The sequence below is a fragment of the Agelaius phoeniceus genome, chromosome 2 (assembly GCF_051311805.1).
Source record: "Agelaius phoeniceus isolate bAgePho1 chromosome 2, bAgePho1.hap1, whole genome shotgun sequence".
NCBI classification, from domain to species: Eukaryota; Metazoa; Chordata; class Aves; order Passeriformes; family Icteridae; genus Agelaius; species Agelaius phoeniceus.
Window position 1 is genome coordinate 70,041,947 of NC_135266.1, and position 493,290 is coordinate 70,535,236.

General features: G+C 41.7%; 5 protein-coding genes and 1 long non-coding RNA gene across 11 annotated transcripts; 3 read left to right on the forward strand and 3 right to left on the reverse strand.

Moving 5' to 3' along the window:
- Nucleotides 1-276: 276 nt before the first annotated feature.
- UBL3 (ubiquitin like 3) lies at nt 277-56,246 on the forward strand. The gene is made up of 5 exons (XM_054628296.2): nt 277-1,281; nt 46,064-46,172; nt 49,735-49,821; nt 54,003-54,080; nt 54,484-56,246. Exons 1-5 carry the CDS (start codon nt 1,255-1,257, stop codon nt 54,534-54,536), a joined length of 354 nt encoding a protein of 117 aa, XP_054484271.1. The 5' UTR covers nt 277-1,254; the 3' UTR covers nt 54,537-56,246.
- Nucleotides 56,247-101,884: 45,638 nt separating this feature from the next.
- On the forward strand, nt 101,885-139,559 carry SLC7A1 (solute carrier family 7 member 1). 2 transcript variants are annotated; one of them, XM_054654793.2, is made up of 12 exons: nt 101,885-102,037; nt 117,528-117,911; nt 122,659-122,817; nt 125,027-125,201; nt 127,036-127,160; nt 128,715-128,937; nt 129,719-129,858; nt 131,529-131,631; nt 133,323-133,534; nt 133,871-134,019; nt 136,183-136,291; nt 136,870-139,559. In XM_054654793.2, the coding sequence occupies exons 2-12, from the start codon at nt 117,542-117,544 to the stop codon at nt 136,977-136,979; spliced, it is 1,875 nt and encodes a 624-aa protein (XP_054510768.1). In that variant the 5' UTR covers nt 101,885-102,037; nt 117,528-117,541; the 3' UTR covers nt 136,980-139,559. The 2 variants fall into 2 exon arrangements, with proteins under 2 accessions (XP_054510768.1, XP_054510769.1); XM_054654794.2 differs by lacking the exon at nt 101,885-102,037 and adding an exon at nt 119,050-122,554 and having other exon boundaries at nt 117,773-117,911.
- Nucleotides 139,560-140,133: 574 nt separating this feature from the next.
- On the reverse strand, nt 140,134-403,579 carry MTUS2 (microtubule associated scaffold protein 2). Of its 4 annotated transcripts, none has more exons than XM_077173823.1 (16): nt 403,523-403,579; nt 394,790-394,863; nt 298,034-300,657; nt 291,930-292,170; nt 282,336-282,542; nt 204,127-204,291; nt 195,809-195,907; nt 190,523-190,731; nt 164,708-164,774; nt 157,896-158,110; nt 154,191-154,296; nt 152,385-152,458; nt 150,833-150,931; nt 150,382-150,501; nt 147,943-148,040; nt 140,134-145,002 (listed from the first exon to the last, which is right to left on the reverse strand). In XM_077173823.1, the coding sequence occupies exons 3-16, from the start codon at nt 300,323-300,325 to the stop codon at nt 144,786-144,788; spliced, it is 4,209 nt and encodes a 1,402-aa protein (XP_077029938.1). In that variant the 5' UTR covers nt 300,326-300,657; nt 394,790-394,863; nt 403,523-403,579; the 3' UTR covers nt 140,134-144,785. The 4 variants fall into 4 exon arrangements, with proteins under 4 accessions (XP_077029938.1, XP_077029940.1, XP_054483764.2 ...); XM_077173825.1 differs by lacking the exons at nt 394,790-394,863; nt 403,523-403,579 and adding exons at nt 343,578-343,636; nt 374,228-374,569; XM_054627789.2 differs by lacking the exons at nt 394,790-394,863; nt 403,523-403,579 and adding an exon at nt 374,228-374,569.
- Nucleotides 403,580-422,178: 18,599 nt separating this feature from the next.
- On the reverse strand, nt 422,179-431,777 carry LOC129117335 (uncharacterized). Its single transcript, XR_013181174.1, has 5 exons — nt 431,657-431,777; nt 428,177-428,285; nt 425,062-425,120; nt 424,926-424,960; nt 422,179-422,670 (listed from the first exon to the last, which is right to left on the reverse strand). It is a non-coding gene; the product is annotated as an uncharacterized LOC129117335 (long non-coding RNA).
- Nucleotides 431,778-435,339: 3,562 nt separating this feature from the next.
- Nucleotides 435,340-448,137, forward strand: SLC46A3 (solute carrier family 46 member 3). 2 transcript variants are annotated; one of them, XM_077173827.1, is made up of 6 exons: nt 435,340-435,548; nt 435,723-435,940; nt 440,948-441,817; nt 442,248-442,331; nt 443,763-443,919; nt 445,539-448,137. In XM_077173827.1, exons 2-6 carry the CDS (start codon nt 435,745-435,747, stop codon nt 445,624-445,626), a joined length of 1,395 nt encoding a protein of 464 aa, XP_077029942.1. In that variant the 5' UTR covers nt 435,340-435,548; nt 435,723-435,744; the 3' UTR covers nt 445,627-448,137. The 2 variants fall into 2 exon arrangements, with proteins under 2 accessions (XP_077029942.1, XP_077029941.1); XM_077173826.1 differs by lacking the exon at nt 435,340-435,548 and having other exon boundaries at nt 435,570-435,940.
- A 2,351-nt stretch (nt 448,138-450,488) lies between these two features.
- Nucleotides 450,489-459,019, reverse strand: POMP (proteasome maturation protein). The gene is made up of 6 exons (XM_054655023.2): nt 458,925-459,019; nt 457,348-457,445; nt 456,536-456,596; nt 454,390-454,491; nt 452,628-452,721; nt 450,489-450,988 (listed from the first exon to the last, which is right to left on the reverse strand). The coding sequence occupies exons 1-6, from the start codon at nt 458,925-458,927 to the stop codon at nt 450,921-450,923; spliced, it is 426 nt and encodes a 141-aa protein (XP_054510998.1). The 5' UTR covers nt 458,928-459,019; the 3' UTR covers nt 450,489-450,920.
- Between the last annotated feature and the right edge of the window lie 34,271 nt (nt 459,020-493,290).

Here is a 493,290-nt window from a genome sequence, read left to right on the forward strand (position 1 = left end):
GAGCTGCAGCGCCCGTGCGGGGAAAGCGCCGATTCATGCGGAGCTCGGGGCGTCTCTGCTGCCCGGGGGGGAAGCGGCGCCGCCGGTGCCGCGGAGCCCCCTCGGAGCCGCCCTGGCCGACGCAGCGCGAACCCGGCGAAGCCCAGGGGCTGCCGCGACGGGGCGGGCCGGGCCGGGCGGGCCGGGCCCGCGGAGGGCGGGTAGCCCCGCCCCGGCGGCGGAGGGCCCCAGCTGCCTACAAGCCCCATGGTGCCGCGCGGGGCGGCGGCGTGTGACGCGGCGGGAGCGGGGGTGGCGGAGGCGGCGGCGGAGGGTCCGTGTCTCCCCTGTCGCGTCCCCTCGCTCGGCTCGGCGGGCGCCATGTTGGCTTGAGCCGAAGATGACAGGGGGCGGCTGCGGGCGAGGATCGCGCTGAAGGAGCGGCACCTCCGGCTCGCAGCGCGGCTCTCGGGGGGCGGCCGGAGCCGCCGGCGGACGAGGCGTGGGAGGGAGGGAGGGAGGGCGGGCTGAGGAGGCGGCGGCGGCGATGCGAGCGGAGAGCTGAGGCTGCGGGAGGCGGCCGCCGTCGAACGCCCCCCGGCCCCCTCCGAGCGCCGCGGGGGAGGGCTCTCCCCTCCGAGCGCCCTCCCTCCCTTCCCTTCCCGGCCCGCGTCCCCGCCGGGCGCTCTTGGATGCCGCACACCGCCTAGGGGGGGTCGCAGCCCGGCGTCCTCCCCAGCGGCCCCGGGCCCACCCCGGCCCTCCCGCCTCCCTGCCCGCCGCCCAGGGAAGGAGCCAGGTCCTGCCTGCGCGCCCGGGTCGCCTGCGCCGACTGAGGAGGTGACTTGGACGCACTATTATCCCGTGTGAATCATCCCGTCGTCATTTGTCGAGGCTGGGAGAGAAGGCAGAGGGCGAGAAGGGGGGAAAAAGCCCGCACGCAGCTCATGTGGCGGTGTAGTCCTGCTGCCTGGTCTACCTGGCACCGCTGGTGCCGCTGCCGCTGACAGGGATCTGCTGCCATCTCTGGTCTCCCGCTGGCTCCTCCGGTCCAGCCCGGCACCGCTGCCCCTGGATATTCCTGCTCCTCAGCCGGCCGCCTTCCCCGCTGCTTATCGGGCACCTCTTTCGCGCAGGGGACGTGGAAGCTGCTGCCTCCGATACTGACACCGGTTTTGCATCTTGAAGATCTCCAGCGGGCTGCCCTTGGTGCTGCTGCTTTTTTTTTTTTTTTTTTTTTAAAGTTGATTTTAAGCCATTTAGGGTAACATCAAAATGTCCAGCAGCGTTCCAGCTGATATGGTGAGTGTTGTACTGCTTATTTAATAGTTATATTATAGAATAACGTTTATTTCAGCCTGGTTTTGACAGAGAACGTGGAAATAAGAGGGGCGTGGGAAGAAAAAAAAAGGTCTTGGTTACATATTTAAGGAACATAAAGTTCCCAGTTAATTACCTTCCCCCTCCCGCTCCAGATGCTGGTTCTGCTTCGCTTTTTGGTGATGGAGTGGGAGATCTGCAGCGTCGCCTTCCGTGTAGCGAGGGAAGGGGGATGCCAGACTCCCTTACCTCTGGCAGTCAGTACCTGGGTGATCCCGCTTGGATCGTGCAGTACTGCTCTTCAGCTCCATGGAGCATTTTTTGGGGGGAGATAAAGACGAAGCAGAGTATTCGGGATTAATTGCTCGACCCATTTCTTTCTTTTTTTTTTTTTTTCCCTTTGTTTCTTTCTAAACCTCTTAAACTTCGCTTGTGTCTTGACAACGCTTTGTCTTCCGATGTTGATGGGAAGTTAATCTCTTCACTCGCTGCCGGCTCAAGAGCGAGAGAGAAATTTTCATGCGCTTTATTTTCATGGCGAGGTCCTTTGTGCACTAGCTGCAATCTGGACATTTTTCAAGGGCACTCCTAGTACTTCTTATGGCGGACTGTACTTCAGCTTGTATTGGATACTCGGCTCGGTACATTTAAATCAGGAAGGTGTAGCAGATCATGAGGAGGTAGAGTGAATCAGGTCTGCTAGGTAACCTTCCGTTCAGCACGACTTTCTCCATTTGTATGTATTTCCATAAATCAAGATATATTTTCATAAGTCACTTAATTGGAAGAAACACCCACGAACTTGTAGCTGCAGTTTGGTACGTTAATTCTTTATTCCTACAGCAGAATATTTTCACGTATCTCCACATGGCTGTTCACATTTAAAGGTACTTTTTTTTACCTCCCCAAAAGCAGAGGACTTGTCTGTGCTTTTGGGGTTTTTTTAAATTTCAGGATGAAATTCAGTTTTGTGGGTGCAACCTGCCCCGGTAGTGAGAACAATAAAATCGAGTAGCCCTTGCTTAAGTCATTGATGTACAGTTAATTGGGATATATATGGCAACTGGGCTGTTGAAATAATGGTGTCTGTTTAGTTGCTTGCTGTCTGTATTTCCTTCACAGCTTTTGTACGGCAGTCACAATGAGTGAATTTTGACCAAAAAAAAAGCAGAAACAGTAAGGTACAGAGGATGATCAAACAGCAAGTTATAAGCCTACAGGTTTTTTTTCTTCCCCCTGCCTTTCTCAAATACTATAAATAAATTTTGCCTCCCCTGGGTGAAAAGAGTGATGAAAGGATTTAAACTCAGAGGCAATAAGCTCCCCAGCTATCAGTTTTCACATATTTCTTTTTAGTGTCTCTCTCTCTCTGACTGTTAGAGCCTTTTGAACCCCCTTTTCTTCTGCACGTGGCTGTCTAGCGTTATATCACAGAAATCCTCGCCTGGGCCGTGGAGGATTAGGTGCAAATCTCTCAGTGCTGCTTTTTAAGTTGCCTGGAGGAGTCCCTTGACTGTGACATGAAACGCACTCCTCCTCCCTGTCACCCTGGGCTGAGCTGCCACCTTCGTGCTCCTCCTAGGGCCTGCCTGCCTGCCTGGGAGTCCCGCTGCTGCCACTCGGCTCGTAATGCTTGACATTTGCTACAGAGTACACAGATTTTAAGATAGGCAAAATACAATTTTTTCTATGAAAACTATTTCCTTGTGTTGTTAGTGTAATGAGAATACCACTGCTGGGGGTAGCTGGGCCTAATGCTGCTCTGTTTATTCAAATCAGGAAGAAGCTTGTTATACATAGTGATGTTTAGATATTGAGTCATTACAAAAACATTTGAATGAAGATGTTTCCAATGTCGGTAGAATTTAACTAAATAAATAGATATTTTCTGGCCTGTCATGGGATCATTTTTCTCTTAGTGTCTGCGTTATTAGATGCAGTTTCTCTCTGGAAGTTTGAAGTGTGCTGTAGAAATTCCAGTTATTAATTACAACTAATAAATATTTCTTTATGAAAAGATTGCTTGAAAACTCATTTTTGGTCTACTTTTGTTGACATCCTCCATATTTGAGAGGAGTTTGTTCAAGAGGGAAAGTGGGATTGCCATTCCTTAGCTATTTGAAGAGGAGCCCTTACCAGGCTGTCACCATGTTTATATATGTTTTTATTTAGTGTAGGATTTTGCAGTTTGCATTTCTCTTACCCACCCACTGTGTAATTTGCATTTGCAAAAAATTGATTTCCCATTTCTGTAGGAGCTGGCAGCAGTGTGATGGAGTGTCATTTTATGAAGACTCCATTATACTTAGTAAATCTGCTATGAATTACATAAGCATAATAATAATAATAATAATGTTTGAAACTGTGTATGTCAGATTCACGAACTAACCTACTCATAATAATAATAATAATAATATTATAATTGCAGCTTCTTAAAAATGTGTTAATTTGTCTTCCTGTCCCACCTTTGAGAACGATCTGCTATACATAAATTAATAGTAAATTATCTGATTTCCAGTAAGCTTTGGATTTCTGAGTAGACATAATTTGACCCAGTCTCCTGTTCCCTGGCATTGAGTTGACTTGTTTCCAGAACTGCTGCAGTTTTTACAGCTAGCCATTTCAACATCACTTCCTAAATAATTAACACAGTACTTTATCATTTGCATTCCACTAATAAATTGGATAGTGACACACCACATTCCCGGTGTTGTAAGTTTGTGGTGCATTATTCCTTAGCAATGTGTCCTTATTGCTTAGCATTATTCCTTAAGCAACGGCTTAACACTCCACTCCTGGAATGAAACCTGCTAATACTGATCTCTCTACCTGAGTAGTTTCATTAACTTTATTAGGACTAGATGTGTCTGGGGCAATTCTTGAAGACTAAACTGCATAGCCCAGTTTTGCTCAATTTTTCACATATGCACTGATGACTGTAGTGGCAGCAGGGCATCTCTGATTATGTTCAGTAATTTAATCAGGTAATTTATCAGTTTTACCATTTGGTAGCAGCTAGAGTTTGACTGTGAATAGCAGCAGGGCTATTTGCAAGTTGTGTTTCTTTTGTAATGATAAATAGACATGCAGTGGTTTATGGACTTGTGAAATTATTCACACTGGCTTTTTGAGTGGACGAAATGAAAATGGTTTGATATTTATTTAAACAATCTAGCTGACAATTTTAAAGCAAGCTATGAAAAACTTATGCTCAGTCAAGAAGTTCTTACTCAATTGAATAATCCCCTTTATTTCAGTGGAGTTATTAGAATCTGGGAAGCTTCCTCTCTGTATTCTGTGCACCTGTGGTACTTCTTCTGACGGATAGAATTCTTCAGGGATTTTAGGAGACCACAGAAAGCTGCCTGCCTAAATGATTAAAAAGTTTTAACAGTGTCCACCGTTTCCTGTAGTCCATGTGTTTTATGTCGGTATGAAAAGGCTCTGCCAGCACTTTCTTTCTGGGCAGTTCTTTGCATGCCCTCTAGGAGATCCAATTCCTTTTCTGTGAGCAGTAACAGAGGGTGATGCTTTTGGCTCATGGCGGGGTTTTTATTGTTGGTTTGTTTTCTTGTTGGTTTGTTGGCTATTTCTGCATTTGGTAAACAGCAAAATGTTGGAATCTACCAAACAATTAAATGTTTTAATTTTAATGTGCATGGCTCTTCAATCCATATGCTGTACATAAGAGATGTAGGTGGTATGGGAGAGATTATTTTTAAGAAAACTGAATGTTTGGTGTAAGACATTTGCAGACATAGAAGAGCTTGGAGTGTATGGTTATATGTGGTCAACGTTAAAAGGGGGCAGTAGGTGGAAGAAGAATAACAAATAGAAACCTTGCTCAGTTCACTCCTTGTTAGAGTTAACATCTTTAGTGGAAATCTGTATGTGCATCTTCTTCCTTAGGAAATTTAATATAGAATGTTGATGAATAGTTGAACATATATAAGGACTTCGTTTCTAGTACATATTAATGGAGGCTAACAGTGGAAAAGGATGGACAGAAACTGATGCTACATCAGTAAGGGAATTTTGGGATCCAAGAATAAGGTTCAGATATGAGAGACTTAAAGGAGTAGTTGGTTGTATGGCAGCTGAGTTTAGTTGTCCATCATTCAGTTTGAAAAATTATTTCATTTAAGAATAGTAGGTGCAGTAGGATTATAATACACTTGGAACATAGAAAGTAATTTGTTGACTATAGCACTTTAATGTATCAGAACAAAATGTGAGAAGTCCTGCATCTCTGTTCTTCTGTTTTAGGTGCTTTTCCTTTTGCCTTCAGTGGATCCTTTTTGTGGTTTTGAAAATTATTGTATTCATAGTAGCCTTTGTGCATAACAGGCTTAAGTCCATCCCTTATGTTTTTGTAGCAATAGAAGTATGATTATTTCTCTGTATTTTTGTATCCTCCACATGTTGAAAGTTCTAATTCATTACATTCTGTAATAAAAATAGCTAATTGAGTTTTTCTGTATGGGTATTTTTTCCTTCCCTTTTTTGATTTTTTTTTCCACAATTGTTTGCTGATTATATCAGAAATTAGTAGCCTATCTTTTGCCATTCTCAATGTTTGTTTCGGGTTTGTTTTTCTCCTCTTGGAGAAGGAATTAGAGGTGGGATCTGTGTTAAAAAGAAGAGCTCGGAGAAGCTTCTTTCTGACTCCTTATGTATTGAGCCAATATATAAGCCAGTTGAGCCTTTGTAGCATATTGCAGTGCTTCTTGTAATGTAATGAAGAATCTTTCTCTGTTATTTGAAGCAGTGGCCAGGGATAAACTTACTAAAGCTCATCCTCAGTGTGTATATGTTTGGGTATACTCCAAAATTATTTGTGTTTATCATTTCTCCCACCCACCTTTTTTTTTTGTTTCACAGATTAAAAATGTATCTAACAACCAAAAAGAAACATCTTAGCAACCACTGACATTTTTAGGTATGACACTGTAGGAGAAACTTTGTAGCATATTGATATTAACACATCTGACATATTCTGAAACAATGTTTGCATGACCGTCCTCTCATTTTCTTTGGGGATGAGCAGCTGTAAGCTGTGGTTGGATTGATCCTTACTCTGGGCTGTGGTGCAGCTCTATACTACAGATAGAAATGTAGGCTGATGATATAAACTGTTCCTTCCTTCCTGCCACCCACCATTGTTGTCATTACCTGAACTGGTTTCTTTCTGCTTTTGTTGTCTAACTTCATGAAATACTGGAGGGAAGGTATACTGAAGGAGATTTAACTCCTCCCACGTTGGGAATGCTGGAAAGTAGCTGCTGGCAGCTTGCAGCAGGACTGAGAGGCAAAAGACAAATGCTGAGTATATGTCAGTGTAGGAAAGCAGTCATATCTACAGCAGGAATGCTCAATTCTGCATGTTAAAAAATTAGCAGACATCATCTGGTAACTGGACGGGTCAGTCAGAATGGGAACAAGTTACACCTCTCAGATGTGGAATTAGGGATAATGTCAGGTATCTGTAGCCAGTGTTTCACCGTGGGGTTTGTGCATATCTAAAGACTGCTTTGTGCATATCTAAACCTAAATTTTCAATCATTCAATGCCCATCTCCATCTCTCACTTCCTTGGTTTGGCTTAAGGCTGCAGTGGGAGCTTAGGCTGTCTGAACGTGGTCCTTGCAGCAGTCTTGGGAAGAAATACTTTCATGATACTTTGAACAAAATGACTAAAGGCATGCTTTACTACTTTTTTTAATTGAGAGTAACTCCTAGGTATAACTTCTGTGAATGTTGAAAGCCACGGCCACGGTATTTGTAATCAGTGGGATTTACTTGTTTTATACTTCTGGTCAGTCAGCTTTGTTACTCAGTAAAACTCAGAATGTAAACTTTTGGAGATGTCTCTGTATCTTCTTATGCAATAATGAGCAGAATGGAGACCTCGGTTCTGACTCAGCCTGCGAGTGCTACACTAGCTTGCAGAAATCCAGAAATAACTGGAATGTGACTAATCATTCTTGTGGTTTTATGTAAAAGAGATAATTCAGCTTATTTTCAGTCTCTTCTGAGTACAGTATTGGATCCACTAGGTTGGTTATTTCTTATTCTGAATATGGTGAAAGACATTACTGCTGATCAGTATTCTTTTTCACATTGGGTTTGTTTTTGCAGCAATTAATTGAGCCTACTAAAGTAGCAAGCCTTTCCTGACACAATTTTGCATGGATAAACTTTAGCTCATTGTAATTATTAAAGGAATATGACTGTGTTGTTTTCATTTTAAAAACATTGGAAAATGAGCAGCATGTCAATGCACTTCAATATCTGAAAAGAAATTTGAAGTGGGAGAAAAGTTGCTCTAAAAGCTTTTTAACAATGTAGATTAATTATTTAGGAGGTCTGTTTGGTTTTGAGAGCAATACTTAAAGAAAAAGTTAAGATCTTCTTATTTGTAGGTTTGCTGAGCCTGAGAAGTATAGTTCTGGAGAAATACTTAAATGTTGCAGCTGACAACTCTTATATATTTGTGGAAATTTGGTGTTTTTTGTGGTCACTAACTGGGATTGTGTTTAGCTCCTTGACAGAGGATAAATTTATAGCTGCTTGTATACTATCCACAGTGAAGGCCTGCTCTCAATTTGTAGTAATACTCCACACATATTGTAAAATGTGATTTAAAAAAATAATGTACATTTTCCACAGATAGAAACTTTGTGTAAAATGAAGATTTGGCAGATGGCACAACTCTGACACTGCCATCAGCATCTTGGAGTTTTTTCCTTACTTTCTGTAAAGAAATTTGAAAATAGCTTGCCAGTGACAGGATTACATTTGTGAGTTTGTTTTGGTTTGGCTGCTTTCTTGAAATTATTTGAGAGATTCAGTTTAGAGTTAAATGGAAGGCTTGTGGCGGAGTTTAGCTGAGATTTTATTCCATGACACCGTTGTTATGGAGACAGAAGCAAGCAAAAAACTCCTTGAGTTTTATGTATCCCGTAGAAATTGGCCAAGTTAAACCAGAGATTCTGTCTGGGAGCTTGGTAGGTTTGTTTTACTACTGCCTAACAAGAAATCTCTGCCTTAGTGGGATGGAGGTGCCAAAACAATACTTGGTGTTCACACAAGGAATACAAACTGGTATTGTTTGTGTTGGTGTCTACCTGCTGTGATGGTTTCAGTCTTTCTCACGGCTGGTATGATTCATGTCGAGGGCTTGGACCACTGCTGAGGAACAAAGGTGGCCTTATCCTGGGTTGGTCTTTAGCTGAGGGTCTGGATTTTAGTCTGTGACTCTATGGACAGTTTGGTTGGAAATGAAAGCTAAGCTCCTTTTCTTCTTATCTTTTTTTTTTCCTAAGTAGTCCTGAGTTTTTCTCTAAGCTCTTCTGTGGTCTTTATTATGCAATATTAACTGTTTTATGTTGCATAAGAAATTATCTCCAGCACTTGATGAAAATGGGATACCAATTTCAAAATAAACAGAAGGAAGCTATGTGTGTTCTTCTTTGAGATGGAAAAGAACAGTGTATTTAATCTCAAAAAGAACAGTACTTCACAGCCATATATTGTAGCATTGGTTGGTGTCTCCTCAGCAAAATTGTGATGTTGTAATGCTCTGTGGTTTGGCACAAATCCACATCACCATAATCTGTTTCTGATACTTAATATATGCTCTAGATGGTACTACCTAATCTGTCCCCAGAATCTGACATATGTTTTTAATATAGAGAAATAATGGAATAGTGATAAAATAGTGAAGTGCAGTGCTAGTCAAAAATCTTTCGTAGCTGAGATTGTAAATTCAGGATTCTCTTCTTGAAAGTAGATTAGTGCCAATCTATATGCAAATATTTGTAGGCATGTACTAGTAAGTCTCAGAAAACTTACTATAAATTACATTACTATAAATTAGTTCTTCAAAAATAGCATTTCTTTTCAGTATTTGTTTGAAGATTAAATATTGTACAAGAGTTTTTAGGCATGCTTACCTTTTATATGCTATAAGAAAGTAACTAGAAGCCTTTGTGTGCTTTTAAAGTCTGGAATACCTGGTTGCAGTACTTTCTTTTATTTATAGGTTTCTTATTTTTATGGGCAGTAGCATCAATATAAAGTTAATTTTTTAAATAGTTCTTGGTGTTTGTATTTGATGCACAACACATTACTTGGGGCATATGTGAATATTTATGTCATTTTGCCTGTGAATTTATTTTTAATCTGTGCATCATAACAGTTGTTTGGTGTGACAGTGAAAGCTTAGCTCTCACTTCTGAATCCAGATTATTGATCTGTGATGCAAGCAAACTCTATTGGACTTGCAAGTTTTAGTGATTTATACTTTGCATACTTATTAGGTATTTTTTTGGCAATCAAGCCCAAACTTGCAAAAAGCTTTATTAAAGGGGATAATAAAGGGGGAATAAATGGGGAATAAATCCACATTTGCTAAGTCCATATGATTCAGTGGTAATAATGTTAACATGAATTAGTTAATGTTAACACAAAATTAGTAACTTCCACTACCCATATTACAGCACATAAGTGGAGTAATGCTTGACATGAATATTCAAAGATTTTGTACCAAAATGTGCTGTAATGTATATGCTTCATGCTGTGGATTTCCAAGAAAAGGTGTTTTAGAGACCACCTGTATAATTTAAAGTCGTGTCAAGTATTTTTTGTAAGGTCAGCTATATGGAAGTTCATTTCAATCTCAAGAAAGTAGGAAGGGAAGCTTTTGTATCAAAAAAACAAAAAAAGAATAAGCTAGTGGGTATTTCTAGTGTTCTAGACATAAGACTGAGGTTTTTGAGTGCAATAGGTTAGGTCTGGCACCAAGACAACAGTTTGTTACTGAGATATTTGACTCTGTTTTGAGGATCTCATTTTCATAACTAATGGCAAGATAACTAGGAGCCCTTAATAAAGAGAAACTGCAACTAACTGGGTTTGATTTCTGTCTGCTTACTGCATCTGGCCAATATATTTCTGGATAAATCAGGATTTCATGTAAGTCTGCAAATGGATAATTATTTTTTTTTTTTTCAAATTACATATGTTTAAAATTATTTGGAGGTTCAAAGTAGCCATTGTAGTGGGTGGAATGGTTGGTAAACTGTGAGCAAGGTTGTGGTGAGGGTTCTGGTGAAAGTGGCAGCAGGTATTTGCAAAATTGTTTTAATTTGGAGAGGGTAATTTTTGACTTGATTCTTCTCACTAGGAAGGGAGAAGATGGTTCAAGGTATAGCCAGGGAAGTCCCCACAGAGGGCTGCAGTGCAGTTGCTCAATAATTCTTGTCCCAGCGTTCTCATGCAGGCACTTGATGATCCCAGCATATGTGCTCCTTGCACTTAACTGCAGGAGTAAGGAGTGGAAAGTTTTTAAGGGTGCTTTTGGTGGGGGTGGACTCCAGAAGTGCAGCTGTAACTGTCCCTGAATTAACTGTGAGGACTGAAATATCTCTCTGCAAAGAGCCTGGCATTTTTAAGCTTAGATTGTCTTTCAGTACAGATTTTGTGGCCTTCAATTTTATCTTGTGTGTTCGACTGCTGTGAGGCTGGTGTGTGTACCATAGTGCTGTGTCATACATGGAAACCCCATATTGGGGAACTCCCTCGACTTGCTAAATGAAGTACAGCTGGTCCTAAATATCTGACTGTTCAACAATATTTGTCCATCCTGTGGTGTAAATGCTTAATTGTCTCTCTTCTTCCAGAATCACGTGCTTTTGCCCCTCCCCTTATTCAGCACCTCCTCATTGTTCAGAGACCGGATCAGTGTCTTATCTTCCCACACTGTTCAAACTTTTCTTGGAAGATAAATCCTAATCTTCAGCCTTTCTGTGATACTAGTCTTCTTAACAAGTACTTAATAAAAATCTATCTACTTTTTGGGAAGAAGGTTATTATTTATAAAAAATGGTGGATGTTGAGGAAATGTAGTTTCACCCAAATATACTCTTATGCTCGATAACTGCAGTAGAGCTGTAGGGAATAAAATCTTACAGTTTGAACTGGAGTGAGTCAAAATTCAAACAAGATCAAGACTTTCTTGTGGTTTTTTTGTGGTTTATTTTTTTTTTAATCACATTTCTTATTTTAGTCAAATTCTGTTGAAATTTCTCAAGCCAGCTTTGCTCTGGTGCATCTTCTGTGCCTGTCAGTCTCAGTTGTTCAGAGCATGACTTTACCAGCATTTCAGCTAAGCCAGCATGCTCTGTGCTGATGTGAAGGGTTTATTTCAAAAGACTTGTGGAGAGCAAGGTAATTAAAATCAGGCAAAAGACAATGAAATATTTATACATTGAGAAATGCTCCTAAGAACATTTGGAGAAAGGTTGTAACTGTATTTGTTAATGAGTTGTAAAAGCAATTTTTGAGGCTAATGCATATGGGGAAGCTAGTTTTTAGGGTTATGTTAGTATTTCTTTCCACTCTTGGTATTTGAGAATCACATGATTTTGTTGATATGTTTTTGTTGATCTTTCAATAAAGTAGTAATTCTGAGCTCTTGATTGTCAAATATTGACTTAATATATCTGCCAGTTTTCATGTTCCTACTTTTTAAATAGCATTCCCTCAGTTTAAATCTGGAACAATCTCAGGAGAAGAAAAAAAATCCAGAATAGTTCCCAGTGTTCAAGGACATGGGGATTTAGTTTTATTCTTAAATTATCTCCTTTAAATTCTGTATTAATTTTTTTTTCAGGAAATGAAATGTAGGAAAGATAGCTTGCCCTAAGCATAGAGCACAGAATTATTATATGATTATCAGTCAATGTGTTTATCTCCAAATGTGCTACTTGGTAAGTTTCAAAGTCAGCTTTAAAAAAGCCCACAACCAACAGACAAGCACCAAAGTGAATAATTCAGTGTGCTGAGTAGTGCCAGATAAGGCAGAGTGTAGGTAAATAGTTTGCTGCCTTTCAAACTTGATTCTTCTCCTGCATGTCTGTCCTGACTTTGATGCTTAAATAAGTGTCCCAGGTTATGGATTTTATTTATAATGAACTTGTGGTTTGGAGGTGATTTTGTTCCCGTTTATTGTTCTCTTCAGGAAAGGGGAAAAAAAAAGAAACTTCTTGTTTTATCTTGTAATTCTTAACATATAGAAATGAATATCATTTGAAGTACAGTTTTGAAGGTTTTTTTTTCTTTTCTTTGACTAGGTGTTGTTTTGCAGGAAATGCAACATAGAGAATTATACTTGAATGAACACAGCATTTTCTGCTGTGTTTTGTATCACATCATTTTTTCTTATAAAATCGGAATGTTCCAAAAAATGGGATCCAGTTTTTAGGAAGACCCATAGCTCTTTGTTGTAGCAGTTTAAAATTTGCTATGCAGAAATCACTTACTCAAAATCCAAAAATAGAGTACTCTTGTCTTTTTGTCTTGTGTTTAACTTTTGGATAAAGCCAGCAGTTATTTTGTGGGGCTCTGTTGGAAGCTGTATTGGCTAACCCCCCTGAGTGTCTGTGGAGCTGTTGGGATAGGGAAGAGAAGGCTTTTGAATTGCTTCAAAGCAGTTCTTGCTGGGTGGCATTCACTTGTCAGTGTAGGCATTTTGGAGTAGTGTAGCAGTTTGTAGGATGGGTGGTGGTAGCAGCTGAAAGGACTTTAAGGGAAAGACAAATCGTGATTACACAATTGTGTAGTGATAAAGGTGCAGACACTGAACATATCAGTGTCAAAGCCATCAGGCTTATTTATGGACAGTAATTTGCTGTACAAGCACAATGGGCTGCAAGAAACAGTTAAGGAATTATAATGAATTTCTCTTACCATGCATAGGTTGTACTTGGAGTGATTAAATTCCATTTAATTAAGCTATTAGTGTGTCAAATGATAACAGGTTTCTGATGAAGAACACCCTTGCTGTTCTTCTGCCTTCCAGACACAAACATATCCAAATCCATCACTTAATATTTGTATTTTCAGAATTGCTGCTGAGTGGAGATAGAAAAGCAGTGTGTGTTACTTTGCTGGGTGAAAAAATTGTTGAGAAGTGTCTGTGTAAACATTATCTCACCTTTTGGCAAAAGTAAATCTTACCTTAATAAATACAGGCTTTACAGCAATAAAGCTTCAAGCATGATTCAGTTGCCTAAACATGGCATCCAGTGCCAGTGTGCACATGCCAGCATTCTCAGGATGGCCAAAAAGGGCAGGCTGCAATGACACATGAGCTGCAGGAGACCCATGCCCTGCAGGAGATGCAGCTGCTCTGGACAAAAGGAATATTTCATGACACCTGGAATAGTGCTAGATGTATATTTTTAGGTAATTCTTTTGAGCTGTTGGGGCTTTGTAAAACCTCATTTCCCATCCTTTTATACTGGTTTTTGGTAGGTTGGCTTTTCCTAGCTTAAATTCATGAAGTAGTATTTCAAAATCATTAAATGGTTCAATTTGCAGGTAATCACAGTTCTACCAGCTTTGTTATTTCCTACAGAAAACTTTCACATCTGCAGACAGGAATGATCCAAAAGAAGGAAATTTTTCTGAGTTTGAAAATACATTGCTGCCATTTGAGTGTAGCAGATCTCCTAACTACAATATGGAAATATTGTACAGCTGCTTGTGGTGGTGAAGTAGGCGCAGTGTGGCTGCAGATCTTTGCTAAGCATGATCCCATCTAAACTGTTGCAAACAGCCTGTTAAAAAGGAGAAAAAGGAATTTTATACATGTTATCACGGTAAATTTAAAAGTAATCTAAGTTATTGAACAAATGAAAATTGGGCTAATTTAATTTGGCATAATTCTGAAAAATTTTAAGGAGCATTTTCCATTCTCATCATTATCTGTTGCATAAAGTTGGACTTGAATGGTCTGTTCTAAAAATCACAGCAGAAATGTGGTGTGCTTTTGCTTAGGTGTGTAATCACACCTGTGGAGCAGGAGAGAAAGATTACTGCCTATACCATTGCTATGTTGCTTTAATAACTGAACTTTTTGTAATGGAATCTTGCAAAGAAAGATATGAATTGGTCTGGGGGTTTTTGTATTAGATTAAAAGAAAGAGGCTTACTGCTTGAAGCTTGACAGGTCTCTCTTGACATTTGGCCTGAAATGTTTGCAAGATATTTCATATCCTCAGAGCAGAAATGAATATGAGTGGGTTGAAAAATTATGCTTACATAATTAAATAATGAGGATTCTTTGGCATTATGTAAGATATAAATGCAGGGAGATTTGTTATCATTGCCCTAGGAATTCAATGTAATTTCTCCACTTGAATACTGGAGTAATTTCACACTTACATTTTGCTGAATATATTTTCCATTTATATTTTGGAGGGCAGCTTTTGATATGTGTGTACTGCTAAAGATTAATTTACAGATTGAGTGAAGCCTTTCTGGTGTGTTTCATATTAGCACTTCTGTCTGAATTGAAGTTTTGAAACATTAGTTTTGTATATGTGCTGGTTTTTGTTGTGTTTTTGTTGTTGCTGGTTATGCTTTGCTTTTTTAAGTTGAGGTGGAAATCTAATGGTCATAAATGAGACCTTTCCCGTATAAATTGTCATGAAAGTTATTTTGCTTATACACTTCTTCATGTTGTGAGGAATTTCACGTAGAGGAATCTTTACATGGTAACTGTGTGAATAGATATATATCCAAATATAGTCTTCATTCCTTTGACAGAAGTAAACTTTGTCTTGTTTCTAGCAGACTTCTTTTGCATGGCCAGATTCCATTACTAAGAGGTCAATGAAAAATTGACAAAGAATTTGTAGATCGAGAACCCTGGAAATAATATTTGACCTGAAGAGTCAGATTTATTTTTTTAATAATTTTAAATTACAAAGGAGCAAAGAACTATCAGCCCACAAATATATTTGTTCAACTTCATCCCTTTTCTCTTGTGGATATATGGGCTGTTACACATACAGCTTCTGTTTGAGCATGAGTGTATCATAATTGTTGAATGCAGGCAGATTTATTTAAATGACTTTTTTATTGTTCAAACAAAGCTGAAAATTATCTGTAAGGTGAAGCTGTGACATAGTTCTGGACTTCCATGCTTTGGAAAGTATTAAACTGCCAAATCTCTGCACATGTATGTCTATGTTTAATTTTACTTCCTTCTCTTTGAAGACTGATGATGAATAAATTATTTTATGTTTAGGAGTTACGTGTCTGTTAATAGAATGTGCACAGTATTTTATTAAATATTAAATTTGAGGGTTTAATTTTAATGTGAGGAGAATGTTTCACCCAATGTAACATATTGGAGAGGTCAGCCTACATCATTGATGTGGGCTCTGGAGTAAGTAGTTTGCACATTTGTGGCATCAGCATGGTACATATTTAGGGAGAATTGACTGCCCAACCTGTAGTGATAGGTATTTGAATTTTGGAAGTCTGATAATTACAGAATCATGGAATACATTAGGTTGAGAAAGACCTGTAAGGTCAAGTCCAGCTGTTAACCCAGTGCTGCCAAAGCCTCCACTAAACCTTGTCCCTCAGTGCCACATGGAGGCGGCCTTTAAATACCACCAGGGATGGTGACTCCACCACTTCCCTGGGCAGCCTGCTCCAGTGCTTGACAACCCTTTCAGTGAAGAGTGTTTTCCTGAAATCCAATCTAAACCTCCCCTAGTATATATTGACTTTTCTTTTTCAAGGATGGCCAAGTCACTGTAAATGAGCAAATTTATTACTTAGACATGTAAAAATAGAGGTTTTAAACATTAGAATAAAGAATTGCAGTTAAGTAGTTATGCTCTGTGTTTTGCTTTCCTTTCAAATTGATGAAATGTGGGGTTGTGCTACTTTAGCTTGAGCCCAGACTGAGCTTGTTTTTTGTGGCATTAAATTTGATGATTAAGTTCAACAGGATTGAAGATGTTTATCTGTGAGTTTAAGAAAAACCCCTTATTTAGACCAATGTTTTTTGAGAGGATACCTTCATTTTTTCCTATACCATGGGAAAAGGTTAAGACTTTGATTTATGAAGGAATAGAAGGGAATGAGCTTTGTTATTTATAAAAAACAAATCTCTTTTTTCCCTGAAATCCTGTAATATAAAACAAAGATAGCAGCCCTACTCTTTTCTCTGTGAAAATTGCATGTTGTTGCATGGCAGCGCATTCCAGAACACCTATTTAGAAGACAACTTGGTAGCTATATGAATGAGGGGAAATTTTTAATTGTTTGTAATTTTTTTAAAACAATATAATATTTGGATACAAGAAAGTCACCCTAAACTCCTCACTTTCATGAACACAGATTTTTTTTCTCAGATAACAGAAATGTGGAATAGGATATAATCTATATACACAAATACACTTCAGTAAGTGCTTAGCTTTGTTTCATCTGAGAATTATTCTAAGGGTGTTTAAATATTATATCTCAATTATGTTAAAAATAATATTTGTAGACTGAAGCAAAGACCAATTTCATAACCTGTGTCACCATCTGTTAAATACACCCGAAGCTTATTTTTTTTTTCTGGATGGGTTTAGCCAGCTGTCCATTTTATAATGTTGCCTGGATGGAGGCGTGCATTTAAGAATAACACAGTAGGCTTTCTGTGAGTTGACAAAAAGCTTTTTTATTTTCATCTGAAACTCCCCTAGCTTGTCTGACACTTCCTTATATTTAGTCTCTGGCTGAGGAATGTATTTGAAACCTTTCCCCTGGTGCACTGCTCTGGTTTGTGCTTTCATCTCCTCCCAGTGCTGTCTGGAGCTGCCCCACAGGAGCAGACTTGCCTTCGCAGCGACCCCTCTGCCAGGCATGTGCGCGTCTTTGCTCGCGGCAACCAAAGTCCACTCTAATCCTATTGACATGCAGCCCACGTGGCGGTCACTTAATCTGCCCACCGCTCTCCTTGCTTTATCTGACCCTGTGAGATGATACAGCTTTTTGTAACTTTATTTTCCTTTACACGAGTGACTTGGGATGGTCATTCAGAGCACTAGAGTTTGCTGAAATCATTCTCTGAAATCATTCCCACCCTGACTGTTGTCTTCACGATAAAAAAGATCTATTCTGTAATGATGTCAGGGTGACCTGGCAGATTTTAGTGTTATGTTGTTTGTGTACTTGATTATAATTTATATAAGGGATGATCAGACAAGGAAAGAAGTCAGTATTTACAAAAGCCTAGGAAGAAGGTTATTGCAGGTCAGATAATCATTCTATTCTGCTGCTCAATTTGCAGCAAAACAACCTCTATTCAGGGAAAAAATAATGAATTGTAGAAATTGGTTTAGAATTAAAAACATTTTGCTGGCTGCAATTTAGAACTCGCTTTAAAACTTAGATTTAGAAGTTAATTTTCTGACTTCCACAGGACTTTTGCCTTTTTAAAATTGCAGAATAATGCCTTAGTAAAATTGAGCAGAAGTCAGTTGAAGAAGCTACCTGAGGCAATGCACTGTACTTTCTGATTTGGATTTCCCTGAAATAAAATTGTGTGCTGTGTCTCATAACTCAGAGCGACAAGCTCCTTTCACATTGGCTCACTCTGTTTAGTCAGGATGAGACTGCTGTGCTGGGAAAGATGGAGGTCCTCGTTTGTTTATTCTTCATCACTGTGTTAGCTAGACATGTTTGTACCCCTTAAAAGCATGGAACCTCTCAAGTCAATGTTGTGTATGAGTACCCCAGTGTATTCTTGTCCTGTCCAGCTTCATTTTTGATCTTCTCAGAACAGCAGCACTGTTCATGTTCAGCTTGATGGAGTAGCATTTTGCTGCTTCTTCAAAGTGTAGGTATGGAAGTGAAATGAAAACAAGAATTTGTTGCTATTGTATGGAGTACATCTGGACTACTAATCAAGCTTTGGTATCAAAATACTTGAAATGCTTGGGGCTTTTTTATGCATATGTGAGTTGGATAAACTGAACTTGAGACTCAATTGCATCCAGTCTCTGCTGTTTGTACATGGTTTGCTTTGGCTTAACTTTATTGGCCCAGCTCATCAGAGGCTTATTCTAGGAAGATCAAGGACCTCAAATCTATGCTTTTAAAATCTCCTTTGCCCCAGCCCTTGTCTTCAAAATCTCACTGGAAGCTTTGTAGCTTAAACCAGAGTATATAAGATGATTGCAAGATGGTCCATTTATCTGTCTTCCTGGCAAGTGGACAGCCAAACCAAGCACCTCTGGAGATCATCTAGTCCAGCCCCCCTGCCAAAGCAGGGTCACCTCGTGCAGGTTATGCAGGAACACATTCGGGTGGATTTTGAATGCCTCCACATGAACCAGTAGATGAAACTGTGCTGTAAGCTCTGGTTCTCCCTCTACCTTCCCATCTAGTCATTATGTCTGTACACGATTAACCACTTAATACTTGCCCTGCACTGGTCTCCACATCCTTATAGTAGGACTGGTCTGAGAGGAATTAGCCAGTGAGTGATTTGAGGGAGCAGTAATCTACCAGAAATTCCCCCAAAGCTTTTCCATAGGTCCAGCTTAAACCCACTCATCTGGTGCCAGTAGGTCATTAGATCTGACCCCAGCCAAGGGGAGATAGTGGTAGCATCCCTTTTATTGATAGCCTGTGTTACCTCAGGAGAGGTAACAGGAAATGCACACTCATAATGAAAAGACCAGCAAGCTGAATGTTAGAGATCCAAGCCTGCTTACATTTATGTAACCACCACTGTTCTGAGACAATGCCAGTCTCCAAGTCGGATCATAGCAGTGAATATAGCTTAAAGGATTAGTTGCTTGTCAGGCAAAACAGAAGCCCTCTTCTGATTTTTTTTATCTCATGAACGGAATATATTAATAGTGAAAGGCAGATGAATACCTAAATAGTCTTCATTTTTGGTAGTTATTGCTGTTGTAGACTTCTGATGGAATTGAATAACCCAAGAAGAGAATTTAGGACATAAACTTCTTTCATTTTAATTCCTTTTAGATAGAATATTTACTCACTCTTCTTATATTCCTCGTGCCATATTCATCAGACGTTAATCTCCCAACAGGTTCTGTTGTGGGAGAGGGGGGAGGAAGTAAGTCAGAGGAACAGTGAGGAGTCTGTAGCAATAAAAGTCCATTGGTCTGAGAGAGGACTTTTAATACATTACAGTTTTAATAAAACTGTCATGTGCATGTATGGGAGAGGCATTGGGGATATTCACCTATTCCTGTAATTTTTCTGTTTGTTTGTTTAGCCCTTCAGCTATCAGTTGTAGTGAAGCAATAGTATAAAATGTTAAGGCAGAATAAAAGATTTTTTTTTTTTCTTTTTAACTCTTGGAATTTCAGAGAAAAGTTTTAAGTCAGAGTTTGTTATGCAGAGATATAGTTCTAGACTCATAATAAGTAATTTTCCCAGAACTTACTAGCTGGGCTTAGTGGGCTTACTAGCTTGCTAGCTGAGGTTGCCAGACATGAACTTTGAAGCTCTATTCAGTTCACCGGTGCTTTGATATATGCAATGTGTTTAATACAAATGCTAAATAAAAGTAAGAAAACCTGTATTTATAGATGATTGAGCTTAAGAGTAGAAGAGACCTGTCCAGTTTGTAGCCCAAAGCATGCTAGCTGTGATGGTGGTTCAGAGCAGGGCTAACCTCAGACTTAGATCATGCTGCTTGAGCCTTTTGCATTTGAGTTCTGGCTGTGTCCAAATATGCTGATTCTGCTGCCTCATAGGGCCAGAGCTTAACCTACCTTCACTGGGAAGGTCTTGTCTGCATGGGCAGTGGGAATTTCTCTTGGTGAAGCTTGCCACCATTGAGATGGTAAAAATGCTCTTAGATACTTTTGCTCTTGGAAATCAAGCTACATCAGAATTCCTTTTATTTTAAAGTCCACATGTGATTGATTTGGCATCTGTAGCAGATAAGGATTTTGCCTGTACATAGGAGTTTGAAGATATATCTCTGAAGTTTTACCAAAATAGCCTGTCATTCTGCATTCCTCACTTCATTTAAATGTTTGCCCCCATCTCAAGATGGAATGGTTGTGATTGTGTAGATTTGTATTGAAAATCAAGCTTACCTAAAATACCAACTAAAAAGGCCATCTCAGTTACTTGGGTGGAAGTAGGAAAGAGAAAGTAAATTTATTTTTTTGGGTTAAGAGGAACTTAAAAACAGCAAGATACTTCAATTGAAACTAGATAGCTAAATAGGAACAAAGAAAAGAATTCTTCCCAAATGTTAAACAGGCTATTGTGTGTGTGAAGCTTTGGACAGGAGCAGTTGATCAGATTTTTGTAAGGCATAAAACAATAAACAGGGAAAAGTTTCTTCTCTTTTTGCTGTTTGTTAACAGGGAAAAGTACTTTAAAAGTGTATGCAAAATGTTATGTTCTCCCATCCAATCTTCTGGGTCAGAAGTTAACCTTTTGTTCCTTGCATGTATAGTAACCTGTATTTCGTTCACTTATATACTTCATTTAATGTGTTGGAGGGGTTTTTGGTTGCTTGCTTGCTTTTGGTTTTGTTTTAAACTTTATTTTAAGCATTCAGGCTACTGAAAGGAACAAACAGAAAAAGGGGGAAAAGAAACCAGCAAATACCTTATTTAATCTAAGTGGTGTCGTTGATACTGAAGGATGTGGAAATTGTGTTTTAAGTTGTTCTCTGAAATGCTTTATTGCATGTGTCTCATAAATTTTTGAAAACAGATATTACAAGAGTTGTCATCTCTGAAATATGTATCCTGGTGGAATTTGGTGCTAATTACTGGAAAAGAGGGAGATCTGGAGCAGAATATTGCTCTTAGCTTTTGTTATCAGCTAAGAAAGGGGCCTCAGTTAGCAATGTTATCCCTGTCTGGTCAAACATGTGATGTGCGTTTCACTGTCCTGTGCTTCACTTGAATGTCCACGCTGTCACTGTACCTTGCTATTTGTACATAACAAACTTTTTCATTTGAGTGTCTGTTCCCCTGGCTTTATTTCTGAAAAGCCCTTCCATTTTCTGAAGTGATAAAACACAGCAGTTTAATCCTGCAGGGCCACTGGGAGCTGTGCCCCTCAGGATAATGTCACATTTGATGTTCAGTACCTTCATCTGAATGCTATCAGGCAGTGTCATCCTTGCAGCAGGTTGTGTAGAATTTTAGGTGGTGTGACCGTATACTGAGTAGTGTTTTTCACTCTGTCACTGCTGGTGTGTTGCTCTCTCATTCCATTTCCAGGTGTGAACAGGCAGTGACTCAGTGAAAAAAAGCATGTTTGTAGCATTTGTATATCGAGGGAGTGTGGGTGACTGCTTATACATGGTGACTCTTTTGATCCTTTCAGATATAGGGAAAAAAATGTGCCTGTCACTCTTAAGAATTGCAATACTGGAAATAAAATTATGACCTAAGAAAATGCCTGAACCACCCATAAAGCTCTGTAAAGGGTTTGGGTAATATTCTAAGAAAGTGATGCTTCTGAATATCTTAATTTTAATGAAAATGACACTATGGTATTTTTTTTTTCCTCCCTTCAAATATGGGCCATGAAAGGTAAAGTTCATGCTGTTTTAATGAATTAAAAAATGACCTTTTCATAGTCATATTAGTTAGAGGAAGAAATCATAAAAAAAGCACAAAAAATACTTTCAAATCCTAAATTACTTTCTGAACAGATATTTATTCTCTTCAATATGTTTGTCTTTCTAAAGAGATCCAAGGATTGGTATATTAAATGTACTTTTATTTCTCAGTGCCAAGGGAGGATTATGAATAAAATGAGAATAATTTATAAGTAGGTTTATATACCAACAATTGAAAATATTCTAATATGACATGCCTTTCTTCCCTGGACTTTTGCCTGGCCTGAAAGTTTTAACATCCATGGTATGATTGTGGGGAAAAACTGTGTTGATTCAGGTATTCTGTAGACAGACATATGGTTGGAGAAGAAACAGAAGGTTTTTTTCTTTTTTAATTAGATAATGGTGGAGATCCTGTAGACTGCAGCATCCTACAGTGCCAGCTGGAAACTGTGCCATGCCCCTTGCCAAACTGCTGAAGCTTCCCTTGTCTGAGCTTGCTTTATCAGGGCTTTTTGCAGATTCCACCTGCTCTAAGCACAGAGGTAGTCTAGCCCAGGAATGGGGAAAATGAAGAGAGGAGCCTGTAGGTTGGTTGGTTAAACAGGGAACTCATGGTTGGATCTTTAAACTTTAGATAAAGGTTGTGCCTAATGGTTGGTTTCCATCCTGCACGTTGGGTACAAGCAGACCTGCAGGGCTCTTATTGTTGGACCAGATTATTTAATATCTTTTATCAGTGACCTGGAGGAGGAGACACTCCTGCCTTGTGAACTCTTGTGAACACCAAACTGCAGTTTGGTGCAGTTGACCTGCTGGAGTTGCAGGGCTGCCATGCAGAGGGACCCAGCCAGCCCAGGGAATGGACCAGCAGGAACTTGAGGCAATTCAGCAAGAACAGATGTCTTGCACCCGGGGTGGACTAAGCTCTAGAAGTGATGCATGCCGGGGACTGATTGTCTGGGAGCCAGACATGAGCTGCCAGGGCATCTTGGCAGGAGTGAAGGCTGACAGCACCCAGGTGATTCCAGCAGGAGCATAAACTAGGGAATTAGGGGAAGTGAATGTTCACCTTCACTTGGCACTCAGTAGGCTGCATCGGGAATACAGTGGCAGCTTTGAACATTGTTTCCTGTACTGCACTGAAAGAGGAAATGTGTCCATCGGCTGCAGCATTTTCAGCAGAGAGGAGTGAGGTGGAGCACTTCTGTGAGGGAGGCTTGGGGAACAGGGCTTCTTCAGCCTGGAGAAAAGCTGGCTTTGGGGAGACCTTAGAGCAGCCTCCTTGTATCTACAAGGAGCTTGTCTAAAAGCTGAAACCAATCTTTTTACTAAATTAAAAGGGTGAGAGAGTGAATGACAGTGGTCATAAATGCGAACAAGAAAGGTTTTAAATTAGGGGATGGGATGGGGGAATACTGGTGGCATTTTTTTTTTTTTTTTTTTTTTTTTTTTTTTTTTTTACTTTTGCATTCATCTACATTAATTTTTTTTTTACTTATTCATAAGCTTGCTTCATGTCCTTAGTGTTCAGGTTTACTTTGAAATTATTCTTGCTTAAATCTAGGTTTAGATAACATTTAACCCCCCCCCAACTATATTTATAATATTTCAAAGAGAAAACATAAATAGTGTAAAGAACACAACCACAGAAATGGAAGAGAGGGTCACAGTTAACTGATGTACATTAAGATTGAATCTGGAATACCTCCCTCTTGTGTCCAGATGGTTTGCCATATTTTATTTCTTGAAACCCACCTTGACAGGGATGCTGTCTTTTTGTGTTGTGTTCCATATGTAGTTGCTTCTCCTGGAGCTTCTTTAAATTTTTTTTGTAATTGTTTTTTTTTCTAAATCTCTGGCTTTTAAGTCCTGAAAGGCTGTGAACATATTTAATCACTTCCTTGAAGCATGTTAATATATACTTCAGGCAATGTCTTCTGTTGTGTTAATACAAGTACTATATTACTTTCCTCAAGATGGAATTGCAATTTTATCTGGTATAATTTGCAATTGTTTTTGTCCTGCTAGGAATAACTCAAAAAGACTCAAAACTTCTTGTTCCAACTTCTGTGCCCAACAAAAGTTGGAACTTCTGTTCCAACTCTAGTGCCTGTAAATCCTTGAGAGAAATGTCATCTTCAACTACATCTTATGTCTGTGTCCAATGTTCATTAAATAATACACTTGTTACTAATCTCTAAATGAGATGTGTGCATATATCTCACTATTGGCAATAAATTACAGCCTTGGGGTTATAATGGATTTGAGGAAGTCTGTCCCTCGGGGATACTGTAACATTATTTTCTCTTTTTTTTTTTTCAGCAGTATCTTTATTGCTTTAGATGGCTCAAACTCTTTCACTCCAGGCTTTCTTGCAGAGGTTTCAAAACACACTGTCCTTGGTACTTTGCTCAGTTGTGTTTGTGTACCCATCTTTGCTCTATCTCTCCTTGCTACGACTTTCCCAAGCGCTTCCTTGTTCACAGAGAACCATCTGCTGCCAGGTTTGTGTGAAAGTCTCTAGTCCAGGCTTGTCTTTTGGTCCAGCTAACATCTCTGCCCCTCTGATAATCTTCTAGTAGCTTGAGCAGAACTGGGCCTGAAGGTCTTCGCTTTACCTCTCTTCTGGTTACATGGGCACCATCAGCTTTCTGATCATTACTTGGGCCTGTAATCTGGGTGACATTTTTGAATGTGTGTGATTGAAAGGCCTTAATAAGATCTTCATCTAAAGCTTTCAGATTCTTCTTTCATAGCAACTCCAAGTAACTTACATTTTCTTGTCCCTACAGCTCGTACTGTCCAGGTTCTTTTTTTTTTTTTTTTAGTTGCTTTGGTATTCTTTTCTCTGAAAAAGCTCATTTTATAAGCTTTCAGAATGATCTGCAAAGATAATACATGTAATGTTTGCATTCTTAATATGTCTATTCACTGCCTCTTTCTCCCCTAGTTCATGAAAAAGTAGATTGCTTATCTTTGTATTATACACTTCTGTTTGCTGCAGGATTGTTTGTCTCTCCCTGGCAGCTGCACGTGCACTTAATGATCCAGTGAGTACATCTTGACCTTTATCCCATAGTGCTCTTTCTGTTCAGAAAGAGTATGGTGTATGTCTGTTGCAAAACTAGTATTTTCCTTTTTTTTTACCCCTTGAATATCTTTTGCAAATTCCCACAAGGATTTTGACAACTCATAGGTGTTATTCTAAGACCACTGAGCATAATAATAGTCAGCAGTGCTGTCTTTGTGGTTTGTCGGTAGGGATTTTGTATTTTTTTGTCAACCTTGAGTTATAAGGGACAGCTTGTTTGTTCTGGTAACAGTTAAGTGTGCTAGACTTGGATTTCTAGGCAATATTGTGATTACAGATAAGTAAGGAAAATGTGGACAGTGTCTGTCCATATTTGTAAGGAGCAAATGAAAATTGTAAGGTGCCCTGAGTGAGTGCTGGCCAGCAACTACTCACAGCAGCCAGAAAAATGGGACAATAGTAGTAAGTACAAGTAGGAATAGATACAAGTAGGAAAGAGTTTGAAGGCAAAACACAAGCTTACTTTGGATTGTGCTGAGCCTGAGCTACCTGCAGATAAAATGGATTGTCACATATGTAAGTGACTAAATTAAGGGCAAGTGCTTCAATGTATAGTGTCAAATAAATGTGTGAACATAAATGAGTTGCCTTGTACTGAGTGCAGATAATGAGAAAACAGTGCTGAAGGGGGGAAAAGTTAGGAAAATAAGTAAGGAAATTGATAATAATCTGAAGTATTGTAAAAGGTGGAGAGAGCAAAAAGCATCCAGGATCACAGCAGATGACTAGGGATTAAAGAGTCATCAGAGTGGTTTCTTGCTAGTTTTGTTCATCTTCTGGGAGTAAATTGGTTTTTGGCTTCTTGACAATTTCCAGTCAAACAGGAAAGGTGATGTAATCCATGTTTTCTAGTGATTTGCACTGTTTTTCCCAAGGAACAAGAACTCACCCACCTAGAAAAAGTAAAGTTAGTTGTATAGGATGATTCCTGAGGGAAGCTGAATATGATATGGAATGCTTATAGAAGGATTTCCTAAGTGTTACATACTTACCTGTATTATTGTGGATGCTTGATCTCTTGGACAGTATTTACTTCTTCATCTAGGTGCATCTAGTTCACTGTGAGCCAGGAAAGAAACCTAAGCTACAGACAGCAATGTGGGCCAATGAATTAATTACCAGAAAGCTGTCAGCTAAAATGACATCTGCAAAGGATGACTTGTTGCAAAGCTTCCCTTTAAAATGTAACTCTTCCAAGAAAGACTAAATGTTGTTGTGCTCTGATACAGTTTTCAAGATAACTGTAAACAGCTTAATTTTCTTTGCTTGAGTTAGAAGGTAGCTGTAGATAATAAACATTAAGGGGTTGGAATGGGCCTTAAAGATGATCCAGTCCCAACTCCTTGCCATGGGCAGGGACACCTCCCACCAGACCAGGTTGCTCAAGGCTTTGTCCGACCTGGCCTTGAACACTGCCAGGGTTGGGACATTCACAGCTTCTCTGGGCAGCCTGTTCCAGTGTCTCATCACCCCCACAGTGAAAAAATTTTTCCTAATCTCTAACTTAAGTTTCCCCTCTTTCAGTTTTCATCCATAACTCCTTGTCCTATCAGTTCCTGATGAAGAGTCCCTCTCCAGCTTCCCTGTAGGCCCCCTTCAGGTACTGGAAGGTTGCTATGAGGTCTCTCTACACAACCTCCTCCAGGCAGAACAGCCCCAACTTTCCCAGCCTGTCTTCATAAAGGAGGTGCTCCAGGCCTATTACCAACTTTTGTGACTTTCCTCTGGACATGCTCCAACAGCTCCATGTCCTTCTGTTGGGGACAGCAGAACTGTGGGCAGTTCTCCATATGGGGTCTCACAAGAGCACAGTAGAGCACGTGGTACACATCACTCAAACGTTACCACTGGGCATTTAGGTTCCTTTCCATTTGTACTAAGACAGTTGTTTCAAACTTTAATTTAAATTCTAAAAGTTAATTTTTAAAAAGTAAGTGGAAGCGTTTCTCATTTTTCCTTATTTCTTCACTTTTTTCAGAAGAAATTACTTCATTCCATCCCTCCTTTTGAACATACAGAGCAAGCCCTATCTTAAGTGAGAACTAGTGTAGAAAATCTCAGTGTCACAGATGTAGGTCTGAGAATATTGAGTGTGATCAGTGCAGAAGGTTTCAATGGAAATCCTCAGTGAGTGTTAACTACCCCTTTGCTGCTGACATTGTATGTGTTAGTAATGCAGTGAATGTGGGCCTGTTTGTCTCTAAAAATGTTTTTCTGGAAAGATTGGAGTCATATGTACAACCTGCAGTTTTATACAACAAAAATGTAATTGTGCTGTTTCTGAAGCAATTAAAATAATTGTGGCCATTTAAAAGCCCTAGCAACTCTAATCCTTTATTTTACATAGAAGTATCTAATCTCTTAAAAGATATGTATTCACAAGCACTTAATGCTTTTCTGGAAAGGGAAGCAATCAGTGTTATTTCAAGAAATTAAATATTTGTTCTGTGTTTTGTACTGCTTTCATACTTGAACCATGTGCAAAGGAGAAAACATTTTGGTTGGTAATAGAGTTTCTATGCTAGGGCACACTTTTTAAGTGTCACCAAAAAAAAAAAGAAAAAGAAGAAAAGCTACCACAAAAATATACTGAAGTTCTTGAAGTACTGTTGGAAAAAATATTAATTGTTGTCCTTGCTGAGCACTCTGGATGAGAAGTCACAAGGTCTTTAAAATCTGTTAATTTTGGAAGCCAATGGTTCAGTTCCCTTTTCTGCACATTGAACTGCTGCCTGTGGAAGACTGGTAAAAAAATCTGTTGTTCTTTCTCTTAATCTCAAACTAAGAGCATGTACTGAGGGTGGTACTTTTACAACCCTTTCCAGGGACATTATGTCTAACTAAAACTATTTCAAGTGTGCACAGGTGTGGCACAGTTTTCAAAATGGAAATGGAAACCTTTCTCAATTTGAGGCTTGTGCCTTTGGCCTGTTGTCATGAACTTATGCTTCCAACTGTTAATCTTGCTGGTTTGCCTATAGGATAATTTTTCCCCATATGTATTTCCTAGTGTCTCTGTCTGCACTCATTTATGTGCAGGAGACAAATCATATGACAGGCTGTGAGTGGTTTTGGAGAGACAGAAGGGAATGGAAGGGGGTCCATTTAGCAGCTTGTCATCTTTAATATTTCTCTTTGGTTTTCTTCTTAATGCTTTTCTACAGAGCCGTAACAGCTCTGTAGGAGAATCTGTTTGGCTTCAGCCCGTTGTTAGGAGGCAGCAGCAGCAGCAGCAGCCTGGGGAGCTGCAAGTCAAACTTAGGTCATCCCCACCTACAAGCACATGGAAATGCTGTAGAGGCCTCACTTGTAACTTCTCCTGTTGAATCAGTGTCAGTTGGACACTCAGTGTCCATTCAGAGCTTAGTTTGTTGAGAGAGGGGAAAAAATAATAATTAAGAGTCCTAATGACTTTGTCTCTCGTGGTTTTAATGTCAGTTACACTTCCTTCCTTGATGAAACAAACAGTATAACAACAAGGAAGTGTTGTTTACCGTTGTGTTTTCCTTTGGAAAGTTTGGAAGTACTTAACTGATGAGTATCTGTGAATGTAGCTTGTGAAGCAGAGGAGGATGAAATAATATTTTGATTTATGTCCCTGTAGTAATTTAGCTTATTGCGAGTACCTTCCCTCTGTGCAAGTTCCCTGTTACCAAACCACAAAAGAATTTATTAGTAGGCAAGAAACATTTGAGTTTATGCTGCAATTTGCAGACTTCTTAGGAAATATGTTTTCCCTGTATGTATGTGCAGGTGGTTTTTTGGTAATGATTATCACTATTTAAAGAAGGATCAAAGTTAATGTTTTTCAAACCTGCCAGTGTGCACCTTAGTGCACTTGTATTTGACTTGAACTTTATCTATATGTGGAAATATCATATTATGAATTATGTTAACTATTAAACATTAACTGAGAAAATAATGGAGTCTGAGTAGCTGTGAATTGTTATTAACCCTTAAATTTGATGAGAAGTGAGAAGTTCATGTATATTAAAGGATAAAAATGCTGTTTTGGGAGTGAAAGATTACTTTTTCTTGATTAAATACAATGTTTCAAAATAGACCAAAATTGGGTATGCTACCTGCTGAATTACTTCCTTTTTGGACAAGAAAAACATGCTGAATCCCCCTTCTGAGGTAAGAAAAGGATGGGAAAATACTGTAAGAGTTAATAACCATATGAAGTGTCTTTGGACAGTGAGGGAGATTAATGGTCAGATTCCAAGAAAAGAGAGATGTGCAAGGTAAGTATTGAGTAGAATTTACTAGTTTGTTTTAATGACACAAAAGAGGTAATTTAGTAAGAATCATTGTGAAAATTATTGTCTTGATTTAACGTCAAACAGGGCTGTTAATTTTCAAGACCCAAAACCAGTTGTTGAAGGCAGGAAAACATTCTTCAGTTATGGCATAGTGGAAATGAGACTCTCTATAAAAATTTTATTCCTTTCTCTGAGATATCCAGAATAGGTTTGTGATAAAATAAAGCTCCATCTGCAAGTTAATATTCTCCACAGGTAGAATTAGTACTGAGAAGTAATACTATAATTAATAATTATGGAACTGCTTGCTAGTATATGGAATTTACTGTTGTTTATATGGCAGAGTTTTTAATGGAGAAAGATAGAGGTGCGTTTTGGAAAAACACTAATAATATTTGAGTTACAAAGAAATATCTCAGAAGTTTAAGAGAAATTTAAACTTGTGACCTGACAAGCATTCTAGAAAGTAGGATTGAAACACTGCCTCAATTTTCATTGTGAAAGCAGAAATTATTAATATTGTATGTATTATTAATATCCTCACTATTAGTGAAACTAAATTCTATGGGTAGTTTATCTTAATTTTTCACAGTCACATTGCATGTGAGGTATTGTTCTTATAACGAAACCAGACTGACTCAGGGTATGTGTAATGCTTAGAAAACTGGTGGGTTTTAGCAACACTAGTCACATTTTTATTACTTAATCTATTCTCTTATGTGCATTCCTATTTGTTCAGTGTTTTGAAGTTTCAGATTATATCCTGATGGAGACTTTTGTAAAGACTTATTCTTGTTTCCATACCTAGTGTGTTGAAGACTGGTTCTGTTTTGCTAATCTATTATATTTCTATTATAACAACCTATAATTAATCTATTACATTACTATTATATTTTTGTTAATATATTGTATCTATTATATTACATTTATATAATGTATATAAATGTATATAATGTATATAAAATGTGTAATGTAAGTAATAGGACATTTATTAACGTAGGGATTTTAGTTTTTTATTAAGGAAATGGATTTTCTTCACCTGTAAAGAAAGGAAGACGGATTATGGAGCACAGGTGTGTTCTCAGTTCCAGAGTGTGGATGGGTACAAGAGTGCAAGGTCTATGCTGTATAACACAGCAATCATGAGACCTTTCCTATGTTGTTTTGAGATGACACCAAGGCTTTTGAGACTTGGCTGTTAGTAGGTAATCATGATAATGGTCTCTTCTTCAGAGAGCAAATAGCACCCTGATGACTTTACTGACGCACTTGGGGAGGAAGGTGAACATGATCAGCTGGTTCAGTACTTGCATAAAAAGCTAATTAAACTTCTGAATCCTACCTTTGAGGCATGTATTGGAAAGGTCCAAAATACCACGGGTTTTGAACAGAGGAGTATTTCTTATGGTTGGTTACAATTCTCTCTGCTGCCGTTATGAAAATGTGAAACATGTTTCTGCCAGGATAGAATATAAACTTTGATACTTTATTAGAAGTTTCTAAACATTTGCCTCAGAGGTACTTTGGCCAAGCTTTTATGTGGGGCATATCACATTAGGTGTATTCACCTGCTCTTCTTGGAGAGGTTTGCTACTCAGGAGGCTCAATTGATTCTTGCCTTGGTTTTACTTATTTTTAATTGCTTGGCCATGAATATTTGTGGCCAGTTACTTTTCATGGCTTAGAGCCTCATAGGCTTCAGGTAGCTTTACAAAGTTTGTGGCTGGTAGCCATCAGTTTTGTTCCATGCTATGTTCATCACCACTGTTCTTGATTTTTGTCCTTTTGCTGCTGTTCTGTTTCCCTTGCTTTAGTAATTCCAGTGTTCTTTGCAGTCTGGAATTGAGTTGGGTTTCGGTTTTGGTGGGTTTTTTGTTTGCATTATTTTCTGTTTGTGTTTTGCTTTGGATTTGTTTGGTTTTTTCCCAAGGAGACAGTTTCCAGGCTCTACAAGTTTTTGTAGCTGTCATCTTGTTCCACTTCTACATTTGTTCTTCCCCTCTGTGCTGCCTTGTCTAGTTGCTTTATAGTGGTTTCAAGCTTTATTAAAAAATCTTCGATTCAAAAAAAAAAAAAAAGCTTTTTGAGCCTTACTTACAGTACAGATTAAAACAGAACTGAACTGTCCCACTTGGTACTCGCCTGTCAGATAGCTGACACACTAACAAATGTGTTCCCAAGATGACAAGATTGTATGTTTGTGTAATGTGGTGATGTTTAGATCCTAGGCAGTATCCAGCAGTGTACACCTATTCTGCTTCTCAGATCCTTGATTTGTTGTGTAAATTCTGCATAGTGTTCGTATAACACTTATCTGGTATGGTCTGATGGGCTGTTTCATGCAAGCCTTGCTTGTTGAAGTAATCAATGGAATAGTTATATGCACAGGAGAATTCATTATATTTGCTGAAAAGTAATTTCTGAATGAGGATGGGAGTGTGGAAAGCAGATGATGCCATTGCTGTGTCTGGCACAGTAAGGGACAGTGTTACTTGTCGCAGGTTGATGCTGATTGACTCTGCTGAATAGTCACCCAAGAAAACAATAGTTTTCTTGATAGCTGTTTTGTATGACAAACACACTTCTCTTTCTAAATGCCAGATCTTCCTTTCAGCTTTGTATAATTATTTGTTTCCCAAACTGATAGGAAAGAATGGAATGGATCTGACTATGTGGACCTTCATTCTCTTCCTGTAGAGCAGCTGTATTTTTCTAGGCTGTCTTGTGTCTGTGTGCTAGACCCTTTGTAAGAAGTAGTTGCATCTACAATTCTACTACTGTGCTGTAATTTTGACTTGGTAATAAGCTAGAAAATAATTTGCCTGATAACTGGAAACTTTTGAACCATAATACTGTTAGCATCAGGTTGTATGTACAGAACTGACATTCGGCCAATATACATATGTATTTCCCTAAAAACAATTTTATAGATGCCTTTATATATTTTTATGCATATATAAATAAAAATAAAATTATTTTTGTTAAAGATTTGTCATTGTTGCTTACATGAAGTCTGTCCACAACTCTTGAGCTGAACATGTTGAACCCCAATAAGGAAGACAATCTTCTGGCTTGTTAGTTTTTGTGAGAGGTTATTCTGTTTCTTGTAACATCAAAGTAATGCTTCAATTGAGATAAATACAAAAGTTTAGTAATTGTCTAGGAAATTATTCTTTCTAACTATAACTGGTTATAGCCAGTGGTGCCAGTGAGATTTTTCATAACGTGGTCAGTTGATGCTATCACTGTAGACTGTCAGGCCTTTTCCTTAATGAAAATAGAGGGTTAGAGGGTCTCTGAAACCCATTATAGCATTTGTAGAACCATTAATAAAGCACTCTTAATTTTAAATCGGCATCTGTCCTGTGGCCTGGAAGTAATATTGTATGTCAAGCACAACAAATAGCAATCCTAAAAAACTTAACAGTCTGAGTACACAAGAAACAAAAATGAGGAGAGAGAGTCAGGTCATCTCCGATTGGGTCATCTCCAGGTCTCGGAGGACTTGGACATGCAGAGGTGGCGAGTACTGTGTGCTAGCTGTATTGACTACATGCAAAAACATGAGGACAGGCAGATTTAGAGTTTTGGAATACGACTTAGGTCTAAAATTATTTTATTTTAGCAAAAGTCACAATGTATGAGAAGAAAAGCATGTTAAATTATGTATTCTGCTGTTGCCTATATATATAGATTCAAAGAAATTAGTTCAGGGAGGTACTACTAATTCCTTTTTACTTTAAAGGCAAGAATCATAGCTACTTGGGGAGCTGTCAGTGACATACCTCTGTGGTTGTCCATACATAGTGTTTTGTAAACCATAATTAAGATGCAAGCTAGAACACATGTTGCCCCAGATTCACAGAAGCCAACCTTACTCACTGCTTTGACACAGAGCAGATGGCTTGTTATAATGTAGTTGTTGATGCAGTAAGAACTGAGAGCCGTGACTGGTGTTGCTTCTAATCACTACTGATTAAAAGATTGTATTGCCTTCAAGAAGGCATCACTGTTCTCTCCTTGTGGTAAGGATTTAGTGAGATCCTAGACCAAGAGGATATTTATGCTAAGAAGATGCCTGAATATCGAGTCTTAAATTTGTGCTATTTGAAGATAGATTTTTCTGAAGGGCTGGAACAAAGCATTTTTATGTAATTTGATGCTTTTTGTGTAGACTCTGGGCATATAAGACAAATGAAGATAGAAGAAAGCTCTGAAAAGTTTTTCTTATCAATCTTTTTTTTTTCTATCTTCACTAAAATCTGTTTTTATTTGAAGAAAACTCTTGTGTGGATGAAAAAAGTTAAGGTACCTTCCCATGCAGACACACTGTGGTGGCAAGTACTTCACAAAGCCACGGGGTAGTCATAAAGGGATACTGCATCAGAAACTAGATCATCCAAGGAAGTTGAGTGGTAAGTTAACAGCTGGTAAATTGTATGTTTCTGACTCTACAGAAGTCTTTACAATTCTGGAAAAGGAGACCAAAATTAAAGGGCAGCTTCAACTCTTTTAGTCATTAATAGGCAGTCTGGATGTGCTGGTGCTCTTCATAATGGAAGCAGGATAAGAATTACTCTTAGACTGAGAGCTGGTTGGAACAACAGAAGCGCTTGACTGGCTTCAGAGGGGAATAAGCTGTGCCTTTTAGTGTTCAACAGTGAATGCAGAGCACAGTAAATAACTGCATCAGACCTTATTTGTGATGTCGTTCCATTAATTCAGACAGTTGACTTCAGCAAACTTAGCTTGGGGATGCATTAGTGCCATAATGTTTAAATAGAAGAAAAACATGTAAGCTTTCTATAAACATGGTTTAAATTTTTGTTGAACATTAAGGAAGGTAACTCATTGAGGAAGGAAAAAAAGGAAAAGAAAGTGTGTTCATTATTCTATTCTGAGGAGTACAGGCAGAGGTCAATGTCAAGCTGTTTGCTCTTGAAGAGTTGTGTTCTGAATAAATTGGCATCAGCATCAAAATCCTTTATTTTTATCACGTAATTCAGTGTTTTCTCTGGGCTATTTTAAAAGGAAAACAATTAGAAAAGGTTGTGTTCTCATTCATATCTGAGTTGCTTGGTTTTGCTAGAATAAAAGAGCTCTCTGGTCATTGAAACATCCATTTTGATTAAAATATGAACTATATTTTGCATCAGAGACAAAAATATATAATGTCCTGTCTCTTGCCTTTAATTATCACAGCTCAGTGATTTATGTAGTGCTTTGGAATGGCAAAACTTTGGCTGACTGCCATGATACACAGTAGGCCCAGAGAAGCTAGGAATTGGTAGTTATTAATAAAAATTTAATTTTATGGTATGCCCACCCAAGGGATCTGAAATATATCTGTAAGTCAAGGTGCAGCTCTTTGCCTCTTTCATGTTTTAAAAGATTTTTAAGATTTTTTTCTATTTTGTTTTTGACACATACTCTCAAGGCCTGAAAAATTTCATATTTTGGTGCTGACCAAGTTAAAGAACTTGTCAGCAGAGTCCCAATATGACTGTGAATTGAGAAGCCACAAATTTGACCTCCTGTTGCTGGTATTTTCATTGGGATCTAGGTCCTGAAAAATCCTAGGGAAGTTTGTTTTTTTTTTTTTTTTAATTCATGCAACATACTTATTGATAGCCCAGAATTTATATAAGGGGACTTCCACAGAACTGTGTCACTCTTTATTTATCCTTATGGAGTGACTTTTTTTTCCTAAGAGTTTTTCAAGCCATGTTTAGTTGAAATGGAAAATAGTATTTTTTAGCTATAATCTCCTACTTAGTCACAGAGTGATGTTTTCTGTATAGCACAATAAACTGTATTAAATAACATATAATGCAATACTTACTGCAAGAGAAAAGAGAAGATGAAATTGGATTCAGAAGGTTGGGTTGTTTCCTTGCTCTTGTATTATTTCTCTTCTGCTCCAAATCAGGCTATTTTTGTCCGTTTTTGGGGGCCTGAAGAGTAGCACATTTTAAATAGAGGCTTTGTGTCAGAGATCAGTTTGTTTCTGAGGAAAAATATACTCTCATTCTGTAATCTTCATGAGTAAGATCTCATGAATCTTTATGCTCTCCTATGTAAGGAGTAGACCATTCATTTCCAGGACAGTGGGGTGATTTTTTTTGTGGATTTGTATGTGGGTTTTTGTGTGTGTGTTTTATGTTCAGGGGTCTTTTCTTTTTAAAGAAATCCTTTTTTTTCCTTATTTAAATATTTCCAAGAGATTTTCTGAATTGGCTAGTTACTTGTGTTTTATGTATATGTTCATGTACCTGAATATCCACACTGAAGTGATCCTTAGTTGGTGTTCCTGCCTCACATGGTAGAAAGGGGAAGCAAAGGGAGGAGCAGTTGGACTTCTGCAATAAAGTCTAGCTCAAGAATGCAGAGAACCCAATCCATCTTTATTATGTTTAGGTAACTAAATATGAAAAATCATGTTTTAAAACTTCATTTAAAAACAAACAAAGAACATTTTAAAAAACCCAAGCTTTTCTCCTGAAAATTAGCATGTGGTACTAGAGGATATTCACGAATAAGTGCTGCTTGCAATTATAATTATTTTGATTGCTGCAATAAATAGCAGCTCCCTTGAAATGTCCATTTTTTTCATGTATTCTTAATGTTTTCGTTGTGTTCACTTTTTTTTCCTCCAAAGAGCTTTAGTTTTGGTCAAATTGAAGCCGATGTTTATTTTCATCCAGGCTATAAGTGGAAGACTACTTTGACTTTTGTCGATGGTATGACCTCTGTGGGTTATAAAATTGTAGTACCTCCCAGTCTAGGTAATCTTCTAGCTACATGGTTAAATCAAATTGAACCCTACAAAGTTGGTTAAAAGTAAGAAAAAATAACTGATTGGGGATTATGAAGGGATAGAGAGTATCTGTCTGCCACTTGTACTTGGAAAAAAGTAGCTATGTATGGAACTTGTTCTGTGGAATTTTATGTTCTCCTTTGTTAGCAGCAGTGATAGTGTTGACTTTCAAATTGGAGGTGTTAGGCATTGCACAACATCAGTGGCCTTGCATCGGTCTTTTAAAAGGTGCCACTGAACTGCCCTAAATAATATTTAAAAATAATACATAAATATTCTCTCTACAGAACACAATAGAACAATTATTGAGTTATATCAGAATTAAATCCAAATTTAAGTGACTAGAATTATCATTAATAATATTTGTGGGGTGGGCTCCTAAGCTTCAAATACCAGCTTAATAGGAGAGAATGAAAACAAAGTTTTGGGCTCATCCAGGGGCAGCTCTTGAGAAGAGATAGCAGAATGGTAACACAAATGGTACATGCTGATTTCACTTTTAAATTCTGGAGTCAAACACTGGGATGTGTGTCATTAAAAGATATTTTTAGGGAGACAGAGATTGAAAATATAGAAACAGACACCTTCTTCTCTCTCTCTCTCCTACTCACACTCTTTACCACTTCAGAAAGAAACCCTGGAATGCTCTCCTCTGCTGTTATTATATGTAAGTTCTGAAGAAGGCATACAAATGCCTGTGTTGGAGCTTCAGCACTAACTCCATGCACTACAGGCCAGGGACTCCAGGATATGTCACAGCAGGATGGCCTGGTTCCTGTTTTACAGGTCCCTCCTGAGAACAGGAGCTGTAAACCACTGTAGTTACCAAACCACCTCCCTGTGGCCCTGCTGACCAGAGCTAACTGGTTCAGCCTGCAAGCAAGAACTTCCCTTGTGGGCATTGGCATTGGGTGCAATTTTACTGCTATTTCCTCTCTTGTGTTTGGAATTGGCTGGCTCAATGTGGCATACCAATGGCTAAAATGGTTTCTACCAAAATTTTGTGTTGAACTGAGTATATCAGTTTCTCTGTTTCATGTTTTAGTCACTTTATTCCTCAGTGAGTTGAAAGGATGAACTCTGAAAATAGCAAACTTGAATGCCACTTTCTGCATTTTTTACTACCTATTTTTATTAAGTCTCCTGGTCTTCTGACATGTGTTAAAGACAAGTTAAAGGTCTTCTGTGTCTTCTGTCTTGTAATTTGCACATTAGGATCACGATGGACTAAGACAATTATAACATGTACAGGGTAAAACTGCCCTGACTATTGCTAATGAGTAATCAGAGTAGGTTTTTGAGTCTTCTCTGTCAGAGTGAATTCTCCTGGGAGGCGGCAGGAGACAGTTTATGACTGAAGTATGTACTTGGGATACAGTGTCCAAAATTCCACTTGACCTGAGAAGACCAGGTGCTTAATCCAGGTAAAGTAGTGCCTTGCTTTTCTTTTACTGCTGTGAGACAAATTATTCTGTGTTAGACTCTTACTTCATTAAATCATGGAAAAATCTTCTGCTAATACAACCAATATGTTGTAAGAAAAAGTTATTCTTCTGGTTTTGAAGTCTTATTAAAGTTGATTTTCAGTGAAAATTCTTAGTTCTTAATTAGCTCCAGCAGGCACATTAGTGTGTTGTGTTTACCTCATCCCTCTCCACAAAACCCCAAAAAACCAAACTAACCCAGAATTGTTTCAGGAGTGCAAATAGTCAGGATGATAAAGGAAACAGTATGTAAATTTGACTGAAATCCATTGTATTTTGCTGCTTATTTATTACAGCTGCTGTATTAATTTATTTTGAAGAACAGTGTTTCCTAGATATTTCTTCTGAAAACATAACCCTGGAACTCATTGGAGGATATTGCCATTGTTCCTATGTTACTTGAACTGAAGTGAGGAAATGGATGAAGTGTAACCAGGCACTAGGATTTTAAGTTCAAGAGTGTCATGGTTTCCATAGAAACAGCTAGTTCTATCATAGCTACTGAGTTAAATGCCTATAGTATTTTGCTTTTTTTCCCCCTTTTGAGTAAAATTTCTTTATGCTCTTTTTTGGTTTTCTCTTTGTTTTCACTTCAAGTTTCTGAAATTTGCTAACTAAATTTTTAGCAGTGCAAAGCTTCCTTAGTCATTCTTTGTTTGAGAAAGCATTTGCACATAAAACCATATTTGTTTCACTTTGTAGTAATCTAAAGGTGAGTGTGTCATTGGAACTGGTGTGAAGTTCACCTTAGCCCTGCACAGTGACGCAGGGTGCTGTCACATTTACCTGGTGTCATGTTGGGATTGCCCTACTTTCACAAGTGCTGTGCCTTTGAACAAGTGACCAGCTGGCAATGGACCTTCAGAGCTTTGTTCATTCACATGTTCAATGTATGTTTCTTTTCATTTTCCATGTCAATCTTTTTTTCATAATACAAAGTAAATTTATTACAGGTACTGCAAGGTGCTGTAGAGGTAGAGCAAAGCTAAATACAGGGGTTCTGAGGGTTGACAAGTGTAAATTTTAGGTGTTCAATTGAGGAAGTGTGGTTAGTTACCTGCATTTCCTATAAAATATCTGGTGAAAATAGGTGTCTACAAGTGTGATTCATGAGAATTGTAGTTTATTTTACCAAGTGACTCTTGAAGAAGAGTTCAGAATGAAGGATCTCTTCTCTCTCATTGAGAATGCTTGCACGGCTGGGCTACAAATCTATACTTTTGTTCTCTTACTTTCTTACCTTGTGCACCTCAGTCCCTCTACCAGCTAGTTTCTTGGCTGAGAAGGAGCTAATATTATTATTCTATATGTGTCTCAAATTCCCAGAAGGTTCTGGAAGTCTTCAGAAAGCTGCTTGGGGAGATGACTTAGTTTCAATGACCATGAGCTGATGCAGTTAAAATCAAATGGAAGAATAAACAAAGCAGGAGTATATGTAAAGGCTTTGGATTTCAAGGATGCAGATGCTAATTAAACTAAATATTGTGGGTTAGTATTAAGGAGTGTGCCTGAGGAATTTGTATGCTTGGTGTTTCTTCAGGTTGAAGAAATTAAGTTATAAAATATCTATGTGCTAGTTGAGTGAAAAGATGTGAAGAGAGACTTTGAACTTGATAGATGAGTAACCATCTCAGGAAGGATGCTGAGAAGGAGCAGAGAAGAAATAATGGAATAAAATTCATGATTTCTATTTATCCAAATCAGATCAGGACAGATTCATCAGCCAATTTTCTCTGGAAGGAGAGTGTTTTCCACATAGGGGAAACACAGAAGAGGTGTAATCTGCCTGGACTTCAGTGAGTAGTTGATGTTGCATAGCAAGGGATCAGTTGAGGAAGGCAGGGTTTGATTGAGTGTGTGACTTAGGTGGAGAAGATGGTAAAGTACAGTGTTCAGGATGTAAGTGTCAGGCTGTCAGTTATGCTTAGTGGAATTCCTTAAAGATAATTTTGGGACCAGCTGTCTTTGTATTGTTTTTGTTTATGCCTCTAGGACAAGGAAAATGAGTATGCTGATGAAATTTGTTGATGATTAATAGTATAGAAGATGATTGTAGTGTTGTGTGGGGATGGGATTATCTCAAAGACTGAATTAAGAGGAACAGAATTAGTCAAATTACAATAAAAATATCCTGTACATTACTGGTGGTTAAAAGCTGTATTTTGAAATGCAAGCTTGAAAGTTTATGTCATAGAAACAACTGGGCTGGAGAAGAGCATTTTGAGATTACTGCATTACAAATGTAAGACAGTTGTGATGTTTGTAATTGAAAATGGAGAGGCTTTTGCAGTCAGTTTAAGGAGGTTCTAGTATCATTTTATAAATTCCTGAAATACTGTGTATCATTCTAATTATGCATACTTAAGAAAGTTTAAACAAAACTAAAAATATGGATAGGGATTAAAGTGGATTGTCGAATTGTTCACTTTGGAAAGGACCTTTGGCAATTTTCTAGCCCAATTTTCTGCTGGAAGCAGACTCACCACTGAATTCAGACCAGATTGCTTGAGGCTTTGTTGGTTGGACCTTGAAAATCCACAAGGCCAGAGCTTCCAGAGCATCTCTGAGTGACCACTGTTTTGAGATCCTCAGGGTGAAAACCTTGTATCTGATCACAGTTCAGAGTCTCTTGTTTCTGTTTATGACCATTTATCTGTTGATTTATGACCATTGATCTGTTGATCTTCTGTCTTGGACCTCAGTAAAGGGGTTCTTTGGTAATTTAGGCATGGGAAGGCTGCTAATAGGTCCCCTCCAGGCCTACCAAGCCCAGTTACCTTAATCTCTGTTGATGTGCTTCTGCACTCTGAAGACAGTGTTCCCACCAAGGGCCAGGCTTTTAATGAGGAAAACCTTTGCTTTTTAATTTTTTTAATTTTGGCTAAGTGTGTCCTTGTCTGCAGATGCAGAAGAAAGCCATCAAAACCCCAGGGTTTTTTTGGCTAAAGTGTGATGTGCATGTGACATCAGTGAGTGTAACTTATTCAAGAATAAATTTAAGCTGGGAATGAGAAGAGAGCACTCAGTGAAACAGCTCAGGTTCTACAGCAGACTTGCAGGACATGTAAAAACTGAAGTTCTTCATTATATTAGGTGGATGCATTCCAGGAGTGACCTGGTGTTCAGAACCTGCAGGTCCCTGCTGATTTGGCTTGTGTGATGCTTAGATTGTTATTTGGGCTTGGTTCAATCTTGTATGTAAATCTGGTGGAATTCAGTCGCTAAAGTGGGGGCTGGGAGGTTTCTATTTGGCCTAGAGCCATTAGGAAACCTTAATGTGTCTTTAGAGAGCCAAATTACTTTTCATATTAATGAACTTGAACAAGAAGGTAAGTGTATTGGATGTTGAGGAAAAAATTGTTTTGTGTATGTATTTCAATCTTAAAACAGCTAAAGAAAAGCAGTTGGTTTAAACTTGGGGCTGCATATGATGTAGTGATATGACACTTCTCTGCATCTGAATTGTAAGTTGGGGAGCAATCTTAAGCTGCTACTGGAGCATAAAATTGATAACCAATTAGCTTGTTTAACTGAATAGATGAGAAGTCAAACATTAAGAAATGAGATTTCCAACCTACACAATGTTTATTGATGTTAAAGTGACTTCTCATTTATTTAACATTAGCTGTGAAATTAGAAGCACTGTGGCACTAAGATATTTTGTAGGTATGCCTTAAAGAATGAACAAACTTTGCAGATGCCTAGAACAAAGAAAACACAATTTACTCCACATCAGCATATATGTGACCCAAATTTCTCTTCCAAAAATTGTGGTCACGGTTGTTACTATAATCTTTTCATAAATACAGTTTTATTTTTGGGTGGTTTTCTGTTTGGTGGGAGGAGTGTGTTGTTGTTGTTTGGATAATATAATCTATGCTGAAAATTTTTATTGTGTACACAGTGCAACTGATGGGGTAGTTACTGGAGCTGTGATTATGAGATTGGGGTGGGGGGGAGAGGGTGAGATTTGCATGCTTGAGGTCACAAACAGAATGTGCTATTACATAAGAGTGCAGAGGGGATGTAGACTGCAAGTTGTATTTAATCCTTCTTCTGATACTCTGGCTGCCCTTGACTGCTGTCAGCAGTAATGTTGCAGTTGATGCTACAACGCAGAAGTGTGAGGATATGATCACTTTGTTGTAGCAAAAGGCTGGAACTCCCTTTGGTACCCTGAAAAAAAGAAAAAAAAAAACCATAATCAGGACAGTTGTTGTAACATTCCCAGTTGAAGAGCAAACCTGTCAGGGCTATGAGAATTGCAAAAGTTTTTTGTGACCAAGACACTTGACAAGAATAGGTGGAGGGGCTTTAAGCATACAAGGAATACAGATACGACCTCCTTGGCAGCTTTTAGTGTAGGAAATAGGATAGCTCAGATGACTAAGAATTCTTTCTTAACTTGAAAAATAAAAACTTGATGCTTTTGTGTCAAAATTTCTCTACCTAACCAAGACTTTTTTTCTTCACTTTGAGTAATTGTGTATACACATATGGGTTTATCTTTTCTCTTTCTTCTTTTAGTTCTGAGGTTTCTGGACTTTTGCCAGAAATATTTTTTTCAGCTCCCTTATAGTTTGTTTGCAAGATTAAGTAGTACAGCAGTTGCAAGTTTTACATTTACAAATATTCTTGAGGGAAATGAGATTGGATTCTAAATTTAGAGGCAAGTTTTAGGATTATTTGCTTCAAACCCTTTGGGGTAGTGTGATATGCAAGTCAAGACAAAGATTCCTTCAAGCCAAGATTAAGAAACACAAATATATATATATATATAGAGAGAGAGACAAAGATGCAAACTAAATGTGTCAGTGGCATGCTGTGCTATAAATAAGAAAATACTCAAACATTTCATTAGAACAGCTATATCTTTGCACTTCATGTAACATCTGCTTGACTGACTTAAAAATTCTTTTAGGGCTTCTGCTAATATGTGATGATTTATTTTTTTAAATGAAAATATTTATCCTGTGTTTTAGACATACTTTGTTATATACCCTGTAAAATTACTATCTTATCTCAATGTGCATTTTATATTTCATAGTAAATCTATGAGAAATGCTCTTCAGCATCAAGAACCTTATCCATCTTGGGGAGGTAGAGGGAAAGAAAGTTCTCACATTTTTCATTCTTCCCCCCAACCCTCCATATTGCTTATATTGATTTTATGGTGTATATTAACTGCAGAGGTATGAATTAATGAAATTTTCCAGGAAGCCAAGTTTTGGTTATTTTTTAGTGATATTAATCTCCTTTCTGTATTCACTTTAGTGTGCCTGGTGATCTCAAAACTCAGTAGTGAGAATAAAAATCAATGTGTCTTCCTAATGTTGTGGCAGAAGAAGAATAACTTCACTTCTATGTTAATACAGTGCCATAATCATACTTTTAAGTGCTGAGTGTGGTTAATCTTTTGGGGTTTTTTTAGTCATCTCCTTGTAGGATCCAAACCAGGTAGTTCTAGGGAGTGGATGGTTTGGTGTTATGTCTACTGCTGAGGGAAGTGCTGTGGTCTTAAAACCAAGTAACCCCCACCACAGCTAAATTACACACAGATGAAACAAAATAAATCCTTAGGTAAATTATATAAATTCAGAGTTTGGGAACTGCTTAGCCAGAGGGAGCAAGCTAAGGGGGGTGTCTCATGAGCCAGTTAGAGTATAGGAAATGGATATGGGGAATTGGAGTGAGAGGCAAAAGGGCTACTGGTGAAGAAGCTAAGGTAGGCACTGGTGCTGAAAATTTGGGGTTGGTTTGTTTGTTCTTTTAAACAGGCAGCCCATTCCAAGCACAAGTAACAGTTTGTAATGTGGTCTGAACTTCCTAAATTTTTGGCAGTGTGCTGGTATTTTAAAAAGGTGCATTATTGCTTAAAAAATAATTAAAAATAATTAGGTATGGAGAGAATGGAATCAAATGCAGTACACCCCACTTCCAAAAGCTGGAGTGTGGCAAACTGATGAAAAGAACTTACTTTCTCCATGCATATTTTTATAGTGTCATCTGAATATGTACTTAGTAACTAATGTGGTGCTGTTCTGCAAACTGTTGGTTAAACAGGAGAAATTAAAAACTATTAGAGAAACTGTGTGTCTGTGAGCCTCACATAAAGGACCTGGCTGAGAGGAGGAGAGGCAGCTCAGAGAGCTCTTGTTATTAAATTCATTATGAAACAACTGTCAGATCAATTTTGATGTTTCCTAATTCATTTAATGACAAAGGGTTGTGTAAAGATGTCTTGCTGCTAAAATTCATTGGTGACATGAAGTTTGAAAAGTGCTTGTAATGCAGAGAGGAAGAAGAACTTGGGGGATTTCTTAGGTCCAGTGCCCAGACATGGAATAAATCTGAAACATCTTTGTGATGCAGAATACTTCTTTACACCTAGCCTCCTTTCTCTCTGAGGGATGGAGTAATAGGAGTGGGATGAAATTTGTAGCCATGTGCTTTAGGGTGATACAGCCAAAATAAAAGCTTGGAGGCTGAATAATTAAAAGGATCAAAGTAGAAAAGGGTGCAAAGTAACTGAGCAAACACTGCGGTGCAATTATGAAGAAGGCATTTGTGCTCTTGGGACACAGTTACAGGTGGTTCCAGTAGATAGAGGAAATTACTGGTGGTATTCTACAAGCATCTGGTTAGACATCATGTAGTATGCTTCAGAAATTGTCATTTGTTTGGGGAGGAGATAGAAAAAATTGTGCAGAGACAGGCTTCTAGGATGAAAGGAGAAATAAGTGTCTCACTAGAGAAAGCTTGAAGAGCTTAACTGGGGTAGTCCAGCTAAGGAAACTGTGTATGTGAGTGTTGTCTATACATGCACAGGTGGAGACAGTACAGGGGGGTGAAATACTGAAACTGGAAGACAATATAAGCAAAACAACACCTGAATATATTCCAACTTTTTGAAGCTGTAGTTTCATCACAGTAGTCAGGTTTTTGGAGTAAACAAGAACAGTAGAACTTGATCTGCTTTTTCTGCTAAATGTTGGTGAAATTTGAAAGTAATTCCTTAATCATTGTGGAAATCCCAAAGAAAACAAACTTTATTGTGTATAGCTAAATGTATTCTGAATTTTATGAAGAATTGTCTTTGACTAAACAGCATTCCCTCACTTTCTCTCTTTCAAGTTGTTTTTTTTTGTCATTTCATGGTATGCAATAATGCTCTTGAAATGGCTGTGGTGCTTTCTCAGAGACAGCCACCATTTGCTTTCCTAGGCTAATGGGAGAACTTGTATTTTTCCAAAGGGTGTTAGTGGGAGGAAAGGGAGGAGAACTTAGCCTTTTATGCTCACTCTTTTTATACTTGCTACACTTTGAAATAGACACTGAATTGCTTTTAGGAGGGGTCATTTCCTTCATTGACCTTGCAGTGTGCTGGATGGTAGAGATTGTAATTTGGATGCCTCCATTAGGTGCTTAAAGATAGGTGGGATGAATCCAAGCCAAAGCATTCAGGAGGGAATAGATGATATGTCTAAAGAGCTTCTGAAATAAGTGGAGAGTAGGCAGTTGAGGCAGGGCTCATATGTTCAGAAGATGTGATGCACTGAGATCTTCTTCCAGAAGTCTAGAAAACTTGGACTTTGCTGTAAATTTTGCACTTGATATTTGGTGTAGAAAACAGTTTGCTGAATTCCAACAAAGAAAGCTTTGTTGCAACTTACCTAAAGTGAGAGCCACAACTTGAGAGTGTGACTTGGAAAAAAGTATCTAAGCAGTTAGTCTGCTAAACTCTCACTGAAACTTGATGAAATGTGGGCTTGTAGGTCAAAGTACAACAGCACCTAGACTCCTGCTTGCCATGGGCATTGCTACATGTTACCAAATGTATTTTGTGACCTTGCAAACAGTCGCTTGAGGAGCCGAAATTTAATCTCTTTTGCATTGTAAATAATGTCATGGTGAGCTTTTTATATGTGTTATTTTAATGCTATATGGAAAAGAAATTATATTCAGTAGTTTGCAAATAGAAGGGAGGAAAATTATGGCTGAAGGTGCTGGTGGTTATATGGATGAAATTAATGAAAGAAAAATTACGGTGTGATGTTATTACTGTGGACCTCACTTTACTTGTGGTGAAAGACAGTTGTGGGACAAAGTTTTGGATTCAGAAGACTGGCAGAGGGATTCAGGAAGGCAACTCTGTGGCAGCTGGGAGCAAGGAAGGATGCTGTCTGACTGTGGCATCTTGTAGGAGATGCACTAGCTGAGATCAGGAGGGAGCATTCTAGGGCTTTTATTTAGGCTCATAGGGTATTCAGGTGCACATTTTGATATTTTAATTCTAAGGTTATTTTTCAGGTTTATATTTTTCCTCTTCATAAAGGAGCTATGTTTCTTATGTGTCATTGCTAGAGTATGTTTCTACCTTATTGAAAGCTATTTTTTTTTTACTGGCACAGTTTATTCAATCACTAACAGAATCTTCTCGTGTTTATAATCAAAAATACCAGCTGTCAGAATTTAATCTTCCTAGATTATGGATATGTGAACAACATTCTGTTCACCTCTTTGACCCTCTTTTTAACATATGTTAACATGTTAAACTGTTTTCTCAAATAATTTGGAGCAGTCTTCCAAAACCAACGACAGTTTTTAGTAACTGTAAAAAATAAATAATTTAAGTTGTCTCTGTAAACTTTCCTAATACTGATGTTTTGGGGTTTTTTACCAGATAAATTTGCGCCTCATCTTGGTAAGCGGGAAAACAAAAGAGTTCCTGTTTTCACCGAATGACTCTGCTGCAGATATTGCAAAACATGTGTATGACAACTGGCCAATGGGTGAGTAGCAGCGTGGCTTTGGCTTTTTAACTGGTGAGCAAGGAGATTCCCTGTGTATTCAGACTGAAGTGTCAGTAAACTGATCTCTTGCTCAACATTCAAATTAAGCATGTTTATTCACTATCTGGACAAAGATTTATGTAGAAATACAGGTGTCCTGCCTTCTTTTTCACAGTTCCATCAGTTGGGCAGATTTTTACATGTTAGGACTGTTTTGTACTTTATTTCGAAAATCTGCTTCCCCAAATTGAAGTAGTTCTTTCCCCCTATCTTTAGACACTTTTCTTTATTGATCAATTTAGAAGATCTAGTAAGTGTGAGGAAATGTCAGAGATATAAAACCTCTTACGTGAGAGCAGCTAAAATAAAACATGGGAAGTCACAGGAATGCATTAGTAAAATTGAGTCTGAAGTACTTTTTCCTTACTGCCTTATCTTGGAAAGGATCTGTAATACTGATATTTCTTCAGGAAGAAAACGAATATAAAAACTCATTTTAAGAGACATTAGAAGACTGGATGTTGTTTGTGTAAATATACTTGGTGTCGTGCAGGAATACTGGCTTTGGAAAATGGACTTGAGAACTTAAGATGTGTATTCACATATGTGAATAGCTCCCCAAAACAAAGTGCTTCTGTTCTCCCCGACTATGATTTCATGGGAAAATAGCCAAAACCCAGACATAGCATTACATACGATGAAAGAAAATGCTTCTTTTGGTACAGGACTTCATTTGGGTTACTGTTTTGATGTTAAAAAAGACTACTATTTAGACAAACTAAAACATTGCACTATCTGTTTCTGTGGTGCCTTTGTCAAAGACATATGGTGGATAATAGTTTATGCCAAAAAGTTAATGGTGATAATCAGTATTTTAGGCCTTAAACTGGTCTTTGAGGTCAGGAAAGAAGTTCAGTTTACTGTTTGATTTGCTGGGATGCAGTATTATGTATTTAGTAAAATATGTAATGAAGGAGGAGGTTTTAAATTCTCTGAAGTATTAGTTACAGAACTAAAACATTTTAAAAAATAGGTTAGCATCTCTACTGTGCTGTACGTATTTTAATGTACATGTGTACATAATGTACAACATAGTTGTCATAACCAAATGTTGTTTGTGTACATTTATCTGAATTGGTAGAGGCAGAACTGGATTTTTTTTCCTTACTCAAGTTTATGCCTGTGAACATGTGATATCATGTTCACAGTCTTGTGAAGAGCTTGAAAGTTGCAGATTCTGAGTTTAGAGTTGGGAAGAAACCCAGACCTTAAAGTCTCTTCTTTAAAAAACCGTAGAACCAGACATGGAAATCTCAGTTCAAATACCTGCTGTCCTGAGGGAGTACTCTAAATTTTGATGAATATTTAATTGCTTTTACAAAGAAGAATAGTCTCAATTTAAATGAAAAAAAGACATCTCACTTCAGAATAGCATATAGATTTTCACAAACATTTGCCCATTAGATGTTTTCAGACTGAGAATGCTCCTCTTTGCCACAGAACTGAGAAATCTTGATGAGGACTAAAGTTGCCTTGAAACAGAGATGTTACAATTGTTTTTACCACCATTTGGACTTGTCATGATCTTGTGGGGAAAAAAGGAATGAAATAACCTCCGTCACATGCTGGCAGGATTAAGGCAAACCTTGCCCCACCTCTTTTGGCAATACAGTTGTTAATTAAGGATGTCTCGACTTGCAGTAGAAAATGCCAAATTTATTTTAATGTATATCATCTAGATAGGCTACCTGTTCTCTTCTTCTCCTCCCCATTTTCTGCTAAATAATAATAACTTCTTTCTTGTACAGCAATTATCTGAACTTTAAAAAAAAAAAGGTAGATTCAGTGAGTCTTTGGCACATTTAGTCATCAGTGGAAATTAAAATTTGAATTCATGTCAGAAAGAAATGTTTCAGACTTCCAGCCAAGAAGCAGAAATTAAAAGGATGGGTAACTTGGCAGCTTAACAGTGAGAAAATACCTGTGCCAAAATCTAGTCTGTCTTCTTTTGGTTGTGCTTTTACATCATTATGGCACTGTCAACTGGCTGAATTTCTCTTTAGAGCCACAGTAGAGTGGAGTTCAGACTGTATGGAGTAAAAAAGTCCAAAACAAAACTATTATGGTAGGAGTGCAATAATTCAGCCTTGATGTAGCCCACTTCACAGCACAGTGGAACGGGCATGTGCTTGAATTGCAAGACAATTGAATCAGACCCGAAGTGGAAATACTTGAAATTCAAATAGCTTTGGTTGCCTAATTTGATCTAATCTTATAAACCAGGCACATGGGAGCACCTGGGAGTGTTGCACATTCTACTGTTGGTACCAGCCTGGCTCCCACCGCGGTCTGGGGCTGAGATGGCTCCTGCTGCCCAGTCTCTGCCTGCTTGCTTTTTGCACCAGATGCCTCTCTGTACACTCTGCAGCTGTGGCTTTTGTTTTACATGCTTCCCCTTCTACCCTTTTCAGTTCTTCTCCTTTTGTGGTGCCAGTTGCTTTTGCCTGTATGTTAATTGTGTGTTCCCAGTGAACAGGTTGGTTTCTGTGGCTTGTCCTGATCCCTTGCTGAATATTGATTTTGCTATATAAACACTGCAAAAACAGAAAGAGAGAATGTTTGTGAACAACTGTAGCCAGATATCTGGTCATCTAAGAAACAGAAGACACTGTATTCCCAGAGAGACCATTTAAATTCAACATTTCAAGGCTTTATGATACTTGTTCTGAAAGCAAAGTGCATATTTATTTGTTCTTCACATTGTGACAGGGAATGGGAAAAGAGTAGGAAAGACCATTTAAGCTTATAATTTATTTATGATAGCTTAAGCATTATAGGAAAATGCAAGCTTGCTTTTTTTTGAACCACTGTTTGCTACATAAAAACACTGAAACACATAAAAACACACATAAAAACGGATGGGCCTTGGAGAAGCTCCTTAAAATGTAATGGTGGGTGCTCTGAGAGAGCTCTGTGGTGGCAGTCGGGGGCTGCTCAGGTCACTGCCCCCTCCAGACATGGAACTGGTTGGATCTGGCCGTCATCGAACTGCGCTGAGCTGCCTCCGGAGCTTTTTTCAGGGCTGTGATCTCAGAGTCCTGTTTCAAGTGACCCATCACATGCGTGCTCGCTCTGTGTGCAGAGCAGCTTCCCGTTGCTGGAGAACGGCTCCAGCTAGTCAATTAGCTGGTGATGAGAAGTATGGCTTGGGAAGCTTCAGAATGGCCTGGATATCAAGATTCAGGAAGCAATTTGCATGTATGAAATATTTTCTTTAGGACTTGTGTATCAGCTAAATATATCCTGCAGTCTGTGACATCAGTAATATTTATACTTGCAGACATAAAATTATGTGTTTCAATGCCCAGGGTTAAATAATAGATTCAAGAATAGACTTCAGGAGTGCTGGCCTTGAATTATCTTCCTGTACCTTCAGCCTGTGTTCTCTCTTCAGTGTTTTATACAAGAGTCCTTTCCCAATTTTCTTCCTGAGTAAAGGTGAGAGAAGTAACAAAAGATGTTTTTATTACAATGTAACTGTGAAAATTCTCTCTCTTTTCAGACTGGGAAGAAGAACAAGTCAGCAGTCCAAATATCTTGCGGCTTATTTATCAAGGGAGGTTTCTTCATGGCAACGTGACATTAGGAGGTATGAAAATGATTTTTATTATACATGTTACAGTTTGGCAAAAGGGGATATTTATTTACAGTTCAGTGAATACTCCTTTATTGTTCAAGATCACAGGATGGCCTGCTTTATACTGCTGTTCTTGTGCATACAGTGACATTGTACTTTATTGCATATTTTTCCATCTTGTTACCACGAGCTGTTAAACTTTGCGAGGTCCCACCTGCTAAGTCAAGTCTCCTCTCACACAAAGAAACTGTAGTGCTGCTTTTATTTGTTGTCTTTCTAAATGGAATATTTTGTTCCAGCTCTCTTACACTGCATTTGCAGTACAAGCTACTTAATAAATATCTGAAGTATTTTAAAATGCTTGATAAACTTTATGATAATTGGTCAAACAATACTTTAAATCTTCGTGCAACGCAGGGAGACACCCTGTGAATGAGAATGAGGGGAAGCATTCTTGCTGTCCAGTGCTCTCCCAGGGATACAATTGCATAGTTATGTGAAAACAACAGTAAATGGCTTCACTTCGATTGCTAAGGAAATGCAATTCAACTGTGCCCTCTCGTGGCAAGTGTTTCCCCACGATTACGCATTTTGGTGGGAACCCTTCATAGAGGTGTGACACACATTTGTTAAGTCATCCCTCCTTTTGCAGGTAGCATTTGCCGGTGGGAATATCAGCTGTATCAATGACTAAACAATATGAGACTCTCCATTCTGTGCCTGTTTAAAAACAAATTAATGCTTCTACTTTGTATGTTCAAATTATATATGGTTTGGTACCTGAATGCTGTACAGAAAGGAGAATATAATACAATTCAAAATCATCAATTAATTATTTTGAAGTTAAGAGGAATCTGAAAATAATATTTCTGGACTATTTATGGTGATGTTCCATGAAAAATTGACTGGGATGATATAGCTATTGATTCACTTTCTACCATTCCCAGTGTTGCCTAGTGATGTACTTATAGATTTACTCTCCACATATATAAATTTTTAATGCTTCTATATATACAAACAAGATCATTGTCAGCTCAGCTGGAAGAACTCTGAAATTTTTATTCACTCTTTAATTTGTATTTTTACCAGGTGACAGTGAGTGCAGCTAGTAGCAGTTGGAGTAGAGTTGAAAGACAAATGTTAAGTCTTGGATCATCTCTGCAATTAAAGATGCTAGTCTTACCCTACATTTCCAGGCAAGGATAGCTAACTGGGATTTACTTTGCCATTTATTTACTTCACACTTTACTGAGTGCTGCTCTTCACCATCAGTATTTTTCCATTTAGTGACATTTGTCTCAATATGAGAAAATGTTGAATATTTGTTCAATATATTTAATATATTATTTAATGAATTAAGCTGAAAAATAATAGCTGCATGCTGCTGACTTTTGCATTAACTTAGGTCTATGAATTTTGAACACTTACTTGGGTTCGGGGCATTTTAGTTCATTCTTAATCACTCATGCGTTGAGATTTAATCATCATGTTTTTACCCCAAGGATCTTACATGTATATTAGTGTTTTTCAAAAATATTCTCGTTGCTATATTGTTTTAAGAAAAAGAATCCCTAAAACATTGGCTTAACTTCAGCACTAATGAAGCTATCAGGAGTAAGATTACACAGCTGAAAGTGGAACAGGAATTCATGAAACAGCCTGAAAAGACTCTTACTTCAGTTTGTGTTGTTCATTAGAGGTAACCTTAAGTGAACTAGTTACCTTTATAAGGGAGGTGAAGGGGGGAGTTTATTAAAATAAAAATATTTATATTATGTTTCTTAACTTAGCTTAACTTTCATTAAGCTTTTCTAGCTGCAATTCTCTTTGACTGAGTTATAGCACTTAGTGTTATATTTGCTTTAGGTGATAAGGAAATATTGACTGGAATTTGGACCTGCTGATAATCATTTTATCATCCAGTGAAACAAAAGTTTCTAAGGAAACAGTTTGATGTTTCTCTTTTTAACTGGAGTCCATTTTTGTTCACTTTTACCTTACATGTCTGTGTAGTGTTATGAATTTAAGACTCCTATAAACTAAGATGCCTCAGAAAAGAGAAATTGGTAGGAAAAAGTGCTTTTGAGTGAAAAACTGTATTTTCAATAAATCATCCCTTGTGATATGCCCTCTGAATGGCGGGTCACTACAGGAACAGCAGAGCTAATGGCACTGGGAGCAGTGTGGAACAGACACCTCTGTAAAGCTCTGCACTGCTCCTGCCTGCAGTGCTTGAGCCACACTGCTTTGTTGTGTCCTGCCTGTGCAGAGGGCTGGGGACTTGGCTAGCAAGGCAGAGTCCGTTGTTCAGCTTCCTACAGGAAATTTAATCCTTTAGCTAAATATTTGTTCTGCAGTTTGCATTTCAAATAATATTAATTAGGGAAGTAATACATAATCAACAGTTCTCCATTTCTTGGTAGATAATGGTAATCAGCAGCATTTGCTTCCTTATTTACTGGTGAAGGGAAGTTTAACTCACCATATGCCATCCACACTCCAAAAGGGGGTGAAAAGTAAGTTCTGATGATAGAAAATACAAGGCAGCAATGGAATCAAACAGTTGGGAAAGGAATTAAATACAAATTGGCTAAACTGAGAGAAAGGGGTGAGAGCACAAAGAGAAGAGCAAGAAAGGATTACTGAGCATAGGTTAGGCTGCTCAGTTGCTGTCATGGTGCTCCAAGCAAGAAGCTGGAAATTTCTAGCAAGAGCTTGTGTAAACTGTGCAAACTGCTAATATATAATATAAATATTAGCACAGTACTACTTGATTACTGTAAATAGTTAATCTCCACAACTCACTAATCAAATCTCCTGAATTGTGTTGATATTATGAAAGATGTTCCTAATGTGATTATTTTGTAATTCAGGAGTTTATGTTATGAACACAATCCTTTTCCATGGAGTTTGCAAAGAGCATATTAACAGTCAAAGTTTTCAATTTTATCATAGTGTCAAGTACCCAAAATGCATTGTCTTTGTCAGATTTCAAGTTATCCATAGCTTCTAGTTGCAGGGCACAGGCAGTGCTTCAAGTAAACTAAGCAACTTTCAGATTTGCCTTTCCATGGAGATGGCTTTTCCCAAAGTACAGCTGCTTCAAAGAATCTTGTGGAGTTCTGTATCACTTTGTGTGCTTACACCTGTGTTTGAACCTGTGTTTTTAATCATCATTTGCATTTTTTTAAATAAATATGTAGGCAATGAACATGATTTAATAGTGGTGGTGTAGTGAGGCTTTTTATTGGTGAATCTTTAATCTATGCTGTAGGGATTAAAACAGAAAGGCATTTTTTACTTCATTTGCCTTCAGGTTCATTGCCCATTCCTTATTCATTTATTCACTTAAAATGCCGTCTCACTTTACGTGAAAATAAAAGCTGTAGCTTGAGTTTGATAGGACAAAGTCTACTCAAGTCAGAATTATTTGTGTATTAAGGATTAAATTCTTGTTAAATTTATCACTGACTTTTTTTTCCACTATAAAGTGGGAAGGATAGAACTTTGCCAGAAGACCTTTTATTTCTCAGAAAAACAATCAAGGAAGATACTCTAAGTATTCAGTGTATTTGTATACTTAAATTGGAATGTAGAAATTATCATTTTAGTTTCAGACACAAGCAGAATGAATTGTGCATAATTTTAAATTTTTGTTTGTTGCTAAAGCTCACAAAGGCAGCATTGTGAGACCTACTACTTTAAATTTTATATTTTTCACATGCAGCTGATATTACAGATCAGTATTAAAAGGCAAGATGCGGACATTTTGTATTTCAAGAAATCTGTGTCATGGATCAAAATATGTGTTAGGAAAATCTGTTTTGCTGTAGAGGCTCAGTGTTTTGATATCTCAGGAATAACAATTTGGTGGCTGCATTTTTTGCATCCTTATCATTAAAGAGTGCTTAACCACCTGAGTCTTGGCATGAATGCCCACTTCACTTTTTTACTCAAAAGAGGAAGGCTAAGCTTCCTAGCAGGAGTATCATGTCTTTAAGAATGCAGTGTTCTAAGTGACTGTTGTCATGCCCTGAATCCCTATTTACCAAACTTCAACCAGTAAGCAGTTAAATGTAACAGTATGAACTTTTGAGTAGGTGCTAATTAAATTACAGTTATTTCAGCTGGGCATTTTGGAGAAAAAAGGGCTGATATAATGTGTTAATAACTCTCCCTTTTTCCTTTTGTAGCATTAAAACTTCCTTTTGGCAAAACAACAGTGATGCATTTGGTGGCTAGAGAGACACTGCCAGAACCAAACTCTCAAGGTAGGCTGGGCACTAGAGGAGTTTCTTACTCAAATACATGGCAGAGTGGTCAGGTCCTTATGGGCTCTTTGAGTATTTCATAGTAGAGAAAAGTCAAGCCCTTGTGCTCTTTTGTGAAGAAGTTAATGGAATGCTTTTCTACGTGTATGTAGAAAACTAAGAAATTAACTTTCTTGTATAGCATTTTTATATAGTGCAGAAACTTACTCAGATCTTAAAAGTTCTTGTTTTTATTGTGAAAAACTAGTCCTTTATTTTTCAGTTATGTATGCATGTGTATAACAAGAAATAATTTTTTTACTGGAAATAATTAAGAACAGACTTGCATTAAGCATACTCTCACACAGAACAGCCTCATTGCTTTAGAAATGGAATGTAAGTAAAACTTCCCTCTTCTTTGCAGGTCAAAGGAACCGTGAAAAAACTGGAGAAAGCAATTGCTGTGTAATCCTGTAAACCCTGTTAGCTTTACCTGCTAAGTGTGATGTAATATAGTCTTTGTCTTTCATGCTGCTGGAATAGAAGAGGCCCTACCTTGCTTCAACCACCTGTAGGAAGAGCCTGTCTGTAAATCCATGGAACTGAAATAATACACGAACACTGTCTCATTAGTCTTTTAAAAAAAAAAAAGTGAAAGATCTATGAACACTTTAGTTGTTTATTTTTTTCAATTCCTCCTTTTTGTTTGTTGAATAATCTTACAGTACATCACTTTTTGAAAGAATTCAGTCTCCAGAAAAGTTTGTGTTTTTTTCCATAGCAGGAATCTTTTTGCTACCACAAAAATCTGCATTAACCGGATCTAACCAGTCAAGCTTTCTAGATGCAATTTGCACTAAATATGGTTGACAGTATATTTCTCCTCAACAATCTCTAACAATATTTGAGACATCTAGTAATAACCCACAATGTATAATGCAACACTGGAAAGTAGTATATTAATAAGTAAAACAAATCTCACTTATGGCCAAATCAAAGGAAAAACTGTTAAGTCAATTCTACCTAAGTCAACCTCGGTGGCCAAACTGGCACAGATACTAACTAAACCAAGTCTAACTATATATCTTTTCACTGCAACAAAGAAAAAATACTATGTGCCTGTAATTTAAAAGCACTCTGTAGAGGGCTGATGAAACTGATTTTTTTGTTACTGTGTGCACTCCGATCGTGTGTTAGTTGAGTGCTTATTCAGACAGCACAAACAAGTGCAGAGAGTGCATTTCCTAGCCTTAATATGGGAGGGGTAGTTTCCTGTAGTTCATAGGCTTTTATTATTGTGCATAAATGTTAGAAAACATCATTTACTAATCAGTTTTATGTATTTGAATATTGGCAATTGGTGTTTTTCAGTCATTTTTCTCATCTGTACCTTAGACTTCAGTGTCATGCTTACTCATTAGAAATTTCAAAAGAATTATTAAAATTTAAAAAGCAAAAAGAAAATCTTCTGCCATAGTACTAGTTTTGTTTCTTTACGTAATCTGCATTTGGTATTAGTGCTTGCAATGGTATTAAAATCAGAAGCTGATTTTTGAAGGCATACATAATTGAAAAGGATGCCATTCTTTTATTTCATATCAATAATTTAAATGTTGATATGCTAAAGAAATTTGCACAGCACTAAAGCATGAGCTAGTTTCATCTAAACCTGTAAAAAATAAAAATAAATAAAAATTAAAAAATATAAAAGATTTTATATTTTTTCACTGGGGAGGAATTCTTCCTGGGTGAAATTACAAATATGTGTAGAATATATTTAATAAAAATCTTATAAAATACATAACTATAGAAGTTAAATATAGATTGGCGTGTAGTATAATAGAACAATATTCCATATAAATAGCTTTAGCCTTTAAAAAACTGAGTCACAGGTTGACATTGTGTTCTGTACTTAAGTGTCCACAACTCTTACAGATGTTCTGTGTAATCGTTTTTCCGAATGATTGGCATCATTCAAATGTAAACAGGTTATTTTATTCATTGTTACTGCTTTGATGAAATGCTTTATATGCAGTAGATTTACAAAAATATTGTTCATACTGATCAGAATTAAATTTGTATAGAGCAGAGTTTTAAAACAAATTGTAAATAGCACTAAACATTTTCTTTCTGCAACCTGTACTGATAGACTCTTCTGTAAACTAAATAAAAGAATATTGTAGTGCATTTCAGTGGTGTTTCAAGGGTTGTAATTGGGCCTGAACTGCTTTTAATAGTACTTCTTAATCTGGAAATTAAGTAAGGACTCCATTTTACTTATTTTTTAAAAAGGAGGGGGACAAAGCTTGCTGAAAAATGCTAATGGGATTTATCACTTCAATATTTGTTTTCTTTTCACTCCATAAGTGGCCTGGAAGTCTTTCTTCTGTAGAAGAGGAATGTGGGCATGAGCAGTTGCAAAAGTGCAGCTGTGTCAGACACTTGTGTGCCTCCCAGGAGCCGTGTGCTTGGACTGGGAGTTTTTGCAGTCTTCATTTACTGATGGCAGAGAGCACGGACATTCCCCTTGAGGTGCTGGGAACTGAGATGACACCATTGTATGCTCATTACCAAAATGAATCTTGGGAGGGGGCTTTTCCTTCTGCTCTGCAGTGTGGTTGCTAAATAAGAAACTGTAGGGACACAAACCTTCTTCTTTAAAAAGACAAAAGTGTGATAGACTTCCCTTGTCCAAAATGCTGACCACCCAAGTAACACAGAATTAGATGGGAAATGGCTATGACAGCACAAGAAAAAGAAATGGTCTGAGACAGGACATGTTCAGTTAGTTAAACAAATCTTTCAAATGCATTGATTTTGAAAAACAAATGCATGAGATGTAATCCTAGTTTGAAAAAGTAGCCAGGCACTTAATACAGAATAAATACATGAAAATCCAGAAGCTTCCATTTAAAGTATTTGGTGAGGTTCTGTAGCAAATTATGTGGAGTTCCCTTTTGTTAAGGTGAATAAGATGCATATATGTACATGTCCAAGCAAATCCTTAAATACTGCCTGGCATTTAAAGCATGCCAAAATGACTCCTCCAGAAAGTGGATACAACAGTTGCCTGAATTTTCCCACCAATTGTCAGAGTTCTGCCCTTGGAAGAGCATTTCTGTTGTGGTGTGAGGAGGGTGGAAAACTGGGGTGGGGGGATTGCTCAAGGATGTGTGTTTTTTTCCTTGTGTGCTTTGTATTGTGGTTTGTGCATTTGCCAAAACAAAAGCAGTAGCTCTTAGTCCCACATTTCCCAGCCTTGCTAAAGCTCATGCATATGCTTCCCTTCTTCTTTCATGGGAGTAAAGTGGATACTAGAAGCCCAAAAAGATTAAAGCTAAGTCTTTGCAGGGTCAGGCTGTTGGATGGTCTGATAATACACTGAAGAGTTTGACATTTGATTTGCACTGGTAGATGGAAATGATCTTTTCCCTATGCGTTAGTTAATAGATGTCATGAAGGAAGGGAAGGACAGGATGATCTGTAGCCCTTCTTATTCTGAAATACCATGAAGGGACTACAGCTGTCTCTTCTACCATTGTGTGTGTTATAAACCGTCACACATGAGAGGAATGGTATTGTGGGCAGCCCTTCAGAAGGACCTCAGCAGGGTGGAGGGATGAGCAGAGAGGAACGGTCTGAAATTCAACAAAGGCAAATGCAGGGCTCTTCCCCTTGCACCAGCACAGGCTGAGGGAAGGAGCTCTGTGGAGAACGACCTAGGGTGGTCCTAGTGGACAACAAGCTGCTCCTGAGCAGTGCCTTTGTGGCCAAGAAGGGCATTGGTGTCCTGGGGTGGATTAGGATGGAAGAGCAGTGCCAGCAGGTCGGGAGAGCTGATCCTGTCCCTCTACTCTGCCCTGGTGAAGCACATCTGGAGTGCTGTGTCCAGTTCTGGGCTCCTCAGGACAAGAGAGACATGGATCTCCTGGTGCAGTGGAGAAGAGCACGGATGAGCGAGGGACTGGAGCATCTCTCTTACAAGGAAAGGCTGAGGGAGCTGGGCCTGTTCAGCCATGGGAAGAGATGACTGAGGTGGGACCTCATCAGTGTCTTTAAGTGTCTAAAGAAGAGTGCCAAGAGAATGGATCCAGGCTCTGCTCAGCAGTGCTGAGCTACAGGACAAGAGACAACAGGCAGAAACTGATGCACAGGAAGTTCCACCTGAACATCAGGAATTGCACACTGGAGCAGATTGCCCAGAGGGAGTGTGGAGTGTTCCTCACTGGAGACATTCCAGAACTGTCTGGATGCAACCCTGTGCCATTTGCTCTAGGATGGCCCTGCTTGAGCAGGGAGGTTGGACCAGATGACCGACTGGGGTGCCTTCCAACCTGGCCCATTCTGTGATTCTGTAGTATCTGGTAGCAATGAAAGTGCTCTACTTCTAACTTCTCTTAAAGGATAGCAAAATTATGGCTCTGGAAACAGTTCTGGGGATTAGCTCAGCTGCTGGAGGGAAGAAAGTGTGGCCACTGTAATATTAGAGGCTTTGCTAGGGTGCTGCATCAAGATTAATTTAATGCTGATCTCTGCAGTTTATGGCTACCATTCCTTAGCACATTTGCAACAGAAGGAACAATGATTTAACTTAGAAGAGAAACATAAGCACTTTGTAAAAACTTCCTCTTTCACAGTTAAGAAGGCAGGCAGGTGTTTCTGGGCTAGCTAGAAATCAGGGATGGCTGCTGCTGCTGCTGCTTTCCAGGGATGTATTTTGTAGTTCTGTGTGTGATCTGATTAGATTTCTTACACAAATCTTGCTTCAAGAAGCAAATGGATGGATGGATATACTTCTCCATCTAAAACTCTCTTGCTAACTTTATGTTAAGTGGTTAAACTTGAACAGATTTTGAGCTATATGTCCTGTGTAAATTGGCATTTAGACAATTAACAGCAGATATACTATTGAAACCGGGAGGAATTCTGTGCCTAAATCAGAGGAAATGCCAAGATCTGTTAAGATTCTTAAAGGAGAGTTCCTTCCCCCTTTATTTTTGCTGCAGTCCTGAGGTTCTTCCTAGATACCCTGTCTTGGCCATAGCTTTGAATTTTCAGAGCACAATAAAAGGTTTGTTGTTACTCAAGAGGCTGATGGTGATATATGGTTCATGATAATAAGCTGTTAACAATACTCATAAAGTAGTATAATAAAGACATATTTGTCCTTCTGTGCCACATGTACATACCTGTGAAGAGATTTAAAATGTGTGAGCTAATTTGCTTACCAATTTCTTACACTAGACTGTATAATTACAAGACCCTTATTATGCTCTGGGTTTTTCCAGTAGTTTATTGTTGACTTCTACTTGGCTTTTTTTTTGCTTTTTTTTTTTTTGATAAGTATTTGGTTTGGGATTTTTTAATTAATCTGGAAAAGGACTAGTGAGATAGAAAATAATGAAGGTTATGAAAGTCAGCTCACAGAAAAAAAAAGACTGTAATGATACATTATCAAGCTCAGGGAGTGGATCACAGTGACAAAGGAAGTTGCAGTTTGGAATGTGAAGGACGGCATAGGCAGAGAAAGCAAAGTATTCTCTTATTTTTGAAATTACCTGGATCAGTCCAAATCTGAATTCTGGCCATCAAGCTTTGTATTTCAATTTCCTTAGGATTTTGAAAATGCTAACAAAAATAGTGAGACAGCAGAAATATTACAGAGAGATTGAAGAGAATGAGAGGTTAAAATAGCTACAGTGATGATTAACACAGACAAAATGGATGGAGAACTTCTATTTCTGTCTTGTAGCTTTATAGGCCTGGTTTTTACATTTGTAAAGCAGAGGTGACAAATTCACATTTGATAGAAACATTTTTTCATTAAATGAATGGCACTCGCTCCCACCAGAAGTAATTTGAGGAGAACAGCTGAACTAGATATAAAAGTAAAATGGATTATTTTATCAATGAAAATTGATAGAATTTCCAGAATTAGCAACATTAGTGATGCCAAACTCCCAACTAGGTAGTATTTTTATCCTCTGGAATTGTGTTACCTTTCAGTGAAGAGCCCAGCTTTGAGGGGAAACATATTTCTGGCATGTTACCACCTTCATTATGTACAAGCAAGTGCATAATGTGAGCCCCAGGGCCAGCATATCATGTACTCCAGCAGGAGTTTATCTCTACAAATCCTCTGCTTCCTGAGAAGAATTTTTGGTCAGAGTCAAGGAGATGTTTGTGCTGTAGCAGGCTTGAGGGAATAATTTACTGTGTTTTAGCTGGTAGAGAGTGTGAACTACAGTTCTTAGGGCAGAAGCTGCTGCCTCTTGAGTAGTGCCACGTGTAACCACCCTGTTTTATCAATTCCAAGGATGCTGAATTTATAGGTAGTAAATGTTCTGACACTTCTCACAGAAAATACTCTTCAACTACTATTTTGTTTGTTTGGATAGAGGCAAAGTAGTGGGATGAAACAACAATTTTCCTTTTACTTTCATTGAACTAAAAATCAGGAAGAAACAATGGGAGAAGTTTTAGGTACCTACCATTGGATCAACCATTAAATGTCTGGTGAAAATAAACTGGCCAGCAGCTATCCATGCAAGAAAGAACAGCTGTAGGAAAGAATTGATCACTGCCCACAGTCAGCAAGTGATTGCAAGGGTGAAACAGCTCAGGTTGAGAGTGAGAGGCAAAAGTGGTTGGAAAGTTGTCACTTTGGGACTTTCAGTTGTTGCCTGGCAAAAAAGGGGAATAGGACTTTGCACCACTCATTAGGGAGCAGAGTAACAGAGTGGAACTGCCTGTAGAGGTTAGATTGGAAAATTAATGTTTTAAAAAATCTATTGTACTGGAAGCCAATTCTTTATTGGATGGTTAATATTGGACTTCCAGAATGAGGGAAATACATTCTGGTGTATGTCTTACCTTGATCTGTTTGTTACCTGTGCTGGCTAAATTAAAGATTGGGTTTCAGTTCTTTAATTTGTGCAGCTCATGTGTCCCTAAATAAGGCTCATTAATCCCTGGTGGTCCCAAGGCTACGGCTCTGCTGGAGCTGGCAGTAAAGCTGGCAGGGAGCTCCGGGGTGCCCTGCAGCCTCACCAGGTGAGAAGTCACTGCAACTGTGCCCACTGTGTGACAGGAGAAGCACAAAGGTCTTGAGTGGCATAAAATGTCAGTATGGCAACTCAGCAGGTGTCCAGACTGAGCACTCCACCAAATCCATGGGACTGTCCAGCTGAGCTGTCTGTCAGTGAATGCGATGGGTGCTCTGCAAAGCAAATGGGCAAGAGTCTTCTCTTGCACTCTTGCATTAATGAAGTGATGCCAGCCAAACCTTTTGGTTCCTGTCACCATGACTGACAGCATCCCAAGGAAGGGTCTGCTCTCAACAAACAGATATGAAGGCTGCCTCAGGCTCTATTTTTCTTTGCCCTGAGCAATGACCATCTCTGGCTTCATCACCAAGGTCTTTGAGTATCACATCATTCTCCTGCCTGCAGACAGGACTCCTCCATGGCTCTGGTTGTTGATGGGTAGTCTGAAATGCCTAGAGGAGAGGAACATGCTTTGAGCTTCCAAGCAAAGTGCAGTCTCACCATTCACCACACTGGCCAGCCCCCAACTCCATTTGCCTCTTTCCTTTGGGTAAGTCTGTGTTGCAGCAGTGAACCTCACTGGTGACCAAACCAGTGAGAGCTAGTGGCCCTCCTGCAGCAGGGAGGCTGTAACTCCTGGGCTGCTTCTCCACGTCTGACCAGGAGAGCAGATGTGCCTGAGCTCTGCCCCTACTGCAGAGGTGAGTGCTGTGCTGGCTACTCTGGGGACCATGGGGAACACGTAGTGGAAGAGTGCTCAGCAGGGATGGTTTGGGACCTGGCCCTGTTCTTCTCTGCTGCTGGAGCTCCCTGTCACAGTGGACCAGAGCTGGGATCACAGGGCCTGGCTTCAGCACCCCGAGCTGCCCTGGGAGGAACTCGCCTGGGGGCTGCTCAGCTGCCAGTGCCTTTTACCATCTCAAGGTCTGCCATGATCAGAATAATCCTGAGCTCCCGGCTGGGAGGCTGGGATGTTACTGCAGGGCTGGGACAGCCCAAGGCAGCCCTGTCCTTGGAGAGCCTCTGGGGACATGCAGTCAGGGCAGATCACTTCTGCCAGCTCCCCATGGCTGCACAACTGCTCATCTGTGCCCCAGCCCCTTTCGAGAAGCGACCTCGATCACCACGTTGACCTTGCATGGCTCAGCCTGACTAGCAGGGAGCAGCCTCACTGCCCCCCTCATTCCCAGATCCAGCACCCACACCTGAGCTGGTAACCCCTCAGGAATTAAATGCTCCCATGAGCTCCCTGAAGGTGCTGCCACCAGTGGGATGGGGGGATCTGAGCTTCCAGAAGGTCTTGCAGGGTGCCAGGCCTAAGCCTGTTGCTTTCCTTTTGCCTCATTGGCCTGGCAGCTTCCCCTGGGCTTCAGGGCTGTCAGGGTTTCATCTCCAAAGACACAGTTTCTTCTGCCTGCTTGTTAAAAGCCTGAGGAGGCTTTTGGTCCTGTTAGATCATATATGTGCCTGGCTGTCCTTTCTCTCCTGAAAGTTAATAGTTAAGCCCTGGAGACTGCAGCCAGGCACTTAGAAGCCTCTCCTTACCTCTGGAAATTAAGGCAGCTTGAAGGTGCGGTGGCTTGTTGCCTGTGTAGGTGCCAAACACCCACCCTGCCTTTGAGGAGGGCTGGGCCAGCAGTGATGTAGGGCTGTGGCAAGGCTTGCATGCACAAGTTCACAGGCTGCTCGAGGGAGCCTGTGGGTCTTAAAGATGTTGGGTTGGTGTTGTGGTATCTAAATCTCTAACTCAGCTTCCCTTTGATTCAGTAAAGAACTTTTGTCCTGTTTCCTGGAAAGGGGAACCAGTGTGCAGAAGTTAGTCAGCTCTGGTAAGAGTTCTGCTGGAAACAGCTGCCTGGAGGGCAGGTGTAGGTATTCCCCTGTGCTCCAAGAGGGAAGAGTTGGCCACAGACAGCAAACAGGGAGATTCCTCTCATGCTTCTTAGAGTGAAATATCACTGCTGCCAGGAAAAACCCGACTGGTTCCTCTGGTCCCTGTAGGCTGATTCCATAACCTGGAGAGAAACCTCTCCTTTCTCAGATGAAAAAATGAAAAATGGAGATGAGACATTTCTGTGTCGGTGGATTAGGGCAAAACAGGAGAGCCTGGAGATAATGAAGCTTCTGAGAGCACGGCACAATTGGCGTTCAACAGCTCACCTTTTCAGACACGGAGAGCAATTTAAATGTGAGTGGCTCAGTTCCTACCCCCTGGGATGAATAATCCCTGACTCGCCAGATGTTTCTTTGAAGACAGCCAACGGGATCTGCAAAATCCCAGAGTGAAGCTTATTATCTGCTGAGCGAGAAGACAAGGGAACTCGATAGCCCTCCGGAGCTCCTGGCCTTGTGTGGGGCCAGGGAGTCTGGGGCAGCCCCAGCCAGCCTGGCACCGGTGTGGGAGGAGAGAAGGGGCCCGGCAGCTGCGGGGTGGAGCTGCCTCAGCCCTGCTCACCCGCGTGAGGAGGTTTAAATTAGCAATGTGGGCATCCCCAACTGCACCATCAGGCCAAATCAGTCAAAAGGCTTGTGAGCCAAAGCTGAAACAAAGTATTTGTGGAACGGGAAAGGGATCATAGGTTCAACTCCCCTGAAGCAGCATTGCTGTCAGAGATGCCAGTTTCCAAGGTGAAAGGCAGCACGGTAATGGAAGAGGAGGAAAAAGGCTGAGTGCCATTCAGCTGGGGAAGCAAGCAGGCTACTGCAGTGTCTGGCATCAGCAACGAAAGGCTGCTTGTAAATAATGCTGCTTCCAGCACTTTGGGATTTTGCAGACTGTCATATTGAGGCTGTTATCGATCCCTGGATACAGGTGCTGAATTCCGACATCTGATAGCTCATTACAGCTGCAGTTCTCCAGCTTGTTTCTTTACAGAAGTACAGTTTCTACTGCTGAAAAGAGCTTTGTGTTAAGAAATGCTCCAAGGGAGATGAGCTGGTTTTGTCAGGAAGCACAGAAGTGACTGGTGAGGGGAGCTGAGGCCGTGGCTTTTCATCCGACATTTGTGTCAGGTCCTGACAAGGCGCTTACAGCACCTGCAGGTCAGGACTTTCCCTCCTGTACCTGCTGCCATTCCTGCATCAGGGTATTTGTGCTTACTGATATTTTCTTAAGGGTGAAAATAAGGTCTCACCAAAGAATAATTTCCAGAGCAGGCCCTTTTTGTCACCTTTACAGTACTGTAAAAGTAGCTTGACTTTTGGTCCTAGTTTTGTAATGAAAACAGTATTTTTCTACTGAAAACTTGAAAAAAAGAATTGTAAAAGACTAAAAGTGCAGAAGCTTGTAATAGATGCTATTATTCATTTCTAGACTGAAAATCCAGGCAGGATGTTGCCATCTGATTCAACAAAAATCTCTTCTTTTCCTGTCCCTTCTTTACACCTCTTTTGAGCACTGAATTCACTTGATCAACATGAAAAATCACCTTTCTGGGTGATGTGACATCTTGGTAATGCTGGACCATCAGTCCTGCTGTAGTGAGAAGTATTTTCTCCTTATGGCTACTCCATCACTGCTCCCTCTTGGGACTGCTGGCAGGAGCAGGGACAGAGGCAGAGGTCACCACCTCCAGCTCTCAATCACACCTTGGATGAGGCTGCCAGGTTTTCTGGTGCTTTCAAGAAACTGTGAATGGGCAAGCCTCTGAACTTCTTTAGAAAAACTCTATAATAATTCCCCAATTTGTGTCTCTGCATAGATCCTGTACCAGTGATCTGTGTACTTATATGCTCTTTTTTTACGTGCCAGCTACAGGATTTGGTTGGCCAAGCTGCTGCAGCAGCAGGAATCAATCTCCTTTCCTCCTATGAGGTAGGCATCTTTATGATGCAGTTGTGTGCAGAGCAATAGCTGCTCTGCTAGTGCAGTCATTACTAAGCAATCACAGGGAAGGCTCAGCAAAAACAGCTGAGAGCTGCATCCCACACATCACACAGGGAAGGAGGAAATAAGGCTGCTGTACTCCAAGACCAAATAGAAAAGGCTTTAGTCTATGGATGGGAAGGTGGGCTGGTGTGCAGGTGCCTCACGTGCTGCCTGATTTTGGGCTGGTGCAAATGAACATGTGGGAACACTGGGGACCAAAGCAGAGGGCTGTCTGCTCTCACCAGCAGCTGCTTCTCAGCCACTCTCTTAGATTCCTCTTCCAGCACATTGTCTCTTTTGGGCTTTTTGCATTTGTCTTATGCCAAGCTGCAGGATTGCATTCACCATGTGTTTAGAAGGAGGGAAGAGAGATTTTTCTCTGAGCAAGTTAATGCAACTCTAAGCTGACATAATATCCCTGTTAGGGAAAGGGCAGACGATAAAGGAGCTTGCACTGACTTTGCCCTATTCAGCTTCACTGTGTGTTGGTCCCTCAGTGCTTTTTTGCACCTGTCTGGAAACCTGAGGGTCCACCTTATTGGAGTACTCGAAGCTCATGTGTTCCATGATGCTGCTGTGCAAACTGGTCTGTTAAATCTGTCAAGCCTAACTGGACTGTTGGAGAGCTACAGCTGTCAGATAGATCTTGTTCCGTCTTCCTCTGCCCAGACTACCCTGGGATTTATCAGCAAACTGAAAATTGCTGCACAGTTTCCTTTCCTTCCCTTCAAAGGCTCCTTGGTCAGCTCTCGGGAGCGATTTGGTTTGGCAATCGTGTATTGTTCTCTCAGCAGGCACCTGTTCTGCTGCAAACATTTTGGAAATCAGAAAGGCTGATGCTCATTTACATGAAGGACTGCATGTGTCATGAGGGAGGTTTCAGCATTAACAGATGGGAAATTTGCATGTGGATGGAGCCTTCAGTGCCTTTGTGTCAACAGCAATGCAAAGGGCTTACAGCCCATTGAACCTGGATTACACTTGCATCCTTAAAATCAAAGCAACTCCTAATGGACAGTCCTACCTGAGCACCACACAGGAGTAGCAACTGCAAAAGGACTCATAAAAGAGCTAAGATCTTTCAGAATCTCCTCCAGAAGAAATCGTTTGAAATGGCTTACAGAGTGCTGGAGACCCAGTTGTCAACACAACTCGTTTTACAGTCTTTAATTAGCTGAGACTTCATTTTGTCAAGCTATCCTTGTTGCAGGAAATGGTAATGCACTAACAGAAGCAGCCAGTGCAAGGCTATTGATTTTTAGGTGTGTGCTGAAAAATGAGGAGCACAGGAAGCAAACTTGGCTGGTCTCCAAGGACTGCCAATAGAGAGGAGTAGCAAAAAGAAAAAGGTACTGAGAAATGTGGCCTCCTCTTGTTCCTAGAGAAGCTCATGGAAAGTTTTCTGTTGACTCCAGTCATTACTTTGCATTTGGCCCGTATACCAAACATGGTGAGAGCTCTGATGGAAGTTTCCTAGTGAAAGACTTTGTCCCTTTTCTGAATACAGGATATCTCTGTCCTTTCCGAGATCAGAGTCAAGTCCCTCTGGGAGGAAGATCCCCCTGGATATCTGAGTAAGTCAGCAGGCTGGATCAATCTTCCCCTCCCACAGTTTTCATTTGAGGACTTCCTGCAAGGGGCTAGAAGGAGAGAGCAGATTTCCCTTGGTGGCTTGTTGTTTTGCTCTGCCCATGGTGCAGATGCAGCCATGGATGGCACCTGAGGACACTTTTCTCTGCCTAGATTATTACAGCACCACTTCACAGGTTCTGTTTCGCTCCTCCTAATCTTTATCATGTCTGCTCTTTGCAAAAGCAAGCTACTGATCTCACAAAGACTAGTGTTAGCACACTTCTAAATAATTACTGAGAAGAGGACAAAATTTGTGAAGAGAGGAGAAATTAGTAGCGCCACAAGAGACCAGCTTTTCAAATTTACCATCCTCTTCCAACTCTCTGCCGTGTTAAAGAGTAGAAGCAAAACCTGTGTAGATGATCAGAGGGTAATGGGTTGTGCTCTACCCACAGCCCAGTAAGGAGGGTGCCAGGGGCCACCGTGGGCACCTGTCCTGTTGAGCATTGTTAACCAATTACCTGGAGGAGGCAACAGAAGGCACCTGTCCAGTCTCAAAGCTGACCTTGCTCTGGGCAGCAGGGTGGACTAAAGACCTCCTGAGGCCCCTGCCACAAGTATCCAAGGGTCTCAAGATGAACAAATTGCTGAACCATGGTTGGAGCTACAAATTATAGCCTGGTGCATTACTTCCCCTCTCACACGTGCCGCAGCTCCTGCCTTGTTTGGTGTGTATCTACTTCCAAATGGTTTCCTGACAATTACAAAAAACCCCAGAGATACTTCCATTAGAAACGGCTCCAGTGTGAGCAGTCATACTAAATAATGCGGCTGATTGCTCCAAAAGCTATTTACTCATAACTTTTCCCAGAAACCTTCTTGCTTATAAACCAGGTAGAAATACAAAACTGGTTGTCACTATGGAAAAAGCAGTCCTGCCCTTTGAAGTGGCCCTGGGGAGGATGGGAGGAGCAGGAATAGCTGCAGCATCCTCTGAGGAGGCTCAGTGGGGACAGAAAAGGAAAACAGTGATGTGCAAGCAGGGCGCAAGAGGAGGATAAAGCCTCTCTCTGGCCCTGCCTGGAAGGATGGCAGGTGATGAGGACCCCTGCATACTTAAAAGCTTTTGCCTTCCAGATTGGAGTGAGGCAGGCAATCCATATCAAGGTAAATGCAAGAAAGGTCAGTCTGAAAAGGGTAATTTATTTTCTCTCTTACATTTAACAGTGTCTCCAATTCAGGTGATTCTGCCAAAAAAATACATAGGTAATGAGACAGGAGTAGGAGGCAGTTTGTTTCCTGTCCAGGCCATTTTTTCCTCTGGCAGATATCTCATAGTTTCAAAAAAAAAAAAAAAGGTACAGGTTCTGCTAAACAGCCCAGGCTTTCCTGTGCATCCTCTGCATGAAAGTCGTCTCCAAGCCCCTAAATCAATACATTCCTTCCTGTCCTTCTGAGATCATTTATCTGCCATGGCTTCACTGCTCTTGCTGCAGACTGCTGAGTTTGTTGCTTTGCCAGTTGAGCTGGGTGCACTGAAAGAAACCTTCGAATTCCCATGCCCCAGCTCAGTTTGCTGGTTCAAAAGCATTTTCCTCCTTTGTCACAGCAAAGCCCACTCCCTGGAAGCTGCAATTCATGCTGCCACTCCAGCCCCTGCCATATCACCATTTGCCATTGGTGGCATAACAGGAATGCAATTCCTGATGAATGAAAAAACCTTCTTTACAATTGACTGAAAGTATTCCTAGCCTTCACTACGAGCCCATGCAGTGGAAATCCAGTGTTTATTTTGGAAGGTACAGGTGGGGGCAGTGCTGGATGCCCCTCCTGTCCCTGGCTGTGCTGCACTCCCAGTCCCTGCTGCACCATCCTGCAGCGGGCAGTAGAGGGACTGAGGACACTTTTACTCCCTTTAAGGTGTTTTGGCTACTGCTTCCGTTGGATTCTGAGCTTTTGGATTTTGGATGACTTTAGATTATACCTTGATATAATGTTCATGGAATGCCTGGGGAAAACCCTCCTGAGCTCCTCTCAGTTCCCCCTGGGTGTGCGCCCCATCCCAGGGGCTGCTGCCTCCCCCTCAGCTCCCTGCCCTTGCCAGGACCTGCAGTGCTGCTCCCAGGCTCCACAGCAGGGACAGGGACTGGGGCAGGTGGCACACACCACAGTTTACACAGGATCAAATGGTTTCTTTGTCTGCTTGTAAGGAAAGGGAAAAAAGAAATGCATCTATTTCACAGCAGTTTCTGCAGCAGAGCCACTCGTGGTGGAATTTCAGGGACAGAGAGAGCAGCTTCCCACTGCTGCAGCCCTGAGCCCCAGTGTGCTCAGACAGCCCCAGAGGCACCTCCAAACCAGGCAGCAGGGGATGAGTGGGGATAGCTGTCCTAGGGTGGCTTTATGGCCCTAAACCAGGACAATAACTCAGCCCTGGCCCTTCTCCAACCACGGACCATGTGTGCACACATAGGATTGTTCTGGCATGTCTCTCCTAGGGGTGAATTTCATCCTTGATGCAGAAGGCTTCCTGAGCCACAGGCATTGGCTGTGTGGTGAGAGATTGTCTCCAGGAGGCTGTCCTGGCATCTGCAAGCTTAAAAATTTTCCCTCACCTTCATAATTGACATAATTCTCCAATTACAGGAGTGAGATGCTGACTGAGATTCGTGTCATAGGGGGAGCCAGGAGGATGGCTGCAGTCAGGTGAAAATCTGGCTGAAAAGCAAAATCCCTCAGCTGAGGCTTCTGCTTGAACACCAGGAAATTTCCCCTTGTCCCTGTCATTTAACAGAGCCACTTCCATTTTCTGGTGTCCCTGGGTTTCCACAGGAGCCAACGAGGACTCCTGGCAGAGAGTGTGTGTTCTTTTGTGGTTTCAGGAACACAGAAAGCCTGTCAGTGTGCCCTTGTCTGGCCCTGACAGATGGGCTATTCCTGCCATGGGAGAGCATCCTGAAGGCAGCACATGAGTGTCAGGGTACAGCATGTGCTTCACCTCCTATAAACCACGAAGAAGAGGGAGAAAATGGGAGGAAATTCATCCTGGTATTTTGCTTATATGCAAAAGTTTATTTTGTTGGCTATTTCATGGTGGCAGAGACTGCTACAGATCAGAAGGGCAGCTTGGCTGTGGATGCTCTGCCTGCAGAGAAGGGCATGGCTGGCTGTGGTGGCTGCAGGGAACTGTTCCCTGTTCCTCTGCACTGTGCCGCTGCCTCCTGAGCACCAGCAGCCTGCAGAGAGACAAAAAGGGGAGGCTGCACAAATCCCCAGCAGCTCTCAGCATGCTGGCTGCAGGAAAGCAAAGGAGGGAGGAACAGTGGCCCCTTCCCTGCCTGAGGAACCACCCCTGGGTTTTGCCCATCTATTTTTAAAGTACATTTTGTTCAGACTGATCTCTGTGCAGTGGTGCAGAGCCACAGCTGAGCTCTGAAGAAAAGAAGGCATTTGGGCTCCTGAACAGGCTTCACTGAACTGAGGTTGCCAGAAGCAAGTTTCAGAGGGGTTTCTGGCTCCTTCCCTGCCTGCTGCTGCTGGCATGGCCCCAGCATCCCAGCATCCCTCTTCCTGCACTGGCCTATTGACCCTGTGGCTGGACACAGGAGATGCTGGTCTTGTTCATGTCTCTTAATGGTATTTTTTAATTTGCTTTTCAATCTCTTTTAGTGCCATAGAGCTAAAAGGCTGTCATCACCTTGTAGGGCAAAGCCTTCTGTGCCTTCCTCCAAGGAGAAAAGGGGATGTTGTCATAAGTTACCCTTGGGGTAGAGGTGATGGGCTGTTTCCCCTGGGCCCTGCTCATTTTTGCTGTGTGTGCTGTAGGTGTGCTCTTCAGGAAGCACCTTGACCTTGAGTGTCCCTCTCTGTCCTGGCAAGGGGGGGTGAGGGGAGAAAATCAGAAAGCTACAGCTGCAGAGAGCCCTGGGGTCCCTGGGCTGGGCACCACCTGCATGTGGTTGGTGGTGTTTTGCTGTGCCCACTGCCAGACAGAGCAGAAGGAAACAGGGCAAGAGAACGATCACTCTGCTCTTCTCCTGAAGTCAGAAACATCCCACAGATGACACCTGGCATGAGCCTGGCAGGCAGCAGTGCTGTCCCTTACAAAGGAATGGATGAGCCTTGAACCCCAGCCTGACTACTCTGGGCCACTTGTGCCCTCCTCTCCCAAATAAGTTGGATAAAAATGGCAGAACAGGATGTGTCCTGGACTCAGATGGAGCATGGCTTTTTCTGCAAGGGAGGCTTAACTAAATAAGGTTTAACTGACTTTTTTCAAAGAGGCTGAGCAAGCTTGGGCAGTAGGTGAGCTGTGATCCAGGCTGTATGAGTGAAGGGCCTGCTGGCCACCAGGATCTCTCTGGAAGGTTCCCCAAGCCACCAGAAGTGTGGAGGGAGGGTGGGTGCAGAGTCAGTGGGCAGCAGTCAGACACCCCCACTCTGGGGCTGGGCTGGGGCCGTGGGTGCCACTGAGGAGCAGGAGGCTGAACTCCTGTTTAAAGGCTTTTCCATCCTTATTTTCTGTGACTCTGCTTCTGTGCTTGGGGATGGATTGTCTTTGTCAGCCATAGAAATAAGAAAGTCTTTGCTAACAGGAGATCTTTATTGCTGGATATATGTATTTGACCTTTTGCTCTCAGTTCCCAGGACATGCAGTGAGCCCAGAGCTACCTCTTCACATCTTCCTAGAAACCACTGCTCTCATGGCACAAACACTTAATTTTAGCTTAGATTTCTGAGGAAATGAGGTCCATAAACTCACACAAGGCATCTGTCTCACCAGCCAGGCACCCAAGCTGGGTCTGCTTGCCCTCAGCAGCTTCTGATGCCACTGACCAACTCTACCTCAACCTGCCAGGCAGGTGTCGCTCCCAGCAGGGGGAAGATCATACAGGTGATGTTAAGAGTGATGGATGGCTGCATGGGTGACAGGTCTGGAGACCCAGAGGGGGAAGGCAGGAGTGTGAGCTGAGCTATCCATGGCTAGTGTGATCCACTGATGGCCACACAAGGAGCTGGGGGCAGGACAGCAGCACGTGGAGATGCCTGCCTCCCTCTGGAGCTGCCAGCTGGGGACAGTGGTGGGAAACAGGACGTGACTTCTGCTGTGATAAGATTTTGGACCCAGTTCTTGAGGAAATCTGTCATTTCTTCCTCTGCCAGCCACAGGAAAACCACTGCCTGCAACGTGGAGCTGGACAGCCGGGAGAGGCAGAGGTGGGGCAGAAGCTGCTGGGGGCTGGCCAGGGAGAGGGGGCACAGTTATTTCCCCCTGTTTCCCTGGGGTCAAACCAAATGGTTGCATTTTGTGTGAAGTCAGAGGAGCCAGGCCCTTGACCTCCCAGGCTGCCTGGCCCTGCCTCGGGGCTCTGCCTGCCTCCAGGCAGCCACAGGCTCAGTATTTCAGCTCCTATTGCCCAGGCTGGAGCACAGCTTGGGAAATCCTGATTTATATTGCCAGGGAGTGCAAAGCGTGGCAGACAGAGGCCAGGGCACCACTTGGCACAGAACAAGGAGACAAATGCTCCTTTCTTCTCCTCTGGATGTGCTCTCTGAACTCAGGGCACCCTGTGTTCATGGACTCCATGCTGCAGGGGGATAGAGTGCCGTGAGGAAGGGTTTTTCCATTTTGAATTCAGTATTTTGAATAACTAAGAGTAAATCCTACCTCATTTGTTCCCTTTTCTGTTTTTCTGACCCTTTAAACATGTAGGCTTCTTTAAAAAAAAAAAAAAAACAAACAAACTTTGCGAGATTTTACCCTGAAGTAACTCCAAATCTCATAAATTCAAACACACTGCTATTCAGCTGCCAAGCATCATAATCCTCATGGTGAGACTGCAGGGGGAAGCACATTTAGATATTACCATGGCTTGCTTTGCCACATCACTGGTTTTATGGGAATAAAACTGTCTTGCAGTCTGAGCTCCAAGAGCCGGTGGCTTAATAACCTTAACTTTCTCTAGAGTGTTATAATAACATTTTTAACAGATCCCAGGTGAAAAGTAACCTACTCTGACTTATAGATGCCATTTTGCTGTATCCTACCATCTAGCCAACATTTAGAGACTTGAAAGCTATTTTCATCTGGAGAGAAAACAGCCCCAGGATGGCATCCAGCGTTTTTCAAGTATTTTTTTCTGCTGTTGCTTAGCATTTGTGTTTGTTCCCATTGGTCTTTTTACTTCCCTTTCTAACATTATGCCTGTTCCAATTTGTGAATATCCAGGCAAGCTGTTTGTTGTCTGCAATGATGTAGAAACTGCATACATCTAATATTTGTCTGGAGTGGTAGCTTTTGTGCCAGCTGACACGAATGGGAACTCCAGGCTCCCACATGACAACGAAGCTGTTCCATGGGACAGTGAAGCTCTTCAAGAGCAAAAAGATGACCAGGTTTTGACTGGTGACCAGATCCTGTGAACCAGATTAGGGTATGCCAGAAAACACAGGTTTGAAACCCTGGAAGTCCTTTTGACCCCAGCTGGTGGAGTCAACTGTGCATACATCTGTTTGCGTGATGTGACTGTGCTCCCTCAGACCCCGCAGAGGAGCAGCCTTCCTCTGCCAGGACTTGCTCTTTCAGGTGCTTTTTTCCCTTTCTGAGCCTTTCCAAATCAGTGAGCTGTGAAGCCCAGCCCTGGGCTAAAACCTACCACACCAGGGGGTTTATATCCCCAGCTTTACCCCCCATCCCAGGGCCACCACAGCCTCCTCCGTGAGTGTTCATCACTGTGATGACTTTGGTAATGTGGAGTGACTGCAGTACCCACAGTGTCAGAGCAAACAATGTCATGATATACTGGGGCCAAAGCATGGGGCAGGGGGGATGCAAATGTGGGGGGATAAGAAGCATCCTTCACTTCCCACCTTCCCAACCCAAGTAGTTTCCAAGAGGCAGCAGTGCTGCAGAGCAGCTCTAGGGACGTCCTCCTCGTCCTCTCTCACTGGACCACGGGAGGAAGGATGCAGAAAAATCAATGGGCAGCATCCATTTACTGTAATGGGCTTTTGTTTGGGTCAATGGGCTTCTTCCTCCTATTAATCACCACTGCAGTCCACTGTGCAAAGGCAGCACTTGAAGCTAAAAGGGAATAAAATCCCATCCCTTCAGGGAATGAAGGCAACCCATTAGCTATGCTCTCTCACTTGCATAAGTTCTGTCTGTCTGTCAGTCTGTTGTGACTGAGGTTACAAGGGGTGGAAGGGCTGGGTTCAGTTTAAATATCCATTTATCATTGCAAGGATTACTCAGAAAGAAGTGGCCAGCACACAGGTTTCCCTGAATAATCCTTGGCATTTTTAAGAGTCAGACATTTCCCCATGCTATTCAGCTTCCTGACAACCTTTTCTTCTGACATAACTGGTGATGAAATTAGATTTTAAAATTACCTGGTAGCCCTTGCAGCTCCTTATGGAGAAGTGTCTATCAGGAGTTTGTCCTCTGATGGGAGTGGGGGGAGGCTCCTACCTGTGTGCCACAAGCAGCCCCTTGGCCCCATGTTCTCCCAAAATCCCTCTGGGAGCCACACATGGTCACCCAGACCAGCCACCTTGCTGTTCATGCTCAGTGATGAGGAGGGGCCATGCTGCCTCCACAGGTGTGTGGGAACCAGATTTTCCAGCCCTAGGGGAGTCTCCCAAATGCCTCTTCCAGTGGAAGGCAGCAGCAGTGAGGCACCTGTAGAGGGAAAATTTCTTGGCCACCAGTGCTGGACCTGGGTGCAAGAGCCAGGTGCTGGTGGGACTTGGTGAGAGCCAGGGCTTGGCTTCCCCCAGGCTGATGAGCCTGTGAGTGAGTAATAAACTCTTGGTGATTAACAGGCTTCTGAACGGGGCTGGGACTTGGAAGCAGTCCAGGGAAACAGCTCAGGGCTATGCCATGGCACACAAAGGAGCTACACCTGTCAGATAAATTATTCATTGCTACTTTCCCAGCTCAGCTCTCTCTTGACCTGGTACCACTGATGAAAAAAGGCCTGCAGGGAATAACGGACAAGGTGGGACTGAAGATCAGAAACCTTGGACAGAGACTTAGCATGGAGGAGAAAATGGAAACCAACAGGAAGAGGCAGATTGAATTGGGAGGTGAAAAGGGAAAAACCTGGTGGAGAGCTACTGGAAGTGACTGAGGTTGTGAAACTGGCACCAGGAGAGGAACAGTTCTAGAAATTGCAAGGACTGGAGTGCACTCCCAACATTTTGCCAAAGTCAGGAATGACTTAAGATGGCTTCACTGAATGGGTCAGGATGTGGAGCATGAGAATGGCAGCGACAGAGAGAAGCCAGCTGGGCTAAAGTTGCAGAAAATAAAAGATGATGTGATGAGGGAAACAGCTAAGAGGAGAAGCTGCCCTGTTACTGAAGTGTTGGAAAAGACAGCTGAGATGACTTGGACACATGTCAGGAGTGTTGCCTGAAAGATACCTTACATGGCAATGCACATGGGAGTGCTAGGAATAGAGGAATGCTGAGCACAGGGCAGGCAGTGAACAGCAAAACTGAGCTGAGTGGTTTGAAGGCAAGGGAGGCTTCTCCAAGACCAACAGGGTAGAAGGAAACCTCTACTGAGCTGATGGACTAGGGAAGCAAAACAGAAAGCCATTGTCATTTTCTTGGTTCAGCTAATTAATGGAAGGGTTTGAAACTTGACCCATCCAAAGAGCACCTCTCACCCAGGTGTTGGAGGAGCTGCTGGTCCCTGGGAGGGTTGGTAGGGAACTGGAAGGAGCTGTCACATCCTGGGAAGAGGATTAGGATCCAGCTCTATTCACAGCCAAGACACCAGGGTGCACAAATGGTCCCTTGTGTGTTTGGTGGACACTGCTCATGGACAGGCTTGAATATTTTATTGAAACCTGTGAAATAACAGTCTTCAGACAGTCTAGGCACCTACATCCCACTGTAATCCTTGGAGTGGGGTTGGTACTGGAAGACCACCATTCTTCCAAAGTCTTTTGCTACCAGGGAGGAACTCTGGGGCATCACAGCTGCCTGCTGTGAGTGGGGAGAGTTAAGGAAGATTCTCCATGAAGCTCTTTTATGGCTTTCTGAGATTCATCTTTGCTTTGATTTATGCTGAAATTTATATGCACCTAGCTCATGTTTTGGAGCTTTGAAGTGTACTTCAGGCAGCAGCAAAGGGGCAGTGCATATTAAATGAATAATTAAAATGAAGAAAAGCAGTTAGCACAAACACAAAGGCACCTATACAGAGAAAAATGATCCCTTTGCTTTTCTTGTAAAGATTAAAAAGTGCCTTATGTAGGGCAGGATATTTGGCTTTCAGGAATTCAGGTGGGAACGACTTAGTGGAAGTAACAAATATGGCCAAGAAAGAAAGCAACAACTTTGATCTACATTGTTGAAGGGGGGCTCCTTCTCCCACAGGATGGCTTGCACCACAGTGGTTCTTGTGCCCACCAAAACCAGAGGGGGCCGTGCCTTTGGGCACAGCTACCAGGGAAAACTGGCATGGGGGGCGGTGCATCAAGTGAGAACATGGTTATTTAAAATTCATTTAATGACAGCAGCACCTCACAAGCCAATGCAAGCTGTGCATCTCATTCTACCAATTGTCTTGGGGGAGACACCCCAAAGCCATGAACCTCCTTCCTTTCCACCCTCTGTGAGGTGCACTACATGTAGTGAGCCCCTGGGTTTGCAGCACCTCCTCTCTGCAGGAGGATCATGATTTATGGAAAAATAAGGACATGGATAAAGTGTTTGTACATTTTTCTTACTGAAAACATGAAGCCTAAATACATATGCAGAGCTGGCCTGGCTGATAGATCCATCAGGGCTTGCTTTTCTCCAAGATCAAGCTGTCAGCTTGTCAAAGCCAGCTGCTCAGAGCCTGAATTTTGTTTCTGCTCCCACATTAATCAAATTTTAAGTCAGTTCCAGCTTGAATAGTTGTTGTAGTCCTTCAACAAATTGTCTGTACGTCCCTCTTTCTCTTGGTGAGGACCCTGGGATGGGAGGGAAGCTTGGGCAGGTGCTGGTCCCCTTCCCAGGTGCCACCAGGGCATACCTCCAGCCCCTCCAAGGACATTTGGCACTCAAGAAAACCTAGGAGAAAGGAAAAAGCATCTGGTTTATTTTCATAGGGCTGGTTTTCAAGATTCAGGAAGTGCCAGAGACACATTTATGGCTGCAATTGCTTAGCTTTGTTAATAGTAATAAAGCAAGAAATATCATTCCTTTTTCCAGGAGAAAGTATTTGAAGGGAAATTTTTAAGGGAACTTCTAGAGAAAAAGGCTCAGTAAAATCCTGGTAGCAAGCAAGGAAGCATTATGCTAAAATAATAAAATTACTTTGCTTCAACCTTGCATGGTGAAATTCTTGGCTTAATCCTTTATGAGGCAACATGTTCTGAAATTCATTTAATACAAAAAAAGCCCTGTCAGTTGTTGAAATGACAACAAACACTTGACAGGTTTCAAAGGATCTACTTGTGTTTCCCAAGTTTAGTTTTATAGGAAATTCCAAAACTTTCTGGTTTTGATCCAGCAAAGAAAAATAGCCCATTGAAAAACTGGGGAATTCCCCACGAACATGGAAATTCCACCTCCTGCACAGTGCTAGTTACTCTCACTGGCTTTAGTTTCTGGCTTGAACACTCCCTGTTTTCCCTCTGCTCCCTGGGACACTGTGATGCAAACAGGAGAGACAGCCAGTGCTGCCCAGCCATGCCTGCCCCCTCCCCTGCCCTCTGCAGCCACGGCCTGGGAAAAGCACCAGCTCAGCAGAGTGAGGAGGGACAGGGAGCTCATCCAGCATGGGAAGAGGTGCCCATGTTCCTTTGTGTTTTGCCCACAAAAGCAGTCCAAAAAGAAAGAAGAACGGGGCTGAATGTGGTCATGAAGGCTGGGAGTGCGCTCGTGCCACTGGAGGGGACACCTTGCTGAGGGGGAGAGCCCTCCTCCAAACCTGCAGGCAAAAATGAACACTGCTTGCAAAAATGGAAAAGCAAAGTCCTGCTGGAGCTACAGCATGAGGTAAGCCTGGTCCCATCTGGGCAGGAGTATGCCCAGGTGGCTCCTGTGCCTAGGCAGGAGTGAACTCCTTTTCTCTACCAGGACACCTATATCTACCAAATGAATAGGATATATCCCCCTGCAGCTGATCTCCACCCTGCAGCTAGGTTACTTGTTGAGGGATGGAAAGGTGGATGTTGAAGCACTTGAGGGAAAACTGTTTTTTCTCCCTCCCGAATGTGATTGTACCAGTTCATCTTGAAAACTTGGCCAAAAGAGGGCGGAATATAAATTGATTTAGCACTGGTTAAAAAAAAATAAGAAGAAAGTTTTTCCCATCCCTGCTGTTTTGATTTTTTTTCTATCTGGTTTCCACACTTTAGCATCACACAGAGAGTTGCTTTCCATGGAAAAACTATACTTACCATCAGGAAAACCAACCTTCTGCTCTCATGAGCAACAGAGCTGCTTTCCCTGGCCAGGAGTTTGCTGTCTCAGATGGGTGTTTGCATGGGCTCACCCTGTCTGGACCCAGGCATGCAGCCACAGGGATACATGTCCTTCATGGCTCCCAGATCCCCAGCACAGGCAGTCCTTGTGCACCCCAGTGTGATGGTGCACTCATACTTTACTCCTTGACACGCTTTAGGCTCTTTGCAGCAACCTATTCCAGCATGAAGTTTCCCTTTAGGATGAGAAAGAGGTTGCACAAAGCCCCAGCTGGGATTCCACACTGCAGTTCTTAAAAGCATCCTTGTATCATGCATGCAATTTTTGCATAGTCCTGGCAAGCATTTCTGGGCATTGCTGCAGCATTCATGAGAACCAAGAGGATCCCAGCCTCTGAGAGCATTCCCACTGGTCCCACATGTGCTCCTGAGGCCAGTGACAAGGGGAATGCACCAGCATGCAGACCTGTGGCAGGAGGTGCCTCCAGCCAGGGACAAATAAGCAACTCTTACACAGAAAAAAAGGAAGTAAGTGGGAGACAGAAGGACAAAAGTAACAAAATCTTTTGAAGGAATAGAGTCATTTGCTATGACAGAAAATAATTCTTTATCAATACAGAACAGAACATGTTCTAGTTGGGTTTTTAGGTGTATCTCCTGTGATTCACAGACTGACTCATATCAGAACATCACCAGTTATATAAAGGGATATGTTTTTGAAAGAATGTTGTGGCCTGAAATTTTCATAATGGATGAAATTTAGATAGGAGCCTCTATTGTTACATGGTTGGACCATTCTGGCAGTGACATACTGCAGAAAGAAGCAAGAACAGGGCAAAGTCACAGAAACATGTGCTTTAAAATTAGGAACTCATAAAGTTTGCCCCAGAGTGGGGCTCCCCTGCAAGATGCACTCCATGTATGTGGTCACTGGCAGCAAGGCAATTGTCAGGACTCAGATGTGTACAGATAAGGCAAGGGCTACTAAGCCCTATTTCTGCTTCCTAGTGGAAATTCCCAGGGAGACTGAGAGCTGTGGGACTGATGGGACTCCTGGCTCATCAAAACAAACCTCCTTTTGCCTCCTGTGCCTCATCAATCACCTAGCCCTGCTTATGAAGCTGCCATCCTCTGCTCCCAGGTGGAGCAGGGCCCTGTATGCCGGGGCAGGGGCTGCCCTGGGCCCGCTGGGACCCTCGGGGAGTGCCCTGGGCAAGCTGCTATCAGCCTGCTCCGTGCCAGCACTGGTTTACAGCCTCTTCAGCCTTCCTGTGCTTGCCCCTGGCGCATGAGGAGAGTGCCCACAGCCTCTCTCAGGCCTCCTCAGGAGGCTCGAAATGCCCACCCCATCAGCGTATGCTGATCCTGGGAAGTTCTGTTTGTTTTGGGCATGGCTGAGCAGAGCAGGCAAAGGGCTTTCCACCCCCATGCCAATGTGGGGCATGCAGGCCTACACCAGCTAGCACCATAGCAGACACATGGAGTTCATTGCTCTGCCAGCCTCTCCCCCGTCACCACAGGCCACTGCAGACACTGCTATTGCCCTGCCAGGGCACAACCCCTGCTCTGGTCCTCAAGGTGAAACAGAATCACAGAATTATTTAAGTTGGAAAAGACCTTTAAGACCTTTAAGATCATCAAGCCCAGTGATTAACCCAGCACTGTCAAGTCTACCATTTAACCATGTCCATCACACATTTACACATCTTCTAAATGCTTCCAAGGATGGTGATTCTACCACTTCCCTGAGCAGTCTATTCCAATGCTTGACAACCCTTTCCACAAAGAAATTTTTCTAAAATCCCACCTAAATCTCCCATGGAACAGCTTGAGGCCATTTTCTCTTGTCCTTCTACTTGTTACCTGGAGAAAGTGATCCCACCTGGCTACAATCTCCTTCCAGGTAGCTGTAGAGGGCAATAAGGTCCCCCTGAGCCTCAGTTTCTCCAAGCTGAACAATCCCAGGTCATGATCAGGATTTTAGCAGAAAATAACCATTTGAAAGAGCTGTATCACCAAATGTGGCACATTGTTAGTGTTTCACTCAGAGGATTGGATATTCTCTACTGGATGTGGACAGCTACTGGTACTATCACCAGCTTCAGGTGCTATGAAGGTGGCACACAGAACCTGAAAGCCCTCATTTTGAGACATGGCCTTTCTCAGGGGGGATCAGGGCACAAACAGGACCAAAAGGCTTGTGAAACTGATGAAACTTTTAGTACTAAAGAAATACTTCTAACTTGTGGTGTTTGATGTTGATGCTACAGCCACATTCTTCATGTTGTCTTACTGTGATGTGGATTGGATGTTTAGATTTTTTCTTCATAAGGTTAGTTGCTTCATCTATTTTTTTTAATTTCATGTTTTTATTTATAAGACACTACTATTGTCAACCTGGAATACTTTTAGTGAGCAATTAGGATAATTATTTTTATTTAGGTAACACTAGAAAGCATTCAGTGAGGGTGAGGTCACTATGATTTCATGCATTGTTCAAAGAAAGGGCAGAGACTGTTTTTGTTCTACCTTGTTGTCTCTGTCTTGCTCTTTATTTGTAAAGGTAAACATGCCCAGAAGAGAGACTGAGCAAGAGCTGAAGATTTGGCCCAGTGATGTTGCTGCACAGCTAGAGCCAGTGCCATGGACAGATGACCCCAGGAACACAGCTCCCTCCCAAATGAAAAGCCTGGGGGTGCTTTCAGCCTCAGAGATTGCTGGGGCACATGAATTACTGCTTTGCTGGCTGTGGAAATATTGTGTTCAGCACCACTGCAGCAGGAAGTGCAAATCACATGGACTGAGCTGCACCAGGTGTAGGATGCTGCGGACTCACAATCTCATGCCAGGGCAGAGCTACTTTGGAGGCCAACAGAGAGGGTTTTCACTCACTGGATAGGGTTGTAGCACTGGAATCCTGCTCTACATAGGCAGCAAAGATGAAACAATCTGCAATGAAACCAACCTGCACAATTATTTATGAACAAACTTGTCCCATGCACAGCGCTACCAAGGGCTAAGCATTAACAATAAGAGGTGGTTGAACACTTAAATGTCCTGCTCAGATGCTTCCTATGACATTGATGCCCAAAAAAGTGGTTTAGACATCAGACTTCCCAGTGTTGGCTCTGTATAGACTGTGAGGAGCAGGGCCTGTGTTCAAACCAAAGTCTACTGGCACCTCCCCAGGGTGTTTTGATGGCTTCTCTTTATGGACCATGCAAGCAAGCAGGGTCTGGGCATGCTGGAAAATAAGGCTTTGAATTGCTCACTGCTCTCTCAAACATAGACTCCACAGGAGGCACCAGTGACAATTGTTGGTATCATAGAAACTTACCTCAGTATCATCTTAGTCACTTTTTGAGATGTTTGTCTAACCCCAGACAACCATTGATCTGGACATAGGTTCATTCTAAAACAATGGTTTTCCACAAATAGAACTCTAAAAGATATTCATGATTAAAAACTAAATTATTGCATAAACAACTTTAGCTTAATTGCAAGCTCCAGCTGAACAGACCCACTGGGACATTAGGGAATTATAGCTAATGCAAACAGAACCCTGATGTGCTTCTTCACAATATTGTGTTAAGTAAAATCCTTGAATTCCTCCAGTGTTATTTTAAAGAACTGTGTGTGATAAGTCAGCTTGGTTATGTGTGCTTGTGTGACAAATTGCCAAACTTCCCACAGGGAAAATATGAAAAAACAACAGAGAAGTAATTCTGAAGAAATGAGACTTTATTGACTTTTTTGTGCCACTTTCAAAGTCCATCGATGATATATTGTTGAAGACTGTGATTTCACAATTTCATTGCAATTCCAGAGAGTGGGGAGCAAAGTGAGTTTCACGTTGGCATATCATCATTGATTGTGTGATTTTTCTTTTTCAAACCAAAAAAGAAACAAAGCAATTGAGGGAAGAGTGATGGAGAGTGAGGAAACAATGACAGTCCTTGATTCACTCCTTTCTGATATCCATGACAGCTGGAGTTGCTCTGTTACAAGGACAGGATTCACACAGAAGAGGATATGATGAGAAAGCAAAATCTATCATCAGGGAAATGACTTTTGAGCAGATCAAGAAAATGTGGATCCCATACTTGGGCTGGTTTGTTTTGGTTTTTTATTAAGCAGAGAAATAATAACTAGAGACACAGATATCTAGTTAGTCTACAGTGTTATTTTTTTGTTCTTTTCTTCTTTGCCATTGCCAAATACTGCTGATCCAGCAGATCAAAACTGAGTAAGGGCTTTTACTCTGTGCTATATCATGTTTCTGTTTTGCAAATGGTATTCCTTGAATGAAGAAAGCAGGAAAGACAAGCGCACTGGTTCATGCAGGGCACCCGCTGCCCCAGCTGGGCTCAGCAGCACAGCCCTGGTGCTGAGCAGGTGCAGAGGAGCACAGCTGTCCCCACCCGTGCACAGCTGCACCAACCTTCTCCATCCACATGACCATGAAGATTTAGGGCCTGCTCTACCATCTGGTTTCTACCATCTTCTCCAAACCCTTCAAAGTCCCACATCACACACTCCATTACCAGAGGTCACCTTTGATTGTTCCCTTTGCCATATGTCTCATAGTTCAAGGGCTGGTACTCTTTTTCCTCCTTGCTGTTTAGACTCCATCTTGGTGCTATCACCATCTTTTTATCCATTGATAAATATTCTTACCTATTGGCAGTGTAGTTCTTATCTCAAAGAACACTGTGGGTTAGACACCAGTGATCTGTATCCTCCAACACCCCCAATGGCCTCGAGCTGTTAATTGTCAAGGACTACTGTGAACGACATCAGGGGAGTATTTGGTGCTGATAATTTACAAAAGCAATAATTTTTGAATGCAATCTTCTAAGTGAGCTTGTGATGTGAACAATAATGGAAGAAAAGGAACTGGGGAGAGCTGCATGCTGAGGAAGAAACAAGGGATGTCAGGAATGAGCATAATTGCAGGTGGAAGGGTAAAACTACAGACAAGGCAGGCAAAAAATAATGAGGTAGCTTGTGCTAAATTATAGCATCAAGCTGTGAGTGAATTGTTGCCATGAAGTGGTGTCACAGGCAAACCCAAACTGTGTGTAGGCCTTTAGAAGTTTTTCTGATATTCCTGTTTCCAAATGTTGCTTCTAAGGATTTGGGTCTAGCTGGAGATGGGACAGCATTAATTCAAATGCTGACAGTCACTGATGCTGCCACTTGGAAGGCTGCGAAGTGCTGTTTTTATTAACATTTCAAATGAAATGTCCTTGAAATGTCAATAAGTGTGACAGTGTGATGAAAAGGATTTACAGCAGACTTGCCTGGAATGTGTATGAGGGGACAATGACAAGCAAAGAAAGAAGAAAGCAGGCAGAGCTGTAAATGACTAAAAATATAGGGTTTATTTATTAAAATGGAATTTGTATTGCAGTAACAATCTAGTTGTTCTCCATTACACCAGAATATATGTTATGTAGCAGCATCTCCTGCAAGCATCAGAAACATCATCCCGTTTCTCTTAGCAGTGGGAGCCTTTCTTTCCGGCTAGATTTTGAATCTGATTTCCAGATTATCTTAATTACTTTCCAACTGACTCAAGATACTGGAATGTTTATTTTGGAATTGTCCAAAATGAGCTTTTTCTTCTTTTCTTGGAGATTCACTTCTGTTTCTGTATGGAGTTCATGAAATTCTGAGTATTTAAATTTTCTGCAGCTGACCAGTGTCGACGACAGCTCTGCACAGAAAAGGCTTTGTAAAAACAGATCCTTGGCACTATTGCAGATGAAATGCATTAAATTACCTATGTGAAACTGCAAAAATCAACAAGTATTTTCCAGTAAACTCAGAGGAGGGAGAATAACCTGGACAACTCTGACCAATTTTGCAGCTATTCCTGCGGAGAGAGTGGCTGATGAGAAAGGAAGTGAAGGATGGGAAGATGCATTGAGACACTTATCTCTGTCATGTCTTGATTAATACAACTGAAAGGCAGAAGCTGTAATTGAACACAAGGTCCTGTGCTGAAGTCTCTGACAGACACATGCTTTGAGGAGAGCTGATAAGCCAAGCTGCTTTTTTGGTACATGAATATTGCTATGTATTATGTTTACCTAAGCATTAAGGGGAAAAAAAATTGAAGAAAAAAATGAGCTCTTCTCTGAGTTTAAAATATTAAATAGAGGCTGAATGATTGTTTCTGAGCCCTAAAAAGCCTCCTTACATGAATCATTGACAAAGTGAAGACATGAACCTTATTTAATATATCAGTTCCTAGAATGGGACTCTGGGCTTTTTACTATGGAAAAATGTTCCCTGAAAGTAATGGCTTTATCAGTGTGATTAGCACCATGCAGAGTTTACTGCCTTCTGAAATCAGTGGTCCCTTGCAAGAGGTCCAGGACAGTACTTGGCTCTGGTTGTCCCTCCTCATGCACAGGTGATTAAAACAGGGAGGATGTGTCTGGGTGACATAGCTATAGCTCATGGGACTGGATTTATCTGTATGCTGGGGAATGAGCTGATTGCTCTACTTTTTCATGAGCTGATTTATTTTGTGTTCTGGTGTTGAATGTAATTCCTTAAGGAGAAAGACTTCCTGACTGCAGTTACATTTGTTCTTGTTATGGAGCCACTCCCCATGTCAAAGTGCTTAATTTACTTTCCTAATGTTGTCAAATTGCTCTCAAATTTAGAATTCAAGCTTTGATGTACCAAAAATACCAGGCAGGACTCTCCAAAGTACAAGTAGTCTGAAGTCTGTGTAGAATTGCTGCCCTGGAGACTGGTGATTAAGCTGAGGATTTTTTTTTTTAGAAAAAGATATGGAATAATAGAGCTATATTTGGATGTTCTTTTAAAATAAGTGGCTGTCTAAGAATGGTAGCTCCTAGCACAGGCTTCACTGTAACTGGAAAATGGATCCACCCAGAAAGTTCAATCACACATATATCACACAGGCTGACAGCTCACATTCTATTACCTTTCTTTAATGCTTCATTTCTAAGTTATAATTATTTTAATGGGTGATTATTCTATTTTTGAGCAGTTTAAGGAATTTCTGATATGGGTAAGCAGGCGTGGCTTTTAAAAACCTTTGCTTCATATAAATTTGCTCTATAATTGATCATATAATCTCTGTGATACAATCCCCAAAAAATGATCTGACTAAAACCTATCATTTTATCTCATTTGAGATACATATATGCATTAGACAAGGTTCTCCATTCTCTCTTTAATTATTTGTTCTGGCAATAAAATTTTCAGTGGCTGTTTAAGAAAAAAATCTGGAGTTCAAAAGCTCCCAGTAGAAACTGTGGTGAATATAATTTCACTATACATAGCACAGAAAACATTCTATCTGCTGAACCCTTTGTGGCCTACTGGGAGAGTCCTGGATCAGGGAGAGGAAAATGCCTCCTTCTATGGGTTGAAAATTGGATCATATCTAAGTTTTAATTTTGAGCTGAGACAGCAGTGCCAAATGAGTCACTGGCCAGATGAAGAAAAAATACAACAGACTCCAGTTTTCTTTATTGTTTGTCAGCCTTGCCCTGGCCCTTTTTTTTTGCATGCAGGACAAAAATAAGAGTTCTAAGCCTCCTTCATTCTTCAGGAAACCATGGAAAGCAACTGTCTGGGCACAGGAGCTCCTAATTTGGTGGTCGGTGAATGAGAAAGAAAGGCATAGACATGAAAGCTGTTCACACCAAGTCTGTCAGGAGATTCAGGACAGGGCACTGTCCCTGCCAAGCAAACTGCGATGAGCAGATACCTAAGGAAGGAGAATATCTGCTTTCCAAGGATCATCACTGCAAGGAAAGGCTCTGGAGTTACTGGTGCATCTGCTTCTCATGCTGAAGACTGGTGTGGGGGTGGATACATCTGTGCTGGAGGTTTTCCCACATACTGCAATTATGAAGAGGGGATTACCCAAGGATTTTCCCTATTCTGAATGGTGACAGACAGATGTGCCAGTCTGTGATGAACACGTTGGGAAAGAGGAGCTGCTGCAAAACACTGTGTTCCTTCTTTATGGTTATGGGGTAGGAGGGCAGATAGGTCAAGATCTGGTCTGGTCCTGTTTCTTATGACCCCAAGAGGGTGGCTGGAAGGAGGCAAGGCAAGGCAAGGCAAGCTGTGGTAAGGAGAAGAGTATATTTTTCAGATACAAAATAAAACAAATGGAATCCAAAAATTTTCTTTGACTAGTGCATGAATGTACATACCATCACCAAAGAATATATTCTCTCAAGAGGCCTGTGGTGTCCAAAATATCCACAATGTTTTCCCATTCTGTCTATTCTCATATTCCTTATGAATATACATATATAGCACAAATTTGTGATAAACTGGAATAAATGTGCTGGTAAGAAAGGACACAGTCACAGTAGGATACAGTAAGTCAATAATACCTTGTGTGTGTGACCAGCTCCTGCTAGACAGATCCTTACAGTCTTCATCACTGATGCAATGCACTCTGTGAACAGGAAGGTCTCCAAGCAAGGTGGCTAAAGCTGCAGCCTTTGGGGAAAGTCAGCTCTCTTCTGGCAGTCCAAAGATGGACTTTAAGGGATTAAAGCCAGTATTAGGATAAACCCCATGAAGTGTGACTGGCCCAGAACTGTGTGATGCTGGTCAGACATGAAAAAGTATTATTTGCTGGTCAGGTGAAACAAGTCAGCTCCTCTTCTTTGACAAGGACATGGGAATGTTTCAGCCTGCACGGTTCTTGGATGAGCAGAAAGTCTGTCTTTGTCAGCTCTCCAGGAAGATGGGTGAACTTTTGTCTGCATTCCTAGCTGAGACTCATTCGGTATCCTGAAGGGCAGAGCTCCTTTGATCGTGTTTCATCAGCCTGCTTTGCTGAGCAGGTCTCAGCCAACTTTTGATCTGTGGCTGGTAACACACTCCTAATAAGCCAGCAGTCAGTTCTGCAATCAGCCAGCCTCTGGCTTCAGGCAATGGGCTTCTTGAGAGGGCACCTGCTGTGGCAAGAGTCTTCCCCTGGGCTGCCAGGACCACAAGCTAACTGCCTCATCCCTCACATCTGGATTCACTGCACTCCCTGTGAGAGCAAGCTGGGACAACCTGACAGGAAGAACTGCTCATGGTCAGCTGTGAGAGCTACACAGAAGCCTGTGGTAATGTTTTTTCTCTCTGTGGAACAGCATTCCTGAGGCATATGTCATCAGCCCAGCCTCAGCATATCCTTCTTTCTCAGTGGAAGATCTCCTCTTTCAATGTCATGGCATTGGCACATTTTGCTGGCAGAAGAGAGGTGAGCTTTAAACAGAGATCGTCTTGTAACGTAATTCCTTCTTTGCCCACCATCACATCCTTTTCTGCACTTCAGTCAAAGTACCACAGTTCAAAGATTCTCAGGTGCTAACCATTTTGGGATATCTTTTTATTTTTCCAATAATTTGGTCATACCCAGATAAGACTTCAGCTCCATGGTGACGCTCTGTAGATGTCCTCAGCTGGCTCTTGCCGGGGGAGTACTGGACATGGAAATGAAGCTTTCTCTTGTGAATCCACATCTGCTTGCATTCAGATGAGTCTGGCTTTTTGAAACAGTCACAGCATTTTGGTCAAATGACCACAAAGCATCCAGACAATAAAGCCATGCACTACAATGTGGTGAAGGTCACGCTTATGAATATTACAGTGGGTGGCTAATTGTCTTTCCAAATGTCTTAGATGCAAAAGAAATTTCAAAGAATAAATATCTGAGCTTGCACATTCAAATGCAGCTGGTGGGTGTCTGGAGAGCATCTCAGACATGAGGGAACGATACCCACAAAATACCATTCATTTTAGAGTGTTCTTGGCACCAAGTTTACCTGGCCAAGTGCATGCCTGGCTGCTAGCTTAGCTAAATATTGTGTTCCAGCTTTTCCTGATCTCTAAGCTGGGGACCATGCTATGGCCCATCACATTTCCTGAGCTTTAACATTTAACATTTTGCAGAGTTAATTTTGAGGAATATCAGATAGGCTTCCACAGGAAATAACCTATAAAGAAATGATAGTTCCCCTAATTTTTACCAAGTTATCTGTGTAAGAAGTGGAGGCAGGAGCAGAGAGGAGAATCTGAGTGTCACTGAAACTGCTGGGCATGTCTGTGATTTAAGTCTTGTGACAACAAAACAGCACATTGCAGCTCTGAATGGGGCTGTGGGCTGTAATGCAGCTCTTCTGCAGGAACTGGAGCTGTATGAGGCCTGCTGGCCAGCCATGGCTTGCCTTTAGCTTCTCAGCTTGACTGCAGATTCTCATTAAGCCGCTGTCACAGCTAGTTCTTCACTTAAATTACAGCTCAGCAGCACTATTTAAAAGGTTTTAACTCAACAGATGTCTTCCTGTGTGGACACCATCTCAAACCATGCTGGTGTCCTGGATACTGATTCTGGCTGTGGGGACCTCTTTGGTACATAAAATTGCCCGCCAACAGGGCAGGGTGTGTGCTGAGCCAGAAGAGATTTGTACATCTTCTCAGGAGTATCTGTTCCTATCATAGTCCTGAAACAGACTGTACAATCTCAGTGTGAAATCTCTCTATTGCAGTGACTTACTCCCTCCTCTCCCCAGAGTCAGATGTGTGTCTAATGGCCCTTGTGTCCTTTATTACCTCAGCCATTGGAATAAGCAGCTACTACTGCACCAGATGCATACAAAACTGTTTTATTTTGTCTTACTTTGTACAGACTGTTTTTTGCTTGTTTGGAAAAGCTGCTGCAGTGCAGGTTATTGCTGATATTTCTTTAACTGTTGGCATCAAGTAATAACATGGTTGATGTTTCCTAGGGGACTCCTGGACCCTGCAATGTCGCCTGCTGCTTCTTGGAGTTCTTGGTTTGCGTATTTGCTGTAATTGCTTTCTCTGGCATCAAATCAGTGTCAAGCTACAGCCTCTCTGATACCCAGCAATCTCTCTTACAAAAAATAAAAATAATTCCTGTAACATTTAATCATGAAACCTGTGGGTGAATTCTCTGTGCTGTGCTGGGATGTGCAGGGCTATGAAAACTTTGCCAATAGAATCAATCTTGTACAAAAAAAAAAAAAAATCCAGTATCTTATGAAATATTAATTCAAGTTGCCAGCTTCAGCATTCTAGACTTTTGCATTTTCAAAGTCATCAGCTTGAAGGAAAACATATTTTCAGCTCTTGGCCCACCAAATACAGAGAATACAGAGCAGAGCTGTTCCGAGAGTTTGTCAGCCTGATCTTTGGCTAGACTGCTTGAATCTTATTTTCCATTTGGTCTAATCAGCCCCAGCCTTGAAATAAATTCAGCATCTGGCAGTGGGAGGACCCAGACCTCAGGGCCATTGTTAGAGCTGGTTTCCTGCAGAGAACATTCAGAGAGCTCTCTCATTCTCTTCCCAAGTTTTTTTCCCCTCCTGTCACCAGAGACATTTTCTCGTTTAAATAAAAGCTGCCCATCTGCTCTGGTCTCCGCAGCGTGCTTCTACTCAGCTTTTAGCAAGCTAGCCTGAGGAAGTGCCGTGCTTTCTGGGAAAAATCCCAGCAAACCCCCTTCTCCACTAGCCAATAAATCAAAGCCCACATCCCAGCACCCCGTGGCAGGAGGGAGCAAAGATGGTATTACTGCAAGGGGGGGAGGAATCCCAGGAACACACAGAGAATAATAACAAGAGAAGGCTCGTGATTGGGCGTTCCTCAGCACTAACAGTGTTTTGGAGGCTTTTGCCAGAGCTGCTTAGGACATGCTGTGGAGCTGTAGTGAGGTTCCTGCTACACAGTGCTCAAAAGCCAGTGATGCTGAAGGGAGCAGCCTCTGTCAGCTGCCTTAGTCCTGAGTGGTTACTGCACAGTACTTGGTACCACATGTGAAATCAAATGGAAAATACCCCCAGTGAAAAAGGGAGGCTGTTCAGGAAAAAGACACAGCACAAGGACCTGCAGGCTCTGTGGCAGACACCACAAACAGAGATGATGTTTGTCATTTGGAAGGAGATGCAAAAGCTGCAGCGGCTCCAACGTTTTGCAGCATTGACAGAGGTTGCCAGTAGGTGCAGAGCACACATGGGTGATCAGCCCCAAACCAAACTGGGTATTTGTTTATATAAAACTGGATATAGATGCCCAAAGTGGTGTGGTGCTAAAACCAGTTTTAACAACACTGGAAACAACACCATCGATAAGACAAGACACGAATAAACCCTAGACACTACACAAACTGATCTTTAACAGAAGGGTGTGAAATGCAAACTCAGATAAGTACCAAAGTGAGTGTGAACTTGTTACATTCAGAATGTGTATGTGCAGGAAACACAGTCTCTTTGTTATGTGGGAAATCCTACATGCTGAATTTCAACAGAAGGGATGGGCACCAAAGAAAGATGAGACTGAAAGAAGGGAGAGATCAGAACTCTCTGATGGAGAGATTTTAAAGGATTCCTGTAAATGTGTTGGAAGGGAGTGATTTCACTACATGCAAAGGAAATGTTTTCTTCAGGATATACTTGATGCCAGGTATTTTTCTACACTTCATCATCAGCAGGTCTCTGGTGAGGCTGTAAAAAGACAGCACATGCTTTTTTGCATTCTGTTTGAGAGTTATTCTTGTCTCCAGCCACTGCTTAATTTGCATTCAGCAGCTCAGAAGTTTCAACAGGCCAACCAACCATCGTTTCTTACTGTGGGGAGGGATGGAGACTGCCCTCACAGATCTTTGAAAGAACATCTCAAGCAAACAGCTATCTGGCATAGTGCTGGTAAAGATGATGCTGCATTTGGGCTAAGAACTGGAAATACGACCCCTTAATTCTACATCTAACATACAAAGACCTGGGAAAACACAGTAGCAGAGATTGTGCCAGCACACCAAGCTGGTCAGACACCAGCTGGAGCACTTGGGCCAAAGCAAGGTGACAATACTAGAAGACAGCTGCAATATGCTTGTCCTGCCAGAGAGAAAGGTTTACAGAAAAAAAAAAAAATGTGTCTCATCTTCCTCAAGCAACACCTGGAAACTGAATAATATAGAGACTGAAAAAATGGGAAGCAAATCTCATTCAGGGGAAAAACTGAAGGAATGCTTGGAGTCCTGCTGTAAGGGCAGCACTTTGTTGGCTGAGGTAGCTCTGGGCAGAGCCAGAGGATGGATTTGCCCAGGGTGCAGACATTTTTATGCCACTTCTACAAGTGCCAACACATACACTTCGAAAATCAATAGGACATTTTAAATCAGTGAGGTTGTTTATTTATGCTGGAAGCTATGTGTTATGACCATTTCAATTCTTACTTGCTATTACCTTTGGCTTGAGGAAGAAAAAGGCATGAGGAACTGCCCTCTTTAAGGGAGCCTGGTAAGAGCCAGGCAGAAAGAGCTGTGCTTGCAGAGCTGTGTCAGGCAGCCCAGAGTGGATGGATGTCCCAGTCAGTGTCCTTTGCTAGGACTGATTACAGAACATATTTAGCTTTCTACCATTTAAATGTACAAATGAGTGCTCTGTGACTCAATTAATAGCTCCAGTGCTCCTGGCCCGGCTCTCTCCCTTGAAGGGCAAAAGGCAGAGCTCTGTGACTATTAATGCTCCTATAATGATGCAGACTTGTTTTGATTTTCACGATGTGGCACTCCAGAACCACAGCACTCTCAGCTGGATGTCCCAGACTTGCTTTCCCACTGTGCTCCCTCTTCCAGGGCAGTTTGTCATATATCATTCCTCAGGGACAAAGAGTCAAACTGATCCTTTTGTTTTCAAGGAAAATTGCTACCATTTCTGATAACACCAAATTTACCAGGAATCAACTGATTACCCCTGAGGAAAGGGTGTCACAGTGAACACCCATCTCCTCCCAGGCAGTGGGACCCACTCTTGATTTCTACCAGCAATTCTCCACACCCCTCACCGAGTGACTGGGAAGGGTGGGAGCCCGGTGCCCGTCCTGTCTGTGCTGCTCATGGGCACTGCTGGGCAGTGACCTGTGCTCTGCTGAGCTCCAGCAGCCCCAGGACATCCAGAGCCATTGTGTCACTGGGCAGGAAAGCAGTGGCTCCACGGTGAGTGAGTGCCACAGAGCGACAGACACAGTCATGGTCTTGTCAGGCTCACTGAACCCTGCTCAAAGTCACGGCCCTGGGCCAAGCACTGGGCCTGGGCTTTCCCAGTGATGGAGACAAGTTTTCACATAACACTTCCCTGGCTTCCAAATACCAGGAGAACCAGGGTTGTTTGGGGTAAAAACATTGCATAAGGTGATTAGGTATTTTCTGTCTGAATTTAACTCTGCCAGAACCTGAGAAACAAAACACAGCAAGGGAAGTTGGAGACAGCAAACACCAAGCTGCTACATTTCAGAGGCAGCAAGGGTCTGAGAGGACAGGGCAAAGATCAGAGGTGCCTCTGGTTTTGCTACTCAGATGTTTTGCCTCAAACACATGTGTTTTTTTACTGAGAGACTGGAGGATGATATGTTGCTCTGGAGAAAAGTATTAAAGGCTACCAGTGGGAGGGAAAGTCTGGGGAATTTCTAGATGGCACCACAACTGGGGTGGAACATAATTACACCTCTGGAAAAAAAGCATAAACAGCAACCAAAACCCATGAGGTCTTAGAGAATTGCACGCAAGGTATGTGCATTAAAATAAAGCCATATTACAAACTTAGGAGAGGGTAGAAAACTGCTAAGAATGCCCAAAGAGGAATGGGCCACATTAGGCAAGCTAAAGCAGGAGTCACCACATGCACATAATTCCCTGCTGCATTTTCATTGAAATCTTCAAATTTCCTGCAAGGGTAGCCCTTTCTCCTTGAAGACTGAATAAAATGTTCCTTCATGAATTCCTGGTTGTAGGAGAGGGAAACAAAGGACAGGGGCTGGGGAAAAGCCATGAGCAAGAACAAGGCACAGATTTTGCTGGAAGGTTATTGAGGAGAGACACTGGAAATGCATTCCTGTCTGGGAAAGATGTCCACATCTGCTTCTCACTGCCTTGGTATGGTGCAGCTTGAGGGAAGGAACAGAACAGAAGGAAGTAATCTCAGAGATGCTAGCTTGGGAGATGCTGGTTTCAGGCCACACCCAGGCTGTACCAGGCTACCCTGCACCAGAGGGGCTGTGAGACTCTAAAGCAGAGAAGATACAGGCCTGAACTGTCCCTTTGTGGCAAGGTTATTGAATACAGAAGAAACACTGTGTTTGAAGGAATGGAAAAGCCTAAACAAGGCACCTGAAGGAGAGGATCTGATCTGAAGTTCTTTGTGAGAGCTAGGCCACACCATGGACCTGGAAGGATCTACTTTTGAAGGAAATTGAAAGAGTTTTCTGATGGAAAATGGAAAATGCCCATCCGTTTCTGATGGACAGCAGGGTCTAGATAGGGAAATACTGGCAAAAAGAAAAAAAAAAAAAAAAAGAAAAAAGAAAAAGAGCCACTAGCTCAGAGGAACAAAGATTTGGTAGCCAGGAACAGATGGCAAATTGGTAAACCCAAGAAATATATGGCTTGTTGTTGTCTAGGAATGGTATTCTTCAATTTAGTAGTCCCACTAAATAGAAATAACACATCATCCTGCCCCCTCCAGTTGGAAGCACAAAAAGCAAATAACATGGATTGAGATAACAACAATTTACTGGAAAGAGTAATGAGATAAGAAAACAAACACTAACAGCAATATTAATAATAAAAGTTATAAGACAAAGAAACTCTATACGCAGAAAGCCCCAACAAATACAGAGCAGCTCTTCCCCACCACAGCACACTTTCTCCTGACTGGAAAAGAAAGCCCTTCTCCTCAGAAGCCAGAAAGTCCCTTACCCCCTGTGTCAGCAACTGATGTGAGGTGGTACAGAATACCTTCCAAGCCATGTCCACACCACTCCAGGCTTCCCCTCCTCACAGCTACTGCAAAAATTAACTCTGTCCTGGATGGAAACAGGAAACTTACGTGTCAGCAAGAACATGAAATGTGGATGGCAATGACCCCACTCTTCATGAAGCTATGGGGAGACCAAAAGGATATTTCTAGAGGGTGTGCAGTTTTTGTGGGGGAGATGATGGATATGTCAAATGGAGGAGGGTCAAAGTCCAGGCATTTTTTGGTATAATTCAGCAGATTCAAGTAAAAGCTGCAGTAATGGCTTCTTTTGCAGGCAATATGGGAACCTTTAAATAAGGAGGAGGGATGCTTTTCCCTCAGGAGCATTTCTCCCAGGCCACATCCAGGAAGGCTGCTCTCATTGCAGTAATAGCCAGCATCAGGATAATTTGATTTGAGCCAGTGCCCCACTGTGTTGTCCCCACTGGAGGTGTCAGGAGGGCTCAGCAGTCACCCTGCTCAGCATCTGACCTGGCCAAGACTTGGGAGACTGCATTAGCTCCAGCAGCACTTTGCAAACTGCATCCATCTTATTTAAGCCAGCCAAACCACACAGCCACACTACAGCACAGTCTTTGGGTGGGAATGGTTTTCCCCTTACATGTTTTCCCTTTTGTGTCATGGGTAAGATGTAATTTCTGGTGAAGAAACACAACCACCACCTCTATGGAACACAGGTGCTCCACGGCCACATGGTCGGGGTTTTCACTTTATTTTTATGTCAACAAAGGAGAGTTTGTAGGGGGTTTTTTGGGGAGTTTCTCCATTAGCTCAGTGGGAAATTCCACACTGCCTGGAGAATGTGAAAGAAATTAAGACCTACACATGTATTTAGGTACCAACATCCGACTGAAACCGGAGGGTTTAGGGGCCCAAGTGTCTTTGTGGGTTGACTCCTTGGAGAGAGGAAGGTTTGGTGGTGGGAGGTCAAGCTGGGGAAGCGAGGCTCTGTCCTCTGTCCTCTGTCACTCCAGTCACAGTGACTGCTGTGACAGGAGCCTCCGTAAACCCTGGGCACCTCCGGGGTGCGGCCTGGCGGATGACAGGGTGAAGCCCCAGCAACACCCACCGATAGCTGAGGCCTGAGCCCCGCGGAGCAGCCGATCCCGTTCCCGGGGCTGGGCGGGGGCTGGAGGCGGCTCCGCCGATCCCGCAGCGGGAAGGGAACGGGAATGGGAACGGGAACGGCAGCGCGGGAGGCAGGCGGCAACGCCAACGCCGCCCGCACGGGGGCGCCCCAGGACGGCGCCTGGGCCCGGGGCCGCCGCCGGCTCTACCGCGGGCCTGGGACGGACAGGGATGGGCCGGGATGGCCGGGATGGGGCCGGGATGGGCTCGGGCGGGAGGCTGCTCCTCCCTCTCCGATTCCTGGAGATTCAAGGTGTGAACACGCCCTCGGATCCCAGCATGGTCCAGGCTAATCGTTCACACTGTGCTTGGCTGTGGTGGTCACAGGCATAGCTTGCTTGCTTGTGGTGTGGCTTGCCTGGTTTTCCCCCCGGCCCTTGCTCATGTGCCCAGAAACCATTGCCCAGACCAGTGACAGAGCGAGAGTTAAGATTTTGGCTATCACGGCTTGCCTGGGTTATCAAGAAAGACTGGAAATGATGCAAGGCCACTAGTTCCTGTCGTACAGAGGATGCACAGGGAGCCCTGCTGTCACAGTTTGGTCCTGCTAAAGAAAAGACTGTGTCTAATTCAGGTAGGAAGGCAGAAATAACAAACCCTATTGCTGCAAGGACTAAGCTGGGAAAAATAAAGAGAAGCAGCAGAAAAAATATTGTCACCGGAGAATATTCAAACACTGTTTGGTTGCAATCCTGTGCCACATGTTTAGGATGACCCTACTTGAGCAGAGAGGTTGGACCTGATGCTCCATTGTGGTCCCTTCCAGCCTGGCCCATTCTGGGAAGAGGGTGCAAAGGGTGTATGTGAGCAATGAAAGAGGAGCACAGAAACAAGACCTGAGTATGGAAGAACATGGCACGTAAAACTGTCATGGTGTGCTGGGTGAAGGACTGGCTGAAGGGCAGAGCTGAAGGGCTGTAAAGTGGAGGGGGTACAGCTGGTGACCGGTCCCCAGCACTGCTCCTCAGGGGTCAGTTCCAGGGCCACTCCCGTTCCTGTACTTCCCAACCATCTGCACGAACGAGTGCAGTGCACCTTTACTGAGTTTGGTGGTGATACCAAACTGGGAGGCGCTTTTGGCTTCCCTGAGGAACAGGGAGATTTGTGTAGGGGGATCTACATAGATTGGAACACTGGGCTATGATTTATAGCATGAAATTTAACAAGTCCAAATGCTGGATTGCGCACCTGGGACAAAGTAATGCCAGACACAAGTATAAACTGGGAGAGGAGTGGCTGGAAAGCAGCCCTGCAGAAAGGGATCTGGGGTTCATGGTAGGCAACAGCTCAATGTGAGTCAGAGTTGCAAACTCAAGAATAAAGGGATGTGGTATTGTGTATCTCCACAAGCAAAAGGACATGTATTTGGGATGCAGTTTTGGTAGTGAACATATTATAGAAGAACTATAGAACTGTAGTTACAATAAAAAAAATTGGATCAGAGTATTGATAGCATTTCAGTAGAATGGGGAAGAGGTTAAAAAATATCTTTCTGAGTTTTGTTTGTTTGTTTGTTTTTCCACAGGGAAAACATAAAGAAATTTAAGAAAACTAGTGACTGGAGTTAATCAATTTGACAAGATCTGGGGTTGCATATGAGGGTGTATGAGATTTTACATCAGAGGTAGAAAATCCTTCTGGAATTTGTATGCTAAACAAAGGGAAAACTAACAAGGACATTCTCCAGAGTTACCTGTATAATTGACTGTTCAAGGAAGGATGCTAGGTGTAAACACTGTGGGAACAGATAAAGAGGTCAGGCAGTCTATGCAGCTATATTTTGAAGGTCAAAAACTGTAGGAATATAGCATCAAATGCCAAAAGTCAAGCTGCGTTAGACCTTGCAAAGATCTGTGAAGATGAATGCGGAAAGGTTTGTTAACAGTATAAATAGAAACAAAATTTAAAAAGGAGGAAGTGGGGCTGCTGTGTACAGAGTAGGAGGCTGAGATCAAACACAGTATTTGGATTACACTTTGGATCATAAAGGGCCAGACCTAGGGGGGTACACAGGCTTGTAATGCCAGGAAATTAATTTAGCTCTGGGAACAAAATGTACAATGCTAAGGAAGATGTCTTATTCTTCTGGCTAGTAAATGAGGGAAAGTCACATTCTGGGGGCTAAAAGCTACAACTGGTGTGGTGTCTGAGCTACTCATGAGGAAATGCCAAAGCCATATGTCCAAAACCATCTTGTTTGGTTCTAGGTTCACAGCAAAGCTCCAGCCTTCCTGGCTACACCTGCATCAGCAAATAAAGGATGGTGAGGGCTCAGGATGGTGTGCCAGTCCTCAACTGCTCATGGTGTTAAACAGTTCCTGCTACAGGTACAGTCTAAACAAGACAGCCCTCTCCCAGGAAATGCCTGTGCACAGTTCATGGGATAGCATCAGATTGTTCTTCCCAGTGAGCAGTTTGGAGGTGGTCACCCTGCTATGGAGTTGTTTTGGAGAATAAGAGGGTTTTGCTGAATGGATGTAAGCTGTGCTGTGCCCTCAAAGACAGAGAACAAGCCCACCTTATTTAGTAACACAAGTCTAGCTTCTGAGACTGGGATGATACAAATGACACTTGTTGTTGGGACATCTTGGATGACTTCAGTCATGTACTGTTAGAGGTCATTAACCACTGGATAACTGTTTTTTTTTTTTTTTGTTAAACTGATAGACAACTGCTGCATTACTCCATGTACACCTTTTGTTACATCTTCACATTTGGCTTGATAAATTTTGAAGAAAACGTTGAAGTGCTTAGTTAAAGCAGCTCTGCTCTCCTCACTGCCTTACCTATCATGGTTTTGTGGTACACAAGGCAGTATTCATCTCACACTTAGCTTCACACATCCAGCCCACATCTGTGCTTGGTAGTGAAACATGGGGCATGTCCCTAAGCACTGTTCCACAAACAGCTGTATGGACTGCTTTTTTATTAATCTACTAAGCTTGCTGAAGACAGAAAATGCTTATGGAACAGAATGGTTAATGTCTGCACTATTATATCCTCTTACCTTCCATAATTGAGTGCTTGTATGTAAACAGGGAATGGCCACAGGCTTGTGTTAACAGCTCTTGTGTCTAAGGATTATTTGAGATACTGTTAGTTGGTATGATGGGTTCCACAGATTAAAATGAACTAGGACAGGCAGATCAGCTGATTAATTAAAGAGCAAGGAAGGATTAAGGTGTGAGAAATGATTTTTGAATAAAGAGTGTAATTCCAGCAGAAAGAAGAGAAATTTCAGAGCTGTTGTTTGGTTGGGGTCTTTTTCCTATTAATTGATACTTGGTGTCTTGGGTATTTCAGCTTGGCATAAAAGAGAGGGTTTCTTTCCAAGAACAATTTTAGGAGCCATTATCTCAGACCAGCACTCCCCTTATTTATGCAACCACATCTATAATAACAGAGGACAAGGGTTCTATGGAAGTGATAGGCAGAAGCAGATGGCAACATGACAGGTATAGATGTTGATCTCACATGGAGCAGCTGATGAAGAAACACAGCAGTAAAACACTGTTTTAGGGGTTTTTTTAATGCTTACCTCCAAATTGTCCTCCAGCCCCTCCAGTGGGCAATTGTTAATGAGCATGGTGCAATTGTGATTGACATTAAAAAATTTCTTTCTTCCTTTAGTGTTTATACCTTTGCCTCTTAATCACTGAAGGACTGTTCTACTCTCTACCTTTGTCCTGAAAAACAATTCCTTGCACTTTTCTTTAATGAATGTGGTTCCTACCAGTGTTTTTTTTCAGGATTCCACCAAGTAGATGTATTTCTTTATGGTTAAATGCCAAAATTAGCACCGTACTAAAGATTTGGCACTATTGATTACAGCTTCATAATTACTTTCTATGTACTACATAAGTTTCAAGTAAGGTGCTCTACTAGAAAGATCCATTTTTTTTGGGTGGTATTTTTCATTAGCACCATTAGCAGTCTCACATGGCTTTTGGGATCCACTTTAATCTCTTGATCTCTTTCTAAACAGAGTTGTTTAGGTTGCAAAAGACCTCTAAGATCATCAAGTCCAACCATTTACCCAGTGCTGCCAAGTCCAGCACTAAGCCCTGTGTCCCTACACATCTTTCAAATACCTTCAGGAATAGTGACTTCCCCACTTCCCTGGGCTGCCTGCTCCCTTGCTGGACAACCCTTTTGTTGTTTTTCTTAAAAATTAAAGAAGTTTTACTTAATATCCAAGCTAAACCTCCTCTGATGCAATTTTAATTGGTTGCTCAGCCAGATGTTCTTCACTGCTTATTTGGTTCTCTTTCCTTAACTATCACTCTCCTCCTTTCTAGAATTCCACTTTCTTTTGAACAGTTTGAATCTTGATGTTTCTTCAAGATTCATGTTCAGATGCTATCTCATCCTGCAGCACACTGGACAGTTTTCCCATAGTGATCTCTTATGAATGGTAATGGAAATGGGATGTTGTCAAGCGTGGCACAGACACCATGCTGTTCTTCCAACATCCACAGCTCTTTTGGGCTGTTTGCCATAGTTTTGGGGTCAGCCATGGAAGTTTCTTTAACAGTGTATTTTCCAGATTGGGAGCATTGTGCTTCATGGGAGGTAATGTAAAAAGCCTAATCCAAATCCACCAGTGTCTACCATTATTGAATCCTGGGCTGCACCAAAAGCAGCATGGCCAGCAGGCTGAGGGTGATTCTCCCCCTCTGCTCTGCTCTTGTCAGACCCCACCTGGAGTGCTGTGCACAGTTCTGGTGTCTCCAACATAAAAAGGTCATGGAATGGTTGGAGCAAGTCCAAAGGGTGGTCAGAAAGTTGGTAGGAGGACTGGGACACTGTTGGGGGTTAGGTTTTGTTTTTTTCTATTCTTTCCTGTGGAAACCTGTAGAAACCTGTAGAATTTCTTCCCATTGAGTTGCTGATTGGAACTGACAGGTTTGAGACAGGCAGGCAAGGGGAACTCTTAGTTTGTGGGATTTTTTTGGGGGGGAGGTGGCAAAGATACCGAGAGATTGAGGCTGAGAGAAGGTGCTAAGGGCAGTTCCTGGCTGGCTCTCATTCTCTCGGCATGGAGGGGAGACAGGCTGCAGGCATTGTGGAGAGGATTCACCACCACAGTGAGGCTCCGGCCCTGCTGCCTTCTCCTACCACCACCGTGACCCAGTGGGGAACCCTGCCCTGCCAGGACACCCTGCAGTGCCACTATTTGCCGTGGAGTTTTGGGACATCCTCATTCCCTGCCCCAGGACTTCTGCTCATTCCTGCTGTTTCCAGCCTGCTGCTTCCAAGAGTCCTGTCAGGGGCACCGAGATTGCCTGCCCAGGGGCTTTGTGAAGCGAAGCCTCCCCTCCATCCCTTGCCGTCTCAGCCGAGCCGCCATCGCCATGTGCTCCCCGAGCCCGCGCCACAGCGCCCCCTGCAGGCCCGGGGGAGTCACCGCACCCGTCCCGCCCGCCGGGCGCAGCAGCGCCCCTGCTGGCCGTGACCGGAACTGCACCGAAGGTTCCGGGCTCTGTTATGTGTTAGTGCCGTAGTTGTTGTTGTTTGTTGCTTTATTATACACACCAGAAAAGAACTGTGATTCCTATTCCCACATCTTTGCCTAAGAGGCCCTTAATGTCAAGATTCTAATAATTTGGAGGGAGGGGGTTTATAGTCTCCATTCCAAGGGAGGCTTTTCTGCCTTCCCTAGCAGACATCTGTCTTGTAAACCAAGACAGACACCTCTCCTGAGAAGACAGATAGAGAGATGCAGTACTGCAGTTAGCTGGATAGAAACTTTCTAGCACAGTTCTGAGTACTAGATAGAAGGCATTCTTTATTACAGCATGCTGGAAGATATTTCCTCTAATCGATGCCCTGAGTGTCAGGTGTACAGTTTTTATCAAAAACACTGATTACATGTTCATTAGCTATCCCCACTTCCTTAACTTTATTTCACACAGTCTCAATCCTTATCAAAGTCCTTCTATTGGTTCTTTAGGGGTCATCATCAAAGTCCAGCGTCCTTTTCAGGGGGCTATTCTTTGACCCCCGCTTTTCATTAAGTACAGCCAAGATTGTTTTGCTTAACTTCTACTATTTCAGCCTTGCAGAGCTGAGCTGGCATCCTGCTTGCATTTTGCATGAATTCTGTTTGCCTAAGTTACATCCTTCATTTATTTCTCCAAGGCTGTGCTGTTCTGTTCTACTGTCCTTGGTAAGAAGTGTTGTTCCCTATCAAGTGAGTGAAATGCTGTTCTAGTGCCCTTATCAGGGGCTGTTCAGCCTGGAGAAAAGTTTGTGTGGAGACCTCAGAGCAGCCTTCCAGTACAGGGAAGCTGGTAAGGGACTTTTTGTCAGGAACTGTAGTGATAGCACAAGAAGTAATGCGTAAAAATTGAAAACGGAGGAATTTAAGTTAAATATTAGAAATTTTTTACTCTGAGGGTGGTGAAACACTGGAACAAGTTTCCCGGGGAGACTGTGGATACCCCAACCCTGGAAGTCTTCAAGGACACATTGGATAATGCTTTGAGCAACCTGATTGAGTGGGAGGTGTCCCTGCCTACAGCAGGAGAGTTTGGGACTGGATGACCTTTAAGGTCCATTCCCAACCCTTAACATTCTGTGACACCCACTGCATCCATTTCATGCTGGCATCTCTTGCTCAACCATGTTCTGCAGAATCCATCAGCTCTTAGAGCTGGATGTGTGTTACAGCCGAATGGATGATTTAGTCCAACCCTGCCCCTCAGTTCTCACTCCCAGGGAGCATCAGGAGAAAAAGAAAAGCCGAGTAGCTTTTCAGCCCACGCCAAACGAGCGGCATGAGCTGTTTGCAGGGAGCTGGCCTGTGAAGCCCCTTCCTGCCCCACGGAGGCGATCTCCGCGGCCGTGCCCAGCCACGCGGTTCTCCCGCGCCCGGTGATCCAGGGTTCCACAAGCCGGCCTCCCCCTCCATCCCGCCGTAGGCTACCCCCAGCCCACCCCCTACACACGTAGGGCTTTTCCCACGTGGAACAGTGAGCGCCTCCCATTCATTGGGAGGTGCGGTGGGGCGGGCCCGCGCAGGAGATCTAAAGCGGCAGCGGGGAGCGGGGTTCGCGGCTGCGCTGCCTCACCGCTTGCCTGAGCCCCCGGCTGGGTGAGTGTGGGACGGAGCGGGCGGGGGCTCCACGCGGCGCGTCCATTTTGCGGTGCGGCGTGTAGGGCGCGGCGCTCCTGGGCGCTCCCAGGCGCTCCTGGGCCGCAGCCGGCCCCGCGGCGCGTCCCTGCCGGAGCGACCCCCTCCCCTCGCCTCCCCTCGCCTGACCCCCCACCCCCTTCCCTTTTTTTGCCTGTCTCCTCTGCGGTGCCAGCAGCGCCGCAGGGAACGTGCTGTGCTGGAGGTGAAGGCCCAGGTGCCGTGGAGAGACCCTGGGCCGTGCCCCTGAGGGCCTTCCAGGGTGGCTCCCGAGGGGCTGCCATGCTGGGCTTTGCTTCCTTCGTCAAATTGCAAAAGAGACTTAGAATTTGCCGAGAATGCGGGTATCGCCCATAGGGCTCATAGCCAGGCCCGTATCCCAGGAGTTCTTGCAGCCTGCTGCTCCCGAACCTGCTCCTGTGAGCAGGACAGGGAATTGTCTCCATTTGGTCTGTCAGCGCTTTGCAGGCAGCTGCTCTGGCTCACATATGGGTCTTACCGTTTTCTGCATGTGTATGAATGTGGGTGGCAGATGGGGTGGAGCAAGGGGAACCCACTAAAAATCCTTAAGAGGAAATTTGTATGCAGCTAAGGCTGGAGAGGAAGATTGGGACTACATAGGAAATTGCTAGTTAGTTCTGTTGTCATCTGCTGGAAACCTTAGTTTTGGAGCAAGGTGGTGTTTTTGTAGGTGCTGTATAGATTAGTGACAGAAAGGCAGTTGCAGCTCTACAGAGGCTGCTGATCTGGGCTGAAGAGCTGATGATGATGGTGCTGAAGGTTCATGAGTTAGCTGGCTCGCTTGCCTGTGGTCATTTGCAAACATTACTTTGTGCTTGAGCTACGACTGCCTGGTGACGTCCAACATCAGCTGAACTAGTGCATACCCTACCCTGACTCCCTTTGCCCACCTCTGTGGACTCTGCATCGCCACGGGGACTAGTGTTGACGATGTGGTCACACGTGGCGATGCAGGTGTCATGTGGGACCCTCTGCAGTGGCACAGCAATGCCTCTTGAAGCCATTCATTCACTCGCTGATGCTTGACTGGCTGCCATCTCCAAGTTAGAGGCAAATACAATGAAATCTTGGAAAGAACAGCCACTAATTTATCTTTCTGGTCAGGTGCTCTATGGACTTCTGTCGCCTTCAGTGGCCATCTGGACACATGTTTTGGACAAGCTTTCCACGTAATGCAAAAGACTGTGTAATGGCACCGGGTCCTTAGCTGCAAGTGCTGAACCTGGCACAAAGCAGGATCAAGCTTGTGCATTGCCACAAGTTTTGAAAGTTACTTTGCATTCAAGTACTTCAAGTATCTTGCATTTTTAGTGACCTGACAGGGTCAGACCTTGACTGTGCTCCATCACATGCGCGCTTTAGATGGTCACCTTGGCTTTGAAATAAAGCCTTTTCTTGGGCAGGGGAGCCAATTGGTGTTTAGTCCCCGACTTATGCCACTTTGGTGATATTTGTAAAATTTTGAGTCTTGCTGCTTGTAGGACTGTGCTTAACAGTGAGGAGGTGTGTTCAGAAGGCACTTCTTGTTTCCAGTGGGCTGTAACAAACCCGAGGCCTGCTAGGCTTCTACATCAGGCTGTTCAGTCGTGCGTGTGGTTGAGATGCAATATGCTCTTGACTCCTCGTGGAGTATATTCTTGCAATATTTTTTATAAACAGAAGGCATTATTTTAGAGAAGAAAAAGCTAGTAACTGTTTAACCAGTTACTGGAGAAACCAGTTCTAAGGTTATTGTTGAAAGATTTGTCACTCCCTCGTCTTTTTTTTCCTTCTCTTTTCCCTTCTTTTGTTTTCTTCCTCCTTTCTTCCTGTGTAATCTGTTGCCATGTGGCAGGAAGTGTTCATTCACATGGTGGTGTGCCTGTGTTCTGTGTCTCTGCTTTCAGTTGTGTGACATGGCAAATGGTTGGATTTGGTCATCTTGGAGTTCTTTTCCAACCTTAACAATAGCATGATTCTGAGATGACAGGAGCAAGTTCCAATCTAGCTGGCGTTGAGCACAGTTGCTGGCCTGGTGTGTGCAAGAGGGAGGAGGGAAAAAGGAGTAGTGGGAAAAGAAGAAAAAGCAGATGAGAAAGAAGAGAGGGAGAAATATGGCTAGAGTGCAGGAGGGCAGGGGTCTTATTGCAATTAGTGCCTCTGCTACCTTTAGTTCACTCTTGATCTAGCAAGTTCCTCAACCTTGAGAACAGGTTAACTAGACTTTGGTAGCCTTTCAGAAATGTCCCTTCCAATTGTATCCCACCTTTAAGTGAATAGAAAACAAAGTGGTATGTTTAATTTTCTTCTCTTGACCCATATCTGTGATGCTAAAAGCATCGGTGTAGAGTGGGGCAGGAGGAAAAGAGAGTGAGTTACTTTGTCTGCCGATGTGCTGAGGAGATGCTGGCTTGATCCTGACAGGATTTATTGGCTCTGCCTTCCAGTGGTGACAAAGGTGGATGGGGATGTGACACAGCCCCTTTGCTGCTCCTGAAGGATGAGCTAGGAAATCGTGCTGACTTAACTCTATATGAGGAGAAGCTAGTGCCACTGACCATCAGCACCATGAGGCTGTGTGCCGTGGAGAGCTGCTTCAGTGCTTCAGGCAGATTTGCTTGGGGTCAGCTGCAGTCAGTGCTGACCCAGAGTTAGTGATGCTAGTCATAGTTTCATTTGGGAGTGCTGATGTAGGAGGTTTATTTGGATGTGTACGCAGCAGGAGAAAATGCACTGTACAAGAAATTACTGTGATTTGATAAGTGAACTGTTTCCTTAAGCTGAAGAATAGCTTGCTTTTGTCAGGTGACAAATTCTTAAAATAAACTAGTTGGAAAATGCATTGTTGAGTTTGTAGAACAAGATTGTTTTGTTGAAGTGACTCTTTTATAAAGCAGTTTCAGGTAACAAAGTAAATAATGTGTTGAATCTTTAAAAGATTTTCCAGAGGGAATTAGTTATCTGAGGTAACCAGAATGTAGTCTTCTGTCATTAGGTTGCTGATTGAACTTTACTGGGGGTTGCACACTGCCTGATAGCTGGTTGATGACCCATGTGATATAATCCCCAAGCAATGGATGCTGCTGCATGCCACTTCATTTGTTTTTCTCACTCCAAAAAGTACACAAAACAGGATGACCTGTAACATATGTGATGTCAAGATTCTTACTGTTTGTCTCACATTGCAGGGACAGGCTGGTTTGTGTGCTTATAGCTTCCAAAAGCCCTTGGGGAGGCCCTTGAGAAGAATACAGCACTTGGCTGATGTGGGTTGAAGTGCAGAAGTGCTGTACCATTGTGTGTCTGTCCGTGCTGACCCCAGGTGCATTAGGCACAACTGTTCTGACTCTGCAGTTGGCTGGGAGAAAGTAGCAAAATGTTCTGGCACCACAAGCAAAATGAAGGCACAACAGCCAGAAGTCATCAGCTGGATCTTGGATTAGGGTGGAGGTGCTACATCTTGGAGGAGAAAAACAGTAGGTGCTTGTTGGAGTTTTGGAAGCGAGAACTTCTGTGAGATGGGAGCAGAAATTTGGCTTCTAGCAGCTTTGTAGTTCAGGAAAGGTACCAACACAAGCAATACAGTGAAAAGTGTAACAGCTAAGTAACTGGAAAAGAGCTGAAGCAAAATGCTTATGCTTTGCTCTGGAAGTGGTAGGATCAGTGCTTGGGCAGTCCTGAAATCACAAGGTTTTCTCCAGAAAACACTATTATTATTATTTTTGAGGAAAGCAAGAACAATCAGGAGCTATTGCTCTTGTGAGAAAAGTGTATGTCTGAGTTGTTGAAACCCCTAAGACTATTAAAAGACTTTCACCATCTTTTTATTAAGTGTCCACAGAAAGACCAGTCAGAATTCATCAAGGTGTTTCTGCTTCAGCTGGGTTTAGGTACAGTCCTGTTTTCTGTCTCGTGCATCTGTCTGGTGGAGTTTTTGTAGATGTTTGCTAGAGTAGTGCAGTAACTACTACACTAGTAATAGTTACTGGGAAAAGCAGGTACCTTTGGAGGGCCATAGCTCCCATCTTTCCTCCAAAGGGAAAAAGTTCATGCCTGGAGGTGCCTATCTTAGCCTTACAGAGCGGGGTGAGATGATACCCTATGTCTGCTTTGGAGTGGGCTGAAGCTAGTCAAGAGGAATCCTACCCCTCATAACCTGGTTGGCATGTGAAGAAACATGGATGATCCCCCAAAAAAACTTATACAAGTGATGAAGCCTCACTGTTGTGCTTTGGCTGCTCCAGATAAACCGTCACAGATGTTACAGCGTTTTTGAACCTGTTTTTTCCTTCAAAGGAAATACCTGGAGAGCAGAACAGCATGGTGTGGGGCACCATCAAAAACACAACAGCAGTGCTTTACTTTTCATGCTCCTGTTCAGACCCTTGGGGGAAAATGGTAATTATCATTTGTTTCACTTACTTTGCTTTAAAACCACCTATTTTCTTCTGCAAGTCTTGGCACAGGGGAGCTAAGCAGAATATTTACAGCCAGTTGTTTGTTTCCTTCTTGCTGTCACTTAAAGCACCTTGCAGCAGCAGAACTTCTTATACTTCAAAGTTTCTTGTTCTAGGTAAGTGACATGGGGAGAGATGGCACTGTACATGTTCTGAGAGGTGTTGCATTATACATTTCACCACACTTCTCCAAGACTGTCATATCTAGGTCTCTGTCTATTCCCTCAGTCCCATAAACATAATTAGGTATGATTTCCTTTGATGCCAGAATGATGATGTGGAAAAATATAACATTGTTTTAACAAGTTGAGCAGACTGGATCATATTAGTAATTTTTCTCCCAATAAAAATGTATACTTACTCCAAACACTGCATTTTGCTGATAGGAACACAATTATTTTTAGGATAGCAGTATAACTTCCCTTGACAGGACTGTGTGCTGGGTGGCTTCACTTACCACTGTTACTGGGTTGCAGGAGCATTTCTTGGGGCAGACCAGGCTTCTGCATGAAAGGCAGGGAGGTGCAGGTGGCAATTCCAATGTATTCAGAAAACTGAATAAGATAAGATTTTAGCCTATAGATTGGATAAGTACTACACTGGTGGGGTTGAATAAAAAGTAGACGACATCTGTTTTTTTTTCTCACAGGATTTAATTACTTCTCTAAGTTGACTTGTGCTTCCAAGGGAGCCTGAAAAAGCTTTCTTCTTGGAGATATGTGGGTTGCAAGGCCTGGTTTTCTGCCACACAGATGGCAGAATAAGCTATAGGGGTGTCTACAAGGTAATGCATGTCCTTGTGCAAATCAGGGAGCTGAGTCTGCATGGTATTTTGCAGTGGCCTCATGTCTCGGTTCAGGCCAAGTCTGCCAAGTTTTTGCATTTCTTTCCTCCTGGTATCCCTGTGTTGTCCCTGCTGTCATTGCTCCTTCAACTGTCACATCCAGCAGCTTTCTGCCCAAACCCCTCTTGGGGCTGGCCAGCGTGCAGGATCCTTCTGTATGACACTGGCAGCAGTGAGATGTGAAATATGTGGTCATGGTCTGGCTCACAGTTTGGTTGGTCAGTGTCATCTTTGCTTTTCGAGGGGAAAAAACCTTTAAAATCCCACAAATTTTATTAAGTCTTGATTTAATCCAAAAAAGGAGCAGGAAGTCTTTTGTCATGCTTTTGATAGAAGTTCTGAGATAAATACGAAATATGCTGTGTTTGTATGCCTCTTTTCCCCAGTCCTTCCCTATATCAGCAGCCTTGTAGCCATGATTGGTTGGGTCAGGTGGAGGCAAAACTCTACTTAACAGCTTTGCTGTTCTGAAGAGGAGAAAGCTGAATGGTGAACGTATTCCTAAGGAAAGAGTATTTACCCAAAGCAAAAAATCCGCCACACCTACCTCACTGTGAAATTTAATTCCACATCAGTGTTCTAGCACTTTCCTGATGAGATTTGTTTAAGAATATATCAAAACTAGGTTGTCATACCAGTGTGTGAAAACAGGAATGGTTGGTTACCCCACTGACATATTAATCAAACATGATGCTTGTATGATTTGCCATGCTCTGTACTTAATTTAGACTTAAATGCCTAAAGCAGATGCAGTTTTCCAAGGCATTTTGTTGTAAATCAATCAGTTTAGGAGCTCTGAAGTCTTTGCAGTGATGGCTTGTGGGATAGTATGCAAAACACCTTTGAGACTGATTTTTTTTTCCACATGGCCCCATACTTTTATCTCCTCTGCTCCACCTCCTTGCACCATCCTCAGCTCCTGTTTTTATGTGTGTGTGTGTGTATCTAGGCTACACTGATGTAGGCATATCCCGTTGACCTAGCAGCCAGGTTTTGTGACTGACCTGCACAACCAAGTCCCATCCCAAAAGGACGGTCCCTGGTGAGGCACATGTCATGGACTGGTGGGGAAGGGGAGTCGTTTCCTGGCCCAACAAGATGGAACATTGCCATATCCCAGTTACCCTGGGAGTGTGGCCACACCATTGGTGCTCAGCATGCCCCTCTGCCTGCAGCTGGGCTACCCAGGCTGCCTCATTTAGGGCTTCCTCCTGCAGAAGCTTCTCATGCTGTTCCAAGGCAGCTGAGGCATTGGTGCATCCAAGTCATGCACTGTTGTCTCATTCAGCACTGAGTTACCCTGGTCAGTGGGGTAGGTCTGGTCAGTGAGCAGTACTAGTTGGATCAGATGGTAGGATTCAGTCATTGCTTTCATTCCATTGTGTGTCAGGGCACTGCCTGTTAGGGGAAGGCCTTTCTGAAGAACTTGACAGTAGGAATTACTTGGAAGAGGCACCTGGGGAACTGCAGACATGCAACAGCCTCTCTGCTGCAGGAGAGGATGTGTCTGCTGCACGCACCAGCCAAGCAAGGGGTGTGAAGTGCTTGTCTGTGCCTGCAGTGATGAGCACATGATGCTTGGAAGGAGCTGATCCCTCCCCAGCCCGTGAATTATGGCTGGAATGTGGGAATACTGAATCTAAAGCAAACATTTAAACTCCTTTCACAGTCAGCGTCTCTTTTGTATGGTGTAAATCAAAGTTGCAAAAAGCTTTAGTATTAGGTCTGTAGTCATGCAAGCACTCTCAGAAGGCTGTAATATATTTTTTAATTCAGCTGGTGTGTTCAATGAGAAATTAACTTCAGTTTCTTCAAAAAAGGAAAGTTTTTCTTAATTATTCCACTGTGTTGAGTCATCCTCCAACAGCCACACCAGGGTGCAGAATTGGCAGATCTCACTTGGAATTCGGTGTAGGGCAAGCCCTTGAATGGCCTGCAAACCAGTGGAAAAACTCCTAAATTAACAAAAATGTATTCTAATTACTTTGCTAATGACTTAGTTTTGATTGCAGGAGCCTAAAGGAGTGATGTAGCATATTTTGAATTTTCACAGAATCCTAGAATAGTTTGGATTGGAAGGAGCCCTTGAAGTTCCATGCAGTACAATCCACCTGCCATGGGGTTATTCAAAGCCCTATCCATCCTGACTCTAGATGCTTAATTGGCATACCCAGTTACCCAGGGATAGCAAAACCTTTCTCAGAAGCCTGCAATAACCTTGGCATAAGGCAAGGAGCCCTGTGACTTGACCACATACAATTTCTGTTCCCCTTCCTCCCTGAATGAGTGTCCAGCTCAGGCTGAGTACTCCCTTGTGTGAGCCATTCCTCTGAAGTTTGTTACAGTGTGTTTTCTCTGAAAAAGGTATTCAAACTCTTCCATCTCATTTACAAAAACAACACTCCTGCTTTCCCAGCAAGGGAACGGGATCTTTTACTTCAGTTCAGCACCCTTTATGGTAATGGAGGAAGTTTTTAACTGGGACAGCATTTTTTAAATTGGGACAGTTTTTTAATTAGTTCAGCAGTGCTGGGAGCGTGCCTGTTTGAGAAGCATCTGATCTGCAGACATGCTGATCCACAGGGGTGGCCACAGGTCCATGGCCCAGCCTGTCACTCAGGCAGGATTCTCATGGATTGCTTGACAAGGGTGACCAGGGTCTGCAGCTGCCTCATGTTCCTGCCTCCAGCTGGAGCTGCCACTGCTCTCCATGACCTAGCTGCTGGCCTCTGCCGGTTCCCTGCTGCTCAGGGATGTAGGAAAGTCCAATTGTTTATACCCACTTTGATCTGCCCCTTGTCTGCACCTGAAAGTCCCAATTTGGCTCTGCCCTTCGTTCCTGGTAAAAATAATGGTGTTTGGGGAAGTCTTCTCTTTCCTTTCTTCTATCAGTCTGATTGGATGTGTCCCATGTCTGTACAGGATACTTTTTGTTCTGCATGAAGGTTGGGGCTCTTAATGTTTTGTTTGTTTCCCCAGTATTGTTTTAATAACAAACCAACTTCTGTTGCTGTCTAACTTACTTCCTTATCCCCTAAGGAACATTTCCCACCTTCTTCCAAGCACTGTGCTCCAAGGACCCCAACTGGTTTATAATGAATGACATTGCCAGGGCTTTTGGCTAAGCAAAGTTCTGTCTTCATTTTATCTGGGTTTAACGTGACAGAAGCTCACTTATTTAATATTGTTTCCCCGAGCATTATTTTTTTTCTGTTCAGTACCAAGGCTGAGTCCCTGGCAGATCATGGATGATGGGTTGTTTCAAGTGAATCGCTGTCAGTCTGTCTCAGGCTTTCATTTGGGAAGTTTAATTATCAGTGGAGATCCCCTTTGGTGTTATGACAAATTGAGGGAGTTAAATCAAGCAGTTTTCTTGCACGGTGTAATTTGAAGTCATGCTGAGGAACTGTTTGAGGAGACTGTACTAGAGCTGATGGGGAGACTTCAATTAGATGCTTTTTCTTCAGAAAATAGTGATTCATGTAATTAGAGAGGTGTGATGCCCTTTAATGGCTAGGCAGGAAGACAGTTCCTTAACTTTTTTATTTCTGAGGAGCTGTGGATGGCAAATGTGCTGCTGTCCTCCTCAAAACATCCAGGTGCTGTTTTGAGCTGACAGGATGTTACCAGCTGAAATTTGAGGTGCGGGCTAAAAGGGCTGAGGGCACTGCTGGCACCTTTCACTGGATGGTGCTTCTCAAATGGGCATCTATCCTGGAAAGTGTCACCTCCCTCTCTTCTGCCCTGGCTGCTGTTTGTGGTGGCCTACCATTTGGTCAGCTGTAGTCACACTGTTGAGTTTGTTTCAGTAGTGGTGGTTTTCAGCATGATTCCCCAGGTGGTTATTCTGGTACAGATATGGATGATAGGCAGTAGGCTGGGGAGAGGAAGATCTGGTTTCATGATTTAGCCCTGCCAAAACAAACATGTTGTCTGGTTGCTCCTGTTTTCCCTGTTTTGAGGCAGGGTGCACTATACCCAGTTAGAGTTTAAAAGGCATTTCTCTTACCTGTTTTTGCAACACTTGGGTGGTGGAGATCTGATATTGTACCCTGTCCCAGCCTTCCATTGTGCCCACAGTTGGAAAGTGATTGGAGCATCAAATTCCCCACTGCAAATTAAGCATGATATGGTGTGTGTTTCTGCAGTAGGGGAATTAGTGTTTATCCAAACTTTTCCTTGTTGAATGGCTTACTGTGTGACATGTTTGATGATAATCACAGCTAGAGCTTTGTGCAGAAGAAAGGGCATCACAACTTCTATTTTGGAGATTTTGAAGCTTGAATTCTGAGTGTTCGAAGTACTCTTCTCATGACTTCCACAGCAGGAACCTCCCTCCTTTTGTCAAAAATAACTGCTCATTTCAAAATGGATTTTGTGTATCATCACAAATAACCCAGATTGACTTTTCTGCAGGTATTGAGACAAAACCAAAGTTTGCCTGCTTTGAAATTTTGGGGAAGTTGAGAATTCCTATTTGAACTTGTGCAAAAGGATGGTCTTTGCCATCTTGGAAGTTGTCCTGGGATGAGAGGATTTTCTGACCTTGCTACAGCCAGTAGCCATGACAGTTTGGAAAGCAGTTGAGTGAGCTGCAGCACCCTGGCATTTGCCCATGGCAGTAATTGAGCACTGTCCTCGTGTCCAGTGGGACTCGGTGGTCACCTTTCAGTAATTGGTTGTTGGTCAGTGGGTGGTGTAGGGATTATAAAGAGCACCTCACTGCTCCTTTTCCAGTGGAAGAAATCCTCCAGGTCTGTGAGACACCTGAAGAGGAGTGGGCGATGCTGCTTTGAAAATGTTCCTAATACTCGGGAGATTGAAGAACAGAAAGCTGCAGCATGCCCAGCTGTCTGTGACAACGGGCTGGTCTCCCAGCACCACCTCCCTAGTGGTGTTAAAGGGTCTGCTCAACAAAGGAGGGTAATATGATCCCCTTCAGACAGGCAGTGTGCCTTTAAGCACATGAAAAAGTTTGGGGATTTTTGTACACTGCACACCCACTCCTGTGCATGCCTCTCTATCTTTATTTAATGTGTTGTTTGTATTTAACTGCCTGGCTCCTTTCCTCTGAGTAGCAAATGCCTTGCTAGTGGCTGATCTTGATTTTTAATGACAAAATTGGCAAAGAATTTAACATTAATGTCCATATATGTATATAAGTATATACACTCGAACATAATCTAGATTTTATGCATATATCTGAATAATGTATATTGAGATATATGCATACATTTGCACACATATTAAAAAAAATAATGATAATCAATAAGGGAACAAATTTACCAGCTCATAGACAATACCTTCCTTTTATAGTTAAAATACTTTAGCAAGACAACATCTCCTCCCACACAATTAAACAAATGCAAAGAATTGCAGCTACTTTGGTGGTTTTGGCTTGGACTCCCTGCCATTGCTGCTGCTATAGTGAGATAACTTCCACCTTTGCATAATGCTTGGTCATGCCTTTGCTTTCACTGGCCTTTTTGCTGGTGGCTGCATCTGCAAATGACTACAGTTGAAGTCTCTGAGTTGGTCTCAGCATCTGTCTCAAGTGTGTCTTCCCTAAACTGCCTGCCCTCTCCAGCATAGCTGATGGGGACACTTGCAGCTGCTTCAGGGACACAGCCAGATGCAGCTTAGGGTCTGATGCCACATCCTTTGCTTCTGTTTCTAAAAGTCTAGAGACAGGTGCTCAAATATCTGTTGGGAAGGCTCAGCATCTTCTGTAGTCATCTTGCCTCTGCTCTGTTGCTTGTTGCAGAGTAACATAAAATATTGGAGTTTTCCAAGGCAAGGCATTTTGGAAGGATGTATCTGACACAATTCTTGCTTAAAACTGGAATGCATCACACCGAGGATTGATGTGCCTTGGTGATTTGGTTTTCTGAATGATGCTTCAGAAAACATTCAGGAGATGTAGTTTGGTCCCTTACTTTATGATCTTTTGCTTTTAGGAGTCTACAGTCAAATCTGACACCCCAAAAATACCTGTAATGCTAACAGCAGTAGTAGGAGTTGAGGTTTTCCACCTCTTTTCCTCTGTAGGACTTCTGTGTGAATGATGCTGTCTTGGGAATGGAAGCAGCAAAACCAGCCTTTGGAAAGGGCTCCCAAAGGGGTTTGTTACCCATGTATTGATCAACTGGTTGGCATCATCACTACATGCTTGTTTGGGAACCATGTTTGGACTAAAAATACAGGCTGAAAACCATTCTACATTGTCAAATATACCAGCACCAGGGCAAGCTCTTTGTTCTGCAGACTTGTAGCAGTGATTATACAGCTGTATGAGGGATATTTATCCTCAGCATTCTTTTGGTCTTCAACAAATGTCAGATTGTCCATGGGACATGACTTTGCTGTGAGAGAAGGGTACTGATGGCAGTAGACATTTCCATGTGTTTCAAAATGGATATAACCATGTGTGGGATAATGTTGAATGAGGATTTCAGCTCACTTGATCTTCAAGGAGATGTCTGGGGACTTTGTTGGGCATGCAGCAAGATTAGGCTTAGGTTTACTTCTTTCTTTAGTAGAAAACTCCTTGTTCTGCTTAATCAGCTTTAGTTTTATGCTCTTCTGCAAATTGGAGAAGAAAATTCTCAGGAGCAGCAATGCCTTGAAGTAGGTAAGGGGTGGCTTTTCAGAAGCTGAAACAACTTGTAATGGTTGAGGAGGTGATAGTATTGCTTATGTAAAATGGTGCCCTGTCAGCTTATTTTTACACATGGTGTTTTATGTTTAGCTGGACAGATGTTTATTATGGTTTACTTCTTGCTGTCAACCACATGGCAGATTGCTTATTTTCTTATGGGTTTGAGGAATGGGGAAGGAAATCTATCAACCTGATATAATAGGTATGTTAACTGTTAGATAAAAGGAGGAAGAATATCTTATTTTATTTGAAAATACAATAGAGTCAAGACACAAAAAGTTGGATAGGGAACAAAAGTAATAAACATAAAATGCACTGTAAATAAAACACCAGTAGCAGTTGGACTATTGAAGTTGGTGGGAGCTTTGCCTTTGACTTTGGTGTGACAGGATTCACCCAAGGATGTGGCCCCTGGCCTGGGGTCCACCCTGCTAGGCTACCTGGGTGTGTCCTTGCTTCCCACCAGTCCCAAAGACCTCGGCTCCAGCCAGAACATGGAGATACCCAAAGTCTTGGGGTGAAACCATGTCCTACCCAGGGTCTGAGTGGCTGGGACTTCCAGCTCAGTGTTTCTCATCAGAGAAAGCAGAGCTAAGCATGTGCAGAACAAAACTCATCTATATTCATTCAGATTCAAGTTTCCTCAGCTTGAAGGTGGTTTGGTACCATCTGGAAACATTTCTGGAATAATTTATATTGTTTTATGTTATTAGGACTGCACTATGCCACGGGAATACTGACTATGCATTCAAAAAAAAGGCTCATCTTTTCAAGTGAGGCTGGGAGTGGAACCAGCCCAGAACAAAGGGTCACTTCAAAGTCAAGGATGACTGTTTCAGAAGGCGAAATCACAGCTGGATCCAACTTCTAAGGAGGGGAAAAATCATAATCTCTGCCAAAATCACCCTTTGATACACTTGCAAAGATAACAAATGATACACAGAAGGTTTTGGGCAGAGGTGTAATGACTCTGTACTGCATCCTGCTAAACCAAAAGATTGTTCTCCTGAAAAAAATTCCACCCGTCTTCACTGAAGGTCTCTTTGTTAAGTGACAGTGAATATCATTGAAAGTAAAAGGTTGATTTGGTACCTGCTGTTTCAAAAGCAAAGAAAACATGTAAGAGATGCTTGGGTGGTGATCAGTGGTGCCTGTGAGATGAATGACAGTTCTGTGTGTGAGGGCCACAGAAGATGGCTGCATTGCAGACTCCCTGTTTGTTACCTAAAGGCTATAGGAAGTATTCTATTCACAGCAGAGATGCTCAGACTTTGACATGTTTTTTGTGAAAGAGGCAGTTGATATCTTAATCTGGAATTCATCTGGAAGAGCACTGTCTGCTGGCATCAAGCCAGCTGCAGGATGTTGGTCTTAATTTCCAGGTCTGTCATAATTAAATAGCCCCTCTTCTAAGCAAATTACTCATAAAAAGCAGTTCTGCTTTATTCTTGATGGCCACAGTACAGTGTGCACACCTGTAGATAGGCCCAAGGGAGCTTCCAAATGAAATTGCTTTGAGATATATTTCTTCTGGGACACTCTCCAGTGATACATAAGCTTGAAATAATTCACTAGGTTATTTTTTTAGTGAATACATTGTATGTCCCCCTGCACCCTAGGACCTTGCCAAGTTCTCACCCTGGTGCTCCATCTCTGCACTAAGGGTCTGTTCCTCTCCTGGGGATGTTTCCCCTCCCCAGCCCTGTTTTTTGCCAAGGAAGTGATTTCTCATGATGTTTGTGTCTGTGACAATGCAGAGAATTGGGGACCAGTTTACCCCTTCATTTTCAGTGGAGAATTAAAACCACTAAGTTATGTTTGTTTTGCAGGATACCAGATTTTGTTAAGGTAGATGGCTGTGTAGAAAGTGAAAGGTCTACCATTTTGTTAGGTAGCATCCTAGAAAGCAGCAGAGTTCATAGGAGACACTGCAGTACCACAATCTTCTTGTCTGTTTAACCCAGTTCAAAGTTTGTGACTGCTCTGTCCCAACTTTAGGGAGGTGGGCAGTTGTCCAGCCAAAAGCAATCCTGGCTATGGATTTGGGTAAGGCTCAGGTGAAAAGGAGATTGAGTGAACAATCTGACATGAATGCATTTAGGTAAAGACTTAGGTGTGTCTTCCTGCTGAAGGGAGAAGGTATTTTTCCCTCTCTGTATGTGTTGGGAACTCCCATGGTTAATGAAACAAGATTTTTGTAAGATTGGCCTAAAACCTGCTTTTCTTTATTTGTCCAAATCCATGTCTGTTGGGAGCATGTTTGAGAGCTGTTGGTGGGGTACAATTCCTGACACAGTGGGCCTTATAAATCCCCAGCCCTGTTCCTGCAGTTGTAATTACTTTCTCATAGTAGGGGAGTTAGTGTATAGCCAAGAGAAAGGGATTTAAGCCAGGATTTATAACGGGTGTCTTGGAAAAGTGAAGAGGATTTTTGGTTTTGTAGTTGATGCTGTGGTAACAAAATTGAAGCATGGATTTAATAGTTGCCTCAGGTTATTAAGTTTCTTAGCATGTATTTTGCCACCTATTACTCTAGGTTTAAGCTGGAGTTGATGAAGTACCAATCTCACTGAACTGTACTGTAAATTGCATTTAGGAGTATTTTTTCCTGCACGTTATTCTCAGCATAGTATTGGTGTCTGTGTGCAGTGTGTACTGCTGGAAAATGTATGTTTCAGTCCAGTATTGCATTGGAATAAAAGAACCTTTTTCCTTTTCCATAATTAATGAAGAAACATTTTTAAAGCCCTGTTGTTGAAGCCAGCTAAATGGTGCAGTGTGGGTATCAGGATGGGGCTGTTGGAGCTAGAGGATGCTGTCTGAGATGGAAGATGAGGTTCATCCTTGTAGGCTGTGGGCACACAGCCTGGAGATTTGTAGAGCAAAGCAGAGAAAATCTGATGTCTGCACAACACATCTTACAGAGGAGGTTGTCCTGGAGTAGCTGTTCCCTCAGGCTATCAGGTTGAGAAGTGTTATGTACATCCCTGCAATGTCCTCAGGTTTAGATTCATCCCAGTAGTATAGGGTTTGTGCACTCCACAAGCTCTCTGCAATGTAAACCAGAGTGTGGTAGATGGGGAAAGTAGGACATTCACTTTTAAAGTACTCTTCTGCCCAGAACAGTAGAACCCCTCTGAAATCTGAAAGACAAAATTTGCATTTTTAGTTTGCCCACTTGTGTATGAACAAAGTGACTGTGGAGCAGGGTGGGAGCTGGACTGGAATATCGCCTCTCTCCTGGGATTGCACAGGGTTTGCAGCGTGACTGAGAGTTGGAAACAGAACTTTGGGGTTGTTTATTTTAATTCCCAATGGTAGGTCTTGATAAAATACCAAAGGAGACGTTTCACCCTAAAAAGGGGAAAAAGGTGGAAAGTGGGAAGTTTCATTTGCTGAAATGTTCCAGGGCTCTAGTATTGTACCTGTGCAGTGATGCTGATGTAGGAGGGTATTCTGGTCTGGATAATGATGGCAGCATCTTTCTTGCAGGCCCAAACAGGAAGATGGAGTGTCAAAAAATTACCAATTTTGGAAACCAGCTTCTTCGTCGGAAAAATGTGGACTGCTCTCGAGAAGACAGTCGCCTCTCGCGATGCCTTAACACGTTTGACTTGGTGGCTCTGGGTGTAGGCAGCACTTTGGGTGCAGGTGTCTATGTACTGGCTGGGGCTGTGGCACGGGAAAATGCAGGACCTGCCATTGTTATCTCCTTCTTGATTGCTGCCCTGGCTTCCGTGCTGGCCGGACTCTGCTACGGAGAATTCGGTGCTCGAGTTCCTAAGACGGGATCAGCTTATCTCTACAGCTACGTGACTGTGGGTGAGCTGTGGGCCTTCATCACAGGCTGGAATCTCATCCTCTCCTATGTTATTGGTAAGTGTGGTGCAAGATCCTAGCTTCAGTTCAAGGTGGCAGCCTGATGTTTAGGGTCACCCTTGTTTCTGGTCACGCCTGTGTTACTGTTACAAAATAGATGCTTCACTCTTGCGCTCACCAGGATTTCAGGACTCATCAGTGGGATGCGTTTTTGATGGCTCCTGTGCTGCTGGCTGAGGGCTTATTGCTGCTGGGAATTCCTCTGAATCTCCACCTCATCCCTCTGGCATCCCCTGTCTTTTGCACACTTGCTAGGGTGCTAAAGAGTGTCCTCTCTGCTGAGACAGGAGCTGCTCACAGAAAGATGGTTTTATACAGAGTGCCTGTACTCACAGTTGATCAAGGATTAATTCTGGTCCCTTTGGGATCTATTTAAAGTATCTGGAGATAAGAGTTTTGTCTTGTGAAGTGCTGCAGAATTAATCTTGAGATGATCTGCAGGTTCAGAGTCTCTGGAAAATACAAAACAAATCCCTCCTAAGCCCTTGACTCCCACTAGGAGAGGCCCTGGCTCAAGCTCAGAGCATGCGCTGTGCAACTCAGCTGATGCATTAAAACTAAGCCACACTTTGCTAATTAAGGATTTGTGTCTTTTCAAGCACATTCTGGGCAGGCTGCTTGTTATCACGCCTCTAAGGCTGCAACAGACCCACCAGCTGAGACTGAAAGCTTGCTAGTTAAACTGAAAACCAACTGTTTGCTAAATTACTAAAAGGAGTTGGTTTTTTTAAATGCATTTTATGAGATTTGTAAGCATTACCTTGGAATTTAGTTTCCATGGTGCTTGGAGGGTAAGATCATATCAAGAACAACATAGTGGCATAGCAGCTGCCTATCTGAGATCATGCTGGCTTTCCTCTGTGTGTTACATGCAATATTTTTCTCCTCTTCTCCTCCTTCTTAAAAAAAAAAAAAAAAAAGAGAAGATGAAAAGCCAGAGTCAATTAAACTCCTCTCCTTAAGAAATCTGAGTCCTGTAGCTATTTTGTGAATTACATTCACTGCAAGGAGTAGATAAAAAATAATTTTTAAAAAAGTAAGTGTTTAATTTCTTCCACACTTCTACGATGGACTCTGCTTAGGCTACACATAGAAAAATTGAACAGACTTCTTGGTAACTTTTCTTCTGTTCCAGAAAGGTAATGATAAATCGTCTCCTTCATGCCCTTCATCTAGTTGGTTTTGGGGCCATTCCTACCATGATACTGGACGACCAAAATGAATGACATAGCCGTGGTTGCTGTCCCAAAACCTGATTCTGCAAATGCACAATGAAAAGTTTTGCCTACTGAATGTTCTACTCCGAGGATCTGGGCTCAGAGTGGTATTTCCGAGATTTTTTTTTTTCCCCTCTCATAATGGATTTTGAACAACTGTCTCAGTTCTTGTTTCAGAGTTGACTGCTCAGTGTATTGTCACAAGGCAGGAAATTAAGTTAAAAATAAGTAGATACAATCCATGAATGTGTTCAAATACAACAACTTCCTTACTTTTATTTCAGTCCTGTGTCAAGAATGTGTATTTGCAAACTGTCTTTCTCATAATTTGTGAGAAAGGGTGGCTAAGGTGGAAAAACACTGGGGGAGGATATGAGGTGTAGGAGGTCTCTTTATCTTGCCCAGCTTTTTTCCCAGAACTAATTGCCCCTCTTGAGGGCAAGGCCAACTCCCAGCAGCTTCTGGGGCGTGGAGGAGAAAGATATGTTGGGCTGCCACTGTAAGGCCCCAATCACTCGCTCAATGAGACTTTTGAAAGTGTTTATAATGGTTCCTGTACTCTGAGTTAGACACACGGGAGAAATATCAACCAGATAGTCTCAAGAGATCAAAACAACACGAAGGTTTACTGGCAAACTTCTGAAAAAATTAGGAGACTTTGGCTAAAGACTTACTACAACATCTGATCAACATAAGAACACTTCTCACAGCATTAATTTAGGCCATCCAACTTGACAAACTTTACACCTGTTAGTTACTTAAAATCTTCCAAGAAGAGGGAATTAGAAGAAGGAGTGAAAGACGGAGAAGATATAGAAAAGCACACAGAGCTACCAATGCCTGGGTTCCAGCAGTGTTCAGATACAAGCTCCAGGAGGAAGGTAGGGTCAAGATGTGCTGCACTCATGCTCAGCCATAAAAACCCCTGGGCCTTTGTTGGCTCTCCCTCCAGGTGGGACTTCTGGCCATTTGGCCTCTCAGGAGCTGGTTTAGGCAGAGTGGAGCCCTGCCCCTGCTGTGCTAATGCAGTGCTGGAACAGAGGCTGGGAGGTGTGGGGACAGGGCACTGCCTCACCAGGGCAAAGCTTGACACACAGGCATCCCTAAATGTCTCAGGACATCAGTCATTCCTCCCAGTCTCTGAGAAGCACATGCTGCACTTCAGAGCCAGGGCTTGAAAGGGGTAGAAAGCTGTTTTTTTTTCTTAATCTTGCTGAGAAAATGCCAAGCAGTGCATCAAAAATGTGCATCTCTAAAGAGCTCGGCCAGCTTGGTGTTTTCATGCTGAGGTTCTCAGACATCGGCTCAGGAAGTGTTGTGAGGGTGGTAAAAGAAAACCTGGAGTCCCAAGGATGAGTGGCCAGTAACTTTTAATTAATTGAAGTGACTTGACTTGGGGGAAGGCTTGTGTGGAGTCTTGGAGGTGGGCGATGAGAAATAAATGGGCATGCAACTTATCAGTTATGGTCTAGAGAGAAGGAGAAAGGTGTCCAGGACCAGGATCTGATGTGAACTTTCTTCTGGGATGATGTGGGTTTGGGGAACTGTGCCAGATTGTGGGATGCATTTCAGGAATTAGAAACTGGTGGGAACTGGTAGTATGATGAGTAACAGCATCTCTGTTCAGTAGGTGCTGCTGGGGTTTCCTGGCACTTGGTGACCTCCTTGCCCGTGCCTCTTCCTGCAGCGAGCCCAGCACCTGAGCTCTGCAGTTCTCCTGGGAGCTGTATGCTGTAGGCAGGAGCCAAATCTGCTCTGGTGAGGCTATGCTGACCCAGAACTGGGTAAATCCTCCTAGGTACAAGATGAATGTCTTTGCACTGTGCTCTCTAATAACAGCAAGATATTATCCAGGTGTCTGTGTTGTTGAAAGAATGTCAGATTCCCCCTGCTCCCTCAAGCCTGTTGGTTACAGAGAGTTCTGGATAAATGGGTGATAGTTATGTGGAACTGGCATTGAAGCAGCTGGCATCTAATATAACACATGCAGGAGCTGGGTGTTCCTGTCCTAGAATGTAAAATATTAGAGCTAGGACAAAAAATAGCACTAAAATAGTCTTTTTCCTCAAATCGTGCCAAAGCTAACTTGAAAAATTGTAATGTGGTGTATGATAACTTTTGCAATTTCTCAAGATTAAATTGATGGCAGTGATGTCCAAACTCTTTAAAGGTGTGTTCACACTGTGCACTTTTCTGTCTTGGTGAACAGAAGAGTCTCCCAACAGGTCTGTTCTGCAGCTTAATTTTTATGCTGTTGCAAAGCTGAATTGGGCAGGTGAGTGTTCCCAGCTGTGCTGCAGGTGCTGCCCACCACTGCTGCAGAGGATTTGGCTGTGGGTGAGCACAGACATTGTTTGACAGGATTGCAGGTGCCGGAGTTGGGACCTGAACACCCACTCACAGGTGAGTGTGGTAGGACAGACTGTTCTGGGTGGAAAGGGGCCCCTGATGGCATCCTCTGAGGAGCTGCTCTGCAAGCCAAAACCAAGCCAAGGTCTTTCTTTAACTAGGTAATTATATACAGCAATAATTATGATATGCAATTAGATGCTGTTATATACAGTCTAGGTACTGTATGAGACATTGGGAGTGTAACAGTAGCCACGTTAACACAGGAGAGGGAGAAGTTGGCTTTTTTCCAAGCCTAATTATTTCACAGAATGCTGCCCCTGTCTGGTGGTAGCTCTTTGTTGTTACTATTTCAGTTCTCTAAAATTACTTTTATGGCACAGACACTGTCCCTAGCTCGCTTGTCCTGAGACCCCAGGTTCAGTTCTCACCCCAGCAAGCTGCACGTAGTTGGATGCACTCAAACAGAAACAAAAAGCGGCTCCAGAGGGCGAAGCCTGAGCACTTGCTGCAGGCAGGAGCTGTTCCACTTGCTGTGGTCATCCCCAGCACTCTGCAATAGGCTGACTTATGCTCAGATAACATGTAAATTGTATCTGAGTCTTTTTCCTGCTTGGATGCTCTAGCACTGGAGGTCAGAGTAGACCTGGGTGTTGCCAGAGTGCAGAGCTGGCCACTGGTGTGGTCTGGGCTCTGGTGCTCCAGCATTGCAGTGCTGGAGGGCAGCTGGATTCTCTAAGGGCTCTCTGCCTGGGCTGCAGCCAACTAACTGGGGCTGCCACAGACTTCTGCCAGCATTACCTTTGGACCTCTCTGGTAACGGAAATTACCAGGTTTGGGGGAAGGGCTCTTGGGGGTATGAGGAAGAGATCAATCAGGGCAGTATCAAAGGCAAAGTTGAGGTTTGCAAAGAAGTCAGACTAAAAAGATTTTTCTCATCTTGTCAGCTCAGGGTGAGTCTGAGGTCCACCACCTGTGTGTGTTACTATCAGAGCAGATGCCAAACATGAACACAGGCTGCGGGCTCGGTATGGATATGAAAGGCTGCCCCCAGCACCTGGGAGCACATGCAAGGTTGCTTTGAGGCCCTCTGTATTGAAAAACCTTACAAGGCTCTCCCTGGTTTGGAGCATGTGCTAGCCCCAAAGGTGATCTTTGTCCTTTCTATCCTCTGGCAGGAACCTCAAGTGTGGCCAGAGCCTGGAGTGCGACATTTGATGAAATCATAGGGCAGCACATTGAAAAATTTTGTAAAAAATACATGACGATGGATGCTCCCGGAGTGCTAGCAAAATATCCAGACATCTTTGCTGTGGTGATAATCATCATCCTAACAGGTGAGGCACTGGAGGGGTTTGTGGGTCTTGCACCTCCTTGTTCTGTAATCTCATTGTTTGCTTTTGGAATGAGCATGAAGTCCTGATTTATTTTGAACAACATATTAAAGACTTTCTTTGCTACAAGTGTTGGATTGACCTATATAGCTGCTGAGGAGTTAGCACAGGGCATAGCCTGCTTACAAGGTTTTGAATTAGAGGGGAGCATTCTTGATATTTTTGAGACACTTTTAAGGCCTTCAATCAAATTTTTTATAAGGAGGAAAAGAAAAGATGACTTGTTATCCTCAATCAGGTATAGGAGTTTAATCCTTCCCTCCACAAATCCTATTACACAAGAATTTCATGCAGTTAGTCTATCAGCCTTATTCCCCCTTTGATAATCTGCCAATTTTTTATGCCTTGAGCCAGAAAAGTGAGGGAAAAAAAGAAAGAGGACTCGGTTACAGTTTCATGTACTACTGTTTTAGTTTTGGGTGTTTTTAAATGTGTACAGGCTTCAGTTTACAGAAGTGAATACAAGACTCCAGAGAAATAAATGTGTCACACACAGTCTGCATTTCTTTTTTTTTCTAAAAATGTGCCAAGTCTTTGTTCATAAATTGGAAAAGTTTTGACAACTTGCAAGATCAAAATTCTTCTGAATGTTTACTTCTACTCCAGCTGGGTCTTGCAAAGCATTACCAAGTTTAGGCAAATTTAAGAAATTACACTTCTATATTCCTCTGCAGTTTCCAGCAGGCAGAAGAAGCTTCAGTGTCCCACTAGCAAGGTTATCCTGACATTTCCCACTCTGATTGGAATGGCCTTCTCAGTGTGAGCTGTGCTCATAGGGACAGGTCTCATAAGCAAGGGATGCTTTGGCATTTGGATTTGCATTTGGATCTAGGACTGCATGGATGGCTGCTGAAGCCAATAGTAGCCCTCTGTTTTCAGGATTACATCTGAATGGGAGAGATTTTCCCCTTTGTTCATTTGTATGTAATGTGAATTGCTCTCATTTCAAATCCGAATCCAAACTTTCACTTCAGATACAATTTACAAAATTTAGAACTCCTTACTTTAGCAGTGCTGAGGTGTAAAATTACAAAGGTTACTTTGTAATAAGGTGGCTTTATGCTCCTGCATGAAGCAAATTCCATGGATTTTAATAAAAAAGGCAAAGCATTCTTTTCTAAAAAAAAGCTGCTGGAAGAGCAGCTTTAGTCTCAAATACCATCATCACAAGTTTATTTCTGCTTGCACTGTCCTGAGCTTCAGATTTCTAAAAAGTACCTTGCAAGTTTTTGTGGGCTGGTATGCAGTTATATCAAACATTCTTCTGATATGGCTGTCTCAGCTTATTTCTTACTTTAAAAGAAGGAAAGGTGAGTACACAGGATGCTCTTCTCTCATTGAAGTCCCTTGGAGTTGCAGTAAAAGAACACTGTGTTGTGCTTCTCTTCTCACTTGGGCCCGTGTGAAGATTTTTTACTTCTCCTTCAGCCTTAGATTTGAGTTAAAAGTTTCAGTTCTTAAAAATCAGACACCTGAAGAGGAAGTTAAGAGAGCTTGTCGACCTGAGAAGCCAAGCTATGCCTCAGTGAGATCTTGCTTCCCAAGGCGTGTAGCCATGCTCTTCTTCAGACAGATGATCTTAAGACCAAGCTGAAATCCTCCTCTCACTGAACTTGCTGGCAAAGCTCTTCCTGATTAAGTAGGAGCAGGATTCCTAAGATGCCACCTTCTTCTTTGTCTTCAGCTCTAGAAGTAGCTATTGGAAGTAGAATTGTCCTGGGTTTGGTCCCTGCTCATATTTCCCCCAGTTTCTGAGGAAAGTTGAGTGTTGTCCATAATTTCTGCATTTGGCCAAGACCTCTAAGACAGTGTTCCTTCATTGAAAACCACCTGTTGTGCTTTCTCTGGGTCTCTGTGTGGAGTTTGAGGCTGTGGGAGTAGTTTAAGTGTATTAGCAAAGCACTTTACCAGGGACATGGTCCACATGGGCATGCTGGATGGGAGGGTGTGTCACATTCTGCAGAAATAATGTCTGAGCTGAAGTCCCCATCCTACTTCTGACTGAGTGAATCCTGAGCTGCTTGGCTTTGTGAAGAAACGAGATGGGATAATTTGGGCAGAGCACAGCATGAGCACAGTTGAGCTATGTCTGTGAGTCCCCAGCACCTGCTGCTGATGGTGAAATACCTGACCTATGCCATTTTTTTCCCAGGGCTTTTAGCTTTTGGTGTGAAAGAATCTGCCCTGGTGAACAAAGTGTTCACCTGCATCAACGTCCTTGTCCTTGGATTTGTCGTGATCTCCGGCTTTGTGAAAGGATCTGTTAAAAACTGGAACCTGACTGAACAGGACATTTACAATACAAGCCATAGCCTTTTCAAAGACAAGTAGGTTGGATATTTTCTTCTCATCTCAGAAGCTGGTGCACTTTCAAAAGCAAGTTTAAATGGGGGGTTATGGACTGAGTTAGAAAACCAGTGAATGGGATGGCTGCCTCCTTTGCCACAGACCTTGGAGGCAAAGCTGTCTTTGGTGTGTGTTTGCTGAAAGCAAGCTGTGCTGATGGGCTGAAAATGCTTGGAGTAGGCTGTGTCATCGTGGGCCCTGCTGCAGGACTGACCATTTCTTGCCTTATAACCAATATAGCACCCCAAGCTGAGAGAAAGGGGCTCTTTAGATAGTGTTCTACTCAAGTCTACACCAGGCTGGCTCTGGTGCCTGTATGAAGCCATGTCCAAGTATAGCCATGTACTTTGTTTGAATACTTGGGCAACATCCTTTGGCATTGTTATACCTTATAGAGACCTTGTTGCAAATGCCTCAATAAAATGAAGGCAAGTTGCAGATTATTTTAATGCATTGCTGCAAGCATATCATAAATCTGTTTTTAATGACATTTTGCTTGGCCAAAATTCTGTCATCCTACACAAGATCAAAATTAAGGAGCTTACAAGGCCTACCAGTAAGACAAAACTGTTAATTTTTGTTTGAGACTGTATCACACAGGATAAGGGCCTTTATATATCTCCACATATATCAGGACTTTTATGATGGCCTGCAAGGAAGCGCAGTTGGGCAGAATTTGGTGAGATTCACAAGTGTTGTGTGGGTCAAATTTATCTTGTGTAAAAGCCACTTCTTGAGCCTCTTTTCAAAATTCAACCTGCTGCAAACAAATTGCTTCTATAGGACCGGTCCCTTCTCTTTCCCTCCTGCTATTCCCATGCAAGGAGCAATTACTGCAAGAGTTTCAAAGTATGAGTGCAGCTCTTTGACCTGTATGACTTACTATTTTTGTAAAATCTGTCTGGGGTTTATTTTATCATTATTTCCAGAGTGATCCACATTTGGGTTGTACTATTTCTGTTGGCCAGATTTCATCTAAGTCTCAGCAGAGCTTCTATGAGAGAGTTCAGATATGTGAGAAGACTTGCAGATTTGGGATTTAGTTTAGTTTAACTGCCTTAATTCATCTTTACAAAGACTTTTCACTGAAAAATTACCTAAGTCACTTGAACTGAAGGGTGTGCTTGTTATATCACTCAACACAAGGCACATGGATATGGGGTTGCAATCCAGAGTGCACTGGGATCAGCTTGTGTTTGTCTCTTGACTTGAATGAACTTTGGTTAAGGCTCAGCAAAGCAGCTGGTGTGTCAGGGATCCAGGCTCCACTTCTCTCTTACAGTTACAGGAATGGTTTGGGTATGAGCTTGGCACATGGAATTTGAGAAGATGGGGTGGATTTTAAACAATCACAGCACCCTGCATTCCTTTCTTATGTCTACTCACCTACCTTTTATCTGAGTCCATCTAAAGTAAAAAGTGGATGGCTCACATGTTTCTCAGTTTCCAGCTTTTCCAAAAGCTTCTGTTCAAATGAATATATGTATCTGCACACATGCAGTAATGTCAGGAAATTATTTTTAATGTTCATGCTATTTTCTCCTTGTCTTAGCCAAGACATTTTTATCCACCCCACAGAAAAGGTGGTGGGAGCAAATCATGAACCATTTTTATTCCATGCCTTCCCCAGGCTGTTGCAGGCCAGTCAAAGCTCAGCAGTGGGTAGGGCTTAGCATTTTGCCTGGTATGCTAGCATATGAAAGGGAGAGCCTGCTTCTTCAAACTTTGGCTTTGGATTTTGTTATGAGCTGTGTGAATAGCTTTGTGACTCCCAGCTAGGCAGGATCACTTCTAACCCAGTGCCATGCCTTTCAGTCAAACACAGGAAGAAAAGCTCTACGGTGTTGGAGGGTTTATGCCCTATGGATGGAAAGGAGTCCTCTCAGGGGCAGCCACGTGTTTTTATGCTTTTGTGGGATTTGACTGTATTGCTACTACAGGTAAGAGGGAAGATGTCTTCATTGTGGTTATGAACCTGGCTGCCAATAGCTCGACTTTCAGTAACATTGGAGAGCACAGATAATAGGGAATTCAGGACACCACATTTGTCCCTCTAAACCTCAGCTCAAAATAGGCTTTTGGCTCAGCTGCTCCTAATAGTGAAAGTGCTAAATTTGTTCGAGTTCCTGAGTGCCTTAGTGCTAACTTCTAGCTGCTGTAGCACACAGATAAACTGTATAACCATGAGCTTCCTCCCTTCTTTGCCTGCAGGGCCCAAGCTAGTGGATGGTCAGTGATGACACAACAGGTCAGATGTTCAGGTTTTCCAGCTAGGCAAACAGGGAAGGCCCAGGTTCACATGTCTGGTATGAGTTAGAGCCTCTAATTGTAGATGATACTTTAATCAACAGATTATTCTGGAACAGTGTTCTTCAGTGCCTTCAGCTGCAGAAGCTCTGATGGCTTGGAGTATTTTAAAGATCCAGGGAAAGAGGAAGCCTCTGGGGAGTAAACTGTACCCTAGAGCTGTGCTTTAGAATCAGGAGATTTTACATGTAAAGGTTAAGAGGTCTCATTTTGAGAGAGAAGCCATCAGCATGGTCATAATTCTTGGAGCTAAGATGAATCTTAATTTCCTGAAGAAAGGATTATCCTTAATTTCACATTTGGCAAGAACGGTTGGAGCAGAGGGAGAATGGAATCATCACAGACAGATAAAGATTTACTGTGTCTTCCAAGCAAGGAGCTGGAGAAGTGTTGGCTCCATTACTCCAGCCAGCCCTGGAGCTTCTCCTTGTGGGAGAAACATTCATCTGCTTTTGACTTTTAGGTGTATGGATCTGTGTTTATCAGTTCATCCTGCTGAAATGCTGTACCTCAGGAGCTCTTGCTTTCAGAGCAGTTTTATAGGACTAGGAAAGTGCAAATCTGTTCTGTAATTGATCACTGCCTGAATTTTGAGGAATTTTGGTTTTTTGCACACATTTTTTCCTACTTGGTTGTTGAAAATTTTCCATAAAAACTAGAGGAGGTCCTTCTGTTATGAGGCATGTTCAAAGAGCCATATGACTTTCAGGCACTCTGTCCTTCTCCAGAAATGGGCACCTATGATGCCATGGTCCTGGTGTATTAGTTCTGGTAGAGATGGTACTAAAATGGACATCCATGGATTTTCCCTACAACTGCACAATACTTTCTTGTTCCATCATCTGTGATCACTGAACTCTTCTTAGGTCTGCACCATCAGTAGGATAGAAGGAGTAGGATAGAAGGATGATCTGTTTTGGGCAAAGCACTATTTTAATCCAGATTGTTTCTGTGCCTGAGTTTACAAGGCTTCCACGAATGTGTGTCAGAAGTGACAGGAGCAGCAGAAATGGGAGCAGACAGGCTGTGATAACCCAAGTGGATGGAGCAGGCCATCAACAGCATTATGGTCAAAGAGCTCCTCTGTGCCCATGAAACCTTTGAAAGCCCCAGGCAGCATGCCTGCCCTAGGTTGGGATAAAGGTCTTGCTTGTCATTTAGTTGATATTTAAATTTCTTTCTTCTAGGTGAGGAAGTAAAAAACCCTCAGAAGGCCATTCCTATTGGCATTGTGGCATCTCTTCTTATCTGCTTTGTGGCTTATTTTGGCGTGTCGGCTGCCCTGACGCTCATGATGCCTTACTACCGGCTGGATACCAATAGCCCTTTACCCAATGCCTTTAAATACGTGGGTTGGGATGGAGCCAATTATGCAGTGGCTGTTGGTTCCTTGTGTGCACTTTCTACGAGGTAAGACACTGCTCTTCATTTTTGCATCTCTCAAGGTACATGTCTCATGTACCTCCATCTCCTTTAAGAAATGGAGTGGAGACCAGGGATGAAATTCAGGGCTACTGACCTCAAAAGGACCAGGATTTCACCCTGTGGTAGGTACCAGAGAAGCAGGTAACCAGTATCACTTCAGAAAGTCCCATCTTAGCAGAAGAAACCAGCAGGTGCATCTCAGGAATATAAATCTGGATTGAATGACTAAATCGTGGAGGCAGCTATGCAATGCTGGCACGGTTTGGGTGCAAGACATCCTGGCCTGCTGGGTGGAGAGCAGACTTGTGTCAGGTGGTGCAGGGTGCATCTTCAGGAGCACATGGGGCTTACCATATCCAGGGCCATCTGTCTGCAGGTTACCTGCAGGACAGCCATCTGGATGGGAGGCAGGGCAGGCTGGAGGCAGAACTTTTCACCTCTTGAACTTGGAAGGCCTATTTCAGATCAACTTAGACATACTCAATTAGGTGAGCAACTCACAGAGGCTTGTAGAAATTACAGTTCTTTTACTGCCTGAAAGTCAGGCTGGTTTTATGCCCCATGGCTAAGTTTAGCTATCCAAAATCATAGAGTTGCACCTCAGTTACCAGCTATGGGTATTCAGAGGGAGCCCTTGAAGGAGAAGCTGAAGTGAATGAAGGCCACCTGTTCTATAGTTACACTGCCATAAACTTGCTTTCACTTGTGTGCCTGTGCTCAGCAGGAGGTGACATAAGTAGATTATTTCTCCTTCCTATGTCTGTAGTCTGCTTGGCTCCATGTTTCCGATGCCTCGAATAATTTATGCTATGGCAGAAGATGGACTTCTCTTTAAATTTTTGGCTAAAGTCAACGAGAAGAGAAAAACTCCCTTAATTGCAACGGTGACCTCAGGAGCTACTGCAGGTAGGATCCAAAGACTTGCACAAATGTGTGGAAAGGAGACATAAGCTCATCTTCAGGGCAGATAAGTCCGCCTGACTCTAGCCCACTTACTAATTGGATATTGCAGAGTACAGCATCCCAGAGGGTGTCCTGGATTTCCAGGGCATGCCCTGGGGAGTCTGGTGAGCATGAGAAGCTTGCTGTGTGCTTGTCCCTCTTTCTCAGAGCTCCTTGCTTACAGTCCTGTCTCCTGCCAGGAACTACCTTCTTCTGCTCAGCCAGCCTTGAAAGTAATTAACGCCCTGCAAGGTAGCAGCCAGTGGTGCCCCAGCATCCTTGTGGCTGTTGGCCTGGCTTGGCTGGAGACACTGCATTGCCTGTGGGTAGCAGCTCTGCAGAAGATGCCAGAGCAGCCGGAGACAAGCAGATGGCCCCTGTGGCACTGGCATTTGTTAATCAGTTAGTCACAGCTGGCAGCCATCCTGTTCTCCCCTTCCTTCTCCTGGCCTGCCAGAAATACGGGAATTAAACCTCTTAGACAGCAAGGATGAGCAGCTTACCCTGTTCTTGCAGCCACCCCCTTCCTCACGATGCCTGGCAAAGAGGAGAGCAGCCTTGCTGCTTCCTCTTTACCTTCTGCTGCAAGTATAGGTTGAACTGTGGGTACAAGAATGTGCCACCTTTGGTGGGGAGTTGTCCCAGACTGCTTCCCTGGGCTCTGAGCTTCTGTGAAAGGGCTCAGCTCCTGCTGCTGGGACTCACAGAGCCTCCTCACAGCTTCCTTCTCCCACACCTTCCTCTTCAGGTGTGTTTGGGTCCAGACCATAGTGGGGTAGAAAAAAGAGCAATATAAAGTAAAAAACCAAACAACTTTGTGGTCTCATCCAAGTGGTCCATAGTGCCTGTGACCAAAACCCAGGTGCAGGGGCAGCATTTGCCAGCTGAGTTTAAAGGTTGGGCTGGCTGCTGGGCTCCAGGTTGTACATTAAGGCTGAGTGGGGCCAGGCTTGGCTCTGAGGTCCCTACACTCTCACATATGGCTGTTGGTGCCACCTGATGTCTGACTGTGTGTCTTTTATCCACTTATTTGCCTTCTGAAAGCCCTATACAAATTCCTGTACAACCAGGGTTACCTGGTGAGGGTGTGTAAGCAGGGTAGTCCCTAAGGAATGGCAGCCTTTTTCTGAAAATCCCCGTGATGACACCTGCTACTTCAAGATGTCCTCTTTGATGCTTGGTCCCACTGCATGCACAAGCCTGATTGCAACCCAGCTAAGCTGAGACACCAGGGCAAGGTGCTGCCCATCCTCCGTTCCCTCTAGCTACTTCCAGGAGATAATTGTGACTTTAGGAGTGCTGCAGCTGCACTGGGGGACTAACAATAGGTTGTGGCTTAAACCCCTGCTTTTTGTTGGTAGTTGGGTGAACATAGCTGTGCGAGACAAACAGGCTGGAATTTACTGTAGTAAGTTTCCTATTGTTTCAGCTACTGAGGCTGGGACAGCCTGTGGAGTCTTAGGGTATTCATGTACCAAGGCCTGCCTCTCCTTCTCTTGGGACATCTTAAGCTCCCCTACCAAGTCCTGAGCAAGAGTCACATGTGTGCTGCGTTGTTATTAACACTGCTGAGATGTGCATGTTCTGCCATGTTGCTGATTTCTCTTCTCTCTTACCTTCCTCTCCTCCTACAGCTGTTATGGCCTTTCTCTTTGACTTGAAAGATCTTGTGGACCTCATGTCCATCGGGACCCTCCTGGCTTACTCCTTGGTAGCAGCCTGTGTGTTGGTACTGAGGTAAGAATGTAGAAGCTTTGTCTCTTCTGGCACACAGAGAGAATTCCACACAGCAGTCAGATGCCCTTATAGTTTCTATGGGCACATCTCCAGCTACAGGCATGTGAAGAGCTTGTTTCTTTAATTTTATGGGGGATTTTGTTAGTGGGATCTACAGGGAGGTCTTCTGGACTTGGTTAACCCTTGTTCCGTGCCAGTCCTGCTGTGGTCAACTCTAAATGCCCCAGGAGGTATGGAGGAAAGGTGTGTGATCCTGGATGCCTGCCTTGTCCCTACTCTTGTTCCCAATGGACAACCATTTCAGGTTGTCCTCCTTTTAAAAGGAGATTTGAGATGAATCTAGTAGCAGGAAAGGAACTGACACACTGAGCAGGATCAGTGTGTCTTTTAGAAGTGCTGAGCTCCCACATCTTCCCAAACCTCAGCTAAAAATCTTCAGTGCTTGGCACCTTATGGACAACAGTACTTGATTAATGAAAAAAATATCTGAAGATCATGTTACTGAAAAGTACCTTTGTGTATTGAATGACTTACTCAGAATCAGATGGAGGCTTTCACAGCAATTGCGCTGAACTAAGAACAGTCTTGCAGCAGGTGAAGGGCCAGTGCTGTTCTGGGGTGCTTTGTGTTTGTGCTCTGCTCCCTTCCCCTTGAAAATTCTTGCCAATTTACCTTATCCATCTTAAATTTCCTGATTTCCCAGCCTACTCTTTTCCTCAGAGCTAGAAATGGCTTTTTAATTTGTTTTTGCAAGCTGCTGTACCTATTGCATGACATTTCCCCCATCATGGGTTGGCAGAGGCAACAGCCTGTTTTTTAGTGACCTTGGCAGCGGATTTGTCTGCCTTTTGACTGCTTAATGATGTAGCAGCTGAATTGTTTCCAAAGCTGTAAGACCCTGCCACTAGTTGCTTGCTGTGGCTGGACCCAAGTATTTTGCTGCATTTCACAAGTCTCAGTGTTTAACAAATGCCTCATTGTGAACACATGCCCACAGGAACAGTTTTAAGGTGACTTTCAAAGTGGCCCAGTCCTTTAGTCAGACTTGTGGCTGAGTAACTTGACAAAACCTTCTGTTACAGAGAGCTGAGGCTGGAAAAGTGTTTTTTATTTATGGTTCCACATGGTTGTGTGTCACAGCGCTGTTGTTGCATGTGTGGAGAGCACATTCAACCATTCTTGCTTCAGCTCTTCCTTCCTTATGTGGCAGCAGACAAGCTGGCAGGAGAGCCTGGGGTGGAGGGTTATGGGGCAGCAGGAATGCTGCTGAAGGGTGTGATAGCTGCAGAGCTGTTAGCTCAGCCACCTCTGTGCCAAAACGCAAGAGCTGAACTGCCACAGGTGACACAATGGCCCTGGTTATGACCATCAGTCTGTCCCTCTGCTGTTTCCTTCCCCTGTCACCCAGTCATGTCTTGGTGACATGGATGACAGGGCTCATGAAAGGGAGCATTGTCCACTTTAGAACACTTACGTTACAACCACGCTGTAGGGAATAAGAGCTGGCCGTACTTGCTTACATCATGATGACATCATTCCTCAAATTTCCCCTTGAAGCAGAAGGGTATAGATGTGACGTGGTGCTGTAAAGGTCTGGCTTGTAGCCATGACTATCTGTGTGGCTTTTAAATGAGTGTTACCCTCATTTAAAAGCAAACTAACAGGCTCTTTGTGTCATTTCCTTTTCCTAGGTACCAGCCAGAGCAGCCTAATTTGGCATATCAGATGGCAAGGTCGACAGAGGAGACAGATAACAACGAGTCTGTGAGCACCAGTGAGTCACAGGCTGGGTTTCTGCCAGAGGAAGAGGAGAAGTTTTCCCTCAAAGCCGTACTGTGTTCCACAGAGTCAGATCCTTCCAAATTCTCAGGTTTGGTGGTGAACGTCTCAACCTTCATCTTAGGTGAGTGCTGGGCAGTGTGTCTCTGGGGCAATGAGTCAGCTGGTAGGGCTTTGTACTCACCATGGTGGGAAAACTCACCTCCTTGATGTGATTTTGATGAGCTTTTGTAATGGCCAGAATAACTGAAGATTAAATTTCTGAGTTAAAAAGAAATCCACGGGTGGAGTGTGTGGGGTTGTATAGTGGGAAAGGCATATCTGTTATGGTTAGGTTTTTGTGAGTCGCTGTTTTGTTTGTGAGCTTTCAGACTCTGCTTTGCCTGCTAATGATTTGTTCTTGGGTTTTCCCTGTATCTAAAAAAAAAAAAAATCAGTAACCTTTGGTGTCTGTTCACAGGTTTCCTTATTGTGGGTATCTGTATCCTGACTTCCCTTGAGCCAAACATTCTGATAAACACTGTACAGATTATTGCCGCCATCCTTGTTGTCACTATCATCTTCATTATACGGAAACAGCCTGAAAGCAAAACCAAACTCTCCTTTAAGGTGAATGTCCTGGGACATGTAGCTAGGATAGAGGTGTCTGGGAGGTGGTTGGAGGAGGAAGTGCATGTGTTGACCTGTATCAGAAGGGGGACACTGGCCAAATGGATATGCATAGAATATAGGCATGATGTCAGCTTTGCTATCCAGGAGAAGCTGGAGATGCAGAAGCTGCTGCAGAGGTGTGGCTGGAAGGGAAGGGCAGGACCCTGCATTTGAAAGCAGATGGGTATAAGATAGGGAACAGGCACACACTGGAGGAAAGGGGATGGTTGTGAAGGGCCACATCAGATCATGGATGCTAAAGGAGAAAGAACACAAGAAGTAAACTTGTTTGCAAAGATCTAAGGCTCTAAGTGTATTTTCATGTCCTCCTTAGTCCTCATGGAGGCTAAGAGATGACCATTCTCTCTTAAACAGCCTTAAGTATGAGGAACTCTGTTGTTTTCCTGCCCTCTCTAAGAACACCATCCTTTCTATATTAAACACTGGGATGGGTTTTTCTCCCAGTGTAATCCTACAAGTCATGCTTTATCATACTGATTTCAGGTAGCTCTGCAATTTATTAAATTATTTTTTTGTTATAATTCCATCCTCTAAACTGCTTTCATTTGGATTGCTCTTCAATTAAAATTTTTCAGTAAATTCTCAGATTTTAGTAACTTAATACACTCAGAGTTTTCCAAGGTTGTCTTTGCAGCTCATTGTGGGGTAATGGTCCCAAAGGTGGAAACAGAAATGTCCAGGAGAAAAAAGTTATATACTCTCACTAGATCATATTTTCTGAACATGCTTCTGAAGAGGTCTGTTCACCTTTCATTCAGGATATTTTGGGTCCTTTTTTTCCCCTCAGCCACTACCCTGTCCAAGAAAAAAAGAAAATTATACCTGTCACAGCTAAATCTGTAATCATAAAATCATAGAATCATTTTGGTTGGAAAAGCGCTTTAAGATCATCAAGTCCAACCATTAGCCCAGGACTGCCAAATCCACCTCTAAACCATGTCCCTCAGTGCCACATCTACATGTCTTAGCACCTCCAGGTATGATGATTGCACCAATTCCCTGGGTAGCCTGTTGCAATGCTTGACAATCTTTTTTCTTACCTCCTTGCTGTTCTTTGGGAATTTACAACTTGATGGTGATTTTTCTCCAAAATCACTCTGGAAATCCAAGGCTGACATGTTTGTTTCCCAGTTGTTTTTCTGTATTTTTTAACAGGTAATTTTTCTCTCTTCCCTAGTCTTAAGAGACTTTACCAGTCTACCTAGAGCTCTCAGAGTTGCTTATTTAATAGTTCAGAGATCACTTCTGCAATCTCTGGGTACATAACTCACCCACCTAGGGAAATTTTGTCTCTACTGACTTGACAAAGCCAGCTTTAGAAAAATATTCTTCTCCTATTTTCTAATTTGTGTGCCTACCCCCTCTCTAATGATGTGAGCAGCTACTTTACATAAATTTTTTTGGCAAAGCTTAAATTAAGAAAGGCCCACATTTATGCCTGTTTGTTTTTGTAGTTCTCCTTTTTCCCTTAGGAGTGAAGTTCACTTTCCACTTAATTCCACCATATTCAGAAACATTTCTAGTATTATAATTTGCCTTGTTTGATTTTTTTATTTGCAGTGCTATTTTCTGTATTCTTTTTTTTGCATTTTGGCTTTGCTGTCTCATTCTTTGATTGTCAGACCACTGAGGCATTCTTGGTACTGGTATAGTCATCTCTTGCAGTATTTGCTGGTTTTCCTTGCTTTGGGATAGTTTGCTCTCTATTGCTTCACTGCCTTGGTACCTGATGGATGAAGTTCCTCAGGTCCCTCCTCTGACATTCCCCTTATCTTCATCTCTTGGTCTTCAATAGGTGCTTGTCATGATACAGTCCTTGGTTTTTACTCTTCTCTCCTTTGCCACACAAGTATTTAGTATTGCCACTAAAATTTGCCTCTTACCTCCTTCTAGACCACAAAACAGGCTTTTAAAACAGGTGAACAGCATCGTTCACATGCCCCTCCTGTGCTGGACTTTTGGGTTTAACCTTGCCTTTTCTCACATCTGGCAGCTGAAGAGTTGGTAACAGTCATCACTTCCCATTTACAAGGGATGTGATGTTCGTTCCTGCTCATTAACCATGCTTGTAGATGTAACATATCCCTTGTTCTTTCTCAGGTACCTTTTTTGCCCTTTCTTCCTGTTGGGAGTATTTTTGTCAATGTTTACCTCATGATGCAGCTAGACGCAGGCACGTGGATTCGGTTTGCAATCTGGATGCTCCTAGGTGAGTTTAAGTGAAAAATTCTATGTTCAGAGTTACTAGATTTTGTTCACCATAAATTTATTATAGCATTCCAGGGAGGGATTCTGCGCTCTGGTTATTCCTGGGGAACCCTGGTGACTTGACTGAAGCCCTTTAGTCAGCTCAAATCAAAGGGTCTTGAAGCCTTTGTGTGGACAAAACAACAACCCATGAACCATCTTATGGGTCTTGTTGCCAACAAGAAACCACAGAGCATTCCTTGTTGGCAAGCCTTGCACTGCTGTGCAGGTGGTGGAGCTTGTGCTTCTGGAGCTGAATAAGCTGAGCTGCATCCCAAGATGCTCCCAACAGCCACTTAGATAAGGCTGAAATGTCTGAGATGCTCAATCAGGATCCTGTTTGGGGCTGGGATAGATAGACTTTTAAAGACTGGTGCCTGTGTTAATGGCTTTTTTCCCTAAAGAAGATAGTGGCTGTCTGCTAGAAGCTAACCATGAGGATGGGTGGACTTAGACTGGTGTAACTTGGGTCAGTAGATGTGAGTAGAGGTTTCTGTTTCTTTTCAGAGCTAACAGTGCCCTCTCCCTTGGCTTCCACAGGCTTTATCATCTACTTTACCTATGGAATATGGCACAGTGTGGAAGCCAGCTATGCAGCCTCAGCAGAAGCGGAGAGAAACACAGACACTGGCTCAGACAGCTGTAAATGACTGTTTGGCTTACGGGCGACTGAAAGAATGGCTGCAGTGAAAGAAACTTTGTGGTGGGGGTCCTGAACCAGATTACACCTGTAATCAGTTATGCAGAAATAAGGAAGCAGAATGCAGGCCTCCCCCACTTGGTTACTGCAGCTTGCAGTTTGTTTAGCAGCACAGTTAAAAGGGACCACAAGATGAAAAGACACAACTCTGGCATATTCCCAGCAGCACTGGCAGCTCATCTGGGCGCTTCCCTCTCTCCCTCTCCGGTTTTGTTTTTTTTCCCCAGTGTGTAGAAAGAGAACTGCTTCTGTGTGCAACTGCTGCTATGAAACCAGGCCTCACAAATGTCCTTCTTTCAGTAGCCCTGGGAATTACCTCCCGACAGATATTCTACTCAATTTTACATGGAGCAGGTTTTGCAGTGCTACTATCAGGCATAGACCAGGATCCATCCTTCACCCTATGTGAGCTGTACCCTCTGTATATGCACACACACAAGAAAAAATTCTCCCCAATCACTAGATTTCCCCAGGTTAACAAAGCACCTGCAAGATTTGCATTCTTTAGACTATCAGGTCTTACCTTTTTTGTTTTTATTTGACTGGGTTTTGTAACTAGTGCTCACATGCTTTAAAGCATGTCACTGCTGTGAAATGTTGGGAAGGTTCGTAGTTGCTGATTGTCAGGTGAGCGGTCGCTCGGCAGCACACAGCTAACAGCAGCAGGTGTTTCTCCCAACTGTACACTCCACAGAGGAATTGCCAGCTTTAACAAAGCTGGTTTACAAAGGTTAAAAAAGCACCTACAAGATTTGCATTCTTTAGACTATCAGGTCTTACCTTTTTTGTTTTTATTTAACTGGGTTTTGTAGCTAGTGCTCACATGCTTTAAAGCATGTCACTGCTGTGAAATGTTGGGAAGGTTCGTAGTTGCTGATTGTCAGGTGAGCGATTGCTCGGCAGCACACAGCTAACAGCAGCAGGTGTTTCTCCTAACTGTACACTCCACAGAGGAATTGCCAGCTTTAGTCAGGAAACCACGTGGTGCAAGTACTGCAAAGGCTTGAAAACAACGGGTGTCTCCAAAGAGCAGTCCTGCCTCTTTGCCTCAGAAATCACCAGTGCTGTGGCTGTAGTGGTGGGGGTGGCCAGCAGAACTGAGCTAGTTCTGACAGAGAGTGCAGCCCTATGTTCCTTCCCCCCACATCAGTCTTCTGTGCTGGCTGCCTGGCATAGCAACTTTGGTTTGGCATTGGTGGCTGGAGCACATTCCTGCCCTGGGAGGGGAAGCACAGGAGAATCCTCAGAGGAACAAAGTTCTGATGTGAGCAATGCCTGGTGTCACCCACCTGCCCAGGGGAGGCTCTGGGGGTGTGGAGGGACTTTTCATCCTATCAAAGTGTGCAGCCCAGAAAACACCATTAAACTCTAGGGTCTGACTTGCTGAGGGGAGCTTTCTCTTTGGGGCTGGAGATCTTCTCCAGAGCCTGCCTGTAGTGAAAGGTGGGAAATTTGGAATTGAGACCAGGGTCTATATTTGATTGACAATGCCTTGGTTTTGGCTGTAAAATTATTTTTTTGTTTTAATTCTCTCTAATAGCTTTCCCTAGCCAAATTAATCCACTACCCTAAAAAGGCTTATTAAGGTGAGCCATGCCCAGGTAATGCCACTGATCTAAATTAACGCTTCAGCTTGTACTGAAAAACAAATCTTAGAATTGTGGAACAGTTGGGTTGGAAAGAGACCTTTGAATATCATTTGGTCCACCTTACCTGACATCAGCAGGGACATCTTTAACTAGATCAGGTTGCTAAAAGCCCTGTCCAACCTGCTCTCAAACACCTCTGGGCTGGAGCATCCCAGACAGATACTGCAGAAATCCCCTTTCCCAATGTGAGTGGATGCTTTCCTAGGTGTCCTTCATACTACTGCCTCTGAACACTGGACAGTCTTTAGTTGCTTTGTCAGCATGGCTCTTGCTGATGAAGCGACAGGCTCTTGCACCTGTCATTGAGTTGGAGAACTGAACAGACCCCTGCATGACTTGCCCAGGATCTCACCAGGCATCTGATGCAGCAGAAAAGGGAATCAGACCATCTCCTGGATTTCATGGCTGGATTGTGGACCATTTCTCATGTTTCCAAGAGACTTTATGGCCTTTCTGCCCATTGAAGTGTTTTCATCTTTTAATTCTAGTACATTGGAAGGCTTTTCTTGACAGGATTGCAATTTGAGGAAGTGAAGGCAATGTGTTCATTGCCTCCTAGGCGCACTTCAGGGTGTGTTATGAGTGCAGCTTCCCCCTCAGAATGAAGTCGGGGGTCTGCTCCAGTCACTGGGTCTTGACCATCTACCAAGGCTTTGCTCCTTGTGCATATACAAAGTCTTACTCAAGCAGGGCGAGATTAATATAGAAATTAAAAGCCACTAAGTCGAAGTCTATTTTGTTTAAGTACAGGCAAGCTCAACATACTCCACGGCCTCCCAAAAGGCACTGAAAATGTGGTTGGGAGGGCAGCAAGATGAAAACTCAAGACAGGATCAAAGTTTTGTATTGTACTAAAAATATAAGGATGTTTTTCCTACCTGGCTACCAGCTTCTGTTCAGTGAAAACATGAAGCTTGCCAAAGCTTCATCTGTGCTGAGCAAGCCAAGGGCCTGGTGAAAAATCTTTCAGGAGGATGTTGTCAGGCACGCTCCTGAGGTGGAGTATGAGCTGGTCCCTTTTTAATCATTGTGGCAAAGCCTGAGCAGCTCTGTGGCTCTCAGCAGGAGGGCAGAGTGAAGGGGGCAGGGTGTGGGGTGTTGAAACTGAGTGAACTGGAACACTGGGGAATTCAGGTGTTTGCTGATGAGCCTGAACCACAGGCAGAAATGTTCCTGTTATCATGTTCTGCAGCATGACACTTTATTGGAAACATTGCAGACCACAATCACTGTTCTGGCAGCCCCAGTCATTGGAAGCATCCTAGAAAATGAGTCCATGGAAACTCCTAGCTTGTGAGGCACTGTCAGGTAAGGCAGCTGCCCAGCCCTGCTGCCAGGAAGCTAATGACTAGCTTCTGTCTTTACCTTGATGGGGTAACCCTCTAATGGGCTTTTGCTTTGTTTCCCATTCATCCCAGTTCCTGTGTGCACAGAAAACACGGCAGGACATGCTGGTTTGTATCCGTCAGCCCACAGGTGCACTGGCACACGGATTTATTATCAGGAATATATTACACTTATCTGTACATCATAATTGAAATAATACAAACTCTTCCTGTAATCATTAGCCACATAATAAACGGGACCACAGAACTCCTGCTGCATGGGAAACTGTACAGAGGCTCCTCCGAGTGTCCATGGGACACAACCACCATCAGTGCAGAGACAAAATACCTGATTTTGCACTTGATAGTTTTTTCTTTCCTCCCCCCACCTGCCACCACCACAAGCCTTTGCTGCTGTGCATCAAGTGAGTCAACCCATCTGTGCCAGCAGTCACTGGAGGTGCAATCCCAGTAGGGACAAATGGTACCTTCCCACAATAAAAATGAGTTTTCCATGCCCTGCTCACTGCTGGCTCTCCTGCCATCCCATGGCTGATACCTGCTCCCAGTGCCCATCTCTGGAACCCCTGGGAGCAATTGTGGGCTGGTTTTATTGCTGCTACACCCTTCTGCATTGAGCAAAGATTAACAAACAGCTTCCTTAAAGACAGAGATGATGAAACTCTTTCTGCTTAGTGCTGGCTACATTCCCTCTGCTGCCAAAGGCTGTCCTATTTCCAAATGGCAAAGTCCCCACAGTGGCCATGGCATTTGGGAAGTTTCCAGCTCTGCAGAAGCAAACACTTTCCCTCCCCAGCTTGGCCCTGCACCTGGGGATCTTCATTCCCTGGGAATGGCTGCCCCATTCAGGGGCTGCTCCTTTCCTCCCACTATCTGAGTGACCTGAGCTTTTCTTTTGCACCTACTTCAGCATGCAGAGGCAAAGAAAGACAGGACAGAGGAAAAGTATAAAAAAGGAATAACCTTTTCTGGAGAAAGAAGTCTTTTTCTGGGCTTGCACCAGAAGGAGCCACTCTTCACACCCCCCACCGGGACTGGTTGCTGGGTCCCTCTGGTTAGGCAGAACTTCCTGCAGTTTTGCTAGTGATTTGGCACACCCCAGAGGGTGTGCCAAGGAAGAATCCAGTGAGAGGCAGGATTGGGAGGCAAAAATTAGATGGGAAAGGGATTGGCAATGATAACAAATGATGATGGAGCTGGGTTAGGTCCCAGTTTTCCCACCATAAAAGCCCCACTCCCAATTCACTGCTGGAAGCATCTCTTGAATATTATTTTAAACCAACAAAGTGATAAGGAAAGCACCTTAAAGGTATAAAGGTATAAAGGGGAAAGATTAATAAATTACAACAGGTTCAGCCAGCCTGTCCTGGGCCAATGATATGCTTTAGTGCATTTAAAGTTTTTAGGAGCATCAATAACAACTCCAGTTGTTTCATCTCAACCATTTTTACAAAGGGTAAAAAGGAGAATCCCAACTAACTACCAACTACCAACAAGCCACTCTGACTAATCTGATGGCCCTCTGCAATGGTGTGACTGTGTCAGTGAGTGAGGGATGAGCAACTGATGTCATTTACCTGGACTCTGCTGGGCCTTCGACATAGTCCCACACAGCATCCTAAACTGGGGAGATACAGCTTTGATGGATAGAAGCTGGCTATGGAATTGGCTGGATGGTTGCATCTGGAACAGCTCAATGTCCAAATGGCCATCAGCGAGAAGAAGTGCCCCTCTGGGGTCTGTATTGGGGCCGATATTTAAGATATTACTGTGTAATAGCTTAAATGACTCAGACAGTGGGGTCAGGTGCATCCACAGCAAGTCTGTGGATTGACACCAAGGTGAGTGGTTCAGTTGGTACACTGGAAGGAGGGAATGCCATACAGGTGGATTGGATAGGCTTGAGAGGTGGGGCCATGTGAACATCACGAGGTTCAACGAGGCCAAGAGCAAGGTCCTGCACCTAGGCCAGGGCAACCCTTGGTATGAATACAGGCTGGGGGATAAAGAGATTGGAAACAGCCTTGCTGAGAAGGGCTTGGGAATACTGCTGGATAAGAGGCTGGACATGAACGAACAGTTGGTGCTCAAAGCCCAGAAAGTCACTTGTATCCTGGGCTGCATCCAAAGCAGCGTGGCCAGCAGGGCAAGGGGGGGATTCTGCCCCTCTACTCTGCTCTTGTGACACCCAGCCTGGAGTGCTGCATCCAGCTCTGGGGATAAGAAGGACATGGACATCTTGGAGTGGGTCTAAGAGGAGTGCCACAAAGATCTTAAAAGGCTGGAGCACCTCTTCTATGGAGACAGGCTGAGACACTTAGAGTTGTTCAGCCTGGAGAAGAGAAGACTTAGGGGAGATCTTTTAGCAGCCTTCCAGCACCTCAAGGGGGCCTATAAGAAAAATGGAGAGAGACTTTTTAGCAGGGCCTGTAGTGATAGAAAGGACAACAACTGGAAGAGGATAGGTTTAGATTGGACATGAGAAAAATAATTTTTACAATGAGAGTGGTAGGAATAGGTTGCCCAGAGAAGTTGTGGATACCCCATTCCTAGAAGTGTTCTAGCCAGGCTGGATGAAGCTCTGAGCAACCTGGTCTAGTGGAAAGTGTCCCTGCCCATGGCAGTGGGGGCTGGACTAGATAAAGTTCCCTTCTAACCCAAATCACCCTCTGAGTCTGTGACCTCACTGTCTCAGAATTCTGTTGGTGGAATGAAAGATGACAATGCTGTAGGTGTTGCAAATAGCTGTGCAGTTAGCAAATATCAAAATGATTAAAGTCATATTGGCAAGAAGGGGCTGTGTGTGCATGTATGTGCTAGGTATTTATCTTTCAGGTTGTACTTGCTGGACACACTAAAATCTAGCAATGCATTTCAACAGTAGTAGCTGGTGTGGCATGATCTATTCTAATAAGATGCTCAATTTACTCAGTATCACAGTACCATGCAAAAGCTGCTACAAAAATAAATTTCTCTAAAAAGGAGAAAAAAAAATCATCTTTCTTTTTAACACTGTGGAACAGGCCACAGGCGCTTTGATGGTGGTTGAAGCTGTATCTAAGCTGCAGTCTGTGAATCCTGAGTATTTCCCAGGAAGGCTGAAGCACAGCTCCCACTCTGGCAGGATGGCAGGCTGTGCAGTGCCACCCCTGTGGGTGCAGGGCCTGCTGGTGCCACCCCACACCCGGGTGAGAAAGCCACCCTCCCTGCAGCCATCCTGCACCTCAGGGATTTCCTCCAGGTACTGTCGCCCTGCTAACTATGGCCCCAGTGCACATAGCAGGCCTGCATGCAGGCTCTTTGCCCTAAGCTGGGTAGAAAAGCATCCCACAATCTCTTTGTTTTGTCAGTTATGCTCAGGGATATTTTTATCTTGTTAGCCATGCCCATGAGGGCCCTGCAGACAGTCTGACCCCAACTACTCCTCAGCCTCACCATCCCCTCAGGTGGGAAGTCACCCCAAACCTGGGTGAACATTTTGCTTCTAGATGGGAAAGTTAAAGGTAGTTTAGCCACTCATTTCCATGAATCTTCAAAGTGCTCTGTAACTCTGGGTAAGCTGTAGCAATGTGAAATAATGCAGATACGTGGAAGGAACGAAATTCTGACTTCGTCTGCACCTATGAAGTTGGCTATGCTCTATTTGGCATTTGAGGTGGAAGGAAGCTAGAGCCCTAGCAGATGTCCAGTATCTCATCTTACCATTGGAAACCTCCTCCAGCAAAGATAAGCAACTTATTTTTTCCTTCTTGCTTCTGGGGCTTGAAATAAAACAAAAAGGACAGAAATCTACAGCCAGAGATTTTGATTGCATCCTAACCACGACAAGGTTAAACAAGATAAGATCTGACTAGGATTGAAATAAAGACACTAAAATTGAACCATGTTAACCAGTAACCTCTACCAAATTTGCTAAAACTCTCAGTTTTCTCATCTCTAGCCTATCTCCACTTAGAATATCAATGCTAAGAGTTAAAAAGCAGTGGATGGTATGCATATCTTTTCTGGTGTTCAATGCAAAGGTGATGGTTTCGAAGGCAGTACTGTCTTAGAATTTCAAATTCGCTGGTGTTCATGTTACATAGAGTACCACTTGGTGGTCACTTGGAAGGCGCTTCTACTTCTGTGTAACTTTCTTCTAGGTTGGGTATAAATATTCCTGGGAGGCTAAACAGAAATGCATTTTGTTTAGATACAAGTCTTAGGCACGAGTTAGAAAACTGCTGACTGTAATGAAAATATATCAGCACTTAGTAGTATCCAATAATATAAAAAATGTAATTCAGAACATCTGCAACTACATATATATGTGTGTGCGTCTATATATAGGTATAAAGGTACAATACATACATGTATATAAACACAGACACATATACAGAAATATTCACACCATTTGCAACTAACCTGAAATACTGCAGCAAAAGTTCATTCTGATGAACCATTAATAGAGCATTTCCCAGCTTTTGGCTCTAACCATAGTTAAAACGTTCACACACCAAACTAAACCTTTTGCTATCCTAACTTTCTGCTGTTCTAGTTCTTGGCTATCTTTTTTGCTACCCTAATCTTCATGTGAGAACCAAGAATTTCTGTGTGGGGACTGTAAGAGTACCCTGCCTAGTGTAAAGCTATGCAGCTACTGAGCATGCTTGCAGCCATGAACCCTGGGCGCCTGTTGATGGTAGTACTTCCTTGGATGGTAACAATTTGCAGACTGGAGATGCATAAAAGGCAGGGAACCTTCGGCACACAGCTGCCTGTTCATCGCCTCAAGGTTCTGACTTTTGCTGGAGAGGAGTTCCCTGATGAGCAGCGATAGAAAGGAGTGGATGGTGCGGGCGGGAGTTTGACGGGGCTCACGGCATCTCCCTCCTGCAGCTTCCAGAGCAGCTCCTCGTTAGTCCTGCTGAGCTTCTTCTTCTCCTCCACTTCTTTCTCAACGTATTCTTGAAGATTTGCATTCTCCTCCGACAGTTGCCTGGAGAGAGAAGCGGGACAACATGTAAGGCACTCCAGGGCAAAGATGGTGGCATTCATGCAGCCACCCCTGCCCCTAGGGCTGAGCTGCCAAAGCTGTGGCACAGCTGGCCCCAGATGTCTTCACTGCTGGGTGAGAAAGTCATCTCTACAAGTCATAGCTTCCCCCTAGTGTCTGATTCTGCTTCCAGATGCACCCGTGGTGGAATGAGCCCCAGCCTTTCTCCCTGGCCTTGTGGAGTGTCAAAGTACAAAGAGGGTTGGCAGCAGTTGCATCTATGATTTTTTCAACTCGCTGCTATGTTATGCAAAGGAAAAGCAGTCTGGCCTTTCCATGCTCTGAATTCCAGCTGATGTCCTGATGCAGGACACAGCTCAGCTTCAAAACTTCCCTCTACTCTGTAAAAGGTCATGAGGTAATGGGTTCTTCTCCTGCTCTGTCCTCCTTGATCCCAAAATAGCCTCTATTCCTGACTGCAACACTAGAAAAGCTTCACCAGTAATGACCAGGGAGGTGATCTCCCCAGAATGCCCAGTAACTTCATGGCTTTCCTGGAGCTGGGGCATGGAAATCTCCTACGGGCACCACAGCCTTAGTGAGTCTGCACTCATCAGCCAGGTGACTGGTTTTGAAACAAATGGGGTAGGGCAAGTAGACTGTGGGACCTGATCGAGACGCGTTTTGGGCATGTGCTGACAACACCTGTGTCCCAAAGGATGCATGCAGGAGCACCAGGCTTCTGCAGCCCCACTATGCTTGGGCAGGAGCCAGCTCCTCATGGGATCAACCTGCAGCAGTTCTGGGCAGGCACCTAACCTGATTTACTGGCAATTTAGGGTTTTATAGGAATGAACAGGGAGGAACCCAACCTTCCCCTAGGTGTTTTCAGTGTTCAGCAGCAGCTGGGTGTGGATTTTGGATGCATACAAAAAATTCTGTACAACTGCTTTTCTGGGTGTAGCCTGAAGGCTGTAGCAGATGTCAGGGACTGCTGGTCCACTTACCAGAAGTCTATGAGAGGGTGGGGTTGGCATTTCTGATTTTGTTTAAAAGACATTTTAAAAGAATTTTTCCTTTTTTAGCCTCAATTCCTACAGAAATGTAGCTCAGGTAATCAAGAATACATCTCTTTCTTCTCCCAGTCCCCAAAAGTTCTGAACTGTGAAGTGAGCAGTGGCTAGCAGAGTCACCTTGATCTCTTGGGTGTTGGAAACTATCATTCTTCAGACAACCCCAGTCCAAAGGACCTAAAAAATGCTGGTTGATTTGGAGGGAGGATCTGAAGTGCTGAGAGATCAGATAATTTATTAAAGTTTTTGGGGAGGTCCCAGCAGGGGCTCTGTGGAGCTCTCGGATCCAAAACTGGGTCATGATCTACCTGAAAGGCACTTGTCCTTCCCTTTGTACCTGCCCTTGTCCTTAATTGGAAATATCTCTGTGGTGCACCCCTCACACCCCAGTGCCTCTGGGACCCCCTCCTGACGGTGCTGCAGAGGCTGGCTTTGCTGTTTCCTCTCCCTCCTCTCACTGCTGCTGGGCTGCCACAGCTGCTTGGGCACCCAGACCACAGCAATAGCTCTAATCCAGGGCAGCTCCCTGAGCTCATTCATGCTGTGCTTCCCAGGCAGTGCCAGTACAACAGAAATCAGCAGTCAGGGTGCTTACTGCAGCTGGGAAAATGCATGCTTTAATAACTCCAACTTTAAAGCCCTGGCTGTCCCTGTTGCTGCCCCACAGCTGTCCCCAAAGAGTTACTTGTTGAAAATTATTCTCCTTGAAGTTGAGTTCCCAGGCTGACTTCGAATTCAGAATTTCTCCTGAAAGGTGTTTTTGAAAGCAGTACCTATGCAGTTGCAGGCAACAAGCAAAGTGCTGCAGCTGGATGGCAGCAGGGAGTGGAGGGAGGGTGCTGTTCACCCAGCCAGAGACAGGGAGCTGCAATGCAGAGATGCCAAGTGCTGAACCAGACACCCTGGCTGCTGTCAGGCGTGGAGAGACACTGCCACTTCCAGGCCACAATTCATCCAGCCCAAAAGCAGGCATCTCAAACTGGTCTGGTGAACCAGACCTTAAAAATACCCAGTTTTCCTCCCCCGGCACAGAAATGCTGTAGACACCCACCTCAGACAGTGAGATGTGGACTACAGGTATTTACAATCAGGTGGGAGAAAACATAATTCTCACCCCAATCTGAATGATAGAATATCTGCATGCTGGAGACAATTTCAAAAAGCTGAGTCACTAAAAAATGAGGCATGAGAAAGACAAAAACTAAAATCAGAGATGAGACACTGACAGTTTAAAAAAATTGACTAAAGTTTAAATTTTGGCCAGTGGCATCATTTCTGGATGCCATGACAGCTAGGTAGCTGCAGTGCTGGGACCAGACCAGCTCTAGTTTCTCCCTCTGGCACCCCTTCTCCCTGGCTCCAGCCTTACACCATGATATAAACTCTCTGGGACAGGGACTATTCTACGCAGCTCTTCAAATGTCACCTAACAAGGAGCCTTGTCACCCTTGTCCCATTGTGACAAGGCTGCAAAAAGGCAGTGCTGATGAAAAAACCTGCCAAAAGTTAATCCTGCCTGGGTGACAATGACATCCTTAGGATGTATTTCTCAGGATTTTTCCATTTTGCATTCTCATTACCCACTGACTAACAGGTCTCAGGGCACTGATACTGAGATCAGAACCACTGGCAAGCTTGTTCTCAGCAGCATGTCAAAATCATGGAAATACACAGACAGATACATGGCCTTCCTTACGTTAAAGGAAGTAAACCCCAATATAAAAATATATTTTTAATAAGCAGAGCAGAACACAAATACATTTTCAGGGGGAAATAAGTTTTTCCCCTTCTGAAATAAGTGTCAGCCTTGGACAATTAAGACCCGGGGCCTCCTTTCAAGCTCAGACAGATTGCAAATACCAGCACAAACCTTGTTATAACAGTATTTTGCTCAATCCTGGCTCTGAGTTCTTCATTCTGCTGTTGCAGCATGGTGATTTTTTCTTCCAGTTTTAAATTTTTTTCAACCTGCAGCAAAAGGAGGTTTGTTAAGTCTGAAGAACACTCAACACCTGATCCAAGATAATTTGTTCTATATTAATCTGTGGAGCAACTTCTAAATTTTGAGGATAGGTGGAGGTGGTTTTCTGGACTGCAGTTGAGACTTAGAGATCTGACTCACATCACCAATCATACTGGTGAAGTACCTGGGGCCATCAGCAGGGCATTGAGCAGGGGCAGAGCTGAACCAGCCCTTACTTATAACTGAGGAGGAGGAGGAGGGTCTTAGTTTTGTTCAGTGCAAATGGATGTTTTCCTCAGTGGTGCTCCACAACTTTTGTCCCCCAATGAGCCAGCGCTCCCAGTTGTTGGAGAAAGTGCTGGTGGCACTTGAGGAGCACCCGGCACGGAAAGTTGCCCAGCACTGCGGTATGAGTGGTCAGCCTAGTGATGAAGGAGGAGTGCAAGATGGGATGATGTACAGCTTCCAGCCATTACAGTCTGACATCCAGCCTCCAGGATTGTGATTCCTCAGTTATGGAGAGGAAAGAGTCACCCACTAGGGCAGAGGATGCCCAGCAGCAGCCTTAGAGTGCTGCTGCATTCTCATGAGGTGGGCTGGCCTCTGAAGACTCCTCACTGCTGCTGACAATGTCAGCTTAAATGACAGGCTAAAACCAGACATTTAACTTTAAGATGTAATTACTTGAAATTAATCCTATCCCAAGAACAGGTAGCTTTTATTCAGCACAGTTCAAAGGCAGAGTTTGAGGACATAAGTAGCAATGTATTAGTAAGATGTTTACAGGCATGTTCCACAGCCTCAGGTACCCTGTCTCCCCAGACTTTGAAATTTGACATACTTCATCACCTCAGTCCTTGGTTTTCCAGCTGAAAATTTTGCTGAATTCAACAATTTTGAAAGAAAACAAGATAGCACAGGGAAACCTTATCTCTGTGTGAGCTTGGTTATTGAATTTCCCAACCTTTTATAAAGATCCAAAATATTGTGCATTGGGGATAGCAATAACTCACACTTAATGGTGGAGACATCAGTTTTAGGTCTGTGCAGGTAATTTTAAAGGATAGTCCTGATTCTCAGATATTCTGGTCTGTCCCAGTTTATTTTGTTAGAGCAGCACATGGATTCTGTCCCTGTTATGAAATGCTCTGAGAGAGGAATCACCATCATGGGCTCCCTCTCTGCTTCTTCAATAGTTTTCACAAGTAGTAGCTATGCTACCTGTATTTCCAGCCTCCCTTTCAGCTGCCAAGGAGCCAAGGCTGACCCTGTGTTTGAAATGCCCTCTTGCTCCCTTGTGAGGCTCCAGAGCATTTGGAGAAGTCCTGTAGGTGCTCTGGCACTTCCAAAGGTGTATCTTGAAATGGAAAGCAGTTGTGCCTTTGAGCCACAGCAGGCTCGGTGTTTTACTGTGATAAAGGGCAGGAACAGGGCTGTGCACTCACATGCAGTTAATGAGCAAAAGCAGCTAAAGGACCAGGAATTATATAGGCTGTTGTTTGGGATTTTTTTCCCCCCAGTGTTTCCAAATCCTGGCTTAGCTCCAAGAGCTCCACGTTGGAAGGAGCAGAGATAATAAGCCTCAGTTGCAAAGAGGCACTTTTCTCTGCATCCACTTACTAAAGCATCTGTTCAGCAAAATAATCACCAGAGTTCTCAAATTTCCCTGTAAATGGAAACAAATCTTGCTGAATGCTGTGCTGAACCAGCTGCCACAGCTCCCAGCTGAGGTATTGCCTCATCCTGTCACCACAGTGTATTTTACTGTCACTGCAGGTTGTGCTGTACAAAATGAATCTCCTTTCCCACAAAAAATGTAATTGATGGTGAACTGGGGAGTTCTTCATTAGGGAATCCCACAAGCAAAGGAGGAGAAAACAGCATAGCCTGCAGAAAAGCATTACTGGAGGGCTGGAGAGACCTCTTCTAGAGTAAGCCTTGCTAGGAACTGCTTGCTGAGTATTGCTAATCCACATATGGCTCCCTAAATGCCTGCAGGAGCAGCAGCAAGACACACCATGGCTCAACCTTCCCCCATGTGCCCTCTCCAGCCCTAAAAAGCCACCTGATTCCTGTAGGGGCATATGGTGCAGGCTGGTGTACCCTGGACTACCACGAATTTCCCTTTCCCCCATTCTTCTCCACCACTCACCCCACTGTGTAACCTAACATGCTGAGCAGTTACTGTGTGAAGAAGCAATCCCAACTGATGAATGTAAACCTCTTTCACTGTGTCTTGCCCCAACCCCATGTGGGTACTCACCTCACTTAAGTTCATCTGCTGTAACCAAACTTCTCCTTTATTACCTCTGTGATGTCTCACCTGTAGGAAAAATGACAACTCACCTGTTTTTCTAGCTCCATAATCATCTTCTCCTGCTGGTGAATCTGGAGGTTCTTCATTTCCAGAACATGTTTTAAGCTCTTCAAGTCTTTTTCTAAGTGTAGATACGGAGCTCGCACAATCTAGGAAATATATGAGGGATTTGGATATGTCAGCCATACATACATCTTCAGTCATAAGGCAGAGATTCTTCCATGTAACCCTGTTGTTTAGGAGAATCAGTGGTGTGAAAACTACCTGGACCTGGTCACCTGCTGCCCATTTGACCCCTGATATTGTTTCCCCTCTGGCTAAGATTTGTGACTCTTCCTCAGAGCTCAATATTTGGCATCTCAGCTGGGACCTGCCCCCTGCCCCTGGAAAGAGGATCCAATTGCTCTTCATTGAATCAGGTGATGTGTAATACTTAGAAACATGTATCTTGATGCCTGTATAGTTAGAGTTGTCATCTACCTTCAGCTGTTCCTCAGTGTTTTTCTTCAGAGCCTCTTCAAACCGGTCTGCTTTGGCCTTTAGAGATTGATTCTGGAAGGTGAGGGTGTCTATCTGGTCCTGGGGGGGAAACACACCAATTAACACATCAGCTGTGTTAGCAGCCCACTCACACTCATACTGCTCAGTCTGCACTGCCAAACCAGGCAGTGGTTTATCAGGGAAGCTAAATAAGGCTCAGACATCCCTGTAAGGTGGTATTTTTTTGTGTCAGGCCACTTGAACATCGAAGTGGTATTTGATAAGCTTCAGGGAATCACAAAATCCCTGTAACACCTGTGGCTGATGCTAAATCACCCCATCACCTTGTGCTGGATGAGAGCAGACATGTCCTTCCTTGGAAGAGCTGGCATTTATATCCCATGCATTTGTGTGCTCCTTAGAGTACAAATGAGGCAGGAGATACCTGTTTTCTTCCCCTTTCTAAGCTTCTAACATGGTGACAAGCAATGATGAGTTAGTGGTGTGGAATTTAAATGATCATCATTTCATCTCAGAGCTATACATGGGAACAACATGTTATTTTAAGCAATCATATTTCTGTTACCATCAAAGGCATTTCTGCCTATACAACACCTGTAAAATCTGCAGTTGCTGTGAAGATGGTATTTTTATCTTTCACAGTTGTGATTTCTAGTCTGGAACATTACATCAGCCCTTATTGCAAAACTGCTGACATGCCTCGAGCTGTCGCAGCACTGCAACAATATGAGCTGGTTCAGGGCGTTTAAAAATTGCAGTTCATCTCTGCCTGGGAAATCAAACAGGGCTTGCATTAATTGCTCTGGATCTTTACTTGTTCACACATTTCCAACCTTTGCTTGTGTCACAGGGACGCAGTTCTGCCCTCCACTCCTTGTGATTTCTTCATCTAGGGAGTGAGAACAGCACGGAGTTTTTAGAGGGATTAGACGACTCTGACCTTGGTGTTAAACACTGGGATGCGGGAACTGCGATGTGCAGGGCTGACCTGGCCATCCACAGCCTGGCTGCACAGCAGGGCCAGCCCTGGGCAGCCCACGCCAGGGACTGCACTGCCCTCCGGTGGGGCTGGAGGTGTGTCTGCAGCGTGGGACCGGCTTTCCCACATTCAGGCAGCAGGGAGGAGGTTAAAGCACACACCCAGGCACAGGGCCAGGCTGGGAGATGTCACCGTTTCTGAGCGCTGGGGGTGCCAGCTGGGGGGTACCATGCAGACAGGGTGATGCTCACAGCCACTGCAGGTGCCAGAGTCCTCCCCATCAAGCAGGGAAGAGCTCAAATTTGCCAGCAGACAGCAGGGTCAAAAATACATTTCTTTCTTTATCCAGATGCCTTTAAGTCCCTTTAAGTTTTCTCTCCATTGTGAACCAGCCCAGGGGGAGATAAAATGCTGAGGGTTTGCTGCTCTATCCCAGTTTGGACAGGCAGAGCACAGGAGGTACCAGAGCTGGTAAGAGCCTGGTGTGCTGGCAGCGTGTCCAGGGCTGCTCCCCTGCAGCAGCACAGGGTGGGAAACAAAGAAACTGCTAACCTGGAGTGACAGACGCAGCTTCTCAAAAGTCTCCTCCAGTTGTGCCTTTTCCAGTTTGTGAGCAGTATGCAGTTCTGGAGAGGTTACACAGACATGAATTACTGAGTGAAGTCCAGCAAACCAGGGTCTGAGAGCACACATGTTGCGAGTCAAGTGCAATTTGGGATGCAGTTTTATGACATGGAATAGGAAACTGGTAACAATATGTTCTGTGACTTTAGGTAAATTGTTCTGAAAATCAGAGTTTCCTGATCTTTCACTGTTTGCAGATACCTCTGTTTCTATGTGGCCAGATTCTGATTTTTCAGAACTGCTCAGAATTCTCAGCTCCCAGGAGCTCTGATCTGAAAAGGGTTAGTCTGACAGTGGGCCATTTACCAGTTCAGAGTGAGAATCCCTAGATCAAAGGATTTAAAATTGGATACTTTTAAAAGCTTGGGTTGGAATTTCTTTGGGGGGATAGAGAGGAGGGCCACCACCTGAGGTGCAAAAATACAAATGGCAGTGCTTCTCCCCAAGCTGTGGTAGATGAGCTAAGAGGTTTATTCCAGTAGTGAGACAGAGAAGACAAGAAACTTGATTAAAGGTTTTTCTGCTAGAATAACTCACCCTGGGCATACTAATTACCAAAAGTGTAATAAACAGAGTGAAATAAAGTTTAATCTCTAAAGCAATGGCATAAAATCATGATTCAGTGCAGTAGTAGCAGCAGTCTTTTTAGTATATGGACACTATTTTTTGTGTTTTCCCTGCCAAGGCCATGGCTTCTGCTCAGCAGCCACAGTCACAGCAGCAATGTGTGACACATCGCTCCAGTGGCTGTAGTGCCTTTTCCAGGCACAGGAGGGCATTTCACACCTGCACCAGGAGCAGGGAGCACAAACTTCAGCCACCAGACCCTTGATGAACCACAACTTTGAATTTTATCATCAGAAAATACTAAAAACTGGAGAGATAAGATTATCCTCAAGTAATAATCAGCTTTTTGCTTATTTATTTTCAAAATTGTGTATATTAATTTACATGCTAGATACCTTCTCTGCCCATGAGAGTGGAGAATAGACTGTTCTCAGTTCATGTTATGCTCTGGACTGTGTCTCCAATTGACACAATGCAGGGCTAAGTAATATGGCTTGGTCTGGGAAACGTGCTAAAACCTACTAGAGATATGTAAAATATAGGGAAAAATAGGGAGATTGTATAGGTTACTGTTAAATGTCAGCCAAAGCATGCACAAAGGCAAATGTTTAGACACTGAACTGGTAGGGAGGGAAGAGCTCTGTCTGCAGCAACAATCCTGTGGCCAAACTCTACCACAAAATAAAGGTAACAGAGCTGAGGTGCAGATTTGCACTTCAAAAGCCTTTAGTCTGCTCAGCATGGCCAGAAGTTTGCTACTGGAAATAATGAGTCTTGTTTTTAGAAGCACCTGTGGGTATATATCTCTAAATTCAGAGATATCCCAAGAGCTCTATCCTCCTGAGCATCTGAGGATTAGGCTCTTGAAAAAGCATTGTGTGAGAAGTGATGTGGAGTTTGGATTCTATTCTCAGCAACACATAGAGAAAGCCTTATCTTTGACCCAGAGACCCCCCTCAGATAATTTCAGGTCAAAGTTAGATGCTGTAGACTACAGACATCTCTCCCTCTGCCCTAGCATGAAACTGGTGGTCCACCCCACGTGGAAGCACTAGACCAACACAAATTTTCTGTGTAATCTGCTCTGGAGGAAGAAGCACAGTGTCACTACAGCATTAATTCCTGCTCTGGAACAGCTGTGTAGCTGTTGGGTTGTCTTTGGCTTACCTTGAATCTTGCAGTCATTCTCATCCTGCAGTACTGTAATGGCCACTATGTGGTTATTCTCCAGCTGTGACATTGCAGCTTCATGTACAGCTGTGAGATCTTCCACCTGTTCCAGCAACAGTGAGCACAGACATGGACACATGGTTAGACAGGCTGTGGCATGCTGACAAGCCTCTGCTGGAGAGCTCCAGTGAGCTGGAGACAGCAAAGGGATCTACTGAATGTGACACTTGCAACACCTGAGCCAGTTTTACCATGTCGATACCTTGAGTGGTAGCATGTAGTCACTGCTGATGGCATTTGTGTTCTTTCAACTTAATGGTGATGAAGAGGTACATAAGAAAGCAAAAGGTCAAAAAGCCCTTAGGTGGAGATGCTGTTTATTAAATGTTCAGAAGTCTTGACATTCCATTAATCTAAATTATAACAATGACCACACAGCCCATGGCCATAATTGGAGTGAGGAGTGCAGCTGGAAGAGGGCTGTGTTCCAGAGCACCCTTTGGGTTTGGGACTCCTTCAATACATTGTTTGTTACTAGACTTGGCTAAGGGCAAAGTGAGATCCCTAATGATGGTCTTTTGATATGAATCATTCAAGGAGCTACAATAAGAAATCCTGATGAAGACTGAGTCAGTGGTCCAGAGCACTTTCTGAATGCAATGCATCAATTCGATTTTCTGGGGTTTGTAACCACAGTGATTGTATTCCCTACATTTAACACAATATTATCTGTGATATCTGGCAAGGCAGAGGATCAAACTATTTTACATTTACAGTGAAACATCTGTTCTGTTCATGGCTAAGTGACTTGACTCTAAACAGCTTTATTTGCTCACAGTTATGTAAATAATGGTAGAAGTTTACTTCATCTGAGTTTGCCTTGACTGGAATAAATGTTATTTCACTGCTTTTAGTTGTCAAATATATATATTAGGTAACCCACCAGAAGCCAAATTTCCAACCATATTGGACAAAACATGCTCTTAGAATGAAAGTTGGGCATTTAACATGGAATTTAAAACGATCCAAACTAATTTTCATAATAATGTGGGAGATAACTCAGTGGTGAAAAACTGTTTTCAAAATAATGGGGACTCAGGCTGATGCTGTATTGCATGACAGAGCTGAGAAAGGAGGGGGGCAGATGACTCAAAGGGCTACTGATGGGGTAAGGACTGTCACCTGGCTTTTCCCAGAGCACAGCATCCTTGTATATGATGTCTGTAAGCTGCAGCCTCATGAGCATTGCCATGTTCTTTACCTCACCCTTGCTGAAGCCTTTATTTGCACTCTAATTGCTTCTCAGCTGAACAGCATCTCCTAGGAATGATTATCCTCAATGCCCACAGAAGGTGAAGGGGTCTCCTCTTGCTGCCACCATCCTTGACAAGTTATTTATCTATAAAGCCAATTAAATACGTCCCAAATTATCTGTAGGGATTTTTCTGCCTTCTGTGTGTTTCCTATCCACATTGCAAATGGCTCTCTTTAATCTTCCAGAGTGACGTCCAGTCTGCAGTTTTCCATGGCAGATAGTCAACTTGGCACTGGGAAGCAGCTCTCTTGGATGCTAATAACTTACTCTGTAAGCTTGATCACCTCACTTAACACAAGTCATGTTTATTTCTGGCTGTGGAAAGTACCTCAGGTGGGATTTTTAAGGCTTAATAAAGTAAAATCAAGAGGAGCTCTAGTGGGAGAAGTTCAGCAAGCTGCTGGGCAAAACAGCTTGAGCTGAGCACTTCAAGTGAGAAACACTGGCAAGACAGATCACAGCCTTTACTTTGCAATTCTGCCTTTAGCTGCAAGGAGATGTGAGAATGCACCGGCACCCAAGATCAGCTTGTGAGGAGCTTGGCTCTCATGCTCTGCTACCTCCTCAGAGACAGCTGAACCTCCAAAACCTGACACAGGAACTGTGTCTCAAACAAATAACAGCTATCTCATAGTGAACTAAGTGGTGACTGAAGCAACCCAGCATGGAAGGTTAAGCTGTGACTGGAAACCATGAATGTGGGATAAGTATCTTCCAAATTAGATTTATGGATAAAGAAATACACGCAGATCCATGGTCAGAAGGATTTTGCTATTGTTATTGCCTTCAAGAATGCAAATTCAAATCCCCCTCATGCAGATGGGCAGCTCAAGCACAAGGCTTTTCTCATGTGCAGTGCAAGAGCTCCATTTCCTTGGCCAAGAAAAATTGGTGAGCAGCTTTCCAGCGTGGTCTGTCAGCCCCCACTAACCCAAGAGTGCTCAGCACAGGATGGGTGTGCAGCAGAGTAGGAATTCAAAGGGAAAACCTGCTAAAACTCATCATGCTAACTGAACTGTGAATTGAAAATGTGGGCTAAAGCTCTGAGATACTAGGGTCACAGCCACACTTTGAAAGCAATGGAGAGGAATGTTTGTGTTATTTTCAGCAATCAGGGAACACAGAGCTCTGGAGCAAACCAAGAACTATTTGCCCCACAGAGGGAGGGATGTGTTTCCACTGCTCCTCTGTGATGATGAATAGAGTCACAACAGATGAAAACATGAGAAAAATAAGCATACTTCTAGTCAAGTCCTACAATGACTTTGAACAGCTTTCTTGCACTGATCAGCTTGAGAGGAGAAGAATCAACATCTGTTCTTGTGGTCCTGAGAGCTCACAGAAACACTTCAAAGAGCAGCAGAGCTAAGCTATAAGCTATTTCAGCAAAAAATGAACAAATTCCTTCACAAATGCTGATGTCAGGTGATCCAGCAGAAGTAAGCCTTTGCAGCTAGAGCCAACATCTTCTACCAGGCAGACTGACACACTGACACAGTGAAAGGAAAAAAATTGTCAAGGCTTCTGGAAACACGACCCCTCCTTCATATCAGAAAGAAAAGCAGAAATTTTGAAGGGCATTGCAAGGAAACCAACTTGCATAAACTGAAATGAGAACCAAAAGACATGGCTCAGCCTATGTTCTAACCATTTAAGACAAATATTTTTAGAAATCTGATTTAGAACATAAAGACCTATTTGATAGCACCTTCTAATATAGAAATCAGTTGATGAACAGAAATAGGTAGTTTGTTCAGGACAAAACAGCCCAGTTGCATTGAGTTACAGTGGTTGTTCTGACAAAACCAGACAAAAGCAGCTGCTTGTGAGAACACTCCTGCCTACACACAGAAAGCAAAGCAAGGAGAAACACTTGGGATGTACAGTCCAAGAGATTAGGCTGAGTGGTGGGGCAGCAATCAGGGGATCTGGAGTGCGTCATGTGCTTGATGTTTAGGCCGCATGTGTTGCATGGTTGCTATCACTTCACTGTGTTGCCCTTTAACTGGCAAATAACAATGGGCTGGCTCTGCTGGCCTTACCTGTGTGGAACAGATTCTTATAACTCTTGGTTTTAGTCATAAATTGACTAAAATAGGTGGGTTGAGGAGCAGGTATGTGTGGGCAGCAGAACTAATCTTAATATTTTTATTGTAAAAGATCAGCAAGCATGTGAAGACAAGACATGGCAATGTAATAGACTAGTGTATGGAAAAAAACAGTAGAACTAATAGGGAGAAAGAGCAGTAAAGATATTCAGGATGACATTTTTCCACCCATAACTCATTACCAGTGTTTTCATGTTGGAGTGTTCAATGTATTTCATTACCTGAACCCCATCAGTACTAGAATGGACTACTCTTCAAAGGCAACAGGTGGAGACTGACCTGATCCTGATGCTGCAATTTGGCTTGTTCCAACTGCAGCCTGTGCTGCTCCTGCAGGCTCTCCTTCTTGGCTTGGTACTCCTGCTGCAGCCGCTGCTCCAAGGCCTGCATCTCCTGCTGCTGCTGCCTGCGGAGCTGCTGCCCCTCCTCCTGGAAGCGCCTCTCCAGCTCCTCCTTCTCGCTCTGCAGCTCCTTCCATCGCGCCGTGTTGAGCTCTGTGGAGACAACACCACACAGTCCTCACACTGCCCAGGAGCAAGCAGTGGCATTGGACCTGTTGGTAGGGCAATGTGCTCGGTGCTTCTCTCCACTCTGTTACACAAGTGATATGACCAACCGCTTGACCAAAAAGATTTGTATCTCTTACATCCCATTTTTGAGCTGTTTGAAGCTGCTCATCCCATAAACCTGTCTCCAGCTCCAGCAAGGACCATTCAAATCCATTAATCCACACTTGCTTAAAATATTTCTGTATTCAAACCACCATCTTGTGTGCTTCATGGCATCAGAGAGCACAATGAAAGGCTGATACTGAAGGCTTGGTATCAGAAAGTGTGAAATTCTTACTCTGGTGAACTAACCCAGTGACTATGTCTCAGAATTCACACCAGTGTTTTCCAACAGTTCTATCAAGTCAAGGAAAATCAGTCCATTTCCCCATTTGGTTCTTCACTTTTATTGTCCCCCAGGTCCCAGGAAACCACTGTCACAAACACTGTGTCCTCAGCCATTTGCTTTGCTAAAGAACAGTTGCAAAGTCCAGATATTGAAGACTTGATGCAAGATGGACAAGATCAGCCAGAGTACACTTACAGGGCAAGCTTGCTCACTTGTAAAGATCTAACAGGTAAGGAGTGATTAAGATTATCATGACCATAACATTCAGAATATTAAAGGAGAAATGGGTTTCTAATGGCACTGCTAGATCTTCTTTCTGATTTAGACCCATAGTTGATTTAGAAGGATGATCAGGTTTTTGAACAAACTGATTACATATTTATCCTTCCCTTGCCTTTCAAGATGCACATGCCATGCACAGACAAGAATGGCACTGTAAGTCAGAGGACTGTGAGCAGCTGTCTCCCTGCTGAATGCTTCAAACCCATATTTATCCTATGACAACATAATTGTTCACTATCTGTATCTTCCTACCTCTTTCTACTACAGTGTCAGACTGTGCTCATTTTTCCCAGGATAGCAACAATTTGTCCAAGTTACCAGTGCTGTCCCCACAGCTTATGTTAGGTGCATCCATGCCAAGGTAGTTTGGACACCCAAGCTAACCGTTCCCTTCCCCACATGGCTATTTTTCACCCTATTTAGAGCTCTGCTTCCACACTTACTGGACACCAATATCCAGATTTGCTCAGTATGTCCAGGCAGAGAAACACTGCTGTGTGCCATTCACATTCTCTGAAAAAATCCCTTCGCCCAAGGTTTTTCTCCTGGGAAGCTGAAAGGCAGCGAGAGAGGCCTCAGAGAAAAGGAAAACAATTCTTATCTCATTTGCTTCTCCTGTGTTGTGCTCATCTGGAATGTGTTTGGAGATTATTTACCCATAGGTGATTGTTTCATTGGATTCTGGTGTGAGATGTTTGGACTCATTGGCCAATGGGGGCCAAGCTGTGTCAGGACTCTGAAAAGAGTCAGGAGTTTTCATTATTATCTTTTTAGCATTCAGTAAGTATTCTTTCTGTATTCTTTAATATAGTATAGTATAGTATTCTTTAATATAATATAGTATAATAAAGTAATAAATTGGCCTTCTGAGAACATGGAATCAGATGCATCATTCCTACATTTGTTGGGGTGCCCTGCAAATACAATATTGCTGGGCTCTTGTTCTGATTTTGGAATTTTCTGGAGCACTGTGGGGGGACTCTGTCCCTGTCAAGTTGTGTGCTCCTGATTGAAAGAGAGTGAACCAGTGAGTTCAGCACCTCATTGGCAGCACACAGAAAGCTTGCCCACTTGCCTTATATCCAGACAGGAATGGTACATTAGCTGGAATCCAGACTCCTGGCAGTCTGGATTAGGGTTCTAAACCCTCTCTCTTGCTTTTTGCTTTTTTATTATCTTTGGCATGTAAAGTGATCCCAGAGCAGGAGGAGTTGTGCTTGCAGCTCTGCCTTCAGTAGAATTCAAACTTACTCAAGCTTTAAATAGGAGATGTAATAAACCCCATCTCTCTCCAGCCTCTCTAATGAGATTATCCAGCACACAGGGAGGGCTGGGAAATGAAACGTGCTCTAACCAAAAGAAAGTCCATCTGAAACATATCCTGTAACCTGAAATACAAGACTATTCACAAATCAGACCCTGATGCAGGTGCAAAATGGAGGGAAGAGGGAAAGAGGGAAAGTGAGCTTGCATGGCGTGTTCCCCATACACCCAACAATGCTACTGGAGGCAGAAAATGAGGCAATTTGCCCTATACAGAATATGAAACACCTCTAATGAGAAGGAGTGATCCCTACCATAAGTGTCAGACTAAGACAAACGAGGCTGAGGACTGAGGTGTTGAGGGAGGGATGGACCCTCCCTTCTTAGCAGGGAGATGGACCTTTGTGCCCGGCTCTCCTGGGACAGCCACAGCAGAAGGCAGCACCCATGGAGCCCAAGGGTCTGCAGCTGCAGCAGGAACCAGTGTGGGAGAGCCTGTCCTGCTGGAGCCAGCTGTGTGGTCCTGGTGAAACAGCTGGGTCATCTCCAGCAGGGACCCCATATCAGATGCCTGAACAGATGACCTGCTAATGCTGCTGGAAAACTCTGAATTTATCTTTCAGGCATCAAGACAGGGATACTGTTAAAGTGAGCTACTCTTGTAGAAAAAAGAAAAAATTACTCTGAAAAGTTATATGAATGTATCACTGACATGGAAAAAGACAAGCAGAGCACAGCTATTACTGGTCTGTTTTGAAGAGTTACACCCTGGTTTTCTTTTTCCTTCTCTGTAGGTATCTGCATTGCTGCTCACAGGCTGGAAATGACTCTGACACAAGGTGGCATTTCCTGGGATGGCAGTGTGCTGGGTAAATGAGACCAGCTACTGCAGCTTCCCTACTCCCTGAGCACTGAGTGCACAACAGATGAGCAAAACCCACTTCAGGCTGGGCTGGGAGGGTGAGGGAAAGGTAGATATCACCATTGGACTGACCTTCCTTCCCACACCACACACAGTCAGAGCCACAGTACAGCCTCCCCAGCCCTGGCACTTTGCACTCAGGAGTGCAGCTTCTGTGGGAACTGGGGGCTGGTGCCTTGTGGCCTTACAGAGGGACTGTTTCCTTCTGACATGGGAAATGGGCTCCTCTTCCTGAGCCTCAGCCCCAAAATCACAGACAAATCACAGCCACCACACTCAGGTTTAGTGTCCTCTGACTGGGAAGGATATCCAGGAGGAGATGGCACAAAGGCTTTGGCTTTGAAATGCTTGAGAACACAGATAATACAAACTGTAAACTTGACATCTCATTGCCTTTCCTTCACCTAGGTTTTTTATGCATCTCCATACCTCCTCTCAACACGCTTCATGTCATTGGTCTGACAGTGAAGAAGCAGGTAATTTTGACATTTAATTTCCACTAGTTTGAAGGGAAACAGCTGGTATTCAAAACCTCTTTATTGAAAGAGACTCAGTGTTGCAGCTGAAAAGTGCTTATATTTATAATTTATAAAGATCGGTCTCTTGAGTGTAGAACGATTGCTTGTCATGTTTTCCTAGCCTTGCTATTTCTAGCAAAATACATGAGCAAACCTTATTGCTTTAAATAACAAGTCCCTCAGTGTTTATAGAGGCCAAGGTTCCTCCCCAGGACTGGGAAGGGAGAATCACTTTCCTATTTCACCCACGCTGGTTTCAGATGCGGTGTGATACTTTCACAGGAGTGCTGGGGGTAAAAGTGGGCAGTGTTGTCTGACCTCAGTATTTTGCCTGGCTCCAGGAGGATGCAGATTTCCCTGAGCTATTTTTACACATGGTCCATTGCTGCTATTGCTTCAGCAATGGTTTTATTTACCACAAGAATTTTCCTTAAACATATATTCTTATTTTTCCAAACAGTGGGTTCTCTGTTGCAGTTTCATTGCTTTGCATAGCAGAATCCTGCAGTTTCTGTTGAAGTTAAAGACTGCACACTATGAAAACCAAGCACATTCAGCACCCAAATTATAACTCTGAATTACAGCTAAACAACTAAGTGTTGGACTCTCTGCCTGTACCAAACCTGGCTAGTCCAGCCGTGTTTTACTGATTCATTCAGGCATTTGCATCAGCGAGTCTGACATGGTGAATTTACACACGAGAAATCAGGAATTTCTGACCAACACCCATGATGTTTAACTGGACAGGTTATTTTTAAATTAATGAAAAACTACTTTTTAAAGTGATGGAAGAAAGTCAGAACTACAGCTTGGTTGTAGTCAAAATAACATGCTCTGATTTTCCCTGAATTTATTCATAGAATCACCCAAGATTGCTGTTGTCAAATAAAGGACTGTTTCATCCTTCTTTTGCATAAATAATGTACAATATTGTACAACACACTGATCCATCTGAAAGTGAGACCAAAATAATCCTCCTATAGCACAGGTGGGATGCCTGTGTCCAGGAGCACCCTCATGTCTGCAGTAATAGCCTCAGTTTGGATTGCTTTAGAGACTGCCAAGAGCTGCACTGATGGGAAATGCTCTCATGTACATGGCATTTACCATTTCACCTTGTCCACAGTTTTAAAACATTGGTTGTTTCACAAAATTAAGTTTTGTAATTTTATACCAAAGGGAAACAGACTGTGCAGCAATTTTTGACTTATACTAAAAAGCATAGTTATTTACCTTCCATATGTAGGGATATATACTAGGATTTTTTATTGCTGATGAATTATTTCACATTCTCCTGAAGTGCAATACCTGCACATGTTCATCTTTTTGTTTATCCCTGGTGGGAGTGGTTCTAACTGGCCATGTTGCATCTCAGGGTTGCACAGAGAGGATTTCCTCCACCAAGCAGGTGACCAGCCACCCGTGTCACTCACAAACAGCCTCTGCTCAGCATCTCCATGTCTCCCAGAGTGATGGGAGGAAGAGGTGACCTGTAATGACTCCTCTCCATTGCACATGCCCACAGGACCACTGAGGAAAGGACTCTCTCTCACCATCTTTTCCCTTTCTGAGGAAGAAAGCTCATACACAACTCCAGCTTATCTCCCTTCTGAAGCAGCGCAGCTCAGGCTGCTTTTCTGGGATGTCTGTTGTTCTTACCAAAGCTGTCCCCACACATGCCACCAGGCAGAGGAAGTGTCTGTTGCTGCATGTGCAAGGGCAGTGGCAAGGGCAGGCAGAGCAGGGATCTCCTGTTACTGAGCATGCTGCTCTGGGACCCCCAAACTGACACCAGTTTTACCCCTGGCAAAGTTCTCTTCTCCAGCAAAACCACCAGGGATTTGTGCTCACTTCAGCTGTACAAACATGGTGTAAATGGAAGCAGAGCTCTTTATCTCCAGCACTGAACCTCTCTTTCCTTCCCATGTCACCACCACTTAAAAAAGCACTCAGGAAAATGAGCAAACCCAACCTGCTAGATTGAGGTAGGGCTCTCAAATGAGAAGTGGCTATTGAACTGAGAACTTCAGATGTGCCCTGCCTGAAGAAAGCACCAGTGGCAACAATTCTTCTGTAAGAGCTGTAGAGATGCAGAGGATGGAGGAAGGCAGGCAACAGGGAATAATTGGAAACCTGTTTTGCTATTGCTGCAGTATACACTGGCCATGGGGACATTTCTCTATGAAATGACAATCAGCTAAAGCATTTCAGAGGGGCAAAGCAGGGAGCTCAAGATGTTGGGCATCTGAAAAGAGCTGTGCTCAGCTTTTCTGAAGTGGGCTGTCATGGGCAAGGTGAAGGCAAAGCACAGGGAGTATCTGCAGTTCTACCTATCCCACAAGGGTTTGGTCTGAGCCTCCCTTTTCTGGCCATGTCATGCTCTGGCCACTTGACACAATCTCTGCTTAATAGGTGACCTAGGAACTGTTTTCCCACATGCAGGAAAAGCTGAGAGGTTCCCCCCTATTCATAGCTCCAGTCATCAGTGGTTCCAACACCTGCTGGTACTCAGGGTGTGTCCCCTGATGCAGTGGTCCTGCTCTCCTTTTGCCCTGAGGTAGATGAACCCACCATCACACTCATTCTGGAAAGATTTAAGCCCAGAAGAACTCAGCCTGTTGGCTGAAGCCAGAGCAAAAGTCCACCTTCTCTCTCAGGAGTGGCAGTATCTTCACACTCTCTCTTCTGTCTAGATCAGAAACAGAAGGAAAAGAGGGGCATGCAGACATACAGACCAAATGGGATGCATTGCTCTTTCTGTCTTTCAACCAGCAAGAGACCTTAGAAATATTAACAAGCAAATTCTGAGCTTGGTGTCCTTTGGTTTGTGGCTGAACTGCAAAACACAGCAATGTTCATAAGCTGGTGATGCATTCCCAGTCACTGTGCACTGCAGTGGTCCCAAGCTCCCACTTCTCATCACACTGTGCTTTCTTCTCAGCAGTACTGGTGTTTGAGGACAGAAGCTATGGATTTATGGAGAGCAATTTGTATAGCAAAGATGATGCACAAGTGTATGTGGTGATGAACAGCACAGCAAAGAGGTAAAATCAAGGTTCCCTGCAAAATCACAAAAACCCTTTGCCACTGGGCTTCAGAAAACATTTCACCATGGAGGTTCCCCAGGATCAGGTCACAGGGAATCAAAAGAACTGCTTTCATGTAAAGTGAGAAAATCACTTTGTTGTTACTTTTCTTGTACTACTTACCAACTTCCTCCCTGATCTTTTCAAGCTCGACTCCTAACTCCTTTATTTTCACAAGGGCATTTTCATTCTGTTTAAGGAAAAAGAGAGAAAAATATGTATAGTACCCAGGTTTATCCCACATAAGCACTTTCACATGTTCATTTAGTAAAGCAGATTAGAATGATTCCTCATACTACTTTTTTTTTTTTTTTAAGGGGATTTTTAGGGGAGGGGAGTGGGATTATAATGAACTCATTCAGTTTTTAAATCAAGCTTAGGGGCTACAGCTCATGGGCTACCAGTATCCTGTATGTCTACAAGTACATGTACACATGACAGTGCAGAATCCTCTGTTAACTCCTATGTGTCTACAAAGACATCTCTATTTTTTAATAATTTTGTGGTCAATCTGTGCCATATCATTTATGGCTGGACTGCATGTACAAGATGGATTTATTTAAACTTAAATTTTTTTCATCTGTTTAAGCCTGCATTTAACCACCTCCAATCATATTAATATGTTCACAGAGTCAAACTTACAGAGCAGATTGCTGTACTCACACCGTTTTATGCATGGTGAGCCTTCCCATACAAACACCACTAATAACCTGATGTTCATGCCCATCTCCACATCTATTTCTGTGATCTTGTTTATTTATTAGGCTCCTTTCCTTGACTAGTCTCAAAAGAAATCTGAATATTTAAGAAGTAAAACAGATGAATTGGCTAAAGGAAAATTAAAATGTATTTACATGAGCAATGTTAAGGTGTTATTACCAAAATGCAAGGACTTTGACAGCAGGTACCTGACTAGTGCTGTGCAAACTGACAAACAAAATTCTTATCTCCATCCACTGGAGTCTGATTTAGTACAATAAATCCCAGCATGGCAGTTCAATCATATGGGCACTTTAAATTGGGATGTATCATGAATCATATTAGAAAGAAGACAAAGGAATGTACCCTGCTGGGAAGATCACTAATGATTAATAAAACTAGATCAGGTTACTATAAATATGTCCCGGGTTAGAAAAGGTCAAGAATCCTTAAAGAACACTACAGAAAAATCATATTCAATACAAAAAGCAGTGTAGTAGTAAATTGAATTAAAAGGAGTCCTAGAAACCAAATCTTTCTGTATTAAGCAAGCAAGACTAATAAAAATCTAGGGCACAGACAGGATTAGTTTGGCTGCAGGATACATAGCAGACAAGATAGCAAGTCAGTTTTATATTACAGAAATGAAAGTGGAAAAAAAATCAGAACTTAATGTTTCTGGGTATTTTTCCTGTACCCAACTTTTAACTCTGTTAAGAGAAGTAACACAACTTCATTTCTAGTAATACCAGAATAATAGAATCTGGACTTTGAATTAATCCCTTACATACTGCCCTTTTGGGTTGATTTCCACCAGATCCAAACTACATCCTTTCCAGAAAGTCTGCTGTAAATGGAGTGACAAACTGAACTGATTTGAGAGCCTTGAAGGCTTGAGGAGCCCCAGATGATGTGGGCATCTTTCTTATTCAGTTATGGGCAGAAGCCAGGAGTGCAAGGCCTGGGTCCCCAGTGACTCCTCCTGGCTCCATACCCTGCTGAGTAATGCACAGGGGGCTGTGTGCCAGGACTGCAGTGTGTCCAGTCCTCACCAACTGCATCAGGCTCAGAATAAAATTATGTGGATTCTTATGGATTTCTTTTTCCTAATTAGTCAAAAAGTTATGAAAAAAAAAAAAAAAGTCCAGATAAATACAGCCTGATACAGTAAAAAACCAGATTTCTTCACATAGATTCCCAAACCAGCAGCCTTACAGGAGTAAGGTTTCTCCTTTTGGAGAATACCATTGCATCTGCCCATATGGTCTGTTTAACTCACTGGAGTCATTTTCAGAAGTGCTCTTGACAGACTGCCAGGCCTGGTGCCCTTGAAGGCGGGTGCTCAGGGATATACTGGATGCAGGACTTGGAGATGGGAAGCACCCACTCAAATTACCAGCTCTCATTCTTTGAAACAGAAGCCATTCAAAGCAAGGGAGCTCTGCACAAATCATTGCCAGCACCTACTGATAAGCAAAACTCAATAGGATTGTTAAAAGCAAGTAAAACCTCCATTTTTGGGGAGAAAAAACATTAAAAATTTCGATTCCCCATAAGAAATATTACAGGCTCCACATTTTACACGATGTTTTATCTTGGATAAGGTTTTTCCTTCCCTTGAGGACACTTGGCGGTGGGATCCTCTCCAAAAATGTGGAGAACTGCCATGGTGCCAACTTAACTGTGCTATCCCATAACTCCATCTCCAGGATGGGCACCAAGCCACCAGGGCAGTGGGGGTCATGTCTGCCTCCCACCATGCTGGGGCTGTGGTTTCCAGAGCAGAGCAGCCCCTGGGGCTTCCTTTGGCAGCCAGATCAGCACAGCTCAGGTGCCTTGGCTGTCATTTTACTGCTCTGCCAATACTTCTTGCACTGTGTTTTATTTTGATCAGAGCTTCCTGTCTGCTTTTTGGGACCTCATGTTTCCTGGGAGATCAGATGTGCAAGGGTTGCCCTCAGTGCCAAGGCCTCCAGTAATCCCTCTTTCTCAGAGGGTTCTTCTGGAGAGCAACAGCACAAGTCTTTATCTTCCTCTTGTGGAAGAGCAGCGAGGTGCAGCTTTGGCTGATCATCAAGACAGCCTCATGGTTTCCTGGATGTGCAGTGAACTCACAAATCCCTGACATCTTCTGTAACTGCAACCTGCTTTGTCAGTGTGACACGATGGGTTCGGCCTGCACAAGCTCCTGTGACACCGTAAACATGACAGCAGTGCAAAACAAAAGAGCCCCTGCTGGTTATCAGCAGTGTGGCTCTGCAGATAACCAGCACTCCACTGTCAGTGTAGCCAGGGAACTGGGAATGCCAGAGCTAAGGAAACCAAACATTACAGTAGGGCAAATCTGGATCTACTTTGGAATGTAAAGCTACCACGTTCAGTGCTGAGATTCCTATACATCCACTGTCAAAACATAAATGCAATTCAAAGCTTCACAAGCACACAAGGAAAACTTTCCCAAAACAAATGGATAAGAAACCAAGTCAAGAGGATGTCCCATTGGGTTAATCAGTCTTCATCAATTATCTCAACGAAGTATTTGAAAGAGAAGACGGGGTAAGAAGCAGTAGAGCAAAGAGTTGAGGTGCCCTCCCAAGAGTTTTGTGTCCACTAAGGCTCAGCATATCAAAGGAGCTTTGCAGGGATTCTCTACTAGGCCATCACTTGGAGTTGAGCCATTGCAGGTGAGCATCCAAGGGCCAAATCTAACTCAGGTTTAATAAGGTTCATTGTCTGTACACACCTGTTTTCAGTAGGTGAAAAGATCAGAGACCCCGTAAGGAGATTGTGCAAATATCCACCATTTCCAGTGCAACAGTTAAATGGCAAGGAAGAAAAAATATTACTTTGATGTGGTCTGGAATTCCTTTTTTTATGCCCAAAAATGTGAGACCAAAACAGTGCATTTTGCACAAATCAAAATGTCACATTTACTTTTCACCTACTTTTAATGAATGATGGACTGCATTACTTTTTAGAAAAATGATGACAAAGGTCTTCTGTTGGCTGCATCCCAAGAAATTACTCTGACAGTGAAGTAATTTTCATAAAATAAGATTACACTCATGATGGAGATGAAGAAAAACATCTTCCTCATTCCTGAACTCTGCAACATAATGATTAAGTCTTGTGCCTAGAATATGTCCCATCTCTTCAGACAGAAAGAAAAGTAGAATAAAATAGGCAGAACCAGATGTTTGTCCTACTGCTCTGTTGAATAGAAGACACAGTAGCAACTCTATCCTATCATGAGCTCTGTAGCACACAGATGTCCCAATATTTTTCCTGTTAAAGGCTTGATGTTGGACAGCATTTCAGCAAGTGAAACAGACATCAAAAATGGCACATGTGAGTTCTCAATTCAACCAAAAACATGCTGAGGATGGACTGAGGCATGACTTACATCAGTGCAAGGCAGGTAGTCAGCAGGTAGGCAGAGGTGTAGGAATAAAGCCGGAATTTGTACAATTAAATAACAGTGGCCAAACCTAGCAGTGCAACTCAGAAAAAAAAATCAGCTGAATTTAGATATAACTGCATGCAAGGACCTAGAAAAATAACTTGGTAGGAGAAGTCATAATATGGACCTGAGCACGGGCAAGATGCTGGTGTTGCCCAAACAGATTAAGAGAGGAGGTAGTGATGAAAGCTTGTGGGCAGAGGCTGAATGGGGCACTGAGCAGCCTGATCTCATTGAAGATGTCCCTGCTCATTGCAGTGGTCTCAGACTAGATGAGCTTTAAAGGTCCCTTCCAACCCAAACTATTCTGTAATTCTGTGGTTCTATGAAAGGCTCTGCTTTAGTTGCATGGAGCTTCCAGATGACAGGTAGACTCCTCAAGGAACATCATCAGGGAGACAAGTCGAGATTTTACCTTGGACCAGGAATAACTGAGGGATGGGGAGGCAGATTTGAGGTTTGCCTTAGAGTCTCTCTCCTCTGAGAGCTATAAGCTAACTGAGAGGTACTAATGAATTAGAAATACTAATTAAGTAAACCTCCAGGTACTTTTTAACAATAGGTAAGTAATAGTAGACCCATCATAGAAATGGAAATGGGTCAGATCAGGCAAGGAACAACAGAAAATTGCTCAGACCCACAGAGGAAGTCACCAGCAGCTAGGAAGCAAACATGGGAGCCTGGAGTTACCTTCCCAAACTGACATGACTCTCCACCCTGCCAGCTTACATGTTTGCTTATATTCTAAGATCCAAATGCATGTACAGTGTCTCCACTGTACAAATACTTCTCAGTTCTCCACGGTATCTCCTAAAAACTCTCTGCACACAGATGCTCTGTGGCACTTGTTATTAAAACTGCTTCTCCAGAACAGCTGTCTTCTATGCAGAGCTTTCAAAATACTAAAAAAAAAAAATCCCTGACCTGCAAATGGTGCTTAGTCACTGTTGTGCTGTATTCAGACCTCTCTGTGGCAAGGTATTACATTATAATTGGAAAGAGAATAATATACATTGGGAATTCTGTTGTACCAATAAATATTTCAGATGACACTTGTAGAAGCAATAACTGAATCCCACTGCAGCTGATACTCAAAATTACCTACAATCTTCCTTTAAAAAGAGGTGTTTACAACTGCTGTTCAATCATGCTAGTTGTCAGGTAATCCTTCTTCATAACACTCTTTAGGTTAAAGTTTGGTTAAAGTTTACAAGCACTTAGATATTCCACAGCGACTTCACTTTGCCAAGTTTTATGTTAACCTTCACATTTTTCTTAACCTGGTTAGTAGCATATCTCAAGCTATATTTGAACTATCATTAGGTAAATGGGAGACGCTATCAGTTTGTAATTTTACAGAGTTATATGAATATACCATAAAGCCAAACTCTAACAGAATACATTGCACAAATGTGTTTCTGCCAAGATATTTTCTATTAAGCAAATTAAATGCATATATTCATTTTCTCTCTCTTCTGTACATAAAACCCAGGCAAATTTCCAGAAGAATAATGAGAAAAACTATGTATTCAAAGTGTCCCACAACTTCTCTTGCACATGCTATTTTCCTGTTGGCAGTAGCTCTCTATGTACCTCTGCACTGACATTTATTACATGACCCATTTTGGTGCCTAGGAATGTGTTTGATTTAGATTCACACAAACATAAGAAAACAAGTAGTTTTGTCATGTTTCGCTTCTCCTAGACTGGAGGGTCATTCCTCTGTTGGAGATGTAAAACTTTAGGACAGCTAGAGGCTGAATAATCTCTCTTCAAACTTTAAAACTCTCTGCAAGTTTCCTTTATAACTTGTACTCCACGCGGCTATTAAAAATGTAAGAAAAGCAGAGCAAAACATCAAACCGACTGTTGCTACAGAAGATGCCAGCAGTCCCTCCTTGCTTCACGAGCATCCAACCCTTCCATTTAGACTGCAGGATAAACTTATGTAAGGCACTGCAGTGCATGAGAAAGCGACACTTAGACCTGTCCCTGGTGAAGGGGAGATCAGCACACTGCAAACAAGCCGAGCATCGCTCCCCTCTCCGCCACCCGGGAAGCGCATCCGCCACCGACCCCAGCGACAAGCAGCAGCACAGGCTCTATCACCGCTATGGTCCATCCCTTTCCCTAAAGGACTTAAAAAAGAGGCAAAAGTACCGTCTCGTCCTCGCACAGAGAGGGGGGAAAACACGTGGAGCAGCATTTGCCCATCCTGGCAGGACAGCCGCCCACCGGACCGACAGCCGCCGGACTGCCGCCAGCCCGGCCCGGAGCCGGAGGATGAGCCCCGGGCGGCGACACTGTCAGAAAGGGATGTCACGTCCCGGCGCGCCGACACCGGCCAAGGGGACCTGTCACCCTGATGCCACCCGGGGCGCCGCGGGATGCCGGGGCCGGGGTCGCGGCGCCGGGAGCGGGGAAAGGACGGTGCCGCGGGGCGGGCGGCTGCGGAGCCCGGCGGGTTCGGCCCCCGGCGAGCGCTGCCCGCTGCCCGCCCTGCTGCTCGCCGCTGGATCCGGCCTCTCCCGAAAAAGGCTGCTCCGGCTGGCAAAGGCTTGCCCACAGCAGGGCACGTCCAGCAGCGCCATCGCAGGGAAGTGCCGGGGCGGGCGGCTGCGGGACGAGGCTGGAAACTTCGCAGCGACAGCCCCAGAGGCGCTGAAACCCGAGGCTGAGCCTGGGCTCCCAGCCGGGGTGCCGCTGGGTTCTCTCTCCTCTTCGTGTCGCATCCACGGCCACCGATGAGCGCGGTCCCCGTGCCGCGCACCCGCTCGGATGGCGCCTTTAAGCCAAGCGGGTCCCGGCTGGCTGCCGGCGCTGTTGCTGTCCCGCAGCGCTCCCAAATCCGCTCCCGGATCTGCCGCACTGGGCTCCTCCCGGCCGCCGTGCGGGTCCCGCGGCTCTGCGCGGCTCTGCGCCGTCCTGCCGGCTCTGCGCGGCTCTGCGCTGTCCTGTGCGGCTCTGCGCGGTGCTGCGCGGCTGTGCCGGCGCGTCCCCGGGCGAGCGCAGCGCTGCGCGGCTCCGCAGGCCGGGCGCTGCCTGCCAGCGCTCGCTCCAGGCTGCGGCACCGGCCGCCAGCTCGTCCGCCGGCCGTGGGGGGGGTCCCTCCTCTCCTGGGTGTCCCCCCATCCCGGGTGTCCCCCCGGTCCCCGAGACGCTCTAATCACCCCGAAAGAACTCTTCGTGAAGTCGTTTAGTTAAATCGTGAGGACGATCAGCCCCCATTGGACCTCGCTGACTCCTCATAATGGCAAAAACAGTATCTCTGCAACGTACTCAGACTTCTGTAAGTCTGAAGGGCTGGCATAATTTTTTGCCCCTGCATTTATATATTTACATCACAAAACCTAACCTTAAGCTGCCTATACACACGGGTGTGCTGTATATATCCGGTCTGTATCAGTTTGCCCACTGGGAACACATTTTCTTGGCTGGACCCAGGACATGGAGCTGCAGCAGCCTCATTTCTCCTGGGCTGCTGCCTTTGGCATGGCATATTTACATAACAATTTTCCTCTAACAATTTACGTTAAAGGCAATGCTGGGAAAGGCAAAAGAGTTCAATGACTCATACCTAAGGTGGTATTTGTGCTTTGTCCACTGTTTAAACCTGAAAGCCACTATTTTCCTGAAAGCCAAATCACTACCAAACATACAGAAAAGTGACATTGCCCGTACTGCTGAGCAGCTCTGCCTTCTGCTGGGAAAGATGCTCAAGTCTGTGCTTCTCTGGACAGATGTTTTTGTTTAAATGTTTGTTCAACTGTGACTGGTGATGCGCAAAGTGGTTTTAAAAATAGTAGGAGCCAACAAGAATGTCCAACAAAACTGTGTTAAATTACATTTAAATTCTCAGGTAACTTCAGTTTGTGTCAACTTCTTATTCTCCCTCTTGCTCTTCCTCCAGGAAGAGGAGAGAATAACTTCCTCTCTTGCTCTTCCTTCCTGCCAGGACTTCAACTAAAGTTTTAGAATATCACAGTCAAGTAATTAAAAACAAGCAAACAAAGAAAGCCAACAAGATAGAAACCCCGCCTATCACACAAATAAACAAAAAACCAAAACACAAAACCAAATTTAAAATTGCACTCCAAGTACATTACTACAAATGCCTTTTAACATTTGCTTTCAAGACCTAACTTTCTTTACAGCATCTGAACATTAATTTGGTTGGCCTATTGAACAGCTACACAGTAGAGGTACAATAAGACTTCCTTGTATGGTGAAATCATTTCATCCTCACTGTAGGAGCTTCTCTTTCTTGCCACACAACCTGAAATCTGTAATTTGGATCTTTTACAGCCCAAATCCCCACTGGAAACTTTTTAACTGCCATAGAAAAAACCTATATAATCACTTGCAGACAAATTACCATGGCCATTTCTCTGAGTTGGCCATTAGAACTACAGTATTTAGATCCATGTCTGACTGTCAGGCAGGGAAAACAAAACCTGGTCAATATTCCTTTCATAACTTTCATAATGCTTTTAAAATGAATAACTCATCTTCTTCAACTGCTTTGCTAAAAATGGGGGATTTGCTGCTTGCACATGAATATAAATCCAAGGTAAATGTTAGGTAGCAAGGTCTATGCATGACTTTAGTACCTCTTAAGCACTAAACTGGAAGAGAAAATATTAAAGTGAAACTTAAATTAAGCAGAAACCATCTGTTGTCCTTCTGGCAAGGGTGAATTGAGGTCCCACAGGCTGATTTAGGATTGATAAGGGATAAGGATGCGCTTGGGAAAGCTGCTGGGCTCTTTGGTCAGCTTAGATCCTTTTGGAGAAAGTAAGACTAAACTCAGTTTGAATTAAACCTCATCTTTCAGGTCAAGGTGTGTAGCATTAAGGTGAGAAAAGACCAAAGTTAAGAAAGCAAAAGGAAAAAATAAACTATTTTAAAGAGCAGTTCCTCAGTCAAACACACAAATGAGGAGGATGAAGAAAGAATTTAGGAGGGGTCTCTGTGGTGGCAGCATGCAGACAGGTTGGTTACTGCATGGAGGGTTTTGAGCACACACCTGAAGGCACAATGCCTTGGGAATTAAGGATACAGAAAGGGAAATGGGCATAACTGAGACAGGAGCAAAATACTCAGCAAAGCAGGCACATCCAAGGAGAGGCCAGCCCCTACACCCAAATTCTGTGAGAACTGACACTTTAAACAGCAGGTTCAAAATAAGATTTTAAAATTATTGATTCTTAATTTTAAACTGCAAGAGCCATCTGCCTGATTTCAGTAGCATGTGGCACTTGAATCAAATACTGAGAGGAATAATATTTTAAAAACACCCTGTTAAGCACAACAGGGAACCAAAGGCAGATAGATCCACATCAGTGCAGAATGCTGCCTCTGTACACCAAAATAATTGATATCTTTAGATAAGGGTAATATTAACTCCCACCTATTGGGGACCAAGTGACCACGTGATGCCACCACCACAACATTGATCATCAGTCTGGGAAAGATTGGGAATTGCTGAAGAATTGTTAAGAGGGGAGGAGGCCTTTGGGGAAGAGGACAAGGAGTTGCAGTAAATGGAACTATTGGGCTGAGTGGAGATAATGAAGAGAGCTGTTCAAAGAATCAGTCCTGGGGGCAAGTTATGTCATTCGCTTTTGACCCTGGTCAAATATTAGTGAATGCTAATGTGATGGTGGGATGCACTGTCCATCAAGGGGAGATCCTAAAACACCAAGGTGAGAGAGTTAAAACACCATGCTTGTCAAGCTGAATGCTATTTAGGGCTATAGGGGCAGTCAAGATAAGAAATACAGAATACTGAGCAGTCCAAGGTCCCAATCACAGGGACAAATACCAGGAAATTCAAGTAGAAGATGGAAACTCATCAGCTGGAAATAACAGCAAAAACCTGTGTTGCTTATCCAGTCATGGGATAAATAAGAATGATGCCTACTGTACAGATCTGAATAAAGCAAATACAACCTTAGGTTCTTGGAAACGCTAAGAGGGAAGTTTAAGTGCTTCAAGAAAAGCCACAGAGAGATCTCACCTGAAACATCAGGTGGTTCTGGTTCCCCATATTTGGGGGATAGCAGTTCTGAGGCAGGGAATATATATATAACCTACACCACTGGAGGGGTGCCATGTAAGTACACATCTGCTTCTTCTATGAAAACAACAGCAAAGTTGGAAAATTACAGCTTTCTATAAATATAGGGAGAACAGTAAGAGAGGCAGAAGTACTTCAAAGTCAAAAAATGTATTTATGTAAGGATAAAAGGGTGTGAACTTGGGCATACCTAAATCACAAGAGATTCTGAAACAGTCCTCTGGTAGAAACAAAGGAAAATATATGACTTTCAAGCTGAAAATCAATCATTTTAGGGAAGAAGTTATAGGGTTTGGCAACAGGGAGGATCTGGATTTGATGACCTGGAATGAACTTTGCTAGCCTTTCCTTTCCATACCAATATATTGCTATGGATTTTGCTGATGGTCCACACCCAGAATGTGAATGTGCCTCTGCCAAACTGCTTTGCATGGAGCTCTGTCCCAACAGATCTGGCTCATATTTCCCTTCAAGGCAGAATGAACAAGTCTGTGGATAAGAGAGATCAACATGGGCTGGGAAAACCTGCACTGTTAGTTAAAAACAACATTCTTCATAAAAGCAGTGGTTTTGCTTCATTACTGGAAAGAGAAAATACAGGTAAGTTCCACAAAGAAAGATGTTCCTTATGTAAAGGATTAGCAACAAACCTAAGAGGAAAGAAGTCTTATAAATTTAGATTTTAAAACATAAAATAATTGCACAAGACAAGTGACTTAACAGGGTATGTTTTACAATATTTATTGACTTCAGTGGAAACACAGTGTAGTTAGCACCTGACAGGGTAAGGCTCCCAGGCAATTAAAGGCCATGGAGGATACCTGCATGTTCCTAAATGTCCCAGAGGAGTGGCTCAGTCTATAAACAACCTATTCTAATGGTAAAGAGGCACCATGGGCAGCAATTTTTCCCTACAGTGACAGAATCAATGCTTTCCTCCACGATGCACATAATACTATGCCTATTTACTGCCCAAGCAATTCCAATATTTTACATCTATCTGAACTAAACTGACAGAGGTAGGGATAAATTAGCCATATTTTATAATTTACTATGGTCCCCAAATGGGGCACATTATTCTCTTTAGCTCCATAATGGTCTTTATGTATCAGTGCATACATTCTGCTCTGTAGAGAATAAACAATCAATCATCAGAGTTCTATACATATATTCTAACATATATAAGAAGATTTTAATTCCTAATCATTAGTATCTGATGCTTTCCTATTTTATGGAGGCTGGCTAACCTTCCTGGGAGAGATAAAGTGCTTTCCCTGGATTTTCACAGTGCAAAGATGTGGCAAAGTGTGAAGATGGAGATTCATGGAGAAGGAAAAACAGAACTGAAGACTGGGGAAAGCTCTGGGAGATAAAGGTAGTAATGCAGAGCTATGTGTGTCCCAGAGCAGGAGAATCCTCAAGGGAACTGCATAGTATTCATCCTTTATGAAATGCTGGAAAGCCTTGCTGAGGGGCATAGCATGTGAAGTAAGTAATTTAATTTGAATAGATAACAGTCTGAGGGCATGAGCAGCAAAAGACAGCACAGGAAATGTGAAGGAAATTTTTTTGCAAGAGGACTGCCAGCTCTAGGAATTAGTTGATAGGGCAGTATCCAGTGCTTATGGAAATAAACAAAAGAAGCAAGGAGAAAGTCGATAGTGGTGAGGACCAAGGGGACTGAAGGCAGCACCATGGGGATACAGAGACAGATTATTGGGAGAGAAGGCTAAGGTGAGAAGTTCAAAAACTTCTTCACCTGGTAAAGAAACAAAAGTACAGATTCAAAAAAAGAGATGAGACTAAGGAGAAAGGAAAGATTGTACTGCAGGTGGCATTTCAGAGGACAAAGGGACGTGCAGTGGTGAAGGGAGACAAGGAACAGGAGACAGCAGGAATGAGGAGAGACGTGACAGTCAGACGCAGAGGAGCTGGTGCACGGCTGAGACACTGCAAAGCCTGAAATGTCTCAGCTCTGGAGAGTGATGGATAAGCCAGGCTATCGGCAGCTGCCGCCTCCTGGCATTCTCTGCCGTCAGCAGCGGGAGGCGACGGTGACACCGACACTGAGCACCCCCAGGGACGGCATGAGGAGGAGCCTGGCTGCGGCACTCACTGGGGCAGGACTTTGGTCTGAGGCAGTGCAGAGGCAGAATAGGGCAATGCTATTCCAGCAATGCATTTTGAACAGGAGGCTCAGAAAACAATTGAGTGGCATGCCAAAAACAGGAGAGCAAGGCAAGGAGAAGGGACATCCAGCACATTTTATGTGATTATCACAACCTATTTCTCTGCATGTCCTCTCTTCAAACACTGTTACAGTTTGTGTGACAGAACATGCAGGTGGACTTTGTCAGAATTTTGATATCTACAAGAGGGCAGTTGAGTATACTGACAGAGTTCCAGACAAGTAGGAAAACTGAATCTATTTTTCAATAGGCCAAACATTGGCCTCAAAGACTGAAATTCATTTATTGTCAGTATTGTTAATTCTTCAATTCTGCAAGCAGTAAAATTAGTCTAAATTCTCTTTCCAATTTCACTTACTGAAATTTCCAGTCACATTGTATTTCTGTGAGTGCTTGAAACCAATGAAGATGAGTGCTGCTGTCAAAGGAAGTGTTTTAATCTTCCCCTCTCCTGGTCACTTGTTTTATCCCAGCTGCCTTCCTTATAGTCCCTCAAGTGTTTGGGCACTGAATCAGATGGGGGTTAAAACTAAAGCAGGGATAAAGTGGTGAATTTGGGGAGAGTCAACTTTACTAGCACAGGGCCAACTTCCCTAGGACAAGGAATGGAGTCCACACTCTGCTGTTAGCCAGGAGGAGAATCCTGTCACAGGAATCCCGAACGCTAATCTGGTCAGACTGAAAACTACAGTGGAAATAAGAAAAGCAAATACATTCACTATTACACTTCACTTTCCTTGCTGGAGGTGCATTACAAGTTTTCTCTGACACAGCTCTCTCATCAGCAGCACAGCTCTCCACATTGCTTTCAGACATACACACGTGGTTCATTACTTTCCAGGTTGGGGTTGTTTATTTTTGTTCTTGCCTAACTTAAAATAAAATAAATTCAGAAAATGTAACAGTGATTTGGGGATTTCTGAAGTCATGAGCAGTCAGGAATGAGTTTCAGTGAGATGACTCAGCTAGAGCTGAAAGTTATGCCAGATGGCCCCAGAATGGCAATTTCCCTTGGATTTACAGTGAGGTTTCACATTTTGTGCATTACTCAGTGCCATGAGGTTTTAATGATCCTCAGGCAACTTATATGGAAACAAATGTTTTTTAATATAGTTTTTCAACTGTACAATTATGCTATTGCATATTTGGATGAATAGAATGTTTACTCTAGAATTTAACAAATTAACACAGACTACATGCCCTCTGTTTCTCAAGTGAGAGAGCCCAGCCAGATGACTCCTTTTTAAATTCAGCTCTCATAAAAAAAGAATGTGAGGATCTAAACAGTATTCCTTCAGAGTTTTGTTATTTCTGCAAGTGTAGCCTTACATTTATTTTAGTGTCAGTAGCTTGCAAGGCCATGGATTAAAATTCATGAGAGAACAATGCTTTATTACTATGTTTTCTTTTTCTAGTTCTTGATGTCTGGAACAGTAAGCATTCCAAATGAACTAGCTCTTGCTGTCAGGGAATTCATGCTTCCTCATATGAAATATCATTTATGCACCAAGATCACAAGGAAAAATGCATGTTTTCACTGAACTCCTCACCTGCTCTCTACCCAGGAATACATCCCCTGCTAGGCTATATCTCAATTCCAGACCTCTGAGTAGCTGCAAGCAGATGGCCATTTTCTTAAATCCACTTTGCTGAGAAATGTTCCCTTCTCCCAACAATCCTCTCTCTTTCACTCCCAATTTACTCTGGGCCAAAGCCAGTGACAACTTCAAGCTGCTGTACTTTGAGGCCAAGCAGAGCAAGGCACAAGTGCTGACATTCTATGACAGCAGTGTCAGTGGCAAAATATTCCAGCAGATTTACATGGACCAAGTTTCTCCTGTTGGAAAGATTCTCAGTGCTCATGTACTTACCACCATTAATGAGAATTCAAACTATCAGTGGTGGGCTTGGGAGGTTTTTACACAAAGAAAACATAACTCAGATGATTTTTAGAAGTAATTTTAGAAATGCATTATTTATACTATAATAACCACACCACCACCTTCTGAAGTTACAACATGTGAGAAGTGATTGCAGGAAGCTGCACGTGAATTAGTTCTCAGGGGTGAGAGCAAGGCCAGAGAATTTCAGGAGGATTGCAGCTGAAACCTTTTAGAGTTCATTTCTGGAACCAGACAGCCCAGACCTGAAAGGGGGTTAAGCAAGAGACAGGTTGTGTGTTGGGTACATGATCCAAAAGTGCAGATACATACTCTTGGATGGCTGTGAGGACACAGAAGGAGTATCAAGGAAATATACTTTCCATTTGAAAGGATAGCAAAAATGTCCTAGGAACACAATAATTACCATTTATATATATATATATATCTTTGGGTCATGGCCTGTCTAATCTAGATCCAGCATCAAGCCATGATTATTGCCAGAAAATTCAGAAGGAGCAAGTTACCCTGTATTAGAGAGTGTGATGAAAAGCTGTTCTGCATGGAAAATTCATCTTAACATCTATCTGAAAAAGGCTTCCAACTTTAAAATAGGCATCTCCCCTCTAACATGTATTGCTCCACCAAATATTAAATGTCAAGATATTCTTGCTACCTAAAGAACTTAGTAGACTTTAAGGACACAGGGATGGTTCAATCAAATAGTATGATTTTTTTTTAATCACAGGACATGATATTTTACACAGTTGCTGTTCTATAACTACATTTGATGAAAACATCCCCTCTATAAAGGCATACATTGGCAAACTGCTGACATGAAGGCGAGGATTTGCTTTCTCTTCTCACAGTGGTTTCTTCTAAAAACTGATCATTTCTAGTCCTAAAAGTCTGCGCTTCCTTCATGTGTTGAAGCTGCAAAACTTCTGCAAAAGTTTAGCAGGGGTTTCTGCTAAACTTTCCCCTGATTGGGGGAAAGTGCTTTCTGGTACACAGCAGTACCTCCTTATGAGAATTATTCTGCTCTGCACTCAAGCCACTTTGCCCTTTTTTGCAAGCAAATCAACAGTTCTCTGCTGTCTCTCACAATGAAGTGATTTTTCCAATTTTTCCAAACTTCAGAATTGCTTATTACTTGTCTCTTTTTCCTCCCCTTTTTTTCATTGTCTTCTGAAGATGTGTGAGCATCAGTGCTAAATGTCATGTATTCAGTATCAGTCTCCCCAGTGCTGGATGTGCAGGTGTTGTCACGGCCTCACTTCTACTGGCTGCATCTCTGCTTACTCACCCAAAGATCTTGACAGCTTTTCTTAGCACATGTTCACAGTAGGAGCTCACATTGATTTGTGCTGACACCAGAAACTCTAATTACTCCTGGGGGTTACTCCCTGCCAGCTGATGGCCAAACCACAGTTCCGGGCAGAGCTGGTTTCAGCCTGGCTTTGCTGCATCCATCACTCAAACCAGTGCGGTGGGAATGTGAGAGTGTTGGTTTTATATGCTCAAAAGTGCAGGCAGCTTGCACTCCACTCATCAAATATGTGGCTCTCCAGCTACTGAAATCTGTAACCACAATCCACATGGACTGCAAAGGAGATATGAAACTGTACTTGAAAAATTGAAGATCAAATCAGAACTTATAAAGGAAGTGCTGCATTTCTGTCAGCATGTCTGTACAAGAGGTTTTTGCAGATGTGGCACATGGCCTTGACACACATAAGGTGAAGTAGTTCTCATGGATATCTGCATTTTCAAGCCCTGCTTTGCACTGGGACAACCTCCCATCTGCCGGGAATTTTGATCAACAGGGAAAGTTCCACTACGCTGCTGCAAAGTCCCTCTTGTGCGTCAGCTCAGAATGCATCTGCTGATGGATCTACATGAGAGGACTTGTGATATTTACACTGTCAGCCCCTGGGACTGCACAGTAATTTTGGAGAGACAGGGAGTTACATCAGCAGAGTGTTCTAGCTTAGGACTTTGCAGTGGTGAAGGAACACAGTAAATAATCTGAAGTCTTTCTACAAATGACATTTAAAAATGCCTTTGGGGCAGAGGAAAGAAGACTGAACATTTTTTTAAGTGCATCTAACACTCAGCAACTTCTAGTACTTCATTTTAACTGAAGATTGGTGAAATTGAGTTTTACATGAAACAGAAGATATTCTGATTATGGGAAAGAAGACTATGGGACTATGAGAAAGAAGTTCACGCATTATATATTAACGGCTCCTATATAAATATATGGTATATATCCAACTGTTCCCTATTTATTTCTAAATTAATCTTTTTCATGTATTTAGCCATTGCTTTGAGTGTGTTATACTCCTTCGTAATGTGTTTGCTGTTAAGAATACTAGTTAGCAAGAGGTGAAAGCAAAAAAATCAGGCCAAATATCTGGAAACTTGTACCAAATCAGGAGATCTCTGTTTTTTACAGTCAGAGCAGAAAGAAATCCCAAAACCTTTTTCTTTTGCAACATGCATCCCACTGGAAATGCAGAGATATCTGGACAATATCCAGTCCCTCCTAAACATTTTCCTTCTACTTTCCAGGGCAGAATAACTCCTCAGACACTCACACCTATCAAGCATATCTTTCCCTAACAGGCATGTTATCTGTGGGTTGTCATTGCCTCTCCAGAAGGCTGGGGAGCTTTGCCTATCACAGGCCTGCCTTGGTGCTTACCTCTTGCTGCTAAGTGTGAGGTAGCTTAAAGCAGGCAGCTCAGCATTACACAAGTTTTTCCAAGAAGCTTCAAAAACCATTTCCAGAAAGGCAGCCAGCTTCAGCTGCTGAAGGGATCACTACTTAACTGTCTTGTGGTCAGACCAATCCCCCAGGCTAAGGGTCAGCCTGAGCAAGGTGCCTATGTCAGGCACAGGAAGAATGTCCCATGTGCCAGGTGATGCAATATTCCAGAAGAAGGGGGAAAACAGCTTTCTGTACTCTGGGGGAAGCCAAGACCCTGCACAGAACTGAAGAGTCATGGGACCGAAAGGGTCCTCCTGCAGCATGCAGCCAAGTGCCTGGGCTACCAAAGCTCAGGTGTATAAAGGCACCTCCAGCCTCAAATAAAGTCCAAGTCCAGGCACCTCTTGGGTGAATGGTGGGGAACCCCAGTACCCCCCAGAGAGCACACCAAAGCTGCCAGGGCTTCTTGTACAATCCATGTGCACACACTCAATACGCCCCCGGAGGAGAAGCATCGCTCTGGGTCTATTCATTGACTGTAGTGTACTAAGCAATTTAAAAAACCCCAACAAAACAAACCAAGGAAGAAATACAGCTCATTTTCCCCCACAGATGAAATGAGAGTGTGGTAATAAGAATAGCTGTGGAGCCTGTTTGCTTGAGAAGCAGCCATCATCCCAGCAGTGTTGTGAGGACACGTCCTGCTGCTCATTTCTGCAGCTGCCTGGAGCCGTGCACTCACTGCACCCCAGGAACACCAACAAGGGCAGATGGGACAAACCTGTGTGGGATGTAAAATATTCATCACACCCGTTTGGTGTAAATAAACATGAACAGTGGGAGTATCCCTGTCTGCAGAAGAGAAACTGCTCGCTGGGCTCTCTTCTGCAGCTCACAGAGCTGCATACACACAACCACTGCTGCCTCTGCACCTCCTGCTGTACTTGGGTTTGCTGGGACTTCTTGGCTGCCCTCACTCTTGCACTTGGGTGACACACTGGCAGGACATCTCACTGTCCAGTCCTTATCCAGTGGTGCCTATCACTGTGACCCTGCAGGTGATCCCAGGCCCTCGGGTGCTCTAGCCCTATCCCCCATACAGCCACTGGAAACACAGATCCTCTTCCCAGAGGGTACCTGAAAGCAGAACAAGCATCACAGTGTGCTTGTGTGCATGCATGTTGTGTATCCACACACAAACACCTGCCTATCTTCCCAAATAAATCCCCTAAGAAACTAAATATATGGTACTCTCCAGATTAAGTCACTTTGACACACCAGTTTTCATCAGGCCTTTTCCTGTTTAGATGCTATATGCTCCAGGACTGGGACGTCATCTTTGTGTCATCCTCAAAATGTCCAACACTTGTTGGGATGATGGTGGAATAACAAAACCTTTAATGTCTTCATTTCTATCAGGAATGCCATATAGAACTCAAATATTAACAAAGAGGAATACATTGAGTCAGCCAAGTGCTTTCTGTTTTCAACAAACCCAGTTCAATCCCATTATCTTTTTGTTCTTTGTTCTGTGTAATTTGATTAAACACAAGCTAATGTTAACTTAAACAGATTGTATTCCACTGGTAAATAAGAAGATAAAAAATTGATTTTTTTAAGTGAGGCTAACCTTTATGTTTTGTGATGGCTAAAACCCTAATATTCCTGCAATTAGAAAGCTGGCACATAGTTGGTTTGATGTACATTTGGCATTGACAGACCTTTATTATAGATAATAAATTGTTCATTTTTTTAGAAGTATTAAGATCACTTGAAAAAGCTGAAGTTCTATTTCACTGATCATTGTTGCCAATATTATTATAATGCCCATGTAGGTCAGTATTGGACATGTCTTTATTAATGGCTGACCTGAGGGGGGTGTAAAACCACCAAACAAAAGTATTGCTGCCAGAGGTGTGAAAACCCCAGCAGGGAAAAGGTAGGGAAGGCCATGGGTGTGTATCTGAGGGCAGGAGAGCTCCTGGGATGCTGTGATGGGCATCAGAGTGAGTGATTAGGTGGTGCCTGAGGTTGGCCACATAGGAAAGAAAGACGTGGATCTGCCAGAGGGACACATTACTGAGAAGTAACCACCAGCAAGTAAATATGTGTCAAGTTACTCAGTGGTCACTGCTTCTTCTGGGAGGGGAACTCAGTATTTGACCTCTCTCTAGGCTGATTCCAACCTTCCTTAGATTTCTGTTCAAAAGTTTCATTTTTAAATGACTTCTGAAGATTATCTGTGAGCTGAGGCATGGCCTCCCCCTTAACAGCAAATTTAAAGAGTGACATTTGGTCTTGTTATAAATACTTTATGCACACAAATATGTGTGTAAAACAAGAGATGCACTGAAAAGTTTGCTTTTGAAGGGAGGCTCTGCTTTTTGACTCTCAAAGAGAGGATGGGATCCCTCTCATCTGGACAGGCCAGGTCTTGTCCACCCCACTGCTAATGAGAGTTATGTTTCCTTATTCACTTCCTGAAAGGTATCTATAAATTTTCATTTGATAAATATTTCTGTTCCCACATGGAAACAGAAAAATTTCTGGTGTGATTAATACTTTCATATATGAACTTTGCACCTACTGATCTACACGAAATTGTAAAGCCTTTGTTCTGTTACATTCTTACTAGAAATTTTGGTAGAATGCCTCTGGGGAGTAATCAATTAATCAATTAAAGGAAAAAAACCTCCAAAAACCAAAACACCAAAAAAGCAAATAATGATTGATCTGAGGATATTTCCTCTTTGCTGTAAGAGAGGAATTTAAAAGGCATGGAATTCAAAAGAGGTACACATTTCCATCGATTCCTTTGCTGAACCTAAAGAACAGCAGGAAAGCACTGTGGTTTGGGTTTTCCCTGTCCTCTGCATGATGAGAGGCCACAGTAGCACTGCACCCAACTACTCATCACTGCTTTTCACACTGCTTCCAATGTGTTGCCAAATCCCTCAAGCTCAGACATATACCCACCCTGGAGGCTGCCAGCATGCCAAGAGCCACTTCTGACTCTTATGTGCTTTTCCTCTGAATGCAGTATAAAATCAAGGCTGTCAAAGTTAGTTGCTTACACAGAGATCAATAATACAAACAAAAGGAGAAAATAAATCCACTTTTACCTGATGCTTGGCACGCATCCTAAAAATATTTCTCTTCAAGGACAACATGTAAATAAAGAGGCCTTTAATTTTTAATGGCCATTTAAAACTCTTCAAGGGGAACATTAGAATGCCTGGGGCTATTTCTTTTTTATCTCAAAATTTAAAATATTTATGTGTAACTAGCCAAGTGTCTCCATTTATGTGTCTCCAGCCAAGGATACGAACATAGTCTAATTTGTTTGGGGTTTTTTTTCCAAAAAAATGCCATGTAACTAAACCAATGCTTCCCGGGGAAGCATATCACCTTCCAAAACTAAAATTCACAATTTTGTCACAGCAGTGTCTCTAAGAAGGTCACTGAGGACACAAGGAGAAGCCATGAGGTTCCCTACACCTTTTTCCTTCTGTTTTGCAGGGCCTGAAGTAGAGCTGGCCATGCTGTCTGGAAGCAGTGTAAAACCTCAAAGGATGAGGAGGGGAGAGATACTCAGCTGCTTTAAGGTTCCTTTTCCTATAGCCCCTTACCTACTCATTACCTGACTTTTAGCATGTACAACAAATAAGCAGGGGGCCTGCAGAAGGTGATTTCCTTAATTTCACAAACCCCAATCCATTCCTTGGGTAGACTGACCATGTGTAAGCGGCCTACAGGTCCCATTCCATCAACAGAACTTTCATTGTAATGTTTGCACGTAAAGGACTACACCTCTGGATTCTTACTGCCCTGTTTTACCATAACTAATAGCCCCACATACCAAACTTTGTGCATTTCTCCTTAAAAACCAGTTCAGAAAGCTCTAAATGATGACAGACCTTATTTCTATTTTTTTTTTCCTCCCAAGTAAACAAAGTATTTTGTTTTCCTTGCAATACAATGTTTTTGATACATAGCCCTAAACTGTCAGTGTTTGATGAGACCAAAGTGTATTTTTTTTCAGGACACAGAATGAAAATATTAAGCTGCTCTCACTGCTCTGGTCTTCATCAGGAGCAATGAAAAGAATGAACTTGCTCAATACAGGACACGTAGCCTAACTGTAATAGTGGGGAGGGAGGAATGGCACTTTTCTAAGGACTATTCTTGGGCCAAATTCAAACATATTTTGCAAATGCTGGGAAAGCATTACCCCTGAAAGCCAGAAGGTCAATCTTTCTGATAGTGCTGGCTGCTTTCCACTCTGCTAGCAACAGGCACGAACAATAGATATATTTCTCTTGAACTTCTTCTCTGAGACATTTGTGAAAATAAACCATTTTCAGCTTAGCCTGAGATAATCCCTTGAAATGTTAGCCCAAATTAATGTTTTGGAGGCAGTGGTGGGAAGTGCCAAGCGACTTATAAACAGCATTACCAATTTTGCCTCTAGCACAAGTGGTCATTAGCATCTGGCCAAGGATGTCACATGACACTGGGTGGCACATTGTCCATTCACAGGACAGGGACATTCCTCTCAAAAAGACACACCAGCACACACCTATTCGTTATCTGAATGAGGGAAAAGGTTTTTCTTGCCCTTCGTGGATTTTGCAGGATATTCCCGTGTGTGTTTACTTTTCTGGAATAGTAAGAATGTAGTAATACATTCTGGAATGTATTATATATGTATATTATATACACAATATTGTATAGCCATGATCAGATGTGCAGACACACGCTCTCACTCTCTGGTTACTGGTGACATGCCTTTCCCAGTCCTGGTAGATACAAAGTTCTGGGATGTCACCAAACACTGCAGGGTTGTCCCAACTCATGTTCAGAATATCTCAGGATTTGTAGATCCATTTCCCACAGACAAAATCAAATCCATTTCCCACACCTGTCCTGAGGAGTTTCTCCCCTGATGAAAACCATATCAAGAGGCCATGCTGCACATCTGGAAACTCCTCCAGGCCCAAGCAGTGTACAGGACAGACTACCCCAGCATAACCCTTTCCCACACCTGCTCCCACCCTTGAGGTCTGCAGCCCAGAAAGGATCCCTTCTCCTCATGTCCTGGAGCTGGAGAGTCCTCCTCTGAAATTTCAGAGGCAGACCTAGGACTGCACTTTCTGCCTGCTGGGGCTGGCTGGATTGCAGAGATCCATTAGCCCAGTTTCCAGGACCTCGGTGCAGTTTGGCCACAACAGCCTTCAACACAAACACTTCTGTGCTGTAGTAGAAATAGGAAAATGGATTTTTTCCCCTCCCTTTTTTTTTGTCCAGAAATATTTTCTCTCCTGGATTTGTCACTTTGGGTCACTCCCCTTTAGATGGCACTGTTACCACTTCCAAGAGAGATCGCTGCCGGGCACTTCTGTGAGCAGGGCTGACACTGGGCCAGGACTGCCACTGTCACTGGGTCAGCAAGCTATAGCAGGTCAGGAGTGATCCAGACCAGGGCTCTGGAAATCTCTGCTCTAAAAAGTCTTCCTGGTATCATTCCAGCTCCTGCCAGCCAGTTGTTCACTCTGCCGTACCAGCACAGCACAAGGGCTGCATTGGCAAGAGGAACATCTGACAACCTTAAGGACAAATTTAATCTGCTCCTCTTCAGAATCAATTTGAAGCAGTTCCAAAAGTCAACAAGAGTCATGTGCATATACGAGGGTCTTAAGTTAACACATCTGCTAATTAAATAATAATTAAAAGCCATGCTCTGCACAGGCACTGCAATCATTACTTTTCATGCTTATGTCAGAACCACTGCTTTAATATCTTTTACATCTATTGCCTCAGTTATCACCTGCTTTGATTGCCTAGGCTTTTCCTAAGGATAGAAAATTGTTTTAAGTGGCATTTAATGGGTCTGCATTAAATACTGCTACATGTTGTGCACTTCTAGATGCCAATTAAAAGAATCTTGCCAATTAAGAGCATTTTCAGCTGAGGAAGAGAGATGATTCCAGGATACCATTCAGCAGTGGTCTGAAACAGTCAAAAAACAAATCCAAAAAATGATAAGAAAATATAATTTATGTACTCTTAAAGCACTCAGAGAAACTGGTGGTGTGGTCCAACACTATTTATTACATACAACACTCTCTTTCTACACAGCTAAACATGTCTGTTGGACCACTTGCCTTGGTGCTTTCATCAGCTTTGGAAAGAGAAGAGAAACAGTGTGAGCAAAACAACAGAGCCATAGACATGGGCCTACTTGCACCTACTTACCACCTACACTGGTCCTTACGCTGTTTTTAAGACTCAGTCCTGTCCTCACTGCCTAGGACCATATTTTACAACAGAATTTAGGTCCAAATCTGAGAAAAATCTATGTTTTGAACATTATTTTGCTGTCATGTAAGGAGAGAGAGACATTGGACACAAACTACTATCAGTCCAGAAGTGGCTCCCCAGTATCAAAATAGGAGACACAAGAGTGGAACTGCTAGCTGGACAAATCAACCCCAAACTTCTTGGGAATAAGGCTGCACCCTTTTATCAAAAGAATGTTTTTCCTTTGCCAAACTGCAGTTCCACTCAGACCTCAATCATTTTGTCTGCAGGGTTCTCAGCAACAGATACACCCAACTGTTATTATTTTTATCATGTGAAAAGTTGGTTTATTTTTTCCCATGCTGCCCTAACCCAAAGACAGCCAACTCAATTTTGCTCAAGCTTTCAGACAATAATGCCACTTCAGAAAATGTCTACAGATTGTATTTTTGAATGACACTCAAAAACTTGGAAGCCTGTGTCTATGTTGCAAGACAAATGAGTGCCCAGTTACACAACTGCTTGAGTAGTCCCAGATTGTCCCACTGTATGTAGGCTCCCAGCTTTAGCATCAAATTTAAGAGTGAAGCAGCCTTACTGCTCCCTGGAAGTCTCAGAAGAGACAGGTGAGTGAGTCAAGCAGAAATTCAGGTCTTTTGTGCTTTAAATAGTCTTCATGAAGTGATCACCTGCCTGCATGAACTAAAAATGGAGCCTAAAGCAGCCATACCTCCTAAAGGAGGTACCACATCTGCATGGATCTGGAACAAATCTACCTAATCCTGCCCAAACCTGAAGGTGCTTAAATTCTACAGGTGTATTATTTTTCACCTCCAGGCACTGAGAGGAGCATTACTGAAATCCCCAGCTGACCTGAGAAATACAGAGGAGCTGGGAATGTGAGGTGCAGCTGTGCTTGGCCAGACTTTGTGAGGATGCTGTTAAATAAAGACACCTGAGCTGTTCAACTTAGGAGGCATTTTCAGGACAGATCCAATATGCACCAACAGCAGAGCAGTCATATCAAAGCTCAGGTCCAGCAGCTGTTCTCATTTAAAACATATCCAGAGGAGATGAAGGAGATATGAGAGTTCCTTCAGCAAATTGTGAATGAGGCATGTGATGAAAAATCTCTCCCCAGTGGACAATGGACAGACAAAGCTGAGCTGACACTGCTATGCCCTTTTTTATTTCCCTCTGATTTAAACAAGGATACTCCACAGCCAGCTCAGAAAAACCACAAACAAAACAACAATAACAACAACAACAAAAAACCTGACAAAACACCACCAAACTAAAAAAAAAATCCAACAAAAAACCTCCCCCCAAAAACACAACAAAAGCCTAAATCCACCCAAAAGTGTTTAGAAATACCTAACAAGTCCTGAAATACAGAAATGTCAAGTCTAAAGAAAAATATGGAGGGGGGATCTCCTGGGAAGGTATTTAAAATATTTAGGACATTTTAAAACTCCTTGTTTTTTCAGTTCAGTGAATCTTCTCTGGCAAGAGCAGCTCCTACTTAGGGAAAAGTGTGAACTGTGGTTATTTCTTCAAAGGCAACCTTTCCCACTAATATTAAAACCCTCAAAACTAGTATTTCAGAATTTTAAAGACTGACTTAATTTAGGTTTTGTTTCCTTGCTTTTCTTTCTCCCATGTAACACAGAAAATTTATTCTTGTCTTTTCCATAAGTAGAAAAACAGGCCATTAAGGGTATTATCCAAGCCTTGGGTCCTACTGCTGGTGATTGTCTGCCTGTTTTACAAGGTAGCCAGGACACCAGCTTAACCTGGGATGTCATAAAATACATGGGCATGGTGTGAACGACCTCAGAACCCAGCTACATTTCCTAGATCACTAAACAGCTTTTGAAACAAGCAATACCTTCAAGTCTTTCATGGTTATTTTGGTTGTCTTAAAATGTATTCATTTTGACTTGAGTGAATAAATAAGGTTCTCTATTTACCAGCAACATTTTCTTTGTGTTCTCTATACCTGCTGAGTGTAATCTTCTGCATGCTGAGATAATGTTATCCTAACATCTTCAGGAGCTGGCAGCCCTGTGACAGGGACACCCTGCCCGATTCATGGTGAACAGGAAGAGTGGATAATTATTGTGAGAAATCAAATTGCTTCCTTCATCTAACAGCTTTGGTTGCTCACAAGTATTAACTTTCCATTCCAGCTCTAGCAATCAGAGACTGGGCCTTCTAAGTTTCTGCATCTCCTTTACTCCTAAAACCCCAACTTGTAACAAATGCTTCATTCAAAATTCTTCCTTTTTCAAGCTCCTACACCCTTTTTTACAAATATATGGCATCAAATTATTCAGCTTATCAGATTGGACGACATCTACACTTCACACACAATTTCTTTGGCCACCCAATCCCAAAACTTAGTGACTTAACAGAGGTGCCAGATTTCCTTTGTCATTGCGGTTTTCCTTTCTTTAATTCTATGAAATTTGAGTTCCCTTCTCATAATAATAATTGTAAATAATTACATCCTTTGATCCCAAGAACAAATTTTCAGTGACCATGGAATAAATTTGGGCAAGTGACAGGTGTAAAGGCAAAGAATCTTTACAGTGGTAAGAAGCACCCATTGCACTTACCTGCCTGAAAAAGTACTGTGTTGTTATAGCAAAGACATCAAAGCCACAGCTGGCCCTTTTAAGCTCATCTTGGATATTGATTAATTGCCGGGACTGCTCATCACACTTTTCCTTCAGTTTTTGAACAAACTGCTTTTCAGTGTCTCGCCCCTCTCCTGGTTTGGGGGAGAATCCATTCTTTGGGGTGGTTGGCCTTTGCTTGGAATGTCCTACAAAGGAGGGGGGAAGAAAAGAACATTCAGATCACACAGTTTACATGTACAGACATGACCTTTATGTGTTTCTGTGGCCTCTGGGACTCATCTCTACAAAAGAAAAAAGGTCTGTAGCACTCACACAGAGCTTCCAGTCTTTAAAAAAAAAAAAAAAAAGAAATATATTTCATGTTTCTTATGTTTCATGTTTCTTTAGGGGCCAAAGCTCAAAGCTTTTTAATAGTCATCTAGTCATCTCAGGCTCTGAGCCTGAAAGTCTTCTACAAGTTGAGGAGAGCTGTCCTAAGAGTGTATCACTGAGAACTGAGGTTGTTGGAGGAAGGAAGCACCTCACCTCTGCTAGACATCTACAAGAAACAGAGCTCTGCATCTCTCTTGAATGGCAGTGAGAGAAATGGGCACTTCCAGGTCAGGATTCCTCTTATTGATGATGTGGAAAACAGCTAGGTGACATTTCTACTCTACACATGGTTTCTTTGCTCACATGAACCCCCAGCCTGGTGACTCGACAGAGGTGCCAGTTTTCCTTGGCCTTTGCAGATTTCATTTTGCCGCTACACAGGACAACGTGGGGCTGGAGTTGTCCCTCCCTGAATGCAAACATAGCATGGATTGCTTGCTACTGGGATATCACTATTACTTTTTATCTACAATACTGCAGTCTACCTTGAGAGTTCCCCTTGCTCTCAGCTTTACAACGTGTCCAAAACTGCAGCATTTAGCAGATACGTACTGAAGTGCCACCAAGTGCCACACAACGCACAAGAGTTACATCACTGGCTCGGCATGGCTGATCTCTCGGCATCATTGATCACACCAGAATCGCTGCATGGTTTGCCTGCAGAAATAGGCCCAGACAGACTCTGGCTTCTCTGAGGTGCTCCAGGTTGGCTGGAAGCAAGCCTGATGTTGCACAAAGACATGAAAGCACTAGTGTAGCTTGTGTTTAGGGTATAGTATCATATTTCTATCAATGGCACCAGAACTGAAGCCTACTCATGATAAGCCACTTCAGGAAAGTGGGACTTTTTTCCTAAGTTCATATCCTGCTTGAGTCAACTATCCATTTCTGTGGATATACCCAGTTATGAGGATGAAGCAAGAAGGGGCAGTGTTGTGGTGGTATCAGGCTGCTCAAGCCACTGCTTGGAAAATCTGTTCTGTCTTTACCTTCTTTGCTTTCTGAGGACTCTCCTCTGCAAATGTTTATGGCCAGCTGGGCATCACCTTTGCACAGCTTAGTGACTATTTTTGCTACCCTCAGTCTTTCTTGCTACCCTTTTGCTACCTGTCAATTGATGGTCTTTAGCTCATTCCTGAATACTGCCCAGGAACCTCCAGTCCTCAACAGACCCTCCCATTATCCGCCACTTTTACCCTAGAAGCTAAAGTCAGTAAGAAAGAGGGAGAAAATATGAGTTGGACACCTTTGTCCCATGTGTTACTAGAGACGGTGGATATGGGTCTGGAACATTTCTGTGTTAGTAGAAAAGGTTGTTTGTGCAAGAATATGATAAAAGGGGACAGTTTGTAGGTTTATAGTCTTGTAGTATCCAGTTCCTGGAAACAATACAGAAACCATGCCTACAACCAGCCTCCAGCAATCAGTGTGATAGGAGACAGTCTTCTGCCATGAATACTACCTGATTTTCCTAAAAAGCCAAAGAATCCTTCCACAGAGATGCCTCTGATGGTATGAATCTGAGCCAATTTGTAAAGTAGAGCATTACAAATTCCAGAGGTAATTTTGTCAGATGTGCTTTTAGATCTTTTAGATCTTCAAGGCTGTGGTCTGGGCGTGCAAATAGATCCTAAGGGCAGTTTTACAAGACCACCCAGGGGAACAGAATGGCTTCCCCAGAGCAATACCCCAGGAGTGCATTCCTACTTTTTCAGATTCCCAGCTTGTGTGGAGCCACTGGGAGCATATCTTCTATCTTGCCCAGCTACATCCTGGCTCCAGGCTAAGCTTACAAGGTGCCAGCTCCAACAGAGATGCTGCCTCATGTCTCCAAGCATCTCGTGGTGCAACTGCAAAGAGCCACGAGTGCAAAAACCCCTTTGAAACAATGTGTGTCCATGACCTGCATTTGTGACAAAGAATAACATGTTGAGCAGTGTCAAGACTAATGCCATGTTGTTGGAAGACCCAAATTAACAGCACAAGGCATTTTTGTCATTAGGAGAGTTCAAGCAGCATAGCTATTGCCCTTTATCCATTTTTATGTCACTTAAAGCCTGACAAATTTTTTGTGCAATTATAAGAAAATACAGACTCTTCCATTCATACCTCTTAGCTGTGCAGTAGGTAATACCACAAAATAAGAACCTCATAAAAGCAACAGCCATAAATATCTGTCTTTTTAGTACAAAAATCTTGGGTTGTTTAAGCAAGACAGTGATGTTACAACAGAAGGCTTAGGAAGAAGTGTAGGGGAAAGCCCTTGAAATCAGTTCAGTCCTTAATTAAAACAGAAATCTGTCAGGTTGCTTAGTCTTACATCTTTCTAGCCTTCCTGTTCACTGGAAGATTTGAAGTGCACATCTCTGTGTTGTCCTTGTCAGTATTATAAGCTGTCCTTGTAAATTAAATGGTGCTATTCTCCTCAGGGATAAATCTGAATTTCTCGGTTCATTTGGGTCTGAAAGGCAGCTTACTAAGCTTATTCTGCCATTGATGTCTCTCTTCTCTTGCTCTGCACAAAACAGGGTACATATTAATGATGCTGGCCCTTATCCTCAATGTCCTTTTTGCTGATGGTGGGACCAGAGGGGCAGACCCAGTGTGTGCTGAAATCACTGTACCCCTTTGATCCTCTTCAAAACTCCCAAGTCTTTTTTATCTATGTGAGTGTTTGAACTAGGGAGACATAACAAGTATATACCCATAATTAACACTGTCCATGAGGATTTAGATGAGGAATGCAATTTATTCGCCTTTTAACTGTCCAATTTCCAACATTTTGGTAAGGAAAGTGAGCAAATTACTTAGAGACAATTGTTATCAAGCATTCTGTAGAGTGACAGATGCCAGAAGCAGTTGGCTCCATTCTAAAATGGAGTGGAAGGAGAGCCCTTGCATCTATGGACACCTGTTCCTATACACAGATCTCAGGAAGAGCATTCTATCAAAGGATAAAACTGAGGTCCCTGCAAGACTCTGCATCTCAAAACTCCCTTGCAAGTCTTCAAAGTCAAAGCTCAAAAAAATTGTGTCCAACAGTCAAAAACCAGCATTGATAAAAAGGGACTGAATGTGAGAAGGCCAGTAACAGCACTCAGAAATTTTGGAACCTGTTTCATGGCCAGATGTAGCTGTGGTGAAATTACCTGTGAAACACCTTCTCTCCCATCAAAAAGTGTAAAAGATGCAGGAGCTTGTGATTCTGATGGAGGAAAGTCTGTGAATGCCCCTTAGCATCAGCTACACTGCATGTCCTCTTCAAAGGCTGCTTTGAGTATTTTTTGAAATTGTTAAGTAGGTGAAAAAATTGTCATTATTGCTTTGTTATTGCTGAACTTATTTCAAAGAATGCCAAAGGCTACTCTAAAAAAATAAATGAAGATGATGTGTATTTTCCTACTTGATCCTTAGAGTGATCAAGGAATTTACATTGGCTTAATTGCAGACAAGCAAGTGGAACAAGTTTTTAATCAGTCTTATGGATGGAGGTCAGTTACTCACCCTCTCACGAGAATGAAGAAACCTTTGAGGCCTCATGAATTGGATATGCCAAAACTTTAGGCCTTGAAAATTATTAAGTCACCCATGGAGAGGCAGACCTCCTTAAGACAATACAAATACACTGTACAAATATTCCAGTGTTCCATTTTGCTTTGTAATCCTAGTGGAAGCAAATCAGCTGAGCTGTAACACGCTGCTACAGCCACAATCAGTGCTGATGCTTAAACTGGACTCCCACCGCTATAAACACCGGCGAGCTTCTGGTCTGGCACTCTCTGCAACAAATTCTTTGGATCTCTCTGTGATCTCACCAGGTGCAAAATAGCCTGTAAATTATATGACTCAGAGGACAGCATTAAGTTCATCTTTTTACTCTAGTATCTTTGTAAGGAGAAGAATTTTGTGTCCTGTTGGTGCCCGGGAAGATTAAATTTAACCTGCCATTTTATTGATTTTGTTGGTTGAGAAGAAGAAGAATAGAGATTGAATTTAATAATAATGGAGAAACTCTTGGTGCAAGTTATAGGAGCTGGAGAGCTCTTCTACATTATTTATATTCTGCCACCAAATGAAGCAACATGGGGTTCTATCCCTCACAGTTATAACTTAAGTATCACATAGCTGTAGAGATGACATTTTAAGTATTCAAGCAGAGTCTTAAAAATGAGATAACAGAAGATAAACTGCAAGCACAATTAAATCAGTGGGATCACGCACACTCATTTCAGAAGCATTTAGATCAAGCAAAGGCCAGCCTCACAAAAGTCTTTAGGCACCTTATCCATTTATTAATGTACACTCAGTAGACATAAATAGAAACAAGTTCTCTTTGGTTTAGTAAATAAAGAAAGGTATTCTTCAGAAATGTTAAAACCATGTGTTAGTGCCCAATATTGAGGTATAAGTTGATAATGTCCCAATAGCACTTTAGAGGTTTTTTCTATAGATAGTCCCTTTTCCAGTTATGCACAGAAATACCCCAGGAAATTTAGTGCCTCTGCATAGAAGTAAGAGTAGATTCTGAGCCAAACATTATCACTCCAGGCAATTCTCCAAGGTGTCTTTTATTTTGCTGTATGTATCTGTCCTCTTCTTATGTAAGAAAATTGTAATGATAAAAATAAATTCCTCTGCCCTTAAACATGTAATAGCAACAACTCTTTGCTTTGAACGAGAGATGATTGCATGGTTATAACAAAGAGAACAAAAGTCTATTCAGCTCATGCATTGGTATGATAAAGCCTGCTGTAGCCAGCTTAATGAACCTTGGACACAATCAATCCTCACTTAACAATAGTAGGTCTCAGATTTGAGTGTGTTAACAAGAGATGCAAAGTCAACAAGTTTAAATCTTCCCTGAAACATTGCTTTCAGGTTCATAAATACCTGGTGAATGGAGTTTTGTGGCTGTTACTGCAGATTTCTTAGGGGATGAGACAGCTGGTCTGCTAGCATCCTGATCTTTTTGCACTTCTTTCTTCACACCTGTTTTAGGAAAAAAACAATCAAAGGTAGAAAGACACCTGGTTTATAATTCTGTTTGTAACTGCGCAGAACTGTGTCACTAAGATACATATCAAAATGGCAAAATGTATTTCACCAATACATGTCCTGGGCTCTGCACAGAATGATGCTACACAGTGCTTCTGGGTTGGATGCCAACCTGACATGTCTGCAACCACAACTGTGTACATGCAGCTGAGCTGACATGCACGGCACTGAAGAAGGACAGAAGGCCTTGCACACTACCTTGGCTTTCCAGTCATCTGTACCATGACAAATGCCATTAAGGCACAAATAGCTACACAGGTAACCCATCCTATCTGTTCTGAGTGCTGTGTTCTGTCTCTTCACCTTGCTGTGCAACCTCATTCTGGCCTGCAGGAGGAGCGGAAAGGACTGTGCAAAGCTGACTGAAATTACCTGCAGGTCCCTGCCCTGTCACCTTTTCCACAGGTAAGGAAGCTGCCTTTTCTGGAAACCAGCTTTCCAAGGTGGTCTCATGTAGTGAAGAGAGAGGCCAGAACCAGAAGCAGGCAGGATGTGCCAGAGCTGTGCTGGATGTGGCTGCCTGGACACGAGTGTGGGTCTCTGCCTGTGCAGTAAGTCAGGCAGGGACAGAGCTGGGCAAGCACATTCAGGGCACAAACCTACAAGACACTGTGCCAGTGTGGGATGAACCAGGGCATGGAATATTTCTGAGAGAGGCAACTCCATGTCTGTTGTTAGGGCATGGAATATTTCTGAGAGAGGCAGCTCCATGTCTGTTATTATCTGTCCCACCAGTGGAGCTCTCTGCTCGGGGCCTCGGGATGGTCTGCCAGCCATGAGAGCCCTGCAGTCAGAAACTGCCTCTGCACCAGGGAGACACGACTTCCTCTGAAGGCCAGAGTGGCCACCCAAGCTCAGCTCCTCCTGCCCACCCACAGCTCCCATCAAAATAGCTGTGGGGACCATGCTGAGTGCAGTAACATGAGGTCCTGCCCTGCTCCTTTGACCATGGTGTGACAGTCACAGGATCTCAAGCAGAAATTTTTCATCAAAGAAGTAAGGAAAAAGAGCAATTAAAAGCAAACCCTGGGACAATAATGTCGTTTCCTGTTTGCTTTCCTTTTTTTAACCATTAGAGTTTGTTGAGGGTTGCATTTTAGCCTGAAGAGCTGTGTCACAGCACCTGGATACACAGGAAAAACAGAGAAATTTAAGGCAAATCACTTGCTATAGAGGGAAAACAAAATTTGCCTTATTGACTTTCCCCTCTCTTATGAATATGTTCACAGATATCTTATAGGAAAATGTCCCACAGAATCTGAAGTATCTGAAGCAGGAAAAAAAAATCAGATTTTCTTGGTGGTGCCTAATGACAGTGGCAGTCCAAAAGCTAACACTATCTTCTATTTTGCTTAATACAAATGGGACCTGGCTCTTTCAACAGCGGAGAAAAATTATAATTTGATATGAGGATCATAATCTTGAGGGACACTTACTGCCTCACTAGTTTTCTGCTCCCTCCAAAGCCGCACCTAGTTACAGCTGCAGTATATACAGGTTTATTTCTGATGCATCTTTCACCCTTCCACTTCTGCCTGCATCAGGACTTGCATGCAGAGAGCTGCAGACACAGCATTTGCCACGCACCAGAAGCTGAGCTGCATAATTCCTAGCACTGTCTCTCAGCATTTGCTTGCAGAGTGCTTCTGGAAAGAGCACATGCACCTGCACGTCCAACTGTTTGTGGGAGGAAAGGATGGGACAAGTTCTAAAACCCTCTTTGACTCTCTTCCACTGTTCATAGGCAAATCACACCATCAGCTGTCAGGGGCTTGTAAAGCCTGAACACTTGCTCATGCCTTTACTTTTGTCCATCTCCATTTCCTCTGCTGTTCATAAATACAACATGTTGAGGCTAAGATTCTCATTTGTGATTAATACTTTTCACAGTGAGGTGACAGAAGATAGAAATTGCCTGTGCCTGCCCCCTATTACACTGTACTTTACTACAGAGTAGGACAGAAAAGGTGCCCTTCTCATTACTAAGAACCAACCTGAGATAGCAGCTGTGAGACAAAACCAGGGCTTGTTTTATAAGACATAGTTTATATAGTTATAGATTCAAGCATCAGGTAATAAGGCTTTGGCTTTTCTGGGGCATTCAAAATAAAAATATAATGTACAAATGGGCCATATACAGAGCTTCTCCATAAATTTTGCTATGCCAGATGCCAAACACAGACAACAGTAGAGAAAAGTGTGTGCTTTCCTTATGCTTTCTTTAGGCATGTAAATAATTAACTGCTTTTGGTTTTGAGACATTTTCCATGAGGAACACCTGGGGAATTCACTCAGTTCCTTGACCTTAAGCACAAAACAAGAATCAACTGCCCAATTAGAGCTTGGTTGAAAAAAATTGGAGCAAAGAAGCCCAGGAATTTGCAGAGGGCAGGGCAGGGTCTGTGCAGAGCAGTGGGAGCTGTGTACGGGTGCTGCCTGGTAGGCACAGCTGCATGGGGGACATTGGCTCCACAAAGTGGAAGACCAGCAGGAAGAAGGTGCAAACACAAATCAGGGTAAGGAAAGATAAATAGGACTAATAACAAGGAAGATCAGTGCCCTTGTTCAGTTTAAAAGACTGGGAGAGCTCTTGAGGTCTGGTGGGGCAGCAAGAGGGCAAGGGAGGAGGGGTTGTGCCACAAGGGAAGAGCCAGTGCCCAGCACAGCCTGGCTGGGAAGGGGACAGGGACACATGGATATTATTCAACTTCTCCTTCATAAGTAGGAAGGCTCTGGTGGCCTCTCTGTGGCCTTCCTTAGAGGAGAGGGATTTAGAAAGCACACAGCAGGCAAAAGGAAGGACGGTCTGCGGGAACAAACTGTTATCGTTTTGCTAAGCTCATCACCCACAGGGAAATTTTAGGGGAAGAGCCATCCCTGGCATCAGACCTCATATAAGAGCTTGAGCTGAATGCTTTTCTAAAAATGGGGCTTGTTCTTGTCTTTTGAAACAACAGCTGTTAGTTGGTTCAAAGAGAAACACTCAGAAAACATGTTGATTTCCTGCAGGGAAAATAAATCTTTAGATTACAAGTGTTTGGGCCCAGATTTTGTCATTTCACAGAAATATAGAATTTCAAGTTTAAAATATCTGAGGGAGAGCACTGGTGTAGTAATTAGCATAATGTGCAGTAGCGCCGAGTATGGTGCAGCAGGAGGTTATAAAGTTTGATCTTTTCTAGCTTGAAGTGTATGAAAAGTAATTCAAAGACTAAAATGCACAAAAAAAGGTCTGATGCTCCAGGGTAACTCAGGAAACAAGACAAACATTATTCAGTTCTTATTACAGGCCTGAACACATGTAAAACCTCAAATCATATTCTGTCATATATATTTTGAAATGTCAAAAGGTGTTATGATTTTCTTCTAAATTCGTCTTTTATAATGTATATTAAATCTGATCTGGAACAAAATTTATTCAAACTCTTAATGTTATTACTCACAGACTGGAAATATGGAATTCCAATTAGCTCTGTGTTAAATGCCTGTGCATTAGCCTTACTCCTGCATAATCAGGGCTTTTAGCACTGAGATTCCTAGCAAAAAGCTCCTGGTATCTCAGGAACTACCACTAACTTCCAGGCTTTCTGGAACACTTTCCAAGGTTCTGCCAACTCCTACCACTGAGAGAGCTCATGCAATGAGAAGTTTTGTTTCTGGTAGCCAGTAATCAAAGCCACAAAGTACTAATTTTTATGTGAATCTACATTCCATTTAAGGTTAGAAATCTCTCAACATTTCCCCTCTTTTAAAAGGTATACTTGTGTAAAGAAAGGGATATTTCAGGCCAAAAGAGAACAATGAGCATAAATATTTGTTTGTCTTCTCTGCTAGTGTGCTTACAACATTTTCTCTTGAAAAAGGCCTCTAAAACACACAGTTCTGTAAAGGTATTTACATTTCCTAATTGATATACACAGCCTGCTCCAAACGAAATAGAAGGAGCAAATGCAAAATAATTAGAAACACGAGGCAAAACGTTCCAGAAATCACTTAAAAAATAGCAGATAAACAAAGCCACTTCTCCATTCCCCCAGCAGTGCTGAATGCTAGCCTAGGAACCAGAGCAAAATACACCTTATCCAAGACATCTCCTCAAGCACTGCAGAATCAGCACTTGTATTTGCCTGTACGTTTTTGAGTCTTCAAAAGCTACTATACTGGGATAGGCTTCAATTTGCTTTTATACTTCAGACTGAAAGCAAGTTAACAAATTGTACATTGAGTATTTCTTCCAAAACAAATCCTAACATGCTGTAGACATCATTAACAATTCAATGGGAGTAACTGCATTCAGAAGGATTTCAACTGTTCTCAGGAGTATTTTATAAGTTAACTAATGCAGTTTGCAAGTTTAAAAAAAAAAAAAACAAACCCAAGGAAATATCTTCAGTCAGTCACAGACACAGGGAGCCCCTTTGAGCTTTCTTCTGCCTTTCCCCCTGATACCCACGACTAGTCATGTCCTTGGTGAGTAATGACACATCCCTGCATGCATTGTTTGAGACAAAATGAGCAAAGCTGGAAATATGATAGATTTCTGTAGAATGAGAGCAGTCTAATTCTCTCTAGAGACTCTCTACTTCCTGTGATCTATGAGACACTGAATGACTGAATAAAGAAGTAGATGTGGAAGAAACGCTGTGTATTTCTTGAAGTAGAAACTGCTAATGCTTGTGCTTTTCCCTTTGTTTCAAATTTGAAGTTAATTTGATAAGAAAAAAAGGATAATACCTATTTAATTGTCTTGTCTGAAAACAGTTCTTGTATTAAAACAATAAAGTCTCTTTAGCTGGTGTTTGAAAAAATAAAGGAAAAGATACACCTAATAAAACAAATCATTCTTTGGACTGAATAGAAAGTCTCAGGGTAATTCAGAACATACAACATTAGTTGAAGAGTTAAAACAAATACTCCTCTTTCTGCCATTTTGCATGGATCCTATGGCATTTTATTGTCTTCTCCTGTTTGAGGTTGAAATTTCAAACCAAGACACTTCCTCACACAGTTGTGCTATGGCATGTTTCAGAGTGGTTCCCAGAAGAAAGGTAGGAAAACTTGCAGATGAACTCCCACTTTCACCTGCAAGGTAGAGCTGCATATCCCAGTGTTCAGTACAGGAGCAATATGAATGTAACCCACTGCACATTGCTATCAGCTTGGAAGGGAAAGTGTTTGCAAGGGGGAACAAAGCAGCAGCAGACTCTTCTCCCTTCATCCCTGCAAGAGTGCTGGTGCTCACCCTTCCCCCCTCAGGTGACCTCAGCTCATCCCTCTCCCTCCTGCTGACGTTGTGCTGTCTGGATTTTGCAGAATCTGATCAAAAAAAGCACATTTTACACTATAAGATTGCTGGTGAGAGCTGAGATAACACTGGCCTCCTATTTTTCATCTTGACTGATTGCATTTAACAGCCTGTCCTGTTATATATGATTTACTGGTACTTGTAGAAGCACAGGAATTGACCGGGTGAATTTTTTGAACAATGCTTTGATTGTCTTTAATTTAGGGGGGCAAGTAGGAACAAGCTGCTCAAATTAATTTTTTTATTGCCACTGTCATTGCACTCAAATTAGGATATTTCTTATGCACGACAACAGTCATTAAATAATAACCAAGTAGAAATAGGAATCCCATAATACACACCCCTCAAAATCTGCAACAGGGAATAGAAAAAATAAAATCTAACAGCTCTCTGATTTCATAGACAGCTGGGTGGCAGATCCAGCCTGGTGGACAGAACTGAGTCTCTGAACATTGCCTTCTGCAGATAATCTCCCATTTTAAGGGAAATTTAAACCAGAAAATTTATATATGTATGCTTCAAGTACTGTATATTTTAATCAACATCTGTGGGAAGAGGAAGCTTATATGAATTTCAGAGCTAGATTATAGTTGCAAAGTTTCTGATGGAGAGCTGCTTTCACCTATCATTAAACAAAATATGAAGCAATATAGAAATGGTAAGTGTTAGTTAGGTTATCACTGCACTTCCCAAAGTAGCTAATATATTTAAGTGAAATTAAAAGACCTCTCTTTTTTTAGTCAAGCATGTGCTTTCTTTTCCCTGTTCTATAAATTGACGGACATGTAAATATAAAAAGGGCTGTGCAATACACTAAAACCTAATTAAGTGGACTCTTTTCACAGAGCAGTTGAAAGGCCATCAGTTCATGCCTGCAAAACAATTTGCATGACAACGATCTTCCACTGCTATTGTCCCATGCCACAATTCTTTTTTGATCATCTAAAGCATAGCATCACCTGCTCCACAGCTAAAGGAGTCCATTTTCATTAATTATTTTTTTTTTATTCCCTACAGTCCAATTTATTTCACAAGCACTTTTAGTGAAATATCAGGAATACAATCGCTCTTGAGTAGTTGTGTCTTTTATTCTTTTAAGGGAAAATTTACTGTTCATGTGGTCTTCTCAAGAAACATCTAATACATGAAAGCTTTCATGTGATTTTTGGTGGCTAGTTTTGATTCATTAATATAGCTAGATATTTTCATTTGTGAATTAATTTACTATTCATACATAGATAAAATTATGTGGATCTCTGAAATACAAAGGCAATTTTTACATTACCTGATATTGCACCCTTTCAGAAATATTATTTATATTTAAATTACTGCCATCCTCTTTGTGAAATACTTTTCTCCTTTCTCTCACAAAATATGCTGTGTGCAATACACATAGTGCCTGTGCTCCTCAGCTGTAACTGTGGAGTGCTCTAAGCACTTCAGTTCAGTAACTGCAATGTTTTGCACAGGAGGTTGGTCAGATGCTAAATATATATGCAACATCAAGCCTATAGAAATCACTGTCCAAAGGATACCTAAACAGAAAAATTTACATTCTGTAGGTATGTCTGTCACATTGGGATCTACACCCAGTGTTCATATGTTATTGCAAGAGAGGCAAGATTAGAACTGCCAAAAAAAACTTGCCTTCATATTTTCTTTGATTTATTTCAACCTTTGCTCTATCAAATGCTTAGCATTTTGAGGGACCATGACACTCTTTTAATTTAAAAAAATAAAAAAAATAATTTAAAATTATGAATTGCTGCTACCTTGGCTTATAAAAAATTAAACCAGAACACTGGACTATCATAGTTTCTTTTGCTTCTGTCTGTTGTGTATAATAACAACTTCCTAAACTTGCCAGCTTCCCCTGTTCAGGAACTGTGTCTGACTGTTCGTATTACACAGGCAGGTAACCCTATTTCCATGTTTAGTTTCCTTCCAGAATAAATCAGGCAAGTTTATGACATAGTAATTGCTGAGTTATCCCTTCATCCTTACCTTGACCCATGGCTCTTTTATTGTATTTATCTCCCTCCATCCGGTTGGTTTGGTGGGGACCTGGGACCTAGTGCCCAGCCAAGGTCAAACCACTACAACAGGTTAATCTGACTTGAAACCAGGGGACAAGAACTAGCAAGGCATAAAGTCTTTGTGTCATATTTTGCACTGACTTTTCCTTCCCAGCTCCATTTGCAATGTGTTATCAAACCCAATGGAACTCACATAGAGATGAAACGCTGTTGAGTAAGAACCAGCCTGGATAAAATTGCTTATTTTGGAATCTAAACTGTCAGATCTAATCTGAACTTGATGGAACTGGTCATTTGAGACATAACTGAACTGAGCAGAAGGAGAGTTTAGGCAAGGAAACAATCTGGAAACAAGACTAGGAGTTTTTTGCTTTGTTTGCTTGCCTCCTTCTGCCTCTCTGAGTAAAAAAAACCAAAGATTACTTAAACCTAGAGGCCAATATCCTCATCACTGCAAACATACCTAGCAATGAATTATCTGCTCGATGGAATGCTTTGCTCTCTAAAGCAATGCAATGTTTTCAAAAACTGCTTGTTGAGAACCAACAACATATACACTAAATCTCTGGCATGTGTAGTTAGGGACAGTAAATGCCTTCAATTTTACACATAACTCACAAAATGAGATTATAGCTGTGTTGTTGACTGTGTTCAAAAGGGTCTACAGCAAATGGAGTCCAAATCAGCACACCAGCAATGGGCCCCAGGATGGCATGAAAATTAATTAAAAGCAAGCAGTAAAACAGCATCACAGCAAGGTTTCTGCACTTCTTGGCCTAAGGCAGGTGGTGTTTGAAGCTTGGAGCGCTTACCAGTGGGTGCTGTGGCTGTTTTTGGTGCTGGCAGTAAGCTCCTGCGTGGGGTCGCTGTGCTGCTGCTCGATACCTGCGTCGTGCTTTTGCTGCTCCCCTTGGGAGCATCCTTAGAAGGTGCAGGTGCCCTAGGGGTGGTCTGCTCTTCATTTCCAAAGCTGGAACCTGCAGGAGACCGGAATTGCACTAATTATAAGTCCATAAAAAATGTATGTGAACTGTAGCATACAGACCAAACTTCTCTCAGCAATTATAATCCACAGCAACATGTTCTCCCTGCAGCTTGGGCTAAGTGACATGGACTTTCTCCAGTATAAACCCTCAGGTAGAAATAAAGAGTTCCCAACAACTTAAATGCTAGGTCTTGGCAGCTGTTACAGTCTGGTTCCAACAGGAAATTAAGACCTCCTCTTTGTCTGCCTCTGTGAAGGTATGTGGCTACAACACTCATAAAGAAACCATGGAATTCCTAAATATAAGGGTGGATGAGTTTATGGCTTTGTAGCTGCTGGAGGAGCCACACCACACATCCATCCCACCACTTGGAAGCTGCTGATGTTCAAAATAGAGGGGAATAGCAGGGCACAGTGGTGCAAAGTTTTCAAATTCCCCTGCTCAGGTGGAGATTTCCCACAAAGAGTCCCTCAGATCACACTCAGACATTTGAATAATAAGATAAAGAACAAAGAAAAAATTCGGCCTTAACTCTCACATCCACTTCAGTTATATTCTCATAACAAATATTAGGTTGCCAAGTTTTCCACCTTAAATTGACCTCTTTCAAAACTTTAAATGGGTTTGGTGTCCTTCTGCATTTGCCATCTACAGAATAATGACATCCTAGATTCCTTGTAGACATAAGGAAAACAATATTTTCTTAACATTTGAGAAAGGCAGAGTTGGAATGCTGTTTTTACCTATCTGTCTACAAGGCCTAAGAGGAGCAAAAGATTACAGCAGATCTGGACTTAAACATTTGCAGAAGAATGAACATTTTGTTTGAAAAAACTAGTGGAGATGGTGCAAGAAATGCAAAAGATGTCAAAAAAGGCCTACAATTTTTATTTCAATTGTTTTACAAAGATACAATACAATATTGGTTAGGTACTGCCTGCAGGAAAATGATAGCATTATCTTAATAATTGGCACATCCAAGTCTCCAATATTTTTAAGACGCAGGCTTCTTGAAAGTGTGCAAGTAAAAAAGAGATTTCATTTTTGCCTTTATTACTGAAAATCTACTAGAGGAATAAAAAGCAGGTTGGAAAAGAAAATCCTCTTTCTGATAAAGGAAGAATATCCCTTTTGGCTCTGAAAAAACAGCTTTAAGTTTCGCTGTGTCTTTGAGGATGCTTGCATATACATCTTAATTTAAAATGTGTATCTGCATTATAAATGGACTTCTACAACCATATGTGACCTTTTCCCAAGCCACACTAAAAACTCAAAACAGTGTAGTGTACTCTACACAGGAACAAAAACACCTGAAGCATTTGTCACCTTTACACATCTCTGCACATAACAAACAACCCCTCAGCACATCAGGTGGGTGTTGAATATCCAAACTGCATGCATTTTTCACCTGTGTAACAAACATTTAAGTTTATGTGCTGAATTAACTGTGACAAAACACTGCTGACTTCCATAAAGTCACAACAGCAGAAAATCTGGCCCAACCTAGCCCCATCTCCTCTGCAGCTGTGCACGAGGGCATCTCTTCTGCCAGGTGGCCAGGGGGATGCTGCAGCATGTGTGTCCACCTCAGGCTCTCTGCACCACACCCCTGAAGCTATTCCTGAAGTGGTCTCATATATATGCTTACCCTGTCAGCTTGGGTAACACCACTTGTAGAAATATTTTTTCTTTCTTCAGCTATTTTTCTATAAGTTTCCATTGCAGAAGCACTAACCTTGAAGAGTAAATTATTCTTATTTTTTGCAGAGAAATAGAGTGCAAGGGTTCTTTAATGGAAACCCTTTATTCTCAATTTCAACATTCATTCAGTGCCCTACAGCGAGGAGTGAGGGAAGAAGTGTGAGGCTGAGAGGGAGCAGATGTTCCCTACAGAGCCTGGGGAAGACCATGAGGAATTCCAGAGGAATTCCCTGCAGCTTGTGGGGAGGACCCTGATGGAGCAGATATTCACACTCCACACCGGCACAGGTGGACATGGCCAAAGGAAGCTGCATCCATGGAGAGCCCTCACAGGAGCAGGGCCCTGCAAGAAGCTGTGGGCCTGGACATGAGAACCATGCCAGAGCAGGCTTATCCTGAGGGACAGCAGCCCTGGGTAAAGACCCATGCAGGAGCAGGAAGGAGTGTGAGGTGGAAGAAATGGCAGAGAGGAACTGTAATGGACTGACTGCAACACCCATTCTCCTCCCACTGCGCTGCTCAGTGGGGATATGGGATGGAGGAGGTAGAGGAATTGGGAAGGGAGAAGTGAAGCTGAGAATGTAAAGCAGCCGTGTGGAAAGCGGGGGTTGAAAAGTTTCACACCTTTCAACTCTATTTCAATTGTTAATATATTAAATCATTTTTCCAAGTCAATTCTTTTTTGCCTGTGACAGCAGCTGGTAAGTGATCTCCATGTGTTTATCTCTACCTGGGGTCTTATTCACCTTATTTTCTCTCCTGTCCTGCACAGGAGGTGAGACAGTGGCAGGGTGGGTGCCTGGCAGCCAGCTAAGGCACAGCAGCAATATGAGGACACCCAGGACTTGCTGAGATAAGGTCAATGTTTCTCCTAAGAGACATTGTCTCTCACTTTGCTCTTCACTCATAGATGGAGACTGGAAAGAGACAGTGGGATACAACACATGTGTGTATAATATGCCCCAAAAAGCAAATGTTTGCTGCTTCCATGGATATCACTAAGGCAGCCTCTGGTTCCCCAGGAGCAGAGGGAGGTGAGTTTCACCCTGCTGCACATAGATTCCAGAGCTCAAACAGGATTCAAAGAAGAAATTAAATTAAGGACCTAGGAGAATGCATATTTCTCATGGGAGGAAAATAAAGGCTGTCATTTATTTCAAGGAATCAACTTATAGGAAAATCAGAAAGATTATTCATCAGTTGGTCCATCTATTAGTCCCTCATGAAATAATGCCTCCCACTATTATCTGCAGCAGGTGAATCAGTAGCATCTGCCTTTCCATGATACCACATCCTATTTTCCAGTAAAAGCCTGTACAAAAACACCAGATGTGCAGTGGGTGAACAGTTTCCAGGTGACCACATCCTTTGCTGTAGTGTAACTCTTCCCTCCTACTCCTCTACTTTGGCATTCTGTCCAAACCAGGGGAGGCTCTGCTTGCCTTTGAAGCACCTGGTGAGTTGTTTGGGGGCTGCTACATAAAAGGCCCTGCATTTTTGCAGATTCTGTGCTCTATGAGAAGCAGCACTGCTGACTTTGCAGTAGAGTGTTTAACAGGCTATTAACAATCTGCTGGAGCTGAAGGCCTTCAGCCTCACTTTTATCATCTCCTTACTATGAGCCCCAAGGAATCCTACTCTTCTGCTTCTGAGAAAAAAAAAATATCGAAAAGAAGAACATTCCTTTGAAGACTTGCAGTTACTTTGGAAAGTCCCAGCTGCAAAGTCCCAACTCTTCCTCTGCACTTGTTTGCCAGTAGACATGGAGAAATTAGGGCTGGGAACACATTGTAGGCTGCATGTTTGAAGAATATCATGACCAAAATCCCACTGGCTCCTAGATGTCTTTGAACCACTGTTTCTCTGTATCTGTCACCACTCTTTTTACCATCTGTCTGCAGCTCATTTCAGGGGCTCCTCACCCACAGAAAAGGAAGACCCTTTTGTATGCATCACTACAAGTCTGTGCCTATTGTAAGTGCTCCTTTTCTGAAATTATTTACAAATTTTAGAAAAAAAGGATAGAAATATATGTTAATACATATAACTGTAAAACTAGCAGGAACATGAAGGCGAAGAATTCTGGATTTGATGAGAAATGAATTAGGCCATGTTGTGTGGCAGGTCTTGATCTGAGAGGAAACAATGATAGGAAGGGCTGTGTTCTGGAGCCCCACAGCTACAGATTTCCCTGTCTGAAGTCAAGGGCAATAAAGTCTCCTTTTGCTGGAGAATTTGCTTCCTCTCTAGAAAAGCAGCTTGTTTGATGCCTACAGGTCTGTGAGTTGCTGACAAACAAACTGCAGAGGAGTGTTGCAGCATGAGTGCAGCTCCTGTCCTGCGGGCTGCTACCTGCAGCCTATGACACTCAGAGACATGGAGTGAGTTTCCAGCTCTTCACAGCAGGTCAAGCATTCCCTGTGCTGGCAGGAGGCTTGGAGCTGATAGTTCCTGCCACAGCTGTAATCACACTCAGGACGCTGGGAACACCCTGGCATTGTGCATGTTCACTGAAGGACAAACATTTACCCAGGGTTACAGGAAGGCCTTTCCAGCATAAAGATCCTTGGACACTCCTTGATGCCAAGTTAATGATGATGAAGTTATGCCTAGCTGTTACATCAGTGATCCCACTTAGCAATTCTATATCACTTCCCAGTCACCGAACTGAAGAAGTTTTAAAAAAGGATTTGAGCCACTTTCCAAATTCACACAGCAAGGAAACAGCAGAGACAGAGAGTGAGCAGAAAAACCTGATGATGAATGAGGCTGGAATGACCTTTTTTCACCTGCAAAACACTGGGATGTATTATTCCTCTAGGTTTTACTAGGTGCACTTTTGTGCCCTAGTTTTCAAGCAAAAGTACAAGCATAATGTGAAATTTAAAGTCACTGCCATGGGGAATGATCTGATAAGAAAAGTACCTAAACTGCTGAAAATAATCAGGTGATGCTTAAAACCAAAACCTCCAAGATACACTTTTCACTAACTTTGGACATCTGCCTATCCTTCAGTTAATGCCCATTCTTTATTCCTGATTGTTACTTGTGAAGTGGTAAGCAAATTTTATAGAATGATTACCAGATATGCAACCTGTCAAGCAAGATTTTAATTTCACTACTTTAAGGGTTGCTGTTTTGAAGTCCAGCATGGCATATTTTAATATGACTTTTTCACACAATGTCATTTTCAAGAGACACAATTGAACATTCAGCTCTGTAGCTCAAGCTGAAACAAAGCTATGGACCAAGAGGTACAGTGTGATCATTAGCCCTGAGGGCTAACCATGTTGTTAAGATGTTTTGATAGTACATAAGATTACTAGCTGGCTAATTGGGGTTTTTTGCCTTTGCAGGGAGACAGTGCCTGGTATTTCCTCAGGCCAAATATGCAAGAGATCAGGCACCAGCTCATGACAGGTTTATTTTCCAACCAGATGCTTAAGAATTGATGTCCACACAATGCTTAAGCCTAACTTACTTAGCTCAAAGTCTTTCTTCCTACTGCTTTTTTTTTTTTTTTTTTTGGCTCAGACAAAGATGTTTGAGCAATAATTCCCTGTAAAATACTTTTGTTGTGCCCGATCATATCACTTTATAAAAGCTGATTTTTCAGAAGTCTTTACATTCAAAAATGAAACTTGAATTCTGAATTCAGGTTAATCTTAAAGGTTAATAATTTCCACCAAAATAAGGACCCAAATCTGCAGTGCCTGTCAGCACATCTTTAGCCAGCTTTTGGTCTCTGCACGGCCAATGATCACCTTTGAGGCAGCCCTCTCATTGATAGGAAGGGAGTTTTGTGCCCTTTGTGCCAATTAATCATTGGTGATTGATGACAACTGTGACTAGACATGGTTTTTGTACATTAACACACCTGTAAAAGATTGCTGCATGTCCATCCCTCTCCTGATGCCCTCCAGTCCTAAAGCCAAGCACTTTTCTCCTGTGTCACCTGCTGTCAGATGGTTTGGGGCCTCTGGACCTGGCTCTGCAGAAAGCTGTTGGGCACCTGAAGGGTGTGAACCCTGCAAGGTTGACCACCACTGGAGAAGCTGCAAAAGCAGCTCTGTGCAGCTATACTGGCAGGCTCTTCCATCACCTCCAGCTGCCCTGACTGCTTCTGCAAGGGCTGTATCCTGCTTGCAGCTGATCCAGGCAAACAAAAGAGATGTGGTGTTTCTGGCAGGGCAGAGGGAAGCATCGCCTCTTCAGGCTGTGCTTTCCTCACTCAGGTGGCAGCTGAGCTGCCAGGGCAGCCCTGGTAACCCTACTTCCAGCAGGATGCCCTTGTACACATGGCCTTTATTTGAGACTTGGTCCATCAGACTGTATTTACACTGCTAAACAAAAGCTGGACAAGCATTGTAGGCTGTCTCATCCTGACACCACCCAGGCTGATCACAGCAGCTTTTCCTGAGAGGGTTAGAGCAGACAAAACCATGGCCACAGTGTGAAGGATAGGGTTAGGGATCAGGACACTAGGCTTAGCCTGGCTTCCAGGCGTTCCCTTTCTCACCAGCACAGCTGGAGCTGCAGCCAAGGAGCATCACTGAGCTGGGCCATGCATGCTCCATGTCACTGGCAAAGGAGGTCATTCAACTTAGTCTCATTTACATCAAAATGGGTTTAAGGAAAGTAGAGATGTTTTGCCCCTGCCAGATGGAATTGAAGCTCCTTCCTTTACACAATTTCCTGGTTTTGATGACACTGAGTTTTTGAAATATAGATTAATTTAGGGGAATATAGATTAATTTTAGGGGAACAAACATATCTTCAGTGCCCTTCATATATAATAGATAGCAGAAATACAGCCTTCTGCTGAGACACCTCCTTGTGTCAATGCTAACTAATTCATTTCACATTACCAAATAAAATATGTATTTTAGGATCTGGCTATGTGAATTTCTTACTTGAGTGGAGCCATGTGCTGCTCCCTCCTGAAGTGTTACAAGCCTCATTGGGCAAGGTGAAAATTTCACCACAAAGTAAAATCTCTGTATGTGTTACTGGGAATTACGGAAAACTCACTGACTATGCCTGACTTTGGAATCACATAACCCATTTTATTTGGGTTCTGGTGAGATGTTACACCTTTGTCAGGAAGGATGAGCATTTTATTACGTAATAAAGTCTGTATGTTGGTGGTAGCTTTGCCTGCCACCAGCGGATTCTACAACTGCTTGGCTAACTGAGAGCTTTTGCATTGGCTGGCTAAAAAACCCCATAGGACATGGAGCAAAGACAGCATAGTATTTTGCTGATCAATTGTAGTATTTGTCAGAAGAGATAAGTGTTTTGGAATAGTGCCAAAGATACCTAGGCTGCAGAGACATTTTAAGAGGGGCCTCAGACATCACTGTGTATCTACCTTCTGAAAGAGGAATCTCCTGGCATTACTTGGAGCTGAGCCATCAAAGGTCATTGATGACCAAATCTTCCCTGCAAAGCTTCCTCATTCAGCGTATGGCTCTGATCACAGTGACAAGCCACATCCCACCGGGACAATACTCCACTGCAGTGTCTCTTGTGGCACTCGCAGGAGCTGATGCAGTAGAATCACACACTGGGGAAATGTTTGCTTCTCTAACTGAGAAGAGAAAAACGTACCTGCTGCAAGCTTCTCCTAGACATATGGATTAAAATTTCTAACAGATCAGATCAGAGTAATCTGATCTTACTCTCTAATTACTGAAGCCTATCAATTAACTGTAGGAAGGGCTGGTTCTTAAAACCTGACATACACTTGAAGGCAAGCGTGTACTCATAATGTTTTGGAAGCTCTTCTTGCTGACACAAGTCAAGAACATATTACATATCAGTTAAACATTTAAATTCCTCTAAGGTTCATTTTGGGAGAGTAAATAAGTAGCTATATCCAAGCAGCAGGTTTTCTGGGATCCTACTGAAATTGATTGTTATTGAAGGCTGAATTTGTAAGAAAAACAATATTTGATCCTTGTGAGGGCAATTGAGGTGTTTGTCTTTGGTGCAACAAAATTTTGACTCAGGCTGAATGTTTTAGGCAAAAGACTGCTCTCCATACCAAGCAAAAAGCACGTGAAGAAAAACACAGGAGGAGCACAGATTTACTTCAGGTCTTATCTGACACAGTCATGCACTGTCTTACAGAGGAGATGGATGAATACAGGTCCAGGGGCCACTTCTCCCCCTCACTGCCCAGCAGTGTAGCCCTCTACACCACAAAATTCCCAGGCACTGTAGAGCTCTCAAAGTAACACCAAGCACTGATGGCATTTTTGCCACACACACATATATGGTCCAATGCCTTCAGCTTCCAGAATGACCCCTGGGATCACCAGGGGATGGCTAAACGTTAAAATAACTAGAAAGAAGATACAGATAACATCCATTTTTTACTACCACTAAAGCACTAATGGCATGTATCAGCCTATTTATGGGGAATTTTCCCACACAGGAAGATTTTGATGTTCCTGGGTAGTCCTTCGGTCTCAGCACCCACACTTCTAGAAGCACCAGTTTGTAGCATGACTTGTGCTCATGACCATCTGCTTTCATGGCACTGAGCCTGCTTCTGAACTGGCATACCAAACCCTCTGGGGCACAGGCACCCATGAAAGACAGAATTAGAAGTGACATCTGCTCTGCAAGAGGTTCCTCCTGATGGCAAGAAGTGCCAAATTAGAGCCACATGCCTTATTCTAAGGAGTGACATCTGTTGGCCCTCATAGCATTTTGTCATCAATAAATGTCTCTTCCCCAGAATCACTGCTTTTAATTTGCTTGAACACTGGCTTGGAGTATTTTGACACTTAAAGGTATATATAATCCTTGGGAAAAGTGTTAATGACATCCCAACAGCGATAATGAATTTCCACCAGCTTTAGCAATCCATGATGGTTGGCACAGCTCAGCAGACTAGGAGAGGTTAAGCCATGCTCTAACAATTGTCAGTGCTTAAGAACTGAAGGTGGCATTCAGTCCTGCTCCTTCCCTGCCAAACCCACAACAACACGGAATCCCGCTAGATCAGAGAGCTGGAACACGTGTCTGACTCCTTACGTGGCATGACAATGACTTCAGAGCATGTGACACAGGCTGAGGAGGGGAGATGTCATACTGAAACCTCAAGGATGGAAGAGCCTTAGAGAGTCCCCAGTTAGTCACTAATTAATTGCATTTTATGAGCTCAGGCACAGATCCTCAAAGCTGCTTAGGAACTTAACTCCTATTTCATTTCACATTCAAATTTAACTCACTGTGCTTATTCTTAATCACCATCTCAGCCCTGAAGGAGTTTCAAACCCACAGATGTCTCCATTTCAGAGTATGAAGGATGCAAGCAGCTGAGCAGAACATCCCATGAATGCTGAACAGTTCTTTGGTTGGAGGAGAAAGGAGATGATTGGCACCAGATCTGTGCTTTGGAAACAGGCAGGGAGTTTGCTAAGCTGTTCAGAGCAGCCATTTGCTGTGCTCACATCATGTTCATCCTCTTGGACAACAGGCTGTTCAAGAAAAAACAAGTGAACCTGCGTTTCCCAGTTAATTTTCACAAACTCCTGTGTAAGTAATGCACGACATGTACAGTGCTGCTCTGGACTGACTCCTGTCCAGATCTGTGTTTTGTAGCTATTTTGGATGTCATAGAGAAAAAAAAACCCCAAATCTATAGCAAAATATAAATCTGGGAAAAAATTATTTGTGTAGTCCAGAATTTCAACAGTCAGGAAACATTTTTCAGTGGAAAGAATTATTTTTAACACAGGCACTGGCTACATTGTATATTTTAAGACTCCAAAAAAAAGTTTGACTTGCAGAAATTCTGCTGATGAAATGTCTTCCTCAAAAAACATCTTAACCCGTTCAATCAAACAAAAGGTGTTTTTTCTAATAAATATTGTCAGTTAGGAGGAGCCTGGGTATAAAACTGCAATTCAAAACCACCAGGAGAGAGAAACACAAAACAGTCTTCTACTATAAATGGCATTATCCATGGAGAACAAACATACATTTTTTTAATGATGTGACTGTTAAATTTTTTTCTTATCTCATGTTTACTAAAAGCAGTGCCTTTAGTAAATGATTTTGAGCAAAATTAAAGTGCAGAAATATTAAACCAAAGGGTTGTCTACTGGAAGATTGTAATTCAAGTGATTTCCGTAGTACTTCAGTTTTAGGGAAAGATCTTCAAAGCCCTGTACTCTCCAGGAGGAGTTGGATAACTCCTAGACCTGCTAACAAATGGCAGAGGCCTCAGGAGAGTCTAAGTAGTAGATCTTCCTTTGAGTTGTTTTGCTGGTTCTGCAGAGTTTCCTTCTCCTCCACGACAGCAGAATCTGACAGGACCCTCACAGGGCCCTTGGTGCTTCTCTCATATTCCTGAATCCTGAAGGCAAGTGGTTATGTAAAAATTGCAGTCAGTATTAGTGTAAAAGAATTACAGTAACATGAATAATAAAATAATTACCCTATGCACCTAGGTTTTTTTTACCTTCTTCTTCAGCACTTATATGTAGCCTGAGAGCATCTCCAAGATCTTCCTTTTACAGAAATATCCTGGGTTTTTCTGAAATGGCATGAGCCATGATATCACACCACATTACTGTGATGACATAGAGGGTAAAGGTGCATTTGCTCTAAGGAATGCTCAAAAAGCTCCTCCTTCTCCCAGTTAAACATGAACACATGTCTCAGGAGACCTGAGTCCTAGTCCCTGACATTTAAACATGGGGGTGGTGGTAGAGCTTTAGAGCACTGATACTGAAGACAAAGAAGGAGGCGCTTAGAGGAGACAGAAGAGTTTTACTGTTCTGCAGAAAGGCCAATTTTCATTAAAACTGCATGTATATTATTTGTAAACTCCTTAGGATCTGGGAAACAAGACAATGCACCAAGCCCATCTGTCTCCTTCCAAATTTCCAAAGTCTCACAGATGAAGGAGGGAGTGGAAGATACAGCTGAGGCACTTTGCAGAAAGGATATTACTCTTTACTACATCAAAATTAGAAAATAGGGCAAGAACTTATGGAGAACAGCCCTGAGGAGGAAGATTTGGGAGTCCTGGTGGACAAAAATTATTGTCTGAGAGCAAGAAAAACTACTAGCCCCACAAGACACACATGAAGATAATATTTTATATTACAGACCATACGTCTCCTAGTGAAGGATAGCCATTATTAGAAATTAAGATCCACTCCACCAGAATCCCAGCCTCAAAAACAGTCCGTAGCTTCTCAGTAGCTGGGAAAAAAGCAAACAGCTTCATCTTTTATGAGTAGCAACAAATTTTTCTTCTGATTTTACATGACACAGTTCAATGAACTTCCTTTGGAGTTTGTTTTGATTTTGTTTTCTTGTTTATACAATGAAAAGACAATGGAAAGCCTGGAAAACAATAAGGACTTTTTGAGATTAATCAACACACCAGATATCTCTGGTTTCTCTGGAAGAGCTGTGATTTTGTTCAAATCTATAACGAAATTTTAACTGCTGCACCCCAGAGAGGGTTCTTATCCTCTTTGTATTCTCTAAAATTTAGGAAAAAAAGAAGTTTAAATAAGGGCTCCTGTGAGTTTGGAAATGCAACATATTTTGCTGAAAAACCTCTAAATTGGATAAACTTGGGGTGGTGCTGGTGGTTCCTCAACAGTATTTCACCTTCTTGTGCTTGTTAGCAGAGTGCAGGGAGTTGCAACAAATCAAAAAACTCTTTGAGCTTTGGGCAATCTGGAAGCCCATCCCTACTTAACAATGCCAGTGTCATTGCCAGCTTCTGCCCATCTACTTGTTTTCTCAACAATCTGCTCTGTGAATAGGGGGACTAATGTAATCTGGTCTCCTTTGAGTTTTTGTGGTTTATACGTCCCACTGCACTGATGATGGCAGCCCACCCAAGTGCCAGTTATTCCCAGACCAGCACTCCCAGCTCCCCATCAGCTACAACATATGAGCCCCTGCCTGTGGATCCTCCTTGTGTCTGCAGTTTCAGTGTTTCCCTTCTGAAAAGGCCTCCTAAATGACACAGAGAACCCGCATTGCTCTGCCAAGGCCTCTAACTGCTATTCAGCCTCTGGTGTTGTGGCAGGTTTTATTCCAGAAGGCCAGAAAGGCTCTGCACCACCAAGACCACAAGATAGGAATTTTCTTAATGGAAAGCACTAATTTGGATCTTTGGTCTTCAGCAAGCTGCTAATTCTATGAAACCTGTAGAATCTGAAGTGGCTCCTTCCCTCAGAGGAGTTCAAAATACAGGAGAGATGGAGAATTACAGGATTAATCCCACTGATTTACATAGATTTTGTTTACTTGGAAAATGATAAAAAACCCTAAATTGAGAGAGAAACACCAAACATTTGAATCACTGTGACCACATTTAAAAGTTAAACATTACCTGGAACAACAAGGATGGCTTTTAGGACCCAAGGGAAGGAGGAAAAGCCCTTCCTTGTATCTGTCAAAATGACTGCACTGATACTCTGGATCTGGGCTTTCCAACTGGTAAGCTGTGGGAAGCCTCTCTAATGCTATACAGACACTCCAATTTAAGCAGGAATACAGTCCTAAGGACAATAAGTTCAGCTGTCATACATTTGCTACTAAAAGAACTGTTTTTAAGAAATACATTATTAACTTAAATGCTACATGATTCCTTCAAAAGCTATGACTCTGAGTGGATTAGTGAAGTGAGAGTGTTTTCAGGCTATGCTTAATACAAGTCTTATTAATTTAAAGCCTTATGATTGCCTTCAATGTGATTATGACCCAAAGTCAACCTCCATTGTATCTGTCAAAGTTGTTTTAAGACTCTTTATGTGGTGGAACAATCACTTCTGAAAGCCTGACTGTCTTTCAGAAGGTAAATACAAGTCTCTTAGTCGGATTTCTTGAGCCTCAAGGCCTGGGCTCCCTTCACAAAACCAGGACCACCCAGCATCCCACATTACACACAAACAAACATTTGCATACAAGGAACTCGTAGAGGGTTATGTTCTCCATTTGCTCCCCAGAAGCAGAAGAAAGTCCAATAAGGGATGAGGAAGATCTTTTGACAGGTTCTCCTTCCTGGGCCTTTTCAAAGTTCCAAGTGAACGGAGACCAGCTGGGTCCCTTGGTATTGGGAAATCACCACTGGGTTTGCAGTGGAGCAAGCCAATAGCCCAGCTGCCTGCAGCCAGGATGGCTGTAGGTGGCACCTACAGCACATGGGGTTTCTGAGCTGCACAGGGGTAGATCACCCTAAAAGGACCCTTGTCACCTGGCAAGGGTTACAGCCACAAGCTGGTTACTGTGGGGTGCAACATGGCCATGGCTTAGCCAAGCACAAGCAGAGACTGCCTGGTCCACAGCCACTGTCCTTCCCACGACCCAGGGCAGATAACACAGTATGTCACCTATTAATTACATTAATAACTACTACCAGACTATATTTAATACAAACTCAACATCTGACAACTGCTAACCTTCGAGATGAAAGTTGTCTTTATTTATTGCTTCCCTTTATGCAAACATATAGACTGCCTGCACTTCAAGTGGTTTTGCAAATACAACAGTCTATATAAGCTCTTTTATGTACCTAGAATGGGGCCTCCCTAGCAGGGCTTGGAAATAATTCAGGTTGCCTCTGAACAATTTAGAGGCACAGCATGAAACAGAGATAGAAAAGAGTCACAATTACCGAGATATCTGATATCTAGCAACAACTGTGACAACAACAATTCTTTGAAAACTGTGTAGGTGTATCTATGTCATGGTTTTAAATAGGAGCACTCAAAGGTAGCAAACACCTCAGTAAGAAACAAAGCCGAACTATGTGAGCTCTTGAGTTTGTACAGCCCTCAGCAAAATGAAGCTGAAACTGGTTGTGCTTCTTTTTCCCCCCTGCAGAATGGGTGCAGAGCAACAACAGACAATTGAATCTCTTTAGAACATCAAGCCCTGGCTTTGGGGAGGTCACTTGAGAATAAAACATGAGCCCTATTGGCAGACAGCACACCCCGTTAGCCCAGTTTTCTGTCTTCACTGGTGATGAGCAGCAGAGACTGAGAGAAAAGAAAGAATACAGAAACAGAGCAAAAGAGAGTGAACTTTCTCTCCTCCTCTTTTCCAGCCACAAAAGTTCTTTCTGTGTGCAGAGCCACAGAGGGCTTTCAGTTCTATGGGCTTGTCCAGTCTTTCCTTGTGCCCATGGAATCTTTCAGCACTCACCACAGCAGTGCCACACTGCAGTCCCTCCCTTTTTTGCTCTGCACCCACATTTTTGCATTTCTGAACATCTTGCTGTTTCAGTGTACAATTGGCATGCCTCTGATGATGAGGCAAACACAGGCAATTGTGTTCAACAGAATATGCTGAAAATGGAGGCAGGCTGGCACCTGCAGAAGCCCCTCCAGGCAGCTCAGCTGCATGAGGAGCACTGTGCTGCTCTGCCTGACACCCTGATCACTGCTGCCCAGCCCCAGAGCTCACCCTCCCCTGGCCCTGCTGCCTCCCCACCTTCCTACTTCCCACCCTTCAGCTGGCAATGTGTTCTCCTGACACTGAAGTCAGCACAAACGCATCAGTGTGGAGCACGTGCTGGTGCTGGTTCCTCAGAAAGTGAAAAGCCCCCTCTGGAAAACAAATAATTGAGGAATATCCCAAAGGAGCAGCTAAATGGCATCTAGGGCATTTCCTAAGATCTCTGCCAAAATGTACAGTCAGCTCACACATCATGCAGAAGTATTTGATTTACATGGTTAACCTCTACTTATATTTTGATCCCCATGCACTCTTTCTTTTCTGAGAAAGATGTTTGGCTCCCAGACAGTTGGAACAAGTCCAATATAAAGACCAAGTCTTAATGACCAGGAAAGGCTTTGGATAGAGAGAGGGTGGGTGGTCTCCTCTGACTTTCTTCTATCCTTTCTCTTCTTCAGTTCTCTTGGTGTGAAGAGGAATGTGTCTCTTGTGTGCTGTGGAGGGGTGCTTGAGTGTATGGGATGAGTAATCTGCTTTCCTCACTGAGCCCTGTTACATACTGACTTCAGTCCCGGAGAAGAAAAACCGACCTTTGTATTGGAAATGGCCTGGGAACCAACCAGCCTAAGCAAAACCACACAAATCATCTGGATACACAGAGCTCAGTTGCAGAGATATGTATTTCTTGAGATCCCGAGTTCCTTTTTGACTCACGTACATCGGTGCTCATTGAGAATTAATACCGGGAGTTTTATTGCAAGCCTTTGCCTCGTGGGGAAAAAAAAAAAAAAAAAAAAAAAAAAAAAAAAAAAAGAATTTGTAAGGGCATTTGAATGGCTCAGCCTCGTATTCCTTTTGAATACATTTTCCGATCGATTTTCCCCTTCCTAGGCACAGTGAGCGTGGGCACAGCGCGGGCAGCGCCGGGGAGCCCCGGGAGGGAGCGATTGGCGGCCGCGGCCACGGGAGGGCAGCGCCGCTCCTGGCAGCGCAGCCCGAGCCAAACCCGCCGCGCATCCTCCGGGACCGCCGCTTCCCACGCGCCGCGCCAAGCACAGGGCAAGGACTGACATCCTAGCTTACCTGAGGCGCAGGAAACAAACAAAGGGCTACTTGTTTTCCTGCTGGGTACTCAAATCCTGGCTTTGCTACTTTCTTCTGCCTGTGCGTTTGTAATTTTGTCAAATTAATTATTCATATCGTTGGGAAAATATTTAGATGAAAATTCTTCCGTCTGCTTACCCTAGATAATGGAATAAGGAAATAATAAACATTGCAAAAATGCTAGATGATGAACTGTTTCCAGTGAAATTGAATTCAGCATTTGATGGAGTGGGAGTGTTCTACAAATGTGTTGAAAGTGGTTCTTTAGTTACAAGGTACACTGTGAATTCATAATTTTGCAAAGAGAACGGGAGTCTTTCATTGAACTGATATCAGCTGCCAGATATGAACAATAGGGTTAAAAGAAAATAATTTCTCTGGAAATAAGCCAAAACATATTAATCTGTTCAATCTTTCTGATCCAGCAATCCAGGAAATAATCAGCCTGACTGTGCTGGTTCTGGCTGGGGTAAAGTTAATTTTCCTCGGCTGTGTTTCGGATTTGTGCAGGAAATGGTGTTGATAACACAGGGATGCTTCAGTTGTTGCTGAGCATTGCTTGCACAGCACTGAGGCTTTTTCTGCTTGCATTGCCCTGCCCCTGAGTGGGCTGGGGGTGGACAAGGAGTTGGGAGGGGACACAGCCAGGACAGGTGACCCCGATGGACCAAGGGGATATGCAACACCACATGACATCATGCTCAGAATAGAAAGCCTCCAAAGGAGGAAGAGGGAGACATTGGAGAGATTAACTTCCCAAGTCACCATTACATGTGATGGGGCCCTGCTCTCCTGGGGATGGCTGAACACCTGCTGGCCCATGGGAAAGCGGTGAATTAATTCCTTGGGCTTTTTTGCTTTGCTTGAATGTCTGGTTTTTTTCTTTCCCTATTAAACTGTCTTTATGTCAACCCATAAGTTTTCTCACTTCTACCCTTCTGTTTCTCTCCCCCCTCCTGCTGGTGGGAGTGAGTGAGCAGCTGCGTGGGGCTTTGTTTCTGACTAGGGTTCAACCACGACACAGTCGCAGCTTTGCTCATTTACTCAGAGCTTCTCTATTCCAGCATGAAATGGTCCTGGCAAGAACTGAGACCATGGCCCAGTGCAGCACACTGCAGTGAAGGAAAAAGCATGTTGCCATGGGTCAGTGACTGGCTTTTGCTTTTGGAAATCAATACCGTCAAAAAGCTACATGGTTCTTTTCTCTGCTGCACAGTCATCAAAGCCTCAGACTAGAACAACAACATGTGTAGCGACACCATAAATACAAACGTGACCTGTAATGTAGTTTGTGGGAAGGGCAGCAGTGCTTGGAGGGAGGTTGTGATGAGGATGCTGGACTTTTCTTGCCTCACACATCTGTAACTGCTGCAGTGCTGCCCTTGTCCCAGCACAGGTTAGTTGCCAGGTGACATTTCCCTTCACTTGTCCCATGTCTCAGGAGGATCTGAGCAAAATTCATAACTACCTGAAAGGAGGATGTAGTGAGGTGGGATCCAGTCATTTCTGACATGTCTCAAGTGAAAGGATGAGAGGAAATGACCTTAAATTGTGCCAGGGGAGGCTCAGATTAGATATTGGAAAAAATGTTACACTGAAAGAGTAGTTGGGCATTGGAATAAGTTATTCAGAAGGCTGATGGAGTCACCAGCTCTGGGAGTGTTTGAGAAGCATTTGATGTGGCACTTGGGAATATGTTTTAGGGGTGATTATGCTGGGTTGATGGTTGGACTAGATGATCTTCAAGGTCTCTTCCAACCTTGATGATTTTGTGATTCCATGAAAATGCACAGACCTCCTTTGCTTTTTAACATCATATTATATCTAAAGAGAGCATTTCCCTGTGATCCTGGAAGCAGGAGAGAGAAGAACAAAAGGAGACAAAAGAGGTGACCTCCACTGTTTTCCCCATCTTCAGCTTTTCCTGGACTAATGAAAAAGTGTTGAAATAAAAAACCTGTCCAGAGTCAGGAGGCACATCCAGGACTTTGGTAATGTTCTGATGGGACTCCATACTAAGGAAATGCAAAAATACAACTCAAACTATGAGGATCAACTTTTAAACATTGCAAGTAGTGATATAAAGGGGTTTAAAGGAACAGTGATTGTCTCCCAGCCCAGAAGGAGAAACCCCTAATGCCAAATTCAGCTTTTCACCATCACTTTGCCACAGAGGAAAACCCATTTTGGCAACTCCACCATCTCCTTCCCTGGGGATGAGGGAGGCAGTAGAAGACTGCTTCGTGGTTCTGTATACCAGAAAAATGAAGTTTAACAAAGAGAAACTAGGGCAAAACAAAGCACCAGAGCACCAAGCTTCATCTCATACTAGTTTGCAGAATCAAGATTTTAGTAAGGATTACAAAATTCACAAATATTTGATACTGATAAATCCAACTGTAGTCATCTGGAGCAAATGTGCACCAAACAGCCGAAGATTCCCCAACATTATCTATGTTCAGGTATCTCTAAAGCTGCCGACAGAAAAGCGCCACTCACGACACCTCATAACACTTTGTGGTCTTTTGTGGCATTGGACATTCATGTCCAATCTGCATTAGCAAAAAGTTACCAAGTCAGGGTCCTGAAATGAAATATCCCGAAACCAGGAACCAGTGGGGGGACCAAAGCATAGACCAGAAGAAAGCCAAACTTAAATTCAGTTTTCACATTTCCCACTGACACTTTTGTGACCACAATGAACTCAGCAAAAATCTTCCCTTAAAAAGCTGACTACCTGAATTTGAATAAGTGGCTTCACAATCTCTTCATGGTCAGCAGAGAAGAGGAGACATCTGCAAAACCTCTCTTCTAGGAAGACCTGAGTTATTTTCAAGAGCTGCTGCTCCTCTTTGCTGATTAGAAAAGAAGCCTATGGTGAATACTGCAGATTGAGGCAGTCTAACTTTGAGATAGCTAATTAGGATGGATGAATCTCAAACTTAATCTGTTTGGGCCTTTAATATCTCATTTGCAAAATAATACAATGGACAATAATAATAAAACTAATTATAATGATGCTATTAATGCAGAGATGACAAAACATAACTCTCTGTTCATCTGTAAAACACTGTTTGATGCAGCAATGCATTAAGTATTATAATTGTTTTGCTAAGCAACAAAGAAACTAGAAGGCAGCCAAGTGCCAATAAAACAGAATTAATATGTGCTGCTGATACAACTATTTGAAGCTGAGCTGACTAACACTAGTCACATCTGACTAACACTAACACCATCTCCATCAGACGGTCCTCCTCCAGCTCAGGACATACTTAGGTCTTTAGCACATACTTAGATATAAATGCCCAAATAAGTTAACTGTTTAAATGGGACAATTAAGTGTTGCCTTACTGCTCTGCTGGATTGTAATCTGAGACTGGACCTTCAAATTACTACATTCCCAAGAGAATAAAAGATCTGTTGCAGTGGATCTGGCAACAGATCTTAAAATCTGGGTTTGTATGCAACTATAATAATGCAACTGCAAATGCATTTCAAGGTAAGAAAAATTGGGACAATTGTTGTGTCACAGTACCTAGAGAACCCACCTATTCGGAATGATTTTTTACAAGCTTAGCATTGTAGATTTCTTAACTTTTATTCATACATGTGTACTATAGATTCAGAGAAAATGTCACATCTTCAGAGGATATCAACATATCATAACTTGATGTAAGAAATTTATGTGAATTTACTTTCTGGAAAAATAAAAAACCTTTAATCACTTATTCTGTCTGACAAAACAAGGTCTGCTTGTTCCATGTCAGAAAGCTTCTGAAGCAGAAGTCTTATCAGGACTTCTAAGTCCCTTATGTTATCAAATGCAATTCACTAGAGCTGAGCTTTACCCTAACGAGACAAGCTTCCCTAAATCTAAGATATCTCATGGATTAATTCTCTTAAAGCATGAAGCCATTATGTGAAATCACAGCAAGCAATTTCTTTTAAAAAGTCTGCTCTCTTAACTATAAATATTTAATAAGCAAAATGAAGCTATGAAAGAAGCTATGAATCAAAAACTATGAAAGTAAGGCACAATGTACAGAACAAGCCTCTTGTGACTGACCAGCTTGACTGGTATCTCAGCTGGGAGGAATGTAGCTGCTGACCAACAGCCCCAGATGTGCTTTAGGACAAAAAAGGGCAGAATGAAATAACTGACCACTTATTTTCGTGTTTTGGTAAAGCACAAATTACTTTCCAGTCATGAGGAAGATACATTGTGTGATTAGATGAAAGATATTAAACTAAATTAATTGGATGTTATGGGATTAAAAAATAAACAAAAAAGCATGCATTTGCAATCATCTGATTGACTGAGGGGATTTTATCTTTGAAAGATAAAATAAGCAATTTTCCCTCTTATAGCAGTCTCAATGAATATGTATTTTCTGTTCCCAAACTGAGAAATGCATAAAATAACTATTAATAAAAAATGAAGCTTGTAGTTTACCAGAAGAAAGCTTCTATATATATGTAAGGTGAAACTAAAGCTATCACAACTGTGGTTATAGTTACAACAGATGCTAATTCATGAGCAAAGGAGAGGACAACTGGGTTTTTTCTGCATATATATTTTAGCAATGATGGAGTAAAGTGCAACATTTTCTCACAGCTGAAATATTTATTAAGAGTCCTGTCCCACGCAGATCCTCTGGTGCCTAACAGTATGTGAGCTCATACTTTTCCCTTTCTCTCTGTCCAAACACTTACAGGGTAGCTCTCCCTCTACACAGATGTTTACTTTCAGGATATTTGCAGGGATTTAAAAGTTCTTAACCCCTGTCAAAATCAGAGTTCAAAGGAGCTGCAAGAACCTTGACACACATGACTGCCTGAGACACATTTCCATAGGAAGCCAGGCCAAAGGGAAGGTATGTGGCCTCAGGTATTCCTCCTGTCCTCAGCACCCCGGCCATTTCAGGTGTCCTCTCTAGCTGTAGAAATGGTAACTGTATGGAGAACTTATCCAAGTGAGAAAAAAACCCCAAACCATTAAATACATAAAAAGGACTGTGGAATTAACCATGAACAAAGATACTGTTAGCCACACACAAAACCCTGAGCCAACAATTAAACTTGTTTGCTTTCTATGTCATTGAGGTGGACACACTCTAATAAACTATGGATTATTTTTTAATAGAAGTAACTCAAGGTCATCTAAGATCTATGTACTCATGATTAAGCACTGACTAAGAATATGATATTAAAAATATAAATTGCTGGAAGGTCCAGGACATCTGGAATGACCCCTTGTGTTTGTTTGAGGGCATAGGCTTATGCTTACATTGCACAGAATGTGCTGTGCAAGTAGCTAATGTTGCAGTGAGGATGTGACACAGTATATATGTGACACAGAGTATTTCAGGTCACTGTATGCTGATCTCAGGAACTGTATAACATTTTCTGAAGCATAGGAACCTAAGCAAAACTTACAAAACTTACAGTGAAAGGCAAACATTTTGTGAAAAGGAAAAACAAAGTTTCATTTAATAAACTGGGTCATAGTAAACAAAAGAAAGTTTCCAGAAGGGAAGCATTCTTTCCAAAGTGATAATATTAATGATGGTATTTTTTGCTTGCTTGAATCTCAGGCTGCACATTTTAAATTTAACCAAAAAATCATTAACCTCTCTATTTTCACAAAAAAGGCTTCACGTTAAACTGCAAGTGGAATGTAGATTATTTTAAAATAAGGACCATTCAAGAAGCACTGTTTAAAGCAGACAATATGCAAACCATGATCTGAGAAGGACTACTATATTAGGAAACCTAATTTGATTTAAGGGGTTAGTTGGGGTAAATGATTGATTTTCACTTTTCATGCAATCAGAAATCAATTGTTCTGAAAAAATTGCCATCATATGCTTTTGTGAACTAGAATTGAAGAAAATAGAGACCAAATTTGCAGTTAAAAATAAGACCTTAAAATGTCTCTGATGAAGGCTGAGACTGACAACTTGACTCAAAACTCAGAAAGTCCAGCAAGACAAGCAATAGAAGCCCATGTCATCTGGTTTTAAAATCAAAAGATGACAGAATGACAAAGAGAAGAAAAATGAACAGGAGATGCTGCTTTGCAGTTCAGTTCTGTGGCCTTTAAGGTGCCATTTTCCCTAAACCTAATTTGCTGAGCAGATGTTTAAGATCTGCATGGACCTCAGGCCCATCTAACTTGATCCCAGCCATGTTAGAGATATGCCAGCCAGGCACCTCAACACTGAGCCCCAATACTTGAGGCAGGCACCCACATTTCTTCATTCAGCTGAAGGACTGCTTGACAGAACTGGAGAGCACCACGGTGCCATCAAATGTCTGCAGCCATGGCAAGGGGTTCCCATTTGCCTCTGGTTCCCAGGGGCTTTTCCAATTGGATCTTGAGGGAAATCCTCACATCGAATTATCACTCGGACCTGGGGGACTTATCAGCCCCCTGTGGCAGGACTGTTGTGCCACTTCAGGCCACCATCCACGGCCAATTAAGCTGCACTGACACCTTTAACACTTCAGAGAGAGGAGACTTGGGTACTGGTCTGGAAAGCAAGCACACAACCAGCTGTGTGCTGAAGGCAGTGGGGGCTGGCATGGTGCATGGGACAATCCTTGCTGACTGCTTGACTGCTGCAGGCAAAGGGCTAAACCCTTTGTCTCGTGGGCCTAATGCAGAGTGGGGTTAATTGGGGCTTCATTACTTAATTAATCAATTATTGGAACTCCCTTTGATCCTATGAATGCCTTCCTATACCTATAGCGTCACCCCCTCCTACATTTCCTCACAATCCCATTGGCCTAGCTGGTACAACTTTGTTTCCTCATCACACTCAGGTGGATATGCCTCACACTTGCCACAATTTGCTGATTCATAAGCATTTACCTCCCTCATCCTCCTTTCCAAATGTAGCAACAATTACACCTGTGAAGAGCTGGGAGACTAAATTCTGTGCTAGAAAGTTCAACACCAACTTCTGCAGAAACGGATTCACTCTGGCACAGCATTTGGGTCCTTATGGACATAGCTATATGTGGTTTTTATTTGCATATATTAGCTTAGCTTGATATCTGTTTTATCTTTACCAAATATTTTACTGCCTTCCCTTTCTTCCATTGCCCCAAACAATTCTCAGACTTTTGTTGTTAGCTGTCTTCCTCTTTTGGCATGTACACTATCTAACTTGTTTGTTGGTTTGAATAATTTACATGTCTCTGCAGCCAGGATCTGAGAGTGAGGTGTTTATGTGAGGTCATAGGCAGGCAAGTGGATGAGACATTCCCTTTGATCCGACCTCCTTTGTGTCTATTGACTTGTTGCCATGACTCTTCCACTCTTGTTTGATTTCTTACATTGTGTGCAAGGTTCAAAGCAGTGACAATCCTTGCAGAGCAGGGAGTCAGGAGCTCAGGCGCTTCAAAACACCATAAATATCTGTGTAGACATCATCAATATTTAGCAACCTAAAACCTTGGAACAAGCAGGTTTCTGACAAAAGCTAATGTTGTGACAACAGACAAACAAAGGAAGCAAATCTTCTTGGGAGTTTCTGCCAGCCCTCCTGAACTCAGCACCCATTCATTGCCTGCTGTGGCACCTCAGCATCATTCAAACAGCAAGAGGCGAACATAAAACCAGCATCCATTTATTTTTCAAGGAGGCTGGAAAGCTCATAGCAAATACAAGGCAAGACTTCCAAAAGGACCTTAGGATATAATCTCATCTCAGTCACCATCTGGCAGTGTAACCTGGTACCAGCTCAGCCCCACAGTTCCCTCACAGCCCAGTAGGCTGTGGGGCTGTATGTGCACACGAACAGGTGAATGCACTCCTGCAAAAAATGGGGCAGCAGCTGCTTGGACAAACACCCCTAAAATCCCATGCTGTCTCCTGACCCCTGGGGCTGAAGTGCAAGGTTGCAGGCTTACATGCAGCCACTTTTTCCAGCACCTGGCATGTCTTGCTGAAGCAGCAGGTACCGGGGTAAGGAGGGCAGCCAAGGTCCCACCCAGCAATGCCTGGTGCTCTGGTGACCCGAGAGCACCAGCACTGCTGCACTGACACACAGGCTGCCCTGGGGCTGCAAATCTGTGCAGCTTCTCACAGAGGTGCCTGAGCTCCACAGCTGCTTGTAGGGAACAGGGAGGGTGGCCATGGAAAAATCTGCACCTCCTTTGCAGGGTTGCACGCTTCCGGCTGCTCGAGCTGGACTTGCAGCATTTTCCTGTCTCTTCCCCCTGCCTGTCCTACTGCTGCTGCCCATGGCACTACTGGGGTGCTTCTCTTGGCCTCTCTGAGGGCTTGACTGTGATTCCTTTGCCAGTGGACTCAGTGGATGGGTAAGTGTGCAGAGCAGCTCCAGGAGGGAGCCACAAACAAATCCCTAGTTTGCTGTGGATCCTGTCAAAGTAAGATTGCTGCCCTGCACTGGTCAATATGTTAATAGGTTGGATTGACCTTCACAGTGGAATAATGCTTCTCCATGAAGTGATTAAACCTTCAGACATGGCACTTGATTCACACCAGCACTGTGCTCCTCAGTGTGCCTGTTATACAAGTTTGTAATTAAAGCATGGGTGTTATTAGGAAGATGGTTTGTCTGTGAAAAAGAATCTTATAAAGAGATAGTAAAGAATACACAGCCAAATAAGTATATTTATCTATGAGCCAAGTCTTTGGAATTAAATGAGGCTCAAGTCACAATCCTTCATCAAGTCAGGCACCTGTTCAATGAGCACAGGGAAGATGTGCAGTCCCAGATCAAGGTGAATTCCTCTTAAGGGCACAACATCAAAAATTTGACTGCACTCTAGTCCTAAAATCACACATCAATGAGTCATCTTCTGCTGGGGGAAGTAGTCTAAGGCTTAGAAAGTGTGTTTTCTGTTCAATTAGTCTAGAACCAGTTAAAAAGTCGTTTCTTTGATGACAGAGTTGACTCCAAGCTGGCAGATACTCACACCTCAAAGCTAAAACTCCACCTTCCAGCAGCTCTTTTCCAACAGCATCTGTGCTAAAGGCACATGCAATGCAAAGCTTGTCTGTGGAAACAGCATGCTGGGGACAATAGAGAGCCACCAGAACTGCACCACTGGGCTAGGGAGAGGGCACAAGCAATGTGAGCAGGGCAAAAGGAGCTTCTTGTCCCTCCTGCTTCCCCCAGCCAGGTTCAAAAAGGGTCCTATCTGACTTTGTGCCAGGCCTGGTCTACTTTCACTGTCTTTCTCTCCCTGCAGCAGGTCCTGGCCCTTGGGGCAACAAAACTCTGTTGCTGCTGCAATACCTCAGGGTGGCTCTTTCTCCAGAGGATTCCTGCCTTAGGATGAACCGAATGCTGCCCAAATTGTGCAGCCAGATGGCAAATAAAACCTTGCAGCTGTGAGGTTAAATGCTTAACCTTCACATTCTCCTAGGGCTTTCCTTCAAAGGCAGTGCTGCTTCAAGGCTGATGGGTGATGCTGGCCCCCAGGACCACGTTATTCCTGTTTGCAGCTTGCAGTGAAACCTGGCAGCAGCCTCCCTTCACTGCACTCAGTCCTTGCTTTCTTCAGGAAATATTTGCAGCCACAGGTATAACACAATCTACAGCTGCATTAGAAAACCACAGAATTTAAATGTTCCAAAACACAGAGAATTATTTTTCCTGACATTGCAGCTTTTATCTGAAGTTGTTCCTCCTCTTGGGCTACCCACTGCAGTTACAACACAGAAATCCCTGAGGACTCTCATCCCATGCTGCAGCACTTCTTCAGCCTCTCTATGACTAATCAAGTACACAAGCATGAAGGAAACTTGTACTAGTGCCTAGTCTCATCTTTTTCTGTCTTAGGCTATACTGAGAATAAACAACTCTCTCACTTGACCACAACACTGCCCTTGTTTAACCAATACATTCCCTTCCCCCTGCATTACTACCAACAAAATACAATCACTCTTTACAGTCTTAGAAAACATTAACATATAGCCACACCACGATTTTCTCCATGGTCACTCTTCTAGCAGAATGATTTTAACTCTTTGGTAAACCGTGGAAGATGTCAGAAAATTTATTTAAATTCACATGCTTCAGAAAAAGTTATCAAAACCATTGCAGAGGTGGAAAGAAAAACTAAACAGAAGTTCATGGACTGGACTGGACCCATAAGAACCACATGGATCTTGTAGAGTTTTGAATATATTTGTTAAAATAATAGATAGTGAACATTGCATCTACACAAAACCAGGGGTTCAGTGAGGTACAATAATTGGAATATAATGCAAAAAAGAGCATATTACAGAGCAAAATAAATGGCTTTAAAAATATATATATTTTTTAATAAAGAATTTTTGGCACTATGACCGCTGTTAGTTCCTCCCATAGATACCATGCAAACTGTGACCAGTAACACAGCTTTAGCCAGCAGCAATAGTCCAGGGTGTGATTGGCTTCTGGATTTTATTGTTCTTGCCATAATTTATAGTAGATCTGTAGGACTGAGTAGGCAAATTTAAAGAATGGTGAAAATATGGCCTATTACTGGAGTGTAACTGACACTGAATTTAAATTACATCTGAAGTGTCTTATCAAGTAATAGGCAATTCATCATATCAAAATTCCCTCAACTGAAAATAGACAAAGGCTGTTAGCCCACCATAGCAGAAAGGATATTGGTTTTGTACATTCTAGCTCTGCTTACTCTAACAGTAATGCCAGCAGCTATATTTAGTATTGCTGCTGACATGTATTTAAATTTCAGGGCATGCTTTACAGGCAGAGGTTGGCTCATTTTAGTCAGAGGTTTTCCTCAATAATAACTCTTTCCCAATTTTGGTGTGTTTATGTATGTCCTCAAATGGCCTACTACAGGCCTATTGAAAGACCATCAATTGATACTTTAAGATATATGATGTCTTATTTTTCACTTATAACCTTTTAAGTTTAAATGAATCATTGTTAGGAGAAATTTTGATTAGTAGACCACTGTTTTTGGGAAACATCTACGCTGAAGCAGGACCTGTGGTACCAGAGCTGGGGAAAGCAAGCAAATGTCTTCCAAAAAAATACAATGGAAATGCTTCTTTCTGTAAATGCTTCTTTCTGTGAGACCAGAAGCTGAGCTGCAATTAGAGGGGTGGGCAGACACCTGTGGGATAAATCACTGAAGAGCCACTGTAGTCTCTGACAGGACAGCACCAGTGGAAGGTCTGGCCGCATTTCATAGCAGATGAGAAAATGCTGAAATTCAGGACACTCTCTTTCTTCAGCGTTTATCCTTAAATGTGACCCTGCCAAAATATATCCCTCAGTTCCATCTTCATACACTTTTAACTTTCTTTTTATTCTTTGTGCAACTTTACAGGCAGAGCTGAAAGTTGTAATCTGAAGTGACATTTATGTTGATCTCAACTCTATCCACTTCACTTCTGGTTTTCACTTAACAAAGGGACACACAGACAAAACAGCTCTCATGGACAATGAAGTTGTCCCTAAGATTAAGAAAAAAAAAAGGACTGAACTATAAGGACAGGTTAAAAAACAATCATAGCTTTTTAAAAAGGAGACCAAAACAGGTGGGACTTAAGAAATAAGACTCTTTCCTAGCTCTTCCTCAGACTTTCTCACATTGTCATTTACAAATGCTGTAGGTGAGGCAGCTGTTCCAAATTCACTTTCTGCTCCTTTCTAATCTAGCTATGTTTATGGTTTTGCATCTGGGTCAGTTTTACCACAACATCGGATATTTAAACATTTTCAGCCACCACAGAGCAGCAGTCCAACCTCCATACATCCAACAGGCTTTGCAAATACACCAAACCAGTCATGGTTATATCAACCCTGATGTGCCCTGAGGACACTGGCAACATGCACCTCACCCATCTAAATTTTCTGAAGAGAACTGCTCTTACCCTCAACAAGGAGTTGTGTTTAGGAGCTTGGACAGTGTACATACTTAACAGAATACAAAATGTAAACCCCAATGGTTATGTGCTTCTATTCATCACAAAACATCCTGGAAAGGAGGGAGGGGAAAATCAACAAACAGTTGGGACGATCATACATTAACTTTTCCTATTACTGCCTTTCTTGGTGATCAGGCAACCTCCTTAAGGTCAAAATGCAGCATCATGTAAGAGACCCCCTAAACCTCAAATCTGTCAGTGCCATCAGCATGATGCAGACTCTTTCAGTAACTGCTTCTCACACCAGAAACGTAACAGTCTGGGCATCCTACAGCCCTGGATTTGCTTTCTTCTACCCAATGCACTGGATACCCTCCCAAAAATGATCCACTCTGCTCTAGAAGGAGGATGCCCTAGATAACTGACAGAGGACAGAAATACCCAGTTGTCAGTGGGAAATCTGTTTTCACAGAAAAGCCACTCAATCTCTGACTTCTCAGTCCCTGGCCGCACAAAAGTCTTAACAATATCTTCAAAAGCTGAGTCTGGGAACTGAAATTCGTAACTCAAGTGGAGACTTAAAATTACGGACTTGGAGAGGAAGGTGACTTTATGGGCACATAACAATTTTGCTCACTCCCAGCTAGACCTTTGCTGTTTCACAGCTGGTTATTACTTTTCCTTCTTTGTCCTAGAAGATCTAAGGCCTTTTTCAACTCTCCCTTATCTAAGATACATCTCTAGTCTTCAAGTACCAAGGAGGTTTTTCTTTACATCATCTAACTGTTAATGTAATCAACTTAAGCTCAAAGTAGTTTAAATATAGTTCAAAGCTTATGACATCTGTATCAACCCCGAGGAAGATCTCATGTGTCTGAAACCTTGTTTATTTTTTCCCCCAATTCTGACCTATATTCTAATAAATAATATTAATTTTCCCTGTAAATATTTTGCCTTTTTATATCCTTTTACCACCCCTGGCTATAACAACACAAATACACAAATATTTCAGCTTATGAAACACTGAATCGTGTACTTCCAAAACAAAATTCACCTAGTTTTAAGAAACACCAATGCTTTATAGCATCTGTATTTAGAAAATATAGAATCATGCAAATAGGAATGATTTCTGGATCTGCTTGCATCTGATAAAGCCTGGGGCATATATGCTATGGCTATTTAAATTTGAGATCCTATAAAACCTCTGTGCACGCTGGATTCAAAGATGGATTTGTTTTACAACAGTCTACTTATCTGTAGCAAAAAACATAATTCCCACGTGGAGTTAAAAGTAAGAGCACTTTGTTTCCATGCAAACACTAGGGAAGTCTTACTAGTGACTGGACTGCAAAGTCTGAGACTTTCCAAGCCTGTCCTTGCTTCTCCAGTTCAAAATGTGACCTGCCACATCTTGTTCCCCTTTCAGTTTGGTCTTGGGGGGGCTTTCATGCCCCTGACTCGGGACCTGTGTTTGGAGGTGCTGTGTATGAGCATTTCAGTGACAGCTCAAACACTGGGCACTCTTTATATGTTTCAGAAAAAAAATGTGTCTGGGGGCTTCTCAAATCCCCAAACCCCAGCAGGGTAACCTGTCCTGTGCAGGGAGTCCAACACACCCTCCCAGATTGCAGGGACAGGCCTTTACTACCATCAGCTTGGTCACCCACGTCCTTTCATGGGTCCTGGCACCTGCGCAGTTCCTCATCCTCCCCCAAAATCTCCAGGGATTATTTTTGCTTTTGAACCTCTGTCATCACTGGTGGGGGCTTGGTGCATCCTGCTCAGGAGAAGCTGTGTGGAGCAGGTACCAGCCAAGCATCTCCCAAAAAACTTGTGCTCTTCCATGGTATAACTAAGCCTGCATAGCCGGAGATATTTCCTGGATTTTTGCTTTTGTCTTTAAATCACATTTCTTGCCTCAGCCTGCCAGACCTCTGACTAAATAGCATTTGATAGCTCTCAGGACACAGTGTGAGAATATGTCATTCCCATGTTTTGAAAGCAGAGAAGGGGAGGGAGAGAAAGCTGTCCATGGAGCCCCAAGGAGTGCTGAGGACATGGGGAAGGTCTGGCATTAGCTGACACCAGGTAATAACACTGGGGAAAAAACCCAGCAATGTAGTTAGGGCAGTAAATAAATAAAGAAGTAATGTAATTTTTATTTCTGGGTTGAATCAGATGTTTGAGATGAGAAGGTGGATTCTGACTCCATCACTTTTCATGATGCATCATTTTTCACACCAAGTGAAAATAGATTATGAGGAATGAAAATGGTTTTACAAAACAACATTGGCAGGGACATTACAGCCTATGAGTTAATTATTAACTGTTGTTAATTTTTTGAAAGATAATGTTATTTTCTGTCTTAGCTGTGGCAATTATTTTTCCCCATTTTGACACAATTCCATCAATTTAATGTCGTTGCCACCTTATGTGAGAAGACTTCATTTCCACTGCTTTTCCTGTAAGTCTAAATATGCTAGTTATTTTTTTAAAAAACGTTATTAAATCTCCCTTGAAAAACATCACTGATTGAACAGCTTTTTCTGGCTTCCTGTGGTATCGTGCACACTGACTGTCTTCAGTGCAGGTCTCTGCCAGTAGCTGCCTCAGGGGATTCTCTCAAGAACATATAATTTGAATTAAACATTCTTCTCATATAAGCAAAGCAATTATAAAAAACATGCAATTAATTCTGATATTGGTTTATTACTGAGAAAGCCTCATTTAGTTTCCTGAATTTAATGCAATTTGAAAAAATACCAGAATTTAACCACAGCAAATCCCCAGCTCTGACCCTTCAATATTTAAAGAGTAAATTCATTCTTAGTGTCTGCCAGGCTCTGAAAACCTTTTAAAAACTCACCATCCATGGCTAGCTGTGCTATGTGGGCACAGGTCTGGCATGCCACAATATTATCCAGACATATTTCCACCTCACACAGCCCCTATTGTATGTTTTATGCATAGGACTGAAAAGGACTCTGCGCCACACTGCCACCGTTCCTGCAGTTATCCTTTCAATTTTTTAGAGTTTTGCTAAAAACCCCAAAACCAAACCAACACTGTAGCCACTGTGGACACCAACAGTGAGGGCACCTACACTCACCTGCCTCAGTCATGGACATCAAATTAATCACATGGAGATCTGGAAACCTACGAAGTACAAGACAATTCAAGATGCAAATATTGGCAATGCTTAACGTCATAGGTACCAGTTGTCAGAGCAGTGCAGTCTGTCCACCAGACAGGTCTACTGTAAGATTATAAAACATTCCCTTAATTATCACTTCTAAATGAATCACTTCTTGTATCTAAGTGGACATGAACTAGTGAATCCAAGGCCACAAGCAAGAGAAGGAGTAATTTCTTAGATCAGATTGCCATTGATTCAACAAGTCAGTATTTTTGAGCCAAATCCTGTGCTTATAGAGTGGAGGAGAAAGAATGTTCAATAAAGTTCTCTGAAATTAAATACATTTCAGTCCTTTGGAAAATAGTATTTAATTTGTTCAGGCTTTTGATCACTTGCAGGGAAATTCAATGTAGGACCCATTACAGCACTATGCTTTTAAAAAATGTTACCTGCTCATATAAACCCAAACAGCACAATAATTTTCAGTCTGTTTTACTAAGATTCCAGAAAGCAAAGACAATTTATTTTTAATATAAATAAATCCTATCAGTGATGTCCATGGCTCATATGAACTATTCAAGATCCTTCTTTCCTAATCATCTTTCCTGCAATAATCTTTCATCTAGTGGCTCTTGATAGGATTCAGGGGAAGAATGTCTGTGGCAATTTCATAAACATGTGATGACAGAGAAGGTAAGACTGAAAATCCCACCATGGCAGAGGGCTGTTGTTATGCAAAAGTTAATAAAGCTCAGTGCCACTTCATGTAATATCAACAACAGTCTGTGGACATTATTAGGGATTTTGAGCCCTTACTTTTCAATAAACTTCATATAACCCCTCTAGATTTCACTGCATAGTCTACAGCCCAGAACTGAATTTGGAGATTATATGTTGTCTTTATGGATTTTTGACTTGGAAGTCACCAGTTTTGTGTTGACATGCAGTATTTGCTTCAAACTAGGTTGACATGAGAAGCAGTCAGGGAGTATTAGAAATACAGTAAACACAGATCATGCACTCATGCATTCCCTGAGGATGCACACAGCCTGCTCCTAGGTTTCCAGATGCAAGCTGGGAGAATGCACATGAAGCTGGGGAAGGCACACAAACAAGACATGATGCCAGTTATGCAGTTTTAGCCTTAAAAACTCTTTAGTGATTCAGTTGTCTATCTCAAACCTCTTGGCTGTGTTCCCCATTTCCCTGCAGCCATGATATTCTCACTCCACAATTTTTCTGATTCCTGTTTTTTCTGTTTCTAAGGAAGCTGGGTACTGCTTTATGGGTGGGTACCACCTAGATGAATGGTATTGAGAGATGCATGGAACCTCTTATAAATTACAAACCGCTGGTATTTAAGAAGCCACTCTTATTTTTAATGGATGTTGAGGTTTTTTCCTTTCCTCTCTCAGACTGAAGAGACAAAATTCAGTTTTCATAAAAAATAGCCATGGGATCTGACAGAATTACAATTTTTACTAGTTGTCCTTTGAATTTTAATCAGAAGTTTGTGTCTCTTCAGGTCTAATCTTTGCATTTCTGAAATGCCACAGTAATTTTGTTTCTGTGACTCTTAATGACTTGGACATGGGTCATGCTGATGCCATACAAAGCATTACACTGAGAAATTACCAAATGTCACAGTTTTGTATCTCTTGAAACTGTGAAAAATATTTCACTTGAGCCTTGTTGTTAAGAAACTATAGACCTGCTTGATTTTCAAAACTGTTCCTGAAACTTGTAACAAATATAAAACAGATGACAGGAAAAATTCTCAAGATTTTCACTGCTAGCACCCCAACAGGCTAAGAGTCATAATTTGCAAAGGCAATAAGCACATCCCTAAGGGATGGCATCAATCTGAAGGAAAATCCATGAGTGTCCACCTAATTATGAAAATATACTGAGTAACCAACACGTAGCCCTTCAAACAATCAAGAATAAATATGTATAAAGGTCACCTTCTGTAGTTTTTCTTTAATTGTTATCCCCAAATGCATGAAACTCTTACTCAGAATTAGATTCCTACAATGTGTACTGAACTGTTCAAACATTGCAAAAGAAATATCTTTATGTAAATAACTACTCTTTGAAAAATTAATGTAATTTTAAAGATGGAAATCTTTACAAGCAAACTATCCACTGAAGTCAAAATTAAGCTTTCCATGGAAACCTGAGCTACCTTTATATTCCATACCACCAGGAAAGGGAGGTACTTCTGGAGGAAGGATGCAGCAAAGCAAAGCTTGAAAGCCAAGACCAAAGGGACGTGAGACCTGTGTCCTGTGCCTGAGTCCACAACACATTGCCATAGCTCACAAGTCCTCTGACATGTAGACATGTAAAAATTCTAAACTTCACATAAATGCTATGGCATAGTAAGTAAATAAAGATGAGGGATTTAACTGGTCATGGGGTCTTTGCCTACTCCCTTCCATTCCTTCAGCTCAGAGCAACAACTTTTCTGGTTAAAAGATTAACTGCTTTAGTGGTTTCATTAAAGCAAGGATAGGTTTATAGTTCTAGTATTACGTGAAGTCCTATAGGATCTCCACATATTATACCACTGGGTCCACTTTGCTTTTTCTGTCTGAAACAGAAAAATATTTTTATTTTAAAAAAGCAGGCAAAAGTTAATTTAAAAAATAGCAGAGTTTTTCTTCTTTCTCCTCACAGTTTCTTTAAAAGGGTATCATCAATAAAGTCTCATTCCCTCTCTGGTCACCAGTAAAGGATCTATGGAGTATCCCCTGATAATAAGGGAAAGCCAAACTCAAGGAGCAGAAGAGAAATATAAAAGGTCTGTAGTCAGTGAGAGTGACTGGCTGTACCATTCCCATTCTTTGGGATGAAATACTGCTTTCTGTTGTCCTTGACTTTTTCTTCTGAAATGCCTTACGGGAGACTGGTCATTACTGGAATGTAACACTGAGGTCTTGAAGATAGTGAAAATACAGTTCACAAAAATCTGGCATTCATTCTGCTTTCAGCAGTAGGCTAAAATGATTGCTGCTTTTTCAAAATGTGTATTCACTGTGCTCCAAGCACAGCTAGATTAAAAATACAGTATTAGGGACAAATCAATTATTTATTATATAATCTTGAACAAATCTCTTAAAAATTTTTGAGCATAAAAATAACTCATGTGTGAAAAACCCAAACCTCTAAGATGTGCAGATAGGGAATGTATGACAAGAGAAATTATATTTCCTGAGTAAGGATTTCAAACTTGTCAATACTCACAGTTCAGGCACTACTAGGAAAAGGTGTTCTTTAAACAGATGTGGTTTTTTTAGCTTTCAGATGTTTCATTATGCTCTGAAAACCCTTTTCTATCTTCCATGCAAAGAAAAGCAGCACAGTTCAACACATGGGACTCTTGCTAGGGCACTCACTATCCTGTGCTTGCGCTGCAAGAGCCGGGCTTTGAAAGCCTACCTGTCCCAGATGCCACGTGCAAACTGCACCCAGGAATCAAACCCTGTTGGATGTTCTTCTGAGCTCAACACCACAGAAAGAGAAACAGAGAAAAGCAATCAAGGTTGAATGTTGTGTGTTTTGTGAATCACAAAGCAATGTGTGTCTGCGTTCTCAAGGCGGCACATACAGTGGATTACAGAGTAGGCAGGCCCTCTTTGATCCCTGAAAGAGAGAGGGAAGCCATCCTGCTCAAAGCCCAGCTCACTCTGGGGAGAAAGCACATTTTCTCAACAGTATCTTTCTTTTTATCACTGCAGTCATTTGCAGCTCTCCAGAGGATGTGACGCTAGTGTAACCCCCATGATTGATGGGCAAAAGGTTATGAGACACTGCCACAGCCTAATTGTGTGTGTCTAGGCATGGCTACATCCATACTGGGGGCAGCCTCTCAGAGGGATAGAGGGACATCTCCACCCCAACTGCACCTCGACTAGAAAAGTGATATATAGGCCAAAGTGGTGCTGCTGCTGAGGACAAGCAGTCATTTTGTATTGAAAACCCCATTTTCAAAAATCTACATCTATCACCTAAATACACTTTAATAACTTGGAATTCCTCCCCTGCCCCCAATCACTTTATTAGATTTCTTTATTTATTTTTAGCTGAAAGGGTTCAGTGTTTTTTCTATACTTCAGCAGCACTACCTCCCACAACCCACAGGCTGGATTATGCTCAGGGAGTAACTCCAGGCTGAGCAGTGAGAAACAACTCTTTGCAGCACATTGCTCTTGTGCAGAACTCCAAGGTTTTGCTGCAGATGCTGGAAAACCCATGTCTCCTAGCACTCCACTGGACGAGAGTGTTGGCCAATGCTGCTGGGAGGGTGGGTCAGTCAATGGGGCAGGAGAGTAAAGGATGAGAAAGGACAATGATTTTGTGGTTAAGGCAACTGTCTCCCACACTGGAGAGTGACCTGGACTGCAAAACCAAATCCTTCACTTTGGGAGAATGATACACACCCAAACCAAATGTTTTACAGGTTTGAGAAACATGCAATTTGCACGTTCCTCCTCCTCTGAGCATTCCATACAAGGCCTTCTGATGTGATTTTTTGGAAGGGGCATCTCTGTAAAAGGGTCAGTGAGAAATGTCCTTCCAGCAAATAATGAAAAGATCAGTGATAAAGAAAAATTCTCCTGCCTTTGTGTTTGGAGCTGGCTACAGCTATTTGTTACAAATTTATAATAGAGTTGGAAAGCAGACAGCAGACAAGGATTGAGGCCAGAGTTTACACAAGCAAAGTACCAAAAAATGGTGAAGGACTCTTTTGCCTTTAAAGCTTAAACCTTTTTTTTTCCTGACAGGTTGGGGGTTTTGTGGGATTTTTTGAGCTGCAAGTATTCTTTTCTCTATAATTGGCGTGCTCACATACAGTCACACATCTAAACAAGCAGGCCTATAGTCTGCATAAAAACTGAAGAAGGATATGCATCTTTTAAAAATTGCCTCTATCCAAACTGTTTTCATCCCTTGAAATGAGATTTTCATTAGTAGATGGTGGCTGGATTAAAAGCTGTGCACTCAGCTTTTCTTCTAGGGTACCAAATATGAAGAATATTTAATGTGACAAAAAACTCATGTGTTTATCAATATTTTATTAGTAGTGGAATGTGTCTTCCTCAATGCCTTTTGGCAATATTAATTTATTGTACTCTTCACAGTTAAAGGAAATCACCTGCTGTTTCATATCAATATAAAAAAGGAAAACAGAAGTCTTCAAGTACTCATTATCAGCTTCTCTTCATAAAGAACATTTTGTTTGTTTGATTCCCTTATTAGATTGCCCTTTTCTTTGTTATCCAGAAAAAAATCCACACAGCAACAACAATAAATCTAGTTAATTGTGTGAAAGGCTTTCATGTACTTTTTGTGGGTACAGGAACAGACAGATTTTGTACCTCTCAGTGTTTTTCTCATTTAAGTACATTAATATTTTCAAAGGCAGCAAATAAAATCTTGATTTCAAAGCTCCATAGTTAAAATATTACTTTAATTTGGGAGACTAAAAGAAAACATTGAGACAGAAATGCAGAGCTAGAGATTCAGAACGCAAAATGCATCTGGCACTGGCGCTCCTTTTAATGTGGCAGCAAGAACATGACAAATTTTCTGTGACCTTGCTTTGTGACCAGCTCATATAATTTGGTGGAGGATGTCATTGCAGTAATTACATATTGGGTTCCCTGCTGCCATAGTTATCCATGGTGTTGTGGGGCTCAGAGGAGCAGTGCTTCAGTGTGATGGATTGCTATGGAAAATTGACCATGCTAGAAAACAAGCTGCCTGATAAAAAGAGGCTATCATAGAATTGCTTCCTTGACCACCACCCCAGGGAAGGGTTTCATGCATAAAAAGATGCATTTTAGTGAGTGGAAAATGATGCTTTGCACAATATTGTTTCAGTCTTGATTCTCATCGAGCAATTTGTTTTATTTGAATGCCAAGTTCCCCAAAACTAAAGATATCAATAACTAACAGTATTTTGCACTGCCAGGCCATCTTTCTCCAGTCTATTGAGAATATCAGATATGACCTTGGAGGTCAGCTAATCTCTGGTGCCTGCAGCAGAATGGGATACTAAACATGACCCGTCCTCTGCAGTCACCCCAGAATTTCTCACACTTCTCACGTACAGAAAGAAAGGCTTCCAAACAACGAGAGGACAGATAATTCCCTCCTATTTTCCGCTTATTACAGGCTGATGTGCTGCTAAATCACCATATTAAGTATATTTTAATTGTAAACCATACATTTCCTTAGGAAGACTATGATTATTCTTTCACAACAATGAACTGCAAGTAGTGAGCAACCTTTTTTCCTCATTATTTAATTTTTATGTGTGAGCTTGCCTTCTTTCTACCTTGCAAAATCACAGCCCATTTACAGTCAGGTTTCCAAAATCTCAGCCTGTATCTCCACTGACTTCTTTCTGAGAAAAACCCCACTTTTCTATTTTTCACCATAAATATTTTGTTGCAGACAAATATTTATTTTCCTTGCTATTCCAATTGTTTGCAAATGTCATAGAAATCTTGTTCAAAATCCCATTTTTGAACCAAAGTATATTAAAGAAAATTTCACTCTAAATTAAAACATTTAATTTATACATTTTGTTAACAACAAAAAAGACCTTAGAAAAAGGGCACCAAGTAGTTGGAACATGAGACCCAAAAAACTGTTTAGATTCGCAAAATGAAAAACACTGCAGAAAGCTTTGCCAAGGAAATATTAAGTCTATCCTCCTGTGCAAATGGATTACAATTACAATCTTTAGTTACACAGCCATATCCTGGTTTTCCACTGCTCCTTTCAGATTCCAGTTTCAACAGCATTCCAGGAACAATCCTGGGGATGCCCACTGAGCAGTGAGGGATCAGTACCAATTCACCTCCTACCACCTGTGGTGGTTGCCATGCAGGCTGTCCACCAAGTGATAACAGACACAAAGTGTTACAAAGATAACCTATTTTAAAAATAATTTTTTTACTTTTTAATTTCTATTTTCACATAATATTCTGAGTTGGAAGGGACCCACAAGGATCACTGAATTCAGCTCCTAAGTGAAAGGCCTATGTGCAGATTTAACCCACAACCTTGTCTTTACTAGCATCATGCTGTAATCAGCTGAGCTAATCTCAGAGCCCTTTATATGATGATTACTTAAAAATACTGTGTGTTGTTACACTCAGATTCTTTTTTTTTTTTCAGACAACCACCTGTAGGCTACTGACCAAATGACCAGGAACACCTATAAAGGTTTCTGGAACAGCCTGTTGGCTCATACTGGCAGGCACTCATGCTGGGGAGCTCAGGGTTTAATGTTTGAGCTCTTAAAGTTGAGCCTGAAGGACCTATCCAAAGCTGCTGAAGAAAGAAAATGGAAGCGTCCAAAGCTTATGGAGAAATCTTAGAAATTTGTCTCCCAATTTGCCTCTGATCAGAAATAGGTTATCCAAAGTACTGTGCAGAAAGAAGAGTTGGGAACACTTAATCCAGCAATTCACAGAGAATTAAAAAAATACACACATGGATATGGCAAGTTGTGAATTTAGTGTTTGTACAAGAAGAAGGCAATATCTCATTAGGGACTGGGAATCTGCACAAGAAAGACTAGGAATAGCTAGAAGGGACAAGTTTAATATGTAATTTCTTTGGGAAGTAACTAGAGTCAGTTCAACAGATATAATTAAGCTGAAAATCAATGGCAAGCATAAACAAGGAAATACCCTGGGTAGATATCAGATAATTTATTTGTTTTATGAATGAAGCTAGTGAGTGCTTGCCCTACACTCTACAAGCACAGCCAGGGATTGTCCAACATGTAAGTACTCATCTAGGAAAGCCATCAGCAGGAAGGCAGCAGGAAGAGGCTCACTCTGCTAAGGCTCTCAGCCAAACAAGTCATTAATAATTGAGGGGCAGACAGAGGTATGTATCTGATGGAGCTAATAGAATTTTAAATAATTACCAATACAGAACTACAGGCAGCATTGCCAACAACTAGCACAGTCTACCAGTCCCTCTTAACATGTCTCTTCAGAACACAAGCTTTTGCAGAATAATTTCTGCTTTTCTATATATTGCAGGCATGTGGGTTCTGTGTGCATGTGTGTGCACCCAGTAATTAGGAGATTATAGACATAGGCACATAAATAAGCAGCATGAGCTGAATGCCACTAGGAGACAAGTTATAACTAAGCCAAAAGGAAAATTACTTCGAAAAAATAAGTAGAGCAAAAAAAAGAGAAAAATCTTCAAGCAAATAAGAGATTCACAGAACTATGGAAACTGCTGAAATCAAGGAAATTTGTAATACAATAAGTCATGGCCAATTAGACATAGCAGAAAAATCTCCAGCCAGTAAAATTATTCATGTGCAATGCATTTTTGTTGAATGGATTCACTCATTCCTTTGTGCATTTACTTCTCTCCTATAGCCAGTGAAAATTTCACCCAGGAGAAATTATACACTACTATTGCTGCATTAAGCTGGCACAGGCCAAAACATGTTCTCTGTAAATCAGGATTATGACTACTTAAAAGATGTACAGCAAGAACCATTTCCAAACCATTCTACAGAATTATTTGTCATATAAAACTAGCTGCTTTACTAAAACAGGGCAGTAAAAAATCATAAACACCAGCTTGGGGCAGCTCAAAGAGCAGTGATATGGATGTGTTTTGGTTTTTCTTCCTTTGGGCTGTTTAAGATAACCTTTCATGTGCCTAGGAGTCCATGCAGGCACACGTGTGCCTTAGCTGGTGGCTGTGTACTGAAAATTCATGTACACGTAACAGAATGTAATATATGCTCTTTACAGCTCTTCATCAGATCTGTATTATGATTCAAGTGATATGTCACACCTTCTCAGTAGTTTTTCATGTAGGTATTGAATGTTATTTGCTAATAACAATCACAAACACAGCTAGTGGAAGAACTATTTTCACAGAATAGTAGAATGCTTTGGGTTGGAATGGACCAAAAGATCATCTTCTTCCAACCCTCTTGCCATGGGCAGGGACACCTTCCACTAGACCAGGCTGCTGAAAGATCCATCCAACCTGGCCCTGAACACTGCCAGTGACAGGGGATCCACAGCTTCTCTGAGCACACTGTACCAGTGCCTTGCCACCTGCACAGGGAAGAGTTTCTTCACCATGTGCCATCCAAACGTGTGCCCTCTTTCAGTTTAATGCCATTAATCATTGTCCTATCGCTAAAACTGACAGAGCTCTCTGATAAGAATGGTCAGAAGACCCTTTCACACTGAACCAACAAAAACTGAATTATTAATGAAATATTAAAACATCTAATAGAAACTGGTAATTATGATTTCAAGTAAAACCACTTGGGAAACATTAGGAAGTCCAACATTGCTTTCTGCCTGTTCTACAGAGTGTGCCTCATAAAGAAACAGTGATGAATATGAGTGATGTGACCAGTTACAGTATTTATGAATAAGAAAGAAAAGAAGAGTGAGGAAATACGTGCTGAGGCTTTGGGAAAGAGTTATGTCTCTGTTGCTTTAAAAGGTACCAGCGCTAAGTGAGACCGCTGGTTGCGTGCCTTGTGAAGCCTTCTCAGTGTGTGCAGAGGAACCCACTCGAGCATGAAAGAGCAGCCAGGAAATGCTGGCCTTGAAGGAATAACTCCCTACTTCAATATTAACCATGTGTAAATTATTTAGCCTGCTCTTTACACAGATTTTCAGTTGAGGAGAAAGCAATGAAAAATCATGAGCAACTATCAAATTTAGAGTCTTTGCCTCAAAGGATGTGAATGTGTTGAACTCTGCCAATTTCCCCTCATAAATCACTTCTTATCAGCCCCTTTATACTTCAATTTGCACTTTTTTGAATTGTACAATACTCAGCTTTTAAGAGACACACACTAAAGAACAATACTACCACAAAAGTGGATCTCAGAATCACATGATCTGCTTTGTACATTGCTTCAAAGGGATTGTTTTAAAAGGGTTGTTTAAAAGGTTGTTTCTCTCATTGTATTCTGTAATGATAACTTGCTCTTCACTTGAAGAGAGGAGTATTCCTTTCTTTTTCAAAGATCCTAAACCCCTCAGTTTATGCCTAATGTGCTGCTGACAATAACATTCTAACATCTACCAGGTCTTTTACAGGCCAATACAACCAGAAGGCAATTTTTATTATAAATTACCTCTAAAAGCTATCTCTGGAAACATTAACCTCTGCAGAAATCAATACATTTCTTTGCATTAAAGAAAAAACAACTTGTCTATTGTTTGTGCTGCTTTCAGTTAGAGTTCTTGTTTTGTGCTGAAGTCATCAAGGCATTATTAAACATCTCTGCCCATAAAATAGCACAAGTTCATAACTTCAGATCTCTCTTTAGACTTCTGAACTGTACAACTAGAGAACTTGGCCAAGAGATGATTCTAGGGTACTCAAAACAAATTGCATACCAACTTGTGGACATAATAAAATAAATAAATTATAAATAGAAAAAAATCTTGCCATTACAAATAAGTGACCAAAGTATATGCAACAGATTAATCAGAAAAAGGAAGGATGTAGAAGTATGATTTTTGTTTTGTTTGTTTTGGGGTATTTTTTCTGTTGGAGTCTGTGTGCGTGTTCACATTTTTCCAATTTAATAGTATTTGTTGAGGAGAGACATTTCAGCAGTGAAAAGGGCTGGTCCCTTCCTCCAGCCAGCCTGGGAGTCAGCAGGAGCCTGCAAGAAATGCTCAGTGCCCCTGTGCAACCTGGTGGCGCACAGGTGGAATACACATCACTTCTCAGGATCTCCTCTGGAGACAGCACTTCCACAACCTCCCACGTGACCTTCCCTGCCTGCAGCACCTGCTATTTAAAAAGGGGTTTTATAATGTTCCGCTTCAGTGCTTCTGTAATTCTCACCCATTAGCTACTGATTTTATCAACTTTGGGCACTGAGAACAGACTATTACTTCTTGCAACACCTTTTTATGACTTGAAGACTTACAGTATCCAGCCAGACTTTTCTTCCTTAGGCTGAAGAGACCTGCTCATGTCAAACTGACAACAATATTTCATTATAAGGAATGGCTTTTTTCTGCCTTACCAGTATTTCGCAGAATACATTTTGTGCTATTCTAGCTGCTGCACTGATCTTTTGAGGGTTTTTCCCCCTCCTTCTGCCTATCTTCTTTTTCCTTTAACCTTCTCTTTTCCTTTTACCTTCTCTTTCAGAAAGTAATACTAATCAAAAAAAAAAAATCCAAAAGTTAAAAGGCTAAAAGGAAGAGGGTATAAAAATATGAATTTACAGTATTTTCAAATTTTCCAGAAAAAGCAGCAATAGTTTTCTGCCACCTTAATACACAGCTGGACATTTACAGCAATATCTTAAAAAATTGTTATGAATGTGCTATTATTTCTACTCAGTGCAAAAATTAGACAAGGAATGTAGTTACAATTACGATGACACATCTGTGATTCTGAAAAGGAGACTTTTTAAATGTAGGCAGCTTCCATTATACTTGAGTAAGTTAAGATGAATGAAAGTCCTGATGAAATCATCTTGACTATTATGTATATGTAAAAATCAAAGCAGGAGAATCTCTGTTCGTACAATGCCCCTGAGACATCCCTATAATGCTTAAAAATGTTCTGGCCTGATTATGTGTCTCATACCTTGGTAGCAAAAAAATAGCAAAATACAGAGACTGACTGGAGAATCTGCGTACTGAAATTCACTTTCCTGATATGGTTAGGAACCATATCTCACAGTGCTGTTCACAGGCTTGAAAGGTGTGGGGCTTTTTAAGCTATTTCTACATAGAAGCTCTTCCTGAGTCTCTATCCTCCTACATTAAAAACCTTCTGATTTCTAAATTTATTAAAATTTCAGGTAAGTTTCCACACAGCCTTATGTACCCAGATGTTTTCAAGCCAATATGGTCCATTAATTTAATATTTTCTTTATCCTCACTTTTATCCTCCCATGACAATATTTATATACATGACTATGTAATGCTAAACAAGACAAATATTTTATATTTTATCTTATATATCAGGCTGTTCATCCTTCTGATCACTTTAGCAGCCCTTTTTCTGCATCTTTGGGGTGAAGGATAACTTTATGCTGGAAATCAGGGGAAAGAAAAGCGAACCCAGACAATATTTGTGGACACTTCTCTCCAGACACCAGCTTACATGTTCAGCTGTAACTGCAGTGTTCCCTTATAGTATTTGCTAGCAGTCCTCAGAAAGTAAAATTAAATACATCCACCATCATGAAGAAGCCATCACTGGTCACTAAATGGCCACTTACATGTATTTAGAGGCTACACTTCCTCTGGGCTTTCACTTTGCCAAATTATCAGGAGACATGGGAATTTTCCCTCACTCCTGGCTATGGACAGTTTTCTGCCACTGGCAGGCTTTTCTGCCTTTGCCCCAGCTGGAGTTAATCTCTTTAGACTATGATAAAATTCTAAAGGAGGCCTTGACAAAGTCTTATGAGGTGGAACTCATATTCCTCTGCTGAAATAATCCTTTCTATTAATCTCTGGGATTGTTTCTGATATTTTCAGAGTCACATGCCATTGATTGCATTACTGGTCACAGGGTAGGAAATACAACCAGATCTTCCCATTGAGTTGTTTCCAGCTGATCCTCTTAGCTGGAAGTAAAAATTCCTGTTATTAGTTTCTAAGTGCAGGAACTTGCATTTTTGTATAATTGAATTTCATCCCACTTCTGTTACTAGAGACTTCAAGGTCATCCGACTCTTTGTATGATAAACAAATCTCTTCTTTATTAATGCAGCTTTCACACCTGAGATAGTCAGCAAATTTCATTAACAAACCCCCACCAAGGTCAGAAATTAAAATACTAAATAAGATTAGTCCCCAGATCAGTTTTGGAAAGACTCTATTAATATCTTCACCTTAGCCAGTGGCACTTGAGCTTGTCTTTTCTCTGGCCAGCTCTTCACCAATAATGCAATTTGTATACTAATCCTGTTTTCTCCAGGTGAAACAACATTTTTGTAGGTATATTGTTTCAGCAATTTAGGGAGCTGGCATCTCTTATGCCTGTAGACTCTCTTGTCTTACCAAAGAGCCAAATGACCCCTTTAAAAGGAGGTGCCAGGAACAAGTACCTGACTCTCATGCATATCCAAGTGTGCTCCTGTCCCAGAAACACATGGAAAAATATTAGCCCACCTTAGTCAGTGTGGAAGCAAGAGGAATAACTTTTCCCAGATGATAAAGGAAGCAATCAGCACAGTGCCCCTCGCAGATGGCTGCTCCTCATCCTGCTCCTAGCACAAAGACCAGTGCAGGAATGGAGGTCAGAGCTGCTCCTTGCTTGGGAGAGAGGGCCTTGAGAAGAAGATGGGTATATAACTCCTACCCTTCACTTATTGTACCTAAATGACTCCCTCAGGGATGTTTCTCTGCCCACCCTTGTTAAAGACCCTGATCCCTTGATCCTTCTCTTTTTTTTTTCTTGCCAGTAAGACAGAGCACTCTGTCTTCACACACGCGCTCACTCATCCTGGCTCTTTCATCTTTAATTCATGATAATTTTTTTTTCTGACAGAGAAGATTTATTCAAACAAGAATCACTTGAGTACTAGCTGATAGCCTTCTTTATACAAGCCACCAGACTAGAGTTTCACAACAATCCCTACATGCTAGCATTAGCTTAACCTAAATGATGTTTCCTCAGAAAGCCCAGAGTGCCTTCATCTTTTATATTACACACTAAAGACCATATGGAAACTCATTTAAAAAGAATGAAGTGCACTGACCTTCTGTCTTATTGCAATGCTTCTGAAGATCATCAAAAGCCAGTACAAAGCTATCCTGACAGATATATGGAGCATGGTATAGTCTTTCATTGTTACCAACTGAAAGCAATTTTTATCAATTACACACACACCAAGCAGAGATTACACACTGGCTACAAGTTATTGCTGTCCCTATAGTTATTGTCAGTATTCTGCTGTGTTGGAGCTGACAACAATTTTGAACAGAAATAAACATTTCATTAAAGCAGTGATGGATAACAACTGCAGTTAGTCCATACAAGCAATTAAATGAATTGAGCCTGCATTCTGTAGAGCTGCTGTATTTTATTTAAATTTTATTTCTTTCCATTTGAAAGAAGTAGGCAGACTCCTGACTGTACAGCAACTGCAATGTGTGTTAGAACAGCACAAAGGGGTGAAGAGATTGCAGTGTGATAGTTAATAAATGGAGTGTGGGCTGAGAAAAACATGGATGAGGATAAACATCAACAAGAATCAACTTTAATGGACATTCTTGAGGACCACAAAAAGGTACCATGAAGCCCCCATGATACATTTTTGTAAAATAACATCTTTTAAAATCCCAGCTTAGCTTCATGGAATGTTCAATAGTTATTTACTTCAAAAGAAAACAGAAGATGCTCTCTAACATGTGTAACATTTTACTGATGTGAGAGAGGGGGAAAGAGAGAACAGGAACAGGTTTGAGAATGACTTGGATCATGTACTGGAAATTTTAGAGTATTTTGGATTCTCTGCTTGGAGCAGCTGTTAAAGTATTTCCCCAAGGCTGAGTTAATTTAATGGCATGGGAGATGAAAACAATGTCAAATTATGTATTCTAAACAACACTGAGTATTTAGGCATCACCAAATAGTATACAAGTTTGATTTATCTTTTTGTAGTATAGTAAGGATTTAGCATTGAGCCCAGATTTCATCTTTTGCCTCTTCAGTTTAAAATGTTTCATGTTTCCTAATCCAGCGCGGAGAACTGGGAGACAAAAATAAATGGAGCGCACTACTTGCTGCTCTATTTTTGATAGCTTGCTGATTTTCTTGAACACTACTGCTTACAGCATGTGAAAGATTTCCCAAGGATAGAAATATTCAAAGTACAGGCAGGCCCTTTTCCCTTTGTTGTCAGGAAACTGGCTTCCAGTAATCTCAGAGGTAAGAAGGGAAGAGAAGCATGCACCCCAACACGTGCTACAGGAAAACCAAAGCACATTATGCCAAGTAAATAGTGCATGCCCCTCGAGTAATTAAAAGCATGCAGGAAAACATCTGGACTCTTAAAAAAAGGAGTCAAGGGAGTGATGCTGGGGAACCAAACAAAGGAGAGATGTGTGTGCCTTGGTTTCCCTCAAAGTTAAGAAACGCCATACTGACAGCAAGTGCAGTGACAGTGGCAGTGACAGCTCCCCAGAGCAGACCAGCGCCTGAGAACAAAAGCTGTAACACTAAGCATGAAAGTGCCTTGATGGAGGAGAGCTCATTTCAATAATACCCCAGTTAAGCCCCCACATTCTACCTCCAGGCTCTTGTGGATGGATTAATGTCTGTGCTGCAGCTGGGGGATGTGGCTGATGTGCATGTCCGAGACAGATAGGATCTAACAGTGGGGCTGGTGTGATGATTATCAGCCAGCTCGAGCATATCAATCTGCCTGACAGCCACACGCCCTATGGCAGCACTCTGGAACCACAAGCAAGATATATGACCTTCTTAAAAGAAAATCCCAGTGTCCTTGACCTGCAATGGGAAGTGAAAGCAAAAATAGACATGATCTGATCTTCAAAGATTTACTCTGCAAGTGAGGGAAGGACAGAATTCAGCTCCAGGTGAGGCAGCTGTACATAGGTACAGCAAAGCCGGAGTGTCTCTGTGAGCTGGGTATGCTACCAGCACCTCATAAACAACCTAGAAAACACTGGTGGAGGAGCTTAGTGCATTGTTCATCTCAAGGAGGCACCAACACAAGATCAGATGAACATGTTTCTATGCTGTCCCCAGACTGCAGTCTGTGCCAATCTATTTTAACTGGTCAGAGGAGACATCTTCTGATGACAGTGCATCCTGGTATTTTCTATATCAGGATTTACTTTTGCTCTGATCTTTTCAGTGCTGTTGTCTTACACCAGGACTTGAGGGAACAATATGTGGAGATGGAGCTCCCACAAAGATTGGCAGATACTGCCCTGAGCTGTTACATAGAGGCCAGTCTGCATAAATCTGAACTGAATCACTTTCCTGACTGTGTGAGGGACATCCCAGAATTTCTGGGAGGATAAGATCTCTTCTTGTTCAAAGAAGAAAGATGAGGAAGAGCTCCAGGAGTAATACAGATACAGGTGGCAGTGGTGCTTTCCTAAAGGTCTTTTTAGATAGATTTAGGAATTGTCTTTAAAGAGTAAAATGAAAGAGTACCAAGGACCAAACTCAAGCACTGGGTTCTTGATTGTCCTTAATGATTAGTTCAATTTACTAACTACGTGTTTAGTTCAATTTACTAACTATGCAATTTAGTAACTTTGCTTTTTTACTAACTATGCAGTATTCCAATGACTTGTCTCCAACACAGTTCTGCTACAGAGGGAGCTGGTCCCCAGTAACACATTGCCAACTCACACGGCTTGACTTCTGAGACAGGAATCAGAATCCTGCCTCCATTTAACTCAAAATTGTGTCAAATTCCCAAGCCCCTGCCACTCATTAGATCTACAGACAGAGATGCCAATTGCCCAGCGAGCAAACACTGGGGCCTTGGCCACAAGAATCACCTGTGAACAGCTCATGAATATTTAAAAGCCAGTGGTAAGCTATGGTCCACATGGGCTGAGTCCATGAAAATATTTGCTTTTAAGATGAAATGTTGCTTTAGTATGTTCAAATGTTATATCACCCCTTCATTCGCTGTAGTGTATTATCAGCATTCTCTTCCTTTACTGGAAAAAACATGGACTGTCACTTTGAATTGTAAATTTTCCCAAGAAAAGGGAAAGAAATGCATTACATACTCTCTGATACATCACCCAGCCTGCTTGTCCCTCTCAAATACAGAGAAATTTTAAAGAATTGCTAAGATAAAGTAAGTATGGTGTATCTGCCAGTGACATTCTGAGTTAAATCAGGAAGGACCTGGAGAATGATAAAGGCTGAAAAAACATTTAAAGCTTTCAGGGTTAATTTTTTTCTATTTCACTTTACCTTAAAAGTTCACAACCATGAAGTCTCAGCAGGGAGGTAGACGGAAATTTTCCTAACTATGATTTTATACAGGAATACCTACCACTTAACATACTCATTTGCACAGAAAATAAAAGGTGAAGAAGCAAAATACACACAGTAGAAGAAAAGTGACAAGACAGATGCCTAAAGTAATTAATAGGAAATCTCTGCAAGTATGAGTACATAGTTGCCTAATGTCACCTCCCGTATTGTCTCTGAAAGGAAAGAGATCTTTCAATAGAATCCCTGCAGGTTTCTGCTGGAATTTACATATTTTTTTGTAAATATAAATATCCTGGACCAATAGTGTCAGCTGTGTCAGGCAGATAAAAAATGGTCATTGCAGACACTTCGTTTTTCACTATCAAGACATCACCAGTCAATGCAATCAGTGAAGTTTTGTTTCTTTGATCTCACTTTGAGCTACATAGCTCCAATGTTCAGGTCTTTACACAGAAATTGGAGCTCAAGATGGGAAAACTCAGTGTTCTGGATAGTGTTTTGTCTCCACCACAGCAGAGAGATCAGGCAGATATGAGGGGTTTTTATCACAGAAGGAGCAAAGCAATTATTCACAGTCAGAAGCTAGTGTAAGCAGTGAGAACAGACTCCCTGGACAATACTGTGAGAATAAGGGAAGGATCCTTCCTCTTCTTTCTGCAAAGTGACAGTTCAAGACCTTTTTGCCAGAACACTCATCTTTTCTAATTGAAAAGCATTCTCAACACAGTAAATATACACCACCGATTTCACTCTATAAAAGAGAAATGGGAGCAGAGAAATTTTATATTTACCTCCTTAACAAAATGATCCACCAGATGTTTCTGCCTTATCACAGGAAGTGTCATCAAGCAATAAAGAGCCCTTCTGTACCAGCAGGAGGAAGGCAGCAATAACTATTTGATTGCTGGTCAGATGTGAAGGCCAAGGTCACTTGGTCTGTTCAGCCTGGAGGAGACTGAGGGGAGACCACATTGCAGTCCAAAACTTCCTCGTGAGGAGATGAGGAGGGGCAGGCACTGATCCCCTCTCTGTAGTGACCACTGACAGGAGCCAAGGGAATGGTACCTCTATCAGAGGAGGTTTACATTGAATATTAGAAAAAGGTTCTTCACTCAGAGGGTGGCTGGGCACTGGCACAGGCTCCCAAGCGAAGTGGTCACAGCACCAACCCTGACAGAGCACAAGAAGTGCTTGGATAATGCTCTCAGGAGCTGGACATTGATGACCCTTGGTCCCTTCCAACTCAGGATATCTTATGACTCCATTAAGTTTTAAATCAGCTAATACTGATGTTGGCAATACAAAAGGAAAAACACTGACGGGTTGAACCGCAAACATAGTATTTGTCCTACCAGCACATTGCCACCAGACTACACCATTTACTATGACAGAGTTACACAAAATTCAATGCTTTATCATGCATCAATATGGGCCTTTGAGTTTTGGAAGCAATAATAATAATAATAGATGCTAATTAACTTCACTCAGCAACTCTTTTACACAAGTTTCTACACAAGTTTCAAGACTCAGTTGCAGGCTCTCTTTATACCAACATAAAATTTATTAAGAGCACTCATCCATATGCCTGTAGGCTCATTTAGCTAACTAAGGCTTCCTATTGTCACTGTCTTATCTTTGGAATTTATGGCTGTATATATAACAAAATACAAGAAATTAAATTACTAAATTTGTTGTAACTGGAAGAAGAGATAAAAATATCTGTTCACAGCTGTTCTCAAACAGCAGACATAAGAACAATTCCTGGTTTCAGTTAGCATCCATTAATTATTGACTCTGGAAATTAATAGGGGGCCATACACAGTGGAAACATTTTTCAAACCCCAGCAATATTTCATAAAGATTCTTCTTGCAGTGCTTCAATGCTAAAAAATGTTTTGAGTTGTCTGACAAAAAATTGGAAATCATTGTCCAGAGCTCTTACAAAGGAGCAAATGGTGAGAGGTTACATTCAGTCATGGATTCATCCTTAGAAGAGGAGGTAGAAAGGTTCAGTGAGGCCAATTAAAAAATGTTCTGAGCCACAGACTCTGACCACTTCCTTCATATACAGTTATGTGGCTGTACATATGTGATTCTTGGATTTTTTATCTTCTCTGACTGCCACATTTATTTTTCATTCTATAATGTTTCTTACATTCCTTAGGGAAGTTACATATATTTTTCTACTGTCCTGACACTATGCTTTTTTCTTTTTTTTTTCATACTTGCGGACAATGATTAGTGTCCACCTGCCCTTTTTATTGTTTTCACATCATCCAACTGGAAACATTTCGTTTAATCCACTGATATACTGCAAATTCATCTTCTGCAGCTCTAATATTCTCTGGATTTACATCTGGTGAGGATTCTATGAAAAAAGGGCTGGAGGAATCCTGTACAGAGGCTGTCCTCCTCCTCTTGGATCTTGATCACACCTGCCTCATCACTGTGGGCTTGCCTGAAGATCACTGAGCTGGGCCTGTCCCTGGTCATGGTGTCCAAACCTGATCCTGCCCTGACTCACTGATTTGTGTCCCTGCCTTAAGTGCAGACTGGGCTCATCCCCACAGACTGAACTTTCCTAATTACATACACTCAAAATAATGAGGGATGGTTGGAAAGACAGATAAGTACTGTATTTCAGAATTTTATGAAGTTCTGCTTAATATTTTGACCTATATCTAGATTGAGTACTTTTAAGCAAACTACTGGCATTGTTCCTGCATATCTATGAGCTGCTCAACTTTTTCAGCTCTGAAATTAAGCTAATAGTTATAGCACTCCTGTGGTTTCCTACAAGTGCCGCAGGAAGTCCAAAAGAGCTATAAAATTTTTTTTTGGAAATTAATCCCTTCAGGAAAAGAATATAAATTAAAATAATTGCAGTGACACGGCAGCCTTTCGAAAACAATGCATTAATTATTAATCCCCTGAGATATGACATGCAGAGTTCTTTAATGGGTGCAAACTATATGTAGGAGGAGGTGGGTGAAAAGGATCCAGCTTGGACATAATTTTGTTTCTCTGTTTCTTTTTTGCTCATCTTGAGCTATTGGGTATCTTGCAAAGAACAATCTTTGATTGCTTGGCAGGTTGGAGAACTTTTCATCTTCTGGTCTTTAAAAGCAATAGCCCAGACATTAGAGTTTTTGCAACCTTGACCTGCTCCATCTTTATGAAGACAGATGTATTCAGGTCTAATTCCCCTAGCTAGACCATTTTGAGTACAAACTACAGCATCTGTTTCCTTCCCATAATACAAAAGTTACTCCCTTTGGTTCCAACAGTGGATGTAATACAACTTACCTACATAAATTGTTCACATTAAGGTTACATCGTTTCCAACGCTTTCCCACCATGGCAACTACAATGAAATTAAACCTCTTGTTTTTTTTCAACAGCTAATGTCAGGAAGGAAAGGATTCTTTTTGCTATACCTTGCTTTATTGAGAATTTATCTACAATCACTTTTGAAGAGAATCTGTTTATATTTTTGCAATAATGTTTGTACATGAACATAAAGAGTACCAGGTAATTCTCATAACAATAATGCTGATTTATACTTGAGAGCATACAAGATACAGAATAAGAAGATAGTGTTCTACAATACCAGGAATAATTAAAACTGTAGTAATAGAACAACTCCTCCAAGTGAATGCACAAAGAAGGCATGGATGGTCAATGACTTATCCAGATAGCAAAAGAAAAATTAGTGGAAAATACCTTGCAGAACTTCCTTACTTCTTAATTTCCTTACTCCTTACTTCTATTCATCAATAGATTAAAAAAAAATTAAAAACAGGAAGGTAATTAGGTGCTTGTCCCACAAGACATTAAAGAAATTGAAGTAATCCTTGTCTTCATATTATTAAAGATGATCTTGTTGACATGTAAAATAAATTCTCTAAGATTTATATCTTCCAAGCATAAAGACCTCAGGGATATGTGTTTGTTCCTCTCTTTTGTGCACATATATGTACCACACGGGTCTCTGCTTGTCTGGTTAGTGTGATGTGCTGAGAGATGAAACTGCAGGGAGAGCTCTATGCCTGAACGATGGAAGGCACATTGCTCCAACTTGCCCTTCCACAGCACTTATCAAATGTGCCTGGTCCCATCTTCTTGCTGTAGAAGGTCCTCATCTGCCTGACTTCCAAAACACAAGGACTTATTTTTGGGGCACAACAGATAGGAAAATGTGTTGTGCTGGATTTGTCTGGTAAGACTGATGGGCTTAATTCTTTCCTCTGCAATTTCTCTACTCCTAATGATAAATAAATACCACTCAGTTTTAAAAAAAGTTTTTCTGAGTGTAGCTTCCAAGCGAAAGCCTACATATTACAGAATCATAATGACTAAAAGATCAGTACAGTAATGCTGAGGACTGACAAGAATGAACATGCCAGGAAGGAACACAATCCAAAAATGAAACCAAATAAATCACCAGATGCCCCAGAAGGACCAAGGATTAGGTACTAATAGTACATGTGGCAAAGACAATGATGAAGCACCAGGAGGGCAGAAGCCCAACAGACCTGAAGAATTCATCAGCTTTCAGACCTTACTTATACAAACAGACCGAGACACTGTTGTTCCTCCGCACACACGGTAGAACCCATGGGACAATGTTATGCTTCTATTGTTTCTATTTTTCAGTATGCTGAAGGAGTTCTTGGGAAGCTTTTTTTCATAATAGTTGCTTGGAAGCTGCAAGATGCTCTGCTGGGAGCTGCTGAGTAGGAAGCAACACTAGAGTTCCTCTTAGATAACACCTGAGCAATTCAAAAACAAGACGTGCCTCAGTCTTGGGATCAGAAATCCTAATATAAAGCAGTACTTTCAAAACCTATCTTTCTGAAGTACTGTGAACACCATTATGGACGTCTCCACAGGTGTCCCATTCATTTTTCAAGAGCTTGATCTTACTGGCATTACAAGCATGGCTGGGTAAGTGTTTAAATTGGTTTATTCACTTACTGTGATTTCTAAGATGCATTCAGTTCCTAGCATGGGAACAGGTAGAAATGCTGCAGATTTACTTTAAACAAATACTGACAGCATTGATAAACCATTCCAAATTATGCCACAATTTATGATAATCAGTTAGTCAATTTGAACTTGCTCCAGTGAGAAGTGAAACATTATTTTTAATCTTATAAGACATCAGGGCAATATCAAACCTTTGCAATCTAGTCCACAAAACACTGCACAGAGAAGGCTGGGAGAGCAAGACCAACTCGAAACAATTTCATAGCTTTTTTCTTTCTTAAGAAGTGTCAAGCCAATCACATTCAAATGTTACCAACAAGCACTGATCAATAAACACAAACCCTCCCTTTATTGGCCATTACAGACAGGATATTACAGGTACATACTAGGGCTGTCTTACCTTCATAGGTGCAAAATGACTAGCCTACAAGCAGAGCAGGTAGCAAAATTTCAGATGGTGATTATTTTTTGCATGACTGTTAAAAAGTTATTTGCCATTGCATTTAAAGGGCAGCTACTTGAACCACTGTGAGCATGAATGGTGCTGAAGTGGCACATTTTTGAGCCAGCATGGAATCATTTGTGGCTAAATCTCAAAACCAGCCCAGTAAACAAACTGAGGTTACTTCCTCTGAGATGAACATACAGATGAAAAAATAATCATATTATGGTGCTCACTTGCACAGGTAACAACAACAACAAAAGAAAAGAAGGAAAAAAAAAAAACAAACCAAACCAAAAAAAGCCCTAACAAAGTAGTTATAACCATCTAAAGTACTGGTTCTCCTATGGGTTTTGAGTGAGAGGCTGGTAGGCTGTGCTTTCTCAAAATTAATCTTTATGAAGTTGTGAAATTTTAATAATTCCCAGGGACAGGATGCTTTCTTCTGGTTGAACATTTCACTCACAAACAACACGGACCCTTGTAGCAGGGTGACTCAGTTCACTACCATTTATTTCTGACAGCTAAGATGCACAGAACTAAAAAAATAGAGAAACTTATCCTAATGTGGCCTTCTGAACTCTCTCAAGTTTGGACCTGAGGATTTCTTTCTGCTGTGGAACAGCTGGTGCACCACTGCTCTAACAACTCCACCTTTAGGGGGCTAAGATTATTTTTGCTTCCATTTTGCACATCCAAGGCCTGCCTTTGATATCTTCCATGAGACAAATGCATGGAAGCATTGCATACAAAGGCAACCAACAGCACAACAGGTCACACCAACAGCTTTGAAAGCCAGCACAGGACAAACCCATCTGTATTAATCTGCCTTTTGTGCAACTGGCAATTAGCCCATCCATGTTTCTGTACCTCTTCCACTTAAAAAGATGTCTATTCTCTATCACTATAGAAGGAGGGAAATAATTTGACTTTCTAATTCTAAAGTACTTGTACATCATGTAAAATAATAACATATGCGGAAGGAAAATCCTATGTAGCCATTGTTGGGTATCCTCAGACAGTTTTGGTCCAGTTTCATTTTATAGCACATTAGCTAAACTTACAGTCTTCTAATACTCATTAATCACAACACAAAAACAACCCCAGCTAAATGTGTGGTAGGCAACAAACTACAGATAATACAAATACTCTGAAAAGAGCAAAGACACAAAGAGATCATTGTAAATGAGAGTATCTGGGACTTGTACTGACTGGATATGCAGCAATGCATGGATATGCCCCATTCATTTACAGAAGGAAATGGTGAGGGCCATCAATACTGTTTTTTGTCTTTTTTAGTATTTCTATTGCAGGGTATAAACAGGAATCAGTTCTTTGTTTTGCAATACACCTTTTCTCACTCTAGACTGTAAAATACAACGATGTCATCACTGTAATCTAAACATAAAAAAGATCACCAAAGACACAAATAACTCAGATGGTTAAAGATACACAGAAAAAAGCAAAAATTCTGTCAAAATACATTATCTGCAATAAAGCTCTATGAGGGCAAAAAATTACTAGGATGTACATTTGCTAAGTTTCACTGAAGTCTTTTGAGTAAGACTCCCGTGGGAGAACACTAATGGAAGTTTGCAATTGTATGTGGAAATGCAAGAGTTTTGAAAAAGAGATAAGAAGTGATAAGGAAGAGTAAATAGTTTTCTTGCCAAGATGAAGTTGTAGGTGCTCTCAAAATCTCTGCAACTCAACAACTTTTTTTAATATTCTTGAGAAGGAAGCAGTATGCAAGGTGGTGAATCTGCTGAGGAAACAGAATTATTTAAGTTACACAAAATGACTGGAGAGGAATTCCAGGAGGATCTAATCAAAGTGGATGATTGGGTAACACAACTGTAGATAAATTTTAATGAAGGTAGGCACAAGGCAATGCTTAGTAAGTAAAACTGTTCACTTCAACTTTATATTTACTGATTAGCCAGCATATTTGGGGGAAATATGCTAACAATGATGATAATATTGTCTGCCTTCTTCTCAGTGTGATAAGAAAAGGTCATTGAGAAAAAGGGTTTTCTGTGTGAGTTTTGTTTATTTTTTCTCTCCTCTCAGTGTCTGCTGTCAGTTTGCTCTGTGTTTTGGATACATGTGAAACAATAGCTCACTTTTCAGAAGGAGAGCAGGGAAGGGTAAAACTTCTGAGACTGTAAAAAGTTTAAGAGATTCCCCTTGTTTTTTATTTCCAGCTTTCTAAAACATGTGAAAGGAACAATATCTTGAAGAATATAGCATTAGTTGGTGGCAATTAGGTGATTCCAAACGCAAGTGAAAGGGAAAAATTACTATCAGCATTGGAGCTAATGCAGTCTGGTACCTCATATCTTCTGGCTGGACCCTCTGGTGTCTAAGAGAAAGAGTGTTTTTAATGAAGGTTTCTGCAGATTGGGACACTTCCCTGCCATTCTACTGTGAGGATCTCCTGCTATTAAAGATGATGAGCTCGTTTAGCCTCAGTAAGAGCATCAGTAAGACCTTACCTCTTATTTGTAGCTGTTTATGATGAAATTTTTGTCTCTGATGAGTTTGGTTGGATCTGGCCAGCAGCAATGCTACTGGTTTTGGAAACAAGACACATGGACAAGATGAGACTGCTTGGTCAGAGCTGCCCCCTCCCAGACCTGAGCAATGCAGGCTCCTCAAGACTGGTCCAGAATATGTTACCCACCAAAACACTGGCCAGACTCATTGGCAAGCAAGGGCCCCTTTATTTGGGGAAATTGGTCAGCAGTGTCTCCCTGTTGTTGCTTGTAGTGCCAAGACTGATTTACTTGAACAGCAATAGCTAACAATGTCACCATTGCTGAGGCCAGACATGGGCAGCAGTAAATCAGGGAATGCATGATTGCCATGGAGTAGGTAGTCCCACAGACAGTCCTCAGGCAGAGGTAATAGATTCCACAAAACTTACTGGAGCTCATCCTGCTTTCCCTCTCCAAACCTGACAATTTAGTCCCTGGTATAAATTGGTTTCAGCTGTACTGAGCACATGCTCCTTATTCAGCTGGATGCACTGCAGTCCATGTATGACAGAGAAATCTCTACTTGAGGAAATTGGAAGTGGCCTTTGGATGTGCATCATTAACTGTGCCACAGGCAAAGCAGCAAGAGCTGTGCTCTGCAGAGGACAGCAGCTGCAGTGAGTGACAGCACCTCTGAGCTTTGTGGGAAGAGCAGGGCATGAGGTAAGGCCATCACGTACTCTATGGAGAAGTGGAAGAAAGATGCCCCCTGGGAACATCCCCAAATCCCAACATCATCATCCAAAAGAGAGCAAGGAGGAAACTGCAGTGGCTCTGCCTGCCCCACAAGTGCCCTTTTGCTGGAGTGAGATTCAAAAAGCATGATGAGAGGTGGCAATATGAATTCAGGCTGTCTGCTACCCTTCCCAGCAGATTATCCTCCCAGCACAACCAACCTGTTATCAGTCCCTATATACAAGGAGCCCTGCTGGAGTCCAGTGTGTTCAGTGAGAAATTCCTCATTTTTAGAAGTGCAACTTGAAAATGCGTGTTTACTCCAAACTTCTCTAGGGATTTACATGGCTATGTGGGTTCTAGGCTGGAGCTCCCAGTGTGCTGAAAGAAGTTCCTGCCCTTGACATCTTGTAGCATCAAATAAATAAGACAAAATAAGAAATATGAGAATATAAGGAGTACTAGAAAAGATATATTATCAATTACTAAGAGTTTGCATTGACCACAGCTTAGGCACATTAAAAAGGCAAAAAACCCCCAAACCCAAACTACTCAAAATGATGGGGTCTTAAGGTAACGTTCTCCCTCCAACCAATTTCAACAGCAAGATTAGCCTGAGGATACTGTTTGCCTGATCTCCTCTTGCCCTGTGATATACATCTTAGAGGAGCCCTGTGGACTAGGAAGCTGCAATCAGTATAATCACATTTTTATACAGAAACAGTATGAATGGAAAATGAGAAGATCAGTAATCTTTTTGCTTAGAGAATATGCTAACTCCTCAGCAGAGGAAGCTGTACTTGAAGGCATTAATACAGAAAGGGTTACACAAAGAGAGGAAATACAACAGCACAGGTGCCCATAGGATTTTGCCTAAAAGATGTCGGAGGGAAATAGTAAACTTTTAAGAAACATCTATTTCATAACAAATTTTAAATTACTTACATTTCCTCAGATGTACTTTCCTGCTGCCTGTGCAATCATTTTTGGCCATTAACAGAAATAAAGACACCACATGAAATACAGCAAGTATCAGAACCTCAAGGACTTCATGCATAAAGAATCCATCCTGGGAAGCAGCAGCTATCATTATTTTAGTCCTTTATTTACTGTTTCCTAATGCAAAAAACCCCATGCTGCTCTCCAGTACCTCCGAACTCTGTGTTACCATTCTCACTCCTGTTAAATATGCAGCTGGGAGGTAATCTGCTTAGCAACCAGCACAAACATATTGCACCAGAGGAAAAGGAGGGCTCCTTGACAAGCAAACTTGGCTAGAAGCCAGCTAAAAGACCCAAAGGCACCTCAGTCAAATGTCTGTGTTTTCTGAATAAACTATAAATTAGTAAGAGGAACAGCAGGGACAGACTAAGTCTACAGTGATTTCAGGGCATACCCAAGCAGGTGAGCCACTGCTCCTGCACACTGTTACTATGGCAGGTAGACAGAACAGATGGGAGCTAGTTGGTTCTCAGTGCAGATTTTCCACTGTGCAATCTATGTAGCTGAAACAAATAGTTTGGCCTCCTGGTGCCCCCGAGTCACTGCAGCAGTGTCCTTGCAGCAGCAGGGGTGGGCACCCTCATCAAGAAGGTACCAGGTTGCCCTGGTATGGCCAGATGTATGGGGCACATGCTAAATGAGATTAATGATTTTGGGTTTTAAAAAACATTTCCACAGCTGCACTGTGGAAAATAACATTGCACTTGGGGTGCTCTTAATAAAAGCAACACAACAGAAGTGAAGGACCAAATTTAGGCGTCTTTTACAGCGTCAGACAAGAAAAGGAGGAGCAGGGACTGATGCTACTGATAGAGACAAAGACTTTGAGGATGTGGCTTCAAAGTCTTCCAAAGCCATCCAGTGCTACCTGGGCACGGCTCTCATGTTGTGCTTGCAGCTGTGCACAGAGGAAAGATTGTGGGATAGGCAAAAACATCTCCACAGCAAGCAGCTGTCCCTCTGGCTCAAGCATGTCCCTCTAGCCCACCAGAGCATGTGGTTGAATTCTGCAAGAAATCACATCCCTGCACATGTTTCTCCACCAGATCCTTGACCAGGACCTGTGAAGGCTTGGGCATTTTGTGCTTCCTGTCTTACAGAAGAGGAGGAAGCAAAACAAGACATGTAAGAACCCTTCACTGCAGCAGGGAGGACTGTAAGAAGATCCTCAGCTGCTCTTCAGGCTAGCCACAGAAAACATTGTCTCAGAATTTTATTCACATCATGTCAGAAGACCCAAGAACTTCAGTGGCAATCTGGGGACATAAATGCATGAAAACTCTCCTGAGAACTGACAAGATTCACCCTCACTCTGCAACATATGGTTGGAAATTTAAGAGAGGCTGGGACACCTCTGATTAAAAATAATTGTCAAGGATGCAGCATATTCAGAATGAAAAAACATAAATTTTTGGACTCCATTCTGACAAAAGGTCAAGACAATAATGACTCTAATGAGGCAGAAAACATCTAGGAATGAGTCTTGGCTGCTTCAAATAGTATGTAAGGTAGATTAAGGCAGACCATATGTTCTGCTAGAATAAAACATATGCTTTAAAGGACAAATGATTCATGAAGGGTTGGTTAAGTGGGATGCATCATGTGCAGGTACAGAAGTTCAGGATGCTGCTACTACAAGCAACTGTCTGGGGGGAGATGACAGCCCAGTACATTATCTGTACATGGGGGTAAAAGAGAGGACAAAATATACCAGAGATGGGGGTGGCAGTATTGCAATCCAGTTTCTGAATATATTAACATGGAAAATACAATATTACAGGAACTCTTGATGCTCACATAAATAATCTTTCCATTAATCTTCACTTGATTACAGTGACTGTTTTCATAACAAGAAAAGCTCTATCTCTGATGTGCCATGGAGCACAAGAAATAATAGATTCAGCCTTCAAACATGCATAGCTAAAGATGAATAACAAATTTTGGAGAGAACTGTGCATCATCCACAATGACAAACAGAAAGCTAACAGAGTGGAAAGCAGGCAGATCAAGAGTAACCAATGTCCATAGCTCATCTTTAAAGATAAGCCATGGCCTTGGAATTTAAGGTATGGATGGATCAGAGCTGACTCAATAGAGAGTAACAGCTTAGTTATCTGTACTACCCTCTTGCTTTCTTTGTGGAAGATGAAACAAAAAAGGGCCCTGGGAGGTAAGGGAGGCCTAAATCCAGCAGTGACTTCAGGAGGAGGCACACAGCTCTGGCAGGCTTCTCTGACCATTCTGAGCCACATCTCCTGTTGCTAGAGCCACAAGTAGCTTGCACACAGGAAGCATTGCAAGTGCCAGGATATGCATATCGGAATTTCTCTCCTTGAGATAAGATTCATCCATGCAATCACAGGTGTCTAAATGCCATTTTTAGACATCTTTATGCCCCTGTGACATCTGCATGGCATTGGAGACATCATATGGTCAAACTAGGTGGAGGAGAACTCCTGGGCTTTCCAAGTCAGCACAAGAAACTTACAGTCACACAACAGAGCATCCTCTGTGTGTATTTTACCCAGGCACTATTCTTCATTATGTGTTCAATACAGCTCATCTATCTCATTTGTGATAAGAATCTTTTTATGGACAAAAAAACCCTCCAAAACTCTGAAAAATCTTCCACAATGAAAATATGTTTATTCTCAGAGGATAATAAACTGTCCCTCAGTCAAGGCCACCCTATCCAAACAAGTCCTTTCCCAACCAGGTTTTCTCAGACAATACTTAGCCAGACCTGAGCAGGTGGTTGGAGAGCTGAACTTTCAAGTTCATTTCATAGGGTAAGCATGTCATTTTAATGCCTCTGACATGGGAGTGTTTTGTCCAGTGCATAAGCAGCATCCTGTCTCTGGCACTCACAAGCAGAACTCCAAGATTCACAGTTCTGATTTTTGTTTATGGTACTTTTAAAGGGCAGGGCTTTGTGGCACAGAAGTCCTGTTTATATTTCAGCTGCTTTAGAGGGCAAGATGTGACATGGAGTTCTATAATGTCCCTTGAGCTGTGGCTAGATCCCTAAGGCTCTTGCAATGGAAGGGGCTGCACTTCCATTTATTCTGACCCCAGTGTGACTGACTTCAGACAGTGTTGGAAGGAGCTGACTTCCTCTGAGTGAAGAAAAGCTCATGAGAAGACTGAGCTGGTCCAATTAATACAGAGTACCCTGCCTTACGTCTGGTTTCTGAGTTAGACCCTAGGAAAAACCAACAGTTTATCTGTATGTAAATATGCTCACAGTTAAGCTTCCTTTTTTCTCCATAAGAACTCTCTATCCTATAGTGCAGTTATTTGCAAACTAGCTTAAAGGGTACATTCATTGCCAAAGCTTCTTATGGGAGAAGAAAGCAGGTTTATTTGCCCTTGACACAAGAGGTACATTTAAGTTGGAATGACAATCATGACTCTTGTGCTATGCAAGGTGAGTCAGTGCTCTCTGAGGAGGCTTTCAGCTCCACATGGTGCAAGAGCTACCTGACAGTGAGGACCACTGGTCTGACCTGTAGTCAAGGAGGAATCTCAAATGACATTGTTGCAGTGGCATAGGAGGAGGAGGATGGGATGTGTCTTCAGAGGAGGAAGGGCAATATTCAGGGCAGGTGTGGCCTTATTACAGGTGTGGCCAGCAGCAGCTCACCACAGGCAAGCACAGATCATGGTGGGCTTTGCCTGCAGTGCCACGACCCAGTCCAGCACAGTCAGTTGCATTGGAGACCTGGAGAAAAACCATTTTGCTTCTCTAGAAATGGTTCTTGTTCACCATGCAAAGTCTTCAGTATATGATAATTAGCAGCTGTCACCTGTTATGAAGCCCACCTTCCATGTGCTGATGCAGATGGGTTGGTAAGGTGAGCCCAAAATGCCTATCACCCCGAAAATCCAGAGCTCCTTCAGCTGTCTATGCAAACAGTATCACACTATGACAAGGCTGCTCCTTTCATCTCCCCCAGCAGCAGCTTGGGATACTTGTTTGGCATGGAAACATCAGTGCTAAGAGGACTCAGGGACAGGGTGAGTGACATGTTTGGTCTTAAAGTGTGTACGGAGCAGCAAAGGATTTGGGGATGGACAGAAACCCAAAGAGTGCTGCTACTGTTCAAGGCACATCTCAGAAATGCCCTGATCGGATGTTTGAAATTAAATTGCTTAGATGGCAACTAATCAATCCACATGGCTGGACTGCTGTAAGCAAAACAAAACAGTAAATTCAACTTCTTTTCTTATTGCATTCTTTCATTTTAACTACCAAATGTACCATTTGAAACATAGAGAAGGAACATTTAACTTGACAGTATCTCTCTAAGCACAGCTAGTTATGGGCTAGACATTCAAATATCAAAAGCTGCTAATAAATATATACATATTATTACTAGTAACAAATAGTTTTTAACAACTTCATGCAGTGGGGTTTATGATGACTTATACAGGTGCATTTATACCGATAAACACACCCCTACAGCTTCAGGAGAGATCTATACTAGACATTACATTATTTCATACATCATAATTTTTTCCTCCCTCTCTGGAACAGAAATAGTTCATAGGTAAGGGGTCATAGAAAGGGACTGTGGCTAATGATACTAATAAAGCATTCAGAGACAGCAATTGCCCTGAAATGCAGTTTAAGTCACATTAAGACCACCATTGTACCTCAAAGGAAGGAAAAGCATTTACTTTTCTTCTGTACTATAGAGAAGATTGATATTTGAAAAAAAGCTATTATTTGAGTTAAAATCTTTCAGGCCATCTCCAGTCAGTTTTCTTGCCACAGTATCTGATACCACTGCAAGTTTCAGCACACACATTTCCTAGTAACTAAGCTACATTTAAAAAAGATCTTTTAAGGGCAGAGCTCACCACCACTGTGAGCAGCACAGGGCTCTGCACCCATCACAGAGCTTCTGGCTGGACAACACCATTTGCTCAGCTTGCTAGCAATGCTCATTAGCACTTGCAAAGTCCTGAGTATGTTCACAGGGTTCAAAAATTATTTGGATTAATAAAATCCAAATCAACTCCCACATATGGCAGTGCAGAGCACAACTGGGTCACTAGATCTCCAGTGTGTGAATTCTTAAGTAATTATAAGTGCATGTTTAAGAGATTAAGTAGCACTGTCCAAGGATTCAGAAGGATTTAAAATGCTGAGATATTTATCAGGTAAAATATATATATATAACTCTCAATTGCTTTCAGTGATGTATTAAATGCATGCAAAATCTTTCTCTAATGTAGTTTCAGCTACAGTTCAAAATGAGGTAGGCTAACAAATGTATTTAGGACAATGAAAAAAAAATAAAAGAAATTCACATGTAGAAACAGGACCAAAGGCTTTATTCAGAATCCTTTGAAGAAAAGTCTCCTGTGTTTTTTAATCAGCAGTGTGCTGGTGCAAGCGCTGCATGTTCATAAAGTATTAGTACACCTTTTCTTGCACTGGGGTCCCTCTGGCATTGGGTAGGTTAAGCAATTGCTGGTATCAAATTAATTCATTGATTTCCACTAGTAACAACATTACTGCATCTTAAATTACAGATAAACTATTCCAATAGAGAAGAGAAGAAAATGAATAAATGTATCTTACTAAAGAGAAAAAAACAACCCAAACACCAAACCACAAAAAAACCCCAAACAAACAATAAAAATGTAAACATGTCCGAGCCATTGCCAAGGTAAGATGTGTAGATCAGCTTAATAACAATTAGAATATTTTAACATTTTTAAATCAGATAGATAAATATGTATTTACTCAGTGTAGCTGAGATGTGGTGTGGTTCAGCAAACATCACATTGCTAAGGAGAAGGTGGAACATTTTAATATACTCACTACTGCACAATAATTAAGAAGAAATAATTTCCTGCAATTGCAGCTCATGCTGGGCAACCTCCCCTACAACCTCATTTTACAGATACTTGTAGTTTTACTTTATTGGGTTGATGAAGTGAGCTCTGGTTGGAGCAAGCAGCATATACCAGCTCTTCTTTTTTAAAATGCTCTGCTTTTTTTCTCTAATCCATTACTAAAATACGCACATTTACCTGAATATAACTTAAACTTGGATGCCCAGCTCCATTTGCAGAAGGTTTTGAAGGTGAGAAGGAAGAGGATAAAAGCACATTTCAAATTGTCATGCCTTCAACCTGCAAGAGACTGGAGCTGTAGGAGTTCAGCTGGGTGAATGCCATACCCAGAGCAGTCAGCACATAAATATGAGAGGCACTGCTACAACTCACATCTTGCAAGAAAAAGGACCAGTCTGGGGGGCAGTCCAGACCTTTTAGTGATTCCTCATGGTACATTTCTCCAAGGAAAGGCTTGCAGGCAGTTTGTTTGCCAGCCTTCACAAGGACTGGCTAGGGAGTTGGGGCCTTGGGTCATCTCCCTGGCTCTGCCTGTTCTCTGATTGGTATCCTAGGCAAGTTTATATCAACTCTGAAAGATTTAATTTCATTGACCTTGATAGGTGATTGACTTCCTTTATGAAAAGTTTTACAAAGTGGGATTTATATTAGCTTTCTGTAACTAGTCTAGGTCAGGGAATCACACTCAGGCAAAGTAGAAGAAGTCCAAAGGTAAGGAATAGAAAATTATCAGAGGTCTTTGAAAGCATGGCATAGGAACGAGCTGAACCACATGGATTGATTCATTTCTACAGAGGGAAATGAGATGAGACATAACAGGAGTCTTCAAATATGTATTAGGCAGAAACAATTCTCTGCATTTGTATTGGGCAGAAGCAATTCTCTGCATCCTCTTCAGAAAGAACAAGACAAGCAGGCATAAACTCTTGCAAGAGAAATATAGGTTAGACATCATGAATTATTTTCAAAAAATTTAAAGGAAACAAGCTTCCTAGTCAAGGTCCATCCTTTACACATGTGATAAACAACAGTAGAGAAAATCTGCCCCAAACCAAGCTCAGTGTTACTGACCATCCCTCAAGAGCAAGGACTTCTCACCAGGCTGCCCTGTTTTCAGTGACCCTACGTCTCTGATCTCCCGATAAAGCTTTGTGAAATGCCTTACATATATTCATTACCATTTTTAATGGGAAAAGTTCTTATCAAATAAGGTCTTTTCTGGCTGCATTCTGGCTATACTTTTACTTGTGCACTAGAGTATGGTACACATTAGGACCACATTTCTAGGCTCATGTCTTGTGGTCTATATGAAAGCACCTTTAATGTCTAACTTCCAGCTTTGCTATTTTTTGATTAGCCTGCTCTAATTTCCCTGCAGTTCAAATGACACAGTTCTCTCTGTGCAATTTTAACAAGGAGGCAGCTTGGCTGCTGGTTCTATAAAAAAGTCACCCATGGGACTAACTGAGCTCCAAGAAACTGCTTCATAAATTTGAATACTTTGATATGATAAATGCCAAAGCCAGCTTTACAGAGATGAAGGACTATATCTACTTCACTGCTGAAACACACCCATGGAAGTTCTCCTTCAACTCAGGAAGTCTGGAGGGGACATCATTGCTTTATATAAAAGCATAAATGCTCCTAAAACTTTCCCCAAGGAAGCAGAGCTTTGCTCCATTGGAGCTGTGAACAAGTGGCTAAGTGTGACTTTTTTTTCAGAACACTTCAGACATGGTCTTGAAGCATTATCATTCTCCCCCTGACATGGTTTGGGCGAACTTCTCATCCAGTGCATTGTTCCCACAACTGGTGGTAATTTTCCCTGTTGTGGTCCCAGAAAGCCTGTCTCTGGGTCTCAGACCAAGTATCCTGGGACACAGCAGGTTCAGAGAGCTGAAGGCACCTGGGCTTCAAATATCCCAGGTAAACCTTCCAATATGCTCCAAGATGGCTCATGTGAGAGAGCTCATCCTTTTCACAAGGCAGTGATCACAACACTTGCCTGCCTCCCAACAGTTTTCTAGAAGAAAACAAATTATCATTTACCAACAGCTTCCAACAGAAATTTCTTTAGAAATATCAATGTATTAAATATTTACTTAAGAGTTTTGTCCAAACTGAACAGGTTTGTCCACCAAAAATAAAAATTTCTGTGCCTAGCTATATCATGCAACACAGAAATGGTAAAATCTGTCACCACGCTGCATCCCTTCAGCCAGCAGGAAAGTGCAGGCAATTTTTATAGAATTGGTGGAGCTGGTACTAACACTACTGTATAGAGAGGCTCTCCATATTTCAGCTAACTGGAGCTCTTTATGCAGCTGTAAATAGATTAACCTTCAAGTGTGTAATAATCTTTGTGGGGGCTTTTTTAAACAAAAGTGAGATATTTGAAAACGTACGTTGCTTTTTATCTGTTATTGTTGGAGTTCCCACTTGCAGTCACAGTGGAAACACCCTGTTCCCAAGTTCCCTGGATGATGTGAATTCCCAGCTGGTGCTGCAGCAGATTGCTGGAGACCTCTCCTTCCAAGGTATACGGTGCTGACTAGGCCTTATGAAGCCAATGAAAACAAGTGTTCAAGTTAGTATGAGTGCAAGTGATCCTTAAGCCCTTAATTACTCCCTGTATGTGTACTGTTTAATTCCCATGCATCACTCTGAGTCCTAGGAGAGTTTGCCTTGAATTCCTGTGCTGAAAACCCCCTTGGCTCAAGGAAAGTTTAGGACTCTTGATGCAGGGTGGGTGGATGCCAGGGCCATTTCCAGCTAAACTCTCTCAGCACTTGCAGATTGCTCTGAACATTTTTATACCATGTATCCATTTCCTTTGAATCACTAACAGAAAAACTGCTTCATCTCCAGGACAATACTGCAAAAGAGAAGGGGAGAGTAAAACTTAAAGCCCCCCAGCCCTTACCAGATGAACAGCAATTTATATAAGGTGATTTGTTCATGTATCTTTGCTAAAATGTTGCCAGAATTGCATAGTTAAAAAACTGCTAAGCAGAATAGAACGCTACAAAAGTCTAAACTCAACGGTGGCTTATTTATCTCCAGGTCTGCAAGCTAATGCTGACGAGAAGTTAAATTTAAATAAATTTATTCTAAGTGTAACCAAAATGCTGTAAATAACATATCACTTGCTATGCAGGAATATTCACTACATATTGGGGGACATACAACACACAAAGTGCTGTACCGACCTAGTTTATTTGACTGCAGGAGGCTCCTACACCTCGTGTCCCATTCTCAAGGCAAAATTGTATTATTATTATCAGGTCCCATGCCAAGCCAAGGACAGGGATGAGGAAAGTTGAGAGTGTTTGGTTCTCAGCTGCACCCCTGGTGCAGTGGGATCCCCATATTCAAAGTGCTGCAGCTGAGAGGGTAAAATGTCCAAAGGTGCCAGCAGCCAGTTCCTCGCCCCCACACCCACAGGCAGAGGCAGCAGCACCTTGTTAGCCACAGGCAGAGTTTGTGCACGCTCACAGGGCTGATGTGACTGAGCTTTTGACTGAGCAATTGTGTGAGCTCAGCCACCACAATTGGTTCAGCCAGCCCGAGCTGCCCATGTGAGATGCCAGCACACCTGGCCTGTATCCAAGTGACAGGGAGGGACATTATGTCAAGCAGTGGGAGGACCTTGCATTGGCAATGGAAGTTGCAAAAACTTCAGAAATCCAAGTCTGGGGAAAACCCTGACTTCTTTACAATCCACCCAGTGAAAAACATCTAAAAACTCCAGCAGAACTTTCTTCCCCAATCAACTTCCCTCTAAAATACCTATATAGTGAGGTAAACTTTCAAACAAACATGCAGTGTTTTCCTGGAAGCATTATCAAAGCTAATTGCATAAACATTTCATTAGTTAATTACAAACTGCAAAAAAAAGCAGGGTGAAGCTTTGTACCTGCTGTAGTAGAGGCAAATGTTACCACAATTCTTATTTAGCACCAGTCTTCCAAATCATCACTGGGTGCCATGCAAGCGATGGGCAGCACCCACAAGAGAGGGAGCTCCCTGTCTAAAGCCATGAGGGAAAACAGCAAAATAGAGATAGTTGGAATTAAACACTAACAGAATGGCCACATTTAAAGAACTATAAACTGGCATTATACAGTATTTTAGCAGGATAATCACTCCAAATATCTGGCTATATGGGCAGGGGAGAAGTCATAAATGGACCTCGCTGCTTTGCTTCAATCCTGCCAAGATGCTTCCCACCACCCTGGCAAAGGGCAGGAACCACCTTATGACAGCTGCTGAGATACCACTTAGGGAAACATTCATCATCCACCCAATTAAAAAGAAAAACAAAATAAAAAATTACAGTTATAAAACTGTAGGCTCCATGAAAAAGTCAGTCTGATTTAAAATATACAAATCTTTCATGTTTTAAACTAGTTTTACTAGCTGTGCTGTTTATAAACATGATAGCTGGCATGCTTCAAAGTGGGGAGTACCAAACAAATCATAGCTGCAAATTGTTTACCGTGACAGTCCGCAGTTTTATCTTCCAGCTGTCACTGATAGCAAGCTTCTATCACTTACTGAGCTGCTTGGAGGCTTTTCTCAATTAATCTGAATTTTTTATCTGCAGGTACTTTTGATTCACACAATGGGTGGAGAGATGGCAGTTCAGGAGTGCACACATTCCCCCAAGCCATCACAACTGAGCTCCAGAGCAGGACTGTTGGTAAGCCATGCATAATTCAGCACATTTCTTAGAGCAGCTATCGCTCTGCCAAAGAAGTGGCACTGACTTGTGCACACAAGAGACAGTTTCTTAGCATCAGCTTTTTTCTTTTAAATTTTCTTGCATCTTTCCTTCAGGTTTAAGCTTTTTTAAACGACACCTTTTTAAAATACGTCTTGGACATTTTTAGAACATACTTCCAAACTATTCCTTGGAAGGCATACAGAGACCATGACGCTACCTCCTATTCCTCTTTCCCACACAGTTTGACAGTGTACAGGCCTGTTCTGTATCTAAATTTACAAGCTGTGACAAGTGATAAATATCCTAATTCTAAAACACTATTGTGTACCTCTGAGACAATTAAAATTCCTTAGATACCTAGATGCAGTACATAATACATTTAGTCAACATTAGAACATGTCAGAGAAGGAATGTTTTATTCCAAGACACATCCAAGCATCTAAAAATAGGCCTTCAGTTTAAATTAAAGTATTGTAATAACATTCATTGGGAAATCCCCTTTCCTCAGATTACAAAAGTAATATTAACTCATAGATTGTCTCACGTGCAGTAAGAAGTGAACAGAAGAGCTTATAAAAAACAGCAAATAAATTATATATTCTTATTTTTAGGAGAAAAAAATCTGGTTAAAAGTGATGTATTTTTAATTCTGTCGTTTAAACCCAAAAAATCATGCCATACACTTGAGGGCACAGACTGAACTCCAGCCCACACTATTCCATACAGTTTAGCAGCAGGAGAAGACAATACAAGGGTTTCCAAGGTTTGGCCATAAGATGTTTTGATTGAGACATGCCATCAGCATTCCTGATTCAGTTTTGCTCAGTTGCTTTGGAGGTTGTGCACACCTTTCCAGAAATGGCTGGCAGGAGCACAGTGTAACTGCAATGTGTGATAGACAGGAAGTTAATCACTGACTGAACTTCAATATTTCACCTAATAATCTTAATCAGGGCACCAGAAATGCACAGTATTTCTGAGATGCATGGCAGTGGTAGGAGACAACTCATCTACCTTCATTTAACTTCTTTCTCTGCTTTTAGGGGTGGGGTAGAAGGGCGTCTCCTGAGTCTTCTCTGCAAATTAGAAGCTATTTTCTTTCTTTGCGGTAGTTTAATTAAGGACTATAATGGAATTCATCTTCTTTGGGAGACTTACTTTAAATAAGAAAACAAATAGAAAAGACTGGTGTCACGTTCAGCTGGAGAAGGGTTGGTGACATGCAAAAACAAACTGATCTGTCCTGGTTTTGTCTCACCAAGGACCACTGTGCAGCATCAGTGCTGCTAGAAGTTGGTGCTGCCACCAGTGCAGCAGCTGGCCAGTGTATGCATCCATCTCCCTTGTGTTCTGGTTAGCAGTATTTACCTTTTTACATAGAAACACACACTGCTCAATGCCTAGTGGCCCAAAGCAGGTAGTGTGCACTAAAACAGCAGAGCACCCTTATGACTGGCTGGTGAATCAGCACACAGGGAGTGACCTGCCCCGTTCTGAGACAAACCCTGAGACTCACGATCCGATGTCGAGGTTTATGTGGGAACACTGACAGCTCTTCCAACGAGGTCCAGTTCCCACCTCTGAATCAGAGCACTTTATTCTCTCATCCTAAATGTTCATATTTCTGCATAAGTATTTCTGACTGCTTAGCCTGCTATGGAAGTAGTAATGGCAATTTACACTGTGTCAAGGCACATGAGCAGATCATGAAGTTGGGAATAGCATATATTAAAGATTTACACCATGTAGCCCAGCTTAAGTGACTCCTTGCCATAGGGAACAGAGAGTCATAGGCATGTGTGTAAACGACAGAAATGGCAGCACCTTTTTCTTCCAACCACACCAATTCCACAGGTAGACCCTTAAAGCTGCCCCATGGGAAGCATACTACCATTTCCTGGGCTCATTTCCAAGGGACTGAGTGTCTGCTACTGCTGATGGTGGTGTCACTGATGTCCTGTGTGCCAACAGCCCACAGTTTCCAATAACTCCCACTATGGAGGAAAAGACTGTGCAATTATTCCTGTTTTATTCAGCTTACTGCTCTTGGTTGGAGAGTCTCAGTCTGTCATTTTTCTGCCAGTGGTGGTTTTACTTGTTTCAGACTTTAGCCAGCTTTCTTCTAGCATTTAAATTAACTCTGGAAGTCCCAAGTTGAAAGCCTATGGTCTCACACTTGTTACAAGACAAAGAACCACTACATTCTGAGCTGTTTACAGCCTCCTGTAGTCTTGTCCAGGCCTCTAGAGATTGCCAAGCAGCAAGCCAGAAGGAAGCTGTTTAAACTGCAATTTTCAAGTTCTTGGGTAACAACTAACAGACTCATGGCAATAATGAAAGCTGCAAAAGATGCTAATCCTTCTTTTATTTCAGATATTCTCAAAAGCACCTGGAAGACTTACATAAATGACCTCAATTTTAACCTGTTTAGTTTAGTGTGATGGAAAAAATGTCATGAGTGATACTCCAGCCCAACCTCTACATGGAAGAAGTTTTTCCTCTAAAAATAGTGCTGCACTCTTTTGGCTGTAACACTTCTCATGCTACTAAATTAGAATTCACAAGTCTTCTGCAGGATTCCTAATGGGATCAAAGATTGGAAACATCTTTGAAGTTTGTCTTCCTTTGCTCTGCTGTTAATACATACCTGTACTAATCCACATGGTTCTCCTCAACTAATCAGTCACCCTCCCTCCCCAAAGGGACAGTTTACAGGCTTTTCCCAAATCCCCAATTGTTTGTGTTCATTATCCACACTTCATTTTGCAAGAGCATACCATTTTGTTAATTGATTTTTCATGCTCTATAAAGAGGACAGTTTTGTTTTCTGAAACCTTTTGGTCTAAATGAGATTTGCCAGTCATATTTACAGTACTTGTAACTTTGGTCCTGTTTATTGCTGGCAAGGCAACTGGATTGAACCGTGTGTGTGACAAATTCACAACATTTTACTTTGGACTACAGCTGTTAATAATATGATTGCAAGGAGATCATCTCAGTTTCACTTTTTAAATTTAGTCCTTGTTGAGAGAGATCAAAGAAACACTGAACCTCAAGCTTATTTGCTTCTTGTTTAGGAAAACAAGCTAAAAGCTTCATTGACCCTAAGCAGAAATCACACAAGGCAAAACATAATTTAAAAAATACTTTCAAAATTTACACAACTTCAAACTGTTACACAGGTATTTCTCTTTGTCTCATTATGACTCAAATTTGGCTCATAACTACCATATCAAACTTCTTGTATTTTCAAATTAATACTTATTTTTGGGGGGGAAAAGTTATCTTTGGAAGAAAGCCTATTATCATAGAGTCTGTAATGATTTTTGTCACTGACAGTAATTGGTTCAGTCAGGCAACTGTTTGATTTACTTAAAGATTTCAAAGCCAGAATGCCTCACTGTGCTCACTGGCTTCAACCTCACAGACAATACAAAATGCAGAATTGCACCAGAAGCAATATGTGGTGCTTTTTGAAGATGTATCTTTATAGAGCTGAATGCATCTAGATTACCACAGGCTTGAATTTCAGAAACCACAAAAACTGGAGATGAAGTCAGTGGAATACACCAGTGATAAGCCCCACAGCTAGACATCCAAAATTAACCCTTTTAAAATATTGATATATAAACTGAAATTAAATGCATGAGAGAGACACGGTGAAGCAGAAAGTTTCTCTAAAGTTTCTCATACTTCATTAGTGGGAGACTGAAGATTTTTACTGAGATTCCTTTAGAAGGCGAGGGGAGAAAAAAATTACGAAAAGAAAAAGGAAAAAGAAAAAGAGAAATGGATGAGCTCTCATTTCTTCAAAGCTTTATTCCTTAATTTTTTTCTGGGCTAAATTAAAAGATTAATCCATTTCAATGAATACCCACAGGGTTCACTTCTAAACGAGTATTTCTCCCCTCAACAGATAGAATAGGAAGATTAAAGTATGAAAAAGAGGCAATTTATGTGAGTTTTCTGGTCTTAAGAAGGGTTTTAATTTGGATGTGACAGACACGTTCTAGCTGCTCCTTGTCTTCATATTTTGAAAAGGACACTTTAAGTGCCACTGTTCAAGTGCTGAGTGTCCCCAGAAAGATGAATACAGTGCCTGTGCCTGTTACTGGCTCTGGACTGACCGAGGTTTTTCCCCAGACTGTAAAATTCACACTGCACCATCAGCTCTCTTCTTCCTCATGTCTTTCTCACATCCCTACCAGAGGATTATTTTTCTTTATATTTTTCTTTAAAATAAAGAAGGGGCTGATGAAACCTTCCACTATAGGGGCACCAAGCAGGTTGCCACAGTAGCTACATCCACCACACTGATCATTGAATCAACATTTTCCCACAGAGTTAGAGGACAGAGACACCTTGGGTGTCTGTAATGGGAATAATCTAATCCTGGGGCAATGCACTGCCTTCTCCAGTGAAACTGGTGTCTGGCAGCCTGGCATGCAAGTGGTTTGAACTACTTTTTGCCCTCTGCAGATTAAACACTAAGAGTCGTGGTGACTAAATTAGGTGCACATAATCAGTCAAATAATCCTGTGTGGAAGTGGGCCAGGAAAGAGGATTTGTCACTATCTGTTTCTTCCTTGCCGTCCCATTACCCAATACATGCACAAACATTTGTACTCTCCCACCCCATTTTACAGACAGGAAAGTGAGGTTGATCATTTAAGCCACTTTTTAAAAGCCAGACAGAAATAAGTGCCAAAAACTGGAACTGGAGCTGCCGGGACAATTTTAGAACACAGACACAGAATCTCCCAGACTGGACTTCTTACACTAAAACCACAGATTTTATATGGCACTTTATAACAATAACAAACATGATGATTAAGCACTTGAGTTGAGCTGGCACAAGACCTTGGCAAAGTTCTTTCAACATTTCTTTGCTCATAAAAAGCAAGCTTTGCAGAATTCAGAGTTTCATGGATTTCTTCAGTTTTGACAAACTTCAGCTCAGCAAAACTGGAAACCGTTTAAATATTTCAGGTTGGCATCTTCATATGAAAGTAGTTCTGCATCTCCAAACCAGCTTGATCTTCCTGCCTCTACTTATTCATTACAAGGGGTGGTAAGATCCTTCCAATGTGGAAGTGCTCACCTCTGCTATGTGTTCTGATGGGCAGGGGAAGAAGTAACAATGGAGATAGCAAAGACATTATCTAAGCTATTCAAATAATACCACATTAAAATGCTATCATAAGCACTATATCTAAAACCCACTGAAATTAATAGCCAACTTATACTTCAGCACTGTTGTTTCAATCTCTGCAAATAGAGAGAAACCTCTGTGCCCACACCCCCAAGAAAGTATTTGAATCATTTTCCCCCCATAATTAGCAACTAGAGTATGAAAAGTAAATGCTGCTAAGTAAAGGCAGCTAAAATGTCTTATAGCCCTTGCTCTTCCTAGCTGCCATACTGCACTTTTCCAGATGCTTCATCCCACAAAGCTGAGAATCTCAATACTGTTCTATTTTAGTCCCACACAGTGAAATGATGGCATAAAGTGATTCTTCCATCAAGGCATTAATATCAGAAGGGAAAAAACCCCTGAATTTGTAATGTAGAAAACTGAACAGAAAATCAGTCAGAGAAATATGATTGGAAAGTATTTTCATGCAGGAAATTCTTCATATTAACATAATACTTATGTATTTAAGAACAACTGGTTTACCTGTCTACCATGTGACAATTTTGAATGTTCTACCCATTTTGGAGGCAATTAGGCATCTATTCAAGGCTTCTGTGCTCACTTTAATTTCTTCATTTCTCCACCCACCTGAATCTGACACTTTGACATTGTTGCTTATTAGAATGGAAATTCAACATTTAGCAAGGTCAGGCAATTCAAGGTCAAAAACCAGTGAGAAATATATATATACTGAAGAAAGGATCATGGAAGTTTACATCACTAAAACATGCAGTTTCATTTTTCTATCATTTTTATCAAAACAATAGCTGTTGAGAGATACTAAAACAAGTTTTGAAATATTCATCACCATTTTCTTGCTCACTCCCAAAATAAATTGTTTCAGCACTCAGAGCTGTGGGTAGATACTGAATAGCATTATGTCTTTTAGTCTAGCATGTCGACGGAGAAGAATTGCCTCTAACACCGTGCCATTGTTCTATTTAAAGAACCTTAAGCAACAGGGATTTCACTGCTTGAGTTGGAAGATTATTTTTTCAGACTAGTAGACCTTATGACTATGAAGTATTTCCTGATGTTATACCAACATTCTTCCATCTCCTGAACTCCTAGCAGTTAGCATACCTTAACTCATTCTAAACAATCCACCCTCCTTCCAATCCTCCACACATCAAACTCTTCCACAGTGCTTGGCAAACTCTTTCCCACGTGGTACCTACAGCAAGTTAGAGTCTATGCTGATGAAGTACATAAACCTAATTGTGTGAGCGGGACATTCAGGTGGTCACTCAAAATGCAGATACAGGTGAGAGAACTCTGAGCCCCTCAAACCAGTGAAACAGAAGGTACAGTCTGAGCATCATGTTGCCTCACTGCAGAATCACAAGATAATACTGAGAACCACATCCCACAACTGTGGGTTTTGGTGGGTGACGTGAACCTCTCATTGAAATTTTATTGGGACAGACACAGGGGAAGCTTCCATATAGTGCATTTAAAATTCCAAAAGAAAATCCACAAAGTATTTTGTTACAAGTGGTTTAAATTGGAAGTTTCTCTTTATGTTTATACAATTGTTTCTCTCCACTGCAAAACATAGTGGTTTCAACTTTAACATGACTTTCTAGTCATTCACTTTTTCTCATATTTTGTAGAATACGTTCACACTCCTCTTAGACTGAAGTATCTCAATTTTTCAGTGCAAGTCAATTTAGACTGCAAACCAGCAACAAGTTTTTAGATGTATAAAACTCCCTTTTTCTAAATAAAGAATAATCATCTGAAATACCAGGCATTTTTTTAAAACCTTAAAAGTAGTACACCAGAGCTGTAAATTTGAATTTTTCAGGTAATCTTGAACAAAGATATTAGTGATATTAGTGGACAAACCTATCTGTGCCACAGAACAGATCTGTGGACTACTGGTATCAGGACCAGGAGCTGAGCCTCAGAGGCTTTCCCAGAGGCTGCCCCTTCAGTCTCAACAGAAAATTGGGCAGGACCTCATAGCAGCAGAGCCCCATTATGACTGATCCTGGTTAGCAGCTGGTGACTAGACTGTTACTGCTGGCATGGTTTTGGCAAAGAGCAGCCTGGCTGATACCCACAACCCTGGGATGGAACTCCAGGAAAGACCCAAGGACAAGCAGACAAGTACTGAGCAGTGTGTCCTGTCTCACCATGGGAAAAGAGCACAGTCCCACAGCTTCAAATCCATTTAATTGTGTCAATCTGAATATGTGAGGTATCGCCAGAAAGTGAACCAAGCAGCACAGCACAGGCTCCATGCACATCCAGGCTTACAGCTTTTAGAGGGGTCACAGGAAGGGGGAAATCTGGTGAAGAACAAAGCTTCCACATTGCAGCTCCATTAACAAACTTCCCCTCAAGACAAACATCATGTCTCCTTTTTCTAAACAAGTAGGTTTTACTCCCCAGACAGAGACACTAGCTGGAACTTCTGAAAATAAATGTGTTTAGGCAGAACTAGCAAGACATCTGGCAGAGGAGAGAAAAGCAAGAACAGGATCTCACCAGGGTCCCTTAAAGAATCACTGTTTACCCTAAAACACTCTGTCCTTAAAATAAACCAGTGTTTTCCTCTCACCTAGCCATAGTCATTGGCTTTTTAGTAACCTACAAAATGTCATGATTTTGAAATGAGCTCCGTGATTTACAACAGTAGCAGCTCCTCTATTTATAACAAATGCACACTTGTAAGATGTTATCAACTACTTTTGTCTCCCTGACATGCAGAGACGCTGCTTAAATAGAAAATTGTGTTATGTGTGTTTGAAGACTTCTAAAGCTAGATAATTTTGCATTTTTCTACCCTACTGAGCTAGGAAATTAACAGTAAAGCTTTTGCTTGCCCTCTAGGAGACCTGATTTAGTCAAAGACATGATCTCAGGTAGTAACTACAGAATCAGCTATTTATTTAATTTAAATAAAACTGTTCTTCCAGCAGACAATGAAGGGAAGAAATAATATGTCATGCTAAGATTCCTGAGCCAGTACTTCTCCCCTACGTTCTTTCTGTGCATGTTTAAGTGCACTGCTGCTCTGTGTTAAATAAGCTGCGGTAGAATGGAAACCAGCTAATTTGTGCTTCCTGGGTGCTGGACAACTAATTTAACTCTTGCTGGCACACAGGCTATAAATAGAAAAAGATGGCACAGCTTCATACAGATAACATTTCTATGAAAGTTAATAAATTACCAGTAAGGAAACACTTTTTCTTCCTACTTATCCACCCCATGAACAGGAGTCACGTTGTCTTTAATCCAAAGCAAGCAGGTGATGGTAGGTGTCACCTTGTGTGATGACTTACCAAGTCATGACTTACCAACTTACTCTAAACACCAGATGTACCCTCACCTGCTTGGCAACACACCTTCTCCTTCCCTCACCTTTGTCCAGGAGGAAGCACTATCCTTTTGGAACTACAGAGAAGTAAAAGACTTCTGGGCCAGACAGCAGAGACATGTGAGAGAGATGACCCTTGGGAGGGGCTCATTCTCTTGCTCTCGCATGGAGGTGGAGGGAAACTCCACAACAGCTTCCAAGAGTTATCTAACTTGATAGTTAGAGATGCTGTTTTTCATCAGATGATGGGCTGAGCTCATCTCTACATGAATTCCTACAAGCAGAACACTTCCCCTAGGTAATTTCATACCCATCAAAACTGATCTTGTAATATGCACAAGATGGTCACATCATCCTGATCCCAACACCAAAGAGCACTACCATCCTCAGCTGAGTCAGCTGAAACCAAATGCTTCCATGTCCTTCCAGTGACTGGAATGTGGTTTCAGTTTTTATGGGCTTAATGTACAAAGATAATACAAAAATACACCAAAATACATAAATGAAATCGACTTCTTTTAAGAGAACTGAAGGATCAGATGTAACTATCTATGCCTGAGATTGCTAATGCTTCTTCCACAGTTTTTTTTAACAGAAATCAATTGATTCAAATTCAGCAGCCTGGAGTATTTTGGTCTTAGATTTGTATGAACCTGTATACATCTGGTGTGTTCAAGGATGATGTTGTACTTACAGCTGTCATTTTTTTCAGATTCTCACCTGAAACTGCTAAACAACAATATTGCTTGCAGAGACATAGTTTAGGTCTAACCAGATATCAGGTAATTCTGTCCTTAACACAGGTTTTATGTAAATAAAGACTAAAAGGTGACAACACCAGATAAAAAGAGAAGTCTTCAAAAGGCATAAATGTAGGGTAAAAGCACAAAGTGAAAGATGCTGACTTACCTCAAAGTAAAGTTTATCAGGAAATAACAAAAAATGAGTGATTAGTCCAACAGTAAAACAAGATACAAGCATGTTTGGGGGCATTGGTAAAGTTAAAAGTCCCTGCTGACATTAGTCTTTTGAATTTCAATCACCCCATGTAAAGGGGAAAGAGAAAATCCTTAGGGTTTTGAACTATATTAATTGTATTTATTTTAATTAATTTCAAATTAATACAAACAGTGAAAGATTTAGGAGCCTGAAGCATCTTGTCTCCTCTGCTGCTTCAGAGGAGGCCCTGTCTGCACCCCTCTTGGGCTGATACCACTTGCTTTGATATTGACACAGTTCAGGTTCAATCCACTCTTCAAAGAAAAACGGGCAGGAAAATCCCTCAATCCCCCTTTCTGCTCTGAGCCCAGGGCATGTGCACATTTCCCAAGGACTGCAGAATCCAGTGGGTATTATTTTGTACTTAATAAAATTAACAGCCTTTGCAGAAAATAGGATTTGGAATGACATTTCTGCCAGGGGATCATTCAAAGTCTGGTAGATGTACTATGATATCAGTCCTGATCTCTTTCATATCACTGGCTCAATTTTTCGTATCACTGGCTGAATTTATTATGCTGAATTTTAAGAAGCAGAAGAAAAGTAGATGAGAAAGACTATAGCTCCTATTTTAGATAATATTTGTCCTGTTCTGCATTGGCTGCCATTTACTTGCCAAACACAGTTCGCTCTGTTTATTTACTATTTCAGGTTGTAAGAAGGCGCGTTCCAGGTAAAAAACAAAATACAAGAAAGAATGCCTCAAATTCACTCTTAATGGAATTTTCTCTGTAGCAAGGTAAACCACCTCCTCAACATTCAGGCCCTATTCATCCCTCACTATTAATATTTTAAACAGTTGTTAGAATTTAATGCTTGTTTATTAATATTTAATAATTATTATTCATATTTTTAAAAAAACTTCACTGGGCAATCAAGATACCAAACCAAAGTCAGTGGCACAGAAGAGATTAGTGAGTACTGCACAGATTTCATTAGTTCTGAACTATATGGAAACTACAGTCTTCACAATCCTGGGACACATCTGTTTAATATCCCTCCGGAAAGAAGGGCACTTTTGGGACTTACGGTTAGTTGTCCTGCTCTGGTCACTCTGAGCGCTGTCGTTGGACTGGTTGCTGGAGACAGAGGACACACTTGAGCTCCTGACAAACCCAAATGCAGCCAGCTTAGCTGCTGGCAGCCGTGAATAACCTGGGGGACGAAGTCCAGATGGGCAGGGCTTGGGGAGATTTGATTTTGCAGCACTTGGACATGATCCTTTCTTAAGATCAACTGAAACAAGGAAAAAGAAAGAAATTTTTTGTTAAATAAGTTAACTGTGAGACCATTACCTGTATCTCCCAACTACATAAAGGCAGTACCAAGGCTGAATACAAGTTTAAATGGCTGATCAAACTGCAGTGACGTCTTACTTTTTGCTGCGCTGAAAAGACATTTGGTGGAAAAATTTCAGGTCACAATATTTTTTAAAAGGTGAAGTGTGCCAAGTACCCATGGGGCATAACTCAAACTTCCAGCAAAGTAACATATTTAAACACTGCTACAAATTTCTTTTAATGTTATCTTCTTCAATGCTGTATCGCTTTCTAATTTTACATTTATTGTGTGCCAATTAAAAAAACTCACAGAGACAAACACGCTACGCATAACCTCCAGTTTTGGAAAGTATTGTAAACCAGCAACAATCCTCTTCAAGGACACAGAACTTCTTTGTATTTCAAAGAAAACACTTCTTTGAAGTTCTTATTTTAAATTCCACTAAAAAAAAATTTCCCTTTTCTTGCGCCAAGCCTGGGAACAAGGACATGACCTGTAAAGTCCTACTTTTTTAACATACCACTGGCCATTTCCACTGGTGGACTTTTCCTTGCTAAGACATCAGCCCATGTGAGTGACACCCACCAGGTCTCAGCAAAGTGACAGCAGCTGGTTTATAACACCTGGAGTTAGACCACAGCAGCAGTTCAGCTGTGATTTCTGCCTGTGGTTACCAAACACTCATCTGTCTTCAGCTTCTGTCCTAACCTGTAGGCTGCTGCTCCTGCTCAGGCAAAACTTCCTAGGCAAATATAGAACACAGGTTCACAAATGCTCCTCTTTTCCTTCACAGGCCAAAGGTCCAAAGGTCCGTGATCATGGCAGTCTTGCCTTCAAGGTCAAGGACCAAAAATTAGATTTTTCTTTTGGTTGGAAGGTCTGGATACCCAAGTGACTCCAGACCTCACGTGTACATCAATTTGGACAGAGCTTTTTCTTCCTAAATTTGAGAATACCAGATTCCTGTGGAATTCTGTGCAGCAAAAATACATATTTTTTAAAAAAATATTAACAACAATCTCCAAAACCTGATGCTAGAGTGTTTAATCAGGACAAATGGGGTAGTAGAAAAGGCAGCATTAAAAGCTACCAACAAATTCTGAAAAGGCCAAAAAGTCACCCTTTTTCTGTTCTTATTCAGTGAACACTATTGTACACTAGCCCGACACAAACTTCAAAGGAAGAAGTAAACATTCATAATATAAAGAAAAATACAAATTAACTGCACAGTAAGAATATGGTCATATTATTACAGTATTTAATTCTTTTGTAAACTATGTAGGTCACAGCCTTATTAATTTTAATGAAGCATTTCACTTTGAGAAGACTAGAGAAAACGAGACTAACTCCTTTGAGCAGAAAAATGTTACAGGGATTTTGAAAGATATTTGTGTACCTCATCACAATACTAATGCTAAGCTTTGTTTCATGTAACTAAGCCTTTCCTTTTGAAACAGAAATAGGTGTAACACCAAGCTAAAAAGAGTTTTGTTCTTCTATAAAACACACTCCTGCAAAGATGTAAAAAATGCTCCTTGCTCAATGAATAAAACAATTTTTATACTCTAGGCTCTTAAAATGCATTTTTGTACCCACTTTCCTCAGGTTGAGCCCTTTATTAAGACACAAGGAGATGGATGTCTGCAGCACCTTTGCAAGCCCAGAGAAGTACACACTGTGCAGAGTAACCCAAATGAAAATAACAAATATCTATAGTGAGTAAGAAAAGACTACTAAATTCCCCATTCACTCCTCATCCCTGGCACTAACAGAAGCAATTTTGGACTATGATCCTGAATGTGGCTTCCTTTGGATATTGTGAAGAGGGGCTCAAAGGTAGCCATGGGTTCCAGGCGCAGGTGAAGGGCAGAGCAGGCACGTTAGCACAGAGAAGAGACAGGAGTGATGGTCACCATCAGCTCACTGCCAGGTTTGTGCTGTGCTGCTTTGACAGCAGCCTACTGCAGCTGATTTATGGCTGATTTATGGCTGCTTCCAAGGCCAAGACTTCTTCCCTACCCACTGCAAAATACTCCATGTGCTGCATCAGTGACAGGACGAAGCCCAGGCACCCTCCAGATCTGAAGGAGAGAACAAGTATTCATGGTAAGCAGCTGCAGGTGCAAGGAACCTGCCCAGCTCAGTGGCAGCAGGGAGAAGGCATGGGGCTGTCTCTCATGGGTTTTACAGGTTTCCAAAAAATGCACCTGGACTGCATAAGCTGAGATTTCTTTCTCCTAAGAATCTCTGAAAATTGAGGTGGAGGGAGACATATTTCCATTTTACAGCAACAGACTATAAATATCACAGACTTCCTGCAACAATACAGGGGAAATTCCACTGGGACAGTGGAATAAAGTTAGAAATGGCTTTATTCAAACATGCTTGGCCTAGGGCAGTGTGGTTTACCTGAGACTCCCAGGTCCCCAACTCAACTACATTGTAGGGATGCCCACAACAAGTCCCCAGACTGACTGTTCTCTGCAGTTTGTGACCAAGCACCATGAATGAAGAAGAAGGATTTCCTTAAAGCCAAAAGGGTTTTGGTTACAAACTGCCCAATCATCTTTACCTTTTCTTCAAAGTCATTCTTCCAGATTTGAGCAGAGGATTTAGTGGTTTTTTCTCATACTTTTTTGTGCGTTTCTAGTTTATGACTTCAATTCCAATTCCCCCTGAACTAACAATATTTGCATCTTGTACTCATCATCATCCTTAAATTATTTTTCACTTTTTTTCTTTGTAATTCAGTTCTTCTGTACCATGAGGACCTTGGGGCAGGACATTATCCTCAATAGGGATGCATTCAAATCCTTAAAGCTAAGTAATTTTGTGTATTCTTTCTCATTAAAATACATGAGACACCAGCCTATTGTATATATTTTCTGTTCTAAACTTCATCAAGTTTTCTCATGCATGTTTTTTGCTTTATTTCTGTTCCTTAAAAGTATAGAAGTACTCCTACAAACAAGGTCTGGGAGTTCAAAACAAAAGTTATTTTAATGAGCAGCTTTTATTTTAATGAAAATCTGCCAAAATAAGCTTAAAAATCTTTCTAGTTGTCTCACTGCCTGAAGCTTATTATAGAATTAAGTATTGTTGTCTGTATGCACACAAGTGATTTTCTATGACACTTCAAGCTGTTCCCATCCAGAAACATAAAAACATTTTGAGTTAGGGACTGATTGACACGAGCTAGATGTGCCTGAGGAGACTTTGTTAAAAGTCTGAACTTCACTTCTTATGCATCCCCACTGCACAAGAATTGCATCTTCGTGCACGGGTAAAAAGCAACTTTCATGTAATTTCACTGTGAAATTTGAAATATGTTTTAGCTGAAATGAATGAAAAATTAAAGAAATGAGTTATACAGATATGTTCTTATGAAAAAGAATAGCAGTTCAAGACTTTAAAACTCCACAATTCAGGGATCCTTGGCAAGTCTTTGTTATCTGGTCATAGGGTTTTTCGTTTTCTTTGCTTTCCCATTTTTAAATTATTTTTTTTTACCAGCATTTCAGTTAAAACTTTAATCATTAAATGCCATTTTCTCTCACTTACTGATGATCTGAACATCACTATGCTCATTGCATATTGGGAAATCTGGGGTAAAGCACTTACCTCCAATATCACCGCATCAGTCAAAGATAATATAAGCTGAGTTAACCCAGCTCACTGGTATCTTTGCAGATTAAAAACAAATCACACAAGTGAGAAATTTTTTCTGGTGCCACTACATTAGTAGTTTCCCTGTATAGACATAACATCTTCTCTCCAAACAAGAACTGAGGAAAGGGGCTTCAAAACAGAGGCTTTAATGGTTTACACCTAAACAGCAGTGAGCAGGTTGAGCCCAGCTGCCCTGATGGTCTCTCACCCAAACACCATCAAGCCTGGGATAGGTCAGTTCCAAAGGCCAAACAGTTGTCACTGCTGAACACTGATTAATTTCTGATGGGTCAGTCCACCATCATATGGTAGTAAATGCTCACCTCCTCATGATTCAGATTTAAAAGCACCAAAAACTGCTCTGTGCCTTCCCAGCTCCCAGGCAAACCAAGGCTGGTTAGCACATTCTCAACACCCCAAGAACTTGTCATCTCACAACTCATTCAAGCTGCAAATGTCTGTGTTCGCTCAGCAGCTACTGTGAAAAGCACGGCATCCCTCAAAAACTTGCAGCACAGGAATCATCCATGCATGAGTCTCACTCATTGCATTTTCCACTGGGAGCCCAGAGCAGCCAGAACACTTCTCTGCACTGGAGCTGCATCTCATCTGCTCCTGCTGCTCAGAAGGGCTTTGGATGTCCAGCCAGAGACAACATTTGGCTCTGAGCAGGAAGGAGGCAAGGTAGGAAGCACTTGCCTGCTCCTACACCCAGATTGCTCCACATACTGTTCTTAGAAATGACAGCTTGGTACAACTGTCATATAGACAACCCTTCTAATATGATGGGGTTTAGCTCCTTGAAGACACAGTAATTGGAGCAGAGAGGTGGCAAATGGCAATGTCTCAAGTAAGATGACAATATCCTCAAAAAAAATTCACAAGGAAGTGTGTGTGTCCCTTTGAAACATTTTTTTTTTAAATGAAGTACAGTCAGATTGCGCTCCCAAAGAAAATAGAGAGTGTGAACTGAAAACTCTGCAGGTTAATGGAGGACAAAGAACATTTTCCTCTCTGAACCAGTCCCTTGTCCCTCTTTTCTCAACCAGTTAAGAAGCTTGCCAGTTCAAATCCAAGTACCTCAGACTGCAAGTACAGACAGAGCTGGAGTAGAAGTATGGCAATATTTCAGAAAGCTACCTCAAAACCTCTTTTCTATCATCAAATCTAATTTACATGTTCAAATAATAGGTCATTATTAGATTGCTTATTCCTGAGAATAAACATGAAAATAAAGGTTTCCTGCTGGGAGAAAGGTGTAGACATATTGAGACGAAATACATTATACATATGCAAAGACACAAATATTTGCATATATCTGTGTCTGTCCGAGGAATGACAAATATTGCAGTCCTGATTTATGGGCAAATTCTGTCTTCAATGAAAGCTGACTTGCTTAGAAATGAGAGGAGCAGCTAGACCCTTGGGACTGACAAGTTTAATACACAGAGAAGTGATAAGGAAGTAACATTTCATTAACTCACTCTTTGAGAAGAAAATACCCCAAAACACTACTGAAAAATGTAGAATTAAGTTAAATTAATGAGCATAATTAAAGTGAAGCTTTAACGATGAGATCTCTGTTATACTTTTCAAAATCAGACATTAATTCCATCAAAATAATCAGCTAATGAATGCAAATCCTAACACACTTGCTTCAAGAAGTCTTTATAACCAAGGAAAACATATTAATATTTTACATGTTATAAACAGAGTATGCTTCAATGCTTGTTTTGATTTACAAGTTTCCCATAGGAAGAGTAGAGTCTATTTACATAAAATAAACAAATGTTAAGCTTTCAGAGACTCTATGGCACCTATAAGTAGATCATAATTCAGTAACTTCTTATTTTACCTACTTTGCAGAATGCTTTTTCTTACAGTCAGGCTGCTTGTCTGACCCACCTGAGGCAAAGCACCACCGAAGGAGCAGCACTGCTTCATAAGGCACTTGCAGCCAATGCCGCTACGTGTCCTACATCCTACTGATGAAGAAGGATCACTGATCCAACCACACTTTAGGCATCACACTTAGAGATCACACTTGAGGGAGCACTCATCATTATTTCACTTTCTACTGGGCATGAGGTAAAGCTAACAAAACCCTTAATGCACTCATAATACTTGCAGTCCATCACAGCAGTTCAGGGATTTAATTATCAATTACTTCAGAGTCAGTTTTATGAGGATTAGTATTATGCATGGGCCAAACCACCCCGCTTATCAGTGCTGCTTAACCAGACTGCTGCATAATGAATGGCATGGCAAAGGGGAATAAAATCCTCCTTAAGAGGCACCACTGCTGTCCCCGATACCGTGCCACAGCGATTTCAGTGTAACAGAGCCACCGCGGTACCGCACTCTGCCACGGGATAGCAACTGGCTGATCCTTCTGTTTCCATTACCTCAGGGCAGGGCTGATATCACCAGGATTGGAAACTGGATTAAAAGCTCAGGATCAAACTGCAAGAGATGCTGATTAGCAGTCTTGAAGGCAGGCCTGGTATCCCTGACAGAAAAATACCCCTTAGTCCCCAGCTGCTTTTGCTGAAGCTACCCAAGCTCTCATACCCCACAACACCCATGAGCAAGTCTTACTGGCTCTGCATCCCAGACACTGCCAATATGTTCATGCATGTTATTTACTCATGTTTGCAAATATGACTCTATCAAAGCTGTGTTTAATCCTGTGTTTCAAATAGTGCAGCAGAACCAATGATGCAGATCAAATATACTGCAAATAATACTACAGCTAACGGCCAAATTAAGGGAAAGTGGTTGAAAATGGTGTGGGGTACCTTAATACAGATGGCTAAAAGGTCTGGCCCTTCTATAAGCTCCTCTAATTAGCACCCCAACAGCTCTGACATGCCAGGGGGTGCTGTCCCATACAACCCTTCCACAGCAAGCAGCAACCCATCTCTGGTCGGCATGTGTGCTCTGCTGTGGATACAGGCACAGGAATCAATTCTCTGATGCCTCTGCACTCCTATACCAATCTTGTCCTATCTTCTCTTACCTCAGCCTCTTCCATGAGCAATTCATTATTCTTTTTGAAAGGAAGTATTAAAAACAAAAAAGTCTGGTAAGCTGACCTATGAAGTTATACATTGCCAAGACAAGGATTAAGTCATTTGAGACATACAAGGAAAAAGGCTTTAGTCAAAGAAAAGGTGATTATAACAAAATCTTGAACAGATAATTGGGAAATAAAATATCTAAAATAAATGTAAAGAAACCAACGTAAGATTTCAGAAGTACACAAAAGATAAGTAGGAAGAGGCATTGAAACAAAGGAGAGCAGTGAAAAGTACTTCACAACAGAATAAGGTATTGCAGAAAAATTAAACACATTCTTCATCTTGCAAGGAAAGTGGAAGGTGAGATGCCAGAAGTGAAAACAATGTGTCCTGGGGTGGACAGTGAAAAACTGGAGACATTAGTAACCTCTCCAAAACAAGTCTTGTGTAATTTGAAATCTATAAAACAGTCAGAGCCCAAAGACCAGATAAAACACACTTTGGGGTCCTGAAAGAGATGACAGACAGATTATTGGACTACCAGGAGTTGTCTTTTGTACCCTTTCTGAAACAGCAAGGTATCAAAAGATTAGAGAGAAACAAGCAACAACAGTTGTAGGAAGGAAATTATGGAGAGCTATAAATTTAACTTGACCTCCAAAGCAGACCAGGTCCAAAAAATAATCAGTGATTAAAAAAATAAATATTTTTTTAAACTCAAAAAATTACAAAAAAACCCCAACTTTTGATAAATAAGAAAACATCAAGAAATACAACTTTAGTGGAATAGAATCACAGTAACAGCTTGTGCAATTTACTTATGTACACGCCTCGTGTACTGGCTCTTTTTAAAGGCAGTACTACAGACAAGAAATGGGACTGATAAGCTGATCCTGTTTAGATTTTAAAATGTCACATAACATAGAAGATGGTAAATGAATACATGCAAGACAAGCTCTTGTATGGATTAAAAGTGGCTAAGGAAAAGTAATGTCTGCTAGCATCAGTGATGGAGGATAATGTGGAGAATGGATGGATGAATAAAAATGAAGGCAGTGTTCATTTCTGAGGATCAGAAAAAAACATTTACTTGGTAATAGGTCTGTTTGCACTTTCTCTCTTATCTATCTCCCAAACTGTTTCCTATAACACAAGGGCTTACCCTACTCATATCCTGAACTCACAGACTCTTGCAGTTTCATTTAAATGGAAATTATGATCCAATTACTCTCTGCACCTGTATTCCCATGTTCATTGCTGACTGAACTCAAGTCACAGGGCTGAAATGGTATTTACAACCCAGCCTGCAATCTTGGGGTGTCTCAGAAGTCACATACAGCTGAATTTGGTCAGCTTCTGCTAATGGCATCAGATAAACTCCACATGCAGGGTCAGATAGTAAAGAATACTGGCAAGAGGCACTGTATTACAGAGAACCTTGATTGTCTGATAAGCCCCAAATCCTGTCAACCTGTATTACTGACTGACACTGTCCTCTCAGGGTAAAGTCAAGATGCTCTGGTGCATTTCCATTCTAAATTTTTCTAAATTACTCCTGCTTCTTAGTATGGACAAATGGGCACTGGGGAGAGATGGTAATAGTTTTCAAATACCTGCAAAGAGGGAAAGACCCCACAACTACTCCAGATAAAAGAGGAAGCAAACTGCAACAAAGGGGGTTAGGCAAAACATTAGGGAACAATTTTAACTTGAAAATAGGTGATGCATTGGAGCAGCCCTGCTTTCAGAGGCTCCAAAATCTCATATCAAAGGCTTTTATAAATAGTTTTTCATGAACAGGTTAAATAAGGATACATCAGAAAGAATCCCATCCTGGGGCAAGAGATCATATGACCTTAAGTCATTAATTAACTTTAGTCCTTATGACTACTTTTAAAAATCTCTGCAGCATTCTAGGCTGCTAAACAGCTGCTACACTTCATTCTGACAATGACTGATTTTCAGTTGTCTCTGAACTTGCCCCTGTGCATTTTTTAAACTTCCACACTTTTCCAGGCTATTAAGGAGTGTCCTGTAGAAGTAATTACTCTCTCTTTCTTGTGACATCAAACATTTCTCCTTCCACCTCTTCTCGTGCCTTTCCCTCCCCTGTAATTCTGCCCAGGGTCATGCTGAGCTGGGCAGTAGCTAGGGAGAAAAAGGTATTAGAAGTGTTGTCTCCAAAGAGGTGTACACCAGGCCTTCAGAGAATCAAGATCTCTGCTGGCACATTTGAACACTGCCCAGGTTTTCAGAGCACAACGTGGTGGGGAAGGTCAAATCCAGACTGAATGGTGGGGTCTTCATGATGGAAGAAAATATCCCATTATCTTCCCCAGAACAAAACCAAAGATTTTTCAGGCATTTACAAGGTGGAGGAAGATAAAAAGATGAAAAATGAGAATTATTATTGAAAACGATTCTCTTTCTTTGGCAATGACATGCTAAACAACCTTTGCAGCTTTGCACAAGTCCCAGACTCCCTAGTCAGCCTTGTTGCAGGATAAAAAGACAGACCTCAAAGGGTGCTGTTGGAGCTTTGTAGGATCAGGTCAAAATGTTGCTCATTTTGTGATTTTTTTTTTGTCTCAAAAAAAAAGGTACCTTATTGGTGACAACAGTAAAGGGAAAGGAAAGAAAGTTCATACTTTACCTGAAGCATCGGGATGGTAGAGGTTGGGAGTACTTGTTATTTCTCCTTGCTGATGGAGACAACTCCCTGAGGATCTTTGACTCGCAATGAGAATCCTGCTCTTGGCAGATGGCAACCTGGACACTGCACCCAGCCCTAGCTGTGGCTTCAGGATCATGGCAGATCGATAAAAGCTTGGTGACACCTCATAGTGGGTGTACGCTGGAGGGCAAAATTCATCTTTTGCAGGCCTTTCCCCAACCTGCAGAAAAATCATTAACACAGATATTACACAATAAATCAATAAACCCAGACAATATGGAGCTCCAAACTGCTTGTAAAGGCTAAATTTCCCTCCTTGTGAATCTGGTCCTCAGAGCACTGCAAGCTTTCAAAAATTTATGGTCTTACTATATGAATTGCTCTTCAAAAACATGTATATTACACTCTCAATAGGCAACTACATCCAAATAAAGAATTGATGCCTTCCCCAAAAGAAAATGGACAAATGGAAGACCTTCAATTTGTGAAAATGAGGGTACTGTTAAGTCATGAAAAGTTATATTATTTACACATGTAGATATACTAAGAGACTGTGTAAATGGAATTTTTGTTAGAAGTTATTTAAAATATTCTTGCCCAATTCTGGGAGAAGTTGGTTTTAACTTAGCTAAAAATAAAGCTGGAGGTGTTTAGGTACATTTTATCAGAGAAATTGTACTGCCAAATAATTTCTGTGACAAAAAAAAAAAAAAAAAGAAAGAACCCCCAGTATGTTCTCACGGAAAAATGTTCCTTGTAATCTGTGCCCCTCTAATTCCTGGAAAGAGACCTTGTTGTGGATGTAAGCACGTTTCTCTAACTTATGCTTTCAGAGGCCTGTGGAATATTCTAGATTGGAGCTATAAAACCCACATAGCCATAAGAATTGAAGAAAAAAACTATCAGATTTGCAAATGTGAAACCTTTGCTATTTATCACAAATAGATGCTGCGCTGCTATAATCAGTGTCAAATCTCTCAGTATTTTAATGGGCATTTACTGTAAGAAGAGCAGAGTCAGTCCCAAGCTGGACGTGTTTCCAGCTCATAGCTGGCTCAGAGCACTGAACTTGCACTTGAGGAACAATCTGGTTCCATGATTCAGCCCTTGTGTCTTTGTGCATTCAGGCTGGGCTCTGACTCCCACTTTTCTGTGCTGCTTCGTGACTCAGGACAAGAGTGCAGAGTTTTGATCTCTCACATTTGCAAAGAACTGTTTGCTCTTCTGAGTAAAGTCCAACTTCTTCACCATTTTCTTATAAAATGCAATATCAACATAATGTAGAAAGGACCTATGAATATTTTTTCAGTCATCCCATTTAGGCCGTGGGAAAAGAAAAAAAGCATAGGAAATAGGAAATCTGAAATAAATTTGTTTAAAAATTAATCAAAAAGTGCCACAGGCTACCTAGGAAGAAATGTAACTGCCAATTAATTAACTCTGCTGTAAGTTATGATGCATATAATATGCCAAATCAATTTCTATTTAGCAATTATAAGCATTAGAATATGCAGTTCAACATTGGCTATAAAAGCTTTGATCCTAGCTCCTTCAAGAGCTTTAATCCTAATTTAGCAAATCTTTAATATGCTAAGAGACAAGATTGGCCTTAAACTATGAAATATAGAAGAATATTTGAGGCCTTTGCACAGGAACTAGGAGGGCAGATGCAACAAACATTTATAGTTTTGCCCTATATTTTTCCCTCCATTTGCAGTCCTATTTCCTGCCATTAGATCTTTCTCTTTCCTTTTTTAATATACTCTTATGACCTATTTAAAGTTAGGATGCAGTTTTCTGCTGTATAATATCCATGATTCTGCAGACTTGGACTGCAGATGTCTGGCTTCTTACTTTCAGCTTCTAGATATGAGATTGTTTTTCTGGATAAGCCTCAGTTATCTCCTCTCTCCCTGATAAATTTATTTCTATCAGATTACACTATGCATACTATCATTTCATACTTAAATGAAAGTTAAGCACCAATGCCAAATATTTCAGTATGAGGAAAAGAGAAAATCTTTAAATACACAAAATAAGCATTTTTTATAAACTGGGTCAGTTTATTCAAATCTTCTCTCACCCCATTTCTTTTTCTTTATTGACAGTATGCTAAGAGCAGCAGAGAAGGGCAACAAACATGGACACAAACCAAATCAATCACAAGCATAAAAGCTCTTCTCAAGGAAGGAGTCCTTCTCAAGGAGAAGGACTTAGAATAAAATAATTTAGATTGGAAAAGACCCTTAAGATAATCAAGTACAACTGAATTTGCCCAAATATCTCTCAAGAATTAGATGCTATTTTTTGAAGATCCCAGTTTTGGAGGACTTGTTATGAACATATACTTTTTTTTCCTTTCTATTTAACTGTGAATTCATGAAGTGCAAAATTCAACTGGTCTCAATAGAATTGTATAAAATTATTGCCATTTTAAAGCTCTTCAGAAAGATGTGAATTAATATGATCCCTGTTAGCACTCTGTACTAGGTTTTTGTACGATCTCTATTTCCTAGAGATAATTTCTAGGGAAATTATCTGTTGCAACCTGCCCACCAAGAAGGTCAGCCCAGATTTTTCTTCTGTGGGGCTGTCTGCTCATTACCTACACACCTATGAATGGATTTGTTGAAATGAGCCAGAAAAGTCTGCAACAAATACTTTGAGCACACAGGAATTTCCACAGGCTGGGTATTCCTGAGCAGAGCTGGCAGCATGGCCAACAGGTACGGATGCCCAACACTTTCCTTCATGTTCCTTTGTTTATAACATCATCAAACATTAATGCCTCCAGGAAGAATTTGCTTGTCAAGCACCTGCTTCAGGCAACTCTTTGGGAAAAGAGTTTGCAACATCAGTTCAGGCAGTTCAAATAACAGGATCAAGGGGAAAAAATTTTGGTTTGACTGTATATAAAACAACTCCCCCAAGTCCTTTTTACCTCAACAGGCTTTTTGTTTCAACAGACTTTAGTCCATCTTTGGACCACAATGATGTCTGTGCAGGGGAACAGATCCCAAAAGGTACTTGAATGGGGCCAGCACAGTCTTGGTGAGGCAGGCAGGAGAGCTGGTGATCAGCAGACTTCCTTCCAGACCCTCACCATGTCAGGGCTCTTGGCAGCAGCCATCAAACAGTGAGTAAAGTGGCCAGTGACCACTCTCTGACAGCACACAGACTGTACCTGTACAGGAAAACTCTCCCAGGCTGGTCCATGCAGCAGCCTGGTCCTTGGCAGCAGCCTCTGGGTGAGCATGCTCTGGCAGAGCTGATCCTGAGCTTGGAAGCCTGCTCCCAGTCCAGCAGCCAACCTGTTCTGAACCTTGGAGGACATGTCATATTCCACTGTTCAGTTCACTAGGACAGCTACAGTCTTAGGGAGCCTGTAACTTGATTTGCCCTGTAACTTCCCACAGAGGCAATGGGAGAACAAAGAGCCCACAAACACCCGCTGATGCTGACTAGAAGAGGGTGAGGTCCACAATGAGATGGGGATCATGTTGTGATCAAGGATGTGGACAGCAGTGACCTGCCCTGGAAAAGGACTGGATTTCTTAAGCATTTTGCATTTCACCTTGAGAGGTTTTCTTTTCTTTTGCCCATTCAGCCTTAACTCAATTCCACTATGGCCCTCAGCACAGCTGGACTGCCTTCATGCTGGAGTTGGGATTTTTGTCTGAGCTGCCCTGAGTGGGCTTTGGCACAGGCAGCTCAAGAAGCCCTGCAGGCTTCCCTCTGCACAGAGACAGCCCTTGAGTATTTCTCATAAAGTTGTCCAGGCCTTTTCTTGGAGTCTCTTGCCCAAGACAGCACCTTCCTATTTCTTCTGTGCCTGGCACCCAGAGGGATATTTAATTGTTCCTACCACTTAGCTGAATGATGCTTAGAGATTACAGCTGTTAATACTATCATAGCTATACAAGGAGCTACAAAATGCTAATCAAAGCTCTCCAAAGACAATAGTGCATGTGTGAAATAGGTCAGTCTGGGATTTTTTTCTCTAACCAAGACAGTGGCCATCGTGCCAGAGTCTCCTTGTCTCCAAAACCTCTGAGTCTTCTACATTTTCTCTTCAGCTCAGTGATTTGGATATATTTCAATGCATCCTAATTGGTTTCTTTTGGATTACACATCACTCATCTGCTACTAACCCATACTGTGCACAGCTGCTCTTTTAAGCATCTGTTCACCTTCATGGATTGATAATTTTCCTTTCTCTTGATTCATACTGAACCAAATCAGGCCCCTTTGTATTCCTTCAGCTGGCAGGACAACCAGGTTATTGCTTTTAAGGTGGCAGTCCAAGAAAGCAGATTCCATCTTCTGCTATCAGCTCCTGAATCCCGGCCTAATGCAAACTCATCATGCAAACCACAGTTTGACTTTTTCTTCTCAGTCTCTTCTCCAGTCAGTCCAGCTTCTCTGAAGAAGCAGTTTGCTTGGGTTCAGATATTGACTCTTTGAAATACTCACCAAAAGTAATATTTCTTGGAGGAAGAAGGGAAGATCATCTCCAGCTCATGTGTCCTACTTCTAACCCTAGTCTAGAGAAAATTACACTGCAGACTTGCCACAACCTGAATCCTTACCATGCTGAAATCAGTCCTCAGCAGTGCTCAGAAATCTGTCCTTTGTTCACTGATGTGTCTGCTGATCCTGCCTGATTATCTGAACCCCAGTTCTCACGGACACCTGTGGTCTCCAGAGGGTCCTGCCACCCTATAAACAGTCAAACAGCCAGTGCACACTCTGGGTCATTTTGGCTTTCATTCCATTGCCATGCATTCAACAGCAGTAACCTAGTAATTTTCCCTCACCTTACAAGGAAATTGTGAAAATATACTAATGATGGCTGGAATAGACAATCTGCCAAAGACTTAGGTAATTCACTCCCTGGACATAAAATACAAGGGACAGAGCTGAAAACTGAAGTTAAAGGAAAAAGGACAGCAAGTACTGTTCTTTCTGTGTTTGTGATAAGAAATAATTATAATCTTTGCTCACTTCAGTAGGTTTCTAGCTAATATGCCATAAGGGTCAGTCTACACTCATACACAGTATCCTAATTTGGATATTTGCCAGGTTTTGACTGAGTCACTAAAATTTTTATTTTAATGCTGCTCCTTGGATCTATATTGTATGTAGAATGAGGTAGGGAGTAAAATAGCCTTAATAACACCACAAGACACAGAGCAAAAAAACATATCCTTTTTTTAAAAGACTGGTTCAAATAAAATCACTTGTGTTATCTTTAGTGTTTGTATGAAAAGCTTGGTTGTTGAACTACCTCAGGTCCCAAGCAGTGGATGCAAGAGCACATGACAAACACGGCTTGCTCTTCCCTGTCCTTCCTCCACCTACTAAGCATGCTCATCCTTCCTCCACTGTGTTCATCTCCTAGCAGGGATTTTGGGAACCCAAGGCTCCTGCCCAGTTTAACAAGGCAGAAACACAGTGAGATATCTGGAACCAGAGGCGTCTAGAGGGATTTCCATCACGTTTTGGCTGCTTAGGATGGCTTTCTGGGGAAAAGAAGAAATCTTTTTTGAGGTGCAAGTCAGTGTAAGAAACAGCATTAAATCTTCTTTTGTATTATATGTGTAATCCAAAAAGAGCTCTGATGGCCCCTGGGTTTCCATACAGCTAAACAGAATGGAATTAGTGTAGACCTCTAGTGCTCTATCTTCAAAAACTTGCCAACTTTCCCATTAGGAAGGAAGAGTCTCTATGGGCAAATTACAATAATTTCCCAAAGCTATTCTTCAGGAAGCAAAAAAAAAAAAAAAATTATTTATTCAATTCAGCATGTCTTTTTCTTTCTAAACATCCCTATTTATAATACTAGCAGGTGATCAAAATGCTGGAAAATACTGGAAGAACACAGTAACAACTTCCAGTAACAGCTAAGATATCACAACAGGGTCACTGCCAGAACAGTCAGGTAAGTTTATTCCTAATGATCACACATTGTTTTAGGATTTATTTCTTATTTGAGGCTTGAGAGCTAACTTCTGGCAGCAGCAAATAAGTAAACAATCACCACTTGGCAGACAAAAGCAGCTGTCCAAGCTGCAGAAACTTACCTCCTGCAGAAACTTCTCGCTCATCGGACCGAAGTGATGACCTGGGGGCCTAATGCCTGACACTACTAGTCCAGAACCGAAGAGCCTTGGCTTCTGGAGGTCAGGTTTAAATTTGTCGTAGAGGACACCGGCGGGCTTTGGCTCCCCTCCGCTGGACGCCTTCTGCTCGGCAGGGACGGGCACGCTGCACGCGGCACCGTCGAAGGGCAGCCCCGCCGGCGCGAACAAAGGGTCGAGCTGCTCCATCGAACGAGGGCTTCTCCTAATGTACGTGATGATCTTAGGTCTCACAGGTTTGGGCCGGGGGATGGCAGGCTTCATCTCAACACCTTCTTCCAGCTTTTCACTGCAGTCACTGTCCACACCGCCCTTATCTGTGAGGGAGCCCTTGGGGTGGACCAGGATAGGTTTTGGGATGGCGCTGCTGCAAGCAGTCTTGATAGGCACTTTAGGGGATAAGTTTAACAACTGTGTGCTGTCAATGGGAGGTAGGACTGAGGAGGGTGACAATTTGTCATCATGAAGTGCATAAAGGTCCTTCAAATTACTGTTTGATAGTGTGGGCTGACCATTAACATCCGGCGTTGCCATTGGGCGCACAGGAGTTGGGACACATAAAAAGACATCAGCCTTTGTTGGAATGTTACAGCTCTCTGGTGCTTCCTCTGGAGGCTGTTTCTCTACATTAGCTGTTTCTTTACTTGAATTGGAAACATTTGAGGTTTCCACATCACTGCTGTGACTGTCAGGTTGTTGGTTTGACACTGTCTCTGCACTGCGCGCTTTGTGATGTTCTGACGGATCAGAAGCAGGCACAACGGCATCCTCTGTGCTTTCTTTGACTAGCATCAGTTTATTCTCATTAACTTCCAAGGGCTTGCTGTCAGGTGGATTAATATCATGTATAGAAGATATCTGTTCACCAACTGTTTCAGTGCAACCTGTGTCAACTTCATGCAAATTTTTGTTTTTTCTCGGTGTCACTTTGATGCTGGATTTACTACTGCAGGTGAGTGGAAATATTGTTTCCATTTCCTCATCAGTAAAATATTCCTCACCAGCCTGGCTGGTTGCCCTGATGTCACTGTCATTGCTTCCTCTTCCTTCCCTACTGATGGCGATGTTATCATGTTGCAATTTATCATCAGGATGAGTTACTACCTGGCTTAACAATGGGTCCTCTACTTTATTATAGGTGTCATGAAAATGGGATTCTTGGATTTTTGACATGTCAGACCCAGAGCTTTTCTGTTCCTGCACTGCTGTATTTTCAGCTCTTGGACACCCCAGGAACTCTACCAGCATAATTCTCTCTATCTTTTGTGGATAAGTATTTTTATATTGTAGAGATGGTGCAGTCCTAAGCTCCAGTTTTTTGCTTTTATCACCCTGACCTAATTGTGCTTCTGATTTACTAGCAACCTCATTGAGCTTAACAGCTGAATGTTGAGAATGAGAAGTATGCAATGTGCTTTCAATGCTAACATTTGGTACATTTTCTGGTTTACTTGTTTTCTTGTTCCCTGAGGTAGATGGTGTGGAATAAAATACAGTCTTTTCCTCTGAGGTATTGTCAAGTGGACAAAACACCATCCCAAGAAAATGATCCGTGGATGTTTTTTGGGATTTCTCTGTACTTCCTACCAAGTGGTGAGACCTGTCAATGGAGTCCAATGATGCAGAAAGCAGACGTTTGCACGACACACGACCAACGCTGTCTTTTGCAAATGTTTCAGGCTGAGGAGAAAATTTACTTGGTCTTCCCAAAGAAAGCCTTTTTATTCTCTCCACCTCCACAGTCCTGGACATTTTTCCCTTAGGAATGTTCTGGGTGAAGTCAATATTACCTTTGGAGACAACCTCCAGGTTGGCATCATTTGTGCTACTTTTTAAATTGGACAGACTTTGTCCTCGGCTAATCCTGATATGCCTTGATATATCCTTAGCTTCAGTGGTCCTACAGTCTTTCCCCATTTCCCTGCTTGTGGTGGAGGGCAGCTTACTCTCCTGTGTACTGGTGTGACAGGTTCGAGAGTCTTTGAAGGTCAGAAGTTTATTCTGCTCTGTAGGCACATGAGTCACTTTCTCTGTTCCTCCAGAGTATATATTCCCACTCTCATCTGTCAAATCATGTTTCTTAACATCCCCATCAGTGGCTCTAACTTTTGTTACAATTTGGTTGGCATTGGTATCCCCAACATTCACTATGCTTTCGTTGTTGTTTCTTATTTCACTGCGGTTGTCGTGAAGCTGGGAATAACATGACTTGTTTGGAATTAGTGGAGTACTCATTTTGAAGCTTCAAGCTTTGACTGCTTTTTTTTTTCTTTTTGCTTTTTTTTTTTTTTTTTTGGCAGTTCTAATTAATGAGAAGGTGTTTTTCCCTACCAGGTTAACTTTTATGCATACTTCAGTTATATATTTAAATTAGAACTGTTCAGTAGAAAATTCATCATCAGAAGGCTTGAAGTCTCTTCTCAGAGTCACATTTTTCTGCTGCTCAGTTGTCTTTTCTGCAGCTCCTGGACCTAGGAAATCTTTATGATGTGCTGTAGAGAGGTTCAACAAAAGCAAAATAGATCTGCCAAGTTCCCTCTGAATGAGAGCCAGTTAATCCAGCCAACCTAAGGGGAAAAAACCCAAACACAAATAAAACAAAAACCCAAACAGACAACATTACACTGATGTCAGAAATCATGCTAACTAAATTAAACTTAAAATCAACAGCACTCCCAGGTATAACCCTAGGACAGAGTGTTTTCAAACACTTTAAATGCTATTTCAATTACACTTTTGCTCCCAGCAAAAGTTCTTAGTGTAGGACAGATCTCTGACTCGAGAAGTTACACAGCAAAAACTGTCCTGGTTAGAGGAGTGGTTGTTACTGTTTTTAAGACACATAGGTTTACAACTGGAAATAGACAAAAATAGCCAGGTGAGGATGGGATCCAGTCTTGAGGGTCTAAACATTTGCATATTGCTTCAACAATTATTACACCAAGAGTGGCTACTGAAGCATTTAAAGCATCACTATACAGATTAGTCATCAATAATAAAATTCCAGGTCCACAGAAGTTGTTTATGGGTTTCTCTCCTTGCCTTGTAGAAATCACTGCTGTTCTTGCACCAACACCCCACCCCCTTCAACATTTCTTAGCCAGATCTATAGATTCCAAGAAAGCAAAAGCTATGGCTGGAGGCCTGCAAAGAAAAGTTCTATTTTTTCTCAGACAGATGAATGTGTGTATTTTTAAATATAGAGAATTCTACACCAATCCCAATACAGTGCATCTCTTTTTGGCTCCCTCACATGTTTGGCTTTGGGAGCCCAGATTTTGTCTTCTATCACCTCCAACAAGATGAAGGTGAGATTTCTGTCTGTTTCATGCCTAAATTCACTCTCTGAGATATTTCTTGCACCCTGTGTGTTCATACCCTTCATCATAAAGAAACATGGACACTGGAAACTGTAACATGCTCCACATTTCCCAGAAGCTGGAATTCAAAGCACTTGTGATACTCCCAGCTGTGCTGGGTTTCTAGCCAGGGGCTCACAGGGGCACTAATTAGAAGTGCAGAATAAGTCCAGTGCTCTGTCTACAGTGTCTGGGTGCCAGTCTGGATCCCTGTGTTCACTGAAAGCATCTTTACACACAGTGTGCAGAGAGACCATGCTGGTGTGCTTCAGAGACCAGACCAAGCACTTTGGCTTAACGTTGCTAGTACAAATTTATTAACATGAAGGTCAGGAAAGACCTGGCCCCTCTCAAACACAGGGCTCTGCTCAACCTCAGGATGCTGCCAGTTGAGACTAACCCCTTAAAGCTGACAAGGATGGACTCTATGCACCCAGCATTCCAATTTCATCTCTTCTTGCGGCATCCAGCCTCAGATTAGGGATGTCAAAGACTTGAAGAATCTACTACATTCTTACAATTAACACCCATACAATTACCCAAAGATATTTTCTTTTTTTGCAGAATACTGCCTGCTTAACTTTGTAATGTCTTTTATGACTACCATTACAATAACTACACAGCTTGTAAATAATACAAGGTTCTGCTATAGAACATACAAGACTCCTACTAAATTAATATAAAAATATAATGTATTTTCCTATTAGGGAATACAAACTTTGGAGCTTGGTTCAGTCAATGTGTTGAACATTTACATATTGTGATAGGCCCATTTGGAAGTAAGATACATGGTTTTGTGTTACATTTGGGACCTTAGATTTGATCATTCTTCTGTAAATAGCTGCTATTTAAGAAGCTTTGGCTTGGGTTTTCTGCAAGATAGTTTATTTTAAATGGCACTGTCCAGACTCAACTTCACTATGCTCTTTGGAGTCAGTGAGATGAAAAGACTCAGCTGTGTCTGGATTCTGCTGGCTCTTCCTCTATGTTTTATTACTCACCTCTCTTGACTGATGTTGGCTGACACACACACATCTGAAGTCACTCCCTGCTGTGCAGGAATGCTCTGAGATGAGAGGGACATGAACCTCCTAACTTCAGATGCCCTCCTCAGAACAGGAGAAGGGAGTAAGAGGAGTCTCAAGCCCAACAAAGACAACACTACATCACTTAGCAGCATATCACTAGGGACTCTGGACAAGAAACATGTCTGCAATCGTCAAGACTGAACTTGGCATGTGTAAGGATTTATATGGATGAAATTTTCTTGATACTGTATAATGTAAAAATATCCCCTCTGAACCGCTGAGAGTAGAAAATGAAGTCATAGCTCTCCAAGTCACAGCGTCTTGGCAGGATCTATAACTGTATTTGTGGAAAAAAAACCAAAACAAAAACCCTTTACAAAGTGATGTGAACAAGCTAGAGAGTGGAACAAAATTATATCCACCAGACTATGTTTAGCTATGAATCCCACAGGGAGAAGAAAAGTTCAAGGAGCCAGAAACACAATTAAATACTTCTGTTCAACTCCAGCCATATCAGGTTCCTTCTAAGATGTCTATCTCTTATGAGACTCTATTTTAAACCTGAGTCCATTTAATGATGATCTAGGAAAGAAGCCTACAAGAGTTTCTTCCCATCTGATATTGCAGTTCCTCCACTACACTCCAAGTTACATTTGGCCAGCAGGTCTCACCCTAACCTCTGGAGACATCAGGAGGAAGGAGAAGCTGAGCTGGATAATTTTTGCCCCAGGACATGCAGCAGGGACTGCATCAGCAGACCTCAAGTTTGTAGAATAAAACTGGCTGGAAAAAGAATGCAGCAGCCTGCTTCTGAATAGTAACAGCAGTGGGTTTTTTGGTTAAACAAGCAGCGTAGAAATATTGTTATCCTCAATAGGAATTGAAAAAAGAAAAATTGTGAAGAATTCCACAATATTGGTTGTTCTGTTTTCAATTTGCCACGAAAATAGAACAGCAATAATTATGAGATATGCAAAGGAATTATCAAAGCACATGTACAAATAAAAATGGGAAGAAAGAAATAAAACCTGAAACATGTTGAGAATTTTGCTTCCTCTATAAACATTTCCTAATACAGGCTGTTACAGCTGCTTACCCATCCCAGTACTGAGAGTCTAAACCCAGAATATTTACAGCAAGATACACCAAAAACATCTGGGTGTTCTGGTAACACTGTGCATGGCTTAGACTGATTGCTCTTTCAGTACCATGTGTATGAGAAGCACCTGAACACTTCATTTACCATCTGCCACTGAACTGATGCCTCTTGCTACTACCATAAAGCAAAACAAAACAAAACAAAAAAAACCCCAAACAACAGAAAACAATGAGTTAGTAAATTGCTGGGGCAGAGCCAGTAGCCTGTGAATGGTCAGCCATGGGCCAGCAACCCCTGTCAGCCGCCCACTCCTGCAAGGCAAAAGCTCTCAGCCCAATGGGGTAGTGGGTTGTGCTGCCCAAGAAATAGGGTTACACAGGCAGGTTGTTCACCTGGAGTAGAGAGGGTTCCAGGTAGACCTCATTGCAGCCTTTTAGTACTTGACGGGAGCTTATAAAATGGAGGGAAAATTACTTTTTACATAAGCAAATATTCACAGGACTAGGATAAATGACAAGAGATTTAGATCAGATATTAGGAAAAAATTCTTTACTGAGAGCGGTGAGGCACTGGAATATGTTGCCCACAGAAGTTGTGGTTGTTTCATCCTTGGAAGTGTGCAAGGCCAGGTTGGACATGGCTTCAAACAACCCCATCAGTGGAAAGGGTCCCTGCCCGTGGCAGGGGGTTGGAACTAGAAAATCTTTAAGGCTCTGTTCAACCCAAACTCTATGATTCTATTATACATGGGGGGAACCTGTGCACCAGCCCACTTGACAATGACTCAGGGAGCAATCAGGAGGCCTGATGGGGTGTTTGTCCTCACAGAAGGCAGCTATGACTGCTTGATCACAACTCAGTTCAAAGCCCAAAGTGAGAAATCTCCAGCCATTTTCCTCAGAGGCTATCATGAGATCAAGAGCTCCAAGTTTTTAAACTCCCGGAGCATCCTGGACAAGGGCTGAGCACAATCTCCAGCTCTGCTGCCCTCTGCACAAGCAGCACACATCCAAAGGATGAGAGTCTTGGATGCATTACAATACCCACAGATCTCCTGCAGAAAAAGACCCTCAGGAAGAAATCTTGGCCCACGAGAAAGACACTGCTGTTGTCTGACCAGTGCAGTGATGCAGGGAGATGGAGGAAAGCAGATGAGGGATATATTTGCATGAGGTGGGAAACAGATGTGGTTTTACAGTTACTACAGAAAACGGAACAGATGCCTCCTGAAATGCACAGTTGTCCCAAGAAATGCCACTGGGGAGGATTGGCAAACCAGGCAGAGCTTCACTGAGGCCTTCTCTGGCAGACAAGATACCACCACATGCAATGCCAGCCCTGCAGGCTGCCAAGAGCTGAGCCCACAGATGAAACAAATACAGCACTGGATGGAAAGGAGGTGGGAATATCTCCTTGGGAAGCCCAAATCTTCATGAAGAACTATTTCTGATGGTGACAGAAGCTGAAAGCTGATAGCAGGATATTAAAAAAAAAGAGCCAATAAACCTTTTGGAGTGGGTAACATACAATTGGAATTAATTAAAAGTGGTAGAAAAGTGCTCACCCAGGCATGTGATAATTTTGTTAATGTGATTTGGAAGGGTGAGAACTAAAGATTTGGATACAGTCCCCGACAGCTTCTATTCATAACAAAGCAGACACAGCTGTTTGAGGAAATTACAGCATAATCTCATCTTTGGCAGGTCCTGTGGAAATGTTGCTGTCTGTCATGAAGAGGACAGTACTTCAGAGAGACAACTTTCTGCCTGACAAGCAATTAGAACATAGGCAAAGAAAAGATGATAGAGCAAATCTATCAAATTTTTACACACTGGAAAGTGGCAGGAGGGCAGTTCTAATTCAAAAGTAAAACTGAAATTATTTGAAGATATTAAAAGCTTTTGTAGAGTGCAGCTCTGTAGCTTTTCCAGAATTTCCATGTTTTAGTGTGTCTAATGTCTCTATAGTCAATAATTTTTAATGATTTCATTATTTACATGATTGCATATTTTATACCTTTATAAGTACAATTATAAAAACTGAAGATAGAACAACTTATGGTTTCATAGGCCAAGGCAATTTTTTCTGGTATACTTTAATTTTTATTCAATAATAAAACAGATTTCATTTTATCAAAATAATTAATAAATTTATGCTGGTCTATCAAACCAAATCAATCAATCAAGGGTCCACCTAATCAATTTATGCTGGTCTATCAAATTTTATAAAAATTATTATGAGCAAAACAGACTTCAAACGTTTGCCATATTTAGCTTCAACATTTTCTAAATCAAACATTTTCATTTTCAGTTCCAAATAATATTTCAAATTTACTTCATCTTGCCAAGATTTTCAAATGGCAAATCAGGTAACACAGAAAGGTTACTTCCCCTACCCAAATCAGTATTTTTATTTTCCTAAGTAACAGGGTGATAACAAGCCCAGTGGAGAACTCCTGGTTCTTGCTTTCACTAGACTTAGGATGAGCCACTTCTTTTTGGCTCTCTTCCCTGTATTTCCAGAGAGATTTTTGGGTCAAGCTTTCAGTAATACAATTTCCTTATACAACACACCTGAGAGATCCCCTGGAAGCAGCATCACTTCCAGTTTGCTGGAAATCACCACAACATGCAACACTCCTGAAAGCACGGCCAAAGGTAGAGGTGCTAAAGCAAGGTTGTCCCTTCACCTTCCCAAAGGAGGGGACGTGCCAGCACGTGAAACAACAGGACTGAAAAATAAGCTGCCAGCATGAGACTCCAGGCCTGGAGATCACTGCAGCAGCTGGCAGTGCCATGATGTGTAATTGGCTTCCAAGTGCAACTTTCCTTTCTGAATACACTGAAAAAAGCCCGAAGGAGATGTTCCCTGTTAGAAGCACTTCCATGCATCCTCAGTTGCCTGCGTATGGCAGCTGGACAACACCAACGCAGTGGATGGAGCAAAGGGAGTGCACTGCTTCTCCTTTGGCTGAACACCCCTCTTTAGCACTGCAGTGGTTTATCTCACAGGCCCTACTGAGGATGGAAACAACCACATCCACGTGCTCTTGGCTAAAGAAACCTGAGTTTTCATGGTCACCCTGGGGAACACACCCACAATTTTTCCTGCCATGGCAGTGGCAATGGCAATGCGAGAGCAGAAATTTTTGTACAGCTTCATAGTTTATCTCCAGTTACTCTGTGGGGTTCAGTATGTCTTCAATGAAAACTTATCAAAACCCTTTCCAAATAATGTATATCATTTTATTTTCTTAAGAAACTTGTAAATGTATGAGTTTGGTGGGGGGGGGGAGGTTTGTCAAAACTGCATTTTGTAATATAATACTCTAAAAATTTATCACCTGTGAGGGATGAATTCCCAAAGTACATTATATGGAAAGTATCCTGCTGACTGCTATTTCAAAGGAGTACAAGATTTGGGATTAAAGATTTTCATTATCAAAACTGACAGATTATTTTCACTATTAACATCAATCAAGTCTCCACCAGGCATAAGCCTGAATAGTTGTTTTTCAAGACTTCTTTATTTTTACATTTCTACTTGCTTTCAAATATTGACTGTTGGATAAGACAACATACTCTGATATAAACAATCCTATTAATTAGTTATCTCCAAAAAGGCAGAAGTCTGTCTTAGCAATGGCAACCAGGAGGCTGATTGATAATCACAGCAATTAACCTTTGAAAAAATATCTGATTTTATTTTAATTCCAAATTAAATTTAATTCCAAGCACACCTGGCTAAAGGTTTAGGAACAGCTCATACTTTCTGGGGCCCAATGCTGTTCAATTTGAGGAAAGAAAAACAAGCAGCAGAACCTCAGGGAAAGCCACTGTGAAGACAGTATCAGATAAGGGCATCCTGGCTTTTTAAGTAGTATGAGCTGGTAAATCAAGCAAGGCAAGACCTCAGCCCAAGCCATGTGGATCTTTATTGCCACAGCCATGAGCAAAACACAGGCAGCACAAGGAAAGCTCGAATCAAAAGCCCAAAGGAGAGAAAATTTTCCCTTATCACCCCAAGGCACCATAAAGCAAATGAAAATGGCAAGAAGGAAAGCAGTAAAGAAGTTTTCTTGGACAAAAAATACAGTCAAGGCAAAAACTGATTCCTCCCAAGCAAGTGCAAACAAACGGAAGAAAAATTATGTATCAAATCAAGTCCTGCTGCCACAGTGCAGCCCATCTGTTACATGCTGAGACATTACCCAGGGGTCAGCCCCAAACAGGAGGCATGGGGACAGCCCTCTGCACTCTTTCTTTTGCCCAGATGCCAGCAGGGGCACCACACATGCCCCACTGCACCCCTGAGCACTCCTGGGCACGGTGCCACTGATGGAAACAGGAGATTGCAGTGAAGGTGAGAGAGGCACCATCAGCTCCTACTGCTCTCTTTCAGAACAGAGGGAGCAGCAAAGGGATTCTGCCCATCCTTTCTGGTGCCTTCGCCTCCCAGAGCCCAGCCAGAAAGTTTCTATGTCCCTCTCTATCCAAAAACATGAACTGCAGTTCATCATGAAATCTGCAACATCTGGATGGTGGATGCGTGGGGCCCCAAAACACTGCCTAATTTATTTCTGTGCAGCACAAAATCTTGACACAGAAAGGGGATTGTGAAATGTTTCCAAAATGATCATTGTTTTTTTTTGCTAAGACTGCTAAATCCTTCCTGGCTTCCAAAAAACATCTGGGAGACAGAAATAAATAGATTTAGTTGTAACACTCAAACATGAAAAAAAAGTTCATAAATTTGCTTCCTATTGAGCAAAAAACCCAGAAACTCAGAAGCTTTGTCTACTCCAGCAAATTTACCCACTGCTGATAAAGCAGTTACAGCTGATACTGAACTCAGCTTTAACTTCGAGTGTAGCCAAGGGTAAACTGTCTTTCCACATAATTTCTTGAATTCTACTGAATTCAACAGCAGGTAAATGTGTCAGTTCTCAACTGAATACCTAAATATGAATTTAGAACCCTAATTTCAGATTGCTAGGTTTGCACATTTCCGTTTGAACCACAACCAGCTCTGTAATGCTGTCAAAGTTCAGAAATGCTACTGCAGTCAAAATTTCTAAACATTACTGCAATCCATCAGTAAAAACGGAAACAAATGTGAAGCATTATCAGAAAATTCTGCTCATTTGCTTTAACCTCAATAAAAAACATTTTTGATAATTTGACCCATATTTCCAAAATGCCGCTGTATTTCCAAAATACAGATCAAACATTGAGATTGGGAAATCTACATTTCCAAAATGTAGAACAAATTATGACTTGTGACTATAGACCTAAGGGAAGGAAAAAACCGCTGTTACTTTGTTTTAAAAAGCAGTGTCAGGATGAAAACTGTGTTAAAATCCAGACTGGGCACTGGATTTAACCGAAGTAGCCTGGTCACAACAGTTACTACAACCAACTGAAGGGCATCTCAGTGTGGTTTTATTCAGGCTCAGTAAAGTACATAAAGTAGGTTTCCAGGTGTAACTCCAACTATTAGTAAGGTAGGAGGAACGTATGCAATTATTCCACTCAGGCCACTCTGACTGAGAAGCTGGAATTTCAGATGCCCACCTGCACCACACGTCTGTGGAGGCCAAGGGCACAGGAAGGAGAACTGGCAGGGGAGTTCTCACCTGAGAGCACAGAAGGCAGAATGCAAAATCTTAATATTCAGAAAGGTGAAGCACAACTAATGCATTATCCTCCTGCTGCTACTGATCCTGAAAGTGTACTACAAGCACTCCACAGCCAGCACTGCTCTGTAAACAATTAAATTTGCTCCACTTAAAAAAATTTGTGTATGTTGCTCAAAAACACTTAGAACAAATTGTCTGTCAAAAGATTGCACCCCCATTTTCATAAATTAACAGAAATTAAATTCAGCTACAGCACTCTATCACCATGCATTCCAATCAGAAAGGCTTGTGCACTTAGGGATTGTTTTCCTTATTGTATTTTTCAACATCAAATTTATATACAATAAAATTACAGGATTTAATAGCTTTTGTTTATTTTTTTAATGCTGTTAATTATCATCCAAAGTTGTGCCCCAGGCATCTCCTGTACCTATCAGATACAGATCAGCTGAAAACCAGCAAGCCCCCACCTCCTCAGCCCGAAGAGAAAGGGATGTTTTGAGTTCAATGTTTCAACTTGCAGTAATCCCACTCTGCACTTACCCCAACCATACACTTGTTTTCCCTCCCTCCTTGTGAAGTTGGGAAGAGGTTCAGGCTTTGAAGCATGTGCCAAAGAGCTGGGCTTTCAAGGCAAAACACTGAAATCAGGTTAAAAAAAAAACCAAACGGGGTGCAGTAAAGGAAGCACCTGCAAATTCCCTTCCTTATTCATCCAGTTTGACTGCATCTGCAAACTGAAGGAAGAAGGATGTGGTCTCCCAAGGAACTGCTCAAGACTTTCCAGCTTTGCTGGTGGAGCGGGTTGGGGGATGAGTGCTGGTGGAGGACAGGCTGAACATGAGTCAGCAGTGTGTTCTTGCAGCAGCCAAGGTTAACCCTGTGCTGGTCTGCTTTAGCCAGAGAGTGGCCAGCAGGTCAAGGGAGTGACCCTGCCCTCTGCTTGGCGTGCATGAGGCACCTGGAGCTCCGTGTCCTCGTGTGGGGCCTCAGGCTGCTGAGGATGAAGAGGATCCACAGAAGGGCTACCAAAAGGGTTACAGATCTGGGGCATAAAAAGCATGAATACAAGGCCAAGGGGTCGGGGTTGTGTTAGCCTGAAAGACTGGAGCATGGGAATGACCTAATAGCTTCTTCTCAACTGCCTAGAAAGGGGAATAATAGAGAAGGCAGAGCCTGACTCACCTCCTAGGTGTTCAGCCAAAGGAAAAGAAGCAGAAAGAAAATCAGGCTGCAATAAGGAACATAAGAGGAATGTAAGAAATGTAAGAGGGAAAAAATGTTATAATGACAGAGGTTATAATGACACTGGCACAGATCGCCCAGAGGGGTCATACAGCCTTCATCCTTGGAGGCTCAAAAGGGTTCTGAGCATTCTGACCTAAAATTGGTCCAGTTGTGAGCATGGCTTGGAGTAGGTGAAATCAGACAGAATTTAGTCCATAATTTTTAATCAATTTTTTCCATGGTTCTGACAGCAGCAACTTCAAAGGGAGAGAAATTCCTTTGGCAAGGACACACTGCTGGAAATGCCTCTGAAAAAGACACAGTGGGGCCTGAAATTATTATTTTTATCTGCAATAAAGTGAATTTTGCCCAAAAACAGTACCCAGAAAATGTAGCAGCAATTATTTGCTCAGCACTACAGGAATGGAGAAGAATGACCTGTACAGTAAGGCTACTTTGCAGTTAAAAGCCCCAGTTTTGGGTTAGAAGAAGCAATAATGCTGGAGCCACCAAGGATGTGGCAGAGACAGGGTACCTAACATTTACCAGTGAGTTACAGTAGCTCAGGTAAAACTGGCAGGCACAAGTTCTCAGCCAACAGGAGAATACAATCCTTCCTCATGCCACAATATTTATTATTAAATCTGTTGAGTTTTAGGTTGGCTCTATCTCTCCTGGCCAAGGCACTTCATTGTGTGGCCATGGTTAGACGACATAAAGTAAGGAGACAAAATGAAAGTGACCCCTATAAGAATATACTCAGTGCGGGTAAATCAGTGCTACTTTGTTAGAGAGTGCATTTTCTAAAACTCAGAAGATCATTCAAAACACAAGTTTCATATATCTAAACCCTAAACTATTCATTGTAAATAGCTGTCCCAGGATTCTGCTAACTCTTGTAGAGAAAAAACTGAAGCTAAAAATGGCTCTTTACTCTAAATACCTTCCCTGCTGAACCTGGTATGTGAGTGCTACACTTGAGATCCTTTTTCACTCAAAAGTGTCAGAGAAGTAGGACAAGAAATTCCCTCTGTTTGACATCTGTGACATTTTTGTCAGTGAATTATTACTGCCAGAAAATTATAGTGCCTATTTGCTTCATTATGTTAAATTAATTGTTCTCCCAGTGACATACAGACAAGAATAGACTCAGCTGCTCAAATTCACTTTGGTGGAGCAAGTAAAAGTTTTAGGTTAGTTACTGGCATGATGGTGTGAGAGCAAGAAATGGTCTTGACTATGCAAGTGCTGCTCAGCAATAAAGAAAACATCCCTGAATTATGAACACTGTTTCCAGCACAGATCCAAAACACAGTACCACATTAGCTGCTGTAAAGAAAAATATTCAAGCCAAAAGCAGCACACAAAATTATGTTAAAACTTCTTTTATTCTACCTGAATCAGCACCACATTGCTTCAATTAAACCCTACATTCTAATAGAGTAACAAATCCCATGCTATAAGGGTAATTACACACGTTACTGAAACAGAGGTCTTTTCCATCAGGAAAATAAGCAGAAAATCAAAAGGAACTGAAGAAATAAGGCAGACCATTTCAATCTGTAAGAAGGAGAAAAAATTGTACTACAACCAACTCTGCCACTTGCAAAATGTGTGTCTTAAGCTGAATAAATATTTAGTGATGACTAATGAGTAATACTGCAAGAATGCATAGCTGGACATGGCCAGGCTTTGGTCTGAGCTGCAGCAGGGCTGTCATAACACCCACCTGCCCTTACCCCCTTCACTTATATGGGTAGCATTAAAACTAAAGGACTGCTCTTCAAAACAGAGAACTTACCCATGACACCAGTATAGCATCATCTACTTTCAGCAAGTCTGTGGGACTCTGCCTTTCATTCTCCCAAAGTAAAGAAGTCTCAGTGATCCAAAGTTGCCTTTTTTTTTCTTTCTTAGTTCCTTCAGCACCCCAGAAAAAAAATAATTCCAAATAAAATGTCTACTCTTGGCTTCCTTCAGCCTCTTAATCCACAGTGCACCAGTAGCCAAGTAGTCAGTAATATTCCCACACTGTGTCCTTAACTGGAAAGATACTGTAGATGTTTGGAAACAGTTACAAAAGAAGACGGCCGTGGAAAACAGCAGACAACAATTTACCTACATGCTCTCAAAGAACTACAGAAGGAATGTAGTAACTACTGTATTTTTTTTTTTTGAAAATACTACTGTATTTTCAAAGTCATTCTGAGTAATTTTAATATACATAAAAGTATTTTAGAGTGTTAGGCAGATCACAATGCAACCCTCAGAAGTAGAAATGTTGCACTAATGGGAAAACTAAAGATTGCTTTTCCTTGAAACTGCAGAGATCTGCACATCACGTACATCTCTGAGCATGTCAATGTTTCAGTAAGAAATTACGGGTCATCAAGAAAAACACAAGATAAATGTTTAGTAGGAAAGCAGTATCCCATAATTAACCTCTGCATGCCAGTAAGGTTCATCAAACATTGTACCTAAATTTTATAAGGAGACATGGAACTATTATTAGATGTTTCTAAGAACATTTTAGACAAACCTTAGGATTTATGCAATTCTAGATTATCTTGCCTTGAAGAGGAGTGGATAATGTGACCTCCCTCCCAATCTTATTCTGTAACTTATCTGTGAAACTTTGGGAAAAAGCAATAAAAAAACCTAATATATGCAACATGGATAAATAACGCCTATGGGAACTATAAACTCCTGTCCAGCAAATGCTTCCATACATGCTGAACTTTATTATCTTAAGTCATCTTACAGATGTCAAGGGGATGACTCAGAGCAGTAAAGTTATGGACATGCCACAGTGTTTGCACTGTGAGTACAATAACTCTCACTTCTGTACAGCATGAGGAAAGATAACTGTTCACACTTCTATGCTGCCTCTTCAAGAGCTTCCAAATAAAAATAATTAATGTCTGGAAACATCTGGCTAGAGAAGAGCTCTGGTAGTTTGTACAAGAAACACTTGTAGGATTCTGGACGTAGAAAAAGTGATGGGGCAATGAATCAGAAAGTTTGTAATGCATTTGCACATTCATTTGGAGGGTATGGAGATGGAATAAGAAGGATCTAGTGTCAGAAGCTCCCAGTTTTGCAGTCAGGATGTCTTGACACCAAATGTTTTAGGATACTGGCACATTTTTGCCATGATCTATAAAGAGACCTTAATATTATTAAGTCTAGAAGTGAAGTGTTTTTGTTCAATATTACAGGATACTTCTATACAGGTAACAAATGGATGAGTCAATGATTTGTGGATATAAATCCAATCATATACCAATTTTGTGGGGGAGTATTTCTCAGAATGGGATCTCTTAGAGCTGGTCTGGCTCTGGCCAAAGCACAGATTTGCATGATCCCTAGACAGAATGCTAGGGATCTTCTTGGAATGCTTACACAAAAGGAGTGATAAAGGCTGTTAAAGCACACCTGGTTTGTCTTCACTGGACTAATAGGCAGTATGTCAGATAACCATTTTTATAGCTTTGAGGGTGATTGCTTAGAGGGTTGGATCTGAAAAAGAAATAGCAGTTAAGCTGGTCTGTATAACATACAATACTCCAAAAGTAACACTATTAGTGGTAATAGGAAGAAAATGAGGAAAGGAAAATTAAAGTGAAATGAACATTTCTCCTACTGTGACTCAGTCCTGCACCATGAGCTTTACTAGGGGCATTTTTACTGCCTCGAATGGCGCAGCACCAAGCCTATTGCTATAATAATTTAAAAGTGATTAAAAGAGAGTACTGAAAAATAAACATCATGAAACTATTGTCCTCGTGCTACAAAATGGATTATATATGAAGCTTGTTCATTCAGTCTCATTGTTTACTTACAGTAACTTACACAAGGCAATAAGGGAATATAAATATCCAAAAGCACAATGGAGGAATGAAAATATCCCCTTGCCAGGAGTAACAGTTAAGAAGCAGGGTGTCTCTTGGGTATTCCACACTTCTGAAAGTGAATTAACTTTCAAGAAAGTTTCCACTGGTTAGCTGACAATGGTGGCAATAAATACAATACAAAAACTGCAAGAGTGCCTTTCTAATAATTGTGTGGTTTGTCTTCTTTTATTTGGCAGTGTCTAAGTACCATTGTGGCATTATATTAAACCATCTTACAAAAGACTCAATCAGCTAATGTACCATTGCTGGGCTTGAAAAAACAGAAGGACGACCTATTTATAGATAGCTTCTCTGTGTTCAGTGTTTTGGGCTTTCTATTCTTTCAAGGAAGGAAGGCTGTTGCCAAAAACTACATGCTAGTATCATTTGGCAAACTTTCTGTAGCGTTATCTGATCTGCAGAGACATTAAATCTGCACTGCAAATACATATTCAACAACTTATTACAAGGTGGAATTTGTGGCCTATTACACAAACACATATACAGTTGATAAGACATCATGGAACAGCTGTTGTGGAGATATTTCCCCCATAATTCAATCAATACAAGCAACATATATGCAGCTGACATCGTACTGAAAAATCTTGGAAAGCTTGCTGACAGAAGTGGGTGCACAGACATTAGCTATGCTGCCATTCTCACATACCTTTGTCCCCCTTTGCTTTTTTTTTGCACTCAAAAGCTGCATCTTACACTAACTATAGGCTGCATTTTAAAAAGGGACTGCTTATGTAGGAGCTTTAGCATCTGAACCACTATACAGCAGGTAATTGTAGAAGTAGGAAACAGCCACGTGAAAGGTTTTCTTCCCTTGTTTGCACATAAAGTTTAAATAACTAAAATACATTTTCAGGAATGACACACTAGACAGTAAATTTCAGCCTAGATGTAGATTTGTTTTTAATGAATGAAAAGAAATTACTTACAGAAGGGTTTTTTTAAGACAGGAGAGTTTTTGGAAAAACAAACAGTGATAGACTCTTCCCTGTACAACAGCAGTGGGCATTGCCATAATGTAAACGCAGGATGTTACAAGCTGTGGGGACACTTCTGCAGATCTTAAATCCATGCAAAAGCCATCCAAGACCTCAATTACTTCCTCTGTAATACATGTATGCCTAATCATGTTTCACCTTGCATCTTCTCTCCTTCCTCTCCCATAGTCTTGACATCTAATGTTCTGTTCAAACTACAAGCATGAAGAAAATGCTTTTATCTTATCCTTGGGGAAAGTGCAAAGCATCAATAAGAGGTAACAAAGTCTCTACAATATCTATCCTGTTTATTAACTGAAAAATGCCAGCCAGTTTTATATGTTGCAGGAGCAGGCAAAAAATCCAGTGGTGTGAGTGCATAAGGAGTCAGATGGTGTCTCTGATCCAATTTCTGCTATGTGATCTGAAGTCTGTGCTCCTATCACAGACATGAAAGCAAAGACATACAACTGCACTGAAATGCAATCAAAATTTTTCTGCACTTTCGTCTTCCTGCACGTACTTACATTTTTAGGATGTTATTTGAAGTTATATGATTCAGCAAGGACATTTTCTGCTAAAACACAAGGCTCACAAAAACAATGACAAGCAAGAAACATTTCAGAATTGACAAGTTACGTGTGTTAGGGCATTATTGATTTTGATTCTGTGAATTGATTTTTAGGATGAAGGGAATATTAGATCACAGAGACCATAGCATTTGATCATGCAGTTGAATCTTGGGTATTCAAAGGCATTGTGTGTTGACACCAAGAATGTGAATAAAATAAACTATTTCAGTGCCTGAGAAACCAGGCACAGACATCCAAGATGAAGGTATAGAAAGGCCTGAGATCCATGCACAGCAGGGAGCTGATGTGCTGCCTGCATCAGCAATGGTCCAGGCCAGCAGTGATGTCCCCTGATACAGCGAGAAAATGATGAGTTCTCTTGTCTTTGCTAATTTCTTCCCAGTCTTAAATCTGTTCAGGATTTGGAAGCTGAGCATCTTAACAAAGGTTCATCATCCAAGTAATTAAGAAATGATTGTTTGTATCTCTTATCTCTGTTACTCAGAGACATGTCCACCAGTGCTTCATCCCCAGTTGTTTAGAGAATGCAAAAAACCCCACAAGCTAAAGTGACCCTGCATTCCTCCCTCCTAATTCCCCAACAAATATAAATAAATCCAAAAAACATTTGGTAAATTGCGTGTTAGAATAAAAATACCACCAGATTAGTAAAGGCCACTAGCAGAAGTCCTGTATCATAATTGCATCAAGAGATTTTAAATTCTAAGCTATTACACTCACATACTTGTATATTGCTACTTGGGAATGGGTCAATATCTCAGTGATCAGAGAACACTTGAGAATTACCTGATTTTGTCTTGCTCTTACTTAAAGATTGCAGTGAGGACAGTGGAAGAAGCCATGTGTGAGCAGCCTTGATGTAAACACAGCAGCTAAAAGGCCTGGGTAAGGCAGGACTCACATGAAGTTCAAATTTGTCTTTTTTTAACCCTGTGTAATGAAGGGAATTTAATGAGTAGTTCAGTAAAGATCTGCAGATAAATGTGCACCCAAATCAAGCACCACAATAATTTCCAGTGACAGATGAATTCATACAAAGTGAAATTTCTTAAGAGAAACTTTGGAAATAAAATACCTACATTTATTAACAAGATCACTTGTTAGATATAAACTGTCCTGGCTTTAGCTGAAGGTCTACACTGTAGGAAGCATATGTGAGTTCTTCTGTAGAATAGCTCTTATCACTGAAAAGAGTCTCTTTGTATCAGGTTTTGCATATAAAAAGAGATTATCAGTGAAAATTATCCTATGTGAACTGTGTTACTTTGTTTACACAGAATGTCCCCTTTAATTTTTTTTATAATGAATGATATTTCAAATTCATCATGTCAGATGAAGATACAACAATTACACCTTTCAGTTGCAATTACTGCTATTTGTGCAAATGTTTTCCGCCCGTTTGGTTTAGCTCTATTGTTGTATGAGTTACACTGGCAAGAATTTTTCCAAACAACAAAAATGCACCTTTGACACCTCACTTTTTTCATAAAATACCATCATTTATGTTCTCATAGCACAGCTCCCTTGGTGAAATTACATACTTCAAATCAAAAAGGATATTAAGAGTTTAACAAATAGAAAAAGAAAAGAAAGGGGTGTGATAGCACTTCAGACAACACCTAGACTAAAAATACACATGGTTAGAAATGTTCCTGGGCAGTGGGGACAGCTGGCTTGAAATGGCTCATCAATCCATCTCTATCCTTCCAGAAATTATTATCCCCCAAAGGAGGATGGATAATTGTAACTGCATCCTTGAGTGTTCAAACACTGGAGATATTCTAAGGAAATGTTTGGGAGAATATTAACCTTCATGGACCAAAGTTATGCTGCCAGCCACTCCAAAGATTTAACCAGGAGGAGATCAATGTGTGTTCAGGAAGGCTCTCTGTTTATCTGCATGGATGTGGCTGGGGGGAAACACAAGAAAATGTACCTGATGAAACTGTAACTTTATGGGATCCTGTAGAGAGCCTCACCATATTCCCAGACTCCAAATCCCAGTGAAATAACCCTGAAAGGCAGGAATCAACCACTGAATAGTCATGGCCTACTACTCCTGAAATGCTTTTCCTCTGCTTTTTGACTTTTCACTCTGGAAAAGAGCTTATGTACAAAACACCCCAGTAAAAATACAATCATACAAAAATAATTCATTTACATGATATTTGCGGCTTCAAATTTAAAAACAACCATATATAGTCAGTGGAATCCCCCAGAGTGCAACTGAGTCTCTTCTGCCCCATTTCTCACATGGTACCAAATCCAGAGTCAAACCCTGTCAGGAGGAGATGCAGTGCCTGGAGCACCCCATTACTTTCTGCATCAAAATGTCTTTTTCTCCCCAACTGCCTAGAGCACTGTGCAGGACAGGCTTTCATCCTCCAGATGCTCCTGAACCTTGCATAAGTTCCTGGCAAGAAATCATAGAATACCTGGAATTGCAAGGCACTCACTAGCATCCTTCAGTCCAACTCCTGGCCTTGCACAGGACACCCCAAGAGTCACACCACATTCTTGACAGCATTGTTCAAAAGATTCTTGACCTCTGTCAGTGTTGGTTCCATGACCATTTCCCTGGGGAGCCTGTTCCAGTTGATGGCTGTTCCTCCATCCACCCTCCTGGTGAGGAATCTTTTCCTGATATCCAACCTAAACCTCCCCTGAAGCAGCTTCAGGCCATTACCACAGGTTCTGTCTCTGGGTACCAGAGAGAAGAGATCAGTGCCTGAATATTCACAGCAAAACATCTGCTGCCTTTAAGAGAACAGATTTTCACCCCTTTGGGGTTACTAATGCAGATCAATTTTTTTCAATCAAAATAACCCCATCGAGCCATCAAAATTCTACCCATTTTTGGCAGGAAAGTTTCTATCTTGTTTTTTTTTTAAGTAGAGATGAGAATAAGGAAGTTATGACAATGTAAGTATATTTTTTTAATAGCTAATTCTGAAAAAGCATTTTTAAAAAGCACTTTTTTTAAATCTATTTTTTCTTTTTCTTTTTTTATTTTTTTCTTTTTTTTACATTTTCCCCATAATCCAGTCAATAGTTTTTGGCCACTTTACTTGACGTTTCAGGACAAAAGGGTCCAAGTCAGCCAGCATAAAGCCACACCATGACCTACAAAGAAAGTGCAAAGCCTGTATTCATAAGCCTTGTCCCACAACAGATGCAAGGACAACATCAGCGTGCTGAAGAATATTTGCAGAGACAGCACAAGGAAAGCTGAGAGAAAGCAGGAAGGCAGGAAACAGTTCATCAATCTTAATGGATAATGAGATTATTTTTAAAAAAAATGAAAGAGAAGAAGTGTTGAGAAATCCATTATTTGCAATGAAAGGACAAATAAAAGAAACTGGAATAGGCTGATAACCAAGAAGATGACAGGGAAGTACAATCACAGAAGAGAAGGAAATTGCACCCACTTGCAAATAACAATTCTTGCCTTTCTCAGGCAGAACTGTCACTCACAGAAAACCCTTTGGATTTTGGAGAAGTTGAAAGAAAAAGAAAGAAAACCACAGTGCATACAATCAAGACTTAAGAAGTGAATAAAGTCAGGCTAAATAACACCCTGTTACACACTGTTTCCCAGTGTTTTGCTAAAAAGGACACTCTGGAGCAATCACATTCTGTTCTCATCTGATCTAGATACTGAGAAATTCTTCCCTCTCCTTGCTCTCTTGCAGACTTTTCTTGCATTAATTAATTTTCTTTGCAATGAGTTCCAGACTGTGACCCTTGCACCTACCTGGAAACCTAAGGAGAGAGCTGCTTATCTCAGAGAGGTCCCCAGTGGGCTGGGGAGCATCTGTCTGCCCTGACTCACAATCAACCAACCTCCATCATTTTCTCCACCAGCTCCCAGCCAGCCTGGCCTAGCCCTGACCTCCTTGGCAAGAGGAACATTACACTCAGCCAAGTCCTGGCTTAGCCCAATCCCTGTTTGATCAGCGGAAGATTACGTTAGGAGCTGGGAGCTTTGCTATCTGAATGCAGCATGTGAGCATTCAGGCTGGCTTCTGCCTTCCTGCTGCAATTACTTGATAATCACCATCAGCACACACCTTCCACAGGCACCTCCCCTGCAAAGGGTCCAAAGCTCTCCTGCCATCAGCCCTTTCCCTGTCCTTGGAAAAGGGATTGCTGGGTGAGGAATTGTGGCATGAGGCCATTATCCTTATCACATACAGGGGATGTTTTTTGAGAAGTACAAATGCAAGCAAAGTGATTAGCCATGGCTGTGCCCTACAGAAATAAAACTGCTTCCTTCAGATAAGAAAAGTAACTGTTTTGAATGTGACTTCACCTTATTCTGTGCTGCTACTCAAATCAGGGATGTTATCTTGAAGACAAGGACAATAATGAAAATAATGCATTTCCATGATTTCCATGGTATCAATATTATCTTGCTTAAAACCAGAAAGTTTTACAAGAGAAAGTCTGATGTCACGTCTGGCACTGGTGGCTGTGTCCAGGTCTGTCCTTGTTCCAGCACTTGCTTTCTGTGGCAGTCAGTAAGCTCACAACACTTTTGTCTTGCCCTCATGGATTTGTAACACAACAGCTCAAACCCGAACACTCAACAGCTGGAATCACTGGAATCATAAAGGAATTGCAAGTTTCTGATGTGATGCAGCCAAAACAAAGGCAAATGGAATATTAGGGAAGCTTTTTCAACACAGACTCACAAATTTAGGTGTCTCTGTACAAAGCACTGGTGAGATACTAAGTGACCCAGTTGGCAAGCCATGTTCAGTGCAATATGCAGATAATGACATTTAAGGTAACTGAGGGAGATATAAACCTCTTTAGGGAGAAGAGCAAAGAAAATGTGGCTTGTTTAGTCTAGTCAAACAAAAGTAGAGACAGGCTGATTTCTCCCTCTCTAGGGGAGCATAAGGGGATTCATCGAAGAAAAAATAGTATGAGAATGATACATGAGAGAAGATATTTAAATTTGGGTCATAAAAACAAGTGAGTACAACATGGCAGTCAAAACAGCTAGGTAGAAAATAGAAGACAATTCCCAGCCTTTACAGCAGAGACTTTTGCTGTCCAGGTATTTCTAAAACATAAAATGGGAAAATTCCGGAGGGATTAGATCATGTGAAACTTGTGGCAGGTGGTGCAGAACTCATGGACCAGAAAGTGCCCTCCAGGTAGGTGTCATAGTGAAGCTCTACTAAGAAAAAGATTTGATCCTGCTATTGGGAGTCCTTGCCTATCAACAATCACAAACCTGCACACACAGCTCTGATGGGAGCAGGGATCTTGGCAGAGCTGCATCCCTTTGGGAGCTCTTGTACAGCCAGTACACAGATCCCTTGAACATCTTAGCAAGGCTCAGATTTGGATTCCCCGTCCACACAGAATCAATCTGCAGCTAAGCAAACACATTGTTATGATCCTTCTCCATTACCAGAAACAATTATTTCCTGCAAGAAGTCATTCCATTTTCTTTTCAGTCCTACTTGGCACACAAAAAGATCAAAGCAATGTATTTAAGCAGAGAAAATTTGGAAAGAAGTCTAATCTCATTAATTTGGAGAGACCTCAGAGATCAGCTGTGACATATCCAATCCAAGATAGAAGAATGTAATAAAATGCATTACAGATATTTCACTTAGAAGTATAGATTAGTGAGGAGTTATTATTTGAAAAGTTGCAGCACAATGTTAGGGTTGGGGGAAACAGGGAGAGATTTGCCTAATCTTTAGTGATACAGGCCTTGCTCATTCCTGGCTCCACCTCAGTCTTTGTTAAAAAGAGTAAACTGAATGCGTGCCGAGTAATCTATAAGACCAGATCCTTTATTGTTTTAGCACTTTTGAATTCATTATTGGGGATTGATTCACATGCTGCAGATTTCTTTCACCTGCTTGATTAGCATGGGCCACTAAGGACATCCAAGAAAAAACAGAATGAAGAATAAAATCAAATTACAAAAACATAGACATGTATCCTCTATTTCTTTTTGATTCATGGTGAGCTCCCCACAGACTTTTCTCTCCTATTTTGCCCCTCACTTGCCCTGTGTGTTTAACTTGTTTGACTTTTTTTTAGTCAACGTCTGTTCAAGACTCGCCAAAAGACTGTGGTATTTGGTCAAAGACTGCACAAAACTGTCTGTACACTCCTTGTACTTCCCACAGCAAGGTCCTGTTCTCAGCTGGATGCTCTGTGAGGTAATGTAATATAAATAGCAGCTGGAAAGCTAAGACAGAGCACTCAAACCTCACATGCAGCCTACTCCATTGCACAGACATAGCTCAGACACACAGGGCACCATCATGCTGTGAGGGAGCAACAGATTTAAATCATCTGTGATGCTCAGGTTTATCCTGTCTAATGCTCAGCCATTCAGCTATTTAGTGGGAAGACATTTCATACTACACGTCTCAGGGTCATTCCAATTTTTCTACCCTTACATGTTGCTTAAGCCAATCCAAGCTGCTGTGACAAAAGGCTTGTCCTGTATTGAAAGGAAAAATGCTTAGAGAATCTGGAGCAAGGAACAAATGTGAAAAAGAGCCCCAGTCCTGTAATCCAGAGCAGGAGCACCAGGCAGATGTTTGTGTGAGAAAAGGGGTCACCAGAGCACTGAGCACGAAAAAGAGACATGATGAAAAATACTGTTGAAAACTGTGTGGATGGGGACCTAAAATTTAAATCACCATTGGTAATAAAGCTGTTTATTACTAGCTCATGTCCTATCTGCATTAACCTGCAACAACCTATCCTTTGCTTTTATATTGGTAAAAGTGACTAGAATCAAGATATAGGACTTGATTTACTTGTGATCCATCACTCACAACACAACATAGCAGCAGATAGTCTTAGTTATGTTTAAGACTGAAATCTCCATCGGCAATCTCCCAACCAGTACAGTCTATTCCCTATTCCATCAGGATCCACCAGGAGCTGCAATTGACTGCAGTCTGTTGCTATTAAAGGCCAGCATTTGTAGAGTAAGGGCTGCGATGAGAGGCTGGACTCATCTCACCTTTCTGTGAGCATCTACAGCTGAACTAGTCACCTTAAGTTCCTCTCACAAACAATAGAGAAAATTAAGTATTTCCAGGACATAATTCATTTAACTCATCCCATGTACCTAGCTCAGACTGAGATGAATGGATTTCTCTGCTGAGCTAAATGCTGCCTGAACCACACCTGCTATCTGTGGTTCAGACCTAGACACCTGCAGTGCAATCTCTGCATCTGGCCAGAGTCTCAGGCCTGGGGGTCTGAACTCTGGCCTCAGGACTCCAGCCAATGTTAGTGAAGGGCAAATAATTTAATCTCTGTAGAGCAGAGTTTCTTTCCAACGAACTTTTTCTGTCCAGGATGTAAGCATTGAGTTTAAGCAAGTCATACGGGCATACTCTGCAACCTGCTGAGAGAAGAAGGCTCTTCTTGATGGAAATTCAAGTTAAACTTGTGGCCTGAATCATCCTGACTCTTTAATATGGTTAAACTCAGGTAAATCTTGGCTCCCTGTTTTGCAACAGTATTTCTTACAGTTAGAATGCTGGATCCTATGGGCAGGGCTCTGGAAAAGTCTTTGAAAAACAGGTTTGACTCCTTCAAGGAAAACCACTACCCAGGTTCCTGGTAGCTGAATGTAAATCAGGCAGTCAAACAGTCTGCTTTGTAAAGTACTCATCTTCTTGCAGTTCAAGAGTTTGTCTTCTGTTGAAGAGGTGACTCAGCTTGTACATTAACTACCTTGTACTTAAAGCCACACAGAGGTTCTAACAGATTCTCTGGGAAGCCACGCACTGGGAACAGAGAGCTGCTGCCCCAGCTAGAGATCTGATTCTTTGGGTCATCACTAACAGTCCTGTCAGCATCATTCTGGCTCTACAGCACAGGTGTCCTCATTGGGGTAGGATCACCTCTTCAGTCAGAGTCAGGGTTAAGCAGACCCTGCATTAAGAGCCAGCTTTTGACTTACACTGTGCTAGAGCTCTAAGAGACTCATGCAAATAAGGAAAACCTTTGCCAAATGCAAAGGTAACAAAAGGGAAAGAAGACAGGTTTTATTTGGCCATTCATAAAAGGTTTCTAGGTTGACTGCAGCAGTCGTGATAAGAAACACTGAGTGACTGTACCCCTGAAGCAATTTAATAATCTAAGATACTGAGTTCAGTAGTCTCATCTTACCTGTTCCTTTCTCAATTATGAGAAATGATGTTTTTTTCTTGAAAAGTTATGTACTAACTTTGGGGTTTGGGTTGGGTGATACTTCTGAGAGCAGTGAGGAAAATCCATATCTTTCTCCCAAGCAAGAACACCCTTCTCCCTCAGGACAGCAACACTGCTTCATTTACAAGGTGCTCCTTGCTACCCCATAAACCTTACCTTTCCCATTTTATCCCACCCAACTTTCACAAATTCTACTACTTTCCTCTGTTTCTGCCCTCAGAGTATAAAAGTACTTATTTTTCCACACAGTCATCCACCCCAAAACCACTTTTATCTTACGTAAAGTCCCCAGTGTTCTTTAAACTCTTTGATTCCCTTTTTTTTTTTCTCTCTGAAGGGATAACACGATGTTTCTTCCCTCTCTGAGGTTCCACCAGAGATTTTCTTTTAATCAATGAATATAGGTCAGTGAATTTAGACCATATGTGTTGCTCCACTGGGTGATTGTTCCATTTTTCAGTAAATAAGGCAGGACATCTGTCTAAACAACACAAAAACCTAGAGGGGTTTGTCATATCAGACTGGTTTTATACACCTGAAGTGTTAAAAGACCTTGAAGACTCAGTATCACAAAAGGTCAAAGAGAACCTATGGGCATTTTAATCTGAAATTATTCTTAATAAGATCTCTGTAGCTAAATCAATTTAAAAGGAACAGTTCTTTGATTGGATGTGGAATTACACCAGAATTCTGTGTTGGGATGAAAATCATCATCAATCAGAATCTAGTTAAGCCATAAAAGAAAACCACAGTTGAAACTTTAGTATTTCTAATATTTTGAAACCAGGAATATTTCTATTATTATTTTAACATTTCTGATGGTTACATTGATTACATTGACATATTTGATTAAATTATTGATGTGTCTCCATATGCATGGATAAGCAATGCTCTATTTTTCATATGCTCATTACAACAAAATAAATAGTATACCTTAGTTACGAGATATTAAAAAATATGTCCCAGTAACTTCTCTTAAGAAGAAAACATAGAGAATTTAATTAATGCATAAGTCTTACACTCCATTTAAACTACAGTGCCTGAGAGCAGTCACACCTAGAACACAACCCACAGAGCATATTGTTAGTAAGCAGACTTTGACAAGCTTTGAGAGGAAAACTGTGTTAAAAAAAAATAGATTGTTTTAACACCTTCTATTAACATTCACTTAAGCCAGGCTCTTAAATCTGAAAATGGAAAAGTCTCCAGAAAGTTCTGAAATAAATACTAGGGTATACACAGATGGTGATGTTGGGGCAGAACGCCAGCACACAGAATCGCAGCGTTCGGCGAATCACAGGCAAAATAATTAATGGCATTTCTAGCAGCAAAACACCCTGCAAACATACACACTGCCTCGTGGAGTACTTGTCAGCAGTATTAATCTGGGAAATAATTAGTCCCTGTAAAGTTCTTTCACTCTTTCACCAGATGGCCATGCAAGATCGTCAGCTAAAATCCTGCTGTTTCAGCACTAGAGGAAATGCCAAGGAGTGATGCTTTATGCTACCCTGTGCAAGGTCTGGGCACACTACACTCTGCTCATGGTTTCGTTCTCCCAGGTACTGCATAGCAGCACAACATGCTTCACAAATCCCACCAGATCATTTTCCGAGCATCACTGCCAAGCGTGCTTCACACCCCAACATTTGCAAGCCACTCTGCAGAAAGTTCTGCCATCTGCCAAAACACAGGACCTCTCCAAATGGAATTAGATCAGAATTTGTATATTTAGAAACAAGATCAATTCCAGAAGAGACAGCATAAAAAAAGAAAAATTTAAACAGTAGCTCACAATTACAGTGGCCTCCCAATAGTGTAGAAGCTCCAGCTTGACAATCAACTAACCTTCACTTTATCACCTGACTTTGTTGTCGAGCAAACATTTAAGGAATTTCCCAGTGACATATTAACTGTTTCCACAAATATCCAATAGTGGTTTACTCTGCACAGGCTGTATGTATACCAGCTGCTGATTTGATGGCAGCCTGGTAACATAGAAGCATACAGCTGGGGTAGGGCTATCCAGCAGAAATGCATACACTAGCCTAGAATCACACGCAAGCACTGGAATATGAAAACATACCTTCTATTTTGTTTGGGGTGCCTGTATCCTAGAGCTAGCTCCAAGACTCTGGTAGTCAGAGAAGAATACTCTTTTCTTAGAAACTCAAGACCTGCTCAAAGACATGGATTACTGGATATGACATTCAACAACGTCTGTAAGACTCATAAGCAGCAGCACAGGGAATTCTGGAAAGTTAACACTTCTCCTTTGAACAAGGAGTGGTGACTCTGATTTGGCTGACTAGGGGAAAATGAAAACAAAATAGGGCTCTGAGCAGCACTGCTGTGGCTGTAGCTGAGGCAGAATTTCCATTTCAAAGCCTGGTTTTCCATGTCCTACTTCTCCCATATAAATACAAGCTGCAAGTTAAAACTTGGCCTAAAGAGTTCACCTGTCACGTTTAGGAATTAAAGACTGAATCAATTTGCTAAGAAAAAACTAAAAAAGGAGAAAGATACTATTGCTAGTATAAATATATTTACCAAAAAATCTGCTGGTTTTTTGGGAAGCCTGTGGGGAAAGAGAAAGTCTTGGCAGCTTGGTTTTCAAGAGGTCAGCAGCATGCCACAGCTGCACACTCCTGCAAAGACAGTGACTATAAAGCCCAAGATGGCTCTGCAGATGTGTTTATCTTCAGCACAAAGTCATCTCAAGTCTGCACATGAGAAAGGAAGTTCAGCTTTGCATGTTCAGTGTTGACAGTTACCAAGTGCACCTTAAAGGAGAAAACTTGTTTTGAGCTGTGAACCAGTTTAGTCCCAGTCAGAGTTAGCTTCAGTTGTTTGATATGTCAGAGTTTGGCCTGAAGGACACAGTTCCGTCAGTCAGTGGCCGAATGACTGATACATCCAACCCTGCCTGGTAACGTCCAAACTGGACAGCTTTCCAGGGGAGGAGGAATAAGCCTTCACAGAGATTTCAGCTATCTAGCCTCGAGTGCAAACACAGAATGTATCAATTCACCAAGATGTTCTGTCAAAATCCCACGCAGCTCAACACAGTACTTCAGTCACTTTGGGTGAGCCTGAACTGCAGCACTCCTCCAGGAGCAGTGAACAAAGCTTTGCCATGCAACTGCTTCCCCTGCCTCCTGTCTGTTTGCCTGTCAGAGAGAAGCTTTGAGACCAAATACCACCATGCTACTTATCTGTGAAAACAGGGAAGTAAACAGAAGGGCAGACCGTGCAGGATTAAAGCTACTTTACTCTTCTGTGCAGCTGTTTGTATCAGGTTACTCTTAACAGCATCCAGGCACCTTCCAATAGTCCCTTAAGAGACACGGGTAATGTCTGTTATCTATGGTTCACTCACTCCTCCATCCCGTTTGATTATCCCATCAATATGTGGCAAGTTTCCCACTTTATACGTAGCCATGACCTTCGCCGTCTTTGGCACATTAATCAGTATTCAGCTTGCATTTTTCAATGGTACAAAGCTTTTTCTGTGGATAACAAAATCTAGCGATGGGCACTGCCCCCCACCTCACAGTCACTACTAGAACACACCAAAGTAATCAGTGGTGAGCTTTGGGGAGCACTGGAGATTAGGCCATGGGAGTGATCCTTTGAAGAGCCTGAACACTACAGCTGACATCTACAATAACCATCAGGGAAATCCAGGGGTTCGTCTTCTCTGCAAGAGCAATGAACATTTCAGGCAACAAAGCAGTCAGAGGAGATAATTAAAGAAGACTTACTGAATAATTTATTTTGTGAGAATGGAGTTTAGTGTTTGGTGTTACTTATTTAAGGAAAATGTCAGCACTTCAATGGAAGAAGATGTTTTCTGAAGATACAGAGACGTGAGAAATACTGAAATATTAAGAAGTGCATTAGAAAACAGTGATTACATTTTAGGATTGTTAAAAAAAAAGGTAATGACAGCTCTGCTGTATTTTACAGCCATTCTGCCCAAGATAAATATTTGTTAGTACATTAGCCCGGCTTGCAACATTTTCTATAACATGCAGAAACTTCAACAGGCTAATTGTAAAAGCAGACTTGATTTCTCTAGAAAGCTCCATTTTGGACTTGGCTATTGCTCTCCTACCATACAACAGGCATGGTTCTCAGCAAATATTTAGATTATATTTGACCAAGGCCAAATTGTCTGACAACATTATGGTCACCTCATAAACAGGGACACAGATAAGGCAGAGATGCTTAATGTTTTCTTTGTCTCTGTCTTCATCACTGATGACAAGCTAAGGGGGTCCAGTGTCCTGAGCTGGATGACCATGGCTGTGAGAATAATAAACTCCCAGTGAGCCCTGAACTCGGGCAGGATCTGCTGCTCCAGCTCAGGCCATGGTGTATGGGTGCAAACCAATAGGTGTGAGAGTTTGGAGCAGAGAGCAGTCCCCAGCAAAGTGTTTCTCCTCTCAGTTTAATTCCATTACAAGAGGCAGTGGGTGCTGGAGCAGTTGACATTTGCCCACTTTATCTAAAGAAGAGAGATCACTGCAAAATATATCAGAGAGATCAACCTCATCTAATTTCCCATGCCTACATTGTAGACACTACACCTAAACTTTTTTTACAATTAGGCATTTAAGATTAGTATTTACATCTATGTAACCGCAGTCTTTGGGCAATAATAATCCCTGTAAAAGTCTAAAATAATCTTTGAATCTGACTCTGGAAATTCCAGTGTCTGTGCACTGATGGAACAGAAATGCAAGCAACTATTTCCAACAGGAACCTCAATATGTGCCTGCAGCTAAGCATGACAAATGCCAGCCAGGATGTGATGGGGTTTATTAGCCAGCCTCACTAGGAACAGATTTAATGCTTACTGTAGCAGGAGGAAAGGAGACTATAGCCTTGTGCTGATGTTTGTGCCAATTTGGATCTGTTTTTCACCCCCACCCCAGAAAAATCCTGAAAGATCTGACAAAGCAAATAGCAGAACACTAAGTTAGTAAAGGTGAGGCTGAAATTGAGAGGTTTTGGAGATGTAAGAAAGAATAATAAATTGTCACATTACTATCAAAATAGTCTCAGTTTGTCTCCAGCAGGCAGCAAAAAGTCAGCAGAAAAGGATGTCAGGAAAAGAGGCAGAGGGAGATGGGAAGAGCTCCCATCTTCAACTCCACCAGACACCATTTTCCTGATTAAAGAAGGCCTTCCTAGGCCATCAGGCAAACCACAGTCTTGGCTACATGAGCCCATGGCATTTCCCATGACACTGGGTAGGCAGAAACCCTCTTCCCAGTATCATGAGGTCAGGATCACAGGACCCTTTCAGTTCTTCACTGCTCCTTTAGGCAGAGGACCAGGATGGACCAGGGCTATACATCAGTTTTCGAAATGAGCTATCATACCTTTGAGGGAAAAGGAGATCACCTTTTACAGCACAACAGCTACAATAGGAATTTACATTAAATAATACTCTCAAGAATAATGACAGGAGGGGAAAGGTTAGTTCAAGATTATGAGCAGCAGATAAACACCTTTTGTCAGATGAGAAACTGATTTTCCCCCTGTATATCCATTAATATCATGCTAATAGGAAAGGAAATGTGATGCCATGGATTAAGGCATCTTCCCATCGTGTCTAATTACACATACCTAAAATGAAGCTTCCTAATTTGGTTTGGGTTTTTTTCTTTTTGCTTTTGTTTTGCTGGGAGAATTATTGCATGAATTATCATTGCTTTTCACTCTGAAAACAGAAACTTAGCCATTTCAATTGTAGGTGAGTATTAGAATAAAATCTGACAAAAGATGTGGTTCTTGTAAGGTACACTGACTCCTTTAGCTGAAGATTTTTTTTTTCTGGAAAATGTAGTCTGATAATAGTGTCTGTATTTATTGTGGAATAAACTCAGCAATGAATGGCATAAAATGAACAGAAGAGTGTAGTCACAAAGCAGTCAGTCACACATTTTACTCATTTGTACACTGTTTATCTTCTGGTATATGTCACAAGAAGTAATCATTTAAATAAACAACTTCTTTAGTAGGTAATAAAATGTTATTGAGTTTCCAGTCTCACAGCATGTGCTATGGCTATAAATCAGGTTATTCTAAACTTGAACTGATTTGCAGCACTGGGAGGCATTTTAGAAATGCCACAATTGAAAGGGAGGTGCTGGATTTTTGTTTCTCTGTAGTGTCTGTCTCTGCAGCAATCCCGAGAAGGCCATGGGTGTTTGGATACATGCCCATGCCTTTCCAGCTACATCAGCTGTTATAATTTGCAATGTTACCTCTCCTGCAAACATTGCCTAACTTTTATATTGCCCAATTTTTTAAATGTGTGCAAACCACTTTCAGCTGTCAGTTATGGTTATTGCTGGAAGTGCTGTGCTGTAAATTACCAAATGTGGCGCACTGGGAAAACCTGCCAAGAGGTGATACAAAAATTACTTTGATCAACACTGGCATCCCAGATGCAGAAGAACAAAGCAACAAAAAGAGCATCTCTTATTGTACTGATCTCTCTGGTTTTGGGGTGCATTTGGTCCATCTCTCCAATTAGAGATGATTGCCTACAACTGGCCCCTCTACCCTCTGCTTCTGAGCTCTCTGAGGAAGAAAAAGTAGAAGCCAGCACCCCTTTTTACTGATCTCTCTACTACAGTCTTCTCTTTTGAAGAAGATGATGGCACCCATGAGGAAGACAGGGGTGTTCCTGATCCTGAATGACTAAGCTGGCCAGTGACTTCCTTTGTTGAATCTCTCTGTCTTCAGCTCACATCCTCTACCACACAGAGTGTGTGCTGTCCCAGGAATGTGAGGAGGACTGGATGCCTTGGGAAAGGGATTTCACAGCACTCAGGAGGCGTGAAACCTTCCTGACAGCTCAGTGGATGCATCAGGGTGATTAATGTTGCATGCTGCCACCTGAGAACATCTGCAGAGAGACAGGGAGATGCCTCACCTGTCCCTTTCAGACAAATACCACATAGAAAAGGAAGAGGTTAGTGTCTTCTGGACAATTCTTTTATGCAAGGGGCTGTCCCACACCAATCCTATAAAGACCTCCTCTAGAAAGAGTTTTGCATTAAAAACTGTGTATTAATTTCCCTCTTACTCTAGCTCACAGCATGCCTGAGAATCCTATGTAGCAGCAAGAGAACCAAGCAAGGAGAACACAGCAGCAGGTCAGAGTAAAGCCAGGCAATGCAGTTACACAAAAATCTAACCCATCAAATTTTCACTGGGTAAATGATAATGAAACTCCTGTTCATCTCCTCATATTTTCTGCTCCTTATATTTTAAATGAGGCAGGGTTACTCAGTATTTTATCAAATCCCAATTCTTTCTATGCAACAAACAAGGAATTTTAAAACTGTTTCAAAATAGCACTGGACACTCACCAAAACATAAGGATTCCAAAGTTTGGCATGAGACCATACAGTCTACTTTTAACAACACTTGAAACAAGTGAGAAATGCTGCTTGGAAGCTGTTAACACACAGCTAAACTCTCCTGTCTGCACAGTGCTCAGGAGAGCACTGTTTAGGAAATCATGGTTTGGAGGCACCTACGCTGAGCTGGTCCTGTGCAAACACACTCAGTCCAGTGTACCTGGGGTAAGATCTCTTAGAGGGCCTCAGCACAGATTTTTCCATTAGTCTCTCAAGAAAGAGGACTGGATCACCCCTGCTATGAACACAGGCTGAGAGAGCTGGACTTGTTCAGTCTGGGGCAGAGAAGGTTCTGGGCACACCCTACAACATCCTTTCAGTACCTAAAGGGGGTCTATAAGAAAGAGGAGCTTTTTACAAGGACCTGTGTTGATAGGACAAGAGGGAACAGATTTAAACTGAAAGCCGTTATACATGATGGGGCTCTGGTCTCCTGGAGATGGCTGAACACCTGCCTGCCCATGGGGAGCAGTGAATTAATTCCTTGTTCCCAGCTTTTACTCTTCCAATTCTCTCACTGATCTCACTGGTGGGAGAGTGAGTGAGTAGCTGTCTGTGGTTAAACACCACAGCACTCCAAGTGCTTACAAGCTGACAGTGTTCTGCTTTCTACATTATTTCTACAACTTGGTCAAGTTCAACAACAACTGCATCAGAGGCTTCTTGTAAATTCAGGGCTGCTCCAGGAACAGAAACACCAGAGATTATGGAGCAAAAGACACGATTTCAGAAAGAAAGAAGAATGTACCAGGCAAAGAAGACAAGTGAGGGAATGGCATGTGGTAGATGTTGGCCATGTGGCTCACTCTCAGGTACACCAGAGATGCCAGTAGAAGGTCTATAGTAAAACTGCCAGCTCTATTAGCTCTATTAACCTAGATGAATCCCCAGTATTCTCTTGGGAGGTCATCAATCTTTGGAAACTGTGCAGAGGCTGGAAAGAGGAGATATCAACACCAGACAAATAAGACTCATTGCCTTGAAGACTATGAGCACTGGTCTGGGGACCTGTAAAAGCTTTATCATAATCTCTGGGGAAATCCCTGTCTTAATCATGATTTAGACTAAAGCTTTATTACCTGGGAAATTGCTTCTCCCTCTCAGACCAAGATTTTTTTCTTAATGCCTTTTTACTGCTGTGTTGCTGACACAGGAACTTGGGTTTGGTTTTTTTAATTCCCATTTCATGTTATAATCCTTCTTTACAATTGTATTATTATTATTATTACTTATCTATGTCATTATTGTTAAAGTAGAAAATGAAAAACTTTATTAAGAAAATTACAGCAATTAAACTTGTACATGAAATGGAAGACTTTTAACAATTCACTGCACTTCCATATGCAATCTGTTCCCAGAGTTTATATGAGCAGAGAATGACAACAGGCATCTAACTTTCCTGGAAACACTAGCCATGAACTATAAGCTGCTGAAAGTTTTCAGATACCAGAAAGGGGAAGGCTATCTTTTCTTATACCTCACATGCATTTCTTGAAACTGAGGTTCAACTCTATCAGGGCCAGACTGTAACTTTTTTTCAGTCTAAGCAAAGTCTCATTCTTCAGGCAGTCCCATTACATTTATTTATGGAGTAATGTCTTGTTGAATGCACCATTGGCTGTATCTGACTCTGCACAGATAAATAAGTTGCCCCATACAGCCTCAAATGTCACCGTCACACAATGGAAAACATCCCAGGTTAGAGAGATGTACTATGACCAACACGTCGAGAACTTTTACTCCCCTTCTGCTGATTGATTGAATAATTATACCCATGAAATGGGATGATTTACACAATTGCATTGCCTCTTGGCTAGAATAAGATTTTGCTAGTCAGATGGTCCTGAAGGATGTCTGCTTGTGGAATAAATCTGATGTAATTTGATACACAGCATGACACACAATCAAGATGAAATGATCCTCAGATAATTCTTCCATGTGCAATCATTTCAGGAAGACAATTTTAATAATGATATTTTCTTTTTTATTAAGTTCTTTGGACTATTTTTTCCAATAATGAACAATTACATCAGGAGAAGAAGTTATTGTCAAGTTAATATTTTATTAATTCTTTACCTGGGGCCAGTATCCTAAAGCAGAGGAGACAGCTCTCACTGAAATACTAAATACTGAAGGCCTTTTCCAGTCCAGGCTTCCACAGTGCCTCCTTACTTTTACAAATGTCAATCTCCCACTTTTAACAGTCCCAGCTTGGTTATGCCAGTGTTTTACTTGTTTGTTTCTCCCTTTTTCTCCCTCAATCATTCTCCTCCATTTTTGCTTCCCTCTCAAAAAACAATAGTAAAGGGAAATCTTAGGATTGGCAAGCATGAATATAAACATATAACAGCATTTTAAAAACATGTGGGTCTTTCCAGCCTCAGTCAAAGCCTCATGCCTGCTCAACAATAGGGATGATCCATGTCCAGGACTGAGCTGATGAGCTATGAGTGGAACATATTCCAGCCTGATCAATCAAATGTTCCACTTCCCCAGCAGTGATTAGGATGAAACAGTACTGAGAAAAAGCCCAGTCCCTGTGTCGCTTAAAAAAAAGGGACAGGTTTTTGCTTCATGTCTAGACTTTTTTTCTGAAGTAAAGGCACATTGATGTCATTGCTGCCAAGAGTAAAAACTTCCACGTGACATTCAGAAACTGGTTCCGGAACAATTTAATTTCGTCTTTTACGGCACGCTTCTCCCAAAAAAGCTCTTCATGGAGGTGGGATTAGCGATTAAGAGATGTGGAGGGTGGAACACATATGTCTGTGAAAACTGGAATTAATGTGATTATGCTAAGCAGAATGTATTCTGGGCATCAGTGGTTTGCAAAGATTTAAGGAAATGTGCCCCAAGCATAGACTATCTTCTCTGGAAAATAAAGCATGATATTCAGAGAAGGCTGGGATAAAGAGGTATTTTATGGGCAAGCAGAGGAAAATCAACTGTCACTTTATATAAAACACCTTCCCTCTGTTCTTCTCTTTTAATCTCCACCATAATAAAACAATTATAAGAAATTTATGATTCTGAAGAATTGTTAGTCCATATTTTTCCTCATTGGAAAAAAAAAGAAAGCAAACAAAAAAAATACATAACACAAGCAGATAATAATTTGGTCAATGCATAAGTATATTGGGCATTAATATTATCAGTTACTACTCATTCTAATACTCCACTATCAGGTCTAGTTCTGTGAAGAGACTGTTCCTTAGGGGATACAAGAAATCCCAAAATATTTTTCCATGTCCATGAAATGTCACTGTTTTGATGTTACAATTCGACAGGTTTCATGAAGCATGAACTTAGCCAGAAGGGCAAACAGTCTGCGGTGCCAATAATTCTGATTGCTTCAGAAAATACCTTCACCCAGACCAGTGCACAAAGTTTTCCCCAGTGAGGCAAATCATGTCTTTTTTATTATTACACACATGATCACAACTGGCTTTTGCTTATGCCTGTTGCTTACCTTGTTCCCAACCACTCCACAAGTCCTGCAAACATAACTTACATCCTATACAGCAACACATTACTGCATTTTAGTGCTGTAGCATGGTGGTCTGTTGTGACACATCAGCAGAGCAAAAAGTAGGACAGGTCATTTGCAAGGTAACATGGCTTTTAAGAAACCAGACTGTTGAAATTTTTTCACTTCATGGTGCCTCTAAATGCCATAGTTACCTTTAATGGCTTATACAAGCAATCCCTCTCACAGTGCTCCAAGGCATTTCTGCACAGTGGAGACAACTCCAAGCACAAAGCAAATGTTCAGTGATTCATAATGTTTTGTCTTCAGAAAACAGACAAAAAGCTCTTCACCTTGGCCACAGGATGACCAAGCACACACATGGACAAACTCTATCTACTGGTTTGGTTTTAAAGCCAGAGTCAAAGCAACTACAAGAGACAAGATATTCCCAAATGATAGAAATTTGCAGCTAGGTAACTCTAACAGCAAACAGCTGTACGGATGTGAGTGTGCTTATTTGTGTTGTTTTATTCCGCTACAGAATTTATAGCATTCAAAACTGTGTTCCAGACATATTTGGTTCTGGGAAGAATATACCCACCCTTTCTGTGCACAGCAACACTTGTAGAACTATTGCTCAGTAATGCATAAATTTCACATGCAGAATCCCACACATGCAACAGCAGAAATAACCTACACTATCTGCACTGGCAAGAGGTTGTCTTCAGAAAAAGAAAACAACTTACCCAAGCACTTGTACACAAAGTGTAGAAGACAGCTACAAGGTGTTTGTTAAGACAGTGTGCTTACTAGTTCCTAGTTATTCTGAGTTGCTTATTCAAAACTTGTTTAACCAAAAATATTTGTCATTCTTTTTTATAATAAGAATTACAAATATGGATGTCTACTGGAGATGTGGTACAACAGAGAATTCAGAATATTTTCTTTATTGAGAAGATAAAATTAGGCAATTAGACCAAACTACACTAGAACAACTGAAAAGCTGAGTAATTTTCATAACACAATTGATTCTTACCACATGGTGCCATTTAAGGGATTAGAACAACTCACCAGGGTAATATCAAACTTGATTAGAAGCCAAGGGACCCGATTGTTATCTCCATTAAGCCAGACAAAACAAATTGACACCAGCAACTCTCAATTTTCACCAGTGTAACTAAAAGGAAAGTCAAGCACCTTATCTTTCACTTGGGTAAGTCATTTTCATATCTTTGAGTGATTAATAGTGATTGTTTCATCCCCCTTGAACATATCAAAGACAGTGTTTCTGGTATTTTCACAGCTAGGTGTGCTGATATCACGTGGGTCTGAGTGCCTTCATATAAAGAACAACTCACACAGCAAACAAAAGGAGTATCTTAAGTAAACTTGGAGAAAACCTTTAACGTGCTCAACATGCCAAGACCCTTGCCCCTCCACAAGTAAACATATAAACATATAAATGGGATGAAATTTTCCAGATACTGAGGTACACAGAGGAGGAAGTAAGATCTGGGAAGCTTTTCAAGATCTCCCGAGATAGGTGTCACAAATCACAGTCAACAGATACTGTAGGGCTGGATTCATCTGAACTCAGACACCTACACTGCAGGTAAATATGCACAAGGTTGTTGGCTAAACTACCTCTGTCCACAGTGGTTAAAACAGTAACTTAGAAACAGAAGGATTTATCTCAGATAAAAACTGTCACATATACGAATGTGTCACCAAAATTATTTCTCCTCTTGGGATGGAAGGGAGGGACTTCAACCAGAAACCTCAGAATTGTATTTAAACTTGAAAACAGAAAGAGCCAGCATCAATTGAAATATAGATGAGGTATAATATGCATTAAGGATGAGGTAATCTGGGGTTATTCACCTCTGCTGGTGAGCTGCTGCAAAGAACCCTTGCAGAGCAGATGTTCCCTGCAGAAATAATGAGTGTCCATAAAAAAACAAATAGCATGTCATTACTTGTCAGCCTGTCTTCCAATTTTGTTTGCTCACCACTAATATACCTGCCAGCCTACCTTCTCCATTTTCTATAACCTTATTTTCCTTTTTATTCTAGTTTATTTTTATCATCTACTGAGTATCACAAATGAAAGGTAGGTAACAAATTTATTTACCTATATGAATATACCTTTATAATTTCAAACATTGACAGATTATTTGGTTAAAAGACAAACTTTCATGAAAAACTTTGTCTAAATTTATACTCTGTAAGAGTAATACAAATGTTTATGCAATTTTAATTACATTTCAGTCAAGGCTTTCTCTAAACAAATAAACATCTATAATTCACACCTTGGAGAGCTTGAATACCACTTGAAAGGATGACTGTAAACGAAACTAAAACTGTTTAGCCAATTTTCCTTCTCTCTGCTGAGTGAATCCCCAGAAGGAAAACCACCTGCACACAAAATCCAGAATGATTCAGTTTTTCCAATGAGAAGCTCTATGGGAAGCAGCTCTGCTGTTCCAGGCAGTTTGAAGCCAGCAGCATCCAAGGGCCCAGCTGAGGAAAGTCCCAGGGCCTTCCCTGGAAGCAGAGAAGCTGGCACACTGAACACCCTTCCCAAAGAGGGACTGAAAGCAACAAGCTGTGCCCTCCATTGCACAACCAAAACCTCCAGCTTTGGTCCTGCACTGAGCACAGGCCTGGCCCTTTTGGCTGCTGAAGCCAAATTTCTCTGCAGTAGGTGACATGTCCAGGGGGAATCCTTCTAAGGAATAATAATGGTAAAAGGGTAAGTATTTCAGTCATCAGCCTATGGAAAATGGACCAGAGACATCCGTGTGACACTTTCATTAGTGCCCTTGTCCTTGCCCTTGTCCTCGCCCTTGTCCTCCAAGCTTATGGCTTGGCAGAGGGGGTTGGTGTCTTGCATGTAATTTTTGTCCTTCTTGAGTAAAATATACCCAATATATGAGTGCAAGAAAGAAAAAAAAAGAAGAAAGAAAATCACATTTCAATCAAGATATTAGCAGCTAAAAAAGCTATTACAGCAACTGGAAGTCATGAAGATTTAATCTGCTCTGACCATGCTCTGTCCTTCCACTCCTGCTGCTGATTAGACATCAGAGGCACCATCTTCACAGAATAACAGAATGGAATCCCTCAGGAAGTCATATTGCTTCTCCCGTAGGAACAGACAGAAATTTTCTCCAGAACATGACTCCCCACTGGTTAATTACATCTCACTAGTGAGGCACAACAGCAGAATTTTTACCTTCTTTTATCATATTTCTCCTGGCCAAACTGCCTGTGAACCATGCCCCAAAAATCAGCAGCACCAGAAAGCAAGAGGAATGGACACCTAGGTGATCCTGGACTCAATGAGCCATCCCAACCAAATTTCCACATATGCTATGATACCAAGCAGGAAATCTCCATGCTGGCAAGTTCAGGAGCAAAACTACCTATTTTCTCAGCTGGCTTTCACTTCTGATGCCACAGTGATGATTGCACTTGGTACAGCAGTGGCACTTCTGCTGTCACATGCTGCTGTTGCTAGCACAGCAACCCACAATCAGTGTGAGGCTAGAAAAATCTCCTGAGCTGTGCAGTTCAACAAAACAGCAGGTCCTTTGGATACCATCTATACCTGTAAGTGAACAATTTCAGTAATGGCTTTGTCAGTCCTTCCTGGAAGCAGTACTAATGGGCCACAAATAACAAAATGAAGTTCAGCTGCTAAAAGAAGAACACAACAATCTGTTGAAGGAAGGGAAGGGAAATTATTGTCATAAAACATTTGTATGGCCTTGTGAATTCTGCACTGCACTGTACAGATCAGAGATCATACCTTGTCCTGCCCTAAACTTCTTGCTGTTGCTAAGACAACTCCATCAATGTAAAAGAAGCCATGCAGACTCCAGTGGCAAGACCTCCAAAGGGGATGGATTGGCTACTAGGCTTTGCTAGAAGACAGAAAGTGTGTTGGTGCAAAGGGCAGGATGGCTGTGGTGGCTCTGGAAGACTGTCTGACATAGGAACTCAACCAAGTGCAAAGACAATGGGGATAGAGTGGGAATATCCCAACAAATAGCAGGGGCTCCTTATTCCCACTGTGTCCTTGACTGAGTCAGGCTCTAGAGAACATCACTGGAGCTCCTAGGAGCACCAGCAGGAATTCCAACAGCAACCTCTCCTACCCAGACCAACAATCTCTTCTCATTTCTGCCTGGTGTATTCCAGCAGCAATGTACCTGCCTAGGCTGGGAGTTACTGAGCCTTTAGGGAAAGTTTTTCCTTCCAGCACTAGAGATCACAAAGTAGTTCATAGTATCAGTTCATGAAAGCTCTGTGGAAAGCCCCTTGCAGGAACAAAATCCAATGCCATGAAAGGATCCACAATCTGGCTCTCTCCATCAGTTTATTGTAGATGTTTCATACCACATTTGCATAGAGGCTCTCCTTTACTGGATGCTGACCATCTTTTACAGAATATTACTTGGATTATCTATCTGAAAGTCAAAATGTGGATCCTACAGTGTATCACAGGAAATTGCATCAGTGAACTTAATAACTTAATGTTTTCTGGAGGAAAATATCACTATCCTTGAGGGAAGCACACAGAAGTGCATACTTGACAGAGCTCATCTAGACTGCCTTAGGATGCTTCAGTGCTTAACATAACACTGATGACTGGCCTTCCTATACCAAATTTATGATTTTAGGTATAGAAGAAAAAGCAGATTTAAGATTGGCAAGCAGAACACGTTACAAGAAGGCAAACCTCTATAACTTATCCTCTCAGGCATTCATGGCCTAAAGCAATGAATTGCAAGTACTAAGGGAGTGAAATCTGACAGCTTGTTTACATTGTGAGGTTCATATGCATCCATATCTTTGCATAGATAAAAAAAATACTCTGTCTCTTAAAAGAACTCTTCCCAACAATGAAATACAAATCAAGCAATTGTCTCTTCTGTACCAGCCCTTTGAAGAACATTTAGGAAAGGTTTTCATTTCACTTCCAGAGATCTCTGTTGATGCATCTTTGTGGGAAGAGACCTCCAGCAGCACATACATTCTTAGGTCCTACCACTGGGGGCTTGGTCATGTTCACAGAGGTGACTGGTAGGTACTTGCTTGCATTACACCATCTCCATCACAGTGCTACTCATTCCTCCTAGGAATTTCTCCTATTTTACTACAGCATCTCTAACACAGCATCAAAAACATGTGCACTAATACCAGGATTGGGACATGACAGACACATGTCTAATTGGTATGTTCTAGGGTTTAAGACTTCCTATTCTTCCCCCTGCTCACATATTTCACATGGCTCAATTAAATGGCAGAATGAGACACTGCCAAATGTTTCTTTCTCACTGAAAAAGAGACAGCTATTTAAAGAATGTTGTTACACTAGCCACATTTCATCACGGAAAATGAATACCTATAATTACAATATCTATGATTATACAATGTCAAACACAGGAAAAATAGGCACTCCAACATTTTGAGGAAAAAATAACCTGTATTATCCACATTCAGGCTAAAAATTCTGGATCTTGTCCCAGCCTCAGAAATAAAATATACCCAGCAGTAATTGAAAAACAAATGAATTTGATTATAATCTTACCTTACTCTAGCTTTTGCATTCCTCAGCTATGTGGCAAACAGATGGAAAAATCCCATTACATGCACCAGGAGACAGATTTTTAAGGTATCTCTGCAAACATCAGTTATCTTTACACTTATATATTTCTGGCCTTGGAGCTTGAGCCCTATTGCATTACATCTGTGAAATATTTGGCCATTCATTCATAATACATTTTGACAGTGCCAACGGAGCTGCTGATCAAAAATTCAAAAATACTGCTGGGCTTGTGGGTTTGCCTTCACATTCAGATGGTGGCAGCCCTGGCTTCCTTTTCACCTGATGTCATTTGTGAGGGTTTGAAAGTTTGTCCATGAGGAGCTGAGCAGCTGGAGGCAGTGGTGGGGACACACACCTGGAGTGAGCCAGAGCCTGGTGGAAGGCCATATGCAATGCCAAAAATCCCCTCCAACACCTGAGAGGGTGCAGAGGCCATCCCTAGCTCACAGCAGCTCCCTAACACCAGGCTTGGGCAGATCCATCCCTCCTGTAACAAGCCAGGCAGAAATGAGAAGGGGTAATTGGTGTAAGGAAGAGATGTTGCTGCTGGACCTCCTGATGAGGGAGCACCCAGTAATGCTCCTCAGGGCATGAGTCAGCCAAGAAAACAGTGGCGTTTCTGGGAACCAGGAGCCCCCTATTACTTGTTGGGATTTTCACACTATTTTCTCCAGATCGTGCTCCGTCTTCTTGTAGCTTGTGGGGCTGTGGTTACCCTTGATGGGCAGATGTGGAACACAGGGTGTGAGAGAACTGTGCTATCATTTGCCCTCAGCTAGAAACCACAGGTTTCCCTCTCACTGCATGACATGAAACTCTGTCAATTGACTCTTTCTCCATAAGTTACCAAGATGCCTTTATACTACTTGTATATAGCCCTATTGATTTTTTTCAGTACTTAAATGCTCTAAGAAAATCAATGTTTCAGCAAATAGAGTGGAGCAGAAGTATCACAGAATCCCATTTGCCATTCCAGCATCAGAGATCATGGTTAAATTAAAGGAAATAATTTGTACGATGTGGGATGATGGATTTAGAGAAAAACTGCAGAAGACACAGAAAATGGGTGAGTGGAGAGACATGAAATTAAAAACAAAATAGAAAAAGATACACTGAAGATAAAGATAGCAGCTGTGGATACAACTTGGTTAGTTTTAGCACTCCAAAACTTAGTTGTCTAGTCCAAGATAGTCCTTTTAGCTCTCTGCATGTAGTGAATAGAGAGCAGGAGCCATCTCCACAGAGGATTCAGCCTAAGGCAGGACAATGCATCACACATTTCTTCACCTATCCCAAAGTCTACACTGAGAGGGGATGTGTAACTTTTGTGTTTTAACAGCACTGGAGTTGATAAAGATCATGCATCATTTTGAGTGTTGTACCTATTTAATAGAAGGCCCTCTAACTCAACATTTTTTTGTTTTGAAGATAAGAATCATTTGGTTTTCTTGGAAAAATCTGACATTTCTTTGTGTCAGAGGAAAGATTTCCTTATAATTGCTTATCAGCAGGTCCTGGTCTGAATATTCAAATAATTTATGAGCACAAAACCTGTTTATTTGTTGTATTTTATTAATAATGGACCAAACTTATCACTAGTACGATCTCATGTATTGCCATTCACTTCTAGGTTGCTACATATGCTTACACAGCAGGGAATTAGGCCAGATACAGTCAAATGCTTCATTACTAATCAGGTCAGACAATAAATCAGATCTTCTGTTTGCAAAGTACTGCAATTTGTGTCTAATGACTGGAAGAATTGGTATATAAAGTAATTATCAAAACTGGAGAGCAATTATCTCCTAGATGTGCAAAACCTCATCTGAAATTTGAACTTCAAAAGAGAAAAAAGGATGGCAAGTGTAAAGGCTTCCTGCCTCCTATATCCTTCTCACACATACCAGGAGTTTTGGCACATTTTATACACGAGGACATTCCATTGCCCCAAGACCCTGAACATCTCTGACACCTACCAACCACTCTGAATTTCCTCAGTGACTTTGCCAACTTTTAGTACACAACCAGTTTGCTAAGTTACCATCCTTTCTGCATTGCTCATAACACTTGTTGTCAAAAAGATAAAAAACATGATCCCATCTACAGCTTCTAATTAATACAAAAATGTTCTAAATAATTTGCCCAAAGTGTCAGCCACAAAGTGGGACAAACCTTTCCTGCCAAGTTTAAAACAAATCTAATTAATTGTCTCCCCTCTGCATTTTAAGTGATGAGTCTACTGCACATATCTGCAGGTGACCTATTATTTCCCACAAAATAATCACAGCCCAAAGGAAGTCCCCAAAGACAAAGCACACATGGGATGTCTAGTCCAGCTCTTTCAGAATTAGAACAAACAGCCCACACTGAGATTTTCTGACTATGAAATAGGTGAGCTTTCACAATTTTACCCAAGTTTGTTTCCCTTACATTCTCAGAAATCCCTTATTGACTGCTGAGATACAGCACATGAACTTCCAGAAAGATGAGCCTTCCCTCATGGGAAGTTAGGTGTAGGATCAGAAGTGAGTTTATAACAGAGCCCTAGTTTCAATTTCAATACAACTGTTTGTTTCTTGTGAAATGACTAATATTAATCACCTAAAGCCATTGGCTGAAGTGGGGTAAGAACACTTAAATTTTAAAAATACTTAAAGTTTAAAAATACTTTATTTTACAATCTCTTCTTTAGTGTGTACATCTGACAAAGAGCAGAAGACACAGAAAGCTTGTTGAAAAATATGGATTACTGCCCTACCAGTGCAAGTCCAAAATCAAAGCATGGGCTGTCCATAAACTGGGTATCATATGCTCCTTTACAGTTATAAGGCAGAGTAATTTCTGGAGGTACCCATTAGATTACACGGAATCGAGCTGCTGTCTGCAAGGCACACCTTGCACACCTCCTGTATTACTTACTATTTGGTTTCTACTGAAGATGCTCCTTGGGGAAGACTCTTGCTCTGCTCATCAGAAGCCTTCAAAAGATATCAAAACGGGGGAAAAAAATCATTCTAGGTCAATAGGAAAGTTCTTTGAATTATAGAATAACTATTAAAATGCCAGTATGGTTTTTTCACACAAGCACCAGTCTAGATTACATTTGAACTATCTTTTCTATTGATTTCTATTTTCAAGTATAGATTTTCTATTTATTTCATTGCCTGAGTTGCAGCTTGCACTTCAGCACAAGCTTTGGGCCAATGCAGTGCTGGAAGAACTGAACACCCTGCGAGCAGTTTTCAGATGTGAATGCAGTGCTTCTGTGGCAGCATGAAGTTCTGGGCTTTAAAAGTCAGAGAAAATGAAATTTTCAGCAAGAGGATGAGTGACTCCAAAACACCACAGGTTGCAATCTTTAAGATAGTGACCTCTTGACAGCTTAAGTGCTGTGTGCCATAGAGGGCAGAAGTAAATAACACTTTTTAATTTCTCAGAATTGTTTTGATGGGGGAATTACATATGCTTTGGAAATTCTCATGGCCATGAAAATCTTTGTATAACCACTCTTAGGACAGTATGGAGAAAAAGCAATATTAGATTAAATACTCATAAAATATTCTAAGAGCATAATAAATAAAGTAACCTCTTACACTGCTATCTATTTCGTATACTTTTCTTTACTAATTTGTTTAGAGCAGAAGTAGTGACGAAAATTGACTATTTCTTCAAAAGAGCATTCTGAAAACTTAACAAATGAAAAGTTAGATTTTAGTATGCAGTTAGATATTTTCTCTCTTTGCTTTATCTTACTATTTGCTGTTAGATTTCTTTACAACATACTTTTCCTGAATCTTGCTAAATAAATATTCATGCTCAAGACGGGGGGAGAGGAGGCATGTATTTGATTGATCTCCCAGAAGAATGAGATTTTGGCTGTGAAAAATGTGATTAGACTGATCTCTCCCCATCCAGGAAAAAAAATGCATTTATAAATCAAAGTTACTATATAATTTGGTTACAGGTATTCAATGGAAAAACAATCCTCATTTTCAGTTATATATTTCCATTTATATTTAAAAAAATATTGATTCTGAGAGATGAGGAGGGTATCTCTCTGTGCTTCATTATTTCAGGTGACACATGACAAATTATGTTTTTCCATGGACTTTCATAGAATCTCTTTCAGAAAAGACTCTTCCTTCAGCACTCAGCTGTTAATCCAGTTTTTTTACTGGAAGAAATGCTATAGCAGAAGATGAAAAAAGTGTCTGTGAGCATGTTAATCACAGAGTGATTGATGTTGCCATTACAAGGAAAGGTTAGGCAACATCCTCAGCAGTTTTCACCACTATTTACAACACAGTGCCAGTCATCCAAACTAAGGACTGATCAACGCACAGACTTCAAATTAATTCAATAAGAGTCCTCTGAATGTAATGGCAAGTCTGATAGCATTCATCTATTTTTATTTCCCCTCCCTCTTTCAGCACATTGCTGATGTCTGAAGACATCTGAAATTTATGAGACTTTAGAAAGAGATTGAGTCATTAGAGATTGTCCAAATGAGGGCAGTGAAGATGGTGGAGGGTCTGGAGGGGAAACCATATGAGGAGCTGCTGAGGTCACTTGGTCTGCTCAGCCTGGAGGAGACTGAGGGGAGACTCATTGCAGTCCAAAGCTTCCTCAAGAGGGGAAGAGAGAGGGGAGGCGCTGACGTCTTCTCTGTAGGGCCAGTGACAGGACCGGAGGGAATGACCTGAGGTTCTGTTAGAGGAGGTGTAGGTTGGATATTAGAAATAGGTTCTTCACCCAGAGGGTGGTTGGGCACTGGCACAGGCTCCCCAGGGAAGCAGTCACAGCACCAGCCCGACAGAGCTCAAGAAGTTCTTGAACAACACTCTCAGGTCCATGGTGTCACTCTTGGGGATGGTCCTGTGCAGGGCCAGGAGCTGGACTCGGTGATCCTTGTGGGTCCCATCAAATTCGACATATTCTGTGACTCATGGTCAGACTACCAAAGACAACTTCTTGCTCTGGCTCCCTACACACATCCTTTCTCATAATGCAATCAGCCACTACAAAACCCACCTAAGAAAGGAGACAAAAAGGCAGTAGCCAAAATAACAAAACAGGAAAAAATTTAAAATATCACCTCTACAATTTCTTCTGTGAAATAGTTCACAGAATTCTTGCCTGCTGCATTGTTAACATGACTTCATGGATTTTTACTGGAAAATATGTGAATTCTGGAATGTGGAACACTACTAATGGAAGCACTATTGTGATATGAATTGAAAAAGACAACATTTTTAGAACTTCTCTGAATGCACTTATCTTCATAAATTATTTTAAAGTAAATATATCTATTGGATCAAAGAGCAAGCAACTACTTCTACATACTACACTTTCTTTAATAATTGGTTTGATTTCCATATATCTTTTTTATTGTCAGCTGTAAAAAAAAAATCACACCTGAATAGTAAGAAAAGAAACAATTAAAGAAATTATCATTCTAATAAAATTATCTTCTTTTAAGTCCAGGATTGCATAGTTTATTTCCTTTATGCTAATTTATTCAATAATTAGAAGGTTACCAGTATTTTAGTTCCTTTAAGTGATTTAACTGATATAACTAAGCACTGCTGCTTTTTATTAGACAGTATAACAAAACTCTTCTGCAGCAATGTAGATCTTAAAAATACCTGGGCAGATGTTCCTTTCCATCTCCGTTACTGATTTTATTAACATCAGTGTAATTGCTCTGGAGCAAAAACCAATGACCAGAGTTTTATTACTGTTACATTTCTTTCCAGTATTAAACACATAACTTGGTAGTTAGCTGAAGATAAACCTCCTTGTTCTCTAGTCCATCTTTTCCAGGTTAGTCCAACCATTTTCTTGAATAATACTTCTAAAACTAAACCAGCCAAGCTGCTACCTGAAAAGTTATCTTTTGTCGTCATTTAAATTACCATAACTGAGTACTACTGTGGTCTGAAAATGCTTTCCTTTCCTTAGCTCTTCAAAGCTGTTGTGAGAAGCTCTCCTTCCACAAACAAACACTAACAGAATTACCAATGTACTGCTTCACTAAAGGCTTACTGGAATTGCAAGCTCATTAGGTGTTTTTTACTTATAGTCTCAACCCAGCCAATCATTGCACAATTACTCAGTGTACATATTGCAGTGGTGTCTGAAGTGGGTCACGGTCATGTCAAGCATTCAGAGATCATGTAGGGTGAAAAGCACAGAGCCAGTTGCAGTTCATCTCCCTTTCACTTTATCACGGACAATGAGTCAACAGTACAGCAATGAATTGCAAAGAAAGAGCTGCCAAATACTCTCATATATGAGATATTTAAAACTAAAATAAACAGAAAGGGAATCAGGTACATTCTCAGCAACCATATGCAACGACACACTCAATTCAGCTACTTAATTTGGGTGACCAGAAGGATGCTGTTTAAGTCATAATACAGCTCTCATGTACTATGAAGTTTAAATGTTATCAGATCACATCTTTATCTTTAGCAGGTACCCTAACTTTAGCAGGTTTCCTGCTATCACTCTTTGAGCAGATCCCAACGAGTTTCCCTTTCTTCCAGTCATGTGACCAACACACAGTGTTAATGCCTCCACTCTCTTCTGAGACAGAAGCTGACATTTGCAAACCTTTCTGCCTTCTGTGTGGCTACCTGAGAGCAGACTTGGTTGTATCCAGCAGTATGTTCCCTTGCAACAATGCAGAACAGCCTTGCAAAATGAAAGGATTTACTCAAGAATGTGGGGGGGAAAGAGATAAAGTAAAGCTTTCATGTGCATCCATGGCTGCGAGTCCAAGTGCTCCCAAGTCTGGGGCCTCCTGGGTAGCTTTTCTTCCTAGCTGACAGCCTCCTCTTCGATTTTAACTCTGATCCAGGGGTTCACCATCCTATTCCTGGCACCATAAGGAAATGCCAGTCACTAATATTCCATTAAATCTTCAAAGAAATTCTCTTCACAGTTCCCCACAATTCATCCGTTTCAGGCCAGAAACACTTACCATCCTTTACTTTTCACCTTCTCCATTTAACAGAACTTAACTCCTCTGTCCACTCAATCACAGTGCAGAGAGAATAGAAAAAATGTCTCCCAAACACATCTAGCAAAAGTAAACCCCATATTCTGCACCAGTTCATAGGAATCTTTCCTGAGGAAAGACCTTATTTGATTTTGCATTGTAGATTATTATGTCCTACCTATAAAGTTTAAAGCAAAGAAACACTGCCAACTCTTTTTTTTTTTTCATATTTACTGCTATGCACTATCCATTAAGGCAGAAAAACTGCTCCACTTACCTTTTGCAGCAGGCCATACAAATCCCTTTATCAGACAAAATATGATAGGCCACTTTGGCTTTCCGGTTCTCACTACTCCTCACAATAAATCCCACAACATACTGCAGCCCTAAAAACCCTTTCACAATTCTGTTTTTCATGCATGAGGTGTAAGAATCACACAGAGAGAGGCCAAAGACATGCTTCTGCATAGGGGCCTCCTCATTTGTATGCAGCAGACCAGATTCCCACCAGTTTGTACCTAAATGTCAGTCCTAATATGTAGTTATCACAGGAAGATAGCCAAGGTGATTTATCTTAATCATGAAGGCAAAATATTACTATGTTTCATGAGCAAAAAGACACATTTTGACCCACTTCTTTTGAAATAACTGAAACTATAAACATATATAAATTTCAGCTGCTCTTTCATTTCAACAAGCTATGTGTTGCTGCTAAGGGCACCAGCACTTGAGAAAAAGGTTCTGTGGATACAGTCTCCTAGGAAAGCAGAATTTTTAGAAGTGCAATTTCTTGTTTGCTGTCAATCAGGAAATGTCCATAGATGGTTCATAATATCCTTTTGAAACTGAGGGTTGCAAATTATGCTTATGAGCGCTGTTAGACACAACTTCTAGATCTCAAATTTTAACTGAACAAGGGGCCAAACTAAGTCATAAAATTAATTTATTTTGCCACATCCTCATAAATAATTATCTGGTCATTACCTTACCAAAATTTTGAGGTCAGTGGGAAGAAATCTCTTTGTTCTCTGTACTGACCCCCTTCCTGGAGCCAAGAGACATGGAAACACACCTCAAGAAAATATATCTCCAACTATTAACTCAACCATTGTCTTCAAAACCCAAAGTATGTTAATAAAAACTGCAAATAAAAAATATATATTAAAAGGCCTCCCTACCATCTACTAAAATTGAGAATAATTAGAAACTTTGAATAACATTATACAGTCTCACAGGAGCTGCAGATCAATGCAGTAACATAGGTCCAAAATCCCAAAGTGAATTTTAAAGGAAGATCATAGTTTGTCTGATAGCAAGGGGCTTCAAATCCTCCATCTCCTTCAAGAGTGTGGCTCCCAGCAAGGAGGAAAACTTTCCCAAGTGAAGACAGCTTGGCTGAATTTACCAGAGAGCTGCTGTGTCCTCACACAAACTTAGTAACAACAGAACCGGCAACCAGCACTTCTTGTCTCTCATCACCATGATCTTCATCTGTCCACTTCCCCTCCTAGAGCCAAAATTGCCTTATTTGAGCCAATCAAAGGGATCAAAGGATTGTTTGGGCTGGAAAAGATCTCTAATATCATGGAGTCCTACCATTAACCCAGTTTTGCCAAATCCATCACTAAACCATGTCACTAAATACCACTTTACACATCATTTAAATACCTCCAGGGATGGTGACTCCACCACTTCCCAAGGTTGTCTGTTCCAATGCTTGACCATCCTTTACAGGAAGCAACCTGAGACCATTTCCTCTTGTCCTGTCACTTGTTACCTGGGAGAAGAGACCGACCTGGCTACAAGTCTCATCTGTTGTAGAGAGTGATAAGATCCCACCCTCAGCCTCCTTTTCTCCAGGCTAAACACTTCCAACTCCCTCAGCTGCTTCTCTTCAGACTTGAGCTCCAGACCCTTCCCCAACTCCATTGCCCTTCTCTGGGGACACTCCAATCATTTTGTTTTTACGGAGCATAAGCAATGCTACTGTAAGCAATTCACTGTATGTAGAAAGGTTGCCATCAATGCTCAGACTTTGGAATAGGTCTTGGTTACAGCAATGCATTGCTCACATCTTCATTTTACCTTTATAAAAACAGCTCAACTGGGAACAAAGGCAATTCCCTTGAATCCAGTCCATAAGCTGTCCCCTTTGCCACTGCTTTTTGTTGACCAGCCATTCTGATTTTTATTGCAATCTTACAAAAAAGCATTTGCATGGATTTTTTCATACTTTTAACAGTAGTTCAGTCATTTAAACCCATGGTAAAAGAAATCAGTGCTCCAGACTCCCAAAGCCCACCATGATTCGCATGAAAAGTATGTCTGCCTATTTCACTAGTATTTCCTAAGAATAGTTACTATCTGCCAATTTACACACAAATCCATCACCAACAGGGAGGTCATATGCCAACAGCCTGTTTCTCGCCTGTCTTTAATTTAGATTTATAATAGTATTTTTTTCACAGATAAATACAAGTTGGCAAAATACTGGTCATACTGCAAGGAGTTTCATTTTCCTTAGGGGGAAGTAGATGCCAAATTGTGATAGAATGCCAGGAAGCCATAAAAACAGAATTATAAGTCCACAGATATTCCATGGTAAGTTGACTAAATAATTTTTTTTTCCCCTGCCAGGGGGATTATAGCTGAATTGCTGCATCTGCAAAATCCAAAGTCCTTTGCTGCTACAAAATTATTTTCTACTTGGGTCCAAGGTTTATGGTAGTTGGCTTCCCACTCACAGAAATTCATACATTATTTACAAATCTTTGAGTTTAAGTCTGTTATGAATACATTAACTGTTTTCTTACCTTCAGAACTCATTAGCAACAGGAGCAAGTCTTCTAATGCTATTTTCCACAATATACCCCTGCATATGCTGAACCTGCTGTGCCACTCAAAAGTGGTGTGTTTCCAATGTTAGCCTTATTTTAAACAGTGAATTTAAAAAACAAATTGATCATAGGGAAAAAAAAATCTTTACCTCCAAAGCATGTTGAACCAGTGGGTAGATATTCACCCATTGGTCTTCATGGACTCTGCCTAGATGAGGGATTTATTGTCCAAACACTGCAGACTTTTTAGCCTTGCTTCTAAGGAAATGGAGAATTACAAAATCACATTGTATGGCATTTGTCAATCCTTCCTTCCTTAGCCACCCTTGAACCTCTTAGCCAGTTTTAAGCAACTTTGACAGCTGGATTCAGGGAAGAAAGAGCTCTCAGAGGCAGAAGTCATGTGAAAATTAGAGGCTGGGTAGGTACAGAAGACAGAGAGGAGTATTTTGCCCACCCTGGGAGGCAACAGTCTGTTGTCTGTCCCCACACACCTAACTCACATCAGCCACAGCCTGAGCTGATGTTTACCCACCAGGCTGGGAAAACAGAGAAAACATGGCATGCTGCAGGAGCTGAGAGGGATTAGGATGGAGGACACAAACCCAGCTTCTCACACTGAGGCTGCTTGGTTCTTCGTAACTCTTTTCATGGACAACATTGGTAACTAGAAAACTTATGTTTTAATTTGTAAGGCAGACATGTATATAATTATGAAATAGTGTACTCTGCCATGCTGGTTATATGAAATAGGCAGAGTCTGGTCATATGGGGCCAAATAGTATAAACTGGAGTCATTCCACCAAATTCAGCGGAAAAATGGCACTCTGCCCTGGAAAGGATCACAGACCTCGTGGAAACCAAGGAACACTGGTGAGAAGTGAGACCAAGATGGGATGGGGGCCTCCTTTCCCTGCAGATCCCAGCAGCACAGCACCATGGCTTGCTCGAGAGCAGGCAGGATACTCTCCCTTCCTGGGCTCAGCAGCAACTCATTCAAATCCCTCATCAGAGAAAGAGGTCACTGCCATGTTATATTGGAGTAATTTAGACCAGAACTGTATGGGAATCCTTAATTGCTGTACTTCGGCTCTGCCTTTGTGTTTTGCTATGGACTGCACAGATAGGCAAGCTTTTATAATTGTAACCACATTTTACATAGATATAGACATATATACATTTCTCCTCAATGGTAAATTCAGTCTTATGTACTGAGAAAGAAGAGTGCAGTGATCTGCTTTTAGCTGGTTAAGCAGTCTGAAGCGATCCAAGAAAGAGAAATCAAGAAAAATAGAACATTATTTCACTCTTCAATCAGTTTGCCTAGTTACAAGGCTCTTGCCAAACAAAAACGTAATATCTCTGCTAAAATTAGGATATTAGTTCTAATTACCAGGCACACAAAAATCTTTAAATTCTGAAGCTAAACTGATAATGTTGCTATGGAAATAAGCTTAATTACTACAGACCAGCTAACAAACTTCTCAATGCTGCTATCTTTACAAGCTACCTCCGCTCCTGAAAATTTGTGCTTTTTTCCTCCCCCAAATGGGACTAAATATCTCTAGTGTTACCAGTAATTAAATTCAGACATTCCAAGTCTGAGGCTATTCTGAGAATTGCTTCACAGAGGCTAAGGCAAGAGAAACACAAAGCGCAGTGCTTCAGTGTAACCATTCCAAACAGTCAAAACCACATTTTTATCAATGTACTAATTCAAACACACCAGGCAATGCAAATTCCCCCTGTACATAACAATGAATGCATGCATGCTCGTCCCACACTTTTTTTCCCCTCCCTCACACAGGAGGAAAATTCATGAGAAGGAGAGCCAGGCAGCAGAGGCTTTTCCTGCACTCCCCAGACTTTGGTTACCAATTACTCCTTATGAATACGTAACTGTGGAGACACACGTGCATATGGATATTTGCACGTGAATGTATGCACACAAGAAAAAGATCATTCATGAGCAGACTCTGGCATTTTGCTTTCCCACAGCAGGAAGCCCCACGCTGGAGCTCAGGGATGGGCAGCTGGCAGGGAAAGGCAGCAGGGCTCCAGTGTGACCATGACTCCACATGTTGGACACTGCAGGGTGAGGGCCCCAGAGGGGAAAAGCTGGGGATGGAGCAGGCAGAAGACAGGCAGGAGACCCTGGTCCAACCCAAGAACTGCCCACATCCAGGGGCTGAGACAGAGCTGGCCCTGCGGGTCTTGCAAACCCCAATAACAAGAAGAACTCTACTCTCTGCCCCTCTCTGAAGGGACTTTGATTCCCTGGGTGTGCCTATTCATCCTGCTGGACAGACAGCCATGCCTAAGCCCAGCTGGGGCAGTGACACGTGATGAACATGACCCACTGGCTACCAGCCCACAGGCTGCAAATGCAGATAGTCTAAGTGAACTCCACAAACACTCAGTGGCTGAAAATCCTTCCTTTCCAGCATCTGGAGGTAGGCTGCAAATTTTCACTGATAGAAAAAGAATTCAAATTTATCAGATAAGTTATACGCTATACATCATGAATAATTTAAGCAGTCTTAATAAACAGCTGAAACCAGAAAACCCACAAGGAGAACATTTTACATTAACCCTTAACATTAACATTAACCCTTGTTGGGTTAACAATATGAACATTAACCCTTGTTGGTGGCCTGCAATACAAACTAGCTTACATCCAATCTGACAAAAGTCCACTCTGCTGACTTTAGTTTAATTACTCCTGATTTCTACCAGTCTGAAAGCAAAATAATTTGTTTAACTTCCCAAAGGATAAAACTAGTGCTCAGTTCAGAAATGTTAGCTTTTTAAAAGATTCTTCATTCATATTATTTTCCAAAGTTCTTCTTAAATCTATTTAAAATCAATGCATGCTTGCCAAATTGCACACAGTAATAATTCAGAGATAATTGGTCTCAGAATAACTTTACCAAAAATTGAAGCAAAAAATGCCTCTAAAATTCTGACACTCTGAAACCGCATTTAGACCACAGAAAACGTTTTCTAATTGGTTCAGAGTTGAGGAAACACATTTGCTAGTTACTACATATTTTTTCCTTGGTGAAACCATGGAAGGTACATCAGCCCAGAGGAATGAACCAATTATCTGGTCTGACCTCTGTATATGAGGAGTTATTAAATTTCATTCATTAGCTCCCTAATTGAGCCATAGAAGTAGTGACTTACTTCCAGTTGGAGTTTCAATGGTATCAGCTTTCAACTATTAGTCCTTTACAGTCCTCTCTTCACCACTCTTTTACTGTCACTATCCTTTTATGGCTGAGTTTATATATGACATCAAGCCACCTCTCAGGCTTTCTTTGAGGTCTTCAGTGTCTGTAACTGTGTTTCCTTATTTCCATGGTTTCTTTCTGCACCTTCAGTTTTGATGTTCTTTTTAAAACAAGGACATAAATTCTTCAAAGAAAGACAAAAAACATCTATTTTTTTCATCCCTGTAGTTTTTACACCCGGTGACTAAAATAAGCATTTGGCTATAACCTCACTGGAATGCTTCAGCTTTCCCCCAAATACTTAAAGAGAGCAAAAGTAGCATCCCATAGAACTTGTTTCTGTAGCCAGGTGGATTGCTTCAGGCTAACATAAGCAATTCCTCTTCCTCTAGCTTAGGCTTCCTAAAGGATACTCAATGTCTATCTGATGCAGAGGATAAGCTCTGCTGGAGACAATGTTGAGTATCCCATACAGACATGTGATCTGTATGATAGGAAACAGACTCTGAAAATACATCTGCAGAGTTTAACTTCTTATTATTTTTAGCAGCACAACTGTTGACATCAGTGCAAAAAGCAAGTGCTGCTTAAAGAGTCCAGCAGTGTCAGCAGCCACCTGCACTGAGGTGCTTCTCAGCACCAAATCCCCTCATTGGGTCCAGAGAAGCAGCATGCACTCCATGTGAAAGGAAGAAACACAGCTGATGTGCTCTTCATTACTTCAGCTGCGGCTCCTGGAGCAAGTCCTCAGGTCACACACAGCACCCTGCACTGCCTAAGCTGCTGCCCAAGAAGAGATGACCAGGAGGAAGATGGATGGTGCACCAGCACATCAAATGTCAGAAGCAGCAGAAGGCAGGTTTAAACCACACACTGGGTGTCATGCAGAAATCTTCAGGTTAGTTCACAAGCTACTTCTGGATTCTCCTCAGACACTGACTAGCTTATAACTCCTTAGTTTATTTCTTCTTAGCACACCACTGCAGCTCTCCAGCCTGCAGGCCTTGCTGTGGTGGGGACATCCAGGCTATCTGCAGCTGCAGCTATGGGAAAGCCCAGCCCTCTCACAGGATATGTGCCCCAGTAAATAAGGGGCAGGAAAACTCATCCCTGAAGGAAGCAAATACCACCTGATCTCCCCCCAGGGCCAGCTGGGAGAAAGTCAGTAATGAGCTCTCTAAATGTTTCAGCTCACAAGGCTGTAAGGAGAAGAGGAGCCAGACATTTTTCTCAGCAGTCACTAATACACTGAGCCAAACAGCAAGTCCTCCCAGCCAGCTTCTGAGACATATGTAAAGCAGTCTCCATAGGTAAGTCTTGGCCCAGGTGATGACATGCACACCAGCTCTGGGGACAGGGCACTGGTGACAAGGCTGCAGCTGATCAGGAGGGGACATGCTGGCCATGCTCCATCCCCATCAGCAGCCATCCTTCCCCACACCACAGCCCTCAGACTTTTGCAGAATAAACTCTTCCAGCACAGGCAAGGGCACCCCAGCACACATATCAATTAATTTTGAGTAACCCCCTGAAGCAAGAAGCATGTGATGTGCCTTCCCAGCAAGAAATCAGTCACGTTTGAGCCCTGCATGCCTCTTTCAGATTTGTTTCTGCTGACACTGCCAGCCAGCCCTCAACTGCTCACAGGGACCTCCTTCTCAGCCCCTGTTCCCACAAGAGCAGCAGCCACCCAGGCTCTGCACTCAGGCTGGGAGTCCCTGTCCTCTCTGGAGATGCAGCAGTTCCACCTGCTCCCTCCTCCTTAAAACAGACCCATAACTCCCAGCTCCCCACCACGCTGCTCACTGAGCGATGGCACCGCTCCCAGTGCATCCTGAGGGCAGTCCCTGGGGACAGGGATTTGCACAAGTGGCATCTCTGCTTTCCCTGGGCACTCTCCTCCAACCTACTTAGGCTTTCCCAGGGAAAAAAAATGTGCTGCAGTGAGGCAGCTGAAAAGTAACAGAATGAATACAGGGTGGGAAGGGGATGGGGGGAGTAAAACTGTGTCTTTAACCTTTTTCTTGACTTGTATTTGGCTTTGAGTGCTCCACTATGCAACTTTAATAGAGATTCCCTGCAGTGGGGTTACATGGATCTGCAAGCACCTGCAGTGTCAGCAGACTTGGAGAGGAGGATGGAGCATGCCTTCTTGGAGACTTTTCCACAAAAAAGTTTCCAGGGCTCTGACATCCCCACTGAGATGACAGGGCACCAATCTTCAAAGGCTCTTCTGAACTCCCTATATGGAGCTGAGTTTATTTACTTTAAGGACATTCATCCCCTACAGCCAACAGGGAGCACAAGGGCTCGAGCTGCTTTGGGCAAGAAAAAGGTCTGCTTGCCATGACCTTGCATCCCCTGAAATTGGAAAGCTTTCTGAGACAGCTTGGAGTAGTGCACTGGATCAGGCAGCTAATTATAAAACTTGACTGACTTTGCAAGCATACCTGACTCCCATGGAGACTGACAGCAGGGCTCACAGGATTTGTGCTGCATACAAACATCAGCTGGTTTTCAAATGATCATTAATATCATTTCCCCAAAATCTGTAGCATGCTGAACCCCCTGCTGTGCAAACATGATCAGGCCATCAGGTTCAAAGTTTCAAATTATTCCCACCTTCCAAGGGAAGCATCTTAAAAATCCCTTTAAATGCTAACATTTCTTTTTCCACTTTCCTCTCTCAAAAATATTGTTTAGTGAATCTGTAAAACCTCTAAAATCAGGTTGTCATCTTTGGACATGGGCCACATTTGGAATTTCTCATCTAGAAAGGCAAATGTTTCACTACATGCTGGCCACCTAAATCCAGGAAACTATATAATGAAAACTATTTTACAATCTTATCTATGGTTGCTGCCTCCTATATACTTTATAGTAGACATTTTTATAATACAAGGGGGATGTAAAATATATCCACCTAGATAGTAGTCAGTCAGTCAAAAAAGGACCAGCACAGCATAAGTCCCCAGCAGATTTTAGCTTCTGCCTGTTCCAGAGAATAATAGCTGGCTGTCTGGCTCTGCAAGAAATGGATTACACATGCACACACACAGAACACAGACACCTGTTCAAAATGAGTGGTTTGATTCTCTAAGAAAATGTGGGCATTCCCTTAGGCTATTTTTTTCCCTCTATCTACTTGCATAGGCAGTACTGAGCAGAATATGTGGTATTGGAAACTATTACATTCTGAATGGCTGATGTAATTGCATTTGAATCTTACCACGACCTCTCCATATCCCCAAACCCAAGGCAAATTTAACCAAATGGACTGCTATTCCATTCACCTGCAAAGATGCTTCCCAGATGAATTTTCAAGTCCTTTAAAGTGAGCATAATTTCCTGATTCCCTCGTTGCCCCCCAGTTCAGACTCATCACAGCACTTTCATTACTGCCCAGCCAAACAGCAGATAGTGTTTGCAAATGTTGTTGATGGTATTGCAGCACCCTGTATGAAGAAGAGTCAAATGCAATATGCCAGAACTGACCTCAGCCTGACAAATAATACCAGCTAACTGTAGCAAAACTGACAAGTCATTTAAGCGCAAAGCACTTTCAAAAATGTCTTATTTAGGCACACAGTGCAGTGGCTCAGAAGTAGCAATCAGCAGTAGGATACTTACCAGCTCAGACCCTGGTAGGTGAGCTGGGAGGACTTGACTGAGGAGCCTGCACAAGCAGCACAGAGCACTGCTGCTCAGAAATGGAGCAGCTGCCTTGGAAAGGGAAGAGATGGAGGCCAGCTGGAGATGGAAGCATGCCCTACCTGGCCTGGGCCCACAGCCCCTGGAGGCAGTGGAGCTGGAGCAGGGAGAACAGGCACTTGATCAATAATGGTGATACAGAGGCTGAACTGTCATGGCATGAAAATAAGGGCTCCCCACAGCCACTCAGAAATCCAGGATGGATGTACAGGCACCTGTGCCCAAAGCATGTGTGCAGCCACTCCTGAGTGCCATGGTGTCAACAGCCTTCTGGGAACTGGGGCCAGGTAAGACCACCTGTGAGCTCTCAGGGTGCTCTGAACAACCAAGCAGAAGAGGATATGCCTGGGTAAACCCAGACACATGGAGTACTTGATTAAGTCTAGCCCCTAGGACTCTTTCCTTCTTTATAATGCATAGAGTGCCTCAAAGAACAGGCTGCTGCATTTCCTTTAAATGCAGTCCTTATCTGCAGTATTTATTTGAAAGACCCTCTTGATGAGTGAGGAACAAGGAGAATGATAGCAACCGTAACAGTGACCTCTGCTTGAGGGAAAGAAATCATTTTGATTAAATGGGTTAAAACTGTTTTGCAGCAATGTTAACCTCTGTCTTTTAGGTATGCCATATAAACAGCTGGAAGAAAAGATATGCTTATTTATGATCAAAACTTTCCAGGCTTTCAATTAATGAATGAAAGAAAATGCTAGCTAGTCACGTCTCTGTCCTCTGAAAAATTCCAAAGAGGGGAGAAATTATAGGACATTTCCAATATTTTTTGGATAAAGAAATTGAGCACAAGAAAACTAAAAATCTTTCAAGTGACTTTGAATATGCCTGATGAAACAAAAGCAAGTACAAGTAAAGCTTGAAGGATTTCTGTGTATGCACCTTACATTTTCTATTTTGCTTCTGGAGTTGCCTCAAAGAGTTTTTTTGGGTTTTTTGCGGAGATCAGAAGTACAAATAAAGAAAGAAATTAGCAAGAAATATAACAAATGTTGTCACCAGTCTTTTCAAAACCAGATCACAAACTGCATCACTGGATTACCACTTTCATTGCAAATGCTTCATTCCAGGAGCTCACACCTGTCCGTTATTCAAATGAGAGCTAAGTTGCTAGAAGAGGATGGATGTCCAATGCACATTTTGTTTTCTTCACACACTTTTTTTCCAGAAGCTGCTCTGATACAGCAGATACAGACCCAGAGTTACAAGGGCAGAGATGTGCCTCCATTCCTCCTCTCCGCCTTGCAAGGTCTCCCGAGACCCTCAGCATGGGGACACTGGACTCTGCTTTGCACAGAGCCCCTCCTTCAGGACCCTTAGGTACCACCACAGCCCATGAGCAGAGCAGTCGCTGTCATCCCTTGGATCACTCAGGACAAGACCTTTTACCCTTCAGGATGTAAATTACCAGCTGTCAAGTGGCCTCAATGGCACTCGGCTCCGCGTGAAGAAGCACTATAGAAATGTTAATCAATTCTAATCAATACCAGATCCTGTGTCTGAAATGAGCTGCTGGCAGCAAAATGGCAGCAGCAGAGCTGAGGTTCTCCAGCAAACACTTAGAGTACAAAGGGAAAACCAGTGGCCCTGAAATATCCCTCCCATTTAAAAGCAGGCTGGCAGGAGTGACACTGAGGAGCTCTGGCACAGCAGGTATGAACCTGAACCAGCTGGCAAAAGGCATGGGTTTTGATTTCCAATGCCATCCACACAATTATTTCCATTAAACAGGATCCCATGTCAAGTCTTTCACCCTGTGCTCCTGTGCTGCCCCTGTACTGCTGGGACCCTCAGCAATGGCCCCAGGGCAGCATCTCCCATGGCAACCCATTCCAAACCCATGGAGAACAGACCATGTGGTACCCAGGTGGACTTGAACCCCTGAAAACACTAATGGCTGCTTCATTTCAAGGAGGGGAGAAGACAGGCTGAGCAGAAAGGTTCATTATTCAGTGGAGGAAATGTGACATGGCCCAAAACTGAATAACAAAAGTACATAGCCAATAAGATACATGTTTTAAAGATAAGCTATTGCTAGCAGAACAAGTCCAGACAGAAATCAGTCAGGGAAGGAAGACAGAGCAACCAGACACTTGCAATATGCTCCACACAGTACACTGATGGACAATAAACCTGTCTGAACCAATACAACAAATTGGATGTGGCTTCCTGCATCTTTCATGGGCCACCAGCTGCCATCTGTATGTTTCCATATTCATCTATCATTATCTCATACTTATTATAATTGTCACAAGCTTCATGAGAACACCCCTCACAGTGATCCCAGTCTGTCTTCCACATTAAAATCAATGTCAAAATCAGAGTCCCAATGGACTGAGTCTTTGTTATTTTTAATTCTGGGGACAGAATCCTTTTTTTTTGACACACAAGTTAAGAAGCAAATGAATTTGATATTAAAATGTTCAAGAAATAATATTTTACTGTAGTATTTAGGAGAATAAAATATTTTTAATAGCACCAAAATATTTCTTGATTTTGTCTTTTACTTGTATTTTTGGTATAATAATTACCTTTTTCTAACCTCCCCAAAATTATAAACAAAACTATATTCTTTTATTTTGAGCCTCCAGGGGTATCCTGGTCCAGTTTCAAAATATTTTTGAATGTTCTATAAAATTAAAAATTCATCCAAACTTCAGAGTTGTGAGTTTGACCCATCAGCATTTTCTGAGGGGAAAAAAAGAAAAAAAAATAAACAAAACCCCACACCAGAAACATGTTGGTCAGCTCCTGAAAATATGTGCTTTTAAGGAGTCCCAGATGGCCTGGCAGGAGGCATGAAATATTAAATGCTTTTAAAAGAAAATAAACCTAATTATCTTTCTATGCATTCATATCAAAAGATCCTCAATTTTTTGTCTTTCTTTCTTCAAAAACAGAGATACATAGATAGAAAAATTTGGATCACTTACAATTTAGCACTGAATTTTCAGTTCATAGCCCTGTAATACAGTGGGATGCTCTAAAATTGGAAATCTTTAACAAGTCAGTATTAGCTGTGAAGTGTTACTAATTCTGAATTCCTGGTGGTTTGGCACTTTAAATTAAGTACCAGATGAGATCGGATGAAGAGTGAGTTTTTTTCATTATTTGCTCATTCTTGTGTATTTATGAAAGTAATTTTCTAAAAGATCCTGGGCAAAACACTGTAGAAATTGAACACACAAAATATTACAGTAAAATACAAAGAGGCACAGTATTGTATCTTTGGATAAATAGCTCTCTTATTAATTGTGCATCCCAAACAGAAATGAATGCAAATCAATTTTCTTCTGTAAGACATAATTTCATTCATTCCAGGGACCTGAACCACAGAAATAATCATCAATATTTTACCCTGACACCCAGACATCCATTACAGGATCCCATCCACACACTGTTCTTCCAAGCAAGGAGCTCCGTTTTCCTGAATCAATTAATCTCTGTTTACTTACGTGTTTCCCCATCCATAACAGCACTGATTTAGTAAATCCCTTCTAAAACTAAATTTCAACATTAAACATAGAACTCCGACATGTGAGCCGGCAGAATTCATCAGTGTCATATGGATATTCCCCAGCTACAGGAAACAGGAATTTATTCAGCTCAGGTTTATTGCTGGAAGTGTTCCCCTAGCACACAGGCTGCTTAACTCTGCTGAAGTATGTGGTGTGCACTTTATATTTCAATAATACAAGGTACTCCTAAAACCAAAGAGTTCCAGTTCCTGGCTCTAGCTGGTCCTACACACCTCACACAGATCAGCGAGGCCCATCACTTTCTGAACAGAACATTTGCAGCAAAAACCTCAAGACATGCTGATTTGAAAACAATCTTCCCACCTTTGTGTATAAAACACACCTAACTATTAAGAAGAGGTCTAACACAGACATCAATCTACTTTCGTTGCCCTTATCCCAGGGCAAAGGTGGGCATAGCCCAAAATAAGGACTCTGCACTCTGCTGACCTGAAGTAGGAGGTGAGGACTCAGCTGATTTGCTGCAATAAGTGCAGCTCACTAATTTTCCCTGAACACAAAGGAGATGGGCAAGACCAATTTTGGGGGGCAAAAAATCCCCACAGAGCAACAACAAATTGCTGAATGTTACGTCAGTGTTTTTCCTACAGAACTTTGCTCCAGGAGGCACGAGATTAAATAAGAGTGAAAGCTTTCACTTAAATGAATAAGTTTCTACCCTCCATGTCTGCAGAGGAAACCTCCCAAGAGCTCAGAAGACCTCTTGTTTCAGCATGTCGCCATCCTAAAAAATAATTGTGATTATCACAGCCTAGCTTAAAAAATTAGATTTTACAAATTTTTAACACAACACTTTGCATCAGGGTTGGATTCACTCCCTCTTTAGGTGTCTCTTAATCATATTTTTGATTTCTTCATCATGAGCACTAGACACTTGGCTTCCATCTTCAGTGAAAGTTGTGACATTGGTGTCTGTAACTGTAGGAGGGGACCACACCAAACCTGCAGGACTTGCAGAAAATTGCAAGAGCTACTGGAGTTACCCCTGCCCTGGTGGAAAAAAGGTAAAGTGTCATAGCCATTCACTCCCACAAGTAAGCTTTCAGCTGCCTTTTCTCATATATTTATTTTGAGAAAGCAGATTAGGTCAAAATTTGTAAAGGTCAAAAAATTGTAGACTACTTCTTAAGCTCATACAATACCAAAATCTGAAAGGAAATGCTAAATTCTCACTACCCCTAGAACCAGGTTTCCATTTAGTTAGAATTTTTTTATCCTTTTCAAATATACACACCGCAGCTTGATTAAATACTACCCAGTCACAAATCCCAACTTCACACTAAAATGCCTCATCAGCAACTCTTCAGAAAGTCAAATACATTGAGCCACTCCAATTACCTCTAATAAAATTCTCATACTTTAATTTGGAACAAAATTTCAAGTTTTCCACTCTGGCAAAAGAATCTGAAATATTGCAGAACTTAAACAAAGTCCCTGTAATTCTTGGAGAAAGAGGTTTTAGAGCAGTTCTCTTGGTTTGGAAGCCCATGATATGACCTGAAATAGCAAGTACAGACATCCAAGTGCTAAGTGGAATTACCACCAGTGTTCAAGAGGGTTATGATCCAACAGGTCCTGACCAACCCAGGTGTGGGCAACAGCACATCCTGCAACACTTGTGTTTCTATTAAAGATTTTCTTGACTGCTCATAATCTTTCCTCTTGAGCACCGAGAATTGGTGCTCCTCATGCATATACCTGCCTCCTGTAGTGGGGACACACAGTTCTGTGTCTAAAGGACTGGCAGCTCTTTAAGTCCTTTGGGCCTCAGTTAAGTCCTAAGGGCTTGATTCGCTATATTTGTTCAGATCCTAACATCCTAACCATGCTCAGGGCAAGCTTTAGGAATTGCTACCGTTTATGGATTTCTTATGTGAGCTATGCCAGCCCTTGAGTCAAGCCCTGAGATTAAACTTCTGTTTTCCAAACTAAGCTCTTAAATTTAGTTACAGCAGCTCTAAAAACCTTAGGCCCTCTATGGAAAGGCATGTGTACCTTGATCTTCTCATGGGATCTGCTCTGCAGTCAGTATGCCATAAAGCGCATGGAGAAAAAGAGCCCTGCATGCAGCCCCTTCTCAAACCATCATTGTGGGTCTCATTATCCCATCCAAGTCACTGCCAAAGATCTCAGTGTTCCTCCTTGATTCCCTGTGGGGTGAGACTTGCCAAGAGTGCCCCCAGAAAGTCAAACCTACACCCCATACATACCTCACAGCCACTAAGGAGTCTCCATAGGCACAGAACCCAAAACCCAGCCCTGCTCTGGTTGGGGAAATAAGGACATGGGAACAACCAGCTGCACACTCTGGAAAGCCAACTCTTCAGCCAGTTTTTGCCAGTGCTGCTCTATTTACTGACTCCCTCACTCTGAAACAGGAATTCCCTAAGAGGAAAGTACTGGAGCAGCCTGGGCAGGTCTGAGCACTGCAGCAGCCTCTTCTTTCTATGGTGGTAAAGGGTACAGTCCCCATAACATGCAACTTTTTCTTTTGCTTTATCATAGGAGAGGTTTTACTGTCTTATGTCTCTTATATAAGCCACCACTCTTCAGCACAAGCAGACATAAAAAACCCATGATGAGGCATTTCTAATTCCTCCCCTTACATGCTCTACTCTGAGTACAGTAGACTGCTACTGAAAATCCTCCCGGCAAACAATGCAGGATCAAAGAGAAGAGCAGAATTCTGTGTGACTTATTACTAAAAAATGAATGGTGGGGCTAAACAACAGCTTAGGAAATTATGTAAGGAGTAAGTATACATTCAAAACAACCCCTTCTAAGGAGTAAGTATGCATTCAAAACAACCCCTTCTAAGCAAATCCCAGAACACTCCATACAACAGCTCTTAAATGGAATATAATAACTGCTATGCTGTTCAATTGTCTTGATATAAGCTCACCAAAAAAATAAGATAAACCTTACCAATCTTCTCAACCCAACACCATCATAGAAAATAAATCTTAAAATGGCCATAATTTTAAACCATATACCACAAAGAGCCAAAACAAAACAAAAATAAACAAAAAAAACAAACCCCCAAAAATCCACAAAAATTAGAACAACTCGTTATGGAAGATGCAAGATGTTTTTTGCTGTAGGTCTACAAGCCAATTGCTGAAAATTAAGACTAAACTACTCGTCAATGAAGAATACATGGAAGAACAAAACCCAGCCTGCCCTTTGTTCATACCACACAAACACAGTGCTCCTCTCTGGAAGTGATGCTTATCAGTGCAAGCAGGACTACAGACCTCCTTCAACAGTGTCCTCATAAAACAGACCTTCTTTGGCAGCTGGGTGGGCTACAAGAAGAAAAGTGAGCAGGTCTTTCTTCAAGCAGCAGTGGTAGTAAGAGGTTGTTGGTGCAGCCAGCAGCCACCATCACTGATCCCACCCAGCTCAGATGCCTGACAGAGCCAAGATGCAGAGTGCACATGTGTCCTGTGCAGGCAGAAAACATTTCCTTGGTAATTAGCAGCAGAGTCTTCTACCTGGGGAGGCATTAATAAACTGCACTCATCATGAAAAATTAAACATAAATGATTGAAACAGCAGCATTTGCTCTCAAGTGTCAGGCTTTGGCACTATAACAGGAGATGACAGACTCAATTTCAAATAGTGATTGCAAGAGACGATGAAGGCAAACTAGTCAGAAACCCCAGCTTAGCATGCAGAGTATTACACTGGTGACAAGTCAAGGATTTTGTTCTCAGATCTGTTTGTGAGAAGCAGTTTTGTACATTCAGCAAAGGAATCAGAAGGGAATAGCAATTACAGAGAGCTGCTGCAGCTGAGCATTTTACACCATCACACCAGTGCAGCTCATTTCCCAGCAGGATGTTCCTATTGGGAAAACCTGATATCTGCTTGACATTACTGTTCTTCCCACAGCAGTTCAAGCAGTAGGATGTTTCTGAGCAAAACTGTAATGATTCAATAGAGAAATGTTTCACCCATAGAGGGACAAGACATTACCTCACCAGAGCCAGCAGCTTTAGTGGATTTATTGCATGTTATCCCACAGCGGTTATTTTTCCTCCCAGTTTTAATTTTGCAGCACATAGTGGTTCCTTGCTACAAGAACAATTTGCATAACCAAGCAGAGACTCATTTCGAAGCACACTTACAACAGCATCCAAATGCCATGCTGTACACAGGGCTGGGAATGGCACATCAGGTTTCAGTATTGTTATTAAACCTTAATACTTCCTGAGGGCTACGCAGTCTTAATTGTATCTCGTGCCTTTGCCACAGCACTGCACATCGTGTCATTTCAGTACAAATCAGATGAAAACCCATGCAGATTTATCTGATTAATTCCCCTATCAAAGTTTTTGAAACCTGTTTTCTCTGGAAACCTCTGAGGAGAAGATAAGGTGCAATACACAGAAGTGAAAGATTAAAAACACATTGCTGTAGTTTTGTATTGGTACAAAAAGTGAAACACCAGGGGAGAAGAAAGTGTAAAGTGCTTGCTGTTCTCCCAAAGACATGAAACAATGTTTTTTGGCAATTAACACTTAAATTTCAGTTTGTTTCCTCACAGTCCCTCAAAATGCACTGCCTTTTTTTTTTTTTTTTCTTTATCCTTTGTTATTCTTTGATTTCTCTATGGAAATATGGTGGAGCACCACTGCATGCTATCTGTGTAGATAGTGTTTTAAAAAATCATTTTAGGAAAACACACTGTGCCATATTTATTCAATCTTACAGTAGAAAGCAGGTTACTGATGCTGCTTTACTACGTCAGCCTGTAACTCCAAGTTCTGTATTTAGAAGTACAAAGCAAGAATTTGTAGAGGGTATTGCATCACTCACTTAAAGACACTGTATGTGCATAATTTGAAACAGATCTTCTGGACTTCCTTGGATTTTTTGTAGCTCTTTGTTTATGTTTGCAGTCTGCCCTGTGGTCTGCATCCTTTTTTATATACACAGCTTCTTTGATGGTTTTCTATGAGAGGTTTTCCTTGTGCTTCTTTCTCTTATTTAATTATTCAGTGTCTGAATTAATAAACAGCTTAGAAAATTAAAATGTCACAGCTTAGTGCAGAATGCATCCATTACTAAAGTAGGATGCAGGACTGCAGGACAGTTAAAGGTACATTACACCCAGTGGCAATAGAGATTATCTTCCTCCAGCTGGAATACAAAGCAAAAATATCCCATTGGCAGCAATGAGAGCCAGTGGGCTTAAAAGATTCTCATGATCTTACAAATTAAGACAACCTACTTTTCATGAACAGCGACAGAACTTGTAGTCTAAGCATCATTTAAGAGCTATAAAGTGCGCAAATGCTCAAAGGGATTAAATTTAGTTTAAAAAAACAATTTGCAGATCTCATGAAAAATGTTATAACAGTTTGATCCAAATGTGTGCAATCAAAACCACAAAAATTTGCTAACCTCTCCTCTTCACTCAACTTGTCCTATAATGAAATACCCTGGGGAAGGAAACAGGCCATAGGATATAACTTTTAGGGTTTTTTAAATTCTTTGAAGTACTTGGTCTGGGCATAAGCAGAGAGGTTGATAGGTGCTTTGGAGATTGAAGGATAATTTGGGCTTAGCTTTATCAGCTGGATTTGAGGAAATAGCTGAGATTTGACTGAATAAAGATATGCTTATGCACTGGCTTCTACCATAATTTCTGCCTACGTGGAAGAATGCAATAATAATGCTTACAGAAGCATCCACGGGGCTCTGAAAACATCTAGCACAATCCAACAAAGCCTGATACACCATTTGTAGAAGCAGAGAGAAGCAAAAGAAGGCAAAAATTGTCCCCATGGCTCCTCACAGCCTCACCAGTCTGGATGCAGCGATGTCGCTGTTTCCTTCTTGCGCTCCTCAAACCTCTTTTCACTGCAATTGCTTTCAGCCATTCATCAGAGAAACAGGCTGGGGGAGATTTTCAAAAGAAGTGCCCCAGTCTCTGCTTGGGGACATGGACCTGCTGCAGGGAGGCAAATCCCAGACAGTGTGGGACTAAAACTACATTTTCTTGCCAGAGACATCTGAAGCAACACACATTAACTGTAAATGTTAGAAAACCGCTTTTTCTGAGGAATCAATGGCAAATTATGTTTTATATTAACATGAAGAACCACATTTCAGCAAAAGAGGTATTTCTTAATGACTGTAATCCTCTCCAGCTGAATTCCTGTCAACTACATCCAGTCTACTTCTGCTAGCAGAAATCAAAGTTTCCTTCTTGAAACAGGCCAGCATTTTAGGCCCAACTGAAAAAAAATTTTTCTCATCTCAACTACTTACTATGTTTAACCCCCTGGAACACTTATCTTCTAGTGTCTCCAAATAAGCCCTCATTTTTAGCTGTTCACAGGCAGACAGTCAAGTGCTGTAGGCTTTATACAAACACAAAGTAAGAAATGGACATCACCTCAAAAAGTTAAAGTAGGACGAGTTGAAAAAAAATGTGGGGAAAATCAAAAGTCATGTGGAAGAAACACCCCAGCAAAAAGCTTTGTCAGTGGACAAAAGAGAGAAGCACTGATGACCTCCTGATACTTAGTTTAGTGCTCTGTTATTAGAAACTCTTTAAGCACTCCATCCTTCTACTACAAAAAACAAGCACCTTATGTGGTTGAGGAGAGTGTGCGTTCACTTTAAGAAGTCTGAAATTTCAAACATAATGATGCTCTACAATGTAATTCCCCAGGGCATCCATGAAAACCTGTGCTCTCTGTGGCTGGGAAAGGGTTCACAGAAAGATATACATTAGGATGTGAAAAGCATTTTCTGAGACAACAAAACGCAAAACGTACATCATGTTTTAACTGAGAAAACACAGAAGCAAAGTTAAAGAGGAAATTATTGTAATCTATCCTGTGGCAGACAAATTAAATACAGAAATGTTAATCCTTGAAGGCATATAGATGCTTGATTAGGCAAAGTGTATTGATTGGCAAAAAATTTATTCCAAGATCAAAACCTGCATTGATTGCTGTCCCTCTGCTTACCCAGTTTAACCACCGTGGCCTAAGAGACTCGTGTTTATGGAGGGTGGCTCTGAGAACGGGCAGTTCCCTTTTCCTTTCCTGCTCTTTCCATCCCATTTAACAGGACTCCATGGTAGTGCCCTTCCATCCCCACATACTGTGGCTCCCCACCCATTTTGCTTATGCTTAATTCCATTCCTATCTCCATTTTTCACCAGCAGGAGCTAAAACTGAACACTGGGATGGAAGCTGGATGTAGAACAGGGAGAGCCTCTGCAGTACATGTGGCAGCTCACTGTGGTGACAGACCAGCCACTGCCCTTCACTGAGCCTTCAGTGCCAGCAGAGTTTCAGGGGCACTTATGCCACAAGAAAAACAAGGTTTTTGGCTGCTGTCTTCCCAAGGGGCCTTGAATGAACAGTGCCATGAGCTAGTGTCATGCTCAGTCTGGAACAGTCCTTAGTAAGTCCTTATCCAGCATCAAGAGATACCACATTACAAGATGACAACTTGAACCTCTTCTCCTTCCTAGCACAATTGTTTATGTATTTTCAGATCATTTCCACAGATTGCTTGTTTATCTTTACAGATAGAAAATATAGTATTTCTAGTTCCCCAGCTAAAAACTTCTCTTTGTTCTCAGCAGAGCTTGCAATGCCTCCCAGTCTAGTACTACCTTCAAATTCAATTGAATTTTGTATTCACAAGCCAGACTTAATGGGAAATACATTCTGTATATAAATTCCTGTGGGAACCAACGGACAATACATCCCAATTTAAAGTATGACCATCTATCATTACCTTTGATGCCACTTTAGGTATGTCTGATGTTACTTGGGCCTCAGAAAATTTATTTGGTGTGGTAGGTAAGAGTAGGAGGTGATGGTAGAAGGTGCTCCTACCAATGAGTTGGAACTATCTGGTCTTTAGGGTTCCTTCCAACACAAAGCAATTTATGTTTCGACAAACCATACCAATACAAGGTCAAAATTAATAAGTCACCTTTAAAAGTCACTTCTATATTCTGTGATTTTCCTTTATTGAACCACATGTACATTCCTAATGAGTACATTACCTCCATGATAACTTATGATTTTTCTCTTAAGAGAGTTTAACTATTACTTAACTACAGCCAGGATTTAATACTATCCAATGACATAAGCCAGAATAATTCTGGTTTATAATTTAAATCATTGCAATATTGCCCTTCTCAAATAGAAGATAATTCCAAAATTCTCATGACTGCTAAACAAATTTGCAATGATGCACTAAAGGTGTAGGTAATTCCCTATTTCATAGATCCTGTCCCTCATACCTGCAGGGCATCTCTAACTGCCTCTTGCTCTCTCACAAGTGTAGCTGTTTGTTTAGTGCTTCATTTATCACCTCTCCATGCACATTTATCAGCTTTCCATGCACCTTATTGAGGGCTTTTTCCAGCACAGATGAACAAGGAAGTGTGAGAGAGAGAAATCAGATACAACAAAAGGTTGAAATGCAAAATATTTTGAAGTCTCACTGCATTCTTTTCTGGGCTACTCAGAATAAATGTGAATGACCTACATAGTGTGCATACACATGAACTTATCAATTGAGTTAGAAAGGTTACATCTACAGTGGCTCAGCTCCAGTTCAAAAGCAGTTCAAACAGAGCCCTCACAAAAAGAATCTCAGCCCTGCCTATTCACGTTAAAACAGAGCAATTATTCTTTATGATTTGCTGTTCCACAGTTCATGATTCTCATCTCTCTTGGTATTCACTTCAGTGCTGAATCCAGTGTTTGTCATTCAAGTAAGGAAGGATCTTTGCAGATATGAAATGCAATGCAAATACCAAGCTTCACAATTTATTTTTTTTACAAGCATTTCCATTTAAATTTGACTGCTCAGTTAATGAGTGGTTTAACCCCAAAATTATAGCAACTCTGAAAATAGCCTATAAAGTTTTATTCTGTCTGTTAAGATTAGTCTCATAATTTTTCTACTGGCCTTCAGTGTTGCACCAAAATAAAACAGATCTGGTGTTGCCACTAGAGTTACCACAAACACATAAAAAGCCATGCAAAGCCTAAGCACTGAGCAATATAAATCAGGATGCATAATTACACAGCAGCTGCTCACTGGCAGGAAGGAACCCTGTGAGCAAAATTTGGCCTGGTGATTTCGAATAGGATTCAAACAGATACCTACACTTCTCAAATTGCTAAGACTTAGTTTAATGTTAAAGCATAATGTTTGCTAGATCCAAATCATTGTAACTCTTTACAATTTATTTTGTCTAGGATGTGGAATCATAAAAAATAATGCTCAAATGTCAATTCCCTTGTACTTCAAACCTGCTTTTGTTGTTGCCTCCACACTTAGGATCAGAAACAAAAGGGTTGTAGAGCCCCAGAAGATGCTTTGGGAATGCAGATACTTCTCGGATATATATATGTCCAGCATATAGGGGTGTCAAAGGTTTTGGCACTGCCCAAAAACTCCTGAATCACTTTTCTGAATTTAAGTGCTTGCTTCCCCCTTGAATGCCCAACATGCACCTCCAGCTCTTCTGGTATCTAGCACTGGATTCTGAGGCTTAATACTGCAAGAGGCCAGAAGCCTGAAAATGAGAAAAAATTAGCACCCCGCTCTAACTAAGGTTTTTTAGCCCTTTGTAGGATTTAGCCCTAGCTTTCCTAAAGCTCACTCATCAAAAGTAGTTTTTGAAAATGAGTCATGTTGAAAATGAGTCTGTTTGAAAATCTTAGACATCACTAAGGTCAGAGAGAGTTCTGCTCTTGGGAAGCTAAAAGCTTTAGAAGGAAACCACAGGAGCACAGGGAAAAAGCGCTTTAAATACCCAGCCCTGTTTTCAGTTACCAGCACGAGCACCCTTTTGGGGAGAACAAGTAACTTCCTTTGCCAGGGCTGTTCCAAACAGCCCACAGCCGTATTCTAGATCCTAAAAAGAGCAGGAAAAAAGCTTGTTGATTTATATATCTATATATGTTCAACACATGCACCAACAACCTGCCAGCCCACTGAGCAGGGAGAATGGGGGAAGGGAGCTGATCTCAATGTCAGAACCTGGGATCCATCAGATCCCAGGATACAGACACATGGGTAGCAGGGTAGCACACTCTTCCAGATAATGACAATAATCTTTTTAATGTATTAAAAATTCAGCCAGAAAGGTGGTAAAGGAGATTTTGGGAAGGGGGTGGGGGGAAGGAAAGATCAAAATAATAGTTTCAAAGCACTGTACTTATTTTAGACATTCTTACAGCATGTTTCCATAGGAACTGGAACGCAAAGGAGCACACTGCAGCAGCGTTCACAAATGTTGAAATGTTGTGTGGTTTGGTGGCTTGTAAAGGATCGGTTAAGGGAACCATGACCACTCACAGTCCCAGGCACCTGCTGCCTTTGCTGCACAACAGGATATTAGCCATGATGTTTTGCAAAATCTAGGAAAAGAACCTTTTTTGCCAATTTGTTTTTTCCTGTCATTGTGCAGGCATGGCTGTGTAGCCATGTGTACAGCCTTATTCCTGGGCACTCCCCACCCAGATCCACCTCATGTGGGGCATGAAGACAGAGGTGTTTAACCCAGGTTGTCTGGTTGCTGTGGAGCTGGTGTGTCCTAAGGAGTAGCAGGTGGGTCTGGTTTTTGTATCCAGCTTCAGTACCCAGCTGCTGAGTGACCTTGTGCAAGTCACCTCAAGTCAGATCTGCTCCATCTGTTGGCTGTGTGAAATGCATCTCACTCAGCTCTGCAGGTGAGCCCTTCTCTGGCCAGCTGGACAGCTTCTGTCCTGCCTGAGACACCCACACCATGGCCAGGTCTCTTGTCACATCCATACACTATGCCCTTTGCCCACATTGCCCACATTCTCAATGTGCCACATGGCAATTCAGAACTGCCCGCTACAAAGTGAGGTCTGTGTTGCAGCTCACCAGAGCAGCATTCAACTGCATGAAGTGGGTATTGCATGTCCTGGAGCAAGGCATGTGCACAGGGGTGCTTTTGGAAACCTTGCTGGTGAGAGAGCACTGGAGGATATTTAGGATGTGGGGCGCCAGACCTGGTGTAGCATCACCCTTAATGCCTCCTGTGTCAGCCCCCGCCATAAGCTGTCCTCCTCAAAATTAAAACAGATTCTTTCTCAGACAAAATTAATCAGCTGTCTCCAAAAAGCAGCATTAGAAGCAAAGAAACTCAGGCAACAAGATAAAATCCAGGCAACAAGAACATGGGACTGAGCAGGAGAATAAAGCTATTTAACTGCATTTCTCAAAGAAAACAAAGATGCTCCAGAGTGTGATGAACTGTGCACCTCACCCTGTGGTGGTGAGCCTAAATGACCAGTTTAACTTTAGGTGGTAAAAATGAGACAAAATTGCTCCCACCTCCTGTGCTGTCATTCCTCAATGCACACAACAGTTCAGTGGCAGCAATCCCATTTGTAAAGGATTTTCCCACCAACTTGTGACAAGGGCTGTGCAAGCACTGGTTACTTTTACTTAAGAATTGAGAAAAAAGTAGAACTTTGTTACTTATGAATTTGAAAACCTCCTAATATTAATATATACTGAGACCCGCCAGACTCATACAAGTAAAGGTGGATAAATTTTAACAATCAGGGTCAAACACATTCTTCTTTGGACTTGCCAGGTTTAATGTCACATGCCAGTAAGAAACTAAGCCAAATGCCTCTGTCCAGAAGTATCATATAAACTATAGCCAGCAGAATCACACAAAATCACAGAAGTTGGAAGGGACCCACAAGGGTCATCGAGTCCAACTCTTAGCCCTTCACAGGACACTTCAGCCCAAATGCTCCATCAGTTGTAACTACCTACAAATATATTTATGCTGTTGTGGAAGTGCAAAAACTATTTTTAAAGCTTCATTTTGTAAATTAATTCAGTGGTTGCCTACATCACAGAGGTATTTTATAAACTCTATTACAAAAACATATAAATTTAGATATTTAGATGCTCCGCATACTGCAATGCTTCTTTCTCACCAAAACAACTTCCACTGTACATATTGCCATGGGAATTCATGTTTAATTAGAGATTTAACAAAGAAATATAGATGTAGGATGTCTGAACCCACATCTCATTTCAAATGTAACAATGACAGTTTCAGTCAGTGTAAGGATAGAAGTATCTGGGAAGCCCTGACAGCCTCACAGTGAAATTCTCTGTTTAAAATCTGATTACTTAAAAGAAGAAAATTCTGAATATTCAATCTTTTCACACCTATCCAACAAAGCAACTTTGGGAAGGTGCATTGAAACTTTCACTACGTCTGCACCTTGTATTTTAGGCATACGAAACAGTATGTTACAAATAAAGATATGTATGCTTTTTTGCCTGTGAAGTCACTGATGTAGCAGAAGACATGCTTTAATGTCAGTTTCCAAATCTGGATGAAATTTAATTACTTAAACCAGTGCTGTAACAAAGACACTAAAGCAGGATGTAAATTTTGCACACCTGCATGTATTTGCACAACTCCAAATGCAAGCACTGAAACTCCCAGTGGGGAGTAAAGTCACAAGCCACAGTGAGATGGACTAAACACAGAGAGCAGTCTGCTTCACACCCCAAACTAAACAAAACAACACATACAGCTGCAGTGGGTATATAGATAGTGTAGAGATATTAGGATTTCTGATACTGCTATTTTTACCTTAGATAACTCAGTCTATAATAAAGAATACAGTGTCCTGCACTGGACAAGCTGGCTGCTGTGAACTCACCCAAGCATTCAGCTTTCTGTTCTGGGTCCCCTTGTGGGCAAGTCAGATCCAGATCTTCTCTCTCGCATCCAAACTTGGTTTGTTTTTACCCGAGACCACATCTCACTCCAAGAAATCATCACTTTCAAAAAGAGCAGAGTGAGCCCAGCAAGGGTCTGCCTGCAGGACTTCTCTAGGGGCTAAGAACAAGTAGAGATCTGCCAATCTGGCCACCCACTCCAGAAAGCATTTCTCCAGCTTAGCTTTCCCACCGTAAATTCTTGATGCAGAGAAACAATTAAAAATAAAAAGCAATCCAGTCGTTTATCTCCAAGGCTGGAGAGAAGGAAAGAGGCTGCCACAGCAGTGCCTGTTTTGAATGCTTGGCAGGTACACAAGCACAAGGGGGATGATGCTATAGATAAGCATAGACAGAAATAGCTAGAAGGATGAGCTGGCTCAGGGTAGCAGTGGTGAAAGGCAGCAATCTCCCTTCTCCTGTGATTGTACAAAAACTAGCAGCTGACCCACAGACTCACCGAGAGTGTTGGCAGGAGAGGGTCCCTCCGGGCTCTGAGCCTCACACTGGAAATATCCTCCTCTCACAGATCCCCTTCCCCATCTTGGATACATGCTTTGAAGGCTGCATCTTCTCAGCCTGCTTCTGACTCAGAGCACAAAACCTGCTCGCTGCCTGTCAGGGGTTTTGGTGCTGTTCCCAGAATCCTGCCAGGAAGCTGCAGCTCACAGATCCCCCTGCGCCAGCAGGAAAATCCAGTAACTGTGGCTCAGAAAATACTGCCAAAGCACAAAACTGAAGTATCTGGGCAGCCACCTCATCTCTCCCCCATGAGCAGCCTCACACAGCTCTCCCTACTGCTGGTACCAACCCACAAAGAGACAGAGATGTCACCTGGCACTTATGCAATTATGCTGCAAAAATACAAAACAGTTAAATGCGAGAGTTTTACACAGCTGCCACCATTTAATCACCGTTTTTCCCTGCTCCTTTTCTGTATGGCAACAAATTCTAATTTTCTTCTAAAACTGGAGAACAGTCTCACCTGAATGTGCCTGCACTGGGGAAGAAGAAGGATTAAAAATCCTGCTTTTTAAAGCTGCTTGAGCAGGAAAAGATTACTCAGTGCCTACTTTACCCTGTGCAGTATCAATATCCAGGATCCTTGTCTGTCAGTATGATGGGACACCAGAGAAACTACACAGCTTAGAAAGGGTTGAGATGGGCAAGGACACTGAGCTCAGCTAGAGGTGGCAGTCTGGGAAGGGAGACAGTCCTCCTCAATCTGAGAAAACTGAGAAGGAGGGAAGTAAAAGAAAGGTGAGAGTGACAGGCATTACCACTGTGGTTTCACTGGTGGGGAGCAAGGGTGATTGAGGGCATGGCAAGGTGTGCATCAGAGAAGAGATAAACTACAGAAAACTAGGACTGGGTTACAGACAAGTGAAACTATGCAATACAGCAGAATTCATGAGTGGGGCAAGCAGCCAGGAATGTGAGAACACAACAGAAGGAGGGAACAGGCATGGGAAGAAAGCGATGTCATGAGAAATGGAAGGAGAAGAATTATCTGAGAAACAAATGAAAAACTCAGTGCTTAGAAAGAAAATGAGGAAACATAAATCACAAACTAACACCAACCTAATTTTACATAATTTTGTTAATCTGTTGAACCTGAAAACATCACATTCTGACACATGTTCCGATTCCCTTTTTACCACTGGGGGTTATATTACTTCAACCACTGAACCATGCTCCTGGGTCCAGGAGGGAATGTCCTGAGGGCCTTCCTCACCACCTTTAGAGCAAGGGGACACAGGACCCCTCTAGCCCAGTGTTGGTGGCAGGGCAGACAGGAGCCATGCCATCACAGAGCTCTTCACCTCCCACGCCACCACTCCATCAGCCTAGTGGAGGGGCACGTACAGATGTGGGATCAAAGGCTGCTATTATGGGACAGCTGCTGCCTCGCTCACCAGCTGCCAGCACTGCCAGCTCAGGCTCCTTGAGGAAACCTCACAGGCTACAGCTATCCCATTCAATTAGTCATTCCCAAGTAGCTTCCCAGGAATAAGGTCACCTTCCAAGATACGACTGAAATGGGTGACTGCATGCAGCTGCCTGATGGGGACATGCCCTGACCCTACAACTCCTGAAAATAGGCCTGGGAACCCACTGGGAGAAAACTGCCTGGCAGGGCTCTAATTCAGGCCAGGAACTGCTCCAGCAGCTTCCCAATGTCAGCAGACAGGCTCTCCTTGGGGCCTGGCAGTGCCCTTTGCTAATAGAGACAAACCTGTAGCTTAACATAATACTGCAGTTGGTCAGAGTAAACCTATTATTTTTTCATCCCCCTTCATTTGTCTTGACTACCATGGAAAATCAGAAAAAAAACAGTATGTTTGACATGGTAGGAAAACTCAAGAACCTTAAATAAATGGCTTTTGAGATAGGGCTGATAAAGAAAAACCTTAGGTTCAGAAAGATAAAACCTACAAGTGACAGCAGAGATACAAACGGAAGCTTAAATTTGACAGGAAAAAAAAAAACCACAACAGCAAGCTTTAAATAATTTGTGTCCAGGCAGAGTCTTCAGGCACATTTATTTGCTGTTTTCCATGAAGGAAACCATTATTGTTATAAAAATTACTGCACATTTTTTTGATTATGTTGTTTTGTTGGACAAGAACCAATGTTGCCTGACAGTGCTTCAGCAGCAGTAGTAGAGCACTAGAGCACCCACTGTAGTTTAAATTAAAGCTGTTCGAACTCATTAAACAAAGTATATGCGAACCATTAAAATAAAAAGGACATTTCAAAAATTCACAGGGTGTAAACTGTTTCTTTCTAAAACATTCCTATCAGCTAGGGTTACCTCCTTTCAGATTAATGGAGAAGAGAGCCTGAAAAGCAGGTAACTGTGACCTAAAGAAACTAAGAGGGAAATGTTTTGGCAGTTGATTGGAATAAGTACTTTGTACCAAGCAGCTAATGATTTCAGACCTCCGCTGTGTTTTTTGCACTACTTTCACAATAAGATGAACTGCTACCACCTGTTCTTTGTCAAGGAGGAGAACACAGTTGAAGTATTTACAGTTTGCTATTTACCATTTAAATGATGGGTAAGAAAACAAGAACAGTAACAGATGGGCTTCTTTTAACTGCATTTAAGTTGTTTAGAGCTATTTCTGGGTAAAACAAACCACAACAAACCAACACATACACCAAAAAGCAAACACAATATGCCTTCCTGATGCATATTATTCATCTGAGATTCAACATCTACATTTGTTGAAATAAAAGTGAACTGGAGTCCAGTTTTTAAAGTATATGATTCATGCAATTTAGTGCCCCATTTTTAACTTGCAAAGGTGTTGAAGGAGCTGTTTTATTTGCCAAGAGTCCCTAAATATTACTTTATATTTTCACTAGGGTTTGGGTGCTGATTATTTTCACAGCTAAAAACCTGCCTGGTATGTTTGATCTTCCTCACCAGCACCTCAAGGAAAAAACTGTGTTAAGGTCTTTATTCTACCAGGAATAAACACTTTTGAAAACTAACTGGGAATCTCCTTATAGGCAACAATACACATACAGCTCAATTCCCAGTGCAGTTTTAGGAGGACACTCTTCCACCTGAAATATCATTATATAAGGTCTTGCACAAAGACCACTATTAGGAAATAAACCAGTGACAGATACCAGCACTCCTCATCAGTCAAGCCAGCAGCAGCCAAAAAAACATACAAATCCTTTTGCAACCAAAAAGGGATATCCCCAAAAATCAGATACAAGAACACCATGAACCCAAGCAGCTCCCAACAGCAGATGCAACAGCACTAGAAATAAAAAAAATTAAATGTTTTCTTTTTTTACAAAGAACTTGCATGTTAAGCATGTTGTGCTGGTTGTGGCTTGTTTAGAGCTAATTCTCTTCACAGTGGCTGCTTACTGGATTGTGTTTTGGATTTGTGCTGGGAAAAATAGTGTTGGTAATCCAGGGATGTTTTGGTTGCTGCTGAGCAGGGCTTACACAGGGTCAAGGCCTTTTCTGCCTCTCACCCCACCCCACCAGTGACTGAGCTCGGGGTGCACATGGATTTGGGAGGGGACACAGCAGGGACAGCTGATCCCAGCTGATCAAGGGGATATCCCAGACCACGGGGTGTCATGCTCAGCATGTAAAGCTGGGGGGAGAAGGAGGAAGAAGGAAGGGGATGAGATTTCGAGTGATGGGTTTGTCTTCCCAAGTCACAGTCCTGGGTGATGGGCCTCTGCTCTCCTGAAAATGGCTGAACATGAGCCTGCCCATGGGAAGTGGTGATTTTAATTTCTTGTTTTTCTTTGCTTGCATGAACAGCCCTTGCTTTCCCTATCAAACTGTCTTTAATTCAACCCACAAATTTTCTCATTTTTACTCTTCAAATTCTCTTCCCAATCCTGCTGGTAAGGGAATGCATGAGGGGCTGACTTGGGGCTAAACCATGACAAAAAAATATAAAATTCCACAGCTTAAAAGAGGTTTTTGGGTTTTCTTGTTTGATTGTTTTCTGAGTTTTTTTTTATCATAGCTTCTGAGAAAACATCATTACTGATTTGCTTCAGAAATATGCATACTTTAGCTCAATAGACTTACGTATTAATCCTTTGTCTGAACTGGAAGCATTCACATTCAGTTACTCTGTAGCACAGCCTGTACAAGCAGCAAGTTAAGATCACCATCAGAATCAGTTTTCCTCTGACATCAGCACATAATTCCCATTACAGAACAAACTGTCTAGGAGAGAAGTTCTAATCATCCATACTGCACTTTAGCATGCAGTTGTAGAACAGCTTTTTGGCAGGCGGGTTTTTTTTTTGTTTGCTTTTAGTGTTTGCACGATCTACCATGTTGAAATCACAGAGATGAAAATCCTTGAGCTGCAAAATTGTCAAAGCTGTCTTCAGCCATTGTGAGGTCCAGAAGTGCTCCTTGATTGCTGCACACACATTCATCGCTGGCTTTTCTGAGGAACCTCCCAGCTGAGGTTAGCTTACTGCCTGCCTTCTACTGTATTAAAATGCTCATTACTGAGATGTTCTATGCTTTAATCATCTTTCTATAAAGGAATTTGAAGGTGTTTTACAGCAGTTGCCTTCTCAGACAGATCAGAGCTGAAGCCCATCTGGCTTCTCACCCTATGGTCAATATCCCTATGAACCATACTTCACAGGATGACATAAGAGTAATGCAGAAAGCATACAAAGAACAAACATTCCCCTCCTCTATGACCCCATAGCCTCAGATCCACTCATTACAGACCAAATGAGCTCTTACATGTAAGGGTTTCCTTTATGTCCAAGTACATCCTAAATTACTATTAGTAGTTTATATGCATGACCTGTCTTCTTTTTGACTTCCTGGCCAGTTTCAAGCAACTGTGGTGGAAGTGATGAATTCCCACAAGTTTTGTGAAAGTTGGTGATCAGGGAGTAGAGCTGAGGAAAGTACAGAAAGTAGCTTTCACTTCATGTGACAACAGAAAGTCTTCATGGGAAAAATTTTCCTTAATGATGAGAAAGCTGCAACTGAAATAAGTATTTTATGATACACCAAGGAATTAATCTCTTCATCACAGTGTCTCTCCCATGGTGACTGTCTATTGCCTAATGAGGTGCTACTGTGACTGATGTTTCCACAGCAATTTCAGCATCACTAAAGACTCTCCCCTGTGTGGCTTCTTTGGCTTCCTACAAAAGGGCTTGGTACAACTCAGTAAAAAGTGAAGTAATCATGAGAGAAAAGTCCAATAGAAACCAAGCTTCAGTTGTTCTGCTATTTTTGTGACCATTTGCATAATTCTGTAGTCTTGAAACTCATAAAATTGTCCTGTTTTAAAAATTCTACTAATTTTTGGTGTATCTGGACATGTTAATTGTGTTTCATGGACATGTTAATTGATAAATGCAACATTTCTTTATGTGAAAGGGGTTTGCTCTTTTTCTCCTGAATCAACATTTGATTTTACAGATTGTCCCATTGATTTCATATAAGAATGTAGAGTGATTGGAGCTCCCAGCACTCCTAAGAAAATTCTCTAAAATTAATTGAACACAGTGCAAGTGTACCAGACAGTTCAGGAACAGCTTCCTCCTACCCTTATTTTTGCTGATATTCCTATTAGGACATGATAACATGTTCTGCATACAAGAAAAACTTTATAAGTACTCATAACGCTGCATAAGAACTTTTATTTACATGCATGAGACTCGTCTGTTGCAGCTCCAGGTTTAAGGACCAATAATTCAAATATGGGGCAAGTAGGGAAACAGAAGCATGGGGATGTCTGTTGACTGGGCAAAAGATGGTCAATTACACCAGTCACAGATCTCTGGTAAGAACCAAAACTACAAAACACTGAGTAAGAAGTTCTGAGTACTAACATCCTTTCTCTAGCTACCTTACTCTAGCAATTCTGTGGATGCTAAAAACCAAAGTGTCCTTCAACAGAAACACACTTCAATTCTATTGGTCTTCAAGTTTAAATTATTCCCAGTGCCACTCTTAGACTTCCTCCAGAAAGATTGGTTTTATCATTGTAATACTGGTGTCTGATGTACACACATGGTTACTTTTCAAGTTACTTTTACTGAGGGGACTATCCTACTACCTGGATTCAACCTCCAGTCATGCTTGATATCAATTAAATATTTCCAGATGCCTGAGCAGAGTCTAAAAGAATACCCGTGCAATTAGTGAGTGCCATGGATTCTCATCAGTGCATGTGAAAATGGGTCAGCAACATTTAGAGGGTGCACATGTAAAAGATGACATCTCAGGATGCCTTCCAGCTCTCCTCTTCTAAGTCTACAACATACACCATTAAGATAAAGCCTGTGTTGAGCAGTATCTGCTTCTAACAGTATGCAGACCATTTCCCCACTTTCTTTGAAAGCTTTTGTTTCATCCCTGAAGTTTACTTCTTCACCATCCCTCCAAGTTTTATTTCTGCCACTCCTTAGACTTTCAATTTTTGCACCTAATTATCCTCCCCCCATCTGTTTTCTCTAACCTCAGTTTCCTGCCTTCTCTTCTGTATTTCCACTGAAATTTAAACCATTCTTGCAATCATACTGTACTGACTGTTTCCCTAAATCATGTATGAAAACAAGTGATAAGAATGATCCTAAGACACAGCTGAAGCTGTCAAGGATTCTCTTGAACATTTTAGCTATGAAAGACCTTCAGCTTTGCTGAGAGATTTTGTTTTACTCACTTCATCTACTGTGTCTTAAGATCATGCTGCAAGACACTCTGAACACTAAGAGTTAAGCAGTGCAAGTGGCTCAGTTCTATGCTTTTCAGCCTTGGTGTGCCAGATATTTTTACAGTTTTCGTTATTCCTACAATTCCCAGCAGCAAGGGCCGGAGCCTGTGTAATGATGTGTGTCACTGAGAGCACTCTCCTTCAATCTGCAGTGCCCAGCCATGCCAGCAGCCAGTCTGCTAGATGATCAGTTAGTATCAAGAATAAAGAGTTTAAGCTGTGTAAATAAGAAGTATTCATGTAGTTGGGAAGGGAGGCATTAGTCATTGTGCTAACAGAATATCCTGACTACAAAAAGGACCATAGTACACACAGATCAAGGATCCGCTTATCACTGATATCAAATAAGAGGATTACATATTGCATTAACCAGAGATGTTTTCATATTCCCTGCTCTCCATATCCCAAGCAATTTTCTCTGGCCTCTCAGAAGAGAGCACTCAAAATGAACTCTTGGAATATAAAAGTTAATAAGCAGCAGGGATAGCTGAGATTCACTAGATCAGCGGGAAGCCAACTTCTCAGCAGCAAAAAAAAGATTTCTTCTGTTCTCTAAAGCTATTTCATTGAGCACAAATTCTTTTATTCCACCAAGAACATGAGGTGGCATAGACTCTTTCACCTTACTTCGATAAACTGCCTACACTTATTTACTCTCACAAGAAAGAGAGGCTGTTCCCTTATGGAGTGTGGGGCTGGCCAAAGGAAATGGTGCCTGCAAGAGGGCTTGTAGACTAATCAGCAAGGCCCAGCTTTACTACAAGTGGAGACCAACTGTGCTAGTGAAGAGTGGCCATTTACAGTTTTGGGCAATTCATGGTAAAGAGGAACCTCTGCACTGCTCTACGTTATGTATAGCCACTCTCCTGGCATAAAAGTGATGTGTCAGCTCACAAGGGTGACCAGGGCACCTGAGGAGGTGCTCAGTGATGGCTCCTCCTAGTAAAGCCCTCAAGTAATGTGTAAACAACCAGACATCCTGCAAAGAGAAGCTCCAGCTCAGACAGATCTCCACACTTAATAAATGAGACTCCAGGACTACCAATTCCACTCTGTGCTATTGAACTTTCCTCAGGATACTGTCCTACCGATGGTTTGCAGGTGCATTTTTTCAGAATTAGTGCCATTGATTCTTCCCTTGAGTGAAGTGGGAAGGACAGATTTTGCAATTCCAGCTGATAAAAAACCTCTACTCAAAGAACACAGCATAAGCCAGCAGGATTTTTACAGCAGCTGCACCCTTTCCTTCAATGCAGCTTGCAGTACTATAAGCTAGAAATTTAAGGTAACACCCAAACTCCTTTAATAACTTTTAAAAAGTGAAATAAAATTTGGTATATTATGAGGTACAGCCTCATAATATAGAAGGTTTTTATAAAAAAGATGTGTCTTGAGGACACAGTCTGTGTTTATAATACAATAAATCAATGAAGACGCAATGGGCTCAATCCACTGAAATCTGAATGGAACTTGTAAGCATGTGAAAACTGTATTCCCAGTCAAGTCACACAACCTTTTGAAGGCAATAAGAAAAAGCAGATGAAAAAAAACAAAAGAAAGGAAAAATATAATAGCATGTTAAGGGGCTGGAATGGACTTTAAAGATCACCTAGGTCCAACATCTGTCACCATGGGCAGGGACATCTTCTACAGGCAGGACAAAATGCCTCTGAAGCAGTGCCTGTGCAAGACCCAAGAAGAATTTCTGTTCTCCCTGATGAGGACAGGATTATCTGATAGTGACTTGACACCCATGACAACACCGTTCAGAGGGTTTAGAAAAGAAGGATAGTTGTTGGATTCCCACCATCCTACTCTAAATATGAAAGCTGAACAAAAGCCATCAGAGCCTGGCTGATTGAACCTGTTACCAGATCCATGGTCTGATTCATCCAAATGGCTAGCGAAGCCAATAAGACTCTTGATAAGCCTCACTTCTCAGATGAGTGTCATTCTGCATTATTATTTGGTGATTTAAAGCCCCTCTTCAGCCATATTAAAACAGAAAATTGCAGACTGTCAAATCAAAGCCCCCACCCCAGTAAACTGGGTGTCCATAACTGGCCATTCACATAAGAGCTAGACTTGATGGCTCCTGTGGGTCCCTTCCAATTCAGATGATTTTCTGAGCGTGAACACTGTAAAGCTCAGGTGTTACTCTGTGGTAGAGTTGCTGGAGCTGACTCAGTGCAAAGCCAGATGAGACATTCATGCCCCAAGTAGTTTTCTTGCTTATTTTTGACCATGAAAGTCCAAAATGCTGAAGTGAATCCATGGAGTTCACTTTATAAATTGTCCATCTTTGAGAAGAGATTTTTCATTTCCAGAAAGGGCTTGTGCCAAAGGGCAGAAAACCGAAATCTTTAACATTCTTGCTAGTGATTTCCTTCATAATTAGAAGGAAAAATCCCTCAAACACCCACAGAATTAGAACTGACCCATCATTATTGACCATGCCCAAAACTCATTACTGTAAACCACATTACAACAAAATTATTTTTACCAGCATCCCCGTTCAACTTCACCAGTTCCCAGTGTGTGGAAATAAAATCAGTTTAAATGGAACAAACATAATAGTGCACTGTTAGAGTACACTGACAAGTGGCTCATGAGTGAGGAGTCCAAGTGGCCAAGGATCAGGTAAAGATGTGAAGGGCATTCAGAGCTGAGGATAAGAACTTTCTACTACCTTGGCCGAAGATGAGAGGTAGCAAAGGGGGACAGCGCAGAAGGTGGTGCAGCAGGGAAGGTCAGCCTGGAGAGCGGCTGATGTACACAGCTGTGATGGGAAAGGCACTTCCATCAGAAGTGGGACACTGAATATCTAAGGGGCGTTACAGGAAAAGTGACAGGATTTCAAATAAAATGTGTAGGTAACTCCCTGCTGTGAGAGTGGGAAGTAGTCAGCTGTGCTCTCTGCACAGAAAAATGTACAAGGGAAAAAAAAAGGAAAATATCTATTTCAACTACATGCCTGAAATACCGATGAGGCATTCACAGAGAGAAACCAGAGATGCAGTAAGGTGCAGAATGCCATGACAGGACATCGGGCAGATAGTCTTGGAAAGAGCTGACCAAGCAGTAGTAACTGCAACTGTGAAAGGTGGTAAAACCAGGTCAGTCCCATCCAGGAGCTAAAAAAATCCCCTACTCAGGGATGGGGATGAGAGGATGAATTTATAAAGTAATGTCTGGGCAAAAATATCAGCATGTTTCCAAATAAAATGTTTTTCATGTGAAGTGCAGTGTCAACAGCAGGAACATAAATCCAAGGACATTTAATTTTTTCCAGAAAAAAAAGCTGAAAAAGTTGAGGAAAAAAATGTGTTAGGCATGGCAAAGTTTGAAGAGACCCATCAATAGTGGTAAAAAGTGCAGCAGAGTAATTTTTCAGAGAGCTGTTTCCTTCTTACTTTCTTTATCAATACATAAGCATTCCCCCTTGCCTCTATCCAGACTTGCATGGTTATGATTCCACCTCACATAATTGCAGCTCAGTGGAGCAATAACAAAATTTTCTCCTAACTTAACCAAAGCATTATTTTCAGAGCATGTCAGTATGAATCTACACACAGTCCATTATAATTTGTGCTGTGTCCTCTTCTAGTTAGGAGATGAGTCTTTAGGCAACTTCCTAACCCTCAGCATACTCTTCTTGCCTTTTGCCCAGGTGATGGAAGGTGGGAAATCAGAAAACCAACAGATCCAGGTTTTTACTAATGGTAAAAGTAACTGATATGAGTAGGAGAGTCAAGCCAGGAATTCATAGCATGCGTTAAATTGAGGGAGATCAGAAGAGAGACTTGGGAAAGAAAAATCTGCTTGCTGACCTTGAGGGTGTGGAAGGTGGTGACAGTCACCACCTATTTTCTCTCATCGTCACAGCAAGTTTAATCTCAAGCATTTCCATGATACAGGGTGCAAATAATAATTTCTTCCCATTTGGGATAAGGTTTGGTATTGGAAGAGCTCAAATCTCCTTCATCTACTCCTCTAAACTTTCTTTTACCTCTTATCATCATTTGCAGCATAAGCAAAGCAATCCTTTTCATATTCTTTAGAGTTTTTCCCCAGAGGTCTACTTTATATCCTATTACAGTACTACATGGGAATTAAATTAGCAGATGCCAAGCCAATTGCCCAGGGAATTTTAGCAATGTAGTCTTTGAAATTTACTAAGAGTGGAACATGTATTTGCTGCAAAAATAAAATGACATGGGTTTCTCTAAAAATTGCAGCAGGTTCACAGTTTTGTCTTTTCTAGTCTAAACTAGAAGTAACATAAACCCCTAAATACACAAAATATTTATATTACCTTTTGTGAGTCAAAACTGAAAAAAATACACATTCTAAAGACAGCTATATGCCTAAATTCAGGCCTCCTCCGTTCAGAAAATCCCTAAGAGAAAAATATCTAACAAATGGATTCTTCAGGAGAATTTGGGAGAAAGATCATACATGTTTCCCTTTATTTTTAAACAAAGGAATTTGGTGTATTCTTCATCTTTCCTCATATTCAAAGGTGGAACAATTATTTACTTTTTTCTCTGCTTTTTTAAGGAACCAGCAGGCAAAGCATGCTTTTGACTCCATAGAAACAGCATTTTAATGTCAGTCAAATTAATAAAGCCCCAAAATTTACAGGAACCAATTTTAAACAGTGTCAGGGCAGACAGAAGAAGAATACACTTGCAAATCAGAAAATGGAAGACAGGCTCCAAGCTTCCTACATTTATTTTTTTGTATGGTTTATTATGTCAGCAAAGACCTCCTCTTCCTCAAGAGTTAAACTCACTTGAGCAAGAAGCAGCCTCACTCTCTCCTTTAGAAGTACCTTTACACATGGTAACTGTTCATACCCTGTGCAATATTTGGGCAGACAAAAGGCTTACTGTAAGTTTCTGGTAAGCTTTTCTTTTTCAAAAAGTCAAAACTAATATGAAGTATTTTATCCCAGTATTAACTAATGTAATAAGAACAAAGCATTGTAGGAAAAAAATTAAACCCTTGCCTTATAAGAGGAAAAGTAAGATCATGGCTGATGTGTCTGGGAAACCTCCTAGGTATGGTAGTGATGGATCCCAACAGTGGAACACAGACAAACCTTAACTGCAGCTCAAATGTGAAGAGATGACATCTGACAGGGATTATGGGAATTCTAGAAAAATATACATGCCAGGCTACAAGCCTATGTACTTCCAGCAGGAAAAATAACAGAGTCTACATGTAGTTACCTGTAAGAGTAAGTAAAATAAAGAAGAGCAGAATAAATTTTGCATTGAAAAACCCTGCAATTAAAAAATTGAGTCAATCCTCCAAACCTTCATCATTAAAAATAAATTACAACATATTTGTCAATTGTTAATTCAGACTTTGAAAACAGTTGCATTGCTTTTTCTCCTCAAACTGTAGGTATTAGACACATATGTATAAAGAACATGCATGCAAATCCGGCATTAAAAAAATCATTAAATATCAGGAGATCATTGAATATCAGAAGAAAAATTAGTAGGGCTGTAATAAATCTCATTATGATCTACTAGAAAAAAAACAAACAAATAAAAAAACTCAAACAAACAAAGTAAGAAAGACTGTTTTTGTCTTGGTCCTTACTGCTCACACAAGTTATACCAAGCTCTCCATGAGCACAGACTAGATAATAATGTCTTGTCTGGGGAGGAATTGAATCCTCAGGCCCAAAAAGTACACTCTAACTAGATCCCAAGCCCACAGAGCAACACATCTCCTTGTCTCCACCTTTCTCACTGATAAAGAAACCCAGATGCTGTGCCAGCAAAGGATGCCTTTAGATCCCAAAATACTTGAAGTGGATGAAGAAGGGTCACCCTCTATCCCATACCTCATGCCCAATGAAGCAGCCTCAGGCACAGTATGCAGAGAACAGGGATGCATGGGCAGAAAACCCTGAGAAAGTCTGCAGAGTCCTACAGACTGCAACACTGAATTTTGAATGGCTCAAGTGCTACGAGTGATCAGATTGGCCAAATGCAGGGATGCTCACATCTTAGTGTTAGCAACTCACTGGGGGCAACCACAGTTCTGAATGAGATACAGCCCTGCCTCAAAAATGCACACCCTAGCACAGCATTGATTCATTCTCTAGAGGTATCATGTATTTCCAGATAGAGCTTTGAACTTGTATCAGCAAGATCAATACTGCTGCCTTTTATAGATCAGAACTCTGAGGCCTCACACTTACTACTTCAGCATATATGAAAGACTAGCAGGATATAAAGGGATCACATTCAGCTGGATGTGTTAAGACACAAGAAAAATCAAACAGGCAGGTCTTTGGCTCCATGTTACTCCAAAAGTCAAGATGAAAACAGAGCATGTTACCGGCCATGCCATCTTTCTGAGCATTATGACTGCATTCTTAGCAGTCCTGATGCCAAACACAAACCCAGCCTGCAACAGCATTAACACTGCTGCCCGTAGATCTTCTGACTTCCTAGAGTGACCTGTCAATTTGCTCATCAGCAGATAACTTTTCCTTATCTAACATTAAACTGGGATTTATACTTACCAAAATACATAAGCTTCAAAGGAGCTGAATATTGTTATGTTAGAGACTGCCTACTACAGCCTACCTGTCTGCTCTCTGGCTGCCACAGCAGCTTCACGGTGGTGCTTCCTACCTCTCCATTGGAGAAGCTTTAGGACTAGAGAAAAGGAGGTTTGCTTCCAGCTAGAAAAACTGACATTCTTTTGCAGCCAGCCTCTACCTTGCATTGAGGCTGTGAGTAGAATAATTCAAAAGTCAATAGCATTGAACCCTGTGTGCCCAAATACTCTGGTGATCACCATATTTCACAAATGTTTGCTGGAAAAAAAAGCACATGGCTCAATAACTGTGTTGCACAGGGCACTGTGGGTCCCTAAGGAGACCCTGAGCTGAGTGCTGGGTAGTGCAGAACAACTCTCCACATAGAGTAGGGCAAGTAAATCCCTCCCTGCCACATACCCACCTCTTGTTCAGCCCTCTGGACACAGTCTAAGGTACCTCCCCTCATTCATAGGTGGCAACATAATTCTGAGACTTCACAATATTTTTGTTTCATCTCAAAAGCCTTTGGGAGCCTACGGATGTGATGGCAAAGGAACAGAAGCAGGATGAAACTTAAAAAGAAAAGGAAACTGCAGGATTGCAGCTTATATAGGACAAGAACAGAATATAGGCAAGTCATGGAAGCATCAACATAAATGCCACCTTCTTCTTGCCACAACTGAGTCACAATTTCATTAAAACCAGAAAAGCTATTTTTGCAAGAATTCAGAAAAATTCTCCTCCAAAACTAAATTTGATGGGAATTTCAAATCCATTTCTCTGTGGCTTAACATGTGATCATAAACTCAGATCAGTCACCTTCCAAATAATTAATGTCAAAATCAACAACAACAACAAAAAAGTGTTTCATTTTTATGCTAGCTGCCTTTGCATTGCTTTGGGGCTGCATACAGCCCCAGTGGAGAGCAGCTTCTCAAATGTGTACTTTTGTCTGGTAAGCATCCAATTTCAGATGATCTCAAGCATTGTGGATGTTCCAGCATCTCTACATGTGTGCAACTGACATTACATGGATGGTACCTTGGAATACATGATTAATTTTTGTGTATTTTGTCCCTCTTTGAGACAGTAAGTTATATAAGCAGCAGTTTCAATGATTCAGGCAAGCAGCTAGAAAGAACAGACCTCAATTGCTTTCTTTTTTAAATGTATACTTGTAAATTAAGAAGCATTTCAAGATTAGGCATCTATCCAATTCTTTTTATCATTTAGTGTGTTATGCTAATGAGAATGCTGTTTCTTTAATTATATCATCTGAAGAAAAAATTGCATTCAGTCCCTTGATCTTCTTTAAAACCATTCCCATGCTTGATTCCCCCATAGGCTTTTAATCACGCTGCCTCAGTGTGAAACTCTGCATTTGAGCAAAACTCTTCTCAAAGCTGGTTCCCTGAGAAAGTTTAAATTGTTCTCTCATTGGAGCTGTGTCCTCTACACTCAGCAGCTTTAGGAGGAAGAGCCATAAGATTCAAGCTAGCACTAGCTCGAATAAAGAGTAATGGTGACACTTAACATGTGTATGCAACATACTAAATGCCAGGACTTGTTAGACAGGGGTAGAGAGACAACTGAAGTGAGCTATAAAATAATACCTTTCCATGACACTTCACAGTAGAATTCAGTAAATCCTATTGAAAATCAAAGCATGTTTCATCAGCTGTTAAACTTCACTATGCAAAATTACCCATATATGATGTTCACAGGCATTTGTTATTAGTCAAATGCTTCACTGTGCCTTTTTTTTTCTCTTTTAGCACACACACTACAATAACTAAAGCAAATGTATGTTCCAGTTATGGTATATCCATTTAGAGTTTAACTGCAGTATTTGTTAACATGTTGGGCTTTCATCCTACACTGATAGACTGGATTTTGTTGAAAGTAAGAATCAAATTGCACTAACATCTTGAAGCAAAGTATTTACAAACAAATATTCTGACACCTCATTTATCGGTTTTGCCATAAAATTGGCTTATACATGAGTAATTATGAAAAATAAACACAGCATGCTTTGATGCACTTTTACTTTGAAATCCAGGTCACACTTTGTTTTGAAATTCAGAAAAACAATATGAATAATATAATTAACATATCAGAAGATTCTTTGCAAGTAACTTTAAGCAAACTAAACCAGGAGCTTATGAAGTTGTTGCTATTCTGTCATGGCAGATAAATTATTTCTTAACCTTTGTTTATAAACTTCACTTTATTTGACTAATTCTTTCCACAGAAGAGTTTTTGGAGTAGGCATCCTCCTACTAAGCCACACAATGCTGAATGAAGAGAGTCTTTTTGTCCCAAAACATCTTCAAGCTAATTCCTGCTCTAGGGACTTGCTGCTCCTTAGAAACAAATCAGTAATGGTGTGATTATAGATGGGAAACCAGAAACTTGAGATGTAGAATCATAGATTCATTTAGGTTGGAAAACACCCTTAAGATCATGAAGTCCAACCATTACCCCAGCACTTCCAAGTCCACCACCAAACCATGTCCCAAAGTGCCACACCTGCACATCTTTTAAACACTCCCAGGGATGGTGACTCAACCACTACCCTAGGCTGCCTGTTCCAATGCTTGACAACTCATTCTGGGAAGGAGCAGATTAGGGTTTTCCTAATCTAAAACCCAATCTAAACCTCCCTTGAGGGCCTTTCTCTTGTCCTACTTCTTGTCACATAGAAGGACTTGCACCTGGCTACACCCTCCTTTCAGGCAGTTGTAGAGAACAACAAGGCATCCCCTGAGCCTCCTTTTCTCCAGGCTAAGAAACCCCAGACTTCTTAGCTGCTCCTCACAGGACTTGTGCTCCAGACCCTTCCCCAGCTTCATTTCCCTTCTCTGGACACACTCCAACACCTCAATGTCTTCCATGCAGTGAGGGGCCCTAACTGAGTGCAGGATTTGAGGTGCTGCCTCACCAGTGCTGAGTAAGGCTTTCACAACCCACCTGAGTGAGTCATTCTACAGGTTCTGCATTCATGGCACTTAGTTGTCAAAATACCTTTGTGATGACACATTTCAGTATTATACTGTGTTTTCTCAGGCATTTGCATTTGATCACCTCATGTGAACCATCCTCTGTCTGTACAGCTCCTTACAGACCCTCCCCAAGTCTGTATGTGAGAGTCATTTCTGGCAACAGAACAAGATCACACCTTGACCAGCCACTTGCTGGTGGGAATTTAATTTCTAGGTGCACATTGTTTTCACTAAACCATTTATCTGGTTATCACAGTAGCAGCCATTTCTCATGACTTTACTTTCAAGACCTTCCCAAGGAATGAGAAAAGAGAAGATTTATCAGCTTTTGACCTCAGCTGCTTTCTAGAGCCAGCCCCAGCACCAGCTCCAGCTCAGGAAGTTTGCCTTGGTGCACAGCAGCTGAGCAGTGACCACTGGCTTGCAAAAGGCCACATGGGCTGGGAGCTGCCAACTGAAGAGCTCTGACCAGCAAACAAGAGCCTTCCCATGTCAAAACAAATGGCCAAAATACTTGTGATTGGTGTATTGCAGAGCTAGAAATAGAAAGCAATTCTTTCACCATACTGTGGTATTTGAATAGCTTCTCTTTTAAAAGGGCAAACAGTTCATTCCCCTGAAAGCTTGCTTGCAATGGCAATGGCTGGGCTTCATTTCAGTAAATATTAGAATTGCCTTTTTCAAAAAGGAAGCTCAATTCTTTTAAAGGTTAAGAAGGTAACAGACAAACACATGATTAAAAAAAAAAACCCAAAACACTTAAAGGTACTGTACTTATTTATGAGAAAAAGAGTGGGAAGATAAAGCCATGGATACCACATGTCCAAGAAGGAAAACAGAATCTAGAGTATTGACAAATGACAAGCTGAGAGAGAGGCTGAGGTCTGCTAGAAATCCATCAAGTGAGGTATTTCTCAAGTATGTATCCTCAAAGGTATGAAAAATATTGTCACACTGAATCTTATTCTAGCAGAGAATCTGTTCTGGAAGAACCACTTTAAAAGTGTGGCTTTGGGAAAGTCTGCAAATTTTAGTCATGGCTTAAGACAAGTGATCAGTGAAATCAACTCCAGCTGATGTTATATTGGATTCCTACTGGATACAGGTAACCATTTAACCAGAAAATTATGATTTAATACAGGCAAATGGCAATGCTCTAATTTCTTTTGCAAATGGAAAACAATGTGCAATCTTAACCAGTATCTAATTTATTTATTTGGATATTTTAGAAAGACCATTTCTCAAAATTAAAAACAAATCATATGTTAAACTGAGCAGGGGAAAATAGTCACATACAAAAATATAAAAGGACCTGCTAAGGGATGCTTTATTACATGACAAAAATAAAAAGGAAAGTCACTGTGCTACAGACATGAAAGGAAGCTTTTATGGTTGAAGAGTCCTAGCTACAGAGAGCGAAAGCAGCAGCAGAGAAATCTGTAAAACAAATGCATAGTACATAACAGATGGGGGAAAGACACTGTTAGCAATGAATACAAATTAATATTGCAGAAATGCAAGCAAACAATGGAAGCAAAAAAACAGTAAAAAATTGTGGTGAGGTTTATGGCAAAAGAAGCTCCTCCCTAAATGAACAAGAATGAGAGAATTCCAAGCAATGACTTCAATAGTTGGTCATTCCAGACAAAAAAAAGACAGATTTGACAACTACTTCTCTGCATTCAGAAAGATGCAAGGTGCCCTATTCACTTGTTACAGTGATAAAGATACCACTATGACTTGAGAGAGCTTTAAATAGCCCCTCAGTTCAAACCCTGCATTCAAGAGCAGAGAGCAGGTGAATCAATAACTTTTAATTCAATGACTCTTTTAAAAGCCATAGGTGCACTAAAGGTTCCTGGTGACTGGAAAGACTTGCTATCAAAGCAGCATTTACAAGGGTTAAGTGGGATAAGCAAAGCGCCCATCAAGCAGTTAGACTGACATCAGTGGTAAGCAACAGCAGGGAAAGATTAGCATGGGACACAATCAATAAGGCATTGAAAGACAGTCACATAATTAACACCAATCAACACAGCTGTATGGAAAACAGGCCTGGCCATGTAAATCTGATCATTTGTATGCAGTGACATCATCATTTGATAATGGTATGTGCTGACAGGACGTATTTCTAGCCCTAATTTCCCACTAGGCAGTGATTTAAAGTCATGCTATACATAAAATCCTGAATTAAAAGATTCACCATACTAAATCAACACTGTTCATAGCAAGTGAATTTCAAAAGTGACTAGCTAAATGGATTACTACACTGAGAATCAACATCCTGATAACAGAATCCTTGTCAGTTCAGCAGGGGAAAAAAGTGAAGTACAACACTCAGAAGCTCAAAAGAGATACAGACTGTCTTAGAAGGCAAGGCTCATTATTTACTGAAATTTAATGGTGGCATGGTACATTGAGTACTACTGGCACCCTTTAAATCAAACCTGGTCACTTTCAGAAAGATGTGCTAAATAAAAATTAAAGGACTACTACTAAAATGCTATGAATTCCTCTGACCTCCACAGAGCAGGCAAGAAGAATAGATATTCATGTGGTCCTCTTTGGTCTTTAAATTCATAAGCCTAGGAAACAACAACCCAAAGATCATTAATCCCTCAGGAATTTAATGCAATAAGTGAATCATGCTTAATCCATCTGATACAGAGTAAAATGTCTTGAGTATTTCTGTGGGTTTTCAACTGTAATCCAGTGTTAAATTGCTGGATGACTGTTAAAATATTATCAAGTCACTCCCCTGAATTTCTGATTTTTTGGCTGAAAGCAGCAAAAATCCATCCCTATGCACAAATAGGGAGGGGCAGTTTCAAACTCTTGATCCACACCTCCCCACATAGAGCACTTCAACCTGTTCCTAGGAAGTGTTATTAACAGTGACACTACCAGAACAGTATTTCCATGGCATATCAGAAAGCCTCCTAGCAGGCACAGCTGTGACTAACACTAATTTCATGCAATTAGAGTTGTGCTCTTATATACCCATCATCTTCCTAAGCTGTGGGCTGAGATCAGTACAAGAGGTGAAAGTCACATTACCCCTGCCAAACATTATTTGATTCTGTCTGTTTGAAACAAAACAGAGGGTTTTGAAAATGCCATTCCTGGAAACAACTCTGGAATGGGCCAGAAGACTTTATACTTCCAGTTTTGCAGCAGGCACCAAAATTGCTTCAAGACTTACAGCTCCAAAGATGAGTAGGCACAGTTACAACCACTTTTAAACCAGTGCCATTTGTAACAATGGAAATGCATTTAAAAATGTTTCTATACAATCTTTGCATCACTCAGTGTCCTGCAATGTTGTCCTCAAAGAGAAGATGTGCACTGCACTGGGCATTCTCTTCTTTCATGTGGGACAATACAACAGGGCTGGAGCATCACAAGCCACCTGTGAGCCCATGAACACAAGATTCCTCCTCTTTGGTGTTTAGCCACCTGATGCTGCAGGATTATCACCAGGATATATGTGCCACCCAGAAGACAGTGACACTCCAGTTCAATCACCTATTTCCCAGCCATAATCACAGTATTTGTGACTGAGTGTGACTGTCAGCAGAGAAACTGCTTTTGACTTTGGGTCTCCCCAGTGGAAAGAGCAACTTTCCATCAACTTACGCCCTGTTGATTTCTGAACTTGTCCAGCCAAACTGTTTTTTATCACTTGAGGGACAGGACCATGCCTGGCCACAGGAGATGCATACACAGAGCCTTCAGCAGGCATTGTTATTGCTTACCATGAACACAGCCTTGTGCCACTACAGCACAGTTTTACCAGGATCTATGTCACAGTCTTCTCCCCACTGACAAAGTTATGCCTTCCCAAGCATGAAAGACTATCTTCAAATAGTGTTATAATGCCTCAAAAAGCAACAGGACTTACTTTAGATATATATAGTACATTGGTTTAGATAGTCATATTTCCAGTGTATGCTATACCTAACAAACAAAGCAAAAACATTAGGAAAGCAAAGGTCTTTGTTCGATAATTTCCCACAGTAAAAAAGCCTCATGGTCTGCTTTGAAATTACCTTTATCTCTACTGCTTACACAATCATTAAATGGAATTTTCATCGGATAAAATAGCACTATTAAAAAAAATTCAAAGATTTCTTGAAAGAGTTCTTTAGTGGCAAATACCTTTAAAAGATGAAATCAGACATTAATAATACTGAAGACAAGCTTACCCAAAATGCTGGAAAAACAAGTTTTTCTTCCATTGGTGATAGTTTGCCTTAGAAGACAGTCCAAGGGTGGAAACCTTACAAAAAAAGAAAGAAAAACCAAAACAAAAGACTCATTAGAACTAGAGTAGGTAACAAGGCCATACACCATCAAATCTTCTGTAAACACAGTGCTCAAGATTAAACATCCTGCTCTTCTGATTAGGATCCTGTCCAAGTTTCCTGGCATTAGCTCACAGATAAGCTGATCTGCCTTAGCACTGAGTGAAGTGAAGCAATGCACCTACTCTTAAAAGGGGAAGAGGCTACAAAACCTTTGTGAAACAAACTCCACATTTTCTGTTCCTCTTCCTCTGGAATATCTTTAGAGTAAGTCAACACTCAAGTCAAATTTAGGTACAGAAACTGAATGGGAAGCACAGATTCCACCCAGTCAGGTTTTCATGTATTTACAGAGATCATTGTTTTAAAGACAGTCTGTGCTACTTGATACCTTGTCCCCTTGCCACATTTTGATGTGATATGGGTGATGTGGTGTTGCTCAGGGAAATTTAGCTGTGTTTGCTTGTGATGAGATCATCAGAAAAAGTACGGAGGAAAAGAAGGAAAACAAGAAAGGGTGAGGAAGATCATCCGGAAAGCATACAGAAGGAACTTCTCACAGAAGTCAGGAAAAGATTGCAATCACAAAAACTAAACACTGGAATCAGAGAATGTGAGTTATGTCAAAAAACAACAGGTCAAGGCAGAGAAGGAAAGAAAGCCAGTCCTGAGATTTGACAAGCAGTCATGAAATGTGCTTTTACCAATGGTAAAAAAAGGCCGAAGCCAGACTGCTGAGATTCAGAGATGAAACAAGAACAGGCTCTCTCAAGTAGCACTAACCAGATTTAAAAGATAATAAAAAGAGGTGAAAAATATTTTGGGTTTGGATTTTAGAGGGGGAAAAAAAAAATATGGGATTTTTTTAACTATGTCAGTGATGTGCATTTATTTATATTATGATGGGAAACAGACAGGAGATGTTAAAATGAAGAATTAAGACATATGAGTGCATGGAAGACCAAGATGAGGCATCTTACTGTGGGACCAGCAGAGCAGGTGGAATTTAGGTGAAACCTGACAGTACAATAGAGAAAAGGGAAGAGAAAGAATGGGGAAGTAAAGGCAAGGGAGGAAGGGGAGATCATGACAGTCTTTTTTCCTTGTGGTAAAGACCAAGTGGTGAAAAGTTAGATGAAAATCTTGGAAAATATTAAAAGATGTAAGATATAAATGGCATTTTAGGAAACAGATTTAATCAAATAATCTTTCAAAATGTTTTGTTCACATGCAACTGATGGTAACCACTTATGATACATTTCACATGAATGTGGTAAAATACCAAATCCAAAATAACTCTCAACCAAGCATGCACTAATGGCTATGAAATTTGTATTTTAATATGAAATTCCAGGTACATTTTACCATTTTCCCCCATCTCCTATTTCCCAACAATGCAGGCTGCTTCTTTTCAAATAACTCAGTAAAATTAAGTTGTGTGTTCAGCCTCATTAGCTACCATCTCCATTCCCCTGCAGTTTTAATTAGATAGGTCTCTTTGTGCACAGCTGCCTCAATCCTTCCCCCCAAACAATCCCACAACGTTGCTTCTTTCACATCATCATTCTTCAAATGCTCCCAATTACACCAGAGGCAGCCCAGGTGATCAGGGCAGTGCAGAGCTCTCCCATGGAGATGGCAAGGCAGGATCTGCACCCAGCAATACACACACACTCCTTGGGCAGGGCTGAGCTGCCTTTCCACACTGTTTCACCCATTTAAAATAAGAAAATGTAATTAATGACAATTTATGACAGAAGGGTCAGACCCTCTGCATGGACACCAAGCCCCAGAGTCTTCCCAGTAGCCTGCTTTCTGCTCCATGAGCCATCCATCATCTCCACACCCACCCCATGAAATCACAGAGCAGGAACAAGGCTCCCACACCCCACCAAAGTTGGGGGGGGTCACAGGTGTCCCCTGACCTCAGAATGATACCTGGCTGCATCTCTTCCCTCACAGCACCCACCCTGGCAAGCCCCAGCACATCCCTCGAGGAATCAAGACATGGCACCATCCCAGAGACAGGAGAAAGCCTCACAAGGACCTGCTCCAAAGGTCTGATCTAGCCTTAGGGTTTTCTAGGAGTTTCTTGGGTGGTTTTTTTTTTTTTAACTAGCACAGGAACAAAGTTACCAAAACCATAAGATGACCAGTTTTCAGCTGGAAATGGAGGTAAATGCTGATGTTTCAGGAAAAAAAAAAATGGAAGTGGCAAAGGATCAGGTCTACTCATGAGGAGCAAGGCAGGGCTCCCGCTTCAACCACTATTTGCAATCTTTTAGAAGAAAGACTGTAAATCCAGCAAGCATGATTTTTTGGGGTTTTTTGGCAGAAAACCCCTCAAAGCAAAGGACCTCTGCTCCATGGCTATCCTGCAGCCCCAGAGGAGAGCCTGGGGAGCTCAGCACCACTCCCAGGCTATTCCTGGCTGCCCAGGGTCAGCAGTGGCACAGCAGGGATTAAAGCAACTTAGATTTGTTATGTAAGGGACATGTTGCTCATGGCTTCTCTCAAATCCCAAAGATGTTGCTATTATGTAATAGGAACAATCAAACAGGGCAGCTTTTCTGTGATTTTTTAAAAGTGCTGAGCAGCTGAAAACGAACAGTGGGGTTCTGTCAGACTCAGTGTTATGTTTTCCACTCTAAATCCAAGTTTAACCTTAAAAATGCTATAGCTTATAGGGGCAATGACTCAGCTCTCACTTCACTCTAGATACAGAAAAAGAAAGAAAACTTCTTCCACCTCCCCACCAGGTGACGAGCACAGCTTTCACCTTCTGAACCAAGCCCAAGGGCTTTCATTGTTTCAGCATCAGTATCTTGCTGGCTCTACTGACATTTAAGGATTACTCATATGAATAAAGGCTGAGGACCTGGCTCTGAACTTTGTTGCTTGGATTGGATGGTGGCTGTGAGCCACCCTGACACTTGGGCTTTCATCAATGAAAAATGCAAGCTCATTTGCCAAAGTCTCAAGAGTTTGTCTTCTTAGATTATTACTGTAACAATTTTGATGGTAATGCACACAATTTTGCATGATACATCCATGCATACACATATTACTTAAAAAAACCATGCATATCAATGCAACAAATCCCATTGTTTCTGTACATCACTTGACTCATACTTGAGACATGCTCCAGCAGTATCAAGGATGGATAGATGCAGATGTTTCAGTGAGTCCTGGTTGACAATTTGGTCAAGCTGCCATCATATCAAGATTAGCACTTCAGCCAGTCCGGTTTTGTTTTAGAAACTTACTAATTTCCAGCTTACAAACAATGACCAAAGAATTTTTCCTTTTTTTTTTCCCCAATGTTTTCTTAGTTTGAGATCTGAAAAGAAGAGCACTCTTTTGATGTAGAGCTGATTTCCTATCTATTCTCCTAGCCTCTCAAGCTTCTAGCACATTGAAGATACAGTCCAGTTTCAGTGCTCATACTAAATACTTGTTGTGATCCTTTTAGCATTAAACCCCAAACAAGCTGTTCAGATTGTGATGGTGATACAGCAAACCTGTCCTAAGCACTTGTACCTGGTCTGACTTTTCTAGTCTTGTTCATCCAGCTGTTGGAGTCCACCAAAGCTCCTGTGAACTGTTTCCAGAGGCTGTGTTACTGTTCCTTCCTTTTTAAAGCCATTATATCACACCAAGAGCAAAACAACTTTGCAGCAGCAGCAAGAGAAGGACCTAAAATCCCCACGGTCTGATGGACCAGAAGGAACAAATTCATCCTTAGAGCATGAGTCTGCTGAGGTCTTACACGGTCAAGTGTCATTTACTTTTAAATTTCTTATCTGTGCCCAGCATCCTGCCTGTGCATAGCACATTATGATTCCTCCCAGCATTCTGGCATGAGCAAACTGCATCAAGGCCAGAAATACTTAATACAAAGCTTTATATTTTTCTCCCATCACAATCTAATTCCTGTCCAGTTACACTAACATACTGTGGAGCACAGAAACATTACCTGGGTAATGGTCCCTCTGAATTTTTCTGGCAGGATAAATTTGAGAATTACTGTGAGACCTGCCTCGGACTGCAATCACAAGTGGCTTGAAAGGTTGTTGTTCCATGTGCCCCCTGCAAAACTTGGCAGAGAAAATGGGCCAGAGGGCAAAAGCACTATCAGAGCATCTCTATTTGAGCTACCCTTGCCTGCCAGACTGGCTTTTTGACAGCCCTAGTGTTTTGCCATAACATAGAGCACCCCATGGGGATAATAAACATGGAAGCCAACTCATTTAGAATAAGCAACTAAATAGTTAAAATTCAAAAAGTAAAATTTAATAGAGAAACTAATTTGCCCAGTATCTGCTTTAGAGGCTTGTTTTTCATTTTAGCAATGATTTCAAAGGGAAGCAATTCTCCTGTAAGTGCTTGGTGATTGTGCCCAAGAAGTAAGACTCACAGCTGTGCAAAGAAGAACAAGTTATACCTTTCTTCCAGCTTTGCATCCCATGCAGCAGTGGTTTCAAAGCAGTTTATAGCCCTCAGGCTCATATGAGGAGCAGCAACCTGTATTACACCAACATCTGAATTGAGAGTCACAGCTGCAGGCTGGGAGGGGAACCCAAGAAAATTCTGATGCTTTTGCTAGTTTTGTGGATTGCATAAAATCACTGATCTGCAAGCTATGTCGCTAACAGCAAAAGCCTGGTAACTGCTGCCACACCAGATGCTTCTGAGGATTAAGCCATTTTCAGAGATGTTTGATGTTGAGACCTCTGCTGGAACAAACAGAAATCACCATCCACAGTCCCCAAACGCTCTGCAAGAGTGAGCCAGCACACTCCTCCCAGTTCCTGGAGAGGAAGCTAAGGCATGGTCTTAAACCAAAGTTACCATATTTATACAGGAGGAAAACTTGGATTTCCTCACCTTCCACCCAATGCACCATTGGTGCACTTTATGGTATGCCACACCACATCACAAAAGTGACATTAACTTTTCCTTGAGCAGAAAATCGCTCCTGCCCTAAAATGTGAAGATTCACTATCCCAGCAGTTTAGGAACTGTTTGCCTGACTTTCAAATCTGTACCCTCTTAACTTAAAAAGAAAATACAAACCCTTTAAGAAATTACTAAGGAAACTGCTGAAATAAAGTCTTTTAAAAAGCAAGGTCTAGCACACAAGTCTTATGAGGAGAGCTGAGGGAGCTGGGGTTGCCTAGCATGGGGAAAAAAGTCTTGAGGGACCTTATTGCTTTCTACAACTGCCTGGAAAAAAGGTTGTAATGAGGGGAGGGTGGGCCTCTCCTCACAGGTAATCAGCAACAGAACAAGAGGAAATTGTCTCAGTTTGTGACAAAGGAGGTTTAGATTGGATATTAGAAAAAATTTCTTCACTGAAAGAGTTGTCAAGCACTGGAACAGGGTGCCTAGGAAAGTGGAGTCACCATAGGTGGAGGTATTTAAAAGGTCTATAGATGTGGTACTTGGAGACTTGAAAGTGTGGGGTTAACAGTTGGACTATTTTTCAAATGCTTTTAATATTTTACATATATGTCTTTTGGCTGCAAAATGACCTGGTTCTCTGTCATAACAGAGTAACATGGAGCAGGGCTTTAATTGGTATAAATCACTTGGTTGTCAAGTTACAGCAAATTATAGCAGCTAACCATTTCTCCACTTGCTTTGCACCTTACTGACCCTTACTAAGAAGGTATTTCTTATGAAATCATTGACAGAGGCCAGGCAGGTGGTCCCAGTATTTGGTTGTACTCTGGAGATCTTTCTGGTCACCTTAGATGAAGTATTGGATCTTATCCTCTTTCCAGTTCCCCACTGGAAAACCCAGAATAGCAAGATGATACCATATAACAGCAGTGGGCAGAACAACAACCAAATCAGATTTACAGAGTGTACAGCATCAAATGTATATCCAGCAACAGAAAGTGACAGCATTCCCAGGCTCACAAGGATGCTAGTTATATTAGGATAGTGCCAGAGTAAGTTATAGCAAAATCCATCCGAATTATTTTCCTAAAGAAAAACTGTTTCAACAGGTTTGAGTTTGCAGTAAAAAGTTCAGGCACAGAACAAACCACCATACACTGAAGTTTTGCTCTCCTTTGCTACTTTCTTTTCAGTTTCAGCTGCTTATGACTTCTTTAACAAAACTGACTGCAGCAGGTTTGGTAATAGTTGCATTTAAACAACGTCAGTATAATTATAAATAACTTCAGATAAAATGCAGTACTTGTCGAGGGAAAGCATTTGCTAAATCAGCTGTGTCTCAATAGTCTTTTTAGCAAGCCTCAGCATCCAGACAGGGGAGGAGGAGAAGAGATCCTCTTGCACTGCTTGCTGCTGGCATTTCAGCAAATACCTTCACCCAGATGTCCATTATCATGCCTCAGTCTTTTCTCCTGCAGAGCCTTCAATCAAATATTAAACCAACCACTGTGTATGAGTCTCTACTGTACTGTGCTTCACTTTATCCTCCCATTGTATGACTTTCCAGAGAGCACACATTTAAGTGGAACTGGCTGTAACTCTGTCCTACACTGATTTCTGGTACTTCCTGAATGAACTTAAGAAACAGAGAACACACACTGAAAGCTGAAAATCTTGGTTTTCCTAACTTAGGAAAGAGGACTAATTCTCACTGGTTACCAGGTTCCCTGCACATGTTCTGATGTGCTTTACAGCTGTGGAAGCTCCACTTCTGCTGTTAGCTCTCCTATCTTCCTAAATAACATGCATTGCTTACTATAACAAAAGTGTATTTTGCATAAAAATACACACTCCAGAAATCAAGGCCAGGAGTTTAAAGTTGCTTTCCTGCTTGTTACAGTTGCTATCACTAAAATAAAAGATAACACCCTAGAAAATTTTACCATAGAAAAAGCTTTGCTGTAAAGAAATTAAAAACTACTTATCTGACCCAACCCTACACTTGCCATTTGTTAGATCAGTAGCCAAATATCCACCTCTGTCCTTAAAGAGACAAATATACAGAGAAACACGGTACCATATCAAAAGCTACTGCAAATAAATCACATGGACACAGCCTTGCAAGCATTTTCCTCGGTGTCTCTGTCCCATCCCATCAACCCTCCCCTCCCCACACCCCACCCGTTCCCAGGTAGCAATTTCCAAACTCACAGTTCAGCACTGAAAGAATTACTTACAGAATCCCCCTTCTGTACCTTAGAATAGAGCTGATTCTCTGAAATGAAGGTGAGGCTAAACACCGTGGAATGAGAAGTTAACCCTCATTTGCACACGCGTAGCTCTCTCCCACCGCTCCCCGGCAGCACAGGCTGCGCTGCTCTCCACCACAGATTGCATAAATAGGAGACAAGTAGCTGGGCATATTTAATTGCATTGCAAACAGGCAGACCCAGTAAAGGGTTTATGCAGCATGGGATACAGAAAAGCCCACAACCCTGCTTCAAATTGGCGATGAGAAACGATAAAACCCACAAACACTGCACTGGATGTAAGGAGCATAAAACAATCCCTCTATGAAATCACACACAAACCAAAACAAAGCATTTATGCATCACATTACAGCCAGCTCATCGGCTGCCAAGTGCCTCCCTAATGCAGTCATCCGTTGCAAAGTTAACCTGCATGCAAACACTTGACAGGCAAATGATTTTGCTACCGATGCCTTACTATAAGCAAGTATTTCTAACGCTTGACCCGCAGAGAGATGTTTATATTTTTTTGTTTACCTTTGCCGTTTTAATGCAATGATAAACGTCAAGGCTCCCGCCGGCTTGCTCCTTTCATGTTTAGCGCAACCGGGGATCATTGGCTCGCTAGCAGAGGCACCTGTAGGGAGCCGGTGCCGGCTGGTGCCACGGCACACCAGCCCCCTCGGCACTGTTACCTTCGGGAGGCAGCGATGGGAACCGGGGAGAAAGGAGCAGGGGCAGAGACAGTGAGGGAGATAAAGCAAAGAGGAAAAGGGTACCCGTACTCATTTAAACAGAGTTGGAAACGACCGATCTAGATGAACAGCTCTTCACGCAAAGGCAGTTCACTTGAGTAGGAAGACTCGGATTCGCTGCCCTATCTTCCACACGTTTAGCCTTCCCTCTTAGAAAAACGCTGCTTTTTATTCATAGTAGCTGCTTTACCTTCCATCATCTTTCGGAAAAATATTGGGATGCTGTTAGATGCCACGGATGGGGCTGAGAGTAATTGCAGCACTTCAGCCCTGCGCGCCCGTGGGTTGCCGGCAAGCTCGGCACCTGCCCTGAGCCCTCCTCTGGCCAGTGCCGAAGGCTCGGTCGTGTCCCGGGGTCCCTAGCCCTGCCGGGACCCTGTTTCCCCAGGCACTGTCGCCCCGCTAGCAATTCCGATCCGCGCACGGACAGCGAAGCCCGCTCCAGCCAGTCCGGCATCCCCAGAACTTTTGTCTGAATGGATTCCATCACAAATATTATCCACCCTGATAAGCTGCGCTTGCTCTCCCATCTCCTGGCCGCCAGCCCCGCCGCGCCCCTCCCGCGCGGGAGCCGTCCCCGTCTCCTGGAGCTTTTGCCCATGTCCCGTTCCCGGCGCTCCGGGGTCGGTGAGCATGGAGCAATACCAGCCCCGGGGCGATGCGGGGCAGAGAGGGGCGCACACCCACGAGGCGGGAGCGGTGCCCGGGGGACGCGCGGCGCTCACCTGCCTCAATAGTGGTGCTGGTGCCGGTGCCGCTGCCACCGGCTCCGCCGCCTCCGCCGCTGCCGGGCCGAGCGGACGGCGCGGGCCGCGCGCGGGCCCGGCTTTTATAGCGAGCGCCGCCGCCCAGCAGCGCCCCCTGCGGGCCCGCCCGCGCCCCGCGCTCCGCCCGCGCCCGCGGGGACAGCCGGGCTGCGCACCGGCACCGCCGCACGGCTGTGCCGCGCTCCTGCCGCTCCCCGGCCGGCTTTCCTTCCCACGTTAGCGCCCCGCTTGGTTTTTCTTTCCCGGTTAGCGCCCTGGAAGCACGTAGGTGGTTGTTAGTAGGTTATCGAATGGGTTTTGGTTTGGTTGGTTTTTTTGGTTTTTTTTTGGGAGTAGAGGAGGGAAATGTTTAGGATCAGCGTCTGCGTAATAGTGCCTCTGATAGCATCAGGCAGAAATGGGACTTGCTCGTGGCATGGCTTTTCTGCTCCTTGCCTGGCTGCCCTCCAGTTCTCCCTCGCTCCGAGTTCATTTCTCTTTCAGTTTACAATGAGCAAGATAATAGAAAAACAAACAAATAAATGTTTATTTATTTAAATAAATAGCAAGAGACACAGATTTGCTTTTCAGCAAAACTTGTAACTCGAAGGGTAATCTCCATCACTTTTGCTACGCTTAAACTGCAGCCCGAGGGTTTTACTCCCGTAGCAAAGAGAGCTCTGTGGTACCGGCAGAGGATCTTTATTGTACGTTTACACCCTTATCTACACCTACTGCCCGTGCTACGGCTTTCTCTAGGGGCATTGTTACATTCCCGGTGAGCTAGCGCTCATTGTTTCAATCAACCGTTAAAATCGGCAGCAGGTACGAGATCAGATGGGAGTTTTATGATCTGTGTCTAATGCTGGGCAACTCAATTAATTTTTATGAAGTCCTCTGGGCAAATGCATGAGGATCTGTTCAGGAGGGGTGATGAAGGGATTCCTGGTTTGCGAGGCCAGCCAGATGATGCACAGCATCCTCCTGTCTGGGAGCCCCCGCAATGACGCCTGGAGACACCGGGAGAGCAGCCAGGATCTTGCACAGAGGTATGAGACAGAGTGCCTGGAGTCTAGGGAGACATGGGAAGAAATGTCCATTACCTGCATCCCAGTGCCAGCCTGGCCCTTTGGCAGTTGGGATTCAGTACAGTATTGAGGAAAGGCTTTGCCTTCCCAGTGCCTGCCTGGTCAGGCTGGTGTTACAGCCTCACACGGCTGGACTGCCACTGTCACAGGATATATCCTTATTTCCCAGGCACACAATAACTTCCTTATTTCTGCCTGTGCTCAAACACACTGTGCTTGCATCTGTCTGCAATCTGAAGTGCCAAGTACCATCCCTGTGGCACCATAAGGGTGTCTCTTATCCTTAAAGGACCTTCCTTAGAGGTTTGTCTTCCTGCTGAATAAAGCTGTGTTCCTCCTCCACGCCCAGCCACACCACTCTGGACTAAATGCTACGCTTCAGTTACAAAGACAATGAAGATAAAGGATCTCAGCTGGTAAAGTCACTGAGAGCATCTCTCTGGCTGGCACAAAGAGGACAAACCCTGACAAACCAGGCAATGGCTGCTTTATCTGGGGTGGTTTAGGACATGAACCCTCCTGCCTCCCAGCAAAGCAGGCAGGACAGGACACGTGGCTGCACCTCAGCTCACAATTCAGAATATTATTTATGTTCAAGCCCTGAGTTTATCTATGGCTAAAATAAGGAGAGGGGATTCAGAAGAAGTTAATTAGGCCATCCCACACCTCACTGATTTTCAGGAAGCAGCAGTGCCATTTGTCTTGTCCAAAGGCATTACCATGAAGTTGTTGACAACAGAGACCTAGCAGGCTTTCTCTGCTCTCTTTACATCAGTATTGAAAGGACCCACTGGCTCTATTAAAACAGGGACAATAACAGAGAAAGTCCAAATTTACCCAAAATATTAATCAGCCTGATCTATTATATGGGAAAAAAAAACCCAGATACATGCCAGCATCACGTTTCTTCCCTCAATCATTTTTGCAAACAATCATTACTCTCTTCCTTTGACTTCTGATCATGGAACTATTGCACTCTAAAAGATAATTCATGCTGTTATCACACCTAATTAAAAGCTACTTAGCTGTAGAATGTGGGCCTCACTTTATTTTTAGATTCTGTGCAGAACTGAAATTATCTGCTGTAGATAATTCACATAAACTTGTTTTTCTTCAACATTTGGAAGAGAGATCTCTAGCCTATAAAAAAGTTCAATGAAAGATTTCTTATGCAGCTCCCACAAGCAGAAGGCATAACAAAGGAATAGTTGTTTATGCTGCAAAGAGTAAAAGAAAATGATGAGAAACTGAAGAGGGGATGGCTTTTATAAATGCAGGCAGAGCAGTTTCAAGCTGAACCCACTTTGTCAATGTGTTTAGGAACAAGCTGCTGCAGCTACAGAGAGGTGGCAGAATAGCCTCACACATAGAGCTGGAAAGAGAAGGCAGAGGGGGGCCCTGGCCCAGGGCAGGGACAGCCTGCCTTGGAGCACAGCAGGCTGGATAGGCCCTGATGGAACTGGGGAATGGCACAACCACACGCCTTGGCCATGGCTGACATGCCAAGGCCCCCAGGTCCTCCCTCCCTGTCATTAAGATGGTTGGCACACTGGAGGCATCTCTTGCTGCACATCCAGGCTTCATCCCTGGTGTTTAAACAAGCACCAGGATACCTCAGTGGCTCTGATTGTACTGACAGACAGGGTGGGACCAGGGAACTGCCTGTATTGGTGATCATCCCTGCTGATTAATTGCAAGTGTGCTGCAAGGCCAGTGCTGTGCAGCCTGGGCACAGTCCTGTATGGGACAATCCCATACAGGAGGGATTGTCCCCAGCAAGCAGCAGAGTTGGGACTGCAGTGCTTCCCATTTCCTTCACCCTCTGCAGTCTGCCAGCTCTGTCACAGGACACTAATCAGCCACAAAGTTCACTCCAAGTCATGCAATCCACACCCTGTTTCATGCAATAAAACATCATTCCTGTGGGCTGCTGCACAGCTTTACATTTGCTCAGGCAGCACAGGTTGGGAAGGAAAAAAAAAAAAAGGAAACATCTCTGCATTAATACCAATGTCTTGGGGCCACAGGGGCACCAGATGGGAGCCTAGGATCAAGCACTGTGCAGCGTGGATATAGCCAGTCTGTGCCCCTGGCAGCACTTAGTGATAAATACAAAGCTGGGGATGCCAGCAAGCTGCATAAGGCTCATTTCTCTCCAGAAATAAGCAAGAGACACAATCGGTGTTCAGCTTTGCAGATTATCTGGGAATGATGAAAGTCAGGGGAAAAAATAGCCTCTCCTCCTGTGCTCAGATAAAGCTGCAAAAGCTGCAATATCATATTAAAGGCTATTAGCTCCAGAAGATTTTTAAAACGTTTTTATACCAGGGAGAATGCAGCTTGGGTCTGCATGATGAAGGGTCTACAGAGAAGCTCCAGGGCTGCAAGCACTGCTGAGGGCACAGGAGAAGGGACTGGAGCTGCAGCCTGGGGGCACAGATAGGCAGTTCCCTGGTGCCCAGCTCTGACTGGGTAAGATGCATCAGCTGCTGTCTCCTAGGGGAATTTTCCTTGGCCTTCCAGGTCTGACCTGCACAGTTTGTGAGCAAAATTATTGCAGTTGAAAGTGTGATTTTTATATATTCTTTTGGGTTGTGGGGTTTTTTTGTTGTTGTTGTTTTTCATTTGTTTTAGGGTTTCGGTTTTATTTTTGTTTTCTGGTTTTTAATTTACATAATTACTGTAGTCCTAGCAGCTATTTTTATTTCAATGCCACCTTAAACTTCAGTTATGCAGGGTAAAACTCAAGTGCTGACATACTTGTCCCAGTATAAGGCTATCTGATACTAACTTAGGTATCTTCTTGCTTGAATAGCTGTAACAACACAGGCACTTTTCCATTAACACAAGCAGTGACTGGGTCACTTTAGCTGTTATCAGTGCAGTTAAAGTGGGACAACTCTTGTGTCCCAGTAAACACTGAGAAGCTGGCTCTGTCTGCTGGCTGACTGCTGCTCTTCTCATCAGACTGGCTTGACACAGCCTCACAGAGAAACCTGTACTGTGAAGATGTAGGGGAGCTCTATGTAAATTACAGCTGAACCAACTTATTCTCTCATCTGTGAATGCTGGCTGGCTAATTTAATAGGAAATAAATGGCTGCAGTCAGGGCAAAGCTATCATGAAAAGCAAACAGTCTTGCCCAGGAAAATATCAAGTTAATCTATGAAGTTGATTTCTCCTTTATTTAAATTATGAGGACTATCTTCTATACTCAAGTCACTAGTGACTGAAAATCCTGCAAAAACATTGCATCAGGCATGCTAACAGCAATAACCTGCTCATCTTTGAGTAGAGTACAACCAATTGGTTAAGATGACTTCAAATACTCTTCAAATGGCTGGATTATTTTAAGCCATAAATTCAAAATCTTCTGGGATCACAATAGTTGCTCCTCTGAGCTGTGTTACTGCTTGATAACAGCAGTGAAACACTGCAGACAGATGATAAAGCAGTTTGATGTGAGCTCTTGTGAATGACACCGTGGAAGATATCTGTCCCATGGGACCTGAGGAATCCCAACGATGAAGAAGAGTAATTGCGGTCAGATAAAAATGGCAGCTTGCATAGCACATCAGCTTGCTCTCTGAATAAATATAATTGAGCACATTTACATGGACCAAGGGGGCTTTTCATGTGCATAATTTCTAATCATCATGAGAAAAGACTGCGCATTTTAAGTAGTATTTATATAGTCCTTTTTAATTTTTTTCCCAATTTGTACTGAAGAAATATTACAGTTGAGAAAAACTCAGCTGTTGGGGCAGCCCAAGCAGTGTGACTCTCTGTAGATGATGGATTTCCATGGATTTATGCAGTTGCATGTATCAATATGCACACACATATGTATATCTGTATATATCTATATGTAACTGCACATACACATTCAGCAGTCTATTTGCAGATTGCCTGCATCTACTGCCTTTTGTGCCACAAAAATCAAGAGTCCCTAGATCCAAGCAGTGTCCATTCAAATTGCAGCACTCAAGACAACAGGATGGGCACATTGCAGAAGAACCACCTCCCTTCAATTCCTCTGCCAAGAGGTAGGATTTAGAGACTATCAGAGTTCAGAACAGGAAAACAAGGAGCTCCAGTGTTAAGCCTGGAGTGGGCTTTGGTGGCTGCCTACACACATTGGGCTGCTGCCATCAGGGGACAGACTGCACACAAGTTGTACCTTACTGACTGTGGGTGGGGAGGTCTGATTCTCCACTCCTGTCCCCAGACCTCAATCCCAGCCTGCTCCCTCGTTTCCCCAGCCCTGCTGGTTGCTGAGCCCACACCAGAGCCAATTCATTTCACTGACCCTGCTCAAACCACTCCAGCTGTCATCACACAGCAGGGTTGCTCTCCTGTTCTCCTCATAGTGGCCCCAGCATTTGCTGGAGTTGCTCTGAGCCACCCCAGCCTTGCAAAAAACTAACAGGACCACAAAGCTCTTCTCCTGAGTTTGCAATGGAACTGCAGCAGCAGCAGAGCTGCAGCAGAGCACTGGGGATGGGGGGCAGGAGGCAAGGCTCTTGGAGTCAGCACTGGGCTGGGCTGAGGGCTGATTTGGCAACAGAGCCAGTCTGGTTTAAGGTGGTTCATTTTCTGCCAGGTTCATGACTGGCTGGCAGAAAATGGGGAAAAAATTAAGAAAACTGATCTGCCTCACAAAGGAGTTCAGTGAGCATCAGCACTGGTGCATTAGGTGAAGTGGGGAGAGCAGGAAAGGGTAAGGGGAAAGGAGAACATGGAGGGAAGAGAAGGATTTCAGCTTTTGTCAGAGCTGGTTAGATTGACTCAGTGTATCACACAGCTCTGCTCATTAAAGTGCAGCTGGTCACTCAGAAAACCTTCTCTACACAAAGGAGGCTGGACCCCTGTTCCCTCCTGTGTACATGACTGCCCAAGGAATGCCATGGGAAGGAGCAGGTGGAGGGAAGCATGGCCAGTGGGAGTCTCTGTTGTCAAACCACAGCCTGACTCTCAAAACTGCCCTCACACTACAGGCTGCCTTAGGGAGCTGAGGTGCAATTTTTTGAATTTCCAGAAAATTGTTTTAGGAAAAAAGTCCTTGTGCAATACAGTAAGTGGTTGGACTTCCACAAATAGGCAGCAGAATGGGCTGCAGGCTCTGGGGTGCAACAGTCCTGAGCAGTGGGAAGATTGCATGGCAGCCACACTGCCGCTGCAGCCAGCCAGGAACACAGAGAAACACAGGGCAGAAAGAGAGGACATGGCATGGAGTCATCCTGTATGACCAGTGGAGGAACAGGGAACAACTACCTGTGCAGGAAGCAGGGATACACCCTGTCCAGAAAGCATGGGTAGGGAGAAGGACCTGCACCTAAGTTTAGGAGCATATTAAAGTGAAGTTATTGATATTCATGCACCCAGCTCTCCTCTGGAAGCCAGGAGCACTTGTTTGTCCACGTAACCTACATCACATCTGTATCCATCACTTTAGAGATCCACAGTGATCATTCAAGCCCCTGCCCTACCAGCCATCCTCATTACTGTGTTCTCCATCCTTTACCTTGATTGACTCCTGATTCATCTGAGGAGGAGGGAGAGAAGGAGGAAGATACGACTATTAAAAAGCAGCAGCAAGAATCCTCTCAAAAATTTTACATCAAATGTTCAGTTTGGCTGGTAAAGTGACTGAGTTCACTGGATAATGAACCAGTTTTTCCCTCAGAATTAATGAAAGAGAGGAGGGACTTAAGAAATATACCTTACATACACAAGAACAGAGTAATATTATGTGGAGGATGAAGACGCAGGAGCAGGATTGTCCTGATCATCACCTGAGGAGGAGAGTAATCCACTCTCCTGGCTGCTTTATCCATGAGAATGAACACTGAGCATCTTTTCCTGTGAGTGTTTTTGATGCCTCTTTCTGGGGCACATTCAGCATCATCTTCCTCAGATGAATCAAGATCAGTCAAGTCAATGCAGCGTGAAGGGCAGAAATGGAGGAAAATGCTTGAGTGCTCTCTCTCTAAACAAAGCAGCCAAGATAATTTCCTACACTTACCTGCTCATTAATTCTGATAAGAAAAACTGCTTCCCTACCCATTGCATGGCCAGTGCTTATGCTTTTCAGGAAGATATTCTCGGTGGAAAGGAGAGTATGGCTGTGTATTTCATCTGACTAGCCAAAGTAAGGGCTGGAGATGCTTCACAGCTCTCTCAAGGCCTGTGATTTCAGTTCTCTGAATGTTGCTGTATGGAGAACAGGAAAACCCAAATGCACTCCAAACTGGAGTTTTATATTTGAAGGTGTCTATGCTGTGGGGGGGCCAGGCCTGTTCATGGGGCTTAGGCAGGTTGGATACAAGACAACATTGCAGTCAGGTGTTTTTACAGAGGGTTATGGACCTTGCCATTCCTGCTGGACACTCCCATTTTAGAGGTTGCTAGCAATGCAGTGGTCAGTTTTAAGTTGTTGTAAAATGACACCCAAAGATATCCTCCTCAGCTGCCTGCTGATCTGATTTATACCATGGCTTTGCAAATCAGCAGTAGGAAAATACACCCTGTTCTCACCACCTATCACTGTTTGGATTTGTGATAAATCAGACAGAGAAGAAGAACAGAGTAGTTTTTAACAGAACGTTAGTTTCTATTTGGATTACTTCTTTTGAAAACTCACAGTTTAGGATGCATGGTAAACAGTAACCAGGGAACAAAAATGTGGCCAAGCCCTGGCTGAACCAAGCCAGCATTGCTGGAGCAATGGTAGATCTACATGCCTTTCTCTGCATCTCCCCCTGGGAGAGCTGGGAACTGTCAAAATCAGGAATAAATTGAGACCAGGGATGGCTCAGCTTTATCATGGTATCAGCTAGTTTTCCTCAGAGTACATTTAGATAATAGCACTAAAGAAAATAGAAGCTGGTTTACAGTAGAGCTGCTGTTACCTGTGTCATTCAACTGCTGGAAAAGCAGCACCAGGTAATTTTCAGGGAAAACTCACTGCATATAAATATGTGAGGGAGGAAAACAGCCACAGATGAGGACCAGGAGGAAAACAACAGCAATACAGCCACAGCCAGGAAAGCAAAGGTAACTGACACTCGTGTGGATGCAGAATAATGAGCTTTGTGGAGCTATGACTGACAGTGGGACTTATCAGCAGCCCGAAATGGCAGGGATGCTCCTCCAGAAAACGATATTGCAAATGAAGTGGAAGAATGAAAAATTATGACAGTGACTCTGGCAAGCTCCAAGGAAAGCGAATTCTTCAGCAAGTGCTTTAGCAGGCCCATAAGCAGCAGTGACACTGGCTGCAGATTCTGTCCTGAGGGTAGCTCAGTCCAGCAGCTCAGTCCAGCAGAGAGAAGGAGCAGTGAGAACAGAGCTCAGCCCTGACAGAGATTTTTACATACTGCAGACAACTGAAAAGCTTCAAAGAAGGACTATTATTTATGCAGCACTTATATTAAAACCGGTGCCTTCTTGTGTGCCATCCTCTTCTTATCTGTCAATTTTTTCTGGCTTTATGGCACCATCCAGTCACACTCCAGTTAACCTGTCAAACTTTTGACTCTCACACTTTAAAACCCAAGGTTCAACAACTGGGACCAGCAGCCAACTACCCTGTGGAATTTGGGGAGAGTTTGAGGTATTTTCCCACTTTGCTTTCCTCTGGGACAAAGTTTCACTTCCCTGAGCCTGAGTTCGCCTGCAGAGACATCATGGAGCTTGGGATGTTCTTGATGAAGGTAACTCCTTGCCAATGGGGACTGCAGTTTAAAGAAGGGGTGAGTGGAGGAGGAGGAGGCTAGCTGAGTCCACATGCCATCTGCCTGTGCAGGGCTGATGGCTTGTCAGGGTTTATCACAGTCCCAGACATCATTAGCCTCCATAGGATTTGTAGGCAGCCAGAAAGAGACACGGTCAAGAAATAAGGACCCTCTTCTGTCTTCCCTAAGGGCAGAGGGAGAAGGCTGCTCCAGGGCTTCTTGCAAGCATCAGTTATACTGGCTCCACCAGGGCAGGCCACCTGTCAGCCTCCTTCACCATGGACATTTCCATTTGGAAACTGCCCTTTGCTTTATAATGAGACTACGTGGACTCTGAAGCAATTGAAAGAAAAAAAATTAAAACAATGATGTGTCTGCTCTTCTGTGAAGATCACATTTATAATTGAGTCTTACAGACAGGGTTGGAGGGTTGGAGGGCTGAAATGGGATTTTCTCCCATTCCTGTTTCTTTTCTCTCTTTCCTCCTCAGCACATACTTGTTTCACAACAGTTTTCTGCACTAACCTCAGAGATGAACATGTTCTCATTTCAGGCACTTGACCTATTGTCCTTGAGTATTGTATTTAACCAAACTCAGCTCTAAGCCCCTAAGAATGAATGGATTACTGTCTCTCTATGAATTTTGTAAAATGCTGTAGGAAATGTCAGCTTCACATGGGTCAGCTTTCACATGGGTCACAAATGTCAGCTTTCCAGGGTTTGTGTTTAAGGAAAAAGGATTACTGTGCCAAACAGTGAATTATGAGGTCCTAGGTCTGGCAAATGAGACTGATGCAAATCTTTCTCAAACATCTGGGAAAAACTGGGATTAAAACAGTACTGCTGCAGTCCAAACACTGCCTTGTTTGCCATGATATCTCCTGCCTCCCTGTCCAAGGAGAGGCCATGCCCATGCAGTCTCCATTGCTTGGGGCTCATTGTCACACCTGGGGACACACAGGGGTGCTCCCCACACTGACAGTGTCCTCCCTCAAAGGGAGACAAAGGTGTGAGTGCCATCCAGCTGGACACCTCAGAGTCTGCAAAGGGAGAATCCCCCTCCTTTTATCTCTGGGGAACCCTGGTGAGGCTTTTATTGAGCAGCACAAGCCTCTGGCTCTGGAGCTGCTGGAGCCTGTTTTCCGCAGGCTTGGCACCACTTTCTTGGGTTCCCTGTGATAAGGTGAGGCAGCTGCAGTAAGAGCAAGACCCCCATGGGGTGTGTGGGGATCAGCCAGGCTGCTGAGATACCCTGTGGCTTCTCTGATACCTAATAGTGCAAGTCAGCTCACCTACCTGTGCTTCTGGGGAGGGCACAAGGGGTACTTGGCTGCTGCCTTCATGCCACAGGTGAGTACTTGAGATATTTAAGATTTCTATTTCCATATCAAACTTGGCTGAAACCAGCCACAAGGAATTAGGAATTCAAGAGATTCAAAAGACAAGTAATATTTTATGGTGTGACTCTTGGGGATGGTGCTGTGCGGGGCCAGGGGTTGGACTCAATGATCCTTGTGGCTCCCTTCCAACTCAGCTTATTCTGAAATTCTGTGATCAGCTTCCAGCAAGCCTCAGCTCAAGTTTCCTTCACTCCATCTCACCTGGTAGGCCTGATCCTTTGCCACATTGACTGCTGCCTCATCATTTACACCCAAAAGTATGTGTAGATGTGTTATCACAGCTCCTCACAGGCACTCTTGTCACTAACCACATCTCCTCTTCAGGATGCTGACCATGTCCAGACACCTGGAAAGGATGGTGGTACCTGTTGGAGTTAATGGCTGCTTTTCCTGGGAAGAAAAAAGGTGGAAGAGAACCAACTGTACCAGGAGAGTGTGCTGATACAAGAACACCAGAGAATATAGTACAGATGGGAAAGGGAAAAAAAAAAGAATGAGAGAATGTGAAACAAAACTAGCAGGAAATTGTAGGATGGGGTAAAATAAATCCAGTATTAATCTGATGCAAATTTACTTGCTTCATTCAGTTAGAGACCACAGCACATATACCAGTAAAAAAAAGTGTGTATGTACTGTTTAGGTATTCCTTCCTAAGGATTAACCATTCTCTGGGAGAAATACTGTTCATTTCCAGTGAGGACAGCATTAGCACTTATAAAAAGAATCTCAGGGCAGAAGATGAGAGGACACCTGGCACTGGTCCTTATCCCATAAGTGGTCTCCAGCTAGAAATCAGATTTGAAGTAAATAAACAAACCTGAGCAGGAGCATGTTCATCTAGATGCTCTTAAAAATGAGCAGTATGTATAGCTCCTAATTACAGTGACATCTGCTTTGTCCTTAACGAGTGACAACTGAGAAAGTCTCTTCCCAAAAACACTTTTGACATTATTGACATAATCAGAAGTCATCCCAATATATGCAGGCAATTAGTGATAACCACGTTTCAAATAAGAAGTAACTCTACCACAAGTATCAATATTCATCTGGAGAGTATGAATCTTTGAGTCATATTTAAATGAGTTTCCTTAATTAAACTGACAATGAAGTCAGTTCATGTTTATGAAAGCGTACCTCTTCCTCTATCATCACAGGTTAAAGATTCTCTGGAACTTTCTCTCCTTCCTTTATTGAGAGCTTGTAGAACTGAACCAAGTTTGACTTTCTGCAGGCTTGGGCCTATGATAAAATGTGTGATCACCCACATGTCTTGGATGCTCACAGAAAAAGAACTAATGCTTTACAAAGCTGCAGCACTGATGTAAGTAGGGGCAGGTATGAGTCTTGGCCTCCATTAATGAGCTGCTGCCTGTCAGGGTATGATATAACATTGCATGCAACTGTACAGATCTACATTTAGATCTGCTTCTACATTTTGAAATCACATATAAAATTACATTTAAAAACATAGAGACATGTATGAAAAGATAATGCTGTTAGAGTAGAACTTTACAGCATTCATAAAAAAGGGCAACTCTGGTATTAAATGGCTGTGCAGCTGCACTTGCTTTTAGTTTTCAAAAGATGGTGCTTATTAGCAAGAAACTATCTGATAACCAAATAAAAATGCAAAAATAGTTTCCTAAATCTGCAAATGCAAGACTTCCTTTCACAGATTTATTAAATTGAAGGTATGAAAAACACTTTCTGAGCTAATAGTTGTTTCTGCAGGGATCTGGGGTATTTTTAATGTGTCTGAGACTTTAGCTCTCTGACTAAACTGCTCTTACATACTCAGCTCAGCCTGCCTTGAGCCTGGATGATTTAAAAAGAGCTATAACCCAGGATGGAATTGCAAGTCAGATCTAGGGCATCTGTGCCTGGGGTATTGTTACATTGTCTACAAGCATCACTCAATCTCCCTTTGCTCTCTGCATTCAGCCCTTGTAAATAAAGTAAATACTGCCTCCAGCTCAGACTCTGCTTTTTCAATCCTAAGTCTCAAAGCTGACAACAAATAGGAGGTATGCATTATCAACAAGAGTTTGCTGAAATCTTGATGGAGCTATTCAAAGCAATTTTTATGTGAGAGACTGTGTTTGAGATAGGAACCCACCATGTCAAAGGGCAGGCTTCTCTTTCTCCACCTGACACAAATCTCTCTGTTAACATTTCAATAAATGCTGCTCCTCAGTTTCCTCCTCAGAAAGGATCAGGGTCCAGGGCAACAGCTTTTTTAGGGATTGTAGGAAAGCACATTTTAACTAAGTAATAGAGTTTTCTTTCAATTCTGAAGATGAGTCTGGAGTGGTTCATGCCCTGAGTACGTAATCATCTTTGGCTTTACGTTTCCTGATGGATTTATCTCTTTGCACAGACTTGCATCTATTTTCAAATAATTGCCATCTCCTTTTCCTGCCCTTGAAAACTAGCTCTTGTGTAAGCTACTGTCAAATTCCATCTTCCCTCCATACAGTGTGTCATGTTGTGATTTTCTTAAACCAGCTGATGAGAGGCATTAGACACTGTTCACAGGAGATAGAGAGTGTGTTTTGAAGCTTTGTCAATTTAATTTTTACTTGTTAATTAGGATCAAAACTTTAATAAAATATCAGCTAAGCTGAAAATGTGGATGGAGAGGGATATTCCGTTTGTTGAATTATTGGGGAATTCCCAACTCTGCCTCACGGCTGACCTTAGGTAGGAGAGCATGGTTGTCATCCCAGGTCAAAAATACATCCCGGTACAAGCTGCAGAATGCCTTCAGGCGCCTGAGCTGCTCTGTGGGGACTTGCGGGATCTTCCAAACCGTTTCCAGTCAGCAGAGGGCAACACAGTCACAAAAACAGGGAAAAGCTCCACAGGCTCTTCACAAATATTTAACCCAAACCTCAGCTCCCTGTGCACACGTGAGCAGGATCAGGTCCCAGCCTACTGCAGCCAAGGATGAAAGATTTTGTACAAAACTCTCTTTTCCCCAAATACAGCTGATAAGCAAATGAAAGGACACATAATAAGTAAACCAACTACAGCTGTCAATATCTCAGTAGAATTTCTATGTGCTAACCAAGACTGACTACAGCAAAACATGTGAGCTGGCTACACACATTTTAAATGTAAGTTCAGCAGGGATATGGGACAGACTTTAAGCTGGAGAACTAAACAAATGGAAATTCTGGTGTAACCTTGAAAAGAAAGTTATAAGAAAGAATTCTTTCATTCTTGATGGCAATAGTACAAATACTGGGCCAGACTGTAAGGGTCAAAGATCTAGCACAATATGCCCTTCACCTATGTGGTGCCCTGGCATCCAAGGGGCAGTGGTTTGGAGGGGTTTAGTCCCACTCTGTACCTGGTTTTTCCTTCATGGAGGGTGGAATTTGTGTGAGTTGAGGGTCGAGGTCAGACAGATACATGCACAGTGGGGAAGCTCAACAGAGCTGCAACAGGAACAGCAGATAGGAAACATGGCAGGACAGAGGCATCCACTGGAGATTTCTGACCTTTTTTTAAAAATAGTCACTGCCTGTATGCCAAGTCTCTGAGAATATGAAAACTATATCAGCTTGGATCAAATATCAGTTAGCTCTTCTGACAATGACCAGAAGTAGATACCTAGAGAAATGTTTAAGCAAGGAAATGCCTGTAGAGATACTGCCCAGAACATCCTGCCAGCCAGTTGCAACCTGCAGGGCAGTGACTGCCTGGACCATATGGGCTGTGTTTGTGTTTACCAATCCTTCACTGATTTCTCTGATGAGAATCAAATGCATGAAGACCTTTATCACCCTCCAATTCCTGTGGCAAAGAGCTTACAAAACCTGTAGACTTTTGAAGAATCACCTTGGGTTGTGCCCCAAAACTTCTTACCCACTGGTTTCCCTCATTCTTGCACTGGAAGGGTTGGTGAAAACCCTCTCCTGTTCCCTATTTCCCCAGCACTTAGAGACTGCCTTCCTCTCTCCACTGTAACCTCTTTTCCAGCTAGAAGAACTGTATTGTTTATTTCTTGTAGGGAAGAAGAAATAAACATTCCTTTGGCCACTTTTGACATCCTGCTCTGAACATTTTCCAGTCCCAATCCAGCTCTTTTGAGAGGCAGTTGAACTTTCCACTTCTGTATTGCAGGGAATGACTGTGAGCTGTACTAAAATAACAACTATAATTGAAGATTACTAAGGCACAACACCATTCAGCTGCCTGTCTGCCTTGACATGATGCAGCAGATATGTACAATAAATATTAGTAAAACTTAAACAAATGACAATCAGAAGTCAAATGAAACTACTGAAAATTAGAGGATGATGAAAATAATTCTTTCTTCTTTACTCCCCACCCTAGAGAGGAAAATTGTCACAAATCACCTCCTTCCAATTCTGTAACACAGCATCCTGTATCTCACTCTAATGGCATCTGTTCTGATCTCCCATAGTCAGAGTGGCAGTTTCAGGTTTCCAAGCCAGGCACAGCTTTCTTTTCCCATAATGAATTCTGCCTTTCCAGCATATCAGACATCATGTGGTTGCTATGGAATTGAGTTTCCCTTTTGCTGTTAAAAGATGATGGGCTTTCTCATTTAGTAGCATGCTGTTCCATGGGCAGGGCCTGGAAGGGCCTCCAGCATCTGGCACACCAGAAGTAGCTGATGTTTGCTCCCCTTTCTGGTCTTTATGATCCAATTTACATTTTCCATACGTGCTCTTTCCCAATAACCACTTGCTGTTTTATTTTTTTAATTTCATTTTATGAAACACAGTCGGCCACTAGGGATTCTTGAACAGACTTTTCCATTTTTGGAATGGGGAAAAGCACAAAAGTAAAATCTTCTTTTAAAGCTTGGAACAGATGCCATTAGCTTTGGTTGTTATGCATCTGCTCCTTCTTACTGCAAGCACTTTTACAAACCCCTGAGGCTTTGTGAATCCCCCCTACATCCCGGGACACGGCAATTCTACTGCAATACAGCAACAACTTTTTGCACTGGAGTGGGAGGGATTCATGCTGCTGCAGGTGGGTAGATATTCCACAGGCTGCTCTCCTAGATCAACACTACCAGCCAGCATTATCTGGCATCCAGGAATAAGCTCTCCCTGCGGCTGGATGTGCGGCCAACCCTCGCAGCGGGCACACGAGGGGCTCACACGTTCTGCCCGAGCCGGAGCCGTGCTGTGGAGCACGGACCCACGGCTCCGGCCCCTGAGAGCCCGGAGGGAGTGCAAGGCTCTCCTGCGGGCACGGAAGGTGTCCGTGCTCGGGCAGATAAGGAGCGGGCAGGCTCGGCGGGGATGCCGTGTGTGCAGGCAGGCAGGCACGCCGGCCGCCCCAGCTGCGCGCCGCTCCACACGTAGAGGGAGAGCGGAGGAAGGATTTCCTGACTTCCTCTGCTCGCTCCCGGCCCCTGCACGCAGCCCGAGCATGAATCACGAGCCTTCATCTGCAAGATACCAGGCAGCTTTTCCAGCATCCTGGATGCAACCTGCCCCAGCCCTAAAAGCAAGCTCTGAGTTAGTGGTGCTCTGCGCTCTCAAGCTCTGTAAAAAGATGGGCATCATCTACACGTTTCATTTTGCTGTCCCTTATGGCAGGAGGAGTGAAGGCAGAAAAAAGCAGAAATTCCATAGACGAATTCCATAGATGAGTATGTGGAGGCTGAAAAAAACCCACTACAACTCACAAATTTCATTTTCCCTGCTGTTTGTCTTTTGAACCTCCTTTCTGAGATGACACTGGACAGTTTCAAAACTGATTAATGAGTGTTACATTGTTGACGAGCAGGAATAGCATCCCGCTGGATCAAAAGAACAGGCAGCTTCATCAAAGAAAGACCAGACACAAGGGATTACAGCTCACATGTCACTGGAAACCCACCTATGAAATCAAAAGAAAACTAAAGGTTGTCAAATTTTATGGTCTTCCAGGACTGAAATATCAGACTCCAGCCCAAACTGTGTAAAAGCACTACAATTTTCAGCTAGAAGAAGCTGTCAGCTGATATGCAGCTGCTTGACTAGAAAACATAGATTTTGTTATAGAAGGGGTAGGAAGCAGTTAAAGTAACTCTGGGTGGTTATTTCTTTACCAAAAAAAAAAAAAGAATCTTTATCTTACAAGTTAAACCTGCTTGAGTGATTAACAAATGGAGAATCCAGGGTCAGGTTTTTTAAGGGCTGTTCTGCTGCCAGCTGCTCGTCGCAGGCTGGGTGGGTTTGGGAGAGCAGAGCAGAAGTGTGTCCCCTGATGCAGCATTTCTGGAGAGCATGATGGTGCAGGAGACTGATCCATGGGGTAACACAGTGTCTGAAAGGTGGTCTTACATTAATAGTCTTGATCAGCAATCTTAAAGCCAAAATTTCCTTAGACATCAACAACTGTGAGAATTCAAGACACCTGGCAGGACATTTTGGGATTTGATTGTTGCAGCCTAGGTAGGTCAGAAGAAAGTTGTGAAATGTCAGAGCGAGATATCACTCAACTCCTGTCTAGAAACCCACAATGGAGAACAGAATCCCTGTCTAGATGAGCTCTGGTCAGTACTGGAGTCAAAAGTACCTTCAGTGCTTTTTTCATTTCTGGAAGGATCTGTGGGGGAGGAAAAGGCTGTCCTGGGAAATAGAAGCAAGTGTCTGCACAACTGTACTTGCCACAGTGAATTAGGCAGCCTGTCATAGGGCCAATCCACAAAAACAAGTATCCCCTAGTGAGCCACAGTGCTGCTACAGGACAAGGACACCTTTCCAGCAGCCAGCTGGCACAGGAGAGTGATTCCTCTCAGTCTCTGCTTTGCTCTCAGCCTCTGCTTTGGTGGGATGGTGACAAAGACATATTTTTAAACGTATGTATACATTCTTTTGCGTGGAAGTCTATGAAACACTTACTTATATTTAAGGTGAATTTAAGGCTATTTGAGGTGAAAAACAAATATACAATATGTGACCTAGTCAATTTCTATTTATTTGTGATTGTTGGCAGCAGTGTGGGGGCTGCTCTGTGCATGTGCTCTCCTAGAAGAGGGAATGGTCCTTTGATTAGAAAAAGAAAAAGAAGAAACACTGTCTTGTACTGTCATATGGAGATTTTTAATTGGAATATCTTCATTGTAACTGCCTCTCCACAAAGGGAGATGGAAGTTTCAGTCCCTGCTCTGAAGACTGCCAGCAGCATTTAGAGTCATACCCAGCACAAGGACCTAGATCTATCCATGTGGGCATGTAGAATCAATAGCATGGAAAACAAAATGAGAAAAGTCCCAGCATTTATCTGTGGTGCCCCACTGCCTTCCCACGGAAGCAGCAGTGGGCTTGTGCTGGCAGAAGCATGGCTGAGGCATCAGAGGAATGGGATGCAGCAGAGGGAGGCAGTGTTGCATCAGCTGCATTTAAAGCTGCTCTGTTTTCTCTTCATAAACCAGGGGAAAGCCCAGCTCTTCAAAGCAATTCAGAGGAGGAGTCTGTATTCAGCTCTCGTTATTTTACCAGTGGGAGCTCTCAGCTTTCCTATCCTAGTTGAAACTATATGCCTTAGTGCTTCAAAGTCGTTTTGGAAAGGGGAATGAGTGTATCAAGCTGCATAAATCCTGCAGCATAAAGAGAGGTCAGGAGTTGGTTTTGCATAAGAATTATGTTATCCAGTTCATGGGGAACTATTACTGCAAGGAAGGCTCAGGGATGAAAATGGAATGGATTAGACAGATCTTACTGTTCCTGATCACATCAGTGCTGATGAACAGAAAATTTGTTCTACAGCTGCACAACCAATAAGCCCTCTAGAAACAGGACTCCACTCTAAATCAGTCCTCAGCACTCCCTTCATGACCAGTGGCAAATGCCAGCTGCTGTCAGGCAGGGTTTCACTCCCCATGGTAGCAACTCCTGTCCTGAGATGCCACACAGCCACGGTCAGAGCAGCACTCAAAATATGGTATTGTTCATCTGGGGAGCCCACACCCAAAGAAACTGAACACAGTGAGCTCCCCAGAAGTACTTAGGGAAGTGCAAATAATTCCATTTATTTTTCATTTATAGTTGATAATCACAAGTGCTGCTTTAAGAATGCTAAGGTCATGCAACCCACTGTGACACATTTGCTACGTTTTGTTTTCCTGGAATTATGTAGCCTTTGCTACTCTTGTAGTATCTGTCCTGTCTTTCCAGGACTGACACATCAGATAGAGAAACCCCAGAACCACCACTGGGCTTTGTGTCCTTCTTTGGGATTTCAGGGCAGAGAACAAAGGTACTCAGATGAGAATTGAGCTTTTGACTCATTAAATATAAATTACTCAGGAGTTTTTGTTTTGTTTATTGCAGTTTGGTTAACTTGTACCCAGCTGATTAAAAATCCCTCTTCCCAAATATAAATCACTTTAATGATTTAATGCCAGACCATGAAATAGGATGTGTAATAATCCACCTTATCCTTTATTTAGCTGGAGGATAAAATAACCACAAAACAAAAAACCAAAACACCACAAACTGCTTCATTTTTCTGCTCCATCCACATCACTGTTTGCTGGGGCTCATTTGCCTGCAGGCAAATGAGATGCTGTTTCAGATTTCTTATTTAAACAAGCTTCAGTCCTGGGGAGCAGGCAAACACTGTGCTTCCAGACAGTGAGCACCCCATAGTGATTCTGAGCTGGGCTCTGCTCATGATGCTGAGGCAGGTATTGGGTCTCCTAAACACCTCCTTCCAGGTTCTGGTCACTCCTCAGAGACACTGGGCAGGAGCTGCCTGGTCTGGCTGAACTGCCTTTCCAAGTCAATGCTACAGAGCCCCAGGCCCAGCAAGGGAGGCAGGAGCTCAGGCAGCAAATGCAGACCATGAAGGACTGGATGTGTCTGCTGACAAGTATTGTTGCATGTCCAGTCCTGTCACAGCTGCTAGAAGCCAGGGTGGCATTGATTCTAGGATGGACAGAGAGGAATGATGATAGCAGTGTAACCCATAACTAGGTATACCTTATAAAAGGATCAGGTCTCTGAACCTATGGCCAAATTACTTCTCTACCTTTTCAGATAAGTATTTTGCACAGCCAAGAAATCCCTGACTCCTAAATTCCTCCCTTTCCCCTGTCACAAGGCCACAGTTGCTTTGTATTTGGAAGCCCATCTGAATTTCATAACCAATAATTTTGTCACTTATTAGCATAATGGTTCACATAAATAGACTGTTTGAATATGAATGCAACCATCATCATCACCCTTCACCTTAAGCAGAGAAAATGAGTGCAGTGGGTCTGCACTGATCATCCTGCAGATCATTTTTTAGCCTTGAAAATCTCTCTCTCCTTTGAAAAAGGATCCTGCTACAATTAGTACTGATGATACATGGCAGTTGCTGTCTCCAAGAAGCTGCCATGCCAAAAAGAACTGACATGTATTTTTAGACAACACTTTAGGGTAAATCAACAGCCAGGTACTTTCCAGGTACCTATGATACCACTGCTTCCCTGTGGAAAATGAAAGCCTGAACAGTATAAGAACAGTTGAGATATTTAATCTGTTCACTTTCATAACTTTTGTGTTAGATCACTAGTGATACACAGCATGGAGAGTGGGATTGTTATGCATTACTTCTGCTCCCAAGCACGTTAAGTCTCCGCTCCAGCCTTCAAATGCCCATTTACACAGATTCACTGTCTCAAAAGTGCCTGTGCCCCATTAAACTCCCAGCTGTAGTGCTGAAACGTGTGCTCCAGAGAGTCTGCCTGGCACTGGCCTCACATCCTTTCAATATGTATATGAAGGAGGCAACAAGAATAGTGCCAGATGGCAGTGGGAATGGAAATGATATGACGTACACATGTGATGCGATTTTCTTTCTTTTTTTTTTTTTCTTGTGAATAAAGCATCTTGTGAAAAGAGGAATTAGATGCAGTATTTATAACAGTCCTTCATAAACATCCCCAAATTCCAAGTAGAAGACAAAAGGCATGAATCATATCACAGCAGGCGCTATAGCTGGGGAAGTGGCCTTTATGAAGATTGCTTCCGTAATTTGGGCTCCAGAATGAAAGAGAGCTGCTCTTAGGAGATCTGTAGGAAGTTGATAATGGCTTATTTAATTGTAGTATCACTAATAAAATCTGTGTTTTCATCAGGAACATTTCCTTAGCTAAAAATGCCATGATTCTTCAACTGTAGTTTGATCCTGTTCATTTTGTCTATAAATGATATAATGCCAAAAAAATAGATTAGGACATTATAGTTTCCTTTAAAAGGAAACTTTTAAACTGTGGCTGCAATCCACATCATAGAAGATGATAATCCCACAATAACTGACTTGGTATGCAGAAATAAAACAATTACTCACAAATGAAAGATCATAAAGCAAGGAAATTTGTTCTCTATCAATTATAGAGGAAATGAGACTATAATTTTCTCTTTATGACTTGACAGCTAAAAATCTCCTATTAATTGAGCCTTGTCATTAAAGGAATTCTCCCCTTGCATAATTCTCCAGCAGTTTTGGTGGCAGTTTTATGTTTTTAATCTATTTGGTGACATTGAACTTGCACCTGGTATCAGAAGAGTGTCACCCCATTCATATTAGTCATGGGAAAATCCAGAAATAGAAAGGATGTGATCAGAAGAAACTTCTGATGTCTGCACTGAACAGTGTAAAACCATCTAGATTCACAGGAGTGATGAGCACCAGCTATCAAGTCAAAGGGATCTACACACACCAGTCATTCTCAGACACATCTGACTTCAGACAGCCACAATGGAAAATACTAGCTATCAACATAATTTAAAATTAAAATATAAACTACTAACCTACCTGGTTTTCCCACTATTTAACAGCAAAAGTTTGGCAAAGCTGAGAGCAGATCTCGGATCATTTGGCAATGCCAGCCCTGACTTTGTAGCTAGACTTTTTTCCTACTGAAAGTAGGCAGGGATTTTTTGGGAAGAAAATGGTTAGTGGCATTAATGAGCAGTATATATTGCTGCACTCAGATATCTGTGAATACATTCCCTGTACACATACAACAGAAAGGGACAGGCTCCTGTGAATCACAGGGAAATGTGAGGCAGCGATGGCCAACAAATACCCAATGACTAGGTGCAGATAATAGTAGGATTATCATGGTATCCCTGATGCTGGCCTTGTGCCTTGTTTTGTGGGCCCTGCAAGGCCTGGTTTGTAGTTTCCTTACCTTTGTATCATTAATCTCCAGTGCAGAGGCTGCAGCTGGATCCAGAAGATGCACAGAGGGCACAAAAGATATGTGGATCAAAAGGTGAAGAAACTCTTCTTCCTACACACAGATATTTTGGTACTATCCACCTTACCCTGTTTAAGGTGCTCAGCAGCTGGGCATCACTTCATAGCATCTTCCACTAGAGAAGTGCTGAAGGTCAGGGTTAGAAAGATACACAGAGTTCTGTGAGGAATCCTGCACAGTACCAGTACCTTGGTAGTACTAAGCATCAGCAAAGCCAGGCAAAAGAGGATACAATGAGATTTTAATGGGAATACATTGCTTCCAGCTTGTTAGGACTGCATTCCAGCCAAGGGAAGATAAGACTCCAGCATTCCTTTGCACTTTACCATCAAACCAAAGGACTGCAAAGGATAGCTGACAACAGCTTTAAGGGGGGGAAATGGATGAAAGCAGAGCTTTCTCAAGTAAAGCTTCAAAGCGTGAAAGGCAAGAAAATTCCCAGAGCTGTCTATTTGCAAGCAGTACCAGACTGCCTGCAGATGACTCCAGACAATAACAACAGCCTCAAGAGGATAGGCAAGATAGGATATCGTGATAGCTGCAAAATCAAATATTGCCAGATATTCCCACCCCAGTCTCACATAGGAAATTACTGGAATGATAACCAGGGCTCCCTAGTAGCCGTTTTACAGATTGTGAGATATTGCATAGCATTCAGGAAGGTTCATCAGCATGAAAAACGCATGAGAGAGGAAGATTTATTGTGCAGAAATGTACAGTGCAGTCATGGGTGAAAGCTATGATTTGTTACTGCTCTCATGCAAATTGGAGCAAATTTGATCACATTTAACATTGTACGAACTTTCACCTGCAGGGAAAAAATTCTCTAGACAATATTCTGGAAAATGAGAAATTACAAGTACAACCAGAAAATAAAGACTGTCAGTTTTTGCTAGCTGAAGGAATGGTTGATATTCAGGGAAAAAAATTACTTTAGGGAATAATTATTTTTACAATTACTTGATTTCAGTTTTGTTGTCTAGCTGATGGGACTCATCAGTTGAGACAGGCTTGCTCTGATGGTACTGGCAGGGTCACAGCACTGAGGATGACAGCTTATTTTCTCATGACTTCTTATCACACAGAGGATTGTCTTACTGATAGACATTAATATGACAATGCTGCAGCTGCCTCCATCAGATGTGCTCCCCAGAGTTTTAAAAGCATCTGTTACTTTTCACCTTTCTGAAGTAATTGCAATTGTCTTCTACCTGCAGCCTCATCATTCTGCTGAGATATTTCTACACTATGTCCATTACAAAGGGGAAGGAACAATATATCATCAACAAGCAACAGCTACTCACTTTATCTTTCTAAATTTCTTTATCACTACAGAACATATTCATGTATTATAATGGCTATACTTATGTCCTAATCTGCATCCATTGTGTTCCTTCCATTATGTGCAGTGATGATATGGTTGTTGCACAGGTATTATTGCTAATATCCATGAAATATCACAAAGTCTCTCCTTTTTTTTTTTCTTTTTTATTTTTTAATAGGACTTACAGATCTAGAAATTCTACCTTGATCATATTTTTTTTTCTAACGTAAATTCATCTTTGGAGAGAATTTTTACTGCATTTTAACAATTTTTTTTTGTCCCATATGCTGCTAAAAAATAGTGTTACTCTTCAACAGCCTTTCATCATTCATTAGAAGATTGGTGTGGGAGCGGAGGAGAGGGGAGGCAGCAGAGGAACCTCAATCTCACATGCTTCCCCTTAAATTTGCTGGAGCTATCCTCAGCATTTTGACCCTCCCTACATCCTCTTCAAACCTGCTTCTTGCAAGAAATCTGGCCTCTGAAATGGATGCAATCAAAAAAAGAAAATTCAGAACTTCCCTCTCCTGTATGGTAGTAGGCGTGATTCTTTAGATTTTATTATAAATTTCCACCATTTACTGTGGGATTTCACATCATCCACTTCTGAAATTGGGCTGAATTTTCTACTAGAAAAAAAATCCACTCTTGAAATTCTAGGAATAGTATAATTTCCTCTCTCATACAGTGTTCCCTGAACTCTATAAGTACACCCATTTCTTCAGTTGTGCTCATTAAATGGGTAATTAGTATCATGGGTGTGTAAGAGTCTGAGGTGATTTCACAAAAAAAGTTTAAAATATTTTATGTTTAGTTCAGCATGAATGAACTGTGAAATTGTATTTGAGTTAGACTGAAGAATTGCACTAGGATGGAGAATTAAATCAGTCTTTAACCAGTAATTTCAGGATGCTTACTTATTGAAAATATGTACTTTGCTACCCTCAATTAAAGAATGCTTGAGGCTACATTAATTTCAGCAGCTTTTCAAAGACAGGTAAATAGTACCAATATTACTAAGAAAGAAGAATCAGATATACTGCAAATTAGTTAAAGTACTGGTACCAAATTTTCTTCAGAAGATGCAAGAATGAGGATGAATCTCACCTCCCCCCAGTCATCCCAAAATGAGGTATCTAGTCTATACCACACACCAAGGAACAGCATGGGGAGAATAAAAAATGGAAAACCCCAGACAACCCAGTCCCATCTTAACCACTTTTTTACCTCTCTTCACCCAGGCTGTGACAAGCAGTTGACAACAGCATACAGCATTTTCTGTGCTTTGCATATAACCAAAATAAATGAAAAGTGCAAATGACACTGCAACAACAAACATGTCAGATCTCCTGCAAACGAGCTGAATTTGCTCACAGCAAAAAGGAACAATTTCCAGAGAGGACCTCAGTGTAACAGCCAGTGAAGGTTCAGTTTAATGAAAAGTTTCAGTACCTTTAACGACAAGGCTTGCTGTCACATCATGAAAAAAAGCAGTGTTTAACTTACGGGGCAAAGGAATGTGGCCTGTGGCCATCATGTAGGCAAAGCATTGGAGTGGTTTGGTCAGACACTATCTGATCTGCCATAAATCTTATCAATGCAAAGTAGCATTAGTGGTTTGGATTGGGATGAGGCATGCTAAAATTTGATTTCCTCTTTTATTAAACAAAGGCCTGAGTGACTGTCAGAAGTGTTACTCTTATTCAGAAAATAAAAATAAATAGCTGAGCGTGGAGATATCACAAATCAATCTCTCATTGATTCACATGTAAATAAGTAATGATTTTTAAGTAGTTATACTTGTTGTTGATATCTTCCTGAACATGCCAAAAAACCAGGCCAAAGAAACACAGCTCACCTGTCAGTATCTCATGAAGTCAAGCTTACAGTTGGGTAGGTTGTAGACATGAGGCTGGTACCTCCTGCACTGACAGAGCCCTTCTGGAACCCCAGAGGAGTGCCAGTCCCTCAAGAAACAAAAAGACAAGCAACAAAGTTGGGGGGGGCTCTCTACCAGTTCATTCTTGTAAAAACTAAACAAAAGCACAGTCAGGAAATCTGAAATAGAAAGGACAAACTTCAAGCTGTGATATTTCTAAATGAGTGTATATTCATTTATGTCTCAAAATGTTTTCAGGGGTTTTTATAAAACAACCGTATTGTAATGTCAGTCCAGTCTTTAGAAAGTTTAGAACAAAAGAAGAGGGGGAAAAGAGGGCATTTCAAGTACTCACTGATTCACATGTCTGGCTTTTCCCAGGTAAACATTATTTACACTTCAATACAGTATGTTATATTGTCAATCAATTTTATTAATCTTTTTGAATCACTGAAGATATTTAGTGATGTCTTCGTTAATGTAGTTTTGTTTCAAAAATAACAGAAATGTTTAGTTTTGAAAGAGGAACTTTTCTCATGTTTCCCCGGAGAATGTATGCAAGTTCAGGCTCAAAATATACTTATAAATATACTTATAAAGGGTTTTCTTATCAATATAGAATAAACAGAGCTTATCCAAGTTCAAAAAGGTGTGAGAAGGCATAATCATTTCAACTCAGAGACTGGATTGCCAGTGTTGAAATGGGTGTGGGTGGAGCAGGACAGGCAGAGAGTAAAACAGTAGAAGTAAAACAGTATAAAATTATAGGGGAGCTAGGGACACTGCCTGGTTTCATGGAGAGCAGCTTGATCTGCTGGTGACAGCATGGCTTTTTGGTTTCCATCTCTTTTCCATGCTTCCAAGCTTCACTCCCCTGACATCTGCAAAGAGCTGAACACAATTATGGAGGCCCATCTGCTTCTTTGAGGTGTCAGTGCTGGGGAATAAGGCATGGAAATAACAGTAGGTATTCCCAGGCCTCAGGCATGCCAGGGAGACAAAATCTCCCAAGGAGCTCCCTCCTCCATCACAAGGCCTCAGCCAAAGAGGTTGAGGGGATGAAGGAAGCTGGGCATAAGATGCACCAAAAGGAGGGCACAGGGTACCAGGGAGTTTGAAGTGGCAAAGAGGAAAACCATCACAACACAGTCAACAAGAATCAGCAGCAGAGAAGAAAAGAAAAGGAAAAAAGATCTCTGAGAGTCAGGCAGTTCTTTTTCTGTTTGCCAAATTAATTTTGCAATTAAGGCCCCAAGTGCTTTATTAGCTGTTCTTTTCCCCATTAAGCAGTTTTAGCAGACATGGGCATGCCATATGAACACACTTGGGGAAAGCAGACAGCATAGTTATGAACAGGAGGTTCAGTGTCTGTAAGGCACACTGTCACTATCAACTTTGTTATACAAAACCCCTTGATAACTGGTTTCCCATTTCCCCAGGACAAACCTAATTTTTGAAATAGACAGAAGGCAAAACTTGCTGTTCACAGCAGCGAGGTAAGCTTAAAGCTCAGCAAACTTAAAACTCCTGATAAGGCTCAGCTCACTTGCAAAGCTATCTGAAAATTACTTGTACCTTCTCATAGAAAAAACAACTATCCCCTGGCCCATGCAAAAAATAAAAAGTTTTTCCAGGATGTTATGCAAACTCATACATTTATACTGCTGAATAATTCAGGGCAAAACTGCCTGTAACTAACCGTACATGTTATAGCCCAAAGTTTGTAAATTTCATGTAAATTTATTTGTTAATTTGTACAGCCTTTGCCTTGTATTCTCCCATTTTTATGCTCCCAGTTTTTATGAAATCTTTTCAAACTGCTAGCTCTATACTTCTATCAGCACTGCTGTCCTACTGAAATAAGTATGGCCACATCGAGTTGACAAAAGTCCACCTACTTCAAATTCCCTCCTCTGGCAGGGGCAAATAACAGATGCTCAAAAAACAGGTTAAAGAACAAGTACATCTGCTGACTGTTCTCAGGATACCTTCCCCAGTTCCAGGAATCAGTTCAGGAACTTCTTGAACCAGGAATGTCATCTGCCATGGTGAGGTTATTGGGTTTAATAGGTCCTGAAGGACCTGTTTAAGGTGCTTAACCTGAGTCTTCACACTTATCATTCACTTGGCTAAACTCAATACCTCCCCTTTTTGTGCTCCAACTTCCAAAGCAGTGGAGCTGCTTTATTATTGCTTTCCTTGTAGGAGCAATAAATAGCACTCAACACTATTCTAGAAGATTTTTTTTATAATGATGCCTAAAGCTGAAGTGCCAAAATATTTTCAGCAATATCACCCCATCTTCCTGTATAAGAGATCTTGCAAGACACTTGTCTGAAAACAAGTGACAAATCTGCTTCAGGTTTTTTCATAATCTGCAAGAACCCAGGAAATAACCCAGGAAATTTTCTGCTGCTGTTCTATGACACCTAAGAGACCATCAGGAGACCTATTGCAACTATTATTAAAAAAAAAAAAGGCATAATTGGGATAAATACCCAGTGATATTTATGCGCACAAATATACAGCAGAATCGTGCCAGGGAAGGAATTATTTCAGTTCAAGCTACAGGACATATTGAACATCACTTTGTAGATCTTTGTGAACAGATCTGGGCAGATGTTTGGAAAATCTGGGTAAGGGTGTACTTGGGTATTTTGGGATGGATAGGAATAAGGACTGGTAACCAGGTCCCCTGGTTTAAATGTCCCCTGCTGCTTTAAATGTCAAGAATAGTTTTAGTGGCCAGTTGGTGGAGGAAAAATGCCATTACCACCTAAACCACAGCTAAGCAGACTGAAGTCCTGCTTCCTCTGAAACCTTTTGCAGGTTCACCTTTGAAACCATTTCCTTTTTCCCCTGAGAATCTAAAACTGGAAAAAGCACATGAAATCCCTGTCTGGGGTACAGACAGAGTCTCACCGTAATTCAAACTCCTTCAAGTCATGAAGACTTTTTCACTGATCTCTAGAGTTCAGCTGGACTGCTCAGGCTCAAGCCTGATGCATGGTCCTCTGGGAGAACAGCAGCAAATCTCTCACTGACTTTGAAAGGTGAGAACAGCTCATCATCTGTCACCACCTTCCTGAGGATACTCAGCTTAAACACTTGTATCCTAAACACACTGTATTCTGCTTACTGGTCTTTGTGAAGCTCCTCAAAAAACTGCTTCTTCTCAGGAGGGCAATGGTGGATGATGAGTCCTTATCTCTGAAAAGGGAATGCACCCCATAGTCCCAACAACTTACTAGGAATGAAAAGCACTTTCATTTAACAAACGGGGAAAGAACTTTGCTCGAGCAAGATTTTAAGAACAGCCGAAATTTAATAGCCTCCTGCAACAGAGCAGCATGTGACTCAGAGGCAGCCACTCCAGCTCTGCCTCAGCTGCTTACTTTCAGTTCCTCGTTAAGGAACTGTTTACATTAAACAAACGAAAATTTAAAGAAGGAAAGAAACCTGCTGCTTCAGATTAAAAGACGTGTCTAGGCAGAAGGATGCCTCTGTCCACTTCTGCAAAGGGTGAAGTGAACTGCAGAGCGAGGAGAGGAGCGCTTTGCTGAGTCACGGCAGCCGGGGATATCTCCTGCGCGCTGCTGCTGATCACCGCCAGCCAAGCCACCGCTGCCGAGGGAGGGGACAGGGAGGGGCAGGCAGCACGGCACCACCAGTGCCACCAGTTATTTGCCAAAGCACATCCAAGGCGCAAGACTGGAGCTGTGAAAGGGCTCACTAGAAATTCTGTATGAAGCAATGCAGCCAGACGAAAACAACTTACATCAACTATCTACAGTGAAGAGCTATCACATGCCCAGTACATAAATGTGATTGAAAGCAAAACAGGAAGGAAAACAAAAGACCAAATCACCTCAAACAGAACCAAGAAGCTGCATTAAATAAATTTCAAATCCTCAAGTAGTCCGAAAGCCAGTCACAGCAGATCTAGTAACTCTTGCAGCTTTGTTTAGGACTGGGCAAAGCCACAACAAGCTCTCTGCACAAGCTACACCTGAACACAGCCCGAAGGGAGCTGCTAAATTCTTCTCCACTGAGTCATCTAAACAGAAAAGCCACCAGTGTTAGGGGCTTTCAATGGAAAAAACTAAATCTGATGCATGAAATAATCAGAGATGAGCAAGGAGGACTTGCAAATGCACAAACACGAGAGGGAGGTAACTGAAAAGCAAAACTACTGAATAAACCACACCATTTAGAAATGGTTGCTGTTATGTGGTGTATGAGATGAGATGCCAGCAAGAACCCCAGTTCTGTTAAGATTTTCTTATTCAGAAAAAATAAATATACCCTGATGCCTTACATATGCTTGAGGATTCAAACAAGCACACATTTTCAACACAACACTTCAGAAGAGTAAAAAGTGCCATATGGCATGGAGACTAATGTTAGCAGTAGTGCTGGTGCTGTGACAGAGGTGTTCAGAGCACCCCATTTTCAGGAACACAAAGCCAGTGGGATGTTGTTGCCCACACCTTTACAGTTACATCTAAACTTAGGTATGCCTCTGCAGAATTACATTACTCTCTTTTCCTTCCTCCAATATTTGGAGAAGTTCCTTCATACGACTTTGTTTGCCCTGCTCATCAGCATGACACAGGGTATGAAAGATTTCTGCAGAACTGCATTTTTGTATACAACTATCTGCCAAAAATGTGCTTCACTTCCCTTTTTAGGTTCCTTTTTTAAATTTTGTGTTAACCATTATTCTCAAGGCAGCCTTGAAAACATGACTTGAACATTAGTACAAGCAGTACAGTAATGTTACTCTGTAATCCATAAATGACATGCAGAGGGCTAAGGTTCTCAGTAGATTGTTAGCACTGTAACTTAAAGCCAACTCAATTTTAAAAAGTACATAACTTCTCAGAAGGCAATTAAAATTACATTTTACATGTCAGTATTATTTAGTAAAGCACTATTGATGTTTTCAGCAAAATATTTCAGCAAAGCATTTCTCCAAAATATCTTCATCAAAAGAATCTTCAATTCTTCACACGTTGAGGATGTCATAAAATGCAAACCAGTGCAAACTGCAGAGCTGCAGCCACCACATGCCTGTGATCTTTGTGAAGTCTGTTCATGGGCATGTCACTCAAATTTGGGCCAGTGTGAATACTGGTGGCAGGGGACAGAGGAAGGTAGCTTGCCATGTTGTGTTATTTGGAAATCCTCGACTTCAAAGAATAAGCATCACCCAGCTAAGTCTGATCTTAAAAGTCCAATCAATGCTTTTAGCTCCACTTGCAGTGAGGGGGACTGGAAACAAATGAGGGCCAAGTCTCTTGCAGTGCACCCGCCTGAGGGGAATATGTTGTGTCAGCACTGGGAGATGTTCACAAACAGGCTTCGAGCTGTTGCACAAAGGTAAAAAGGTGCTTCCAGGTGAGCAGCTCAGGCTGCAGCTTTGCCTTCAGCACTGGTGAGATCACAACTTTGCTGGAGCCACTTAGCTCTGTAAACCCAAGCCCAAGCTTATACACAGTTACTAGGAAGGAGAGAAGCAGAGGACCTCTCCAGAACACAGATCCACCGCTCCACTCTTTGGCCCTGGGAAGGCTGTTCTGAAGGAGCTGTGTGTTAAAACAAGTTTGGCCAGCAACCTGGACCAGACTCAGACACTTGTGTTCCTTTGTAAGTGACAGGCTCTTCAGCACAGCTGGATCTGGAAAGTGGGCCTCTGGACAATATCCCTCTGTGGAACAAAAGGAAGTTCCAACAGGCTTAAAATCCCTTCTTCACCCTGCTCAAATAAATGTTAACAGCTGGATGCGTGACCTGAACAGCCCTTCTCACCTAACAGCCTCACATGATTGTTTTGGCTTTACCTTGTGACAAACAAAATGCTGTCACAGGATGAGTCAGACTTTGGACTTGGCCAGGCTGAGGAGAAGGACACATTCTCTACAAGCTGATCTCATGCCAGAGTAGCACTTTTTTTGAATCAGTCTGCCTGTGTGCCTCTGTGAGCAAGTCTATATGCTAGACCAAAGAAGCTCAAGTAAATGATCGAGGCCACTGAGCTTGTATGCTGGGTTGATCCTGTGCTAAGAGACACCTGACAAACCAGTGTTGTCCCTAAATTTGGGACTGAATGGCATGTCACATGGCAGTGAACAAGTTAAAGCATTACTCAAGATCATATGACCCACGTTATGGACAATCTGTCTTCAAATCACTTTATCAAGGAACTCAATTTTCGTGAAGTTTCTAAACTGCCCTTCTTATTTTAATAGAGCAAATACATCAGGGAAACTTTGAAGTTCTGATGTGCTTTTAGCAAAAGGGACTTTTTGCAGTACTTGTGATGGAGAACCAGTATTTAAGACTGAAAGGTGATCCTTCAGGATGCCTCAGCTATGTCACCTCTCCTTGGTATACCACACCTGTGACAAGGCCAGAGTCATTACTCAGTGGTATCCTGGGAGGACAGTGCAGAGCTGTGTGCTTGCCGTGCTGTGGATGCCGTGTACAGCAGGGCGGGCAGAGGCCGTATCTGAACTGCACAACTGCGGGTCCACACCAGCACAACCTTTCATGTGGATATGCAGCAGGTGCCCCAGCAGGTGTTCACAGCGACAGGAGGCCTTTCCCCCGACACCCGGCACCAGCTATGCCAGACCCAGAGAGCGAGGTCTGTCTCTTCCTGCCACTGCTGGGTTAATGGTTAGACTTCATTATATTAGAGGTCTTATCCAACCTACACAGCTTTATGATTCTATTAATGAGAGACCAGCTGGTGGCTAACAAATGTTGGTTTTACACACGCTGACAAGCCGAGAGCCCACGGAAGGGCAGCGGCTATAATAAAACCCCTAAGCTCTGTCAGCTGAGAGCGGAGCGCTCGGCAGCACGGGGGAGCAGCACGCCGTGGCTTCCCCTTCGGCCAGGCACGGCCACCTGGCCGCCGCGCAGGCTGAGCTCCGGGCCGGGGTGGCGGTGCTAAACGAGGCCAGCGATGCCGCTGACAACGCAGATCCTCGTTGTGTAATCAGCCCGAACACGCCGCGGGCCCAGGGAGCGCTGCTGACATCGCCAAGGTGCTGATGCGCGCTGACCTCTGGCAGCAGCGTCCCCGGCGTGGGGACAAGCAGGGCGGCGGTGACAGCCGCGGGCACAGGGACCCCGCTCGGCCGCCGGGCCCGGCCCCGCCCGCCGCAGCGCCCCGCCCGCGGGCCCAGACAGGGACAGCGCCGAGATGGCGGCACCGGGCCTCGTCCTCTCGGCGGCCGGGGGGCGGTGACGGCGCGGCGGGGGACGCTCCTCCGCTGAGGGACACGGCCGCCCCCGTCCCGCCCCCGGTGTCACGGTGTCACGGCGCTGCGGGACGGGCCCGGTGCGCAGGGGACAGCCCGGCGGGCGGGGCGGGGCGGGGGCGCTCCGGGAGCGCTGCGCTCCGGGACGGGGCTGGCGGAGCGCGACCCCCGTGCGTGGGGCTGTCACCGAGCCCGCTGCCGCTCGGGGCTTTCGCTTTCGCCTCGTGAGCGCTCGCGATTTGTTCCTGGCACAGGGTTTGAAGCCCAGACCCAGAAATGAGGAAGGTTCTGTGCGTGGAGCCCGTCATTTTCTTCTACGTTTTTGCGTTTTCCCTGACGACCCCGCTGGTGCAGCAGTTCATCTACCGGCGGCTGTGGGAGCAGGAGTACAACTCCACTTTCGTCAGCGACAGCAATGCCAGTCACTGCGAGCAGAATAAGAGCAGCCCGGCTTATATCAAACAGAAGGCAAGTGGCGGGGGAGGAATAATAATTGTAAATAAACTCGCAGCCAGGAGGTGCTGCCTCAGTATAACCTCCTGTTTTATAACCTTAACCTGTAAATCTGCGGAAAGCCGTAGTTTTGTAACCTGCTCGCACTTCACTGTCTTCTCGCTCTAATGTTATGCTGTAGGTAGAGATAGTGCTTTAAAGACAAAGATTTGTCTCCAGGAAGACACTGAGACAAATTCGTATTATAGCGGGAGTTGAAAAACGCCTGAGAGAATGGGGACCAAATTAGCATTGGGCTGACATTACCGCGGGTACAACTGGAGGTGGAGGCTCCTCCTCCCACACCATTGTGCGTGTTGTGTTTGTGAGCCATCCGTTTTCTCTGTGGCTTCTACTGTTCTTCGTAACCGTGTGAAGCTCAACAAATGCACTGTAGTTTTGAGAAATAGTATCTAGCTTAAAATATATGTGTTTTAGAGGAATTACAAGAACGAGGAACAGGAGAAATTAAAATAATTTTTTTGTGGTTTTAAAACGTCGAAAAAAAATTAACTGATCTTTGCATGATTAAATACGGTTGATGGTTTGCCATTCAGAGCACTAGTGTGCCTTGCTGGAATACAAGGACGTCAAGATGACAGGATCCCATGGTCAGTTACATTTTTTGCACTTTTCTGTAGTTTGGTGTGCTAGATAGTGAGTTGTTGACTGGCACCTCTTCCATTGCACTTCCAGTGCAGTTTTAATGCTACACTTAAGCAGAGCTAGCTGTGAGCTGCCATCAGAAGAGATGGTCATTCTCCATTTCCCTTCCCCCTCTCACCCCATGTGTTGTGTCTTGCAGTTCTGCAGTAACAGGTTATGGTTTGGATTTGAGTGGGGCACTGATTCAACAGAAAGCTCATCTCTTGTTTTGGGGTTGTTGTTTTTTGAATGTTGGGGATTTTTTCCTGAAGCAATACACTGCTCTGGCACACTCGGTGGCCACATGATTTCTGTGTCTAACATGGGAACAGCAGAGGGAACATATTTTCCCATATGTTGTCAACAACAACTGGCAATTGGGTTGGATAAAGTGAAAGATGAAACCACTGTAGGGTCAGAAAAGTAAATGATTCACTGTATAAATTACACAGAAGTTGGGATCACACAAACAGTCTGTTGGCATTCCCTTACACTGCTGAAAAGGTGGTACTTGAAAATTTTTGCTCACATCCCATATCTGAATCTCTGATGTGCTGCATGTGTGCAAGACTGAATGCCTGAGCTTATCTGCCTCATTTGTCATATATAAAAGGAGATTGCTAATGGAATGTGCTTCCAGTGAAGGTGATCAAAGAAATAATTCAGGCGTATGTTCTTTGTCATGTGACAGAAGCTGGTCTTAGTAGAAAAAATAAAAACAGGTCAATCAAATTGTGGTCCAACATGGCTTCTGAGCTGACCCATGGAGGTAATCACCAGTTATTGTTGGAGTAATACTTGTATGTTACTCCCAGAAAGGGTGTTCTTTAGTATTAGCTCCCCATTTGATGCTGTGTCTGGCAATTTTCTCTAAGCATACAATTCTAATTGCAGAGCCCATCAAGAAATCGACGTTTCAAATATATCTTTGCATTTTGCAACTGCCTCAAATTCAACCTTTCAAATTGCCATCACTTATGGTTCAAGATACAGCTTCATTTTTTTTCTCAAAACACTGAAGCAGAGTGCTTCATTTCAGCTGAAGTTTAGATAGCATCTCTGGTTTGATGACATATTCACACTTTACAGGTCTTTTGCTTACAAACTATAGTTAATTTGATATTTGAGAACATGAGTCCTTCAAGACAGCAATTGAATAATGGCCAACAGAACTTCTTCGTTTCCCTTTCCTGCCAAATTTCCGTTCCCTGCATTTCAGCGATTGCCAGTAGGGCATGAGCTTTTGAACAATTACACTCTTGTCTGGATGCCTTGCTGCATTTTTATACCACGCTAGTTACCATAGTGTAACAATGTAGGTGCTCAAAACACGCATTAATTTAAGTGCAAATGGGCCTCTGTGCTGAGTTATAGTCCCGTGTGTGGGCCAAAGAGTAGATCCAGTAACTTAATTCCAAACGCTTTTGCAAGGATGTGTGAAGTAGGTGTTCCAGATTTTCCAAGACCTTCCTAACCTAAATCTATCTGAATTAGGTTTATTAGATGTTGTAACTGTTGCTGTAAGGCCCTGTTTGGCATTAATGTTTAAAAGAACATCTCTATTAACAGTTAATTTAGTGTTAGTCCTTATGTTCTGAGAATGAAGAAGCTTTATACTAATCTCACCTATTTCAAAGCAAAATGTAAAAGGAAATTGAAGACAAAAATCACTTGGAGCCTGCATAAAAAGTAAAATATAATTCAAAATGGTTCGTCTTCACAAAATTTAGATTAATTATTTTTTACAATTTGAAAAAAATAGTCATAATAAAATGAGTTTAAAGGTAATTTGAATATAAACTGAAGTATTCTGACCACCAACTTGGATAATCCTTTTTTAATATCTCAGAAAGAGCTGTATTATTAATCATTAAACATTGTTTATCATCCCATTGATTCATTATACAATCCATTAATTTCCCCTTGCTACTCAGTAATATTTTACCTTATCAGCCTGTGAGTTTATCATGTCCTTTATATTGTTCAATCTCAGGTGCTGCCCTTCTCTCGTAATTTAATCCTTATATAAGTTACTTGTGTCTTCATTTTTGTTCTTTTAATTTTGAAATAGGTGATTGAAATACCTATTTCAGTCCACTGCGAGTCATTTTTCAGAGTAGAGTGAATTTGCAGATTAAAAACCTAGACCTTTCTCTTCAAATATACGTAGTTCCATTGATTATTTAATGGAGTTATGTGATTTTAAAGAAGCTGAAGGTTTGACCTATCATTTTCTATATTCTTTTCCTTTGGCTTCATAAAACCATAGAGTGAACAGTTGCATGCCTTACACTCTAAATGGATTTTTCCTGTACTTATGTCTGTAGTCTTTTTTTCAGTAGACATCAAGTTTTTTATCTCAGCAAGTTCATGCTCACGTGTGTTACCTGGATGTGAAGCCATGTTTTGTGTGTTGCACAACTTCTTCCAAAAAAAGGGTACCCAAGTTTTGGGTTTTTCATTCTTTCAGTTTTACACTTCATTATGGTCTGGCAATAATCTCTGTATTATGTAGTTTATGTGGGCTGAGATGATACATATTACCATTTAATTTTACTTTTAACATAGTAGCATTTGTTTGATACTCATGGCTTTGAACAAAACAATCCTAGTAAAGCAGCAATGTCTGAGACTACATAGAGTTCTTTTTGTCAGCAGCAGAGGAGTTAAAGATCAGAATAACGTTTCCCATCTCAGTTTGTTCAGTCTTCATGGTTTCGACCCTTCCAGGGTGACAGCATTGCTGGCAAGTTACCAGGATGTCATGAATGCTAAGGCAGTCAGGCACCATAAGGGAAGGGAGCAAAAGACTTTGGAGTGCTGGGGATCTTGAAAACTTTCCTTGGGAACCTGGTATCTTGTAAGCAAAGGAAGAGATTGAACAAGAAACTCCTGGCTTCTGCCTGTAAATATAAATACGAATTTATACAGCGTTCAGCAGCTTTTAAAATTCCCCAGGTATATTCCTGTAAGTTTTAGGGCTTTTTCATAATTTTGGATGCTACTCATCAGGATTATGTTAGCTGCAGAGGAGACACCTGAAATGTGGAGTATAGATGGCTTGAATACAGGCTAAGAATGTGGGCAGATTTGCACAAGTGTACCTGTTGCTGATTGAAGAGCACAATGCCTGCCCAAGTCAGTCTTGTGCCTCAGAAAATTCCAAGACTTTCAACAGGACTTTACTCTCTGCATCTGAAACTTTATCTTAGCTAATATAAAGGGTTTGTATGAATAAAGTTGCTTCTATTTCCCCTGCTGTCTGATCAGGTGATGTCTTTGAAAGGGCTGTTGTGGCTGCTCTCATTAGGTACTCTCATCTCTGTGTTAAAAACAAGATCAGAATTTGCTTGCTGAGTGTCCTTTAGCAGCTGGCTTCATAACATTTTTTTTAATTAAACATTCTGTAGTTCTTTTTTTCTGCAGCCATCCATGCTCTGTTAAATGGTTGGTTTTCAGTTACATTTAATTTTTATACTTCTGTTAAAAAGAAGTCTGATTTTTTTCCCATAATGGGTGTTTATTTTTATAGTGCTAGCTGCTGTTCCTTATGTGAATACCTGCTGTGGTGTATCTTTAGAGACATCACTGATTTGGACAATTCCTGAACCCAAAGCTTTACAGTGTTTGCAAAATCCATTAATTCACATATCTGTGAGTCAGTACAGTATTTATAGCTGTATTTCACTTTTTTGGTTGTTACTGTTGTTTGTAATAGTATTAGTAAGATTGTACAGTGGGATGTCAGAGCAAACTGATCTGTTTACTTACATAGTGTGCTCTAGTCCATTAATTCTTCCTTGTAACCCCCTCAGCAGAATTATTTGGGAAGAAAAAAGATTTCCTGTGAAGAGGGAGCATGGAGTGTGTTCCTTAATTGATTACTAGCTTACTACTGATTTCTGAGTAGTATTAAAATAGCCCAGTGCCCATTTGCCATATCCTGTATTGAAGGAGATACTTGCAGTTAAAGATACTTACAGCTCTTGTAAGTGCACATTCAAAAGGATTGTTCTCTTGTCTGCATTGAAGCTTCTCTTCTGTGTAAGACTCTGTCTTCAGCTTTAAGTTTTGGGTTAAAATGTAACAGGGAATGTTTGAGGAATATTGAAGATCAAATTACAAAAGTCTGAATATACAATGTATTTTATTAGAGCCTAGTATATCAAAATGTCATATAATGTTATAAAACTACATTGCATGTATTATGTTTTATAATAGTATAATTTATAATCTGTAAACATGTACAGTAATATTAATTATATTGCATACTAATAATTATATATTTTTTCCCAATTTATTATAGTGTTTACAATTATTTTTATTTTCTCTTTGCAGGAAGTTCAAGAAAAAGCCTCTGTTTTTATTATGCAGTTGGACTTAACTAGAGCCATTCCCAGCCTTATAGTTGCCTTTGTCATTGTAGCTAATGGGGATCGCCAGGGACACAAAAGGTCTTTAGTTTTACCATCAATGGGAGCTTTGATTTCTAGTATTAGCTTCACTGCAATATCATATTTTTCCTTGTCACTCTCTGTCCTATTTGTATTTGCATTTATTACTGGACTGTTTGGGAGTATAGCAACTTTCCTTGGAGGAGGCTTTGCTTACATAGCAGAGGAGTGTCACGATGAGAAGCAGAAAACAACACGAATAGCTGTAGTAGATTTGATTTTTGGAGTTGTATCTGGATTGGCAGGACTGTCATCTGGCTACTTTCTAAGAGGAATAGGCTTTGCATGGACATTTGTGATAGCATCTCTGCTCCATGTCATTAATATAATCTATATTGTATTTTTTCTGGAAGATACTGTAGGTGTATCTCAATTCCAGCATGAAGCACCAGTATCCTGGAAAGAACTTTTTAGGGAGACATTTTCTGGAGTGTACATGCTTTTTCAAACTGCCCCTTATAAAAAGAGAATTTTAATAATTGTGTTACTTTTTACATTTATGACTTATTTGTTTACTGTGCTGGGTGGGAGTTCACTTTTTACACTGTATGAACTGGATGAGCCACTCTGCTGGAATGAAGTATACATTGGATATGGAGCAGCTGCATCCACTTCTGTCTCACTGACCAGCTTTTTAGGAGTTTACTTATTTTCCAAATGTCTCAAAGACATTTATATTGTCTTTATTGGGATGTTTTCTTACATTGGAGGAATGATCATGGCTGCCTTTGCCAAAACTACTCTGCTCATGTTTTTAGGTGAGTTCAGAATCAGTTATTCCATGGTCAACAATGTATATGAAAATACTGCTGTGTTATCTGTAGTGAATGCAGTTGTTGGATATTGAATGTGCCACCTTGAAAGGGTCACAGAGAGGTAAAATATAAATGGGTGATCAGCCTGATCTAGGATTTGATTAAAAGATGAACTGTGTGAAGAAACAATGGAATTACCTGCTTATGGTTTTAGTGCCATAGAAGTATATTTGATTTATAAATTTCTCTGTTCTCGGAGAATTGTGTCTCAGTGCACTTGTAGTCTGACTTTTCAGACTTTTCTCAATGCACTTGTAGTTGCCTTTTACTATTTGGGGAACTAAGTGTTCAAAAGTATAGGACTAATGCAGTTGCAATATATTTGTAAATCCCTGGATTTTAATTAGTTCAATGTCTCATGGCTGCTTTACAGTGAGAGTGCCATCTTTGTTCTGCTTTATGCCTATTCCTGTTCTCCGATCCATGCTGTCAAAAGTGGTTCTCCCTGGTGAACAGGGTAAGTAGAATTGTTTTTAAACAATAAAATAATACGGTGCTTCAGAACAGAGATGTGCAAAGATTACCTTTAAACAGACAGATATTGGTACTTTAAGATTCCCTTTCTTTCAAGTTCTGTATAATATGAGCCTGTCTCTTGACATTAATGGTTCCTGGTTCTGAATTAAATATAAACAATACTGTGTTAAAAACTACTGCAAGTTTCAACTTTCAAACAAAATACTGTTCTTAAATTAAAGACCATGGGAAACTTGAAGCAGAGAATGCCCAAGATTTATACAAATGTTTCACAAGGGCCTCTACATTCACAAGATTTGGCATGCAGAGAAAGATATGTTATTTAGTCAATTTCTCACTTACTAATTTAAAAAGGTAAGCAGTAGGTGGTCAATCTTCATAGCACTTGGAAACAATTAGACTTGTATCCTGAGCTATGGAGCAGGACCCTAACTTCAGGCCAGTGGCTTCTAAACATATCCCTAGAAATGTAACATAATACTTCTCAAAGTCCTTTCCTTATAGAACACAGAAAAAAGCATGTCAGGCCTCAAAATACGGCTCTAATATTCCATATTTTGCTTTTGGGGAGTGTGTATTTTCTAGATTTTAGGAAACATATACTTTCCAGAAACATTTTTCTGAGTTGCTGTATTTTACTTTTTAAAAGATTAATCTTTACACACTAAAACAAAGACCTCTTTGTACTAGCTGTGCTAAAACGCACCTCTGGTATTGAGTTTCTTGGCATTCTTCAGGGCTTTGGCTATTTGAGTAGTTTGATGAAGCAATCAGGTTGCCTCTTGTCATCCTTTTCTGCTTACCTAGTGCGATTTTGGTTATGGTTCTGTGACTATGAATGCAGCTCCAGAAAATGTGTTCAACAAGATGCTTGTGGGATAGACTGCCACCCCAAAGGGTAGTTCAGTCCAAAAAATGTTGTTTGTTTCTTTTCAAAAATGAGAAGGCAGTGGTTTTAAGCTGAACCAGCAGTCCTTGTTGAATCAATATTTTCCACATATAAAAGTGAAGGTTAGAGAAGGAAGAAACAAGAAAGGGAAAAGTAAAATGAAGAAGAGAACTGGAAGGGGTAAAGGATGGAGATGTGCACAACATGGTTAGTGAGGATGAACAGGTTAAACTTGATGTGATGAGCAAATGCAAGAAAGTAGGCATGGTGACAAAATAATAGGAAAGAAAAATAGTTTCCATCAACAAAATGTTTTGTTTATTTGTTGGGTTTTTGTTCACTTAAAATAACTAGCATGTTGAAGGAGTTGCCACTGTTTTCATAGAAAAGTATGATCACCTAGTGCTTAAAACTTGTATACTTTCAAAAATACTGTCAACAGATATATCTTTTGAACCATGTTTTAAAATGTCTGTACTTTGAAGACGTTTTGTTTGTAATTTGCCCATTTATTTTTGGCAGGTGCTGTGTTTGCTTGTATTGCCTGTTTAGAAGTTGTGACCGGCACAATGTCAATTTCAGTTTTTAATATTCTCTATGCAACCACTGTTGCATGGTTTTCAGGCTTTAGCTTCCTCCTATCAGCAGGCCTTTGTCTAATTCCACTGTCTGTCCTGTGGTAAGTACAGATCAGGAGGGTTCTTCTGACTGGCTTTGCCAGTAATATCTATTTTGACATGAATTGAAGCTGAATAGTTTAGTGTGGTAGTCCTCAAACTTTCCCATCTGCTAGTGTGCTGTAGTGGCTCTAGCTTCACACCTTTTCCCTGATCAGCCACCTTCCCCCAGCTCTGTGCTATGAATTTCCCCCAAACTGAAGATAACCTGAATGGGATACACCATACCCTTGACTGCACGTGTGACTTCCCTTGGTTTGAGACCTTTACCTGGTCTTTCTTCCAGGAAAGCCTTTCCCACTGATCACATGAAAGGCATGAACTTAATTTTGCAATCTGAGCTCTTCTCTTGATGCTAATGAGGGTTAAAAACATGACAGTCACCCACTGGGTTTAATGGAAAGCTGTCTGTCCTGGTCTTTGGTCATAGGTACCATGTGACCCAGTGCCATTAAAATCTGTAAAAGATTTTAAAGCCCAAAAGAATAAATTTCTTAACATGTTTTAAATAAAGGCCTCCATAGCAGTTGTGTCTAATCATACCTAGTGACCATCTAGTAATATGGACAGTGAAATACCATTCATGAGTACTCAGAAAGCAAAGATCACTTTACATTATTTCCCGTATAAATTACTTCTTTTTAGGATGCTGAAACAAAAATCTAAATGGCAGAGGAATCACTTTTCATTAGATAGATTTACAGTTGGGGGAAAAAAATGTTTTTTCTTAAGAGGGTGGCACTCTGGCTGGAGACTTGCATATTTTTTCCTAGGACTTTACCTCAGTCTCCTTTTATCTCTGCATCAGCTGCATTTTAAGATTCAAATAGGCAGTGATAATGCTGTAGATTTAGAACATTTCACATAATTTCAAGTCTATTCGTGTTTCATTATAATTATTTACACAGTCTTTACAGACGATGTAAAGACTGTGTAAATAATTACAATGAAGTAGGAGTAGACTATACTAATGGTGATTTAAAGTAGTGATGGGTCTTAAGACCTGAGGGAACTGAAGCAAAGGGGTCTTGCATGTGAGAAGAATACTTTCCGGTAAAGTAATAAAATGATTGAGAAATTCAGTTACATTAACAAAGGCACAGTAAGTACTTGTTCTCTTAAGTATTATCTTTAGTTTAGTTCAATGTAAGTAGAGAAAGTGTCTATTAAGAAAGCAAGCTCTACTGCAGAAAAGGAAACATGTTTACCATCAACCACTCCATATTGCAATCAGTACTGTAGCACATCATCACCATAAATTTCTGAAAGTTATATTTCTTTACCTTCTGTCATTAGTTTCAGATATCTGACCCTTTGAATACCCTTTCTCTGCACCTTTCTTTTTAGAGTGTCATTCAGTGTTGCAGTTGGAGAGCAGAAAGGTAGTTGTTCCAGTCAGTAACATGCAGAGTAGTTTAGTACTGTGCTCAAAGGCAGCAGTAATGATATTGTCTGACTTGTGTAATTAGAGCAAATAGTGTCACTGCTTTTGTTCACTAAGACGCATTTGTGCCACAGAGGATGGCTGCAGAGGGGTATCCTGTGTGTTTGTTGGTGCTGAATCAGCATGCTATACTGAACTATCTCAGCTAAAGATACCTGTCTTATCTTTGTCTTACAGCTGGCTTCTGTGCACAAGCTGGAATGGGGAGGACTTGGCTCTGCTGGTACCTGAAGAAGTATCCAGCTTAGAGAGTGCTGATAGTTAAACAAAGGATCCACATACCCAGGATTTCTAATCTGACATGCAGTGGCAGAGATAGTTATGTCACACAGAAACCACAGAGATAACAAAACACAATCTCCAAGTGGCCCTGCAGCAATAAGCACTAAATTGGTACCACTCAATACCCAATCTCTTTTTAGCACTTGACTAAAGCGAGCTATTAACTATGGAAATAGACTGACAATTGAGATTAATGCTGCTTCAGCATGAAGGAAAATATAAGGTAGGATGGTACTTTTTCCACTTACCCTTTCTCAAGTTTGAGATTGTCAGCTGTGGATTGTGATACATCTTGTATCACTTTAAGTTGGGTGACAAAGACAAGCTTAGCAACCCAGAGGACGCTGGCAGTTCTGCTGAAGCCATTGCAGCTTGTGCCAGCTGAGGATGTGGTCCACTGCGTACATCTTGAAAGGCCTGTCTTAACAGTGAAGCCCCCAAACTGTCTAAAATTACTAAACTAAAAAATAGTTTTTTTCAGAAAGCAAACTGGAGGCAGTACTTACACCTGCCATAAGTACACTTACTGTTCTGCAGCTAGCAGTGTGTTTGTGTAAATTTAACATAAGATGTGTGGACCTTGCCTGTGACTTAGCTCTTGAAATGGCTTTTCACACAGAACTGTCAGAAAATTTCTTGCTGAGAAATCTTGCAGAGTGTGAAGTTCAGCCTAAACCTACATTTTGCAGAGGCCATATTGCATATTTATCAGTTTCCATATATTAAGGAATGCATACAGACATCTCTGTTTTGTCCCAGAGATATTTCTTGTTTTCTAGTTAAGTTGGTACTTAGCTTAAAGGTTTCTTTTACTGAAAAGCTGTGATAGCATTTCCTATCTGTAGATCTTCGTTTTTTTAACAACCCTGAAATGAGGTGACAAAATCAGAATTAATAATCTAATTATCTTGCAACAAATGCAGCCTAATTTATGAACATTTGAACAGCACTTCTAATCTTCAAAGCACTTTACAAATGCTATTCAAAACATCCATCCATAATAGATACTATTCTCTTGGTTGGATAGAGAGATATTAACAGAGTGCAAGTGACATGCCCAGGGCCCCAGTGCAAACTGGTGAGACTGCCAAACCTAGGAATCAGTTTCAGCACTGACTCCTCACCTTTTCCCTTAAGATCTTTAAGTAGAAATTATCCTGAGTATTAGATTCTAGAATGCACAGCACAGCAGAAATGTGAATATAACATCATGTTAAAGACCACTCCCATCTGTTGATTTTGTTAAGAGTTTGACAGCCAATACTGTTCTGATCTCTCAAAGTTGTGTGTGACTCTTTTCCCCCAAAACAGATTAGGTAGAAAAAGCAAAACAATGTAAAGTGGCTGCCATTTAGAGAATGAAACCTGTAGGAAAGCAACTACAATGACTTCACATGCACACAGCTTAGGATGAAAATGCAGACAGACATAGCATGTACTGTATAAACAATGAGCTGCTTACAGCCACTGATACCCATCCTATGAACAGAAAGACTCCTGCAGAACTTCCCAGTGGTACTCCACCAAAAATAGTAATGCCAAATCATGATGATACCCTTATAGATCCTTTATAACTGAATGATTGCATTCTTTCCAAGTTATGTGTCATGATCTCAGAGAAGCCTGGAAGAAGGTTCAAATAATTTAAAGGGAGAGCTTACAATATTCAGGATACCACTATCTGCCCATCACAGGTGAAAACAGGGCCCTTTATCCAGGCCAGAGGGAATGTGCTAACACCTCTAGCTAGCTCTTACACTTCTGTCCTGAACTCCCAAGAATGATGCTGGCAATTAAAGATCATTAGCTTTCTCTCGGTAGTTTAGACAAGAGCCAGAAAATAAAACTGCTTAATGCCTTTGAGGTGCCCAAGCTACTGCCAAATGATTGGAAACATGAGCTGAGTGCTACAATAACCAGTGGGTCCAAAACATAATGAGTACTTGTAGAGAGATTAAGAAAACACTGATGTAAAGGATTTTAGCACAAACATTACATTGTCTTCCTTGCCTCTTCATTATGCAGTTATGTAAAGCTTTATGAAATTAACTATTTCACACACAACTGCCTGGAAATAAAAAAGCAGATGCAGAAGGGACATGTACCTTCACTTGCTCTTCAGTGCACACCTCTCCTAGTACTTGGGAGCTCACAACAAAGTGAGCCACTTGCACAGTGGTGCTGTGTCAGTCCAACAAGCACGTACACCTCAGGAATGGCTTTGATATGATTTAACTGCACAAAGTACTTGCTGTTTGCTGAGTGTTTCTGGTAGATGGAGCATTTAGAACTGGCTATAAATTTAAGCCAAAACACATGGAGGATATGAACTGTGTTTTTAAAAATCCTTGCACAGTGGAAGCTGAGGAACCAAGTACTAATATGCATCAGATTATTAAAGCAAAATCTATTAAGTTTATAATAATTTCTTTATTTGTATATAAATACAAATTATTTTGACATAATAATAATAAAGTTTGGTTTTTTAAAACTCTGTTGCATTTGTAGTTGTTCTGCTTTTAAATTTTGGTTTTTTTTGACAAATGGCCAATGGCATGACTGATACAGGATTGTTGGTGTAAACAGGAGCAGCACCACGATATCATCTTTTTTTTATGGTCATAACACAAACAGCAGAGCAGATGTGCTTTTGCTTCCCTCCTGCACCTGAGGAGAGGAAAGGATGCTGCCCAGAACACTGGCACCAAGAGGAGTTGGGGAGTTACAGAGTAGGGACAGCACTGCCACCTGTAAGAAGTCATGGTGGGGGCTTGTGTTGCACCTGCCAGAGCAGCAGAACTGGAAGTGCCTTCCTCCCCTTATCCAGGCCAGATCTGCCCCAGCTCCAGTGCCCGGCGCACCCCACTCAGCTGCCTCCATGGGTTGCTCTGTGCAGCACCCGCTTTACAGAATGAGGCTTGTACAAAATGGGAAGAATGGGCTGGGGCAGGAAGCCCAGTCCACAGCCCAACCCCCTGTAGCACTGAGAAAATGTAACCCTTCCTTTTTACCTCAAAAGCTTTTTACATCAGTCCTGCTTGACTCCCATTTCTCAAACAGCATAAATTCTCAGACAGGCCTCTTACACATACTATTTGCTTCCCAGCCTGGCTAACTCCTAGGATTAGCTTCCTTACAGACATAATGAACAATGCAACTTCCTGGCTCTGAATACAGCTAGATCTCACCCAAGATTATTACAAAGTATACTAATCATTGAACAAAACCACCTCTGCTTCTGCTTTTACACTGCCCTAGTAAGAAACTCTAGTAAATTACTTGTCTTAAGGTAGTTTTGCTTAGATGCAACAGCATCCATCTTTCAGCCAACACTAGGAAAGGCCAACCAGCTCAATACCCTGAAGTGGGGAGCTGTAAAGTACCAGTGTCCGATTGTTGGATGGCTCCCTGTTTTCTTGAAGAGTGCAGGTAAGATGGCAGACCTCCTAAAATCCATGCCAGCATTTTTAACTTGTCCCAGACCTGGCAATGTAATCCCTCAGCTTTTCTGGCCTGAGCCTTGAGCAGTAAAAAGCCTACTGAATCCCAAGCTTGCTTCATAACAGTTTGGTTTTGTTTTATTATAAACCAGCAGCCAACTCTGATATTTAATAAAGATTATCAACTCACAGATGAGGATAGCTGTAGAAAACAAAAATGTGAGTAGGTTTGCACTTGCATGTTCAATTTATTGGTCCCCTCTTTAATCTCCCCAAGGAAAAAAACCCAACAAATTAAACAGCTTGTACTGCATAGCACAAGCCTCTAATCTCTACAAGTCTTAAGTGACAGAAAATTTTAGAAGCTCCAATTCTTAAATGAAACAAATTTAAATATAAAACCAAATAAAACCACCACTAAAGTGAGTCATACTATTATCTTAATGTTTCCAAAATGCTGCAATGTTTTGCATATAAAAGCACTATAAAATTTACAGGACAGAAGCTAGAGGCTTTGGCCCAAACTGATAGAGAATTTGTAGTAGCTATAGGCCCACTGTAAAGCACAAGGGAGGTTCGCAGTTGTGGAAAAAGGTTTATAGCAACATTCCTGATAAAATTATCTACAACAGAACACTAATTACATTTAACCAAGTCATTAAAACTTGCTGAATAAAGACAGTTCCTGTTTTAGAAATACTCTTTCAAGTTCTTCATATCTGACAAGAGATAACATTTTTTGAACCACAGACTTTTTTCCTGAAACGCCACATTGTATTACCTGCCTTGCAGGATTGATATAACATATACACATGTATGAATCAGCAATAGCTGTTACAACTCTGAATTTAATAAAACCACTTAGGCACACAAAAACCCTTCCAGTGGTCTGCTCCCTTAAAAGATGTATTTAAGTATAAATCTCTCACTCTTCCTTAATTAAGATCTGATTTTAGTAAACCCACAAATATTTTTTTCTGCATTTGTACCACCATATCTTCATGTCCTTACTGCAGCAGCTTATTAGGTACTTTAATAATTCTGCATTCTTTCTTAATACTAAAATACCTAGACCTGGGAATGGTCTTGTGGATTATGTTCACACAGATTTTAAAATATCTCTTTAAACCCCAAGTGGAACTTGCTTCTACTTCCAGAAACCAAAATACCCTCTCAGGGACACATGAAAAAAACCTAGACCTTTAATTCCACTCTTACAGCAATACTTTCAATTCTACATAAAAGCTTAATAGCTCACTCAAACAGCTGTCAAGAGAGGGCTACAATGTATGTAACTGGCACTGCCGAAGTTAAAAACCTTTAAAGATATTACAACAAAAGGGACAACACTGGGTCATGGATAAGAGATTCTTGATTTAGGATTAAATATATTTTGAAACGCAACAGCATTTATAGCAAACTTTTATTCAATAGTTTAAAAAGTGTATGGAAATTTTCATGAACAAAGAGTTATGCAACGGAAAATACCTTCCTCTTCCCCTATTAAATGCATTTACCACAGTAGTCAGTTTTAAAATGCCTAGGTATTTTTGAATTTCTTGTATACATATATAGCATTTCCATATTTGAGAAGCTATTGTCCTGAGCAGTTTATGAAAAGGCATTATTTAAACTACTAGTTACAGGACATTTGTATGATTGGAAACAAGCACAGAACAATTTAGAGACATTAAACATTTAATGTGCCTTTTCATTAAGGAAGGCAAGTGATAACTAGGTCTGCTTGCTTAACACTGTGAGTGTCAATTTAGTATACCATGTACTTAGATCTGCACTAGAAAGACACACACAAAACATTTTTCTGAAGTATATTTTGTTACAATAAACCAAGCTTGTGCTCCATCATCATGTGTGGCTCTCCCATAACCTCACTCTGGGAAGGATCTGAAAAAAGAAAAGTTGACAGCATGAAACCTTTACCAAGGTACAAAGACTAACAACAACTAATGAAGGTGAACATCTCTTTTCATTATAATGCTTAGTGCAACAGTTACTTGACTGATTTTTGACAGTGTTGCAGAGAGCAGTTCTGTAACTCAGAAGCCTCTATCCAAAGCACTGATAGAACAAACACATATATTGTGGAACGGCTTGTCCTAAGGACACACACACATTTCAAGTAAAACCAACCAGTTCTGCACAAGCACAGACTCCAACAGCCTGAATCTCAAAGGGATTACACCACAAGTTTAGTGTTTGAGAAAACTCAAGTCTGACTGAAGCTTTTCTCCATAGCTGCCCTACGCCTCTCTCCAACACAACACAAGTTCACAGTTCTCCCTCCTGTTAGGTGGGACATAATTCTGGTTTCTCTTCTCCACCTAGCTGCCTAATTTCACAGAAATTCTACACCTGTAAATACATCTGAGATTTCCTCCATTCTGTAGAGTATGGTTGACATTAGTCACTGTACTCAAAGGCTACGAAGGAATGTGCCGAGGACACAAGAGAGACCAATACTGACAGTATGAACTCCTTTTCTTCACAAAAAAAAATTAAAAAAAAAAAAAACAAAAACAAAAACAAAACAAACCCAGAGCCAGTATACATGTTGTGACTGTTTGGAAGAAATACACTTTTCTTTATGGGTGCATCAATCATGTTTTCCTTCCATAAATGAGACATATTAACGCCTCTGATTCCTCCAGAGACAACAAAAATATCTAGTCCACTTTCTGATAAATAAAGCCCTTAACAAAAACACTTGTAACCCACTCACTCCTCACCACTCTATAAAAATCTAAGTTTGTTGTGAGCAGTGGGAAATAACCAAATGTCTACAAATTATGTTCAACATTGCTCTACCCCTGTGGATAACAGCCCAAGATTCCTTCCTTTGGCCCCTCTATATCCATCTCAGAAAACAACCCGAAATTTGGGGGTTATTTTCATGCCTCTAGATTCATATTTGTTACTCCATTATTTCCAGCTCCCTACCTCCCCAGCTATTTCCATTCTCCAATCCCACTTAAAAATAATCTCTGCCTCCTTCCATCTCCTTAAATACAAGCTAGAAGTAATTTGTTCAAAAGCCATTTTTCCAGGTTTATTCTATTCCACACATACTAATAGTCAGCAGGCTACCATGCAACCTCAGCCTGTTGAGTTCATTTGAGGGAGCCTTTCCCCTGCTAAGTATCTGTTTCATTAATTCTGTACCTCTTCTCCAACATCATCTTCTTAATTACAAGGTGTAAAAAACTTTGTAACCTCTGCAAAAGTACTTTAAAAGTTCCTGAGGAAAGAGACATACAACACACATGCATAATCTACTTCTTTGGAAACCCAGACTACAAGCAAGACAGCCTACTGTCTTGCTCAATACTTCAGAGTAAATTCCACATAACTTACAGCTGAATTACATTTATTTCTCCTTCCCCAGTTCTTCTTTGCTTTTAGGATTTAGTGTTGTTTGTTTCATTTTGGGAGTTTAATTCTCTTGTTCAGTAGAGGCAAAGAACTTCATAGCTCCCAAATTTAGCCTTTAAATATTTCCATAATATTAAAGCCAGAATGTATTTACCATTAAGGATATCCTCAAAACCAATGCATTCATCATTTCCCCTCAAAATATCCATTGCCATGTTTGAGCTGTGAAGAAATGGTAGACGCTGGACCTGTAAAAAGAGTTCAAGCAAGAGTTCAAATCTCAGCAAGTCTGAAATAGAAAGGGTTCATATTTGGATTTCTCAGTCTGAAGAGTCTTAGAAAAATCAACAGCCAGAAAAAGCAACACTGGAATAAGAGAACTACTGGCATACAAAGACACACAAACACCACCATCTTCTTTTGGTTATCTGTTTGAGAAGAACAGCCTTCTAATAGATTTTTAGTTTTCACTGTGGTGTAGGTAGTACATCAAATATTGCACTTTAAAAAATAACAAAGTACTTTCTGTCTACTCTGTAAAGCTCCTCTCACAAAGTTGGGGAGGTTCACTGCAAAGCTCCAGACCTGAGGTCAGTACTGGATGACTGATGTATACTGCAGAGTTTGGGAACTACATTCTAAGCCTCCTGCATCTCTAACACGGGTGAGGAACGCAAGTGAAAGAGCTATACTGACTTTCACATTCAAATATAATCCTCCTTCTAATTAATCTAAATCATAATTATGTCTCTGATCTCAACCAATTCTTAAGCTTCAAGTCCACTCCTAGTTACTTTCAACAGTCTTCTGTACCCTTCACTCACAGTATTTCTGAAAAAATTTCAAGTAGCACACATAGATTTCAGAGCATAAATTTTCTGAGAATGCATTCACTACTGCTAGAGATACTTCAGCTGAACTACAAGAAAACTATATATACCCAACATGAATCTTGAAGTGAAAAACCTTCTGATCACCATATTTCCCCCATCTCCCAAAACCACCTCTGGAGACAGACTATCAGGATATCCTCACCTCCCTCATTCTCTGCAATGTGCTAATGTTAGGAAAAAGATTCCTCAAGACAGCACAGCTGAGACCAAGGGATGTTTGCGTATCTCACGTCCTGACTTTCACACCTTCTGACCAGTAACTTCTTCCAAGCTTAATGCAGCTCACTGTGGTTTAGTACAAAATTCCTTATCACTCAGAGTGCAAAATTGCTCAAATTCACTTGGAAAACCTACTCTTAGTAGCTTGACAACCTTCAAGAAGACAAAAGTTTACTAGGACCAATGAGCTTTCTATGTTTCCCTTTCTCCAGCTACCCTCAATCCTAGGAGAAAAGAAGGAAAAGGAGACAGACTCAGATTCTCAATTAAGAGTTAAAACCTTTGAACTTAACTCCCTGTAGAGATCCCTTGATCTTACAACAAAGGCTGAGGAACAATAAGCACATAGAAAACTCTCTGTTTCAGGTTTCACATTACCTCTACATCTACTCCCAAATCACTGCGAGCTTCAGACCCCTAAGTCTCTTTTCCCTACAGCTACAGAGACTCCTTTCCTGTGAAGGTCATACGTTCTGCAGTGGAGAGTATTAATTTTAGGAATCAATACTCAATTCCTCCTGCTTTTCTCTGAAGGCTTACAGGAAGCTATTCCACAGCAAACCTAGAGCAGTTACCACTTCACCAAATAACCAATAAAAGAACAGCAGTTAAGAGGCTTCAGTATATGGACTGCTCTAAAAACTAGTAATTGCACTGTTTGGTTCATCGTTTTTAACAGTGAATTAATTTCTTTTGGAAACATAAGGTATCTCAACAAAGAAAGATGTGTCTCTGAAAGCATGTTTCAAGGTAAACATTTTTTTCAAATGGCCTACGTTATATCAGTTGGATAAAAATGCCTACCTGTTTCACTGCTCTGAATTCCATCTGCAGCTTTAAGGGTGCATGGATTCCTTGGATGTTTCTCAGTGTGGAAAAGTTTGTTTTATCTTGATTTAACTGGAACTGTCACAAACAACAGTGATTTTTATTTTAGAAAACTTACTTTAAAGTACAGCCACAGAAGAAATTTGTGACATCCTACTTAAAAGAACATGCTTACTAAATATGTATGTAAAAATTTAGCGATACCATCAAACATTTCTCGAGTGTACAGGAAAGAGTGACGCAGTAAGATTTCTATGAAGCTGAAGTTGGTTTTCTGCTGGATTTTATTCCAAACTCATAGCAGAAATTTTATTTTGTTATTTTTGATAATCAGGAGATGTAACACCACCAAGTGGTACAGTTTTGCACTACTTTACAACGATATTGTCTGGATGAATAGGAAGCTAAGTCAAGTTTAAAAATCACAAAAACTAATTTGATGTCATTAGTTAGTCATCAAAGACTACTTGAAAACACTTGATGTACTTCTTTTCTGGTCAAGCAGGGAAACAGAGCACCACTTACACTCCTTATAATTGTGAAAAGCAAATGAAAATCATATTTTTCCCAACTACTCTCAAACTTACCAGTAAGACAAAGAAAATCTATTTAGTAGAGGCTTTTTAAAGAAAAAGTACTCACTCATGTATACTGGAGTACAAAGAAGGAAGTTATACTTAATGTTAAACTTAAGCTTAAATAATCAAAAAAATTCAAATCTCTAACTTTAAAATCTGTTCTCCATCACCACAACAAAACCCTCTTATTATGAGAGCATCATATTTATGAGAAGGGATCTCAAAAACCAACTGAAAAATACAAGTCAAAGACATAACAAGCAATTTTTCTACAACAATCTATACTGAATGCTCTTCAAAAGGTAGCGGAAAATACTATTTATATGCCTCATCCTAATCTTATAATTCTGGTTACATTATTTTTTCATTTCTTTAATTTTATAAAGAGAAGGATTTTTGGGTAGCAGAGACATTTGGTTTCTACCAGTGCTACCTGAAAAACCTCTTTAACATTTATAGCAGCAAAAACAACCATATCTATCTATCTATCTCAGGCTAAGTTAAATACTTTCCCATTCAAATATACATGAAAATAATTATTAAAATGGCCTTAAAATGACAGAAAAATTAACCCAATGTGAAGAAACAATTTAGAAGACTCACAGTACTTCTTAGGGGATCACATAGCCTATTTCTGCGCATTTTTGTCTCCTTAACATGTGATCTTTTAATTATGTAGGTTTTGTATAGCAAGAACAGAGTTAAAAACTAAGTATAGCAACCAGTTAAAAAAAATCAATTGACAAATAGCTCTGAAACATTAACAGTATTTATAAATAAACTCACAAATTTGGTGTCACGAATTCATCCTTTTAATGCAAGGCAACACTAACATTGGCTAAAATCAGAATATTAGACATTACAGTCAGACCTTGCCCTGCTGTTTAACTTAGCAATTTGGAACATTCTATCAAAATAACTTCTTTGCTTCCAGGACAGTTAGATACACTGTATCTTCTGCACTGACAAAGCAGGCACCAGAGATATTCAGCTCAACCAAGCCTGGCCTCCCTCTACCTTCCACAGACCACTTGCAATGGTCCATGAGCAAGGACTGAGCCAGACAAGATTGCAAACATTTATGATAAACTGTAGGTGTAAAATGTCTAGATGGGATCGAGGAATTTATGGAAAAATATGTAAGTGTTCACAGGCTGAAAGTCTGAAAATGAAGACAGATGGTAAATCTACAGAAAAAATGGGAGGATCAGCCTTCATGAGGTGACAGGTGTGCCCCTGGCCTACCTATGGTGGCTGCACACACACTCTTGGATGACTAAACCTGACCACACAAGTCCCTACTCAGAAGCCTGCTTATACACACTTGAAGTGAGGAGAGATATAAGTAAGAGATTAATGTTAAAGAGACTTGCCGACAATGTTATTTGAATAAATAAAATGTTAGTATTGTTGTACACCTTCATTCTGTTAAAGACCCTGCTCATTACTTGCTACTGTATAAAGCAGTCCAGATAACCACACCGTTAATTTAAATTTCATAATTAGTTAAGAGTGAAGATGGCTACATTTGATCTTATGCTTACATTTTTTTCTGTCAACTCCAGTGGGTGGCTGGGCAACAATTCATTTTTCACACTTGTAAAGCTAGAAGAATAAGCAGAAAGGACATTAACTTCAAATAATTGGGATATGGTTTTTTAAGTTGCATTCCAAAACCAATCCCAGATACAAATACCAGAGACACACAACTAGCAAAGTCCAAATAGAAAAAAAAAAAAGATTAATAGTGAAGCAGCAAGTAAAACCTCTAACTACAGCCCTACCAGAAGAAAAAGTTTCAAACATCCTTTATGCGTGACAAAACAGAATGTGTTTTTCTTCCTTGATAACTTTCAGAAAGAGATTAAGATACTAATAAATGAAATCATAATAGATTTAATTATGTCCAAGCTACACTGTATCTTATTTTGAAGCCTCCAAGCTTTTGTAATTGAATATTGTACACACCTTCTCCCCAATGCCAGTTGTACAGCATTTTAAACTCCATGAACTTATTCTGGATTCCTTATCCAAGACAGAGACATAAGTTTTGCACTTCGGTAAAAATGGCAAATTCCAAACTATTTTTATTATATTACTTTCGGGGTTTGTCCCAGTGCTGAAATTAAGCATTCCCCACAGTGTTATGGCACACTCATATAAACGTATATTAAAACTATCAGATATTTCACAATTATCAATACTTTGCTGTTTCTTTTCTAAAGGACAGCATCACAGAGGTAAATGCCTGTTTGCAACACACCTTGCAAGAAACTTCTGTAAAAGCCAACATTTAACACACACTGCAGTTCAGCACTGTCTATGACACAATTCAGCAAGCAAAAGAAAAGTGTACCCTCTGCGCAGAAGATCATGACCTTCAAACAGCCCTGCAGCTGAAACATCGGTAAATGAGATACTATCCTTCAACAGAGAAGCAGCACCTCTGGAATTCTGGAACAAAAAAAACCAACCAAACCAAACAAAACAAAACAAAAAAAAAAAAAAAAAAAAAAAAAAAAAAAAGAAAAAGAAAAAAAAAAGATTACTTCAAAAGATTACTTCAACAGCCAGACAACCAGAGCACTTTTGTATGGGCCATTAGGCCAGCCAAATGAAAGGAAGGGCTCAAAAACTACTTAAATACCCCTGGACTTCACAGTTTCTTTAAAATAGAGGCAAAACCAGAAACCCTACACTAATACTGAATTCTTTCAGAGAGTCTGATAAGAACTAAAGGTACTGACAACATTTTTGGATCTGGTTGACCCAGAGCAAGTTAAACTCACAATATACCCCCTGTTTGTTCCCACCCTGGGCTGCAGGGATGGAAAGGAAAGAGGCAAGTGTCCTGACAGCTGACAGGACAGAAAGGAGCATTCCTTCATTTACTGCAATACTGACGGAAGATCAAATTTAGGCACTGTTTGAGGCTGCCATAAAGAGGACAAGGTGTATTTGAGCAGTCCAGTATGCAATTAACTGAAAGAAAAAGGCAAGCATTAACTTGTAGTGGATCACCAGAAGTCCACAGAAATACTAAGTACTGCTTACTAGTAACCCAGGCCACTAATTTCACTCTAACCTACCCAAATTTATTGAAGTGATTATAGGATTGTTCATAAAAATTGCTCCACCAATAGGGCAGTATCTAATACACAACAAAAGGTGACAGCAATGATCTCTGGAAGATGACAGTGATGAGCAGTTCATTGCAAGGGTTTCCCCCAGCAGCACTGTCATATCTAACAGAAAACTCATGCTTACAGCTAAGATCTTTTGTACCAACATGTGAGCTCGCAGTAACACAAGAGCTGTAGGACTGTCCTAACGTGCCTGTTGTTCCACGCATATAACGCATCTACCAATTTACACACTCAGCACTGACCAGACCTTTGTGAGGCTGCTGTAAATGAAAGCATTAAAGCGATACGGTACCTGGATGACCTGACAAAAGGGAAGATCAAAGTTAAACTCGCGGAGAAAACCGCGCAACACGCCCCAAAACCAACACTCTCGAGTCACCCCCAGTGCCCGGCCCGCCTGAGGCGGTCCCAGCGCTGCTGCCCACCACGGAGGGCCCAGGCGTGCCCTCCCTCCCCGGGAGCTGCGCCGCCGAAGCCGCAGGCTGCGGGAGGCTGGGACTGCCGGGGCTCCCCGTCCCGCCCCGCCGCAGGGAAGGGCTTTAAGCACAGCCGCCACGGGCCCTCCGTGCGTCCCGGTCCCCCGCGCCCGTGAGGAAACCCGCCATGGCCGCGCCGGACCCCTATGACTCAGCACGGCCCCGCTGCCCCCGGTTACGCCGAGAGGGTGAGGGGCGGGGGAGACGGCGGGGGCGGCGGGGCAGGAGGTTCTGTCCGGTCCGGTTTGGGTCGGTGCGGTCCGGCACCGGGACACCTCCGACCGCCCAGCGCCGCCGCTGCCCGCACTCACCATCTTGAGCCCCCGACGCGCGCAGCCACTTCCGCCGCCGCCGCTCGCTCACTTCCGTCCCGCCCCCCGCGGGCGTCACAGCGCGAGGGGCGGGGCCGCGCGGGGCCATGGGGACGCTGGGGGGGCGGTGACTGATGGTGGCCGGGCCACCTCGCCCCGCGCCCTGTGAGGGTGAGGGGTTCGTGTCCTGGCCTGGGCCCTCCTTTTCCATGGCTTTCTTACTCGGAGGTCTGTGCCTTGTAAACTGAACGCGCTGTTCGCTGAAGCACAGGGTCAGTTAGGTTGGAAAAGACCTATCAGACCAGCGAGTCCCACCCAGATCGAACACTGCCATGTTCACGACACCATGGCACTAAGTGCCACATCCAGTCCTTCCCTAAACACCTCCGGGCACGGTGACTTCGCCACCTCCCTGGGCAGCCCATTCCAAATAACCCTCTCTGTGAAGAAATTCTTCCTCATGTCCAACCTAAACCTCTCCTGACAAAGCTTGAGACCATTTCCTCTTGTCCTGTCGCTTGTAATCTGGGAGAAGAGGCCGACCCCCACCTGGCTGCACCCTCCTTTAAGGCACTTGGAGAGAGCAATAAGGTCACCCCTGACATCTTTTCCAGGCTAAAACTTCTCACATGCCAGCAAAGCCTAGCTGTCTCAGTGCCACTGTGGTCCCAAGCAGGAGCTAAAGTTGACAAACACCTTCACATAGTGGACCGGGCAGCCGTGTCTGGTATGGGGAGCTTTTCTCGGTCAAACCCGTCCTGTCCCGCTCTCCCACAGGCCGCAAAAACTACTTGAGTGACACCAAAAGCATCACAGTGCTGATGGCCTGAGGTGGTGAAACCAGGCAGTGAAATACTTCCAGAGAGTTTTCCATATATTTCAATGCATAGCTCCGTATGTGTATCTGGGATATTTAATTTATATATTTCTTGTGAGACGTGTAGCTCATTCAATCCTTTAACCTTTTAATTTGGGTTACACTTAGTAACCCAAACTGACCTGTTTTTATAAATTTTATATGGCGCAATTAAACTCCATCTCCCTCTCTCATGCACACACACAGACACAGAGGCAATATTTAAGCAGGAATTTTATATATGTTTTAATGGCACTCAGATTTGTAAAAAAAATAAGACTGGAAAATTAATAGACTTTATACTCCATTTTCCTGTTTCTTGGACAATATCTGTACACTTCTTAAATCCCCCACCCCCCACATTCTCAACCCAAGTTCTGGCCCTTTGTATTTAAGTCTTAGGTTTAAAGCAAAAACTTCAAAAGAATGAGAATGGAGGGCTGCAGTTTTTAAAATCATTTTTAGGAAAATGAGCACCACAAAGGTTTCTCTGATCTTATAATTATAATGGGTACTTGGTTATTGTGGTGCTGGATTCATTATTATAGAATAGATGTGAATACAAAAAACAAATCAAGTTCCTGTTTGACTGCAGCTTACAGAAAGCTAGGTTTTGTCACTAAATGTATTTATTTATTGACTGAGTTTGTTGATCAGGATATGACTGTAGAGATGAAACATCTAACTTTCAAAGTCATTCTTGCAGGACACAGACAGGATGCAATCACTCCATGTACATTTTTGACATCACTGCGATCCACAGTCTAGGCTGCATAACATAAAAGGGCATACATTGCAAGAAAGAACTGGTTTTCCTTTGCAGGCTTTCACACTGGGGAAAACTTCCAGACATAAACACAAATCACACACGTATTTTTTTCAACAGATTACCAAGTATTTCAAATTGGAGCAAGGCTTGATTTCTTTCACAACCAGCTTTGCTTTAACAATCTTACAGTGAGCATCTTGATAGTGTGTGATTGGGTGCCTCTCTGCAACCCCACTGCAAAGACATAGGAGTTGCATGAGCAATTGTCAGGCTGACCAAATTGGGAATCAGAAATGAGAGCCCGTGGTGAGCGATGAGCACTTTGACAGCTCAGAAGCAGATAGAAAGTGAGATGCAGTGACTGCAGTTGCTAAAGGAGTCTTCTTGTCTGGGGACACTCTTTTAAGAGGATGTGGACACCTTAAAATTAGTGTAAAAATAACTATAGCTCCTCTAAATTGGTAACTTCCATAAAGTTAGGATGATGAATTTCACATGTTGCCTTTAAACGTAAACTCCAAATGTTTTGGGGGTTTTGTGAGATTTTTTTTTTATCACTTTGTGTAGTGGAGGTCTAAAATGTATGACTGTTTTGTGTGTTTTCTGGATATTTTTTACCACAGCATTTTTGTAATGTCAAATCTGGTCTTTTTGGTTTAGCTGTGGACCTTCATTAAAGATTTAAGCTATCCTTAGACAATGGATACTTTTATCTTTTGGAAATGGGGAAGTGTTCACTCTTTTTAAAGAAAATGATACTAATCTTTTATCAGTTAAATTGGAATTAAAACCATAAAAAACCTCATTAAAGAAATCTTAGACAGCCTGACCTAAAGCAAATTCTGGTTTCAGTTACTTCGCTTTCTCTTGCCTGGATCCCAGCATGGCATCATTTCGTGGGAGGTTTGTACATTTCCTGCTGAAGCCTCCAGAAGAAAGGTGGATTCAAAAATTGTCACACAGAGGCACAACATTAGCTCAAAACCTGCTTTAACATAGCAGCAGAGTGCCCAGAAGAGAGCTGGCTTCTGCAGATCTCCTCTTCCATGGGTAGAGAAGTCTGGTATGAGGCACCCTTTGCAACCTAACCCTAACCCTAGTCCTAAAAATTTTTTTGTGTGGGGCAAAGGCTGCAAAAGGAGTATGTTCTCCAAGGAAGCTTGTCTTTGTTTCCATGTTTTTTTTAATATTGATGCAGCTTTGTCACTTTTCAAAATATAAATCCTTCAACGTATCAGTGTCAGCAATCTGTTCTGGCTACGTGAACCTCTATCAGAAGAAAACCTTTATTCTGTGGGACTGGGAAACTCTTTCACTGGTTTTTGTCAACAGCCAGTTATAACTTGTTAAAGTGAAAGTACTTTTTATTTGTTTTTAATCAAATCAAATAAACACATTTTCTTTGATCTTTAAGAACTCCTTTCTTGTTAACTTGCTTTATACTTTTGTGTTTTGGCATTCATTGTAAATCTAATTATTTAAAAAGTTATTTTGTTTTACATTATTAAACCTTTTCTGAATTTAAGATAAACAGGGGCATGTTTTGTTAAAGATTAAAAATAAATTTCACACAAAACTGCAAAACGTAGCAAAGATAATAACATGTAGGCGTCAGACTGTTCCAAAACAAGACTCTCTAGGGGCTCTTCTGAACACACGGCTTCGTTAAAACCATGTTCTGAAAGGGCTCAGGAAACCCCTGTCTCTAACCCACCCTTTCCTGAAGCTGGTGAAAGTATTTAGAAAAAAGTTACTGTTGCATGGAGACAAAAAAAAAAAAATGATCCCACATATTGCTGAAGGAGCTTATTTTTTCCTGTTTGTTTACCAGCAGAATCTACAGTTTGTAGGATCTTCTTTAGACAAAACTTTCCCATCCTCATCGTTCAAAAGCAGCCAGCAGTCCAATGGGTGACCAGAAAGAGGGCGTCAGGATCTCTATATGAATGTAGACTTTTTCAACATACTGTAACATCTAGTGGGGAAATAATACTGACAATCCCTCATTTCATTATCTGATTTATAAGTCATCAGTGAAATTTAAGTGAAAAGATAATATATCTGTCTTCAGTTCCTTTTTTGGTGGGTCAGACAAGGAAAACCTGTTGTGTTTTGATCCAAGCAATGTACTTGGATTTAAAAGGAGTCCTTGTTCTTTAGAAGTGATGACTTACTTTGCAGCTTGTCAGTGCTTTTGTAAGTCTAGGAGTACTTTTTTTGTACTAATCCGTTGTTTGTACTCCGTGAGTCTGTGTTTCCCTGCGCTCTTTGTGCAGGCTCAGACAAGCAGGATGCTGCACCGGGAGAAGCGGTCACTAGGGGATGCTCAGTGCCCGAACACCCCGCGCCTGCTTCCCTCAGCGCTCGCCAGCCGCCTCTGGTCAGCCTCGCTCAGATACTCCTGCCCGGGTCTGAGTACTTTTTCACTTGCAGTGCTGTGAGAATTATGAAAAAACAAGGTCAAAAGATATAAAGCAAGGTATGTGCAACAGCTGAAGCTATATGGGCAGTACTTGACAGAATGCTGGTAGGCTTATTTCCAAGTTAATGGGTTGATAACTATTTTCAGTAAGCTCTGTTACCTCCCTGTGACACTATTAAACTAATCCTGCAGGCTAGTCCAACATTTAACCAAGCCAGTGTTCACGTAGTGAGGACCTCTGGTCTGAAATCAAGTCCCTCATGAGAATTCAAAGGAAAATATTTTTGTGTTTCCCCTCAGTCTGGAGTGATTTTTCTCCCAGAAGCATACCCACTCTGAACATATAGGTGAGATTAAGAGCACGCTTCCTGTGAGAGTGTCTTCCTACGAGAAACCTTGAATTTAATTAATGGTAGTCACAGCTGAAAGAATTGAATGGAACATTACTTCCTAGTCCTGCTACTGTGCAGGAAAAAAAAATCCCACAAGAGTTTGCCAAAATGCCTAGCAGCAAGAGGGGAGTATGAGACTGCTCTGACTCATAACCACATCCATTAAGCAGCTAAATAATCAGAAGTCACCCTAATTTCCTACTATGGCTGACTACAATAAATGAACCCATAATCACCAAACTGAAAAGTTGGAATTTCACACAGAAAACAGGCATTTCCAGCAAAAATATGTGCATCACTAAGAATTTTTTTTCTTTTCTCTCTAAGAAACTGTCAATCAAAAAAAATCTCCATGTGCATTTTCTGTTATTTTAAAAATGAAATTGTGACAAAGTTTCTCATCCAGCCACCATGTGCTACTTAAGAATTAAGCCCACAGATATCATGGTGGTGTCTGGCTTAGAAACAGTTAAGGCTCGAATCTTCAAAGGTAACAATGTGTTGAACTCCTCAGGATATGAGCCAGCCAGTGTCTAGGTTTAGCCAGCAAAATCAGAAATAGGTCTTGAGCCTCTCAAACATTGGCCAGGCTTGGGCTTAGGTTTAAATCTGATGAGTCATTTTTGACAGAAAACTGCAGCTTGCTCTCTTCTAGGTAGACAGAGGTCGTAGCTTACAGTAAGCTCGCATGCAAGCCCTGGCACTTGTAGAGGGCTTGCTTGACTTACAGAGAGTTCCACACAGGTGCAATGATCCCACACACTGGAGAATGGAGTTCACTGAAGGAGCAAAAAACAACATTGTTTTTGTAATGGAGAATTATTCCACTGTTTCTGCAGGAAAAGCTTTTATTGCATTCAACAATATTATATTGTAAAGGGTGGTGAAGTTAATTGTTTCTAAGGAGAAAATAGTGTATCACAAATTTTATTTTTTGTTCCTACTTTTTTTTAAACTTTTTTTTTTTTAACTATGAGTATACATTTTCCATGGATTATTTTATTCATACTTCCTTTCTGCAGGTTTTTCACATAATGGGCTTAACTTGTTTTGATCGTCATATTGCATCTCTCAATTCTGAGTCTTTAGAGCTACCTACCTGTTCCATGGCATGAGTTTTTTTTTTTTTTTTTGTTATATGTGTCATACCAACAGCTTAAATCATGCTCCTTTGCTCCAGTTTATTGCTGTGAGATGCTGATTGTGTGTTGCTGGAACTTTGTAACAATGAGATTTCCTATTCAGTTTATATCATACCACACTTGTGACAGAAACTGTCAGTGAATTCAAAGAATGGCAGCTTTATACTTACTAAGTAAAGAATATTGCAGCAAAGAGCCAATGCAAGTTTTTTTTACAGTTATTGAAGCCCATAGCATTACAAAGTTGTAGAAAGTTCTGTATTTAACTGAATTTATACTGAATTGAAACTAAAGAGAAAAGAAACAAATTAAGATAATGCCACTGGGTAAATTCTCTATTTTTATCTCTGTTTTTGCAAAGGAAGATTGTGGATCAGCTTCAGAGTGACCTTCAATGTAAGGAAAGAAGGATAGAAGGAAAGAAGGAGAGAAGGAAAGAAAAAGAAAGAGAGAGAAAGAGAGGAAAAGGAAAAGGAAAAGGAAAGGAAAGGAAAGGAAAGGAAAGGAAAGGAAAGGAAAGGAAAGGAAAGGAAAGGAAAGGAAAGGAAAGGAAAGGAAAGGAAAGGAAAGGAAAGGAAAGGAAAGGAAAGGAAAGGAAAGGAAAGGAAAGGAAAGGAAAGGAAAGGAAAGGAAAGGAAAGGAAAGGAAAAAGAAAAAAGAGAGAAGAAATAAATTTAAATAATTAGATTTAGGCTGGAGCAAAGCAGATGCAAATTAACTGTGAAAACTTGTGTGGTTTCTTCCTCTAAAGGACTTTTTTTAAGTTGTGAAAGATTACCGGAAAAACAAACCCCAAGCCATTTATTCAAAGAAGCAAACAGTCCTGAAAGGGTTTGGGAAATATATACAGTGGACATTTCAAGACAGACTGTCATATCCTCCTCTGAGAGTAAATTTGCGTGAATACCTTTGTGGTGAAGGATCAGAGTGGGCAGATCAAAGCAATATACAAGCTCAAGGGAGATGAGGAGGGGGAAGGAGGTCGATATTTGGATTCAAGGGCTCCTCTTGACTTACTGAGTCCTGCCCACTGATGTTACAAGGAGCCATGCTGTATAATTATTTTCATAACATCTTAATAAACTTGAATATTAAGTTAACTTGATCTCATTCCTCTTTCTTCTTCCCTGACTGTTCTTATTATAAGGATTTGTGCTCAAAACCTCATTGTTCCTGTCATGAAAACTTAATATCTGGACAGAAATCATTCAGAGACAGTTTATACCTATTTGTTCTGGTGGCTTCTAGTTCACGTGGTTCTTTCTTCATGAAGAGGACATGAAAACTCTGCATCATTTGTTCCTTTGACAATCCCAACAACCCTTCCCAGAACACACTCCAGTCTTACATTCTTGAACATCCGTAGTCAATCTTTTGTAGAGTGCTTCAGATGAGGTCACACCAGTGCATGCACAGCTACAGTAATACAATTCTTCTCATACAGTTTAGGATCACATTTGGGTTTTATAACTGCTTCACTCTGGTGCTTCATAGGATAGTCTGCTTCTCAGGCTTTCTATTCGTCTCAGGTGCTTGATTGGCAAGCACTTAGTTTGCTGTGGGAAGTCTTTAAGTCTCTAGTCAGAGATCTTGTTTTATTTTGTTGCATTTCTATTATTCTCATGTCATTCATGTGTTATTAGTTTGATGTTCCTCTGTTTTCAGACCTCATGACTTTCTGGGCTACCATGAACTTTAATTAACATATTTCTATTTCTCGAGTGACCATCAGCTATGGAAATATGAAATAAGACTGATCCTAAAAATAGATCCCAAGGAACTCCAATATATGCTGAATCATTGCTTTTCAAGGCACTCCATTATAGTCTTCTGAGTGAACTTCTATTCAAATTTCAATCCTACCATTACCACCCTTCTTCTCAATCTTAAAACTTTTTCCTTATAGTATCTCAAGTACTAAACTAAAATTGTGCTTAGATGACAGCTGCACTTTACTATTTTCAAAACTTCCTTTTCACAATCAAATAAGGATATTTTATTGCTATGACACAGCCTCCTCTTGGAAATTGACATTTTTTTCAGTCTACATTATTTTCTAATTACCCAATGCCTAATGACACCCTCCTTCAAAGTTTATTATAAAATTATGCACATTATTATAATCAGATTATTGATTCTACTGCTATCTAAAATACTCCTTCCCTCTCTTTCATAAATAAAGCTCCTAAATGTACCACGAACTAACAGATAAAAACAATGTTTGTCAGATTTATTGAAAATCTGTATTGTAAGACTTGTGATAACTGTGGTGATTCTTTGGGAACTGAGGATGAAAATCATCTAAGCTATGACATTTTGGCTATTCAGCTCTTAAAAATTTTCTGCCACCTTGGAAATAAAAGTTTCCAGTTCCACAGATTTCTTCAAAATTAGCATTCAGTCTTGCTGCGATGTCATACCTTCTCATTCTGCTTGAAAACTGAGGAATAATACTCATTTTTGGTGGCTCTGCCCTGGCTAGAAATTGGATCTACATCAAATTTCAAGAACAGCTGTATCTGCATGAAAATGATGAGTATTATTTTCCCAAATTTGATTTTCCGTCTAGATTCCTACTAAAGCTGATTGCAGTAAAAGCTATAGCTTTTGGCTTTTCTTTGGGAATAGCACACTGACCATCCTGAAAAGATAAAAAAGTCCTTTGAAATAGAGAGGAAGGAAGAGTGTCTGGAGCCTTCTCCTCTGGGATATTTATGTCTAAAGAGCATAAATAAGGATCATACCCTAAATGATGTGCTGGATTGTAGCTTCTCAGTGCACAAGATTTGGCAAAACGAGGCCAGATTTTTCTTCTCGTAGTAGAGAGGGAACATGTGGATCTGGTCTGTGTCCAAGAGAAATAACCTACTTTTCATTATATGTTGAAAAATAGTATTGGGATTGGGTTAAGCTCTTTCAGCTACTCTCTCTCTCTGAACAGTACATATTTTTGACTATGCTTCTATTCTGTCTTATTTCATACCCATTTTTGTGAACACAAGAATAAAGCACCAGGCTTCACCATGCAAACGCAATAACTACACTATGCCAGTGTTGGTCCCAAGCATTCTTAAAACAAAGTCTACCACTGTGCTTCCAAAACTCTAAAAATAAGAATTTTTCCAATCTTTAAATAAGAGACAATTGCGCTTACATCAAGTGTACTTGGCATTTTGCATTACTCTTCTTTAGCTCAGCCTGCCAACACATTTTGTTTATTCCCTGAAGCAGTGCTCAGATCCAGCCTAAAATATGTGCTTCTGCACATTCCTGAGTGGTTTTCAAAGACAGACTGAAAAAGATACTCATTCTTCAAGACATGTTCCTGAAGGTCTACAAACTGGAACCCACCAATTCATCCATGGGGGGATGGAAGGCATTATTATTTAATTATTAATTAAATAATTAATTAATGGATAAATTATATTATTTAGCCTGGGCTGCCCAGGGAGATGGTGGAGTCACTATCCCTGGAGGTGTTTAAGGACAGACTGGCTGTGGCACTCAGTGCCATGGTCTGGTTGACAAGGTGGTGTTCAGTCAAAGGCTGGACTTGGTGATCTCTAAGGTCTTTTCTAACCTAACTGATTCTGTGATTCTGGCATCTCAGATAGCTTCTTACTAGTCTGGCAGTGAGAGGCTAATGCAATAATCTACTATTCTGCTTCAATGCCACATTTCCCAATGGTTTTTTCTGGCAGTTTTCCTGCAAGCTTGTGAAATTATTCATTCCTTATTTAATATCTAATATGCTGTGATCTCAGACTTTCTTTAGTCTAATGACAGATATGATGGGAAAAAATCTGCTGTCAGTTGATATCTTCATCTGCTCTGCTTCCAGTGGCAACTCAGGCATGTTGTAACGACTGATAACTTACTGAGTTTGGTATCACTGTGGTTTCCCGAAAAGTTGCCCCAAATTCCAGAAGGAGAGAATTCCTCTGAAGGAAGATTACAGAGATAAAGAGCATGAAGTGATGTGTTTGGCCCTCATTCTAGATATGCTTATCTATTATTAACTACTGTCTGGCATATTTGAACATAATAAGATGTGAATGTTAGGCGATAAGAAAAAGAGTAGATTTCAGGATTATTTCTCTGTTCAAAGGATTTGACATCTGTCCTATGCCCCACTTCCCTTCCTAGCATTAAAAACCACAAGCTACTGAGTTATGATAATACCTTAGCCTTTGTAATACTGCTAAAATAGCTCTAAAGTTTGAAAAATTATGAAAAAAGAAACTCAACCCAATACATTAATTCAGCAGTTAAAAGCCACAGCAATAATTATGGAAGAGAACTCCTTGAACCTCCATCTGTGTTTATTCACAATAAAATATTAAGAAAACATAGCTGTCTTGTAGCCAAAGGAAGGATGTTATGTGCTTACTGAAACAAGAAAGCTAAAAAACAGTTTTCCATTGTCTCCCACTCACATATTTTTCTTGCTTTTCCTAATTTTCCTGTAGTAAAACATAACTTGCTGACTTTGCGAATTATGTTATTAAAATTTTGGAAAACATTTCCTATTTCTACATGAATTCTGTGAACACAACAGTGCCAGATCACAACAGTGCCAGATTTTCCTTGAAACTTTGAAAGTCCAGGGAGTCAGTGTCTAAGTATGGAGACACAGCATGCATTATCAAGTTATCTCTATATCTTCTTACTTTCTTTATCTTTTCCTGAGCACTGAGCCTTTTTCTTCTCTTGCAATGCATACTCCACTTTGGCCTTCCTCCTTACTAGCAGTGAAATCTGTATTACAGGCATACTTTAAAAGTTGGTTGTTCTTTGCAAGCATGGGAGAAGCAGAAGAGAAAAATAATAAAGACATAAAGTATTTGCTTCTTGTCATCTAGGTGAAGATTGTACAAGAAGTCATTTATAACAGGCTGTGAGCCTTAATTACAAAGTTTGTAGGTAGGTAATGTTTAGTCCTCACTCCATAGCCTCTTCCTTCCTCTCTAGATCACTGTTCCGTGGAGCTCACAATGTGTCTGCATTTTCCTAAAAAATCACTGTATCTTCCTCTCCAGGAAGTGGCTTGTTCTTTTATAGCAAAGCCAAACTTTATCCTCTTTAAAGGCCATATATCCTCTGCTGTCTAGGACAACAGCCCTGGACACATCTGTCTAGACATGCTAGAGCATGCATTCCCTCTTCCTACACTGAAGAGCTGACATTCCCGTAAAACAGACTTTACAGTTACCTTCTTGTGTCTATGCAGATGCAGAACTGATTTTGAGGGGTATTTGTCCTTACACATAGTTGTTTTCATAAACATGCCTGTAAGATGAACCATAATTTTTCATAAGTAAGCCTGTGTGGGTCACTGCTCATCCATTCTTTCCCATGCTATAAAGCACAAGAAAACAAAATAAAATAGATCATGGGGTTTTTTTGAGTAAGCTGGACCCTAACATTTCAAGAATAAAGACAGCCTATTCATTCCCTGTTGATTCTTTCTGGTCCGCTGGTAGGGAATGTGGGGTGTCCTATAAATGTTATTTGATAAAAGCTGAGGCTAGGCACCCTGCTGTTTTTAAGGATCATGCTGAGATGAACTGCTGGTAGGATATGCAAGAGAGCAGATTTGTTTATCCTTATTTCTCCGCTCACATCCCTGAGCACACATGGTTGCTGTTTTTGTTTTGACTAATTTTGACTTTTTTAAATGTGAGAAAAGTGGTTAAAATGAAGTCATCCCTGTCTGAAGCTGGGACTCGTGTGAAACAGTGGAAATGCTGACAGGCCTCTGGCTGGAGCAGAGTGAATAGCTGTCCTCCGGGGCTGGATGGTCTCCTGCCCTCCCAGTCCCATTCATACCATTGTTCTCAAGGAAGAGGAAACCAGGCAGTGGCATAAGAAAGCCCACATGCTTCACACACTTCAGCTCACTGGGATTGCCCAAGACCTTGTAGAAACTCAGAATCTGGTGAAAAGTTGCAGTAATATCTTTTCTTACCTTCTTGAATGTAACTTATGATTTTCCCAGGAGCCAATCAGTATGGAGTTTAAGAATTTGAATCACATCTGGTCATTAAGGTCTGCAAGCAATGGCAGTGGATTGTGATCATTTTATGTCCAGGATTTTACTTATCTATGAATACAGAGATTTTACTGTTTTCTTAAGCTAGAGGGCATTTTCTGCCCATGCAGGTTTTCTGCTAGTTAAAAAAAAAGTTTAAAAATGTTGTTTATTGATATTAGCTATTTCTCTTTGTGTAAAATATGCAGGCATCACAAGTCACAGTCTACTAGGTAATGTACATAGAGAGAATGAAAATATCATTTTTACTGTAAGATGCTTATACTTCAAGCTTAAGAAAAGTCAAGAGATTGAGCTTGTAGACCAGCCCTGTAACCTTTAATTTTTTGTATCATAGCTGAGGATTTAAAATGCCCTTGCGAATTCAGACACATGCTTGTAAGTGTAAGTCCGTCTGTGGTATTGTAGGTAGGAAAGCTCTGCAGAGGGCTCTGGACAGGCTGGGTTGATGAGCCAAGGCCAATTGGATGAGGTTCAACAAGACCAAGCACTTGGTCCTGCCCTTGGGTCACAACCCCAGACAGTGCTACAGACTGAGGGCAGTGGCTGGAAAGCTGCCCAGTGGAAAAGGAAACGGGAATGCTGGTCAATGGCAGCTGAACATGAGCCAGCTGTGCCCAGGTGGCCAAGAAGGCCAATGACTGGCTTGTGTCAGCAGCAGGGTGGCCAGCAGGACCAGGGCAGTGATGGTCCCTGGCACTGGTACTCGGCACTGGTGAGGCCACACCTTGAACACTGTGTTCAGTTCTGGGCCCTTACTGCAAGGAGGGCATTGAGGGGCTGGAGAATATCCAGAGAAGGGAAGCAAAGCTGGGGAAAAGTCCAGAACACAAGTCCTTTGAGGAGCAGCTAAGGGAACTGGGGGTGTTAGCCTGGAAACAAGGATGCTCAGGGGAGAACTTATTGCTCTCTACAAATGCCTGAAAGAAAGATGTAGCCAGGTGGGGGTCAGTCTCTTCTCCCACGTAACAAGTGACAAGATAAGAGGAAACGGCCTCAAGTGTGCCAGGGAGGTTTAGATTGAATATCAGGAAAGATTTCTTCACTGAAAGGATTGTCAAACTCTGAAAGAGGTTGCCTAGGGAAGTGGTATAGTCACCATCCCTGGAAGTATTAGAAAAATGTGTTGATGTGGCAGTTGGAGATGTGATACAGTTGGCAGTGCTGGGGTAATGGTGGGACTCAATTATCTTAAAGGTCCTTTCAAGCCTAATGATTCTATAATCATCTTTAGCTAACTAAATTCAGTCAAGCTAACTGCAATTCCAGGAAAAATGTCAAAGTGGAAGGTATCAGTAGATACAGCTGAGATGGGACATTCTAGAAGCATGGTTAGGAAACTAATCTTGGCAGCAGGTAAGTTGGTAGATTAATTTGCTTTTGAGAAACTCCTTACCATATCAGTGATACAATTGTTGGGAGAAGAGTCTCACTCCAAGACAGATTTTTTTCTTTTACTGAACTCAAGCTTGTGAGTAGTTTCACTTTTATTTCTGTTATATTGCTTCACCTACTGATTCACGTGGGGAATAATCACGTTGGGATTTGTGGAGAACACAGGCAGACAGACCACTACTTGGAAATATAGAGCACAGTGTCTACTAAGTGTTACATGGAAGAAGTCATGGCTCATTCTTGTGGTGATCGTGGCATTCAAAGAGTGCAGTGCAATGAGATTTCTGCTGCTTAAAGAACTTGCAAAGATCTCTGTGTTTGTAAGCAGTCAATGTACTTGTCTTAGGACAGTTTCAGAGATATTTTTTCCCAAAAAAATATTTCATATTTAACCCAAGTTACCCAAGTTTAATTGGAACCTTTTTTTTTTTTTTTTTGTCATCCAGAAGTTTATTTCCTGGAAGTCATTGGGACAGCTGTGTGATTTTAATGATCTAGTTTTTTAATACAGAGATTGCAGTGTGGTTTTGTCAATGTATTATTGGCAACGGTGCAAAAATAACCCATCACCAAGTGCAATTATTAAGAGCCTGAGGAAAAGAAAGATCCATCCTACTTTTTATTCTCTTCTGATTAATGCTACATCTGAAGGCTTGAAGAAGAAGTTTTGCATCATATCTTTCTGCAAGATATGCATCATATCTTCCTGTAATAACCAAATCCAGATGTCTGCATGATAGATTCCTGGAGCTAAACCTCCCAGCTTTGCTGTCCATGATGTTCTTATGGCACAGCTTGTCTTACAGTAATATAAATTATTCAGAGCTTAAGGAGATGCATCCTCTCCTTTGACCTGTTGGAATCCACTTGTGCACTTTAAGTATTATTAAAGATTCACACAAATATTTAAGTATTAACAGATTTATCCTTTTACTTAATAAATCAGCAGCTGACCTATAGTGAGATTAAGATATTTGCCCCAAATGAAAAGAGCCTGTTACAAATGTTGGAAATTACAAATGATCTCTTTGGCATGCTAGACAGAACATCCTTCCCATTTTCAAACTATTTGGAACCTGTGTATTGGCACTGTACTTCTCTATGTCCTGCAGCTGTATTTCACTCTTGATTCTGCTTCTAGCAATAATTCAGACACAGACTTAAATGCTACTAAAACGAAATTGGATTTCAGCATGTGTTTCTCTAATGAGCCTATAAATCATATAATCATATAATAATTCCAGTTGAAGGGATCTTAGGACCTCATCTGGCCTAAGCCCACTCCCTCACTCCAAATGGAGTCAGCTTTGAAGTTACTCTGTGTAGGTCAGGGACTTTGAGGGAGAGGATTCTGCTGTAGCCTCTTCTCCCACCTGGGCACCTCATTAGGAAGATTTTTCCCTTACATCTAATAACAGCTCCCATGCTGCAACTTTTCTCTCTGAGAAGAAGCAGATTTCTATAACCACCCCTTAATTAGTTGTAGACAGCAATCAGATCTCTCCTTTGGCTGCTGTTCTCTAAGCTGAGTGAACCCAGTTCTCTCATTCTCATGTCATATACTCACCCCCTCTAACATTTTGGTAGCTTTTCTACTGGTCATGCTCTAGCTTGTTCTTCCTGTACTGAAGATCCCCATACTGGGCACAACATATCAGATTTCTCACATACACTGACCAGAGGGGACACCACTTTGCTCAGTCTGCTGGCTGTGCTCTTTGTGATGCAGCTCTCCTTCAGTGCTGCACAGCAATAGTGATGCAGAGCAAGCACCATGGAAGAGAGGGCACACATCGCAAACACTAAGCAGGTTCTGCATTTATTTATAACCATGTGAGATCATTTCTGTTCTTTGCCTGAAGGCTGACTCCTGCCATAAGCAAGGAGAAAATCAGAATGGGAAAGATCCACAAATTCATCAAACACTGACTGCCTTTGAACTTTGGTTCAAAAATCTTTTTAGTTTCAAAACTGCATTTGCTGATTTATGCATTAGTTTGTCACTGCTTAATGCAACATATTAGTTTAATATGTATGCCTTCCAAGTGCCTCCACTGAGCCACAAATTTTTTCACTAAGGTGCTGAATGCCTTGAGTAAGGGATGTGCTCAGTTGAATTTGGCAAACTCAAATATCTCAGACAAAAACCAATTTGTGGTGCACCTGCTTTACATTTGGGGATTTACACCAGCAAAAAAAGTATGTCTTCATAGTGTCAGTTCAATTTTGAGTCATACAGCTTCATTTTATCAGATTATAAGCACTGTGTATAAGACCAAACCATGAAATCAATCAGAAATTATGCTATTAGTATCTTTATATAGTTGCTGGTTAATGACCACTTTGACCTCTCTGACATTTAAAGCTAGAGAAAAATAGGAAAAAAGAGAGGAGAACACTAGAAGATGTTAAAGCTAACAGAATAGTATTTATAGTGTTCCTAAAAAATCTAATCAGATATCTGGATGTACAAATTCAACATCAGCACTACCTAGGATCCAGTTTTTCATCCTTGACCACTATTGAATAGAGTTTCCTGGCCTGGAGTTCAGACATGCTCTTTGATTCACCTGCAATCCCATGGCCAGACAAGGCCAAAACATATTTTAATGATCTCTAATGCTCCAAACTCTCACTGAATTCCTGTCCAGTATGTACAAAATTTTATTAAATCAATATGTGAAGTAGTGCACAGACTGGAGTGACACATGCCCTACTCCATTGAGTTTCTAGCACTAACTTTTGCTTTCACTATTTAAATAAAGTTACTTCTTTTTTGGATGACTTGGCAAACATTTAAGGCTCTTTTGAATGCTTTATATTTGTCTGTAAACACACGTGTCAGTTTTTTGGGGGTGGGTTTAGTTATTGTTCATAGCCTTTTGTGGCCTCTGACTGACATTTCCTATTATTTAAACAGCTAATTAGTCCCTTTTTATTAGGTGTAAATGTGTTTCCATGCTTTGACAGGCAAACACTAATCTCTGAACTTCAGTAGCATGTAGGAATTTATTGCCTGTTAATTGTGCCCTAGGGCATAGTGACTTTTAAAAGTGAAATAACAATCATTACTTCTCCGTATATATTACTGCAGTGCCTGTATTGTTGTAACATATGTACAGTTGGATTATCACTCATACAGAGGGCAGCCATTCAAAACTATACTGATTTTTCAAATAAGGTGAAGTTTCAGATATTACTACTAACACAATAAAATATCTGGTTGTTACACTTCAGTCCATAAGTGATTTTTTTCAAATGGCTTAATATTTTTTCTGTTTCTTTCTGTCCCAGTGACAGCATGAATGCCAGATTGTGTGGGTGTTACCTGATTTTTTTCCCTTTATGTGTAAGGATTTTAAATTTGCTGCTTCTGTAAGGTCTTACTTGTCATTATACTATACACTTGAGATATTTTCCATGTTCTGTGTCAGCAGATGTGCTTCTCAGTGTGTGACTCAGTGATAACACACTGAGCTTTAATTTCACTTGTCAATGCATTTGTTTTTTCATCATAAATGCTGAATACTTTGTGGGATCTTATTCAGCCACCCACTCTTCCTTCTACAGGCCTTTTCTCAGAAACAATAAAATTAGTCAAGATTCCTTTTATTTGTCTTGAAATACATTTCATGTCACATTTCATGTGACGATGAAGTCATGCAAAGATTCATTTTCAATTTAGAGCTAATTTAATATCTATTCTCTTTATTTTCTAAGCTAATATGCATCCTAGAAAAACATACCAGGTGGAAAACTCTGAAGGGACTGAAAGAATGACACTGTGCTTGTAGTGCTGAATATTTTGATCAAGGACTTCTGAAGTTTCTATAGTATCAAATTAGTGCATTGCTTACACATTTTGGAATCCAAACGTGATTCCCTTAGAACTCCTAAGGAAATGACTCCATAACTGTAAGTGATTAGATACAATATAGAGAGTGTGTGTGTGATTGGAAGGGGAAGCAGTGTCCTTGATTGCTCAGTTTTATTTTTTTTTGAGCTCCATTCCCAAGCATCTAAAAATATGCTGTGCTGATCTCTTTTATTCTGAGGCTATATCCTACCTCTTACTTCAGTTCCCACTTCCTTTTGGCTTACCTTCTTTTCATTCTGACCCCAAAAGGTATACTATGTAAAATTGCTTCAACCACAGACATCTAAAACCAGACGACCCAGTAGGTAGCTATGTCCTATTGTTCCAAAGGAGGAACGTTTGTACCATCCATTAAGTTCATTTAACAATGTCAATTCTTGGCACCTTTGGAACAAAGGAAACATGTATTGATGCTAAGACAAAAATCTCACTACAAACTTTTATCCTGTGTAATGCTTATAAGTCTTTGTCAGAAGACTTGAAGAGCCCACAAGCAGAAAGAGTAATATATACTCCGTATTAATCCCTCAATCAGGCTACTAAGTAGAGTGTGCTTCTGCTTTCTGTTCAGAAAAAAACACCAACATTTTGATGGGAACTTTTTTTCCAAATAATTGTATATTACTACCTCCCTATTGCACTGTTGCTCTGAAGGGCTTTGGAATGAAGAGTTTCAATAGGAAAAGGAATGTAAAGATAAACTTGCTAAAGTTTTGCCAAAGTGTTCACAGAGATGTCACACAATTTTACATGTACTACAGAGTGTACAGAAAGATGAAATCATCATAGGCAGATAGATCTTGAACAGTAAGTTACATTATCTAGAGTGAAAGGGAATGGGGAATGAAGTCATACCAAATAGTAAAAAATAAAGTCAATATAATCACAAAAATGGTCAGCAGAAGATACTGTAAATTTTTAAGAATACTTTTCCCAATTTCCTCTCAGAAATGTACTTTTTGCATGTAATGTGTTTGGTCTGCCTTCAGATCAGCAGGGGAGGGGAAAAATCAGAAACTTCAGATCAGTACAGGAGGGGAAAAAATCAAAATTAAAAGAGTTTCATCAGGGTTAAAGAAACATTCTTTTGCAGGTATGTTATAGGACAGAAGACCACATCTTGCTAGTCCTGAGGGATAGCTGCAGGTGGAGCTTGGTACTTCTGCACTCAGTGGGCTGGGTTGTATCTCACTGTGATATTGGGCAGGGCTGGAGACTGTGACATCAGTGGCTGAGGGCTGTGAGGCTACATATGGTGTGTCCAACAGCTGATCAGGGAAAAAAAAGCTCTAAGCTCCCTTAAAAAGCTTGTACACTCCATTTTCATTTCTTGTAACCTTTTGCTTTTATTTATTCTGTTAATGGTCTGAAAGTCTGAGATCAAGCAATTTCTACTTTCAGTGGCAGGATTGTTACGGCAATTCTACTGTTACTGTGTGGGCTGGGATGGAATTTTTATACTTCTCCTCAAGTTTCTTCCTCCTTAGTGTAACAGTTTCTGTGCCATCACCATATCTCTGTGGTTTACAGCCTTTCCCACTATTGCAGTCCCATCCCCTGATGGTACTGTCATCTCTGGCTCCTCTGTCACTTCTACTCAAGAAATGATGAAGTAACTACTACATTTACATTTACCAGAGATGATTTTGTTGCCTAATTTTGTGGGCAGTTTACATGCCAGTCTCCAGAAGTCTTGAATTTCAAACTCTGCTGCTTTCTGAAAACCAGATCCACTTAATCAATTTTTGTTGGGCATTTATGATTAGGATGCCCAGTGGTGCCCTTCTCCGCCACTACTTCAGTGGTGGAAATTCTGGCTGTGATAGGTGGGTTGCTTTCCTGAATAAACATTTTGACATAGGACAGCTTGGTTATTGACAAGATCCTGCAGGGATACAGAAACTCATGTTATGATTGTTTTCTTCTCTATGTGGCTACTTCTTGTGCTCTGTGACTATTTTCCCAGCTCCTCCACCAAAGTCCATGGACCCAGAGGAATATCCAGCATTACTTTATGATCCACTGCTTTAAAGATGCATTGCTTTAGTCAGTCTTTGAGACATTGCAATAGAGACAGTGAGGTAAGTTTGTTATCAGCTTTTGTATTTACTGAGGTCTGGGCTTGCCATAACATCCTTTTAGTTACAAGACACAGGAGTTGTGTTTTGTCCTTCAATAATGGCTTTGATTCTGGCTGGTTGAATAAAATTCTGTTGAATAAGAAAGTCAGGCTTGGTTAAGGGAGGTGGTTCAACAGCAACACGGGTCTGTGAATGATTCCAGTCTTACTTGTCTGGAAAGGGGTATATAGCTTTTGTTCTTGAGCTTTTTCTAAAAGTAAAGAAAATATTTTAAAAATAATTTTTAAAAAATTAAGAAAAGATAAATGGTTGGAGGTAAGTAGGCATTAAAATAATCCACATTTGTATAAATTGTGATCATTTTTCTAAATTTTCTCTTGTACTGTGTTGGTAACCTGTTCTGACAGTTCTGTTTATGGTGCTTAGGGGTGTGTTGCTAACTGCAATGGATTAAATTATATTTTGGGGTTGGAATAGAAAAATATGACTTCTTTCTTAGTTGTTTCCATCAACTTCCAGTACTATAAGGAGAAGAAAAATATTTTAAATTATCTCCATCTTTCTTCTTAGAAAAATATACTGACAAAGGATTGGTTCGTCTGCCTGATGTTAATTGTGAAATCACCAAATCAGTTGATTTTTATGGGACTATTTTTTAAATCTTTCCTGTTTCTGCAACATTAACTCCTGTTATATCCTTTGATTCTGGTGCTAGTGTTATTTTTCTTTCCCTGTGATTAGTTAATGACTGCTTCAATTTCTATAGCAATCACGTTACTATTGTTTCTATGTCATTGTGCCCAAGCCCAGTGCTGTCTGTCAACACGCTTCATGTTTTCTTTTTTTAATTAGTAGCTGGAAACACAAAGTAGAAAAGCACAAAATGATGTTTTGGTTCTGGCAAATGGTCTGTGTGATAGCTTTGAGAAACTACTCTATAAAGCTGTTAAAAACAATTTTAAAGGCTTATATACTCAAAACATTAACATTTAAAAGACTGAAGTGAATTATGACCTGAACATTTTTCTTCTGTAATTGCAGCAACTAGAAAGAGAGATTGAAAAAAAGATAAATTTACAGTTATGATACTTAAGCCAGATGGCAAGGACTCTATTTTCTGTTCCACGACAGACTTTTTTTTAATTATAGAATTATGTTTCAATTTTCTTGTTCTTCTATTTCTTTCAAAAAGATAGGAAGATGCCAGGTCTCTTTCAGCTGCTTCAATAGGAATTATCGATTTCCTATCACATATAACTCAAGTCTAGATATATAAGGACAGTGTGAAAGGAGAAAAGAATAAAAGGAAGCAATACCCCTTCTGGGTAAAGTTAAAAGTCTCTATTAGGTAAAAAACCAAAGCACTAACAAGAAGAGAGAAGAAATATATGGAAAATGTCAGCAAAGAAGTAGTCACTTGTGAAGGAGAGAAAAGTGAAATGGACTTTCAGATCAGCAGCCTTCTGACTTGCAAATTCACACCAAACAAAATGAGACCTTGGAAATGATTAAAAATAGAACCCAACAGAATGAAACTATAGACAAAACACTCTTAAAAAGAGTGCCAACTGAAAATGAAACAGTGTACTATACTATATGCTGTCACGTTTCCCAGCACAATAGAAGTGAAAGATGCCAAAAAGAAAAAAAAAATAGAAAGGTGCAGGTGAGGATTAACTTATGGGGAAATACTTAAATGTCCTGATGGTTTCAGTGAGGAAACATCATTAAGTCTCTGTTCTCTGAAATAAAAGGAAGTTGTAAACACAATGGCAAAGAAATGTGACCAAAGTGACTGTGGCATCTGACCGTGTGCTGCACACTGTTCAGAGGCAGACAAGCCTTCTACTGTACTACCCAGAACACGATAAAGAAAACAACTGCTGGCAAATACGGGAAGCAGAGATTCAGTTTCTAAAAGGAATATTAGTTCCTCATCCACAATTCTTCAAGCTTCTGCTTGTGAGTTAATTTAATCTTGGAAACAGTAAACCACAGAGTAATTTTAATTTCCATATGTGAGCCAGGAAAACACAAGCATTCTGCACTCAGGCAGGGAAGTCAAATGAATCAGGGAAAAACAAACATAAAAGCAGTTTAGCCAACTTTTCACTGAATTAAGTGAAAGGCACTATAACAACCCCACTAGCTACTGTCTTTTTTGCCTAAAGGGTTGGGCATTCTTTCAACGCTGAGAAGCCCTGAAAAAGAGTGCTAAATGGAAGGGGAGAAAAAAAGCAGCAATAGATGTTCCTCATTCCACTTATAGGTTTAAAGACAGCATTTAGGCAACCACCACATAAATATATTTGAGAATACCTTATGTGTTATGATAAGCTCCTATGATAACAAGAAGCTTCATCAAAGGTTAATATAAGGAAGTAGAAGTTGTGTTTGATTTAGATTTCAGCAGTAGAAATCAGTATCAGTTACTTACTACTTCTGGTTTGAATTGTTGCTTACTTCTCTGTGAAAAAGAATAGGTGGGCATGGAATGGATACTTGCCAAAAATCTTGATTTCCTGGCAAGACAGCATAATAAACTGACAGAAGAGGCTTTTCAGCACCCTAAAGAAAGACCAGAGAACCAGTGTCAGAGCTTTTAAACCAAAGCATTTTCTCAGAAAGTGTTTCAGTGTTTCTGCCTCCTGGGAAGTATGTTTTTAGCTGACACTGAAGCAACTGCATTCACCATCTTCAACAAGACTTGGTTGCTGAAATAGGCAGCCTAAAGGCTGTCCAACTTAACTGCTATTCCACCTTTGCTTAGGAAAACATCCTAAGGAAAAAAGAAGATTATATCTCCACAAGACAAAAGCACCCAGAAGGTAGAGCCTCCATGTGGAAACCAGGCCAAGTCCACGGAGCACTTTCCAGTAGGGTATTTTAGCTCAGAAATAACATCAACCAAGCATGACTGTACTGTTTCCAGATCTAGGCTGGCTTTATTCAGTCAACTCAACTCATCCATCTCCTTAGTATTTCCACTTCAAAGGTTAACAATACTGCCAGGAGGAGTTGAGGTCTGTCTGCATCCTTTGGTGCAGTTATGGTTGGGTGCCCACTTTGGTCCATGTGGCTTGTGATTTCTGTTGGCTCGCTCCAGGCCTTCAGAGGCATGCAGACAGTAGAAAACATCAATTAGAAGGACTTAGTTTAAATCTAGGCCTCAATGCCTTTGCAAGTAAATTTCTTAGAAAATACTAGATATTAACCATTCAGCAATGCCTTGGCTAGAAAAGAAGATAGAAATATCTGAGACATGCTAAGAAGGAAGCCTGAGGGAGAACTCAGTTGTCCAAACATTGGTATCTGGTCATTGTACACACCCCAGGGAATCCCTTCTGGATTCTGGCCAGTGCGCCTGAGAGGCCTGGGCTCACTGGAGCCATTTTTCTCAGGATGGACAGCTCACATGCCACAGCTTATTACAGGTAGGATTAGACACCTGTGTTTGGCCCTGTGTGGGGGCCAAGGTGGTAGGGTTGCTTAAGGAACACAAAGGAGTATCTGATAAGTCATCTCCTCAGCAGGGCTGAATATTTCATGATGGTTCTTCAGGGAGCACTTTATCTTGGTCAGACAGAGCTGGCAAAAGCTTTTCATATCCTCAGTACATGTAGTCACTGTGGAGAAGTAGAACTGGTTCAGAAATGAGTGTGTTTCTCATTTTCAAAATGTTGCAAAAGTTCATCTGTTGCTTTTTTGAAATAGCTTCAGGATCCTTACCTTAGATGAGAGTCTGAAATGCGAACAGGTACATTTCTTATAAAGCACAAATGAAAACATTCACTTTCAGATCCTCCTATTTGTTTTTAAATAGACTGGATTTTTGCAAGCACCTTATTTTTTGTTTCTGTTGTACAGCCGTCTTTTGAAAAAGTAGGCAGTTTTGGTGGTGGAAAGACTCTTCTAGTTTTATTTTTAGGGTTCATCTCCTGGAACAACCATATGTTTTGTTTTGGTTTATCTTTATATTCTTTTCTGCAGAAAGCCCTTATTTCTTTCCTTGACCAGATCTAGATTTCATTTCCTATATTTGCAACTCTCACATTACAAAGTTATCTGTATAAATGTGTGAGACAGAAAAACACCAATAAAACCAACTTGCAACACTTAATATTTTTGTACATAATGCTTAAAATAACTTACGATGGTCTGTGAGTCAACGTGTGAGTCAATCACAACTTCATAAAACCAGGAAGCAGAAAAGGACATTGACATATGTTCTGAGGAAATTCCTCAGAAATTTCTGCTATAAGTTTGGCAATCATACATTGGCAATGGCATAGGGGAAAAAAAAATTAAAAATATGTATTCAGAATCTCAGAATTGTCGTGACCCATCAGTGTGAAATGCCATGAAAAAGCATGGTGTGTTTGCATGTTTGACCGAACTGATTTAAAACTGAGATAGGTCTAGGGAATGTCTATGGAGGTATTTGTGTCCTGTGAGAAGAGTCAATTATAGTAAAAACATAAAGTTGATTCTGTGTCTGACATAAGCATTTATCAAGGAATAAATACCTGTAAATAGCAATTTAGCTTGAAAGAAAAAGTCAGCACGAAATCAGGAAAATGTAATCTCAGCAGGAATTAACTTAGGCTGGCAACTGGAAGAAATTCTCTAAAGTAGGGGAATAAGGTTCTGTAACAGCAAACAATCTAAACAATTAGCATTGTTTTTAAAGAAATGAGAGTTGTATGAGCAACATGAATACCTTCATGGCTCCTACCTCTACAAAAAGTTTCTTCTCCCTTTGAAATCCATTGGTCTGTTTGAATTAAAACTGATACAAAGCAATAGGCTTTAAAGGTAATTATATTCCTGAAGTTTTCATGAAAATAAGGGCTAGGTGGAGAGAACCCAAATGAGAAACAATAGAGGGAAAGTCTTTAGTGTGAATTCATGGTCATTTTGTCAGCAGCATGTCCCTGAGCTCACTAGGGCATTTAAGTGCCGTGGGAAAGGCATGGAGCAGAGCCCAGACTTTCTTAAATACAGGAGCCTCACACTACACTGGAAAACAGGTTCCAGTAGTTCCTCTGCTCACATGTGGTGCATTTCTAACACTGCAGCCTGTTACACAGTGAAAGGGTTTGAACAATGTGTTTGTCTGCAGAGGGTCTGATGACTTCACCAAGAGAAAACATTTTCTGTCACAGTCACTCATACTGTGTGAAATTTGACAAATAATTTCATTTTTAAATGAACTTCTTACATATACCCTTCACAAAGCAGTCAAACACAAAGCTGACACCTTCAGCTGGATCATATTTTAAAGTGTTTGAATTAGATATGTTACTAACAGCAGCTTTTTTATTTTTTTGAGTCATACTAATGACTAATGGCTATGGATCTGTCCCATCTGAACGCAATGATAATTTCAAACACTCTGAAATTTGTAAAGAGTTAATACTGTTCTGAGAAATTCCAAGTAGAGGAGAGATTATGTTTTGGTTGTTTTTCTGTTTCACAGTTATGAAATATTTCTGTGGCGACTTCAACAATAGCTTTCAGGAACAGAAAATACAAAGTATTTATTTTTAGGTGTTCATTTGGTATGTCCTATCCCTTAGGGCTGTGCCTGTTTCCTCTCTAAATAAGCCTCATCCATCTCTCAAAAATGATGGGCATCTTAACTTCATTGCTGGCTGACTCCAGCGGATGACTGGCCATTTCCCAAGGTTCTGAAATCACAGGCACACTTTGTGTTTTGCCATGACGACATCCTACGCATACAGGCATGGGTGAGTGCAAGGAAACGAACCTGTTCCCAACAGAGACCCAAGCAGGCAGCTCACTTTCTTTCCCAGGGCTTGGTGACAGATGTTACCATAGGCATTTTCTGATACTCAGTGAACAGCCACCACCAAAGGGGCAGGAGTTACATACTTTTAACATTACAAATTTACTTCTTTGGTCAAGCCTGAAAACCCCTTGAAAGCAGAAGGTGGCTGGTGTAGTGACGTGCTCATGTGTTCATGGCGATCTCCCTCACTTCTGTGTCAGACGTACTTGCTGGTTCCTCAGCTGTTTCTTGGCTGTGAAATCTCGTAAGCAGAAACTTTTCTCCTTGTGGTCCTTCTCCCAGTGGACTTCTAGCTGCCGACTTGGACTTGTGAGAATAGAGATGTTGAATAACAGCGGTAGCGACAGCAGCAGCAGTAATAAAAGAAAGTTTAGCGCTTTGCCTGTGTCAGACTGCGGGTACTTACGTGATCCCTGTTACACAAATCGTGAGCAACTTTGTAGATTATCAGCGGTATTTAGACAACTACATCCCTCATTCTGATGGGAGTTAGGCACTTCAATGCCTTTAAGGATTTGTGCCTCTGGGGCTTTTTCCAGATAACAGAAGTCTATGGCGGAGTTGCTGGGAGATAAACTTGAATTGCCCACATCTAAGGGCTGGGGGAAGGGCAGGCACTACCACCGGCAGAAGGAGCGCAGCTTTTCCTGCCTGCGGCATTCCTGGCCTTTACAGAAAGCCTGGAAGGAGCACGGAGGGCTGGCATGCGGACTGCCTTAAAATTTACTATCTCACCTTAGACGGGAGCTAAGGACCGCGGACCAGAGTTGGACAACCCGTGTGTAACAAACCCCAAACCAGTGTCTTTGTGAAGGGGGGCAAAGGAGTGTGTGAATGAATAGAGCTGTAGGGTTGCAAGACCACCAGTGACATTCAGCACCTTTCACAACCAGCTCTACTCAGCCGTGAGCACCTTGCAAGCTACTGGAAACCCGGATGATCTGTTTTACCTTGGGATTTTTGTTCTGTTATGCTTTCACAACGAAGGAGACACAGAAAATGGGTACCATTTAGCCCATTTAGGTTTGGTGGGGTTTTTTTGTTTGGTTGGGATATTTTTTGTTGTGTTGTTTTGGGGTTTTGTTCGTTCGGGGTTTTTTTGGTTTTGTTTTCTTTTTTGCTTGCTTTTTGGGGTTTTTTTGGTTTTAAAAAATTTTTTAAGGACTCTGCTCTTTGGACATAGGAAATCCCATTCTATTTTTATACAGAAAAGTTTCTAAATAATTCTTGAAGGTTCCTCATATCCTCTTTCCCTAAAATTCCTTTAACTCAGCCCATCTACATGTGAAGAGGAACATTATGTTTTCTTTTTGATTGCAAGCAGGTACATTTAAAGAAAATTATTTGCATTTTCTCATAATGAGCTCCTGTCAGTCAGTAGTTGGCCAAGGTGATTCCATGCTGCAGGCAGTCAGATGCCAGAAAACACTCAAAGCAAGAGACTAACCCTGCTGCTCTTACTGGACATAGACTTCCCTTGGAAATTGGTTTTGTATCCCATTAAGAAAGGCAGGAACTCGCCTTTAATAAGAGCTAATAAGAAAGTTTATAAGAACTATTTTAAGAATAAGAATTGTTCTTTCAAACCCTCTCTTAAGGACAGATTAACTCTTTAAGAATAGTTTAACAAGGTATAGCATCAGCAACATTGAATCTATACATATATCCAAAAGAATCTATGTACCCCGTCTTTTGGACTGACATGATCCTTCCAGAGTAGGAAAAAGATGTCTTTATTAGTTACTTTAGGGAAAGCAAGCCACGATATTTTTAAAGCCTGGGACAGGAAAGCATTGGGACAGGAAAGTGTCCCAAACTGCTTTTGGAAACACCGTGGCTCTTCCTCAGATGTTACTTATCTTTTCCTGCTAAGAAACTGCTGGGACCTGCAGCTGGCGTGAGCACCGTGTCCCCTGTGCCCAGGTCGGTGCGGAGCGAGAGCCCGCCCGTCCTTGGAGGGGATGCGGGGTATCCAGCCCCGCCGGAGCCCCGCGGGCTGGCAGCGCCCGGCCCCTCGGGAGCCCGCACCGGGGAGCGCCGGTACCGCCGTGCAGCCGCAGCGCTAACGGGGAAGGTGACCGAGGTTTTGTAATCTACTTTAGACCGAGGGGTTAAGTGAGGGGGAGGAGGAGGAGGAGGAGGAAGACTCTCCTAATCCCTGGTCTCTTTGTTCCAGCTTGCACACATCGGAAGCGGGGCCGAAGCGTGTGATCACTTTGCATGGAAGAGGAAAGACATTTGCAGGCACTTCTGCGCATCCTGGCCTCCTGAGCGGGGCTGGAGGGACGGCGAAGGACGCCCCGGTACCCTGCTCCGCCGCCGCATCGCTCCCAGCTCCCAGCCGCACCCGCTTTTCTCTCCACAAGGCTCCCACCCCCACCCACCCCCCCAAGATCAAAAGCTCCTTGCTGTTGCAAAAAGACTATTTTCTCAGGCGCCCTTCCCCACCACGGCTTTGTGAAAAGGACAATAGACTCCTGTGTCAGTGTTGTTGGCACCAGCCTTGCATAATACAGGAAGCAGCATTTCCTTTCGGGGGTGGAAAATTAACTTGGACCGCGCGTTTCTCTTTTTATTGCTGACCGTACACACCCCGGGAAATTCGGCTCGCAGGCTCTCGGGAAGGGAAGCGGCAGCAGCCTCTTCTCCGCATCCTCCCCGGCGCAGGGGGAGACCCGAGCGCGGCCCGCCCCGCCCCGGAGCCCCCGCTCCGCCCGCCGCGGCCGGGAGTGCCCGGGCGGTGCCGCTGCCCGTGCCCGCCGCCCCGAGCAGCGCCCCGAGCTCCCGCTGCCCCTGCGGATGCCTTGCGCTGAGGGGTACGGCGATGCACAGCTTCTCTGGCTCTGCGAGTGAGAATGCAGCTTGCCTATCTCCTTAAGGGGAAAAAAACCCACTCACCAGCCAACCAACCAACCAACCAACCAACCAACCAAAAGACAAGCCACCAAGGAAAAAGGGTCTGTTTTCAGTTGTGAGAGTTAAAAAACCCAAACTGAGAGGTCTGCCCTTTGACAGCTCACGGCACCTGTAAAGTCCGATTCCACAAAACAGGTTTTAACCCGTTTCTTCTAAGGATGTTGGCCTTTGCACAATGGCTGTCCCAGGAAAGCCACACACTTGTTAATAGAGCGTTTGAATGTCTTTCTATTCCAGTTTTCCCCAGGAGAGATAATAGGGTTAAAAAAATACGTGGCCCTGCATAGACATAGATCTTTGGGGCAAATCTGACTTCAAAAACACTGTGTGTGTAAAATAAATTACACATTCCAAAATTGTTCCTCAAATGATGTTATGGTCTTCACTGCCTTGTGGTGTTCAGGCAAAGGTGACTGCAGTCCAGTTCTGGCTTCTCCATCTTCCCTCTGGCCACTAATGAGACTGAGGAAAAGTCAGTGCAAACTCTGATGATCTCAAGAGTACTCCCACCACCAGAATCTTCTGGTCTGCTCTATTTGTCTTCCCCCCTTTTTGCCAATAACAACCTAAATCTCAGCTTCAGGGGATGACTTGCTATCTGTGCAAGGTAAAGGCACACATGAACCATACCAGCAGGTCCTCGTGCTTGTGAGGTTAGTTTGTGCACAGATCATTCTCCCTCCTAGACCTGTAAAGGATTCTGTGTGCTGCACATAGTGACAAGAGAGCATTTCCAGGTGAGATTTCTAAGAACCAGTTGGGCAGCTCTGAGGCTTGTTGAGTCAGTGGGCAACCCTTTTCCAGCATCCCCCATTTATGCTGATCTGCCAGTAAAGGTTTTCCTGCACTGAAGGAAGCAAAGATACTCATTTCATAGCATGGAAATGACACTATTGCATCACTGAGGTAAAGATTGACCACATCAACATTAATATCTCATGGAACTAGAAGTGAAGCAATCTTTTAACTATTCCTGTCAGCTAGTTTAATTTTTTAAACTTTTATGCTTTCCCTTTTTTTCTTATTTTCAATGAAGTGTTCTGTGGAAAAGAGCTATCTTAAAACCATTGTCTTGAAAATCTCATTTATGACTAGAGAATGAAATAAAAGACAATTTTAGTGCATTTTGGAGGAAGCTTTTACTCCCACTGGACCAGTGGAGCTCTCCTTAATCTTCCTCTGTACAATGTCATCCTCACTACTTGCAGATGGAGCTGCAGATATCTCTGACATGGTTTTTGACAAATATTACAGCTAGAGACAGCTGTATGAGGTTCCAGGTAAGCACTGTGTTGGGTCTTCTTTCTTTCCACCTGTCCAGTAGATTTGCATTGCTACTGATTTAGCCCAGTTTTGCCCTGGACCCAGAGCTCCAAACTTGTGTCCTGAGCCCTGTCTCCTGAAGCTCCTTTCCCTGTGGTTGTGTAAGTGAACCAGCACAAGGAGCACGGAGTACACTGGTCCTGCTATTTGGGGCACATGTGGTGTAACCATATGCATGGTGTTGCAGGACCCTGACAGTGCTGTACATAGCCCACATTTCCCAGAACAGCTCCCAAGACACTCCTGTGAACACCATTTCTGTGGCCAGATAACTGTTTGCTTTTGTTCACATTTTGTGTCTGCTTCATTCCATAACAATCAGGGCATAAGCATTTGGGCACATCCCTGAGTCACCAGCTCCTCTGGAGCAGCAGCTGCGTGGGCTCCTAGCATGGAGGCCTGGTTTATGTTATGGGGAGGGAAACACTAAACCCCTGGGGCTTAGTGCTTGGGGTGGTAAGAGGAAAAGAGCTCTTCGTTGTAAGTTTGGTTTTCTTTTCGTGGCCAAATATTTTCTTGGGTAGTTTTCCCTTTTTGACGTGTTTTGGTTTGGTTCTGCGGTTCTTTTGCTGACCTTCTGGTTGTCTTTCCCACTGAAAGGCAGTAACCTTGGCCCACTGCCACAGGGAGGATATGCTGCCTATCCTTTCATGTGGTCTTGACTCTTTCTAAATGCTTATCCTGGTACATTCATGCACTTATTGCTCCAGGAAAGGCATATACATATCCTCTTGGATAAAGAGAAGAAGAAATGGTTGGGAGCTAAATTTCAGATGCCTGGGATATTAAGCCAAGAGCACTATGTCACCACCACACTAACCCTGTTATGCTGAAAGTGGGTCATTCCCATATTGATGCAGGTGTGAGTGCATGTGAGTGGGGTTCAGCACACAGTGGAAATGCTTACTAGCATCCTTCTGTTATACTTTTGTTTTTCAGGGTCAAAAAAAATCTTGTTCCACTCTTTTTTTTCCTATTCAGTAAAATATTACCTGATGCACACATAAAACCAGTTGTGTAGTATTTTGTAAGAAAATGTGCATTGTAGTAGGTTTTGCTTTTAGTAAGGTGTTGAGATCACTGGCTTTCTGCTGTATGGTCCTGACCAGGAGAGGAGATGTGGGCAGAGCCAAAATCATGTTGGATATGCCAGAGATCAGTGAGAGCCAACTGATTCTCAAGATAGCCAAGGGCAGTAAAACAGGCAGGTAAGAGCAGTTGTTAAACCAGCAAGGAGCCAGAATGTGAGATGGCAAGTTTGGGTCAGGATTGGGTCCAGAGGCAGTGATCAGGGTCAGACCATGTCTGGTAATTGCTTAAGTAAGGCCACAGTAGTGGTACAAGGCTGGGCAGAGATGTGCCTGTGTGAGCTGTGGTGCGGCATGAGCAGGGATCAGCGCTATGGCTTCATTTTCAAAGCAGCTCCCTTGGAACAGGAGGGGCAGACTCTTTCCTCTGGCTTTCTCCACATCACCTACTGCCAGTGAAGGCAGTGACCTTGTACTGGACCAGCTGAGGTCCAGCCACTGCAAATCCTGGAAGAGGGATACTCTCCAGGCCCAAGTATTCCAAACTTCCCAATAAAATACCACATAACCTAATTAATTGCTCATGCCAGTTAACTAACTATAATGAAAAATGAGCAGCATCAAATTACGTGCTCCCATTGTCTCTACTTTCTTGTTATTGTGAGAGAGCTGCCTGCTTTGCCTGCCCTCAGAAATGAACCTTAGTGTGATGCAGGTGAACACTGACTGGGTACAAAGTCAAGAGTCTATACAACACTAGGTAAAGCTCAGCCTTACTGAGGGAATGCACCACCAGCTGTAGTTTGTGCTTCTGCACACATTTACTTATGCATGTACCCAGGGAGCAGGTAAAAGTTATGTCCCAGCACACACTGTACAGAGTGTAGTACAAAGAAGAGGTCTCAGCTTCTACTTCTCACAGTCCTTGAGAAAAGTAAGAATAATGATGATGGTAAATGGGATTTCCTTGATAGAGTGCTTCTTGAACTCTGTTCCTGCCAGAGGATGTCAAAATAATGGTGATGGGAAACATGTCATTGAAAAGAGAGTCAGAGGAAGGTCTTGGGTAGACCAGTCCTTCTTACCTCCCCTCTTGCTCCAGGTTACAGTCTCCCCAGTAGCTAGATCCATACTCTTCTAGTCCTCAGAGGTCGCTGTGTCTCCCATTGTATGGATGTGCTTCCTGTAAGCTGTACCAGTAAAATGATCCAGGTTATATGTGATTCTCCATAGAAAGTAAACAGGTTACATCCTGGACTGTTTCACCAAACTGTTTTAAATTGAGCCCCAGAAACAGCTCTGCCAGTGGAACTCATAAGAGACTATGGAGATGGCGTAGGGTAGACAGGGAGCATTGGAACCTTTGACACTGCTTCTGCAAAAATTTTAATGTTTTCAGCTGATCAACTGAAATATTGCTTTGATTAAATTTTCAGTCCTGGAAGCATCCAGTCAAATTAAGTTGGCAGATGCAGATTCTGCAGAAGATCTGCAGAGGGAGATCCAGTCTGCTCTGCTTTGGTATTTTTCCTTCTGTCCCAACAGCAAGGGCTTGGGACCGTCTCAGAGACATTCTAGTCTGTTTCTGTGAGGTGTCTACCTCTGCTGTGAGTACAACACACACCATGAGGTCCCTCAGCTGTAACTCTGACCAATGCAGTCTTCTTCTGTGGGCAGGCACCTGATGTTGCAGGCGCTGGTGGTGACACTTTGTATAATGCTCTGGACATTGGAACCAGTGCTACAAGGAATTATTCTGAGTATCGGTGCAAATAAGGAATTGTTGCCATGGCTAGAAAGAGTCAGGTCATGTGGGGAGGATATCAACTTCTGGTGTGAATGAGATTTTTCTAGGCTCTTTATGTTTGCCAAGTCCACAGAAACTGTCCAAACAATTCTTCCCAGAAGACTTGGCTAAAGCCTTAACCAAGGGTGTTCAAAGTGTCCTGTTTCCATTGGGGAGTAGAAACCACAACCTCAGAATATGTCCCAGTGACTTGACTAAGTCATATCCATAGGGGAGTGGCCACTCCATCTAACTCCTGAAGCCAGACATGCAAGAGACAGACAGCAAAGTGGCAATGGCCTGGCTGAGTATTTAGCTATGGAAAGTCCAATATTCCCAGGATGATGTCTCTGTTCCTTTGTCACGTAATCTGCTGCTCAATGTGGACCTAAGGTCTGAGAGCCTTGATTACCCACCTTCTCAATCAGATTTCCTATTGCTCATTTTCTATGTTGTTCCAATGAATCTTGCTGGCCAGGGATGGGCAAGGGATGCAAATGGGAGAGTTGGGGCTTTTGCTGCCTTACAACTTGATGATTTTAGTGTCAGATGAGTGGGTTGTTCAAAAGCTGTACTTTGACCTTCCTGTAGAGCAGAGTAAAATTCAACAATACAAGGTACTTCTGGGCTGCAAGTGAACACTGAAAACAAATGTTGTCTACTAGGAAGGTTGTTTCTCCTCTCTCTCTTTCAGCTTCTGTAGTGCTGGAGATTGAGCAGATGATCAGTCTTGCAAAATGTTTGCCTGATATGTTTCAGAGGGCTTACTCTCAGCTGCTAAATTTGGCTGATTTCCTTCCTTGTATTTAGTAATAGTATTTTTAACAAATGCTAGAAAAATGAAAATTCCCACATTTCAGAGCTGAAGGGAACATAACAACTGTTATGTATCCATTATTCATAGAAACATAAAATCATAGAATATTCTGAGTTGGAAGGGACCGCAAGAATCATCAAGTCCAACTCCTGGCCCTGCACAGGACATCCCAAGAATAACACCATATGCCCAAAAGCATTGTCCAAACACTTGAACTCTGGCAGGCTTGGTGTGGTGGGGAAGCTGTTTCAGTGCCCTGTCACACTCTGGGTGAATAATCTTTTCCTAATATGTAACCTAAACCTCCCCTGACACAGCTTTAGGGTGTTCCCATTATTGGCCTATTACTGGTCACCAGAAAGAAGAGAAAAGCTCCTGCCCCTCCTCTTCACCTTGTAAGGAAGATATAGACCACTATGAAGTCTCCCCTCACTCTCCTCTTCTCTAGGCTGAGCAAACAAGCCACTTGAACTCCTCCTCCTAAGTCTTGCTCTTGGTGCCATTCACAATCTGGGTCCCATCCCTCTGGACACACTGTAATAGTTTGATGTCCTTCTTGTCACCCAAAACTGCCCACAGCACTTGAGGTGAGGCCCACCAGTGCAGAGCAGAGTGGGACAATCCCCTCCCTTGGTTGGCTGGTGATGCTGTGCCTGACACCCTCCCATGTTGTGTTTGACCTCCTGGCTGCCAGGATTCACTGGTACAAGTCACTAATATGAGTCACACTTATATTCAGCTTGCCACTGACATATTCTGTGGCACTGCTCTCCGGCAGAACCTGACAGACCTGCAGTTATCAGGGTCCTCCTTCTTGCCCTCCTTGAAGCCTAGGACATGAGCAAGCTTCCAGCTGAGTGGGATGTCTCCAGCTTCAGGCTCGTGCTCCCCAGGGGGCTCCTGGTTCTGTCCTATGCTGAGTCAGCCTCTCTTGTGCAAGCTGCCTGTTCCATGTGAGCCTCTCTTGGGTTTCCCCTGGTTCTAGAAACTCGCCCTATTCTCCATGATCCCCTGCTTGGCTGTGAGAGGTGCTTGTACCAGAGCTGTTTGCCTCAGTGAGTAATGGTTGAATTCCAATGATTAAATTGGCCTCACATATGCCACTCACTACTTAGGATCAAACCAAGGCCTAAGATTCTGGTATGAAGAGATCATATGGCCTGCAGAATAGACTTTTGCCTGGGACAGATCTAAGGCTGTCTCCTTAGTGTTTCTCCACCTACAGCATCTAAACTCCTCTTCAAAGGTAGTTTGCATCCTACTGGGTGTTGCAAATTGTGTGGTAGTAGTACAAACACACACACACACACACACACACACACACACACAAAGTCAAGTACATTCCATGAAGCCCTTCCCTTCATATATGCATTTTCCATCTGTCCAGATGTTCCAATTTATGTGTTTAGACTGTCCAGTTTCAGGCACAAGCTTCCTCCTATACCTTCCTTCTGCTTTATGGCAATATCTGCTTCTTCTTTCTTCCCCATATCTCTCTGCTAGGGTCTTTCCATTCTACAAGCTCCACATCTCATCTCTCCCTGACCTTAACATATAAAAGAGTGAAAAGAGAAAGATCAGGAGCAGATCTTCAGATTTGGCCTCCCTGGTCCTCAGCCACTTGAGTGGATCATGAGCTGATGACATCTGTTGGAGAAGGAAGAAGCTATGGCTTGCCAAAGAAATGTGGTCTTTGGA

Bases quoted from the DNA above. Each gene is read 5' to 3' on its own strand.
- UBL3 (XM_054628296.2), top strand. From the start codon at position 1,255: ATGTCCAGCAGCGTTCCAGCTGATATG. The intron at 46,173-49,734 runs GTGAGTAGCAGC...CTCTCTTTTCAG, and splicing joins GTATGACAACTGGCCAATGG to ACTGGGAAGAAGAACAAGTC. The intron at 54,081-54,483 runs GTAGGCTGGGCA...TCTTCTTTGCAG, and splicing joins GCCAGAACCAAACTCTCAAG to GTCAAAGGAACCGTGAAAAA.
- SLC7A1 (XM_054654793.2), top strand. From the start codon at position 117,542: ATGGAGTGTCAAAAAATTACCAATTTTGGAAACCAGCTTCTTCGTCGG. The intron at 133,535-133,870 runs GTGAGTGCTGGG...GTCTGTTCACAG, and splicing joins CGTCTCAACCTTCATCTTAG to GTTTCCTTATTGTGGGTATC. The intron at 136,292-136,869 runs GTGAGTTTAAGT...TGGCTTCCACAG, and splicing joins TGCAATCTGGATGCTCCTAG to GCTTTATCATCTACTTTACC.
- MTUS2 (XM_077173823.1), bottom strand. From the start codon at position 300,325: ATGAGTACTCCACTAATTCCAAACAAGTCATGTTATTCCCAGCTTCAC. The intron at 282,543-291,929 runs GTAAAGTATGAA...TCCTTGTTTCAG, and splicing joins CTACCATCCCGATGCTTCAG to TTGATCTTAAGAAAGGATCA. The intron at 152,459-154,190 runs GTAAGCCAAAGA...TAACCTCTCCAG, and splicing joins GAATGACTGCAAGATTCAAG to AACTGCATACTGCTCACAAA.
- SLC46A3 (XM_077173827.1), top strand. From the start codon at position 435,745: ATGAGGAAGGTTCTGTGCGTGGAGCCCGTCATTTTCTTCTACGTTTTT. The intron at 435,941-440,947 runs GTGGCGGGGGAG...CTTTGCAGGAAG, and splicing joins TTATATCAAACAGAAGGCAA to TTCAAGAAAAAGCCTCTGTT. The intron at 443,920-445,538 runs GTAAGTACAGAT...TTTGTCTTACAG, and splicing joins ATTCCACTGTCTGTCCTGTG to CTGGCTTCTGTGCACAAGCT.
- POMP (XM_054655023.2), bottom strand. The intron at 454,492-456,535 runs GTAAGCATAAGA...TGTTTGTGACAG, and splicing joins TGGAGTTGACAGAAAAAAAT to TTCCAGTTAAATCAAGATAA. The intron at 452,722-454,389 runs GTAGGCATTTTT...CTCTTTTTACAG, and splicing joins AATTCAGAGCAGTGAAACAG to GTCCAGCGTCTACCATTTCT.